This window comes from Halichoerus grypus, chromosome 2 (assembly GCF_964656455.1).
Source record: "Halichoerus grypus chromosome 2, mHalGry1.hap1.1, whole genome shotgun sequence".
NCBI lineage: Eukaryota > Metazoa > Chordata > Mammalia > Carnivora > Phocidae > Halichoerus > Halichoerus grypus.
In genome coordinates this window covers 48,597,585-49,120,025 of record NC_135713.1, presented here as the reverse complement: position 1 = coordinate 49,120,025, position 522,441 = coordinate 48,597,585, and the positions used below count along the sequence as shown (strand labels likewise).

Below are 522,441 nucleotides of genomic sequence, written 5' to 3'. Positions count from 1 at the left end.
TGAGGTATCGTTCTGCTCTTACGATTTTGCCCCATCTGTATTTCTAATCTTTACCATGGACTGAGTGATAAGCTTCATGTATTTTTTTTTTTAATGTGCTATGCCAAATATTAAACTTAGTTAGGGTTCGGATTACTACTGTGCTTCCAGTGCCTGGGACAGAGCAGGAGGTCTCTAAATATCTGAGTGAACAAATGAACTTTATATGTGGCTCCTGTATAAACCCCATAGTTTAAAAATGGCAGAGAATTCTGTTAGTTCTAGGGTCAGAGAACATAACATTACGTGCCAGCAAGTTGAGGTCATTTCTGTGAGTGGTTTTTGATTATCCAACTAAGTTCAGATCCAGAACTCAGAGCTTTCTAGAATAGAGATGACAAACCTGGGGCATTCAGGTGAAATCTGGGCTGATGAATTTTTTCTTGGTTTGGCCTCAAAGGTGCACTTTTAAATGACTTTCTAAAAAACATTTGAATTAGTTGCCAACTGTTTAAAAGTTGCAGGCCTATACGTACAAATCCAATTTCTGGCTTTTCTTGGAAAATTGGAAGAGCTGGTATTGGTCACTCGTTCCTGCCTGGCAACAGTTGGCAGGGGCTGAAGTGGGTCAAACGGGCTTTCTCCCTTACCCCAGATCCCCTCCCCACCACTACCTGCTCTTGGAAATTAGATTGTTATCGTCAAACTTCTGTCCAAATAGGAGATGACAACTCAGATTTATTGGCAAGCATGGCTTCTGCTTCTCATTTAATGACATTGTAGAGTGCACATACTCTGTGTGGATCAAAGCGGAAAAGAGAAGAGAACCAGGAGCACTGTGCATAAATTTGATGTTCACTTGTGCAAGTGTAGAATCTGTATTTTCATTTTTCTTTAATTATAGTAGTCATTAAAAAAAATCAGTAACCAAGTGTTTCATTTGAATGTATTTTCAGTTTGGGTCTACACTTGACGTTTGTGGTATCACCACATGATTGCATGGACCTGGGCCAGTGTTCCTCCCTCGTTGTTGGGCACTGGAAGCCGGTGGGAAGCTTGTGAAAACTACAGATGCTTGGGCCCAGCCCCATGGATTCTGACTGGGCACGTTTGGGATGGAGCCTGAGTACTTGTTCTTTTATAAATTTTGCAGATGATTCGGATCCGTCGAAATGTGGAGAGCCTTTGATCTAGGGCAAATATTCCTGCTATTTTGGTTGTGGTGGTGGTGGAGTTCTTGTTTTTGGAACTATTGCTTTTATGGAAGCAGTTTCTTAAAGTAGAAATAGACCTAGAGATGTGTGCCTGTGGGGAACATCTATGGCTGAGGACTCCAAGCAGCGCACAGGGCTTCTCTGCAGTGAAGCAGCAAAGCCTGGCGGGCACGTCGGTGCAGGTGCGCGAGGAGACCTGACCTCGTCTACCAACCATCGTGGTTGATTAGCCACCCAGAAATGTCTGGAACTATTTATATTTTCAGTTTTACATTGTCAGTTTTTTTCCCACAAACATACAGAATTTTGGAAGTAAACCAGCCTTCAAGAGATCCAGAACACTTGTCTTATTTTAACAAGAGAGCGCACTATTCAGCTTGTCCAAGGCCACACGCAGCTGATGGCTGAGCTGGGAATAGTTCTTAGATCTCTGAATTCCAGTCTAGGGCTCTTCCTATTTTTTCTGCTCACCTCAAAAACAAGAAAATTGAAATATCCCTGTGTATTCGGTTGTATTCAAGAGAGCTGCTTTGTTAAATGGAAAGGTATTATACGTGAGCTTTGGTGAAAAGACGGAATAGTGAAAGTTTCTGAGATAGCATAATATTTAAAACTATCAATCTGACATCAATTTTTAAATAAATTGTTTAAAAAGGGAAAACAAGTTAATAAAAGGCTGCAGAATGAATCTTGATCTATGGCAAGTCACGGCCCACCAGGACATGGAAGTTGGAAACTGTTGCCTATCAAATGTCCTTGCAGCCCTTACTAGGAAAATGCTCTCGGGGTAGTTAGAAGCCCCAAGTGGTGCAGACCATGCGATGGGAGAGAAGAGATAGACAGTGTGTGAGACTGGGGAGTCAAGTCATGGTTTAGAGAATTTTAAAATATAAAACTACTTCCTTCCCAACAGAAGTATTACATCACTGAGAGGCAACATGTGAGGGATAGATACAAACATTATAAATGCCCATTTTCTTTCTAGTTGTTTGATAAATCTTTTCCAAAACCCATAGTCTTCCCTAAATTACTCTGAAACTCTTCCTTCCCCCCTAGAAAAGATGAAGCATTGCTGAAAATTTAAGGGGCACTTACATTTTTGTTATTATGAGCTATATTGTACAACTCACAAAGAAGGGAACTTGGAAGATGGGAGCCTCGGTCTGTGTTTCCGTGTTGCTGATGGTGGAGGATTGATTTCCGAAGGGCCGTGTGTGCTTCCCCCAAACCCCACCCTGAACCTTTGTAGTCTCAATGCCCCCTCTTCTCAGTCTCGGGCAAGCGGATGTCTGATGCCTCTGCCAGTGTTCGGGCTCAGAGCTGGCAAACTGGCACCTAGGGGGATCGGTCTGCCTGGCAACCGTGCTTCTTTCGCTTAGACAATGTTTCTAAAAAATTTGAGCTAACATTTAAAAATTGTGAGATTTCACATAAAAAATCTGGGTTCTTGAGTTCTCTGGGAAAATCAGAAAATCTAAGTCCATTCCCATTGTGATATTCAATAGAAGCTTAGGAGCTCCTGCCCCTTAAACAGGCATCTACTCCCTGCCCCCTAACTACGCTCTAGTTAATGCATCTCAATAGAACATTCTGTGATGACTGTATGAAGTGTTCTGTATCTCCCCTGTCCAACAGGGTAGTAACCATGTATGTCTGAGCACTCGAACTGTAGCTAGTGGGACTGAAGAACTGAATTTGAAATTTTATTTAGTTTTTATTAATTTAAATTTAAATAGCCATGTGTGCTAGTGATGACCATATTGGAATGAGTCTAGCTGATTATTGCTGAGCAGAAGTGAATGTGGGGCCAGTGTGAGCAGATGTTCGTTTTTTTCCAGAGCATCCAGGAATCCAGATTTTTTAATGAAGTCTCTTCCATTTAAAATTTTGGCTCCATTTTAAAAATGTGAAAGCCAAACAAAACACATTGATGGCATGAATTACATCCAGAAAAAAGGGTAAATAGGCACCCATAGATGCCCTCTACCCATTGGATTAATGAGCAGCCAAGGGCAAAGAGAAAAACACCTTGCACATCTGTCAGTGGAAATCAAAAGACACAGTTAAAATGTTATTACTGCTCTGAAATAGAGCCTTACTTTCACAAATTAAAGTTGGTTGAAATTTTCACATGGCAGAGATTATATGCATCCTATCCTATAAAAGCATTTAACAAATGAAGTGTAGACTGAGACAAAGGACAAAGAGAAGGTCTTTGAATGAGAGGGAACAGCGAGGGCAAAGGCCCAGGGGCAGGAGAGGGCATAGTTGGATGGGAACCTAAAGAAGCTTCGTGTGTCTGCTCTGTCCAATATGGTAGCCACTAGCCACATGTGGCTACTTAAATTTAAGTGAAATTTCAAAAATTAAAAATGCAGTTTCTCAGTCACATTATCCACATCTCATGCACTCAATAGCCACGTATAGCCAGTGGCTACCATATTGGACCTTCAAGATATAGAACATGTCTATCATTGCACAAAGGTCTACAGACAGTGTAGAGCTTAGAGACTGGAGATGGGCTAGAGAGATACTCGGGGACAAGGCCATGAGGTCCCAAGGGGGTTAGTGCCCCACAGTAGGAAGTGTGGACTTGGAATGAAGATTTTCTTTTAGGAAGGTCCTGCTGCTGTCATGTAGAAAATGGATTGGAAGAATTCACAAAAGTGGCTGGTAGAGCCCCTGTGAAGAGGCTGTGGCAGTACAGGAAGAGATGAGGACGCCCCAGCAGTCAGACATTATCCACTCATCTACCACCACATCATGCTGGGCCTCGGACCTAGAGGGTGGTCATTACTTACAGTGCCAGGTTAGAATACCCACCGGAAATAGCTCTAATTCTGCAGGCGAGACGCTGGGGTTCATAGTGGTTAAATACATCAATCCCACAGACCACACAGCTAGTAAGTTCCACAACTGTTGATTCTAACCCATGGCTATTTATTTCCAAATCCTGAGATTATTTTCTGTTTTTCTCTCTATACAACGTTCTCAACAACTTCCCCCCCACATCCAGTGAGTCGCTTTCTCCATCTGCATCCTCACCCTTTTCTGTTCCTTTGAAAATGAGAGTGATATTTCAGAGCAATTTTTCTTTCATACCTTCTTCTATTCCAAATTAAGGGTAATTACAGCTGGTTGGTTCAATGCCAGAACCCAACCTGGTAAGAGTCTTTTGTACATGATGGTATTAAATGTGTGAGCTTTTATAAAAATATGTGAGCCTTTGAGGAACTCTTCAGACATCTGGGGAATTTAAATGAGTAATTTATAATAGATTTCCTTGACCAGCATGATAATTCCCTAGTGAAAAGAGTGGTGCTTTACCTCAAACTATATGAGGAGTTAGAAGAGACTTAGTAGCTGAGACTGAAATTCTCAAGCCTCTAGGTGCGGATTTACTGATTTGCTTTGCCCTTTTTTCATTTGTTTTCCAATAAATAAGACTTTTAAAATCTCATAAAACTTTATTTACCCTTTTTTCTGGATGTAATTTCAAACTTACTGGAAAGTTGCTGGGAGAGTACAAAGAACCTCGCTGTACCCTTCACCAGGATTCATCATTGTTACAATTTTGCCACATGGACTTACCATTTTCTCTCTCAACACACACACATTATTTTTTGAACCACTTAAGAATAAGCTGCAGACATAATCCTGCTTTATCCCTGAATATTTTAGTGCGCATTTTCTAAGACAAGAACATTTTCTTATATAATCAGAGTAAAATGGTCAAAAGAAGAAATTTAACACCAGCATGGTAGTATTATTTAGTCCACAGTATCCAGTTCACAGGATTATTCAAATTTCATCAATTATCCCATTAATGTCTTTTTTAAAAAGATTTATTTATTTATTTTAGAGAGAGAGTGAGTGAGCACGGGGAGAGGGAGAGAGAGAAACTTCAGTGGGCTCCGCGCTGGGTGCAGAGCCCAACAGGGGGGCCCTCTCATGACCCTGAGATCATGACCTGAGCTGAAACCAAGAGTCCAATGCTCAACCCACTGCACCACCCAGGGGTCCCCCATTAATGCCGTTTATAGCTGTTTACAGCTCTTTTCCCCACACCCTGTGCAGAATCTAATCCAGGATTATGCATTACACTGAACTGTCACATCTCTTATAATCGAACAATTCCTCATACTTTTTGAATTTCATGACATTTGTATTTTTGAATAGAATAAATAACAATAGTGATAGATAATGTGTAGTGTAAACCTGTACATAATCTATAATCTATTGATTATGTATAGATTACAGTCTATAACCTATACATGAATACATAATCTATCCTCTACATAATATTTTACATATAATATCTACTATATGATACATACATGAATATACTCATGAATTCTTACACACTATCATCTCTTGGGAAGAGGTCTTCAAATGAGAGGGAACAGCAAGAGCAAAGACCCAGAGGCAAGAGACATGGTTGGTTGGGAACCTAAAGAAATTTTATATATCTTTATATATCTTCTCTAATTATGGTAGCCATATTTGATATCTATACATATAATCTATTGTGTAGATTATAGATGATGTAAGAAATTTATTTACTAATTAATATCTACAAACAAATAGATAAGAGATAGGGAAAGCTCTTCTTTCAGTAAAATGATAACTAATAAAATGTAGAACAGCATGACAGAACTAGAGAAGTCCCATTTTGCAACCATTACAATAATGAAGAATTCAGGGGACAATTATCAATGGATACAAAAACTAGTGGAAGAAAGTTTGAAGAAGAAAAAGGTATTTATATAGCCTCAAAATATTGCGCCACAAATCACTTACTAATTAGAAAGGAAAGGACAGTAACCGGGAGACAACATCTTAGCCAAGCAGTCAAAATGAACATCATCAACGATGGGACAAATGATCAACACGTGCTTCTTGATATGATGCATAAGGAGGGCACTACTTCACTTACATTGTATTACTGTTAAAAATCAATCCATTCATGAGGACACCTACCCCAACAGGGATGTTCTATAAAATGTGTGTTTTTTTAAATTTTATTTTATTATGTTATATTAGTCACCATAAAATACATCATTAGTTTTTGATGTGGTGATCCACGAATCATTGTTTTCATATAACACCCAGTGCTCCATGCAGTACGTGCCCTCCTTAATACCCATCACTGGGCTAACCCATCCCCCAACCCCCCTTCCCTCTAAAACCCTCAGTTTGTTTCTCAGAGTCCATAGTCTCTCATGGTTCATCTCTCCCTCTGATCTCCCCCCCTTCATTTTCCCTTCCTTCTCCTAATGTCCTCCATGCTATTCCTTATGTTCCACAAATAAGTGAAACCATATGATAATGGACTTTCTCTGCTTGACTTATCTCACTTAGCATAATCTCCTCCAGTCCCATCCATGTTGATGTAAAAGTTGGGTATTCATCCTTTCTGATGGCTGAGTAAAGTCCATTGTATATATGGACCACATCTTCTTTATCCATTCATCTGTTGAAGGGCATCTTGGCTCTTTCCACAGTTTGGCTACTGCGGACATTGCTGCTATGAACATTGGGGTGCATGTGGCCCTTCTTTTCACTACATCTGTGTCTTTGGGGTAAATACCCAGGAGTGTAAATGCTGGGTCATAAGGTAGTTCTATTTTTAGTCTTTTGAGGCACCTCCACACTGTTTTCCAAAGTGGCTGCACTAACTTGCATTTCCACCAACAGTGTAAGAGGGTTCCCCTTTCTCCACAACCTCTCCAACATTTGTTGTTTCTTGCCCTGTCAATTTTTGCCATTCTAACTGGTGTAAGGTGGTATCTCAATGTGGTTTTGATTTGAATTTCCCTGATGTGTGCTTTTTAATGAGAAGCCTGCCCAAACCAAGGTTTGCACAGGGAATTGAATTACCAAAGAGAAACCACTAGATGTCACTGTAGTTTTGCAAGTTGCACGAGTTTTCGCCAGTTCAGTATAAATTCCTTTGTGGCCTGCCTCCTTACTTTGACACTAGTGTGGACTGGACACATGTAGCCAATTCCAACACAGATAGCTTTTGAGAAGGCTACAAGTTAAATAATGGCAAAACAGTGGAGGAGGAGACAACAGGCTTAGATGAACGCTTGCCTCTGCCATTAGAAAATCTGATGGCAGCTCCTGGCAAGCCCTGCCCTGTCTCTTTGAGTCTTGGTTTCCTCCTGTAAAATGAGGGGATTTGGATTGCTGGCTCCTCGTCACCTCTAGCTCTAACAGCTTATAATTTTAAGCTGATGTTTTCCCAACCAAAATCATTTCAGGGCCCCTTGTAAGATTTTTGCTCAACCATGTTGGTCCCACTACTGGTTTCTCTGTTTTTTGTTTTTGTTTTTATTTTCCACCCAGTACTCGAATTTATCTAATGCTTGTCTCTAAGTTGACTTGGCTTTTAAAAATGTAAATAAAGGAAATAATTTATAGGCCGATTACAAATGGAAACCAGTTCACTTGCCATAAATAGAGGGTAACCACAAAAATAAATATAATAAAAACAATATAATTAGAGTAGATGTTATTGTCTGCCAAAGGCTCAGAGCCTGTGCCCTGCTCTGTTTTTCCTTTTTAAAGGGAGGTTTAGAGGTGTTAAAGAGAAGCTGAAGGCAGACTAGCCCTGAGACTTCCCTCTTGATGTAAGCAAAAGAACTGAGACTGAGAAGATCTTCCTGTCTGTGTGGTTCAGTATTACTTAATTCTGTATCTGCGAACTAACCACAATATTTCATATACCATCTAAAACCAGTCCCATGCTTCCATAAGCTGTTCTAAGTTCGTTTTTTCTTTTCTTTCAATTCTTGATTCTTCAATATTTCTAATAGGCTCTAAAGAGTATGATTAGAAGTCACACATTATTGTTTTCTTCAATCTGTATTTAAGCTTTCATTTTATTTTGATATTCCTTTCCATTTAGTATTGGGTTAGCTTCCTTTGCATGTTTATTTAAATTTGCTTTTATAGTCCATCTTCTTCCATTTGAAATACTCACTCCCTTTTTAACAGAGGAGATGATATATACCCCTCTGCTGTCAATGTCGAAGCAATTATATGCCACCAAATGGCTTGTGATTTGGCATCTTCTCCCGATAAAGGCTTATGATAGATAGGATGTGGCAGAGGTCAGGAATTCTGCTGAGTACAACCTGAGGGTATGCTTCAAATTGCTTGAGCTTTATCCAAATCCCCTAGGACATAATCAGAAAACTGGTCCCCTTCAATTTTGGCACAGAGCTTTCTTCTTCATTCTTCACAGAGATTCAGAGTGAAGACGTCTAAAGCTGAGCCATCTAATTGCACACTTTACTCCCTGGCATTAGGGTAGCCCTTTCCTGCTTTGTATAATCAGTTATAATTACTAATTTGCTGGCCACAATTAGCATAGGGAGTTTTATAGGAGCAGAGACAATTCCTTAGCTACCCAATCATCCTAAATAATTTAAAAAGGGGAAGACAAAGAATTTCTATCAAATGTGTTTTGTTTTCTGAATGCTGGTGTTGCCATTAAGGAAAACTATTAAAAGGTAAAAAAATCAGGAAATTCATAAAGATCAATACACCAAATATTTCCTGCATTACAAAAGTTATTTTTTCCTAATTTAATTTCCTTGGTGAGGTGAGCTTAATTTGCCATTAGAAACCCAAAAGCTGAGAGGTCAGCTTCACTGTTCAACGGAACAGAGTGTTTTTTGTCTTGCATGAAACCCTGTTCCTATCTGCAAAAAAACCTAGAGGGATTTCTTTTCAGAAGAAATTTTCATTAAAAGGTTGACTTTGAATCAACAGAAACTTTTTTAAAAAAAGATTTATTTATTTATTTGAGAGAGATAGAGCAGGCACACAGAAGGGGAGGGAGAAGCAGGCTCCCCGATGAGCAGGGGCTCCGAGGTGGCCTCCATCCCGGGACTCCAGGATCATGACCCGAACCGAAGGCAGATGCTTCACCGACTGAGCCACCCAGGTGCCCCAGAAACTTCTTTTTCTATGTCAAATTTGGTAGAACTATACTCTTACCACCCACTCATCCCAATTCAGAGTAAAATCCCGCTTATTTTCCCCTCTGTTCATTACTGTACCTAAGTGGAAATCCAAACCACAGTGAGCAGATATTAGAAGATACACTGAATACACTAATGACAGTCAGATATGAAGCATGGTTATTTTCTGGTGAGAGAGTTACTTGAGCTTTGTTAAAGAATTCTTCAGGTTTCCTTTAGCCCCGTTTGTTCCTAATGCTGATTCATGTTTATGGTTCCATTATCCTTTTTATGTTTACAGATTCCTCCCTGCCCCCCACAACATTCGGTCAATTATTTGATTATGTGTTGACATCATTCTCAATGGAATGGATGATGGTATTCTGGCAGAGTCTCCTTCCAGGTTTTGCTGAGTATCACTAGTCAGTGTACTTTGAGCCAGTTTCTGGAACTATATCCCCAGGGTTGCAAATTATACTTTATTTCATTGTTTTAAAGTGTCTAGAGCCAACATGTCTATTTGAGATACTGAATCAAGTATTGTCTTCCTAGCACATCTATAACTATTGATTCCTATGAGAGACGTCTCATTATATTTGTGCTTATCTTCGGACCACAGCATCGAAAGAGGCTTTACAGATCTTTTCATCCCATCTGGTACCCAGGTCCCCACCATATCAGCCTTCTGTGGTGCAAGTAATAGAAACCAACTCTGGGTAAGTTAAACCAAAAATGGTATTTATTTTATGAATACAGGGTGGCTCGTAGAATTAAAAAAAAAGTCCGAAGAACCAGCTCAGAAAGGTCAGAGCCTGTATTGACTCTGGGGATCTAGGGACCAGGTACTAACTGACAGTGTCTTTAGGAATTATCTACTGCTGATTCCAAGGGTATTTGGGGGAGAGTTTTAACTGCCCCTTGCCAGTTCTTAGTCTGGGTAGTTGAGATTTCTTACATTTATTCCAAAGGCTATGTAAAAGTAGTTTAAAATTATCCCCCAAAACTTGCCCTCACCCAGATTGCCACCCCCATCCTTTCTACACAGAAATGATACGGCTGCCACTTACAATAGATACGTTTGCATTTTCTACAGTTTATGTGGTTGGAATCCTAAAATGTTTACTTTTTTGTTTTCATGGTTTCTTTGATGTTTTATAATTACTTTGAGATTCATCAGTGATATTCTATGAGTTAGCTCATTCTTTTTTGTTTTGTTTTGTTTAGTAATATTCTTTGGATATACTACTATTAGTTTATCCATTCACTTGCTTATGGACATTTGAGTTATTTCTTATTTTTGCCTATTGAAAATAAAGCATATACAAATATTTGTGTGTAATTATTAATCTGGGGGGAAAAGGCTTTTTTTTCTGCCTCAAAGGATATCTTTATTAATCATGTGTGGTTCACACATGTTCTCTTTATAAAAATGTAGCTTTCTAGGGGTGCCTGGGTGGCTTAGTCACTTAAGTATCTGACTCTTGATTTTGGGCTCAGGTCCTGATCTCAGGGTTGTGAGATCCAGCAAGCCTCCTTGGGCTCTGTGCTCAGTGGGGAGTCTACTTTTCTCCCTCTCCCTTTGCCCCTCCCCCCTCATGCTCTCTCTCTCTCAAATAAATAAATAAATCTTAAAAATAAACAAACAAACAAAACTCCCAGCTTTCTAGAGAAGCACAGTCCTCAAGGATGGCTTCAGCTTTGCATCGTGAGTCTTGTATTAAAAGAAAATTACAGTGGTATAATTTGTTTATATTATGACACCTCCTTTCTTTTTTTTAAGTTTATTTATTTTTAGTAATCTCTACCCCCAACGTGGGGCTTGAACTCACGACCCTGAGATCAAGTCGCATGCTCTGCCAATGGAGCCAGCCATGTGCCACTATATTATGATGCTTTCTAAAAAAAAAAAAAAAAAAAAAAGTCTGGTTAATCTTTCCTTAAATGTTACACAAAACATATAAAATAGATAACAAATTAGAGTTTATGCTTACAAAAAACGGTAAGTGCAAACAGTTCTAGATCATACATGTATTATTTAATCAGTTTAATGTGAGATTGGTTACCTGGTACATGATTGTGAAAAAGACATTAAAAATATTCTTTTTTAAAAAATTTATTTATGTGACAGAGAAAGAGAAAGAGAGTGTACAAGCAGGCCGAGTGGCAGGCAGGGGGAGAAGCAGGCCCGCTGAGCAGGGAGCCAGAAATGGGGCTCAATCCTTGGACCCTGGGATCATGACCTGAGCCGAAGGCAGACGCTTAACGACTAATCCACCCAGGCGCCCCTACATTTAAAAATATTCTAAGATTTAATCTGTATCTCCCTTTCTACAGAGGAAAATTGTGATTTTGGGTCATAAACAGCATGCCCATCCAAACTCATTCCTAAAGGCTGGGCGGCCCTTCCCCGTTTGGTTTCCTTGGTGGTTCTAACCTTGCGACGTAGTATGCCGTACAGTCAAATGCAAAGAACCATTCTACTGAGAGAGATGACTTATTAAGGCCAACATTTCTGACATTAGTATGCTTTTCAAAGAGCCATTCCAAAAAAGAAGAGGTGCAGAATTGCTTTCACATGGTACACAGTTAAAATGATGACTATAAAAACACTTCTTGCCCCTGGCAGCTTCACCTCAAAGTATGATGGGTCTACTCGAGTTTTCTTTTTTTAAATTTTTTTTATTGTTATGTTAATCCCCATACATTACATCATTAGTTTTAGATATAGTGTTCCATGCTTCATTGTTTGTGCATAACACCCAGTGCTCCATGCAGAACGTGCCCTCCTCAATACCCATCACCAGGCTAACCCATCCTCCCACCCCCCTCCCCTCTAGAACCCTCAGTTTGTTTTTCAGAGTCCATCGTCTCTCATGGTTCTTCTCCCCCTCCGATTTCCCCCCCTTCCTTCTTCCCCTCCTGCTACATTCTTCTTCTTCTTTTTTTCTTTCTTAACATCTATTGCATTATTTGTTTCAGAGGTACAGATCTGAGATTTAACAGTCTTGCACAATTCACAACGCTTACCAGAGCACATACCCTCCCCAGTGTCCATCACCAGTCACCCCACCCCCCACTCCAGCAACCCTCAGTTTGTTTCCTGAGATTAGGAATTCCTCATATCAGTGAGGTCATATGATACATGTCTTTCTCTGTTTGACTTATTTCGCTCAGCATAATACCCTCCAGTTCCATCCACGTCGTTGCAAATGGCAAGATCTCATTCCTTTGGATGGCTGCATAATATTCCATTGTTCTACTCGAGTTTTGACGGTTGCAAGTCCTGCCCTTCCTTGAGCAGAACTTGGCCTCCCTCGGTTTTCGCTCACTCTCCTTCCCTCTACTTCCTTGAGTTCCTCCAGAGCAAATCCTTCAGACAATGATGTCAGCTTGCAAGTTCCTCTCATGTCACTCTCTCCTTCTCCAGATAGTTCTGAGCTCTGAACTTATCTTCTCTCTGTGGGAGACACTGCTCCAAATCTTTGTATAGCCTGCTCCTTCTTGGTCTTCAGTTCTTGGTTCGAATGTCATCTCCTCAGAGAGACCTGCTCTGATAATCCAGCTCAAGGCCCTCATCCTCGATGCCTCCCTCTACCCACCACCCTGTTTTTCAGACTCTTTATTGAAATCTGAAAATACTTTTTTGGGGGGGCTTGCTTTTTGCTATCTATCTCCCCATGAAACTGTAAGCCCCATAAGAATAGAGAACTTTCTCTTACTGTATACTCATTGTCTGGAACAGTGCCTTTCATATCAAAGTTGCTCAATATATATTTATTGGATAAACTAACAAACTAATAGTATGTTTTATACAAGTTTTATTGTAGGGTATAACACACATAAAGAAACATGCATAAGACTATACATATTGTTTAGGAAACGGTTGTAGAGTAAACTTTGTTAACCACCATCCAAGTCAAGAAACAGAATAGTATTGGTTTCCCAGAAACTATCCATTTCCACCCATGCCCCCTGCCCCCTAGAGGTAACTACTATCCTCCCTTCTGGGATAATCATTTACCCACTTTTCTTCATAGTATTACCACTTATACACTCATCCCTAAACCATGTAGTTTAGTTTTGCCTGCACGTAGAAATCAGTACATACGGAATTATACTGCATGTACTCTTCCGCACCTTAGTTACTTTATTTAAGATTATGTTTTTAGACTTCCAATTTCTGGCATGACGGAGTGAGAAGGTTGACAAATCTTGTCCTCCAAAACAGCTATTAAGTTGGTTAAAAGTTCAAAAACAACCATTTCAGCGCTCTGGCAATTGATCAGAAACCTACCCCACACTGATGAAAGCCCTTGAACTCTGGGTAAGAGCAGGTATGAATCTGTGACACTGTTGAAGGAGTTGCTCCCACCCCTTCCCTGAGCCCCAGTTCTGTGGTGGTCCTGCACCCTAGGGGGGAAGGGGGCAGCCACGAGAGCCGGCGGCATTGTTGCCGCCCCCAGAATGGGCTCCTGGATTTGGAGCATTGTCCGTTCACGCGGCAATCTTGGTGCCGAGCAGACAGGGAGAGCCAGCCGCGGGCCACTAGCCTCAGCTTGCAAGCGACGTTCTAGCAGGCCGCCCAGGATTTAACAGCAATGTCCCGACTTGAGACAGCCACCGGGGCAGAATGCATGTTTTGTTCAAATGCACATGTAACAGTCTCCAGAATAGATCCTATAGTCCATCACAAAATAAATCTCAGTGCATCTATTTTATTTTTATTTTTTGATTTTTATTATGTTTTTTAATTTTAATTTCAGTACAATTGACATACAGTGTTATATTAGTTTCAGGTGTACGGTATAGTGATTCAACAGTTCTATACAGTACTCAATGCTCATCACAACAAGTGCACTCTTTAATCCCCATCCCCTATTTTCCCCATCCTCCCCCGCCCTTGCTAACCATCAGTTTGTTCTCTGTACTTAAGAGTTTGTTTCTTGGTTTGTCTCTCTTTTTTTTCACCCTTTGTTTATTTGGTTTCTTAAATTTTGTATGAGTGAAATCATATGGCATTTATCTTTCTCTGACTTATTTTGCTTAGCATAATATATTATTATATATATATATATATATATATACCACATCTTCTTTATCCATTCATCTATCAATGGACACTTGGACTGCTTCCATAATTTGGCTATTGTAAATAATGCTGCAATAAACATAGGGGTGTATATATCCTTTTGAATTAATGTTTTTGTATTCTTTAGGTAAATACACAGTAGTGGGATTACTGGATCGTAGGGTAGTTCTATTCTTAATTTTTTGAGGAATCTCCATACTGTCTTCCACAGTGGCCACACCAGTTTTCATTCCCACCAACAGTACATGAGCATTCTTTTTTCTGCACATCCTCGCCAATGCTTGTTGTCTCTTGTGTTTTTTGATTTTAGTTGTTCTCACAAGTGTGAAGTGATATCTCATTATAGTTTTGATTTGCATTTCCCTGCTGATGAGTGATTATGAGCATCTTTTCACGTGTCTGTTGGCCATCTTATGTCCTCTTTGCAGAAATGTCAGTTCATGTCGTCTGCCCATTTTTTAATTGGATGATTAGGTTTTTTTGGTGTTGAGTTGTATAAATTCTTTATATATTTTGGATACTAACTCTTTATCAGAGATGTCATTTGCAAATATCTTCTCCCATTCATTAGATTGTCTTTTAGTTTGGTTGATGGTTTCTTTCACCGTACAGAAGCTTTTTATTTTGATGTAGTCCCAATAGCTTATTTTTGCTTTTATTTCCCTTGCCTCAGGAGACATATCTAGAACATGTTGCTACAGCTGATGTCAGAGAAATTATTGCCTAGGCTCTCTACTAGGATTTTTATGGTTTCAGGTCTCACATTTAGGTCTTTAATCCATTTTGAGTTTATTTTTGTGTATGGTATAAGAAAGTGGTCCAGTTTCATTCTTTTGCATGTAGCTGTCCAGTTTTCCCAACACCATTTGTTGAAGAGACTGTCTATTTCCCATTGCATATTCTTGCCTCTTTTGTCAAAGATTAATTGACCATATAATCATGGGTTTGTTTCTGGGCTTCCTACCCTGTTCTCTTGATCTGTATGTCTGTTTCTGTGCCAGTACCATACTGTTTTGATCACTACAGCTTTGTAGTATAACTTGAAATCTGGAATTGTGATGCCTCCAGCTTTTTCTTTTTCAAGATTGCTTTGGCTGTTCTGGGTCTTTTGTGTTTCCATACAAATTTTAGGGTTATTTTTTCTATTTCTGTGAAAAATGCTATTGGTATTTTGATAGGGATTGCATTAAATCTGTACACCACTTTGGGCAGTATGGACATTTTAACAGTATTTGTTCTTCCTGGCATATCTTTCCATTTGTTTGTGTTTTCTTGACTTTGTTTCATCAGTGTTTTATAGTTTTCAGAATACAGGTCTTTTACCTCCTTGGTTAAGTTTATCCCTAGGTATTTTATTATTTTTGGTGCAATTGTAAATGAGATTATTTTCTTAATTTCTCCTTCTATTGCTTCATTATTAGTGTATAGGAATGCAATGAATTTCTGTACATTGGTTTTAATATCCTGTGACCTTGCTGAATTGATTTATCTGTTCTAGTAGTTTTTTTTAGTGGAGTCTTCAGGGTTTTCTATGTAGATTATCATGTCATCTGCAAATAATGAAAATTTTACTTCTTCCTTACCAATTTGGATGCCTTTTATTCCCTTTTTCTTGTTTGAGCGCTGTGGCTAGGATTTCCAGTATTATGTTGGATAAAAGTGGTGAGAGTGGACATCCTTGTCTTGTTCCTGACTTTAGCGAGAAAGCTCTCAGTTTTCCCCCAATGAATATGATTGATGTTAGCTGTGGGTTCAATACATTTTAAAAGATGGAAATCATACAAAGTTTGTTCTCTGACCAGAAGAGAATTGAATTAGGGATCCACAGCAGTGAGAATTCTGGGTAAGCCTCAAATATTGGGAAATTAAGCAACACACTTCCAAGTAGCCCCTGGGTAAAAGAAGAAAACACAAGGGAAGTTAAGATATTTTTTTTAACTGAATGAGAATGAAAATACAATATAACAAAGGGATGTATGGGACTTATGTATTAAAAAAGAGCTACGGGGGAAATTTTTAGCTTTAAATGCCTATGTCAGAAAAGAATAAATGCCTCCAATCAATAACCTAAGCTCCTTTCTTAAGAAACTGTAAGCAGGAGGAGGTAAATAGTAAAGATTAGAGCAGAAATCAATGCAGTAGAACCCCCCCAATACAGAAAAGTCAATGAAACCAAAAAAGTTCGATTTTTGATAATATTAGCAAAATTGGCAAATCCTCTGCAAGTCTGACAAATAAAAGGGAAGACACAAACCACCAAAAATCAGGAATGAAGAATAGACATCACTACCAATCCTAAAAAAAACTAAGAGGATGATATGGTAATATTATGAATAACTTTCTGCCAACCAATTGGATAATGTAGATGCAATGGACACATTCCTAGACAGACAGAAATTGCCAAACAGAAGAAAAAATAGAGACTGTGGATGGACCAATTAGAAATAAAGAAATTGAACATTCATGTTCATAGCAGTTCTATTCCCAATTGCCATAAAGTGGAAGTAACTCAAGCATTCATTAACAAAATGAATGGATAAACAAAATGTGGCATATACATACAATGGAGCATTGTTCAGCCTTCAAATAGAGGAAGTTCTAATACACGCTACAACGTGGGTGAAACTTGAGGATGTTATGCTAAGTGGAATAAGTCAGTGATAAAAAGACATTTCTATAAGGTGGTAGAGTAGTCAAAGTCATAGGGATGGAAAGTGGAATGGTAGTTTCCAGAGGCCGGGAGAGGGAAGAATGGACGTTATTTAATGGGTTTCAATTTTTTACAAGACGAAAAAAGTTCTGGAGTTTGGTTGCATAACAGTGTGAATATACTTAACACTACTGAATTGTACACTTAAAAATGGTTAAGATGGTAAGTTTTAAGTTATGTATATTTTAGCACAATTTAAAAAAAAGAAAGAAAAAGGAAGCCTGCTTGGAGAGCACAAGACTTCAACACTTGTCACTCTATATTTGTGTGCCCCAAAAATTTTTCAGAAGAGAGAAGTAAAGAAATTTAATTGGCAAGTAAAGACATTCCCGCAGAGGAAAGTCCAGAACCAGATGATTTTTACTGGTAAGTTATATCAAATATTTAAAGAAGAAATAATACCAATCCTTCACAACCTTGTTCCAAAAATAGAGGAGGAGGGAACACTTCTCAATTCATTCTATGGGACCACTGTTATCCTGTTACCAAAATCAGACAAAGACCTCACAGAAAAAGAAAACTGCAGACCATTTTTCCTCATGAACATAGATACAAAATTCTTAACAAAATATTAGCAAGTTTAATTTAGCTATATATAAAAAGGTTTCTACGTTATGACCAAGTGGGATTTATCCCTGGAATGTTAGGTTGATTTAACATTCATTTCTATAGAACATATTCCTGGAAGTGGAATTTCTGGATTATAGGGTAAAAAGTTTTATAGATAATGCTAGACTGCTTTCCAAAGTGGTTGTATTATTAGCAGCGTAGGAGTATTTCTACAGGTATTTGGCAACGCTTGGTATCATCAGACTTTTTAACTTTCACTTATTTGATGGGTATAATAGTATCTTATTCTGGTTTTATTTTGTATTTGCCTGAATCATAATGAGGGTGCACCTTCTTATCTACGTATTGGTTATTCCAATGTCTTGCGTGCATGCGCGCGCTTGTCTATGTGAAAAGCCTGCTGGGGTTGATGAATGGCAACAACAGATAACATGCTGTTGAGTGTTCACTGTGTGCCAGGCTCTGTTCTAAGTGCTGGACACAGAGTCACTTTATCGTCACAATAGCCCTAGAAGGTAGGTAATATTATTATCTGTATCAATGTCTATTTTCTCTTTTGTGATGATGATAACATGAGTTTTCTCTTTTAATCTATTAATGTGGTGAATTGTATTACTTGATTTTCATTATGTTGCATTGACCTCAAAATCAAAGGCTAAACCCTACTTGTTGATGAGATATCCTTTCTACGTAGTGTGAATTCAATTTGTTAATGTTTTGTTAACATTTTTAAAAAATCTGTGCTCAAAGGGGCGCCTGGATGACTCATTCGGTTGAGCCTCAGACTTGGTTTTGGCTCAGGTCATGATCTCAGTGGCGTGGGATCGAGCCCCCAGGTGGGCTCCCTGCTCAGGAAGAAGTCTGCTTCTCTCCCTCTCTCTCTGCCCCTCCCCCTCTCATGCTCTCTCTAAAATAAATAAATAAATCTTAAAAACAAATCTATGTTCCTGAATAAGATTAACCTGTAATATTCCTTTCTCATGATGTTCTTGTTAGGTTTTGGTATCGGTATTATTTTTAATCTTCAACTCATTTTCTTCTACTAGTTTGGAAGTAACATACTCTAGTTCTACAGTTTTCATTGTTATATTATTTATGGGTTGGATTGTGTTCCCTCTCCCCCAATTATATTGAAGTCTTAACCCTTGGTATCGGTGAATGTGAACTGATTTGTGAATAAGATCTTGAAGATGTAATCAAGTTAAGATGAGGTCATTAGAGTGGGTGCTAATCCAGTACAACTGGTGTCCTTACAAGAAGGGGAGACAGAAACTCACAGGAGGGGGATGGACATGTGAAGGCAGAGATGGAGATCAGAGCTATGCTGCCACAAGCCTGGGGCTACCCAAGGAAAGACTCTGAAGGAAAGAAGAGCCTTCAGAGGGCGCTCGGCTCTGCCAACACCTTGATTTTGGATTTCCAGCCTTTAGGACTGAGAAAATAAATTTCTGGTGTTTCAAGCCAGTCTGTATGTGGTAGTTTGCTATGACAGCCCTCACGATCCAATACATTGTAGAAATCACAGCCTGCAAAATGAACGCACCTGAGTCTAGAAGCCCCGAGAACCTTCACCCTCTCCTGGACAAATAAGGAGCACAAGGAAACTGCAAGCATAACCTTTCATCCCTTCTCGTTTATCCCTATTCCAACTCATACGCTTTTGTTGTCTAATACCTAAAGTTAATCCCTTTTTTTCGAAACCACTAGAAATTTTCATTACTATTTTATACCATCTATGCTTATTTTATTTAACCACATTTTCCACTTCCTTTGTTCCACCAACTTTCTTGCATCTCAGATCTTTTTTCTGGGACCATCGTCTTTCTGCCTGAAGCACATCCACAGAGGTCCTGCAGTGAGAACCTGCTGGGGACAACTTCTCCTAGGTTTAGTTGGGTTTGCACTGGGTGCAGAATTCTATCTGTGGTGGCCATTGTGCTCATTCGATACATTGAAAATACCCGTCCGGGGTGCCTGGGTGGCTCAGATGGCTGAGCGTCTGCCTTCAGCTCAGGTCATGATCCCAGGGTCCTGGGATGGAGCTCCACATGGGGCTCCCTGCTCAGCAGGGAGCCTGCTTCTCCCTCTCCCTCTGCTGCTCTCCCTGCTTGTAATCTCTCTCTCTGTCAAATAAATAAATAAAATCTTTAAAAAAAAAAAAGAAAATACCAGTCCACTGTCGTCTGCCTTCCATTCTCGCTGTGGAGAAAACAGCTAGCTCTCTGTTAGAGGTTAGTCTAACTGCTGTGCTTTTCAAGGTAACTTGTCTTTTTTTTCTCTGGCTGCTTGAGGTTTTTCTCTTTACCTTTGTTCCTCTGCAATTTCACTATCATGCATCTAATTGTAGATTTATTTTCCTTCCTCCCTCTCTCCCTTCCTTCCATTTATTGAGATATCACTGACACATAACACTGTATATATTTAAGCGTACAGCATAACAACTTGGCGTTCCTATATATTGTGAAATGGTTTCCATAATACGTTTACCTAACATCCATCCTCTCATATAGTTACAAATTTTTTTTCTTTGTGATGAGAACGTCTAGGATTTACTCTCTGAGCTGATTTTAAAAATTATTGTCTTGGAGTTCCCTAGATCTTTTTGATCTATAGATTAATGTGTTTCTTCAGTTCTGGAAAATTCTTAGTGATGTTCTCCTCAAACGTTTCCTCTGCCTCATCCTCTCTTTCCTTTCCTTCTAAGGTCTTAATCAAATTTATGCTAGATTTCTCATTATATCCCCCTGTGTCTTCCTCTCCTTTTATCTACTACTCCATGTTTCACACTGGATAGTTTATTCTAATTTATATCTAATATATTATATATTATGTTGTATATAATTTGTATGTACAATTAGATATAATTTTATATCTAAAACCTTCTTAGTTTATCCATTTATTACTTCTCCCTCTGTTTTATCCATTCTCCTCTTAAACCCCTTCACTATTTAACATTTGCTATTTTAGTATTTATTTATAAAAGTTGTTTCTTTTTCCAATTTGCTATGACAAATTTTATAGTTTGCTCTAATACAATGTTTTCAATAATATACCTGTTTCCTGCAGATGTTATCAGTTTGTCATTTGTTTCTTTAAGCCTGGTAATTTTGGTGATATTTTAGTCTGTCCGATACTTTCCCAGTCTGAACAGAGTGCTGGTGTGTATCTGTTTTCTGTGGGTTCTGCTGGATTTCATTACAGAGCATTCCCTTGTGTTTCTGCTAATCTTGGATTGCTTGCCTTCTTTCCCTTTGCAAAGTTAGTTGTAGAAATAACCAAGGCCTGGCACAGGTCTACCCATCCCTGAGATGCTTTGGGGTTGCTCAGTCGAGTCCTCGATGCCTTACCAGTCGGCTACCACTATTTCACAATTTAAGATTCCTTAACCAACTCAGGCTGTGAGTATCTGAGGATAAATCCTCCTGACAGCCAGTCTGGGGCCAAAAGTCTCCCGGCTTTGGGGGGAAGCGGAATAAGTTTAGACTAATTTTGCTCTGACATTGATAATGTATCTCTTTGAAATCCAAGCTTACTGTGAAGAGGTCTCCTGAAAATTTCCCCCCTTGGATGGGCTCTGAGCGTTGACCACTGCGGCTTATCCCCCCATGCAGCCCCTGTGCAGAAGCCCACGTGAACAGGAGCCAGAAATGCTTTGGGGCGTAAGTGCTGTAGTGTCCAATGGTCCACTCATCTCTCTGGTTACAGGTGTTTCTTCAAGAACTGGCCTAGAAACTCCCCACTGTTGTTTTGGCACTTCAGTTTTTTTTTTCTTCAGGAGATCTAAAAAATATTTGAACCGGTGGTGGGGGGATCGGGTGGGGCAGGGGAGGGAGGTGTTGAGGTGTTGATCTGAATGACAGCTGCCGTGATTGGAAAATGGAAACTCAATGATACTATTTTTAGTCTCTCACACCCTCAAACATGTCTATGGTCTTTCCAGAACATAATGAAATTGGAGTGTGTAAATGCTTGTGAAGGACCATACGCTATACACATGGCCATGGACTAGCATGGACCAAGGAAAATGAAGAGAAAATGAACTTTGTTTAGATGGTTTACCTAATTCCAGGTATTTAAGAATATGGTTCAAGTCTTTACTAAACATCTGCTTGCATATCTCATATCTCATATGATTTTCACAAATCTTAATATAAGAAGCTGAGCTTATACAGTCTTTTTAAGTGTTACCATGTTTCCTGGAGATAAAATAGGTTCACTGGAACAGGTGATTAGACTTGTGAATAGAGGCCTTCAAAGACACACCAAGAATCCACCATTGCACTTGTTGATTAGGAATAGAGGCTGTATTTCATATTTGAAAAACATCAATGTTTTCTCATACATGCCCTTACGCAAAGTTAATGAAATAGAATATTTTCATTGTAATAGTTAAAAATAGGGGGCACCTGGGTGGCTCAGTTGGTTAAGCGTCTGACTTTTGCTTTCGAATCAGGTCACCATCTCCGGGTTGTGGGATCGAGTCCCGTGACAGGCTCCTTGCTCAGTGGGGAGTCTGCTTGTCTCCCTTTCCCTCTGTCCCCCCCCAAATAAATAAATAAATCTTTTAAATGGTTTAAAAAAATCAAGACTAAGACTACTGTGAAGACCTAACACTTTTTATTTTTATTTATTTTTTAACCCAAATTATAAAATATTTTGGTTTGAAGATGTAAGTGTCCTGTTACTGTCCTCAGCTAACCTATTGTCAAGTTTAAACAATTGGGAGCAATCGCAAGTATCAGCTTTCCTACCGACGTGGCCACACGTTTCAAAATCCCGTCTCTATTCTGTCTTATAGTGTATGCTTTTCAAAGGGTACAGTCCATCATACCAGAAAGTATTTTCTTTTTCTTACTAAGAAAACACACATGCTCATGCCGTTCAATATTAGAGTATAAATACTGAGTTGCTTGTTCTTTATTTTTTACCAGTGAAGTAAGAATAATGAAGTAAGAATAATGGCCGTTAAGTACATATAGAAAAGATTTTCCTCTCCCTGTGGTTTCCAATGGTGATGATGAAGTTAAAGTAGGGGACTGAGTGAATGTCATGTGGGCATTTTCAGGGCCCGGGGCAGTGGTGTTCAGGAACAACAAGGGCTTCTTGCCTCAGGTTGTGCAAGAAGCCAGACAGATTCTGCCCCTCCTGACTCCATAGCCTTTAGATGATCCACCTCAAATTCTAGAGGCTTGAGGTTCTGAATGGACCTTGAGTAGCTGACTCAAGTCATCTTGCGTGAGTCTTCCACATTGACTTTGCACATATACTCAAAGGGGGAAATATCTCTCTCTTCAGAATTAGCACAGCAGAGGGGTGAAGGGAGGAATATGGCCTCAGGGGGTGGCCTAGGATGGAATGTTGATTTCACCACGTACTGCCTTTGGAACTTGGACAAACTCTCTAACTTCTCTGTATCTCAGTTTCCTCATTTGTTCCAGGAGAATAATGACTATCTCCACTTCATAGATTTGCTGTGGGGAATATATGAGATCATAAATGGAGAGAATTTAAATAGTCATTGACATATAAAAATACTCAGTAAATGATATTAATATTCAGACTTGAGAAATATTTTGCACAGGTTTGGTTAACTCACCTGGGGAGAGTAATATTCTTGAGAGAGAGTTTTGAATATAGTTCAGAAATAATTAAATGCCTTCCTTGATTGAAATAGAAAGGCAATTAAGACAATGAAGCATTTTCCTCTGTGTTATCTAGGACATATTTTTCTCATTTTCCTTGTGTAATGGGAAAATTTGAAACACACACAGAATGGTGACAAATTACTCATCCTGAGGTTAATTGTTCCCCAACAAATACATTTCAAGTAGGGAAGGTGGATAAGATTCCAGAGGCTGCAGAATCCAACTTTTGGTAGCATGATGTTTGGGACTCAGGCAGGCCTAGGTTTCTGATATGGCCAACATATGATTTTGGAAGAGTTCTTTAACCCCTCTGAGTCTCAGGCTCCCTGATTATAAATTAGGAGTAAAAATACCAAACTGCCATGGCGGTGTGTTGGCAGGTTTGTAGGTGACAGCTGTGGAGTGCTATTACACAGTAGCTGAGCAACAACCCAGAGCTGACTTTGCAACATGTTCCAGAGACTGAATGTAACAGGGAGCAAACGGTTCACAGAAAGTGAACCAATCAACCAAGCTCTATTCACTCTACCCAAGCAAACTGTCTCCCAAATGTGTGGTTATTTGGAAGGGGGCACAAAACAATTCAGATATGCCTCTAGGTGCACTTAGGTGGTGGGATGGAGAGAGGTGACAGTGACAACTGGGAATATCATAGACGTTGCATGACACACATGCTCCACATAGATGATTATTTATCTGATGGTATCTTATTTATCCCACTAACATGTATTGGGAAGTTTCTATGACAAATAAATAAGCCTATCTTTGGAGGGACGTGGGGAAGAAGGGAATTTCTATAAATCTAATATTTATAGAAAGCCATCTATGTGATTGGGTATTGTATCGGTTGGTTTGAAACCTCAGGAGCGTTCTGAGTGAAATCTAGTGCTGGCCCCCCATACGTGGTGGGCAAGGAGAAGCTGAAGAAAGAGGCAGACCACTCTTGGTAGGTGGCAGCACTCTTGGATTGCTAGGTGGCAGGTTTCATAAGCAAGGGAACTTACACATGAAGCTTGTCTTGGGAGGTAACAAGACAAGTAAATCTCTGCACCTGCCCACCCGAACCTTGAAAGTTTCAAGGCTGTATCCTTGAAAACAGTTCCCATTGCGGGAATGGTAGGCAAAATATATAATTGAAGTGCAGGGGAGGGGATAAGGAGCCTCTGATTGCCTAGGTCCAGCTCATGGGTCAACCTGAGGTCACGTCCCCTCGATGACCTCCTCCAACAATATTGGAGTATTCAGCTAATGCTGAAACACTCTTAAATCTCAATGACTTGACATAATAGAAGTTTATTTCTTGCTTGTATAAAGTTTATTTCCTCATGCAGTCATTTAAGGACTAGATTCCTTCTACCTTGTGATTCTGACATATTCTAGAGCAGGGTCAGCCAACGATGGCTTATGGACCAAATTTGATCTACAGTTTTTGTAAACTTTTTTTTGTAAATAAAGTTTTATTGGCACACAGCCATAATCATTCATCATGTATAACCTGTGCTTTGTAGCATAAACCTAGGGACACATTCTTTATGCAGTTTTTCTTTTTCATTAATTTTGTAATTTTGTTTCACAGTGGTTCAAATGCTATCTGCATAAAGAATGTGTCCCTAGGTTTATGCTTATGCATATTTAAGTAAAATAGTAAAATGAATTTTTTTCTTCATTTTTCTTTTTTTTATTATGTTCAGTTAGCCAGCATATAGTACATCAGAAGTTTTTGATGTGGTGTTCAACAGTCCATCAGTTGCGCATAATACCTAGTGCTCATCACAACACGTACCCTCCTTAATACCCATCACCCGTTTACCCTAGTGAAATGAATGTAAATAAAGACATGAGAGATCCAGAAGAATATTTTCTTTCTAAAAGGTATGTGTATATAACTCAAGTTTATAGGAGTCCACCCAACAGAGATAGCTCTCTTTTACAAAATATTTAAATTTGAATTAGGAAACTGTACCAGTCAGGACAGACTATGGAAAGCTGCAATAACAAACAAGCCCCAAGTCCTACTGGCTTAAACCACTTGCTTATATTAAAGGGGTTGCATATTGCTAAAGAACTCTGTTCATTGTGATCATGACAGCAGGACCCACACTGATGCAGCTACCTTCCATAACCCCCTGGTTGAGGGGAGTGAGTCCTCTGGGGGTTCTCTTACCTTTAAGTCAATGCTGTGGCTCAGGTAAGTCAGATAACCACACCTAAGTTCAAGGAGAGGACTATAATCTTTTTGGGTGCCCAGACAAGAGAGAAACCAGGAATTGGTTGACAGAAATAATGTCTGCATCTTTCTGTAAAGGAGTGCCCTGTGGCCTGGTTTCAACACTTTCTATTCCCCAGTAAAGTTGCAGACAGCTTTCTTAATTTCATAGGCAGCTGTGGCTCTTGGGTTACGGCCAAAGCCTGCTGCTTGCTAGCCACATGGCATGGGCAAATCTAAACCTCAGCCCCTCCTCTGTGAAATGGGGGAGGAATGTCAGTTGCATGGTTCATTGAGAGGCAATCAAGGCAATAACTGATGTGAAACCTCTTTGTCAACTGTAAATTATTATCCAAATGAAGGTAATAGTATTGTTTCTGGCCATCAGTCATACCACGCTATGGGTAAAGAACAGATAGTAACAATGACACCGTACAGCACGCATCACACAATATTTTGTCATGCAAGTTTCCTGAAAATTCACAAGAAATTTCCTTAGGTAGTCTGATAATGAAATCTGAAGAGAATAGTTCTTGAATAAAAAAGCAAATTTTCCCCTCTTGGCTAGAAAATGACAAAGCACTTTACATGGCTCTAAATCTATACGGCCCACTTTTCTAAAAAATTTGAGGTTGAAGAAAAAAAACACTATCTATCCTGCCCAAGAAGCAGTTGTTTTAAGTTGGGATCAGCATGAAAAAATTGAAGATGTTCCGCAAAATAGTGCTGAGGATAGAAACACAAGAATATTCTTATACTGTTGCATCAACTCCTGAAACTGCTATCACTCAAATATCTCAGAATTCCAGCTTAGTAGAACTGGATGGCATCCTGAAGATGATCTTGTCTCACACTCATTTTCCAGATGAAGAAAATAAGGTCTAGAAAAATTAAATAACTTGCCCTAGGTCATGTTCCTTAAATATAAGTTGATAGCCAAATATTTTTCCCTTTCACCATCCTGAAGTTATGGAAATGAACACACTGAAGGAAGTGATGTTTCTCTGTCCCCTCATACAGTCGCTAATAAGATCTCTTTGAATCAGAGCCTTTGGCACACCCTTCACTGTGTATCTGCAGGCAGGCAAAGGGCCCCCTGGAAATTCCTGGGAAGCTCCAGCAATGATTCTGAGATTCCTTTTCAGCACTTCTAAAATTCAGTTGTTTTGCCCATTTCAGAGTTTTCTAAGTGATGTGTTGACCCACAGGAAATGTATGAATTGAGTAAGAAAACGAGATATAGGTTTCTAGTTCAATTAATGCCATTATCTGATTATTTAATTAGATATGAAAATCTTTCACTCTGGGAGAAGAATTTTAACATTGTGAAAGAAAGAAAGAAAGAAAGAAAGAAAGAAAGAAAGAAAGAAAGAAAGAAAGAAAGAAAGAAAAGAAAAGAAAAGGAAAGGAAAGGAAAGGAAAGAAAAGGAAAGAAAAGGAAAGAAAAGGAAAGAAAAGGAAAGAAAAGGAAAAAGATGAGATACCTTCCTAGGCATATTAGTCAGGAAATGCTCAGTTACGCTGCCATAAAAAAATCTCTGGGACTTACAGAAACAAAAGATTATTTCACATTCATGTTCAATGTTCACTGTGGTTGGAGGGGTCTCTCCTCCACATTATCTTTGTGAAGAGTGGCAGGCTGAAGGAAACTCCATATGGGGGTCACCTGCAGCTGTGGCACACTGAAGGGGATTTGATGAATTGCACATTGGTTCTTAAAGTTTTGCCTCTAAATAACACATATTACTGATGATTCCTCATTTATCAAAGTGAACCACAGGGTCGCATCTAAATGCAGAAGAACCAGAATACTCTACTCTTACTATGCACCTGGAAGAAGGAAAGCCATAATTTTGGTGAACATCTCTAATGGCTACCATTTTAGAAATAAAGAAGAAAAGAAAACAGAACAGACATGCCCCCTCCACAAACTGTCAAAAAGACAGTGTCTCACCATCAACATGACTCAAATCCCCAATCAAGGAAAAAATATCTGTCATCTATACAATAAAATCTTAACACATTAAGTTGCTGCAGGTAAAGTTTCCTGAATTTGTTTCTTCATCTGCATACAAGAGTATTTCAAGAATGGGAAGCAGGTATAAATGAATTAAAATAAATTAGGGCTGGGATAAAGTTTCTGGAAATGCACTGTGGGCCAGCTACATGGGGAGACACATTTATGCCTTTTGTGGATTTTTTCAGACTCTTTCTGTTCTTTATGACATAACTATACTGGTCAATAGTCTTTCTAAAATAATTTGATAGTAGGAAATTTATAGCCTGACCAGACAGAAAAGTTCATTTTCACCTAAACTGCTAATAGCAGTAATTATTTAATGAGTCACTCTAAAAAGAGACCCTGAACCTCTAAAACTTAGCCTTTTTGGGAAATGTCTGATGTCTGGAATATGTTTAAGCAAACTTCATTTGTTTTTTATTTGGGTACAATCATTTGCTTAGATACATATTTTTAAACTTTTGGTATATTACTAGCAGCAAAGTGTTTCAAGTGGGGGAAAACTCAAACTAGCTCAGAATGTCCCCTGAATTAAAAAATAGAGTTTTGTACTTTCCAGAATAATAAGCATTTTTATAGTCTTTCTTTAAATCTTTCTTGGTAAAAAGCTACAAAGCAGGAGGAAAGGGTGAGAGTCAAAGCCTGCTGATTTACTGTTTAATTATATCTTTCCCCCCTGCCCCTTAAAATTTTATAACAGAGCAGGGTTAACATTAACACCCCAACCACAATAAACTAAACATATTTTATTACATATTTTATGTCCAAGATGAAAATGAAGATATAATAATGAGATAATTTTATACAGAGGTATGGTGAATTCTATGTGACTAGGGGTAAGTCAGTTTTGTGTTCTGTGCCTTAGTTTTTAAAATTATCATTAATAATTATATGAATAGCCAACTTTTACTGAGTATTGATTGTAGTACAAGGACTTATATCAAGTACCTCGCGCATTTTTTCCTCATTTAATACAGCAAACCTACTTCTAAAAATGAGGAAATTGAGGATGAAGCGACTTGACCAAGGTCATCTAGCTTATTAGTAGTGGAACACTCTTTTGGGATAAATCATCGTGGTTAACATTTCAATCAAGGTATCTGATAAGTGCAGTGTTTTTCTAGCCCAACTCTCTTGGAGAAGAAAAAAATTATGTTGGCTGTGGTTCATTTATTCATAAGTATATGAATGTCCGCTCTGTCCCTGGTCCTGTCTTAAAGCCTGTGGATATAGAGCTGAATAAGTCTGCAAGGCAGAGTTTAAGAAAAGAGATTAAGAAAAATCAGACAGACTTGGGTTGGGCTCTGCAATGCAACCTTAGACAGGAACTCTCTAGCCCCATTTGCAAACTGGGGAATTATATTGGTGTTTACTCCATGGTTTTGCTGGGAAAATTAAGCGAGATAATAAGGTGCTTAGCATAGCACATTGCATAAGATGCTCCATAGAGTGCGTTCAGTTAATATCAGGTTTTATTGTTATTATTGTTGCTAATACGCAAAAAATACTCACTGTAGTTGAGCTCCCTGATTAGGGAGGGGAAAGAGACATCTGAACAAGATTTCCTGTCCAATATGATATGAGCACCAGGGAAATCAGGGAAAGGCACGAATGACTGCCTAGACCGGGTTTGGAAAGGTTTTATGAAAGAGGTGAACTTTTGTGTTGGGGATTTAAAAGGGAGCGGAATTTCTCTAGGTGGAGGAGGGTGTAGGCATTCCGGTCATGTACAAAGGTGCTCAGCAAGGTATGTCTGGGGAATCTCAAGGCTCCAGCCAAGTGAAACATTCTAGTGAGGGAAAGAGGAATGGTGAAAGCGAATGGAAAACCTTCCAGTACTGGGAATTTGGGGGCCTGGACCAGGAAAGGCTCCGCCTTGGGTGGCAGCGACGGGAGGGAGGCTGGGGGATCGCGAGGTGTCGCTGTGGCTCCACGTAAGGCAAGATTCAGGCGTCCGGGGGTTACGGCACGCCAGGGGCAGCCACCGAGGGCGGGGTAGGGCTGTGTCGGTGGGTTTGGCACCGTCTTCATACAGCCACCAAATAATGACGGTGATAAAGATAGTAAAAACATAAGCAAATAACCCGGAAGCGGTCTCTTGTAGGACACACGGCATCAATAATCAGAAACTGTCCGCGAGGAACAATTAAGAGCTCGGAACTGCCAGGCAGGGATCATTGCGAGCGCAGTCCGCGTAATTTGTGGGCCCCAGCGGGAACCTGCCTCGCCTGCCCGGAGCCGAGCTGGGCGCTAACCCACGGCCTCCGGGCCAGTCCCGCGCCCGGTAGGCGGCTTCCCGCTACCGGCAGGCCGAAGGAGCAGCAGTTTCGACTCCTGCCTTGGGGTGCGCGGTCCGCATTCCTGCCTGTGCCGTTCCTTTGACGGGACCTGAGATTCTGGGGACTTCTTTGCTGGGTTTCACATGCACACATGGACCAACGAACCACGTGTAAGCTCAGGCTCATACACAAGTGTACGATGCTCTTGCACACATAGTATTTCTGCACACGCACACTCACGTAAATGAGACATATGCACACGTAACACATGCACACACTTGACACATGCTCACGTGTACTCACGCTGGTGTGCGACAATCCTGCTCTAGCACACGCGCACACACGCACCCAAGTGCGCGCTGTCACTCACTGGCACGCACTCCTACGTACTACACAGGCCCACAAACATGCAGCCACTCTTCCTTTATACAAACATATTTGCACGCTCACACCACACTCATCTCGCATCTCGGTGGCCAACAATGACCTTGAAGGGTCAAACGGTGCGTAAATATCTAATGGACTATGCTTCAAAGAAAATACAAGTGTGAACTTTTTGTGACCCAGGCATCTCGAGCTCCTCTGCAAAACTTCCCCTTTCTTCTCCTACTTTCCCCTCAGCAAAGAGGCCTATGTCTCCCTCTCTTCGCCTCCAAATCCCCGAAGGCCTCAGTTTCTTCCTTTTGAGTTTGCACTACTGAAGAGATACTAATTTCTTTCTTTTTTTTTTTTTTTTTTTAAGATTTTATTTATTTATTTGACATGGAGAGAGAGAGACAGCGAGAGAGGGAACACAAGCAGGGGGAGTGGGAGAGGGAGAAGCAGGCTTCCCGCTGAGCAGGGAGCCCGATATAGGGCTCGATTCCAGGACCCCGGGATCATGACCTGAGCCAAAGGCAGACGCTTAACGACTCAGCCACGCAGGCGCCCCGAGATACTAATTTCTAAACAGCGGGATGCTCCCTTCTCGCATCCTGGAGCCTCTTTCCGCAGCAGGAGCGAGGGCCCTTCGCTGATCAGACTCCAAGCAAGAGGGTTGGAGGACTGTGGGGGAAGGGCCAAGGGTGGGGTATGGGTCGCGCCCCAGGACAGCCTCGGATTGGGAGAGCCTTTCCGGCTGTGTCTCCAACTGTATTCTTCCAGCTCAGAGTAATTTTAGTTTTTAGCTGTCATTGGTCATGCCGAGGCCATATGGTCTTCCTCTGTTAAAGTGCATCCGCAGGTGTACAGATTTCTGCCCTCTGATGGGCGTCGCAGGCATCCCCGAAAAGTCTTGTTTAGTCTATATCAAGTAGGCGACCCTGCAGGCGCCGGGAGCTCTAAGACCTCGGCTAGGACTGGGAGAAGCGGCTGCCTGGAGGTCACATAGCAAGCGCGGCAGAGCCAGGGCTGGCGTTAGCACCACCCTCCCGCGCCCCGTCTGGGACTGCCGGGAAAGACGCGTGTCGGTATCTGCCCCCGGGGATGCGCATCCAGCCCACGCATTAGAACTTTTCAGAACCGTTTTCCCCTCCTCTCTCCCTTCTGCTGCCTGCCATCGGACAGCAACTTGCGCCCATGCTCCTTTGTCAGCCGGGATGCCCAGGGGCTCAAGAGCCCTGAGCGGAAGGCGGGGCAGCAAGGCAAACTCCAGAGATAATGCGCCGCGGCTGGGTGGGTGGTTTGGATCTCACGCTGGGGGCACCGACGGGAAATTTGGGCTGGGCGACTTTTTTCGCAGTGAGGCGGGGGACAGGTTGTTTCATTTCAATCACAAGCCGTCAGTTTCCTCACCTGTAAAATGGGGGGCGATCTTACCTGCCTTCTTTGTCTTGTGGGAATTCAGTGAGTTTATGCCCGTAAAGCCTTCAACAAATGGTATCTATTATTATCTGGGGACCGCCCCAGGGGAAACCCGAGCGAGTCCGCAGGCTCGATCCGGGAAAGGTTTGTTTAAGCCTCTTGCCCCAAGCTCTTGTCCTAGCTGTCTGTGGGTGTCTTTGTCCCTCTCTAGGCCTCAGTTTCCCTGCCTGTACTATGGGGAGACGCGCGTTCCCAGGGACTGGAAATGTCAGACTGGGCGAGCAAACCCCGCCGCCTCTGCAGCACTGGGGTGTGTGTGTGTCTGAAAGAGGCATCAGGGTCAGAAGGAATGTCCCCCTTCCCTTTACCGCTTGCCAGAGAAGGCTGAGAGCAAGGAGGTAGGACAGACGGATTTCCGGGGGCACCGTGGCCTGCTGCTCTCACACGCTCTCCGAGGGCGGCAGGTAAAGGTCGCCGAGGGGCAGCGGCAGGGTTTCGCGCGCGGGTGGCGGGGCCGCTCCCGCCGGCGTCTGGGCGCGGCTCGGGAGCCCGGGCAAGCTGCGCCCCGCTCGGGTCCTCACTCTCCCAGCGCCCCGCGCCTTCTCCTCCTGCGGGCAGCGCTTTGGCCCCTGCCCACCGCGGCCGCGACTCCGGGCCGCCAGACGACGCCTTCGGAGCGGCCGCCTGCGGAGGGACTTGGAGCCTTTGGCCTTCATCGCCCCATCTTTCCCTTTCCGTCTTCCCGGCACCGAAGGAGGCGTCTTTTCTTCAGTCTCATTCTCAAGGGTCTCTGACTAGCCGCCAAAGGAAGGGGGCATTTCCCTGGGCAGGCGGCCCTTCTGGGGGCGCGTCTTCCGAAGGGAAACGTAGACGGAGGGAATTTTCTAAGTGACAAGTCCCAAGTCTGGCCTCCTGGGGGCGGACGAGCCGAGAAGATTCTCTTTCCCCGGGACGTCCCGCTAGTTCTAGTTTGGCTCTATTTATCTCGTTTCTGCTCTTTTTTGGGCGGGAGGAGGGACGCATGTGTTCCCACCTGCGCCTCCCGGAAGTTACTGAGGCAACTGATGCCCTTCGGGAAAGGGAAATGATTTCCCTGTGACTTAAGAGGGTCGGGATAGCCAAGAGTGAGAAGGTTTCAAAGTTCGGGGTGGAGGGTGTCTTGCTCACCGGGTCTGAGCTTCCTCCAACGCTAGGAGACCCTGAGGCCTGGGTAGCCCTGTCTACTGTTTGGAGCAATGAAGAGGGAGGGAGTGGACGCTAACCCTCACTTCGGAAGAAACTCTGAGAAGCTCAGCGGGACACTTAATTCAAGGGGAAATATCAATCTTTTCCAATTGCTTCATCCACATATAAATGCATCTTGCTGTATATTTTTCTTATGCACAGGTTCCCCCCCCCCTCACTTTTTTCCTCCCTAATTCTGCAGGTCTGGACAAGGCCTGGAAATCTGCATTACCCCACTGGATTAGGCTGATGAGGGGAATTTGGGGATTACTATTATAAGCCACCCTAAAGTCATATCACAGATATTCTATAAAGCCTAGGCAATGCTATACATACAGTATTTTTCTTCACAGGAGAAGTGACTATAATATTAAAAAGATGAAGTTAGTCTCAGTACAACTTTACAGTACCCCTCCACACACATGCCTGGCCTTCTGGAGGTGATGCTAACCCCACATGAGGGAAGATTGACAAGGGTTTAAGGAATTTTTCAAAGTTTAAAAATTACAATCGCTAGTTCAATATTCACCAGAGGAAATCACAAAAACTTACTACTGTGCTGGCCTAGGTGTTGTTCCCAGTTTTCTATCATCCTTTCTGTCTCTTTTCTACCTTCTCTTTAGCTTCCTTCCTACTTAAACATTTATTACTGGGCGAGAAAGCCAGGTTGAAAGCACTAGGACATCCAGAAGAAAGGCTATGAATACACTCTGCTTGATTAAAAGAAAGTCACTCACCATCCCAGGTGAGGTTTCTGCTGCTTCTGCACAGCCAAAGGGAATTAGTCTTATCAAAATATTCCTGCCCTCTTTTGTTTTTCCCCCTTCAGTGACCTGGCAGATGTGGAGATTGCCTCCCTCTTATCCAGTTTCTGGAGATTGCCTCCACTGGGGCAGGAATTGGGCTGCCGAAGTCTTCTTTCTCTGGGCCAAGTTCCCCTTTGCAGCAGGCAGCTCCAGGCCCCTCAGCAAACACAGCATTTGCAGAGGGCTTCTTGCTTCTGCCTGACCTCCTAGAAATCCATCTGTTGTGTGCTTCACCCTGATCCTGGTCCTCATAGTCGCTGTGTCTCTCCTTTCTCTGGCACCTTTGCTGCTTCCCTTTGGCAGGGATCTGATCCCCATCACAATGTGTGTTCCTCATCACTGGAGTATGTACTTCACCAGACTCAACTTGGAGTCCTGAATATAGTTCACTAGAGAGTAAAATGGAGGCTCAGGCAATTAAGGAGAGGGAGGCTTGAGTCTTTTACTATGGCTATCTGGGACTCATTGATAGAAGGGTAGCCTCTGCCTCCTGGTCCCCCTTGCTTGAAGGATCCCCTTAGAGAAGGCGGGGGATGGTCCAGGCAGGGGAAGGGATTGGCTCTGGGGACACTTTGGGCCTTGGAGGTTAAGCTTGGAGCTTCGGGAAGTTTTCAGCAGGCTCAGTTTCAATTATGCATTTAAATTCTGTAGAGATGGAGAAGGTCCAACTCCCCCTTTCCTCTCCCCACAAACCTATAATCCTTCCAATCTCCCCACCAACATAACCATCCAGGTTATGTGTGCCAGGAACTCTGGTAGATGCTATGGGGATCCTGATGGTTCAAGCATCTCTTCAGGAGTGTCTTGGTGGAGACTGAATTAATTATTAATTATTACCAGGGACAAAGTACTCAGCACATTAGTGGTCCAGATTAAATGGTATGGGAGCTGGACAGGCTTAATGCACAAAGATAAAGTAGTGTTTGAGGACAGTGGCCATGTATTCACAAGCCTGAGACAGTCTTTTTTTTTTTTTTTTTCCCCTAGTTTAGGAATCAGGAAGTGGCTCTCACTTTCCTGCTCTGCCAAGAGCACAAAGCGTAATTCTTGCCTGTCTCCATCCATTCAACATGGGCATGTGTACTGTTCCGTCACTGACCCCATGAGCTTCCTAAATCAAAGGGCCAAGAAAGGCCAGCAGAAAGGGGACCTGGACTTCTGGCAGAGAATTTCCCCTAAGGAGTCCTTGGCAGATTTGGCTGCAGTCAGGGAGTTCCTCTGAGGGCAATGAAACAGTTCACCATGTGCTTATTAGAGGTTACAACCTGCTAAAAAATGATGGGGCACATTACCCAGAAACTTCCAGCTATTTTCTTTGCCAGCCACAAGCATATATAAAGAAAGGTCTGAGATAGTAGACCATTTCTCCCTCCCTCTCTCCTACCCCCATCCCCCACCTTCTTAATTCAATCTCTCACTTTCTGGACCGCTGATAGGAGCAGAAGTTGGGGAGGGTTTGTTCAAGTCCCCACTTTAACAGAAAGAATGAGGAAGAGAGAAATCCTACATCAAATAACAAACTAATCAGAGACGTTGTTGCTCTGGTAGTTACTCTAAAGAAAAAAACACTTTGGCGCAGGGGTGAGGGGTTGGGAATTGAATCTGAATAATTTTTAAAATGCATCCCGATACAACTCCGTGACAGCATTCAGTCCACCGTCTACATATCCCGCGGATTATTCGAGATAGGTGAGCTTGTTGAGGATAGTGCCTAACACCGGCGGCCTCGAGACTAGCGTCTGAGCGAGAACCATTTCAGAAGCCAGACTACGGGCAGAGTCCGGGTCCCCCTACTCCCTGGGGGACCCACAGAGCCTCGCTTGCCGGGGTCCAGGATTCACCCACCTCTCCGGCGTGGAGAAAAGTACCCTCCGCGATCCCGCCCCAACCTCGAGCACCCATTTTTCCACCCCACCACCCCCTCCTCAAAGCGAAGAGGTGGGCACCTGGGACGCGCGTCCTGCTTTTTCTGCCCGGACTCTCCCGTCTCCTCCACTTTTGCCCCCGACGTCCCAGAACAGCGGAGCAGGACGCAGCATCAGCCCTGGGAGGGCGCAGCCAGTGCACCGCGAGCGCGCTCAGGGCGTGGCGAGGATGCTAAATGGACCGCAACGACCAGGATGCAGACCCCAGCTCAAATCCCTGAGAAAAATATCGCCCTTCCCTTCCGTCTGTTCCCCTCTCCAGCCCGGCTCTGCCCAGCTCAGCCCAGCTCTTCCCCAGCATAGACGCCGGTGTTCAGCGATCCTTCGCTCGCCACTTTGCGAGGAACTTTGGCTAGCTCCCCTGCGCCACCCGGAGAGGGATGTTAATGAGGGAGCGTGGCCCGGCGCTGCGAGCCAGCAGGCTCCTTGAGCCGCGATTGGCTGCAGCCAGGCGGAAGGATGACGTTATGCAAATGAAGGGGCAGGCCTGTGAGGCGCGAGCTCCGCCTCCTCCCTTTGGGGTTAGTGTGCCTGTGTTTAGCTCTGGGGAGAGTCAAACTGGATTCCATAGGGAAAGCCTGCAAATCACTTCTATTTTAGCAAGGAGAAAACAGAATCTCCATCCAGCAGGGTCCACTCCTCTCTCTTTCTCCCTCTCCTCTCTCTCTTTCTCTCTCTCTCTGTCTTTCCCTCCCCCCCTTCCTTTTTCCCTCTCTCCCCCCTTCCCCCCACCCCACTCTCCCTCTCTGGTGTATCTGTCTACGGCAACCAGCGTCCTCCTCATCTATACGCACTGAAAGGAAAGAAACATCTTTGGTTGGGAGAGAAGGAGGAAAAAAAAAAAAAGAGAGAGGAAAAAACTTGCCTGGTTGTGGAAAATGACACTTGAAGTAGCAAAGCCGGCAGCGCGAGTTGAGTCTATTGTTTCTTAAATTGCCATCAGGGCTTTTTTTTTTCTTCCTGCTTCTTCAAGTGAAGGGTACCTCTACAAAAGGAAACTCCAGCCCCTCCTGTCCTCCACCGGCCTGTGATCATTACAAAAAAAAAAAAAAAAAAAAAAAAGAAAAAAAAAAAAGAAAAAAAAAAGCACCCAAACCAAAAATTAACCAACCAAACAACCCCCAACAGCCAAGCATACATCTCTATTTTTTTATTTTGGTCTTTTCGTTGGATTTTCCCTTCTTTTTTTTTTTTTTCTCTCCTTTTTTTTTCGGGTTATCGCTCAGTTTTGAGCGAAGGTTTACATTTTTTAAAAATTTGCTTTCCAGCCCGCCTTGATCTTCTAGCACGAGTTCATCGTCTCAAAAAAAAAAAAAAATCTCTGGCTGGCGTTTTTCTTTCCTTTTTTTTTTTTTTTCAATATTTTCAAGGGGGAGGAGATTTTCCACAAGAAAAGGTTGTTTTCATGTTTGGGATTCAGGAAAGCATCCAACGGAGTGGAAGCAGCATGAAGGAAGAGCCGCTGGGCAGCGGCATGAACGCGGTGCGGACGTGGATGCAGGGCGCCGGGGTGCTGGACGCCAACACGGCGGCGCAGAGGTGGGTACCGCTCGGGGACCGCGGCCGGGGAGGCGAGCCGCAAGCAGAAGAGCCGGGAAGCGGTGGCGGCGGCCGCTGCGGGGCCGGGCCGCGCTCGAGAGTCCGCCGCTCCGCTCGGCTCGCCTCCGGGGCTCCGCGCTCCCCGGCCGCGCTGCCTTGGTCGCCTGCGGCCGGAGAGAGCCGGGAGCTGCTTGCGAAGAGCCCACGCTTTGCCGGCACTTTCCCCTGCTTCGCCTGTGACTGTTTTCATTTCGTTTTAAGCCAGAAGAGGCGTCTCACCAGCACGATGTTGGATATCTGTGTTTTTATGTGATTGCTCTTTCTTTCCCGGCTGGCTGCCTTCTCTTTCTTTTTCTTACTTTCCTTCCTTACTTTTCTTTTCTTTTTTCTTTCTTTTCTTTCTCTCTTCTCTTTCCTTCCTTCCTTTCCTTCCTTTTTTCTTTTTTTCTTCCCTCCTTTCTAAACTTTTTTCCTTCTCTTCTTTCTTTCCCTCCCTTCCTCTTCTTTCTTTCCTTCCTCCTCCTTCCTTCTCCCTTCCTTCCTTTTTTCCTTTCTTCCTCCTTCTTTACTTTCTTTCCTTTTCTCTTTTCCTTTCCTTCCTTCCCTCTCTTCCCTCTTTCCGTCCTCCCTTTCTTCATTCTTTCCTTCCCCTTCTTTCTTCACTCCTCCCTCCTCTCTTCTCCTTCCCTTACCTCCTTTCTCTCTCCATATCTCCCCAGAACCTTCTCTTAATTCTCTAGGCTGGTTCTCCATCCCCCTCTCTCTAGCTTTCAGTTTTTCTCAGTCCACCGGTAGAACAGCAACTCCCAACTTTAATTCTGACATCTCCTAAAAGTCTTCCCCACCCTCTGTCACCATGGTCCCTTAGAGCCCCTCTCCCACTCAGTTCCTGAGATGCTAGACTGTGTGGCCTGGAGGCACTGCCCTTGGAGATTGACGTGCGGGAACTTTTCTGGGCACTCTTATCACACTTTCCGGGGACTCCTGGTCCCAAGTGAGAAATGGTCTTTTTTTTTTTTCCAGACCACCAGCTGGGCTTGGGGGAGTAGGAGATCTGACGGCCCCTAGCCCTATCGGACTCCGAGAGGGCGGAAGGGGAAAAAGGAAGATGACTAATTACCTCATCCTCATCTTCTCCGGGCAGGGGACAAGTGCCTGCAACACTGTTCCCATCCCCGCTGAGTACAAGGATGGGGGTGGTTAGTAGTGAGAGTGAGTTGGGTAACTGGGTTGGAAGCGAAAGAGTGTGTGTATGTGTGCGTGTGCGTGTGTGTGAGCGCGCCCTTGTGTTGGGCAGGTCGGGTTGTTAGTGGCCTCCCGGAGCCCCTGGCACCCGAGCCTCCAGTTCCCCCGCGGGCGCGCTCAGTCGGCTCCCCTGGTCCATAGGATTTCTGGAATGAGTGTGAGGATTTCTGTGGAGCAGCGAAACTTTGTCAGGACAGGTCTTTTAAAAACATCCCCAGTTCCCTGTTCCACAGCGACCACCCCCGACAGCTCTGAGCCCCCCACCCTCAGATCCTTTTTCTCACTTGCTTTATTTGGGGAGGGGGCATGCGGTTTCCCGAAACCGAGCGTCCGCGCTTGGCGGGGGCACTTGAGGTTTCCTGGAGGATGGCTTCGGCTTCAAGAAGCTGAGCCTGTTCCCCATCCATCCTCACCTGCCCTCGAAGCTGAGGCGGGAGATTCGTGGGGGTGGCGGGAACCAGTTCCCATGCTCCCCTCCCTCCAAGTTGTAAACGACCAGCTGTATTCCGCGAACGCGGGTTCACCGCATCCACCTCCACTTTTCTTCCTTCCCACGCAGCGCGTGTCAGGTCGGAGTAAATGCTTGCGGGGTTTTATCTCCTGCGCAAAACCCAAACAAAACTTCCCGGGCTCTTCCGCGAGTTCGGGGGGCGCGCCCTGTGCTCGGCGGATTGGACACGCGAGAGCACGCATGTCCCGCCGCCGGGTGGGCCCGGGGCGCCGGAGGGGGCGTGTAGGGCGCCCACTGGGTGTCCTGGGGGTAGAGGAGGTTGATGTTTGAGGGTTCTCGCGTGTGTAAGGGGTGACAAAGGGTCGCGCGTCGGTGTCCCGCTTAGCCGTCTAACTCTGCGTCTTTGGCCACAGCGGGGTGGGTCTGGCCCGGGCTCACTTTGAGAAGCAGCCGCCTTCCAATCTGCGGAAATCCAACTTCTTCCACTTCGTCCTGGCCCTCTACGACAGACAGGGCCAGCCCGTGGAGATCGAGAGGACAGCCTTTGTGGGGTTCGTGGAGAAGGAAAAAGTAAGTGGGCGCAGCGCCGCTGCCCCTCGCCCCCGACCGGGGAGCAGGCCCAGCCGCTTCGCGAGGCGCGCTCCTCGGCGAGGGCAAAGCATCCATAACACACTCCTGAGCGGGGTCCCCCAAGCCACTTCCCGTCCTGGGCGAACCCGGGCTCCTCATCCTGAGGTTCTGCTCCAAAAAAGTTCGCGTGGAGCCCCAGAGCTGGAGAGAGGCGAGCCCGGCTTCGCACTCCAGAGTCAAGGGCGCCTGGGATGAACCCGCCCTCAACCGCGCGACCACGCGCGGCTCCTGCCTCTGCTGGCCCAGGCCCGAGCCCCCAGGCCCCACGGAATTTTCTGGAAGGGAAGAGGGAGCAGTAAGGGTCGGGAGGGCGGCAGAGGGATCACAGTTGGCCTCAATTTCTGCTGCTCCCGGGCCTGTCCGGTTTCCGGACGGGGGTCCCGTCTTCGGGAAAGTTGCCTCGAAGTCGGTCCACTCGCTCACGCCGACCTCTTTCCTGCGTCTCTTGTGTCTTTGCGTCCTGCTGCAACCCAGGAAGCCAACAGCGAAAAGACCAATAACGGGATTCACTACCGGCTCCAGCTCCTCTACAGCAATGGTGAGGCTCCGATCAGGTCCGCGCCGGCACCCCGGGGCCCTGGGTGAGGCAGGGTGCGTGGGAAGATACAGGTGGACCAGAGCCCTGAGCACGCAGAGTCGTCCACCGCCCTCGGGGTAACCCGGCCTCTCCTAAGTTTCGCCTGAGGAGGTTTCACCTGAGGAGGCCCCGAGTAGCCGGAAGGCGGCCGTAGCGGGCTGGAGCACACCTGGGACCAGGTGTGGAGCCCCGGCCCTCGCAGGGCCACTTTCTTTCTTCCTCCCATTCCGAAGGCCTGTTTTCGTGGCTCAGCCCCGACTCCAGGCCCTAAGTCCTTCGGGCTCAGGGTGCTAGAGCGGTCGTGGCCTTGCTGGGTCCCAGAGAGCGCGCGGAGGGGTTCCCTCCGAGAAAAGGGAGAGAAGCCAGGTGGGGGTCCTGCCACATTCTCAGCTGCCGTGCTTGGGGACTGGCCCCTCTCTGGACACTGGGGAGAGTGCGGGTGGTGGTGTCCTGTCTGTGCTTCTCCGGGACAGTAGGCATTGCATACGCCTTGGAGCCCCATTCTTTGTTTGTTTGTTTATTTGTTTTGCGGCAGATCCTCTCTCACTTACTTTTCCTTCGTTCCCCTATCCTCCTCCCCTCCCCCCCAGGGATAAGGACGGAGCAAGATTTCTACGTGCGCCTCATTGACTCCATGACAAAACAAGTAAGTTTCTTAATTTCGTGCCGCGGGGTGACTCTAGGGCCTCGAAATTTGAGGGAGTCCAGAAGTTGGCTACTCCTTAGCGCGGGGTCTGGGACTCGAACTCTCCACACCAGGGCGGATCTAAGACCTCACTCTCAGCGCAGCCTTCCAAGCGCGGAGACACACACTAGCGCCCACCGCGTGCGGGAGTTGGCTCGAAGGCTCTTTCCTACCAAGGGAGACGCAGGCCTAGTGCATTAAGACTCCAGGGTGCTGAGTGGGGAGAGTAAGTGCTGAACTTCCTTTGACCCGGCCGAGGAGCCCCAGGGGGCGCAAAAGGTGCCCAGGGACCGGGGCGTAGAGTGGGCTGAACTTGTGAAACCCGAACCCTCCGGGCCACTCCTGGGAGGTAGAGGGTAGGGAAGGGTGTGTGTGTGTTGGCGGGGGAGGGGGGGGGGCTATGTATCTTTCTCAGGAATGGAGAGATGAGCTGAGAGCGCAGATGACCCACTCCACAGATTTTTTAAAAAGGAGGTGGTGGTGGTAGTATTAAGAGGGAGCGACAATTGTTAGAGGATATTTTGCAAAAATCCTCCTGCTTTTGCCTCCAAGTTTGGCAAGAAGCCAGGCAGCATGAGTGAGCTTGTGGTCTTAAAGGTACATAGACGGCATTTTCTACAACTCCCCAACACGCGGGTGTCAAGCAGCGTACATTAAGGTTGAGTTATGGTTTAAAAGATACAATTATGAGCCGAGTCAGAAAAGAGGCCTGACGTTTTAATGAGGCACAGGAGTCTTTTATTTTTTTTTAATTTTAAGAAAAAGTTTAGTTTCAGAATTAAGTAGCTGGTTAGGTAGTTGGAACACTTAGTAACAAAAAAGAAGCCAGCTTTATTGGGTGGGGGAAAGAAATTAGAACAAAGAGCAAAGTTATGCATTGTGTACTAACCACCAATTTAGTAAGAGGAATAAAACTTATTTGCTTGATTACAATTTTAAGATAGTTCCTTCAAAATAAGGAGGGTGATCGTCTTTCATAGATACTGACTTGGAAGTTTTCAAATTAGGGTATACATGCATATTTAAAAAGTATTTTTAGATAAGCGTGGCTTAAATATGTTCTACAAAATGCACATTCATAAGTTGTTAGAAGTTTTAAAATCTATTCAGTAAGAACCTTTCAATAATAGCTAATTTTGATTGTTAGTCTCATATTTCATTGTGAACCAAGTAGAAAACCTGAGGGTATGAAATGTAGTTTTAAAAATAATAAATAAATATCTACTGAAGACTATTTCAAGTTAAACGCTTAAAATATTTGACTTTCTTGAAGATTTATTTCTTGGTTGATTGGTCAGAGTAAATTCACATTTATACTTTCAGTCTTGGTCTTATTTTCTTTATTACTCATTTTGATTATTACATAGGATAATTCCCTTTCATTTGGACACATTGTATTTTGTTAAAAAATTTTTTTCCCCTGCAATGCGGAAACACAAAAGCCTGATTTCAGTACCATTTTTTTTTTATTATATCAAAACAAAAATATCTTAAGTGGAGTTTTATTTTAAAAAATTGTCTTTGATACCCTAGATATCTTTTCCTGCCATTCTCATCAGAGGAAAGAAAAGAGGGAAGGGGGAGGGCGAAAGTATGAACTATAATACATATTCCGTATGTATTTATTAGAAATTGCTTTTTAAAAGATAAAAATCCCCACAAACCAGTCTGAAAGGCCTGTATACTTGTGCAACATTGGCCACTTAAATATTAAATTATAGGCAGCACTATGAAACAAACAATTGTGAGGAGTGCAAAATTAGGACATGTCTGAAGTGATTAACTGCTTCCAAAACTTTTAGACCCCTTCAACAAAAAGTGCCACCAAGAACTGATTTTCCCATTATGAAATGAATTGACGTTACACAGTCTCATATGGTGGAGGAATAATTTTGATTTTTATAAAGCAATACATTCAAATATCATTTACTAACAAGGTCATAGAGCTTAAGAACAACTACAGCTTATGGCATTCTTTGACTGCATGGTATTATAAATTCTGTCAGTTGGGGGTGGGGGACTAGAACAAGATACAGTTTATTTTTAATAATAACAGGTATGAGAAAGTCATTTGCCATGATGTGACATCTTACTGAAAGTTAAAATTATAAATGTATGCAATTATATGTTTTGGTGGGGAGTGACGTAAAAAAAGATTTAAATAACTATCTGAATTTATTCCAAAAATATCAAGAGAAAGGGATTTTTTTTTTTTTGAGGCATACCTGTTTGTTTTCATAATAATTGTCTATTGCCTTCTGTGTAGGTTTCACTTTGAAACGCAATCCCTGCCCATTATCTGTTTGTTTGTTTGTTGATTATGTGCTGTAAGAGTTTGGGAAGAGGTTAGCTTCTTGTAGACACAGTGAATACAATAGTCTTCAGAAAGCAGATCAGTGTGAAGAAGCATAACTTTTCCTGGCTGTGACATAATTATTATACTTTAGTCTTAATGAGTAAAACAATGGATTCTCATCTAACTTGAAATTATTCTATGATAATTAACTACCAAGTCTGATTTAAAATTTCTTAAATTTTTTATTTTTGTTAAATATGCAGTGACCCCTTCAATCAGAAGTAAGACTTGACATAAGCTGACTGATTAAATGTTACAATTTTTTTCCCCTGTAAAATTCTTCCAGATAGACTCAGGAATTTGATATTTAGAGTACAGAATGGGATAATTCCAGTGATGTGATCCATTCTAATCACATCCTAAATTTTGGACGGAATACCTAGTCACAGTTCAAGTGTCTTCTCTTAGCTGCTTGTTTGTAACATTTTTCATATCAGAGAAGCAGCTTTATGGGTGTGATGTCTTATCTTTGACTCAGAAGTTGGGGTTAAAACTCAAAGGGAATCATTTTTATAATTCAAAGAGTACTAAATCCAAAACTACCTGTGCACTCTACATTTTCATAGAATGTTCCTAACTTGGGTGGAGTTAGCAGCATTGAAATCAAACAGAAATGTACTCAATCAACCAAGATGTATTGATATGACACAGTATTTCACACCTTTTCAAAGTGTCTCATTACACTATTTTGGGTAATGACTCTTAATTTTGGACTCAACCAAGAAAGAGAAGTTTTATTACAAGTCAATGTGTAAGGATCTGAGCCCCCTTATCCCTATGCCTCTCTCATAAAACACAAAGGATATGATGATATTTAAAAAATTCATCCACCAACTAGAAAATGAGAGGCTTGCTTTTGGGAAGGGTTGTTCAAAACCAAGTTTAGCTGGGCTAAAAATAGGTTGTTTTTGTGTCATTGCTGTTTTTGGTATTCCATTAGTGAGCATGCAGAAAGGCCTGTAGGATCCAGAAGGTTATGGCTGTTGCATTCAGAAACAACATCTACAGCCGAAGCTCAAATGAACCCAGTGGGGGAGGTCTGATGTTTAATGTGCCTCATCTCAGACTTTCACGTAGTATTTGAAATATGATTATGTTATGTGATTGCTTTGGTGAGTTAACATTAAGTAGTTTAAAAAAAAAAGCCTTTAACTTATCTTCCCTCCTACCATCTTGCTTTAAAAAAAGTGACATTTTTATAATTCAAAGAGTACCAAATTCCATAAAGTTATCAAAAACAAAATACTCCTGCCCACAGACAGAAGCTCTTTTTTGGAAAGGGAAAAATAACAGTCACATAATCCTTGTCATGTATGGGTTTGAAGGTAGGTGATGTGGTAAGGGGACCCTAAAAAGGTCTTAGCATAGTAGGTGGGAAGTCCAAAGTACAATGATCAGAAATGCTGTCCTCTTTCTCTTACAAGCTAATCTTCTTTATATATTTGTTTTGATGTTCCCAGTACTTTAAGTTATTGATGCAAGCGCATTTCTTCCTATTGATTGTTTCATTATATCCTGCCACAGCCACGTAGATTTGATTAACAACCCTTTCAGTTCATGGTTCTTCATTGGTAGATAAACACATTTTTAGTATATCAGCAAGTTCCAAAGGAATTCACTAGGGCCAGCAGAGAGGTTCTTTCATACATTTGGAGAAACAAACAAACAAAAAAGGCAAGTTTATAGTCAGGAGCCACATTTCAGCAGCTTTCTCTCTCCTTTGGTAACATGTCAAAAATGCAGGTGATTTAAATTTCCTTGCACATAGAGGAATGAAGAAGTTTGGAATTTTTATGCATGATCAGGACCTGTGTTTGGGAAAATGTAAACTCATCACAGTGGAAAATGTGTTGTTTGGAGTCTGGGGGTGAAAACAAAGCTGATGGTTTTGGAGAGATTGCCGGAGCCAGATGGCCTAGTACTTCCCCAGTCTGGCGGTCCAACTGCTCCCTCCTGGATAATATACAGCCATTTGTTCAGGGATATTTACGCTAGAGCTGTTTCCATGTGAATGTTTGAACAGCATTAAAAACGAACATATTAGTAGTGATGCATTTATCGAACGCATATGACTACACCAATAGTCTGTTCTTCTGTCTTGACTTATATTGCTGAGAGGAATGAAGGGGTGTTTGGATGTTGGTGAATTGTTTATATAGTTGTTGAGCAAAAATGATTTGGTTTCAGTGAGTAATTAAAGCATGTAAGCATTTGGAATCAAACTAATAGAAATAAATGATAGCACCTACCTTGAAGCTCTTTTGTGACAGTTAAATGAATTCATACATGTAAGATGCTTAGAATAGTGACTGGCACATATTAAGTGCTTAATAAATTAGCTGCTTTTATTATTTTATTATTATTATTATTATCCCATCGGGTTCACAAAGCCAGCTGTACCTACTAATATAGATGTAAATGTAGTTATCGTATGAGTGAAATATCTCTTACTACTGTTAGAAAAAGAAATATAATGTGGGGTTGTTAGAGTGATTCAGTTTTTATCTTAGTGCTTGAATAATATAAGGGAATTTATTTCTTTGAGACCTTAAAAATGTAGTCTAAAGCTAACTGCTTTCGATCCACATTCTCTTTTTATTCAGGGCTGTGATGTAACTGAACAGCATACTGAATATGATATCATTCCTTTGCAACTTTCCTAATTCAGTTCTGAAAACAGGTCTTCTTAGCTGCTAAGCTGAAATTACATCTTTATAATTTGTTCACCAGTAGCCCAGCTGCTAATTGAAACAAAATAATTTTTTATTTTATCCCACTCTTAATGTTGGATTGCTGTTTGACACAATTGTTTATGAAATGTCAGATTTGTAGTGTTTTCTTTGGCACAGGTTAATTTTTAACTAGGGCTCCTTCACCTACTGGAAATTTCTGGGATCACATAAGCTAGCACTTTTTTTTTTTTTTTAATGACAAGCAATATAACTTGATGACCGAATGCAATGATTAATATTCTAGTACATTGATATTGTAGGTGTTCATATTATTTTTTGATTCATTCCAATTCTTGGTAATTTGCTACCAAAGGCTTGTTGACAGTCTGTGTTTAGAGGACATTTTACTTCTGGTTGAAGGAGGTACTTTGTACATTCATGAACTTATTCTTGAAGATGATAAATTAGGTTTGGCCTTTATTTTGTATGTAGAAAAAAAGTAACATATTCTCAAGGTTACTGCTTTTACTTAAGTGGAAAATTAGGAGTTTTTGTTAGTTACGGATAACCATTTCTCTTTCCTTTCTCTTTCTTTCCCTCTTTTTTCTTTTCTTTTTCCTTCCTTCCCTCCCTCCCCCCCCCTTCCTTCTTTCCTTCCTTCCAATGATGATGAAAAGTTTCCTATTGTTTGGTTCTTCTAATGAAAACATTTGTTCCTAAAACCCTTTTGGATTTTGAAGAACCAAAGTCAAAACTATTTTCCTTGCCCTCTTTATTTTGGCATAGAACACAAAGAGTTAAAACTATTAGAAGAGTAAGCAAAGAAAAGCCGTGCTCAATTCTCTGTATTTCCTTTGGCATCCTATTGAAGTGTGATCTTGGTGCGTGTTCACTGTGTATTTTTCGTTTTTTCTGTGTGGTCTTTATCCATAGTAAGTTTCAATTAACTTTTAAGACTCAGTGATATTTTAGAAAAGCAAGGATGAACCACACTTTACAAGATGCCATCTAAAACAGTGGCCATCAAGGCAGATTTTCTCTATTGATTGATTTATTCTTTTTCAAAGACCGGTATAGGTGGATTTATATTTGGGCATTTGAAATGGATGGCATTTTATTCTCTCACAGTTAAACTTCAGGTACTGCTGTTGCATAAGGATGTGCAAGTTTAAGAATACCTATTTTTTTCCTCATTTTTGTTAGTTATAAAAAATTATTCTGGAAAAAACATTCAATCTGAAAATTAATGGAGTGTTAAAAATACTTTGATATTTTCTTTCTGCTTATGAGGAGAGGACATTAAGGAAAGGGGGGCTAGTATATCAGGAAACTAAATCTGCTCCACATAGGTCAAGTTTTGACAACTTCTTTATCAATTTCACCAGGTTTTTAAAGTTGAGATGAAGTTAGGGTTGTTTATTCTTTTAGCTTTCTTCCTGCACAAGTATTCCTGCCACCTTCAGGGATTTACTTGCCATTGGCAGAATTAAGGCCAATATTGTTTTCTGCTTCATATTGTATTTTTATTTCTTAGGTCGAAACCCGAACTTGCTTTGCTATCAATTCATTTATTTAATAATATATTTTATATGTTTTCTCTCCCCCTCCTGTCCATGTCTGTAACAGGCCTCTCTGGTCCTTACTCCTGATAAACACATTGATTTATTTAAACCACTGTTGTCTTTGTCGCTCTCATAGCAGACTACCTTCCTCACAGTGAACAGACACATGATTTACTATGGAGGATGAAAATAAGCCTTCTTCTTGGTGTTCCATTGTCTGGGCCCTAAACCAGCTGTCTATTAAAATGGTTTCACTTAAAAGAGTCAATGCTGTTTATATGCTTCTGTGATCTCCCAGCTGATCCAGTCTCAGCGAGCTTTACTCACACCCCACAGAGGCACATATTTAAATTAGTAAGAAAAGCAGAAACTTCTAAGTTGGTATTAGAAGATCCCTTTCCTTTTAGGCTTAAAGTCTGGGTTTGCTGAACTGTGAACCCATCTTGACATATGTATGAAATGTAGACGGTAAAGAACTGATATGTGGCCATCAGTTATGTAGGTGTGTAAGCTGGAGGGAGACCTTGGTGACATTTTTAAAAAGTCTGTCTTATTGTGGACACTCTGCTTCAGAGATATTCAGCAAAATAACTTTATCATATTTTCCTATTTTGGATCTCATTGGAATGTTGATTTCTTGGCCCATATCTTTTATGTGATACTGTGTGTGTGTGTGTGTGTGTGTGTGTGTGTGTGTGTGTGTGTGTTAAGAAGGCTTTTCAGTAACAAATACTGCAAGGTGAGGTTGGAAGTAGATCTTCCTGTGACTGAGGTCCACTCTGTAACTGATTCTGTTACACTGAGGTTCTAGCTTACTATACTTCCAGGATTTTAGTTCTACTTCATAGGAGAGTGAAAAGACTCCCTGTTTCTCTTGCTTTCATTTCAGAAGTCACAGAAGTAGCCCTTCTTTCTCTGTGTTTATGTGCTAAAAAATATTGTTCTGTTGAGGCCTCAAAAAGAGGGACAGCAGAAACTTTATGCTTCCACTCCTCTCTGGAATTCTTAACTATTTCTGAGCAAATCCAAACTCATGCTTTTATTTTTCTATGCTTGATTTAGAGAAGGATTCTCCAATTTGACTGCTGCCAGAAGTGAAGTGGCAGTTTGGCATTTGGTAAAGAGATGTATCACAGAGGCCCTGTGCCTTCCACGAAAGATGTTCAGTCACTAAAGATAAAAACATGGGATCGCTGGGCATCCCTGGATCATCTACTGTTTAGGGGAGTTGTGAGCATATCTGCATTGCGGCATGACTTTCACTGAATATCATCACAGATCCACTGATTTTGGTGGAACCAGCAGCCTCAACAAAAATAATATCATCTAGAAAGAATCAAAGTGAGAAGGTCTGATGTAACTGATACACATTCCTCTTTAAAAAAAAACACAATTTTCTTTTTTTACAGGAAGGAAAACCCTACCAATATCTGTGAATATATTTACCAAGTTACTTGTATTAGTTTAGCATGACAAAAAACTGAAGTTGAAACAGAGGTTATCAGTGATATTAAGAGAACATCCAAAACATGTAAAACATGTAGTGATAAATAGGATTTCACAAAAATGCATGCTTAGAATGTTTTAGCACCATATTTAAGACCTAATCAGTTATTTACAGTGTTTCTTTGATTTCAGCAGTGATTGCAGTAAATAAAGCAGGCAGATATAATTTTCGGTTTTCAAAATGTTTTCGATTTACTCAACACATTTTCTTGAATAAAGCAACTTCTCGGGTATTTGAAAAGGTCTTTTAAGAATACAGGAAAGAATCATCAGTGTAGGCTAAAACTAGTGGATGAAAATTTTAGGGATAATATGATATTACTATAATGTAGATTATCTCTCCATAAGATAGTTATGAGTTACATAAAGTGAAGTAGTAACGTTACAGTGGGGAAATCGGGGTGGATGGCAGACAGCACCTTAACCAAATGGTCAGAGTTTACTGCCAGTAATGGACCTAGTTGACAGTGTGATTTGATACACTGAGAAGAACTCAGAATCACATCTGTGGTATTCCAGCCCTGAAATGTTTAACTTTAATCTAAGTCTGAGGAGACATCCGATAATCCCAAACTGAGGATATTCTGCAAAAGAGCTGGCTTGTATTCTTTAACAATGTCAATATCATGAACTACAGACTCAGAAATGTTCTGTATTAAAGGAGACATGACGACTGAATGCAATGATTGGTATTGGAGTTTTAAAATTTTTATTTATTTATTTATTTATTTATTTATTTATTTATTTTGCTGTGAAGGACATTATTGGGTAATTGGTGAATTTCAATAAAGTCTGTAGATTAGATTATTATATTGTATAATTGTCCTGTGGTTATGGAAGAGGATTCTTTGTTTTAAGGAAATAATATGCTGAAGTATTTAGGGTATGTCGGCAATTTACTTATGAATGGTTCAGGAAAAAAATAGAAAAGAATAAGCAGATTTAGTAAAGTATAAACATTTGAGGAATCTGGTTAAAGAGTATCTTATAATTCTTTATATATTCTTGCAACTTTCTTGTAAGTCTAAAATTATGTCAAAATAAAACATTAAAAAATACAAGGTTATGGTAGGCTAACCATAAAAAAAATGGTTTTGAGGGGCCAATGATAGAGAAGGGTTTTCTCCTTATACAGGCGCTTTACACCATGTTTTTGTTTGTTGCAACTTTTGTTCTGTAATGGAATTAATTGTCATACCCCGAGCCTGCTCTAGGGTCTGCACACACTGTGTTGTAAGCTGTCTCGATCCTTTACAGGTTCTAAAAGTCCCAGGTTTATAAACAAAGCACATTAGAGCCAACTACAAGTTAGTTACTGCAGCATCTCTGTGTACTAAATAAGGATAGTCTCTGGTTAATTTAAATGGTTTTGTTGCCAAGAAATTGAGAGTTATCTGAATGTGTGAAAGTAATTTTATTAATAATTTGCAGCTGTGTTTGTATTATGCGGTGATACAGTGTTAAATTAGTTAAAATATATCCTGAGGTAGAGCATTGCTCTACCAATAGGTGTGTTTTCCTTTGGCCCAGTGTTAACGTGTAGGTCTTCCAGGAAGCTGCCATCTCAGGGAAACTTCAGGGTGATTTTAAGCAACATGTTTGTATGCACATTACTGAAAACAGACAAAGACATATTGGCTGATGAGGTGGTTTAGAGTCCAAATTTTGGGAGTCAGATGTAATTCTTCTCAGTTTAGGGAGATAACTCTGTGGCTTAAGCCCACACACACAGCATATGCCGACGCGTGTTACTGTTTGGGTGGGTGTACACCCTGGAGAGCACATGTTTTCAGCCTGTAGGTGGGAAGAAGGATTTTCCCTGATTGATGAATCATCTCAAAGAAGACACAGTGAACGGACTCATTAACCATACCCCCACTTGTTTTCTGCTGCTCATCTCTAGAACACTAAATGTTGGGGCTGGAAGTAGTAAAATGAAGTGACAAATGCATATTTAAAAGATCCACGTGCTTTTCTATATTTTAAATCACTAGCATCTGAATCTGCTAAACCTTCTGGGTTTTTCCTCCTCATTGATTAGATTCATCTTATTCTGAATGGAAAGGAGAATTATGGTTGTCTTGACAACAGAAGTTTATCTCATACACTGATCCGAAGATGTGCATCATAATAATGTGGCTGACGGGACAGAGAGGAACATATACCCTCTACTTGATTTGGGTTGATCCTTAACAACATATCCTGAAGCAGTCAGCTCAGTGAGGCTTTGGGTTCCCGAAAGCTAATTGGCCCTCAGCAATATTGAAGTGGTCAAGTACTCAATTGCAATAGTTTGTTCTCTGGTATTTGGTTCCATTTTTAGCTCAAATCATGCTTTTGTTTACAGGCCATAGTGTATGAAGGCCAAGACAAGAACCCAGAAATGTGCCGAGTCTTGCTCACACACGAGATCATGTGCAGGTAAGAAATACCTTTTTCTCTCCCTTTAATTAGCAAAGAGAAGGTGAATTTGCATCTCAAATCTAGGTGAGCTCAGGTCCACTTTGGGTATATATTTATCTTGCTTCTATTAGATAATCTAAAAAGAACTTGAAACATGAGTATGTGGTAGTAAGGCATCACAGACATCTCAATGGTTCTTGATTATTTATTAGATTTCATCCTGAAAGACATACATTTCCATTTTGATATCACACTTTTAATGGGCACAAAGCAGTGCCCTCGCCTTCTTCCGTTCAATCAAATAAAATACGATATATCCTTTTAGTGTTCATATATGTGCTCAACTACATTGCTAGTAAAATGAGTAAGAGTTCTATTGATGTCAGCAGAAGGGGGATAAGATTTGAAAGTTATAGTTCCCCTTTTTAATTCTCCCACTTAAAAATGTGACCTACGGTACAAAGGCATCATTCGTCCTTCAATTGAGTGTGGGTTTTCCCCCCTTGCCTCTGATCTCTCAGTCTTAGTTACCTTGTATATAACTGTGACAGTGTAGCAATATTTCTCAGTAACAGTGAGCTTTTGGAAGGATGACAAATGTTTACACCTGAAAGTTATAAAAATTCATCTCACCCACAAATGAGTGTATTTATTTTGCCTAGTAATCAGACACAAGCCACGTTGGAAAACAAGCGAGCAAACCAAATTCCCTTTCATGGCCCCAGCCAGTCCGCCACATGTGAGAGAGTAGACCAGAGAACAGCCTTTCAACTTGCGGTATAGGATTCTTATTCTTCATAGAATAACACCTGATATATTCTGAGTAATTGGGTAAAGCACGAAGATGCCACTATGCATTGGGGAAAGGCTACTAATTGCTTTGTTAGGCATGCAGGCTCTCGCTGGCACAAAGCATGCTTGGCTCCTGACTAATACTGACCAGTGTTTTAGGCTTCAGCTGCCACTTCCGAGCGGGTGGGCTTTATCTGCTCCTCCCGGACTTGTGGGGAAAGCAATCTTAAAACTCCACAGGTGGGAATAAAATAAAAAAAGGCTTAATGTGTTTTCCTACTGAAATCCCAAATATTAACTTCTATATCTATAATTATGTACATATATAAAAATTTCTTTTTTTTTCCTTTTTAAAAAGCATACTTTTAATAGATTATTCTAAGTTCCTCAGGACTTTCACAAGTTTCACTTCAACAATTTGTAAAACTTGGTAATTTTTCCACAAACAGGTAGCCTTTCCTTACCTTTAAAACAGTAACAAAACCCGAAAATACGGTCATCAGTTTCTTAGAAGATATTATTAAGCAAAAATTAGTGTACTGTATACAACGATTGTACCATTAATGCTGAGTTGCACTTTTCAGAATTAAATGAGTAAAATCATTTTGAAAAGCATTAAAAAAATGACCTCCTTTGTATTACTATTTTTCTGATCATATCTCTATTTTAGCTTCCCTCAATTAGCATGTCATTAGAATGAATTTTCCGTGTTCTATTACATGTGATTCTAGCAAATAGGGAACAGACAGGAAGATAGATCTTGAACAATAGGCCAACTAATGTCTATGAATCACAGATTTGCATTTCGTATCTGTACATGTTTGGACTATGCTAGAAATAATTCTATTCTTGAAATACTTAAAGATATATTATGCCTTTCACACACGAGCCTACCCTCTATTAATGCAGTTTATATTTTTCTTGTTCTTAAAATTCATTGGTCCAAAGTACTTTATTATGCCGGTTGGCGTGCTTTACTGCTGATGTTCTTTCTATTTTTCAGAAACATAAAAATAGCAAAAATAAAATTCTCAAGCCACTGAAGGCAAATGATGATGTTTGTACTGTGTGGCTAAGAGGGAAAAGCCATATTCAAAATGTCATCTTGCTAATGTTACAGATTATGGTTTTCCTGGCTGCCTATAGATGTGTAAGGGGTACTGTTTGTTTACCAGGCCACCATGACCCTATTACACAAACCTGTCATCTATTGTGTGCCTAACAGTCTTTTAAATTGCAAATCTGATGCTCTTTAGGGGGCTTTAGGAAAAAAATTCTCACTTTCCACACCATCCTATTTCTCTTGATTTCTTGCCTGTTGTAAGTGGAAGTTGGGATGTGCTGAATTTGCACCAGGGGTGCAAATGCAGGCTCAATTATAAGCATAAAATTAGAGTCTGTTCACCATTAATCAGCCTGGCTAATTGCTATGCACCACCATTAGCCATATGGTGTGAAAGACAGCTTGCTCTCCCCAAGATGAAATTTCTTCATTGCAGACATGAAATAGTGAGGGCCCTGGATTTTAAAATAGCTTGTTTTAGATATTTAATTTCTAAACAACTTTCTGCAGTGCTTTCTATCAAGGCTAACGGCACAATAAAACTTTGCATTTATGTCACAAAAGCTGTATATTTATAGTACATTGGAGCTATGGTAAGGGAGACACAGAGAATTTAGATCGACAAGAAAGGGCTTGGATGATTCTGTTTTGTTGCAGGCAATGAAAAAAGAAAAACCCCGAAAAACACCAGGGAGTTGTGTCTCAGGTGGTTGGAAATTAAAAAAAAATTATTTTATTCTGTTGAGAGGGAACCCCATTGCATGAGCTGGCTAAAGGACTTACTGCCATTAGATTATAATTACTGCCTCTCTTTGAGACAAAACCTCTTTGACTTGATGGCATAGAACTCTTTTCGTGGAATTCTGGGAAGGTTTCTGCATTTTCGGTGAATTGGAATCTATCATACCGATTATCATTATATTTTGCTAATACTTAGTTCTTTAAAAAATATGCCCCCCCCAAGGATTTTTTAAAGCGGCAGTCTATAAGGGATTTGATTATACTGCATCTCAACATCCTGTGTTTAAATGTAAATGGAAAATAGGAACTATGCTTGGTAGGTGAGCCCTAGTCCGCAGCAGCCCCCGCTCCACCGCCGCCCCCCCCCCCCAGGCAGGCCAAACCGATTTTCTCCCTTTCCAGTGCACAGGACGATTACAGGGGATGGGTGCTCTGTTTAGGAAAGATTCTTTTTCTATTATCACTGCCCAGCCTCTTATGGGACCAAGAGTTCCCAGGGCAAGCTCAGGGCAACCCCTTGAAATAGTCTGTTCTTTCTTCCTCTTTTGCTGGCTTGTTCTGATTTTGTCCTTCAGGTTTCTACTTAAGCATGGTTTCTTCAGGGAAGTGTCCCAGGCCCTTCGCCTGAGTTATGTCTCCTTGGCGTGCACTCCTATTATATCCCATGCTTTTCCTTAACAGCACTTAGCACATTGTAACTGTGTGTCCAGGGCCTGTCCTTCTTTGCTGAGCTAAGAGCTCCTTGAAGGCAGAGAAGCCCCTCAGCTTTCATCTCTGCTTTAGTTGTCCCATGGGTGAAATGGGGGAGAAATGCTACTTCTCTCATAGGGTGGTTGTTAAGATTAAATGCTATAATCCCCATAAATACTTACCACGGTGCCTGACACGTAGTAAGTACCGAGTGTCTATTGTTATTCCTGATAGGAATAGCAGTACTCTTAGTAGTAACACCAACCGAAGCAGAAGTCCTAGTAGTAGTCCTAGGAGCAGCAATATCTGCAGTGTCTAGCTAAGTACCTGGTACATAGTTGCTCAGAGTGAAAGATAATAAGAGAACATTGAAGGGAAGGGAAGTGCCTACTACAACATTAACATACTTTGTTCATTCGAGGTATGGTGGTTAAGGATATTTTCATTCATTCTTGTAGCACCTGCTCTGTGCAAAGCACTGTGGAATGCAGAGCCAAAGGACTGGTCCTGTAGTAGGAGAGGTACAGGTTAGCCTGGGAGATGAGACCTGTCAGCCGATGACCAGACTGCACTGTAGACAGGGTTGTCTGTGATGAGGGGTGAAGCAAAGGACTGTGGCTGCTCAGAGAAGGGAGGACGTACCTGAAGGCGGGTAGTGGCCTCAGGAATGAGGAGGAGGGTGAGATAGGACAGGAATTTTAGAGGGTGTATGAAGAAGTGTTTGGGCCTATTTGTTGGTGGTCTGGCAGGATTTCTCTGGGGAGAGAGGATTGCAGGTGAGTGGGCTGTGGCCTGGAGCTGGGGAGAGAGGGTAAAAGATAACCAGCGTCCGAGAGGTCTTTTCCCAACAGTGGAGTTAAAGGTATGGGCTTACATGGGACTGGAAAGGGTGGGAGACTAGAAAGACTAGAGACCATGGGTACATTCTTGGGGAGTGGTCATATTTAGCAAGGAGGGAGAGTGTGTTCAAGAATTAGGAGAAAGAACCTTGAGCATTCAGGGCATAGAAATAAAAGGAGGGGGTTTCCAAGACGAGGAGCCATCTGTATTATAAGTCCTGGGAAGATCCAGATGGACTTGAAGAAAGAAAAGTACCAGAAAGTCACTGGTGAACTTTGAGAGAGGACATTCAAGTAGGTGCTGAGGCCTGGAACCCAGATTTTATGGCAAGGAATGATGGCGACTCTGGCAAGGAGAAACATGGGCAGTGAAGAAACTAACTCAAGAGAAAAGGAGAATTTTTTTTTTTTTTAAGAGAGTGGGACAACTTGACAGTGTTTGTAAACTAAGGGAAAGAGTGAACTTACCACTATTAATCAGACTATTCAGATAATTCATGTATCTCATTCTGTAGCCACTTGGGCTAAACAGGAAAGATAATCTTGTTTTCTGATGTGAAGCTTAGAGATTTAGGTGATGCTTTTCTCCAGTTGAGAGAGCCTCTACTTCTAGGAAACGATTCCACGCCTTTAGATGAAGATCTGCAAGTCCCATGACTGGGAAGCATGTAAACATTGCTTGCCCTGACTTAGGAAGCTGTGTGTCAGCTTGCTGGAGATATGCCACCTGTGTTAGGCTGCTAAGGAGGAAACTCATACGTTTGCTTTTCCCTGGGTGTGTGGAATTATCTGGGAGATGCCCGATCCTGCTGGGGAAAGGGATGTTGTCTTGAGTCTGCAGTGTTTGTAGGATAGCAGGTGCTGGGGACCCACCCCTGTGACCCACTCCACTTTGCCTTCCTGCCACTTGAGTTTCAGGTTGAGAAAGGCTGTGAAGTAGTGGGCTTCCTGCTCTGTGACAAAGCCAATCAGGAAACCCCAAGCCCCCTGATAGATGCCCACTCTGGGGGGTCAAATGCCAGGGCTGTGCCTGGTACAATAAGAGCCTAAGAAACCGTTTTCAATGGATGAAGATCCATAGGTCACACAGTGATGAGGATATAATTGTCACTGTGATTTCTTTCATCAACACGGTAACTTATCTCTTAAAGTGCTCTCACGTCTGTTGTCCCATGTACTGTGCTGGTTCAGCCTGAGTGCACGCCTGCTTTAAACCTAAGCAAATCTGTTCTCCCTTCATCCTGTCCTGTCTTGTGTGTGGTGGAGGTGGTGCCTACCTTTCTTGGTCCTTCTGAGTTCAGTAGAAGGAACCAGGAGGCAGCTAGGTTTAGAGAAGAGATGAAAGAGAAGGGCGAGAAAGACTGTGGTGGGGAAGAAGAACTGGTTCTTGCTTAGCGTGGCTCTGGGCTCAGAACTAGGAAGCTGGAAGGGGGTAGATGTCAGCTGAGTCTAAAGGAAGACATTTCTTCCCCAACTTACGGTTGATTTTCAGTTTTTTAATAGGGAAGTAATACTGCAATAAAAAGCAGAATATATATAAAATATATACCCTCCATTCCTTCCCACTTCCTATTCCACTCCCTACAGGTTACTTCTTGGAAGTTTATATTCATTTATTCAAAACATATTTCCTGAGGGTCTCCTGTGCCCTGGTCTCTGTTCTAGTTGCGGCCTAGAACAAAACAGTCTAAGACCCTGTCCTCATGGACAGGCAGACAGCATAGAAGAAAATAAATATAAAATATAATGTGCTGGGCGCCAGGGAGAAAAGTGAGACAGGATGAGGGAGAACTCTGGGGCAGTCAGGCAGGGAAGGGCTTTTTAAGGTGGTGACTTTGCCTAGAGATTTGAGTGAAATGAGGGGTGAACTGGCTTGTGCCCAATTCTCTCTTCCTCTCCCCTCCCCCTCTCTCTTTCACTCTTTCATTTTTTTTCTCCCAGAAATAGGACCATACCATACACACTATTCAGCAGCTTGGCTTTCTCGATTCATAATTTGATTTAGGCTTTTTTCCGTGAGAGTGTGTAAAAACCCACTTTCATCCTTTTTAATGCTGCACATAATTCTGTATATACATGTATATACACACATGCATGTATATGTATGCACACATATATGTGCATATCTATGCATTTTAAAAGTAGGGTTCATCCTGTAGACCGTATTTTGTCACCACTCCAGGTGCAGAGCAGCACCCAAGACTCCCAGTTTGGGAATGACGACTGTGATGCAGTGATATGACCCCCTCCTCACCCCCCGCCCCTCCGAGACAGGAAACCTGTGGGGAGGCCATTTTTTATACTTTGCATAAAGTTTTATTTTTTATAAGTGTTAAGTGAACTTCAGCCCCTTCATTTTGCTTTCTCTTCATTCCTTCATTACCTCCTTTTATTCCTGTTCTGTCTTTCCTTCCACACTTCTGTTCTTCACATCTGCCTTTTCCCCTGGATCCCTTGGGGCCCAGCAGAGAAGTGGTTCTCATTTATGCTGTGCTTCAATTCATCCCGCTGCGCTCAAGGGCATTTTTATTTTAAGAGGATGAAGAAAGACAGTGCTTAAGTCAAAGGACCAATCTCATGTCTTGTGTGGCACTTGCTTGGGGGAGGTGGTTTGGTGTATGGAGTGGGATGGGAGTGAACCTTCTTTCCATCAGCAGTGCCTGATCAGAGGGTCAGCTTGGCTTCCTCTGTCTGTCACCTTCCTATTTCCTTGGATCGTATTTCCCTCAGTACATTACATCATTCTTGAAGTCATTTGATCAATCAATCATCAATCAATATTTGAGCTTCTCCATTCTATTTCAGTCCTTACATTACTCATTAGGTAAATAAAATTTACAGTTTCTTCCTTTATGAAGCATACAGATTAGTGGGGGAGCACAGTGAGAGGAGAAAAAGAGTAATAAAACAAACATTGATATAAGAATATAATTTGCATTGCGTTACATGTCCTGAAAGGAAAAACCAGGAGGAGCCTGAAGGGGGTCAGGGCCAGCCTCTCTGGAGAGGGAGCACACAGGCTGAGGCCTGAACAGCGAGTAGAGGCTGCCTAACCAAGGAGGGGCTGGAGGAGGAACAGACCAGGCCAGGAGGCCTGCCCAGGCCTAAGCCTGAGGTCAGACTGAGTGAGGCATATCAGAGAGACTGAAATTGGCCAGTGAGGTTGGAGCTTGGCAGCTCAGAGGAGAGTGACAGGAGGCTGGACGGTGGTCTGGCATCATGGCATGCCATAGAGCTGTTCTGAGTGCTGGGGGAAGCCAGTAATAGGTCTTGGACTGTGAAGTGACACAGTCCCATTGACATTTTGAAAAGAGCCCTCTGACTGTTCTAGGAAGTAAAGCGTGGAGGCAGCAAGGCTAGATGGGAGGCCACTGCAGAAGTCCAAGTGAAGAATGAAAGCGACGTGGATGAGGGTGATGGTAGTGAGGAGAGAGAGAAGCAGGCATGACATGGAGATTCTACTCTGAAGTTGCCATCATGCCAGGTGGAAGAGCCCCTGGAGGGCACGAGTCTGGACAGGACCCGGTGAGGGTTCTACCATCGGCAACTTGCGTTGCCCACTCACTGTTTGGGGAAGAGAAAGGGGGGGGGGGATGGAAAATGATGAGGAGAAATAGGCCTTCCCACCTACCGGTTTTCTCCCTGGGTAAAGACAACATGGGATCTGTTGATAGGCAGCTGTTGGAGGCCTGCTGCTTCTGTGGAACACGGGGCAGCTTTGCTCAGGTTTGGAGGAAGAGGAGGTCGGAGGAGGCAGGAGCAGGAGGTGATAATGATGCTGCCCTCCATGGAGCACTTAGTAGGACCAGTCGCAGAGCCCAGCTTTATACCCTGATTGCACTGAATCTGCGCCCTGACACTTCGAGGTGGGCACCACAGTTGTCCCATTGCACAGCTGAGGAAACTAAGATTCTGTGGGGTAGAGTACCTTGCTTCAGGTGGCACAGGGAGCTCTGTCTGATTCTGGAGCCAGTGTTCTTAACCACCATGCTCTTCTGGCAAGCCCTTGAAATGTAGGCGTAGGGGATCAGAGTTAAGGGATGATGGAGTTTAATTTTTAAACTATCATTTTTTTTTTACAAACATTCCAACCACTCTACTTCTCATTCCCTTGTTTCCACATCTCTCTCTTGGGTATTGGGATACTTTGGGCTTTCTAGCCCCATAGTCCTGGTATATTAGAATGTAGGCCTAAAAGGAAATAGTTCCCTTTGAATCGGAAAGGGAAAGGTGGATGAAGTGACCTTCAGCTGGGGCTTTAACAAAGGAGATACAGTTCTTACGATTGCTTTCCAAAGATATGAGAGACAAAGAGAATTAACACCAAATTTGGAAGCTGATTCTCTTCTCAGAGATATAGTTAGGAAAGAGACTTCCCAACTTTGGTGAAAGACTCTCTATCCAGGAGTATATTTCTGGGTCCTGAAAATGAAGTTCAATGCTTGGTTCTCTCCATCAGCTTTCTAAATTTAGGCCCTATGATTCACTAAGTAAAATGTGTGTGTGTGTGTGTGTGTATGTGTGTGTACACACGCCTGTGTAAGAAAGAGGGAGAAAAGTGCATATTTTATTTATGGCACGTGATAATGTATAACCCTTGGATAACTTCCTCGCCTCCTTGACTGATCAAACATGTGTTTTATAGTGTGCCCCTGGGTGTAGACTGACCAGTGCACATATATTTTATCTGCAAACAAGTCTCAGATGGATAGTTTTCCATTGACCATGGGTAATTTTTAAAAACCTCAATTCCGCCCCTCCCCCCGCCAGAAGCATCCCACTTTTACAGAAATGGACAGTCTTTTCCTCACAGCTAGGGTGGGATTTTGATAGTGGGTGCTTTTCTAGCCCATGGCTGTTTTTTCTCTAACCTAATTAAGAGCATCCATTGTCAGGGCTGTGCTAGCCTTTGGATCAACTGTCCATAATGCCTCCAGAAAACTTAAATGGTGGCCAGCACAGGACACAGAAGCCAGACAACATGTGGATCTCCACTTTCTTTTATCTTGCCTCTTCTTCTTCTTCATTATTATGTTGTACTTTTATTCTCATGAAGATGGTTCAAAAGCGAACAGTTACAGCTTTAGGATTTTGGGCAGGCTGGGGTTGAAGGAAAGAGATTTCTCCCTTGAAAGAGAAAGGAGAAGAAAAAGAATCCATTTAATACAGAATTACTGGAGGGGGAGAAATCACTCATACCTCATTATTGACGCGTTCCACACAATTAGTGTGATCTTGAGGGAAGAACGTTTGAGCCACCCACAACCCTGAATATTCTCATTGGGTAGATGTAATAATAATGCATTTCACAGTGAACTCTTCAATACTGCGGGCAGTGATGGGGAGACCCCATCTTAGGGCTGTCAGTCGTGGCTCCAGGAGAGTCCCTCTTCCTCCCTCCTTCTTTGTTCAGGGAGAGGTTAAGCCTGGCCATTAACCCATAGACGAACCACATAGAATTTTCTGTCCCAGGGATCCGTTGATTGCCAGGTATGGCTTTGTGGTAATTCTAGCATTTGCAACCCAGCAATTTGAACCTTCTGTCTGCCTAAATGATGATTTCACATTGTGATGGTTGTACTAAATCCTTTCCCTTTTGCTCCATAGCCGCTGTTGTGACAAGAAGAGCTGTGGCAACCGAAATGAGACTCCCTCAGATCCAGTGATAATTGACAGGTAGGGACCACTCTACTTTCACTGGATTCTTATTCCTCATTATAATGAAACACCTGCCTTGTGTCGCTCATGGGCGAGGGTGAGGAACGCACGTGGCCGAAATTTGCCTGTTGGTCATGGCTAGTCTGCGCCGAGCTTTTGCGATCCCTGGGAAAACCAGTTGGAATGTTCTTTGGAGGCCCGTGTTCTTGGATTGCTTTGGTTTTCTGTCTGATTCATGCTCTTAAAAGAATATTTTTCTCTTTCCTGACTTTCTGTGGCTCAATCCTCATGCTGTGCCAGGAAGCTACAGAAATAAAATAATAATAGTTTGTGATTTATGAAATGTGGTTGGGTGCTTATAAATATTTAACTCTTATTTGAAAAATGTTTGAATCATTATCACTTTTAGCTACAGTAGTTCTGTTGGACGTAATCCATCTACATTTTAAGGTTTTATTTATGCATAAAAGCAGTTTTAAGGAGATCTGTGAACCAAGACTTTCTAGTGTTATCTCCCGGCATTTGATGGTAGCTCATACTGTATTGTAAGTTGATTAATTTATCCTGCTTGTCTTAATTATTGTGTTTTTAAACAGATCCATATTACTAATCTGACATGACCAAGTAAATCACTGTAGAACAATAAATCTGTTTTAGTTGTTGGGTGCAATTTGGAGTCAGTGTGTGCACATATTATGCGAAGTTGCATTCCAAATATTCATTTTACATTTTAATTATTGAAATTCATTGTATGGAAATATGTATGATAAACCATTTGTTACATAGCATTACTCATTGAGAGTTAAATGGCCTGGAAGGTTTATGGTTACTGTCAGTTGTCAGCTAGGGAAAGAGCTAACACCCTCCACTAGCTGGAAAAGAGTCTTGTAAATTAGACTGACGGATCCCTCATGGAGGAAATTAACAGCTGAACAAAAGTTCCTCTTTGGGTTTGGTAATGATGATTTTTACTGAAAAAAAAAAAAACAGAAAACAAAACAAAATAAAAAACAAACCCTATCTATCTGTCTTTCCAATTCTTTACCTTTTGGGGCTTACTTTATTGTTTTTCAGTTAACTGAAAAACTGCTTCCTTGTAATTTATGTCAAAACATTGACTTGTTGATTTGGATTCATGTGATTCTCCAGGCTTCAACCCAATTTTTTGTTGCCCACTAGCTTTATAAAGCTTACGTTTCAATCAGGTATTTTAACTAAATATCTCTCTAATATTTACCCAAAACATGCCCCTTTGCTTGATAACTGAGTCTTAATATACTTGATTCCAAGTTAATACACGTTTTTCGTGTGAGGTGAGCTTCTATGCCGCCTGTAGGTTTGGAACAGCATGTTTATGTGCGAGAGCAGACCTGCCATTCGTGTAATTCCTTTTTTCTGCAATGGAAGATAAATCTTCAGATGAAAAAGGTCAAAACTAAATATAACCTTTATGCTGTTTGTTTTATTTAAATCCATCTCTTCGAAATACCATTTGTTATTTTAAGCAAGTTTTTCCTAACGCTTCTGTTAAAAAGAAAGTGTTCTGATCAAAGGACCAGCCCAAACAGTCCCACAAACTTTGAAACTATAAGCATTCTGTTCTGCCGCACAGTTCCTTTTGGTGTAGATGATGACAAGCAACCATACCTTGCCACCCGCAATGAAAACACTTCTTTTGCTTGTGAATGGGTTAAGCTTTTAAGTTCTTCATTTGGTTTTAAGCTGTGACTCTGATATAGAAGGTTGATATGACTGTGGTTTGAATAACATTTGATTTTGACCTGTTCTTGTGGGTTGCGATGGCATAAGAAACTTGACTCAGCAGCGCTGTAATTAGCCTGGCCCGTGTTTTTGAAACAGGATTGTGTTACCTGGATTGCATTAGTGTGGCTTCTATTGTTGCCGCCTAGCATCTGTCCCAGTAGGGTACTTAAAACCTTTTCTTGGCTGGGGTAGTTCAAACAATTTAGGCAAAATAAGTATGCACTTTATACTGTTGGTGGCTTGAGAGATATTACTCATGACATTTCTCCTTTTCATTTTTTCCCTTTTTGGTTTGACAAAGTAGAAAACAGTGTGTAGCCAATGTTGGTCTCTTAAGAGAGGAGTATTTTAAAACCGGCTGAAACCCAGTGGATCTGCAGAAGCCTCAACATATGTTTATTTGCTGGCGATTGCCACTGTCTCCCATGAACTGTCTTTTCAAGCAGTGATGCCAGTTGATATGCAAAACCCCATTTAGCTATTTTTATTTGCATCTGAGTTTTCAGAATTTATTTGTCCTTGGGTCTGCCAAAGGTTTTAAAAGCTCCAGCCCTGTCTCTGCTGATATGTGAAACTTTCATTTTTAACAATGAGAGAAGAAAATAACAACAAGAAAAGAACTCACACGAGGAAGGGCAAAATAGAAAAGATTTTTCAATTCCATAAAATTGCTGCAAAGGAAAAAAAAATGATGGCAACCGTGTTTGAATTTCATAGTTCCCAATTTGATTCTATATTACCGATTGCATAATATCTGCGTTACGTGCTTAGGGTTTGATTTGCTTTCAGATTTATGGATGTGAATCTCTGCATATTTTGCAAAAATAGGTTATGGGGCCTGCATTCAGTCGCAACAGTAACTGTTTTTACAAGATGCATACAATATGCAATTATGGAGCTGAAGGTACAGGCAATCACTGTATTAAGATTTAGCATAGTTTTAGCACGAAGTCACCTTTTGGGCACCAATAATTTTTAGCTCCCTTTGCTTGTCCTTCGGATTTTGGAAGAACACTGCTATTTTTATCAGTCAAAAGACTTTTAGCAGTGGTTATTCAGGAAAACTATTTATAGGGTAGATAGAAGACGTTTTCTGGTCATACAGCAATGGTGCAGGCTAAGCTATTTCTGTGTTAAATTTTGGCTGTATTTTTTGCTGCCAGTGATTTGGGGACATCAGCTTGGCGTTGTCTATCAAAAAAATGGAATTAACAAAATCAGCAGTTGCATGTCGTGATTTAGAAAATGGGTTTCTACTTCCTTCTTTTATAATAGCATGCAACAAAGTAAGAAAAATATGACCCAAATTCTTTTTACATTTGTGACAATTTGTCAAGTCCCTTCAAAAAAGTTTAGAGGAAGATTTCTGCAAATGTAGAAGGTGTGCATGTGGAGTTGACTGCCAGGTCATATTTCGGCCTGATGCCAAATGGCTTGATTAAGAATTATAAAGACCAGGATGTGCCCAACGATCCCAGTATTTGGGCTGCGTAGACATGCAAAAAGTCATATGTGTTATGTTTAATAACCGATGACCAGGAACTAATAACAGTAAATTTCATTATCATTGAGGTAAACGGCTATGTGTGGTAATTATTGTTAAAGTAAAAAGTAAAAACTGTCTTGCTGTTATTAAATTAAGGTGGAGATTGATTTAACATATTCACACAGTAACTCATATTTGAATTTAAAAGGTTTGCAATAAAATCCGTGTTTAGAAATTGAATAAATTGTAGTTTTATTACCACATTGGATATCCTTGTGTCCTAACCTTTTTCCTTGGAGTTATCTTAGTTCAATAAATAAAACCTCATTAGACTATTCCCATTTCAACGAGTTTATTAAATTTTGCAGGAGTAATTAGCATAAGCTGTGCTAATTTTTCTGGAAGACTAATGAGGGAGGTTCTTAATTAGGTTTACTTTGTAAGAGTCAGAAAAGATGGTAATGACAAAAGTCACACAGGGTAGTCCGAATTGGGAACCCAGTTTTTCTAAATCTATAAAAAAAAATCTTCCCTTTTCTACATGGAAACTTCTTTATAAATACTTGAACTGAATATATGAAGTGTGCAGACTGTTATTCCGTATCTAGTCGGTTAGGGTTACCATCCATTCTTGATTTGCTTCACAAAACTCTTTATTTTCCTATCCTTGATTCACTAAACTATCTTAGAGCAATGACATCGGTGAATACAGATGGTCTTACAAAAACATTTCTTTCTCTGAATTATACGAATTATACTATAGGATTCCTTTCACACAGAGCCCTGAAGTTTCCGGTCAGATTAGTTGTGCTTATTTCCAGTAGGGCAGGATAGGGTATGGCTCAGTATTTGTCTGTTTGTTTGGTTTTTCAATTTAGGATCAGTGTGACTGATGAAATAGACCACTAAGTAAAGGGACAAAATAAGTTCCCAATTCTTCATGTCCTTGCACTGTGGATCCTGGGTAGTTAACACGTGGAATTTTTTCTTTTAATAGATAGAAATAATAAAGGGTGAAATTCTTCCTCAAATCATGTTTTCCCATCTCATGTGAATTTAGACATAGTCCTTTTGAGATATAACGTGGCTTGAATAGCCTGCACATTTTGAGTTCCTCACAGCCAGTATGAGCATGGATTTTTAAAGCCTGTTGACTAATATACCTCTAAAAATTTTGCATTTGCTTATTATAACTTTAACAGATTTGTCTTTCTTTTCCATTTATAAGATCCTTATATCTATGTTTGAGATGTAAGCTTGTGATACATTTTAAAAAATACATGAATTTTATGACGTGAAAAAGTTAGCTTGTTTAGAATCACTACTCTTTAGGTCACACTGACCCAAGGGTGTCCTAAAAAGAAAGGAAGAAAAAAAACCCTGTATTTGTCTTTTCCAGGATTGTCTAAGGATCTTCCACATCTAGATCACTTTCATTTAGGTAACACTAGTTGGATTTTCTTTATGATTATTGTCTGAAATAGAATGTTCAGGAGTGAAAATAGTATAATGCTTATTTTACCTGTTGAATTTCCATGATATACAGCATATGAAAAGCTTGACCATGTCAAGGTTGTTCAGAGAAGAAATTTTTCTTAAGATCCATTCTTCAACTGAGAGGTATAAATGCTATGACTGAACTTTTTAGAAATGTCTAGTGTTGTCTTATCAACATCTAATTTCCTGATTAAATTGGCCCGATGTATTTATATAAGATATACGTCCACCTGTAAAACAGGAAGACAATAGTAAAACTTTAGAATTACCATAGAGTGGGTATGTAATATGTATGTAATAAAGTCCTCAACTCTGTGAACATAACATATACTTTGTTGCAAATGAGGCTTTTCCTCAGAGTTTCATTTCACTGACCTTTCAACTCATTGTTTTGGCCTCTACCCAGTTTTTAGAAGGACCGACCACTGCACATAATCACAATGTAAGATACACAGACTGCTGTCTGGAGTGTGAACAACCAGAGGTGAAATTGCATTTCTTGGAGTTCTGATAAGCCTTTATACCATCTGATTTCCTAACCTTGAATGCTCTGTTAAAATAAAAGGCGGAGGAATTCACCCTTTACAATTGCCCCAGGCAGGATAATTGCTGTCTTCTTGGTTGTATTGAGAGGTTTGCCTTTTTCCAAAAGTGAAAAGCCAGTACTGACGTGGAACATTAATTTATGGTTGTTTATTAACCCTACTGTATTTAAACATTTGTTTTCTCAGTGGGAATTCCTATGTGATTATTAGCGATGAGGCTGATGTGAGAGCGTATCATTCTAAATTTTATCACATATCAAATAATACCATTCTGAATATGAGAGGAGCTGTGTACATTTGTGTGCAGTTTGCTACCATGATAAGAAAATAGCAAATACAATAAACTAATAGCAGTCTGTATTCCATTTGCTATCAGCTATTCCCAAATACACAGCCAGGATACATTAACATGCATTTCAAATATGCTGACAATGTATCATAATGCAAAGTACTTTTACATGGTATAATACTACTGCAGACACTGTATAATGAACAACAGTGGTTTTCCTGTAAAGGAAGTAATGGCAGCAACTTCCAAGAAATGTATTTAACGAAGCTTCAGAGAATCAACAGTGTTATGTGTGTAACTGGCCCGGGCGTCTGCTCGTGGTGGGGGTTTTTAATCCCATGTCTTCATAACTTTGCTTTTGTGACAGTTTTGGAAAAATACAGAAAAGCAGTACAAAGTCCCCTGTGTGTCATCTAGCAACTTTGCATAGTCAGTTTGTGATGAGAATATATTACTATATTAAATATGCTTTTACTTTTCTAAATGAATTTGCTTAGAATGGGGAAAAAAAAAACCCAAAACCCTCCCCAAGTGCAACTCTCCATTGATAAATTCCCCTCACTCCTCCCTACTGCGGGCACCTGACCAAACTCTCTAAGAAGAGTTGACCAGATTTTAAAAACTCCATTTAGAGTTTTCCTTCATATAAAGAGATGGTATTTTGGTCATTTTAATTGGCATGAGGCATTATCTGAAATAGACTGCTAATTCCTCATTCTCTCCTCTCCCCCGTTCTAGCTTTCCTTTTACAAACTGGGTAACTCTACCCTGTTCTGGACAATATAAAATTGACCTAAATACTCCAATTGCAAGCAATGAAATATGGTGAACAGTACAGGTTTGTTTTTGGTTGCTTATTGGCTTTAAAGGTGTGGGTAGATGAAGATAAATCTCCCTCGCAAACTCTCCAGTTACAAGCCTTTGTCCAGAAGCAAATGAAGGTTTTAACGTTACAGTACTTATTGTAATAGAATTTTAATTGCCTTAATCCTGCTAAAGTGTGAAGCTGAGTGTGTGTGTGTGTGTGTGTGTGTGTATGTATGTATGTGTGTGCGTGTTCTTCATGAGGAGGGGAATCAAGCCGGAAAAAAAAACCTGCATATTTTTCAATGGGGGATGGGGGTCACATATGGTAAATGATGCAAACTTAATGAATCTGATTTGGGGGAAAAGAATGCCACCGGCGTTTCATCCATGTAATATATACTCCACTTTCAGTGGGAACAGAGTGGTCTTCGCTGTGCTTTGGGGATTTTTATTTTTGAAGGTGAAGTGCTTCGTTTCAGTTCCAAACTTGCCTGCAAACCCTACTTGGAAAGACTTAACTAGACAAGCTGGCAAATTATATAGCTTGATCCCACACAATAACCTCCAAAATGGCACTCGGTAACTATACCATCCCGCTAACTGTTTGAGGCACAATAGTTTTGTAATGTAATATAAAGTAATAGTGTTATAGCCAACACATCTTTAATAAGATATTGTTCGTGCCTTTGCCATATGCTGCAGAGCAGCCTCTCACTCGGTGGGCCTTTTGATTCCTCTCAATAAGATTATTTCAAATACTCTAATCCTGAATCATTGACATGAATACAAAAGCCTAGTGACATCTAATAGATGCCTCTTAGCTTTGCTTTTCCTCTTGTTCCTTTCCTTTTTCTTCTCTTTTTACCTGACAAAAAGCTTATAGACACTTGGGCTCTGTCTCTCAGTAGCAGCATGGGGGGCTCCTCGTGAAGTATAAAGGAGGAAAAAGGACTGACAGAGGCCCGATAAGCTACAGAGTGAAGGACCATAGATTAAAAGTAAATGCCAGTAAATCCTACCCTGTACACTTACTTGTTCTTTTATTGTTTTCTTTAACACTTTCAGTGCCAGGGCAGAGAAAAAAGAGGAAAATAATAATCAAATTGCACATTGCATTTTTAACCTGGACATGGTTGCTATACATATCGTAGAGGGTTTTGGCAAGATTCTAAGATTTTGGTTCGTGGAAAGTTTGTAGTGGTTTAGAAAAAATGCCCTTTTAATCAATATCAAGAATCCCTCAAGAACTTTTTGCTCATTTGCTGCTCGATTGACCAAATATTGATCCGATGTGTGTGGGGAGGTGGGTGGGTAGACCAGAAGAGCCCTTGTGTAGGGTGTGAACACTCAAGACGTGGCATTTCAGGATTGAAGTATATTTTTCTTGTCTTTCTTAATCAGTGAATTAGAAATTAGCAAAAGGAAATGTTAGGGTATTTTGTTTCATGATATTAGCTGCTCCTTTCTCGTATGGCCTAGGACCCTGCTAGTGCCCTGAGTACTCTGCCCGCACTGGACGGTGCTCTCCTCTCAGCTGACAACTTTTCGAATGGTCGGAGGTTGTTTTCTCCTCCATCTTTCCAGAGCAACCATGATCTAACACTTTTTTTCTTTTCACTTTATCTGAATATCAGACAGTCATGCTATTTGCAACTTATTTATTATTGTTCAATAGAACAATAGTTTTCTCCTACTTTTAATATGCTTCCTTTTTATTGGTATTGTGATGTTAGTAGTGTCTTAAAACACCATTCTTAGCAGTCTTGGATGCAATGGTGAAGTTTCCTCACAAAATGGAAAGTTAGTTTGAAGAACCTTGGTCCTGCATCAGGTTTGGTTTCTCTCACACCCACATCTACACACATCTATGCGTGCACACACATACACACACACACACAATCTTTACAAAGACAAAAACAAAGATGAAAAATGAGAAGTCTCTTTTGTATTTATTAGAAAGATCTTTAGAAAAGAAAGTTGGTTATCTTTGAAACTATTATAGACAATGTTGCAAACCCATGTTTCTCTATACAATCTCGGTGTTTTCTTAAAGCCAGATTATAACCTCAGATGAATGGTGTACATCTCAAAATATCTTTAAAAAATTGAGTCCTTCTTTCTGTGGGTGTAGGAGTGGGACTGTCCTATTCTGGCTGTTCCTAGGGTCTCTTAGAGACCAGCATCTGAATCTGGGCTTACGAGCACCATAACACAAAACAAATAAAATCCTTGACCATTAAGAGTGTCATAGTTGCTTACATCTGAACTGTACTTGAAAGCTTTAGAGATCTTTATGGTATAATATTTCAGAGAATTCTCTTCACACACAAATGTGAGGGCACAAATTAACTCCATTTTACAGTGGGTAAACTGAGGCACACAGCCCAAGGAACTTTATTAGTGACAAAGCGAGTGATTAGAAATCCCATCTCTTAGCTCTCAGCCTGATTTTTTTTCCATCCTCAATTGCCCAGTAAAAAAAAAAAAAAATACTGTTTTTAGCATTTCATGTAGTCTCACTTATTTTTCTTGGTATCCATAATTCATCCTTGGTCCAAGGTTTAATCTAAACCTTTGTATCTAAACAATTTTTCTTAGGAGATTTGGCACTTAACTTTTGGGATTAAACATAATAATAATATGACATGTAAATTGTTGAACCCGTTGCTGGGACAATATTTGAGTTCTCATGTCCTCATCTATTTTGATGAGTAAACCATTGTGTGTTTCACTGGGAAAACACAGGCACTAATCCAAAGAGAAATCTGGGACAGGGCAGAGTATGATGGAAAAGGCATCGATTTAGGAGTCTGTTAGCTGAGGATCAGATCCCCTCACTGTTACTTACCAATACCTGAGTCTCCGGGGGTTCAGCTTTCCCATCTTTAGTATATATTTTTTTTATTCTTTTTTTTATGTTATATTAATCACCATACATTACATCATTAGTTTTTGATGTAGTGTTCCATGATTCATTGTTTGCGTATAACACTCAGTGCTCCATGCAGAACGTGCCCTCTTTAATACCCATCACCAGGCTAACCCATCCTCCCACCCCCCTCCCCTCTAGAACCCTCAGTTTGTTTTTCAGAGTCCATAGTCTCTCATGGTTCGTCTCCCCCTCCAATTTCCCCCCCTTCATTCTTCCCCTCCTGCTATCTTCTTCTTCTTCTTCTTTTTTTTTTAAACATATAATGTATTATTTGCTTCAGAGGTACGGATCCCGTGATTCAACAGTCTTGCACAATTCACAGCGCTCACCATAGCACATACCCTCCCCAATGTCTATCACCCAGCCACCCCATCCCTCCCACCCCCCACCACTCCAGCAACCCTCAGTTTGTTTCCTGAGATTAAGAATTCCTCATATCAGTGAGGTCATATGATACATGTCTTTCTTTGATTGACTTATTTCGCTCAGCATAATACCCTCCAGTTCCATCCATGTCCAGCTTTCCCATCTTTAAAATGGGGAAAAGTAATTTCAGTTTTGAAGATCTGTGAGGGTTAATATATCTAGCACAGGATGCGGTACATATTAGGTGCCTGAAGTCATATCAGGTGCTTGCAATTTGAACATAATATATTCTGTGTGGATTGTTATTTTTAATGTGATGATTGCCATGGGACTTTCTTCTAAGCAGAGTTGCCTTACTGAAGTTTATCATGGTAACTAAGTCCCCTTGGAGGAGGATTTATTCATTCATCTTTTTTTCTTTCCACAAATATTTATTGAGCCTGTACTCTATGCCAGTCACTGCTTTCAGGGTTGGGGATAAAACAGTGAATAAGACACACATTGTTCCTGCCCTCATAGAGCTTACAGTGCCTCAGAGTTGAAAAAAAACCACCCCAATAATTTGGAGTATTAATGGTAAGCAAAGAATAAATTGATGTTTTAAAAAAATAGAAGACTGCTATTTTAGATGGGGATCATGATCAGAGGAAAAGTATCCCTGCGTTAAAGTTGCCTTTTAGCTTTTACTCTGTGGTATTGAACTTGGGCAAACTCTGGGGCTTTATTGCAGCCTACAAGGCAGTCTACACACTGGTTAAGACTTCAGGCTGTGGAGTCAGAGCACGTTGGATCAAATCCCAGCTCTGCCACTGTTGACTCTGGGGCTGTAGGCAGATCATTGAACTTTCTGAAGCCTCAGTTTCTTCATTTGTAAGACCAGGGTGAGAATAGTAGTTCTTCCTTCATAGGGTTGTGGTGAGGAATAAGTGGATAATACACAGAGGGTACTTCGCACAACACCTGGCACATATATCATATTCAAAGAAGATAGATGTTATTTTTAAAATAAGGGCTGCAATGAAGAGCTCTCTAAGATCTTTCCATCTCTGAAATTCTAATTTTAGTTCCCTCTGGTATTGCTGAGGCAGGTGAACTCTTTAGGAGGTAGACGGTAAGCCCCAGAGGGCAGTGATATGCATGTGCTGGTCACTGCTATATCCCCAGCACTCAGCTCAGAACCTCATTGCTATGTAGTAAGTGCTTGGGGTATGTTTTTGTGAAATGAAAGAAAGGATGAAAGGAGCTAGAAATGCAGTTGTTGAAGCTGGTGGTCTCATCTCTCTGCATAAAGACAGGCTTGTTATAACTACACAATAAAGTGAAAATGCACTGCCATTAAAGAATGATGAGAAACAGAAAATGTAAGATAAAATATTAAATTTGTTACACTTAAAAATGTTAATCTTGGCACGATTACCATGCAAATCCCCTCATTGCCTAACTATTTAATTGATCAAGTAAATCACAGAGCAGACAAGTAAGTGAAAAACCCTGCTGTTGACATTCTCACAAAGCACATTTTCAAGAATATATTCTGTTAACTACTATGTCTATTGCACATGATAACGTGAATTTAAAACACACACACATACACAGGGCATCCTTTGCAAACAAGCAGATTTCAGAGAGTTTGGGAGAAAGCTTTATTTTTGTAGGGTAACTTTTGTGATTCCCATTATTATATCAAACGTGAAGCTAGTATTCGGGTAACATGTTTCGGCAGGGTCTTTGTTTTATATAATGTTAGGTGACTTAAGAATTCACCCTTTTTTCTTTCAGGCAGGTATAATTGACATGTTACTCCAGTGATTGAAGGGTTAATGAATTCTCTCTCTCCAACACCCCCCCCCACTCTCTCTTCCTCTCTCTCCCTCCCCCAACCCCCTTGTCCCCCCACCTCAATCCCATCATGTGCCTGGTTGACTCTGAAAGAAGGGGCTTGAAGTTGCCCACAGGGCATCCCTTTTCCCAGCCTTCTGCAAGGCCACCTGGGCAGACGGGAGCTTGCCTCCTGTCCTTAGGACACAAAATCCAATCAGGCAGCGCGTCTGCCGGGCTCTCTGACCTGCTAGCTGGCAAGAGGGAGGGGAAGCAGAGACCACTCACAATTGATAGGCTGCATCACTGTGGCTTTAGGGGGCTCCTGCGTCTACTGGAGGAAGGAAGTTCTCCCCTATTTCCAAGATAAGGTGCCATTCGTGAGAGCAATGTGCTGAACTAATCAGGTTAATTGAGAGACCCTGGATCGTCCTCACTGAGCCCATCTCTCCTTCCTGTTAAAGGCAGATAGTGCAGACAGACAGATTACACGTACTTTAGTTTTTCCCCCAAAGCCCATGAAATCTGCAGGCGTGCAGGGACTGTAGGCTCAGCTAAATGTCATTTGGGCCATTTAAGCATGGGTTCTTATGGAACACCATGGCTTTATACCAAACCAAACCAAACAAAAACAGAAACCAAGCTTTCCTCGAGATTGAGAGGCATGCCTTCAAATGTCTGATTTTTTCTTCTTCCCCTTCTTTTTTCATGTTAAAACAATCCCAGATCAACCCAGGATGGCTGTTGAAGAATCCAGATGGATTCCTCTCTGGCTATTTTATTTAAGATTGAAAATTAAAAAAAAAAAAAAAATCTCCTTGTGATGTGTCATCAGCGATAGGGAGTTTCTCGGGCTGTGTTTCGATTCTTCTGTGTCCAAGCCGGACTCTGGGGGCTGTGGCCCTGACTAATGGCATCTCGGGCCTCCCCATGGAGCAACCGAGTGGAGAAGAAAATAGAGCTGGCTTCAACTGAATTCCGTGAAGGGCGGGGGCTCCATCTCCCTCTTCTGCACTCCAGATGATTTGTCATAGTTTAATTTCAAACACTATCATTGACTATTCTTTCTTTCGACCCACCTCTCCCCCCACCTTTTTTTTTCATGGAAGTTCCAGGAATGACTTTAATTATCTCCACAATCAAATTCTCATTGCTGCCTCTGTGAAAGTGTGTAGTCATAGATGGCAGGGATTATTTTCTTTAGCACTTGGGGATAGAGAAACCGGTTGTTTCAAAATGAGAACCAGCTGGTTCCACAGAGCCCTATTTAATGGGGAGCCACTTTGTACACAAACCTTCGCTCAGGTCGGTCATTACGCCAAGCCCCAAATCAGCAATGTTTGGTCTATCAGCCTTTATTAAATATCGAGTGAGGAGTGATTCTGCTGATATGATAATAATAATAATAATTAAAAAAAACACACCCTGCATCTTTAATTTTGCTTCTTCTGAACACTTGCATTTAGAAGAAGCCTATCTCAAACTTCTTCCTATGGTAATTATATTGTAGATCTAGTTTACCACTGCTCTCTCATAGATGGCTGGTGTGTGTGCGCCCGCATGCGTGTGTGCGTGCATGTCTGTGGTTTTAACCCTCTCTAAATCTAGAAAATAAAATTAAGCTCATCTTTCAACATAATCTTTTATCTGACAAGTACAGTAGATAGATGAAAGGTAGATAGCCAAGTTGTGGGTCCCATTAATAGAACTGATTGGAGGGCAGAGATAACTGCTATTATCAAACATCTTTTATGCCATCCTGTAAAATAAGAATGAGGTGATATACCATATATATTTTGCTGACTTTCTCACTTGTAGAAATTGGTTTGTTGTCATCCCATGTTAATCTCTAGCAGCACCAAATTCAATTTGAAATGAAGAAAGTATTTTCACTAGTTGACCGTACAAAATACTTTTGAAGCATGCAAAGAAGGAAAGAAAGCATAAAAGACATAGAATCACGGTAGATGGTCAGTTATGAGAATGATTTGTTTTTAGAACTCGGGTTGCATTTTTCTAAGATAAACTAATTTTGGGGCTACAGCATTTATTAAGTCAGGATTTGAAGGATTAAAAAAAGAGCGGCTTCATAAAGATTTTTTAAAAAATCTAACAAAATTTTGTCTTACAAATGTAAGCGATTACTTTGTATTATTAATAAAAATACATGGCTAATTAAAAATATTTTTTACATTGACATCAACACAACAAAATAATTTGAAGGAAGGGTACAAATTTAGAAATTTATTCTCACAGGGAGTTTGATCAGTAAGTCCAGCCCTGGTTGTATAGCCCCGTTTTACTTGTTTTGTTTTTAGAATTTCCATATTTTGAAACGTGGTTTTGGTAAAATCCTATCTAACGATTTTTTGATTTTTTGTTTGTTTACCAACTACTTTGATTATGTAATGTCTCTTTAGTTCAAACTATAATTCTATTGCATCTTTCCTATATCTGTATTTAAGGAAAATTCTGTGGGTTTTTTAATATAAAAAACAAATAACTGTTATATTTCCAGTCACTCAAATTTGAACTGAATTTTACTTCCTGTTTCAAAGGTCAAGGCAGACTGACCTCAACAGCAGTGTGGAGGCTGCTGAATTATTCATATCATTGACTTTGTGTCAGCTTCCACATTTGTGGAGAGGGATGTTTTATTCATTTATCTCATTTAGGGTTCTTCTCTGCACCTGTTTCTACCATTAAGTACCCTGTAATTTGCATTTGATGCTAATTTAGTTTCATATCAGCCTGGTCCCCCCTTGTTAATTTAATTTTCTAAGACCCTTTTCATTATAGTAGAACTGTTTTCCTCTTTAAAGCAAACATCTATACAAGTAATTGTATAAACTGCCTTTTAAATAATATCTTTTAGAAGATTCCACCGTTTAATTCCTTAATTCCTATAATTAGCCACAGTTTGATTAATGTTTCAAAGGGTTAAATTAAAATGCAGAATTACTCAAATGCATACTTGAATAATTTCTTATATACGGCAGTGTTCGCGTTTTGGTACTCTTCCTGATAATTCTCAGAACAGTGCGTCTTAACAGCAGTAATTTTCTTTATTTAGAGTGCAGTTTAGTTTACTAATAGTAGTTTCTTTCAAATCATGGTGCTTTCAACATTACTTGTGAGATGTTAGTTTTTTTCTTTCATCAAATTGCTGAAAGACAGTGGCTTAAAAATGTTTCTGCAACAGGAATCATGACATACCCAAGATAATAAGGGCAGAATTAGGTCTGATTCTTTGATATATCATGGAAGTTTGGTATTCTGAATTTCAGGAAACTGTGTTATATTCTATTACTTTGTATTTCTCTCTGCTGCTCCAAGTAGACTGTCTGGGTATTCCTCAGTTTCCCACACACAGCGGTTGTAGCGAGCTTTTGTTTGTATCTATGAGTCCCTGTTGGGCTTCACTTGCCAGCTAGATATTGCAGAAATTAGGAGTAAGTTGTGTGAGGAGGTCTGATTGAAATTGTGGCTACCCTGGTAGGAGTAGCCATGTCCCTAGAGTGTTCGCTGGGGATTAGGAGGTCATGAGAACTAGCAACTCATATAAACCAGGTATGCAGCCTCCTGATTGTTGGGGAAAGAACTCTACCTCAGTGCTTTCCCTGTAACTGTTTGGGAGTTTTTTGACACAAACGTGTCAGTATTCTTACAGGCTCCCTTTGAGGTGGGGATTTAAAACAGGGGTATGAATTATGAATTCAAGTTCTACGGTACATGGAAATGACAGAGAAAGGAAAGTTGTGGCAGGGGCTGAATGTTACTAAGAAGTTAGTCCGAACTCTGCAGTGACCCTTCTTTCCACTGGGTTGGATTAGTTTTATCTGTTGCTCATATTCTCTGGGAATACCAAATGGTGCAGTCGCTTTGGGTTTCCAGAAGGATTTCAGACCTATTGAAACTGGAGTTTGAAGGTGGCTTCTCTTGTTCTTTCAGTTATAAATGATTCCGGGGGCCTTCTACAAACAACTTCGCAATTGTGGAAAAGTGAAAGGGAATCTCAGTTTTCTAGCAGACAGCTTCATCTGTCTGGTTTCAAGACAGGGCCGTGGGTGGACTGCATGCTTCCCACAGGTCCCCTTCAGTGGGGGACTTCTTGGGTATGCCCATCACAGTGAATTTTTCACATCCTATGGTTTATTAAGCTAGTTTCGCGCTTGTGCTGGTGGGCCTAAAACAACATGAGAGTTTTCAGGATTGAAATATGGGATCTTTATTCATTAACACAACGTTTGCTTACTGATCCTCTCTTCCCCCCATATAAATATTCTCTGTAGCTTGGGCAAGTCTGTGAGTTCCACCAGAAAATTCTCCTTGCGGTTTGATTAAACAGCTGGGTTTAAAAACAATAAGGAATGTTTGCAGAGCTTTTAAGAATGCAAAATTTTCCCACCTGAGCTTAGTTGGTGCTTGGCATTCTACTGTTAGACTCTCATTGCTTTAGCTAAGAGCCTTTGATCTCTCCTAAGACATATATAACTTTGGGGGAGGCTAACACTTTAATTCGATCACTCATCTACCTCTGAGGGAACGAAATAAAGATTTTATAGTGTTCAGGTCTTTTCAGTGTATAGAGCTGTTTGACCTATATTGCTTTAGTTCCCACAACACTAAATGAGATAAGTAGGGGTTTTTGTACCCATTTCACAGATACAGAGAATGAATAGTTTAGCTTCATAAAAGTAATAATAAACCTAGCCAGGTCTCAAGGCTTTCAGGGAAGGCTTTCAGAAGAATCTAGGTTCTTATAGGAACAGACCAGGTTTCCCTTTGAACTGAAGAGACTCTCAGAGATTACAGTGCAGTCCCTTCATTTTACAGATGAGAAAGGTGAGGCCAACAGAAGCTCAGTAACATTGCCCAAAGATCTAATTAGCCTCAGAGCCAGGACCTTAAGCCAAGTCCCTGGCTCTGATTCAGTGGCTTTTCTGCTACTACTCCGGCCATCTGGGTCCCGCTTTGCTCTTTATTTCACCTTGTGTGAGATCAGCCTTAAGGAAGGGTATAACTTGTATTTTCTGGATTTGGGTCTAGGGAAACCCATGGGCCCCGTATTTCCAACAATGCCCAGAATGGTACAGTGGACATACAAGGAGCGTGTGTTAAATTGCTTCTAAGAAATTATAACAGTCCTGGAGAGGGGGAAACTACAGAATACCCCATCATAAATTATTACTTTATTTTTATTTTTTATTTTATTTTTTTAATTATTACTTTATTTTTAGAAGCTTATATATTTCACTCATTTGCAACTGTGCTTATGCTATGTCATAACATTTGCAAAAAATAGCAATTTTTGTTTATATTTCTCAGAGATATTTCATCAATAGTCATCTTTCAGTAGGAATTTTATAAAAGTTCTTCTATTCTAGACATCTCATCGCGAGCAGTTGTCTCTGACTATTATCTTTCTCTGGAAGGCGCTGACATACGTAAATATTGAACTTGGTAATTTTCAAAGTAAGTCCTAAGTTTAAAAAATCATCATATATTTAAACCTAAACAAATGTAATAAACCGTCCTTTCCAGAAATAATAATAAAGGAAATGAGGTGTTGTTGTACAATCTAATTCTGAAGAAATCGTAGTGGAAGGGGGAAAAAGTACGTCGAACTTCCCTCTACTCAGAACTGCCTTTGCGTACCATGTTGCCTGAGCATATTTGTCACACCTCTCGAACTGCCAAGGAGGGGCAGCAGTCATGGGCATGGGGCTGAGAGAAATTAGTAGCCCCTGGTGTAGTCTCCAGCTGAACCGCAAGAGAGTGATTCCATAGGCAAAGTGCGCTCACCCGGGAGGCTGGAGTGGGTAATCAGCAGCTTCCGTACTTTTTTCAGGTTGTTGGAGAAAGTAGAAGCAACATATACCCCAGCCTCTGTATTAGATGCCTATCTGGCCTGCCTAAAACGACTGGGCTGATGTGGAGGAATGTTAATTTTCCATCTTGGTTCAAATATGTGACTGACTGTCACTTAGCTAAGGGCTAAGACTTTTTCTTCTGCATCCACTATTTAGTCATTGGGGCCAATGCCTAGTTTAAAAAAGATGAAATTTCAAATCAGTATATTTTCTCTCCTTCTCTTTTCCTCTTCTCATACTAGCACAAACCATTTGAGAGGCCGAATTCCCTTATGCTCCCAAATGTTTGGATGTTGGAACCCAGAAAGAATAATTTTGCTCAACCTATAAAAAATCGTTTCTTGATGGGTTATACTCCTGTTTGGGAGCCATTGTTTTCATTCACAGAGGTGATGGAGACAAACATCCAGTGATTTCATTGACCTCAAATAGGAAAGATGAACTGGGATGTTAATTTTTTCACTAAATGTTTGGGAAGCATCTACTGTATGACATAAAATGTAGCCCCTATCTCTGAGTGGGGACCACCCTAGAGGTATCATGTGGCCCTTCCAGGGCCCTTACTCATTAAAGAAAGAGCATTTGGTATAGAATCCCTTTCTCTTTTCCAAATCACCACCAATTCCATTGAGTCACATCTTTCTCCCTCATCACCTGGCCCCCTCCCTCACGTTCATGAAGTAACTCATTATGTATCAGATTCAACGTAGGTTAATGTCCTACTATGCTAATTTTCGATCTTCAAGATATTATTACCTTCATTACAAATCCAAATTCGAGAATATCCTTCTGTTAAGGAGCGAGCATGCTTTGGTTCTGTTATAGGCCTGATAAGTTAAATCGTTCATGCTGAAGTTGGATTTTTCATTTGTAATGAAAATGAGAAGCAACCTGGTGAAGAATGCTGAAGTAGGACACAGGAGACCTGGTTTTTAATACCGCCTCTGCCATTATTTAGATACGTGAGCTTCGGCCAGTCTCTTAGCTTCTCTGGGTTTCAGTTTCCCCATTTATAAAATGAGAGAATTGGACACTTAGGATCTGTAAGGTTCCCTCTCTCTCAATGATTTTAATCCTCTATACTCCTGTAAATCTGGTCACCTCTTACATCTAACATTGGACAGTAGCTTATTCTTAAACATTTGCTTGCTCAGCAGCTATACTATAAGTAAATAGCAACCTCACAGTTAGAACTGAGCAACCAGCAATATTTTCAACCAACTTTCACTCCTTCATTACTTTGTCCCAGGTATCCGCTAGGTAGTAAGAGGGCAAGGCCCCCATCTATTGCTGAGATCTATGGTTAAGGCAGGGGGCTATTGGGTGAGGTCATTAGATGATGTAACTTACAAGACTAGTTGAGTTGGTATATTTAAATTTATTAGTAGCATAACTTGGGCAAGGTGGGAAAGGGAGCTAGCAAGAAAAATTGTAGGCATGCAAAATATGAGGCATGTGGACAAGCACATTTATCTACGTGAGATAGTAACTCCAAATTATTGTTTATCTATACTTTCTGGATGGATAATTCCCTTTAAGACCAAATAACAGTATCTTTAGAATAAAGCTATGAAGTTCTATGCTTTGCTAGCATACTGGGCTTGGGCCTGTGTGTGAGAATACAGTGTATATCCCTTAAGCTCAAAGAAATAAGAACCTCACAAAACCGCAAAAACATTTTTTCTTTTGTTACATAAGGAGATAAAAGACCAAGAAACAAAACTTTGTCCAGGATTCTATATATGTAGAATATGTACATATATCTATATATGCATATTTTAAAATTTGAAATGAAATTCTTGAACCCGTACATGTAAACATTGTAATATTTTGGCAGATTACCAAGGAAACAAACTTGTGAGTCCCATGGATAATGACTTTCTGAGAATTCCAGGTACAGAATAGGCCCTCTCAGGATTTCCTGTTTTTTCGTTTTCTTTCCTTCATTTCTTATTTTATGTCCAATAAACCTTTACTTTAAGCGGGATCAAGTGTTAAGACAAACCAACTACGGAGCTAATGTATTGAACATTAATTCTATAGTAATGCCCTATAAAAACCAAAAGAAATAAGACTAACCATTAAAAGAAATCCATATGTCTCTGGAATTTTTATTTAAGTTTATATTAGTGATAATGACCTTGGTTCCAGGGAATTCGGTAACAATTAATGACCAGCAAGGGGTCACTGGCCCCATGGTGCTTTGGGCCAACAACGCTTTCCAACATGGACAAGAACTGGTCATTTATCCCAAAGAAGTGCCCTGAGGTGAGGTCCTTATCCTTTTGCCATCTGATTATAATTTAACCTCAGCTTTTAAAGGACCCTTAGGAGCAAAGATACAATGGGTCATGCTTTCAGTATTTTAAAGAGTTTATTTTTGCCATTCAATTCATAATTGAGTATCATTGAATAGAGTTGTCAAAATACAGTTGATAATTATGTTCCTCTCATTCTGGAGCATGTGTACTGATTTTTTATCTGCATATCTCCTGGCTTGTGTTGGTGTAGTCTGCATCCATGTATGCTTATAATCATATTCCTGTGTCTTTGGGTGTGTGTGTGGGTGTGTGTGTGTGTGAAAGAGAGAGAGAGATGTTAAAACTCTCAATGGAGTATAAACAGAATAAAATGAAATTTGGATTATAGCAACTTCATATACAGCAAATATCAGTCTTATTTGCAGCTTGGCAAGGTCATAGATAGTTCTGTAGTATGTAAGATAAGAAGCTGGAAGCTGAGTAAAACTAGTCTTTTCCTGGGGTACACCTGACCCGTGGCGTGATGACTGGCATGTTCTATGTGCTATTGTTGTAATTACTGTAATTACTGGTGATGTTGATGATAATAATAGCTAGCATTTATTAAGCTGCGTGTTTGCTAAGTATTCTCTCTTTAATCCTTAACAATAACTCCATGTAGGGAGTATTCTTATTTCCTCCCATTTTATAGATGAGGAAACAGGGACTCTGAGAGGTTGAATAACTTGCCCAAGGTCACCACAGCTATTAAGTGTTGGAGCTGGGACACCAGCCCTGCTGTGGCAGACCCCAAAGATCAGGGTCTTAATCATGACACCATTCTGCCTCTATTTAAAAACTAACATTACCATTTTCTGAGTGCAGCCTTTAATATATTCATTTAGGCAAATTTCCATCCTTTGCTGGCATAATCGCTATTCCTTTTGTTGGTCATTGCTCCCTTGGGCTTTCCTCAAACATGGTCAGAGGTGCCCTGGACTTTTTAAAGATGGAAGAAAGGCCACATGGCCCTGCATAATTTGACCGAGACAGCTGTGCAGTTGGTTGTCTCATTTAAATTACAACCACAAAAAAGATGTGCCAGGCTTCATTGACACAAGGCTAAGGGCAGGAACACGAAACGGTTTCCTGAACCTGCCCTGGGTTACTGCCAAAGGTAAGCCGCCGCACTCAGCAGGGTCGCACGGACCACTGACGAGGCAGTGAGCTTCACTAAAACAATTATCCCTCCCTGGGCCTCTCCCGAAGGTTCGCAGCTCCAAATTCTCAGGGTAAAGGATCTGTCCGTCTTTTAATTCCAGCTTGGAATGGCTGACCGAGGCGGGAACTTGAAGACAATTAGGCTGAGTGTTAGGGGGGAAAACAAAGATGTGGGATTTAAAAGGCTCGTGTTATAGAGGGTCATCTTGACAGGCTGTAACTCAGAGTTAGAGAAACCCCAAACTGATTTGCAGAAGGCCGAACCCCAAACCTGGTAACCACAGACCAGGGAAGTATTCGTGAGACCCGACAAGTCTACTTTTAATACAGAATCTGGTACAAAGTTTCATGTGTATATTTGTGCTGTGGGCTTTTTCTAGATCTTTTAGAAAGGAGTCTGATAGTCCAAAGGGTAGCTTTCATATACAATATTTTCCTCTTTGCCTTGGGATAGTTAACAGCTTTTGGGGGGCTGTGAAGCAATAAATCTTTGTCTACATGACATTTGATTTCTTTTTTGGTGGAATTTTTACATTGCATATTTTTTCCCCCTGCTAAATGATTTTTAACATCAGTTACTTTGTTTTGTTTCCCATCTTTCTAAGACTTCGTTCATGGTAGCTGCTTCCCAAGTCAGATTTATTAAAATTATAATGTCCTTCTGAAACAAACGTAACTAAATCTTCCAAGAAAGTTCATAATAGTGATACGATTTTTTTTTTTGCATGTGAGTGTATTCTGAGCCTGTGTGTGTGTGTGTGTGTGTGTGTGTGTGTTTGTGTATGATGCCATGTAGGTTTGTGTTAACATATGGATGTACTATGCCTTTTCTCTTGCAGCTGATGACCGAAGAGCATATTTTAAGTCTGTTGGGTTTTTAACAAGTTATGATAAAGAGCTGGTGGTGGAGATTATTTCATCCCCCTCATAGAGAAAAAATTACCACAAAATGAATGAGCCCAGCTGCACAACTGCGCATCGGGATGGGCTGGGATGGAGGCCCACGGCGCGAGCCCACGGATGTTTCTTCCCCCCTCTCAATGCCTCTCAGTAGTGGCATTGTGGGGACTCATGAATTACTTCTTACAGTCGGGCTCCTCGCTATAAATCCAGCCTGGTGCCGAGCGCACTGTGGGCAGCGAAGCACAGAGCAGGGCCGGCGGTGTTTGTGTTGTTGTTAGCGACACAGAGCAAGTTCCTCCTAAACGGAAAGGCCCCGGCTCCAGTTTGTCGCCAGTGAAAGCCGAAACATGAGTTGCACATGTGGACGGGAGCCGCCGGCCGCCTGGGGCTGCAGGGGGGAGCGCGGCGTGCGGCGGGGGGTGGGGGGCGGGGGGCAGGGGGGGCGCAGCGCCTGCCCACCGGGGCATTTGTTTGGGGGGGAAGGAGGGGGAAGGAGGGTGGGAGCAAAGAAAATAGCTCCACAGGAGCTAGGCGCAGGATGCCCCGAGCCTTGGCTGTTCGGAGCCTACCCAGTGCATCTCACTACTTGTCTGAGTACTGCAGGGGATGAAAAAATATATACCCTTTGTGGTGCGGCTTTAAAATGGTTTTCTTTCTCAGGATATCCTGTGTCTGTCTTTGGGTGGGTTTTTCAGGGGTTTAGTTGGTTAGGAGATGTCTCCTATCCCTTTAAGAAGTAAAAACATGAAAAATGTAAATGTAAGGACTTTAACACTTCCCCCCTTTCTAACATTCATATAATTGCTGTTAAGCCACATTGAAAACCCTGGGGCCTGGTGTGCACCAGGGTAAAGTTACATTTCACAAGCAGAAAATTGACTCACCACTTAGGAAAATTGGCTACCAATTATGTGTCAAAGGCTCTAAAGTCAGACCTGAGGTTTTCTTTTTGCCAGAATGTGGAATTAAAAAGAGTACAGGCGCCCAGCTTTCCCCCTTCTCCTTTCTCCCAGGAGAAACTGAGTTTCTGAGGTTCCTTCCCAGGTGGCTTCTGGGCCCTGGCAGGAGGGCTCCTGGCCCACAGAGGGGTAAGCTAGCAGGAGGACAGGAGGAAGGAGGAAAGGAGTCCATCAAGAGTTAGAAGTTTGTTCATCCGTAGGATTTTAAGCATCTGCTTATGGCACATGGGGAGGATGTTTCTCTTGCTCCTGCTCTGGTGTAGCTGACCCAAGGTCTGAGAGCTGTGACTGAGGGGCCCCCGGGCTGAGGGGCTCTGGGGAAACGAGGTGGTCTGGGATACCTGCTGTCTCCGGGGACATGGCTGTCATAGCCACACCACGTGTGAGCCCCTCTGGAAGCTCAGTGATTGCTCCTGTTGTAGTAGGAGTTGTCTGGGCGGGTGGGGGAGGGGGCCACCAGTTCCAGAAGCAGGAGGTTCCATGGTCCTGGGGAGACAAGAGGGGTAGAAGGCAGGAGACAGAACGAGAGTTAGAAAGAGAGAGACAGGGAGACAGAGCAATGGAGGGAGGAAAGGCGGGTGGGCGGTCGGGCAGGAGAGAAATTATTGAGAATGTAGGGGAGAGGGCGAAGGTGTGGAGGAGAGGGGACAGGAGGAGGTGGAGACAGGGGTGAGGAGGAGAGCACCAGCGCTCTGCACCTCACCGTGTCTTCTCACCCCCCTTTTGCCAATGTCCCCCATTTCTCCTGTGAGCAACTTTCTCCACACACTCCTTGCTTCCTGTCAAGGCCTGCTTTCTGTTCCTGTTGAAGTGGCTTATCCCAAGTTTTATTTCTAATGCCTTGCAATCAAGCCTTATTTAGTGCTTCATTTTCTGCCTCTAGAGGGAGAGAAAGAGAAAGCGTTAGGAGCTGCCAAATTGAATGAATCTGCTGTGGTGTGTTGGAGAGAGTTAGTTTTGCAGGACAACCAGGATGCAAATTCATACCGGAGATTATCCCAAGATAAGCATCCCTCCTGACAACAGGATGTGATATGTAGTAATTCAAGTGAGAAGAACCATCCTCGTTTTGCCTTCTGGGAAATCTTATGCTAACTGTTTCTCTTTGATTTTCGCTTTGGAAAATTTCCAGAATTCCCAAGAACTGTCTTAAATCCTCAATGATTTGACAGAGAAGACTGTTTTGTCTAAGGGGCAGCAATTCTAGGGCTGAGTCTCACCCAAAAGATCTAATTTCAAGTTAGTCCTGGCATCTTAGCTGGAACAAAGAGAGAAAAAATTTATACTCTGCAGAATATTTAGTTCACCTCAGAGTCTTTATTGGTTTAAAAAAATGTATGTCTATGTGAGTTCTTCCTTATTTAGCAGTTCAGAATGTGAAAGTTTATGTTTTTCTAATCAAGACTCAAACATTTTGAGTGGATTTTTTCCTCTACCATCCTATATAGCTGAGAGATCTTTTCTAGTTTTAAGAATCTTACAGGCTCCCCCAAGTGATGTTAATTAGAGAAGCCTTCTATCCACTAAGTATTTTCTTAAATGTATAATTGATTGTGCAAGGAAGGAAGAGCTGCAGGAGTGGAAATCATACATCATTTCATTATTAATGGCAATGTCTAAATAAAATGCAGACTTTGTCATGCTAATGGATAGCTGAGTATGTTTAAATCAGAAGCTTTTTTCCCCCCTTTCTTTATCATTCTGGGATCATTTAGGGATGTTTAAGTAACATTTAATATGTTGATAAATATGTTCTAACACTCTGGACCAAGGTTGGAAAAAAGAGCCAAATTGAACTCTAAGAACTTGAGGGAATGGTGTGACAAAACCAATGATTTGGAAAGGCACATACATTATCTCCTTTTTACTACAGTGAAGAAGCTGGATTTTTATGTGGATTTAATTCATAAGATATGTATTTAGCACTTACTATGTGCTCTTTTCACTGCAGCCTTCTACAGATGGTCCTCATAGGCAATAGAACTGGAAGAGTTTCTAAAGTTTCTATTTTCAGTTTCTCATGGACACTGAAATGGCAATTTCCATTGGAATCTGTCTCAGTTTGAAGTGGTCCTGAAAGTAGACCTTCCACAGGGTTTTGAATGTGGGTAGTTTATGTGGCAGGATCCTAGGAAGCAGGGAGTGAGGAGAGGGAGAACAGATAAGGCAGAAAAACTAAGACAGTGATGCATTATCAAAGTCACTCCTTAGGTAATAGGTGCTTGATCCCATTGGGATGTCCTAAGAGGCAGAGTAAAATATGCCTGCTAGAATTATGCTTCTGAAGGACAAGAGGCTGGAGCATTTATTTCCTGGCTCCTGTATCCCATTGGTGGAGGATTGTCCCTGGGTGCATTGTCACCTTGACACTTGTAGGCTGTGCTTGTGTGCAGACCAGGCAGCTGCTTCAGAGCTGCCAGGCCATGGAAGGTGAGATATGGGGCTGAAATCAGAGTGGACCATGGAGATGGGTGACAGTTATCAGAGGCATCTGTTACTAAAGCTGGGTAGGAAGTGCCTACGGGGAGGGATGCTTCTGGCGCCTGAGAGTTCATCCTTTGTTCCTTATGGAGTACTTGTCTCTTTCCGCACAGTAGGCTTTCAGTGATTGTTTGTTGAATCAATTAATGAGCATATGAATGCATACACAATAAATGTTTGATGAGTGCTTGTTGTATGTCTGGAGACCAGTCTATCTTCTTCATCTAGGTGTGTTCATGTTGTCAGACCAGGTGTTGTGGTTTTGCTTTGCAACAATATGGTATCAAAATATGGAAATATAGTACCTATCCCTTGACAGGTCCAGGAGATACAAAGATGAATGAGACATGATCTGAGCTTCATGTCTTCAGCCTTAAATACAGACAGTTCTGGCGTGGGTGACTCTGTTAGATATTGCATGTTTGCCTTTCACCAAGAAGCAAGGATCAGAAAGCAGATTTTGATGGGGGTATTTGGGATAAAAATACAGATAGGATTCCATGAATCTCCTAAAAGTTTTGGGCAATGGCTACTGTGAGGGGAGGGAAACAGCAGTACATGGCAACTGTTGGAAAAGGAGGCTGGGAAGAAAGTTGGCCCGTGCGTGAAGGGCCCTAAAGGCCATGTTAAGGGATATGGTTTTTCTTTTGTAGGAAGCCATTTTTTACAGAATTTGGGGATGTAAAATCCAGGTTGAAAAACTCAATGTCCAAACATGAACTCTCAATTCTGTTTCCCAAACCTGGTCATCTTCTTCAAATTACTGACAGATTTTTCTATCCCTTCAGTGGTAGAACTCTGGAAATTAACCTGGCCACTGCCTTTCATCTATCCCCACAGCCACAGGAGGTTATCTCTCAACTCTGTCCTCTTCACACCATCCCCAACTCCTGCTATAAGTCCACATCAGGGTCCTGCATCCATTTGGTCTCCTTAGCATCCATTCTTTCCACACAGGAGCCAAAGTAAGCTTTTTAGAATTCAAGTCTGATAGTGCCCTTCCCTAGTTTAAAGCCCATCAGTGACTTCTTATTGCTCTAAGGATAAAGGGCAAATTCCTTGTATGCTGTTCCCATTGCTTCTGTCCAGGATGCTCCTTCCTTTCTTTGAACACTTAAGTTCAATTCATCCGTCAAGTCCTGGCTCCCTTCCCTTAATTTTCAGAGACACTTGCACTGACCTTCCCAGCTGGGTCAGTATATGCATCAGGGGCCATTCGTTCACTGTTTTATCCCTACTCTACTCAACTATGTGCCTGACACCTAGTAGTGCTCGATAAATGTCTATCGGATGATTTGTTGGGTGATAGGGTTTAGCTTGTAGCTGTGGGGGATGGAGATCCTGTCCAGTGGTGGGCTGGAGCTGGCCCACACTGACTCATGAGAAGCAATCGAGTGAATCTCTTCCCACCTCTGTTCAGTAATATTACATTGGTAGCTTAAAATCATTACACCATGGAAATTGGCAAACCCTTCAAAGTAGGGTTCCCTCTATCCACTTTACCAGAACTGCTGATCTTGTCAGTCATTACTATTAAATCTTTTGTTTTTCAGACTTTCCTTTCGTATTGAGTCATTGTCCTTAGTTTTCTGGAAGGCAGAGACCATATCTTACAAGGCTTTGCGTTGTCAGCATGTAGCAAAGTATACAATTCAATAAGCATTTGTTTTAAAAAAAAATTCTAGCATGTTAGGTTGTCTGTTATACCTGACCTGCTCCCTCAGAAAGGGATTTTGAAATGATTCTTTGATCCACTTTGGGCCTCTTTCTGTCCACCACTCCACTTAGGCCAATGTCTCTTGCACATTCTCCTTATGTTGTAGAAGCATAATTTATTAAACAGGATTCTTGTCCTCATGAACAACCTGGCACAGATAAGTGAATAGCTGAATTCCACAGTAAAGCTTATCGGTTCAATTCAATAAGATTATCGAGGATGTCTTTTGTGGGAGACCCTGTTGCTCACAGGCTGCTGAAACAGAAGTTCTTCCTGCTCACAGGTGATTGTACCGTTGAGAGAAGTACGCAGAGAGCTAACCAAGAAGATGTGTGAGATTGTGTGATAGAGTATCAGGGAGCACCCATATCAGGGACTGATTAATTCTGTATGGGCTCAGGGAAAGCTAGGGAGAAATGATATTTGAGTTGGAGTTGGGGGGGTTGAGCACTGCTATAGAGAGTGTAGCCCAGAGGCACGGAGGCCAAGTTAGGAAGTTCTATGATAGTAAGGCCCAGAGATGATGAAGTCTTTGTCAGTACTGGTGGTGGCAGGAATAGAGGAGAGTGGGCAGGGAACAAACTGACTGTGGGGAGGTGGGGAGGAATAGAACCAATGGGAGCTGGGGTACCTGGCTGGCTTAGTTGGTAGAGCATGTGACTCTTAATCTCAGGGTCATGAATTCAAGTCCCACGTTCGGTGTGGAGCCTACTTAAAAAAAAAAAGAAGAAGCAAAAGAACCAATAAGAACTGCCCAGATCATTTTCCTATCCCCCCTTTTTTGTGGTGGGAAGATGGGAGAATTGAAATGATCTAAATGTCGTTTCTTAATGATCATGTTATCTTGACTAATCTTGATAAGACTTTATGACAACTTCATCTCAAGCTGCTGCAGTTTCAATAGAAATTGGATTGTAGGATGCACAATTTGATTTAGCCAAACAGCTTTGGACTGGCGTTCTATTTCATTCTCCCTGAGTTTCATTACTCTCATTGTCTGGAACTTAATTCCATTTCTATTTGAACCACTCATTAAGCACCTTAAAATTATGTATGTGGTAAATTCACAGGATAACATATGCAAATAAGAAAACACCCCTCACCCAGTCCTAAATAAACACTGTGGGTTTGTTAAATAAATTTGGGAGTTTCAGATCATTTCTTTTATGTAACAAAATTGTAACCTCGCACTTCCAGTACAGTTAGGATCTTTTTTTTTCTTCCTTTAAATACAAGGAGAAAAAGAATAACAATATTTTCATGTTGAGTCAGAAGGGATGGGGGGTTGTAGTGGAGATAGATGAGAATGGAGGGAGGAAATGTATACAGCTTCTCTTTTGGGTTTTGGCAAAAAAGAATAATTCCCATCAACTCAGCTTGGCTGAGAGAGGCCTCCAAATAAGAATTCTTGAGATCTCTGACTCTTCTCCACATAAAAATTTTTAAAAATAATAAAAAAAGAAGAAATTACAAATGATCTGGTCTCGAAGGCCAAAAGTCTAACCTTTGATGTTGGCTTTTCGGAAGTTAAATAATAAACCACAGTTTCTTTTTTTCCTCTTTTTAAAGAGGACTACTTTATAAAGCCTATCTTCATAATAAAAAGAAAGAAAACATAAATAAAAGACACTCAAATATTTATACAGTTATTCAAAGGATTAAATGTATTTGGTAAGGTCCTAAGGTTATTTAATATTTTTCCCTTCTTTTGAGTCTTTGTTTTTAGCTCTGGTACATTGAGGATATTTTTTTTCCTGTGGTTTTGTTTATAGAAATTAACTAATTCCCTTATGGTCCTGGCAGAAGTTACTTTAGAAATTTGCAAATACGAATGAATGAGAAAAGAGATACGGTGTAGAGGAGATAAAGAACTATTTTAACAATTGCTATGCTCTTTATATTCTACTGCTTAGTTAACACGGAGTATTATTGAATAAATGACAAAATAAAAAAAATGAGTAACAGGATACTTATTTGACTCAGAGATAAAAATCTCAGGGATCCATACTCTCAAAAAGTATAATTTTGCTTTGAATTTTTATATTCTCAGTGACAATGTCCATGTTCAAATGTATTTTCTACCACTTAAATTGGGAAAGGAGGGGAATGGTTAGTTTAGATGTTAAAAATGCAGTGGATTTCTATTCGTCATGAGTCTGGGCTAGTTCTGTGAACTTTCCTCCCTCTCCTGCACCCCAGCAAGGCTTCTCTTGTGAAAACAGATCAAACTTTTCTTCAGAGTTTTGGTTTGTTTCCTTATATCAGAATTTAAATATCCAGACAGTCGTTTCTGGTAGATTAAAACAACAACAGCAAAAATAGCCCACCAGCCACAATACCTTGATGAACTTACAGCTCTTTGAAAGTCCCCATATTCTAATTTCTTAGTTGGTTAGTAAATTGGAGGTTGGGGCCAAATACCTTCCGCTGAGATTGTCACTTTCTCCTTAGGGTGAATTAGATTTCTCTTAACCAACATGAGCGGGTATTCTGTGTAGTTAAACAGGTTGGTAAGTGGATAATTTCTTCATATGGTATACACAGAACATGATTTTCAGATACAATAACATGGTTATGATCAATAGAGTTTTATTCAACAATTATGTGTCATATAAAGCCCCTGGCAGAGTTGTATAACATGGTCTCTACTCTGAAAGAACTTCTCACCTAATGTCATTTTTCTATAATCCAGAGGATACCGTAGTGACTTGCTGTGAGTTAGGGTCATAATTATGACCATCATTTATCATCGTCCTGTGGCTGCGTGAGTGCCGGTTAATAGAGGGTTCAGATGATAGAATGCAGGATAAATCACATCACCTTTTCCTGGAGCAGTATCTTGGTGAGCTGAAGCAGAAGCAGAGAATGGAACTGATATCATTTCCATCTGCAAGCCCTCATGACATATGAAGTGCCGTGAGACATTTATGGTTTTGCTGCTACCATCAAGACCTTTGGCAGAGTTCTAAACTTATTTTGGTCTCCCCCCATTCCCCCCCTCCCCCCATCTCCTTCTCCTCTCCTCTCCCTCTGGTTGGCTATTTCCAGCTGTTTATTTTTATCTTACTTTGAGATGTTTAAATGAAAGACATAATTTGAATGTAAATTGTGGTTATTATCAGATCTGGCTAGAACAATAAGACAGGGATAGCAGTTCTGGTTCTCCTGGCTATTATGTATTTTGCACTGAATTATAGCGAAGGTAAGTTTGAAGTAATGGCTCACTCATTCATTCAGTGAACACGTACTATGTGCCAAGCAAAGACTGTTATAGACCCTGCATAGACTTCATAGTCCAGGAGGAGAGACAGTCATTCAAAGAATCATATAAATAAGGTGAAGTTAAAAGAATCACATAAATATAGGTGCTGTGAAGGCTAGTGCAGGAGGATGATTTGAGTGCATCTATCAGGCAGAAGAAGAACTGATTTACTGAGGGGCGTGGTCAGGGATGTGCTCCCAGGGAAGTGATGATCAGACGGAGAGCAAATCTCTATGTCTGCATGTTCCTTTTAGTCAGAGCACAGTGTAGCAGAGTAGAAACAGCCCGGACACTGGAACCAGATAGATTAGGGCTTCAAACCTCCGTGCGACCTCGGATGAGTAAACTCATCTCTTTAAAACTTAGGTTTTTCATCTGCAAAGTAGGGATAGCAACATCCATCCTGCTGGATTGTTTTGTGTTGTAGAAATAATACGTTCTTTAGATAGTAGGTGCTTACTATTATTACTTCATCTATGACAAAATGTGAGTTATGTAAATCAGGCCTTATCCTTTCCAGAGAGATCTTTTTAAAGAGGCCTTTCCAGACCATGTAACCTAAAGCCTCTCCCTACCACGACATTCTGTTTAACTTTTAATTTTTTTACTGTCAATATTTGACAAATAAAAAATAATTATGTAACATTTCTCCTATGAAATATAATCAATCAAGACCTGAGAGTCTTCTACCCAACTTAAGAACTTAGTCTTTTCAAAATTTAAGCTACTGGTGCATATGAGATCTATGCAGATCTTCTGTTTAGAAGATAGAATTTTTTTTTTTTTTGGAAAGTCAAAAAGATGGTAATTATGTTAAGCTTCAATACAGTTTTTGTTGCTGGGGGACCAAAAAACAAGTACACACACACACACACACACATAACATACAAAGAAAAAAAATTATTTTTCCCTTGGGAAAATGGTAATACGCCTAAACTGGTTTGGAGGAAGTTGATTGTTTCCCAACCAGAAGGACATTTGGGATAACATTTGAATTGGTTGATCATGGTTCTAGGTAAATAAACTCTGAAAGAGGGTCAGCTTTTAGACATATGGAGGAGGAGGGGCTCTGGGCTAGGATGCAAGAGCAATGCTGAGTTTTGGTCCTGGCTTTGCCTTAGCCTTTGTCTATGTACCTGAGACTTGTTTATTTTGCTTTCCTGGGCTTTAGTTTCTTCACCTCTAAGTTGAGTGGGTGAGATGGCCTCCACAGTTCACCAGTCCTTCAGACTGTTCCTCTGTGGTCTTCTCAGATCCAGGTTCCTTGGTGAGCCGAGGGGGCAGGCAAACGCCGGGTCCCAGTGAGTGAGAGAGGCTGGCTGCAGGTGTGTGTCCCTTAATGCCAATGTGGCGGTTCTGATGGGTTGGCGCTGACTACAAGCTTCTTTGCATGGGAAAAAGTTCTCTTCCAATTACACAGCAGTTTTGTGGTGGCTGAGGGCTATAATGGGGCTGCTTTGCAGCCAAAGCACTCTCATTCATAAATTCCACGGTGCCACTCTCTAATTTTTTTCTTTTGGATAGATCAGTATTTTGTGGTTCCCTTTACCGCAGCCATGCAAGCAAATGTGAGTCCTCAAATATTGTCATGGCCTTTAAGTCTCTGCAATAGATGGACATGACAGTGTCAATCATAGGCAATATATGGTGCGGTAAATAAAGGTGAACCGACCTTTCCAGTATCTTCTAGGAAACTGCCTTTAAAACGAAGGACAGAAAGAACCTGAAGATGGGAGCTGGTTTGTTCTAGTTTACGGATTCCTCTGAAAGTAGGTATTTTATCCAGGTAAAAGGATACATCCTGTGTGTTCATCACACACAACTAGATACATATGCTGAATGTCAGCCCCTTTGTGTAAGTGTGAATATCTACTGTAAATTATGGAAATTTAAGCTGATTGTTAAAAATATTTTTGACATCTGTTTTTGTAGCTTGCATTATTCCTGAGTTCCCTTTTTGGAAGTCTCTAAGATGCAGAAAGAAAATCAAAGTAAATATTGTTCAAAGAAAAGTAATATATATATATATATATATAGAGAGAGAGAGAGAGAGAGAGAGAATAACCACATAGACTCCATATGTGACACATACTATTTTAGTATTTATTTATTTTTTAAACACAAGAGGTATAGTCCCTTAAAGCCAGTGTATTGGTCCCTTTGGCAGTGATCTAAAAGATTTATGCTTCATGAAAAACCTATTCCTCTGTGAATCTATACCCTGTGCTTGCACAGGTATGTATGTTGCACAGAGCATTAAAAAGTTGCAGAGGTATGTATGTTGCGCAGGTATGTATGTTGCACAGAGCATTAAAAAGTTGCAGAGGTAGGTATGTTGCACAGGTATGTATGTTGCACAGAGCATTAAAAAGTTGCAGAGGTATGTATGTTGCGCAGGTATGTATGTTGCACAGAGCATTAAAAAGTTGCAGAGGTAGGTATGTTGCACAGGTATGTGGGATATAGCAATTAGGTTTAGCGTTAAGTGTAATTTCAGAAGTACTATTAGCTTATTAAAGCAGTGAGGATTGGTCAAGCTCAGTTTAAGTGACCGTAGATATGTGTGAGAATAGGTACCACATTGTAGTAGTGAACTTGTAGATCATAACTCTGCCAGGGATTTGACTCTGTATTTCCCTTCGAAAAAGATGACTGTTTCTCTGTAGATATGTAGCACAGAATCTGTTTCTAAACAGCTCCGATAAAATCTGTTTATTGGTGTCTCTTGTCTACATACAGCCACCTGTCTAAAAGCATAAATTCACATGTACAGAGTGGGCTATTCTCCCCTGCATAAGTATATGTCACCCCCATCGGCATCAACGAAAGCTGTGTGCTTACCAGCAGGAGAATAGATTCATATGCTGTGAAAAGGTATGGAATTCTGATTTATGGTCTGTGTTGCTTTTAATGGATATACCTGCAACAGCCACAGAGCTAAAAAACTGTAAGGTGTTAAAATAAAACATTTTACAGTGCAATATATTGCCTGCTTGTTAGTTAAAAGCACTACCAGGGAGCACATTTTAGCTAAATTTGGTGGTATTAAAAATACATGTGGAGTATCCTTGCTTTCTTTTCCCCATTCTTGTGCTCCGTATTTCTCCAAGCGTGCCTTCCCTGTTCAAGGACTTGCTGCCTGTGACCTCTAGGGCACCGAGGGTGGACATTCTGTGTCGCTCGAGACAAAACTAAAATGAGAGCTTAAAGCAATTCTGAAAGATTTCAAGATAGGCTGCTGCCAACTCAGCTTCAGAAGAAGAAAAGGGAAAAGAAACTAGTTTCTGGAGTCGCCTGTCATCTGGATCATAGATAGCCATTTTGGTGGCGTCCTCAATGGATGTAAAGTAGCTGGTGCTTTCAGACTCTTCATGCCAGGGCTCAAAAGCCTTTGCAGAAACGTTTATTAAATATTTAAGCGTTTCCTCTTTCTGCCTCTCACTCAGCCACAGAGAGAGCCAGAGAGCAGCATTTTCTAAGCTCAGTGAGGTACCAGTGTATGACTGTCGTTCCTTGGGCTGACAGGCGAGGGTCAGCTTTGTTTTGGTGGATTATACTGCAGCCGGTGCCCCCCCCCCCCGCGCCCCCAGTCTGTGAGGGCACCCATGGTCAAAACTACAAGTGCTAACGAAAGCACTTGGATCCACGTCCTTCTGTGTAGTCTTTAATTGAGGTGGCCTTTTAAAGAAACTCACGGCACTTTAGAGAATGGTTAATATTATATCTCAGCAGAAAACAATTGCAGGCATAAAATTTAAGATTACCTCAAGCAGATCTTTTGTTTTGTTTTGTCATCCTTTAGAAATACTCCAGGAAATATTTTAAACCTAACCATACACATCAAGAGCCCATGGGCCTCATTATTAGAAATGCTGGATTATACTTGTTCGGTATTTTATGCTTTACATGTTTTACGCTCTGCCCAATTCTTGCTTTTAGGTGAGCATGAATCAAATCCAAAGGGACATTTTTAGCTATTCCAAGAGCTCTTGAGAAGGAATAATAGTATAAGTTGGTTTTAAGTTTCCTGGTAAAACCGCTTTTAATATTTAAATAATTTTTCTTCTGAAATGGAGAACTTCAATAAGAAAGATATTTAATAGTTAAGTTACTTTAGCAACTGGCTTTCCTATTTCTTCCTTAAAATCTGGAATAGTGCTAAAATAAAATATAATGTAATATTTAAAATAAATATACCTAGGACCTGTGAAAATCCCACTTCACAGCATTTGTAGGGAAATGTAATGCATGCAAAAGTGTACAGTAGTTTATATAGTAGTTTTATTTTAACTAGTACAATATAACAAACTGACATGCTGTGAAAAATAAATAACTTTTTGAAAATGCGTTTTCCAAGTATGAAAGTAATATTGAAAAACAACTGAGGTAATCACTTTTGTATAGATTCTGAAAGTGGAAGAGAGGGGAAGAATAATTTATGGCTTAATGCATAGAGTTATACAAAGGTGTGAAGGATTTTCTTTTTTGTGGGACCGGGAAGAATATACTGTGCCATTTTGCAAAACGACTCAGGGAACACAGCTGACTTGGGAGTGAATGAGTGTAGAAGTCTTGACTAACTCATTTATGCCACGGACTCTCTTTGTTTTGGTCTTGGGGTTAGCAGATTGGATTCCTTTTTATTCCTTCATAGGGAAAAAAAAAACCTCTTTTGGCTGTTAAATTCCAATTTTCCAAAGGAAGTAAACATTCCATCTTGGGCTTCTCACACATTCAGATAAACAAACCACTTTGAATCCCATAATGTTTATGGAAAGGAAATAGCCTCTCCATTTTATATGTGAGGGTCCAGAGAAGATGTGACTTGCCTAGGGTCACACAGCCAGTAGGTATCTGGACAGGATCTCTTTCTACCTAATCCCAGGAGTCTGGTAGTATCTGAGATTTTCATAGGCAATTCTAAGTGCCCAGGCACCAGGTCATGGCCAACATTGAAAGTATTGCTGTTAGTCTTGCTGATATAATTAGGTCCCACAGCCCAAAGCAAACCAAGTATCATTAGATCATTGGCATTACCACGGAATGCCGTGGCAGGGATGGTGGGACAGGAGGTGGGGGAGACTTGGTTTCCCTCCCTTAGTTTCTATCAGTCCCTCCTAGGCCTTTTCAAATAAACATACACTCTTAAGTAAAAACTGTGCTTGCTTGCTGTGGAGCTTAGCTTCTGTACAAGTTTGCAAACTCCCCTCACCCCATAATAATCATACCCTAAACTCCTTTTCTATAATATTCTAGAGCTACCACTGCATTCAATTTTAAGTGTTTTGGCTTTGAGTCTCTATATCTCTTGTTGGCGTGATTAGCTAGGTTCATCTTGATTGAAGAATATATACATAAAAAGCTATTTTCATTGGCTCTAAATATCTGGACTATGATTTAAGTGGTAGGTAGGGAAGGTGGGGGGTGGATTTCCCTCCTCATTTCCCTTCACTGCTTCCCATGGTGTTTTGACTTTTTGTCATGAGGTTTGTAGGTCAAAGGAAGAGGAAGGTGAGTCTATCTTTCTGTCTACCAAAAGGGATAGTGGCAGTGGGTCATGAGCTAAGAGAGAAAGGACTACTGAGACAAGAAAAGATCATAAATTCCGAGGATAACAAAGAGCAATGAAGGATGAAAAGAAAAATCAAGATGCTCTCCTACCATAGTTTCCAAGAACTGTGGTAAGTCCTTCAAAAATAGCTTTGACAGTCAGCAGATCCTTATCACTCTGGCATTGCCCATGAGCCTAGGGGAAGGCATTTGTGCAGAAACAGTCTTTGTAAATGCTTTGGACCCTCGTCCTATTTTGTTAGCTCTAAGGATGTCTGATGTGGCAGGTGGGAAGGTGACAGTGGTCCTTGTTACAGTGGAAGCTTAGGGGATTCAGGAGATGAATTTACCTTCCTATCTGGAAGTACTGACCCATCACTGATGAGATGATGGAGCAGTTTAAGGGCAACTCTGGAATCCTTCTCATACTCCATTTGTCCTTCTCCTTTCCTGCATTATAAACTCAATCTCTAGTGAAGCCAGTGCTCCCCAGGGCCCAAGTCTCTACTGACCAGGGCAAGGTGCTAGGAAAAGAATAAAATAGTATCATATTCTCCACCACTGAGCGAGGAACAGGGAGAGGAAGAGAACTTCCATTTTAGGTCTTTGGGGAGATTAACCCAAGGACTAAATCTTTAATGGTAAAATTCGAGGTCCTCTAAACCCAAGAGAGAGTGATTTTGAGGAGTGAGTGGTTATCACAATAATTTCCTGTATATGTAAAACCAGGAAGGATGATAATGTGAAAGGTAAATTCTGATCACCCATATCCTTCAGTCCTCACTCATAAAATGAGGCTGAAAAATTACTTCTTACCTACCCATGTAAAATATCTTGGGATCTGATTAAATAATAAGGGTAACCAACATTTCTTATGACATGCAAGACTATTGTGGTCATCCTTATATATAGATGAGGAAAATTGAAGCTTAGAGAAGCAGAGTGGCTCCTACAAAGTCTGCAACTAGTTAGTAGAAACACTGGGATTTGCATCTAAGTCCTTTAACCTCAGAGTCTGTGTACTAAACCACTATTGTCTATAGCGTCCTTCAAATGTGGTCTAAGATCCTTCACCCCTTTGATTTATAGCATCAAATTGGTGTTGATAATTTAACCTGTAGTATTGTTTAATACCCAGAGCTGCCAACTGGATTTCCCGAGTTGAAACTCACAGTTTCTTTCGGCATTTACTTTTCGTTTATTTTGGTGGTTTTTACTGATGCTCTATACAGCAGAAGTAAAGCTGAGAAATTTTCGGTGATTTAGGAATTTTCCCTTTCTCATAAGCTTTCATTGTTGATGGTTGATGGGCCTTTGTATTTATTGCTCCCTTGATGAAACAGTGTCCTAAACTCAGCTGGCTTGGTTCTCTCCAGCTCCGTCTCTGCCTCTCTCTTTGATGGCTTCAATGAGCCAATAATATAATTAAGTCACAAAAATAGAAAATACCTAAGGCTTCTCCGGTTTGTTTTGAATTTTCTAGTAGGAAATATCCTCATTCCTTGATGTTCCCTTGCATATGTTTCCGAAAGAGCTCCATGTTGAGCTGGATTTTATTGAATGGCTTTTGTTTTTATGAGGGAAAAAAATGGGGATGGGGCATCGTCCTGAGTGGACCAGGTAGGTAGGAACCGTAGGGCAGGAGGATTATGAGCTTTGCTCTTGGTTTTTATTACCTGGAGCTCCATCATGAGTCTCAGGGTGGATTGAAATCCTATATTGAGGCCAAAAGTGAAAGGAAAACCAGGACAAAGAAATCCGCAGGGCAAGGGGTGGGGCTTGCTTAGCAAGAGCAATGGAAAACAACGACAATGAAGTAGCTTGTAGCTTGCCGCCTAATATGTGTAAAGCGTTGGTACAGGCAAGATGGAGTTAATTCAATAAAATAAATATAAAATACTCTCTCCTCTGTCAGGCCGCGCTGGAAGCGGGTCAGAGGTCACTGAGCCGCTTCACTGGAGCACTAATCGATTTGCTGTCAAGGTGGCCTGCTGGGGTTTCAAGCCGGAGAGGAATTGAGAGGCGCTCTGGCCCAATTTCCATAATTGCTCACTGCCTTTAGTGTACAACCTTTTATGAAACACAAAAAATATATCATGGAATTGTATTGATTAGCCATTGGGCTGAATAATTCACTTAGTATTTATTACCTGACCCCAAGAGGTTAAATAAATCCACTATCTAACTTGGGTTTGTGAGAAATATTACTTATTCATTGAAATGTGGGCTGATTATTGCACAATAGGCCTGTATCTTTGTTTCTTGATTTTGCAAACAAGGTTAAGCCTTCTTGCATTTTGGGGCCAATAAGTCGGAAGAAAAAAGCGTTGTTTGAGTGCTCCCCAAAATAAGCCCAATAAAATCACTGCCGAATATAATTTTGAGGCAGTTTTTTGATCTTGAAATTGAATCATTTGAATCAAGTTTCAGCTGGCCCCAAACTTTATGGATGGAGATGAAATATAGACATGAACCTGGTTTTCATTGCAAACACTGCATTTTACAATAATAGACTTACTAATGGCAAGATCTAAGCCCAGTTTTATTATTAGCATTTTTGGAAGCTTATCCTGTCATACTAAATACACAAATTAAGGGTCCCAGGAAACAAAGGTGTGTGTGTTAAGGGGGGAGTGGGTAGGTAGGAAGAAGACTCCTTCTTGTCTTAAAAATGAATTGACCACGGACAGATGATGATATTCATCCTAAAAAAGATGATTTCAAGCAACTTGAAAATATGATGGAATTTAATCCGTAGGGCATCTTTTGAATTTGTAAACTTTGGGGCAGTCATTAATTATTTACACGTATTTGCATATTTCTTTTACTCTGACTGAACAGTAAATCCGTTTTGATGTGCTATACATCCCAGTCACTACTACATGACACCCAAATTTAATTATGTTTTTGGTTGCCATAAGCTCTCACTGTCAAGATTGCAACCCTTCCTTGCTACACCCCTCCCTCCAAAAAAGATGTTTTTAACTTTTGTGTAAAGTCTTTCTTCAGTTTCCTGTCCGCATCCTCCAGCATCTCAAAGCATTGTTTCTGAAGTTTAATGGAATTTGTTGTAGGTCAAGAAAAGGAAGCCATGTGAAGCTTTTGTTTTTTTCTCTCCCTTCAATGAAAGGGAAAGGAAAAAAAATTCATTTGAATTCAGTGCTAACTTTATGTTTGTTGATCGTTTACCATTTTTGTATCCAGGATCTAATCTTACGATTAATGGTAGGAAAAGCCAGGGCCCTGGTGTTAGCCTCAGAATCTGCCTTTCCTGTGCTGTGGAGTGGAAGGAAGAGAGGGCTGCAATGTGCACAGAACTTCCGAAAGCATGTTCAGGTGTGCCCCACTTCCCGTCTTCCATGTGGCTGCTCATGTGAATTTGGGCATTGCATTTAATTTTTGCGTTCCACGTTCAAATGATTTGTTGATTATCACTTTGGGAATTTTTAAGTTCGTGTTTTTGGTATTTGGTCTCTATATTTAGTTTGGGGGTGGGGCGGATGTGGGAGGGTGGAGAAAGGAGGGGAGGGAAAGAGAGGGGGAATAGAATATTTGACTTTTTTTTAATGTGACATTTTCAGTCTTGCTTTCTGTCTGTGTGGGGCTCAGTTAAATGGAGAACATAGTTAACGAAATGACTTGAGAGCTCTTGATAGCCTCTTGAGATAATTTGGTTGTAAGCACTGCACAAAATGCATTCTCTGCATATACTCATTCCAAGTGCTAATTGTGAATGCTAAATTTTTAAGGAAGCCAATGTCACAATACTGTTCATGGCAATTCCAAAATAAATATTAGTGAGACACTTTAAAAGGACGGGGTGGTGTAAGAGAGATAGAGGGACAGACAGTTTTTCTTGCCACGAAATTCTTTTGTAATTTAACATGGGCCCTGCCAAAAGGCACAGGAATTGCCCACGTTCAAGAATAATAAAATATAGCTAAGAGAACTAATGAAGAAGTTAGAAATATCACTTTGTTTTATGCCGGCTTTATGTAATAGTCCAAGGAAATTAGTTAGGAGCTGATCAAGGAACAGCGGTTTGTCTTGGTTTCTAAATATAGCTGTTTTGGGTAGATGAGGGGACTTTATGCCTACGATATACATACAATGAAAAGAGGCTGGACTTTGGAATCAGATGGTGCTGGGTTTGAGTCCTGACTACCACTGGTCCCTGAGCAAGTTAAGTAACTTACCTTGTTTCTCCAAGTTGTACAGTGAGGGTAATAGTACCTACCTTCCCGGGGCTGTGGATTGAGGACCGAGGCTTGCAGGAGATGATTCTGGCACAGAATGTATAAATGAGTGGTAGTTGTACTATTATTCTTCAGAAAATGAAGCAGGGGTATTTGTTAGAACCCACTGGTGTTGACTGGACATTTTGGGACTGGTCTTGGTGGAGATTCTAAACCGAAAACAAACCACATATTCCAGAGCATCCAACAATGTATTTGCCAGAAAACCTAAAAGGAAAACACAATTTGACATTGAAAAAAAAATTCTTTTTAACCATTAAAATTCCTTCAAAGACGGGGGCGGGGTGGAGTATGGCAGATTTTCAACTCCCCCCCACAAATATGGAGGTTTTGTTTTTTATTTTAACTGAAAGTGGCCAAGATTTCCCAACTGTTCTATTTTTACAAATTTAAACGTTTCATCGCTGGGTCAGATTGAGGGCCTGTGTGGGAAAAGGAGCTCTCTGCTAGCAGCACAGCAAGATTCCTGCTGTGTTGTGGTTTCCCTGTATTTTTACATTCCAGGCATTGCTGAACTGTGTATAGAAGGGAGCTCTAAATCACCGGCGCTTTATGCGGGTTTGCAACCTTTTGATTTGGGCTTTGGAGTTAATGCGTTATTTTAAAACGAGATGGCCCCGCTGGTGAGTCCGCCCCGGACTTTGCCTCCTCCCCTTCTCCCTGCCCCACCCTCACTTCCCCAGTGGCGGTCAAAGGTAAACTTTATATAGCACAGGAAACATTTGGGACTGCTAATAAACAAATGTGAGACACGATGAAGCTTTAATTGTGGGATGTGCACACGCACTCGAGCACGAAAGTAAGCCTGGGTGACATGGCAAGGCGAAGGAGGGAGTTTTTGCTCCTCCCGAATGGACAGATTTCTTAGGGACAGATTCTGTGTCTTAGTGGATTCCAGGCATGTGGTGGGAGAGTTCTACGGGATAGTCCCTTCCCTGCCAGGGGTCCCCGGCTCTCCATTGCTACAGATCCCGCCCTTGATCAGCCCCTGCTCCCTCAGTGGCCTCCCAGCTGGTCTCCTGGGCCCTCCTCCCCGCCGTCTGCGGTGCCCGGTCCAGTCCTCCTTGCCCATGACAGCCACATTGGTCTCCATGAAGTCCAGTTCTGAACATGTCACTTCTGCTCACAGATGGTTGCTGGAGCACTCTGCCTCCTGAGTAAAGCTGAACTTATTTGGCCTGTGGGCTCCAACCATGATTTTAGCCTCATATTCCTCGAATGTCCCCCAGGTGTCTCATGCTTCTGCGACCCAGACGCAGTCCCTGCTTTCCCATCTCCAAGTTCTGACTTCCCTATTCCTCTGCCTGGCTACCTTTCCCACCTGCTCCTTCTGCAGGAGACCTTCCTTTAACCCCTCCAGAAGGAATCCCTCCTGCCTCTTTCTACTGCTTTTTTTCATGGTTGGATTTTTTTAAAATTTTATTTTATTATGTTATGTTAATCACCATACATTACATCATTAGTTCTTGATGTAGTGTTCCACGATCCATTGTTTGTGTATAACACCCAGTGCTCCATGCAGTATGTGCCCTCTTTAATACCCATCACCAGGCTAACCCATCCCCCCACCCCCCTCCCCTCTAGAACCCTCAGTTTGTTTCTCAGAGTCCATAGTCTCTCATGGTTCGTCTCCCCCTCCGATTTCCCCCCTTTCATTTTTCCCTTCCTGCAGTCTTCTTCTTTTTTTTTTTTTTATTAACATATAATGTATTATTTGTTTCAGAGGTACAGGTCTGTGATTCATCAGTCCTACACAATTCACAGTGCTCACCATAGCACATACCCTCCCAATGTCTATCACCCAGCCACCCCATCCCTCCCACCCCCCACCACTCCAGCAGGATTGTAATTTAAAAATATATATATTTATTCAACCAATACTCATGGAGTATCTCTTCTATGCCAGTCCTTTGCTGGATGCTGAGCTGCAGAGAGAAATAATAATGCATGGGCCCCTGGCCATCAAGGTTAGTTTTAAACATTATTTTTTCTTTAATAAGTTATAGAAGTGATTTAACTATATTACTGAAAAATTGGGAGAGAAATAAAAGAAGGAAAGGAAAACCCCACAATCCAACCATACTCATCATATTGCATTTTTAATTCATGTGGACTTTTAAAAAGTTATGATGGTATAACTACAGTGGTGTATTCTTTGTTTTAAATTCTTATTACATATGTGATTCTGATATTATATCATATATATTTATATATAATTTTCCATGTGTCTAAATAGCTCATATTTAATGGATAATAAATTATTTTCCTATTGTTTAAGTTGGGTTTTTTTTTCATTTTTCACTATTACAAATAATACTAATGAACATATTCATATTATAGTTATTTTTATAATTTGGATTATTTTTTTAAAAGAATAGATTAAAAATTTAAGTGTCAGAAGTCCCTTTTCAAGTAAACTCTGTTCTATAAGGATCCCAATTATATATAAGACAGACTATGCTGGTTGTCATGGGGTAGGGTATCTAAGCCCCCTTTCCCCCTTCCATAACCACCAGAGGCCTTGGGGCTCCTCTGCAGAGCCCTAGGGCTTTGTAGAAAATACTTTGAAAGCCTTGTGTTAAATCTCAGAAGAAGAATTACTTTTTCAGACATTACAAACATTTTCATGGCTCTCAATGCATACATAATGTTAAATGGTTTTCCAACAACTTGAGTTCCCTGTGCTCAATTCTATTGATTATTTTTGTGAGTACCAGTTTCTCTAGATCTTTGCCAACATTGTGTATTATCATTAAATTTACTTTTTTGTAATTTAATACATGAAAATTGGACTTAGGTGTATATGTCTCTTATTACCAGCGTGGTTGTGCATTTTTCCATGTTTGCATTTGTCATTTATATGTCCTTCTTTGTGACTTCTGCATTTCCTTCTCGTTGAGGATTTCTACTGGAATCTTAGTATTTTTTTTAAAAGACTTTTTATTTATTCATTTGAGAGAGAGAGAGAATACAAGCATAGGGGAGGGGCAGAGGGAGAGGGAGAAACAGACTTCCCACTGAGCAGGGAGCCCGATGTGGGGTTCAATCCCAGGACCCTGGGATCATGACCTGAGCTGAAGGCAGACGCTTAACCGACTGAGCCACCCAGGTGCCCATGGAATCTTAGTATTTTTATAATCAGTTTGTTTAAATCTTTATATAATAAAGGTAATAGCTATCAAAAATAATGTCTTATACATACTTTAGGGTTGGGAAATGCATATGATTGATTCTTCCATTTTGTTTGAATACCTAAGATTTCATTCTTATAAAACTCTGGTTAAGCCCACTGTGGTAAAGGAGGCCTTGGATTCTCCATAGCAACTGACATTGAGTCATTTATGCATCAGAGGTTCTGAAAATGCTAGCTGGATGGATAAAGTTATTATCACAACTGCCTACTGTTTTCCATCCTTGGTCCTCATCATGTCCCTGTTTGGGCTCTGGTCTCCACCCCTGCCACTGTCCTCACTGCCCTGGGCCATTTCTACCACACTCCAGCCTCCCTAGCCTTCTTCTGATAGGCCAAATCCATTCATGCCTTGGGAACTTGGTGTTTCTTCCTTCTGGAACTTTTCTTGCAGAACATTCATGACTGCTTCTTTCTTGCTTTTCAGCTCAAATGGTCACTTTCTCAAAGAAACCTTTCTTGGTCACTTTTTCTCTCGCTTTCCTTTCTATCCTTCCATCCATCCAACCCTCCATGCATCCTTTAACAAATGTTTATTGAGTCTGCATTACTTTACTTGGCTAAAGGGATATGGTAGCGAACAAAACAGATGGAGCCCTGCTCTCATCGAAATATCTTATTTGTTTCCTTGTTAATGGTATGATTCTCTCCCTTCCGTCCATAGAATGATAATTCTATGTGAACAGGTACTTTGTTCTTCTTGTTCATCATTACATTCTAGCCCTGCATACACTAAATACATATTGGATGAGTGAATAAATGTTTCACATACTACCCCCTCCCGCCCCCCCCAGTGTGGTACCGTTTCAATTGCTTGGAGTGTTGATGGCATCTTTTTAGAAGCTAAAACTTTCTTAGCCTAGCAGTCCATTTTAATTGGTTTCTCTCTCTATCTCATCACTAAGTTCCTGGATAGAAAGAAATGAAGTGCTGTTCTCTCTTTCCCCCATCTCCACCTCAAGTCTCCCTGTTCCCATCCTGCCACCCACTAGGCTTGGCCCAGAGGATGTGTTCTTCCTTTAGTGCATGAGCCCAGCTCCCATTAGTGTTAATGAGGATGATCGTCTCTCATCTAAAGCCTGCTGGGATTTTTCAAGCACTATCCACACACTTAAAATAGAGACACTTCAGAAAGTAGGAAGCAGTTGCACAAAGTTTCAGCTTCAACCTGCTTTTAATAATAGAAACCCTTATTTGCCAAGTTCATGTCAGTTTTTCCCTTGCAACCTTTATTTGGAAAAGGAATGGGCTGAAGTTCATTCTTCCAAGAGAGTAAATGAAAAATCCATATGAGCTGGGGGAACCCTGAGCATGACAACCTTGAAAGTACTTTGTACAACTCGGGAGCTACAAAGATCTGAGATTCAGGAGTGCTCTGCCCTATTGACCAACTGTTGTGTGAGGGCTGGAAAATTAAGACTAGAGGAGGAGGAGCCGGGATCAGAATGTCCTTGTTTTAATTCAGTGTTTATCAAATGCCAGCTATATGCTAGGCATAATGCTGAGTAGACTGAGTAAGACATGGACTGTGCTCTCACAGGGCTCACGTTTTAGGGCAGTGCTGAGGATCACCTGTGTTGGAATCTCTGAAATCACTTTGGTCAAACGAAGTTTCCCAAGCCTCTGCCAGAATCAGAATTTCTGGGAACGGGTGACTGAGAATTTACATTTTCAAGAAGCTCCTCTTAGGATTTTTTTTTTTTTTTTTTTTTTTTTTTTTTGCATTCTCAGGCTTACAAAACACAAGTCTGATAATGTGGGAGAGAATGATATTAAACATTTATTGAGTGTTGACTGTTAAGTATCTCAGGCAGCCTAACCTGATGAAGGAGTGAGCAGTGGTCTGGGAAGACTCCTCAAAGTAGTGATATTTCAGGGGTGACTTGGAGAAGTAGGTCTAACTAGGAGAGGATGGGGTCTAGGTCTTGTCTAGGATAAACCATATATTAATAGCAGGAAGAATTTAGTAAGTCTCTGAGAAATATTGAGGTCATCAGAGTGTATGAGTGTAATGTCCATTGTTTACCAACAATGAAGGATGGGAGTAGTGTGCAAATAGGGATTTCTTAATTATGAAAAAAAATTCAGGCTGTGTAGACAGTGGCGTTGCCTCTGCTGAAATGCTGGGCATACCCTCTTCCTGTTTCCTAATGGAGGGGCAAATGGATCTGGGGTGGTGATGAGGACGTGCACTAATGGTCCAGATAGGTGCTTGCGGCCAGAAAAGCCAACTGGGTGGGGTTAATGGAAATTTGGCAGGGCCCAAACCAAATGAAACAGACCCTATCTCTTCTTTCTCTTCATTTTTTGTTTTGTTGGATTTCCCCCCAGTGGAAATTTGTGTGTGCTGTAGACAGATGTCTATTTTTCCCTCTTATCATAGAGACACAGGGAGGGTGAGGGGCAGACAAAGGAGAGTTTGATGGCTAGAAAATATAGAAAGTGGCACTGACCTTATGCTTGTCTATCATGCTATATTCTTCCTAGGTAGAAGTTCTAAAAAAAAATTTGCTGGTCTGATGTCACTGATTTCAATTATCTAAGGTTGTATTAAGCTTAGCGAAAGAAAAGTTTGGGAACATGGATTGCTTCTAAGGCTTGTAGCTCTGACTTACAGAGAGCATGGAGAACTGTGAGTCCAGCTTCTAGGTCTTTTTTTTGTGTTGGGGAACAAAAGCCTGGAGCGTCTTTGGGATGGTAAGAACAATGGCGGCCAGCCTAGGAGTGCCCGTTAATGGAGCGCTTGTGCCATGGACTTTGTTGGCTATTGGCTCAGGTTTTACCATCTTTGCTGGTGGGAAATGTTATTTCTGCCCCCACCGTTGTTAAGTCTTCTGTTTGCTTGGTTTGTTAGCACTGACTGGCTTCCCTCTATATCCTCTTCCGTCTCCTGTGGTCTTAAATGTTCTTACCCTGACCTGGTTATTTAGAAGTGTGAATTTGCTGATTTGGGGATATTTGTATTCAACCTGGAATTTCTTTCCCCTAAGTCTGAATGATAAGAAAACTAGACTTCATTAACGCAGGAGCCTGCTCACCAAAATACTTGCTAAATCTGGCTGCAGAATTTGACTTCATGACCTTTTAGGGTGGTGAATGTCAAAGACTGAGCCTGGGGCAGTGTGAAATAATAAACAACTGGGCTGTAAGATCCAGCTTGACGGGCATCATCTGACATCACCTCCCTGAATTTATTAGAGTTAATCAATCCAGGCTGAAAAACGGAGCTAGCAAATCCCACCCACCATGCTCTATTTCATTCACACTTACACTGGGTAATAGAAGTTTGTGCGTTTGTTTCACGAGTGGATTTTGTTTAAACCATCAAAGGTGTGTACCCAAATGGACACTCCTTGGATGTAACTTGAAAAGTGATAAGATGCCCAAGAAGAAAATCACCAAGTTGTTTCACTTGAATCACTCAGGGCTTTTTTTTTCCCAAGGTAAAACTTATTCTTCCTTTTCTAAGGTAGATGTTGGCGGTGACTAAAGTTAGCAGGAATCACATCTCATTTCAAACATCCAGACAGACCTATAGAGATACATTAAGGAGATGACCCATTGAAAGAGAACTACCTATAGAAAAATCTTCCAGGGTTCAGGCTAGGGCAGCTGCTTGTGACCTCAAAGATTGGAAATAAAAGGGCTGCTATTAGTTCCACGTCGGTTCTCAGAGTGAACGTTGCAGAGTGATGGAGGGTGTTAAGCTGTCAAATACTAGCAAGGGTTAATAAGGTTAAGGAAGAAATAAAAGCTGGTCAACAATAAAGCAGTGTGGATAAATCAGCTCCAATAAATAAGGCATGTCACATCATGTATACACTGTGCGGGAAAAACAAAAATCATAACTCACATACTCAGGCCATAGTTATAGAATTTTGCGCTGGGACATCACAGATTATTTCCTTGGGCATCTTGCATGCTCACTTAGAGACCTCTATAGCCCCTTTTCCTCTCTGGAAATCACTTAATCGCTTTCCTTGTGGGAGAATTCTCTAACATCAATCCGAGAGTGTAAAATATAAGAAGAGCAGAACCAGGGCAGTTTAGCACCTGATGTCAAGGAAAGGCCATTATAAGCTACCACACCAAGGAGGTGATTCACTTTCAGCCTCCTTTGACCTCTGCCCTGGAAAGGGAGGTCAGAGAGATGCCTTCTGTGTGGGCTAAGTTTGCCCAGCTGACTGGAGAAATGCGGGGCTTTGGTGGCCAAAGGACTTTGCAGTCTTCTGTACATGTCCTGTAAGTAGCACAAGGTCCTGAGGACTATGCAGCTGATACGCTTTCACACCAGTAGGTACTTCCATTTGGCCCCAGCAAGTCTTGGGAACAGAAGTTTTGCAGAAGAGGTGGCTCTTTTTACCTATGTTGGTATGTAAATGCCAGGTTCAGGTTCTGGCTCAGTTGTAAGTGGTTGATCACTGGCCATTTCAGCTGATCCATGAGCCCCACTTTTATTGTTTATTCTACTTCCAGACCCAGGGGCCATGGAGAATACTTCTGATTAGCAATCAGTCTCACTTAGAAGTGATTCTATAAAGCATAAATAGCAAGGAGTCATATGACATATTTATTTTTTAAAGACGCATATCCCCACTTATGCATCTAAATGAGTAATTGCCCTTTGGGAAGCCATGGGCTTATATGATTTCTTTAAACCTTGGTTTGCCCTCAGTCTGGAGCATGTTACTTTGAATATCCTTGATAGGGATAAGTCTTCATTTTTGGCGGCTGCGTTTAGAAAGAGCCAAATGTTAGAAATCAAGCAAGTGGTCAACTTGGATGATTTTTCTTTGTTGATTTTGATTATGAGGTATGAGTAATGGGTTTTTTTGTTTGGTTTTGTTTGTGGTAGGACTATAAGGGAATTTCTAAAGGAGAGATTCCAAAAATATATCAAGCAAGGGCCATTAAATTGGAAAAATCTCACGGTTATGCCAAGGTTTAAGTTCTGGCAGGCATGTCGGTTAAGCATCAGCCCTATCATTTTATAGTCCAGGTTGTCAACTGTTGAGCAGGTAAAGTTTGTGAAGGTGAGGTTTCTATTCTCAGGAAACATCTTCTAGCAGGCAATTATAAATCTATGAAAAGTGACCTTGGTGGCTTCTCTGCTTGGATCTGTTGAGCCTTTGGAAGTTGGCTTGTGGGGTCTGTAGGTTTCTAGGATCTCAACATCAGGAGTGGCCCAAATCATGGAGATTTTGTCTGAATACTGTTGGCCTTCCCATTCTAGGATATAAAATTCTTACCTTAAACCACTTTCTTTTTTTTTTTTTTTTACTAACAATTCATCTTTCCTTGCTTGAGTTATCCCAGGAGCAATCTAAAGGAAGAATTTTGATTCCAAAGAAACAAACTCAGAAAGCTGTGACTTGTTAAGAAAACATGCTTCCTTCTCATGTGCCTGTCTCTCTTCTCCCCCATTCTCCACTCTCTCCCTCACCTCTATGTTTAACCTAGAATGGTTTTATTTAGATAGCAAGGCCTGATTATTTTTACATGGATTGATTTCCTATCAGTGGGTTCTCTCTGTCATACTTCATGCTATTTCATAGTAAGTAATACATTTGGCTGTTCTTTTAGGATGCTTCTGGCTTTCCCTATAAATTTGAACAGAGTGGGAGGTATAGAAACTAGCTTCTAGAATTTTGCTTTTGTGAGTAAAAGACAAAGTAAGGTAAAGATTAAGCAAACACAGTTCTTTCCTATCGACATCTACATGTTCTGAACCATACAAATTAGTAACTTTACAAATGTAATATGGTGGAGGAAGGGTTTCTATGTCCCAAAGGCTTAACTCCTTGAGAATATATTTTCAGGACCCACAACATAGCGAGCTTCATGAATATCAGTCTGAGGAAAAAAGACAATGGGAAGACTTATGAAAAAATAACTCGGGCATCAGATAGACTGGGTTTGAATTTCAGCATTTATTTACCAGTCAGAAGGCTTGACTTGGTTCAGTTTGAGCTTCGTTTCCTTATCTGTACAATAGGTATAATTCCTGTTTTGTAGGTTTTTTAGTACTGTATCTATCATATCCCACCATGAAATGAGCACTCAATGGTCTTTTCATTCTCTTCTTTTGTCTAAAGTTATTTGCTAAAAATGAATTGCACAAACTTAGTATTTTTTTTTAGTGAGAAAATTCTGGCACTGATATAGAAAGTAAATTAATATTTGCTTAAGAGTTCTCTTTTCTACAAGTGAAGGATAGTGTTTTATTACTGTAAATGGCCCCAAGCTTTCACAATTCCCAAAGCAGAGAAATAAGTCCAGGAACTTTGTTATAGTGAAGGAAGAGTTGGGAAGGCAAGGTCCAAATTCAGGGCCATTTGGAAATATAATCATTTAATTTCACAATTCCTTTTCATATTTTATTCAGCGAATTACAAAATATTTTTTAAAGTCAAATGCTACAAAAGAGAAACCTTTGAATAAAAAAGTTCTTACGTGTTCTATTCTTTTCCTCCCTGTCCGCCTGCCCATCCGCATCTCATTTAATACCACAGAGGGGACAGGTCGCTTTGAGAGACACGTGACGTGGCATTGCAAAGCAGCTTGCACCTTTTTCCTAATGTCCAGTCTTCAGAAAAACAGAGAAGACTGTTTTTAGTCTTTCCTTCTTCATTATATACAAACTGCGAGGCAGAAAGCCTTTTTGCCTGTCCTCTAATTCCTTAGCCCATCCTTAATTAGTGTTTTTATGGTTAATCCCTACCATATATCTTTAGGAGTTTCATATGAGTCGGCTCCCTCCAAGTTTTATTGCATTCAAAATAGAGGCAAGCTGACAGTGTGTGATGGTGGGAATATATACAGTCACCGAGAGGGGGTTGGCTGTTACTTGTAATTGATTGCTCACTGAAGCCTGCCCGCGCACTTTACCCCGAGGCCTCGCTTTCCTCCATATGCCTAGTGTCAGAACTTGGAAGCCAGCTGGTCAGTCAGCGCACATCCTGTGGGAAGCGGCAGACACAGGCGGCCGGGTAGCCATCAGCCTCCCCGAGCACATTTCCTCTGTGTTTTGATAATAGTTCTGTAAGCTTTAATTATGCTGTGTGACAACACATTCATGAACTATCAAAATAAATCCTTTGAGGAGATGGCGGCTAACAAGTTTTGAAGCAACAGTGCTTGTTGCAGAGAAGTAAGGAGCGAGGCAATCAGATTTTTTCAGGAACCCCCTCGACGTTGAAGCCAGATGAAACATTCTCTTGCCTTTTCTATCGTGTTGACAAATGCTCCCTTTAAAGCCGTGCCCTTAAGAAGTTAACTGAAGACACTTATTGCAACACTCAAGTGTATCCAACGCAAGGGCTTTACAATTAGCAGCGGTAATGTGAGCATAAAAGCTGTGCCCCAATATCGGTATATAATCTGAGGGAACACTGCAGGGTCCATTAAGGCCATTTACAGTTGAGACAGAGACTAATGGTATTAAATTATTACAGCTATTGCTAAAGGGGCATTCTAAGTGAATCCCTTCCAGCTGGGTTGGTTGTATATGCTCTTTGTCAACAGTACAGTCCTTTAAGGATATCCTTATTGTTCATGATCATTTAGACGTGATGCCATGTGCTTTACTGAAAGTATAAATAACACCCAGCAAAAAGACTGGGAATTAGTATTTGATTAAACTTGGCTTAGAGTTAAGTGGAGCTGGGTGGTTCTTAGGCAAAGCCCACTTGCCTTTATACACACACACGTATGCTTGTGGGCTCACATATGGGATGGTCTGTGTTCATGAACTGCGTGCGACAGTGTTCTGTTGCCTGGTTACACGTGCACAGGTGGACCCATAAGTCAGAGCTGTTTGCATTGTTCTATGTGATTGTTCTGTTTGGAACTCGGCAGAGTTTAGGGGATTAGAGCATCAGAAGAGAATTCTGTTTGGAATCCAAGTTTTTAAGAAAAGAGCAATTTATAATCTTCAGCACACATCAGTCTCTCTTTTTTCCCCCCCTGTCAGTGTGATTGCCCTTTATTTGGCTGAGAGATTATGTGAATAACCTTCAAGGTTAAGATATTTTTTAATTAATTAATTAATTAATTTTTAAGTAGGCTCCATGCCTAGCATGGAGCCTAGTGTGGGGCTTGAACTTACAACCCTGAGATCAAGACCTGAGCTGAGATCAAGGGTTGGATGCTTAGCCTACTGAGCCACCCAGGTGCCCCAAGGTTAAGATATTTTAGCTCCCCCAACACCCAATCAAACATTGGGAAACTCCTTTACAGAATAATTGAATATTAAGATCTTTGATTTTAAAATTGAAACCAAATTTAAATTAAAGCAAGGAAGTTGCAAAGAGAAATTTGGGAATAAATTCAAAGTTGCTACTGAGCTTGAATAATGAACAAGGCATGAATTAATAACCAGAAGCATAAAGCAGAAAAGACTGAAACACGCAGAAGAGCCCTGCTTCTCAGGCAGGGATCAGAGGTCATTGCAAATAAGATCAAGTTGGTTGCCGTATTAAGTATATTCATATTTATCACCATAACTATTATGCTAGGTATGTGTGTTTTTTTCTTATTGTACACATTAATTGCATAATTAGATAATTAAATAACTTTTGTTAATTACCCCCATAGTTTGCGTTGGTCAGATATATTTATTGAGCATCTGCTTACTTTGTGAGCTGCACTGTACTAGGCACTTAACAAGGCACTTGAGAGGGGAATCATACCAGACATGATTCTTGCCTCAGAGAGTTTGTAATAAGGTTGTGAAGGATAAACAGAAAAGATAAACTTGTTCAATGTCATTATATGGTACTGGTTATGACTCTGATACAAGTTTAAAGAAGGGATACGGTGTATGTGGTAAATTTGTAGCAGCCCAGAACTGCAGGGAGGAGGAAGTGAGGAGAATGCTGAGGATCCCACAACCCCGAGAGAGTGTGAAGGGCTGCAGGGGGGATTGAGCAGAATGGGTTTGGGGGACTCCACAAAGGACCTCTGGGTTAAGGCAGAGCCTTGTCTTGCCAAGTGCTATGCTAGGCTCTGGGGACACAAGTAATTAAGACAGTGTCCTACCCTCAGGGAATTTAGAGCCTAGTGCAGCCATTATCAATCTCTGCACTGTTCCACTGAAATAAAAATGTGTTTGCATGAAATTCAAGGAACTCATGGTCCCTTTGAAGCCCATCAATTGATTCTGTGACCCAAGGTTAAGAACTGCTGCCTCATGGAAATTCTGGACTATAAGTTTAAGGTGGGGCTGGTCTGAGTGGGGGCGGGAGGACTAAAAACCTGGCAAAGGGATTTGATTGACATGGAAGGCAACAGGGAGCCTCTAAAAAGACCTGCAGAGGATGAGAGAGATAGGCCATTGTCCATCCACCTCATTTTCAGAAGGGGAAACTGAGAGCTAGAGGCAGAGGTCACTGCCCAAGTTCCCCACAGCCGTTCCTAGGGGCTCTTTATCATCCTCACCTGAATGGACACTGCCACCTGGGTCAGGCGCTCTTAGGAACTATCGGGGTGGCAGCAAAGGGTGCAAGATGAAAAACTGACCTTAGGTTCACATCCCCTTAGCAGAGATGCTCCAAGAACAATCAGGGGCGATAAGAGAAAAAGAGCATTTAGGAGGAAGCTAAGAACAAAGGATGGACCCACTGGCATGAAAGAAGCTCTACCAAATACAGTTTTCATGCACATCGCTGTCGGCACTTGAGACACTTTCAGTGGGAAACCTCTTCTTGAACTTTGTGGCAAAGCAGAGAATCTTTGCAATCTTTGAAACCTTTCACTTTGGAAATATCCACAAAACAAATGAGAAAAACAAACATTAATGAGGCAGATATAAAACACTTTGGAGAAAAAATAATTTAGCATTTTTATAGTTGCTATAGAAACACCTCAGCCCTGACTCTTGCTAATTAGTTGGATTTTACACATTTTATATTTGGAAATGCAAATCAGTTTTCATAAATTATTACTTATTTTTTTTCATTTATATTTCCAATACTGTTACCAGATACACACGGAAAGTCTAGGATATTATTTAGTTATATAACGTGACATACTTAGTTATATGAGCATGACATTTAGATCCACAAGACATTTCTTAGTTTAAATATTCTCCTGTTAAATGTTGTGGGAAATTATGGAGAGATTTATAATTTTTACAGAAGAAAATGAGAAAATGTAAATTATGTAGTGGCTTACTAAAGTGTTTTCTCATGGAGTCTTGAGAGAGAAGGGGGGAGTCCTCCCCACCAAATAATAAACATTTAAGAACTTTTCCCTAGTCGTGGGAATTATGGTTGGTTTGGGTGTCTTCTGAACTTTTGGTACTAAACACTCGCCATCTGTAAACACTTACTGGACGTTCCCTGATTGGAGAAGACACAGAAATGTTTGGAGAAACGGAAATGTAGGACAGGTCCAAGATTTGCAGTGGCTTAGAGTCTTATGGAGAGGAGGTGAGGGAACGCTCCAGTTCAATTGGTGCAAATTATAGATACAATTTTCAGTCTATAGTCAGAAGACCAGAGGAATGAAGCTGCATTTATTATTGAAAAGATGGATTCTTTGACAAACCTGGGTCTAACTCCTGACCCCGCTACTTACTCACTACAAGATTTAGGGCAAGTTCTTTGACCACTCCAAGCCTGTTCCTATACAATAGGAGAAAAAGAATGGAAAAATCAGAGAGTTTTTTTTTTTTTTTTTTTTTTTTGTGAAGATTAGAAGAGAAGACTTATAAAGTGTTTGGTTGGGGCTTAGCCAGTGGTATTTATTATAAAATTATTATCACAGTTGAATTTCATCATGCATACCTTTATCCTTCTGATTTCAACTATGTGTAGTTGAACAAAAAATAAAGCTAAGAGGAAAAGAACAGTTTAAATAGGGTTCTCCGTCCCACTGTGTACATGCCTCTGAGTGAGCTCTAAATGTAAATCAGCCAAATCAGACCTTTGTATATAGATATTAACATGTAAGGTTGTAAATGCATGTATACCACACTCAATGTGCAGCTTAAGGGATTTTCAAGGATTATTTTGAGTTTATGTAGTTTTAATTTTATACACTGGCTTTAGAAGCGAACTCCCACACCACAGTTGAAGCCACCGTATTATTATTGTTGTGTGGCTAATGTTATTACTGGCCTGATGTGAAGAAGTCGGTAGGGTAGCTGATGGAAGGACTTGAACTTTCAGTTGAGACCTTGGAATAAATCTGGATGTCCCTGGAGGATTTTGATAAGGCGAGAAAACAGGTAGCAGGGAGAAGTGGTAGAAGACTTTTCAATGGTCAGTGTGAGGGAGAGAGAAAAAAGGAGGTGAGGCCGGAGGTGGGAGATGCTGGGAGCTGCCATGACCCCTCTCCTGGAGGAAGAAGAAACCAACCTCAGGGAAACGGGAGCCACAGAGAGGAGACCGGTGGGCGATTAGCCGCATGTGGGAAATAAGCAACACGGACAGAAAAGTGTTTATGTATCCTAGTATTTTTAGAGACCAAGGTCTTTTCAGTGATGTATTTGAATAACAAGGTGTCCTAATGCTTCGTAGCCTTCTCAGTCTTGTGTCTTCAGTTATTTGAAAAGCAGAGTAAACAGGATCACTTCCTTCCCTAGGCTGATTTCCGTCTTTTCCTGAATCAATAAGCAAGGATTTGTTTCTTCTTTGTGTATATGACCCCATTTAAATTCAGGGTTCATGGTAACATAAATGGCAAGTGGGAGGAAAACAAATAAAGTACAAATACATAAATACATTTCTTTTTCAAAATTCACCACATTAAACAAGCCAATAGTTTTGATGTTATCTCTGTTGGTGGTGGCTGCGCTATTTATTTCACCTACTGGGGTACAGCCAGGCAGGAAGTGTGAGGAATTAGAGCAATGGGGACTGATAGGAGCAGTGGCAATTGGAAAGCGAATGCTTCTTTCAGGGGGGAGGCGCTAGGGCGGGTTCTCAGCTCTATCTGCTCCTTGCTATTGGAGCATCTACACCCAGGGTTACAAGATATGACCTTTCAACAGAAGCCAGAAATTGGTATTTTCATATGAAATTTGACTTTAAATGATGGCAACTCATTAAAAAATTAAATCGCTATGAAAGCCATAACCAAACAAGTCTGTGGGTTGCTACTCTGTCACCTTTCTTTTAGAGCTAACTGTTTATGGTCGCCACTAGCTAGACGTGGCTGTTAAGCACCTGCACAATGGCTAGTTTGAATGTAGGTATGAAGTATAAAAGACACACTGGATCTTGAAGATTGTAAATATATCAATATCTTTAAAATATTGATTGCATGTTGAAATGAGAATATTTTGGATATGTTGAATTAAATAAAACATTTATTAAAATTAATTTACCTGGTTATTTTTACCTTTTAAAATGTGGCTACCAGAAAATTTAAAATGGCATGCATGACTTGCTTTTGTGGCTTTCATTCTATTTCTAGTGGACATGCTGCTCTAGAGTTTGAGCTGAGTTTTCCTGCTAAGACATTATTTCAGTGTGTTTGTGGTTTTCTGTGGATGAAGGTCCATAAGCTTATTCATTGTGCAGCTCTTTCTTCCTTCTTAGATCAACCTAAAGATCAAGAAAGATCTGCTTTTTTTTTTTTTTTTTTTTGGTGAGTGCTCCAGCCAGCTCCGTTTTGATCAAGGATAGAGCTAAAAATGGATCTCATGCCTAGAGTTCAGGTTTTGGTTGGCTGGCAGGTGTGTACCCAGCTGCCCCCCCAACCCCTGTGAGCCCCAGAAGTGGTATCCCAGTCATGGGCACAGAGCCCTTGGTACCTAGGTTCTTTAAAAGAAATGGTGAACTCCTGGGAACCACCATTCTTTTGTTTGCCTTAATGTTGCTTAAAAGCTTGTTTGTATTGGAAAAAAAAAGCAAACCCCTTAAATTTGGCCAAGGTGAGGGTAAGCTGTCATCAGTACCATAGGAATCATGTGATGCTCCCATTTTAACAGAATCAAGTGATTTAGTAACTAACAAAAGGTGGTGGCTGGGATGCAGGTCAGTGAGGCCATGACTGGGAATGACAACTTTGAAAGAGGGAAGTACTATGGGTCTAATTGAGCAAGTACTAGATTCAAATCCAGGAAATATTATTGATCCACCTGCTGGGTGCTAGGTTCTGTAGGGAATGTCTTCATAAACATTATCTCATTTCTCACTTCACAAAGCACATCTAGTACCTCCATTGAGGTTTTATATGCTTAATACCAAGAGAGGAAAGGAAGAACTTGTCAGAGTCTCCTTCCATCCCCAGACATATGAGAGATTTAATAATTTTATTAAAAGCAGGAGAGTTAGTTTGAAGGTCCGGATATAAGCATATAGACTTTCTTTAGTCCATTTCAGTAGTTCTCAAATTTTAGTGGGTTATAAACACAAATCCACCTATGTGATACTTTATGAATGATGTAAGTGATTTTCAAGGGTAATTTTGACTCTGTGATTTTTGCCTTTCACACTAACTTTAGGATCTGACTTCCTGGCTAAGAAGTAACTCCTCTATATGTGTAAGAGTTCTTAGTACACAATTCCAGGTGGTTAGACACAGAGATGTATGATAATTACCACCGCTCCCCGTGCTTACAGAATACTGTATGTTCTTGATGTGAAGGTTGGTGGGATGGGGAGAAAACCCACTGATGCTTAGGTAGTCTCAGTTAGGGAGTGGAGGGCTGGCTGGTCTAAGGGAGACATTATCTGGAAGTGGAGGTGGCAGCAGAAGGCAGTCTGAAAGGGAAGACGACTGGGTCCCACAGCTGTCTAGGTTCAAGGATCTGCAGACATCAGTTACAGCTCCCTCAAGGTGCTTTGGCTTTACTTAAGCCATATTCGTGTTATCTCTAGAAGGATCTTCAATGTCGGCTCCAAGATGAGCTCCTGCAACTTCCAACAATGTCTGTTACAGGGCCCACAACTTAAAGTACAGGCTCAATGTTGGAGCTTTGGTAATTGTTATGGAGAAGAATTCTGTGAAATTCATCAACTCTGTGAGAGTTTCCTGTGAGTTCTTGTGTGAGAAATATGGTGCTAGTAAGCTAACATTTATTGTGGGCTTATTGTACATCAGGACTGTACTAAATATTATGATTACATCTTATGTCATCATTCACACAATACTCTGAGATAGGTATGACCCATCTTGTTTTATAGACTAGGAAACAGAGAGGTTAAATAATTTACTCAGAGTATCACACTTGTCTCCATGGGACCGTGGCAGCCGTGATCATAGTTTGCTGCAAGCGAGGGACCCTGTATCCTGCTCCTGCCCCTCCAAAACCAAAACAAAACAGTGATCTAAATAAGATAGAAGTTTATTACTTATATATAACTGATGCCTAGAGAGGTAAGTAGCCCAGGGCTGTGGCGGAGGCTCTGCTCTACAAAGCTCTCAAGCCAGGGTCCCTCTACCACATTCTTCTACCATATGGGGAGTGGCCTCAACCCTACTGTCAAAAATGGAACCATGGCTGTCCCAGCAGCATTCCTAGTAGCAGAATGGAGGGAGGCAGGGGCAGGGCAGACCCCCTTTTCTTCATGACCCTGGATATTGCCTACTGTGTTCTGCTTGCATCTGGCTAGCCAGAACTTGGTCACGTGATTACCTAAGCTATAAGGCAGTCTGGGAAATACAGATTTTATTCTGGGAAGTCATGTGCTCAGATGAATATTGGAGATGTTATTACTTCAGAGGAAAGAGAAAAGGTATTTGGGGTCAGCAGTAGACTTTGGTCGCCACAGTGACCTTGGGCAAATCACATCGGCTCCTCTTGATTTATCTGTAAAATGAAAATGATGATGATAGTAGATCCTAACTCCAAGGATGTTATGAGGAAGAAATGAAGCTCTTTGGAGAGCATTTAGCAGAGTGTCCCATAGCTGGCATCATTCAGAACATCATAGCTATTTTTAATTTAACGTGACTAATCTTTCTCTTATTTCTGTTAATTTTGTATATATAGTAACATAGTCACTAGAGAGAGATGCTTGTTTTCTGCATTTTCTCCTTCATGTCCTATTTTCATGACTAAACAATACTTTTGAATCTCTTGGCTACCACGTAGCCTTAGTTCAATATCTATTTCCTGTCAGGCTGGGGTGGTAAGATTTGGTGATCATGACTTCTAGAAGATTTGGAGACGAAATCATGAAAGACAGTGTTACATTGGTTTTCTTTCTCTTTCTCATGATAACTCTCACACATGGTCTCTTTTTCTTGTAAAGCTTAATTTTACATTGTGTACTTGGAAAGCTGGGTGTCAATATAACCATAATTTAAAATAATTTTGGGACTTACTCATTAAAGGAAGGGATTACTTCTGAAATTTTACATCTGGATCTGTATCTGTCCTGGCTGTCACTATATTAGATTGGCTTCGAAGAGAGGCATATATTTTAAACTAGAGGCTTCCACTTGATTTTGGAATACTGAAGACTGTCATTAATATTCAACACCTTCGGTTGGGAGGTATGTGAGCTGGAGCTATGTGCATGGGACAGAGAGTGTCATACCTTTCATTTGGACCAGATCCTGACAAGTTATGCAGGAGATAGAGACACATTGCATGCTAAGCCAGAATCCTTCAGTGGAACCTCTCTGGATGAATCCATCTGGATTCAGCCCACGGTGCATGGCAAGGCCCTAGTGGTCTAACCATCTCCCAACCCCCCCACCCCCACATTTTGGGCTCAGCACTGTTGGCCGTCTAACCACACTCATACTCCCTATTACCTTGGGTCCTTCTGCGGTTCGATTCCCTCTGCCTGGAGCACATACCTGCCTTCTATTCACCTGCTCCACATCCTTCAAACCCCTCTTTCAGGAAAGCCTCTTGCTTTGGCTCTTCATCGTGTCCTCTGTGGTTGGCCTGGTGCTCAACAAATATTTGCAGAAGAAATGTATTTGAAAATCAATAAATTATCTGTAGAGGTCATCCTCTGGTAACTTATAAGACCTACCTATAAACAACTTTTTTTTTTTTTTTCTGAAATCTTAGCAGTTGTTTGGTAGGCATCATGGACTCTAGCTGACATGGAAGACTAATGTTCTTCAAATCACACATCAGCATTTTCTAAGCAGACTCTAGAGTTACTGTGGCCCAGTCTGGCCTGGTTAGAGAGATGCCAAGCCAGGCAGCTTCTGAATAATATAGCAAGGAAGGCAAAGAATAGGATCCCTAAGGTTATGTGCTCCACACTTCAGAGCAAGATTTATTTTCATTATATTTTTTCTTAACTGAGGGCATCTTATCTAGTTAGACAGGCTTCTTTGGAACCCAATTTTGTTCTTTGTGACATTTGGAATTAATATGAGGAAATACTCTTTGTATTGCCTGGTATTGAAAATGTCAGTAAACAAACTTAACAGTCAAAGAAGGGGGGCATAGTAACAAAAGACATTGTTTCTTGGTGCAGGAGGTAAACAAGAGAGTTTAGAACAAAGGTTTTCTCAAAATAGGCTTTTTAGCAAACTTTGGAGCCGGGCTCTTGAACCCCACCCGCCTCTATTCTACTGCAGTGGTGATGCTGATGATAATACTTATTATTTTAACCAGCCCCCAAAACTTACCAACACAAACACACTCCTAATGTCTGGGCTGACAGCAGGGCTGGGAAGGTCCTTATAGGATCGCAAAACAACTGGGGGGCAGTTGAGGGCTTCCGGCAGCCAGCTAACAAAAATATACTCTCAGAGGATGCAGCTCAGGGAGGCGTGGGACCTGCACAGCAGTGAGCCTGAAAGCCGGCCTTTCCGTTTTTATAGAGCTTCACCCCTCACATCTGGTAGAGCTGTGACAATCAGCGTTAGACCATTTTAGAAATCAGATACCCTGGGTACCAGGAAGTTGATTTGCCTTCCACTTCCTTAAGAAAACACACATTAATATTTAAACTGGGTTTTCATAAAAGAAGGGTTGTGTTTGAGATGCGAAATAAAGTCAGGGGGCTGGGAAAACTCCCTCAGATACAGTGACCTTGATGCAATTCAAATCATCCTCCAGATTCAAAAAAGGAAAAGGCCCACCCCCCACAAAGTCCTTGGTGGCATTTGGTACTGACTATTTTATGGTGTTTGCCTACAGTTTGGAAAGAGCTGGACTTGAAGTTGTAACTTCCTTCTCCGTAAATAGAAGTGGGAGATCCATGAAGGTTACTTTCTTAAGTGATCCCAAGAAACAGTGTTTATGATTTCGCCTTCAGTATTGTTTCTTTGCAGCTTTTTCTAATTAGAGAGCCGTGTGGCACACAGCATCCCATTACTGGGTTCACGGTGGCCCTTGGGCTCATGATCCAGCCCTGTGCATTTTCCTGCCCTACTTTGGGTCACTGTTCATGGGGCTGGCATTATGAGATGGTGTCGGATAAATCAGGCATGACAATTCTGCTGTGCCGCCTTGAATAAAGTATGATTTTGGTGTGTCTCTATAAGAGTTGTGGAGACAAATACAGTTCTTAAAGGGTGAAAGGGGTTTTTCAAAGATCAGTGTAAATGGTTTACTTTAAAAATAAACATTTTAAATCACTTTGATCTTGGCTATCCAAAAGATGCAAACTAGTCATGCTTCTGGGGGAGTATTTTCCGGGGTTTTAAACCTAACATAGACCATTTCCTCTTTGCTTGCAAGAAGATAAATAATTTTTGGAACAATAGAACACATGAAGAAACAATTCTGCAAGTAATAAGCAGGTAGGATATTGAAGGTGCTGTAAGAACAGAAGTTGGTCTTATATTTGCAAACGGATATTTAGGTAACTTTTCTAGGTAAGGTTATTTATCTAGATTTGAGTCCTGCAAACTGTTCCCTCTTCATGTCTATTCACCCACCCACCCACATCCATCTCACCTGTAAGGATATTATGGCTTTTCTTGGTCAAATACCATATTGAAATACTTTTCATGCTATGCTCTGGCATGTCTTCAATCTTTTGTTTTAATAATTAGAGTTTATTCTTTTGGATCATATACTTGTCTGCTCACCAGGCATTATCATTTAAAGATGATTCCAACATTAACTGAGTATCTGAAAGTACTTGTATCTGCTATTTTGGTACAATGGTTAATATTTTGAAGATTTCCTGGATTTTAGATTTTGAAATTTTAAAAAATACTTATTTTAGAGAGAGAGAGCAAGTGTGTGTGGGGGGGCAGGGGGAGGTGAGGGGTGGGGGTAGGGAGAGGGAGAGAGAGAATCCCAAGCAGACTCCCTGCTGAGCAGGGAGCCCGACACCTGGGCTCAATACCACGACCCTGAGAGTATGACCTGAACTGAAATCAAGAGTCAGACACTTAATGGACTGAGCCACCTAGGCACCCCAAAATAAACCGTATTCTTATATGTGGAAACCTGATGAGTTGTTCAAAAGGTTAGGTGAAATAGTATTCTGAAAAGTAGTGAACATGAAGCAGTTCTTACAGATTACAGAATAAAATATATCTCCTATGTCATTATTAAATGGATCATTGTCCTCATTGAATGTTGTGGGAGAGTTGCTTTCCAATTTGGAGAAAGTGACCTGCAAAATCAATGCTAACATTTGCCACAGAACTGGGATCTATCTGATTGCTAAGGTTTTTCTTTCCTTAACATCTTATGATACTTGCCATTGGTTCAAGCAAACAGAACTTATGTGTTTCCAATTCCCCTCATTTCTGAACTCCTAATTTTGGAAAAAAATTTGGAACTGTACATTTTGGGAGGAGCATAAATGCATATTTAAGGTATGAATGCTTCTTTCAGGAACTGATCGCATTTTGGCTGGCAAACCTCTCAGGTGCATGGAGGGGCTCTGACTACTTGGTCATTCGTGGAGGAATATATTTTAAAAATGCTTTCTTGACCTTCTTCTAACTTGGAGACAAGCACATTCCTTACTTTTTCCCAACCAAAGCGAACAAAATTTTCATGTGCTGAGAGTGTGTTTTCAGTGGATTAGACCCAAAGCTATGTTGTTCTAGAGGTCTTAGAACTGCTTATGTAGTGCACAATAAGCTTTGTAGCACGATTTAAATGTTGATTTTAACATATAAACAGTCATCCAAAAGTGTTTCAGAAAAGCTGTTTTAGGAGTTGGCTTAAAAGTATATTGGGTAATGATTTTCTAAGCATGTTTATTTTCTTTTGGTGTCTTTATTTAGTTATATGAAGTTTTTCCCTTTACTTGGAGCCCATAAAGAAGTTCTGGGTCCACTTTCTCTTTCTCTCTCTGTGTTCTCTCCTTTCTTCTCCAGCTGTTTCTTCATTCATCTGAGACGGTAGACGGCGTTCTTTTATTCTGCCGACAATCACTTATTTATACCTAACTGCCTGGGTTCTGAGATTGTTAGGAAACTGTATCGACAGTGATCGTTTTCACTTGTCTCACAATGAGGGTACGTGAATTAGACACAGATCCCAATCAAAACACGGCAAGTGAGAAACAAAGCCTCCACCAATGGGGTGTTTCTGACATTGCCTTTGTTAACTGTTACGTTAATAGGAAGGTGACATTCTTTTGAGAAGTAAAGCATATGTAAATAGGAACAGTTTTTAAAAATAGAATTCTGCAAGTCAGACTCATTTCTACAGCTTTATAAGGCAGAGAACAAGTTAAGCAGAAACCTTCTCTTAATAGAGTATAGAAAATTGGAGTTGTTTTCCTGCTTCATTTAGGAGCCAAACTTTCTTATGTGTTGGGCATAGTTGGGTATATGTCTGCCAGATCAATTCAGTGTTTGAATTTCATCACCAGGGAGAACCCAAGATAGGCCTTTTTAGGCATGGCTATGACTGTGTGAGTTTGTGAAATTGCAAACTTCTAGGCAGCATTAAAATTGGCGTTTACCTGAAATGGAGTCCCTAGCTGCTTCGTGATTTGGCGATTGTGGCTCTTAATGTATTCTTCTCTCTAAAAAGGGAATTGAAGTGCTGCACTCACTAATGACCAAATTGGTCTGTTCCACTCATATGCCCCAGACGGTCTCTTTGCCATCCAGCCTTTTCCAAGTTAATCTATTGTAAAATTAGATTGTAAAAATGGACACAGTTGCCACCACCCTTGGACAATGGTGAAGGACTCACAGTGTCAGCCCCATGAAACTCCCCAGTGGAAATCATTACACAATTCATTTGTGGTGTCACCCAGCTCCCCAAAGAGCTTGGCTTCCTTTTCAGCCCCAGTTATCTCTTGGAAGTGTGACCCTTTTGGTTTGATCACCCTGAGAATGCACAATGTTTTTTTCTCTTGATGGTGAAACCCCCTCGCTCAAGGTCTGCATCTTAAGTGGCAGAGATGCAAAAACAGTTCTCCAGACAGTGTTTCTAATTCAATTCTTCTTTAAACAATCATGCATAAACTGAGTAATGCATCCAGTAAAGAAGAGAGGAAGAGAGGGGTCAGGAGGTGTGGGTTCCAGTAAAATTTCAATAGCCACTGCACTTGCAATGTTAAACCGTGAACACCATCTGTAAGTGTTAGCACACAGAACAAGTCAATTAGATGAGCTGATTTTTCATGGTTTTGGGGATTATAATTCAGGGATTCTTAACCTGAAGGCAATTCAAGACTAGATTTCAGGGGGCAGGGAGCAGTGAAACTTTTACAATGGATGGAACATCTTTTATTAAGTAATAGGCATTTTCCTAAGGAAAGGCTTTTATTACATTCTCACAAGGGTCCACAGCCCATAAAAGGTTAAGGAACCACTGCATTCTATCTTCATAATTTTTTAATGTTTTATTTCAAAAGCTGATGTTCTGTTTCCTTTTATGCAGAAGAGACAAAAGCGTGCATAACTCTGATATTCCTTGATCTTTAATTTCTTCTCTGTCTTGGATGTTCCATAATAAATGTACAGGAAAGAAATAGAAAACGCTATCCAAACTCAGTTAATAGCTCTGAGAAATGCACGTTTAGAGTGCTTTAAAATCAGGTTACAAATATAATTTTCAATTTGCTGGGCAGAAAATAGGAAGGAAGAGTCCTTTGGAATACAGAATAAATTCATTGTATGTACATTATCGGTGTTGGTTCATTATATTCCTCATTGGCTTACAACTCAACACGTCTTTAAGAACCAGAAAGTGCACACACTGTCCCAATTGTTAATGTTTAGGAGAAGGGCACACACATTGTGAACTGCTGTGAGTTAGGTTCTTAGAGTCAAAGAGATGGTAGGTGAAGTTTCATTCTCCGGCATCATAAAATTCTAAAGGTGAGCATTATCCGTTAGGGGCACTTAAGAGATTCAACTGAGAAATTTACTGCTTTTGTGGTTTATTTCCTCCTTTGTGGGGTATTCTGAATGAAATGTCAAGGCCTGGCCTGATAGGTTCCAAAAAAAGATGTTCATCTTAATTTGCTGTGAAGCTGTGGGAGCCCTCGTATTATAGCCTCTGGGTTCCTGTGACATGTAAAACCTGGAGTTTGTAGGAGCACACTTTTCCTTCTTTAAAATTTCTTATTTCCCACAACTGATTTTTATGATTCCCTGACATGCTGGAAGTGTTGCTGTGAGTATTTAAGAAGTACGGGCAGATATATTGCTGACTGGCTACTTCTGGAAGAGTTAACACTGTGTTGAGTTGGGCTGTTGATTTTAAGCAGCTTTATCACTTCCATTTCAAACTTCTCAGGACCCTTAGAGCCTTCCCGCATCCTGAGAAATCCAGGGTCCCCTCACCTGAAGCCACTGAGGTGATATGACACACAGGGGATCTGGAGAATCCCAAAGCACTTGGTTGCTAGTAGGGAAACACTGCATTTATTATATGACAAGCTAAGCAGTTGCAAAATAAAATATGGCAACAGCTACTTTTCCACCAAGTGACTTTGATAGGCTTTGATTATTTATTTATTTGTTTTTCTGGCTTGCCACCTTACAGGAAAATAATGGTGTATGGGAAGACCCAAATTTCGGTCCCGGCTCTTGTAGTCATGGCTGTTGAAACTTAAGACAGTTTTTTTTTAACCTCTCTGGACTTTCTTTTTCTCATCTGTAAAATGAACATAATATCTGCTCTGCTGACTTAATGTGGTTAGGGTGAAGAGGAAATGAGAACTCAAATGGATATCACTTCAAGAAGCATTTTAAAGCCAAGTGGAGATTTGCTCTTTTCCTTGATACAAACCGTCCCAACATTTTAGTCTTACTCAGAAGTCACATATTTTAGTGCTCGCAATTCTGGCTCTGAAGTGAGACAGAGCTGGGTGAGCATCCTGGTAGTACCACTTACTCATGTGTGATCTTGAATCAGTCACTGGCATAATCTGAGTCCTGTCTCGCTCATCTTCAAAATGGGAGGAATGATAGTTCAGACCTAACAGTTGCAGCTTGGACTGAATGAGATAACTATGGCTAGCACAGTCCTAGCGTGTATTCAGTGTTCACTGTCAGGTGTCGTTAAGAGTTCGAGTCTTTTGGGGCGCCTGGGTGGCTCAGTTGGTTAAGTGTCTGCCTTCAGCTCAGGTCACGATCCTGGGGTCCTGGGATCGAGCCCCGTGTCAGGCTCTCTGTTCAGCAGGTAGCCTGCTTCTCCCTCTCCTCCCCGCTCATGCTCTCTCTCTCTCTCGCTATCTCTGTCTCTCTCTCTCAAATAAATAAATAAAATCTTAAAAAAAAAGAGTTTGAGTCTTTTAACTCACATTATAAAGAATTAGAACATCCTGAAAACAGAGCCCTGCAGATGTGTTCTAAGAGGCAAGCTGTCATTTTAAGAAGAAATCACCCAGGGTCTACTGGTTAGTCCTCAGTAATCACCTTCTATTTCAATCAGATTGGGTCTTCCAGTGGTGGCAGAATGCAGGTTTTTCCTACAGTTCTCAGTTTCCCGTGCCTTCCAGTGGTATTCAAAATACTTCACAATTCGACTCAAGAAATTTAGCACATCTTCAGAATAAATTATTATTGTCATTAGCACATTCCCACCCAAGAAAATCTGTACAGGAACAGAATGCCCAGGGTGAAGTGCTGTATGTTCATCAGCTTGTGAACACCATATGTACAAGGATGTTTTTGTTCCAGTTGTCGCTTTTTGTACACCAAAGCGAAAAGCAAGACACACCCGATGGTGTTTGTTGATCTTGTGACTATCGGAGTTAGCAAAGACCCAGTTAGGACGGTTCAAACAGGCAGAAAGATAAGGATGCTGGTGCAGAGAAAAGTCACAGAGGCCGTACCTCCTGGTGAAAGGGTGAATGGGACCAAGATGTAGCCATCTTACCTTTCTTCAGCTTCTATATGTAAATGTGTCTGGCAAGGAAAACATTCCTAACTTTCATTATGAGTAAAGAAATAGAAAGGGAAATCTATTTTAGTTATTTCCATAAAACTTCCCTTTGATGTGGACTGACGTTATTCAACTTTCCTATCCACCCGCAAATCAGTCTGCTAACTATCCATCCACTCCGTTGCTTTCTTTCCTTGTGATTCTTGTTACGTGCAACTTAGCACATGACAGATCATTTTTACTTTGCAGGTTTCCAAAGGTGATAATTTCTTGCATTTTACATGACTGTGTATACTAAAGATGAAATATTGCTGTAAAGTAAGTACAGTTTCAGATGCCAAAATTGCTTCATTCTTTTGAATAGCATTCTTTTCTCTCTCTCGCTCTCTCTATTTCAGCACTGAACCCAAACTAAAGTTTCTTCTATTAAAGGGTATGTTCATTATTTATTTTGAGATGAATGCCCTATGGATCCTTAAACCTAAGCCTGGAAAATAGGAAATAATTCACTCTGGCTTGAAAAGGGTGGGGATTTCTTTGTTTCTTTTTATATTTATTCAGGAAAAGCTGACAATCGTCCTACATTAATGAACTACACCATCAATCACAGTGTTGACAATGAGCGGAAAAGCGAGGTATATGTCAGGCTGACGGCATATTGCCTTTTTCAGTGAGGGCATGGCTGTTTATAGCACTTTCGTTGGCAAAATCCTTTTTGCACTGGAACAAGAATAGAAAGAAGAATTAGAAAGGCAGCCAGTGGAAAGAGCTTTATGTTTTCAAATTATGGAAAAAAGTGATAGGGTAAAATAGAGACATGATTTTTTTTTTGTAGTTTACGTACCTTTCCCACAGGACTTAAAGAATAAATGGAACATGAGATGAGGAAAAGAGGTTTTTTTTGTCTCTTACCTCATTCTACAGGGCTGGTTGAGTTTCCCTAAGATCATGACAAAACGTTTCAAAGATTACATATGTCAACTGCAGTTGAGCCCCAAGACTATCACAAAAGTGAATTGGAAGTGATTGGTTTACTCTACTGTGAGCATCCACCTCGGGCTACACACGTGCGTGCGTACGCACGCGCGCACACACACACACACACACAGTTGGTGATTGATAATGGAGAGGACTTTGGTGGAAGTGATAGAATTTTCTCCCTTTCTTGGCTTTTACTCTCCTTTAGTACAAATTGGTAGGAAGAGAGCTTGGCCTGGTGAGATCACTGCATCAGGTAGTATTGTGGTAAATTGTGACTCAGGCCAAACAGCCACGTGGCCATATAACCCTCGAGACGTCACCTTTGTCTCTCTTTTGGGGGACAGTTTCTGCTCTCCTTCAAAATCCAAACAGTTCTAACAAGTGTCAGCTTAAGTTGGCCAACAAGGACCCGGTGAAGGTGATATCAGCAGCTAGTAATTATGAAGAATTTATTTTATGTTGAGGACAGTGTAGCCATTTACTTCATGGAATTCTCATAGTAGCCCCATGAGATGGGATGGGGAAACATCTTTTACAGATAAGGAAACTGAGGTTTACAGAAGTGAAATGACTTGTGCAAGGGGTCACACAGTCAATGAATGGCTGCATTATAAATTGTGGGTTTCTCTTAACTACAGACTCCAGTCTCTTCAATGCTACAGCATGCTTCTTAAATCCTTTGGCCTCATGACCCCTTTACATTCTTAAAAAAAATATTGAGACTCCAAAGAACTTCTGTTTATGTGGCTTATGCCATGTCCACTGTATTATAAATGAAAATGAGAAATTTAAAAAATATTTATTTTTCTTTTAAAAAGACAGTACCAAACCCATCACATCTTAACATAAATAACATTTTAAAATTAGAACTGACTCTATTTTCTGCAACAAAAATATTTAGTAAGAAGACTGGTATTATTTTACATTTTTACAATTCTCTTTAGTGTCTGACTTAATAGAAGACAGTTTTTCATATTTGTTTCTCCATAGGTTGTTAACATGTTACTTTGGCTAAAGTATAGGAAGAAAATCCAGCTTTATAAATACATGTAGGTGGAAAAAAGAGGAGCATTTAACAGTTTTTTTTTAGATAATTGTAAATATTCTTTGATACTACACTAAAACTCAACAAGTGGTAGTTTCTTAAGAGTTAGTTAGTTGCTGTGTTGGATCTGAAACCATATCAATGAATTTTTTGTATTGTTTATATTAAAATCCATTGGCATATCTTTCACTTTGAATGGATCTTTTATCTATCATGAATTTGTAACATCATGCACTGGTTATTTGGAAAATATTGGTTTACTGAGTTATGTTCACTGAGTTACATGCCATATTTTATTGTACAATATTAAAAATTCATATTCATCAATATCAAAATCTCAATAGGAAAGTTATTAGTAAGCTGTCAAGCTCATACTGGTGGACACAGGTTTCCCCAAATTCTTATTTTCATTTGAAAGCTGGATTTTATCATTGGCAATACATGATTGTCAATTGTTTTCCTTGAAGTGACAGTCTCACTTTGCTCATTTTTGAAAAGATGCTTGCCCAGTATCCAGGTCTGAATAACCATTGTTTGTCAGTTGTACTTGCAAGTACAAATGGTGTTCTGCCAAAAAAACCCCAACTAGTTCAGCTCACAATTCAAACAATCACACAAGTACTTTACCTGAACATGCAGCAGAAAACTTCATTTGTATTTCCTATTTGGGCTCAGAGAATATTAAGGAGATGTAAGAAGGGTTGAGGCTTAATAAAATATAATATTTTCATAAAGTTTAATAAATTAATAATTTTTACTACTTCATCAGGAATATTCTTAAATAGAATGGTTTTTACATCATGTGCAGGTGTTTGTGTTTACTGTGAGTTCATGGCAGTGAAGAATACAGTGACAAGTACAACTATGAGTTTGTTGCCATTGTCTTGATTCTTGCTAAGCCATCATTATTGCTTTACCCATTATTGCTTTTGCACCTTTCATTCAAATGTCAGCGCATTAGTATTATTGGGAAAAAAGTTTTGACCTCACACACCTCCCAGAAGAGACTCAAAGAACTTCAGGATTCCATGGGACAATTTGAGAACCGCTGCTCTCCACAGTACTATCTCTTAAAAATGCTGGTGATGTATGAACAGTTCTCTGTAGTAAAACAGCAGGAAAAGCAAAGAGTAGGACAGCAAAACAGTAGGAAAAGAGCTGGATAGTATTATTCTTATAATAAAATTTTAATGCATATTTTTGTACACATATGTCTGTAGTGGCAAACAACACATTGGTTGGTTTTTATTTCTTATTAAATCTTTGTGCTTTGTTTCAAATAAGGAAGAACAAAAATCCACTCTGGATCAACAGATAGCATACCTTTGAAGTCATCAGTGACTGCTGAACTTAGTTTTCTCTTTACCATGTCAACGTTGGAACATACTGATTCTCTGTCTGTTTATAATCTTGAAGACTAGCTCTTGGAATAGATTTAAAATATTTGTGTATAGTTATACCATTTTAAGAGGCAAAAAAAATCACCGGTTTCTCACGAATGCTTGGAAAAATGTCTTTTCTATAACTGAAAACATCCCATGTTCCCTCTTAGCCAAGAGAGAGAAGGTTTGAAGACTGATATTTCAACTAGATGTAAGGAGTTTTCTAAAAACTGAACTTAGCAACTAATTTTGAAAGACTCTTAAAAAAGAGTGCTGACTTTGTTGAAGTGAAGAAAATTTGGGATTTTTATGGAAACTGGTCATAAGTACTAATATTTTTTTGATGTTTTCCCTCCATTGTTTGGAATGACTCTTGGCCATATTTCCTATTCTGGGGCATCACACAGACTCAGAAATTGCCAGTGTCTCAGGCCACAACACACATAAATCTCAGAGTTGAGTCTCTGGGCAAGAGCTGTCAATATGGGTCTTTCATTCTGTTTCTTTTTCTGTGGGAATTTTTTTTCTTTCAAAGAGAAAATGAAACAGAAAAACTCTTGTGTGTGCTTGAGGTTCATTCACTGCAATCTGAGATGCATGGTATTTGGGCTGAGCCTTTGAAGCTTCCATGACAGAGAAATGCTTAGGGTGTAGGCACTAAATTTTTTAGGTTGTGGATATTTTTCAGTAGTAGGTGAAAAGCATGCATAACATACTTTGCGATCTGGCACGGTTGGGGAATGGAAGGTCTGTTTGATCAAGTCAACACCATTTCCCAAAGTGTGGTAAGTTACCAGTGTATGTACACATACTGGTCTATAAGATGATTTCAGGAGACACATAGACATTTTCAGTTTAATCATCATATGCCTCTTTTTATGTTTTTCTTCAATTTACTGCTTTTCTGTGTATAGTTTCCTTTGAAAATAATTTTATTTAAATGAAATTGTGAATCTACTTAAAGTACAATTATTAAGGAAATGATAACAGTGGTAGGTGGATTGGCAAAATGATATACGATGAATGGAAGCTTTAGGAAGCTGAAATAGTTCAAACATGTTTAGTGCATTCATTTACTGATCCAGCATTATTTATTGAATGTCTGCCTATTCTAGATACTGTGGATTCAGCAGTCAATAATATAAACAAAGTCCCTGCCCTTGTGAAACTCACATCCTGGATGGGGAAGATAAATACATAATGTAATGTCAAGTATTTCATGTTATAAAAAAATAAAGAAGGGTTAGGGGCTAGAGCTGGAAAAAGGCCCTATTTTAGAGGAGGTTGAGGGAAAGCCTTGTTGAGAGGTTGCATTTGAGAATATAGCACTATGGATTGAGTTTAGTTCATTTTAGTGAGCATGTATTGGGTGTTTGGCTCTGCAGTACAAATAGAAATACAACTGGTCAGAGAAGCTCAGCATTGGGGGGCAGAAATTATAATTAAAATTTCATAGGATGGAGTACAAGGTAGTGATGTAAGGAGGATTGCTTTGGTACCACGAGGAGGGGAATGGCTGTCCCAAGCAATCAGAAATGAAGTCACGGAAATTGTCCTGGAGGAGATGGTTGCTCTGACCTAAATCTTTCAGAATGGGGAGGAGTTATCAGAGGAAGCAGATGGTGGGAGGTCAGAGGGAATAGCATGTGCAAAAGTTAAAAAACATTCCTAGTGGGTGGAATCTGGACTTTCGGGGATTAAGAAAAAGATGGAGGGTGAGCAACACTAAATATGTAGATTAACAAATTTTAGAGGATTGGAAACTGTAAAATACTTAGTTCTAAACCATATTGAATGCTCAGTTTTTCCACTGATTGAGAATGTGGCTGAATGTTCAGTACCACTCAGTTAAGAGGGTCCTCTGCTCTGGATTCTGCTCTTTGGAGGGCCTCGGTTTGGACCTCTCCCAGCCATACCACTCCCTATGGGATGAGAGGTCCATGGTGCGAAAATGCACACCCTTTAGATCTCACTGAGAGTTCTTGGCACCCAGGAAGTTGATGTCCCAAAAGTCCTGAGTCACTTTCCAAGGCCCACATGGGTATCTCATCTGGGTCTGCCTTCCCAGGACATCTCCTGGTGTATGTGTATCCTAGTCTTGAGAGGTGGACAAAGGGCTGTTTGTAGAGGATGGGGAGGGAGATGGGATGGGAGGGCTGGCATGCTCCTCTGTGTGTGCAGGGCTTCTTGAGGTGCTGACCTGAGCCAGGAGTGGAAGAAGAAGGATGGCAACATGTGATGGGGCTGGCCTCCCTGGGCCACCAAGCTCTTGAGTGGAACTTTGAAGAGTCTAAGTATTCTAAAATCAAACCTGGCCTTCCAGATTGTTATGAAGGAATAATCATCTAGATAGGGGGTATAACATATGTCCTTTAGAGTTTGTCTTAGAACTTTGACATATTTAGACATGCGGTATGAGTTTCCTTTTATTAGGGATGGGCCTGAGTATCATAATTTTATGTTTTTTGCCTTTAAACTAGAAATACAGGAATAATTGGTAGTGGTGTTCAGTTCCTATAAGGCTACGTAAGCAGACTTCTACTAAATTGCAGGGTGGTGTTTTTGCTGTTTTGAGAAATTATATTAAGATTTGCTTCCCTTTCCATCATTTTCCCATGTCTTTGGCTTCCTCACTCCCTCATAGTTTCACATCCAAAATTGAATTAAATAGTTAAGAATAAGTTCACATTTTGAAATCACTTTTGGAAAGTAGATTTGGTAAAAGTAAAGAAAACACCAATTTTTGGGGGGAGGGTAAAAGACAGAAATCACAACTTCCTAAATCCAACATCTAAAAATCTTTGTGATTAACCTATAAAGTGAGAGTCCATTAAAGTATTTCATAAAAATTAGGACAAATTTTAACAAAACCATCACTAATTTATCAAGAAAGTATATTAAGAAATTACATGTTTACAAGTTATTTGTAAAGTACTGGGCATCTTTCTTGATTTGATTAAAAAAATACTAAGTACTTCCAGAAAAATTCCTTTCTAGATAAAAGGATCCAAGAAATCAGCATGATCATCAGATTTATCCAATAAAAGAAAGGGCGTAGGGAAGAGTGAATTCCAGATAAGTCCTATGTAATACTCCTGAAAGCCATGAGGTCACCAGTAAATTAAAGTTGAATTTGGGGCCCAGAATCTGCTAGAGCCGTTTATATTCTTGAAGGCTGGAGGCCAGACTGCCAAAAGCAGGGCTAAGGTCCTCAGGGAGGTTGCATCCTCTGTTGCAGTACTTGACCTATCATTGCACCCCTGGAATCCAGTAGGTTTTGAGCTAACACATTTTGGGAGTCTCTGTACATCATGCAATAAAATTGCATTGCATGTCTCTGACCGAAGATGAGATCATTTTTCTTAGCTCATGATTTCTTAGCTAGGGCCGCCCTACCCATAGGTGGAGTAGTACAGAACGTCTGTGCAGTGTGATATGAAGCAGGAGGGAACGAAGATTTCTATCATTCAGTTATCCTGTGCCAGGCGGGGTGCTGGGTTCTTTCTTTAACTGTCTAATTAATCCTGATAACAGCTCTGCAAGAAGGTTGGAGAGTTTGAGGAACATATTCAAGCTCACAGAACTTCACAAATGGCAGATCCCAGAGTCATACCGTTGTCCATAGGATGGCTGTTCTAGGCTCTTTCTTGGGCATCCCACTGAAGGGCCTCGAAAGTGGCCTCTGCACTGGGAGGTCATCCAGCCTCCAAGACTCCCAGGGCTCAGAGGCACTTGGAGATTATACAGCCACAGAATCCTTCTGATGCTTATATGTCCAGCTGATCTAAGCCAAACATATATAGAGTCTCCCCATCTCTGATCTGTCACTCTGCCTAAAACCTTCCCCTTTAGTGACTGCTCCCCATAGAATCTCAGTCTCTTGTTAAATAAAATATGACCCCAGAAAGATGCCATTAATACCCAGGTTCAGGTTATTTTACACCATTTGTATGTAAGAATCCAAGGACAATAGAATTTGGGGGAGAAGATAAAAGGGAAACTGGTCCCTGGGGAAGGCTCTGGCATTCTTTTTCTCCAGTTTCATCCCACTTGTTTGCTTTCCCCGAATTCTCTCATCAGGTAGGAGAGGATCTCCAAGCAGAAGCTGACTTTTCTTCAAAGCTTGGCCAAGGTGTAGGGGGATGCCTTGTTGGACAATATAGAGGGATAACTAACTGGAAGGCCCTGACTTCTCTCACTTGATGGCTATCCACCCATCAGAGGGCTTTGTCCACTCTGAGTGTATTGCTGGGCACCAGAAATGCGCCTCTCATGTATAATGATGCATTTCTGAAGTGTTAAATCCAGAATGAACTTTCAAAAATTAAAATAAACTACAAGAACTTGTTTTCTACTTAAGGATTTTTGCATGCTGAGAAAAATCAACTCTAAGTTTTCTGCATTGCTAGTTTGAATGTTCAAAAATCAAAATGAACTAGGGAACTTACCGCTTAGCACTGTCTAGAGTAAAGAATTCTTACCTAATGAAAAGAGTCATTTGTGAATTTTCTGCTTTATTAGTTTGAGCAAAACTGTGTTTTTTTGCCCTATTGGTCTCTTAATGTAATGGTGTATTTGGGATTTTGAGGTAGAAATGAATTTCTGATAAAGTAACCATCCAAATGATGAAATGTAAAATGGTAATGCAAGATCAGTCATTCTTGTTATGAGGCATCAAGCTAATATGATATAAATGTTTAGGTCAGACAAAACTTTAGACATAGAGTTCCAAGAAATACAGTATTTTACTCAAAAGGCCTCCCGGTGCTGTTTCCAGAGCTGTCACCAGCGGAGCAGACCCTCATGCCGGAGAACGCCCTTTACAAGCTGTGTCACCGTGTTTCCTGTGCTTGTGTTCGCACAGCCCCTGTAGCAAAGCTTGTTCAGATTTGTTTGTGGTGGACTTTGTAAGATGAAAGCTCCTTTGACTCTGAGGGCAAAAATTTAAAGAAACTAATGCTGGCTTACCCGTTGGACTTAGGCAAAGCTACTCAACAATAATAGCCAAACGATATTTGGAATCACATTGCATATTGTGCCTGTAGAAAATTGGGTTGCGCTTTAATCTATTCGTATTGTTGGAATTTCCCGTTGCTTTTTTCATGGTGGGAATTAAGGAGGAATCTCAGTCATTTAATTTGGTGGACCCAAGAGATGAGAGAAGTAGCTCATGTTGTCCTCTTTCTGTGATTGATAAACCAGGCCACCAGCAGGATTGCTAAGCCCATCCCACCAAAAGTTTGAATGGTTTTCCCAATGCTGCCTCTCTACACCTTCTTGTGGGAAGTGTGGGAACCGGCATCAGAATGAGAGAAGCGAACCCAAGTAACTCACTCCATCTTCCCATCTGCCTTGACAACAAACTGGGGTCCTTCCTCTTCAATGATAAAAGTGGAGGGTGCTGTTCGTAGGCATTGGCGGATCCTATTTCCACAGGACAGGCTTACTTTCTTTGACTGGCCCTATTCTCCACAAGTGGACTGGAATTTGAGATTTTCAGTCTGGTTTGTTTATCCCTTCATTCTTAGTTCTGGCCATGATCTAAATTTGTTCCTCAGTTTTCGTTTTGCTGGTTTGTGATCGTGGTTCTCGATTTAGCCTTGGAGGACTGAATGGAGTCAGAGACAGCAAATAGGAATAGGAATTTTTATTCCTATTTTTCAGCCATAAAATATTGAGACTTTAATAAACTTTTTTTCTAGGTAATCCATCAATTCAGTAGCTGAGCCAGATACCAAGCCCAGACCTCTTTTGTAGGCCATGCTCAGTCCCTAAAAAGTGTAGAAGAAGCAGCAGGGCTCCTAATATACCCCTTCATGGAGATAAATCCTATGAAATTACATTTCAGCAGCAAAATAGCCAAGCACAGTAATTTTGGTGTAAAATGTGCAAAGTCTTATTTACAGAATATCTCATGATGCTGTTCCCAGATGTCTTTTTAAAGAAATTTTTAGTTACATGCAAAGGAACTGAAAACCAGGAATATAATTGGTAAGAAATGTAAATCTGTCCAAAAAAAACAATTACAACAACTTGATGAGATATATATTTTCTCAGCATCAGCATTAAAAAAAGAACATTCTGATCCAGAAATGGTATGTAAGTAAATAAACTTTAATTGGTTTGACAATGCCCCTTTTCCTGGCAGTGCCAAGAATCCTAGCATTATAATTACACAGTTCTGGGCAGACATGTGGTTTCCATTAAGAAAGACTTGTGATTGACTGAGTTCATGAGGCATGTCAGAAAAAACACATCAATGTCTTTATAAGAAGGAAAGAGAAATGGATCTAAATGTATTTATAACTTCACAAGATACACGTTCATAAATAGTTCCAAAAGGGCATACACTTCTTTAATTCTGATGAAAAAAAAAAATCATTAAGGAAAGCCATTGGGAGCATTTTAGCTTCTGCTTCCATATGAACTCAACATTTACTTGCATGTAGGCAAAAGGGACACCTTTTGTCCTTACAAGGATTTATTTCAGGGTTCTGCAAGGAAAATTTTGAGGGAAGTCTTAGTTGAATAAGCTTCAGCTTTATGGGCTTAAACCCCCCCTTCCCCCCTCCTTTTAAATAGCTTTGCCATTAACAAAAAGATTTTTCAAATCTATTCTCTCTTGGTGAGCTGGCAGGGCTTATATTCTCCCTCAACCCTACCCCCACCCAACTTTTTAAAAGAGGAAACTGAAACTTGGGGAATTAGTAAGTTGCTCAAGGTCTCAGAACTGGTAAATGCTTTTAATTTAAAAGTTGTTGCAGAAACACTGGAGGGACTAGATTGGCTAGGTGGGGAAGGCATTTTAGCCCTTGCCTTGTGCCCATGCCCAAAACTCCACAGGTAACACAAATAAAACTTAAGAAACAGTTGAAATTTTATATGCAGAAGGATAAAAACAGCTAGGTTGGAGAGAGGTGAATTTCCTTCAAGAACATTTTCAACCAAAACCTAATGACTTGCCTTAATCACCTAAAGTGACTAAAATATTGAATAGTTTATTTTCTGCTTTTGCATAAATACTTTTACGATGACAAACATTTTTAGGCCTGCCAAATACTGTCATCTTTTGGCAACATTCACATCTCAGGCTTGATACATTTTCTTGACAACAGAACAATTGTGTGTGTGTGTGTGTGTGTGTGCGCGCGCGCACACGCGCACGCGCGCGCTTGCTTTCTCTTTTCTTGAAAAAACATTTTGTCAAGAAGTAGTGGCAAAACATGTGGCAGTGTTTTTAAAAAGACTATCTCTGCAAAGGCATCTCTTACATAAAATGAGAGATTTTTCAACTTAAAAAATAAACCAGTGACTTATTCAATAGAATGTTTCAAACTGTTTTTATAAGCGAATCAGGTATTTTTAAGCATCCCTCTGGTACGCGAGAGAGGATATGCAAAATATTGTAGGTCGAAATTAGTGAAACAATGCCCATGATGTCAGCAATAGTAAGACTAACAATGAATAATAGCCATTATTTATCAAGTGCTTACTATGTGCTAGGCACTGTGCTCTGTGGTACATATTAATTTAATAATCTCATTAGTATTAGGTGATAGAAATTATTAACCCTGTTTTATAGATGGAGAAATTAAGGCAGAGTAGGAAGCTGTCTCAAGCTTACTCAGACAGTAAATAGCAGAACTGAGATTTGTACCCCCCAACCCCATGCCGTTAGGACTGTGTCACTCTTTCTGTAATGAGTGGACATGTAGCAGGTCCTATGGCTTAGGCTCAGTGTTGGGATCTGTTTATGGACTTCTCATACATTTCAGTGGCCCTTGTTATCGCTTGGCTCATGGAGGAAAATGCAAAGGGAGGGGTTTCATTGAGATTAGCCCATGTTTAGAGTTAAGTTCTGCCACAGAAGCCAAGAAAATATAGAGCCTTCTAGAAACAGTGTAATTCTGTTATTTAGCCTGTGTTTTTACAGTTGCTACCAAAGAGTGAGGGGTGGCTACAGAAAGTGACAGACAAGGAGACCAAGGTGCTGGGAGGGTGAAGGATTGGCTTGAGGTCACACAGGTAGTTTTTGCGTGAGTTAGGGCTAGAAACTAGACTTCCCGACTTGGAGCTCAGTTCTGTGTGGAGACACATTGCCTCTTCAAACCGAGCCCGGTGTTTGTTTCCCAGGACTGAGCTAGTGACACTTCAGGGGGAGTCAGTTCTTGCGTGACGATGGGCTGGCTTCACCACCACAGTTCAGGCCTGCCCTGCTGCCCTGGGCTCCTCACTTGCCTCCCTGCCTGATCTCTTCCTCCTCACTGCAGGCAGGGAAAGATTCTTTACTGTGCACTTCTGATCCGGCCTCTTTCCAGCCGGGAGACTTCCCCTGGTCTCACAGAGCTGAGACGGCGGAGTGTTGTCTCATGGCCTCCCTGACAGGAATCCAGAGCCTGGTTCACCTGGGGAGTCCCTGCTGTGTGTTGCACCCCAGCTGAAGAGCACCACTGAGGTGTGGTGTTTTTCTGAGTGTGTACTTTGTACTACTCTCCCTGCACTCGGACTGCACCACCCCCAGACTCCACTGCTGGGTTTAGAATCATTCTCATCATGTGCCGGGAGGTTCCTGTTTTGCTTCCACCTTGAGGCATCCTCATTGGTCTCTTGCTCCCCTCTCTGGTGGCTCCTCTACAGTTCTGTTGTTTTTTGTTGGGGGATCTCTCATGTCACTCATCACTTTGCACTTTGCGTTCTAGTTGTTTTTTCCTCATGTTTTAATCCCCTTCCTAGGACTGGAAGCTCCACAAGGGCTGTGCCATCTAGAGTTTGGCCTAGAAGTAACGTACCCCGTAGCACTTCGCACGGCCATCCAGGTCGTCAACCTGTAGGTGTTGTCTTGAACAAAGGATGGAGTGAGTTACAGCACATCTTGGATGCTGTTATAACAAATTAATATGTCTTGAATGAATGATCACGTGTGTGAATGGCTGGATAGGCACTTGATCTCTCACAGACTCTTCCACCATCTTAAGGGGAAGTTTTGAAGTAGTTACTGCTGTCCTGTTCTTGGTGCTCATGGCTACCCTGCTCTCATGGCCATGAGCTGGGTTTGGAGCTGCCCACAAAGGGAGGAAGACTTAGTGAGAAGGGCTGCACCTTTGCTCTGAGTCTCTCTCTGCCTTGATCATGGGGATGCCTGCCTTGGGTTTTAATTGGTGGTGGATTACAGTGATCACCATGACTGAGTACTTTGAGGATTTCCAAGAGCCTGCCGGCCATTTGTATCCATCATTTGACGTGAAGAGGTTTGTGCCTACTCTGCAGTCTGACAAGAAATTGCCCATCATCTGGCACAGGAGCAGTGATCTTCCATCCCCACAGTCTGCATTCAGGTCCAATGGTGCATTTTACTGAAAATCAAGAATCCCAGCTTTTTGACCTGGGGTTTGAAGAGGAGGCTTTGCAGAAAGCCCTCCCTCCTTCTGCAGCCCATCCTTTCCTGTTTCTTGCTGGAGTGGGAGGTGCAGGCTGCAGCTGTTCAGCCACTGTGCTGGTGGAGGACTGTGGCTCGTTTGGGTGTTGGGCTGGACAGGAGGATTCACTGGTATCGGAGAACCAGGAAGCCAACACATCTGGTGTGCCTCCGAAGGTGGGAAGCAATGTTTGCCTCACAGGTAGGATGTGTCACCAGTGTTTCTTCCAGGCAGAGAAGAGGGCGTAAGCCCGAGGTGGGCAAGACCAGTGGCTGCCAGAGGGCTTTCTGTTGGAATTGGGTAGGAGTTGGTTCAACTGGAGACTCTAGCTGCTGAGTGAGGCAAAAGGAGAAGACCCATTTGAGGGTTTTTTTCTCCTCTTTCTTTCTGTCACTCCATTGGCTCTATTTTGCCCAATTCTAAGCCAAATGGAGAGAAATGGAGCAAAATATTTAAAGCAGGTATCTCTCCCCTGCATTAGCTGGGACAACTCTAACAGGCTATGCATGTCTTCTTTATATTTCTATTATTGGTATGTCCTTAGTGGCAGACTCAGAAGAAGAGCAAGCTATTTAGAGGCTCTTGGAATTGCACCAGCAGATACAACAGCAACCCTGCCTACTCAGCTGCTCATTTCTAAGGCAGGTCACCCTTTGGTTACAGGCAAGAGAAACTGACTCCTGACATGCAAAACTATAGGGATTTATTGGAGAAATAACTGGTAAGCTTAAACATCAGAAGAAGAGTTGAATAATCAGGCCTTGGGAAGATGAATACATAAGGAAGCCCTGGAGATCTGGGTCATAGGAAGTAATAGTTTCTCAGGCTGCTGCCGGCCAAAGGCTTGGGCTCCTACCACCTCCTCCCCTGTGTCCTCCTCTTCTCAAGATTCAACATCTTGGGAGACAGATTTGGATTGGTTTGACTTGGCTATCAGTCCCTCTAAGATCACGAAGAATAAACCAGGAACAATTGACTAAAGGAAAAGTACAAAGAAGTGCTGGAGGGATTGAGCAGGAAAAATGACAGATATCTACTAGAATGGTCTAGGTCCACTGCAGATGAGCTCCCAGCTTCTTCCATCTTCCTGGGCAGAGTCATTCATTTATTCATTCATTCAAGCAGTCTGCCTACTATGAGTAACTACTATGGGGCACATAATGCGCTAGATGCTGTTAATACAATACTTAATAGTTCAGTTGTCCATGTCATAAGATGTGCTCCAGAGACAGAGGATTTGGGGATAATGATGTGCTTTCCCCATAGTGCTGCTCCAGTCAGCCCATAGGACACCATTTCCAATTCTAGTAAGTTTGCAGCAGGTATAAAGGGCTCCTAGGTCCCTTACTGTCCTCCAGGAAGTTCTTCAGATATTACCATCCTGGCTTCTACTCACGTTAGTAATTGCTTCTAGTAATTTTTCCCTGGATGCGTTTATCTCTATAATTTGCAGTTTATTAATTCCAACTCATTATGCTTCTTCAGAAGTGTCCTTGTATCTTTTTTCCTGGGCAGTTGTGTTTTAACCCCCATTAACTTTCCAGGCACCCAAGAACACATATAATGTTTCTACTTTTGATGGTCTTCCCCACCTACTTCCTCCTTGAGTGTCTCATTATAGAAGAAACCTCAGGGTTATGGAGCCTACGTTTAGCTGTGTGACTTCGGAAGTCTTCTGAACCTCTCTGTGCCTTCTTCATTCTCTCATCTGTCAAATGAGGTAATCCCTGCCCCGCCTACCTCACCAGGTTCTTGGGAGGATCAAATGAAATAATGGATGTTAAAAGGCTTTGAAAAGTTGAAAGTGTTCTTAAAGCCCAGGGGAGTGTTGGGATTCTGCGGCTTTAGGGTAGAGGGCTGAATATGAAGAGTGATGACTCATAGTAAAGAAAATAAAAATAATAGCAAGAGCAGCCCAGCTTTACCCAGTGTTTGTTACCCTTCAGGCACTACGCTAAGCGTTTACATGGATGACCTCATGTAATGCCCGCTTGACCAGCTTATATGGGCAATAGTAGCAGCACCTCAGTTTTAACAGAAGGAGCTGAGGCTTAGAAAAGCAAAATAGTTTGCCCAAACATAGTTGGTGTACATGGGAAGCCTAGATTTTACTGAAAATCTGTCCGTTTTATCTCCCCAGCTAGACCAATAAATGTTGCCTAGTGATAATTCTCAAGATCTCTTAGCTCTGGGATGGCAAGTTGCACTGTTAAAGCAGGGTTAGAAACATGGGCGCTGGAATTGGGCAGCCTCAGCTTTAAGTGTATCTCACACTTGGGAGCTGTGTGGTCCAAGTGAGTTATTCAGTTTCCCTGAGCCGCAGATTCCTTTTTGTGAATTGGTGGTGATAACAGTACCTTATTCATAAGGCTGCTTAGCAGAAATACATATGAAAAACTATAAAAATAGTAATCATAATCATTATTAATTAGATGTTGAGTGATTGAATTGCTAAGCTTGGGTCCAGACAAGGGTCATGTAAGTCTGGCAAATCTAATGAAATGAAAGAGATTAAATTCTTGGGAATTTGCTCTTTCCTTCCCCCAACCTCACAGCTTATAGAAGTCCCCAAATGTATGGCTCCCTGACTTAATTCAGCTCTCAGATGCATTTGGTTAGGTCTGCAATATCTACGAGACACCAACATGATAAAATAGGAAGATTTCACATTTAAATCTGTATATCTGGCTTTTCTTATAAAATTGGAGAATATATAACCATGGCTCAGATGCCTGCCTGGCAACTACCAGCTTTGCTGATGATAACTCCTTTCTTTATGTAGAGGTGGGGAGTAACCCTCTTGTGTGTTCCTATGGGAGTTTGAGTTTGAGCTCCCCGACTGAAAATCACCTAAATCAGCCTGGGAAAACTAGGGGAGGAGATAGTATTGACTCTTTTTAATGAAAGAGTGAGAGAAAGAAAGAAAAGAAGGAAGGAAGGAAGGAGGAAGGAAGGAGAAAGGAAGGAAGGAGAAAGGAAGGAAGGAGAAAGGAAGGAAGGAGAAAGAAAGGAAGGAGAGAGAAAGAAAGAAAGAAAGAAAAGAAAGAAAGAAAAAGAAAGAGGAAGGACAGGTACCTGAAATGGTACCTGTCCCTAATTTTATCCAGGTCTTATCATCAGTATTCACTTGTACTTGCTATACCATGAAGGAGATGGCAGCCCCCCCCCACCCCCAACCCCCTTGCAGAATAAGGAAGGGGAGATGAAAGGGAAAACCAGAGAGGGATAGGAAACATGTTGTTTCTTAATCAAGCTGGGGAAGGAGACAGGGGCTGGAAGAGACAGTGTGGCTCGTGGCTGGGCATTTATCACGCTGTTGCCCCCTGACCTGGGGGCTGTGCTGGACGGAAGAACCAGGCTGCTCGGAATGGCTTTGCTGATATGCCATTCCTGGGGTAAGTGGTTATTGATGAAGGGGCTTAAGTGGCATATGGAGAACACTAGCTGTAGAGCTAATGCTCAGGGATCTTGCAGTGTCCGCATCTCCTGGGAGCTTGGCTCCACAGTCCTGCCCATGCTTAGATTCAGGAGCTGATCTGCATGGGCTCCATTGGCATCCAAGTCAAGGGATTATACCTTCCTCCTCCTCTCCTTCTCCCAGACACTAGCTAGGAGTTAGAAATCTGGACTGTCTTTCTGGGATTTCCGACTTTAGACTCTGATGCCTCTGTTTTAACGGCCTTATTACTGATCTGAGGAATAGGAGAAACAGTGCATTAATGGCTTTTGTGGATGATGGTGATTCGGGAGGTGTCACATCAGCAAAATTCAGAAAGAATATTTGGATCTAGAACTTTGCCAGAAAGAGAGGGAAGTTTTGAAAAGAAAAAAGAAAGAGAAAAAGTAAAGGCACAGAGAAAACAGACTTTTGCCCCTCTTAAACCCTTTCTAGGGAATATTAGGATTCAGAAGATTTTAGAAATCATCTCACCCAGCAGTTCTCAGCTCTGGCCTATCATTCGAATTTCCTGAGAATCTTTAAAACAAATTCTGATGTTTACTCCCTGCTTTTAGACTTTCTGAATTAATTGGTCTGGGCTAGAGCCCAGGTATTTTCTAAAAAATACCGAGGTGATTGTAATGCACAGTCAGATTGAGAACACCGACCTAAAGCCTTCCCTTTATGGTCAAGATAAGTGATGTTCACTCATTTCCAAATGGTCACAAGGCTGGTTGGTGGTAACCCTACCACTCAAAAGCTAGGTTGTCAGTTTCTCAGCTCAGGAAACCTTGCCAATATCATTCTGAGCCCTCTTTCATGATTCCTGCCATATCCTTGTACCGTCTGTACTATTTTTTACAAATACATCTATTTACATCAACTCACTCTTTAAACTTGACTTTATTTGAAAAGGAGACTCTATAGCACTGTGGTAAGTGGCAGTTCAGCCTCTCCTGCAGTAAACTGAAGGTAGCCACAGAATGCAGGCAGTGAAAAGAGCGCAGCGGCTTGGTGATGATGTAGCTGGAGGCTGCTGCCCACCAGGGATGCTGCTCGGCACAGAGCCTCGCAAGCGCTGGGTGTCCAAGAAATGCCAGCACCGAACTGAAGCTCTCTTTTTGGACTTTATCAGAACAGTAAAGAGAAAATTGAAAAGGGACAGACCTTCTCAGTATGAGATTTGATGTTACTGGATACTCACATACTTGCACCACTAAAAGAGTCCTGAATACATTGTTGGTACTGCTTCTTTACCTTGAGGATGCGATGGTTGGTACTTATAAGCAGAGTACTCTTTTGGGGGGTCAGGTACCCATGAAATAGAAAAATGAAGTTCAAACTTTGGTTGTCAGGCAAGAGACTTGAGAAACTTAGAGAAATAGACATGAGAAACCTGAAGTAATCATGCCCAGAATCAGAGAAATCAATTTTCAAACCAGCTGAGGATTTTCATATTTATGATTTGGGCTATTTGTGTTATTGTTAATCACATTCTGTCGGTGGTGGTCCTGACTAATGCGACAAGCCAAATTCAGAGGAGCTTGAGGCGCTAAAGTGTTGGTTCCTTTTGCTATTTTACCCCTTCATTTGGGATTTCAAGTATGACTTGGACGCTTATGAGATTCATGGGAAATTAGCTACTAACTGGAGGACTCAAATATTATAATGGTAATCAGCATTTTAATTCTATTTTTGTTACCGAATTTCTGTCCGAAGAGATATTTCTAGTTTCTTTATTTGGTTGGACACGTGTGCGCACGTGGTCATGTGTGGGAGTGCGTGCGTGTGCGCGCACACGCACACACACACACACACAGTTGCAGGATGAGATTCTTCCCAAATAAAGTATTAAAACTCTTCAGTTCTTAGGAAAAAATGGCCTGTCCTCGGCCTGGAATCTATTTATTCTAGGTTTTGGTTGAGCACATTATCCTCCCTCCACCCCCAACCCCCACCCACTTGGTAGCATTCTCTTTCCAAATTGAAATATCTGCTTCTTATTCCCTTTGATTTTCCAAAGGCATTGGAACCGATAGGGAGTCTTAGTCATTTGGTCAATACTCTTTGATACATTTACCTAAATGGCATGTTCTTCTTTGTGTCGTTGCATCCACGCAGTAATTAAATGTGCCTTCAAACAGTATTGAAGGTAGGTAGTCTGAGCTTATTGCTTAATTAGTTCGGGTTTGTCCTGCAGTTTCCCATCACTGTGCAATCAATACTGCTCTAGAGAACATTCCACCAGGAAAAAGATGCCTTCCGCGTCCACGAGTGGATGCAGCGGAGTTCAGATAGTGTTGTGTGTTAGTCACATTGGAAATACCATGTCAGTCATACTTCCAGAGGGCTTGCTAAGTGAACATGCCTCTTCAAAACACACTATTTACACAGAAAACCCTTACCAGCTTCCTTGGGGTCTGGTCTTCCTTTCTCCTCTCATGTCTTCAGGTTACTAAGAATTTCAACCAAATGAAAGATAGGGCTTGAAAGGCTTGCTGCCAAAGGGAGCTGTTGTGCTATTTTACCACATTCTGGGCCATCACAGTAATTTGATTAAAATGAAAAGCTGATATCTTTCTAACAAGAGGTCTGTCACAAGACTGAGACACTATGGACTGAGGGATTCAGGAGCCTCCACGATGTGTATCCAGGGCTCGACACACAGTGTGGCCTATGGAGTCGGGGGCCGGGGACCAGAGGTCCTGCGAAGACTCAGCCCCATGAGGTGACAAAGCCCTGTTTCTGACCATTTGTTGTGTTGAGTTTCCTTTCAGGGTAATTCTGGTTAAATCAAGAGTCTCATACATAGGCTGCTGGGTGGGAGTTTGGCCCTATTCAGATCACAAACCCATCTTTTCCCTTAAATACCAGTTGGATTATATTCTCCAAATCAAGTGATCATGGCTATTTTATTAAATTACTTGTAGCTGGACAGCAGTTTTCAAAGACAGCAAGCTGGATTTGTGATGGAAAAATCCAAGTATGGCAGAGCTAATTAGACTGGAATGCCTTGTCAATAGGGATTTTTGTTTGGTTATTAATTCATTTGTTCAACAAATACTTATCAAGCACCTGCAGTGTGTCAGGCACCATGCTGGGATCTGGAGACACAGCAGTAAATAAGACTGAATTACGGCCCTCGGGTAACTTAGTTAAATCTTGTTACTTTTTACGTTGTCTAACCCAGTGTCCAACGTACAATAAACAGTCCTTCAATAAATAATTGTTAACTAAAACAGAAAGTATGCCCAAGTGCATCATCTCCATCTGTATTTTGAGGCTTTGGTCAATCTGCACCTTTGATTGAGCCTTGCTATGCAAATAATACTATTAGTAACAACTCTAGTGGCTAATATTTATTTAATAAATGTCAGTTGATTTGCATTCATTAGTTCATTGTTTCAGGACAGTTTTCTATTTGACCTAGGATTTCTAAAGACATTTCTAGGCATGTTCCAAAACCTATCAACTATCTACCATTAGAGAGTTTCAATTAGTTTGTGGTTTGGTCTAGGCTGGTAGTTACTTATTTTGAATTTTTTTCCCCAAGCTATTAATTGGTAATTGAATCCCATGTGCATAGCTCATGTTGGGTACATAGTAGGCACTCAAAAAGGTTCTGGTTGAGTGAACCAGATGCAGTTTAAAATGATGTTATCAAGGAGCCTTTCCTAGCTAAATCTTGAATCAAGTGTCTCAGATCCTGTTTTGCTGTATGTGTCTACTGAACCCTTTTGTTTTGTTTTGTTTTGGTTTCTGCTTTTTTGTAAGATTCTAGCTACACTGCTTTGATTAAATATTTGTTAAAATAGCAATTTTGGGGGCACCTGGGTGGCTCAGTCAGTTGAGTGTCCCACTCTTGATCTCAGCTTAGGTCTCGATCTCACAGTCCTTAGTTCAAACTTAGTTCATTGGGCTCCATGCTGGGAATGGAGCCTTCTTAAAAAAAATCTTTTTAAAAGTCTATCAGGGCATTTATGCAAAGTAACCTTAGTTTCTTGCACTATTTTTCTAGGAGCTTAGGAATTATATCATATGTACAACAACAATAATAAAACCTTTAAAAAGAACTCAGAGTACTTGAACGTTTGTAAAGTATTTTTAAATTAATTTTTAATGAGTTTTAATATTTTAATATTGTACTGATTTTAAGTAAGAAAGTTGTTCTTGTATTAGTGGTGTACAATATTACTTCATGGGATAATGTTTAATTAAAATATACTAATTTATGTATTTGTTTATTAGCTTTATCCCTAAAGCGGAGAGAACTGCTGCATAATTTTATGAAAAATGTAAATGAGGGTTTTGGCATCACTAATAAAGTTAAATTAGCATAGGTAAAAATGTGTGCTTTCACTTTCAAAACTTTATAAAAATGAACCCTAAGATGTTGATTTGACATATAATAAAGATCACTTTTCAGTGAAAAGATTAAACTCCCATGAAAACAACCTTCTATTTTTCTAATTTCCTTTTGGCTTTATTAGGTTTTACCTGATTTGTTCTTGTCTCAAAACCTTTTCTCTTGTTTCCATAATTGCGGGAGTCATTTTGATGCAAGGATATTGTAATAAGTTTTTTTTTTTTTTTAACATTTGGAAATAGTTAGCTCCCCTCACACAGTATGGTCCACTTTGAGTATTGATGTAACAAATGAGAAACACCTTATTGAATGTTATATGTTCTTTGCCAATTTTGCTTACCCCTAACTTAGATTTTACGCTCCTTGATATTGGAGTCTGGTTTTTGTGAACTTCTGCTGTGGTTTTGACATCCTTCATATTTTAGAAATAAGCAATAATATCATAGCCTTGACCTTATTATTATGGAACTTATTAGCTTACTTTTCCCTTTAAAAAACTGTTTACATCTCTTGATAAAGGCAAAGAGAGAAAATGAAGAGGAATGGCATTCTCCAGTTTTTCAGAGTTTTATAGAAATGTTCTCGATAGCAGCACATAAACATCTACTGTGTTTCATGTCCTGGGTGCCAGGGGTTTACCTTCAGTAGCATCATGTTTCCAGGCAGAAAAGAAAACCGATTCAAAGTGCATTTAAAAGGGGACAGCCCTGAGATATTTTCTCTCCATTCTTCCTTTGTTAGTTATTTATATTCACACTTCTTCACTTCACTACATTCCTTAGTAAACAGCTTGCAGGGGGGTTGATGTTTGTTAATGAACTGTCAATAAACACATGTTCTTCCCGACTTCTTAAAAAAAAAAAAAAAGACTGTTTTGGGGGGTGAGCGTGCTGGTTTCCAATTCCTGTTCACGCCCTGGAGACAGAGAGAGGAGTGTTGGCTGAGGACCCGGCCTCGGAGCTGGGCACGGTTGCAATCACGTGGCGGAGGGGCAGCCTTTGTGCTGGGGAGGAAGGCAGCAGGTTTTGACAGAGTGTGTGCAAGCAGTTTTAAGGACGAAGTCGGGAAGTGTTTGGAAACAGGGCTGGTAGCATTCCCAACAAAGCTGGAGAAGTCTCTCCAAAGAACAAAAGGCAACACACACACACACACACACACACTCAGGATGAGGACTTTCTTCTCTGTTGACATTAGAGTGAGTCAGAGGCTGACCCATGTTTGGAGAGAGGACAAATAATCACATCTTTGTTGAGGGAAAAAGGGTCTAGTCATTTTCTTTTCTTTCTCCTGTTCTTAGTCTCTCTCCTGCTCCTCTTTTCTCTTGATAGCTAAAAGTCACCACTGAAGTGTCTAATCAAGTCCTTATGACTACAAAACGTCCACGGAGAGGAACCTCAACCGTTTGAAAACATAACACTTTCTTTTCCACCGTGGTTCACTCAACGTGACTTGTGGGCAGAGGGAAAAGGATGATATGTTACCCGGAGGGTGGACACGGTGGCGAGACCAGAAGCATGCCCCTTTTGTTGCTGGCAGTCTTAAGCTACAAATTAAACAAGAGAAACTTAGAACAGCCTTTAAAGAAAACTATTTATAATTTCATCAGTATTATTACTGCCCTCTATTCATTGTGAAACAAATTGTCCCAAGAGCAACAATTCTGGAAATTTGTGCTTTAGAAAAAATGTTGAATTTCCCAGTATCCTTGTCTGTTTTTTTTTTCTTCCTTAAAAATTTCATGCATTGTTAGGGAAGAAAAGTCTAGTCTAACTCACAAATGCATCCTTATTCTCATGTATATTTGATACCGGCCCCAGTCTAATCTGATAAAGTGCACTTTGCCTGTGGTGTCTTACAATAAGCTGGTTGCATTAGTGCCGGGAAAAATCAATACCGATTTATAATTTACCATCGCAAAAACCTATCACTTTTTATGACCCTCCATCCTGGCTCATTAATATTACATTAAAACACACACACCCACTGCAACAGGGGGAAATTGTAGCTTGTCAGGTTTACAGCCATAAAGAAACCTTTAATTGGGCTTAGTTTGGGAATTCAGGCACCGATTTTGTTTATTTGTTTTCTTTTTTAATATATAATATTTACCTTGGTGGATCTTATGAGGATGCATAATATACTTATCTATTTCTCTGTAAAGAAAGAAGAAAAGTGTGTCACAGAAATTCTGAAATATACTTGCACATAGCTCCCTAAGTATATATTTTAATTGTACCTAATAGTGTCTTCCCTGTTTTTCTGTAGCCTCCAAACCCTTTCCACTTCCTTCTTTTTTTCTTTTTGTGTGAGTGTGGGATTTCTTTCTCTGTGTGGGAGCATTCCAGCTGATGGTATTCTCTTATCTTTTTGGCTTGTCATAGTTGATATTTATTTCCCCTCTCCTCAGATCACGAAGAAGCTAAATGCCATCTTTTGCATTGTCTGTCTCCCAAAGAAAGGATGCATATTTGATATTTCTTCCACACTGAATGGAGAATATTACGTTGACCCTGCTTGGAAACGGAATGATTCTCCCAGTGCTTGCTTTTCCCCAGCAGAGAACTATAGAGTGTGCGTGTGTGTGCGTGTGTGTGTGTGTGTGTGTGTGTCTCCCCTCAATGCTTTCACCTTAAAGAAACCCCAGAAGAAAAATTAACAATACTCTTTCCTTAAAGACCACGTCTATTAAGCAGCTTTGCCCTCATGTGTTTTTAGACTTAAAAGTCTTATATCTAAATTCTTTCCAGATAATGTAAAAAAAAAAATGATGTCACTGTTTATGTTGGCAGCTGCAAGGTGCTCTATTTATTTCATACTATTCAAATAGTTTCCAGGGAATTTTTCCTGTTAATATCACGACGAACCAACCTTACCACATGGCTTGCTCCCTTTCCCTGGCTGCCTGCAAGGTTAGGGTCTTTCCCCTGCTTCTCAAAAAGAGGTAAAATGAAGTGCAAAGCAGAGCCAAATAAATAAATAAATAAAGGGAAGGGGAAATTCAGTGTGTTCTCAAGTGTGCAGTAGATCCGCACCATGCAGCAAATACATGTCGTGATTGGGTTTTTAAAAGACGTCCGCCTCGCCTCTGACTGACAGGCCCTATTGATTTTTTAGGTTTCTGCCGTCATCGGTTTCCAGCCTCACAGCGGCCGCGTGTCGGGGGTCAGGGCGCACCGGGGCGCAGTGAGCCAGCCCTCGCCACTTCCCAAAGTGAAGGGCCGCTGAAAGAAAATCAATCATGTCATAAGTGAGAAGCATCAAAAATTTTCCCCCTGTATGGCCAAGACCCATCAGCCTGTCTCCACTCAGTAGCTAAGGTTAGGCATCTGTCAAGTCAGACTAGGTGAAAAGTATTAGAAATGCCAGTTAACCCATGGGTAGGCTCTGCAGGTGCGATGCTGCCTCTTCTCTTTGTTTGGCCATCCTGGGATGACGCGATTGGCGTTCTTGCTTCTTTTCAGAGCCGGCGGCACCCACTTCCCATCCCTTTGGCCTCTGTGGTTTTTCCAGCTCTTGTCCCTCTCGCTTAAGGCAGGACGGCTTGGGGCCTGGCTCCCTGCTTACCTAAGAGGTGGTGAAGAGTCAAAAGGGATGCTTTCGCTGAGCAGCCCACTGGGAAGGCAGGGCTGTCATGTTTCACCAAGTCACAGAGCGTGTTTCCCTAAGTGAGGCCGATTTTCTCCACCCATTTGGTATCCAGCTTTGGAAACACACATTACGCAGATAAGTCGGATCGTAAAATTAATTGTGCACATCACGTGGTGGGAAATTGTTAATTGACCACTGCGCTGATGTTTCTGAACTGATGGGACACTACATTTTCTTCCTGTTTGATGAATTGGAAGGAAATTTATTTTCACGTCTCAGAGAAATGATCAGGAGAATGCCATTCATTGGAAAACGCCTTTTTTATATTTCCTACATCCCAGGTCTCTATACTTCAATTGTATAGTTTGGCGAAAGAAACAGTATTAAGTGACTAGCGTGGAGAAACCCTATGACATGTACCTTCTAATTCTGCATTTGGTAATTGGCTGGAATGTGATGATAGGTACCTTTCAAGATATAAATTATAGATGATGTGTTCTGTGAGAAAATGATAGACTTTGATTCTCATATTTTAGTTTGCATTTATTTTAATCAATACAGTGAAAATGAATAGTTTTGTTTGCTTGTCTGTTTCGCTGGTCAGGAAGGATGGGTTGGAGAGCTGACTACTGTCAGGCTGGCCTTACCTTGTGCTTTCCACCCACTCAGTGCCTCTCCTTTCAGGCTTGTCTCTGTTGGTTGACAGTGGTTCCATGATAGTCACTGTCAATTTAAGACCAGTTTGAAAGCTCCCGAGAAGAGCTTCTTTCTGGAAAATCTGCAGGAGGAGTTCACTTAGGTGGAGGGACAGATTCTAAGATCTCCTCTGCTTGGGGTGACCACCTCAGGAGCATTAGAAGAACCTGAAACTGGATTGATACTGAGAGCTCTGTTGTAAGTTTCCACACCTAAATTGACATTCACTGCCTGAACCAAGATGTATACTCACTAATAAATATTTTAGCTCTCTATGCTTCGGTGATTACGCTGGCCATTCCATACAGATAAAAAGACAAAATGTTTCTTTAATCAGTACTGTGATGTGAGACCGTTAAGGTAATAGTGCTTGAAACTATTAGAATCTCGAAGATATTGACTGGCTTGCTTTTGGCGTGGCAATTATAATTACATTTTTAGGTTACATTTTATAGGTTTATACCAGTTATTCTAACATAAAAGAGATTGCTGTCCAGAATTTTAACAGAGGGGAGAATAATCTAGGTTGAAATCCTCAGCAGTCCAGGCATCAAGGGCTGCTAATATACGATCTAATTGTGATCAATACTTTCTTTTCTAGTTTCTGTAATGACAAGGCCTTTGCAATAACAACACTACCATCTTTTTGAAATCCACAGAATGATAAATGACCCAGGCCAACTTGAGGGGGAAAGTGTAGTGTATTTTACATTCTTAGTGATTTATTATGGATTTGTGAACATAGCTGGTGTGAAATCAAGCTCAGGGCAAAGAGAGGAAAAGTACCCAACAAAGAAATCCATTCTGCCTAAAATGCCTAGGTTTAAGTCCCATTACCATTGATGTGAGCTAAGTACTCTCATCAAGGGGCTTAGGAACCCTTGAGTATTTAGATTCTTTTTGTTGCGTTACAGGAAAGGGAATAAAGCCAACACAATGAACCAGTACTTTGCTATGTATGAATGGGTAGGTCAGCCTAACACACGTGTTACATAAAAAGGACCAATTTGATTCTGTCTTGACAATAAATGAAAGCTTAGCTTTGAAGGAACTCTTAGCTGGGTCTATTTGCTTTCAGAGACAGTATTTTGGGCAGGCTCTGGAGGCAGGTTATTTCAGGTGTAAGAAGGGGAATCTGCTTGTTTCATTAACTATTAGGGACTTAACTTCCTTTAGTGTAAAGCTGAGTCCAGTCGTCCCCAACCAAGTTTCCCTTGTGTGGGAGTGCTTTGCTGTCCTAATCAAACCCAGCTGGTCACTCAGACCTGACAGGTAAAGTGTTTGAGGAAGCCCAGTAGAGATTTGTGAACTCTGTAGTATACAAAAATGAAAAATGTGTCCACATGAGCCCCCTTTCAGTCTCCATCCCGGTTATGTATGGCCAATAGCGTTTCTCATGTGGCTATGGTTAAGTTCTCAGTCTTTCCATTTTTGATTTTTGTTTATAGGTTGCCTGTTGACATTTTGCTTTAGGCCAACTCTTAGTATATAATATTAATGATGCCTTTCCATCTTTTTCCCTCCCACCTCCTTCCTCCCTCCCTTCTCTCTCTCTCCTCTTTCTTCCATCCTGTCCCCCAACTCTTTTTTCCTTAAAAAAGCCCAAAATTTTTTGTTAAGAGTTGAAAAAAATATATGAAGGCTCTATATAGGATTCTCAAATTTGGGACTGATCCAATGTGTTTTCTGCCATTCACCAGACCTTTGCATCTCTTAAAGAAAATTTCCGGTGTCATGTCGAAGTGAGTGGATTTTTGGATTTTTTTCCCTGTTAACCAGGAAATGTCCCATTTTCCTGCCTTAGTAAACATAGCATACAGTAAGTAGTAAGTACAAGGGCTAAGGACTCTTATGCACGTGTTTTCTTTGGTCGGGACTGTGGAAGGAGATACAGAACGTGTAGGTAGGAGACGAGGTTTTTCATGAGATTATTAATCATCTCTTTTCTCCAAAATCAGGCTTGAGACAAAAAGGATAAGGAGTGTTTTTGTCCTCAAATATCCAATTCATCCTATCAGATTTCCCACAGTGATTTTCTCTACCCAAGGTCTTAATGTACTACTCTGAGCATGTCTCATCAGTGACCAGAGCTGACGGGGTCTTTGAACATTAGACAGTACCCATTAGTCAAGGTCCCTAGGCTAACATCTTTTGGATGGCGTTTTCTTCTAAGTGTGCCATTAGTTAATATAATGGACTGGTGTCTGTCAGCCTTTGGGACAGGACAGAGAGAAGCATCTAAGACCCTTTGTTAGAAGAATGGGCTGTGTTTTCCTCTAACCTGGAAACATGTTCCCAGCAACATTTTAGCCCTTGGGAGACAATAAATGTTAATGGTTTCAGTGAAGTCTTTATGATCTCCCAGGTCAGAAATCTTTTTTTCCCCCTTAAAACCTCAGATATGGATTTACAAAATACTCTTCAGAACATTATGGTCTTTTGGGTAAATAGTTTTCATTTTAAAACATTTTTATAATACACATGTTTTAAAAAGTGTTCTAAATATGTATTTTTACAATTGATCATGACAGCTCCTTAAAGAGCCATTCTTGCCTATCAGGGAGATAATGTGTGTATGTATTCAAGAAATTGTCGACAAAAAAACCATCTCAAAGCTGTGTATGTTTCCAATGAGGATTTTTTTTTCTTACCAATGTACTTGAAAAAATTAAGCAAATCAGATTGTCAAAGTGAGACAGTTCAGAGTTGAGGATTTTTGAAATGTCTCTCAAGTGGCAATTGAGAAGCTCCAGGATGTGAAAGGTCAGAACTGCTTTCTATACCCTTACTTGAGACCATGAACGTAGGTTATCAGAGATTTGGGTGATTTGCCAGACTTTCTTCCTTAAGCTTATATGCTTTTGAAAGTTAAAAGACAAGGCTTTGGCTTTGTTGGAGTCTCTGAACCATAGGTTGCCATCTAATCATAGAGGGCTTGAAATCAGTCAGAATCGGGCACCTACTTGTTGGTTTATTCAGACTTTTATTGAATATGCCATTGTGCTAGGAATTAGAGCTATAAAGAGAGTCAGCTGCATTTATGACCTTGCAGAGCATGGAAACCTGTAGATACATTCAGAGTGGTAAATTCTACAAAGGAAGCGTGAAAGAGTGGGAGCACCAGGAACATGCATTCGGAATAAGAATGGGATTGCAATTTGTAAGTTATGGGTGTCTGCAAGTTTCCTCAGGGTGCAGCATGGTTACAAATGATCAAGGGTGCCGGGTCAGGTGGGTGAGATGGTGAGAATCAAAAGATGACATCATGTATGATGACAGTGAGGATGACCACGGGCGCCAACCACTCCCACTACTATTACTAGGCTTTTCTGGGGGCATTTAGCTAGGAATAGTACGTGACTTAATGTTTACTGCAGAGGATACATTTTTATCTCATTCAGCCAACAAATAGTCATTTCATGCCTTTGGTGTGCTAGTAACTTGGAGTATAGGGTTCTATTCTCCTGGAATTTATATGGTCTTGGTGGGATTGGGGGCTCAGACATTAATGAAAAAAATCATACATGTAAATGTGAAATCTATAATGTGATAAGTCTGTAAGAGAGAAGACACCAAATATTTGGTTGATTTTGTAGAATCTGTCTAATGGAGGTGTGGGAGTGTGTATGGTTTGAGAGACCTGGGAAATGCCCAAGTAGATGGTGAAGGAAGAAGGTGGGTTAAGCAGAAGAATGGGGTGACACTGAAAGGGCAGGATGTAGGAGAATATTCTTAGGGAGGAAAAGTGGGAAGAAAACAGAATGAATAATGAAAGGATACAGCAAGGGAGTAAGAGTAATATCCTTTCTCCTTGCCTTTCCTTTTCTCCTCATTCTTTTGTTCTTTCGACAAATATTTATTGAGTTCCTCCTAGGATTCAGGCACTGGTCTAGGCACTAGGGATCCAGCATGAATGAAGTAGTAAAAATAAAACAAAACAGCTCCCTGCCCACACGTAGCTTACATTTTCGTAGGGGGAGACAGACAGTAAACAAGTAAAATATATAGGATGACAGATAGTGATGAATTCTACTGAGGAAAATAATTCAGGAAATGGAGAAAGGGAGTATTTGGGGTGGGATTGGCGTTGTTATTTGAAATAAAGTAGCCAGAAAAAAGTCCCACTGATAGGTTGCTAATTGAGCAAAGACCAAAAGAGCAGAGAGAGTGGGCAGATATCTAGGGGAAATAGAAGTTAGAGTAGACCAAGCAGTGTACGAAGAGGGTGTCTCGCAGGCTTGAGGAAGGGTAAGGGGATGGTGTGGTTGGAACAGAACAAGCAAGGAGGACGGTAGTAGGGAGTGCTGCCAGAGGATTACTGGTGCCGTTTTGTAGGCCATATAAAGAGCTTGGGTCTTTACATGAGATGGGAAGCCATCGGGAGTAGAGGAGAAATAGATGAGAAGGTTTTCAGGCAGGGAAGGAGATGTCCATCCAGTCATTAACAGTAAGCTAATGAAGCCTGAGCCAAAGGGAAGTATTTCCTGGTCTCCTGGTGTTTCCTGAGTGAAACAGTAAAACTGCTGCAACTGAATATTAAATTTTTTTAGGATGGCTTCTGAGTCAGGTCCACTAACAGGATTTTTCAGCTGATCTTAATTCATAAAGATGCATTTTGGAACAATTCCTTTTCACCCATTAAGGATCTGCTTTGATAACCCTATTGCTAAAATTCTTTCTGAACCATTTGGTTGTGTGACAATTATATACCGAAATATGCAGCGTGTGCGCTATATGGGTAGGGTGAATGCAATAAACTCAGCTGAATTTTGAGTGACAAGGTCCCCAGCTGGGAAGGTGAAAGAGAGGGGAGGGAAAAGGAGCAGCTGGGGATGCAGATTGAGGTGGGCAGGCAAGACAATGGGCTGTCGTGATAAGCACCTTTTTACAAAGGTCATCAGTCAGTCATGGGGACTCAGCTCAGACACCTTGGCTTTTGTGCAAGCTGAAGTTTTATTCGTTAGAGAAGCCAGTGGGATCTCTAAAAGGAAGGTTAAAAATCACTGTGGCAATTAATAAGATGATCAAGAAGAAGAAATATTTTCCTATTCATATCTAACTACTTTGTTATCCATATGGAAGCGTCCTTATTCTATTTCCCTTTCTAGCATCAGGGCTATATTCCTTTGATATGAATCTTTGATATTAATTTTTCAATACTAGAAAGCAATTCCAAAGTTATGGACTCCAGGTTCTCTGCACTTTTACCAGGTGGAGGTGAGCGAGCTCCTCCAGAGTCTTCCTTAGCTCTTGAAGACAATACTGAATAGGTGTTGGTTTGCCGGACTTTCTAGAGGCCCCAACAAAAATCTTCTGATATTTATACCTCTTCAGGCTTTGAGGCCACTTGCAGTGTCTTTCCTTGTGGTCTTTTGGTCTTCTCCTTGGCAATTCCCTTCTATGGCGTTTGTTCTAGGAAACAAAGAGGTCCTTGTGAGGCTTGGGGCAAACTCTCCTTCTTGATTTCCAGTGAATATTCATCAAGCACAATCGGTGCGTCTCTTTAGGCCTTGACCTGAGTTGGGAGGTGTGTGGTAACCTAAGTGAAAGCAAAGAAGACCCTAAGAAGGGAACCATTGAGAGCTGGTGCTGTTGGGTCTGGGAGCTTAATGCTGAAAAGTAATTTCATTGATGTTTGCTTGTTAAAGCCCACGTTTGCTTTTCTTGGAGGTCAGCTCCCAAACCTAGCTGACTTTTTACAGTCACTCATTTGGCTGTTGAGAGCCAGGATTCGCAGGCCTCCTCGGACAGGCTATTTTCCAGGACCGGTGGGGAGAACAAATATCATTCGCTCAGTGATTTTCATCATCAAAGTGCTTTCTAAATACAAACTAATTCCTCTTGCAAGAATCAGGTTAAGCATTGTTATCCCCACTTTATAGATGGGTGTGCCCAGATTTCATTATTCTGAAGATAGATTTTGAGTCCACGACAAATGTACTTAGCATTACAGTCAATTGAAGATGAAAAGGCCTATTAGGCTGCCCAGTATTGCCCTTCCCTCTCCACCTCCACACAACCAGAACAGGAAGCTCCCTGCAATCTACTTTCTACTTCTTTGGCCTGGCTTCCTTTAAATGTCCCAGGGGAACCTCCCTATAAGTCTAACCTTGGAGAAAGAATCTCCTTCTAAAAAGCCGCTTTTGTGTTTTCAGTGCTGTGACCACCCCCCTCTGCTGAAAGGCTCTTGGAAGTGAGAGGAATATGGTTGGAAGTCTTTTTTCCTTTCTCTTTTAGGTGAATTGCAAATTCCAAGAGTCACATGTGTATCTTTTCCTTTCATAGTCGATTTTTATATGCTTTTCTAGGTTTACTAACAGACATACTGGATTTTGAGTTACAGTTGGGACATGAGCTCATGAAATTAGTATTAACTGCTTTAACCTGTGGGTGCTCGTGTTTATGGAATAGGCAAGTCATAATCGCTGACCACAGTCATTAAAATCTGATGTGAGTCAACTTTGAGTACAAAGACTTTCTATAAGCCAACCCTCTTGAAGCAGAAATGATCACAATTTAATATAATGAGAATAATTAATAAGGAGTGTGCCAGTGACCTAGAATATTAATATTGTTTCCTTTTCCTGTAAACAAACCGGGCTATTTTATTATTATTTTAGTGTGTAATTTGGCATAAACACTCCTTTTCACATAATTTCCCCAGGTGACTTTTGTCTCCTTGGCAATTTCCGGCTTTAATAAAGAAAACCTAATTAAGAAGGAGCTGTTGATTGGTTTGCTAGTGTAATTAACACAGGTGATGCTAATGAGTTTCTATGAAACCGGTGGTTTATGGGAAAAATAAACAGACCGCTGTTGCATATGGCCCAACTGATATGTGCACTCTGGAAGAAATGATGATTTCCCGGTCTCCTGTGAGTGGTTTGTGGGCATGGAATAGGCAGATAAAATATTTTATAAGATTCATTAGTGGAACTAGACCAAATTGGAAGCAAAAGTCGCAGTGTTAGGCGATACTAAAAAATCTGATCTCTGATTGTACTTGTAAGGTCTGGGTTGTTTTTTTTGCCCCCCCCACATGCTTAAAAGGGGCAGATTTCTTTTGTTCAGGGTGTGTTTCTGACCATCATGGTAGCCATTTTAAGTTGGCAAAGCCCCCAGCAGACTTTCTAGAGACATTGCAATTTTCATTCTCTTCTCCTTAATTTTGCTCATTAACCCTTGAGGATGTATTGACCAGAAAAGCACATGGAATTTCTATACAAATTAAGACTTCTGAGACCCTTCTTTCTTGGTCTACAATTGCTTCCTATGGTACACTTGATTTTTATGTTTTCAGTGGCATCCATGCTAGTCTGGCCCACCCAGAATTACTTAAAAGAAGCAAATTTTCTCTTTCTGCCTTTCTTCGCTGGGCTGGGAGAGGAGGTGGGGACCGTGGTTCAGATTTCATTTAGCAACAACTTTATAAGATGAACAAGATTCATGGCATCGATGCACATTTTCTCATTATAATTTTACTGAGAATACTTGGCTGTTATTTTTGATCATTTATAGATACCATCCTCAATTGCAAAATAGATGTTAGAAGTTATTTACATAAAAGACTTGACATACTAAGACCTTTGACGTTTACCTAGTTTTTCCGGACCTCTTCACTGGTGTGTTCTTCAAGTCAGTCCTTAAAACATGTGTTTTTTCTTTATTTTTATCTCATCTTTATCATCAGCTAGTCAATTCTTTCTCTCTTTTTTTTTTCTACTTCCAAAAATGTCTGTTCTACTTTGTGTCTCATCTATTGCTATGTGACAGAAAAGCCAGAGACATTCTGTGTCCCGCAGTGCACCTCCGGGGACGTCTTTTGAACTCTCATAATTTGTATTTACTGCCACCCACTTTGTAAGTTCACAGTTTAATTTGCCAGCAGTGGCAGTGTTAGGCCGACACAGTAAAACAAGATAACGTTAAAATGTCAGAATGAGAGGGGGCATGAATGATGCATTACCCCTACTAGGACTTGCACTTGTCATTCCCTTCCACCAAAGTGATGTTAACTACCTTTTGAGAGCTTTATCTGACTGGTATTACTCAGAAATAGGATCATTAGTTCACTGTTCTGATTAGGAAGCCGCTATGCTTGATTAACTCTTCTTGGACTAGGATCTCAGTGGAAGCATTAAATGAATAGCACAGACTTAGACATCTAGAACTAATTTATAATTATTTTTTTGCAATTATTTGTAGTTGTTGACATGTGTTTTTCCATGATGTGGTACCTAACGGGGATGAGTTAAACCTAATGGAGAAAAGAAAAGCGTATTGGAGTTGCACTTATAATTCACATTTCAGGGAAGGTCTTCTAGATTTTTAAAGTTATTTTCCCCATGGACAGATGCTAAACCATTGTTCTTAATGGCATCAAGGTTTGTTCCCAAACCTTTTGAAATACCCGAGTTTTGGAAGTTGGCGCTTTTGTAGTTTTCTCAGACTTACTGTCCTGGGAGGAAACTGATGGAATTCATGTTTATTCATGGTGGTGACTCCATGTACAAGAAGCAGGGTTAATGTGTGTCTTTTTTTTTTTTTTTTAACTTTTTTATTATTATTATTTATTTGACAGAGAGAGACACAGCGAGAGAGGGAACACAAGCAGGGGGAGTGGGAGAGGGAGAAGCAGGCTTTCCGTGGAGCAGGGAGCCCGATGCGGGGCTCGATCCCAGGACCCTGGGATCATGACCTGAGCCGAAGGCAGACGCTTAACGACTGAGCCACCCAGGCGCCCCAAGGTTAATGTGTGTCTTGGGGAGGCTTCCCAAGTGCTAAATCTAGGGTATTGGGAAAGGAAACACCTTCTCCCTTTCTTATTCCACAAAACCACCTTACACTCTTCTTTCCCTATCTAAATTTTTCTTTCCAATCTTTCTGCTGTCTAAAATCCTAGCATATTGATTTTCTGGCTTCTGACTAAATACAGAACTCTCTTTCCCCTTCCAAACATATACTCGGTACTTAGACTTTAGTGTAAGGTTCTGTTAAGAGCAGGTTTTGGTAGGGAACATGCTGAAAGGCTCGGAGGATATGGGCATGGCACTTACGAGGAAATTTGTCCTGGAACAAGGATCTTGATGGTAGTGAAGACTTTCAGTTCAGCCTCTCCGAAATAAGAATATTTTTCGTCTTGTACTTCCAAACAGAAATTGAGCGATATGGAACAATCCGCGAGGGGCCTGTGTATGTCGTGTACCATTGTGTGTACGGGATCTAGCTCTTCTAGGCGCTCAGGATGTGTTTGTTAGATGGAGTGGTTGAAGCCATCACAGAAGAGCAGAGGCTCAGTGCTCCCCAGCCCCCATTCAAAGGGCTTTTTATCTGTGTAGATCCAGAAACTTGAGTTGTTATTACACATGTTGCTGATGAACCTGGGGTTACCCTGAGCATATTCACAGCACCATCCCATTATCTTCCTTTATCATATACTTGACATCTGCCCTAAGTTACTATATCCTTCACTAGCTGCTCAAGTCGGGCTATGTTCTCTTTGGAGATTTCTTGGCAGCTAACCCTTGCTGTGGATGCAGATGAGTTGGCCTTTAGCTATTTATATTAAAAATGTAACCATGTGGCAGATGGTAACTACACTTACCACAGTGAACATAGCATGATGTATAGGATTGTCGATCACTATGTCCTACACCTGAAAACAATATAACATTGTCTGTTGACTATACTTCAATTAAAAAAAAAAAAAGTAACCATTACTTACTTGTCTGAGAAGATGATTTCGGCCTTATTTTCAAGACCAAGCGAGGTGCCTGTCTCTGGGGGACAAGTTTAACCAAGGGGAAAGCTGGATATCAGTTTGAGAATTCAAAGGAGAACTTGGCTTCAGGGTAATGATGATAAAACCCTAAGAGGTACAGAAAAGAGGGTATGTGTTTGGTTTGAGGATTCTTGGGTCTATTAGTTGCCTTCTATGAGTATACTTTTTGTCAGGGTGAATCATTTATAGTGAATTCTGGTTTATTGGTATTTCTCTCTGTGAGCCTATTTTTCAATGGTTTTGCCCTGGATTGCCCAGAGAACTGATGCTCTTTGAGATTTGGCTATAATGCTGCTTTTGTAGAGTGGAGATATGAAGGCAGAGAAAAATAAGTAGTTTTCTATAAGCCTGTGTGAAAAGGCAGTAGTCAAATTGGAAAGACCTTTTTTTCCCTGTCATAGTTCTATGGGGGAGCTGTTTGATCAATATGGGTCAGGCTTGATGAAAACTCTTTTAAAACTGCTCTCAGGTGGAAGTTCTCTTCCTCTACCCTTTCTTAGAAGGGAAGGTTGGGAGTAGAGTTCTAAAAGAAAAGCTATTTGGCTAAGAAAATATGAAAATTTTCCCCCAGGTCAAAGTTGAACATAGCAGCACGTGCTTTAGGGAGCCAACAGATGTGATTTCCCCCAGAAATAATTGTTGTAGCTGAATTATGAGTACTTTCCTAAATCTTCCCCTCTGCATTACTCAAGGTTTCCCGTGCCCTGCGTTGTCCCAGATAGAGAACAAAATGAAACTCTCACCAATTTTGTCTACCTTTTTTGCTCTAAGCCAAGGCTTTGCAGCACCATTAGGATGTAGATTATCATATTTAAAACCTGTGATGACACCGTTGTACCCATCTGAATGATTAATTTGCTCATTAAAAGAGTGCCGATGGGCTAGTCTAATTGGAACATGGATCTTCTTAAAGGACGTTACAGGGTCGGGAATAGGAAATATTACTCATAACATAAAGTAGGGATTAATTATGCTACTAAATACTACTGTGTGAAATTTACATATGGGTCTGGTTGGAGACAAGGATTAGAAAAAGTGTAGCATCCCATTTTATAACATTTATGTCAACTTTAAGACAGGTGGTGTGTTCCTACTTTAATCCCAAATCTTAAATCAACATTTACAAAAGCTGTTATAAACTCAAATGCCACAGAAGGCTTAGAGGTTGGGATAAACACAGAATTTGCATCTGCGAATCACTGTGATTTAACCGTATGGATTTAAAAAAAAAAAAAAAACAAACAATTGCAAAGATCCAAAGCTGCAGAACAATCTTTACTCTCTGTTAAACCCTAAACTTCTGGATAATATTAATCTTCCTAGAGGAGAATGAGAGTACAATTGGGAACTTTAAGAAAATATGCAAATCTGTTGAGCACAAGTTTACAAGCTTTTTTCTTCTTTTAATAACCTTTCTTTAAACAAATAATATGTATGAAAGATGTAAGAGGATTGCTGTAGTTGCAAAGAGGATGGGAGTTTCGAAGTGCTACTTCAGAGCTTCTCTGCCTCGGGGATCCCGTAGCAGCAGTGAAAAAAAAAGCTTGATAACAATCTTCGCGTTGAAAAGAACCTTAAAGGTCTTTCATCCTGTATCTCCCTCATCTTATTTTATTTCATTTTCTTAAAATGTTTCTTAACTTTATTTTATTTTTTTGTAAAGATTGTATTTTTAAGTAATCTCAACACCTACGACCTCGAGATCAAGAGTCACATGCCCCACCGACTGAGCCAGCCAGGTGCCCCCATATTGTCCTCATTTTAAGACAAGGGAGCACAAAGCTTCCACAACTGGTTAGTGATGAGCCAGAGCTAAAAACCCAAGTTTCTGACTTGCAGTCCAGTGCTGGAGTCTCTAGTCTGGTTACCAAATATCCTGACATGTTGGATGACTTGTTCGACACACCATGTCTCAAGATATCTCTGTTTACTGAGTCAGATCTGTTTGACAAATGTGAAATACATTCTTACACATCTTGAGGATGTGCTGCATGTCCACTACTTGAAAATTCATATTCTTTTTTTTACTTGTAGGCAGATGTCATGTGATGTGTGTAGTAAAGAAAGGCAAGTTGCTACTCCAGAGTAAATATTCTGTCATGCTAGCTGGTCTAGTCAAAAGGAGGAAAATCAGGTTACTTGCTTATTAGTGGGCCCCCACCTGTTTGAGGAACCGAAAGGCTTACATATTATTTTTTAGGGTGCTGCCAAGTTCAGAGTTTCCTTAGGCTTTGGCAACCACCTGATGTTTCTGGGATTGGGGAAGCTTTCGGCTGAGAATGCTGAGCTGAGGAGTATGTTACCAGGTTACCAATTCAAGCACCCACATGCCTCTAGACTCGTGTTCATTCTTCCCTCTCCATGCCCATTGCACTTGTGTGATTGAATGGAGTTCACCATCATCTCTCATGCAGACTACTACAGTAACTTCCTAGCTATCTCCTGATCTCCAGCCTTGACCCGGCTCCATCTGTTGCCTACACCGTGGCTAGAATGAGCTTTCTAAAACCTTCTAACCTCACTCTCATGCTTAAAACTCGCTGTCACTTGGATGACCTGGCTATTCATTGTCCTAGAGATAAAAGTCCAAGCTTTTTAGCATTGCATACAGTATTTTCCCTGGCCTTGTTTCTCGCTCCTTCCTTACACGGGGCCACTGTGCACTGAAGAAAATTCGCCAGGCACTCTGAGGTGGCTTTTGTCTTTGCACCTGTTTTCCCCAGTAACTGGTATGTCCTTCTTAGCTTTCTCTTTGCCTCAGCTTTCATCTGGTTGTCTCTGCCTTTTCCTCAGGATTAAGTTCAGCATTAGCTTCTCAAAGAAGAGAAGACCCATTGCAGACCCATTAATTTAGGATAGAGTGTGCACCCCACTCTCTTTCATGGTACTTTTCACACTACATGGTGATGCCTCACCATATTGCTCTCCCTCACCAGTGAGCCTCTTGAAGGCAGGGAACCTGTTATTGTTGTCTACTGTATTCTAATTACTATGTCTTGTTCCAAGGAGGAAATCAATAAATGTTGAAGGAAGGAAAGAAAGAAGGAAACCAGGACAAGAATTTTCACTCTTGTAAGTTGTGCAGGGAGAACATCCTAGTGTTTTTTGGCTAGCTATTCTATGATACACTATCTTTCAGTAATAGCTGGATAGGTGCCTTTTTATTTTTTATTTTTTTATTAAGATTTTATTTATTTATTTGAGAGGGAGAGAGAGTGGGGGAGAGAGAGAGAGAGAGCACACAAGAGCAGGGGGAGGGAGAAGCAGACTCCTCGCTGAGCAGGGAGCCTGATGTGGGGCTCGATCCCAGGGCACTGGAATCATGACCTGAACCGAAGGCAGATGCCCAACTGACTGAGCCACCCAGGCGCCCCTAGGTGCCTTTTTATATCCAGCTTTAATGTTTTGGTTCAATATCTTTGTTTTTTTACAAAATAAAGTCACCTGAGTACCATAGAAATCCGTTGACCACCACTTTTTCTAGTAGCACTTTTAAAAACACTGGTTCTTTTGTGTTGTTCTATGGTGATTTCACTTCTCATGCTTTGTAATGTGTCTTGCATGTAGGCAGAAACCTATAATCAAAAGAAGAGGTTGGGAAGTTTGAGCTGGAGAGAAAAGACTTTGTCATGGATTTTGGAGTATTCTTTAAGCTTGAGTTGTGGCGTGTCTTGGAGGTCAGTTCTAAAGATATACTTGCTATAATCTCATGTGAGAGATGACTTTCAAAGAAGCCCATATTATCATTCTGTGAAAGTTAACAGCAAAGTATCATTGCAAATCTGTTGAAAAATGTTTGTTTTCTGTGGTAAACCTCTGAACATTTTTAAAGACTCAAAAGTGGTGTGCAGAGAACCTTTCTTTACAAATTCAAGTCTGGTGGAATACCATAATTGTCCAGTGGTGAAACAAACATCTGGGATAATATTCTTCAGCGAATATCATTCATTCCTGGACCTCCACAGTCTGCAAGTGAAAATGCAAACTATAGGCCACCAAGAAGTTAATGAGACACATTATTATAGTCAAACTTTGTTGGCCAGAAGGCCAGGGAAATGGAGTGGTTTATGAATTTTTTCCAGCTTGCTGGTAGAAAAGAATTTCTTTGTCTTCCTTGATAAATAATGGTCTGGCTATGGAGATGCTATGAGCTGTAGGACATTGGGCTAGATGTGAACTAACTCTTGGAAATGCCTGGGCTGTTTTCCTAAATTATAGAATTATGGGCCTTTTGAATAGAAAGGAACTTATAATCTGATAAAACCTCATCCTTAAAGAAGTAGAAGTGGCGATCGCAGAGATGAGTCCAGTGGCCCAAAGTCCCAGAGCGAGGCAGTCCAACAGATAGGGCTTACATCTGGTCCTGGCACTTATGATTCATTGTCCTTTACCCCATGCTGCAGGTCTCTATATGGGCTTTAAAAAGGATGTGCTTTTCCCCCTCCTATCAGCCCCGTTCAGAAAGCAGTGCTGGTTAACTGAGGAGAGTAAATAGGATGTGACAGGTCATAGTCTGATAAAACAACACTTTGCTATTGCGGCACTCTGGTTTATAGCACTGAGGTCTTCATCATTCTATAACCTCATAACAAAACATTTTCCTAGGGAGTGTGTGGACTCAGAGTTGCAGCCGTAATCATATTTGGCTGGAGGAAGCACTTTTTCTGACCGGCACAATGCTGCTGCCTTCTAGACGGGGTGTATGGTCTGCAATCACCCTAGTCCCTGCCGTGCCCAGCAGCTTGGATGATTGGCCGGTTAGATGATTGGCCTGGTCTCAGAGGCTTTTGCATCAGGAGCTCTGAGGTTCCCGTGATCTTTCGTTTTGTTTAGAGCCTAAAGGAAGGTTCAGCTCTGGAGATGCCCATTTTCTTTTCAACACATCTGAGAAGGGGGCTACGTTTTGGGGATGAGTTGGTTGTTGGCAATGTTGTTGACATACTTGGAAGCATACCGCCCCTCAAGCTGCTGCCGGCTTTATCCAATCACTCAAACCAAGCCCCGTGCTACCATCAACATTAGTCCAAATCTGTCACAACTGGCAACCTTCAGCATTTGTATGAAAAGATGGTTAATTGGTCTGTGCATCGGCCCAGATGCAAGGCAAAAAGCAAATAAGATTAGTGTACTTGTGCCACTAACCGCTCAGGTTTATACAAAAGATATAAGGTTTTCCTGTTCCCTCTGGAAAGACTTTCTAGGATTTAGGGTTTTCATTTTTCTCTCTTAAGAAAGTTAACTCTCACTCTCTTTCTCTCTCTGTCAGAAACTTAGACCCCCCCCAAAAAGATTATTTTTTAAATAGAAATGACCTCCACAGATGGGAGTTTTATGGGGTGGTGGGTGGTAAGCATGTCATTTATTTCGTGCTCCTATAATTTTTTTTTATGAATAATTTTTTTAAATTAAAGGAGTAACATATTTTTTTTTTGTGGAAAATTGGAGAGAATACACACAAGAAAACAAAAATTATTTTTATCCAAGGACTTGAAAAATATTTTTTAACATTTTCTGTAGTTTGTTTCAGAATATTTTCTATGAATATATTAAAACTATGTATTTATGAAATTGAATTATACTGTTTTGTATCTTGCTTTTTTCATTTAATATATTGTGTATATTTTAATGTATCTTGTAATTTTAAAAAATAATTGCCCAGCATTACATCTTGTGGATATAACTTATTTAACCATCCCCCTGTTGTGGAATAGTTAGCCTGTTTTCAGTTTTTTGTGCTTGTTAAAATGGAGCAATGAGCCACTTTGTGCATAAATCTTTGGGTGGCAATTTGATTTTTTTTCCTTTAGGTTAAATTCCTTGAGTGTAATTTTTGAATTAAAGGATATGAATATTTTTACACCTTCTGGTACATGTTACTAAATTTCCCTCCGGAAAGATTTTACCTATTTACCCTCCCACCGCCATTTTAAGAGCATTCCATTTATGGGCATCCTCAACAGAACTTTCTCACTTAAAAATCTTTGTCAACTTAGTAAACTGAAAACTGCTAATATTTACTTCCTATCTTAATTTGCGTTTTGTACTTAGTGATGAGGTTGAATATCTTTCTTTGTGTTTTTGGGTCATTTATATATTTTATTATTTGTGAACTGTCTCTTCCTTTTCTCCTTTTCTTTCTTTTTATTTTTTCTCATGGATTTTTACTTAGATTTAAAAATAATAAATATTATCTACAGGAATTCAAGAACAGTGATAGTCATCTGAAGGCTTGCCTGGGGCTGGGCGTCTGCTTCCAAGATGTAGCACTCACAAGGCTGTTGGTGCGAGACACAGTCTTTTGCTACATAAGCCTTTCTAGGATTGCTTGAGTGTTCTCAGGCCATTTAGAACATGTGAACCATTTAAAACCATCATAGAGCTTATCTTTTTTTTGCAATATGTCATTCAAATATTTTCCTCCGGTTTGTTATTGGTCCTCTAATTTTAATTTTTTTTTTATATTCAGGGATTTAAAATTATACTGTATTTAAGTCTTTTAATCATATACTTATTAAAATCTTAAAATGCTTCTGCGCTGGTTGGTAGATAGCTGCTGCCCTGAGTCCCCATCCCCATCCTTCCTTCCCCCTCGGTTCAGACCCTTCTTTTTTTTTTTTTTTTTCCCACCCTAGTTTTTTTGAGAAATAATTAGGATACGTCACTGTATAAGTTTAAGGGGTACAGCATGATGTTTTGATCCACATATATTGTAAAATGATCACCACAGTAGGTTCAGTTAACATGCATCTTCTTATATAGATACAATAAAAAGAAAAGGTAGAAGAAAAGAAAAAAGGAAAAAAAAATGTTCTTCTTGTGATGAGACTGTTAGGATTTCCCCTGTAATGACTTTCCTGTATATCATACAGCAGTGTTAGCTGTAGTCATCATGATGTACACGACATCCCTAGGACTTACTTATAACTGAAAGTTTGTACCTTTTGACCATGGTCCTCCATTTCCACCTCTCCCACTACCCTCCGCCTCTGGTAATCAGAGTCTGATCTCTTTTTCTAGAAGTTTGGTTGTTTTGTTTTGTTTTAAGATTCCACATGTAAGTGAGATCATATAGTATTTGTCTTTCTCTATTTCACTTAGCACAATGCCTTCAACGTCCATCTATGTTGTCGCGAATGGTATGATCTCCTTGTTTTTTTATGGTTGAACAGACCTTTTTTTTATCAATTAAGAGGTCCTCTCCTGATACACCGAGGAAGGTGGGTGTCCTGACCCTCAGACTGGAGCTCTGGTGCCAATGTAGGTGTCCGTTCTGCTATTTTGAATATAAACCCTAACTAGGGACATAAAAGCACATGCTTTTTATTTTGTCCGTTGATTGGTCTGTCTGGTCTTATTCCCTTACTGCACGATTTAAATTTCTATAGCTATATAATGTTTTAATATTATAACCCCCTTCAATTTTCATAACAATTATTGCTTATTTATTCTTGTATATAAACTGTAGAATCATTTTTTTACTTAAATAAAAAATAATTCTTTTAAGAATCAAACCAACTTATATTAAAGTTTGAAGAAGTTGACATCTATACTGTATTAAGCCTTCATACATTGAATATATGAATGAATATGTATGGACATATATGTATCTCCATTTATTCAAGTCTTTAATATCCTTAAGTAGAGTTTTTATTTAGTTTTTGGTTGTGTCTATTCCTGTTTATTATTTTTTTAATTTTTTTTTTTTGCTTTTAGGAATAGCATTTTTCCAAAATACAGGCAAAATGGTTATTACTGTTATTTATTATTCACATATGTTAATCAGGAGTCCTTTAAGATAGTAATTTCCCAAGTTTCAGAAAATGAAAATTTACTAATATCCTTTAGAGAACTCCTCCCTAGGAGTTCAAATTACCTTGATATGATTCACAAAAATTTTGGTCACTTAACAGTGTATAAATAATCAGTTCAAAATGACCAGGACAGCTTGAGTGATGTGAGAATCACATGGGCCAGTTTACTACTGATATCCCAAATACCAGCTTTTAAATTTCCTGTTTCTGAATGTTTCTGCTTGAAATTACTCATGGTTTAAAATGCAAATAGCACATGGCATTGAACCTGGGGAGTGTTGTTATGATTTGAATGGGATGACTTGAAGCAGCGTTTCTGATTTTCTAAGATTCTCTCATCTGGATCTGAAGCTTGTTCCAGGGAATACCAGGCCTTTACCCCCCTATGTTATAAAAATGATTGGGTGACTGTTAGCAAAGCAATAATACCAGTGGGATGTGTATATTAACCTGTCTGTGGGGGGAAAATGCTGAGAGCAACAGGCCTATAATTTAGGTAATAGCGTTAGTCTATGAAAAACATGCTGCTTTTGCCTTGATGCTAATCAGGAAACCATCAGACAGTCTTCCCTCACTGAGCAAGGGCAGGGCGGGAAGGAAGTCAGCTGTCATCATGTTTTTGAAGAAGAAAAAAATGAGAGGTGAACTGAACTCTGTGATAGGAACCTCACTCTAAAGTCGTTTCCTGAATCTCAAGGTGTGGTAGTCCAATCAGTAGCACAAATTGGAGGCATCTGATTTGCATGGATTAACAGGAGTGGGTCACAACCTCCTGACAGGTCAATGGCACCACTGGGGATTTGAAGAAAACTTTGATTCTTCTTCTTTTCCCCCTCTACCATGAAGCAATCATGCTGTTCTATTGTAAAAGAGGATCCCTTACTTAGAAAGCCAAGCTTGTCATTTAAATTCACCCAAGTTAGGACACCACGGAGCTCTGTCAGATGTCAGTCTCAATACAGCAGGAGAATGTTTTTCAACAGCTTTCTAACCCCTTTGCCTGGAAACGCGGAGGCCTGGATAAAGGGGGAGGGGCAGCTGACCGGGGCTTGGAGGATTTTTACAAAGGCAAGATTGGAATTTTTCATTTAAGGCAGGTTTTCTTTTTCTTTGCTTTTTCTTCTTCTTATTTTTTTTTTCCTTTTTCTCCTTTAAGCCTTGTGTAAAAGATATTTCCACAAAAGGGGAATGAAAAAAAAATCAGATTGGTTGTAAAGACTCCTTCATTTGAGGGGTCTCCTTGGAGGCATTTAAGTCGGAGAATGATGTTGGTATTTTTCTGCATCAGAGGTGATGGCTGTTTGCCAGTCACTTCCCTTGAAAAATATTGTTTGGCTTTAAGGTAACTGTGAAATGTTTGGCAGAGGAACCATCCGTGGCAGAATATGGACAAAGAGAAATGGAAATTTTCCGATTAAGCCTTCTAGGCCCCTGGTGCCCAACCCAATCAAAATAAGAGGGACATGCTATCAAAGTGGGGCCCAACTTCCCTGAAGCACCTTCTGTCAGGGGGCTTCAGATGGGAGTTGTGTGGTGTTTTTCCCTTAAGCCCTGATTAACCAAACGCTCAGGAGGCAGCATCGTCCCAGAATTCTCAAATACTCGCTTGCCACTCACTATTTTCTACATTTATCAATAATCGTTTATTCAGCCTGTCCAAAGTCCAGATATTGTCCCAGGCCCTGAGGACCCAACTTGCAACAATATAGAATTTGTTCTTGCCTCCTTGGGATTTCCTGTGTAGGTCTGCCTCATCAATTTGCTTTTCTTATGTGTCTTGATCTTCACAATTTGCATTCCTGGCCCTTGATGGAAAGGGTCAATATCTCATACTTTCTTGCATGCACCCCCATGCTTAGCATTTGCAGTTCCTCACAGAAGGTTCGGTAAAAACTTTTCCTCTCGTTTGATTGGCTATTTGTGTAATGTTTAACTTTGCAGAGCCTCAGTTTTCTCATCTGTAAAACAGGGCTAATCACACCTATCCCATGGGTGCTTATAGAAGAGTAAATGACATAATGAATGTAAAGCACTCAGCAGAGAGCATGGCACAGGGTGCTCATACATTTGGGAGCGATGAGTATTTTCAATCCAGTAGAATGTCAGTGAGAGTGTGTGCTTAACACCTAGAACCTCTGTTCTTGGTAATTCCGTTGGAATCTTTCTCCAAGATGTTACGCTTCTTCTTTTGGTAGGCATTGTCTCTTCCAAAGAATTTGGATGCTTGAAAAATAATGTGGAAGATCCTGAGGTCATGCTTTGGGACAAGTTTTCAATGGTTGTTGTAGATGACATACCTGATAGGGTGTGTGTGTGTGTGTGTGTGCGTGTACACATGCGTGTCTGTGTCTGTGAATTTTAAGACCTATAATTAAGCTTCCGGTTAAAATTCCAGTTTCGAACGCCAGTAGTGAAAAGCCTCTAGAACTTCTTTCTCGTGGCTTCTCTTCCTTTTAACGGCACGGATGTCCTTTCGGAGGTCTGTGTTCTCATTCTCCTCCTGGTGTGAACATTCAGAGACCACTGGGCTGCAACTCAGTGAAAGGAAACTGGCACATCGAATTTGATCTGGGAAGGCCCGTGAGGTGCTAGGATGATCCTCGCTCCCAAGTGGCAGCCTCGTTGTTGGCAGAATAGTAGGCAGATTGGAGCATGTGTGCTGGAGTTCCACCTGGGTTCAAATCTTGGCTTTGTCATTTACTATTTTTGCGCCTTGGGGCATGCTTCTAGATTTTAAAGGCACACACACATGTTTATGTTTATTAACTTAGTTCAGTGACTGGCACATTCAAGCAGGAGCTTGTAATATATCAATACTCATTGCATGAATGAATGAATGACCACTATGGCTGCAATTATTCTTCCTTCACTAATGCCATTGCTAAGTGTGCTTTGCAGCGTCTCTTCCTCTCAGTTGCTTCTTGAACTTGCAACCGCTTCTCACGAATGTTCTCCGTGGTAGCACACTTCCACGCTTTGGGGGTTGTTCTGAGATTTGGAAACAGCCAGCAGCAATTTGGTGCCAAGGCTGGTGTAAAACATCAGCCTATTAAAGGCCGTTTTGGATCAGAAATGACGTGTGCCCATGAGGAACGATGTAACTGAGGTGAACTCAGAACTCTGTCTGGATTCAGTGACAAGCTGCCCACACTCTCCTGCAGAGTCTCCCAAAGTGACAGACGGCAATGGGGTGGAATTCATTTTGATGTGAGCTCTAGTTTGTTTAAAAAGCGGTCACACTTTAAGTCTCACTCTGGCTTCTGTGTCCTGTAAAGAGAGGGAGTGAGACCTGGCTCTTGGTGACAGGAAAAGCAGAGTGCTAAGACCCCAGGCTGTTGAGGTAGCCCTGGGTTTGAATCCTGCTTCTGCCACTTACTAGCTATAAATCCTAAGGCTTATTACTTAAATCTTCTCCTCTACTCTTACTTCTTTGTAAATTTTTATGTGCCGTGGAGGGCTGCAGGAAAAACTGCTTGGCACATAATACTCCATGTTAAATTTCAGGATTATTTTTCCTTTTCATATTATTTTAGTTTCCTTTCCACATATACTCAGGGTCCTAACATTCCTTGGCTCCTGAAGTCCTAGAAATAATGCTCTGAGAAATAAATTCACATGAAGCATTACTACCTTGGTCTCTTATTCTTTTTACCCTTCCCGTGAGGATTCGTACTTAAAAGATGGTGGCTAGAAAGGGCAGTGCCTCATGGAGAGTAATACGCTTCTAATTTTAGCATCTCAGGCATAGGCTGGCATTTGAGGTCAGGAAGGCCAGGGGACCATGCCACGTCCACACTGCTACCAGATTCCACAAGGTTGACAGGAAGGCTTCATTTCCTGGAATCTGCCTCCCCCCCCCCCGCCCCGCCCCGCCGCTTCCCCGCCCCTGCTTACCCCGTTCTTAGGTTAGTAGCCAATGTCAATGGATGTTTCTGTTGCCCTATAGAGGCATTATTAAGTAGGGGTGCCCCTAAGAACAGTTCTTTGCAAATGGATGGCATATCGGTTCTCATGGCACAACCTTCAAAAACAAATTAATTATAAACTGGTTGCAATTTAATTCAGCTTGTCTGGATTCTGTGTTTGCAAGGCCTGTGAGTACATTTGGCACCGTCATTGGCCCATTTGGATTTTAATGTTTTTGACAAGCCATAGTTTCCTTGGCCTGGGTAAACTGCCCCCCTGCTATACCGTCGTTTGACTAGATTGTGCCAGAATGACTCTTTAGCTTCAGGGTGGGTCTGCGGCTTGCAACCCCCCCCCCCCATCAGCCACGCATCCATCTACACATTTACTGCAAAGCTGGGAACTGCAAGCCGTGTACAGGATACCCTGAGAAAATGATGGTTAGTCGCATAGAAAAGTTTAACTATTTGCATCCGCACAATAATACGCAGGCACATAAGACTTTCAGTTCCCCAAACCCAAGAAGTGGTTTCATGAGGTTATGTGAAGTCTGACATCCGCTATACACATAAATGTTAAAGGCAGGTTAGAAAAAATCAGCAAAATCTCCCCTTTTGGGTAGAGCACTGTGCATATTTATTTTCCTAATTATGGAAGGTAGCTTCCCTGCCCCGCTTTAAAAAAAAAAAGCCCATGCTTTCAGCATGCTTATGAAACTCAGTTATAGAACCATGGGTTAAATGTCCAGCAAGGCCACAGGCTACACTCTTCTTTGACCCTTGGGCTCCTCGGCACTTGTAGCCTTCTGCTGCTAGTTCATCTACTTCCCCAGTGCTTTGAGAATCCCACCCTATAACGCTCAAACTGAGGTGGGCCTTAGCATGCGGAGTGGTAGCCAACTAATTAAGGAAAAAGAAGGAAGCCGTGGGCAGCATCTTATCCTCCCAAACTGTGATTTGATCCTTCTCCCCAGATCTTCCTCTCCTTCTCCCTCTCCCTCTGGAGAGGTGTGTATAATTGTTGATTTCCTGAGTTTAGGAGAACGAACCATTAAACGCACTGTCCTTACTGAGATTTGAACTTGTGACTCAAGCCACTGACTTTTGTGAGAGAGACCCGAGCTCTTCAGACCAGACAGGTTAAAGCCCTCAGTCTCTGCGTTTCTGCTGCCTTTTCCCAGGCAGGACAATCTCTGCCATTTATTTATCTATGAGACTTGCAAAATCATGGTGTGTCATAATGGTAAATAAAATGTGTTAGAGTTAATATGAAGAAGAAAAGAGCAATTACAACTGCTTAAAACAGCCTTAAAATATACTTAAGCAGAGGTTTGCCACGTAAACACACAATTAAAGCAGGAATTTGTGATGGATGCAAGGATTTGAGGGTCCCAGACATACTGTTTACTGGTGTAGTTAGCAGATGGGTAAGTCAACTGATCCCAGATGTGCAGCTTATAAATATAAACTCACGTCTTCCTGGTGATGTATGTCTGCATGTAGCATACTTTCTCTGTAACTCTCAACTATTTGCTGGGGGTAACTTTGTAATACTCTCTTGCTTAAAAAATAAAACAAAAGGATTTTTAACGGGCTTCCTCTTTCAGAAGTGGTAACCAAATACCTAGAAAAGGGTACTTTTGTGCAGGAGTCCTTTTAAAGGACAGGTTTAAATAGGTTTACTTGTTTCTTTCAAGTTCAGATATCTAAGCCTTATATCCCTAGCCACAGTTTTCAGATATTTGCAGCTAATTAATTCTTAGGAAATCTAATCTGAATTGAATTAATTTTCCCTTTTAGGGCACATGAAGCAACTTTTGGGTAAAAAAAAATGAAAACAGCTTTTGTTGCACATAATTCTTGCAACTAATGAAAAGTAATATTGCTGTTCCTTTCAAATAATGCAATAACAAAAAACCGAATGAGAGCATTGCATGGTATTGTTATATTTGCTGTTTAAATAATTTAGCTGCAAAAATCTGAAGGCTGCTTTAGCTGTAATTAATTATTCATTAATGACATGCTAATTGCACAATACCTTTGAATATTTAACAAAATGCAAAAGCCAGGCTCTGAAGTTATGTTTTAGTGCAAGGGGGGAAAAAATCCTTTAGTCCATCACTGCATCAGGAGGACAAAAAAAAAAAAAGTCTTTTTTCAGATGTGAGGTAAAGTAGTAGTAGTGGCCTACTTTCCATTCACCATCTCAGCCACCCTTTGTGCAGTAGACTATAATGTCCTTATCTACACTTAACAATTGACAGGGTGGTAAATCCCTTGACTTTTGTCCAAATGATTTCTCTACAAAAATGGGTTAATTATCGCCTTTCCCTAGCTTTTTGACTAACAAAAGGCCCTGGATCTCTTTTTTCCTTTCTTTCCTATTTACTGTAAGGAGCCCTTTGAAATGTGATAGTTTAATCGGCAACACCTTCTACAGGGGGAATACTGAGAAGCCAGCCTGGCCCTTGCCTGGAGCTCAGGTTGCTCTGTGAACATTAGCGTGGTTAGGAGATATGACCTTTATTATGCCAAAGCCATCCTGGACTTTCAGGATGAAAAACTCCTGAGTGCTCGGTAGTCGACTTCGTTTGTTTCTGCTAATAAAAGCTGGCGGGTTTTTAACAGTGTCTTTTAGTGGGTGGGATGACTGAAGGGCAGCAGTGTTGAACCGGCTTAGTTGTGTTTCATTAATTCCCCGGCAAGGCCAGGAGTTTGCATCTTTCTGTGCCCTGTCTCTGTTTCCAAGCTTCAAAGCTCCTCATTGTCTCTGACCTGTAAGTCGGGGATAGTCTTGGTAGTGGATAAGCAGGGAACAGGGACTGGCTTTTTCTTTTTATTTGTCATTATCACCATCTTGGTCCCAATCAGAGAATCCCCAGCCCCTAATTTAGTACAAGGCAGTGAGCTGTGTGGCAGCTTGTCCTTGTGGTTGAGAATATATTTCATGCACTAGGGCCTACTTACTCAGTCATAGTTTGCATTTGACTCCCATTACTATTAATGGCATTTATGAACGCACATTGGCGGGAAGAAGACCCCATTGAATCTGTGCATTACCAAAGAGATGGGGAATTAGCATACTCTCATGTCTGGTCCATGATGGATTTTACTTTGCCATGGAAATACTTAGCAATTAAATGAGAAATCACCATCGCGAACATGCACCTGCCAGGAAGAAAAAAGAATGGAGGAGAGAAGGAGGAGCATTCACTCAAGTTGATGCCAAGTTCCCTCTTTGACTTGGGCATTCTCTTTTTTGGGAAATGTTACATCTGTCTGTAGCCATTGTTCAACATGGCAGTATATAATAGAGTCTCTGTTTAGTAAACGCATGGCATCCCAGGCCCACCCAGCCAAAAGTGTGTCAGGGTCAAAAGTGTTTATATATAGTCTATTTGGAAAGTCACAGCTTGCTAAGTGAGAAGGGAAATAAGGCAAAAGCAGTGTGTGATTCAGTGCAACATGAATCCAAGAGTTCAGGGATTGCAAAATGGTAAACCATGCACTGGGTCCCACCCACAGTCTGATGTGCTTTGTTTGGCTTTTATTTCTCTCTTTTCAAGTTTGAACTAGTATTTAAAAATTGGGAGATTTATGTGAAAATCCAAATTTCATCTTCTCTTGAAAAGTCAGAAGGTCTAGCAACATGGGGATGCCATTCCCACATGGCGACAGTTGGCTGGAGCTAGGTACCTTGGCCTTGCTCTCCCCAATTGGATACCACACCTGCCTGGTTTCTATCTCAGGATAGGGTGATTTGAAGTGGGAGTGACCACGGGTTAGAGTGGTCAGGGAAGGCTGACTTTTGGACAAGCTCCACCAAATTAGCTCTGCACACTCTGAAGGTATTCAGCTGTGATGAGATTTCAGATGGTTCACATCACTCATTTGAACTTTTCCTTTCTCAGATTCAAAGATGTCATACCTAAAGGGTGTCTGCTAGGCCACTGGGAAAATACTTCTATTACTTCTGCATGATCCTCAGGTCACTGCAATTTCACCAGCATCTGAATTTCTTAAGATATCTTTGTGTGTGTGTGTGTGTGTGTATGTGTGTGTGTGTTTTAAGACTTCAAAATAATTTTCATTAAACATCTTCTCTTTGCAAGACACTGGCTGGGCACTTCCCACATGAGTCAGCTCCTTTTCAGTTCCATAAAGGCCAGATGACAGCACATGAATTGGACTGCTCTAGTAAAACATTCATTTGGACTGAGTTTTGTTGGGAAATGACAGTATGAAGAACAGATTGCTCTTCTTTGTTGGTTCCTGACCTTGGCCCTTTGGCCTGCCCTGAGTACCTTTTCTTGAGTTCATTCACTAAGGATTAATGAATGGGGTTGTTACATAAAACTTGCTTCTTCCCAAGTCCTGAAGTGAATAACATCCAAGGGAAGTAGGTAGGAGTGCCAAGAGAAGCCAGGTTCATGAGTGTTAATCAGACACCTTCGGGCCAGGAAACAGAAAAGCATCGGTAAAGCATCTGTAATCCATTTCTCCTTATCTCACTGCCTCCATGGAAGCTAGCCTGAAACCTTTCATTTTACTTAGCTGTATTAGGGAAACATCTGTAAACAGGCACCTACCCTTACGCCACTGAGAATTGCTTAAAAGTGATACAACATTAACCTGTCAAGTGAAAAATACTGCTGTGGGGAGCATGACTTATAAACCATGTGAACACATGAACCCTTCTTCCTGGAGGTTTGGATTGAGCTAGGGAATGGTGGTTACCAGAAAAGAATTTGTGCTTAGTGTGAATTAGGGGATAAGTATTCAACATGTGAGATCTCAAGTGTGGAGATTCTTGGTTAAATATGTGCAAGGTGCATTTGAGCTAGAGCACGTTAATGGTTGGGGAAACTCAGTGAAGTTACTGAATACATACAATGGGGGAATGGCCTGTGTTTGTTAAGAGGGGGCATCTGTAGACATCTGAACCAAAGTTCTAGATTGGCCAGCCATGTCTAGATTGGGCATGGGTCAGTTTTTTGTCTTCTATGAAATTATCTTACTTGTTGAGGTGGTCTCTTTCGGGAAAAGCCTGAACATAATTTCTCTTTTGTAATTTGTCTTCTTACTGATGAAAATGTTTTAAAAGATCAAGAAGGATTATAAATTTGCACACAATCATGGTTATAGGAACTGTGGTAATATACAAATTAAATCTGTTCAATTGCTTTTGTGAATTAGAGACAAATGATTATGGATTAGGAAATTAATATTCACCAATCAACTGGGGAATTGTATAGGATTACAAAGGAGAGTAGGAAAAGGTATAAAAGGGGATGTAAGTTACTGTTCTATATGCACAGACAAAAATCACAATGTCTGGTATAAAAAAGGAGGGGTCTTGAAATCCACTGGCATTTCCAGAAAATATTCCATGACCTACTCCTGTTGCAAATGTGCCTTTTACCATTGCAGGGTGATAAAATGCCACGATCCAACTCCAGAGTACAATTAAGGGCTTGTGTGAGGCAGCAGGCAGCCATTCCATACTTGAGAGTTTTCATTGTATAATTAAAATAAACTGAGGGGCAGGAGGCAGGAAATGAAGTGAGGGAGGAAGGTCTGGCCGAGGCATATTCAGACATGACATTTTCTGATGTCGATAACCATCAAGAGGTTGGCTTCTCTGTCCATGAAGACAAGAATGTCACGTGTCAATCAAAGGCAGAGCTGCCGAGCAGGGCTTGAGATGGAAGGAAACCACGTAGGGTCCATCTGGCTCTGGTGGAGCTCAGACTGGCCTCCTCTCAGGCTTTAATTATGCTTTCTTAGTGTCAAGGGTGTCCACATCCAGATTGCTGATGAGTACTGATGAATATGGAGAGATAGGTAGTGCAAAATTTGTTCTTCCCTTTCAAGCTGGGATTCTAGGCCATGCTTAATCCCAGTGGAATAGATAAAAATAACGTACCCAAGAAGCAATCTCAGAAAGACTTACATTTTTTGAGAACCATTTTAAGCAGTTTTGGCCCTTATTCAGTATACTTGTGTAATGCCCCTGCTCCAGTGGCATACTTTTTTTTTTTTTTTTTAAGCATTCCAATGTACATTCCTCCATGGGGGTCTTTGTTGCTCTATTTATATCTTGTCATATCTTGTCATAAACCAACTTCCTGATCCTTTGGCTAAGCAGAAGCTGCCATTGGTCTGCCCTCAGGCCTCCCCTGATATCACCAAGAGGAGCAGATGTGTGAGAAGAACCCAGACCATGCAGAGCAAAGAAGGGAATGAGGGCTCCACCCTGGGAGAATGTTGGGGATGTTTTCACAGTGCCCTGCATGCTCCCAGCCCACCCCCATGCAGGAAACTGGAATGTCTACTCCCCCATGGCAGCCTGTCACTTTGAGCTCCTGAATAGTTCTTAGGAAGCACACCTATCCTCTAGAAAGGAAGGATTTATTTCCTTTAAGGATCATTACAAGTTCTTCAGCACGCGTGAAGATTTTTCATGTTGAAGTTTTAGGGAAAAATAGAGAACTAGTGCTTTATAAGCCAAGTTGGATTTTAATGGAGTCACCTGTTTAGTGAGGGACTTTTGCAACAAGCTGCCACAATTCTACATTGCCCCCCCCCCGCCCCATTTCTATATCTGAGGGAAAGGATTCCCTTTCCAACTCTGCTTTCCTGTGTAGCTTTGCTCCGACATGGTTCCTCGTCCTTGACAATTTCTACTGGCTGCAAGTCTTCTGCTTACCCTCCAGACTCTAGACTTCCAGACCATCACGGCATAGATTAGGAAGGACCCTAATAACGGAACAAATTTAACATCTGTTTTTTCTCTCCTGCTTACACAAATCCATTGCCAGTGGTGGCCTGCAGTGCTTTGTTGAGGGGTATAGGAAGAAGGGAGGGCCATGACAAAGCAGTGATGTTATTCTCTGCACAGAGAGAGGAGGAGAGGTGACTGTCAGGTAATTTCTGTTGCTGACTTTGCCTAATCTTCTTATTTTCTATAGATCATGAGAGAAGTGCTCCTAAGTGACTTGACTGACCATGACTTATAGCAGTTATGCTGTATAGAATATTCCAGTGCTTCCCTCCCATGCCCCTGCCCCCTTCCAGGCTCTCCTCTGCCTTCCCTTTCTGCTTCCCATTTCAACTGAGATTTCGAGGTTGGCTCAAAGTTTTCTCAGGCCTATAGGCTGCTACTTAGAATAGGCATGAACATTCTCTTTATGTAAAATCCACTGGGCCCACTTTCCCTGATTCTAGAAGCCAGATTAATTCTGGAATTTAGGTAGGAAGTCTTCTCTTCAGATTCTGTAAGGGACCTCTTCTGTTTAGAAGCTTTTCCATAGGGATCTGAGTCTGATCAGGGATCCCACTTTTAACACATAGCATAATTAGAATTAATGACATTTCTATAGTTAATTGTTTTTATAGCTATCTGTACACCTAGATTGTAGGCTCCAAAAGAGCCATTTTATTGTCTTTTTTCATCACTGTGTTCTCAGAGCTGAGCGTGATGCCTACATAGTGGGTGCCCAGTAAAGAATTGCTGAATAAATTGAATGAATGGACATCAGGAATTTTGGGACTCTGGAAGTCAGCCCTGAGGGATCCCTAAATACTGTCTAGTTAGAATGATGACAAGTTAGAATGATGACAAAACCTAGGTCGTTTTAGCCACTCTTTGTTTTTCTGAAACAGATTGAAAAAAAAAAGTCTTTTTTCCCTCCTTTTTCCTCCCTCGCTTCCTCCCTTCTTTCTCTCCTTCCTCACTTCCTTCCTTCCTTTCTGCCTCTCTACCCTCTTCCCTCCCTTCCTCCTTTTCTCCCCCTTTTTCTCCTCTCCCTTTTGTCCTTTCTCTTTTCTTCCCTTCCTCTTCCTCCTCCTTCTTTAAAAATATTCTTTAAAGGCTCTTTCCTTGCCTTTGCCATTTCTACCATTCTCATTCAGAGGCAGATGGGGTTAGCTGTGGATGGTGAGAGAGACTTCCTGGGTGGTCACTGCACTCTGCATTTCTCCCTTTATATATATAAAACCCCACTGTCTCAGCTTTCTTAGAGGCCTCTTTATCATACCACTCCTCCTTCAGAAACCTTCACTAGTTCCTGGTTTCCTTGTATATGAATAGAACACCTGTTTGAAATTCAAGATAACTGGTAGGTAATCTGTTAGCACACTCCCAGACCTAGTGTCCACTGCAGCTTAACCACAACTCCCACTTACTGAGAGCTTTCCATGTGTCAAACACTGTGCTAAGTGCCTTTTCCCTATGGGGTTCTAGGTACTGCTTTTATTTCCAATTTACAAGTGAAGTTACTAAGGTTCAAAGAAGGAAAATAACTTGACCAAGGTTACACAACCAGTCGGTGGTAGAGCCAGGATTTGAACGCAGGTGGTCTGATTCCATAGACAGAGCCTTGATAACTAGTTCCTGATTTTATGTTTGATATACCTTGTGTATCACCAGATGGGGGTTTTATAAAATTCAGTGACACAGTACTAAATTTGGTGATATCTAAGGACACTGCTTCACAATGGGAAGAAAGGATTTTATGTAGCACCATATATATTTTTTATTTTAAGGAGCAAAGTTTTTCAGAGCAATCACCTAAATGATCTATGTGTTAATATCTGAATTTTACCCACTTCTTCCTTTTCTTGTTTTCAATATTGGTAGTAAAAAGAATATCCCATATGTATAAAATGCATCTTTTCTCTAAGAGTGACATGTTTTTTTGTTACTTCAGATAGTAAAGAAATATCGGTTGGAAGCTATATACAAATATACCAAGGATTCCAGACTCTTAGTGTATCTTGGGATCCCTGACTGAGTTTGTATAACTGAGTGGCAACCCCTGATGATGTATGTGTGCATGTGGGCACAGTATGTATGTTTGTGTGCACAGAGTGTGTGTATTGTATGTATGTGTCTGTAGGAGCAGGGGGGAGGGGACAGAAAGACAAGATGAATGACTGTTCTCCTCAGCCACTTGCAATATTATTAGGCTTTGACTATAGGTGGTTCTGTTTCACTGGTTGCTTTGTGTCAGAATAACCAGGAAGAATACCTCAAGAAGTCATTTTCCAGATGAGATTCACTGCATTTGTACGTGTTCCTGATGTCTTGATTGCGTGGATCCAACCCCTCATATTATTATGCTTCCCAAAACGTGTGTGTGTAGAATGAGCATCTCTTTCTCTCAAAGCAAACCTGAGGATTTGGCGCTTGAATGGCTTACAAAAAGCCCCAAGTGCCATATGTTCACTGTTTTTGTTTTCTGTCCACCCCAATACAGCTGGTTGTAAGCTGCAGCAGATGATTGTTTTCAGTGTTGTCTTTTCTTGAGGCTAAGAGCTTCACCTTAATGATCTTCGAGGTGGTTGACATTTTCAATTAAACTCTGCTCAGTCAGACAGACATAACTTCTCACAAGAAACTGTCAGGAGCCTCCTCCTGCCCAAATGTTACACAGATAATGATTATAATAATAATTGGTTTCAACTCATCCATAGGCCATCCTTTCATCTGGAGTGGTTTTATACCAGGGTTGGTCCACAGGGAAGCACCCTTGATTGGGGATCCACTTCCTGTCAGAGTCCATTTGACCAGTGGGGGGCAGAAGACGAGCTGTGTGGGAAGAGTTTAATTCATCTCCCACTCTTGTAAAAGGCTGTAAGGTATGTAAGGGTGCCCTGTTAATAAACAGCCTGCCCTCTCCATCTCCCCAAGATTGTTCCAAGAAATAGCGCAACCAAATAGCATAGCAAAATGGTCGAGATTCTAGGCTCTGGAGTTAGACAAACCTAGGCTGAAATCTCAGCTCCACCACTTGCCAGATGTCTGGCCTTGGGGAAGTCATTTATCCTCTCTATGCCTCTGTTTCCTGGGCTTTCACACTGGGCTAATAACTCGATCTTCAGAGGATTAGAGGGAAATGTACTTGGATAGCCTGGAATCTTATAGTTCAGCAAATAGCAGTAGATACTGTCTGAGTTATCACTCTTCCCTTGACTCACCCCATCTCATGCGGGACCTCCCATTCTTTGGCAAGTCCTCACCTTTGGGTTTCATGCTGAGGTAAACATCCTGGTCACAGTCTCCAAGTCTCTCCTCTCCCAGGTGAAGCTGTTTGCAGGTGCTGTCCCTACATCACCCTTTGGCTGGTTGCTTTGTGATTCTCTCACCAGCAAAAGCTACAGCTGACAATAATGCTAAATAGAAGTGAGGGGCAAAGGAAACCCTCCCACAATGCATCAGGGCAAGGTCAGGCGCTGCAGCTGCCTGCCAGGTGAAGCAGAGGACTAGAAGTTGGATGGGGACTAAGGAAGCCCCTGGGCAAAGTCCTTAATGAGGAAAGTGATAAGAGGGCATGCCAGCGAATTCCCTGAGACTTTCAGAATTCCAGATTAGAATATTCAGACTTCATCATCCAGGGTTTATGTTTATGGTTGTTGTGTTCCTGTAGAGAATCCTGGGCTCCATAGCTCTAAGAAGGACAGATTTCCAAAATGGCAGTTTGTTAGACAGTTTCAAAGGGGCTGCTTTGTAGCCTCCCCTCACTTGGGAGACAAGACAGGTTTAACCCTCCAAGAATACTAACTGCTTGCTGGTTGGTTGCTTGCAAAGTAGAAGACTATAGGTTTTCTTACAAATTGTAGCACAAATGTCCACTTCCTACCAAGGCACATTCCACAGAGCAGAGTCCAATGGCATCACTCCCTTGTGTACATAATAAGGTTGAAGCCTTATATTCAAAATACTGGTGATCAAGGTATCTTCCCTAGAATTGAATTTCAGTTTCATTCTATTATCGAGCCAAAGGTGCTAGAGACTTCCAGCTTCAGTGCCTTTGCCTATTCTGGTCTTTCTTTCTGGTATGCCCACTTTCTGGGTGTCATCTCCACATCTCATGTTCCACCAGCCTCTTCTAGGAATTCCCCTAGCCCGGCTGGAAATGTGTGTCCTGCCTCTGAATTTCCATAACTCTATGTCTCATCTTACTTTAGGGTCGGGTAATTTCTTTGTGTATCTTCTCTCCCTGTCTAGTCTGTAAGTCTTTGAGGATTAGTTTCTAGTTCATCATTGCATTCCCCAGAAGCCCCCCCCAAAAAATATATTTCTTTTGTTTAATCCACCCTAAACTGTGACATTTTGTTATGGTAGCCTAAGCAGATGAATACAACAATGAAGAGAGGGAGAGTGTGAGAGTGTTTGGGACAGAGTGAACAGCAAGGACAGGGTCTTGGAGGAGGAGAGAATGCAAGGTGTTTGGGAAACTCTGCGAGGCACATAATGGTGTAGCCGAGAGGAGAGGAGAGGAAGGGTGGGGAGGGGAAAGGTGAGGCTGCAGAGGTCATTGTGGGTACTACAAGGGAGCCATTTGATCAGTTTGGAGAATATATGTAAGTAGCACAATTTTATACTTGGCCGTTCAGGATCCTGTAATAAGGGTAAGGAGTTTCTCCTGATTTTGAAAGGGTCTTACACAAAACAAAATAAAAATATCCCAGTTCTACGGGCAAAGACTAAGGCACTGGAGCCCGAGTTAAAATTCCTCCTTCAAAGCCATGTTTTGCCTTAAAGTGTGAACACGCAGGGTCCAATGCGAGATATTATTCTCACGGCTCTTGCTGGCAGCAAGGAGCCGTGGAGGGTCTCTTGAAGTGAATGGGAATGTTTCTTGAGTGGCGTATTGAGAAAGCACAATGGCCAAGGGTGTGTGTGTGGGGGCGGGGGGCGATGCTTTAGGCTTTCGCCAGTGGGTGCCTGATGAAATACATCTTGACGTGTCATTGAAGTGCAGAGCCGTGCAGCCCTGTGAGGTCACCTGTCCCACCCCCTGTGCAGGCAGATTGTTCCTCACACTCTCTTTCTCGGCTCTTTGTCCAGTGGCTTTATGCACCTGAAGCGATGGGGCTTCCACTGCCTCCCTTGGGAAGCCATCCCGCACTCGAATTGAGCCCGTGCTTAAGAAGGTTGCCCTGATATTCAGCCCAAGTTTTCCTTTCTGTAATTACATCCTATTCCTCTCTGCTCTACCCCTTTGCGTGACCCCGAGCAATTCTTTCCCTTCATCGGTGTGCCTACACCCTTGCTCGGGGAGAGTATTTGATCCTCAGGCCTTTTTGTCCTCCCTGAGCTTTGCTTATTCCCGGCCGGTGCTGCGGGAACCCTTATAAGTACCTCCCGCTGCTGTTCCCTTTAATCCTCGTGGCTTCCCTTCTTTGATTTCTGTCCAATTTGCCTATTTCTTTCAGGGGTACTGAAGGGCCCAGAACGAATCCTAGGCTTCCTAACCATATTATTTATTCATCGTTTATATGGAAGACTTTCTCAATGATGCTAAACCAGGTTGGGTGGAAAATAAAAATCTTTTAGAAAGACAGAGCTGATGTGAACCCTGCAGGATAGGACTCTGGGCACTTCAGAGAAAAAAAGAATTTGAATCCCAGGACCACCCCCGCCCCGTGCAACCCCCTCCTCTGATATTCATGCACCTGCACTTCACTGTACTACCAGGGGGCAGAGGAGGCATGGATTTAGGCCATGGAGGGATCGGAATGACCCTCCTCAATTGACCTCACGAATCCAGCTTTTCTCTGAGGCCACACTTTAGGGTTCACTCCCCTATGACACTTTCTTTAGTGACCCCCTCACCCCCACCTTGCCATAACCAGATAAAAGTCATCTCTCCTTCCTATGAATTTTCATAGCACCTTTGTTGTGCCTGCTTTGGTGGTACACCCTGTTCTCTGTTCTATTCATTTACCCCTTCAGCAGACATTTATCTAGTGCCCATTCTCTCATGATATCATGGTGCACATTGGGATAAACGGAAGACCAACAAAATTAAAACACCAAGACAAAATTCTTGCCCTCAGGGAGTTTCTAGTCCAGAGGGGGAAGCCATGCAAAGCTGTAGGTAGATGATGCTGGAGGGGAAACAGGCTTGGAGGCTTGTAGGGCAGAAGTGACGTCCCCGCTTGTGGGTTGGGAGGGCACGCTTGCAGGAGGGGCCGCTGTCCCATTCCTCTGGGTATCTGGGTGTCCCCATGATGTCTCGCTCGTGCCTTCCCTGCAGTCGGTGCCCAGGAATGTCTGTGTGGAACACGTGGATGTGCCAGGCAGTGGGCCAAGCACTTTATACGTGTATCTCATTAAGTCTTTCCAATAACTTTGGGTAGTATTATTATCTCCATTTACCGAGGAGGAAACCAAGTGTGAAGAATCTGAAGTCACACAGGCGGTAGGTGGTAGAACTGAAGCTGAACTGAGATGCTTCGCCTCCAGTGTCTCTTCTCCCATCTGCTGTGCTGGGTATTTTGACCATCCACTGATGATCAGCTGACATGGGAAATGGAGGGCTGGAAAAATGGCTCACAAGGTAGTGAGGAAAGACCATTCTCATACTATATGCCATGTCACCCTCCCTTTGCTGGTATTGACAGAAGGCAAGAATAGGATCAGCAAAGCATTTCGTACTGTCAGACAACCTGGGAGCACACACAGATATGTATTTATCACTGGCGCTGCTGGGCAGAGAGGAAGGAATGTCGGGCTGCTCCTTTTTTTTTAAGAATCCAGTAGCATCCTGTACATTCATTCGGTCCCTCTGCTTAACTACATCCAACTGAGGGCAGAGGGAAATGGCCATCTGGACAAAGACAGCTGAATAAAAATGAAACGGGAATCATCTGCATATTTGGAGAACCTCTGGGTATTTTGCAGACCTTTGGTGTCACGTTGATATTGTCTTGTGTATCCACACACAGTAGGTGTTCATTACACAGTTGTTTACATGAATACGTGGCCACCACTCTCAGGACTTCTACACCTTTTGGGGTGAGAGCTATTCAGTTGTATAAATGTAGTCCAACCAAGAAATGGCTAATTATAGTGGTGGAATGTGTGATCATTTTTAACAGTCACTAAAGGGGAGAAAATAATAGTATTAGTTTGCCTTTTTGTATGTGCTGCTCCCTCCTTTGCGGGGGTAGATCTAGTATTCTTCTTACTCCTTCCATGTAACTGTGTGTGTGTGTGTGTGTGTGTGTGTGTGTGTGTGTGTGTGTAGCAAGGGCCTGCAGCAGTGGAAATTGGATGTTCTAGCAGCTGGCCTGCCCTGGGTTTGCTAACGCTAATCTGGGAGTGGGAGAGTAGCACCTGTGCCCATGGCTCCCGGGAGGCTCAGTGGGCAAGTGGGTTGCCTGCGCTGCAGCCAAAGCACCTTTGTGTCATGTCTCTGGAATGTGTCTTCAGCTCCTTGGTGCCATGGGCTGTGCTTCTCTGTGTTCACCTTCACTGTGCCCTCGGAGCGGGGCCTCCTACCAATGGCTGGCTGCAAGTTCCCTCTGGCAGATCCCACATTCTCCTCTGCTCTTGGGCAGAGGAGCAGGATGAGGGTCAGGGAGCTGGATGAAGAGCAGCTGCCTGCCCAGGTACCTTTTTTGCAGCCAGGCAAAAACTGGGCCCATCGTTTCTCAAGGTAAACACTAGTGTCACTTTTTCTTTTTAATAGAATAAGCAGATTTTTAACGTGAAAGATCACAAAATATAGCGTAGCCATCAACAGCTCAGGCTGTGGAGCCAGCCTTCCTGGGTTTCATCCCAGTCCTTCCGCTTTCTTGCTGAATCTTGGGCACGTTAACCTCTATGAGTCTGTTTCCACTTCTGGAAAGTGGGCATATTAATAGTGTCTGCCTTGTGGACTTGTGATGTGTACAGTCATATACATAAAACATTTAATTCAGGGTCAGGCTAATTTTTGCTTCTGTTTCCTCTAGCAACGACATTTAGTAGACACTCTGTGTCAGGCACTGTGCTGAACGCTTTTCATGCATTATCTCATTTCATCTTGATGACAACTCCTAAGGACACTGGGGTCCTGAGAGATTAAATAACTTGCAGGGATTTGAATTTAAATACCATGCCATTGAAACTGCGCTCTGTCCAGGTATTTAAAACTGCCCATTTCGGGGCGCCTGGGTGGCTCAGTCATTAAGCGTCTGCCTTCGGCTCAGGTCATGATCCCAGGGTCCTGGGATCGAGTCTCACATCAGGCTCTCTGCTAGGTGGGGAGCCTGCTTCTCCCTCTCCCACTCCCCCTGCTTGTGTTCCCTCTCTCGCTCTCTCTCTGTCAAATAAATAAATAAAATCTTTAAAAATAAATAAATTAAACTGCCCATTTCAAGGCCTGTCTGAGAGTTGAAATTTGAATGACTGATTTGAACAATGGAAGACCTTTGAGCTTGAGAGTTGAGTAAAGAGAAGGTAAAAGGAGAGTCCTAGGATCTTTTACTCTGGAAGTTTCTCATTGCCTCCGTCTTCTAAATTACCTTCCCTCATATCTCTACAAAGTAAGGTGGCATCTAATTTTCCAGGTGACTTTTAGGAGCCAATTCCAAGGAGTTGGGCAATGGTAGGGCTGTTCCTGTGGGGGGGATGTGTGTGTGAAGGGCACTGTGCTACCACTGGCCCTGCAGAGGCTGACGGAAGGAAGGAAGGAAGGGAGGGAGGAAGGGAGGGAGGAAGGGAGGGAGGGAGGGAGGAAGGGAGGGAGGGAGGGAGGAAGGGAGGGAGGGAGGGAGGAAGGAAGGAAGGAAGGGAGGAAGGGAGGGAGGAAGGGAGGGAGGGAGGAAGGGAGGGAGGGAGGAAGGGAGGAAGGAAGGAAGGAAGAAGGAAGGGAGGAAGGAAGGAAGGAAGGGAGGAAGGAAGGAAGGAAGGAAGGAAGGAAGGAAGGAAGGGAGGAAGGGAGGGAGGAAGGGAGGGAGGGAGGAAGGAAGGGAGGGAGGGAGGAAGGGAGGAAGGAAGGAAGGAAGAAGGAAGGGAGGAAGGAAGGAAGGAAGGAAAGAAGGGAGGAAGGAAGGAAGGAAGGGAGGGAGGAAGGAAGGAAGGAAGGAAGGAAGGAAGGAAGGAAGGAAGGAAGGAAGGAAGGAAGGAAGGTGCTAATATGCACATAAATGACACATGGTTCTGAAGTGTGATTCAGCTTCCATGAGCCGTTCAGGAGGGTGTGTGTCAACCTCACTGCTTGGTAATCTCACAATATACCCACTCCTACACCCAGCACACATACATTCTCATTTGCTTGTCTGTACTGGACCTGGTGAAATCTTCCTGTGGTCCCATATATGGTTTGGATATCCTGTTTTCATCGGGATGATAGACACTGAACAAGGGCAAGTTTTTTTTTTTTTTTTTTTAATGATTCAATAAAAGCCAAACACAAAGAGAGTATTTAAAACTTTCTGACATTACTAGAGATTGTCCTTCCATGTGGGTGGAAAGCAAAGGAGGTGCTGTGTTTCTTAAGAGATCCGGGATCCAAATGTATTCATTCAGGTTCTTCCCTTTTAGGGCATGCGCAGATCCAATTTATTTGTTTTTGCGTGTTTACCTTAAAATGAAAAAAAAAAAAAAGTCCCAAATATCAAGCACTTATTATTTCTCTGCCTGTGTGTTAGGTTATTTAGCTTTTCAACACACTTTGAGAAAAACCATGCACAGGTAAGGGTCCCTGGGTTCAGAGATGTTAAGTCACTTGCCTAAAGGGACAAGTAAGCAATGCAAAGACGCAAGCCCTAGGTCTCTTTGTTCTCAGCTCTCTTTCCTCTAGCTCATGCCTTTGAAAAGGTGAAGACAAACAAACAATCCATGAATCATTTGATGAGTAGTTTAAATTTATTTTATTTACTCCTCAGTAGAGAGAAATCTATATTATTTTTCTGAGTACCCCAAAAGCCCAAGTAAATCCAGTTGTATTAAGAATGTGACTGGGAAATGTTAGGCAAACAATTTATCGATTCCCTCATCGCCAGCTGACAAGGCGGCTTGCTGGGCACCTCTTTCCGCATCTTCATTTCTGTTGTAATTATGTTATCCTTCAGAAGGATGATGGCCGCCTGTTGTAGTAGGTTTTCCCCTTGCAGCTGGACTCACCCTTCTTTCCTCTAGTGGGAAACATTTCCAAGCCTTCCTTTAGAAAACAGCCTTGGTGAAAAAGATGAATTAGATGTCAAATTGAATTTCCCTTCTGTGCCTTGAATTTTTATTTTTCAAAATTTAAATACTGCCCTATCTGTATATATTGTTGGTCTGTCACTGATGATGAAAAGTAACAAAACAGCAGCAGCACAACAACCAACAACGGCAAAAACCCACAGAAACTAAGCCGGGGCTTTGTCGGTCCTGAGCCCAGGCAAACTCATCTTACCTACTAACCAGAACCAGAATGTGGCTTCGGAAGTTCCGAGAAGTCCGAGACGAGAGTGTCCGTTACTCTGTGAATTGTGTAAGCCTGATGAATCACAGACCTGTACCTCTGAAACAAATAATACATTACATGTTAAAAAAAAATAAGAAGATAGTAGGAAGGGAAAAATGAAGGGGAGGAAATAGGAGGGGGAGACGAACCATGAAAGACTATGGACTCTGAGAAACAAACTGAGGGTTCTAGAGGGGAGGGGGGTGGGGGAATGGGTTAGCCTGGTGATGGGTATTAAGGAGGGCACGTATTGAATGGAGCACTGGGTGTTATACGCAAACAATGAATCATGGAACACTACATCAAAAACTAATGATGTAATGTATGGTGACTAACATAACATAATAAAATAAAATTTAAAAAAAAATTAGTAATGAATTCTGTAAGGAAAACATCCATTCACGAAGATCCCAGATAGTGCTACGAAAGGATTTGAGACTTCCAACATTGCACTCTTGCCTTCTGTGAATCTGCAGGAAACTTTATATGAACTGAGATTACTACTATGGTCATGAAACGCGAGGGCGTCTTCTAAAGGCGTGTTCTGGGAGTGCTGTACCGAGAACCTTGGAATAGTAGTTGCCAGCATTTCTATATTCTCAGAGCTTCAGGGAGCTGGAAATTACGAAGTTAATAAAAAAAAAAAGTGTTCAGACTGATTATGTAATAAATTATATAATGCTATAATTATAAAGTATACCATGAAATAAATTCCTAATACTGACAGGGTGCATTCTAAAGAAGATGTATTATTGAATGACTCTCTAATTTTAATATTCTTAAATGAATAATTTTTACATAGTATAAAGGCAAACATTTAAATTACCTTTTATTCCATCTTCCAGAGATAACCACTGTTTGTGTTTGGTATCTCTTTTGTACTTGTTTTTAATGCTTATATAAATAGATGTTTTGAAATCTCTCAATATGGGGACATTTATATATATATATATATATATACACACACACACATACATATATATGTGTATATATATGTATAATGCCTCAGTTACATCTTTAGCCTTCTTTGTTGCTGTTATTTTTATTAACGTGTATTCCTTGAACGTGTTTTTAATGCCTGCATAATATTACATCGGGTGGATAGATCATCATTTATTTAACCAATCTGCCAATGTTAGACATTTAAGTTTTTAATTTTTCATTATTATAAATAATGCTTTGATGAGTATCTCTGATTTCCTTATGATAGATTCCTAGAAGTGCAATTATGGGATCAAAAGATATGAATGTTTTTAAACTCTTAATGCAATTCCGAAGTGCTTTCCAGAGAGGCTATGCTGGTTTCTGCTGCCCCCACCTCTCCATGGGCGAGAATGCTCACCTCACTGTACCTTCACTGGCCCTGAATGCTATCATTTGTCTTTGCCATTTTATTAAGGAGCATCTGGATGGTTGCTAAAGTTAAGGGGGGAAACCACAAAGAGAAGCAGAAGTTTAAATTCCAGACAATAAATCAAAATTGGTAAAGGCATTCTGGTTCTTCCAGAAACATTCTTTCCTTAATTCACAGATGAGGATCTCTTGCTTCCGTGAAGGTGCCTCAACACTTTGCAGCCTCCTAGATTATTATCTGCCCCTAAGCCTCTTGATGTATGTTCCTGTGTTTCATTAATTCACATTAGATAGGGAATTCAAACTTTTGCCACCTTGCTAATACTTCTGAGTCATTCTATGTTTTTCCTGTGTTCAACCCTTCGATAAAAAGCTGGTGATCTCTTGAACTTCCCTTTAATACCAGAACATTTTGAGTTTCCTCTGCAGCTAACTGGTTGAAAAATGACAAGTTAAGTCAAAGTCTGATTTGCTCCACAATACTGAATATTTAATTTTCCTGAGATGTTTTAGGGAACTGGCTAACAGTTCAGTCTTTGAGAGTGCCCTGAAAAATTCCACAAAAATTCCAAAATTCATTCCCCTGCCCCAGGATCAAACCAGCTCAAACTGGGGATATGGTGAAGAAGCAAAGCAATTTTCATTTCTCAGTCACACCCAAACACCTGTTTTTCTTGATCTGTGGCTGGTCAGTCAGTGAAGAAGTGCAGAGTCTGTTTAGTTTGCTATAAATTAGCAGCACTGTTGTCAGAAGAATAGCTCCTGCTGTAAGTTATGAAAGGTGGTGGGTCAGAATGGGTTTCCCTTGGCATTAAAAAACAAACTCTGGAAATGGGAAGCTTTGTGTGGGAGATAATTACTGTTGTCCAAATCCAGGTAAGACATGAGACCTGCTAGTTTGATGAAGACTTTGTCATTAGTGATGGTCTCACTCAAAGAAAAACAGGCTGTTGTAGAAACATTGTAGAACTTTTGAATTTATCTGCGGTATGAAAATGGGCTATTGAGTAACCTAAGAAAATCAAGAGTGAATATTTTGAGTTGCGGAGATGGTCTGACTTGATGAGAAGAGGAACAGGGATTATTCCTGTCTGCTCTGCCTCTGATCTGGGATAAAATTACTTTGCTCTGTTTTCCCTATCTGTAAAATGGAGTATTTTTATTGCTCTCCCCCCACCACCAAATCTCTCAGAAATGTGAAAAATCATTTTCAGTTCTTAGGAAGTGTGGAAATTCACAATGTGATAATTAATTTCCCAAAATGGGTCATACAACCATAATTGTACTTGGAAGGCTGGAACCATTTTAAAGGAAAAAGTATCCAAAATGTCCTCATTTCAAATCAAATGCTGAATCATATAGCGGTGCCTTTGCTGTTGGGGGAGCTGCTTAGGCATGCAGCTAGGTGGTACGCTGCTCTGGGCTGGTAGAGCAAGAGTCCAGAGACACAATGGCCAGGCTCAGAGGAACATTTTTCCATCCCTCATCACTCCCTTTGATTCCAGCATTCCTTGATTAGTCATTTGCATGCTCGTTTTTGTTCCGTTTCTCACTGGCAGGGTCTGTTAATTACTAAACAGGGGAGACTTAAAGAAAATAAAGCAGAGTGAGTCTTGTTTGCTCAAGTTTTGTTTTAGGGCCAGTAATTTGAATTGGCAGGCAAAGAAAAGAAATGCAACAGATACACCTGACTAACTTGCATTTCTATTTCTAACACTCAAAAGTACAATGCTTATGGTAATGAATTTTATCTATTACAAGGGAAAACAATCACCTTTGATGACATTATAGAATAAACACATTTAACAGCATGCTGAATTGCTGAAGTATCATTTTCAACGACCTCATTAGTGTCACTTAATTAAAACTTCCTGCTCTTGACTTTGATGCTGGTACAGGCAAAAACACAGAGGGAATTGAACAAACAACAAAAAAAGGGGGGAGCACATTTTCTAGTGATAAATCGCAGAGGTTGCTAATGAAACCAAATTATGTACCTTTTTCCTGCAACTCCTATAAAATAATATGAAACACGCAGCAACTTTGCATCAAACAAATTAATCAGCTGTCAGCAGATTTGCCTTATAATAATCTCTTGCACTTATTGATCATTTAAAAAAGGGGGGGCTCTTTTTTTCTCTGTACACAAGCATTAGGTTGGTGATAATTAAAGCCTCAGCTTCAGAAATGCCATAATAACCGTTAATTAGCAGGATGCTATTTTCAACATAATTTGCTAATTAGGCAGTGAGCTGGTATAGTGTATATACCTAATTATGAAGGGTCTTGTGCTGTAGACACATGTGACTGGAGTGTAAATGACACCATTATAGGGGTCCTAGCAGATTTTTTAAAAATATAGTTTGTTCAGAAGTGCTTAGATCTTTAGGGACTTCTTGATATAGAGAATATTACTCTTGGCTGTTTTGCATGAGATTTAGAAGAGGAAACATTATATGGAAATATACCATCTCTTTTACCAAGACAGTGGACAGAGAAAGGATTACTAATTCTAAAGGGGCTTTGTTGTCCCGTGCCTAATATAAAGGCTGATAATTTAGGCACTGAAGTTGCGCTTCCTTCACTAGTAGAGCATTATTCTCTATTTGCCTGCCACACGCAATTCGTCTGTGGACAAAGATGCTGTAAATCTTTTAATGCTATATGCCTCCGTACCTTGATTTTTCTGCCACACGCTGATAACCTATAACATGTATCTCCCTGTCTGTCTCTTCTCCCTCCAGTGTTTCCCTCCATGTCATAAGAAAATCTAGACTTTTCAAAAATGCATGTTTATTTCCGCCTGGGTTTTCTCCAGCCCATTCCCTAACTGCCTTGGGTTTAAATTTTTTTTTTTTTTTTTTTTAAGAGAGGAATGATAAAGTATGAAAAGTAAGGATGAGCTCTCATGCAAAAGTCTCAAATTATATGCATATTAGTAATATTTATGAGTTTAAATTTGGCTTTTCAGCAGAGCATAAGCAGAGTGAGATCATTTGCAGATATATAAACTGGCTTCCAGGATCATAATAGCTGATTTCTTTTAAATGTTTTACCTTGTTTCAAATAAAACTATATTTCTTTATTCCCTTTAAACGAAATGAAAACTTAATTCAATAATAAATGAGCTTCAGAGCAGCACAAGAGTCACTTAACTTAAATCTTTTTGTAGAGGTTCCCACTTAAGCAGCTTGAAAGACAGTAAATCATGCTGGAGAACGGACATCCCAATTTCATTGCTGCGCTGTAGAGAGCTGAATTAATGGCCTTCTCTTTAGAATGTATGGATGCGCTTTCCAGCTGCTGAGCCTGACAGTGTTATAGCTCAATTAATGTGATTTTGATGTAATTGCAGATAGGGAACATCGTGCCGAAAAATTATCTTTTTTCATAAGAATTATATTTTATCATCCAGATGTGAGGAGGAGGGTTTCAAGGCTGACTATGATAAGTTATAGGGCGCTATTTTTATTTTTAGTTAATGTGTCTCTACATTAACTAAAAATCTCTAAAGGAGGGAGGGATGAATGAATAAACATAGTTGTTAGATATTGAGCACTTACTATGTGCCCTGCCATGTGCGGAGCACTTTACTCAAACATATCACTTAATCTGCACAAGCCTGTGAAGGAAGCCCTGTTATCATCCCCATTTTACTGATGAGAAAAGTGAGTCACAGAGAGATCAAGCTGGTAAGGGGCAGATGTGGGGCTGAACCCCCATGTGTCCAACATCCTGAGATCTTAATTAACCATTGTGCGGGTTGCCTCTGTACATTACCATCAGAGGCCTCTGGCAGAAGGTGGTAGGATCCATGCATGTTTAAATGCTTAGAATAGTTTCCTAGAACATCATGGGATGGTGCTCTGAGAAATAGGTTTTAGTCAGGTCGTCTGGGTATGAAGCCAAGATCTACAATTTTCTAGCTGTGTTTGACTCTAGGTGAACTATTTAAACCTTCTGAGCCTGAGTTTCCACAGCTGTAAAGAGAGAATAATAATGGTGACTCTCTTGTATGATTTGTCATGAGAATTAAATGAGAGAATCTGTGCAAAGCGCTCAGAACAGTGCCTGGAACATAGTAAGTGATCAGTAAGTGATAGCCATGCTTACTGTTAGCTAAACCAAGCCAGCAAGGTCATCTGTCTCGTCTAGTGCAATTTTCTTTGCCTCATCTTATCTATTGGGTGCAGACTGCCTCTGGGAACTTGGCTGCTGCCAGGGTTTTCTGGGAAGGACCCAGAGCGGCATTTAGCATAATATGGGCTGTGCCTACTGGTATTGAGGTAAGAGACATCTTGAGCCATTTAAATTCCCATGTTATTCGACTGGGGATGGTGATGCAGGCTCAGAACATTGTAAGCTGTGTACCTGTCAGGGTGTAGAGCCTTCCCCTTCGACCTGCGCTCAGCCCGCATGCATGAGCAAAGGACTGCCTTCGAGGCAACACTGGGGGCTCCGGGAGACAGAAAGGAGGACAAAATGGTGACACTGCCCTCATGGACTTATGAACGAAAAGAAGGTTCAAGAAATCTCTTGAGTTCATTATAGGAAATCCAGTTAAGAAAAGAGCACAGGGAAAAACGATGATGATGACAATGACAATGATGGTACTGACATTAAATGAGGGCTTACTATTCGGCAGGCACTGCAGCATTATCCCATTCGGTGCTCATAATATCTCTACAGATAAGAACTAGTATTATCCCTACTTACAGCTGGAGAAGGAGGAAAGATCAGAGAAGTTAAGTCACTTGCCCAAGGTAATATAGCTGCGAATCTCTCTCCATACTCTCATCTCAGCCATGACCTAGACCGCACGAACAGAGTGCAGCTTCCTGAAATTAACCCCAGGGTATGGGTGGAGGGAAGCAGTCAAGAGACTTGGATTACTTTTACTTCTCATCATTCCTTACATCAACAAGGAAGACTTGTTTTTCCATTGGCTCATCACTTTGTAAATAATAATGTCCTACTTGTGGTTGTATTGATTGAGTTGCAATTAATAAATTACTAAAGTCTCTATGGACAAATTTATTAAACAATCTATCATACACAAATAATGTACAGTAAGTCCTGGGCATTTTCATTGCTGTGGGTCAATAATTTAATTTAACTATGGTAGTTATTTCTAATGATACACGGGATTAGAACATTTTAATATAATAATCCTAATTTGTATGGTGATGTCATTACTTCTGTTACCTTCAGAATCAACATGTAAAAATTAATTTTAAATTTTGACACCAGATGGATGCATTTATATAACAAAAAGTATCATCATTTGTTTATAGGTTGACCTGAATAAAAATGAGCCAGAGTGCTTGGTATAATTGTTGAAATGCAGACAAATATGCATAAGTAGGCTTCATTATTTTTGTAAAAAATAGTTCTGGAAAGGATTTTTTTCTTGTTGTTAGAAATGTACCTCATATATTAGAGGCACATTTTAATGGTGGAAGTGTAAATAAAATGTATCGAACAAGTCTTATTTGCATTCATGGTTTTGCCTTCTAGTAAGCCTCCAGGTTTGAGGCTTACTGAAAGCAATTCCTCTTGTACCATTTGGATCCATTTTCTAATTTTGTCCCACTTCTATTCCACCAAATTTTGTTTCTGGACAGGTGAGTAGTGGCAGGAGCACCTTGGACCGTGTCTGCTCGTATTGTGTTAACATACTGATTCCCTTCTAAGAGCATCATCTTCTCCTACTTTGCAAACAGTCGGATAACTAATTGGGTGGCAAGTAATACCCTCTCATCTCTACCCACCACACCCCCACCAAATAACAGCGGCTTAAATAAGATAGAAATTTATTTTTCCCTTCTGTTTAGGAAGCCTAGAGATAGTCCAGAGCTAGGTGGTGCTCCATGGCTTTTATTTTGTGGCTCTGCTGTGCATAGTTTCAATTCACAAGGTACCTAATGGTCCCAGATGGCTGCTGGAGCTCCAGCCTTTACCTCCACATCACAGCCAGTGGAAGGAAGAAGGACAGAAGGACATACCTCTTTTCCTTTTAAGGCACTCAAGGAAGTTACACTTAACACTTCTCTGCACATCTCCTTTGACAGAAGTAGTCACGTGGCCACATGGGAGGCCAGAAAATGTAGGGCTGCTCTGTGATCAGCTGAAAATCAGGGGTCCTATTATTAATGGGCTTTGCCACAGTCTGTCTTACCTTTTAGGAATCATAAACCCTTTGGGAATCTGATGAAAACTATAGAACCTCTCACCTGAAAAATACACGTAGGTAGAATTTTACATGTAATTTGAGAGAGTTCAAGGACTTCTTAAAGCCCAGGTATCCACGAATCCCTTGATTAAATAATTCATTTTTCCTTTCATTCACTGATCTGATTATTCGTTTATTCATTCAACAAATATTGTGCATTCACTATATGTTCGCTTTATTCCTGACAATAGAGAGGTGAACAAGACAGACAAGGTCCCTTTTCTGACAGCTCTTACATTCCAGGGGGGAACTAGACAATGAACAAGACAAAAGTGATACATGCTTTGAGGAAAATAAAGCAGATTGATATAATAGAGAGTTGACTGATGGCCAAGGGTGGGAATTACTTTGGATTGGACAGTCAAGGGAGTCCTTCCGGAAATCTGACTTAGTGAGACAGAGCTGGCCATGTGATGAGTGAGGGGATGGGGAGGAATATTTCAGGCAGTGAGAACAGCATTTGCAAAGGGAAGACTTTAGTATATTTCAGGAACAGAAAGAAAGCGGGACAAAAATACATGGGTGGGCTTAAAGAAGTTGGCAGGAACTAGGCCATCGTAAGGGGTTTGGATTTCATTCTAAAAGCTGGGGAAACCATTTGGAGGGTAGGTTTGTGATTTGGTTAATCATTTTTAAAAGATCATTCTGAAAGCTCTAAGGAGAATGGCACATGAAACAGACCAGTGATACTGGGCCATTCTGCTGTAGTCGATGTAAAGAGAGAGGGATCTATCCTCTGCTTCTCATATCTATGTTGAACAAGTGAAGGAGATTTTTTGCTCAGTGGCATCCAGAGGTTTGTGTTCTGCCAGGGCCTTATGATGTGACTTGAGCAACACACTGAAAAGGTTTGCATGTTTAGAGACACAAAGCTCTTTAAACCACATTTAAAATCAACTTTCTCGCTGCAGTGCCCCTGCATAATATGGAGGGCAGTGAGCATTCACAGTGAAAAGGCAGGAAAACTACCTAAAATGAAGCTACCATTTTTTAAATTTTTTGTTTATTTTTTTAAAGATTTTATTTATTGAGAGAGAGAGAGAGAACGAGCAGGGGTGGAAGGGTAGAGGGAGAGAGAGAGAGAGAAGCAGACTCCCTGATGAGCAGGGAACCCAACGTGGGACTCGATCCCAGAACCCCGGGATCATGACCTGAGCCGAAGGCAGTTGCCCAACCGACTGAGCCACCCAGGCGCCCCATGAAACTTACCATTTACCAAAAAATCTGTCTTCTTGGCCAATTGTTTATTCCCCCATCATGGGGCACAGGAGACGTTAATGAGCTCCCAGGGCCCCAGGGTGAACACAGTGGCATAAAGTTGGGGGACAAAAAAGTGAGGTAACTAAGAACCTATGATTTTCTCTTGTAATTCTCACCAGGGACAGTTTTGTGAATGACACATCTGGGCTATGGGGAAAGTCTCAAGAGCTTAAAACAACAAGTAATTAAAACAGCACAAGGCTGTGTGAACTCGGTTTCTAGTATGACCATTAAAATGATGCTGGCGCCCAAAGGGCCCTGAGAAAGAGACAGTGATGTCAAGCCGTGGGCAGGTTTGGCTTCAAGCTCAGAGGCGATTGCTTTTGAATCTTCCTTAGCTTGCCAGAGGCCAGGGTTTGACTGGTCGGTCTATCACTACCTCATGAACTGTGAGTGTTGTAGATTCGGAATCATGGAGCTTTGGCTCTGAAAGGGACCTTAAAATGAACTAGACCAGTCTCTGCTTTTACACATGGGGAAAACCTGGGGCCCAGAAAGGTTGTGATTTGTCCACTCCTTCTTAATTCAATGCTATTTCATCTAGAAAAGGAGCTAATAGTATATCCCTTTGGTATAATGTGGCTATTTTCAAATCCTGCCCCCCCCACCAAACACTTTTATTTCTTGCCCAGTATTGCAGAAGCCAGCAGAGCTACACAGTTTAATCAAAACGAAATTTCCTGTTTTGAAATCAAATTGGCTGCGTGATCTGAGATCCACCCTCCAAAGCAAGGGAAATTTCCTTAAAATATTTTGAAAGCTGCATTATTTTCTCACAGGAATAACTGAAAGGTGGATTCATTTTCAACATTAAATATGGGCTGAAAATATGAGAGACATTTTAATCTCTAATTTTATGAGAAAGGCAGAGAAAGAAGGAGATTTTTATAGATAATGCAGGGCTGGACATTTACTTTGTTTAGAATGTGGATGTTTACTGGCACCTGCTAAAATCTTAAAAAAAAAAAGTTTCCCCCATTGGAAGGGTGATGCAGTACTTATTACCTGGACTGGGGAACTTTAGAACTATAAGAAAAACTAGTAACAATGAATTCTCCGATTCTGAGCAGCCTGGATCTGTTTTGATGGAGTCCCCTAACACTCTTCCTGGGGTTTCTCCAGTCTGTTGGAAAGGCCTCAGGGCTCCATGGAGAGGCTTTCTGCATTGCCATTGCCCCTCCCCCTACCAGGCAACCTAATTGGCTAATTGTAGGCTCAGCCGTTCATTCACTTGGGCAGCAATTAGCCACTTCTTACTTTGCAGATAGAAGTGGCCACTTGAATCCTCAAAAAGTCCATTGTGAATTCAGCTATTTGTGTGTCCAATTTCACCTGGATAGAGAGTAGTCAGAAAAAAGAAATAAAATATAATACATGATAGCCCTTGAAACAAATTCTCTCTGAAATCTGGCTCAGGCTTTGTCATGTTGGAAGTGACAATCACAGGAAGAGAGTTCTCCTTTTTCAAAAAAATGTATATTAAACATAACATATACAAAGATCCCATTAACTGGAGACATTTTTCTGCCGGTGTCCTTAATGTTGAGCAAGACACATCTGCCTGCTGGTTTTCAGGTTCATGATGTTCTGCAGATCTACTTTCCTAAACCCCTCGATCTGCTGTGTATAATTTAATCGGCTACTGTAGCTTTCTGTATAAAATGAATGTGTTAATTTCTCGAGTGATGCCTTAATTCAATTTTTATCCACAAAACTCTGGAGAACTGGAAGATCCATTTTAAAGCAAAGTTTCGGAGCTATTGTTTTTCTACACCCTTCTGATGTGGTTGGTTATTGTTATGTTGGGTCAAAGGGACCCACCTGGAAGATGACAGATGCAGACACTCTGCCACCAGTTTTCCTTAGAAGCACAGAATAGCAACCAAAGAAAATCACCGAGAGAATGCTGGGCAGAAAGTTGCTTTTGGGGGAAATTCCAGGAAAGAAGATTTTGACCTCTGTTGCTGCACAGTGTCAAGGACAGATGGGAAGAAGGTATGAATCAATATATGTCAACTGCACAGATGGTATAGCCATACAGTGTCCACATCCTGATTTTCTATCCCCTGAAACTGAAATTAATAATGCCTTCATTATAGGCAGTAGCTGCCAAGCAGCTGAGAGGACCCAGCGCAACTCAGGGCACAGCTCTGAGCATGGGGTTTGACTCAGGAGTTTCTCTCTTCTTCCCCTCCCTCTCAGGAGATTAGGAATGCTGTGCATCTTAAGGGGGAAAAGGAATCATCTTTTGATGCTGAGTTTTACAGAGTAACCAAACCAACGGCAGGGAGACTATGGCTGCTTCCTGCTTTGTAATATTTCTGTGCCAGGGCCTCCTTTCCCAGGTTCCGGCCACACTAGAGGGAGAGGGTTAACTCCAGTGTGCCGATCATTCAGCTCCGGTTGTTGGAGATCTCGGACTAGGGTTGGAAGTGGAGTGTAAAATAAAAATAAGCAACCACAAACCGCCAAAACAAGTATTGGCACATCTCTACAAGCTCCGGCTAGCAATGATGAATTCAGTATTCATCACATGGACTAATTAATGCACGCTAACACATCCCAGGGCAATTTGCAAGTCACAGATTGCATTAGGCGATACAAATGACTCATTTGTGAACCTGAAGGATGACCTTTGGCAGGACTATCTGCTGACCTCAAAAATATTAAAGAAAGGTTATTTCACCTTGTCATTGTCTCCAAATGCCAAAATAGCCCAATTAAAAACCTTGACTTGGAACCATAGGAGCAGATGCGAGTCCTAAAGGGCATTAATTATTTTCAGTGTCAGCTGGTTGTATAACTGAGGCCAAATGAGAGTTTGGGAAGCTATTAAGTCACTGTATTACACGCACTGGGTCTAAGATTTGAATTCAGAATAGGGTGTAGATTCCATCTATTTAGGCAAGCTGTATAGAATTTGTGCTGGCTGTCCTGTTAAGAATTAAGGACTAATGTAGGTGAAATGAAGCTCATCACCTTCACTGGGTTCTCCCCTCTGCAATCATCCATTGATTTTCCCAAGTTTCTCTGCAGAACCATCATTAGTTCCCATATTGTGAGGTCAGAAGCATAAACATGTGTTTAGTATTAGTTTGCTTCCAAGACTTTTCTCCCTCCCTACAAGCCTTAAACACTACAATGATTCTGTAGTGTTCCGCCACCCCCCTCCCCACAGTGTGGTGACAGATGAAGATATGTACCCAAGCTAGGTTCCCATATGGCTAATTTCTACATTGTTTGAACAACACACAGATTTTTAGGCAAATTAAAACTCAAGGACCTCGGTATTGATGGCATTCTCTCCAGTTCTTCCTTCCCTCCTCCAGGTGGGTGTTAGTGAGCCCTACCCTCGGAATAGCCAGCATTAGAAGGAAGAGCAGCAGGCAAGTCCATTACGCAGGACTGGCTCACAAGAGTTCCAGTGACTTCGGGAGAGCATTTGCTTGCTGCTCATGGCTTGCAGGTCACTCACTGTCACAGTGGACATTGACAGTCAAGACCTACTGTGTGTCCAGGTGATGCAAAATGGAAGTGTTGAAAGCAGGCAGGAACACATTCTTTTTAGCCTCTTTATAGTTGAAGTTTAAGATTCTGTTTTGCCTTCATCTCCAATAGAAAGCAGTGGGGAAAAGGAAGATTTTACTCCTAGGAAAAGACAGAAGAGAGTGGTAGAAAGCACAGGGCACAGGGAGTCAGATGGGGCTGAGTTTAGATCCCAGTTTGGTTAGTCATTGTGTAGACTTGAGCATATAATTGAACTCCTCTAGGCTTCGGTGGCCTCCTCTGTGACTTCAGACCTGACAGGATGGATACGAAGAGCTAATGACTGTATACACACACACACACACACACACACACACACACACACACACACACACATACATATACAGCATAAGAGGTGGTTGGAAATTGTGGCTGTTATTTTCATTATGGGGAATTTAGAGAATGTTTTCTAAGATGCCATTTTTTTTCCTCTAGATTTTTCTTTCTGTGCTTTTGTGGGGTTCTGTGCAATGTATATGGCAGGTAACAATTTAGAAATTAGAGTCCTATCTTTAAATCCCTCTTCAGCTGGGAATTTGCTTAATCTTAATACAATTTGTAAATTGGGATATTTCTATTTGTACATTGGGATAAAGCCTACCATAATTTGTCTTTGTTTTTGTGAGGATTAAATGAACTAATAGATGCATATAGTGCTTAGCATTTGATAGGTGTTTGCTAAATGAAGCCCTATTGTCTTTGCTTCCCGAACATTCTTCCTCTTTCTCCCCACATATGGCATTAATGAGCCTTTGGTTGAGAAAAGGTAGAGGGTTTTTTTTTTTTTTAATTTTTTGATTTTCAAAAGAATTTAATTCCAATATAGTGAACATACAGTGTTATATTAGTTTCAGGGGTATAAGAGAAGGTGCAGTTCTATTTCAAGTCTTCTTCCTAGGCCAGTTCATTGCTGTCTTATTCTGAAAAATGAGCACCGTTGTTGGAATACATCTCAAAACACTGACAGTTTGTAACTTCTCATTCTCAAGGTTGAAGGAAGATCTGCTTCCCCATTTGGTGTCATTATGTTTCTTCATTATTTGCCAGAGTGTCATTTGGTGTTGTCCCATGTTTCATATCAGTGTGGCAGACACCAGATGATTCTCACTGGCCCCTCTGATGTGGGTGATCTTATCTATGAGATAAGAACCCTCTCAGGGGTTTCCTGTCTGGCTACTTAAACTACATGTTACACAGGTAACATGACTACCATTTTCCCCTACAAGGTTGCTGTTATTCTAAACTGCCATTAAAAAAATTTCTAATTTCATTGTAAGATCCTCATGAATACCAGCAGTTAATGAAAGCTGGTTTATGTCTTGCTCTTTGGGAGGTGACCACCCATGTTAGCCTTGGAGGGTGTCGGCACATCCTTGCAAGGTCCAACAAGTGGTAAACAGATGGAGTCTGAATCCAGAGCTGAATTCCCAAGAAATTTATTCTGTTCTTTCCCAAATGAAAATTTTAACATCCATTTACAAAGAACTCTAGGCCATGGTATATTGGGAGAGTTGGCTCCATTGATAATGAATGCATAAGCTAAAAGGCCACACAAAGTCTATCAGCAGCTAATTTCTATATACAAGGCCACCCTTAAATTTGTAGAAAGCATGCATTTTCAAATGCATGTGTTAGCTTTGTACCAGAGTGGGGCTACCTATTGAGCCATGGCTTGTCTTCTTTCTGTATACATGCCTCACCCAGAACACAGTATGCACCTCTGGGTATTTGGTTAGTAGGTCATAACTTCATGGTTACACCATTCTCTTCAGAAAGAAACTGAGTGTAAAGGAAGGGTTAAGTGTGGGAATGGGGATGCATGGGTGAAAAATAGGTTTAGTTACTAAGATAAATTTATCATAAGATGGCTTAGTCACAGAGGCAGTGTTTCACTGAGGGATCAGTAAATTATTAAATCCCAGTTTCTCAATCTTTCTGTGTTAGTCACCGTCTCTTTATCTCTTACTGATCATTCCACCATATTGGTTCTTAGGTTTTAGCTCACAGTACAATCACCTAGGGAGCTAGATAAAAATGCAAATTATCAGACTTCATTCACAGAGAGTCTGTTTTTATAAAGTTCTGGGTGGGGCCCAGGTATTCACATTTTAACAGATTACCTCACCCCACCACATCCCACCTTGGGAAATTCTCTTATACATGGTCCTGGAGCCATCTTTCCGGAGCAGCGGGACCCTGCTGATGGACCAATTTGCCTCCCCGTGAGCAAAGTTGAATGGCACAAGAAGACCAAATCCAGGAGCTTCCAGTAGTTTGAGGACTTGAATCATTGCATTAGTGGAATCCTTTTAAAAATCTTATGTAAAACACTTTCTTCAAATAAAATTAAACACTGATCCCTCAAATTAAACCTAAGCCAAGTGGAGAGGATCTAGCTAAAGAAGAGAGTGCTGCTACTTGTGCTCTCTCTCCCTTTATTTTCAATGGCCCCAGGGGTAGCTCTGCAGCTTTCTTGGAGTTCACTATTCCCCTCTCTTCCCAAAGTGAACCAGATGAAGACCTAGGTCCCTGGGTAGAGGAAAGAGCACCTCACTAGGACATCCGAGTTTCGGCTCCAGCTTTGCTTCTACTTTGCCGCATTGCCTGCAGCTCTCTAAGCTCCAGTTCACCCCTCGAGGAAAAAGTAGGTTTAAGCAAATCAGTTTTTCTGGAAGTCTTGTCATTCACAGAATACCCTTGTGACCTTTGCTGTAGATGAGTACCACCTGGACAATTATTTACTTCATGTCAGTCTTTATTCACTGTTGTGTACCTAAACATTCGCTTAGGTTTTGAGCTAAGCAATGCTGTGTGAAATCACAAGTTTGATGTGCTTCTTACAGTTTTTCTTTTCTAATACACATGAAAATAAATATGTAACCACTAAATAATAAAAGTATATCACCCAACACCAGTGGTGAATGTGCGGCCCTTGAGAAATATTGAGCGTGATGTTCTCTAAAAGACCTCCCTGCTCCAGTATTCAGTGGGGTTAGGATCCAGGTACATCTCTCTTGTTAATTACCTTGGGGATATGCAGGCAGGGGCAGGTTATAGGGAAAAACAAAGAAATCCTCTGGGTGCTGGAAGCATGTGAAGGACTAGTGGGAACCTGGAGGAAAAAAATGCGTGTACTTCTGGGAAGAAGGAGGGTGCTTGAGGCTTGGAGTGTATGTACAAAGGATCTAAATGGCTCAAAGAGAGTTTTTAATATTAATTTTGTGGAGACATAGGGCCACCAGCTGCTTAATTTTATTTAGGTCTAATAGAAAGCTTAATAACCAGGAACATCATTGGTTTCTTGTTTGTTTCTTTTATTGAGTGTCAAAGAGCTAACAGCTTTTATTACAAATCTTCCGGAGCCGAAGTTGGCTGGTTAGGACTGTGGCTCCATGAGGCTCTAGGGCAGAGTCCAAGGAAGGAGCCTTACCTGGGGCCTGTCATGTTTTGAAAACTTAGCTCTAAATATATGGATTTCGGGAGACACTTTGTGGGAGGTAGAGGCTGCCAAAGCGTTGCTTGCAGTACACATTGCGCACTCCATGTGAGGGGGAGATAATGACTCCCAATGCATACCCGCTGAGCTGGCTTACAAATGGCACGGGCGTGGTGGTCCAGAGCAAAGAAATGAAAATTGTAATTGAAAAGTGAGGGAAACTATAGCATAATTAAATATGCCCAGCACTTAAGAACACTGTTATAAAATGGAAGTTGGTCTAGAATACATGTTAGGTTAACAGCTTAGGCCCCAGAGATAGACAAACTCCGGATACAGATCCTGACTCTGCCACTTCCTGGTTGAGATTTCTTCCTTGGGCAACGTACCTAATCTTTCTGAGCCTTGATTTATTCCTCTGTCAAATGGGTATAATACATACTTCCAGGACCACTTTAAGTATTTAAGGACTCGAGGAACTTTGCACCATGTCAGCTATTTAGAATAATTTTCAATAAATTATGGGTACTGCTTTTGTCACTATCATTGTCATGATTATGTAATGGGTTTGTTTTATTTAGTTTTTCTATCAAATCTAATGAGGTGAGTGGTGTAGGTGGCCCACAGGGATGGAACTGAGATTGTTAAGTCTCTGGTATTTTCCCAGGAGTTCTCATGGTGTACCTCTTTAATGACACACTTTTATGGCTATTCTTCTTCTTCTTTTTTTTTTTTTTAAAGATTTTATTTATTTATTTGACAGAGAGGACATAGCGAGAGAGGGAACACAAGCAGGGGGAGTGGGAGAGGGAGAAGCAGGCTTCCCGCGGAGCAGGGAGCCCGATGCGGGGCTCGATCCCAGGACCCTGGGATCATGACCTGAGCCGAAGGCAGACGCTTAACGACTGAGCCACCCAGGCACCCTCGCTAGTATTATTCTTGAAAAATTATTTCTTGATGATCTTGAGATTACCATGACTGGGTTACACCGCATAGAATCTGAGGTTTCAGGGGTAAGAGGCCTTTCAGATAGATAATTCCCATTCATGGAATTAGGCACTTCTCTCTCAGTAGGTGTCGGAGTAAAGAAGTAAAGAATTATGATTTGATTCTATTCTGCCAACATCAACCAAATTTGGAGCCCCCTTAGGCTCCAAAGGCAAGGAAGTCCCCTGTACTTGTCAGGAGCGACAGGTATGAAAAAGCAAGGTCTGCCAGGATACTGAGAATCAGCAAAGCCGGACCCCTTGTTCTGCAGAGACTCCCACGTGAAGATTCTTTTTTTTTTTTTTTTTTTTTTTTTTAAAGATTTTATTTATTTATTTATTTGAGAGAGAGAGAGAGAGAAACAGCATGAGAGGGGATAGGGTCAGAGGGAGAAGCAGGCTCCCCGCCGAGCCGGGAGCCCGATGTGGGACTCGATCCCAGGACTCCAGGATCATGACCTGAGCCGAAGGCAGTCGCTTAACCAACTGAGCCACCCAGGCGCCCCCCACGTGAAGATTCTTAATCAGCTTTCACACCTGCCAGTGAGTGTGAAAGTCCTCAAATGTGGACCCAATCTTGATACAACTGGCATTTTTGCATTGAGTTTTGGAATCAATTTCTGGAAAAGATACAGTAGGTTTTTTTTTTAATAGCTTCTTTTCTGATTTTTACTGTGTCTCCATGTTAATTAACAACAACAAAACAGAATGGCAGCATTATCTTGTAGCATTAACCCTCCTCTCGACAACCTTGCCTTCCTCAGTGAGAACGTGTTGAGCATCTATTGCCTTAAGGGCCACACGAGACCCTTACGGTGTGTGCCATAGCTAAGAGTCCCCTGTGTGTGTCTCCAAGGCTTCCCTCCCCTTCTGTTGCTTTATATAAATGTCCAGTTACTGCCAGTTAAAAAGTTCTTCTTCCTGGTCTATCTGAAGGAAGACACAGTGAAGGGAACCACTACATCGTCTGTGACGCATTACCATAAACTTCATTCCACATGTTTTTGCATTGTCTCTTCTTACATTTATCCTCTGACTATTGTTTCCTTTTGTTCCAGCAACAGCTGGAAATGGTAAACTCGTGTTTTGAGCCAATGTTTTCCTTTGCCCTGGCATTTTTAAACATTTATTTTCCTATGAGCCAAAAATACCAGCAAAGACGCATTCTGAAAGATCTCCATCTCGTGATTCCCATCGCCCTCCGAGGCTGTCCCTTTAAATGAGGCCCCCAGAGTTCACTTTCTGAAGTTCATTAGCTTGTGTTATCAATAATTTAGGATAATACTCTGGTGGAGCCTGAGTGCCTGGCCCGCCCCGCTTTCACTGTCAGTTTTCTCATACCCTAGCAGTCCAGTGAACTTGATAAGTGTCCCATCATCCTGTTAATCAAATTACTTATGAACTAAAATTGACAGTTTTCATTAATTATAAAGGATTATTCTAATTGCAATTCAAATTTATTCATTTAGAACAGACGGCATTCAGTAATATTTCAGGAAATTTGCATATTAAATGGAGAGGGTCGTCCATTAAGTATGGTAATGTATGCATATTTCCTTATTTTTAACTTCTAGGCCATATGCACTACCGCTACTTCAGCAGGTGAAAAACCAGAACGTGCTTAATTTGTTCAACAAACACAGGGGCCAGAGCACATCTTTTGGCACTCGGTGCTGGCACCCTACTACCTTTATTCCTTCTGCTCTTCCTTTCCCCACCTCCCACGGCCCTGCACACAGCCAAAACCACGGTTGATCTTTCGAAGAAACTTTTTTGATAAACCTGGGCATTTCCCGCCCCCCCTTCCTTTTCTTTTTCTTAAATGTAGGCACAGCTGGTAAGGGTTGATTGAAATGTTTTGCCATAGAAGCTGTGTTCATTAATTTCTTCAAGATGCTGAAGTAGGCATTAAGGTTGCCGGCTGGAGTCCTTCCCTGTGACATGTGGAACAGCAAGGGGCCTAATAGTCAGCCTTGTAACATCAACTGGTTACCCCCCTCGTGCGGCATGAACCTTTCCCCTCCAGTGAAAAATGAACCTGTCTGAGACAAAAGCACAAACCACGCATGCAATGAGACAGTGCCATTATTCACACCCATATAGGCTGTTTTCAGAGATCATTAAAAATCATATCTCCATGATATTAATAAGCACCTTCTCTGATCCAGGTCTTGGGCAACAGGAAGGTATATTCAGAGCCGCCCCCACCACCTACCTAATCTGAGATCATGAATCTGGAAGGAAAAAAAAAATGCATGTAAGATAAAGGCTAACAAACTGGTGTGGAAGGAGCCACTTGGCCTTTTAAACAGCTGATAGGGCCCGGCGTTCCTTGCGGCTGTCCTTGTGGGGGGGGGAGAAGGGTGGGCCCCCAACCACACTGAGTTTCTTCCGGTGAATTTTGCCTCCAATTCTTAGGAATTACTGATATCTGTTCTTAATGATTCAAAGAAAGCATCTGCCAGCTCATTCATCTCCAAGAATTCACATTGAGTAACTGGTTGCTCATTTAGCCCGGTTTCAAGTAGACTTGTTTTTCATTTTCTGCAGTTAAACTAAAAGCTTTGTTGTTTTACATACAGATATTTTATTTGCTGAGCATATTTATTTCAGTCTGTTTGTATAGCACTAGCGCTTTCGTGGCCATATGTTATTGATTGAAAAGCCTCCGCGAACTCGAATCCTGAATGGGCGCTGTGTCCTTGGGAGGTGTCCGAGGGGCAGAGACTGAGGGCCTGTAGCCGCCTTGCCAAACCCCGTACTGGGGGGCCCTTTCCGCTGCTCCCCCCACCCCAGGCCATATGGAAATCAGAACTGGTGGAGAGTCTGATTAATGCTTTAGTTTTCCACACAGTCTCTCCCCGAATTTCAGGGGGAGCACATAGAATCCTACGTCCCCTTGTTGGGGTACAGCCCTTCCTGGCTGGAAGTACTGGAAACAACTCAGAGAGAACAGACCACCAAAGGCTACTTTAGAGAAACTGATGGAAAATTCTCGGAAATCATTCAAGCCCACTGGTATGTGTTGAGTCAAGGGAAATTTCCACCCCCCACCCCATGTAACATCTTTTCCTCCACTTAGTTCAGCTTTAGAACCATGAAAGCCTCAGTCTTAATCCTATTTCTGATGAGAGTTAATTTTCAATGTGAGTTTTTAAAAATTTAATTGTCACTGATTACTGACATGTAATAGTAAAATAATATAAAAGAATGCCACAAATGATTAAAGTAAAACTTAACAGCATATGCATTAAAAACAATCCCTTAACTCTGCTTTTGTTATGGGAAATATTACATTGCATAATGTGACCCAGCGGTATAGGATAATTGCTTAAGAAGCTGTATTATACAGATATTTTGTATATTATATCCTCATGTACAGTATTTTTGGTGATTAATTCCTCAGCAGAGGGAGGCTCTCTTGAATGGATGTTGATTATATCAGAATGTGAACCAAAAGTAATGCCAAGAATGGAGAGTAGGCACAAGATGCCTGGCATCTGGAAAAATTTCTCAGGAATGAATGGCTTTTGTGGTCAGCATCCCTACTATCTGCAAGAATAACTTCTAGGTCACCTCCAAAGTGCTACATATTATTCGATGGGGGCTGATATAGAGAGAGAAGGATAGGGACATGAGTGATGGATAAAACATGATATAGAGCTAATGAAGCAGGATTAAGGAGAGTGGAGGGAATTAACTTCTCTGAGCTCCATTTTTTTATATCTGTAAAGCTTCAGTTTTTCACACTGTCTCTCCCTGAATTTCAGTGGGAGCACGCATTACCCCGTGTCCCCTTGTTGGAGTTCAGCCCTTCCTGTGTGTTTGCCATGCTTTCTTCATGGGTCTGCTGTAAAAATCTCCTGAGTCCTCTCTGTTTTCCAGACTCTCCAGTCCATCAGAATCACTTGAGAATAGTCAAATACACATATTTCCAGGCCCTTCTACCAAGAGATTCCAATTCAGGAGGTCTGGGCTGGGGCTTGGGTGATTTTTAGGATCTAGCAAGTTTGAAAGGCATATACGGTATGTAAAGTGCTCTACAAAATATGGTACTCTTGGGAGACGAGACTTGCAAAGTAGTTAAAAGGTAGTTCAAGACCATACCTACACATCACACCAAATTTTAAATTGGGTGAAGCTCTGGATTATAGGAATTCCAAGCATTAACCTTATTCTGGAATTAGAACTCTGGACAGGTATGTGAGATGTTGGATCTGTTGATGATACTTCCAGTGTTGGTGAAGAAATGGGACCTCTATGGGTCCATCCAGAAGGATCCATGAAGAAAGGCACTTACACCCCCATCAAGGCAAGTACAGCCCAGATGAGATGAACCCTGAGCCAACAGCATGTGTTTTTCTGGCAAATGTCTAGGTCATTCTATGAATGTTCTTTATAGTTAAATAGACCCTGGAGGTGAAACTGTCATTACCCACCCACTAAAGACATGAACTTGGAGAAATGGAAGAGAGAGCAGTTTCCTGTCTGTGAAAGCATATGGAAATGGTGATAGAGTTCGGGTACGGCTGTATTTATTAACCATTATTGATGTAGAACCACTTCATACCATGTCAGAGTGAATAAATTGGATAACAATGGGATGGCAGCATCATCTAATCTCAGTGTTGCTTAATAGTTACATTTTAGCTGATGGCTTGGGCACGTGGAGTGGGTGCTGAGACTCTCAACAACCAGTGGTTCCAGCTAAGGATTAGAGCAGGTGTAGTAGGTATATTGTCCTACTTGAGCACTCCCAGGCCTGTGCAAGGTGTGATGGGGTGAGTGAAATGATTTGCTCATACTCTGTGCTATCATAGGTGAAAATGCTTTGTTTCTTGAGGTTGTGGTAGTTATGGATTGTAGGTTGGTTTTAGGGAAGGTGGAGAAAAAGATGGGCCCTCTTTTCTTTTTTCCCTTTTCACCCTGAGGATTATAGGCAATTTAATAAAATCCCTATCTTCACAAAACAATTCTTGTTAATCATCTTGTTATAACTAGTGAACTGCCAGGCAGGTTGGAGATAGAATGAGATCGTTGTGTCTCTGACCTCTGGGGCTGGCAGTTTTAGTTAGTAATACTGAGTTAGGCATGAAACACACATAGATGAATGAGCAAGACTGAACATTTTGTAGAAATGGGTGTTGCATTTAGTTTTAGCATTCAGGGGCTTAATGAAAGGAAGGAGATTTGTAGAGGTTCCCTATTTAGATGAGTGACCCATTGAGGAAAGTTTTCTGGGAGTTGCTGGGATTTCAGGATGTGCTTTTGGTGACTGAAGATAGAAGGGACTCTACAGTACTTAGGAGAAGGAAATTCTCTCTGCTGGGCTATGAGCACCTCCTCCTGCAGGCATATGGACATTATATTAAAGTACAGGGGATTTATTTTTCTTTTGAATGTAAAACTCTAGATCAGAGGGAGCTAATTGGAAATAGAATTTTGTATATTGCTTGAGGAGAGCAGTGCTTCCTGTTGGGGCCACAAATTGGACTTTTATTATTAAAATCACTGCAACAAGCTTCAGCCAGCCTTTGTTTGGGGGGTATTCCAGTAGTTTACAAAATCTTGCATGAATTACTGTGGTGTGCATCTAAAGAAGAGGGCGCTCACGTTCTCCAGGTCTTTACATAAACTACACATGCCTTTTATTTGGAGAAACATTAATTTATTTAAAATTTTTCAGTTTATTAAAACAAACAAACAAAAAACCCACAACAGTTCACACCACTATTCCCCTACAAACCTCTTGGAACCACTAATCTGTTCTCTATCTATGAGCTCGGTTTTTTGTTTTTGTATTTTTTGGATTCCTTATGTAAGAGAGATCATATGGTATTTGTCTTTCTCTGTCTGATTTACTTCATTTAGCATAATGCCTTCAAGGTCCATCTATTTTATTGCCAGTGGCAAGATTTCACTTTGTTCTATGACCGAATGATATTCCATTGAATATATATACCACAGTTTTTTATCCATTCATCCTTCTATGGACACTTAGATTATCTCCGTATCTTGGCTATTGTAAATAATGCTGCAATGAATATGGGGTACATATATCTTTTTGAATTAGTGTTTTTATTTTGTATAGATAAATGCCCAAATATGGAATTGTTTGACTACATGGTGGCTTTATCTTTAATTTTTTGAGGAATCTCCCTATTTTTTTCATAGTGGTTACACCAACTTACATTCCCACCAACAGTACACTTATTATTTCTTGTTTTTTTCATGTTAGCTGTTCTAACAAATGTGAGGTGATATCTCATTTTGGTTTCGATTGGCATTTCCATGGTGATTAATGCTGTCGAGCATCTTTTCACAGACCTGTTGGCCATCTGCATGTCTTCTTTGGTACAATGTCTATTCAGATCTGCCCATTTTTAAATTGAATTTTTTTCTTTTTTTGCTATTGTATGAGGTTTTTTTGGACGGGGGAACATGCCCTTCATGAGATACATAATTTGCAATTATTTTCTTCCATTTTGTTGATGGTTTCCTTTGCTGTGCAGAAACATCTTAGTTTGATGTAGTCCCATTTTTTAATTTTTGCTTTTGCTTTTGGTGTCAGGTGTAAAAAAATCATCTCTAAAGCTATGTCAAGTAGCTTATTGCCTGTGTAGGAATTTTAAGGTTTCATGTGTTATATTCAATCTTTAATCCATTTTGAGTTGATTTTTGTGTATAGTGTAAGATAGTGGTCCAGCGTCATTCTTTTATACATGGATGTCTAATTTTTCCAACACCATTTATTGAAGAGATTGTCCTTTCCCTATTGCATGTTCTTGGCTCCTTTGTCGTAAATTAATTGACCATATATGCATGAGTTTATTTCTGGGTTCTCTATTCTGTTCCATGGATATATGTGTCTGTTTTTATGACAATCCCAACCATGTTTTGAGAAATATTTAAAGACTGGAAAAAAGGTTGCCAAATATTTCTGAAATTAGTCTGAGGGCATGCATCAATTAATTTTTCACTGAGCAAAGGAAATCCACATCTAAATAAAATACATGATTTAAAGAACCATCTTTGCTGCAGAGATTAAATGTAACTGTTTCTTTAGTGTAGAATCTGATCTCACCAAAGTAATTGAAGCTCATGGGTCTCCTTGGGACATTTTCCAAGCAAGAGGTATGTTTAGGATTTAATGGTGCTCCACCTCCCTGAACATATCTTTATGCTTATTCAGTTCCACAAATTTCTAAGTACTATTAATGAAAACTAAATGTGTCTTTTTCTAAGAGAAATATTGACAGAAAGTTATGCTCTTAGGAAAGTTGGATCAATGTGTGAAAGGCATTTTAAAATTGTCATTACACTTGCTGCTGAAACAGTCCTTTTCATCTTCGGCTCGGTGGGTGGCCACCCTGTTTCTGCCTGGCATGGTGAATATATATTTCCATTTTACAGATTAGGACACTGAGACCAAAGGAGGACAAATAAGTTGTTGTTGGCTAGTGTTAGTGTTAGTAATAAAATGTCCAACTTATTTCACAGCTCAATTAGGATGGTAATGCTTCCTCATTTCAAATGTATGCAACTGGGAAATTAGGAAATATACATCTGATTATATTAGAAACCCTAAAATTTTCTCTTCTAGTTCTGGTTTTGGTCTTTCCCCTGTTTCTTACCTAATCTGTAACTACAAAAACCCTCATATTGCCCAGTGCCATTCCTCCTGAAGAGCAAGGTGTCAGGGAAGGGGTGAATTCTTCCTGACCGTACGATGATCAGAGTGTGCCCTGAAGCGTGAGTTTTGATTACCCTTAATTTAGTATGCATAACTTCAAATGGTCCTAATGGTCATAAAATTATCTGATCCTCTTTAATATGCAACCAGGGTTCTTGATGCTCTAGTAAGCTGGAATGTTTTTTTCACATAAGCCCTTGTTTGGCATTTGTTTCTGTCTTCCAAAATAAAACACAAGAAAACAAATAAAAATAAGACCAGATTTAAAAACCACCACCCTAACCCGAGCATATTTTGGGGTTCCATCAGAGAGCAAATCCAATTTGGTGCTGTTTTTGATGCGTCCATACATTTCCTTTCTCATATTTCTATTGTCCTTTTTGCTGCAGCCTATGAGTTTCATTTTCCCATGTGCCATAATATTAATGTTTTTCCCTGCTGGCTTCCCAGCCCGGGGGTCACAGCTCGTGTTTCACAACACGAGACACCCAACCATAAATCTCCTTTAAATAATACAGACGGCAGGAGGGTCACTGTCGGGAGAGCCAGTCGGTCTGAACAAAGTGGCATTGATGCATGGCAAGCGGAACAGCTTGACCACGGCCCCGTTGGACAGGTAGAGTGTGGAGCAGCCTTTAGTTAAGGGGAGGGAGGCATGCACTCTGCATGATTCCAAAGAGCCAACCAGTTCTGGTTCTCTGGAGGTGTTGGCTGCCAGTCCCCAAGGTTTCCTGAGAATAATCACACCACCTCATCCCTGGCTCTGGCTGGAACACCTGATTAACATAATTTGTGTTTGGAGGTGCAAATGCATCTCTTTGGGTATAAATCTGCATTTCTTGAGGCCTCTTATCCGTATTTCAAACGAAGTTGGGAACAGCCAGGGTGGAAGTAACAAGGCAAACCTGATTGGAATGCACGGTGTACTTGTGGTGAAGCTCTTTCCTGATTCCAGGACCCAGAATGGTTCATTTAAGGGGCCCAGAAAAGGCTCAGTGAAACTTGAACCTTGTAGCTGGGGTTGAGTTAGTAGAAGCCTCAACTTTCAGAGGAGCTCAAAAAGATGGGGATGGAAAGAGATGAGGGTTTAGCCAGGGATTTGTTTTTGTAGACAAAAATTATAGTAACATATTGATGCTGCTGGGCCAAAATATCATGTTAGGGTAACATACCTGTGACTGCAGCTCTTGTGAGCAAAGACAATATTTGTGCAAATATGTAGAGACACACAGAAAGACTATGGGCAACATGTACAAATATAGTTTGTGCATAAAGATAATATGGTACATATGTGTGCATGTGTCACACTCCATTAGTTTGGGAAATAATTGGCAAGCATACAAGGTAATGTGTATTATAAGTAAAGATGGGGCTAGTGAGAGGATGCACAGAGTTTCCACGGACACGATTTTTCAGGATTTATGCATTGCTTATCAGTTGCCAAATTCCAGCTCAGTTATCTTCATCTGCCTAAACTTGGTGGTGTGATGTTGGGAGGAAGATTAGCATCTCATTTTCTTAATGTTTTCTTGGATACCATTTTTGCAATTATTTAGTCACATTTTGGAGAAATTCAATGTGACTTCTAATTTCTCAGTTGACCTTACTCAACATAGTGATGTGGGGAGGGGTTTCCATTGATGTGATTTCTAGAATCTATTTCACACCTTATAAATGTATTGAGAACAAAAGAGTATACATCAACTCAGGGAATGATTATGCTGGTTTTGGTTGGTTACATCTCTGATCATTTGATATTTTTTACATTGTTGACATTAATTGCTACTGTAATGTAATAATTGCTCAAAAGATACACTTTTGGGCTATGGTGGTGAACTGATTCTGTTCTTATTCATTTAAAATAACAAGCAATGTTGATTGCTCAATAATTCATCATGGAACCAGGAGACTCATGAGAACAGAAACAGAAATATGCTTTGGTAATGTATTGACACCCCTACCTCTTGCTTATTTATGTTCAGAAAATTTTTCTTTCTTTATTTTTTTAAAAGATTTTATTTATTTATTTATTTGAGAGAGAGAGAGAGAAAGAGAGAGCATGAGTGGTGGGGGGGCAGAGGCAGAGGGAGAAGTAGACTCCCTGCTGAGCCGGGGCTCGATCCCAGGACGCTGAGATCATGACCAGAGCTGAAGGCAGATGTTTAAGTGAGTGAGCCACCCAGGCGCCCCAAAATTTTGCTTTTTCAACCTATGCAGTTTTACATAGAACATTTCCAAAAATGGGTATATGTGTTACAAAATGACTCTAAATATTAATTGAGTATAAAGTACACAAGCATTTTCTTGTATTTTTAAGCTGTGTGCATCATTTTGGCCTTATCTTTTTACTTCGTTGATAAGTGTATATTTGAAATTATTTGTAAAATCTATATATATGTGTGTGTGTGTATGTGTGTGTGTGTGTGTGTGTGTGTGTATTTGTCTCTGATTTTACATATTTGGATGGTTCTTTTAGACTTACGAGAAGCATGCAGACAGCATCCTGCATGTCTATGCTATTTCTCTGTACTGTATGTACTTCTCCTTGTCCCATTTCCCCCACTCTTTCTCTGGCTGCATACCCATTAGACTGACTGCTGGCTGAAAGCAGGGATGATGTCAGTCTAGGTCGCTATTGTACCGCCAGTTTCTAGGCACAGCTAGGGTGACCAACTGCCCTGTTTGCCTGGGTCTTTCTTGGTTTTAGCACTGAGATTTCCAACCCTAGTGAGTCCCCCAGTCTCAGGCAATCTTGGCCCGTAAGTGCTCATCAATATTATTTAAATAAATGAGTTCTTCATCCTATAGAGGTTACAGAGTCCTGTGAGAGAAAAGTGTACTCAGCTCCTGCTTGAAATGAGCCAGCATCATATGTCTATACAGTAGCTCCCCTGCCGATGGTAAAGGTTGGGAGGGCAGGGACAGTGTCTTTTCCATTTCTTTCAATTTCCCACAGTGCCCTAGAAACCCTTTCAAGGTGGAACTCCATCGAGTGCTAAATGGAATATAAGCAAATAAGCAAATAGCACATTGTTCTGTAGTTTCAACTCAGACTCCTTCCTGGCTCTAGGAGCCTGGGCGAGTTACTCGTGCTATCAGCTTTCTCCATTCTCTTCGTTTGTAAAATGGGGATGATAGCAGCATCTTCCTCCCAGGGTTGGTGCCGGGATTTACTGAGCCACAGGACAGAGCGCAGTGTCTGCTCCGTGACAGGTAGTTGGTGTGTCCGCTGTTCCTTCCCCGCACCCCCCTCTTCCTTCTCCAGCACGTGACAAATACTGAGCCTGTTCAGGTAGGTGACAGTGTCTTTTTTTTGTGGCAGGTCTTGTGAAACTGAACTTGCAGTTGTTTTTGTGTGGAATAGTTTGGCTGGAAAAATAATACTCTTTGGTGTGTACGATTGGCTTCTAAAATGCCACAACTATTTTACCCAGAGTCTATTGCCTTCTTTCTGCATTGCTGGGGTTGGAAAGACAGTCAGCCTGCTTCTAAGCAAGCCACCTGTTACAACGTGGGATAGTAAAAGTGTCACTTACAATATTTTGGTATGGAATGGACACAAAACAACACCCAGACTGGCAAAAAAGGGGAGCTCCGGGTGGAGGCATATTATATATTGATCTTGCTTTTACTCCTCTCTCCCCTCTGGAGTAGCCCCCGCCTGGTGGCAAAGCTGGGACCTAGCTATGTCCGTGACAAGGTTTCTATACTGCTAACCTCGAGGAGACTGAAAGTGTACTTGGGTGAAATGAAAAATCAATCAGGAGTGATTTACAAAGAGCTTCTGTTAGCCAAGGCATGTGTTTCGTGGAAGTAATCTCATAGAAACAACTGCTTTATTTTGCTCCTCTCCTCCGTATCCCTGTATCCTTCCTGCTACCCGCCAAATGGGAAAAGGGCAAAGGTTTCCTTACAGGTTCCTTGTTTTCTTAATTTTCCTGGTGGCAAGCAGCAGAACACAGGGGAAGCGTCACTGGAATGCCTTTAGAACTTTAGTCATTAAATCCTCTTTGCCCCAGCCCCGGCAATGCCTATTTCAATAATGAGCAAGAAAAATTGTTTTATGGTAGTTTAATAAAAGCAGGAGACAAATGTTGCCCCTGTGCAAAGGAACTGAATTACGCACTTCATGAACCAAATTAGCAGCACCACATTTGGCTTTGTTCGAAAGGTGATACGCATTTATGGGCCCATTTTTCAGCAAGATAAATATGACACACGCCAAGATTTCCTTGAAGTAAATACTGTAAATAATAAAAGGCTCTGCCAAGAAAAGCTGAGAAATGACTTAATCCTCACCCAGTTATACCGTGATGCCAAAATGCCACTGTCCAAACTCTTGAACAAACTGCCCGTTTAATCAACTCATCTCATGATTAAGAGAGTGCAAGACCCTTTAATTTTCCAATAATAGTCAATATTCCTCAATTCTGGCTTTAAAAAAATATTCACATAGGAGCTAGGGCATTTTATGGCACAAGCAAATTTGATTACCAAGTAACAAAATATATTTTGAGGGCAGTTGGGAGTCACACGGCAGAAATGTTTATGTGAATAGGTGCAAATTGGGAGATTTTTGCGGAAAGGAGAAGCTATCACTCGAGGCCTAACTCTGTAATCCTCGTTTAGTTTCAGCTTATTCCAGTTTGATTTCAGTTCAAGTTTTCTGCAGCAAAATGGGCTGAATGTATTTCTCCCTTCCATGCAGATTTGCTTGTGAGAAGCTGGGGTAGTAAAGAGAGTGCATTGAAATATTATGGTTAATATGAGGAATCACAGTGCTGGCCAGTACAAGTCATCTGTCTGGCTCTAGGGCATGTATAACAGTTTCTGTAGCAGGGCCCACTGTTGTCTTAATGCTGGAGAACAGGCAAATTTAAATGCTGCCTGAGCTGGGCATTTAATAAATGAGTTGAGTGCTAAGGTTTGAAAAGGGCATTAGGGAGTGTTGGGGACTGAGGCAAACTGGTGAGCATGTACCCTGTCTAAGGGAGCAGTCTGCTGAGTCTCAGCTAATCGTTGCCACACAGGGATGGAGACCTAGTATTGCCAGAATGTCTGTTTTCAAGAAATTTGGGGCCTCTTGATTTTTCTGTGAAAGCTTCCAATTTTTAAATGCTGGCCAATAAAAAGAAAAGGTTTTGTATCCCAAATAAAGCAAAGGCCACAAGCTCAGAGTTTGTGACTTCTGCTATGCAGTTTAGGGCCTGAAGCAGGACAAAACACACAGGCCACGATGGACAGCACGTAAAGGCCTGTGGCAGAGATGAAGATGGCAGCTCACATCTGTTGAGACCTTGCTGTGTGCCAGGCTCTGTCCCAAGCTGTACGTGGTTTACCTCATTGGATCCCCCTACCCTGCTTCAAGTAGGCACTATGAGTAGGTACTATTCATGTTTCCTGTTTTACAGATGTGGAAACTGAGACCCTGAAAGGCAGAGGTGGGATCTGAACTTAAATCAGTTCAGTGAACTTGTAAGCACTATTCTAAATTCCCTTGCCATGATTTGCTGGTGTGGCCCAACAGGAAGTAAAATGGAATGGGGGTCAGCAAGTTGGGTTTTGGTTTTGCAGTTGCCCTCTTCGTGTGAGTCTGGGTCCTTCATCTGACCCTGTGAGCCTCCATGTCTCACCTTATCAAGCGAAGATAATACTACTTGCCCCATCTACCTCCCAGGGTATGGGGAAGGATTACCACCAGGAGTAAGTGCAGAAGAGCATAGAGAATTATGAAACGCTCTGTCAACACAAGTTGGGGAATAGTGCTCATAATTAATCAGAGGATACAGAGAGGTGAGATTGTGAAGCTGCTGATTGTCTTTGGATCAAACACAATTAAAAAACAATCCCTTCTTGACTCTTTGACTCAATAAAGTGTCTATCTGTAGAAGTGGCTTAAAACTGAACTCACTTTGAAAATTAATCAGCCACCACTAATGGCTGGAAAGTTAGCAGACTGCATTTATTTTAAGTGAAAAAGAGTGACAGAGAGAGAGAGAGATATATATATATCCTCCACCTCCTGAACTGGAGTTAATAGTCCAAACCCTGCCTGTTGTCTGCCAGGCTCATAACAGGGAGGACAGAGCATGAAGGCCCCCTACTGCCAGGACCTTCCACACCCCCTAATGAAGGAACTGCCTTTTGGAGAAGCTGGAGAGGGAGGCCATGGCTGGCCTGACTTGGAACTGTTAATTGATGCCAGCTTGTAGGAGAAACTCCTCGTGACCCACACCCACTGAGCATTTGAAGAGGAAAAGAGAAAAGAGACATGCAGCAAAGGTGTAGGGAAAATACCCCCAGGATGATGCAGAAAGCTTTTACGCATGTAGGCAGTGAGCAATCTTCTTATTTATAAATGAATGAGCTGACCTGGTGAAGGGGAGTTTTGTGGATTATAACCACAATGCCACGTGAGAGGCTTCCTCCCTGAAGGGACTCTCCTCTCGCTGACAGTCAAGGCTCTTCATCCTGGGGTCTCAACCTCATCGTGGTACTAATTTGTCCTCTGAACTTTCATTACCTGAAGATCCCAACTCTTTGAACTTACGAGATCCACTTTGTTTTGGGAAAATGTCTTTTGTGCGTTCTAGATGTCCTTGTTGTTCCCTTCTCTTTTCTCTTTCACTCCAGCCCAACAAAGTTCCTCACCACCATCTCATAGAACCTTTCCCATGTCTGGGCTTTGGGTCAGAGCACTGCCCATCTGGAAGCCTTGACAAGTCTTCTCTGCAAACACTCGTGTGTCACTGGGAACCATGCTAAAATCTACTCTGCTCCAACAAGAAGCCTCTCTCTACTCTGACCATTCCATTACTCAAGTCGGCTTAGGATTTGGACACGGAGTTCCATCAATACCCTTGCTTTGTAGTTGATCTGTAATTATTTTAGAGGTAGAGTTTTGATTGCATCGTGTGGTTGTCTTTTTGTGAGTCCTTCTTGTTGTTAGCTTCTGAAGAATTTCCTCTCCTTTCCTGTAGCACTAAAATAATGCATAGGCCGGCATTCCTTATTCTCAGCAAATGGAGGGCAGTGTACTGTCAGGGTAACAGTATCAGTTTTATAATCGGAAAAGTTGGTTTCAAGTCTCTTCTTTACTACTTACTGTTGATATAAACCTGGGGAAGCTACTATCTCTCTAAACCTCTGTTTTTATATCTCTACAAAGGAGGTCAAAAGTATACCTAAATCGGGCGCCTGGGTGGCTCAGTTGGTTAAGCGACTGCCTTCGGCTCAGGTCATGATCCGGGAGTCCCGGGATCGAGTCCCGCATCGGGCTCCCTGCTCGGCAGGGAGTCTGCTTCTCCCTCTGACCCTCCTCCCTCTCATGCTCTCTGTCTCTCATTCTCTCTCTCAAATAAATAAATAAAATCTTGAAAAAAAAAAAAAAAAGTATACCTAAATCATGTACCTAGGTAAAGTATCTAACATATGTCTTGGCAAACTTCTAACAAATGTTAGCTATAATAATTATTATTATGGTACATACTTATTGACTGACTGAATTTATCACTTAACACTTTTCCTGGCATATAATTGGTAGATGTGCTTACTAGGTGCTGGATGTTGCATGAGTGAATGGATGGACAAATGATTGAACGAGTGCATGAATTCAGTTGGGTTAGAAGACATGGATGCATACCCACTAGTCGTTGACTACCTATACCTGGTAGCAGCTGGCGGTGTAGCTGTGAACAAGACAAACAATATCCCTACTCTCATGGGCTTAAATCCTAGCGGAGGCAGACAGATAATAAGCAAGTTAAATAAATAAGGTAATTTTTCAGATGGTAACTTTTAGTAGTGCTAGGTGAATATGGGGAATAATACAACTAGCAGTATTTATCCTGTAGTCAAGTCAGTGGAGAAAAGAGTGGGTGCAATGTCCAAATGTCCAATGAGTTTTACAAGATAAAGACTTGTTCTGTGTTACTCCTAAGGGCAGGAAACACATCCAAGTGGTGGAAGTTAACAAGGACGTCGAATTCAATTCTGATTAATTAAGACACTTCTGGTTCAGTCGTGTATGAGTAGCCCAGATCGCCTTGAGGGCACTGAGTATGTCATTAGACGAGGACTGTAAGCAGAATCTGAGGGATACTCCTGCATCATCTGGAGGGTTGCTTTGGATAATCTTTAAGATTCTTTCCCGCGCAAAGATTCTAGGATTTTCTATTATCTAATTGACGGATGATGATCTCTCTTATTATCTTTCTGATATACTGTAAGTAGCAACTGGGGAGGTGTTGTGGTAGAATGGAGAGAACAGAGGATTTGGGATTGGATAGACTGTGGTTCAAATCCCAGATCTACTACTTACAATTTGTGGGGCCTTATTTAACTTCTCTCAATTTTACTTTCCTCCTCTGTAGGATAGATAGATGCATTGGAATAATGTGAGGATTAGATTAACTAAGACTTGTTAAGTAGATAGCATGGTACCTCGTGTCAAATAAATGTCAGTTGCTGTTGAAGTTGATACTGTTGTGGTTATTGTCATAATCGCCAAAGCTTGGGAGCAGTCACCTTAGGGCTCTGCTTCAGGGGCCCTCCCTGCAAAGGGACGACTGGTGTGTCAGTTGGGGTGGTGGTGGGGAACAAGTGGTACCTGCCTTGTTGGAAAAAACTAAGGGCTGTATACATACTACCATTGTCCAGGCTCATGTCATCACCAAATCAGAACCACCCAGAGAGCTCTCCCTCATCCCAGCTGACAGACAATCCATTTCTCATTATTGTCCTCCTCTGAGCTGCCCATAGTGTTAACTAAAATGGGATTTCATTAGGAAAGAAAAGGTCGGAGGAGAAAGTGATAGAGGAGTGAGGACACAGTGTGATGTGTTTCTGTACCCGGACCTCTCTGCCCAGCACCCCAGATCTCCAGGGAGATGGCCCTGATACAACCTTCCTATATGCCTTTGGATCCAGACATCTTTGTGTAAAATATAACCCCGGGGTGGGGGGTGGGGGAAACATAAGATCCTCTTCTTAGATAAGAACCTGCCAGTTCTTCTGGTCCAGAATGACTTTGTGTGAAAAAAGCCCTGCAGAGGAAGGAAGCAGCTCACAAACAGAAGAAGCATGAGCCACATCTGGAGGGAGCCCAAGCCGGGAACCCGAGGGCCTGACCATCTGCCAGAGGGCCAGATGCTGCTGCTGGAAGCCTCTCGCCTCCCGGCTTGTCATCTGGGTCCGATGATGCCATCCAAAAGAAGGAGCAGAGTGGGAGGGCAATGAGCAATCCATCTTCTCCCACCCACAGTTTTTAATTGTGTGACATGGCCCAGGGGGGTGTCAGGAGGGGGATTAAAAAGTTTGCCCACAAAACCACACCTTCTTCATGGAAAAAACCATCCTGAAACACATGGCTCTGACCACCCAGAATGTATAGAAAATTATGCCATTAAATATCTCTTTCTCATTCTTTGGTGTAAATAGAATGGACAGAGGGGTTTAGCTGTGTAGTCACCAGTGGGAACTGCCATCTTCTGTCAACTTGGGAGTGTACAGAGTTTCTAACCAACTGCCTCGGTAGTTACATTATAGGATTTCCCGGATTGCAAGTGTTCTTCCTATTAACAGCTTTGGTGTCTGATTTTGGCCAAAGTAGATCATTGGGATTCAGAGGGACATCCTCTTCTTTTTCCATTGCAGAAGCAATCAAGAGTCTGTGCATACGGCTCTCATAAAAGGAAAATGATCAAAATCACACACACAAAAAGGACTATTAAATTTCAGATGAGATTACTGCTTCATGTGATTCCCACCATTCAGGAATGTCTTTCTGCCTCAAAATTGCTCCCTGACAGACAGACTTAACACAAGCAACATGGTAAACACAGTAGGATTATCTCTTCCCTGTCGTATAGGTTTTATGTTAAATCCATAGGCATCTAGGACAGTTGGAGCTGTGACATGTTTTCAGTGCCAGGAAATGGTTGTGGATTATATTTTTATTTTAGTATTATGTGATTAAACTTCCCAAGCGTTGCAGTATTTTTGGGGTGTATGCAAGACAAAAATTGTTTTAATTTTAAACAATTGGAATAGTTTAACACATAATTTTTAATCTCACATAATGATCCAGATACTTGATTGTTTAACTCAAGAACTGAGAGGTTATATCCATGTTCAACAATATTGGGAGAATGCTATAAGTCTAAAATCTTAGGCTGCTGGTAGTTCTGCGTTCATTAGGAGAATGACTTGCGGGGGGGCATTGTGTGCTGAAACCTTGTTGTCGCTGTTTACTGTGAGCGGGTTGGAGTGTCACTGTGGAGAGGGGCCGCTTTCAGCTTCATCTCAAGAGTTTTCTTTTTTGCAGAGCTGGTAGATCACCACCTCAGACAGTCTCTCAGTGCCCTGAGATGTAGGGTCCTTCTAAAGCTTCATTGTTACAGTATGTAGCAACTTCTGCCCTTTAGAGTTGCTTCTGCAACGCTGGTTCTTGAGAAGCAAAAAAGATGATCCACTGCTTAGTGTGGGGATGACAGCCCCACTGAATGCAGTATGACCAATGGAAAGTCTGAGGTTTTGAAAATAGCAGAAGTGGGGAAAATGAAAAGGTGATGTCAATTTATATTCAGCATTGTCTTCTATACTTTTAAGGCTGGCAAATATTCCAGTTAGAAAAACCTCTGATTTGGGATAGTCTGAGAAAAATAAAAGCTACGTTGTGAAAATTAAAAGAAATGTCCTATTGTGAGATGAGTGCAAGTACCTCAAGGCTTAGTGGTGGAAAGAACTTCTGATTCTGGTTGGTGATTCATCTCATATGCTCCAAGGACTTGGGTACATTTGCCTATAATGAGTAATTTCTGAGAAAGTAGAGTGAGAGACAGGAACTTTTCTACCAGTGTCAGAAATTAAGTCTGATGTCAAATGTTTAGTAATGATGTGGAACAGTTGCCGATGCAAATATTGATAAAAGGAGAGCACCTAGAGATATCAAAAAAATAAGGGGCTATTCAGACCCAAGATGAGTTTCTGGTGTTCAGTAGCTGATTACATCCTTTATATATAATAACACCATTTTTGATATTTTCGTTTAATTTCAAAGACCAAGGGTAAACTTAAAATTCATGACCCCTAAATAGCAAGAGATGAAAAGTCTTCTGGGGAACTGAACTCTGACAAAATATTCCATTTCACACAGTTTCAGAATTGTCAATGACCTTAAAATCACAAATAGTAACAGGTAGTGTTTGTCAATCACTCTAGACACCTTGTCTGCCACCTTTTGTGAGTTGTCTCATTTTTTCCTCACTGCACTCCAGTGGAGGTGCTATTAATATCTACATGTTCCACTGCTGAAGCTCACACCACTCTTCACTGGTTGAGACAAGACATCATTCTTCTTTCCCAAGCTAATCATCTTGTAAGAGGAAAGTGAAAGTGACTTGGCCAAAACACCCATGGTGATTGTGGCAGAACTTGAACGTGAAGCCAAGTCTTTGACTCTAGGCCAGTGCTCCTTCCAACACTGGATGGTGGCTTTTTTGAAATTTTGTTGTATGTGACTAGTATCATCAACCTGAGCAGTTCCTTTATTAATTTCATGTGTATATTAGCTCTTCTCTTGAACTAGATAAAAACAAGAACAATTTTAGTTGTCCCACAGTAGTACTGAGTGGCTAATAGACCCTTAGTAAATACAAACTGACTTCTCAAAATGACTCTTTTTTTTTTTTAAAGATTTTATTTATTTATTTGACAGAGAGAGACACAGTGAGAGAGGGAACACAAGCAGAGGGAATGGGAGAGGGAGAAGCAGGCTTCCCGCAGAGCAGGGAGCCCGATGTGGGGCTCGATCCCAGGACCCTGGGATCATGACCTGAGCTGAAGGCAGACGCTTAACGACTGAGCCACCCAGGCGCCCCTCAAAATGACTCTTGAGTTAAATGTGCCTTGGGCTGAAGTCAAGAGGCCCACATTCTAGCCCCACCTCCATTACTGCCTTGTTGTATGACCTTGGCACATCTCTGAAACTCTAGTTGAGCTGCCTAGATAGGTTGAGTCGAGGGGGAGACATCCAGGTTTCTCCTGATCTCCCAAGGAGAGAAGTCAGATATAAAAAACGAAAAGTCTTTGGATTTTTTTTTCTACAAGAGGTTTTTAAAAGTTTATTAGAGTCACTTTGGCTACAGAGACAATTTTGATGGAGTAATGAAAGAAGATGGTAAGATTATGGAAAACAAAGCAAGCACCCATGTGAACATACTCTATATGTGTCAATATATACAACACATATGTGCGACATCAGAGAAACAAGAACTTTTAAATCATATAGTTTAAGTCCCAGCTTTAGGCACTTAGCTGTATGATCTTGAGCAAACTATTCAAGCTTCTTAAGCTTTGGTTTCTTCATCAGGAAATTGTGGGTAATAATACTCCCTGAAAACAAGATTAAATGAGAGAATTCTGAAAAATGACCAACACATGGGGCATTATGAGTCTTCAGAAATTGTAGCTAAAACTATTACTATTGAATGAGATGTGTATAAAGACTAAGGGGATGCAATAAAATATGGGGGAGAGCTCCCATCCTCTGGATACTTACTGTCTAATCTGTAATAGATAAAGAAAAAAGCTCAACCTACTTAATACCAATATAGCAAATAGTACTGAACAGTCAATAAATGAATAGTCTGTGATCTGACCTCCACAGAGGATTATACCATAGTCCTCGAAAGTTCCTTATCATAAAGTGATTGAGGAGTATTTTATTTTGATTGCAAATAATTTGAAACTTGCCTTCTGTGAAGGGTAAACAACTCATATTATTGTTGTCTTCGTATCTAAAGGATCTTTCCTTGTTCAACCTAACTTTGCCCTTAATTTTTCTTTTACTTGTTGTCTGTTGTGTAGATTAATGTGGAATTTCTCTCTTCTTTCCCATCTTTTTAAAACTCCTCCTCTTCTTTGCCTTTCTCTCTCTCTCTCTCTCTTTTTTTCTGCATCAAGAACACATATCAGAAGAAGAAATGTTTGTATGTCTCAATAGTTCTAAAACTCTCGGGAGTTTTATTTTTAGAACTTGGAAGTTGCATGTCAACAGCTGGTTGGGGAACTCACACTTCAGATATGTTTACAGACTGGGAGAGGTTTCCACCTCTGTCTCAAGGGATCCAGGTTTTAGGTTGGGTAGCTCAAACTAGTAGACTTCAGAATCTCCCTTGGGTTGGTCACTCCTCCCTATTCAAATTCTTACTCTCATTCTCTCAGGAAGTATCTTATTTATTGATGGTCCCCCACTAGAATGACAGCAGCATCTTCAGTACCTGACCTGGGCAGGTGACTTCCCTTTTTTAAGCCTCAGTTCTTCCCATCTGCAGATTGGGCATAACACGGGATTATTGTGTTACATGAGATAATGCATGTAAAATGCTTAGGGTCCATAAGAAGCACTCAGTAAATGTTAACTGAGGTTATTATTAATTTATTATTATAAATACTCCCAAATATTACTTTTTACTGCTTTTTAATACATCCAAACTGCTGTGCAGAGTATGTTTTTCATAATGAGTGCTTAGCGAATAATGATGACCAACATTCCTTACTGGCATCTGACTTATTGTTGATGCTTAGAGTCCTATAAATAAAAATGATAATCCATTCTCTTCAGTTGTCAAGTGAGAGAATTTGGACAAGATTCTTACAGATTGAAAAAGATTTTGGTATCCATTATAATCTTTGCTGATTCCATTTAATGTTCATATTCATACATTTTGCTGACGGAGCGCTACCTAACATGCAGCGTGTGTGGGAGGTGTACCATATTACCTTCCTAAAGTCTAAAGAACTCTGAATTGTGAAACATATCTGATTCCATAAAGGGTGCAGATAAGGGACTTAGAGATGTGGAGGAATTTGTGCCTTATAATGCTTTCACGTACCTTAGCCCACATGATTGAAAACAAGTCTATTGAAATGGTAGGGCAGGCATGAGCTCTGTTTTACACACGAGGGAATGAAAATTCAGGGAAGTTAGATGACCTGCGTCTCCGACACAGTCAATGGCTAAGTGCCCGTGTTCTTCCTACCACACTCTCTGCTCTCCTTTATGATATTGAAAGAACAACTAATCTTGTCAGTAATACCATGCAGGAGGTGATACCGAGTTTGGGCTGTAAAGAATGGGTCACTCTCCAGATGCCAGGAATAACTACAGACAGGAAGGGGCTGATGCTTCTGCCTTGGGACCTTCTTAGTGTCATGGGCAATCATCTACCTCTTGACCTAACTCAGGATAGTTTCAAGAACTATGAGCAAAAAAAGGGAGAAAGAAGTAAACCTGAAAAGGATAAAGACACACTTAGGTATTAGGAGAATTTTACTCTTCATTTCTCTGCCCTCTATCCTATATTTTCTTATGTTTGTGAATACAGATGATTTTCAATAACCAAAGGAAATAATTAAATGCCTTTTTCTCTAACATAAGCTTGGAAAAGAACAGAAATCAGATACATAATCTCCTGGCATTATTTTTTTTTGCACCAGAATTGCATGGGGAAGTTTAAATTATTTCTTTATGCCATAAATACTCTGAGAACACTGCCACTTTTGCCAGGAACTTGGATGCTGCATTTTAGATAGCAGGTTAATTTTTTATTGGTGATTTTTTTCCTTGGGTCATTTGCAGGACTTTTAGTATTTTGGCTTAAAAAATACATTTTAAAATCAGCCTTCTCAATTCTTCCCTATTCTTAATGACATAAGCTTTGATCATTTTAAAGGTTTTAATAGGGCTCTTTGAAGAACACCATATCTCTGCAACATTTCTCGGGTAATATTGTCCTACACCTGGAACACAAGCCCCATTTTGAAGCAGTAATTTGGTCCCTGAAGGGCCCTTCGGCCTCTGTCCTGCTGCCTGCCCTCGCTGAACTGTCTAGGAATAAAGCCCAAGATAAATGGGGCTGGATTTATGCAGAGTAATTTAAAGCCTCCTGCCTATTCTTGTCTTTCTTGCGGAGAATATACTTGGAAATTCGTTTTAAGTCTGAAGCATTCTTTGAACACCTGATTTTGTGATTTTTGTTTTCTTCCTTCCCTTTGTTGAACCTTTATTAGAATGTTGACGAGGCTTGGCCTCAGCAAAGGATTAAGTGAGCAGATTCTTCAAGTAATAAATCTAAAGACATATTAAAAGCAAGGAAAAGGGATTTCCCCAGTGTTTTGGGGGGATTTATAAGTGCCAAAGGCTAAACAACTTACAGGAGAGGTAAGATTGCTCCCTTTTCCAACCTGGACATGTTCTAATATTGTGACACAGCGTAGAATTAAGCTGGCTTACTAAGTAGAAACATGTAACATAATTGAAAATGCACAATACAGAGAGGAATTCTCAATACAGCAATGCCCTGTTGTAAAGATTACACTGATTTATAAGGAATGCCTTAACTCCTAATCCCAGCCATGCAAAACCACAGAGTCGACTTGAGTTTTTTATAACCAGGGAAAGAGAAAAAGGCTTAATAATATATATTCCTAAAATTGAATATAAATTTGGAATTGGTGGTTGAGCAGGCCATTCATTTCTCTTAAAACAATGTAGCAATGAAAACATTTTTATTACATTTTGACATGTGGATTTTCAAAGAAGTTCAGGCATTCTCTATTTCAGAAATGATGGGTATAGCCAAATCATGGAAGAGTAATGAAAATGAATGGTGTGTGGGGGAGAAGAATAGATATTGTGGGACATAAACTGTTTAGAAAAGATCAGCAAAGAAGAAAAGTGTCAAGCTGGTGGAAATAAAACCAAAGGAATAACCTTATGTATAAAATAAGGGTTAGAAAAAAATTGAGGTAAAAGGGGACCTTGGAATAAATGCTGAGGAAGCAAAATCATTATGGCTTGAAATCAAGGATAATAAAGAATAGAAATTGAGTATGCAAATTTTTTTGTTGTTGTAAAGCATCTTATGAGGAAAAGTCATATCATAAGGTCTGATCAGAATAGGGAATTTTAAACCCTGCTTATGCACCAAAGAAACGGATGCCGACCCTAGCCGAGTTCCAAGTGGTCTGTAGATCCTTCCACTCCAACTTTTGTTCTTTTACGTGTGAAATGGGAAAATCATACCTATCACTCATGCTACATTAGCTGGTAGATAGGTGAAAGAAGGAAATATTGTTGAACAGAATATGAAACTTACCAGAAGAACTATAAATGTGTATGTGTAGGAATAAAATGGGAGGAAAGATCGTCAGAAGATAATATCCCCTGGTATGCTGCACAATCACGGTAAATGTGATCTGTTGACTGTATATACAGAACAAGGGGAGCTTTTGGTTGAACAATAACCAACTGGAAATAAATAAGTAAATATATAATACATATTATATATACACAGGCTTTGTAAATATGTATATATACATGTATATAGCCAGTATCGATTTGCTTCATGTGTGTTTCCATGAGATGAGAAGAATGAAAAATGAAATCCCAGAAAGATTCCTAGTCCATAGGAATTGGAATGCTGTGAAGTTAGAGAGAGTTGAATATTCAAGGTATTGTGAAGGAGAATTTACTAAGCCAAGAGTAGCTAATTACTGTTTGTGTGTATGTGTGAACATCCACACATACAGACAAACATATGAAATATACAAACGTATATTTATACATGTAGGCACACATATAAACACATCTACATGTATACAAACACATACACGTGCTTGGGCACACACACACATTGATTAGCTGGCTCTAAGATGGAACAATATCAGAAATAAAGATTAGCCCAAAGTTCAGACCTAGGAAAGTGGTGGTTGTGACAATGGCAAACCTTTAGCACTGGGTCTGTTTTGATTCCCAAGGAAATAACAGGGGAGTGCTGCTCGGGAGATTTATTTTTTGCTTGCAGAGAAGAGAGCATTATGTGTAAGATACACGTACATATCAATAAGAAGGGAAGAGAATTTTGCTACCTCCAGAGAAAGATGAGCTCCTTCCCACAGTTACAGAGATGCAATTCTTATTGAAATCAATTTTCATTGTACTGAGTTTTCTAACTTCAGAAGTTGGCAAAATACAGGAGGGGTGTCTTAGAGCCAAAGTAAAGCGGTGGAAAGAGGGAGTCATGGGGTTTAAAAAATGCCACTCCAGTCCCCCAAATTAGAAGCCATTGTTGTATTTGAACAAAAACAAGCCCAAGGCAAACCCAAAACTAAGTGTGCGCAGTGGGAAATGAATGAGCTTTAATGTCCCCTAACTTTAGGGTAGCTTGAAAAAGAAACTAATGGACTAGTTTGTTTGGAGGATTAGCTTCCTGAATAGACAGAAAGTCTGTCTTGTGCTCAAGATTCAAGGTGTTTTATTTGGCCTTAATGTTTTAGGCAGGAGGAAGAAACCTAATAGTGGCCCTTTGAATGCCAAAATAAGATAGACATTAGGCCAGGATGCAGAGAAAGAACACGGGGACTCCGTGGCAGTAAATCATGTCATGAAGACTTGGCTAAAAGAAGGGCAGAACTAATGTCATCAAAGCTTTAGTAAGTTTTATTTAAAAATGCTAAAAAGAAAACCTTGAAGAGTGATCCATCCCCAAGTCAAGAGAAAATGACATAATCTCAGCTGCAGAATATAAAACTCGTCTATTTGATACCAGGCTTAGCAGCAGGGTGGCAGGGGGCGAGAGGAAGGACCAAAAACAAAGGCAGCAGACAAAATGAAAAGTATAAATAGAAGTATTGAATATACAGTAACCTGGAGGAAATTACTGTAATGCTGCTTTCAGTTCTTGTCTCCATTTGTAAGAACGAGAAAGAAAAAATGACAGAGGTATGCAAGATAATGCTATAGGAGTCCCATGAATTAGACAGGAGAAAGGTCTGTGTCTTTAGAAAAGAAAAAGAAAAAACTTAACAGGGGCCTGTTGAGAAGTTTGCATGGTTCTGAGAGGTTTGTAGAAGTGGCTAATGGCTATTTGCTCAAGTGTCGAATGTGGGGAGGAGGGCTTTTTAAATGAATGAGCAAATGGAGTTGATCTTTGACTTACTTTGTAGGAAGGCGTAATTGCCACATTGTTCTTGCGGCCAGAACAGCAGGGATTAAACAAGTTAAACAATTTTAAAATCGTGTAAGTATAACATTTAGGAAAAAAATCCAGTATTGTTCCATCCCTTATAATAGTCCTTGTGTGAGAGTTTTTGCTTTGCATCTAGCACGTATTTTCATTCTCTCATTCTCACAGCAACCTGGGGAATTAGAAGGGTAATATTATATCCAATTTATCAGGAGGAGAAAGAGAGTAGACAAAGTGAATATTTTTGCTTGGCTCTGCCAGTAGCTTATTCCGTCTTTTCACAAATGCCCTTAATCCCTCTGGGTCTTGAATCTGCAAAATGGGAATTATTTGAGCAAATAATTGATGAGGCCTTTCAGCTCTAAATTCTAGGAATCTTTGTCAAGTTTCACTGATGAATTAGGGATAGCAGGGTTTAAAATTTTATTCTCTTGGCTCAGCATCATAATTGCCTTGGATGCATTTATTCTCAGGCTTTTTATTCATCTTTGCCAACATCTTTGAGGGATCCTCCCCCCACGCCTGTCCCATATACAACATGAGGCAGTTGAGAAATTACTAGAAGTTGGACAAATTCACTTTAAAATTTTAACCTCAAGAAATCAAAATAGAATGACAAGATGAATCTCTATAGCTGTTCCGACCGAAAAGCTAGGCTTAAATATTGTCTTTAGCAGAATTTCCAAGGGTCCTTCCTTCCTAGCCATATTCTGCTTGCAAACATTTTTTCCCATCTTTTGATTTAGATACAAGTGGTTGGTCAGCAGATTTACTGAATGCCTTCCGTGGGCCAGACATATTGCATTAGCTGTTTGAATTAGCATTGTGAAATGCCGGCCACTTTCTAGAAGGCGAGGTTTGTTGTTATGGGAAATCAGGAAAGTTTTGGTAATGATGTGAACAGATCTTTCTCAGTAAGGTACACACTTGGAGAAAAACACTAATACAGTCAGTAAGAATTTGATGACTAAAGACATTGGTGAGATGAGGATAGGAAAGGAAGATAATTATTCAATGAATCGGGGGGAGAAATAAAAGAAAATTCTACTTATATTGGTTAGGAGAAGGGCACATCTATCTTAGAGGAGGCACTGAGAAGAAAATCTGGTGGGAAGGTAGAGAGAAAGGAAGGAGAGAATCTTAGGTCCATGGGTGGTGGTGAGTATCCCCTGGAGTGGTAGAGACTTGAGGAGAATTTTATTCTGGGAGAGATGGTGGAGGACTAGCATGAATACACAGAAGCAAATTCATATAGAGACAGAAATCAAACCCTCTTGGCTAATTCTTTTTCCAACTGCAGACTTGCCCTTCTATTCAAAATATATCCATACCAGTTCCATGGTCTTTAAATATAATTTGTCAATTTTTATTGGGATCTGGTAGAAGTATACATTTTAAATTCAAAAGATAGAGTCATAGAAAATGTTTTCTGCCAACTCACTGAACACATTTAGCATATTGGGTGTGAGAACTGTCTGTGGTTGTATAGATTTATTAGCCTTTTGACTATAGACGTAGTTCACATTCTTGCCCCTCAGGAATGTATACAAATTTCTCTGAGAACAATTTGACGCAGTTACATTTTATTAGCCAGAATACATACTAGCCATAGTCAATACTCTGATACTGTTATTTTAACCCAAGACATTGATTCCACACTCCACACACACAACAAGCACACACATACACAAGAAGAAAAAGAATGAAGTGAATTTTTAAGAGCCTCTTATTTCTTCACCAACAGGAAAAAATGGAAAAAGAATTCAGAAGTAGTAGCTGTCAATATATGTTGCCTTTTTGTGGCTCTGTTTCCCGATTAAATAAATCATTCGTAAGGTTTTGATGACGAAAGGCTGTGACTCCTGCCGAGCCCTCACCTGCCAACAAGACTCCATGGAGTCCGATTTAGAGATTTAACCAGAGAAATCAACCTTTTTTTTCCCATTTCCCTGGAAACAGAGAGCCCAGCAGTGAGGTTAAACATTTGAATTTTGCAATTCATATTGAGGCAAAACAGAAATAATTCTTCACCTTGGACCCTGGAAATTTGTCGGCAAATTTTTTAGAGCTCAAGGTTAAAACTTTTCTTTCCTTTTGAATTACAAATATGAGATGCTTTAAATGTATTGTTTCATAATCCAATCTCCCACTGAAGTGAATCCTACTGGGTGATATGAAATGGAGTGAAAATCACTTCTAGAATACCAGATTAGAGGGAAAATAAATAGGGGAGTATGAAGGGGGCTTCCAACCAGAGGGGAGCTTGTTGAGGATGAAGGTAGAATCTACCCATGAGGGTGGTCATTCAAAATGGTAACTCCCCCATAGTTTTTTTTTTTTTCCTTTTTAAAAAAATTAATTTATTTGAGAGAAAGCATACAAGCATGCATGAGCAGGGGGAGGGGCAGAGGGAGAGGGAGAGGGAAGGAATCTTAAGCAGACTCCTCCTGAGCAGGGAGCAGACTCAGGGCTTGATCTCACCACCCTGAGATCATGACCTGAGCCAAAATCAAGAGTCGGTCACTTAACCGACTGAGCCACGGAGGCACCCCCCTCCACTCCTGCTGCATAGGTTTTTCTTAATAGTTGTCTGCAAACATTTATAAAGACAATGATCTAAGGTATTACATATGAAAATTAGGTTAAAATCACTTCTGAGAAACCGGGCATTCCAGAGATGAGCCTTGGCATAAAGCTCACTCATTCTAGACCCAGGGACTTCGCAATAACAGTGCAGGGATACCTCAGTGGGTATAATGACTGTTTCTGAAGAAGCTCTATATAAAGTGAAACCTATTTTTAAAATCAGGAATATTAAACGATGGCAGATTTTGCAGTTTATTTTTAGGATCAAAGATTTTGTACGTTATTAATTAAAAAAAAAAAGCTGTATCTTCAGCTCGATTATTATCACTCAGGAGACATCTATGGACCTGTTAGTTTTCTTGGCCATATTTTTCAAATAAAAATGGGGACTTTGTGGTCCAGTAAGTCTAAAAAACATTATGAGGAGAACAGAACAGATTTGCTCAGTCATTAAAGAAAAAGTTTATTAAGTACCAACTTGTTTTTTGCCAGCATGTGTGCCAGAAAGAGGCTGAATATTTGAAATTGGGATCTTTGAAAAATCTAGGTTTCTACCTTATGGTGTCCCCTTCTGAAATGTAAAGTCTTCTTTTATAAAGAGAATAGTCCATCCTATCTATGTTTTGTAATTAAAGCAAATTTTCATTTTCCCAAAGTGGCTATACCTTTGCTTGAATATTGATCTCTTACTAGTTAAGCAGCACTATCTTATATAGGTATTGGGCCAGGATTAAATCTTTTCTATTTTGAAAGAGAAACAGAAACATTATTTACTTTAAATTAGTCTAAGAGAGACATAGGCTCTGGGATCGGAGCTCCCCATGGTGAACACTGTCCTTTATCCCCAAATCCGTACAGAAATGTTTTTTTATAGTAATATGTTTGTGAATCCTTTGGACTCGAGTGCACCAATGCAAAGCAAATGCCCATCCATCTAACTTGGAATGTTATACTTTAGAAATAGCATGGAATTTGTCAGTTATTGATGAGTATTGCTGGAAGACACAGAGTGTCTGGCTTCAGACCAGCCCTTGATATGCCAATGCAGCGCATGTCTGTTGGGTTTCTAAAATTTGTGGTTTAGCCGCTGGTCCACACTGCTTTTCCAGTGCGACATGCTGATGACAGACATACCTCAAATTATGACTCTTCTTTGAACAGGCTGCCTAGATAACAGCTATATCCTAGTAGGTTATCTGGAAGGCAGGCACTGATGGGTCGTTTTTAAGGATTAGGACGGGAGGATTGGGCACGGGTGGCAGCACACCTTCCCATTCACACTGAGCTTTGCCAGCAAGACCAGCTTCCTAGCCTATTTCCTCTCTTCCTCCTGCCTTATAGCAACCTTCTTCAAACTGTACTTGGAGTGGGGGCTGGGAAGTGGTGGGGAGGACACAAGGGAAGTACTTTAATAGCTACTTTGTATAGTAGACCCACTAGATTCAATCACATTTTTTTTTTTTTTTTTTTGTGACCTGCTAGGAAGAGAAAGATAAAAAAAAGACATAGAACAATATGGTGGAGAATCGTGATTAAGAACATAGACTCTGGAGCTTGGCAGACCTGGGTTGGAATCCTAGTTCTGCCTCTCAGTAGCACGACATGTAAGTGACTCGCCCAGATTTTGTGGAACCTTGTTTCCTGGTCTGTAAAGGAGCTGGTGTGTTCCCCGTGCACTAGTTTTGAGGATTTCATGAGCAGATGTGGGCAAAGAGCTAGCTGAGTGCCTGGCCCATAGCAGGTGCTCAGCAGACCTCAGATAGTATGGTGAGGATAATCGCCTGTGCCATTTCTACCCCTCACAGCACCCCTGGAGCACGTGTGTTGTTAACTGCTCACAGAACCAGCAGTACCCCCACCCAGCCAGCTTGATCAGCCCAAAAGGTGGATGGCACCTCACTTACCATATTTGGTTAAGATGACGCATCATCATTGACATGGATGAGATTTGGTTTAGTATTACTGCAGCCATTCTGTTCCAGAAACCAGAAGAAGCCTCTGGAAACGCTAGAGCAGTGACTTAAGCATTGAGAGGAGAAATCGTTAACAAATGACAGTGTTGGGCCAGAAACTTTCAAAGGTGCAGGGCATTTGTGTACCTGTGGTGACAGGTTTGTCTTAGAGGAAAGACGGTGTGCATGTGTGTGTGTGTGTGTGTGTGTGCGTGCACATGCACAGACAGGCACATCAGAGTACGCAGCTTCTAGGAAGACCTCCCAGCTCTGCTCCCACATCAGTGCTGAGCTTGCCAAGGGCCCGCTCACTTTTCACCCTGCTGAGATGATGGTTATTTCTGCCTTGTTAGTTGTGTATGTATTCTACTACACTGTGTATGAATTCTACTAGACTGTGAGCTCCCCCAGGGCAGGGGCTACTTCCTTATCCTGTGTCTGCCCTGGCTCCTCAGGTGTGCAGAGAAGGGTGATTAGTGGCAGGAGAGGGAGGTGCAGGCTTTAGAGGCAGGCAGAACCCAGGCTCTGCAGCTTATCAGCTATTTGGCTTGAGCAAGCTGCATAACCAGCCCGAGCCTCAGTCTCCCCATTCCTAAAATGGGGCTACCTACTCTTATGAGAGGGTTCTGAGCATTGAAGACAGTGATGTCTGTAAGGCTGAGTCAAGGCTACCATTTATGGAATACTTTGCACTCAACTGAGCACAGTGCCTTTTCTATAGGGGGGCTCAGGAGTACTTGCTGAATGTTTTATTAACCATCCATGTAGCCTGGATATGTGTTTATTTATACTGATACGTGTGTGTGTATACATATATGCACATTATAAAGTGAAGGGAGGCTGACACAAGAGACATCTATTTTTGAAAGTGACATTCTTGAAATGTGTGTATATATACGTGTACACAAACATCTACATGTACATATATACATGTATACACACACATACATATAAACATACCAAAAATGAGTGCCTCTCTTTCTCCCAATGGCCTCCCTTCACTTTTTCCAACATTGTATATATGTTTTTTGAAAACAAAAAGATTGATAGGATCAACGTTAGTGGTTGCAGGCATTTTATGGGCTTGGACATTGTCTTCTCTTCCATAAAGAAATAATAAAACAAAAAAAATGAAGGAAGAAACAAAAGAAATATTGAGAAATGGAAACAGTCATTTTGCTCCCTCCTTTTTTTTTTTCAAGGTCTGTGTCTTTACCCACAGATAAGTAAATTTCTAACACCGTCATGTGGATTCACGCATGACTAGCAGGGCTACGTGACATCTCAGGGTGGACATATAGTGCTGGGTACTCAATGATGTGTAACATGACCGTGTGTATCGCTCCATGAATATCCTTGTGTTATTGAAACCTCCTATTGGAGAAGATATGTCAAAAGACCACTATCTTTGTAGTCCAAAATCAATTGCATCTCTATGAATTATTGAGTTGTTTGCCATCACTTTCTTGCCCTTTTTAATTATAAAGGCTCATTGTTGTGATAAGGTTGGATAAGATTTTTTTTTTCCTTCAAGAAACTTTGTGTATTTTTATCTTGTGTGTTGTCACAAAATAATTAGGAATGTCCACTTTCCTCCACGCCACTCTTTCTAGCTTGGGTATTTAAGTGTTCCAATACTTGGACTTAGTCCTTTCTTTGCTGGTTGAGCACCAAGCTTCTAGCACATGGCAACCCAGTATATGTGGCAGGCCCTGGGGACTCAAACTCATTTTAAGGAGAAAACAGTCATTTTTCCTGTGACAATGAGCATGACATTCACATGCTTGCATCCAGTGCCGTCACACAGCTTTTATACCAAAAGGAGAGACGTTACTAAATGAACATTTCTTGCTCTTGTGTAAATAGATAGATTAATGGCATTAAGTGAAAGCCAAGCCTGCCTGAAATGTTAACTTCCTTATGGGGTTTTGAGTTTCTCTTATTTTTGATAAATGGACCAATCTGGCAATAAAATCCTTGCACAGTAGGTTAATAATGTCATAGCTGAACTGTGAAATAGTAATGTGTGTACCATCTCTCAGCAAACAATAATCCTTGAAGCCTGATAAATCTATTTCCAGCCCAATTGCATGTTCATTGTTACCCACGACTCCTTCTTTGCAAATACAAAGCAGTTTTGTCACATGCATTTTTAAGCAGAAGCAACCGGGAAGTCAAAGGCACCTAGGGCTCTGAAGGCAGGGGGGACGGGTTCATTTGCAGCCCTCTTGAGCATCTGAAACCTTCAACGTCTACAGACCCCGTGCGCAGGATCCCTGCATTGCTGGTATGGGGGCGCTGTGTAAGCTTTCAGCCCTTCCCGTGCCCAAACACTGACGTGCTGCCGGAGGCAGAGAAGGGTTGGGATTTAGGAAGCAAAAATCCCCCCAGGCCCTTCAGTTTTCATTGATCACTTAGTAGCAGGCAAGGTTTGGTGCTATTTACCCCAAATCCCTGATGACAAGAGAGGCGATGGGGAGACGTCTCTATGCCGACTTCCCATAGAGCTGGGAAGACAGAATCTGGCCGATGTCTGCAGGCTTCCCACAGCCTGCCGCACACACAGACCGTGTGCAGAACACTTCAGAGCCACAGATCCTAACAAAAGACAGCCAAATGCCCTCCTTGCGTTAAAAGAAGGGGGAAATATACCCCCCAACTGTGGCCAGGCGCGGGAAACGCCAGGGTAGAATTTAAAGTGTGCCGGTAAAAAAGAGAACTGTATCCAAAATTATCGCTGATTTGGAAGGAATTATTTAAGCATCAGAATCTAAGTAGCTTGGGGCAGTGCACATAAACTTGACAAACAGGCTACTTTAGTCCTGTCTGACTGTATCAGCATAATAGGGCAATGAAGCTTTTATTCATTCAAAGAAAGGTTGAGTTTGATTGGCAGGGCAGCCTGCCTGAACGCAAGTGGCTCTTTTCCCCAACACTTCACTGCTATCAATTACCGTTTTGAATACGAAGTGTTTCTAATGTAAAATAATGCCAACCTCTGCCTCTGTCCTCAGGCCAGAAAGCTTCTTTGTGTTATTTATTCCTGGTCTGTGACTGTTCCGAACCTTCCTCTCTCTGCCATTTGTTCCCTTCTCCTTCTTCTCTCCTTTCAGTATCTAAATGATGTAACATTGCCCGCCCAAGTGAGGTTCATGCAGAAAACATTCCTGTTCTTTATTTTAATCAATAACCTCCTGGGTGAATGACATTTCCACCTTAGTGATTTAAAATCAAAAGACCCGGGGATGTCCATGCTTGTGAATCACCCCAGGTTCCAGGAACAAAGGAGGCATTTTTGTTTTTTGTGATTTCCCCTTCGCACTACAAACAACTGGGCTCCCAAGTTGATTTCATTTAGCCAGTCAACTTCTGTCTGGAAAAATGTGCGCAACTGAACTGAATGCCGTTCTTATTTAAATCGGCAAGTGATTTGCTTTAGCTGCCATCTGTTGGCCGGTTAGCTATTTTAATTTGATGCTGGGGAACATTACCTGACTTTGTATATTGCATTTTGATCTGCATCATGTTTGAGAAATGTCTGAAAATGACTCTAAGGGAGAGGACTTTGAAGGATTCTGTTGAACAAATATGTACATATGTTAATACAGCGCTGGGCATACAAGTGTGGGAACATACAAGTATGTATATATACGGCGTGTCTTACCTCATTATCTTTATGGCCAGACTGATAATAAATCCTTCAAACGCTTTTTTCCTACACATTTCCAACTAACCCTCCTCATTTAAAAATCATTAACTTTGAGCTTTCATAGTATCCTTACCCGTTTTTCTAGAACTGCAGTTTCTCTTATTTGCAGGCCTGTGGAACAAGGTTTGGGTGGTGGGGACAGCATCGTGGCATACCTGTGCATGCCTGAGGTCTGAATGTGGACAGCACAGCCCTCTCTTTGCTTTCTCAGAGAGCCCCGAGTTTGATAGTGCTTTGTGAATGTTCATCGAGAGCCTCGTAACGGTGGCACCTGGGCAGTTTGAAAAGTGTGCAGGGCAAAAAAGTCAACGGGCCTGGTTTCTTGTGGTGGCTGGGGCTTCCTATGCTAATTAGTTGTGTGATTTTGGAACAGTCATTTAACTCCTCTGCACTTTCTAGCTCCTTGTGTATAAAATGAGGTGATCGTATTGGGTATTCTCTAACTGCCCTCCCTGCCCTAATGTTCCAGAAAGTCTGGTTCAGGAGCGAGAGGGAAAAGGTCATGTGGCCCGGCCTCTACCCTCAAGCTTTTCACAATCTCACTGAGACCACAGGAATTATTTATATTCACACTACCTTCTAGAACTGGGGCTAATCAAGGGCTCAATTATCCTCCTCTCTGTTTTTTTTCTCTCCTCACTAATAAACTTCCTGCAACTTTTGAAAATGATTTTGTTTTTCTCAATCTTGCCTGCCATGTGATGTTCTTTTCTGCACAGCTTCTTCCTTTGCAACTCTGTAATATTTACGCTGCGCCTTTCTGCGCCGGGTCTTTCTTTTCTCACATTCATTAACATTCAGGTAGAAATACACAAGAGCTTTTCCACTTGAACTTTCCTCTCTCAGGACAGCTTCTTTGCCAAGCTCACCTGGATACGTGCATTTTCTGCCTTGAGCATATGTGCTTACGAACACTGTATAAGCGAATTGTATTTTGCCACAAAAGGTTCCTGCAGTTTCTATGTTCACCGCTGTGATCCCTGGTCACATTTAAGTCCCCAGTTCCATACTGCGCAGACCAACAATCCCACTCCAAGCATTTATGCACTAAACATCTGGCAACAGAAAGGACCTGTCTGATAATAATAAGGCAGAGTGGATGGTAGGACTCAGGGAAGAGTGACTAATGAGACATAGAGTGGACAGAAAAAACTGGGAGTTTTAATTTCAAATTTGGAATGTTGGGGATCTCCTTTCTTCTATGTATTGGACTTTAGGAATATGTGAAGAAATTTAGGCTAGCCGTGTTATCTTGGGCAAATGACTTAACTTGTCTGAGCTTTAGTTTCCTCATTGAGAAATGAAGAAAGTAATTGTAGATACCTATATCATAGGGTTGCTGCAGGGATGAAATGAGATAATGAGATTAAATGAGATAAAGCATCTAGCAGGTCACCTGGCCCACAGCAAAGATACAGTAAATATTTTCTATTGCTGTGGCACCTGGGTGGCTCAGTCAGTTAAGCGTCTGCCTTCGGCTCAGGTCATGATCCCAGGGTCCTGGGATCGAGCCCCGCGTCGGGCTCCCTGCTCGGTAGGGAATCTGCTTCTCTCTGTCTCTCTCCCTCTGCTCCTCTCCCCGCCATTCTCTCTCTCTCTCTCTCAAATAAATAAATAAAATCTTTAAAAAAATATTTTCTATTGTTCCTACTGTTATGTGGAATTCATAACACCTGAAATTCATAGTTGATGATATTCTCCCAAAGAATTGGGGCACCAGCTTTGACTTGGGAGGCTCTGTAGTCAGAAATCACTCCAATCAATCCAATAACTTTGCTGTTTCTCCTCTCCCTCTCCCCATACCAATTTCTCAGGCCTATTTACAGGTTGATTTTTGTTTCTGCCTTTTTCTTTTTTTTTTTTTTTGGTTTTCTGACAGTTATAAATACAGATTTGTGCCATGCCATAGCAGTCAGTATTCTCACTGCTGTTAGTTGCAAAACTGCTGGTGATTTATTTCTAGTGAAAACACTTTTTGGATTCTGCATTTGCATACCCAATTTGTTAGTATTTCTGGGTCTTTTCCTGCTTGCAAATGTATTTAAACTCCTCCCAGGAACAGCAGTGAGCCCCCCCTGGAAGGGAGGCTGACAGAGTTACACTTGGTTTGGGTTCCATACAGCAGTCACATGGGGTTATGTTCTTTTCCATTCTGACTCAGGACCTGGCATTTTGCATTCTATTTCTTGCTGGTTTCACAAGCAGCAGAAGCTATTATTTCTCTACCAAGATATGACAAACAGAAATGACTTCTTCCTCAATTATTCTAATGAGGCTTCCTGAGTGTTATTGGAAAGAGACTCCATGCAAAGTGTACATCAAAACTTTGTACTCTCAAGGGTGCCTGGGTGGCTCAGTTGTTAAGCGTCTGCCTTCGGCTCAGGTCACGATCCCAGAGTCCTGGGATCGAGCCCCACATCCGACTCCCTGCTCAGCAGGAGGCCTGCTTCTCCCTCTCCCACCCACCCTGCTTGTGTTCCCTCTCTCGCTGTGTTTTTCTCTGTCAAATAAATAAATAAAATCTTTAAAAAAAAAAAAACAACTTTGTACTCTCAGCATCGGATTAGGTTTAAAACAGTGTTCAAAAGAGAATACCAACTGAAAAGGGGGCGCGTGCACGTGTGTTTATAGTATTTGGTTATTATTATAAGTCAGGGTCACCAAAATGTCTCTTTCAAGGGAGAATGGCCTAACAAGAATGAAATAATTTAGTCTCTATTTCTTATGAAGCTATAATAATATTTTTGAACAGTCAGCTGAATGCCTCCTAAGTTGCCCAGATGACTAAAGGGCTTAAAAAGTTCTTCCATGGAGATAAATAAGCTGTCAATTCATGATGAAGAAAATCAAACTCAGGGTGTTGATCTTGGCCGGGGTGCCTGTACAAGTATGAAAGACATTTTTGCCGAGACGTAGCACAGCCCGTGTGTTAGCAGTTAGCACTCCAGTGCCACACTGCGCCTCTGCTTGCCTTTTCAAAAGATAAACGTGGTTGTCAAAATAAGGAAAAGAAAAGATTAACCCATTCAGTTGCGTGTAAATAATAAATGACACTCCAGCTCCCTAGAGTCTCCACGAAGAAAGGAGGCAAGGGTCCGGAGAGTGGTTTTTATTGTGACTTGGATTTTCTTTTCTGAGCACCTTCTCATGCTTGGGTTTGGAACTGCGGGGTGGAAGCTCTGAAATCTGGGCGCAGTGAGAAAAGGAGGTGCAGAGGGAGCGGTCTCAAAGAAGTGCATGCCCGAAGCCAATTCGTTTACTCAGGTCCTTACACTCTTACGACGTCACGGCATTTCCCTGACCCTGTGGTCTAAAAGTCATGCATCTTTTGGAGTGAGCACTTAAAAGAAAATAGCAAACAGGGTAATAATCTGTTATACCAGCTTGGTGCACTAGGATAAAAAGACCTGCGTGTGTTATCGTTCCGATATTAAAATCCAGAGCTGGGCCTGAGCGGGGGGGGGGGGGGGGGAATCATACTATTTTTTATTTCCTTTGTATTAATAAAACCCAAAGAAGGCTATCGAAGCCCAGGAGTAGGCTGCTCATTGGCTGTGTGGTAGGTGTGTCTCAGTTTGTTGCCTCGGGCTCTGTAGTGTCAAGGTATTTTCGGGGTTCAATCCAGCACGAGGGGGCCACCCAGTAGGGCAGCGGCTCAGAACTTTCAAAACTGAATGATAGGGGAATGCCAAACATTTTATGGAAATGTGTTGTTCTTGATGTTCTTGTGTAAGTTGTAGGAACTTCTGTTTTCGTTTTTGTTTTTGTTTTTCTTTGCCCTCAGAGGTCCTATGAAGCAGCAGGCCTGGTAAAATGGAAAACATCAGTGTGTCTCTCATTTATGAAGTCTCCAGTAAAAATCAATGATTCTATATCACAAAAATGTCTAATAGCTGAGGCCTAAGGACGGAATTCTGATGTGCTTTCCCAAAGCACGCAGCAGATGGGAAGGGTCATGGGACTGAGGGTAGGAGATACTCTTACCCTCCCCAAGCCTCCATTCCCTGCATTTCCTTATCTTTAAATGGGGACAGTATTAGGAGCTACCTAATATAGAGGTATTAGGGAGACCCAGGGGAGACAAAGTCTGCAAGCACTGTGCCTGCCTTTGTTGCAAACTCTCCATAAATATTTAAAGTTGTTACTGATTTGTATTGTTTCCAATATTATTGTATGGTATATTATTATCGGTCCTATCGTTTCAACTAATTTGTAAACTGTTCTCATTTGCAAAAGTGAAAGAGTTGGACCAGATGACATCTGAGATTCTTTCTTGTATTAAGATCCTAGAGTTCTAAAGGTTCTTTTTGCTATAACAGGGAGGAAAATGCTCACAGTCATAGAAAAAGTGTCATAAATCTAGAGGTCTTGTGCGAAGAAACTAAGGAAAGTCCGAGAAGTTTTACGTTGTAATTAAGCAAGTGGATTATGTCAAAATTGCGTCTACAAAGGCAGTAATGTTTTCTCTAACCGCATGGATATTATTGAGTATGTGTAAATAAGAGACAGGTGAAAAAGATGAATACTAATCTCTGCAAGATTCAAATGAATATTAACTCTTATTCAAATAGTACAAGTACATTGCATAGGGAAATCAAGACATGAATTCATATGATTTCATTTTTTTTTTTTTCAGCTGTGCACATCCTTTGGTTACAGAAGCAGCTCAGGACTTATAGTACTGCTCATTTCCTAGTAAAGTATGACATCCAGGCTGTTCCTTTAAATATAGTACCTTGTTTGCTCAGGCTTATGGCTCAGTAATATTTGTTTTGTCTTATAAATGCAGCGAAAGCGGGGATTATAGGTGTTCCTCAAGGAATAATTAGAAATAAAAGCTTATTTATAAGAGGGAAGTTTTCGAGTAGAATGTGTTCTTGCTTGAGTCATAAAGAAGGGATACTGGTTTCAGTTTCAATTTTGATACGTTGGAACGCTATACTTTTTGTGGAGTCCATTTGGAGAGGTTAAAAAAAAATTGCTCAGAATTCTCTGCACAAGTTCGGGTTAAAAATGGCTTGTCTTTCTTCCTCTATTTCAAGCTCTCCTACCCTACTGGCAAATCCTCTCCCCCATTTCTCTGTGTTTGGATTTTAAGAAATAAATTCAAGAAAGGAAAAATATATAACTATGGGCACTGTTCCTGTGAAATAAAGGTGTGCCAGGGATCAAAGAGAAGCCTTGTCTTGGAATACAATTTGGCCAAAACTGCCTGGTGTGTGTGTGTGTGTGTGTGTGTGTGTGTGTGTGTGTGTGTTCATCTCTCCATGATTCATTCTGAGGGCTGTTTTAGCCTTCATAAAATATTCATGCTAGTTGTGCATGGTTCTATAATTGCCATCTCAGGCCTTGAATTATTTATAGGTTGTACTGTTCACATAGTCTCATTTACTGATAGAGAAGATAACACCATACGAGAGGATCCCAAACACTCTGAGGCCTGTTACTTTGCATTAAGTAGTGGAATTATATTACTGTAGGTGTAAAACGCTGGCCTTTTTTCCCTCCTCTCCCTTTAATATATCATTTTTGTATTTATAATATGCTAATTGTCAGGATGCTGTTAAGCCTCATAATTCCTGCCGAGTTTTGCAGAAATCAAGATGTGGCTGAAATGATTTAGCTCTTGATCCCAGAATGATTATTCTAAAAAAACCCTGTCTTTACACATAGCATAATTTATTGCAATGATGTATGACTCTACATGCATACCTGAGCCCTTTTGTTTTGTACTATTGATCAGTTTGTATGTCTCAGTGTTAACCAACACGTGGTTGGTTTGGGTAGACATTCACCAAAGAGGCTTTCAAGCTTGCTGTCCCTAATTAAATACCGAGTCTCAATTCAGTTGTGTGACAGTTTCTGTGCACCTATTTATTTTGCCTTCCTAATGCTCTTTTCTCTTTTCTGCCAACTTGATCTCTATTCCACATACATCATACTGTTTTGAAATTTATTCAAGGGTGGGAATATACTGTAGTTGTATCTCCTCTTTCTTTCTTTCCTTTTTTTACATTATTTAGTTTCAAAAGTACATGCTAATGTTAATCAATATCAAAAGCCGGACTCACCACGGAGCGTGCTTTGCTGGTATTTCACTGCCATTTTCCATGTTTAAAGAGGAAAAACAGATAGAAAAATTCATGGCAGCTCATAACCTACTGCTGATATATTTTAGCTCTCTCCTGCACCAGTGGAAACTCATGAATTTTCTGCTGGTTTAGGGACTTCAACTCTATACAAATCATTTAACAAACCTTCCTCCATCTCCTCTCCCAAGACTGATCAATCTTTTCCCTTTAGCCTTCTTTCTGTCACACAGGTGGCCCTCCCTTCTATGCACTTTCCTACACCTCTATCAGCCAATTCACTGCTTCTCAAAATACACCTACATGCTGCTGGTGGTGCACGGGATGATTTTAAGTTGGCAGGCACATGATTTTTTAGGTGGTACCCGTATGTAGCTTTGCATCACACTGGATCAGGTAATGATTTCAGGAAATAATTCCATGTAAAATTTCTTTTAGTCCTTCTGTTTAGGCCAGGGTCCCAGTTTTGTGCTAATCTGTCTTTAACACCTCTCTCAAACTTACTTCATCTCCAGGTTCAGCAAATACCCTTTGGCAGGAAACAGCATTTGGCCAAAATTCAGTAAATTTTCTTTGTTTTGTTTTCATTTATTTTTATTTGTATTGCTTCCCTCTATCTAAGGTAAGTGGCATTGGCTTGTGTTCATAATAGCAATGGAAAGTGTCGTTTAAAAAAAACTTATTGGTAGTTAAAGGAAGCCAGTCAATATCCATAAATGATTAAATAAATAATGTAAGTATTATGTAAACATGGCAAAAATTATGAATGTGCTTTTACGAATGACTGAAGTTCAGAGAACCGTAGGATAGTGCTGAGGCATTGGCGAATCATTCCAGAGAGCTGGGGATTCAATAGAGCCAAAGAGAATGGCAGGGGTGGGCAATGGGTGCAAAGAAGGTGTAGAAACTAAGATGATGGAGGGAGTGAAGGCAGTCATTTTTGTGCAATTCAACTGTCTTTTTCTTCAGATGGTATAAGTTCCACTAACTAAATGGGGTTCTGTTCAATTTTCCTTTCTTACTAACTTGAAGATCCAGCTGTTCTGATGAAAAAAAAAAAAACAGTTTTGAGGGCTCTGGGAGAATGCTGTAAACTGCAGTGGGTCTTGTAGATTAATGTTGCTAGGAGGATAGGAAATTAGTATAATTCTCTACAGAAGAGCCCTTGGACAAGCTACATTTCTCAGTAAAGCCAGCATATTAGCTTGTTTTGGTATCTAAAGAGGCTGTGCTCCGGCAAACTTCTGGCCTATGCCCAGGGACAACGCCTGGCATGTCATAATAGTTTAGCACATATCCCTTGTATTTGAATCAATGCTAGATAGCAGGGCTCTGATTAACTAATATTTCCTTAAAAATATACACACAGAAAAGCGAAGTATGATTGAAGATGAAATTAGATCACTGTTTCATTTACTCAGTATATCCTGCAGAGTAAATGTCTATGTCTGTACACTGGGGGGTGGCCCAGGAATAAATTATATAGTTCTTAGGAGCTTGTGACAACTCACTTGACAGGAGTGAGTTGTGTGCTAAGCAGGTTTTAAAATTAAAATTCAGATGTGAATATCTTACCTTCTTATTTACCTCCATCCTATCACCCAAATCAGAACAGACTAAAACCTTTCTACTTGGGTAGATAGGGGAATCCTGTCTAACGCCAGAAGGAAGCTTAAGGCCACCTTGGGGCTGGGAAAACTGTGTCCCTCCCGGCTACTTGTTAGTGTCTGTTTTGGCAACAGAATTGAGTTGTGAAGCATTTAAAAAATTTTCTCAGCTAACGATCTGTATTTTGGAAGGCCCTAGCTGCAATTCTACCAAGTACCTCTGCACCTGCTCTGATAACTGTCTGTCTTCTTTTAGGTTTTATCCCCTTGGTTCTGACTAGCCCAAGCTGGTGCCTTGTGCTTTGTTGAAGTTCAGTTTAAAAGGATGAATTTGGTGCATTGTTATGGAAAGAGGTCCTGGGCCATGCGGCAAAGTCTGGGGAAGGTGGTGGTCCCAACTCTGCTGCTAATGAAATGTGTGCCATTGAGGAAGTCCATCAAGCTACCCGAGCTTCAGTCTCCCCATCTGTGGAAAGACATGATTAAATTCGTGGTTCTCTGTCCTCATGTTTTACAGTTCCTTCATTCCCTGTTCATACTTGTGATGATGGGTTTCAGATCCCTGGCCCCCGTGTAAAGTCAGAACATTGTCTGATTGTCTGATTCAAGACTGATTGTTGAATACCTTTTATTTCTGCCTCCATAGACATGTGATCATATATAAGAATGACTTGCTGACTATTTCCTCCCCATTCTGATGGTTGTGTTTATTATTATTATTAATTGTTATTATTTAACTATTCCTAATAGCAACAGTTGTGTTAATTTGGTTGTATGGTATTTTTTCAAGAGGGTCAAATGAACATAATTCAATAAGAAAGGGGTGGAGGCTAATGAAGAATTGTAGAACTCTCTTTTTTCTAAATACTTGATATTTGATTCTGATTTCTTAATCTGTTTTCTGCAGCAATCAGCATGTCAGAAGTTGAAATTCTGCAAGCTTCTACTGGTCATAGACTCATGACTTGAAAGGAAATTAATGTCCAGCTATATAAGCACTTCACTGCTTTGGTATTCTGCCAAACGGTGTCTGGTCTATTCTTGAACTTGTTCAGTGCTGGGGGACCCATCATATCATAAGGCAGCCCATCTCTCACCATTACAGTGTTCTTTCCTTCTGTTGAACAGAAATCTGCTTGATGAAATGTTCGGTCTTTGGTCCTTGTTCTTTCTAATGGATTTTTTTAAAGAACAGAGCTGCTTTAGCCACAGAGAAAATAGTTTAAATATTAGGACCACTATCTTGTCTCATCAGTGCTTCTCTCCTTCAGACTAAATGTTCCTTCAAATATTCTCCCCATGACTTTGTATTGAGTCCTCTGACCTCTTGACCACTTGATGCTAAATATACACCGATGCAAAGAGCAAGGGCATTGGGTCAATCAGACATCAGTTCAGATTTCAGATGTGCTACTGACCTTGCTGTGCGGCCATGGGCTATGTGGTTAAGCTGAGGTAAGCCTGAGTTTCTTATCCTTAAAATGGTGATAATATTTGAAAATAGCTAATGTCATCCAGGGTCTATAATAGATGCTAAATGAAATTTTATTGCTTCTCATCACTGACTTTTCCCCTTGTCTATCCTAAATTATGATATCCAGAAATGATGTGGGGCTCTAGGAGAGCTGAGTTATTAGAGAGTAGATCGGGATCTTCACATCACCTCAGTTCTAGTAATACATTATATTTCTAGTAATATGGCCCAATGTTACTTCGCCTATGGTTGAAGTGGAGGGCATGTGCATTTGCTTTTGGCTCTCTGTATCTAGCCCTTGCCAATGTGCTTTGGCAAAAAAATAAAACTTTGTATTGGCACCAGGTAGAATGCTTGTTGATAAACAGTAGAAGTTTTGGAGCATGAAATCCTGCTTTTTATGAGTGTTTGGCATTTTGTGGAATTAGAATTTTGCCTTCTCTGGGCTTTCTTGGCTTTCTTCAACAATCTCTCTACCTGGTCCTCAAAACAAAACAGCAGGAATAAATATCACCCTCAGATGTGCCTCGTTCAAATTCAAAAGAAAGGCAAACAAAATGGGTGTCCCCTAGTGCAGCAGAGAATAGACTCTCCAATCATCTTCATGAAAGAATAAAGACAATCTTTCCAGGGTTCTCAAGATGGAGAACTGAATGTGTCAGGCATTCAGTTGATTCTAAGTTCAGGTGATTCTAAGTCACCGTCTGGATGAAAAGGCAGGATAGTGAAGTGAAAGGGGAAGAGGGAAACTTTGGAAATGGGTGGGTCCCCAAACATAAAAAGGAAATAAATTTGGGGGGAGGCCATCAGGGGGGTGCGAATGAGGACCTGTGCCAAAGTTGGAAAAAAAAAAAAAGGACCACCACCAATATGGCAACACAAATAAATGCTTTGGAAGAGGAACTATGAGGGTTTCATCGAGTCTGTGTGGTAAAGTAATACTAAAAGAGGGGGGAGGTCCTCCCTCCTCTGCTCAGACAAACTGAATGACAGTGCCCTTCTCAGCAATGGCTGAACTGAAAAGTGAAAAGTGTGGTGTTTTTTCTAAGGGTATCCTATCCTTTGGGTCCCCTGATAAGCAACAGCACATTGTTATGCAAATTGTCCCTATTCCCAGCGGGATTTTGCTGTGCCTTGTGAAGGCCTCTGCTGGGAAAAGCGCTTTTCAGCTGTCTCCTCCTGGGTTGATATCTTTATAGAGCAACCAGAGCAGACAGTGTTCTGCATTTCGTTCCACACAGTGCCCAGAGTTCTAGCGTCTTCCATTTCTGCCTCACTTTTCCACACACATACACACATACACACACACACACCCCAAGTGCCTTTTCCTTCTGACACACTCCAGAAGACACCAGCCCTGGAAGGACACAAAGTCGAATGCCTCCCTTCAGACTTCTGAAGGAAAATTACATGTCATCCTTTTTTTCTTTCCCATTCCCTCTTTGTCAAGGGAACATAAAACCTCCTTCGGTTGCCGTGAGTTGGCTTTATGAAGTCATCTTGAATCTTTTCAAGAGTAGGTTACAAGTGAATACTTTCAACATCACACATGTTGAAATCACCTCAAGTTTTGCTTATGCCATTCCCACCCCCACCCCTGGCAAGGTACCGCCGTGGCTCTTGCCTGCTGTGCAGCTTTTCCAGCACCTTTATTGCCCCAAAGTTGTGCAAACACTGGTAGACTGGGGCACCAAGTCATCACTCAACTCAGTGGTCCACTAGCCTTTCCACTTGGCTGTGTGATATGTGACCCCAGACTGTACTTTCAAATCATTTTCTTGAGCATCAGACATTGCTCAATTTTCAAATAAGAAGAAAGAGCGCCCTTGCATCATTGTCGGTGTCTCTCCACTCTTTGAGGCTGTGTGGAGGGTGTTAGACTTGACTTAGATATTCATAGACCCCAGGAAAACAAATTGGGCAATGCCGTTCCTGCCAGGCTAAGTACAACTCAAATACTTTTGTAATAAACATGTAATGAAAACATGTTTGCACCGCTTACTTTAGTTTCCTTTACATTTCTGAGTGATCTTTCTAAGAGAGAAAACAAGCAGCACGTGTAGCATGCCAATGTTTCTTGGATGTAGATTGGAAGAGCTAAACTCCAAGCCACACATAAAATGAAAGTCTGTAGACTCTGGGCTTGCAAAACATGAATCTTTGTTTAGGCAGTTAAATTAAAGCTCTTCTTTATGAATATTAATTTAATGGTAGAATGGGGAGTATGGCAAAAGATTTGTAGAATCTATTTTTGTTGTTATTTGTTTCTCGGATAACTTTAATTTGAATCTTGGGCACTGTGTTTGAGCTAAATCCTTGTGACAAAACTACGTACAGAATTCTCAGATAGAGATGTACAACCTTCAGGGGAAGAAAATTTTCTTTTAAGTTTTTGTAGGGTTTGTATAGTCAGGTGGTGATGGTATCTTCTGAATTTTGCAGGCAAGTGGAAAAGATAAGTGAAAATGGGCTCTGAGAGTGAATGGTTGAAAGTCTATCAAAGAAGGGGTATAATAAGGACCCTGTAGGATCCATATCAAACTTTTCAAAAACATAATTTTTCAAATTTTGTTAATTTTAATATTTATTAAAAAACAAATCAATTTCTGGAATTAAGATGGGATGGCAGAGAGAAAGAAAATAATAATAATTAAAAAATATAACCATATGGGGGGCGCCTGGGTGGCTCAGTCAGTGGAGTGTCCGACTCTTGATTTCGGCTCAGGTCATGACCTCAGGGTCCTGGGATTGAGCCATGCATCGGGCTTTGCGCTCAGTGGGGAGTCTGCTTGTCTCCCTCTCCCACTACCCCTCCCCCCCTCTAAAATAAATAAATCTTAAAAAAATACATAACCATTTGGAATTTTTGGTACACTCCAAAAAATGGAACATTGTATTTTTCCAAAATCAAGGCAAGTGGAGAGAGCTGTTGTCTACACTAAGAACTCAGCCCACAAATCTGTGGCCTTGAATGTAGATTAACTGCCTGGAAATTCCTGGCCTTCTTTGCCCCTGGAGTTTTGTCATTGTGTGTAGTGCTCAAAGCACATGTGTGAAGATCCAGACTCTTCTGTCAGTGCCAGAGCTGCCTTGGGCATGGCAAGGTAACAGAATGGGACACCTGTTAAAGAAGCATCCTCTCTTCTTGACTCTTGAATTCAATGAAAATATGGAGGTTGGGTTACACCCAAATTATATGCTAATGATTTTGTGAAATATGAAGTCATGGTTTAGAAGGAAATATAAATTATCCAGATTTGTTTAGAAGCAAATAAGTACTCTCTCCCATCCCAACATCCAGCGACCATCAATTTTGACATAAAAATGTGGACCCTTCCTCTAACTGCTGGTATTTTCATCATAACATTGACCCTCCCTTTTTCATCAACACCACTGGGCCTTCATTATTAGTTCAGATGTCAGGTTGTCCTGAAACCTGGCCAGGAGCAACAGACCAGAACTTATAAAAAATTTGAAATTGACATTGACCACATTTATGGGACTGTCACGGTTCCCAGTGCTGTATATTTAATCTTTTGGAGAAGAAAGTATAGGGGTTATTACACAGCTCTTTGCCACATATTATGCATCATATTTATTCCACATTTGTGCCTGTGTGTGTTGGCATGCTTTGTTAGTTTGTGTGGGTATGTCTGCGTGTGCTTAGATGTATACAATATGTGGAGATATATGTATATATATATGTGTATATGTGTGTGTGTGTGTGTGTGTGTGTGTATGTGTATCACTGGAGTCCCCAGTGTATAGTTTATAGTTTGGAAAGAAATCATCTTCCATCATTCGTCACTGCCTAGCTATTGTAGACTGGGCCAGAACATCATTTGTTAACAGCGACAAAGCCGCACTCATAAACGCCGACATGTTACATTAATTTATAGGCACTGAGTGACTTATTAAAAGTGACGTGTGAAATATAACAGGATCCGGTATGGATGATTAGGTTTCGGGCTTTGAATTGTTGACAAGGCAGGGGTAATGAATTGCGGGACACCAGCTCCTGCGTTTCCCCCTCATTAGTCAGTATTAGCTGCATTAATAGTAATAATTGGATATATTCATCATTTAAAATGTTTTAATAAATGTTTGGACAGTACCCGATCGGAGCTGTCAAATATTAGGCTGGAAGAGTTGTGACAAGAGAAAAATGATGATGTTCCTTAGGTGAGAGATTTATGCAGCTTTGGGGCTGCCAGGCTCGACTTTCTACTCCCTAAGGAACTCTGAGTTCCTATGAGCTAGGGATACAAACCATGGCAATGGGGAAACCTGACTCTCCTCTGCCTCATAGGACAGTTCTGCAAGAAGACTTTGGAGGGGGGCAGAGGACTGTCTGGGAGTCAGGCCTATGACTGCTTCTTCACTAGGATGGTTTCCTGGGAAGAGATTAAGGGTCTTAGGGTTGACCCAAGTTAGGGGTGTGGCCTCAGGCAAGTCCCTTTATACATTTCGGAGGCTCTGTTTCTGTGCCTATGACATATGACATTTGGGTCCCTTTGAGAGCCAAGATTGCGTGAGTCTCATCATCAGATGTGATCCTGTAAGTCTAGGTAGACTTCTAAATGACTTCCCCCTTCCTTCACTCCTCGTACTTACTAAGGACTTCTGTGTTGGCTCCGAAGAGGACTGAAAGGATGCATGAGAGCATTCTCCTGCCCTCCGGAAGGTGATCAGACATTGTTCAGTATATGCAGCATGATCTGAGTCATATGGACGTGGTTTTATGTCTACAGTAACTAGAGGCTAGATGCATCCCAGTGTTATGGTTTAATGCTTTATTGATCTTTCTCTGTTCCCATGATCAGATGAGGGTATTGTATTATATGCAAAAGACATTGAGAGAAAGAGGTTTAGTGTACATTTACACAGCTTCTGTCCCCCAACTTGTTCCCTGGACCCCACTACTGCAAACACAACAAAGCAAGGAAAAGCATGAACAAATGTGTATTTAGCTTGCATTTGAACAGATAGAGATTTTAGACCAAGTTGGAGACTGACAGAGGTTATATAATAATAGTAATAGTAATAATAACAACAATTAGTAATAATGGAAACAGCTAAACTTTACTGAACATTTACTACATGCTATTCATGGCCCTGTGGACTTTACATATATTCTCTTATTTAATACTCACTACAATTCTCCCATGTAGATATTATAATTCCCATTTCACACATGAGGAGACAGAGGCTCAGAGAGGTTAATTGATTTTTTTAAGGTCACACAACTGATAAGTGGTAGAGCCCAGATTGGAACCTGGTTTGTCTGATTTCATATCTTAAGCACCCTGTGACTGCCCCTAGCAGTTGGGGGCCTGCTCATTTCTGATGCCATGGTTCAGGAGAGATGTTGTCTAATGAGAGAATTATTTGGAAAAGGATGGCTAGGAAGGTTAAGCATCTGGAAATCATGTCCTGAGGTTGTAGAAGAATAAGATTTGCTTGTTCTGGAAAAGAGCCCTGGGAAGAACAAGTGGCCACTTCAAATTATTGAAGTGTTATCTTGGGGAAGAAGGGAGTGTTGCTTTCTGGACTCATGCTAACATGGGAATTTCTGAAGGTAAATGACAGGAGGGCAGAATTCAGCTCTCAGGAGGAGGGTATATCCCACAGTGCTGTCCGGTTGGGATGGGAGGCAGTGCTTCCCCACGATGGGACACCTTCTGTCACAGCTTCAATGAGCTTGTCTCCCTCTGGCACCGTTCACATCACTTTCCTCCTTGCTTACTATCTAGTCACACTGGCCTTTGTGCTGGCAGGAATGCCCTTTCCCTAGATGTTGGCATGGCTGGCTCCCTCTTGTCCTTCTGGTTTCAGCCAAAATCTCATTTCCAAGAACTTCCTGACTACCAGGGAAGTTTAAAGGATCCCCCCTTTTTGCCAGCAATCACCTCCCATCTGCCATTTTCTCTCTTCCAGTAGCTCTGATCAATAACCGACATTGTCATGTTTAGTTATGATTTTGTTTTCTTGCTCTTTGTCCTTCTTCCCCACTAGAATGCCAGGTCCATGAGGGGAGAGAGCTTTCCCATCTTCTGCATTTCATCTCCAGCTCCCAGGACAGGCACAGAGTTGCCCGAGCAACCATTTGTCAGGGACATTGAGGAAGAGATCCCTTCTTTGGGTGGGAAGCTACACTAGATAGCACCTGTATTTCTTGCTTATTCTTGCAGCCTGTGAGCATCTCAGTGTTGCAGTAGTTCTCCTCGTTTCTTTGCCTTATCAGAAAGACAGGGTGTTTGAGAGCTTAAAAAACCTCAATACCTGCCCTTGGTCTGTTTAGAACCAGTATTCTCTTCATAGCTAAGATAACCCTTGACTTAATGGGTTTGATTTTCTCCCTTAGTAACTCTGGGAATTCTCGACATTTTCTGCTATTCATCTTTGGGTTCATGTGTATTAGCATGTGATTCTGGCATCGTTTGTGTCGAATATGTTTAGAATGCACCAAAGAAAAGATTTAGATTATAGCAGTGAGACTTTACAGAAGTTGGGTTTATTATTAGATGATATTCCCCCTTTTGTGAAAAAAAAAAAATAAGTTTATTGCCACATAGTGTAAAACTGTGGATGTTTTTCATTAGTACAATTTGGTTTTGCAAACATTCCAGCATGTGGCTCCTTACAATAAGTCATGATGCTCTGCACATGCAGTTCATAGCTAGAAGGTTTTGGGGCTCTTGGTGCCTTTCGTTCACTTATTTTGGTTTCTCAGCTATTTCTCAGTTGTAGGTAGCATTTTATCATGCTACCTACATGCTTATTGTTCTTTCAGATTTAAGCATATATTTATAAATTATATTCCAGGTTCTGAGGGTACAGGGATGAAGACATTGATCTTATCTTCAAGGATATTACTCTCTAGTTGGGAGATCTTTAAGTAGTCACAAAGTAACATGGTAGATAGGTTCCTGGAGGAATGTGCCATGGGACCCTTGAAGTGGAAGATTCTGTGTTTTCCTGGAGGAACTTGGGAAGGATTCTCAGGAGGAGAGAAGGCATTTGTGATAATTTTGAAAATACAGAGGATTCTTCTAGACCAGGAGTGTGCAGGGTGGGGGGTCTGTGTCAAGGGGAAGAAATAACATTTGAGTGGGCCTGAGAGAGTTCAGAGGGTTTAGGAAATCCAGTTATTTAGCATAAAGGAACATAATGGACATGAAATGAGCTGTAGCTGACTGGATTGCTGGAGGCCAGGTCATAAGCGGTGGCCTTTGTGCCATGAGACAATGGGAAGAGACCACGTACAAATCTGAGGCACTGTCAGCTGTATTTGAGGCACATCTCTCAGGAAAACCAAATAACTTCAGGCATCAGAGGTAAGGTCTGTGGAATTCACTTGGGGAATGTTAGTGTAATGAAGGAGTGCTGTTCTTGCTGGGACGGTCTTGTTGAACAGTTTCCAGCTATGATTTTAGGAAAATGATAACCATATTATAGGTCACTTGCTTTAAATTTTCCCTAAAGTGTAAGCTCGCAATATGATGCCTACCTTACAAAGGATGCAGTTTCTCAGGGATAATAGGATTCCATTCAACCTTTAAGCAAAGATCTCTTAAAATGGGCTTTCTCTCACCCTACTCTTGGTCATGACATCTTGGTGATAGCATGGGCTTAGTGCAAACCCTGACCGTGTCCATTATGTAACTGGCTTTGTTGGAGTTGAGTCCTTTTCTCAGCCCTGTGGCAGGCACAGTGAGACCAGTATCAGTGGCTGCCTTCATTTGTGGTTAATTATAACTCAAGATGATGACTGTGTTGTCATGGGCCTTTATACATTCTATGACTACAGGTGAAAACACAGTTGGACCTGTGGATGTGCAATATATTCATTGTGTTTAGTTTGTTTTTTACAAACATGGATACCCCGGGACCTAAATTATATCAAAACTTCCCTGTATCATTGGGCAACTCAAGGGTCATTTTTTAAAGTTTCCCCCACCTAGTTTGGCTGAAACTCAAGTTACTCTGACCCATATCAACATTTTCTTTTTTTTTTTTTAATTTATTTTATTATGTTATGTTAGTCACCATACAATACATCATTAGTTTTTGATGTGGTGATCCACATCCATTGTTTTTGTATAACACCCAGTGCTCCATGCAATACGTGCCCTCCTTACCATATCAACATTTTCAAATGAAATTGTTTTACACTTGTTCTCTAATAATATGCCACTTTGACCTGGCAGTTCTTGTCCTAGGTAATTATTTTGAGGAAATATTCAGATATGCCAATAAAATTTTATGTCCAAGGATGTTCACCAAAGTATTATTTATAATAACAAAATCTTGAAAGTAACCAAACAATAGGAGACTTTTTTGAACATCTACTATATGTGAGGTAATGTTATGGAGTTAAAAAAAAAAAACCCATATTTTGAAGATTATTTAAGATGAAAAAAGGATATAAAAATCTGTATATTGTTATAAAATTTGTATATACATGGAAAGACTGGGAGGAGATGAGGTACAGGTGGTTTTTATTTATTTATTACTTTTGAGGATTTAACCTTTTTTTTTTAATGATGACTCAGCATTTATAATCAGGAAAAAGCTAGACACTGTTTTAAAATATACTAACTGGAATTGTTAAGAGGTGTCTACGTTTAAGATGCCATATAACCAAAGAAAAGATAATGTGAAGCATGATGGCAAAAAAGTGGGAATTGCTCCGGTCAAACTAAACTGCCCTGGCACTAGCATCTTGTTAAGCACCAGAGGAGCATTTATTTCAGGCAGCATTTGACTAAGCTAATTCCGGACATTTCTCTCAACTCCTGTGCAGTTGGTTTTAAGTTGCAGGGGAGATTTCTGGCTCAGGCTAATTCAGGGAGTATACATAAACATGGGGTTTATTTTGTCAGGGATGTTCTTGAGAGACTCAGTTCTCTACTGATCTTTTTTGTTCTTTGTGGCCATTTATTTACTTTTGAAAATAGCCCTGCAGATCCTCACTTGAGTGAAAAGGAGATCTGTTCTCATGGCAGGGCTCAGTAGCTGATCAACAAGGCTCTAAGAATTGAGTACAAATTCGGTTACTGCTGTTTTTACATTCTAGCAAGTTGGCTTCATTTCTATAAATGAGTGATGTTGCTTCACATCTTTTTATAAATTTCCATCCGTGTTTCATATTCTGTGCTTACCATGTCGTGGAGGCATTGGATAATGTTTCTCCCCACCCTCCAGCTTCTTTCTCTTTTCTTTTTTAGCTTGCCTTTAAATGAGGCTCATGATGACGAAAGTTCTTACCCCATCACCCATTGAATTCTCCAGGAAACATAGGGGACAAATGACTAGAAAAGGTCTGGACAGATTCTACTCATTCCTTTAGTGAGTGCAGGAGAAGAAAGGAGATTTACAGTTAAGGTCCTAAATCAGATCTGGCTGTTAAAGTTTTTGTTGAGGATTTAGGGAGGCTAAGACTAACACTGAGTGTCATCTTGGAGGTTAATCCCCACCCCCAACCCTGCCTCTGGAATGCGTGTCCCGCTGCCTGTGACACTGACATGGTGAAACAGCTGAGATGAGGGGCCCCAGAGTTTGCCTCTGTGCAGGGCATTGGGGGTGGAGATAATGACGACAATGCCAGGGTTCTGAGGCGAAGGTGTGCATGCATGCAGTGGAGACACAGGATGTTCCATGGGCTAGGAGGGAAGGGGAGCAAGAGCAGGTGACTCTGAGCAATCAGAAATGTCACTTGTCTGTCTTGTAAAGCATTAAGCAATAACCCTTTTAAAGTTCAAGCTGGCCACGTGGACTGAGAAAAGTGATGGAATGGCAGTGAGGGAATCCAAAGGCTGAGAGGGTTTTCTTGTCCTTCTAAAGGTGAAAAGGGCTCAGTGGCACCAAAGAGAACAACGCCAAGATGGTGGCCAAGTCTGTTGGCCATGGAAGCTCTGAGAGGTGGCTCCTTTCCACATGATGGTGGCTTGTCTCCAAACTCTGAATGGGGCCATTTTTATACTCTAGGTCCTCATTCCTATACCTGAGAACAAGGGTGAGTGGGCAGGCAGGGGGGAAAGCACCCTTTACAAACATCTTGAACATATTCTGAATAGCGATAAGCTGGGGATACAAATTATTTAGTGAACAAGAACATTGATATAGGCCTTAGTCACACCTGGGTTTGAATCCAGACTCTCTCACTTACCAGCTTTGTGACCTCAGACAAATGGATGACTAATACTATCTACCTTTGAAGCTGCTACCTTAGGGTTGCTGTGCAGATTCAATGAGATAACATTAGTAAAGTGCTTGGCAAATTAGATTGCACATAGTAAGCACTCAATAGTCATTCTAATAAGAACAACAAGAATAACAGTAATCATGATGACATTTTCATAGTAGTAGCGGAAGCAGAAATGTTATTGCCAGTACTCTAGGAGTTTATCCATCAATACTTATTTCTCTGGAGATCCCAAAGTAAAATACTGGATTAAAGCCCATTCATCCATCATACAGTGGATGTTTATGATGCACAAACCAAGGTTCTGCTGAACACCATGGAGGAAACAGGATTGTGTAAAATATGGTGTCTCCATTTAGATGCTTATAATCTAATTGGGCAGATAAAAAATGTAAACGCAGATAAGAAATTACAAGGTGATAAGGGACCAGTGTTGTATAAATAGAGGCTGTGGGAATCTAGATGGTCTATTTTGGCCAATGTGGTCAAGGAGGCTTTGGAGTCAGCCTTAAAGAATGGATTTTGTTTCCTTTGAGTAGACAGAATTTCAAGCAGTGGGGACAGTATGTGTAGAAGCTTGGAGGTGGGAATTAGCTAGCAAACTTTCAGGGAATGATGAGGCATTTGAAAAAAAGTTAAGTGAAGGGCAGTTTTGGAGTAAAAAATAAATTAGTCAGTTTCAACCAGGAATGTGTCACTGAGGTTAGGCAAAGCCTTAACCCCCATAATCCCTTCACATTGGTTCACAGCCAAGTGATCCAATCAGGTTCATGCATAGATAACCTAAATATAAAATGACCTAGGTAAGTACCATAAGAAAGACAAGGACCTTCAGACCTTGAATGCCTTAGGTGAATGAAGGAACAAACATTAACTCCAAATGGGATAATCTGGGCAGTCTTACTGGAAGAAGAATTCTTAGCCAGACCTGGAAGGATGGAGGGACTTTAAGAGGGAGAGAAAGGCATTATAGGCAAAAGGAATCATTGAACTAAAACTCGGAGGTTGGAGAAGACTCTTCTTTCCCAGTGAACATAGGTCACACATATTATGTTTGCAGGCTTATAAGGTTATTCTATTTTGAGATAAAGACCAATATAGTTTTCTGCACGTCACTTGGATAAAATGGAGGACAGATGAGAAGGACTTCTCATGTGCTATTTTTTCATATTACAGCTGAGATGTGTCTCTTGTAGGGAAAATGGAGTGGGACTGATTTTTCTCTTGATAGACAAAGGGGAAGATGATTGCTGTGGATATCTCTTGGACCATCCCTATGCCCCAGACAGGAGAAGGCTGCCTGTATCCTCAGTGCCTGCAACTCCCTATCTAAGGAACCAGGACAATGGCCCATTTGACCCATTGTCTCACGGCACTCACCTGACCCCACCCTGACCTCATCAGGAAGGATTTACCTCCTATTAGAAGTGAACCAGGGGAGCCTAGGTGGCTCAGTCAGTTAAGTGTCTGCCTTTGGTTCAGGTCATGATCCCGGAGTCCCGGGATCGAGCCTGTGTCTACACCCAAGATCTGCTCCTTTCCTCCCAGCCCCCATCTTCCTGACCACGCTATGGACGTCTCAACATGAAATACAGAGGCACAATATTTTATCTGTGTTTCGGAAAAGGGGAGCAGAAGTTCAGCCTCACTAAATGTTTGTCATTTAAACCAGGGTTTCTTTACTTTCTTACTTTGCTGCCTGTAAGAAAAAAATCAAGAGAAAGAGCAAATGCTGCTCCTTCCAGATTTATCTGATGATGACTTGGTTGTCTAATGGTGGCTCTATTTTGATGTGTGCACACGTGTTTGTGTGTGTGTGTGTGTGTGTTCCTCCCATCCTCTAGAGCAAACAGGTCTGAAGAAGCGTTACTTGAGAAGGAGGCCTGTGTCAGGCAGGTCTACTGTTCTTTTTAAAGAATTGCAGTGTCTCAGCTTCTGAATTTCTTAGGCACCTGAACTAATGCTAGTTTACCACTAGATAACACAGAAGGTAATACCAGTGTCAGATTACAATTAACAGTAATTCTGGTGGCTGTCATCACTTACTCTGAACAGAGGATCTCCACAAAAGTATGACACCGTTACAGTTGCTAATTCAAAAGCATTGTGTGAACTATGACAGACCCTGGTGTGCCCTTTATGCTTATTCGAGTGAATAAAGTCTAGCATCTTAAATGGAGGAGAAGGAGAAAAAGTTTTAACACATTTCTGTAGATGAGCCCAGGAAGGGTCAACTTGGAAAAAAAAGTTGTGTTAAGGAAAGTAATTAAACAGAGGCAGAGAGATTGAATATTAGTGCTTTTACAGAGTAAATGAGGATAAATTCTGTTAAGTATGTGACTTTTTCCAGTACTAATGTGATAATAAAGTACTCTAATTCTGCAGAGGCTTGTCACAATCCCAGCTAAAGCAGTGACCCTTCCACTAGGTGAGACCGAGAAGCGACTTATAAAGCTTTCTAGCAAAAAGCAAGTAATCACAGTTAAATGGATTTTTTTACACTCTCCATGTTTAGTGTAGTGCCATGAGACTGTTGGTGAATGGACTGTCTTACTCGAGGCACAGAAGCACTTATGCTTGCTTTTACGTTTAGTTCCTAAGGGAAGAAATGTGAGCAATTCAAGAGTATAAATAGCCCAGTGCAGGATTCTAGTACAACGATTAATAGCACCAAAAAAAGATTGTCCTTGGAATGTTGGTGAAATTTCAGACTTCAGGACTTTAATCTTACAAAAATTTATGAGTGGGAACTTGTGTTAGGGCAAGAGAGAAACAAAAGTTGATTGTTTGCAACATGATAATTATGGCGGGAAAACAGAGGCAAGAGTTTGGGGATATTTGGGAGAGTCAGGGTGCTGTCCCAGTGCATGGGATATTTGAACATGGTCTTGACTGTTGAGTAGTTGTTTAGGGGAGAAAGATGGGAGAGGGAAAGAGGAATTGGGCTAGGAGAGAGCTGCAGCATGTGCAAAATTGCAGAGTTGGCAAAGCAGAGACAGTGTGGAGGGGAAGGAGAAGGGGTCCAGTGTGGCTGCCACGGAAGCTGGGAGGCGGGATGGGAGAAAGAAAGTCGCAGGGGTAGGTTCGGTCCAGATCAAGAAGGAAGGGGTGCTACAGAAGTGGAAGGAGGCTTTATTTATTTATTTTTTTAATGGGTAGGCATGTGCACAGATTTTAGCACACAGAGTCTAAGGACTGAGAGCAATCCAGTAGGTGCCAGAGCCTATCAGTTGGTGCATCCAGCTCTCAGAACACAGGCTGCCTAGGGAGCTGCATTTAAAGCTTATCTATACTTGCCATGAGCTGTCACTTGGTAGGCAAGTTAATCTGTCTGTGATTCAGCTGTTTTTTTACTGGGAGAATTGGGCAGGGGTGGAGGGTGGATGGGTGGGTGAGGGATTGCAGGGCTACTGAGAGGATTAAGACAAAGTATGCACGAAGCACAGTATGGCACATAGTAACCACTTGATAAACATTAGCTATGCTTTTACTCATCACTCTTTTTAAAAATTTTTTTAAATTTTATTATGTTAATCACCATACATTACATCATTAGTTTTTGATGTAGTGTTCCATGATTCATTGTTTGGGTGTAACACCCAGCGCTCCATTCAATACGTGCCCTCTTTAATACCCATCACCAGGCTAACCCATCTCCCCACGCCCCTCCCCTCTAGAACCTTCCGTTTGTTTCTCAGAGTCCATAGTCTGGTAAAGTATTCAACTAGGCTACTTGGGAGCAGTCTTTCCCTTAAAAAGAAAATCAGCCATGGTCAGAAGGAAACTTGTATCCTGAGTCATCTTGGTTAAGAATCATCACATTAGCGCTTGCATGTAAACTTGATCCCATAGTTCAAGGAAAAATACATGAAATCTCCTATTTTCCCAGGCTGTGGTTCCCTTTGAGAACAATTTATCATCATCATTATCTTTGTAAGGGAAAAGCCTTCTTTATTAAAATTAGACTCAAAATATACTCTGGGTTCAGGGAAATGGATCTGGAAGTAGACTGAAGTTCCAGCAGACACATTGCTCTTTCTCCACAGCTCTTGGCCCCAGTTGGGGGTGGGGGAGTTGTGTCAGGTTTCCGTCAGAGGCCTCTTTGTTGCACATGGCTGCCATCAGTAGCAGCCTGGAGTGACAGACGAAATCTCAGGGGGAAGACCCAGGGACCTCTCCTGCAGCCTCTCATACCCATCTGCAGCTTCTTCTCAGCCTAACTCTGTCCTTTTGCTTTAGTGGGAAGCTAGTCATTTATCACCATTTTATTTCTCTTTCCCCTGTTGGGTGGGTCTTCTTTCCATTCTTAAGAATCTAGCTTTGAGTCAACTAGGAAAGACTTGTTAAAGACCAAGTGTGTCTGTTTTTGGCAGGGAGCTCCCATCATGGTCTCAATTCAACTCAAGGTGGGTGCTTAGATATTGCTGGGACAAGATTTATTTCCATCTGTTACTCTACAAGGGGATCTGGCTAGAAATGCTAAGGAGAAAGTCCTGTCACTTAGTAATTATTAAAAGTCAGAAAAATCAGAAAATTGGGAATCCCTCAGGCATTCATACACTTACTTGTTCATTCATTTAGTGAATATTTGATTGCCAGATGCCAAGTGCTGTTAGGTTCTGTGTAAAAATTGATGGGGACTGGAGGGGGCCCATTGAGGTAGGATGCAGGGAAGGTATCCCTGGGGAGCTGATGTCTAAGGGAGACCTAAAAGATAAGAAAGAACTAAGACCAGATCATTACAGGGCTAGGGTGGGGAAGAGTTTGGCATGTTTTTGGAAGTGAGAGGAGCCCCCCCTGGCTGGAGTGCTTAGGAATTGGAACAGAGGCTGCCACCAATCACCTGCATGACTTTGGCCGTACCGCTTGAATTCTTTGAGCCTCAGTAGACTCATCTATCAAATGGGGGTGATTTTACCCACCCCTACCACATCCTTCAAGGGTTTTTTGAAGATTAATTGAATAAAAGTTAGAAAATAAATATTTTCTAAGTGAAGCATGGTTTTAAAACTGTAACCTGTTTTTTTTTTTTGACTATTGATTTAGAGAAGAATTATTACTAATAGAATTTAGCACAAGTTTGAATATCTCTTTTTCATCCAAAGAGGTTTATTCTTATAATACCAGAAGCCTGCTCTAATCACAAAGTTTAATTTCTAACTGCGTCCAAGGATAAGCAGTGAGCCCAATGATACAATCTTGCCTCTGTTATGAACTATAGTGACCTCAGATCCCAGTTCTGCTATTTATGGTTGGGCTCTTTTACCAATCTCTCTGGCCTCCTTATATTCATCTGTGAAATGGGGGTATTATTAGGACCTAGCTAATGGGCTTGAGGATTCATTGGACTGGTTCCTATAAATGCCTGCACCTGGCACATGCTGAGTGAAAGGGGGGGCTTTTTATGTGAAAATGGGAGTGATTCTTATGCCAGTGAGGCCTGACCAGATTCAAGGGTCCTCCCAGTAAATGTAAGAAGGGATAAGAGTTGCTGGTACTGGGTTGATGATGTCTTCTTTCATAGAGAAAGTTCCAAATCGCTGACTTTTGAGGCCACAGACTCTTCAGAAGCCGGGAGGAAGACACCGAGTCAAGTGGCTTGTTTCCTGCATGGTTAATTGGTTGTAAAATGCTACTAAAACTTACTGCTTCTGATTGAATTAAGTGCCCTGGGAAATCCAGCTGTGAAGAGGCGGGCATGGGAGCTTTCCCATGTCTGTCTTCACTGCCTGTGCACAGCCTCATGCTGCTGAATATGCCCTGCCTTCACTTTTGCCTCTGGCTGCAGACACTTTTGCCAGCCTCCCCCTTCACCCAACATGTCAGCTGCCAAAGGTCTGGGGGAACATCAAACTTGACCACATCTGGATTTCAGGTGACAAGGATTCTCAGAAATAACAAAACAAAAGAAAATATGCCATTACTTTAAAAGCAAGAACTACTTTTGCTATTTTAATGAGGGGAGTCCTGTTTAGTGGAGCTACAGGGATTCTTCTTTTACTATAATTTTTTTTTTAACCCAAGAATTATCCTTTTTTATTTCCATAGTGCTTGAAAACAATATAGTTCTTGATATAACATAGCATATATTAATCTGTGGTATTTAAAGATGTAGGTAATGCTTTGAAGTGAAATTCATAGGTAATTTATAATAATGTAAAATAGCAAACCTCCTTTCACTTCTATGTACATTCTCTATTCCCCTATTCTGTTTTATTTTAATTAATTAATTAATTTATTATTATTATTATTTTTGATGTAGTGTTCCATGATTCATTGTTTGCATATAACATCCAGTGCTCCATTCAATACGTGCCCTCTTTAATACCCATCACCAGGCTAACCCATCCCCCCATCCCCCTCCCCTCTAGAACCCTCAGTTTGTTTCTCAGAGTCCATAGTCTCTCATGGTTCGTCTCCCCCTCCGATTTCCCCCCTTTCATTTTTCCCTTCCTACTATCTTCTTTTTTTTTTTTTAACATATAATGTATTATTTGTTTCAGAGGTACAGGTCTGTGATTCATCAGTCTTACACAATTCACAGCGCTCACCATAGCACATATCCTCCCCAATGTCTATCACCCAGCCACCCCATCCCTCCCACCCCCCACCACTCCAGCAACTCTCAGTTTGTTTCCTGAGATTAAGAATTCCTCATCAGTGAGATCATATGATTCATGTCTTTCTCTGATTGACTTATTTCACTTAGCATAATACCCTCTAGTTCCTTCCATGTTGTTGCAAATGGCAAGATTTCGTTGTTTTTTTTTTTTTTTGATGGCTGCATAATATTCCATTGTATATATACACCACATCTTTATCCATTCATCTGTCGATGGACATCTTGGCTCTTTCCATAGTTTGGCTATTGTGGACATTGCTGCTATAAACATTGGGGTGCATGTACCCCTTCGGATCACCACATTTGTATCTTTGGGGTAAATATCCAGTAGTGCAATTGCTGGGCCATATGGTAGCTCTATTTTCAACTTTTTGAGGAACCTCCGTACTGTTTTCCAGAGTGGCTGCACCAGCTTGCATTCCCACCAACAGTGGAGGAGGGTTCCCCTTTCTCCGCATCCCCGCCAACATCTGTCAGTTCCTGACTTGTTAATTTTAGCCATTCTGACTGGTGTGAGGTGGTATATCTCATTGAGGTTTTGATTTGGATTTCCCTGATTCCGAGTGATGTTGAGCATTTTCTCATGTGTCTATAGGCCATTTGGATGTCTTCTTTGCAGAAATGTCTGTTCATGTCTTCTGCCCATTTCTTGATTGGATCATTTGTTCTTTGGGTGTTGAGTTTGATAAGTTCTTTGTAGATTTTGGATACTAGCCCTTTCTCTCATATGTCATTTGCAAATATCTTCTCCCCTTCTGTAGGTTCTCTTTTGGTTTTGTTGACTGTTTCCTTTGCTGTGCAAAAGCTTTTTATCTTGATGAAGTCCCAATAGTTCATTTTTGTCCTTGCTTCCCTTGCCTTTGGCAATGTTTCTAGGAAGAAGTTGCTGCGGCTGAGGTCGAAGAGGTTGCTGCCTGTGTTCTCCTCTAGGATTTTGACGGACTCCTGTTTCACATTTAGGTCTTTCATCCATTTTGAGTCTATTTTTTGTGTGTGGTGTAAGGAAATGGTCCAGTTTCATTCTTCTGCATATGGCTATCCAATTTTCCCAACACCATTTGTTGAAGAGACTGTCTTTTTTCCATTGGACATTCTTTCCTGCTTTGTCAAAGATTAGTTGACCATAGAGTTGAGGCTCTCTATTCTGTTCCATTGATCTATGTGTCTGTTTTTGTTACAGTACCATACTGTCTTGATGATTATAGCTTTGTAATAGAGCTTGAAGTCCGGAATTGTGATGCCACCAGCTTTGCTTTTCTTTTTCAACATTCCTCTGGCTATTCGGGGTATTTTCTGGTTCCGTATAAATTTTAGGATTATTTGTTCCATTTCGTTGAAAAAAGTGGATGGTATTTTGATAGGGATTGCTTTAAATGTGTAGATTGCTCTAGGTAGCATTGACATCTTCACAATATTTGTTCTTCCAATCCATGAGCATGGAACGTTTTTCCATTTCTTTGTGTCTTCCTCAATTTCTTTCATGAGTATTTTATAGTTTTCTGAGTACAGATTCTATGCCTCTTTAGTTAGATTTATTCCTAGGTATCTTATGGTTTTGGGTGCAATTGTAAATGGGATCAACTCCTTAATTTCTCTTTCATCTTGTTTTTTGTGTATGGAAGTGCAACTGATTTCTGTGCATTGATTTTGTATCCTGTCACTTTATTGAATTCCTGTAGTTCTAGCAGTTTTGGGTGGAGTCTTTTGGGTTTTCCACATAAAGTATCATATCATCTGCAAAGAGTGAGAGTTTGACTTCTTCTTTGCCGATTCGGATGCCTTTTGTTTCTTTTTGTTGTCTGATTGCTGTGGCTAGGACTTCTAGTACTATGTTGAATAGCAGTGGTGATAGTGGACATCCCTGCCGTGTTCCTAACCTTAGGGGGAAAGCTCTCAGTTTTTCTCCATTGAGAATGATATTCGCTGTGGGTTTTTCATAGATGGCTTTTATGATATTAAGGTATGTACCCTCTATCCCTATCCTCTGAAGAGTTTTGATCGAGAAAGGATGCTGTACTTTGTCAAATGCTTTTTCTGCATCTATTGAGAGGATCATATGGTTCTTGTTCTTTCTTTTATTAATGTATTGTATCATATTGACTGATTTGCGGATGTTGAACCAACCTTGCAGCCCAGGAATAAATCCCACTTGGTCGTGGTGAATAATCCTTTTAATGTACTGTTGGATCCTGTTGGCTAGTATTTTGGTGAGTATTTTTGCATCCATGTTCATCAGGGATATTGGTCTGTACTTCTCCTTTTTGATGAGGTCTTTGTCTGATTTGGGGATCAAGGTAATGCTGGCCTCCTAAAATGAGTTTGGAAGTTTTCCTTCTATTTCTATTTTTTAGAATAGTTTCAGAAGAATAGGTATTAATTCTTCTTTAAATGTTTGGTAGAATTCCCCTGGGAAACCCATCTGGCCCTGGGCTCTTGTTTGTTGGGAGATTTTTGATTACTGCTTCAATTTCCTTAGTGGTTATGGGTTTGTTCAGGTTTTCTATTTCTTCCTGGTTCAGTTTCGGTAGTTTATACGTCTCTAGGAATGCATCCATTTCTTCCAAATTATCTAATTTGCTGGCATAGAGTTGCTCATAATATGTTCTTATAATTGTTTGTATTTATTTGGTGTTGGTTGTGATACTCTCCTCTTTCATTCATGATTTTATTTATTTGGGTCATTTCTCTTTTCTTTTTGATAAGTCTGGCCAGGGGTTTATCAATCTTATTAATTCTTTCAAAGAACCAGCTCCTAGTTTCGTTGATCTGTTCTACTGTTCTTTTGGTTTCTATTTCATTGATTTCTGCTCGGATCTTTATTATTTCTCTTCTCCTGCTGGGTTTAGGCTTTATTTGCTGTTCTTTTTCCAGCTCCTTTAGGTGTAGGGTTAGGTTGTGTATTTGAGACCTTTCTTGTTTCTTGAGAAAGGCTTGTATTGCTATATACTTTCCTCTTAGGACCGCCTTTGCTGCATCCCAAAGATTTTGAACAGTTGTGTTTTCATTTTCATTTGTTTCAATGAATTTTTAAAATTCTTCTTTAATTTCCTGGTTGACCCATTCATTGTTTAGTAGGATGCTCTTTAGCCTCCATGTATTTGAGTTCTTTCCGACTTTCCTCTTGTGATTGAATTCTAGTTTCAAAGCATTGTGGTCTGAAAATATGCAGGGAATGATCCCAATCTTTTGGTACCGGTTGAGACCTGATTTGTGACCTAGGATGTGATCTATTCTGGAGAATGTTCCATGGGCACTAGAGAAGAATGTGTATTCTGTTGCTTTGGGATGGAATGTTCTGAAAATATCTGTGAAGTCTATTTGGTCCAGTGTGTCATTTAAAATCTTTATTTCCTTGTTGATCTTTTGCTTAGATGATTTGTCCATTTCAGTGGGGGGGGGGAGGGGGTTAAAGTCCCCTACTATTATTGTATTGTTCTTGATGTGTTTCTTTGCTTTTGTTATTAATTGGCTTATATACTTGGTTGTTCCCATGTTAGGGGCATAGATATTTACAATTGTTAGATCTTGTTGGATAGACCCTTTAAGTATGAAATAGTGTCCTTCCTCATCTCTTATTATAGTCTTTGGTTTAAAATCTAATTTGTCTGATATAAGGATTGCCACCCCAGCTTTCTTTTGGTGTCCATTAGCATGGTAAATGGTTTTCCATCCCCTCACTTTCAATCTGGAGGTGTCTTTGCTTCTAAAATGAGTCTCTTGCAGACAGCATATCGATGGGTCTTGCTTTTTTTTTATCCAATCTGATATCCTGTGTCTTTTGATTGGGGCATTTAGCCCATTTACGTTCAAGGTAACTATTGAAATATATGAATTTAGTGCCATTGTATTGCCTGTAAGGTGACTATTACTGTATATTGTCTGTGTTCCTTTCTGGTCTATGTTGCTTTTAGGCTCTCTCTTTGCTTAGAGGACCCCTTTCAATATTTCTTATAGGGCTGGTTTAGTGTTTGCAAATACTTTTAGTTTTTGTTTGTCCTGGAAGCTTTTTATCTCCTTCTCTTTTCAGTGATAGCCTAGCTGGATATAGTATTCTTGGCTGCATGTTTTTCTCATTTAGTGTTCTGAATATGTCATGCCAGTCCTTTCTGGCCTGCCAAGTCTCTGTAGATAGGTCTGTTGCCAATCTAATGTTTCTACCATTGTAGGTTACAGACCTCTTGTCCCGAGCTGCTTTCAGGATTTTCTTTGTCTCTGAGACTTGTAAGTTTTACTATTGGATGTCGGGGTGTTGACTTATTTTTATTGATTTTGAAGGGGGTTCTCTGTGCCCCCTGGATTTTGATGCTGTTTCCTTCCCCCAATTAAGGAAGTTCTCTGCTATAATTTGCTTCAATATACCTTCTGCCCCCTCTCTCTTTCTTCTTCTTCTGGGATCTCAATTATTCTAATATTGTTTCGTCTTACGGTATCACTTATCTCTTGAATTCTGCCCTCGTGTTCCAGTAGCTGTTTATCTCTCTTTTTCTCATCTTCTTTATTCTCCACCATTTGGTCTTCTATATCACTAATTCTCTCTTCTGCCACATTTATCCTAGGGTTAGAGCCCCCATTTTTTATTGCACCTCATTAATAGCCTTCTTGATTTTGACTTGGTTAGATTTTAGTTCTTTTATTTCTCCAGAAAGGGTTTCTGTAATATCTTCCATGCTTTTTTCAAGCCCAGCTAGTATCTTTATAATCATCATTCTGAACTCTAGTTCTGACATCTTACTAATGTCCGTATTGATTAGGTCCCTGGCAGTCGGTACTGCCTCCTGTTCTTTTTTTTGAGGTGAGTTTTTCCATCTTGTCATTTTGTCCAGAGGATAATAGATGAATGAGAGAACAAAATGCTAACAGGGTAACAATGACCCCAGAAAAATATACACTAAAGAAATCAGAAGAGACCTGAAACTGGGGGAAAAGAAAGGGAAAGAAAGAAAAAAGAAAAGAAAAAGAAAAAGAAAAAAAGGATATGATCAAATATGATCAGGCTGGTGAATAGATCAGTGCCACACACTAGATTTTGGGCATATTTTGGTCTGTTAGAAGAAACTGCCTTGCAAAATTTTAAAGAAAGAAAAACTTATATATGTACAAAAATAAGGGTAAATACGATGAAGGATGGAATATGACTGTAAAGATGAAAATTATAAAAGATTTTATAAAAGGAATTGATAAGAAGTTGGTTGAAAAAAGAAAGAAAAGAAATTAAAAAAAAAGGGAGAGAATGTGATTAGGCAGGAGACTAAGGCAGGAGACAAAGCCATACACTAGAGATTTAGGGTGTATTTTGGTCTGTTAGAAGAAACTGTATCCCAAAATTTTAAAGAGAGAACAACTTATATATATATATACTAAAAATAAGGTTAACTACAATGAAGGGATAGAATGACTCTAAAAATGAAAAATAAAAGAGATTTTTAAAAAAGGGATTGATAAGATGTTGGTTGAAAAAGGGAAAAAGAAAAATTCAAAAAAAAAGAAAAAGAAAAAAAGAAAATTAAAAAAATGAACTTTGGAAGACTAAAGAATCAGGGGGAAAAAAAAGCCATGAATTCTATGAGCTGTATTCCCGTAGCGCTGGAGTTCTGCCGTTCTCATTGATTGGTAAACTTGGTCTTGGCTGGCTGTTCTTGCTGATCTTCTGGGGGAGGGGCCTGTTGCCATGGTTCCCAAATGTCTTTGCCGGAGGCGGAATTGCCCCGCCCTTGCGGGGTCAGGGCTAAGTAATCTGCTCGGGTTTGCTCTCGGGAGCTTTTGTTCCCTGCAAGCTTTCCGTACAGCTTTGGAGGACAAGAGTGAAAATGGCGGCTTCCCAATCTCCGCCCCGGAGGAGCCGAGAACTTGCGGCCGCACTCCTCAGTGAGCCCTCAGAGAAAAGCAGTCAATCACTCCCATCTCCCCGTCTCCGGCCACACTCCGTGCTCACCCAGTCTGTGACTGAGCGTTTCTATCTCTGGCACACGACCCGGTGTGGAGTCTCCAAACCCAGCAGATCCCTGCGGTGCACTTCCGCGCCGCTCCTCCCAGGGGAGGATCTGCTGCTTGTTGGGTCCCTGCTGGAGGAGCAGTGGCCCGACTGTGCCGCAGATCACGGTTTATGGCAACCCCGAGCTGAGAGCCCACTCCTTGGCTCCGTCTCTGCAGCTGGCTTCCCTGCTCTGATACCTAGGAGCTCTGCCACACTCAGGCACCCCTGGTCTTTCTGTGACCCCGAGGGTCCTGAGACCACACTGTCCCAGCGAGGGTTCCACCCCCCACTTAGCCACTGGAGTGACGTCCCTCAGCGGAGCAGACTTCTAAAAGTTCTGATTTTGTGCTCCGCTGCTCTATCACTTGCCAGAAGCGGCCGACGGAGGCCCCCTCCCCCGCTGTCTATCCTCCCAAATATCGCCTCAGATTCACTTCTCCGCACGTCCTACCTTCCAGAAAGTGGTGGCTTTTCTGTTCAGAGAGTTGCTGCTATTCTTTTCTTTGATCTCCTGTTGAATTCATAGGTGTTCAGAATGGTTTGATCCCTATCTAGCTGAATTCCTGGGACCAGACGAAATTTCGGTCTCCTACTCCTCCACCATCTTGCTCCTCCTCTACTTACTATAATTTTTTAAAACTCAAAGATGGACACAGAGAAGTCCCGTCATGGCCTCACAGACAAATGAGTTGCTGCTACTTTGGTTATTACAGTTTAGAATGAGGGATGCAAACTGGGACCCCTTTTCCAGACTTATTTTGTCTGACCCTTATATCGCCTGGAAGATTGGCAAGTTTCACACTTAGCAATATGTATTTCCAGCTTCTCTTGAAATGGGAGGCTCTGGCAAAACCGTCCTCATGTTCTCCATGGAGTCAGTTGGCTGGAGAATAGCCAAGGCTGTCCATTGTAGACAAGGTATTCACTCTTCCATTCAGACATATTCCTGGTATATATATATATATATAGTTTTTCCTCCTGCTCGTTTTGAGTTGCCTTAAATTCTGTGGTATATCTAAAAAATATTGGTTACAATAGGTATCATTAAAATGGTTTGTAGTTGAATGTCTAAGCTAGCAGTGTATCTTTTAAAAGTTTATTAGTCACAGATTGATGGTACACCTTGTATTTAGCAGATTTGTTTGCATGTTGATAAAATTTCCTAAGTCTTTTTTCTTAAATCCAATTACTGATCCTATAAAATAGTTATAATGAAGCATCACAAAAAACCTCGTTATGTGTTTCAAATGGTGTTAAGTGTTCTCGACAAAATCTTATATAGTATTTATTTTTTAATTGAACTTCAGTGATACTTAGTAGATATTTCAAGCCTTTTGTCTTTTACACAATGGTGCTCTATTAAAAAAATAATATATATTATATATATAAAATAACATATATATACACATATATATGTACACACACACACACACACACACACACACATATATATATATATATATATATATATATATATATATATATATATATATAAGTGACTTAGGAGGAGGCCATAGGATGTGGAAGTTGTATAGTCTAATGTTACCAGGGCTTAATAGATGGAATATTTTTTCTCTTTTCCACACACCTTTTTGGGACCCTCCCTTCTGCTCCTTTTCAGCTTCATCATTGTGTCAACAGCTTCATCTTCACGTTTCCACCTTGTGTGAAGGGTGTTGTCTGATATTAGCTCCCCCTATCTTCTCTCCTCCTCACCTATCCCAGTTCCTGTCCTATGATCTCTATTAGATGGGACAATGGATTATATTCCATTATGGATTCATCTCTAAGTATAGAGTTTGTAAGCAACCCGGCCTTATATCTTTCTGGGTCCAACTCGAGTAGACCAGGACCCAACTGTTTTTTAGCCACTCAGACAAATATCCTGTGACTGGCTTGGATTAGGCCTGATTGGCTTGACTTGGGTCAGATGCCCATCTCCAAAGCAATCACCCAGTTTGGGGAGGTGTTGTTGTGACTAGCCAGACCTGTATGATAAGCACCACTCTTGTCCAGGCTTGGAATGAATTTGTGCTGCTGAAATATAAGGACTCTTGAGTGAGGGGGAGGAAATTTTTCAAAAGGAGAATAGAGGACAGTTGTGAAAATAGGGGAAAATGGATTCTGGGCATTCAACTCACAGACTCTTTCCACGACCTGTGAAAACTCTGGACCCATTCCACAGAAAAGTGTGTGCAAAAAATTTGGATATGATGTTCAGGTGTTCAGGCATTCAAGAACTCCAGTAGATCATCCATGGACTCTAGGTTAAGAATATCTGCACTAGAAAATTTCTAAGGTCTCATCCCATTCTAGTGTTCTTTGTTTTATGACATTTTTGACCAATTTTCATGATAAAAGCTTCTTTGAAATTTCGTTTCCAGTGTTTCTGATTTAAGCTATTAAAGAGTGACACATGGTAGGGAGGGCAAGAGGGTATGACCTGTGACTACAAAGCACCCCCAGAAAGACTAAATTGTGTCATTGTTCGTCTACAATATTGCTTTAGTTTCATTTTCCATCAGCATCCTTATGATATCATGATAAATAGTGCTTAATAAAGTGTCAGACTCTATTTTGCATTATGATTTTAAAATGATAAATTTCTTCTTTTATTTTTATGGACTAGAACATGCAGACTTATTGGATCATTATACTATAAACTGGAATAATTTGGAGCTCATGAGATTATTGTCTGTGCTCTGTGGGCATTATGCTCACTGGTCATTTTTATTTGAAGACTGATCCTGAGCTTTAAATCCAAATTAAGGAGTCACTTGTTTTTGTCTGAACTCAGCTTGTGTGATGTGTTGGAATGCAGTGATTTTTTTTTCCATGAAAGCCATTGCTCAAATTAAATTTATTATCCCCAATGGTGTGTGAGCCCAGAGGATGGGAGGCAGCACATGATGATGTGAGATTGGGACCAGGGGAGGTGTGTCCAGAAAAGTGAGCAGACAAGTGGAGTGGATTTTTGAAAGGGTGCTGATGATTTCAGCAGGTTTCAAAAAGATTTTCATCTTTAGCAAGACTATGCTTTTTCTCTTGGGACACAGCTTTTCAGCTGATGGCTTTTTTGTTTCTGTTTTTTATCTTTTTGGTAGAAAAGTGAGCTTGTTTCTTTTCTTTGAAGCAAAAATTGGTCAAATATCAGCTTACTCTGGCAACCAGAAACTCCTTTCTTTTCTGTGGCTTGTGCTGGGGATGAGGCAGGATGGGGGAGGAAATTTATTTTTTCTTTTTACTCAGAGGTGATTTGACATGTTTTTGTGCTCAGTTTCAGTGACACACGATTAGATGTTTATCCCTTCTCTTTAGTTCACTATTTCTGATGCATAACACCATTGCATTTATTACATGGTATTGACATTACTGTTGATTTTTTAAAAAATAAAGTTGGTATTAATTCTCAAGGTCCAGTGTACATGAAAATTATTTGAATACCTTATCCCCTAACTTACTCCCACCAGGCAAGTTTCCCAGATAATTCTGATGTCGGTGACCTAGGAAGTATACTTTGGTGAGCTTCCATAAGGGCAGGAACAAAGTTGTCTCTGTGCTTGTGCTTAATGCCTAGTAGGTGCTTAGTAAATACTTACTGAATGAAAGATGGACTGAATGAATAAATGGATGACTTAAGGAAATAGGCTGAACCAAGAAATAGCAAACCATCAGCTTTAATCACTGGATTTCAACAAAGTCATCAGAAGGGTATGTAGAATTTTAGAGGAGATCCATTTCATATTATTAGTTACATGTCCTTTTTCCCTTTGGGTTATGCTTAAATGTTTTAAGAACAATGGCAAGTTTAACTTAGAAATAATATTTTAAACTTTGATGTTGAGAATTTTTTTAAGTAGGAAATTGAGGACATCAGTGGTGTGGAATCTGCCCAGTTGATAGTCTTTTATGAATTATGCATATGTGAAACTAATAAATGATCTACATTTTATAAAGGGTGAGATGGATAGCTCTTAACTATTCTCATTTGAATTAACTGGCAAATCTAGAGCATAGAGACTTTGGCAAAGACACTCATCATTTTTAGTTCTTAATTTATCCATCACAGTATGGGGGCAGCATCCCCTAGGTTCTATGCTGAATGATACTTACTTCACTTTTTACAACCAGAAAATTGTTTATTTTTTTTAAAGGAATCCTATTTATAGAAAATTCAGAAAATATAGGAAAAAATTGAAAGAAGAAAGAATCTTTTTGCTATAATTCAAAGTTACTGCCATTAATATTTGTAATCAATTGAAGTCAGATATTCATTTTCTGTTTTCTATATACAGCCATACTAGGTGCTGTGGGGAACAGAATGTCACTCCAAAGGGGTCTGCAGTGTCATGGAGAGTCACATGATTACTTAAGTAACTGGAGTACAAGATGTGAAGACCAGTTGTGACAAGAGCTGAAACAGAACACAGGAGGAAGTGGTTAATTCTAGCTGGGGTATTTGGGAAGGTTTCGTGGGTTCAGGGCATGTAAGCGGCATCTGGAAGGATAAGTAGAATTATGGGAAGCTGACATGTTCTGGAAGTAGGGAAGGCATTTCAGACCCAGGAATACAGCCTATGGTGAAGGCAAGAAGGAAACTTTATGTTTTAATTGTGATCTCAATACAATTGGTATTAAAGGAGAATTGGTACACATTAGGCTCTTGAGGAATATTTGTTGGTTGACTAAATGAATGACTCTGAATGTTCATACTTTATGGCCTCTTGAAGAAAGAGTTGAACATCCAGAAAAATCTCACATGTTTCAGTTACTATGAATTTGAACTTTTTGATCTCTCTCTGACATCTTTCACCTCCACAGGGGACACTAATATCGAAACCTTTTGAGGATTTAAAAGGAAAAAGTGAAATTCTAACATGAGATTCTAAATGAATCTGCTTTAAAACTTTAAACATGTAGGTGTTAAACTGAGGAGTATCACAAGCCTTTGATTTTCAACCTGTGGCTTTCTGTCTGTGAAAAAGACATTCAAAGATAGTGACTTATGGGACTGGTATCTACATAATGTATAAATAAACCTTTGAAATGATTTTCATTGACTCCTCCCAAGAGACTCAGATTGTATTGGTTTTGCTTTAGCCATCATTCTCCCAATTTGGTTTGGCCCTATTACCAGATCCACCCACTGACTAGGCTTTTGTTATAGTTCAAATGCGTTCAAAATAGGCAAGAGTGGTCATAGGCAAAATTGAAACATTAAAATTTATAATTGGGAATATTCTAGTGACAATACCAGACATTTTTATGCTGACTTTATCTTTAATTTTGAATGAATCTGGAAATGATACTAAGAGTATAGTCAGATATGGTCAATGATCTGTACTGCTATAATGTAATATGTATAAATACAAAGGACTGTAGTTTAATGGATGTGGGCTTTGAAGCCAAACTACATACATTCAAATCCAAGCTCTACCACTTATTAGATAGGAAATCTTGGGCAAATTACCTAAGTATTTTATCTCAGTATCTCAGGATCATTGAGATGAGAATAGAGTTAGTACTTTATAGGGTTGTTGTGAATTAATACATGTAAAGCACTCAGAACAGGGACTCCACGTTGTATATTCATGTGTTTGCTATAATAACGAGTAAGTCGAGGCATTGAGACTCCTCCTATCTCACTTTTTATGCTTGGCTTTTCAGAGTGCATCATTATTATTAAAGCAATATTGTTACTTGCATTTGCCTCTTTTCCAGACCGGAGGAGGAATTGTACTAGTGACCCAGAGTTCCAACATCTGATGCCTGTCTCAACTCCTGTCCCCTGGTCTGCAGGAGTTCTGTGCTGGGTGATTCCTTGCTGATCATGTTCCTTGTAATGAAAACCATTTAAGACGAATATGTCCTTAGCCTGTCCCCAGCCCTGAGAAGGACAAACATACATTTGAGCTTGTTCTCTGCCTCATTCCTGCTGCGGATTGGTCTATTAGGATGACTCCAAATGTCTGCCAAGGGCCAGTGTTTGTACCTTAATGCATTTTTCGCAAGAAACTCTTGGCACTTGAGTAATCTTTATAAAAGAGTATCCCTGAAGATGAACGCCTTCTCTGCAACACACCAATTTACAACTCCTTGGATGTGTCATAATTTCTCACTTCATTTCCAGTCAAACCTTGCAGCAGTAGGTATTAAGCTGCCGCACCCGTCCCTGTGTCATTTCTAAAGAATTGCAATTTATTCTTTCCCTATTGGCCATTGGTTATTTGTCCCCCTCTCCCCCTTCTCACTATCCTGATGCTTTTTCCTAGCTTTCAGATTTGACTTCTAGCATGAGGAGACCCATTTGCAGTGAATCCTTTTTCTTAAAGCTATTTTTAAATTCTTTGGTCTGCTGCTATTCTATCCCAACACCTTTCTTTTTTTTTTTTTTGTAAAATCTTGCCCCTAATTATGTCCTTCCATCAAGGCCAAACTCTGAGGTAACAAATACTTTACAAGTTGATCATGTTCATCCTTTCAGACTGAGAACACTTTCCAGAAATGCCCAAGATCTGAGGGATCTTGGCCAGGGGAAAAAGTAAACTCCTTGAAGTCAGTGGCCAGTAATACGGGCAGCCACATGCTCTCCCCCTGGGATCCCCAAGATAGTGCCACAACTTGGTACCATTCCACCTTCCACTGTGGGGAGAGAGAAGAGAATTTGCTTCGTCTGCAAAGAATCCCCTCCGTCATCTTATTTCTCTCTTTCTTTCTTCCTTGCCTCAGAACTGCAGGGGTTTAAGTCAAGGCAGATCCTCTCCTAATAGTGCATTTTAATATCAGAAAAGGAAAGGAGGTCAGCCCGGTGGTGAGCAACCTTTGTCCTTATACAGGTTTGGCCTCCTCAGCCCGCCCTTGTGGCATCCTTGGGATTTTGGCAGACTTATGGGTATCATATTTTCACATGGATGAACTGTACTCTACAACTTCTTCTGTGTACCAGGAACCCAAAAGTGTTGACATTGAAAATAGAGTTTTTTCTTTCTAGCTGTTTTGGCTCCCTGTTTTCAAGAGAGATCTATTTTTCATGGCTGTGGCCATGGGGCTCTTGTTTACCTCTCCACGGAGGATGACCATGGGGTAGTGATGGTGTTTCTGAAACAGCCCCTGGCAGCATGAGAGGTCTGGGTAGCAATAGCTGCTTTCTGGTTAAATATTTTCAATTTGGGAGAATACATGTACTCCTGGAAAGTCTTCCTTGGTTATATCTGGGCGGTAGGTTTGGTCATGAAGGCAGGCAGTTCTATGCTGTGTTGTCAAAGCAAAGATGATGGGGCAGTCTATGGAAAGGACTTCTCCAAAGAGGCCCTTTGATTTGCGAGGCATTTCCCTCTCTACCCTCCAGTTAGTGTGTGTGGGAGCAGCTTGAACTTCACACAGAAAGGACCCCACAGTTGTTTCCACACAGCTGTTTCCTGTGTTGGGGCAGAGTGAACCTCCGTGTCCTGAATGTCTTTGGGAAAGATCATCTGCCACGTAACCATCTGTGGACATAAGTCAGAAAAACTTTTGGGGAGCCTTAAGACTGCAAATGGGGGTTTTATGTCTTGGTTTAGGTGTGCCTTGATGCTTTTCTTTTCCAGCCTAGACATTATGACAGCAGCTGAAAACATCCAAACGTGATTTTTTCAGAATTTGGGTGGGGGAGGTAAAAACTCAACCTGCTCGCCCTAGATCTATATTGCAGTGCTTTGCATAATATTTAATGATGTACAAGCTGTTGCCTAATGGTTGGTTTTACTGTGTGCACCCTTCAGTTCTGACTAGCTGGAGTCCTCCATGATTTAAGCTGCTACCTCTCTCCTTTATGTGTCTTGGCCTTTGGGTAAAGCTGCTCTAGTCATTATTGTCTCTCCTTGGTTTCTTCTTTTTTCTTTTTGTAGGTCATTCAATGAAACCTATAGTTCTTGTCAGTTACATAGGTCTTTGCTTCTTTTCTTAACCTTCACATTCCAAGAGAAAATAATCCTTTTTGTATCTGAAAATCTGAACATTCTTAGTGCTAGGTAGTGAGCAGTTGCCAAAAATAAATAATGATGAAAATAATGATCTCTTTTTCTATGCTGGGTACTATTTAAACATTTCACATCTGTTATTTAATTCTCAATGACCCTCTAAAGTAGATTCTGTTATTTTCCCCATTTTACAGATGAGAAATTTGAGGCACAGAGAAGTTAAGTAATTTGTCTAAAGTCACAAAATTAAACAGCAAAGTTAGGATTATGACACAGTGGTGCTGGAGAGAAGTATTGTTATTCCCATGTTTTAATAAGGCCACCGAGGTTCAGGGAACTGCAGAAATTTACCCAGGCTTATCTTATCTCCAACCTAAGCTCTTGCCCAGCATTCTCTATTGCCATCTTTATTGTAGAATGTTCTCATTTCTACTGCTTGGAGGTCCTGGATTCTGTTTAGTTGAACAGATTTACTGAAAACCAGCTGGGTTCTGCATCCTGTGTCATGTGCTGGGTATACAGAGATGATTTTTATTTGTTGTTACTTTACATCCTCATATAGATGGGTCAGGTTCTGTTGGCTAAATCAATGATTTTTCTTTTTGGGGGAGCCTAGACATATCTTTGGTATCCAGTATTGTGCTAGTTAAATGGAAGGATACTCAATATACTGACTATCTCTTGGTTGGTAAAATGTGATACAAGTAAACCATTGAATAAACAGTTTTGTTCTACAAATGTGTGTGTTCGGTTCAGTTAATGTTCAATGATGGGCTAATGTCCTACGTTAGCCTGATTGATGAACCTAGACACAACTTTTAACGGGATGTCACTTTTAGTTTTATGACTGTCTCTTTCCTAATTGAGGTAGGAGACTAAAAGTTTCAATAGCTCACGTGTTGAGCCCTTATTGGGTTGACTTTTGGAAACCTAACATTTTCTTGAAAAAAAAAATCATACAACTAGAAGTCAGGGCATGTGGATTGTAGTTCTGGCTATCATAACTGTTATAACTGTGTGGCTATTATCATGTCTCCTGATCTCTCAATTTTCTCATATGCATGGTGAAAAAGTTATACTAAGTGATGGTTCAGATCACTTATAAAGTCCTGTAATTCATGGAAAAAAACTTATACCATAAGGACTCTTTTGACCAATATAGGGTATGAGTTTAGTTTTGACTGTAGATAAATATCTTAATTTCGTTGAGTCTTAGTTTTCTTGCCTTTTAAATAGGTTGATAATTCCTGGCATGCCTAATTTATAGGACTTCCATGAACGTTTAGTGAGATACTGGAGATAGAAGTGCTTTGATTCATGTAACACACTGTATGAACAGAAGATGATATTATTCATATTGAGAGTTAACAGAAAGGTGTTGGGTTTCTTGCCCTGCGCCTTCCACCCCCCAAAAAGACTGGAGTTTGGTTCTGGTTGGGCTGTTTCCTGGAGTTTCTGGAACTCCTTGGAACTTTATAGGGTCAATAGGGGCTTTGTCCTGCCTCCAGTCCGTTTCCCACGGTTGGGAGAAGGCTGCCACACTCTTTCTCCTGACAACACTTTATCAAACACACCCGCCACACAAAATGTGGTAATTCATGAGACAAAAGTGAGGTTTTGAGTTACAATAACCTCCGCTTTGTTAAAACCCCCCTCGGAATCTGAGATCCTCTGCATAGGCCAGCAGGCATGCATGCGTCCCCCGTTTACAAATGCCTAAAAAACAGCCCGATAAATCATCCCCAAAATGTGTGTGCCACGTCTAACTCTGTCTCTCAGTGGGGATATTTTTAACTCCTACTTCTAACTCCTCTCAGTTCCTTTAAGGAAGTGTGATCTGAAAGGGTCAGGCATTTGGCATCTACTGAGGGGAAACTTTGAAAGAATTCCTGAGGCTCCCCCTGGGGTAAGGCTGGCTATCCCCAAAAGAACGGGTCCTTCAGAGAGTCTTTGCCACATAAGGGCTTGTGTGAGGCCCCAGGCACCCGTGGATGCCGTCTCTTCCCGGCGACAGATGGTCAAGCCTTCAATTTCAGCAAGCAATCCACTGTCGAGAGGGCGGGCAGGAGATTCTGCCAGCATGCCAAGTGACAGGGCAGCTTAGGGTAACAGGGATCTGGTGTGTGCCCAGCATAGCTTTTGTGCTAACGATGGGCTGGTGACAGGCACCTCGCCCCTGCTCATCGTTAAGGCAGAAGATCCCCTAGTCCCTTGATTCTGTTTCTCTCTGGCAGAGCTAGCGTCCTGTTTGCTTGTCTTTCAAAATCCATTTTGGCACCAGATGGCTCCCCTCATGGTGGCCAGCAGTTGTCTGACCTGAAGATGCCAGAGGCTGTGCTGACAGCTCCTTCTAACACAACCTGAATCTGGCTGTCGGGTCGGGGCTCGAATGTCTTAAACACACACCTGCGGCAATATTATCAACCCTGGGGAACCGGGGGTGGGGGCCACTGGGGGAGAATGGCCATGACGTCTCCCTCCATGATATTTATGCTACTGGTATGGAAATCATAATGTCAATAATTATTCTTATTTGTACGGTTACTCGTATTTACACTCTTTAGTATAAATGCCATTGTGGTACAATGACCACCAATGGTATAGTTAGTACTAACATCAGTACTGCACTACTTCTATTATTACTAAAACTGTAGCATAATGGTTAGGAGCACAGGCTCTGGCCAAATTTGAGTTCTAGACTCAGAGTTACTAACCTTTGGGCAAGTTTTTTAAGTTCTCTGAACCTCAGTTTCTTCATCCATAACATGGGCTTACTACCAGAGGTTACTTAGGGGGGTTAAATGGGGAAAATGTATTTGAAGTTCTTAGCACTGTGCTGAGCACTGGTTAAGCACGTAATACCATGGGAGCCATTATTACTCCTGCCACCATCGCCATGCTTACCAGGTACCAGGCATTCTCGCAGCTCGTGTTTGCGATTGACCTACAAGGTAGGGACTGTCACTAGAAGTTTATAGAGAAGTGGTGCTGAGAAGTTCAGCTACTTATCCAAAATCACACAAGCAGTACCTGCCCAAGTTGGGATATGAACCCCATTCTGGGTATTTCTAAAGGCTGTATTTCTAAAGGCTTTTCCTTCATACCACACTGATTCTTACTGTCACTTTAGTGGCAATAAGTCCTCTCCTGGGGCTTGGCGTGGCTTTTAAAAATGTCCTTCCAACTAGCTGTGCTTGAAAGAAGCAGCCAGTTTTCACATTTTAGGTGTCTTTGGCTTGAACCCCAGTAAGATGACAGACTCACTACCCTTGAGTTTCACCACCTTAACTTCTGAAAGTCATGTGTGATCACAGGGCCACCCAGCACTAGCCTTCTGAGAGCTCAGAGGAAAGGACCCCTCCCTCAACCTCTTTCCCTTCCCAAGTCTGCCTTATTGAAAGGGGACATGAGTCAGGACCAGCTGATGGCCCCAGGGAAGGGCAGTGCTGTTCTTCCTACTGGGGAAGGGGTGCCAGACCAGATTCCATTTTACAAATTTGGGCTTCAGCGGTGTTCCATGAGTCATTTATCTTGTACGAAAGGTTGATAAACTTTGGCCTCTGTGGAGAGAACCTGGAAGTAAGGGCAAATGATTTTTCAGAGGCCTGCTTTTATTGATGAGCGGTTGAATGGTGCATGATGTTGAAAGAGTCATTTTAGGAAAATGTTTACATCTTATTTTTTTAAGGATTTTATTTGAGAGAGAGAGAGAGGGTGAGAGAGAGCATGAGCAGGGGCAGAGAGAGAGAGTGAGAGAGAGCATGAGCAGGGGCAGAGAGAGAGTGAGAGAAAGCATGAGCAGGGGAATACAGAGAGGGACAAGTAGACTTCCCACTGAGCAGGGAGTCTGACGCGGGGCTCGATCCCAGGACCCCGAGATCATGACCTGGGCCGAAGGCAGACGCTTAACGACTGAGCCACCCAGGTGCCCCAAGATGTTTACATTTTAAAATGTTCTTTTGGTTGACAAAGTTACTGTCTCTCTTCAGAATTACTCCCATACTACATTCTCCTCTTTACAGGGACCAGGGAGGAGAGAGATTCTTCTGGGATCTCTCTCAGTTCAGTATTCAGAAACCGGTTAAACTCAGTGCAACTTTGTACTGTGTTCTCATTTCTGAAGACCCCTGTATTATTTGCTCAATAGACTTTGTGCTCAGAGCTAAATTCAGACTGAGGCATCACGGCGTGATAGTTCTTCACAGGTTATAAGTATCGACGTGGGAATTTTATACTCCAGTGCAGGCTTGAATGGGAGAAAGGTGAAGAAAAGAAAATCCCTACAAGAATTTAACTGCCCAGCATTTTAATACATTCTGATATTTTTGGAAAATATGCGGGCCTGATAGCCATAGGCCTACAAGTAAAAGGGAATGGAGAACTCAGGGTGGTTTTTATTCATTTATTTTTAAATTTTATTTATTTATTTGAGAGTGAGAGAGAGAGAAAGCAAGAGAGAGCATGAATAGGGGGAGAGGCAGATGGAGAGGGAGAGGCAGAATTCCCCGCTGAGCAGGGAGCCCGATGTGGGGCTTGATCCCAGGACCCTGGGACCATGACCTGAGCGGAAGGCAGATGCTTAACCGACTGAGCCATTCAGGCGTCCCTCAGGGTGGTTTTTAAAATGCTTCTTTCCCCAAACATGGGCCAGTGGAGAACAAGCAGATTGCCAATATGAATGTCCTAATAGCACATCTTTGATACCTGCTGTTTTCCTGTGATGGACTTTAACAACTACAACATAAGAAATAATTCAGGGGGCGCCTGGGTGGCTCAGTTGGTTAAGAGTGCGTCTTTTGGTTTCAGCTCAGGTCATGATCTCAGGGTCCTGAGATTGAGCCCTGTGTGTGATTCCATGCTCAGCGGGGAGTCTGCTTGAGATTCTCTCTCCCTTTGCCCCTCCCCCCAACCTGTGAGCTCGCGTGCGAGCTCTCTCTCTCACTCAAAATAAACAAATAAATCTTAAAAAAAGAAATAACTCAGAAAGTTATAAGGTGGCCATCTAATTTATCATCCATGATGGGATACTTTTGAGAATTAAAGTGGGTATTCTTAATACTTCCACTAATACAGCCAGTGTAAACTGGGATTGTTCCTGGCAAATTGGGACTTTTGGTCACCCTAGCAAGTAAAACCCATGGATCTCACTCTAGAACCAATTCAGGGACCAAGGTGGCAGTGAGGTTCTTATTCAATCACAAATAGCTTTTGTCTACAGTAGGCAGCGTAAGAAAAACATACAGGAAATATTTGAGAAGTCAAAGGACTTCAGTCAGTATGTGAATCTTATCTACTTCTTGTGGGTACTACTAATTAAGGTATTTTATTTGGAGATACTAAAATAAAAAAGTGTTTACCATCTCCTTATATTCATCCAGCATGCATTTTGCTGGTTCATCATCTGTGAATTTATGGGACTTAAATTACATGTTGTTGGGAACCATGAGTAATTCTCAGGCAATTATACCCAATTGGAGCCTACCTTAAATTATGGTGAAGACCTTCCCTCTGAGTAAAAATACTTCCTTGGGGGCTTAATTCTTTTGTGAGATCTGTTGGCAGCACTGAGAGTGTTTCCTTCATAGAGAAAGTCCAGCTCAAATGCAAAACAAAGGCTAAAGCTTTAAATAACATACTGGCTCTAACACCTTCCTAGGTATTTCAGAAAATACGTGGAGAATAGAATGCACAACCCAGACACGACTTACTACTTTTTTTTCCTTTCTGTGTCAGGACTGAAATGCTAACTGTGATAATTTGTTTCTTTGCAGGTTCTTCTTGAAATTTTTCCTCAAATGTAACCAAAATTGCCTAAAGAATGCAGGAAACCCACGTGACATGCGGAGATTCCAGGTGGGTTTGTCTTGTCTTTCTTAAATCTCAATAATGACATGAATATCAAGAGAGGGTAAAAAAGTCTTAGGCAGAAGAAGATACAGAGTCTAGTTATTTCCCCAGAGGTGAGGAGCAGGTGAGGATCCCGGTCCCCCAGGTCTCTGCACTCTAGGAGTTGTTTTTATTAGGGAAGAGCCAGGACTGAACCACCTGTCATCACTGGTTGAGGCAGTGATGTCCTTTGAGCCAAGTTTGGTTTCCTGAATAGACTCACAGGCTTAAACCACTGTAGGTTAAGTAAAGTACATAGAAATGATGGATCCTTCCTAAAGTTTTACAAGTAGAAAACTGTCAAGAGCTTTGTTCTGTTTTAGAATTATGTCCTCTTCTTCCTTCCTTTCTCTCTGTTCTCCTCTTCCAATTTTGGAAATTGTCAGTAATAATTGTCTATTAAAAATGGACCCCTGATGCAGCAGGACACATCTAGAGAGTGATGTGGGTGACACTCAGTTCTGTGTCAGCAATATCCTTGTACAGCATGTGTGAAGGTCCTCAAGCAGTCACATCGGCCACCATTCAAAGCATGAGGGGTGTGTTTACCTCGTATAATTACACATTTACTGGCGGAAGAAGATATGAAAGCGAAGAGTTAATTTCGAAGACAAAATGGTAGTCAGGTTGTAGGAAAGGTCAGTAAGTTCTAGATACTGGTGCTTCTCAAACTCGAAAGTGTCAAGAACTCCCTGGGGATCTTGTTAAACTGCTAATTGAGGTCTCGGGTGGGCCTGAAACTCTACATTTTTAACAAGCTCCCAAATGATACCAATGCCACAGACCACACTTTGAAGAGCAAAGTTTTAGACTTGTGTTGCCTTCCATTTCATTTTATGGCTAACTCATTTGCATGGTCAACATTAGTTTTCCTATCAGAGTAATGACACATATATTTGCCCATACGGTCTTTCAGTGAAAACAGCATGGTGTTTAAAGTATACTCTTAGGTATAGTTAGTCAGCTTTAAGTATAGATTGAAATGTATGATCTCTGAGGGGATCTTGAAAAATTTTAGCTGCGTATTCTCTGATAAGGGAAAGGGATGGGATGATTCTGAACACTGATTTTTAGATGTCAAGATCTCTTTGTCTCCAAGATGATATTTTTTTGAGAGGTGAGACTTATTGGTCTCACGGAAGAACAAATTCAGTAGAAAGAAGACATTCTCTCCCAAGATCCTGAAGTATTTTTGTAAGATCATTTTGGCCTTGCCACCTTTTGTTCTGACAGAGATGAGTAATGAGAATCCCTGGATTCCTAGTTTCCTGGAAAATGTTTCTCCTGGCTAGCTGCTGACCCCAAGTTGGAAGACTTGGGTACTCTCCTTCCCACACAGGATTTTTTTGTGTGTTGAGATGGAGTTGGCTTTGCTGGTAAACAACACATGTGATGCCACTAAGTTGCTCAGTGTCCTGCAACATGAGGTTGGGTTTCATTATAAACTGTTTTGTACTTGCTTTGGCCTTAAGATGAGCCGTATATCTCCCTTAACCAAGCTTGGGTTAGGAATAAGGCATATCCAGGCACGAACCAATTCATGTGTAATAAACATGTCTAATAGGCATTGTCATGCCTTATGAATATCAGGATCAGCTTTGCTCTGCTTCTCAGGGCAGCAGAGTTAGAGGTGGACTTTGGTGACATTGGGAACCTAAGAGAGTATTTGTATAAGACTTCTGGGGCCTTGTTTTCCCCTCAAAGGACCTGCTAATGAAATGACTGAAAGCCTTAAATTATAGAAATGTAGCTCTTATAGGAGATGAAAAACCAACTCATTCTGTTATGTTTGATAGTATCTAGAAAGCTTTATTTTTGCAGATAAAATAGTTATTCTTCATTTAGTAGAAGGGCTACTGAGACGAGGGGGCATGAATTGAATTTCTGGAAAGCCTCAGTTTCCTCAGCTCTAAAATTGAGTAAACATTATGATTCTGCTTATTTTCCAACATACAAATGACACATTTTGTATGCGTAACTAATTTGCTTTTGGAGAAAGTACTTGTGATACACTGAAACTGGGTCATTATTTCAATACAGGGTTTCTCATCCTAGGCACAAGTGACATTTTAGACTAGATAATCCTTTGTTGTGTATGGGAGAGTGGATTTGTCCTACACACTGTAGGACGTTTAACAGTTCATCACTGGCCTGTACCCATAGAGGCCAGGAGAGAAACTCCCCCAGGCCCTAGCCTAGTCATCACAACCCAAAATGTCTCCAGACATATGTAATGTTCCCTGGTTGGGGTGGGGATGCAAAATTGCCCCTATTTGAGAGGCATTGGTCCAGTCTTATACCCAATGACTTCTGACAGCCTCTTCCTGGTGACAGTGGCATGAGAACGTAGGCATGTCATTTCTATTAGGCATGAGAACTGCCTAACCCAAGGTCCATACTGTCCTTCAAATACATGTGCTCTTCCCTGTGAGTCTCCACCCATCCTAAAGTAAGTAGACTTCTCTAAATAGGGGCAGCAACTTTTGCCACTACAGAGTTAATTTTTGAGTTGAAGAAGAGCTCTTTCCATAAGCAAGGACAAATTCCTTATTGGATCTCAGATTTAACCTGCTTTTTTCCCCATCATGCCCTCATCACTTCCTGGGAGAGGATAGAGGGAAGCTATGGCAGAATGAACATTGACTCATTTTGTTTTGTATCTAAGTATGTTTACACATTTAATTAATTATCATTTTCCCACAATTAGCACATGGTCTTATGCATGTAGGCATGTGGATGTTTATGCAATTGGAGAATGGATGAATTGCCTCAATAGAGTTAAAGTAACACCTCACATATCCCTACCAAACTCTGTTTTCCCCAGTCTTGTTTCTTTCATGACTATTATGTCCTCCTATATTTCTGTGCATCATTTCATGCTGGTAGCCATCCCATCCTTCTTGAACTCATCTTTTTCTTGGATTCCACAACAACATTCACTTCAGCCTTCTTGAAGGGATGCTACTTGTTTGCTCTCCTGTATATATTGCCATTCCTTAAGTTTTCTTTTGAGATCCAGATCTTTTCTCACTTTGTAGGGCTCTCTTGAGTATCTTTTCCATTCTCATCATCTTAACCACTGTTTGGGCACTCAGAACTCTTGTGTCAGGTTCCCTGAGACCTGACATCCAGATCCAGACCTAGCTGTCCAGCTGCCTATTGGAAACTTCCAGGAACTTCAACTCAGTGAACTCCAACGTCCATTGTCACCATCTTTCTTTTCTTTTCTTTTTTTGTGCTTCCACCACAAGCTGGCTTTTCTTCCTGCGTTCCCTATCTTGGTTTATTTCTAATTACATTAAGTGCTGGGGAGATGACTGTTTGTATCTGTGTCTACATTCAGTGTGTTCTATATATGTGTGTATAAATATATGTGCCCATATGTGTACCTTGACATACATCTATGGACATTGGCCATGATGATGATAATGATAAAGCTAACATTTACTAGGTACTTATTATGTGAGAAGTATCATGCTAAGTATTTTACATGAGCTATCATTTCATCTTCACAATGTCTCTGTTAAGAAGGTACAAATATTATATTTGTAAAATATAATTTTACACCTGAGGAACTGAGGCTTAGAGGAGTTAAACAATTTGCTCAAAGTCACACATCTACTAGGTAGTGAAGAGACAGTGATTCAACCCAACCATCTGACTCAGATGTTATCTAATGTGGAACAGTAAAGAAGCTGTCCAGAATCTGTAGGGAGACACTTTTGCAGAGAAAATAAGGAGGTCTCTCAACATCTGAGAGCCAGAGTGGCTACCCATGAACCCCAGGAGAGCCAAGGAGTGGTGTTTGCCCTATAACAAGCCTAAAGCTACTGTCTGCATAAAGAATATTGGAATGCACCAAAGTTCATCAGGCAGAGAGTGGAGTTGTGTGGAAGAAGAAGAACATAAGCATTGTTTCTGAACATAGCTGAAGTGTTGGTCAGTTTGTACTTGTATGAACCTTGGAAAAAGAAGCTATTACTCAGAAGGGGGCTTTAGTTTTCCTTAACATATGGAGGTTCGGGCCACTTCTCCAGAGCAAGAAAGACCCATCACCTAGATGGAGCATGAGTAAAGTGGCCCCTGACATCTCAGAGAACTCTGTAAAGAAACCATACTGAAGTTCCCAAATCTTAGGACTCGCCCAAGAGGGGGAAGATTAGTCTTCCCTGAGCTACCCTGTTTGACAGCGATGTGTCATAGAGACATTGGTTGAAGGTTGCCTGTGAAGAAGACATATAATTTCCATCATTTCTCTCATAGTACACCATTAGGAAGTAGGTTTCATGTTGCTGTTGCCTTTAACGAGGAATGAGAAAGTGTCTTTTTGGCATGAGTAAACTCTGGTCTACCCTTAACATCTCAATGTGGCTTTTCTCAGTTATATTGAAAACCTAAGACCTAGAGACATCTGATTGAAAACGTGCTCCCCTGACTATTAAGTGGGCTCTCTCCAACAATCGTGGCTGCTACCTTTCTCTCATCTCATTTTGTATGCTCACCAGGCCAGCCTGATCTTCATACAGCCACGCCAGAGCGTGTCTCCTCTGAACAGCAATCAGGGGCCTGTGTAGGTGACTGAGGAGGACATAAGAAGGGTTGTTGATCTCTTGACATGTAAAGACATTCTGTCAAGCAAACTCAGCCTCACAGCGGCTGAGCTTCTGGTGTGTAAACAGAGACTACTTAATTACACAGGTCATGTCAATTAGTGTGACCTTAGCGTTTTCAAGAAATTAATCACTTTCCGCAGAGCTCGGCTGTGTTCATACTTTAAGGCATTATGGAATAAACCTTGTAGAAAATCTGGTACAATCTTTTTTTTCCTCCTCCTTCTTAATTTACAATGGATGCTTTCTTTTGGAATCCCCAGGCTGTGGCTAGGGTAACAAACTTGCTCAAATACAACAGTGGATACAGGCTTCATTCAGTTCTGGTGGGTTTGAGGAAGTGGGGAGGAAAAGAGAAGGTGGGGGTAAGCTAGGATGGAAACAGCTCATGACAGGGAGAAATTCACTGTGACTAAATGAGCCTGTTTCTTCATCTTGACACTAAAAAGATGCTAATGTCAAAGGACTGTGTTAAAACCATGTCTTGGGTCTGGTTTTTAACTGACAGGAGCTAGACAATTCCAGGTTAAGATTTAAATCCTTATCAATAGCTTTCCTTGTTGAGGCTGGCTGAATGAGGATGGTGAGGGAAGGAACAAGAATTGGGTACAAGCTGTCATCAAAGTAGATGCCATAGTACCTAGAGACTGTGAGATAACGTATAAATTTCCAAATTCATTTTATCTCTTCAACAAAATTTTTCCATAGACTACAAATTTATATTCATGTATAAATGTTGGGTGCATGACTATAGATGAATATAAATTTAAGATCTATTCCTTCATTCATGCATGCATGCACTCAGTAGTATTTATTGATCTGGCAAGTGGTGAATATATTGTTATGAACAAGAAAGACAGGGTGTTTGTCCTAATGAAGCTCATATTCTAGTTGGGGGTCTATTTGTTAGGATAATACTAGCTGCTGTAATAAATAGAACAAAGAATATAATGGCTCACATACAACAGGTCATTTCTTGTTCACATAATGGTACAATGCAGGTGTTCTTGGTAGATGAACAGGTCTTGTACATAAAGTGATTTGGGGACCAGGGCTCCTTTCGTTTTGTGTCTCTACTAGCCCCTAGAACCTTGTTGTCTCTGTCCATCCAACTGAAGGGTAAAGAGTACATGGAGGGGGCTCATGGACTTCTTAAAAACCTGGTTTTAGAAATGACCCCTGTCAAATCTGCCCATATTCTAGAATGAGCCAGAAGTCTGTCACATGGCCATATATAACCACAGAGCGACCTGCAAATGTCTACTTGTACAGCCCGAGGAGAGAAAATGGATGTGTGGGTAATAGGTACCATCAGCTGCTACAATGTGTACAAATTAGTAATTACAAATCATCAAAATTTTTCATTATTGCTATAAAGAATATTAATAATATGAGAGAGAATACATGTGGGATGGGGGAATAGGAACCTGATTTAAAGTGGGTAACCAGGAAAAACTTCTGAGGAGGTGATATTTAAGCTCAGAGCTAAAGGATAACAATGAACCATCCCGAGAAGAGCCAGAAGAATTTTCTGAGTGGAGAGAACAGCAGGCTCCGAATTCATGCTTATCTCATGTTTATTGGAGGAGACAAACAATCCACTTTCACTTATTAGTCATTTGGAGTGGGGGATAGGAAATATGAGGAGAAACCACCAGGTTATCATCCCAATTTCCCACCAACAGTGTGTTCTTTTAAAAATGATGGCATAGGAAATGACAGTCAAAGGCAACTCTCTGCTCTTATTTTTGGTGACTTCTATAAATTTTGGAGAATCCTTGTTATTTATTCAAAAGCCTACAGAAGCTCTGAATCAATATATTATAGGGTATAGTTAGAGAATTCTTAAAATACATGTCCTACCTCTGCAGTTTCAGTCTGCTTTTAAAAGCACTTAAATAAAGAAAGAAATATTTGTATCCTTTTTATTTCTTTCCCACTGCCCCCACTCCCTGTTTTATATTGTTTTGACAAACAGCACATCTTGCAATTAAATTCTTTACCAATAGAATGCTAGGGGCCCGAGCTGCAATCACTCTCTTCATACAGAATGATTTCAAGGTGCACCACGCTGATTAATTATCCTGAAAGCAGCTCTAATGATAGTTTCAGAATACAGGATTAATTCACATAACATAGTAAATACAAATGGTGGATTTTCAACCTGATATATTAAACCATTACGGCTTATTGGGCAAATATGTATCTTGGCATGAGCCTTATGCTGGGCCTTGGCAGAAAATATGCACCACTGAGAAGGAATCCTTATGAACGCAATTTGATGAGTGGTGGCTCTGCACTTAGAGGAAATAAATTTCTACATTAAGTACAGTTGTTATTGAAGAAATGTAAAATACATGAAAGGATAGATGTTTAAAAGTGTTTGGTTTAGATCAGTGTTGCCAATGGATATTGCTTCTGAGGATGCCTATACTTAGTGAGACTTACCAACAAAAGATATTCTTACATTCTATCACTTTTTAAGTTGTAACTTCCAGAGCTTTTATTATGTGTGAGACACCACACAAAGTGTTTTGCATGGATAATCTTATTTTTCCACTGCTCTTTCTCTTGTTTACTTTGCTCCAAACAAGCACATTGGCCCCCCTTATTTTCTTTCATTTCTCTTCCTTGGATACACCCAACTCATGTCTGCCTCGGGATCTTTGCACTTGCTATTCTATCCTCCTAGGAAATTCTTCTGCCACTTCGTTGAATAGCTGGCTATTTCTTCTACTTAGATTTCAGCTGAAAACATCACCTCCTCAGAGATGCCTTCCTTAATCACCCAATCAAAAATAGGTCCCACCTAGGTATTGCTCCATCCCCATTTTATTTTCTTCTTGGAACTTTTCACATTCAGAAATTTGCTTTTATTGCTTGCTTACTGTCTGAAAACCCCTTTCTGCCTCTGATAAGCACTCAGTTCTTGGTGGACAAACAATTTATCTGTCTTGTTCATTGCTGCTTCTCCATAGAATAATGCCTGGAAGATAGTAGGCTCACAACTTTTTCCTATGATTTAGTGACTTATCTAAGGTTACAAACTGGTAAGTGATGGAGTTGGAGTTCAAACTCAGGACTCTCTGACCCTAGAATCTGAGCTGCTGACTAATAGGCTGTTTTCTTGCTCCCAATTGTCACATCTGTGTCTCATGGTCTCATTGGTAGAGAGCAGACATGGCTATTCTGTATGTTTTGGCTCACTGCTACTTAAAATAGCCAGTGGGAACACATAAATGGAGAACACCTGTTAAATGCCGATGACACCATCAAGAGTCATCAAAGGTATCCTGATCCACAGAGGGAGGACCAAGGTTCAGGTCACGGATGAGCTTTTATGTTGAGCGTGTGTCACCGTTCAGGAGACAGAAGCTGAGTTTAGTTTCCAAAGGTCCAAATTAGTTCAGCATACGTATCTGAGGATTTAGAAGTGTCTGCTTTTGTCTTACTGTTAAGCGAAGAGATATTTTTGCTTTGAGCCTTAAAGAGTAGATTTAATTCAGTTACTCACTCCCTTTTTCCCGCAGTTCCGCTCTGTTACATCCTGTAGGTTCATGCGTCCTCCATAATTTTTAATGAGTTATTTGGGATCTTTCAACCAGATAGAAACTAGCAATCAGGCAGGTTTCAGAGACTATCTCATTCCATATCAGTCAAGGATATTTTAAAGGACAAAGTTAATGAAGACTTAACTCCTAACTGCTGCAGACAATTTTTATGTGTTATAATACTTAAAGTGTAGTCAGTCACATAGACCCCAGATATGTGTTCTGGAAGATACCAGCCGAGTCAGGAGAGAATGGAGAGGCCAGAGGCCACTGTGGGTGAGAACTGGATCTGGAGTCTGAAAGTTTCCCTTCAGGCTTACCTCTGCTCTTAATTTGTCCTATGACCTTGAGGATGCCTTTAAACCTCTTGGGCCTCATTTTTCCAAGCCTCAAAAAGAGGTGTTGGACAAATTTGCAGTGTAATAACCACTGAGGACTTCTTTTGTCATTTTCTCTTATGAATCCCATCCATGTGATGACTTATTTTTTGATCCTGATGGCATTTATTAAGAATCACGATCCATTTTAAAATTATTTGAAGTCATGTGAATCCATTACTTCAGAGTTTCTCACATGCATGAGATAGCCAGTGTTTCCATGCAGATGATCCGATCCTATCTCGACAAAGGAAAATTACTGTTTTAGTATGCGGTCTTCCTATGGGTGAATTTAGGGTTCCCTCTCTGCTGTGTAGTTCCTATTACTACATTTGAAAACTCTTAGTTGGAAGCTACTAGATTGGCTGATTTCTTGGGTCTTTTGACTGTAATATTCAAAGAGTCTGTAAAGAATGGCTCAGCAGGCAGGGTAGAGAATGTGGGCTGTGTAGGGTTGAGGGTAAAATTTGATGACATAAAGACTTTATTTTGTAGAGCAGTTTTAGGTTTACAGAAAAATGAGGGGAAAGTATAGCAAGTTCCCATAGACTCCCTCAATCCCCTCCCCCATTTTCCCTATTATTAATATTTTGCATTAGTCTGACACATTTATTAGAATTGATGTGCTTTTTTTTTTTTTTAAGATTTTATTTATTTATTTGACAGAGAGAGACACAGTGAGAGAGGGAACACAAGCAGGGGTAGTGGGAGAGGGAGAAGCAGGCTTCCCACCGAGCAGGGAGCCCGATGCAGGGCTCGATCCCAGGACCCTGGGGTCATGATCTGAGCTGAAGGCAAATGCTTAAAGACTGAGCCACCCAGGCACCCCTGATGTGCCATATTGATACATTATTGATAACATAGTATAAAGTTGATAGTTTATATTAGGATTCATTTGTATGTTTTGTATCCTATGGGTTTGGACAGATGCATGGTGTTATGTATCTACCACTACAGCATCAGATAGAATGGTTTCACTGCCCCTGTGCTCCACCTAGTCGTCCCTCCCTTCCCTGGGCAAACTCCTGGCAACCACTAATCTTTTTACTCTCTCCAAAGTTTTACCTTTTCCAGAATGTCATACAGTTGGAATCATACAATTAGCACTATATATTTAAAATTCCATGTCTTTTCATGACTTGATAGCTCATTTCTTTTTATTGCTGTATAATATTCCTTTCCTTGGATTACCAGTTTGTATATCTATTTACCTATTGAAGGGCATCTTGATTGATGATGCCTTTTATGTAATTGAATTTTTTATTGCTACAATTGTAGATTCACAGGTGGTTGTATGAAATAATACAGAGTGATCTTGTGCACCCCTAACCCAGTACCCCAGTAGTAATGTATTGCAAAACTGTAGTACAATATTACGTAGTACTATGCAATAATCATACAGGATTTGAACATTGATAAATCCACCACCTTATTCAGATTCCTCTAGTTTTACTTGTAGTCATTTACATATGGGTGTGTTCTTAGTTCTGTAAAATTGTATCATGTGTAGGTCTGTGTATCTATCACCACAGTGAAGCTATTGGGCATTGCCATCACCACAAGGACCCTTCCTATCATTTTTTGTAATAGCCACATCCACCTTCCTTCTGTCCCTAACCCTTGGCAAGTGCTAATCCATTGTCCATTTCTAAAATTTTTAAATTTCAGGAATGTTAAGTAAATGGAATTATGCACTGTATTACTTTTCTATGACTTTCATAACAAAATATCACAGACTAAATGGCTTAAAAATGACAATTTATTTTCTCACAGTTTTGGAGGCTGGAAGTCCAAGATCAAGGTGTCCATGGGGTTGGTTTCCTCTGAGACCTCTCTGCTTGGCTTATAGATAGCCACCTTCTTACTGTGTCCGCACATGGTCTTTCCTCTTTGTCCATACACCCTGGTGTCTCTGTGTGTGACCAAATTTCCTCTTCTTAGGACACCAGTCAGATTGGATGAAGGCGCACTCTAAGAGCCTTATTTTAACTTAATCACATCTTTAAAGGCCCTGTCTCCAAATACAGCCCTATTCTGAGGTACTGGGGATTAGGTATTCAACATGTAAGTTTGGTGGGGAGTGTGGGGGGAGTGGGGTGGAATGGGGGTGGAAGCCCATACCATGCAATATGTAATCTTTTGGTATTGGCTTTTTTCACTCAGCATAATTCTCTTGAAATTCATCCAGGTGTATCATAGTTTGTTTCTTTTTATTGCTGAATATTATTCCATGGAATGCTGCTCACTGCCTTTCTATTTCATGTACTTCAAACCAGTGCATTTAATGCCTTATATTAGGGGTCCTGAATTACTGCAGACATAGAATAAGTTAAACCCAGAGGTGAGAAAGTCATGTAACGACCAACTTCAGCACCAGTTTCCTTACACTGAGTTACCATATATTAGGTTTTAAAACCAAATTTATAATTTTATATTCATTCAAAATTAATTTTTTAAAGTAGTTATTTTTTGGAGGGAGGTACTTACTACTAAAATATTCTAAACTTAAACGTTGAAAATATTTTTATGGTCTAATCTTCCTCTTGATTCCATATTTGTTGTAGAAATGTTTAAAAATACAGATTTCAACTCTTGGTCGCTTTTGTCATAACCCCTTCTTCTATATGAGCTGCTACTTTTGTTAATGTGATCTTCCACCCACGACTGAATTTAGCGGCTTTTGTCTTTTTGAAAATCTGCTCATGAGACAGAGATTGTGGGTCATGAATCTTAGATAATTTAGTATAGTCGGGACATACAAGGTCTCCTGCCTGATATAAAGAAAAGAGGGACAGCCTGAAGAATGATAGCAGGAAATAGTAACAAATAAGAAAACTCCCAGAGAATCCTTCATTCATATGAAATACTGGGAAAACTAGACTGAATTGATAAGATGTCTAATTTATAGATTTTTTTCAAAGCAGTAAGATTTTGTTTAGTTTCAAGCCTAGAATATAACAGGCTAAGATACCAATGGGTTCTAGAAAGTAAAATTATAGGGGCGCCTGGGTGGCTCAGTCGTTGGACGTCTGCCTTTGGCTCAAGTCATGATCCCAGGGTCCCGGGATCGAGCCCCGCATCAGGCTCCGCGCTTGGCGGGAAGCCTGCTTCTCCCTCTCACACTCCCTCTGCTTGTGTTCCCTCTCTCGCTGTGTCTCTCTCTCTGTCAAATAAATAAATAAAATTTAAAAAAATTAAAAAAATAAATTATAGAAAGTAAAATTATAAAAACCAGTGAAATTTGCAATTTACATGAGGCCTAAATTACATAATTACATACGGTGAGCACAAAGGTCTTTAAAATTGTACGATTTAATTGTTAAGACTGATAAAACAGTGAACATATTAGAGGTAATTTCTGTACCCTTTTATTTAAAATAACAGTTTATGTGGGGTCCTCTTTATGGCTTCAGATGATCAGCCCAGTACATTAACTTGAACTTTTTGGTGAGTCTCATCAACAAAGCAACAGCTACAGTCCTACTGCTACTAACATTTGTTGAGTACTCAGTATGAGCCAGGAACCATGCTGGCCACTTTAAATATTGTAAGACTCACAGAACCAGGTACTTTTATTAGTATCTCCACTTGACAGGCGGGAGCACAGTGGCTGAGGTTTAAGTTAACCTGGCCAAAGTCACATCAACTAGGAAAGCTTGGGAGTCAAGAATTATCAACTTTGTGTTGAATTATTTCTAATTCTAAATAGAGGGGGTGAAATTGTAAAAATAACAACCTTTAGGGATAGCTAGGTCCAGGATAAAACAGAGGACATTTTGAACCACTGAAATGAGGCCAGAAACTAAAAACGTTAGTGTAAAATCTCCAAAGTCCATGGGTACCTGCAGATTTCTCTTCTGTTTTTTTTTTTTTTTTTTTTAAATCCACTCATGCTGAATGCCCTTACCTGGAGGGCTGGACCCAGATAGAAGGTACCACGGAACATACTGCGTGTTCATCAGCACATCTATGGATTGCTATGTTAGAAAGCTATGCCCTAAATAGAAAATTGATTCTAGAAAATATAGTGATAAAAAAATACTTGTATATAATCTTAAATATGTCCACTTAGACTAATACCTGTTTCAGGAGATATAGCTTGGACATCCTCATGAATAACTTGGAGCAATTTATTTCAAAACCATTCTACAGCAGCACTGTCCAGTAAGACACTCTACAATGAGGAGAATGTTCTGTGCTGCCCTGTCCAATATAGCATCTCTAGCCACATGTGGCTACTAACCACTCGAAATATGGCCATGGAGACTCAGGAACGAGAATTTAAAATTTTACTTAATTAGTTTAAATTTAAATAGCTACATGTGTGCTTACTGTCTTGGAAAGTACGATTCTAAAGAGTAAAGATATAGTTTAACAGATATCGTAAAATTCTAAGTATACCTGTTCCTCATATTCCCTTCATCTCTTTCCTTGGGCAGGAGAGTGAGGAAGGGGATAGAGAGGGAAGTGTTGAGTCCAAATGTAAAATCATTTTCCGTGTTTACCTGTCCCAAATTCAAGCTGTGTTTTGTTGACAAAATTTGGGAAGGTTGTAGATTTGGCAGGCCTGTCTGTCCCCTTGCCTGCATGAATGTGTCAGCACCTCATTAATCTTGTGTTAAACTGTAAAGGCCCTTTTCCCTCCCACTATGGGCCTATTTTTTAAAGGACACTTCAGTGCCCCCTTTGCATCTCACAGATTTTTAAAAATTTACAAGTTGCTTTGTGGATTAGTTTCAGCATATGTTTTATTTAAATATATCTTGATCATTTCCAAATTGGAATGAGAGAAATTATTTTGGGGAGAGGCAAGTTAAAATGTTTAGTCATGAGTTTCTGTGAGGAACACTAGGTGTTTATTTTCTAGAAATTAAAGGCATGAGGATTCTGTTTTATCTCTCTCCAATTTTAGTGGAACTTTCAAATGAAATGATTCTGTCACACATGTGGTCTTGGTGATCCTTCTATTGTCAAGAAAAAAACACATAGGATGTAGTTTTGTTTTTTTTAACTTAACCGTTTTTGTCATTTCTGTTCAATGTAGGAATTAGACGACAATATCTTTAAACAATACTGAATATTTTAAGCCTAAGCCTGTAGCATTTTGTCTTACAGGTGCATGGTGAATTGTCATTGCTTTTTTTTCCTCTTAAGACAGACATCTAGAATAACAACTTTCTGTATTTCCTGACACTGGAAACAGATACCGTTTGGGATTCCTTTTATAGTTTCTTCAGCTAACGACTCCAGTGACCACTCAATTGTGGTCTCGTAGTAAATCAAAAATTCTTTGAAAGACCCAGCTCTGTTACATAATTGTATATGTCCCACCTCCCTAACTAAAAAGAAAAGGGAGTTTCTGTTGCCTTAAATAATATGGACTCTGCATTGGCACCTAATACTTTTTGAAAATAAAAGAATAGACCATTTTCTTCTCTTCCTCCTCCTCCTTTTAAATTAACCTACAATTGATGAGGCATACACATAACTTTCCGGCTGTGTCAGATCTGGTTGGTCAATCATGAAGAAAGAGAAAAACCACTTTGCAAACTGCTACTTCAAATGTACTGAGTGCTCCCATGAATGACTTGCCCTAGTTGGAATTTTGGTTTTCACAATGATTGAGGCAAATACCCCGACTCCCAGAATGGACTCTCAGTTGTTTACTTTGTATTTTAATAAAATAGAATTAAAAAAATAAAATCAGGGGAGGATCCAGGCCTGGCTGGGAGTCAAGGAGAAGACCCTGAAAGAGGGCCCTGAGGGAGGACCCCACAGAAGACCTGCCCTGCAGTCATCCCTGGGAGGCCCCAGGGTGGGATGACCAAGTGCGTAGTTTCCTGAGTTTTCTGACTTATGCATCCAGGTCTGAAAGCCTGTAGGGGCTCCATTTAAAGAGCAGGGCCTTGGGTGTGCAGAAGGCAGGGCTTGGAAGAGAGCAAACAAACAGAAACTAATAACTAGATCAAGTCAAATCGGATCAGATCAAATGAAATCAACCCCACGATTGTATTGGGAACAGTGCTTCACAGCCTAGAGTTCGTTGCCATCTTTGAGGCCTCAAGAAAGGCATCTGCTGTGTTTTGTCCTGATGCGTTTAGGTCAAAGACGCTGACGGTGGAACTTTTCAGTATGGCTGACGTTGGTTGGGGTGGGAGGCTACTGAGGAAGGCACTTCGCCAGGCAATTCGCAGGCATAGGCCAAGGCCCAGCGTCTTGCCCTCTGCCCAACTCAGGGGATGAAACTGCGGCATTGCACAAGACCCTAGAAGTCGGAGAAAAGACTTCCTCAGAAACTGGGGCCTCAGTATGTGCCAATCCTTGTAAAACGTTTCACCTCTTCAGAGGCTAATGCCTCTCAAAACCAAGAACAATTAAAGCGAGAGTCTTTTCCAAGCAACTGGGGAATTGAGCAAAATAAATCAGAAATCCTCAGCTTTGGCTCTGGAGGTTCGCCTCATTATGAGAGCAGATCTATTAGCCCTCTTGCCTTTGTCTTTCATTTCTCAAGTGAGGTGATTCTAATTAAATTAATCTGCATGTCAATCTATCGGTGATCAATCAAAGAGCCTGAGGTCTCCCCTCTGCTGCGGGGTGCTTGAGGCTGACAGGGGCTGATAGTGGAGGAAGAAATAAACTGTCGAGGAAAGTTAATTAGTCAACATAATAGGTGGATTAAACCGGAGCTGGCTGATTGCTGTTTCCCATGTCAAAGCATGAGGTGGGAGCTGAAGCTGCAATTACAGACAATTATTATATTTGGTTGTAAGAGGTCGCATGAATAAACATATCTCTGTGGGTTTCAGTTTTAATCCTCTTCCCCATTTAATATAAGGAGAAGTGTAGGTCATTTCTTCTCATTGTTTTAGTCAAAGTTCTCTAAGAAAACACCTTTGCCCGTGTCCCTTCTGGCAAACTAGATTCAGAGTCAGTTTATGAGATGGCCAGGGTATCTGAATTATACCTGGGCCATTGCATTTCTTCTTTTTTTGTTTTTGTTTTTCTGGTTGTTGTTTTTTGTTTTGTTTTTTTGGCTTTGAAACACAGATCTAAGACCCTTAATTAGCAGGGATCTTTTGAGGAGGGATGCTGGTGGTGGTAATGGTGATGGTGGTGGGGGCGGGGGGAGGGGAGGGAGGGGAAGGGAGGTTGGTCTGATTAATCGAAGTAATGTGGGAAGAGAAAAGTACAAGAAACACCAGAAAGACATGCGGGAGAGAAAGCTGCATCCCAGCTCTCACTGAAACCTCTCTTTTTCATTTCTCTATCCTCTTAACCCTGACGCAGTGGGGGGGAAATATTTTAAAGATTCAAAAGATTTTTATTTGCATGATCAACTGTGATATCTGCTTCAGTGTCTAAACTGAAGGGTAATTTAGGTGAAACACAACCACCGTTGTGTAAAAAAATATGCTAATAAAGATCCTCTTGTTAAAATTATGGTTAACAGTGTACCTTCTGCTATATAACTATAAACTGTGCAATTTTACTTAAAACTGCATCAAAAGCGTTCCATGCCAAAGACCCACTCATCAATAGCTCCTCTTGTTAGACTTGTACAGCATAAGCACCAGTTATTATGTGAAATAGCTATGCAATTTTCTTCAGCTCCCAGCTGTTATTTATTTAACTTGAGTTTATTACCTTCCATGCTTTTATATTAAAATGTTCATTCATTTCTCTCTTCTGTCTCCAGGTCGTGGTGTCTACGACAGTCAATGTGGATGGCCATGTCCTGGCAGTCTCTGATAATATGTTTGTCCATAATAACTCTAAGCATGGGCGGAGGGCTCGGAGGCTTGACCCCTCGGAAGGTACGCCCTCTTATCTGGAACATGGTAGGCAAATCATTTTCATTGGTTGGCATTGCTACTTTAACTGTGAATCTGTTTGGTTTCTTTCTTCCAACTCCACCACATTTTCTACTCTGTTTCCAATTTCAAATTTGAATGATACTGATAGCAAATATTTAGAGACAGGAAAATATCTCTGAGGCCCAGCCTTTCTTATTACACAGCTCTCTATCCTGGAAATGGCTGATGCATCTTTCCTTCAGGTTGAGAGAGAGAGAGGGAGACCTGGACCACTGCTTTATTTTAAGCTCCCACTTGACTGAAAAATAAAGGAGGGCCAAAGCAGGGTAACAAATATTGGGGTACGTTTTGAGTTTACAACTGACTTGGTTGTATAATGAACTCCATCCTCTTTACAGTCCTGCTGGTGTATCTCTATAACTTCATATTAAACTTCATTTGGAGATAAAGTCCAAAGTCTAGGTCAGAGGCATTTTCTGAAGCTGAAGCTCAAACTAAATGTCCCTCCTGTGCCTTGTGCATAATCCTCCCTTCATCACCACATGATAGAGCCTGCTTTCTGTAGGTGGATTTTGTTGGGGAGATTTCACATTTGTCTTGAATTTATGGCTAATCAGTGGTACCTTTGAGAGGACTGGAGGACACCAGATAAAAATTTGAATCAAGGAAAGTGAATGCCACTTAAAGGAATCAAGGGCTAGATTGAATATACATCTGAATGTTTCTGTACTACATGTATATATAATGTATACATCCTTCCATCTCTCCATCCATCCATCGATCCATCCATCTACCCATCCATCTATTTATCCATCTATCCATCATCCATCCATCCATTCATCCATCCATTCACTTTTCATCCATCTGTCCATCCATCTGTCCGTCCAGCCATCTCTCCATCCTCAATGCACCCATCCGTCTATTCATCTCTCGTCAATCCATCCTTCCAACCATCCATCCCAGAAACAATGATGGAGACTATACTGGATACCAATCACCATGCTAGATTTTCTCTTATCTCCTTCAGATTAAACTCTAAACCCATTTCCCCACTTCACTTTCCAGTTTGCTAGGTCAGCAGGATTCTTTTAAAAACACTACTGCACAAATTACCACCTGATTGCCTGATTTTTCCAAGGGCCATGAGCTGTCCATGATATAATTCATAAGGTAGAAAACTCCCTTCCCTGCCAGCATTCTAATTTAATAAACACACCACTATCATTATTTTTGCCTGATTTTTTTCCTGCACTTAAGAAATACACAAACTCTACTTTTTATTAATTAGCCAGATGTAACACTCTTAGAAAGGATTCTTCACCACATCCAGTTTTACAGTCTTTTTAAAGTAAACCATCATCTTTCAAAAGCTGCTTCTTTATGGTTTCATTAGTGCTGAGATGGATGGATATTACTTTTTTGCAGGAGGCCATTTGAAACACCTGCTCATGATTACATTCCTAGTTCCATTCCTGTACTTAAAATTATTCTGATCCTCACTTTACGGTAATGTTGCCTTTTTAATACCCTTGAAGTCACTTAAGGCATTGTATTACTAGAAGTATTTAGGGGAGAGGAAGGGGAAAAACTAGGTAAATACTCAGTGAGCACAATTTGGAAAGCTGTGGTTTAAAAACTGAAGTCTTGTTTTCCACTGTGGCTGGTTAGTTACAATGGTTACTGTCCTGTCCAAGGACAGACTTGACTGTCAGTTTGAAATCTACCAGTCATGGGTTCACAGTTTCAAAATGGGCTCCAAGGGCAGACACAGCCAGCTCCCATTCCTGCCTTTGGGAAGGCAGTGACAGACCACGTGACGTCATGCAAATCATACCTCCACCAAAAAAACCAAAAAAAAAAAAAACCCAACACAAACCAACAGAAACAACCTGCCAGAAACATCTAGAGTCTGGAGGTCAGGAACATATTATTTTGCATTATAATGTGGAGGAAAGAATCATGAAGTAGGAGCCAGGAAACCTAAATTCAATTTTTAGTTTCACCTCTGGCCTTTATGTGACCTTGGACAAGTCACCTTACCTTTTGGGATCCTTAGTCTTCTTCTTGGTAAAATGAAGGTGATGATCTGTAGGGGGGATAAAAAAAAATGTGTGCCTTGAGTGGGGGCAGGCCAAGTACACAGGGGAAGTGGGCTGGGTGGAGACTGCAGAAGAAGGGCAAGTACATGTTCTGCTGTCCAGCAGCCCAGACAGTTGTGGCCCAGGGGACTGAGAGCCCAGTGGGGACAGAACAGATGTTCTAGTGTGGCAAGAATTAAAACTCCTAATTTTTAATTGTTGGTAACTAATTATAAAACTTTTAAACCCTCTGAAGTGAGGAAGGGGAAATGTCACTTAGGAAGAATACAGCCATAGGCTAACAGTTTGAGATCTCTAGACCAAAACACCTCTAGGCTTCCTCCCAACTCAAATATTCTTGCTTCTGTGTGTACATATTAATATTTCAATTGGGATATCATATTATTCTAAGTTTTAGAGACAATATTTTATTCCTCTTCTCCAGTTTACCAGTCCACAAGTGGCCATGCGATTATTAACATATTGTTCAAGAAAATGAAGACATTTCACTGTTCAGAAATGGTTAAGCATCTTTGGGGGTCTGGGTATGTCCTATCTTCTTCAGCTAGGGGACCTCGCTGTCACCAATGCCTTACTTTATTTCTCTTCAGAAGAATAAGAGGGTAGATACCGTGAGGTTCCTTGTAACGACAATACATGGAAATCTGCTTCTCTGCAGAATGAATCAACCAACCGCACAAAACCACCCACTCATTTAGACACTTCAAGCTGATACATAAATATCTACTCAGCAAAGGGTGACTATTGGGCTCTTTCATTGGGGATGTGTGGGAGTGGACTTAGATGCCAATACATGTTGATTTGAGGGTATGGTAATACTTTATCTTGCCACTGAAAAATCTTGTTTGAAAATGCCCTGTTTAAGACTTCCAGAACCAAGCCCCTACGCCTCAGCAGCTCCCTTCCTTCACCCCCACCTCAGACAGCTACTACACAGTGAAACTGCTAGGTATTTTCACCTCGGAGGTGACCTGTAGGAGCATTCGTTTTTCCTCATTCTGGGCTTTTTACCATCTCATTTACAGGTAGCAGGAATTATTTAGAGCAACTCTGCACATCTCTATTTATATCCTGCTTGTCATACAGTTGGAGGAAAGTTCCCTTTCGTAGCTCATCTTTCTGCATTTAAGTAGAAAAAGAGACCATGCTTTACATTCATGCAGTCTTCCCTGTGTGACCCATGGACTTCCAAACCTCCATGCTCAAATAACAGCCCCTGTATTTCAAGTAGGAGAGTTGACAAAGGCAAATTTATTTCATAGAATCTTGCATGGTCCAAAGAGGGTGAATCCTGGCATCCTGTAGCTCATGGTAATTGCTCTCCCCCATTTTTTTCTTCATTCATAAATACTGAGATTTTCTTTGGCTGAATATTTACGGGAGAGTTTAGGCTAGTGAGGTTTCGTCTTTAAGCAAGCAATAGCTGTATGGAAGATGTACATTGTGGAGAGAGGTAGTATCAGAAGGTGACTACTCTCAGGCTTTCAGTTATTGAAAAGCATAGGCTTGGGGCCAAAGATGCAGAATCGTCCCCACCCACAGTAATGTACAGCCCTAGCTTATTCGTCTGCCCTATCTTCCCATCACTTGGGCAAATTCCTGGGGATCGTATGCTGGGGATCTTTAAAGGCTTGGGAGTGTTGATGTTGTTATTATTGTTCTCTTGAGTTTCAGGTTGTGTTTACTTGAATTTAAGGCCAACTGGGGCATCAGTTTCTCTATTTCTTCCCCCCGTGGCAAAATGCGGTGCCCTCACAAAGCTATAGTGCAGGGACCCTGTCAGCTTGCATGCGCTAACACTTTATTATCTAATGATCTAATATGCAACAAGGCAAAGTGCCGGCGCTCATCATTCTGACATAGAATGCCGGGAGAAGTGACTAAATTACTTTATGTACCATTAGCGCTAGCAGCTATGGTGAACTCACCGGCAGCATTTATGCAAATGTCTGTGAATACGCTCTAGTGGCTTTGTCAGGAAGCCTTCTGACAAGCAGTTTAAATGCTCATTTTTTTTAGGGGACATTTTTTTTTTTTTTTTTGGCATGCATGTGTTTTATCCCTTCCCCTCTTCTCCCTCCCTCCACTCTTTCCCCTTTTTGGGCCCTTGGAGGACATGCCTCCTCCATGATCACTGGGAAATCTGAGTGGGTCACAGAGTTCAGCTGGTCATCAGTAGGCACCCTTTCTGGTTTTAAGGCCCCACCTGGTGTTTTTCATCCTTAGGTTCCTTTCTAAAAATTGGTATGAATTTGTGCAATCATCATGTTTCTTTGAAAAATCAGTTTTTAGATGGTTAACACTTTCATGTTCCTGAGTTCCGACCTGAGGTCCTACTTACTTTCTTGGCTCAAATATAGATGTTTGAAAACACCCCTGCTTTTTAAAATTGGGAAACAAGTGAAATTTTGTTTTTGTGGGCATCAGGCACAAATGGATTAAATTTCCCTTCAAAGTAGTGATACAGACAAAGACATGAGGTATAAATGTGCCAGGATCCCAAAATAAAACAAATCTAAATAAAAGTGGGGTTTGGTCAAACTAAAAATACTTGGTAGAGTAGAGTGTGGTAATAGAATCACTGGGCCCATCTCCTTGCTGTAATTACAGAGTTAGAGAAGTAGAATCAGATTTTCCCCACCACCAGTTAGTTCTGACCTCTCCATTGTAGTGTCCCCTTCCAGCTGTCCCTGACAATATGGTGTTATTCTTGCTCTTTAGCATTTGACCTTCTTTAATCCTTTTGCTCCAGACACAAGCAGTTTTTGCTTCTGTTGGTTGCCCCCGGTATCCAACCCCACTGACTCCCTGTGCCCAGCTGCACTTAAATTTGTTGTTTTACGGACATGTGGAGAAAGACGATTCAGGCTTGGGAAGATTACTCCAAATTGAGAGACAGCATGGAGCTTCCAATAGAAAGGAGAGGCCCCCTTCTTCTCCCTTCTGTGTAATGAGGCCCTAGGAAGTGGCCAGTAAATATCAGTTGGATCTAATGGAGGGAGGATCAGGCTATCTGACAGAGCTGGATTTCCTCCCCGACTCTGACATGAACTGGCTGTGTAACTCTGGGCAGGTTACTTACTTCCACGGCCTCAGTTTGGTACGTGTTCAATGAGAGCTGGGTTGGATCATTTCTAGACCTCCTTTTAACATGCGCAGTTTTTGGTACTCTGAACTGAAACCATTGACATGTACCTCCCCTTGTCTGGAGGTGCCTTTGGAGAAACAGGGCTTCAGGAGAACTAAGAAATGCACTAGCTGTTTCTAGTATAGTCCTTTCTTTGACTCTCCAGCCAAGGAATAAGGTATCAGTAAGGTGGACTTCGGACCATTCCTTCCTTCCTTCATTGGTTCTAAGCATCCAGTACATGCCAGACACCAAGCTAGGGTACAGTAGCACAAGGCAGATGCAGTCCCTGTCCTCACAGAATTTATGATGTAAATAGAGAATAAAGATATTCAACACAACTTACAACCAACTCATGGGACTTATGTGTAAAAGGGAGACCAGAAAAGGAGCGGGGAGGAGTGAGGTGTCAGGGAAGGCTTCCTTGAGGAAATCACGTTTATGCCAAAACCTAAGAGCTGAGTAAATTTTCACCAGGTAAAAGGGACAGAAACAAATTTCCGGGAAGAGGGGACAGCTGTTTTGCTTAGGTGAGTTCAAGGAACCCAAAGGAGACTGGGATGACTCCTTTTGCTCCCAGTCACTGGGGGGATGGCAGCTGTTGAGGCCAGGATGGCTGCCAAGTGCCAGATTATGCAGGCCCATGTGAGATGCTCAGGCCTTGGTCGGTGGCAACTGTGAAATGGTGTGGGGGGGCCAAGCAGGGCTTTGATGAACTCATTTTCAATTGCATGGACTCCTAGTGTGTCATGAAAGCCAGGGCAAGGTCACTCTGAGTTGCTTATAACTTTGCTCTTCCCTGCCGGTCCTTGGAAGCTCACCAGGGAGTTGGCTGTGCCTGGGAGTGGTCCCCCCGGTCACTCCTCATTCTATCAATAGTGCAAATGTTCAAAATAGGAAGAAAGTCAAACATTTTGAGAGTTCTTTTTCCAGATGGTTTTGGCTTATCGATTTACTTTTTGCATAAGTAGCATAGCAAGAGTTTACCTATTGACTTCTTTTGAACTTGTAGAGACTTTCTTAAGGCCTTTTAGAATGGAGGACTGCATGTGGCCTATGAAAGATATATTATTTGTCTAACCCCAACAAACTAAAACTGGATGAGTGAATGGAAACTAGACAACGAAGAGAAACGTACCATCCTAGATTTCTCTCTCCTCTCCCACTATGGTGACAGCTCCTGCCACATGAAGAGTCATTTGAAGTATGGAAGGTCATCCAATACATCCTCTCATTTTCCAGAGAAGGAAACTGATATCTAGCGATGGGATGTAATCTTCTTACACTCACATAGTTTCTGTCAAACTCCATTCAGTGCTCTTTGCCTGTGGTATGCTGGTGGGCAAGTGTGAATTTCAGGGCGGTGCACAGCTCTATGGTTGCTGGGTCACACAAAAAGTTGGAGGGCGTGGGGTCCCCCCCCAGCCCGATGCCTTTCCAGTTCAGGTTGGCCTAGGCTTGCAGCGGTCCCTCTGGGATTCCGAAGATCATGAGAGGAATGTCTGGAACATCTCTCCAGCTTCTTGACAGAAATGCACTTTCAAAACACAAGGGCCAAGGATGAACGATGCAGAGCTTTACACTTAGACAGTGGCCCTTCACGTGACTGGTTTTGGTACAAAACTCCAGCCGGGCCCACTTGGACAAGAGCATTTTGGTGAAGGGTCCAGGTTACCACAGATAAATACTGATGTCAAGCTTTGTTACTTAGAGTGGCACATTACATCTTATCAATTGATTTTCCTATTTGAAAAAGCAAGACAGATGAAAGGACAGAACATTAGAGCTAAGAATATCCAGATGTGTCATAGAAATAGAGTAGAGAGGCACCAGATTTTCAAGCATCAAATGCTTGGTCTTTTTCTTTGAGCAGTGGGGAAGTTGTCTTTTGTCTTCCCGTGCAATAAAAAAGGACATGGCAAGAAGTGAAGATAATGAATAAAGACATAAGTGAAGACTGATTTTCAGTGTATACCCAGAGTAATCCATAGAGTGGGTAACACCAGAAATCCTAATGTTGGGGACTCGATAGCCAGCAAGCTCTCCGTGTCAGGGGGATGAAAGAGTTCAGGAGCCACGGGTCACTGCGAAGCAGGTGATCTGTGTTATCCTCATTTGAATCTGACACCACCCACAGCACTGCTGGCAAAGTAGAAATAGTGCTCAGACTTTGCTGCCCTGCTTAGTGGTGACCAGGCCAGGTGGTAATGTGTAGCAGTATTATTATTGCTCTTGTTGCTATTTGGGGGCTATTATCAGCTAACATTTATGGAACGTTACTCTGTGCCAATATTGTGGTAATTATTTTACTTACATCATCAAATCCTTCAACAAATCTGATGAGCTATAATGATTTTTATTCCCATTTTACAGAAGAGAAAACTGGGATTTAGAGAGGCTCAGTAACTTACCCAAAGCCACGAAACAAATTAGAATCAGACCCGGGACTCGACCCCTCGTCTACCTAACCACATAGCTGTGCGTAATAATAGTACCAAGAATAATGACAGTAACCCTTGCTGAGCCCTTACTATGTCAGGCATGTAGTGCTAGAAGCACCCCTTGTGAAGATGAGGAAACTGAGAGTAAAGAGAAGTTAAATAACTTGCCCAGAGTTGCACAGCAAATAAGTCGTGTATCTAGGATTTAACCCAGAGAGTCTGACTTTGGAGTCTGTACTTCCAACTACTTGCTCTGTATATTATGCTAAAACTCTTTCCATCTCTTATTCCACTGCTTACTTTTTCTCTGTACAAGGAAGGCAGTTATGCTGGTATCTTAAATAGACCTTTCAAAAGTTAGCCCAGAGCATATCTTTTTTTTTTTTTCTTTTTTAATGGCATACTCTGTATATGTTTCCCTTATAGCTCATTTTCCTTCAATAACCTATTTTTCCCGTGGCCGTACCACATTCTGCTAGTCAAATAAAAAAACATGGATTTTATTTGATGACCGGTATGTTTTCTATGGGGTTGGCAAGATAAGAAGGAGGCTGGTAATATTTTATTTATTTGCAAGGATGTTCTAACTCATCTCTGTAGAAATCATTTGTTGACCATATGGGCTCCTTGGCATGTATACAAGATAGAGAAAAAGTAGACCAGGGGAAAACTGTGAGACCATGAGTTAAAGGACTGTGGGGATACCAACAGTCTCCTTGTTAGGGTACTGAAGGGTTACTAAACCTCCTGCTACAAATAACATGGAAAACTGATACAGATTTGGGGAGGCTGTTTTCTTATATGAATTTCTTGACAAACCCATCAACTTTGGGAAACGTCCAGTATTTGGTATTTTGAATGACCTAATAAGTGAGTGAGCCACACCTAACTTATTTTAATGAGCACAAAGTGTGTGGGGAAGAGCGTGGTGGGAGGCAGGGAGTGATGCTTTCTGCTTATATTTTGGACCACAATGATAGAACTTTTTTAAACCTATTTTTTTGGTCTTATATTTGGTTATAAAATCATTGTAATTCCAATTGTGCTTATTAGCATAATTGATCCAAACCAAGGGCCTTTTTCTATTTACTTACCACAGGAATGTCCCTCACTTGAGAATTTCAAAGGATTCAAGTGATATGAACATGCAAATGAAAGCTTCTGTGTACTGGTCATTAATCTTTTTAAAAGGAGATATTTAGGGTCAGTGGCCAGGAGTGGGTTTGCAACAGTTTTGTTTGAACATTTTCAGTTATACATTCAGAAATATATAAAAATAGAGTCTGCCTCTACCTTGCTACATGACTTCAAGTATATACTTTGATTTCATTGGGCCTCAGTTTCCTTTTATCAATTAAGGGAGGAACTTGGTAGATTCCTTCAAGTCCTGATGATTTGTTGTTTGAATCCAGCTGACTGTGTGGGAGGTCTCCTATCCCCTAAGGTGTTATACACACCCTGCCCTCGTGAGTGGCCACCACAGTGCCAAGGTGATGGTCAGTCCACAGGATAGATCTAAGGCCAACTTCCCTTCACCTTGAGCATTTCTGCAAGAGGTTAACAGCGGGTTCCAGGAGGCCTGGACAAGTCACCGAGTGTGGCATACTCAACCACTTCGGTAGCTCTCACCTGACATTCTTCTCTCTGAATTTCTTCAGCTGAGATGGTAATGTTGAATCCACTTAATGGTTAGCAGTGAGCCTCTAGAGTAGGTTTCCCATGCAGCATGTGTGATGATTTTAAGTGATGAGGGGAAAACACTAAGAAAAAAAATTTAAATAGTTACATGTCTATCTTGATGCATAAGCAAGTAAGCAAGCAAGCAAACAAACAAAAAACACAGCACTCCAAAGTCGTGATCTCAATTATTATTGCTTAGGGCAAGACTGAATTTAAAGAAAAAGAAAGTCAATCTAAACAAAAATAGCAGCTAGATTAATTAATTAATATTAAGTAGGTCATAGTGTAAGTGGTACTGGGATGCGACAAAATCAGGACTGAAGTTTGGGAAAGTGTTTTAGAGGGCTTAAGGGTTGGGAAAGTAATAATTCTTTCAAGTCATCAGGAGACAGTGTAGGACCCTGGGAAACAAATTTTTCTTTTCTTAAGAATCAAATACTGTTTTTTTTTTTCTTTTAAAGAAAACCTTTTTAGTTCAGTTTACCATTAGAATAGACTTACTGTCCTTGTAGGATTTTAAAAATCAAAATGTTTCCCAAGCTGTTAACTCTGTTTTTATTTTTAAACAAGTAGTGTCTACATGTCAGAGGGCAGAAATTAGTGTGGAAAGGAGGATTTGAGTCAAGGGAGAGAATCAGCCAGGGTCCACCCAGGCAGCACATTATGGTAATACATACGGAACCAGCTGGACACTGAGCAAAGCTGACATTGTGTTGTCAGGGGCAGAATCGCCCATCAATTTCCGAGATAGAATTTGAGTTCAGATGACAGAAAGAGCAGCAACTGTGTTGAGACTGATGCATGGGGGAGGGGGTAGGCAGGCAGGAACCAACCAGGCCTAAAGACAGGAAGTGCTGGTACCTCCGGAAGGGGGTGGCTCTGTTTTCTCATCTGGCTGCTATCCTTCCTTCTAACCTTAACATCTGTCAGCAAGATCCACCTGGGCCTTTGCATGATTAGAGCCCACTGCAGGGGGAGCTTACTGGTGCTAATTTTAGCCACCAAGAGCACAGAGTCCCTGCTGCTGGACTGGGGGCCAGATCAGCCTAGGAAAATTAGGAAAACAGATTCCAAGAAGTCGCTGCTTATCCATTTAGGAAGCCCAGTGTGGATGTACTGATGATTGTTAACGACAAGTGAAAGAGTTTTCAACTTTTAAACTACTCTGTTTACTTCCTTAATATCCTAACAACTCTGATGATTCTTCTCTATTTCATTCCCTCATTCATTCATTCATTCATTCATCTATTTAGCATATGCTTATTGATTGACTGCCTATTGTATTAGGCAATAGGGATGCAGAGGTGAACAAGGCAGGGACAGCTCTTGCCATTTTGAGGTATATAGTCCTGTGTGTGTGTGTGTGTGTGTGTGTGTGTATGTGTGTGAATATTATGTAAATAATTACAAAAAATAATTAATTCAGAATTACTTAAATTGCAATGATGGTAAGCACTATAAAAGAAAAAGACAGACTGCTAAGAGAGCTTTAAACAAGGGCACTCAGTCAAGTCTGAAGAATCAGGGACACTTTAAAAAAATTTTTTTTAAATTTTATTATGTTATGTTAGTCACCATACATTACATCATTAGTTCTTGATGTAGTGTTCCATGATTCATTGTTTGCGTATAACACCCAGTGCTCCATTCAGTACGTGCCCTCTTTAATACCCATCACCAGGCTAACCCATCCCCCACCCCCAGAACCCTCAGTTTGTTTCTCAGAGTCCATAGTCTCTCATGGTTTGTCTCCCCCTCCACTTTTAAAATTTAAAATACAAGTGAGTAGCATTTTGTCAAGCAAAGAGGAAAGAGCAATTTTGGCAGAGGGAGAAGCGTGTCCAAATTCCATGTGGGGACAAAGTATTAGATGCTTGGGTGAGGGCTAGTAGGGAAGGTGAGCTAGGTCTGAGATCCATTTTTTGAAAAAATAACTTTGAGAATTTCCTCTAGGTTGGTTTCTCTTTGACTTGGAGATATGGGTCCAATGCATTTTCTTAACCACAGGCTAACAGGACTCTTTGCCCAGTAAAATGCTAGCTTTTAGACACTGTTTTGAGTGATGATGGTTTTGCTGTTATGATAGCAGCCCTTGAGCATTTCCTACCCATTAGGTTCAGTGCTTAAAGCCCTTTGTATTATCTCTTTTAATACTCTTAACCACCATAGGAGGGCACTACTATTATTCTCTCCATTTAGCAAACGAGGGAAACTGAGACCATCCTTCAAAGATTTGGCTGTGGCCAAATAGAAAACGAGTTCGGTTTTTGCATCTGTAGCATTTGGGCCTCCAAGTAGCTGACACAAGGCAGTCATCACCACTGTTCTTTCCCACTGTTTAGTCAATGCTAATCTCCTCACATTGGACTTCAGAGGTGGAGAGAAATTCTCCTGCTATTTGATCATGTAATATAATTCCTGCTTCAATTGAAGCAAATTGACGACGTTACTCAAAGGCAAATTGAAAAGCCAGATCTGTGCTAAATCCCCAGGGTTTGTTAGTTGGCATGTGCAGTGATATATGGGAAGGTGCTTTTCTGGGTTAAGATAAAAAATCCTGGTATCACGTCACACTATCAGGCACCCCATCTTAATCTCCCTGTGCCAGCCCTGCAACCTGAAATACTCAGTGGACAAAAATGAAACTTTATAGAAATTAGGTGATCATCATCCTTATCAGATGAATATGATTCCATCAGCATGATTTTAGCATCTTCAGAAAAAAAAGAGATTTACCTGGAGAGGAGCAAGAGAGAGTCTGAGACGTGGATTGTAGGACTTGTCTGCCAGGCTGCCTTGGGCAAGTTGGCTGGGAGATGGCCTAGTAATTAAAATCCTGCTGAAACGTATGCTGCTGGTCAGTCATAGTAGAGGCACCGACATGGGAAACCAGACGGTAACCAGAGAAGGAAAAGAAAAGTGAAACACAAAAGTAACACTCTGGAGCCCACGGGGTGCAGAAATAGATCTGAATTGGACGAATACTTATCTGACCACTAAGCATGAAAGCGGAACCCAAGTACTAATATATTTTTATCCCAATCTGTGAAATTAATCAATATTTTATATGTGAACATATGCTCCTGTTTGCTGGCTTATTTAATTGACAGTTGCAATCAGCAGGACACCAGTTATTCAAACCCACATTCTTCACCCGTAGTTCTGGGGAGACATGCAGCAGGAGAACACGGGGAATAGAGGTGCAGACGATGGCAGCTTCGGTTTCAACACATCGGTTTCACTCATTGACCTTGGGGCAAAGCAAGAAAAATTTCAAGAGACGAGCATGTGTAACATATGTACAAATAGCAATAGACTTCGGCTGTTATTTAGGAGAATGATTAAAATTTATGTGGTTGGTACCAATTGAGAACTTTCTTTAATTCTTCATTATTCTTTGTCTACTTCTTTTCGGGCACGGATGGGAAGCCAACAGATACTGAGCACCTACTTTGTGCGGGGCCTGAGGCAGATGTATTTAGGTATATTATGTGTGGGACTGTGGATGAGGGGACTCTGTCCCAGCAGTTCCAATGTATTTTATCATTTCTTTGTAGAGAACGAAAATACAGTTTTGGTCATTCTTTGCTAAAATCTTCTGGTTGAATCATCAAACCAGCTGTGCCCTTCCAGTAACTATTATGTGCAACAAATCAATAAAGTCAGACCTCAGATTCCTCTACCTTTCAACTTTGGCAGAATCCTGGAAACTCTTCTTGATTTGCTTAGCGAAAGCCTGTGGAATTCAATCCTTGTTGCTCAAAAGAAAAAAAAAAACAAGTTGGGAGAAATGTTATTAAGGTACTATTTTCAGATACCCTATTTAGCCAGTAAACTTTTATTATTTTCTTTGTATGCACAAAATTCTATAATGAACGCCATTGAGATGGATAATGTCCAGGTTGAAAATGGAAGTTAAGGGGAACTGCTCTACACTTTAAAAATATAAGTTCTCATAGTGCTGCTACACTTGTATTTGATGTTCAGACTCTGACTGTGTGTTTAGCAGCCCAACTTGTAACAATAGAAACGCTTCTAAGCCTGGAAGCCTGGCAGTATTTCCAGTGTTTCTGTGTTTAAATTGGCACCTGTGTTATTATATTAGGATGCCATTTTTTGAACTTGGAAATAGAAGAAGGTAGAGAGAGATTTTACTATAATTCATATGTGGGCTGAGTCTTAGGGGGAAAATAACTTTGCTTGGAAATAGAGTAGTAATATTCTGCAAAGTTAATAAATATCTACACTCTATCTTGGGAATAGGAATTGCACAACTAAGATTTTATGGGACTTTGGCTGTAGTATTTACATGATTGAAATGAATGTTTTAGCCAAACTGAGCAGAAATTTCAGATAAATACCAAAATTGAAGGGTAGTTTGGGTGTTTTAAATGTTTGATTTTATCAACCAGTGTGGACTCTCAAAGTCTCAAGTTCAAGAGAGTCTCTCAAATTCAGTTACCTCATTTGTAAAGTGGAATTTAGAATAACACCTGCTCGCCTGCTCCTCAGGGTGGACATTAAGAATAATTGAGATAATGCATGGGCAAACTCCTTGAAGACTTAACAATGCTAGTTAATTGTCAGGTACTGGTTAAGTGCAGAGTATTCTCTATCCAGTTTGTGAATGAATGAGGTCCCTGCCTGCAGGGGATAGGCTGACTGTTGGGTTGAGTTGCATACATATGTATAGTCCCAGCTATACACATCCATACATATTAAGGTAAAAGTTCAACGGAGAGTGCAGTTTGTGACCAATGAATGGGGAAGACATGAAGAAGTTCACTGAAAAGTATTTTGTAGCCTGGGCTAGGAAGAGACCATTTCATGCAGAAGACCAGTCTTTATGATACAGTACTGTTTGGGTAGAACCTTCCTGAAAAAGAAATGCTGGAAATGTGCAAAGCATGTTTGGTATTTGGAGAGCCTGTCATCCTCATCTTCATTTTCTTTTTCCTTATATTCCTACTCCTTCTCCTGCAACATCTCATCTTTTTCATTCTATCTCACATTTATTCATTGCTTGCTCCATGCAGAGCTCTGTACAGGTGGATTAACTTACTTAAACCTCACAACAACCTCATGAGATGGATTCTCTTATAATTGTTATCCCCAATTAAAGTGATAGAAACTGAGGCTTAAGAAAAGTAATTTGCCCAAGTGAAGCTGTAATGTGAGCTGAGGCCTTCTGAATCCAGAGCCAGCGGTCCCAACTGTTGCCAAGTCCTGCTTCCAGTTTGGGAGAGATGGAGTGTGAGGTTGGAAGGGGAGAATCGGCCAGACTCACGAGAGTAGACTTGATCCCATAGGCTAAGGGGAAGCAACAGAAAGCTTTCGAGCAGAGCAGCAACATTTTGAAAGCTGGCTTGTGAGGAAGGTTAATCTGGGTTTTTGGTATGTAGACGAGATTTAGCACATAATTAATAATCTGATAATAAAAATGAATTACAAACAGGCAAGTGTGAGTGTTTGCTCTTTGCAGTCCAGATTGAACAGCCCAGACTCCAAAGAGTAATTTTTGAGGAAGCTGAGTCAGTCAGTATGTCCCATTCTACTTTGCTCCTCTGTCTGGATACATTTGATGATACACATTCTGGTGCTTGTGACGTCACTGATCATCACCACGGAAACATCTGGGCTATAACAAATACTGGAGTGCAGCGTCACTGAATGTGTCAGGGAGGAGAGGAAACTGGCTCAAAACGATAAGGCTCTCAATAATAAAAATCCAGGCAAATACGTGAACGGTAGCAGCCTTGGTCATGAAGAGAAATATAAGCATTACTATTCTGAAAAGCACAGAGCAGGAGTTGTGCATTACTAAAGGTTGGGCAAGGTTGATTTTGAGATGCTGCTCACATTCAAAACACAGTTTCCTTAAAAAGTCACTATCTATGCTGTCTTGCATGATGACAATAGAAATCCTTCAGGAGCTGAGAGCTCGTCTCTCAAACTGCTTATAGAAAACCTTCTACATAGCAGAGGTAGGCTAGCTGGGGACTTTTATGTTGTTATGGGAGAGGCCTTTAACAATCAGAAGCAGAATTGGCAGTGGTTGTGGTTTGGGTTTATTGTTTGATGAGTCAGTGGCAGTGTTAGTTGTGTAGTTGCAGAAATTAATAACTAAAAGGTGATTCTGGGCCCTTCAGAAATATACAAGTTACATACTGGTGGATCAGATCATGGACTGAATCTAGCTCTAAGCCATGTTTAGGTTTGGTTTGCATGGTGCTTTAAGAAACTTTGTATTTGTTGCTTTACAATAAAAAATAAAGAGATTTTACCTAAAAATCAAGATTTGCAAATTCTCTTTATATTCGGAAGAGCTGCTGGTGTTGGACCCACATTTTCAAATGGCAACACTTAGGTCAAACTGAGAAGTTGTGTCCCTTTTGGGTAGGGCATATGCTACGCTATGGTTAGCCGCAGTGTGCCCCTCTCCCACTGTGTTGTCCCTAGCCCATTTGATTTACTGACTTTCTTGCTTGGCTCTGTGAGCATTTGATTTTGTGATCATTGTTGAAGGGATTAGAGATTGATTATTCCTAGCACAGTTCCTGGTATATGGATGGTACCTCCTAAATGGTAGCTCTGATTGTTCTTTATCAATTACAGGCTCAGTTATTTAAACTTGATCCTTAGATCAATGTTGTTCAATACAACTTTCTGTGAAGATGGGAATGTTCTATCTCTGTGCTTTCTGAGGTGATAGTCACTAGTCACACGTAGCTATTGACTACTTGAAATGTGGCTAGTATGACCAAGAAATAATTTCTATTTTTATTTAATTTTAGTTAATTAAAAATTAAATTTCAGTAGCAGCATATGGCTAGTGACTACCGTATTGAGCAAAGCAGATTTCAGTAATGAGATTGAACATCCTGTGTCCTCGTTTACAATAAAATGTGACGAATAGACACTAGGGCTGTGTGTTCATTTTACAAGAGATTACTTATAGTGAGCTTCATCACTTAGGATCAGCTGCTTCCTGAAAGGGAGCCACCTTTTATCACCCGACTACAATTCTTGCCAAAAACATATGCCAAAGGCATATGTTTTATAAGATGTTATATGTACATTTGTACCAATACACGTAAGTCACCTTAAGCTCAAATGCAAAGTTTCACTGCTCTCTGCCCTCTGGCTGTCCAGTTAAGGGTACTGTGTAAACATAATAACTAGACCTGTGTGTGGAAAAGCCTGAATTTTTTGATGAGCTGCTGGCCCCTGCCATTCGTATGGGCATAGAGCCAAGAGCCAATGTTACTAAGAAGATCATGGAAAGTGCTGGAGCCCTCCTAGACTGCTAGAGGGATCTTACATTTTAAGACTCAAGCTCTGTGGGCTGCAGTCTCTTGCGTTTCCATCACAAACCTACGTTGAGCACATCTAATGATCACATTGCCAACCAGCCACAAAGGAGGATTCTGAAAGATCCTTCTTTTACACCACTTATTCATTCATTTGCATGTTGTTTGCTTCGCTGAGCCCAGCAGTCACAGCCCTCCCTTTTCCTTTGTCACAGGGTTGGAAACCCCAGAACCATCTATCAGGCTCTGGCTTACTGGTTACTTACTGGCCTCTGTCCTGAAACTTGCCCCAGCCAACTTTTCCAGCTGAAAAATAAGTCACTTCACCTCTTCTGGGGATGTATGCACAGAAGGGCAAAATAGACATTAGACTGTTTCATTCAAGATGAAGCTCTGAGTTACAAACCCCTGCCCCTAAAAAAGCCTCCTTAAAAAAACATAGAAATCCTAGTGAAAATGATAGAAATGGCTGTGGTAGCTAGTTTTATCAAATGATGACAAATACCAATCTTCTTGTAATGGAAAAAAAAAAACCCATACATGAATATATTCTGCTTGGATCATTCATTCAGTCGGAAGTGTGTCTTGTCTTTTTTCATAGTCAGATTCTGCAGAGAAGATACCAAAGTCTTCCTTTTCGATCTTTATGGGCAAATATCAGTGTAAACCCGTGTTATGACAGTGTATTGAATGAGTCCTAGAATTCAATAGGAGGAGAAAGACTAAATAAACCCTCTAGCAACAATGACAAAAGAGCCTACATAGTTTTAAATTCCTTCTTAGGAAAATTCTTTGCAAAAATGTTTTCTAGAAAAAGACCAAGCTGATATCAACTGAGACTAACTAATGAAATGTTAAATTATCTGCACACAGATATGTTTTCAATGTTGAATTTAGTCCGGCTCCCAGACACAAGGAGGCTAAAAATTCATATTCAGATAAGGAAAGGCAAACCTTGGCGAACAGATGGAGCAGAGTTCAGCATAAAGGTTTAATCCTATCAGGCCGATTCCTGTATGACCATCTGGATAATCCGGCACACACATTCAAGGCCTGTTAAAAATACGACTCTAGCCAAGATTAACATCACAGATTTTCCACTAGACTTGCTCATATTTGACTTTATGATTTTCCAGGCCCAGGAAGATTGCCTGCGAATAAAGACTTGAGTATTCCTTGAAGAAGCGCTTCCATGTTTTTTTGTTTTTTTGTTTTTTTTAACCTGAAAATTGTTTCCTCTTTTCACAATATTGGCTGTCCATTTTTGGAAAGTTATTTTCATTTCCCTTTCTTCCCTAGCTTTCATATCTATAACTTTTCTTACAACAGGATAATAAGGAGAATTGGGCTAAAAATAATTTTGTGCATGAAAGTTCTCCTTGTCAGGAAGAAAAGAGTTATTTACTTATTGTATAATCAGAGGCAACTGAATTTACTATTGTTGCAACAAATATCACAGTTGGATCCATGAATAGTTCATTTTGAGGATTCTCCCACCTTCCACGATAATTTTTTTTCCAACGGTGTGGCTGATGATCATAGAACAAGAGAAAAAAAGAAAAGAAAAAAAAAAAACCGGTGGCAATATTTGCCGTTGGTTGTTGTAGGATTAATATTTTGTACATTTTAATTTTGGATTTGGCAGCGCAAACATGAAGTGGAAAACAGCACATTCTCACCTCCTTGAGTTATAAAATTCTGAGCTTCCAAAGTGTTAACAAACAATTTTTGCATATTATAAAACAATGCTGTGTTGCATGTCATTGAATCAAAAAGCCTTCAACAAGTCTTTCAAGTGCAATTTAGAAGTTACAGGTACATCAAAATGTCAAGATTTTTCACTGCTAAATTGTTAAATAACCCTGTGTACTGATCCTGCACAGAGTTATGGATCTCAGATAGACAAACTGAGAAATCGAAAAGTGCTTGCCCTAGAATGTTCAGATTACAATTGTTGCACTAAGATTTCTGTCCTTCCTTTGCTCGGGTCTATGTCCACTGATTGTTGAGGAATTTTGCTGATGCAGAATAGAATAAGAAAGCTGCAAATTAAACAGGAAGTGGATACAATTTGGGCTGGCTCTGCATTTAGCAAACAGCATAGTTTGGAACTTCGCTAAATTGAGATACACCTAGATATGCGTGTTAGGGTAACTCTCTGTTAATGTAGATGGATGTTGGGTCTACATTTCCATCTCCCAACTATGAATTTTTCCTTTTCTCCTTTTCTGTGAGAGCCATTAATGTTGTCAAAGTGAGGGGCTTTGCCAAATAAAGTCATTTTGGAATAAAGGATGAAAAACACTTGAAATTCTCAATCTCCTCATTTAATATTTAATAGATTTAATTGTATCTGGTATTGAGAAATCTCTGTATCATGGGTTACATTTCTCTTCAAAGTGCCACACACACACACACACACAGGCAGAATCTCTTTGCATATGTAATATATTATTCTTTGCCAAGTAATATCTAGATATGCCAGTGGATGGGGCAATAAATGCAGACCAATAACAAAACAAAATGAAAACCCTAATAAACAATAAAATGTTTAACTGCATAAAGCAATTACTGAAAAAAAAATAAAGGAAGGCAGAAATAAATCTAGTAATTCAAGAGCTTTATTTATTTGTTTATTTGTATTCAAGAGCTATGTTTATTTATTTGTTTATTAGCTTGCTAGGGGTTCTGTGGTGTGGTTAGCATTGTGGAAGGGAAGTTTGCACGTGCTGGTGCTAGGGTTCAGGTCCAGGCGCTATAACTGCTGTTGGCTTCCCAGGCATCCAGTTGGAAGGTTGGTGAACCCAGAATAGATTCACATCCTGCACATGGTGAAAACAGAGAGGGTCAGTCTTCCCACTAGGGGCCAACCTGCTTGCCCTCCTTCCTGGCCGGTAGCTGCCAACTGTCAGGATCAAAGAATGCAGGTGTTGGTGTTGCTGATCCGGGGGTAGCCAGGGAAGTAATCATTTCAGTTAAAAAATGCAGCAAGAATGATTGTTTTGACTTAACATGAAGGGCAGATATCTGTGCATTGAGTCCAAGGAAGAGTACTTTGTATCCCTGTCACTCTCTGGAACAAGTCTGCTCTCAAGCACAACTTCACCAAAATCAAATAGACACAGGGATAAGGGCCAGAGAGTATATGAGGTCAGAGGTATCCCATAGAAATGGGCTGAGCTCATGGGTCCCACAAGTCTCAAAAATTTGGGACAATGACAGTAAAGTCAGTTCCTTATTTCGGAAAAGATCGTCATTAATATTCATTCCAGGCAAACGAGAGCCTTAAAAAAAAAAAAATCCTACCTTGGAGGGACTGATGCCACATCCACCTCCTCAGTAAATTTAGCTGGCTAGGCTAACAAGTCAGTGGATTGGAAGTGCCTAGGAAAGTTTTACAATAAACTACAGAACCTGCAATGATGAGACTGTTGGGTATTCTAGTGAATAAATAGACTGGCTTGTGGGGCACTGGTGATAGCAGTCATTCTTATAGCAACAACTAGCAGGCTCTGTGCCTGGCACAAGCAGACACGTTCTGCATTCTGCCACAGATCTGTGAGCAGGAAGCGCGGCTCGGAGAGGGTAAGAGCCTTAGAGAGGCTAAATGACTGCTTCAGGGTCGCCCTGAGGGAGAGAGGTGGGATTTGAACAGCTGGAGCTGTGGCCCATTTGCAAATACTGTAGTACTCTGAATGTTAAATCAACTTAACATAATTGCATCTTTCTGTCTTTATTCAGGAGCCGGTAAGGGCGGGTGTTGGCACCTTCACCTCCATTGTAAGCATCGGTTATCTGCTCCATAGAAACGCTCATTAATAGAGAGTTCTGGCTAACAGAATGCTGGAGGAGGAGAGTTTACATCCTTTCATACGCTATACACAATGGAGCTGGAAAATCCATTTTAGTGGAATTTTATCTTGAGATTTAGAAGGCGATTAGAACATTTCTAAATTTATACATTTTACCAATTGAGGAAGTGTTGTTTCCCCAGCATATTTAAATACAGGAATGGAGAAAAGAGCCAAACAATGCATCTCTAATGAGGCTTCCATAATAGGACATCAACTGTCACAAAAGCCCCATTTTCGTGATAAGAGATGATAAATCTTGCACCCAGGTCATCTACACAGCTACCCCAAACAAGTGAGGCATTGATCGCAGTACAAAGATTTCGGAGGCAAAAGTAAGAGCAGCTCCAGGACCCTGCTGATAGCTGCACACACCACTAATTCACCTCAGTGGGCAGGCACCTCTGAGCTCAATTAACCCTTATTCCCAAGGCCACCCATAAACCCCGAGGTAAACATGGCTTTCCTGGCCCTTGCTTTCTATCAGTGAAATAGATCATTTCTATTGGAGGCTGAGGCGCAATTCTAACTTACAAATTCACCTTGCTATAAAGAGCCTGATGCTTCTGATGTGAATGAGCAGGCACTTGAATCTTGTAACATTGATTCTGTAAATCAGAGAATTTTAAACTGCTGAGGGCATCCGTGGTTTCTTCTGCCTTCCATGCCTATTGGAAGGAAATATAAACGCTCTGGATTGTCTGCACACACAACATTAGTCGTTAAATATGTACTGGAGGCTGAACGATTTCTTTCCTTCCTTCCTTCTTTCTTCCTTTTTTTTTTCTTCTCATTCTTCCCTCTCTTTTTCTACTCACCACGACCATTGTTCAGAAGCAAATTGGAAATCTGGTAATTAGGCCCTGACTCACGGTGTAGTATTAGAGTCCCGAGCCAAAGTTCAACACCCTGAAATGAAATTTAAACCAATTAATCTGTTAGATTTTTATCGCTTGTCCGTGTTTTCTCAGCAATTCCCCCAGCACGTGGCCTTTGATCAACTCTCATACAAACGCTAAAATGTGTGCCTGCTGCTAGCAAGATGGGAATGACATTAACATGGGTACTCATAAAACAATCAGAGCAGAGAAGCCCTCAAACAGGCAGGGCATGGTAATATTTAATAAAAGCACACACATAATCTTCAGAATTAGCATTTTGTGCCTTGCAGTACCTTTGGGAGAAGAGCTTTTATTTGTGGAGTGATCATTATTATAACAAAGAAGAGCTACCTAATAATTTCCACTTTAACTCTGCAATGTGCCACGAGCATTTCAGAGCCATTATGCTAAACTGTGGTGGGGTAATCATGTTATTGTCATAGTTTGAAGGAAAGAAAATCTCCTCTACTTTGGTGGCTGTTGGGGGTGGGGGAAGAGGTAAAAAAAAAAAAAGGCAAAAACCCATCAACTTCAACTTTTATTTTTAATGAGATTTAGAACGAGGAATTGGCTCTCTGTCCTTGTGGTTACCTAGAGTGTGAAAATTCACTGGTGAAGAAGAATCTTTTATTAATTAAATCAAGACTTGGCTGGTGAAAGTGGTTTTGTATTCTAATCAAATCCACTCCCCTCCCCAATTTCACAATATTTTCATGGAGATAGAATTGTATTGATTATTACACTCCTGGGCTGAATTGAATTCATTTATAAATCTTTGCACCTTCAAATTCTACTGAACATATCCACTGTGACTATTAAAAATAATCTCTTCTTGTCTTCCTCTCCATGTCTCTTTGGCTATCCTGAGTGAAAGAAAAACAAGTCCTTGGCTGCTTCAGATGTGGTCTGGGTGTCCTCAGAGTAAAGCTTACCCAGAAAGAAGAGAGAAGGAGAGGCTCAGGATTTGTTAGTCAGCACAGCTGGGCTTTTTTTTTTTTTAATTAGTATCAATTTGTTCTAAATAGTACAATCTTTATCTCTTACAGAATTAAATGCTCTGTTATTTAATTTTTATTATGGTAACGTATTACCTTCCTGCGTGCTCATTGAAAACATTCAAACTGTACTACTTTCTATAGAGTAAAATTTAATGGTCTCCCTGCCCCTCAGCCCTATTCTAGCCAATGACTATTTTGTATGGACCCCCTGGGGACAGTGGGTGTCCATCCTTCCAGACCTTTGTTCACATGTAACTACATACACAGAAACACAGATGCACATAGAGGCTCATACATGTCATTTTTTAAAGTAAACAGGATCACACTGTTGGTTGCTTTTTTACTTACTAACATACTTTGACATCTTTCCATGTCAGTTTATAGAAGTCTTTTCCATCCATTCTAATGATCCTCCTAATAATCTGTAGTATGGATATACCATAATTTATTTAACCGCTCTCTAATTGGGGGCACCTAGACTCTTGAATATTTTACTGTTAATACTGCAGTGAACTTTTGGGTCCCTGTAGTTTTAGGCACACTTGCAAGTTTTTCCTGGGCTGCTTTTAGTCTGGCAGGTTTGTTTGTGACTAGGATAAAAGTGTAAAATGGTGGCCTGGGAGTAAATTTAGCCAATAAATATTTTGCTTACAGCCTACACGTTCAAAAAAATTAAATCAGTTGCCAGCATTTAAAGATTGGAAAATTTGCATAAAAATCTGGTTCCCAGCTTCTTTCAAAAGATCAGAAGCCCGGACCACACTGGGCCTGCATTTGTGTAGAGGAACAAGTGGTTAGATCTTCCCCAATTCCTAGTTTCAGGGGCCATCCATCTCATGTTTGTTCTGAGACTCTGAGCTGCTGTATTCACCTGTGTTTTCTGCCTTGTGTGTATGGATCTGTGAGTTTTTAACAACTGCTCCTGGACCTGCTCTGTTTAGCTAGTCACAGTGTCTTCTACCTTGTGTTCTTGACATTTTAGAGTTCTTCGTTTGGGGGGAACTAACCCATGCATTGTTGGATAGTTAGCATCTTTGACTTCCAGGCACTAAATGCCAGTAACATCCCTTCCCCATCTCTCTTTGTCAGTGGAAGAGTCCATGAGTCCTTTACCTATTTTCCATACTTCCCAGTGGGGAAATACTACAGAGCTTCCTCTTAAGACTGCTATGATGCACAGATGTATAGAAGCACCTTTAGAATGCTTTGAAGCCAAACTTTAGAAAGGTCTGCATGACTTCCTTGTTCTAGGAATGGCATCTAGTCTCTAAGCGAGGATAATGGATGGTTGAGTATAGAGGTAGGATCCATCGAGGGGTGTGTCACTCTTTTCTTGAAGTACTTCCTTCAAGGGTTCTTTTCTCTAAAAGTTACAAAGTTGGTGTCACATACTGTCTCCTCACCAGCTTATCTCTGGAAGCTTGATGATCTGTCTTTCCTCTGGCTAGTTGACAGTTAGCTTTGTTTCTGGTTGGTTGCTCACAGAATTTGAAAACATTATCACTTTCTTTAGGAAGCATGTGAAAGCACATACACACACACACACACACACACACACACACACGCACACACACACACACACACACACACACACACCTGCCTTCTTTATCCTACAAATAACAAATGGAAAGAAGTGGGAGGGGATCAAGGCCAAAACCAGCTTGACCATGCTATCAGAATATCTTTACTATAGGAGAGTCTCTCAAAGATACACCAACACCGTTCTGCCTCTTTTTGTTCAATGATAAGTAAGCCTGGAGGAGTCCCTACTTATTTAAAGAAATATCTAGAGAAAGATACTTATCTAAAGAAATTTGCATGATTACAAAAATAAAATTTTAAAAATTAAAAGAAAGCTAATACAGATAATAAACATCAAGACTCTTTTGTTGTTTATGAGGGTAGTCACAGGGTCAGCATTTAATGATGCCATTGGATTTCACACTTTGCCATCAGTCAGGACTCTTTGAAGACCAGTTCAGTTAAACCAAGATCCTATTCTCAGAAGTATCTGGAGATACGGCACTCTTTCTATTCTACTTTAGCAACTAAGTACTCAGTTCGAAATTAAGAATTGAGATTTTGAGACATTAACTAGAATGTTTCTGAACTGCTTTTATTTTAGGAATTCTACATAGTTGTTAAATGTACTTGATTTCTCTTACAAATTTCTTGAAATCATGCATCATATTCTGCCATTGGTTTGGGAATACTCAAGCATGCATTTAGACATCTTTACTTTTTATTTATTTATTTATTTTTTAAACATCTTTACTTTTTAAAGAAAAATTCTGCTTAAGAAAAAGTCTTGTTCCTGTGGAGCATTGATCACAACTTTTATGTGTGTTAAAAATTGGACAAGAATTTTCCAGTCATGAATCATTTACATTTTCTTGATTAATTATTTTGTTTTTGGGAGAAAGTGAAGGAGAGAAAAGGCATCTGAACTGCCCAGTTTTAGTTGTAAATGTATTACTATGAGTTCAGCCAACATGAAATGTTTAGTTTGGATATTTCCTAATTTCTCTGTGCTATTTTATAAGATGAATTTGAATCAAAATCAAATCCATTCTACTTGTTTGTTTGGTGGCACGTGAGCAATGGTCCCACCGGGCTGGGTTTAGTATTTTCTTCTCTTCTTGCAAAAGTTAAAGCATGACATTTTGCCAAATTTGACAAAGTCCAGTAGTTTTTTTTCCAGCTTTTTCCCGTTAAAATTAACTGGTGCTCTCATTGGCTTCAATATTTGGAAAGTCAGTCTTGGATACTTAATAAACTTTTTATTAAAGAGAAGGGTCTCGTTTCCTCTCCTTGTGCAATATCTCCCTTGCTTTAGAATTTTGCTTTGTTCTTGTTCATAAAAGTAATCATGAGAACAACAACATGGCATTGTGGAGTTAAAATTCCTTGGTGCCCTCTCAGACATTTCAAAAACATAATCCTACAATTACATCTATGCCTAGCAATTCCATTGAAAATATGCCATGCTCACCAGGCAAGCTACCTCCAGTCTGTTTAGAATCATGGTATTTGCAAATTATTTCCCATCTCCAAGGGCCATTTGTAATGGAAAGAGAAGAGATATGAAATTTTTAAGAAGTCCATTCTAGAATTTTATGCCCGGGAATGGCAACAAAGCAAAGGTCATGGGACTTTCTGTGGTTCAGCCCTGACTCAGCTATTTAGTTACATAATTCACCCGGCATGACCTGCATACTTTACATCTATAAAATGGGATCCATGACATTTGTTGAAAAAAATCTTAAAGATTTCTAATGAGAAATGTTGCTGTGTTAGTGTTACAGATAGAAGGCTTTGGTTCAAGAATATTTTCTTGCTCCGGCCTCCTTTCTTTCTCACTTCCCTTTGGACAGAATTGCTTATCTAAAAATCTATCGATTTTCTTTTTGGGAAGTATGTTTAATTATGAAGCAATTCGATAAGGTTTCCAATGTGTCCCAAAAAGCCACCCAATTTTTTTTTTATCTTTAGCATCTCATAAATTAGATTTTGCTTCTGTGTTTTATTTCATAAGATTTCAGGTTTGAAAATGATTGGGTAAAATATATGTATGTCAATAGAAACAATGAAACAAATGCTTTTAAAACTGAAATCGCACCCTTAGGTTTTAGATCCTAAAGTGGCTAGGAAATGCTGAGATCTTGGGGGACTTTCTGTTAGTGAAAAGATAAAAGATATTTTTTTTTTCTTTTTCTCAAGTCTCCATCATTAAAGTTTGGTTCTAACAGCAGACTCCTTCTCTTTTTCATGTGTGTTGAAAAGCAGCTACTCCCTGTATCAAAGCCATCAGCCCGAGTGAAGGATGGACGACGGGAGGCGCGACTGTGATCATCATAGGGGACAATTTCTTTGATGGGTTACAGGTCATATTCGGTACCATGCTGGTCTGGAGTGAGGTAGGTGTTGTCTGAACATTAATATCTAATAGGTTGGTCTGGTTGAGGATACTGTCTACACTTGAATTTCTAATAGAGTGTGTGTAGAATTTCGTGGTGCCACCCTGGGTGGGCCAGCTCTAGTCTGCAGAACGCCGGGAAACCAGGAGACATGGGTTGGGTATGCCTGGAGGCACCACTTTCTACTGGAATGATTTCCATCCTCTGCCCTGTAAGCACCAGGGGAGCTTCTGTTTTGTCATTTGTCCTCTTACGCTAGCCAAGGTGTGGAGGTCCTATTGTATATTGGGAATTGGAAAGGAGATGCAGAGTCACAAAATACCTAGGAAAAACCCTGTTCAAAGTTTAACAAGGTAGTAATCTGTGAATACTTGTAGATGGGGTCTACGGGAGGCCCATCTTCAAGGAGCACCATTCATATGACAGTAATAATGCAGGTGTAGGTGGTTCTTGACTTATTCAGTGATTCTTCATCCAAGAGTGAGGGATTTACCAGGGCAACCTCGAAGAACCAAAGGCTTTTTCCAGCCCTAAGAATTTACAGGTCACCGGCATCTTAGTATGTGACCCCAGCCACATGAAAATGACTTTGTTCTGTGTGTGTGGTGCTTTCTAAGCACTGTGATCACTATTTTAACCTGCCAGTTGACCTGCCTGGCAATAATCCGTTACCGTTAGCTCAAGATTATAAAACACAAACATCACTATTATATAGATGCCATGGAAAACTTGCCTTTGTTTTCTTTCTGTATTCTCAGCCTAGATTTCTTATCCAGCATGCCCAGAGCCCCTTCTCTTTCACTTCCCCAAAGTTTAGAATAAAATCCATGGTAGGGCTATAAGGTACTACTGAGCTCATTCATCCCACTTGTTTTACAAGCAGTTGTGTGAATCACTAAGCTTTCTTGGGACTTACCGTACACTAGGCACTGTGCTCAGCTCTTGACACAGATCATGTCAGTCCTTCCCTCTATACCATGGGGTAAATACCCTTAGCACGTACGTGTTCTTGATAAAGACACTAAGGCTTGGAGATATATACTTACAAAACCCCAAAGCAGCTGTCCGGAGCCCATGGCGTGTGGATCATATGTGTGTAGCCACACAGAGAAGTCGGTAGCAGAACTGAAGCTAGAACTCCAATTTTTTATTTCAATGTCTAGCTGTCCTCCCCTAACACCTCTGTTTAGACCATCTAGATATTCTGTGTCTTCTCTCTAAGTGGGCCGCAGAGGTAAGCAGAGAGTTAAGACTGATCGCTGAGTATGTTTACCTTCCTAAAGCAGAGGCTGTCTTTCTTTTTAGGCCTTTTGCGTGCACTTCTCACTGCCAGGAACCCACTCAGGCCAGCCCCTTGCCTGTGCTGCTTGTGTTTCCCAGGCCACCAACTAGTGGCCTGCGCTTGGCCAGAGAATCAAAACTCTCGTAAAACTGAATCAGAGATGGGCTTCTCAGTCCACTGAACTAATTGTTGTCCAAGTTGGATGGATCATCCCAGGCATGAAAGGTGGCCTGAGCTCACGCTGCTGACTGCACCCCATTCTTTGTTGGAACTGTTGAGTTGTAAAATTAGAAGCATCACATACATGGCATATTTTGCCACCAGTCTGGTGTCTTTATCCCTGCTAGAGACAGCAGTCCTCACAAGGACAGCTTCTCCCAGATTTTGTGGGCTATATATCCATCCCTTTCTATCCCTCATTCTGTTGCTTATCATGCAAGTTGGGAGAGGGGAAGAATAAATAGAATATGGACTTCTTGCTCCATATTACTGTAGTTGAAGTGAGGCCTGAGAAGTGGGATTCAGAATTGGCAGGAAGTCTTACTAAACCTCTGAGAATAAGGTGGGTTAGTCTGCAGGTTCCTTTAAAACTTTGTGTCTGTCTTTGCCCAACACTGCATTGGTTATGGAACAAGGGCTTTGATCTATCAGGAAATCATTAATTTGTACTTCCACGTTGTTCCTAGTCAAGGTCCTTGTGTTTCCTCTCTGTTCCCCCACATTCTTGCCCTCTTTTGGGAACAGGTAAGGAAGATTAAATTCTAATTTAGACTCTTCCGAATTGCTTCAAAGGATCTGTTTCCATGTAACAAAATCAATGCAAGTCATGAAAAAAATAACCCAGTAAGGCTACACCTTTGTCCTCCTCTTTCCCCAGGCCCTCCGTTGCCGCTGGCTTGCATGTACCAGAAGCCCCTCACAATGAACCTCAGTGGGTCCAGCTAGGTGCTGAGGGTGGGGGCTACACATGCTCCTTCTTTACCCACCTCCTCCTCCCAAACTGCTCTCATGTGTGATTATGTCATAAATCAACTATGACCCTTTCCTGGTGGAAACCTACCAGGTAGTTTCCAAAATTAGATATTATTTTAAAATAAGTAAATCCTCTGCCACAATAAGTAAATCCTCTGCCACAATAGAATTTATACACAAAATCTGAGTGGAAGATTTTGCTTTGTGTTGTTATTATAATAGTCTTAACATTCAGAAAAATGAGGCTTGCAGAGATGAACTTCTTATAAATATTCTAAACTATTTATATATTTAGATTTTCATACAGGCTATTTGACAGACATAATTTTCTCTCCCTTTTAGTGGAGGGAGAGAATTTGGTACTGCTTCAAGTCCAAAAACCCATTGTATAGTAATGAGAAATTGAGAAATACCTCATGTTTATGAAGGGGTTTATCATGCATAAGCACTTTATGGGTATTATTTTATTTGATCCTCATGATAGCCCTGTATTGGATACATATGAGTAAACCGAACATCAGAGAGGTTAAGAAACTTGCCCATCATCACACAGATAGTGCTAGAGATGGCATTTATCCTACAATGGTTATTTTTACAAAGGAAATAAAAGCCCAAGTTACTGAGAGGGTGAATGGACACATAAGAGAGGGAAGAAGGACAGAAATAGGAGAACGAAAAAAACATGCATAGTCGTCCAGGTAATAGGGTAGGAGAGCTACTACTAATAGTAATAGTAATAGTAATAGTAATAGTAATAGTAATAGTAATAGTGATAGTAATAGTAATAGTAGTAGTAACCATGGTGGTTGTTTTTAATCACATAAAATTACATAAATGCCTTTCATTTTGGTAGAGGCAAAAAATACCCACTAGTTCTGGAGCATTTCTGCAGGCTTCCATTGGATAGAATCAGAACTCAATACTGTGAGTATTTAAGAGAGGATATCTGTGAAAGATCTGTGGGAAAATGTGTAGTATGACTAATATCAGCTAACATTCACTGAGCACTTGGTTCCTGCCAGGTACCATGCTGAGTATTTGGTATGGCTCTCCGGCGAGCATGTTGTTCTTGTTTTACTGATGAGGAAATTGAGGCTTGGGGAAGTTAAATAAGCTGTTCAGTGATCAAGGGGTGCACATGGGATTTGAACCCATCCCCAGGGCCTCACCTTCTTAACTGTCCATGATTTAGCCTATGCCAGAATTTTTACCCTCGTGTTTTATCACAGCAGACTAGGGTGTATGCTCACCATTGCCATTGATGTCTTGTACTGTGGTGACGTGGGGATGGGTATCTTAACAATTATTATCACCTTCCAGGCTGAGGTAGACTTGGGATGCAGAGGAATAAGAGTGATCCCTTCATTTTCTGGTTGTATAGGCTTGTGGGTGGAGCCACTGGCTTCCAGGAAGAATTTATCCTTATGAAGAATACATGCTTTGTGTTAGGGGCGGAAGACAACCTCTTCCTTGTCAACGTAGAGAACTTAGGCAGGACAGTGAACCTGTTGGGGCCTCATCTCTAGATAGGACCCCTATCTATCTGGCTCTTTGTCCCCTGGCCACACGATCTCTTGAGGTTATGCCACCTCTAAGATCTAGTACTTCTAATTTTAAGTAGACTTTTATCTCTTCTCCATTTCCTCACTCTATAGCCCAAAGCACTCAGGGAGCAGGCTGGTGGGCCAGGACAAGCAGATAACATTTTAGCTTAGCAGCTGATGCTATTATTTGGAGTCTTTTTTTAGCTAAGGAATTTTAAAAAGAGTGAGAGAAAATAGGGCTGGCTTAATTGACCCTCATCTATGCTCTTTCCCTACCAACCCAATTTTTGCAAATGAGTAGTTCAGTTTAGCTCACTGATTGCCCCCTGAGGGTTGGGAAAAAGAAAGGTGGCACTCCATTGCTCCTCACTCAGGGCTGCCTTCTGTGGGCTCCCAAGTTTGGGGTGAACTACATGGCTTTCTTGTGAATTTGGTTTGCCATCTTTGTTATTCTACCTTATTGTTTCTTGCCCTTTCTCCTCTCTGTCTTTCTAGAAAGCAAATTATTATACTGATACCCTTGGGCTTCTTATCCTTTACCCCAAAGACTTAACAACAACAACAAAAATATTTGTAGTGTTTTATATATAAACCCAGGAAAATCAACAAGGTTGATGTGTGCTCGTGATTAACATGGGTTGAGCTTTTTTTCTTGATCAGAGATACACTTGGTTGTTTTTGCTTTTCCATCAACATGTGATTTGGAAGAGGGAGGGGCTCCTGCTACTAGTTTGTAGAGTTAATACTTATTTTAATATCTCCTTGAATTGCTCTAATTGCTAAGCAGTGAGTACTGCTTGGCTTGCCTGTTGGTGTCTAGCACTGGGATAGGTACTACGACTGATCACAGTTAGGCTTTATGGAATCTGGTGTTCTATTTGGAACTTGCTCCCATGAAACAAATTAGGGAGTTACATAATATATTTTTATAATCCAGTGTTAAATTACTAGTTTAAAATTCAAAGCAAGGTTCTAGAAGGCACAGAGAATGGTACAGGCAAAAGTAGACTGTCCAAACAACCAGTCAAGCTCCTGTTATGTACAGATGGATCTCTCTGCTAGGCATTTTAGGCTCTCACAGTCCTTTTGATTTAATCACAGCAATCTCTGGGAGAATTTATACAGCTTAAGGTATTTAAGATGCTTGTAAGGAAAGTACACTGGTGAGATTGGTGAGGAGCAGAGGATGAAGGGGACTTCAGGCAGACAATCATCCAAGCAAGGGTTTAGATTGCATGGGGTGGCAGCGGGCAAGGAGCCAGTCAGGAGACGTGGGTATTAATTGCAGTCTTTCTACTGCTCAATCAGAAGATCTAGATTTTAGTTAGTGTTGGTCATCGGGCCTTAGTTTCCCCATCTTAAAATGAGGGGCTTAGACTAAATCCTCATTGAAATCAGCTACAATTTTATAATTCCTTTTATCTAGAGTTTATTCCCTTGAGAGTCCCTTCAAAGTAAGAGTGATGATGGGTAGCAAGTAGCTTCTTTTCTTCCACTATTATTCTTTACTTTTACGACACACTTGCAGTATACCAATATCGTGTTTATTTGCAAAAGCATTCTTTGAATGTCATCAAAACCATTTAGTTAGCTACAAAATTGGATCTCCTTATTGCTGTATCTTTAGTCTGTATTTCTACTCTCTACACTTCAAGTCCTGGTATCTGATATAATCCTGAGACCTAGACCACACTGTTGGTCTAATTCATTTTCCAGATAGTTCTGTGGAATATACCAATTCTTTGGGATATCAATAGGTATGCCATGGGAGATGGGGGAGGGAGGTTTTTCCTGGTAAGTCTGGGAAATGTTGAGTCAAATAAATTCAACTGGTCCTTGTTCTAGGACTTTGCAAAGCTTTTGAGATACTAACATGCACTGTGAATACCTGGAATACAAAATTTTGTGACCATAGAACATTTTTTCAGGGATCATCTTATAGGAGGATATATTGGGGATGGATGGATTTCATGTTAATGAAGTAAAGTCATGAAATCTAGTCATGAAGTGATTGGTCTGGGGTAGATGTGAGAAAATCATGTGAAATATTTGCAGAGTATTATTCAGATTAGATCAGGAATGTGTAGAGCCATTATTCTTTAATGCTGCAGGCTTTGAACAGAATTTCTCTCATATTTTGCATCTGGTTTTAGTCACTGCACACTTGGCATTAGATGCCCTGTGATTTTGCAGGAGAGTTACATTTAAAGATTGCCGGAACCTCTTAGCTCAGATGGAGAAGCCAATTTTATCACTGTATGAACCAGTGAGCCTCACACAGGGGCTACGTGTTGCCTTTTGCATCCAGATGAATGTTTTCTTCAACTGCATTCCCAGAGATGGGGGAAGTCCAAAGAAACTTCGGTGGGGGGGGGGGGGGTCGCTGGGGGTGAATATAGTTAGGTAAATAAAAGGCAGTTTGGGGGCCGAGAAATGATTTCCTGCTTTAATCCAAAAGTTGGAAAACACAGTTTTAAATGTAGTTCCTGACTTCTTTCTTCTTTCCTATCTCTACTTTCCATTCTCATCTGTACACAAAGCTCAGAGCTTCGAAGGATTGTAAATAAAAAATAGCATTTGCCCCTCTGTGACGTTAAAAAATGAATGGCTACAACTCGTACATGTTCCCACTGGAAGTTTCCCAGGCCTTTTTGTTTGGCCTTGATTTTTACGGAACCACATGTAGAATCACAAAATTTCGAGGGCTTTGAGGAACCTTTCCAGTCATCAAGTGCAGCTGTTTTTTGGAAATGAGGAAAAAGAGGCTCCAGAGTCATACTGTGACTTGTCTTGGGAATGCATTAGCTACTACTTAGTGCTGGGGTCACAGCCCAGTTCTCCAGACACCAGCCTCACCCCCCATTCAACTTTCTCTTGTTCCAGTTTTCTCATGGTATTTCTTTAGTCTTTTAATAAACTTCCTTATATTTACCAAACCCTCCCAAATTTTATACATGATAGCACTGGCATTCTGATGACTGTTATTTATACCACATTTATATGCAATACAATTCTATTCAAATAAAAAATAAAATTAAGAAAGGCAGAGAAAGACATTATCACAAATATCTTTTAAAATTTCATAATGTAAATATGGTATATAAATGGCTGTGTCGTTTATTTTATATATATTGGGGCCTACATATATAAGTTTAATTCAAAGTTGATGAAATGCATGGATTTAAAAATAATTCATGGTTTCCTACTTGTCCTAAATATATAAGTTGCCAAGCCTGTATGCAACCTGTACTTACTGATCATCTGTTAAGTGGAAGATGCTTAATGCCAAATTATCAACTTTATTTGTAAGGACTAAAAGGGGCAGCCTGAACCGGTTGCATTAAACTTTGAATGTGACTTTGAAGAACACCTTTCAAGCCCAAGTTATTTTATGCGGAATCATTTTTAAATGAGCCAGCATATTTAAAAAACAGATTAAAAATACTCTAGAGGCCTCTTTAATGTAGTTACATAGTTACAACCATGCTCACCTTATTCCTACAAAGGCTTTAGTCTATATTTTTATTTTTAATGGCTAAGGCACTCGAAATCTATCCTCTATGTTAATAATTATATGATGGTTAAAAACGACTTTAAGATGACATTCTCCTTTAGTTGTTTACGGTGCTTTCAGGAGGCACAAGTGTGTGCCCGTCACTTGAAAATGGAAACCAGGCAAGTGTGATGCATTTCTAATTTTAACATAAATCAAAGACAAAATTCACACCTGGCTGCAGTCATGTGACTTTTATGAAGAAAATGGATAACTATATAGTGTTGTGTTCATTTTATATGTGTGCTCTAAGCAGCTTGCTGGAATGGCTCCCTAATGGTCTGAACTAAAGCCTTCCTCCTTATACAACCTTACTGGCTTCCTCCTTCCTAAACCCACAGCTCCTCGGTTTGGGATTCAAGCATGCCCCGTGAAGGCTCTGACCTTTCTTTTTAACATCCTTGCCCGCTATTCACCTTAACTTAGGCTTTAGTCACACTGAGTCGTTAGCGGACTCCTTATACCCAGAGTGATTTTTTGCCTCTGTACTCTTGCCTTTGTTATGCCATTCCTTCTTCCACAATGTTTTTCCCTGCTCTCTGTGTGCAAATTCTTCTGCCCTTTAAGATCCAGTAAAATGCCACTTTTGTCTGTGAAATCTTCCCTTACAGTTTAGATATTGAATGTTTCCCTTCATCCTAAATTCCTACATGGTCTTATCTGTAGCATATTATGTTCCTTATAACTTTCTATCTTTAATTGTTGTGATTTAAAGGGATAGAGTTCTCTCTCATAAGGCAGGATCCATGCTAAATTCAGCTTAGTCTCTCAGTGTTTAGCACAGATCCTTACATGTCAGAGGCATTAATTTATACAAAATAATATTGAATGACACCTTTCCTTCCTTTCTTCCTTCCTTCTTTCCTTCCTTCCAACAAATGCTCCCTATTAGCAACCATTGTATTCAATGATGCTTCAAAGTGTCAATACCAGATAGATTGCAGTTTAGTTTTTGTTAATGCATGTGTGATTAGGTAGTTTATATTTAGATATATTTATTGTGCAATAAGGATGCACATAATTACCTTAGTGTGAATCTGTTGGTTATGGTGAGGATTAAGTAATAAGACTAGCACTTTCTAGGTGATTGATACCAGTGAGACCTTCTCCTAAACTCATTATAGGCATTATGTCAATTAATCCTTAGATTAAGTAGATAGCTAGCCTCCTCCTCCGTCCCACCTTCTTCTCAGGTAATGAAACTGAACGCCAGAGAGGTTGAGTGACTTTTCAAAGGTTCCACAGCTGGTAATTTGCAAAGCATGGACCTGAACCAAAATTTCTATGACTCCAGAGCCATCTTTTAGCCATCTAATGAGAATGTAGTAAAACCACACTTACCCAGAGAAACTGTTATATAACCTCAACTGTCAAAAAAAAAAAAAAAGTAAATATAGAAAATAACAGACTTCGGGGTAACCAGAGCAATAATTTTTAACAAACTATCTTATCTGTTTTCCCAGGTCATAGCAAATCAGAAGGAGCAAACTAGAGGCAGGTTGTTATGAGCAGGCTCAGTGACAGCAGAAATGACAGCTTAATGTCAAGGGCGGAAATGGAAAACCTAAAAAGCAGACGCAGGACTCTATTACTGTGTGGCACATTAATGACTGTTCATAATGACAGTGGCCCTGAGTCATCAAGACAGAGATGGCAATTATATTCAATATATTCTCTCTAAAACAGCAAGATGTGTGTAATGCATCCTCAAAAGACTCCCAAGGAAAGCAGCTGTCATGGCGCAGTATTAAAAGGGGGTTGGCTCTGGTTTTCTGTGCAGCTCACTTCCTGAAGGGACATGTTAAATGAGGAATTACCGAATATATGTGCAAGTATCAGTGTAAACTGTATGCAAATGTGAACTATGCCACACACACAAAAAACTGTTCAAATGCATCTCTGTTTAGTACCGTATAGCTTTGATATCCCTTTCTTGGAACTTGGAAAGACCAAAAGTATTTCGTTGAAAGGTGAGTTCATTCCCTGCTACCCCACCTATCAATCTTTTGGCTTTTTTGTTTTTCCTTCCTAATTCCATAGGCAAAGATTCTGCCTTGCAAACCGCCAGCTTTGATAACAAACATTTAGTCTCTTCCATAAATGTATCTGGCTTTACTTTTCCTTTTATATTTTAATTTTCAAACAAACAAGCAGCAACCCTGGTCTAAGCCAGACCCGAGCAGGGAATGATGTTCCTTCTTAACTGAATTTAGAAAAACAAACCTTGAGAAAGAGCTCATTGTGCAGTTTCAAACCACAGGGGCTGGTGTTACGGGTGTCCAGTCCTCTCCTTCTGGAATACTCTGGACCTCAGGAACTCACCAGTGCTTTTCCAGCTCCCAGATGGTCAGGATGGGATCCAGTCTTTAATGGGGCCCAGTTGGCACAAGATTTACATCCTGGGAAAGAGCTAGAGAAAGTTTATTTAAAAAATAAATTACTGAAAAATAAATAAATAAATCAACCCACAAAACCAAAGGTAGTTGAAGTATAATGTATTTATTTTAGCCTTTTTTCTCCCAAATCTGTTATTTTGAAATATGATCTTGTTGCTGTTTTGTTTTGTACAATTAACTGCATTGAATTAGGGACGTGGTTAGTCTCTTGGTCAGAAGAATTGGGTAGTATATTTTTGTGAATGCTTAACGAGGATACCAGGAAGCTTGAAGTTTTTTTTGGGGAGGGGGTAAAAGTAAACAGTTTTTTTTAGTAAAAAGTTTTTCGGGTGGAGTGGTATTGATAATTTCTTTTTTGTCAATTCACAAGTGACTTTATTGACTCTTTATCTAAAATTATTAGTGGTGGTTAATAGCATCACGGTATTTATTCACTCAGTGTTCAGAAGTATTTATTGAGTGCCTACTGCTTCCCAGGCACTGTTAAAAACTGAAAACAAGAAAGACAAAATTCATATCCTCACAGGGCTTATATTCTAGTTGGGGTTGCAGACAATAAATAGGAAAATATATCCACATCTCTCTACTATGTGTCTGTGTCTCTTTCTATATATGAGAGAAATTTCAGGCAGTGTAAAGGAATACTCCTGACCATTCAAAAGCCTAGGTCTTAAATCCCTTATTTAACTCAGCTCCCGAGATTTTAGTTTCAAGGCTCCTCTGACATTCATACATAAAGTTTATCTTTGCGAATTCATGTGACCCAACATATTTTGTTAAACATTGGGCTAAAGTTATTTTCTTGAAAGGACAAAAGGAAACCAGAATGTTTGTGAAACAGTAAATGTCTCCACTGGCTTTCTCTCATGTTCTCTGAGAAATCATATACTGCCTTTGAGACAGGCAATTCCTGGGAATGAAAAAATCTGTGTTACGAAACCCAGAGAACTCTGATTAGGGAACAACCAGAATGCACTGAGGGACTCAGGAGAAGAGATGGCATCTGCTGATTTATGTTGTATCCACTTCAGGGAAATAGAGATATAATATGGAGGTTTAGCCAGTACAGTCGCCACGAATATACACTTTTCATATTTCAACTTGCTTTAGGAACTCCTGAAAATAATATTTTTTAAACACCACGTTTAACTAGAGAAAGATGAATGTTCCCGAGTGGAGGAAAAATAAGTTTGCTTGTTTGGTCACTACTACTGTGGTGTCTCTTTAAAAATCCTTAGTCAATTTGGTTTTGAAGCTTTAATTATGCTTTTATGTTACAGTTTTCTTATTTAAATGTCTGCTTCGCGTCCATCACTCAGCACCCCCTGCCTATCTCAAAAGAGATGGATATTATTATCCTAATTGAGGAGGAGGGAGAATGCTGTGAGAATTATTAATACATAAATTAAAAAATTAATCTGGAAAGAGCTTTAGGGCCTCTAGAGAAGCTCTACCCAAACACAAAGCATATTTAACATTATTATAAGCACTCCCACAGAGCAGATAGGCCAGTGCAGTGCGAGATGAGTAAACTGAGGCACAGAGAGTGACAATGGGTGGTGGGGCCAATGTATGTTAGAACCCAGACCCTTGGGTGGGTAACACCTAAAGACCGCTGCACCAGAGCCCACTTAAGGCTTTTTCTGGTCTTGAATGTTAATTATTTCTCCAGAGAAGAAACTTCCTTCCTTTTTACCCCTTCTCTTTAAGTCTTTGCTTGTTTGGACTGTGTGTGTGTTGAAAGTGATTAAGGCTAAAATATTAGGATTCTAAGGCTAGCAAGGAAAACTCACTAGTGTGCTTTCTAGTAATCCTAGTTATTTTTCTGGCTTTGTGGCTTGGAACTTCAAGTTGCATTTATTTCATATAGTCCCATTGGTTAGAAAACACACATAAAGGCTTATCTTGGAATTGCTTTTTTGTTTTGCCGAGAAATAATTCTCAGCTAGCTTCTCAACAATGAAAAAGGCTATTTCGAGTACCTACTGTGCTGCCAGAACCTGTAAGGATGTAGAAGCTGAGGACTCGTTCTATCCTGTCAACAGTGGAGACAGGTTGAAAAGTACACGTGACAGCAATTATGGAAAAACCACGAGCAGCAGTCGGGAGGGACAGTACAATGTACAATGGTGGCCCTTGGTCAGGCAGACTTGCCACTTCTTGATCGTGTTTCTTAACTTGACTGAAACTCATCTTCCACATCTACGAGCCAGCTAATGCCCATCCCTGCCCCTAACGCTGCAGGACAGAAATCACTGAAGGAGTCTTGCACAGCATTTGGCACATAGTTAGATGACAACAAAAGGCCACTGTTGCAGAAGCCACCATCAAGGTCCCCACCGTCCTTCATTGAGCGTCAGCTAGAATGCTACTGGCTCTCAGAGAAGAAAGTCATTCTGAAGACTTGCCCTTTTCCCCCACAATTCCGCAACATGTTTCCATTAACATTTTTAAATACTAGGTACCCTCCTTTACCTCCCATGCGGATCCCACTTTTGATCCTGCGAAAGGATTTTATAAAAACTATTTAGAGAATTACCCTCTCCCAGACCCTTCTTCTGGGCTTCCAGAATTTGCAAACTGCCTTTTTGGAGGTTTGCATCCACCTCCCTGCACCCTCCACCTTCCTCCCTTTCTGGTCTATCCACAGAAGAGCTCCTCTTTCCTGTTTCTCGTGCTTTGGTGGAGCATAGGCCGTGTCCACCTCCCCCATGTCTGCGCTCCATCTCTCACCACAAGTGTGCCTCACCTGGCCGGCCGGTGTAGCACTCATCTGCTCTTGGGCTCTGAGTCTGGAAAAGAGAAAATGCTCACACCAGCAGCTTGGAAGGAATGTGATCCCTGCTGCCACATGTCCTTGGTGTGCTGGCAGCCTCTCCTGGGCCTTGCAGAGACCATGTGTATCTTTTCATGGGAATGCCACCCCTAAAAATTATTTCTTCTGATTATAATATTAATGCATTCTTATTGTTGAGAAGTTAGAAAATTCAAAGGGGTATGCAGAGGAAAATAAAATTACCCATAGCTTTACAATCTGGTGGTAACTATTCTTGGCACTTTGATGATTTTCCTTTTAGTCTTTTTTCCATGCAGACATAGATCTAATTCTTATATCATCAAATGCAGTACCTATTGCACAAAACTGATGTTATTCTACATTTGATCTTTAGTAAAATTTTTCTCATAATAAAAGTAATACCTGCGAATGTACAAATTTATTTATTCTAGAATTATTTATGTGATTATTTCCTGTGTAAGCACACACGCACGCACAAGGAGAAAGAGAGAGAGAAGATGAATCACATGTCATCTGTCCAGAAACAAACAGTTAACATTTAGCATTGTTTTTTTGTGGACTATTTTCTTAGTATTACTTTCTTAACCTTTTTTCTTCCTTTTATTTCTTCTTATTCCTTCTCACAAGAGTCACAGATCTTTAGACATCCTCTTCTCTTTTACCACTTAGATGAAATCTGAGCAGTGGTCTCATGCGGGGACCTGAGTGCTAAGCCAGTTGGATAATTCATTTTAAGAGCAATTTAATTAGGGAATGACAGTTAAATATTATCAGGTTAGGAACAGTGAACTCTTATGGATAGGTATTACCATGCCTAATGGAGTCAAAACCCTTGTAGAATTCTGGCCTAATTTATGTAAGTATTTATTCCAGAAATATTTTGGAAATATCCTGTATATAGAGCATTAAGTTAAATACTTTGGAGGATACAAATATGAATTAGACCCTGCCACCGATCTCAGGAACTATCTAATGAGAGAAAAATGTGTAGGAAAATCTTTATGGCACAGAGCAAAAGAGGATATTAAATGTTACAGAATACATGTCGTAATTATATAAGTTCTTACAAAGGTGCAGGTAACTCTGACTTTTAACACCAAGTAAAACTTATTGGAAGAGAAAGTACATGGTCTCAAAGAATAAGTAGAATATCAGTAGGGGAACGTGTAGGCAAGGAATGACATGAACAAAGCAAAGATGTTAGGCAAGGCTGTGGTGTTTTCATGTATCCATGTGCCCTACTCTCCAGAATGGGTAAAAGCAAAGTGGGAAGTAGGACTAGAAAGGGAGATTGGCTGTCAGGCCTTAGGGCGCCCTGAATATTGTGCCAAAGAGTTTGGATTATATACTCTATGTAAAGGGGGCACCTGAGAGTTTGAAGGCAATCACACGATGAGGTTGTATTTGAAGAAGATAATTCCGGCAAAAAAGTAGAAGTAGAGAGAGACCGTTTCAAAGGCAATTGTACTATTGTAATTCTCAGAGTAGGAAATGGTAATAACCTGAACAGAAGGAAGTGGTAAAGCAAAGAGCCAATGGAGGTCAGTGGTGGAAAAATCAAAATGACTAAAAGAAAAACTGAAGGTAGAAAAAATAAAGATGATCCTATTTTGGGTGATTTAAAGGATAGCATTCCCTTAACTGAGAGCGGGAACATGGGAGCAAACAATACATTTATAAGTAGTAAGATGATAAATTTAGCTTGGGTCATGTTGGGATCGAGGCAGCAATTAGATGTGTTCGGGGAGATTCTGTTACTCTGTTGCTAATAAAAATTTGGTGCGTGGTCAAAGAAATCAAAGCTACAGGTGTAGATTTGGAAGTCAGTCTAACTGAGGTGGTTGAGCCAATGAGTAAACTCAAGAAATGTTAGGCAAGTAAAAAGAGAAGAAAATATAGAACAAAATTTGTGAAATTTCAATAGTTAATAAGTTGGCAGAAAGGAAAAGTTGGCAAGTGAGGAAAACAGGACCAATGAATAAAAGAAGAACTCTAGAAAACACTTATTTACAAGCAGAAGATACTGGTTTTCTTCCTAGTGTTTCAAGACAGTATTTGTTAAACTTGTTTGACCCTCAGCTTTTCTCATCTGGAATACATATCCTGCAAGGATGGCTTTTAAAAGATAGTGAATGTGAAAGTGCTTTGGTAAACCATCAGACACGCAAGTCTTAGGTCTTATAATTAGTGTCACAGAAGTGAGGAAAGTAGAGACTTCCAACAAGGCAGAAAGTAGTGTCAGATGCTACAGTTTCATAAGAATATTTATATTTAGCTCAGCTGGTTTGGCTTGTGATTTAAGGAAGTTAAGTCCGGAGTGAATCTGTTCTTTAATCACTTAGAACAGCATTTCCCAGAGTATGGAGCATGTGTCTCTGGTGGTACAGGAGAGGACTTTGGGTTTGACACAGACATCAGGCAGGACTGAGTCACATGGTGAGAAAGGTGTTTTTTTGTTTGTCTTTTAATCTTCAGATTAATATTAAGGGAGTAAGTCTGAGTTGGGACCAATAAGTCTGTAGCATCTAACACTAGTTTCCCCTTTCAGTAAATGGCTTCAGGTTGTGAGCATTATTTAGTTAGAATTTAACAACATCATATTGACTTTAAAATTACCATCTCTACTACCTTCTTATTTTGGCAGGGATACCAGTTTTCCAGTTGGGAGAGTGATATAAAGTTTCCTTTAAAAATAAGTTATTTTAGGGGCACCTGGGTGGCTCAGTCATTAAGCGTTTGCCTTCGGCTCAGGTCATGATCCCAGAGTCCTGGGATCGAGCCCCGCATCAGGCTCCCTGCTCGACAGGAAGCCTGCTTCTCCCTCTCCCTCTGCTGCTCCCCCTGCTTGTGTTTCCTCTCCCGCTGTCTCTCTCTCTGTCAAATAAATAAATAAAATCTTAAAAAAAAAAGATACCTTGTTAAAAAAAAAGTAAGTTATTTTAAACAAAAAAAGTAATTGATTTTTTTAAATATTAAGTACATAATTGTAATAGGTGGTATACAGTTATGACAAAACTGAGAAAATGGTATTCCAATAATGGGAGTTTGGAAATTTTAGATTTACCAGAGCCCTTCCTTATTCTGTTTCTTGGAGTGGCTACCTCAGTTCAAGCAGGTTAGAACGATATAGGAAATTATCCATCCTGGGACAGTGGTGGGCTGGTGGTGGTTGTCTTGGGTTCTAGACTTCTAGATTTAGACCCTGTTTTTCCCCTAAGATGTTGGGTCAAGTTTTGAAACCAGTAGATTTTTCTAGAATTTTGTGTCTTCAGAAGTTAAAATGAGAGGGTTAGTTTTAAATGATTACTAGAGTTCCTTCCAGCAATAAAGTCTATGATTCTCTGAATGATTAGTAAATAAGCCTGTGCTTTCAAATTGACAGAAGTTAGAAAAAATGTTTTTCCTCTGTAAGGCATCAGTATCATATGTCAATGCCAGAGGCTGTTTGCAGACTAACATCCACAGCGAGGAAAACATCAACAAATTCATTCTCTAATGATAATTCGTATTCTACCTCATTTGCGAAGGACAGTTATTTCAAGAAGGAATCTCTGCTTTAGTTAAGGCGATTGATTAAAATTGAAAGTGAAATCGTAAATGAAAATCTGTTTCAATTTCCTGAGCCTACTGCTTTATGTCAACACCTCACTCTTAACTCAATAGTTTCACTGCAGTCCTATATAATAAATTCAGAAAGCCCATGAATTCTGTTACTTGGTGTAGCAGCTCATTGGTAATAAGTCCTTATATGTAAGAAGATGTTTCTATTCATCTATTTACTAATATCTTTCCACCTTTTAAAATTTATTTCCCCTCAAAGGGAGGGCAGGTGAAGTATTTTCTAACTGGCTAAAAGTTCTCCTAAGTGTTATTGTGAATTAATGTAACTCTGCATCCCAAGTAACTCTTAAAAATAGAACTATACCACCTATTTGGAATCTAACAATATGGCGACTTCCATCATCAAAACTACAGCTAAGGACCAGGTAGCAAATGAAACATGGATATTGAATGGGGATAGAAAAAACCACCCACGCCCATCTTGGGATCTGAAAAATTTGAGTTTATTACTTCCTTTAAAAAGTTTCCATATGAACAAGTTCTTCTCTATGATTAGGTAGGAAGTGTTTATCCCAGTCATTTTCTGAACTGCATCGGTGTCACGTTTTGCTCTAACTTGCGCTAACAAGGGTTATCTTTGTACAAGCAACTTAGCAATTATAGGATTGTGTTTTCACATCTGGAAAAAAGGATAATAATAACAATAATGATAATTTGGTCATTGATTTGATGAAATTAGTGTCTGTATGTAAATTCCTCAGCCATGTAGTAGATACTTCCTAGGTGCTCACCAAGTGTTAATTCCCAACATTGCAAAAACACTTTGATCAGTTGAGATTAAACATCAGCGCTTGATTTTGGAAGATCATCTTTTACTGCCCTTCAGAGCCTCTTTCCTTCTTCTGTTCTCTATACAATAGTAAACTTGATTTCCTGATTTTGGTGCTTACAGATTAGAAGTGCAGATTAGAAGTTGTAAAGAACACCAGAAAAAAAGACAAGAAACTGAATAAAATAGAAATAACTTAAAAATTATAGTTATCTAAGGCCATTTAGTGCAGGGGAAAACAGTCCCTCATACCTCAGTAGTCACTAAGTAGGCTTTTCTATATTACGGCAAGATATAATAAGGAGTATTCCAAATGATGATCTTGATTCATCAAGGCTAAATTTAAGTATATATACTTTGCTTATTTTAGAAAAAAATGCAATGATTTTGGAAGAAATTAAATATGAAAAGGACAAAATTTTAAGTAAATACTTTTTTGTGTGCTTTTCTGGTTAAAACTTTAGCCATCCAAAACACGCAGCCATGGAGATGAACTCAGTCTCCGGGGCTTCCACATATGCATGATCTTACTGAAATATCTTTCGTGTGTCTCCAGCAAATAAGCTAAGGCTCCACACATTCTACAGAAAGGGCTAGGCATTTCTAATTACTAAGTTGAAATAATTTTTATGCAGATGGCCTTTTCTTTATGTTTCAAAAAAGAACATTTGACAGAAATTACTTGCGGACTTTCACAGTAGCAACTTTTCTCAGATTCTTTTCCCTGGGACTTGGTGTTAGGACTGTTTACCCAGGTGGGCCCCAAGGGCTGACACCTTGATTCTCACAGTGTCACCTGTGGTTCTTTCATAGTGCCACCTGTAATTTTCTGGGCAAAACACTGGAATTGGGTCTGGTTTGCACATTAAAAAAAAAAAAAAAAGCTTTTTCTAAGTTATCCTCATAAGTTAGTATGAACCCAAGTGCTAATCCATTGTATACTGACTCAGTACCACAAATATTGAATTAAATGACTGATAGGAGTCAAGAAGTGGGCAATTGCAGATACTGTAGAGAGAGAACGTGTAGAATCCAGCACCATCAGAGGTCAACCAGTCAAATACCAGGGCTGGATTTTTCAAAGAACCAGATAATGCCAGTTTTATGACCATTAATAACATTTCAGTTATATAAACAAAGATAAGAGTAATAAAAAATAAATTCTGCTTCTCAGTGTAATCTGATTGCCAACAGGGTTCAGAAACGAACTTTCTCATTGTGCACGTGGCATTGCATAATGGACCAGTGATCATTCTGCAGCCCCCTCCCCAACCTTCCATTTCCCTTTTATGGACAGTCCTTAATTCTGCCAGATCTCTAAGCTATTCCAGGGAGGCAGTTTCTTTGGTTTCCCCTTTAAAGCTCTTTGATTGTGCCTCTGGTAGTTAATGCACCAAATGGTCTTTAGGGGTATTTCATACATGTGCTCTGCAGCTAATCAGAGCGCCTTGGCCCACTGATTTCCTACTTCTGTGTTTTCCACATGTTCAAGGGCTCAGTTCAAACACCAGGCCCACCAACTTCTGGAAAGGCATGGTAGAGCTCAGCTCTGATTTGGTGTCTGCCTCAAACAGAGATTTTCCAAAGGATATCCTGTAGTAGATGAATCATTCCATTAGGCCAGGTTCACTTTTCAAACCAGGAAGCAGAGTGCCTGCTGTGTAGGGAAACTCAGATAAAGTTGTTGTGGCTGTGCTCGGAGCACTTGTAAATATTGTTGTCAGTGTCTTTGATACAGGTTCCATCAAGATAGTATGTAAACACTGACAGGTTAATTATGTGTTTTAAAGCTGTGTTTATTGAGAGTTGATGGGAAGGCTGTGAAATGAGTCCTTTACATATCGCAGTGACAGTTTCCTCCCCAATGTCTTCCCCAGCTGATTACTCCTCATGCCATCCGTGTGCAGACCCCTCCTCGGCACATCCCTGGTGTTGTAGAAGTCACATTGTCCTACAAATCGAAACAGTTCTGCAAAGGGACACCGGGAAGATTCATTTACACAGGTAAGAACCACTGCAGATGATGGACACAGAGCTTTTCCTTGGCCTTGTGGGTGTTTTACTTTATCTTGTATGTTTACGTGTGCATTTTATTTTAAAATCTAATTTCTAGGACCCTCTTGCTTGGTCCATTTCACTGTATGTATGACCAAATGACTTGCTATTATTATTATCATCATTATTTTAAGAATTCATCTGGGTGTCCGTGTTGAATGAGAGGATCAGTAGAAAAAATTGGTTGGATACTTAAAGAAGCAGCCTGAGAAATAAGGAAAGGGGGAAGAAGTGCTAGACAATTCGGAGTCTCTCTGGATGTTAAGCCCTCTGCGTTGGGGTTTATTTGCTTTATGGAGTACGGATGTGCTTTAATGAAAAGTACAACTTTCTTCTAGCCTGGTCATAGCTAGAAAATTGGTAGTTTCCTATTTCATTCTGGGTTGGTACTTTCTTCTCCCGTAAACTGCATTTTGCCCTCCCCAAACAGCCTTGGCATACGGACCTGCCTTGCGGTAAGAAACTAGGGTTGCAGAGTGAAGGTGAATTGACCACCCATCAGATGGAGAGAACCAGGCAGGTTCCCTGTGGAAATGCAAGTACACACACAGCCTAAGTGTCCAATGTGTACTTTAGTACTTTAGGAGATCCTCAGATTGTAATGTGCTAGCCAAACCCCCATGGATCTTTTTATAATTCAGATTCTGATTCAGTAGCTCTAGGTAGGACCTGAGACTCTGCCTCTCTAACAAGCTCCCAGGGGAGGCTGATGATCTTGGTCCATGGACTGCACTGGGAATAGTGACATTCTTGGCCCTCTGCTTTACTACCTGTCATCCCTAGGTAGCTGTCTCCAGGAACTTGTCCCATGTTTCCTTCTTCAATCAGTAGAGGACCACAGGCCTGACTAAGTATAGAGCATATGTTGCTTTCACACAAAGAAGCTCTAGATCAGTGAAGAGATAACTCTGTTAACATATCCTAATTATAACCATACAATTAAAGGGACAAGTTTTATTTTGCTGTGACATTTTAACTCAAAGCATCTTTCCTTTTGTATTTTAAAACTAGGAACAAAACCAACCATACTTGTTAGTCTCAATTTCTCTCTCTCTCTCTCTCCTTCTCTCTCAAAATTATAAAAACAATTAATGCATCCTGACCCTTGGAAATGCCTCCCAGCCCTTTAAACAAAATGCAGGTTTGGTGCCTGCCTGACGATTAGTTTTAGTTAATTGAAAATTATAGGATTGACCCAAGAGGAAAATTTTGTTTGCACTCCAATCACTTTTACAAATTAAGGAAAATTACCACAATTTTGTTTAGCTAAGGTTTCACACTGAGTTCAAGAAATTAGCTCAGCCATCCCAACAAAGTCAGCACTTTGTTAGTGAGCACTTGAAAAAATAATAGTCTATCTGGAGTTTTGTGGTGTATACAAACGAAGCATAGAGAAAGCTATGATGCTTTATAGAAGTAGGCCAAGTGTTTTTAATTAGGCTCATTGGTTCAGCGTAAGTTTTGAAGAACAATCAAACTAGCAGATTAGCTGTTTCTTTTAAAGCTAGGATTTCTTGCCATTCATTTTTCCCATGAGAACTTCCACATAGCACTATTTTTTTTTTTTTTTTTACAAGCCTCATTATGGGCCTGCAGGAAAAGGACCAATTGAAACTTCTGATACTGTAACATTCCCCACCATCATTCCGATGGATGGGAGTTTTTCACAATGTTCCTCACTGAACTCGGTGTTCTGGAACATATTACAAAACCACAGAGGCCAAATGTTTTCTCTGAGGAGTTTGGACTCTGTTTTTGGCCAAAAACATTTAGGCCTTGCTGGCTGCTTATTTACTCTGCTATTAAGAACAAGAAAAAGGAGAAGAAAAAGAAGAAGAAGAAAATGCTTGTGTGGTGGGAGGTACAAGAGGTAATCAGGCATGATTCCGCTTTGGTGACAACATCCCTGCCCATTAATGGTTCCATTTTGTGGTCAGGTCTCATTTAGAAGAAATTATTTTTAATCAGTGTTCAACAAAATATCCCCTTGAGCCACCTGGCCATAAAAGTTAAAAAAAAAAATCATCCCCACTAAATTACTTAAGTTCTCAAAAGAAAATAGCTAGGGACCCATTATGATTTGGAATTTTTTTAACCATTAAGAAAAATTGCCATCAATTTAAGAAATCACATCTTAGAAAACCTGTATCATACAGGAATTAGGATCAAAGATAAAAGCGGCAGATTTGCAAGTCTAGCAAAGTAGTTAGGGTTAAGAGAGAGAAATCCTGGGTGTGCACGCACGTGTGTACATGTGCAGGAAATTTAAAGTCTGAAAAAATGCTTCTTCTGATCTTGCCTTAAATTGTGGGAAATAGACAAGAAGACGTAGTCTTTTAAGTATTTTAGGAGAGAGTTTAACTTCTCTCCGTGTTGGAGAAATACAATTTTGAAGAAATTAGCACAGAAACTTCTCCACTGATAGAGTTGGCTATTAGCTTGCTGTGACATTACATCATTTCTAACAAAGGGGAATCTCTGTTAATTGGTGAACTACACATGGCCTCTTGATTAGCATTAAATGCCCCTACGCAGGGTCACTTGTTCATGGCTGGTGCTTCTGATTTACTCAGTTTACCTCTATGCTTGTCACCACTTACCAACCAAGGCAGAGATGAGTCATAAAACCTTTCTGTTCTTTCTTTCTTTCTTAAAAAATATATATATATATATTTTTTATTATGTTATGTTAATCACCATACATTACATCATTAGTTTTTGATGTAGTGTTCCATGATTCATTGTTTGCATAGTATAACACCCAGTGCTCCATTCAGTACATGCCCTCTTTAATACCCATATCCAAACAACCACTCAGGTCGTCATAAACGGGCAGTCATCCTTTTCTGTCTGCCCACAGAAGCTCCCACTTCATTTTCTTTAACTTCCATAGCATTTCAGGATATGAAGCTTGATTTTCTGGACAGGCTGAACCAACCTCCTGTTTCTTAGTGGAATGTCACTTGGAATTTTTCCCTTAAAAAAAAAAAGGGAAATATCCAGGGACTGAAAACTCACAGCCCCAACTTAAGCACTGTTGCAGTTTTCTGAGTGTGTGAGGGAGTTTGGGTGTGTATATGTGGAAGTCTCTAAAAATCCATAATTGTTTAAAAAAAAAACTGAGACAGGAACAGCATGGCCTAATCTATGCAAATAAAGGCAGACTTTTTGGGGAGGGAGGAAAGAATTTGACTAAACACAGATTGCCTCCAAGCTGGCTCCACTTGTAAGGAGTGGGAACGCTGCTCTCCATCATCGATTCTTCAGATCAGGGACACAGGAGGCATTCTCAGCCGCCAGATGTGTGTGTCTCTGTGTTCGCCCAATCAGTAAGGGAGCAAAGTGAATCCCAACTTGATCAGAACAAATAGTACTTCCCAGATCTTACTTCTTGTGTCCAGTTATTCTTATGTAAATTCGGGGGCAAAGTTGATTTTAAATTTTAAATAATGTTTCCTGACAGAAGGCAACAAAACCCCTTTCTAATGACAGGACTGTTTCCAAAGCCCTCTCCTGGTGTCTGATCCGTCAGTCCTACAGGAAGTAAATCCACCATAAACTCCCAGTGCCATAGAAAGAGGTCTCCCCAATACCTTTGTTCTTCTCCCAGCTTGTTTTCCTGCAGTTGTCACATCTTTAGGCGAGGTGGATCTTTTAGAATTGTGATCTCTCCCACTAAGCTTTAAGTAACCTTGGGAGCTGATAAAGGACTCTAAGGAGGCTTTAAATGCTTCTTCAAAGTTCTAGAATTGGTTTCCCTGATAAGAAGTGGCCAAATCCAGTTTTACGTCATGGCAGTTCTTCCTCCACTGGAAAGGTTGCTATCTTTGGAGAGACTGTGACTGGGAGAGTAAGCCACCAGGATGGGGTCTGACTAGCTCAGGTGTGCATGGAGAGCTGTGGATGCCTGCCCGCCCTCAAGCTAGTGAAAGCCCCAGTGAATGATCACGTCACAGTTCAGACTGTGGTTAGGCCACTTCTCAGATCATTCTATCACCAGGTTCCACTGTTCTAAGGATTTTTCACCAAATTTCCTGCCCTTGGGGAAGAACTAACTCAAATTTCTGTTAGTCTCAGAATTAACTTTGAAACGAAAATTCTTCCTGGAAATACTTCCTGTATGTACCTCATGCCTAAAACAACTTTGCATGTAGGAGGGGCCACCTTGGCTGAATGTGCTCTGTGGGACTTGATGACATGTACCATGTCTTTCAAGTTTTCCTTTTTTTCTCACTTTCCTTTTGTTTTCTCCTTCTTCCCTTTTTCTTCCTTCATCCCCCCACCTCCTTTTCTTTTCTCCTCCCATTCTTTCCTCTCTCACTCCCAAGGAGACAATATGACCTAATGATTAAGGGCTTGGGTTCAAGAGGTGATGGGTGTAGATGGAATGCTCAGCTCTTCCACTTACTATGGAGGTTATTTCGGGGACATCATGTGATGGCTCTGAACCACAGTTGCCTATTCTTTACAAGGGAATAATCCCTTGCCGGGGTTTTTTTAGTATCAGGGAAATATATGTAAAGCACTTTTCATTAGCTAGTATGAGCACCAGCCAGATACTAGTGGTTTCCATTAATAAATGATGGCCATTATTATTATTCATTAATTCATTCATTCGTTGCTGAGTCCCTACCATGGTGTAAATATTCTACGTGTATTGTTTATCTTCACCATCATTTCCTAGAGGTCTAAGAAATGTCCTGTAGGATTTTTAGTAAGAAAACTGTAGACATCCATAAATAAAAGAAACAAGTAACACCAATCAACTGCAAATAAAAAGAGCAAAGTATGAATAAGGTAGCAAGAAAAAGAGATTTATAAATACTGATATAACTATTTTGATGTAATAAATACTTTCTCAGGAATAGCCTCAAACAATAAATATTTTAATAAGGCAGCCCTGATTTATAAAGTTCTCTGGTGCTGATTTTTCAGGAAAAACACACACGTGTCTTCTTGTTTCCATTCAAATTTCAGCCCTTCCTCTGGAGGCCATAGTAACATGGGTGCAGTCCATCACCAGCCTCTTCAACAAAGGTGTTTGGGTTATAATTCAATTCCAGGTTCAAAAGTTTCAAGACCAGAAACCTCTGTTTCTAGTTCTTGAAAACCTCCTCCACAAAGAAGGCTGCCACCATGGGGATAAACAAAGTCATCAGTTGTAAGGCAAAGTAAAGAGTTTGTACTAATGAATCTCATGTTTGTTAGCCTCTTCTAATACTAATTAATTGTCAGGTTAGGCTTCTGAAAAGCCACAGTCATAACATTACCCTGCATAGAAAGCTTCCCCTTTTGCCCACTGTATATGAGATATGGCCCAACCCCTATGCTTGGCTAACTTCACGGCTTCCTGTGCAGTCAGCTTCACTCAAGCCAGTCTCCTCATTAGGCCGCAAGCTCACTTCATATTTAGCAATTCTGGACATGGTAATTCCCCTGTAAGATCAGGCTCAAACTCTGTTTCCCCTCTGAAGTGTTTTCTAGCCACTTTAGTATAGTGGGCAGAGCACTGGGCTGAGAACAAGGAAGCCTGGTAGCCCCAGCTCTGCTGCTAACTGGCTGTGAGTTGTGGGACACATTGCTTCCATGGTCTACATTCTAGTTTCTTCAATGTAAAATGAGCCAATTGTACTAGGTGACTTTGATGTTCCCTGTGGCTCATCTTGATTGACTAGAAGAGTTTATATCCTTGGATCTCTTTTGTTGCATGTGCTTAGGCCATTCATTTATCATTCACTTCCTTATGCCTTCAGATCTCTTGTTCTATTCTTAAATATGCAAATCACAAAAAGTCCACATGCTCTATAAGGAAAGAGTTATCCTTCCCTGATCTTATATTATTTTGTACACTGTGTTGAAGCAACTTGACTCAGTATCTTACTTGCAATAGATGTTCTCTAATAATTGATTGACACATTGCCCAGGATCAATGGGTCCTCTTTGATTTTTGTGCTCTGGATGACATGGAATGTAAATAAGAGCTGTTAATTAAGAATCTATCCCCTTTCACTTGAAGTTTTACACACAGGAGAACATAGTAGTGGGGTTTCTGTTAAAAAAAATATGGGTTGGATCTGTATCATAAAAATTCTTCATTTTCTTGCATGTAAAATGGGAATATTTTAATAGTACCTACCTATATCTAAGAAATAAATGGATCAATATAGGTAATGCAGTGCTGATTGTACGTGGTACAGTGTGAGTGCTCCCTAAAAGTAAACTCAAAGAGATAGAAGCAGATAATAAGAATATTTTCAAAAATCATTAGAGCAAATTTTGGTTGGTATTAAATATGTGTCAGCTTTCATCATTATTAAAGAAATTGTCTCTTTCTAGTCAGTAGAGTAGGAATCAAAAGGTCTGGGTTCTAATTACTAGTACTTCCTTCTGTTCATTCATTTGGCTTATAAATATTTGTGGATTGCCTGTTCCATTCTAGACAATGTTCTAAACCATTTTGGGCAATATTCTAAAACAGCATTGAGCAAAACAAGACACGGTCCCTGTTCTCATTGATCTTATGGTCTACAAGGGAATGTAAATGTTTATAAGTTTACTATTTCAAATTTGGTGAGTATCCAAAAAGATAGGAACTGAGTTCCAAAAAGCATTTAAAAAAAAGGTACCCCAACCAGTCTGTTAGAGATATTTTTCCTCAGGAAATGATGAGCTGAGGTTTGAAGGATGATTAAGAGTTAACCTGGCAATAGGTGGAGAGTGGGAGAAGGGTGGGGTTAGAGAAAGAGAATGAGTGTTCCAGCATAGAGGCTGTGTAAAAAGGCATTGAATGGGAGCAAATGTGGCATCTTGGAAGGCTGGAAAAATTCTAGCGAGGCTGCAAAATTAAGAGAGAGGCGAATGGTGACAAAGAACATTGGAGAAGCGGGCAGGGACAAGTTTGTGCGAAGTCTTATAAGCCATGGGGAGGAGTTTAGTTGTCATCTTAAGAACAATGGGCAGTCCTTGAAGTGTCAGAAAGGACAATGGACGTGACTAGATTTGCATTTGGGAAAAAAACAAAAGCAAAAATCTCTGGCTGGCTGGCACATTGAAACCCAGCATGGATATTGGAAGACCAGTTAGGAGGTCATTGCAGTGGTCTGGGAGAGAGATTTGGTGGCTTTGATTCAGGTGGTAATGGGTGGAGATGGAATGAAGTGACAGAATTCAAGAGGTATTGAAGAGGAAATAGACAGGCCCTGGAGCTGGGTTGGACAGAGGGGTGAGGGAGAGAGAGGGCTTAAGGCTACCAGGCCTTTGGCTTCTTCAGCCTAATGGATGAAGGGGCCATTCTTCCTCTGAGCATCCCCAGGGTCTTGTGAGTGTCAGTGAAAGAAAGAACGGGCATGAAAATGTTCTGCCAAGGGTAATGTTCTACACGTATGTTAATTGTTAGGAAGACAGGCCTAAGCGAACTCAGGAAGAATCAGGAAAGGAAGGCAAGAGTGTGTTTTCTCTTCCATCAGATTGTTTTCACTTAGGATTCAGCTGAGAGAGGGCTGTGTAATGAACACTTGACTAGCAGTTCTGCCTTAGCGGTGTCCTAATTGGAAAAGATTCAAGAAGAAAGAAAAATTAACAGGCTGCTCCTGTCCACATGTCTTGAATATTACTCCAAATGAGCCATTTACACACAAAGAAAAGAATTCAAGGCAGAGAGAATATTTATTCTTTTTGCTTTTGCGATCCAAAGGGCAAATCTCAAGCCTCTTCTGCTTGGCTGAAGGGAGTTTTTTCACAAAATGTGATTGCTCCTGATATGTTGATGTGATTGGTGATCCCGAACCCTCTGGCGTTTGTAAAGTTAAACACTCTTGGTGCCATAACGGGGACAACAGCAACAAGAATCACTAAAAGTACCCATTGTACTTCTGTGACATCTATAAAATGAAAGCCGTTTCTGCAAAGAATAAAGCTGGTCTGAAGGAAGCATATTATTTTGCATATTTTATGTACATACTTTCCAAGAAATATGACCTTTATTTCCTATTTGGAGTGGAGTGTAATCAGGACTTGAGTAGCTAGTGTAACAGGATCATTAAAAAGGATATTTTCACTGACATTAGAGGTCTAAATGGCCACTGGGCCTTATATACAACCTTGGCTTTTTCCTGTCTACCCAGAGTTAATAAGTGATAAGGCCGGGAGAGAGATAAATCACAGAAATCCCTGTCCAAAGAAAACATATTGACTACAGCCAGGCAAATAACAGACCATAACCAACGGTCCCATTCATCATTCATGTAATAGGGATATAAAGTATTTCCTACCAATGAAACCATATAGAAGGAAAAGGCAGATAAGCTTCCCCAATCTTAGGCATGTGATTTGGTTATTAAGGGACATGAACTATTTGTCACATGGCTTTAATCTTTAAGATGTGTTGCCATTTCCAAACTATAAATTTCTGGTCGAGGATTAGAAAGCTATTAACAATAAAGGTAGGAACTGAGCTTTATATGTATTCTTGCCAACATAATGCAACACTATAAAGTCTTGAACCTCTAATCTATTTAGTTTGATTTGGTTTTCAAAGCCAATAAACTATTTGGAGGTCTTCAAGGCTTTTGTTTTTGTTTTTATCCAGCATCATGATAAATTAACCCTTCAGTTTTTTAACTATGTATGTTGAAACTTTCTCTAATATCCTGGGGGGTGGAGTGGGTAACTAAATTTTTTCTTTTTAAAGATTTTATTTATTTATTTGACACAGAGAGAGAGAGATCACAAGTAGGCAGACAGGCAGAGGGAGAGGGAGAGGCAGGCTCCCTGCTGAGCACAGAGCCCCGATATGGGGCTCGATCCCAGGATGCTGGGATCATGACCCGAGCTGAAGGCAGATGTTTAACTGACTGAGCCACCAGGTGTCCCCTTTTTCTCCTTTTCTAAGGCTTACTCCAAATGTTTGGTGGAGGGTTATTTTCTTTCTTTCTTTTCTTTTTTTTTTTTTTGGTGCATGTTTGCCATGGTGTGGATGCTAGTCTTTCTGTTCATTGTTAACTAAGTGACGTGGCACCCACTAGAGCACTAAAACTTGTTTTTCTTTGTTGCAATGTAGTACATACTGATTTCAGATAATTTCAAAAGTGTCAGTTGAAAAATTATTAAAATAATATTAAAATTGCTGCCATTTCTACCAGTTTTTAAACCATTAAACACTCAATAAATGTTAGCTGTTAATATTTTTAATGGCATATGTCTTTCTTCTTCGTATGCATGTATTTGCCTCATTACCAAAATAGGGTGAGACCTCACATCATATTGTGTGATTTGTTTTTTTCACTTAGCAATATGTAGGAAACATATGTAAGAAACAATAGGTGTTATAAATTTAAAACAATTTTTAGTCTTTAATAATCATTCCACGTCTTAGTAGAATCTTGGTGGAATCTTATTCCATAATCTCATCTTGCTGTAGCATAGATACCTTGAATTTGGGTTCTGGTGGTCTCCTTTTGTTCCTGAAAGCCTCCAGCACAGATCAGTAGTCCTATACCCACATTCTTTGGGGTACACTTTGGTTGGGACTCATCAACCAACCCCAAATGAGTGAGTGCACATGCTCCAAGGGCCTCACATCTCAGAGGGCCTGATGTCTCAGAGGTTGGTTCCAGGTCCCAAATACACATTCAACTACAGAATGTAGAGCTGTTTGTTTTCAACTTGAACCACCCTGGGGGTCGATGAGTTCCATAAATTTTTCCCCTTGCCATGTGAAGCAGTTCCATACTTTCCATACTAAAAATGGGAACTCATGTAAGAGGCTTAACATTTCTGAAACTGAATCAAGTCCAAAATTAAAACAATTAGGTAGGAAATTTAGGTCCCTCCCTGCAACCCCCCTCCCCAGGATAGCAACATTCCCTGCTAGAGTTTTGAACTCTTCTTTTCTCTCTTCTCTCTGCTGGTTTTCCACCCCAGTGGGCTTCTGACAACCTTTCTTCTGTTTTATCTTATCATCCCCTCCTTTTCCACACTTTTTTTTTTTTTTTACACTGTCTTCTCTTTCAATCTTCTTCCTCTCTGTGTTACTGAAATGTAAAACATTCCACCCCCGCCTTGACAATCTGTGTGAGGCTGGCTCTATTATTAGCCCATTTTATAAGAAAACTTAATGAAGTAAAGTGACTTCCCCAGGGTAATGTAGCTGATAAAAGGAGGAGCCAGGATTTGCACTGTGGTTGAGGGAAACGAGAGCCTGCAAAGTGGTAAACCTCCTGGGGTGCTACTTTAGCTCATTCATTTTTGGAATTTTGTGATTCCCTCAAATTTGATTGTTGGTGTTGGGAGACAGTGGGTATTTCTAGGACATGTGAGGTCTGACAGGAATTGAAGCTATATATATGTGTGTGTGTATATGTGTGTGTATATATATAGATATAATTTTATTTATTTAATTAATTAATTAATTAATTTTTTTGAGAGAGAGAGAGAGGGGAGGAGGGGCTTAGGGAGAGGGAGAGAGAAAATCCCAAGCAGACTCCCTCTTGAGCCCCGAGCCCCACATGGGGTTCAATCTCATGACCCTGAGATCATGACCTGAGCCAAAATCCAGAGTCGGAGGTTCAACTGACTGAGCCACCCAGGAGCCCACCCCCCCTTTTTTTAGAGAGAGAGAGAGAGAGAGAGGAATCCTTCCATATTTTAAACAAGTCATATCATTATGAACATAATGCACACTCATACAGAAAATTTTAAAAACACAGAAAGTATGAAGAGATCCATTATCCCATCCGTCAGAAACAATCATTAGTATTTTTTAGTCTTCTAATATTTTTTTTGTGTTACTCTTGTGAATTTTTACCAGAGTGAATCACATCATGTTTATATAATTTTGCATCCTTCTTTTAATTTAAATGGTAAAGTAAACATTTCCTCTGCTAATTCCAATTCTTCCTAAGTGCATTTTATCAGGTATATAATAGTCCATTTTGTGGCTGCATCATAATTTAGTCAGTCCCCTGTTGTTGGATAGCCACATCTTTTCTTTCATAGGACTTTTAACATTGTATATGCCAGAGTAGAACATGACCTTGAATGTCTTACATTCATTCCCCCATTTTCCTAACAAAAAGTTTTTCAGTTTTAGGAATAAGTGAACTGTATATATTTGTAGATACTAATGAATTATCAAATGTCTACTTATAATATTTCACACATTAATTTATTTATACATGCGTATTTAAAATCACACATAATTTACAGCATTTACAAATGTAACTTTTTCCACTTTGAGGTTTACACTTTTATTTAAACTTTGACATCAGCATTTTTGTTTGTTTTTATCAAAACCAGAGTCATTTTAAATCCCATCATATTCTACTCTAAGTTGTTTGAGACACAGCTCTTTTTAAATCTGCACATCATGCTTTCACTGGAAATTTTATCCTAAGCCATAAGTAACTGTTTGCTATATTAAAATCATTTAAATCTCCAAAGATAACCACTTTCAGCTACGTTTTAAAAACTGATCCTGAAAGGGCTTGTTTTGAGGAATATTTGCCATACTGAAAGGCCAATCTGCTAGCAAAATTACCAAATTTATGCTAATTTTCTATTTCTCCTTTTTGTTTTGACTAACTTCTTTAGGTGATCTCTGTACACATCCCAAAACTGCCATCGCTTATGGTTGTTTCATGCCCCAAGCAGCACTTAGTTTAAAATAACATAATTGGAAAAGAACCTTATCATAAGAGAGACTTTAAAATTACTGAAGTCCATCCCAAGGGAACTATTTTTTGAGAGGAGTATTCTCTCCATCTATTTCAGCACTTTCCTATTGGTGGGTCATATGTCATGGGTGATCCTTGGTACAAATCGGATACCAAGTCACATAGTATTTCTGATTTGGATAAAGTATGCTCACACTTTTAGGTGGACCTCCTATTATTAAAGGTTCTGAATGTGCAGGTGGAAACCATCCCATTCATGTCAGGTTGAAGAATCTCTGCCCAAACTTCTCAGTGGTGAGGAGGTAGACAGAAACTGGGCCTCCCTAAATTGAAGGCAGAAACCACAACAGAAGAGCAGACTTCTTGTGTCCTCTGTTCTTCGGCCTCCAAATGTAAATGTTCATCTTTTTCTTGTTAGTGTTAACTATGGTTCACTTCTTTACATCTTGGGTGGGAGACCTGACCTGCTGGGCAGAGCCACCTTGGGATCAGCCTCCTGGTTTGGGTCCAGAAGTCCCACTGCCCAGTTAATGTGAAGTTAACTTAGATCTTTGTTTAATGCCAAAAATATATTCACAGTTAAATATCTGCAAAGAATAAGGCCTTCCCAGTGATTCTACATATGCATATTGTTTCCTTTTAGTGTTAACTGATTTTTAAAATATTCACTGAGACCCAGCTGCCTATTTGAGGTTATTGGGAGGTTTCGGTGGAGAAAAGTGTCTCTGGAGGATTGGTTCTGAGCAAGGTTATAGTTCTGTATTTCTCCAGTTTCTTCAAGACTAGAAAAATGAAACATTTGCACTGGCTAACTCAGAAGATATAGGAGTATCATCTAAAAGCTTGAAAATTAAATTTATAAAATTATTAACATCAAAGCTATAAAATTATGTGACTTGTCAGAAAGTTATATGTCAGGGCCAAAGTACAGGCTTGGTTACTGAGCCCTGCATGCCTCAGCTTTGTCTTAGGTCTGTGTAATTAAGTCAATTTAACTTCAGGGCAGTTTTTACAGTTGACCAAGCCTTTTCCATTCAGTTCTTTTTTTGTTAACCTGTGAGGTAGGAAGGACAGATATTTTTAGCTTCATTGTCACTGTGAAAATTGAGGTTTAGAGAGAGGTGAAGTGGTATATTTAAAGTCATTTAGGTCACCTGGTGATGGATCTGATATCAGATTTATATTACTCCAAATGATTGGTTATACTATATGGTATCTCATATTTTTATATCCTCAAAATGGACTCATACTACTTTTACTCTATTTTTTCTTTCTTTTTTTAGCTTTCTAGGGACATAATTCACTAATTAGCTTGGGGGCTTCTAGAGTTTTAGGCTGCCTTTTTAGCACTGACAAGTTAATTACATGCGTTCTATATGTAGCACTTACCATCAGCTGATGTGATCATTTCTTTGTTTACTTGTGTATAGTCTGTCTCTCACTAGAATATAGACTCCATGAAGGCAGGATCCTTGTCTGTTTTGTTCACCACATCATTCCAGTGCCTAGTACTGTACCTAGCACAGAGTGGGAAAGCTCAATAAATATTAGTCAAATAAATGAATGGAAGAACCTATGAAGGAATGACTGAGAAACTGGCCATAAATTTATGGTATGTGAGCCTTAAAGATGACCTAGTTAACCCCAGTTGTTGGCTTCTTCATAGATGAGGAAAACTAGGCTTACGGAGTTTAAAAGACTTAGCTGAAGTCAGTCAGCTGGTAGTAGATCTTTATACCAGTGTCCTTTTCTTTGGCCTGTCAACCGAGAGCTTATCTCCACCCTGGGTACATTTCCCTTAGGCTCATTTAGTTGTAAAGAAACTGTATGACTATAGATCTCAGGAATCAAGACAGATCCCAGTTTGAATCCTGGCTCAGTCGATTTCTAGCTAGTTTCTTAACCAATCTGAGACTCCATTTCTGCATTGTAAAATGGGGATTATATCTCATAGGATTGCTGTGAGGATTCAAATAGATAATGCATATGAAAAGCTTAGCACAGTGCATGGCATCTAGTAAGTGCTCAATTAGTGGTAGATCTTACCAAAAAAGGATTTGAGAGAACAGATTCCTATAAGTCTGAATTTTAGAGATGGAAAGGCCCTCGGAAATAGCCTGGGCCAATTTCCTGATTTTGTAGAGGAGGCAGCTGAGGCTCTGAAGAAGGAAGAGCCTTTCCCAAACCAACACATGATTGAGTTGCATATATAACCAGAACAAATCACGTAAAAATGGATTTACTAATTATTTTGTGAGTTGCCTTCCATATTTGCAAATATTTAAAGGCATCCCAGCTTTTTTTTTTTTTTTTTTTTTTAAAGATTTTATTTACTTATTTGACAGATAGAGACACAGCAAGATAGGGAACACAAGCAGGGGGAGTGGGAGAGGGAGAAGCAGGTTTCCCGCCGAGCGGGGAGCCCGATGCGGGGCTCGACCCCAGGACCCTGGGACCATGACCTGAGCTGAAGGCAGATGCTTAACAACTGAGCCACCCAGGCGCCCCTCCAGCTTTGAATATATATGAAAATCATTCAACAAACATCACCATGGTCACGTGGCAGGCTCTTTTTGAATTCTTTAAGGTCATTAACCTTTGAGTACACTCCCGAGAAAAAGGTAGATAGTAGAGCGTGTTTAATTCCTTGGGTGTCCAATATATGATCAGTTTTTTTTTTTTTAAGTGTCACAGACATCATTGTTCTGATCTGTTTGTTTACATCCTCGTCTTTCTGTTGACAAAAGAAGAAAGAGCTTTTCTCCACCTCCAAGTATATCAAAGTCTCACAGAAGAGTTAAGTGCCACTTCCACCATTGGCAAAGTGGAGTCATGCAATTTAAGGGCATTTTCTTCAGCCTTTCTTTTTGTGACAGCCCAGTGTTAGCTGAAACATCTGTCAGACACCGGAAAGCTGTTGGGAGACCTCATTGGGACTAGAGGGTCATTTTTCCAAGGTCTAGATCAGGGAGGGACTTGGTGAGGTCCACCTGAATGCATTGTCCACTGCCACACTCTACTGTCTATGGGAATTTATGGGAATGTTCACTTCTAGCCACAGGGCATCTGTGGAACCTCCCATTTTGACTTTAAATCTCAGTTCCCTGAGGTCCTTGAAGCGATAAGATGTGCTGGGCTTTGTCACATTTAGTGATCTGCTTAGTGGGTTGCGAGGCAAAATCATCATCCTGAGGATCAATGAGAGAGAGAGATTTGCAAGATGGTGGCAGTCAGAGACAAGATTAAAACCTGCTTGGAAAGAGATCTCTGATGTGCACCTGGCACAGTGAGGAGTTTTGGTTACTTTTTGCTGCCTGGCTGGCTGACAACGAATGAATGGATGAATGCATGAATTGTTGTCAGATGTGTCCTGCAGTCATCAGTGAGGAGAGTATCAGTGTATCAATAGCATACCCTAGTTCATTAAAAAAAAAGGCCAGCTTGTATAAGGGCATTCTGCTCTAAACCTTTGCTTGGGGCTTCTGTTAGAATCCAAATAGATTTTTCTTCAGGCCTTCCTAAAAAGGCACTCAACTGTTGGTGAAAAGCAAAAACGGGCCAGATGTCCATTGCTGCTAAATGTAATGAGTAGAGTAAAATGTAAAATATATTAATTCCACTTTCTTAAGTACAGCTAATTAAGGGTGGCTCATTTAAAAACAGACCTAATTTAATCCACTAATATAAGTATTCAATTAAAGTTGTTCCCACTGCTTGCTTCTCCTCAGAATACTTTTTCGTATACTTATATATGATGCATTCATGGTGTGAATCCTTTCATGGGCTCAGGTTGTAATGGAAGAGCAGTTTCAGGACTTCATAATTGCCCGAATTAAATAACATGTATGTAAATGGAGATTTGAGTGTAACTCGTGCCCTGCAATGCTATAAGGAATTGAGTCCCTATATCCCGATACCTTTTAGCCTATCAGAATGAAGTGCTTCCCTTTTATTCTATACCACTTAGAATAGTTTATTGCATTATTAAGTACATGTTACAAGAAGCACATTGTTGTTTAAGACTCATTGATTTAAGCAGAACTATTCTTATAAAGTTTCGTAGGCTTTTACATAAAAAGAGAAGAACCCATATAAAATTATAAAACCTTAATGTAATATAACAGCCTATAATATAATATAATATAATATAATATAATATAATATAATATTCTCCCATTTTCTAAAGAAGCCACCAAAAATTTTTAATGAGTTTATTAGAACTACTGTTTGTGAATTTGGGGATGTCATGTCTAATTAGACTTAATGGCCTTAAGTATTTCTTTAATGAAATCTGTAGCTTAACTCGTCAGGGTTATATTCCTTGTCCTCCTGCCCTTAAAGTGATTTTACTTTATTTTTATTTTTGGTGGCATTAAAAAGAAATGAAAGACTATGATTCTGCCTCATTCTCAGATGGATATAGTGAAAAATACTGTGCTTATTATGAAGTTAATGTGAATTACCATGTAATTACCACTGGCTGCACTGTAATGATTGTTTAGTTACCACTGAGCATTCCCTGCCAAATAACACACATTATTTCATAGGAAGCATAGAATTAACTCAAGTCATCCCGGAACTCATGGAGGGAGTTATATTCCTGATCTCTTTTGTTAAGTGTAGGCGCTGCTAATGTTAACATCTAAATAATCAAGCTTGGAGCCAACCGACAGCAGAACAGGGTATGAGTTTACATGATTTGATTTGCTGATGTTTTAAACACTTAGCAGGAGACAGCTATAGAAGCCAATTAAATCTCTCCAAGGTGCATAGAGTTATCTCCTTTGTGAGAAACAATTTAAGGGAATTGCATTGGCCCTTTAACTGGAGGGGAGAAGAAGCATTAGGAATGAAATTTCAGATGCAAAGTGCTGATCAATCGAGCCTCCTTTTGTGTTTTTCAGCTTTGTGTTGTTTGGGCTGCTGATATTTTAAAGGATTTGCGCTTTCATTTTGCAAGCACAGGGTTATGTTAAACTTTTCTCCGTGAAAATGTTCCTTTGGCTATTGATTATGATGTGCCTTTAAACAAGGCATTGTGTCTAAAAGAGTAAAACAAAAACAAAAACAAAAAACATGTCAGTACATTCCGTCCCTTTCAGATACTGCATCTTATTTAGTGTACCGGAATTCCCAGTTTAAAGTAATCACAAAATTTATGGAGAAACGGATAAAAAAGGTTGTAAAATATCGATTTGGGGAAAATAATAACACAACTCATCTATAATAAGAAGAAAAATGAAGCAATAATTCAGGGGGTATCGAGCGGCTTGCTGCTGGGAGTATTGATCCAGTCCTTTACGGTATAAGATCGCACCTGAGATTGCTCTGAAAGAAAGAACAGCATTCCTTCGCTCATTATTTCTCAGATACTATCGCCTTGTTACACGGGCCCTGCAGAGTTGGGATTGTTGCAGCTGGGATAGTGGGACCTGCAATAATAATAATAAATAAATAAATAGCTCAGAAATCTATACTGCCTGAAAGCCACGGTGCCTGGTCTTAATAACACATTGGCTCTGATTTTATAAATTCTTCGTTGCCTTATAGTAGCTAATGGCAATTCCAATACTGTGTGGTTCATTTAGGAACCAAACAGATCTTCATCTTATATAATGGGTTCTCATGTTTGGAAGGAATTCTTGTCTTGGCTGAAGAAGCATGCATCTGTTATGTTTCTTCTTAGGTCACTAAATTGAAAACAATACGTTTATACCATTTGGACTATGGGAAATGCTGGCTTTAGCTTTCATGTGGCATGGTTTTGTATTTTCAGACAACTTTTGGACTAGGCAGGAGTACTGAGCAAAATCTTTAATATGGCCTGAAACTTTGAAATTCACATTCACACATCATGAATTTATACATTTATCTATAATTTCTAAGATGTTAAGTGACAGATTGACTTGGCAATGTGTGCAGTCATCACAGTAACTCCTTGAAATGGTGGGCTGTATTTCATCGCTGAAGAATTCTAGGTTCTGTCTAAACTTTAAGATTATCCTATAAATAATGTTGAGGAAACATGAATTTTTTTGCTCTTTTACTTTTTTTTTTTTTTTTTAGCGGAGAGGGTGCAATAATATTCTAATTCCAATTTAATAAAAAAGTTTTGATACCTGTTATGTTTCAGGCATCTTCTAGACTCTGTGACCCGGAAAGGTGAAGTTCTTGCCCTCAAGACACTTATATTCTAGGAAGGGCAGGAAGGCAATACACAAATTAAGTAGTAAATAAGATAATTTTCAAATTGGTAAAAGTGTTATGAAAGAAATAAGAGGGGTGATCTGGTAGAACATAATTGGGGTAGAGGGGCTTCTTTAAGTAGCAGTTAGTACAATAGAATGTATACAGTATACAAATGGATAGTACTTCAAGCCTGCGCAGCATCATGCGAACATGTTTTTGTTTCTGAGCATCTATGGATTTTCCCCAGTGCTAAAGTCATGCTGTCATTTGCCCAGAAGCTCCACTTTCTCTACCCCATCCTCCAGTCACTCCGTGATCATTATCTAGAAATATGAGCCATACTGGCTGGCTGTGTTCTCAGCAGATCGAGCATCCTGAAATTTCAATAAGCATTGATCCATGTCATTGCACCAGATCCTTGAAACTGTTGTTTCTATAATATTTGTCTGTCCATTTCTGACTCTAAAAGGAAAAAAAAAAGTTCCATGGAACAAGAGGCTGCTGCCTGGTGTCAATAAAGGTGGATGCAGAGGGAAGGATGAAGAAGCAGAAAGAATAAAACATCTAACCATCAAGACTAACTCCCAAAATAGCTTTCAATAAACTGTAAAGCATACCCCTCTTTCTTTATTTCCAAAGTAAGATTGAAAGTCATCACTGAGTCTTAAACTGTGAATATTGAAATTGCGAGATGTATGGTACATTTAGTGGAGACGTTGGTGAAGTGCAGAAGTCATTTTAACTTTGTCTTTTAATTTTAAAGATTTATTGGCTGCAAGGAAAGAGGATATTTATAAGCGTTCTTAGGTAGTCACAAAACATGTAGTTGCCAAACAGTGCAAAGAATGGAAAGAAATCATCATTACGAAGCTGGATGATTCAGGAAATGTGGTGATAAATATGGGAGTGACAACATATTATCTCAGCCCCTTCTAGCTCCACATTTTTGAGTCATGATTATCAAGTGTATCACTGTGGGGAATGTGCTAAGTCAGTTTGGAGCTAGAGGAATTTTAGTTTTAAAAGAATAACCAGGCAATGCTTGGGAAGTACAAATACAATAAATGATGTCGAGTCATCTCAGCTTGAATAAATATATATTGTATCATTTGCTTCTACCCTTTAATTTCTTGTAATGAAAGGAAAGTGGCAAGCAACAAGAGCTCAATTAATTGCAACAATGATTACTTAGCTTCTGTAGTGCCTGAATTAAAAAGAACATTAAGATTACTTTTCTAATAGCTCATATGTTTCTTTTTTAAATCATTGACGCCTTTAAATGGCAGGTGCATTTGAATTGTTTTAAAACACTTATTTTTTCCTTGTTTGCAAACAGTTTGTCAAAGTGAGCTGTTGATTATTTTGTGTTTTTGTCCCAAATTCATGAAGATTAATGCCATATCATGGCTAATCTATTATCATCTTTCTCTGTTGTATGCTTTTTTTTATTTGAGACAGGCTGATTATTGAAAAACAAACTTGTGGCTGTCACTGTGATTCGTTTGTGCGAGCTAGTTCTCTCTCATTAGCACAGAGTCTGGGATGCAGCAGTACCCATAGATGTTGAATGAATGAGTGGATTAAGAGAATGAATGGGTAGATAAGAGTCCTGCTCTCTGGCCTTTGACAGGTTACTTTACCACTTAAACCTCAATTTTCTTATCTGAATAATGGGGGAAATAAGCATATCTTCTTCACTAGTTTGTTGTAATGATTAAAATAGATAATATGAGTAAAGCACTTAGCACATTATAGATGGTGCACATTAAAGACTCGAGAAATGGTAGTTCTTATTATTGATGACTGTAAGTAGTTCTCAATCTGTGAATTGATTTTCTGACAGTCTATTTCTACTTGGTACACCAGTATTTCTAGTGCCCAGGACTATGCCTGGCCCAGAGTAGATGCTCAAAAAATGTTTGTTGACAGAATGAGTCCCCAGATTCTTGTTCATAGATAACAATGGCTATGACTGCTAACACTTAAAAGGCACTTATTATGTGCCACACACTGTTTTAAAGATAAGATATATTTTTAAACATCTCATCTTAAAAAAAAAAAACCCACTATGAGACAAGTGCTATTATTATCTCCACTCTACACATGAAAAAACTGAATCAAAGAGGAGTTAATTTATTCAAGATAATGCAACTAGACTGTGGCAGAACCAGAGTTTTATTCAGGCAGACTGGCTTCAGAGTTCTGAGCATTCAGCAGTATCTTCAGTATTTAGGCACAAAGGTAATGTGAAATGTTGCAGTATGCCGTGATCATTCAACAGATATTTACTAATCATGGTCCAGATGTTAGTTACTGGGGATACCATGTATAAGATGGGCACAGCCCCACCCTTATAGAGATTACAGTCTAATGGGTCTGACTTCCCAAATTTTATTTCATCCCGTACTTCCCACAGTGATTGTTAGAATGAGAGGCACTTAGATGTCTTACCTGAGGCACTAGAAGGAAGGCTGTACACATCTGTACAAAGGAGAGTGCGAGGGTAAGCCCGAAAGGGACACAGGGTGGCATTGTAATGATTATTATGGGTTCCCCAGCATACATCTCACCATCTCCTTAGAGAGTATAGGATGCATGCCTTTCTGAAGACCTAGATGCCACTGCTTTCAAATTCTGTGAGCAGATGCCATCTGTACCACACGGACCTCTGGGGCAGTGCTGAGCAAAGTGTTGGCAAAGCCATGAGGAGACCAGCCCCTGGCTCAGCCTGGGAAAGGTGATGGGTATGTGGAAAGAGCCTATTCGATCTTCTTTTCTGAACATCTGGGTCAGAAGTCATGTTGTTTGCAGACAAGTCCTACCACCTGCTTCTTTGGTGTCCAGTATCTCAACCTCAGGGCCATGGGAATTAGTGGACCACATTTTAAATCTGTGGCAGAATTTCCGAAGAATTTGTATGAGTGTTTAACTGTCACATGCATAAATTTCACTCTGCCCTGCTTGTTTCTCCTGTTTCAGCTTGCTCTCTTTATTACTAGGTTCATTCATTCCTTATCTTCTTTATTTACCAAATATTCATTGAGGAATGAAAAAAAAAAAAAGACACCTGGAAAGATAGATTTTGCATTTTGATCACCTGAAGCACAATGCCTGGTGGAGAGTAAAAAGTCCAGTAATGGTTGTTGACTGGACAGATTGATGGATGGGTGAATAAAAAGAAAATTAGAAAACTATGTTTATAATTTTAAGAGATTATTTTTAATTAGGATTGTAACTCTTGAAGAATGAGTAAATGATTCAATAAAAAAGGGCAAAAAAAAAAAAAAAAAGTAAAACCAAATCAAATTTGTCCCAGTAGGGTTCAGTGAATTTTTACAAAACAAATCCATTGATCTAGAATCTCCCAGTTTCATCTGCCTCTGCCTGTTACCAGTCCAGATGACTGATTATCCTGGGAAAGGCTCTGTAGCCTATCTCATAAACAGAAAAAAACAAAAAACACAAAAACACAAAAACTATCTCACACTTGGTCAGAAGACAGCCCAAACATTTTGTCTCCAGAGGCTGGGAAAGTTTAGCTGTGGTTGAGATTTGGCGGAAGGGGAAGAGCCTGCTAGAATGAGAGCTTGGATCTCAGAGGCTCAACCATGACCAGATGGTGTGAACCCACCTCGAGGGCAAAACACCCTCAGTAAGTTAGGACTCTGGGTCAACTCCAAAATGTATTAAGATTCGCTACTAAGTTTTCTAAGCTGTTAAAGAACCACAGACATTTTAGCCAGGTTAGAAATTTCAGGAAGAGAGCCTTAAAAAAAAAAAAAAAAAAAAGAAAGAAAGAAACTGATTTCACACTTTGCCTTTTTCAATAGGGAAGCCCCCAACTATCCTGATCTACACTCTCTTATTTAGAATCTTAGGTGATTGTCAGGTGATCTTTCACCAAACTGTGGCTTGACTATATGGGTGCTAGTGTTCACATCCACTGGTAGACCCTGTCCCAAACTCTCTCATCCATCTTCACAGGGATTCTCCTGACATCCACCTATGGCAACCATTTTCCATGAAGTCCTGCTCTTCCCTCCTTGCTTCCATGACTGATAACGTGTGTGCTCAGCTGCTAAGTGTGCACCTACTTTGTGCCAGGCATTGTACTAGGTCTGTTACAGGTCTCGGCCTTTTTCATTTTCAATTCTGTGAGAATTCCAGCTCAATTCAATTTCAATTCAATTCAATTGAATTTCCAATTCAAAACACCCTCACAGTCCCTGTCCTTTCTCTTGTCTTTGGGCCTTCAGCTAACTAATCCCAAGAAGCTTTTAGGGGTCTAAAAGTGAAATGAACTTCCTAAAGCAGAAGCAAGTCTGTTGTTTCCTTGAGTTTCATTCTCTGCCTTTTATTGAAGCCAACTATATGCAAAGTGTGGTGCAAAGAACTTGGGATACAAACATGGATCAGGTGGGCAGCAAAAATGAATTGAGGGCAGGCTGTGTTGGCATGATGCTAATCCAAGTGATAAAATCCTCTGGTAGAAATCTGGATAAATGGCTGCAGGGAGGGCAGCCCAGCCTGGGAAACCGGGGAACCGGAGACTGGGGAGCAGTTTTGCCTGGGGGACTGATAGTGTAGGATTCCTTTGATTTCCAGTCTCCTACTTTCTCCCTTTGTTATTGAGCGCCATCTTCTTAAAAATAGGCAATCTTCATATATGAAAATTTTATAAGACACTGTAAAAACTCTGCCCCATCTCTCTATCTCCCATTATTTTCATCTCTTAGTTAGAATATGTTCTACAGGATTCCAGGATCCATGTGCAAGTAATTTTCCAAGTTCATCATTTGCATTCTTCCTCTCTGCCCTCTTATCTCCTCCCCCCATGAGAGATTTTAGGGTATTTAGGATATTTTTATTTTATTCATCTTGTTTTGAAAAATTCTGAACACTCACTTCAGTTCAGTTTTGAGTAAGAACAATAACTTGCATTGAAGTGGGTAGAATTTTGTATCTTCATCCAGGGCCATCCACTTTTCTTAAAGGGCAATAAGGTGCTTATAATAATGAGCAAAACATGTTTAGGCCCTTGTCAGGTAAGGATGGTGGATTTGGAAACAGGACTGGGAGTGAAAGGCATAGGCAAGAGGGCTTTTATGGATAAATTTTAAAAAGAATACATGAATGAATGAAGAACACCTTAGCCCTGATTTAAGAGCAAGCCTTCTCCTTTGCTTCCCTCTCAAATGCCCTTCTGTGGATTTCCCTCTAGCTAGATTATTGCAGTTTTTGAGCATTTTGCTATGAAATCCTCCTATTTTATTGCACCATTATTTTGTTCAGACTACATCATCAGTTAAATAGTTGGGATTGAGATGCATGTGAACACAGTGGTCAGCCTGGTCTGTGCTCAATGAAAAGTCATTGCCTGAGGGTTGGGTAACATGATTGCTACAGGTAGGGAATGGTCTTTCACCAACACCAAAGATTTATTGACTTTTGGACAGGAACAGTCAGCTTTTATATTTCAAGAGAGTAAATTACCTCTTGTTAATTGTGATGCCTTCAAAGGAAATTTTGGATAGGGAACTTCAGCTAGAGCTTCATGCAGTAATATGCAAAAAATGCAGTTGACCAGAAGTTTACAGTTTTGACTAATAGGATTATTAGTCAGTGAGTAATACTTCAAGTTCGCCAAGTCCCAGTTTATAGCTGGACCTTCATAAGTCAGAACTTAGTGTTCCAACAGTCAGAGGCACTACACTTGCAACTTGAATCTCAAATAGAAAAATATCAGCAAACACTACATTTTGGCCAAAAAACAAAACATAGGGGTATTGACGTTATACCAGATACTTGTGTTAGATTTGGTTGGCTTTGTAGGGCACAGAATACAGGTGATCTCTGTGGTTGTTGCAATATGTCTGAAAGTAAACATTTTCAAAGAAATCTGAAGAAGCCATGTGATACTATTAAGTAACATGGGCCTGGAGAGTTTGATCAATGAGGATCGGCAATCTTGATGAAATTGTTTTTTGTCTGAATAATTTATTGTGCCCAACACATAGACATAATCTACATAGCTGCTAAGGCAAAAACAGTGGTCAATTTAAGGAATAAAAGAACACATTCAACCCAAAGGTTGGCACAAAGGGGGAAAAAAAACCCAGCTGGTTGATTGACTTCACTGTTTGCATTCCAGCCAGTGGTTTTGGTGTGGTAGACACACATCATGGGTTTCCTGTCTTTAACATGCTAGTTGTTGACCACTACCTTGAATAAGGAAAGCATGTTGGTCTAAGATGGTAGCCAGGATCCAGCAGGTAGCTCTCATTTCTTTCTACTAAAAACCTCTTTCTGGTCTTTTGTTCTGTTTCTAGGTGTGTGTTTCAGTGATTTCAGTATTAATTGTTTTTAATAGTTCTTCTGCAGTTGGTGGCACTTTTGGTGAGAGTAGGGATGTACACAGCCTTTCCTCATTAAGAGATTTCCTGTTATACAATGCATTAAGGTTGTCAGCTTCTACTCCTGTTTCCTTTCATTCTTTCTTTCTTTCCTTTTAAACTTGAGCTTGCTTCACCAGAGGGAGAAAGGCTAGCTCAATTGTGTTATCCTGTTAGATTGCTTAAACCATGTTTAGATAAAAAATTACTTTATGCTTTTCTTACTACAGTTCATGATTTCCATTTTGTAAGGCATCTTTTCTAAATTTTGTGCTTTATTATTCTTGCGGTGTTGAGCGAGCAAAAACAAACTCTAGTTCATAATTCACTTTAAAGAACATACCCTTTCTTTCTATTTTCTTGTTAAAACCAAATTGTGTGCAATTTGTAGGAAATTGAAACCACATTTTTCACTTAACTTTCCAAAATTAAAATTTATGGGGAAAAAGAAGCAATAAAACAGTTACAATCTGGTCATCTATAATTATCTATGTGGTTTGAGCAGTTCCACATTTAAAAAAAGTGACACCGAGAACTTATCAAGATTTTACAACCATGGGACATTTCACTTCTCTTTTGCTGCTTTGGAGCCAAGACCTCCACCAAATGCTCAAAGTTACACTGTGAATTTAGAAATTAGATGTATAAAGAGTAACTTTGAAATGCATACAAAACAATGGACCATATCTAAAAATAGTTGTTTTCTGCTCTCAGTAATGAAATTTATTACAGTAAAATTTGCTGTTATATACTGTTCTTATTGCAAGTGTTGTCTCTGATTTCAGTTGCTTTGACATTCTTTTGTCATGCTTTACCTGGTGGGAAAAAACCCACAGAACCATCCAGACACACTGTTTCTGTTTATTGGTGCTGCCATCGCTGTCTGGATCTCCACTTCCAGTGCTCCCTCCATCATTATGGATTCCCTAGGAAAAGGGTCCTTGAGGACAGATGAGTGCTGAGCTGCAACATTTTTCTCAGAATAAATAGTTGTTTCATTTCCTTGCTCTTTTGATATTGCCATCTCATTGTCTCCATGCTGTAACAGTAACAACAAGTTTTTAGATTCTAAGAAATTTAACACTTCAACCTTAGTTCTTACTATTTCCCATTGTGGACATATGCCCATATTTGGACAACTTGATGCAGCCCAGCTGAAGTACTTCCTTCCTTCATTTTTTCATTCAGCAAACATTTATTGAACACCTATTTAGTTCTGAGACTTAGGTTAGAGTCTTATATAGTGTAGCAAACAAAACATTACAGACAGTCCTGGCCCATAAGAAGTATTTCATTGAACCTTAGCATCTTCATTAACATTTTAGAAATGTATAGATGGACAGATCTTTGGCAAGTACAAAAAAAAAAAAAATTAAAACCATTAGAGTACTGACTTGAATTCAACTGAAAATTATACTTCTGCCCCAGATGAGCTTATCAAAAAACTTACAAAGGCTCAAATGTTTTACACGTATTTGAACCATATCCATTTCTTCATTTGTAACTTCATTCTGATTAACACAAGTGAGAATTTTATTTATTCCACTTTAACAAATTATATTAAGTATTATGTGTCACACTGATCTAAGTGTTTTACAAATATGAATGCATTTAACCTCTATGAGGTAGGTATTTTATTGTCCTGATTTTATAGTTAAAGAAACTGAGGCACGGAGGCATAAAGTCATTTGTCAGAGTTAATCAAGTGGTAAGTGGAGAGGAGCCATCATTGGACCCAGGGGGTGCGGCTCCAGAACCTATCCCCTTCACTACTCCATTTTACTGTCTTTAAGAAGAACTTCAATATTTACATCTTTATTAGAAGTGTGACGATCCCTGGATATGCAACACTTGGACACATCTGGTAGGACTCTACAGAAAATTTACTCTGCTTGTAAATGGGCAGGTTTTCAAAGAGGAGCCAACACAGAAGCCCCTGGCATGTGAGGGGTCTCAAATAATTTTGAGCCAGGATGTATGCTATTTATAGAAAATCTGGAGAATAACAGGACAGAGTAAGAGAAATTAACATCATCCTCTACCCATTACCCAGAGATAACCACTGCTAACATTTTCATTGCTTCTTTCATATTTTTTCAGTGCATAACAAATGAATGTAAACATTTTTTCATATTTGTGGTCGTACTATGTATGTGTATACACACACACAGTTTTACATCCTGTTTTTTTTTTTTTTATGTAGCCTACTAAGCATTTTCCCACACATTAAAACTTCTTCATAAACATAATGTTAAAAGGCTGCATAATCTCCCACAGTGTGGATTTACTAAATTTATCTATTCCTCTATTGCTGGCTATTTATGTTGTTTTATATATACTCTTAACATGATACACTTCTTTTTTCGAAGTTTGATGCTTTAAAAAACATTTCATTTCTGGAAACTAAATATCCTAACCCTTTTTGAATACTTTAAAAAAATTGTCCTCAGTGGTTCCTTTTAGTAAAAGGTAGCTTTAAAAAATATATATTTCAAATGATTTTGTTTTTATTATTTTAGTATTTGCACTATAAAATAATGCTACGAAATATAGAATAGTGGAAATAAAATATGTCCGAGCATACAAATGAACTTGCGATTAGCCTAGGAAATTATGTCTAGCCATAAAGTGAGCATATTAAAGCTCTTGTACATATTAATACAATCAGCCATACCTTTTAATGTGTAAGTATTTAATCTATCAGTGTCCTTTCTCTTTTTTATCACCCAGCTGCAAACTGGATTCATTTTGGAATAACTGCCTTTGGTACTAAATGTATATTATCTGCTCAGTTAAGAAAGAGATTGGAGGGAATTCAGAAATCAATAGTAATAAAGTAAACAGAGAGAATGGAATCCATTTCCTTTCTTAGAATTTATTTGGATCCACTCTCCTAAAGACGGGGACCCTGTCTAATGGACGTTGGACAGAGGACCACAAATAAACTCCACTGGGACCAGCTCTCCTTTAAGAATTGATCTGATATTTCAGTAAATATCCTCCTGTTGGAATATGAAAATGAAGGGCTTTAATGACCCCAGGAAAGCTTTGGCTTCTGTTTACAGAATTGATTTTGGTTTCTCTTCCAATGTTTATATGTCTGCAACTGGGTGTTCCTCCTTTATGCCCAGCCTCTCTCTGGCCTTCATAAAACTAGTTTTGACAGAGGATTGATGTTGGAGTCACTGGTGTCATGCTAACTACAATCTCATTGTCCAAAGGGAAATAAATCCAGGGCCCCGTACTGAGGACTATAAAAGAAGCTCTCTGTAAAGTTTCCACATTGGTGTCATCATGAGGAAAGAGAATTTAATACTCAGATTGGGACAAGTCGGTAGCACCTCTCCTTCAGCACAAATGTGAGAGAGTGAGTTTACCTTGCTCAGACCTCTAAATATTCTGGCAGCCTAATGAAACTCAGAGAATTGGCATGCCCAGCCTCCCTTGTTGACATTCTAAATCCCACAGCCAAGAAAATATTCCTGCCACGTAAAGGAAACTCATAACTGCTGTTATTCAGTGTGTGTTTATCTCCCTCGTATAATACCGTTTGTTTTCTCCGAATCCTAAACTCTATGGGAGCTTATTGACTTATGTCACAACTAACGGCATTACCAGCAGCTGTACTGGAACCCCATGTTCACGCTGCTGCCTACTGAGCGTGGTTTTCATTGTACAGTGGTTGGTCTGGGGTGCAAATGGCCTGATTTGGTGCCTTCAGTTCCAAAACCCAAGGTCAGGGCTCTGGTGAGTCAAAGATCTCTTTTCTGTGTTCATGGAATTGCAGGTAGAGATGATTTCAGAATCTTGGCCAAGGAACACTGTCAGATTCTGAATTTATTTCAAAAGCAAAATCAGGCTTAAAATAATGCCATTGTGTATTTTGGGATCTTCCTGATGGTTTCTAATATTTTCATGACAATTTTTGTAGAAGTTCAGTAAAGCCCAGATCGTTCCCCATGCAATGAGAACTTAAGCATGCTTATATCTTTGACCAAGTCTAATGATAAATGTTTGCATCATCAGAGTCACAATCTCCCACCTGTCTGACTTACACACCCAGTAAGAGGTACAGCTGCTGTATTTCTCCCACAAGAGGCTTGCTGCCCCTGGCATAGAGCGGCTATCCATCTCAGGTGTCTTCCGCAGGGACTTGCCAGCCTGTGGGGAGCAACCTTACAAGAGTCCTTGGGGGCATCCCTCCACCCCTGCTAAGATCTTTCTGCTTTGGAGAGAGAAAGAAAAGTAGAACTTTGAAATAGGCCCAATATTTCAGGAGAGAAATGTGCAATTGGTTTTTCTACCCCTCTCCCTTCTCATTATACCATCCTTTTACATCCACGAAACTCTATTTGCAAGTCTTGTCTTCCCTCCATAGGCACATTTGAAGCCTGCTTAACTGGTATTCCGAGGGCAGAATGGCATCATTTGTGATTCCCTAGCAGTCGCCTCAGAGCAGTGATGGGAGGATGTCAGTTCTGCAAGGACAGCATTGCTCGCTGTTCTCTCTGCTCAGCCCCAAAATGCTCCATTTGCTTGTGAAGATGAGGGCTTAACTTGCTCCCTTCTTCTCTCCTGTCCTCTCCACATTCCTGCTGAATCTCACTGTCCTCTAGGCACAGCCCTGAGAGCCCAGCCTTTCAACAAACCAGGAGGAAGACGTTCTGTGAAAATGGGGCATTAATGGTTTGTGAATCCGAAGATAGTTAACTGATGTGTGCATTCAATTAAGATAAGGTGTTTTTTTCAGTTAAAAGACTCCCCAGGAAGAGAGGCTTTATTCTCATTTCTGGGGTATGAGCGGTTAATGAAGAAAGCATATCAGAATTCCACCCGTGTTACCCAGAGCTGCCTCAAGATTCCATACAATTTTCAAGTTACTTGATTAAGGAAAACTTGTCAGGTGAGATTAAACAAGCTGGCAGGTGATAATGGAGAAGTGGGTGTCATTTCTCAACTTCCTTATGGGTGACATCCCCACCATACACCTCACAGAAAATGGTTTTGGGCTTAAGCATGATCCAGTTTGGGAAATTTCCCTTTTTAAACTTACGTGTTACTGGAGTCAAGTCTCTATATAGCATGTGTGGATATGTATTTGTATTTTCAAGTTGAAACTGGATAGTTTTTTTTTTTTTTCTGGAGACATCTTTTATTGTTTGTTTTCTTTTATGTTGCCTGAAGGGAAATAGGACATCATCTCTCCCAATGTATTACTTAAACACTTCTGCAGGGGCAGTCTGGAGTAAAGGGTGAATAAGTGGGTGGGCACTGGAGACAGATGGCCTGAGTATGAATCCTGGTCCTCAGGGACTTCCCTTAGCTGTAAAAACAGTGAGGATAACAATACAGATTTCATATGGATGGCTGTGACTTCATGATATATAATATAGTGCTGAGCACAGTCTCTGGTACATTCCATTTGTGCACCAGTTACTATGGGCTACAATTATGATCACATTTTCATTACAAGAATTTAGTCCAAGTCAGAGCACATTGTCTTTAATCCCAGGGTTTTTTGTTTTTTGTTTGTTTTTGTTTTTGTTTTTTTGCAAAACAGACTTTAGGAGAGATTGGTAATGGTTTAAAAGAAAATGTGGAGACTTTGTCGACATGCTCCATGATACTTTCAGGATCCTGGGAGCCTTCATTGGTCTTCCTTGCAGTTAGTGTTCATTTGATAAAATGGCAGGGCCATCTGGGTCTGAAACAGACTGCAGTTCTAGGAGATGGATCTTGTGATGAAGATGTTGCTGTCTGAAGGGCAGGTTTGATGTCCTTCTCCATAGGTGCGTTTCAGTCATACTTCTTTTCCCTCATCCCGGATTAACAGCCTCTGTTTTCTCATCTGTGAAATAGGAATATCTTCCTCTTGGGGTCTTGAAGAAAAAAAAATAAGTTAACAAAAGTAGAATGCCAGCACCACTTCTCAATAAATGATACTTTTTATTTTAAATCAAGCTTACGTGGAGTACTGATGCAGGGGACCTAGGATGGAATGGGTTCCAACATTTGCTTTTTCATTCTGATTCAACTGTTAACTGGCTGTTTGATCTTGCATTGACCACTTATGGTCTCCAAGCTTGGGTTGTGTTTGCTGGAAAAGAAGGGATCTTTGCAGCACTAAAGTTCTGAAGTTGATTGAATGGATGTGCCCCTCTCCCGACCATATCAAGATCAAGTTGTTAATTCCAGAGTTAGAAATGAGACTTAGAGGAATGTATTCTTACTGAAAAGTTGTTTGGGTGCTTTTGAAAAATGCAATCCAGTATGTTTGATTTTGTTCTTAAAGGGTCACAGTGCCTATTGTCCCAATGTAATCATAAAAATTTTCCATCTGGGAATAGGTCAGTGGTTTATTAAGCTTAGTCTCTGCCCCTGCAGATATGTCCCAACCCTCTGAAAGACCCAGCAACGATATCTGACATGGAGGCCTCAGGCAAAGTGAATTCCACAGATGGAGTTAAATATGTATTTTCATTTCCTTTAAATTTGCCAGCCTCCAATAGGGGCAGACAGATTGTAGAGAGAGAATATGGAAGGAAGCTCACTTCTTTTTCCTTGTTCCCATTTTTCATTTTAAGAGCCTCCATTATACCCATCAATTTAGAGAGAATTGGGAGATTCAGTTTGGAGAATTTCAGGCTCTACTTCCACTTTGAAAGAAGAAGAAGGTCCAGGGGAGTCAGAACAGGAATGGTGTTTTCTTGAAACACAAGATGACATTTCTGAAGACTGACAAGCCTGGTGTGGGCCTGTGCCCACTTGGAAAAATAGACTTGTTACAAGTGGTTTGTGTGGCCATGAGGCCTACTTTGGGGGATGTCTCTGAATTCAGTGATGATTTAGTCTCTGGGCTTAGTCCTTCTTCCTCTCCACCCACAGTCAATTTGCCCTCCAAAAAGCCATCCCCATTCCTAACCAACCATCAGTGTATAGCTTATTTCCATGCAAGTTTCTGCCCTTGAGAATTTAACCTATCGAAGTCGCTTCTATTAGTAAAAATTGTCCACTATTGCTCTATCAGCAGACTAATGCTATTCTCCAACAGCATACTGTCATAAAGCCTATTCATGATGCACATATCTTAGAAGAACCATTTGTAGCTCTTAGAAGGGCTAAACAGAGATATTAACTAAATGTCTTCCCAAGAGCTGGAAATAACCAAAAGCCATACTTGCTAATGGAAGCATTAATGGTATCCTTAAATATGGACTGTGCCATACTATCCTTAAGAGTTCTTGGCATAACTTAGACTAAACCTCTCTCCCACCCCCTACACCCACCTGCCCTTAGTATTTCATGTGGATTAGGGAAATCTTCAAGCACTTGGGATGAGAAGTGAAAAAGATCACAACCTAAAAGTGGAGGAGTCTGTTTATGTTAGTGGCCCACCAGAGTGCTTGCCAAAGATCATCAGCAATAGCCAGTGTTTCCTTTACCTCCTGGACAGTGTGGTCCATGTTCCAGTTAGACCCCCACTTCCTTCTTTTTCCTCTCTATTTAGAAAACAAATCCTACCAGCATGGTGATTACTCTCTGATGCAGTTTCTAGATCCCTTCTCTTTGGGACCTAAATTCAAATAGGAATCTGAAAGGCTTTGGGTCAATAATTTGGTGACTGGTCCATTCTCTTTAACTCTTAAGAGTTGACATAGGCTTAAAAAAAAAAGGAGTTGGCATAGGCTTTTAAACAGAGATTCAGTAAAGATATACAACACAAATAGTCTTCTGCGCACCTGGCTTAGGTGGGTGGTTTCAAGCATTTTCCTTTCTGAAGGTCAGAACCAGTGTCAAATTTATAGCAAACCCACTTATGATGCTTGCTGCTCCCTTTGGTTTTTATCGTCACAGTAGGTTTAACCTGACCAAGAAGTAATTACACCATTATTTTTTATGTGGTGCTTTATTACTTGCTTTTCAAAATTGGTTTCCAGCATCTCACGAGCTAATAGCAACAAATGTGTGATTGTACACACTCCGTCAGGAGACATGGGGTTATTGCGGAAGCGGCCACATACCCATTGCCCACACAATAACTGTTACTCCAAAACAAGTGAATTGCTTAACTAAACATTTATTGATTGTAAGTCATCAGGGACCAATGTTAAGACCACCAGCATCCAAGGAAGATTAAATTCTGGTTACATATACAGATATATTTTGTCAATATTTGGGTCAAGGAGGCCCATTCCTCTGTGGTTTACGAGTCCAAATCTAGGGTGGGTTAGAAGCAGTAGAACCTCACTGCGGTGGCCAGTGAGTGACCAACTTGGTTCCGTCCACTTCTTAAAAGACAGGTGTCAAAATTGGGGGCAGAAAAAAAAATAAGAGCCATGGAAATCCCCTCATCCTCATCCCTGCCCCCATACTAACAGGAATTGATCAAATCTGAAGGTGAACTTGGCATCATAACTTTTGCCTCAGGGCATCTGGAATTCTACACTATTCTTAGGCCTGAGTGGACTTCAATCTGGAATTGAGTGTCCTCTACTCTCTCTTCTGCCTCTCGTGATTAGCTAAGCTTCAGTTGGGCAAATAGGTTTGTCAACAACCCTTACTCTCTTTGTGTGCTCAGATCTTTGTTTGGGGATTATTGAGAAAACTAGAGCCTCTGGTTTAAGGCATTCGTGAGTCTCCTGAAGTTGTATTTGACACCCACACTAATGATCTCGGAATGGTCTACCTTGACAGTTTCTCCTCAGACATCTCCTGGTTGATTACTCAGCTATACTAGATGGTGTGGACAACCCCTTTCACTTTAAGCCCCACATTTGATTTCAGGTCCATTATTCTCTCCTGGTATTCCTTCTACTGTTTTGACCTGCCTTTGTCCTTCTGCCTCTGAATCTTTTTCTAACTATTCCTTAACTGTTAGTGTTTACTGTAGCACTGTGTGTCCCTGGTTTTATTCTGACACCAGTAGTTTCAGCTGTTACCTACATCTTGACATTACCTATAACCTCAACTCCATCCTTGATCTTTTACCTGAGCTTTAGTCCTTTGTTTCTAAACGCCTACTAAAGATTTTTACGTAGATGTCCTATTGGCACCTAAAAAGCATGTTTGAAATTGAACTCATGATTTTTTCCTTTCATATGTAATTTTCTTCTTGCATTCTTTATCTTGTTGAGTGGCTACTCTAGCCACTCAGATAAATTAGAAATGTCAGTCATTCTCCGTCCTTTCTTATTCCTCACGCCTAATATGTTACTGAAGTCATGTGCATTCTATTCTAAAATACCTCTGAAATCTACCTTTTCTCCATGACCACATCATTATTAGGTGGTCATTCATTTTCCATTGGATTATTACAAAAGTACTGACTTTAAATCCATCTTTCATTGGACTCCTATGGTTGTGTCTTTGAAATACAGATGTGATTGTGTTAATCTTATGATATGGAAAACCTGAAATATCTCCTTGTTGCCTACCAGATAAAATCTTCTATGGCACTCAAGGCCAATACTATTACTTACAGTGACTCAGTACTCTACTCCCAGTGTATAAGCTATGCTCTCCCAAAACTGGATTATCCAACCTTACGAGAACACATCATGTCCTTTTATAGCTCTGTACCTTTGCTCATGTTGTTCCTTTTTCCTGGGATGCTTTTCCCACCCTTTTTTGTAGAAAAATTCTATTTATCTGTATACATCTGGCTCAAATATGACTTCTTTGGTAAATGTGTCCCTGACTCCACTACAGAGAATTATTTTTTTCCTTCTTCTGTGCTGATCACATACAGGCCTGGTTCCCCACTGGATTATGTACTCCTCAAGGGTACATCATGTTGCCTAGAAGAGTTTTTCCAACTGAATTGTTCCTAGCTAGGGATGCACAGGATATTTGACCTGGGTTGTAATTCTCTTTCTTTTTATCTTCTTAATCATACAACCTTATATACAGCAAGAATCCAATTTTATTGAATTAAGCAATGTAACATATCCCAAGTCTGGGAAAGAATCCCATCTTAATTAGGTGTTTCCTACCTTTTTTTTTGTTCCCATCTGGTCACAGGATTTATGTTGTTTTAAAACACTTGTGTCCTACTCCAGGTAGAGCTCTATTTTAGAGTAATATCTGAGAATTAGAGGTGGTGGAATTCTTTGAACTATAATTTCAAATTAGTATAAGTGGGGGAAGAAAGCTGAACAAGGGGACAAGTGAAACATACTTGATGTTCTCCTAGAATACTGCATCTTATTTATCACATTGTTTTTGAAATCTGTTTGTCTTTTTGCACCTCTAGATTCTGGAGTTCCTTGAGAGTGGGGAATACATAAATAGTCTAATTAATCCTGTGTTCCCCACATCTGCCCCTATTTCTAGCACATGGCAGGTATTCTATTAATAGTAATAATAACTGCCTTTGAGTATTTATTTCGTGCTTAGCATATGTACAAATAGCACCACATCAAATCTTCCCTTTATAGATAAGGAAGACTTAAAGACAGTGAGTGGCTTTTCCAAAGGGCACGTCACTGGTCAGTGAGGTAGCCTGGATGCAAATCTAGCTGTGCTCACTCCAAAAGGGTTGGAACAAAGGGAAGAAGAGTGCGCTCTTAGAGAAATGGAAGTCAAATGAAGTCTGGAGTAGGTGACAAAGGTTTCTACGGGATATATGTTAAGACAAAGGAAAGGACTAGAACATATTGCAGATAGGAAGGGATACGGGGACCAAGAAAAGAATAGGAAAAGTCCTGGAGGCCAAAATTATTAAAGTTCTGGAGGCTTCTTTGTTGTCCTGACTTGTCTGATCTAGCAAAGAGGTTAAGAGCAGGGCTTCGGAGTCAGACTGCCTGGGTTTGAATCCCTGGTTTTTCATTCCTCAGTTCTGTGGACTTGGGCAAGATCCTTAACTCCTGTGAGTCTCAGTTTCCTTCTCTGTGCAATGGGAATAACAGGAGTTATTCGCTTCAGGGTTGTGATAAAGATTAGATAGATTAATCCGTGTAAAGTCCTTGGCACATAGTAAATTCTTAGGAGGTGTTTAGCTGATGTTGCTGTTATAATAATTATTATTAGAAGAAAAGACACACATAGATGAATACAATTGATCCTTGTATCTTAGCATTACAGGGGTGCCATGGGATATTTTAAATTTGAGAGAAACAGGTAACACGAAATCTGTTGGATACCATACAAATTACTAGTTCAAGGTAATGCATATCTTAACATTAGATCGCGCTGCATTTCTTTTGATGGTGTCGTGGCTTTGCAAAGCTGAGTTACCAGCAATTACTGGGATCAGAAGGAAGTCTCATGTAAACATTAATGCAGAAGAGAAAAGAGGGTGGTAGTATCCAATCTTATTCCAAGATTTGAGAAGTTATGCAGCGCTCAACAGGAACACATGTATCCCATTAGAAAGTCGTTGTGATTATCTTAGAATGAAAGAAAAATATTACTATATTATTTTTTCCTCCAATTTCTTTGTTTTTGTTTTTGTTTTTTCTTTCAAATGGCTAGTATGTTATTAGGATATAAATATTAGGCTGTTTGGACCTAAGTAGTTAATAAACAGAGCTGTTGGGCATTTCTTTTTGCTTATAGGCACTGTGAAAAGATTGCTGAGCTGCTCAAGGTACTGTGAATGGAGTAAATTTGAGCATCTTTGGAGTAGATAATGAATAAAGATGCAATGAGAATGTGTGTTAAGGCTAAAAAGAAAAGGGTTCTGACTCCCATTCAGGTAGAGGAGACTTTCTGGCTGATTCTAAAGCTAATGATACACAGCAATAATAATCGTATAGGTTGGGTCAATACTGAAAAGGGCTGACTTCATTTATTTTATATCAAGATGCCATTTAGTTGGAGTTTAGGCTGATAATAATGTCTAGTCTTATGTGCAAAGCCATTGTAGCTCTCTACATAACATACTTGTTAGGAGTGCTCTTTGCCTTATTAAAATATTACCAAATAATCAGTTAATCCTCTAATCCCTAATCCCAGTTACAAGTACTTTCCTGTCTTATTAGTGGAATTAATGGATTATTTGGAGTCACTTTTATTTCACTTTTCTTGGGACTTCTTTCCCCCTCTCAATCTGTCTATAGAGCCCTGCTATAATAACTTCATTATCCAGCTCTTCTGAAACCTGTCTACTGGTTTAGAGGAAACAGCTCTGTGAACAGTGGGAGTAGTTTTTCGAGTTGTCTCATAAAACCGTGATATTAACAATCACAAGTAGGACCTCAGCCCAGAACTCTGTGCTTGGTTAGCGCGGGGCTCAGCGAAGGGTTTCTTCGCTTTGGAGTCTGGACTTGGTGCTGTTCCCTGCTGAGAGCCATAAGTTACTGGTAGCTTGTTCTAGGAGAGTAATAAGTATTGTTGTTTAGCAATTGTGTTGTTGAAATTCAGCTCCACTATGTCTGACAGTATTTATCTAAAATACTTTCCCTGGTGCGTGTTCAAGTTCCAGTAAACCGTGTCTTATTGTGCGACCTTTTCATTTTCCAGTGAAAAGGGATCAGCTCGTCAGATAAAAGCTACAAGCCAGAGTACAGGAAAAATGCGTGCTCAGAAAATCCAAGCATGATTGAAAACAAGATGTGTTAAATCAATGCGGTTTATCGCCTGCCTATTCCCGGCAATTGCTGTTCTAAGCTCATTCTGAACACACACTGGATGATAAAAGTACGGTGTCAAGCAGTCGCTGGGGTGGGAACGCAAAGAAACATGTTTATCAGACAGGCTGGGTGATTTTACCCCCTTGATAACAGTTATTGTCAAAACTCTTTGGGAAGAAATCTGAAGAACAATTATAGAAGGAATATTACTCTTGTTATATCAGAAGATATGCCAGTGGGGAAGAAAATTATGGATTTATCCTTAAATGCTAAGAAAGACAGACTGTGTTGGCTTTCAATATTTAAACACCGTCATCCATTACACAGCGAAAATCATCCTTCTCTTCTAGTTCAAATGAGCAAATCTGGCTTTGAGACCTAATCATAAATGATCCAATTTTTTTTTTAATTCTAAAATGAATTTTTTAATTCTAAAATGAAAAAGATGGAAAGGCCAGAAAAAAAAGATCATGAAGATCTTTAAGCTTCTGTTTGCTGGAGGGATTTAATTTTAGTTTTAAACCTATATCAAATTTGGAAATCTAAATTAAGTCTCCTGAAAGGCCAAGCTGTTCGGATCACATCATATGCAATAACAGGGGCAACTTTTCTCATCAACTTTATTACAATTAGAGAGCAGTACAGTTTTCCCTAATTATTGTACGTTCACCTACTTCCCGTTTTAGATAGAGTGTAACCCTCCAGGGCAAGAAAGGGGTCTGTTTATGAAGAGATGCTCCACTTCTGCCAGTGACTTCTCACCAAGGATCATTTAGAAAATACCAACCGGTTGTGATAGGAAATAAGTGGGTTTAATGTAGCTCAACAGTGTTCTGTGTTCTCTTTTCCCCCAAAGACAAATCAACCTTTGAGAGCCCAGCTCAGACCTGACAGAAAACATAGTTTCTTGATCATTTGTGGGGAAAGTTCAAAATACCAGGGTGGCCTCCCCGCAAAAGGTCTGTGCTTATTGATGGTGAGCTTTAAGTAAAGAAGGCAGGCTGAGTGACTTGTTTGCCTGCACGAAGTCAGGAGTCTGGGCACCAGGATTCTTCCTCAGGGTGGGTCTCTGTTTCACAGATACTCAGTGAAAAAGAAGCCATTTAATCAATGTGCGAACAGAACTTGTCAATATGTTGCAAATTGGGATTCATCAGTATTAAAATAAAGTAGCCCTCCTGGAAGAGTAATAAAGCAGTGAGGCTTTTGTTCTGATTTATACAAAGCCAGCACGGTCTGTGCCTCAGTTTCTCACCTTAGAATTGAGAGGAATGATTTTTGACATGTGTGTGATGGCGTATTGAAGGAATCACTGAGATAATGTCTATTAAGCACTTGATATTACTGGGAAAAGGGTCTTCTATGACCTCAGGGTATGTATAAATTGACACCTCAACAAGTAATCTTTATGATCGTTAATATCTATTAAAAATCTTCAGAGGTCCTTATAACTTAGAGAATACATGAGTTTTAGGATGCAAAAATCTTAAAAATTAGTTGTAACCCATCAAAGTATAAATTGGTATACATTTGGTAAAGGATACTTAGGAAGTATAGGTATCAAAAGACTTGAAATATGCATATTCTTTTATCCAAGAATTTCTCCCGAGTGTTGTTCATTACAGCACTTCTTAAATCTGAAAATTTGCGGCGGGGTGGGGGAAGCATACAACCTCATTAACAGGGGATTTGTTACAGAAATTATGGCCATCTATATAATGCAATATGTTACGACCCTTAAAAAGAATGAGGTGGCTATAAATATGTATATAACCTATATTTATATAAAACAATATTGTGAAAATGTCTGAAAGCATATATACTAATATAAGTAATGGTTGTATATGAATAGGGGTATTACGGGGCTTTTTTCCTCTTCTTTGTGTTTCTTTTGTGCTTTTTATACAATAAGAATGTATTAGTTTTAGATTTAGAGAAACAGTAAAGCTGTTTCCATTTTAAAAAACAAAAGCAAGTCACTTTTAACTCTTTCTTCCTGCTCTTGATTGCTTTTGCTTCTGGAAGAGTTATTAATTTCCAAATGTACATGGGTTCTTTGTATTCCAACCGACAGTCCTCATGGTCTTCCCTCTCTGTGTTCCAACATCCCGGGCTCCGATCCTATTTCCAGCTCACTTTCTCTCTCCAGTCTGTGCCTTGCATGCTCCCCCGGGCTCCACTCCTTGTAAAGAGGACTTAGTCACACAGGCCACCTAGTACTGCTGACTGCATCTTCGGTAGAGAGAGGTAGTAATTCCTTCACTTGATTTTTGAATCTCAAAGTTGTTGCCACACATCCAGAAGTTTGAAGACTACAAATAAGAAGTCAGGGCACTGTTCAAATCCAGATTAGAAATTTTCCTTTGGCTCCTTATGTTGGTAAATTCTGCCCATGTTGGCTTCATTCTGACACCCTTCTGGTTCAGTGACAGCCTTCTGCAGTTCAACGAGCCTCTTCCCAAACCTCTCCTGAGCCTCACTGGCTCCTGAGGCAGGGCTCTGGGGTGTACAAGCATTTCACATTGGAAGCAGGGCTCCGCTTGCAAGGGATTTGGTTTTAGGTTTCTTAGGGAGTGCATCCCAGAATACCATTCACACACTAAAACATCTAGGAAGATAATGAAATATCCAAGTGGCTGGAAATGCAACAAATTTCTTCATTAACCATATTTCTGGCTCTTGTTTAGGTTTGTGGTTGATTTTTTGGTTTATATATTTTAAAGTCAGTCTTAAAGATAGGTTTGTGAAGATAACTTGCTGTTTTATTGTTTACCTCTGGTTGTTAATTTAGTGACTGAGGGAAAAATGGGGCCATTATAGAACAAAAAGCCTCGCCTAACACATATGTAATAACTCTCATGCCCAGAATGGATCTGCCTTGAAGGGAAATGCTCCGCTGTTACTCCTTTAGTTCAAATATAGAGTAGTCACCAGGGAAGCTTGGAGACCCAGGTGCTGGTTTTATCATTGCCTCTGCTATGAGGTTTTATTTATTACTTGGCATAGAGTCTAGATATTTGTTTGGACATTAAATGGCAATAGAATATAAATATTACCTTCCTAATATCTGCATTTCTTTTTATTTCCAGTCAAAATGACATCATGTCACACAACCATTAAAAAAAGGAAATTAAAACCCCAGAAATATGTTAAAGCGCTGCAGTGAGTCGCTGAGCTATAAAAGCAGGGGAACTCTGCGCGCTAACATTGGAATGGTACCGAAAGCGCTTTTCCTGCGCTGTTTGGGAACACAGCTCTCCAGCCCCTCATTTCCATTGTTTCCAGGAATACGTATTCGAGAAGTTAAGGAGGACGGAGGAGTGATTTCTCTAAAAAGAAACTCTGAAAAGAGAAAAATCCATTTTCATAACTGAGAATGCATCCTTCTTGACTACATGATTTTAATTTGCAAATAAATCCCCTTAAAGAGAATTTCCTTATTTGATGTGTTTGTGAAGTGGATTAAAAAAAAAAAAAAGACTAAAGGCATGAAAAGGCCACAAACGGCATATATATTTAGTTAGGATTTACTCATTACTAAATGTTCTGAATGGATTTTGTAATCTTTTCATTAGTATTAGTGCATAAAATCGAGTTGTATTATTTTAAATGTTCTTTGCATATAGCATTTCATGTTGCATGGACATTTGGACACTGCAAACAATAGTTTTGTATAACCAGAGCTGTTCTGTCTTGACCAGGACCTCAGTTGAAGCCCAGAGAAGGGCTCTGCCTAGATTGGTGCTGCATAGAAAGTTACTGGTTTCCTTTAGGGGAGTCTGAGATTATGAGATTGAGAAAGTACCCAAAGCCGTTGATAAGCAGTTCCAACATAAGGCCAGATCTAGGGGTTTGATTTTTTTTTTAAGATTTATTTATTTATTTTAGAGAGAGAGAGTGGGCGAGAGCATGCACGTGAGAGCGCGGGGGAGGGGGGAAGGGAAAGGGATAGAGGGAAAGGGACAGAGAATCTTAAGCAGACACCCGGCTGAGCACAGAGCCCAATGAGGGGCTCAATCTCAGGGTCCTGAGATCATGACCTAAGCTGAAATCAAGAGTTGGATGCTTAACCAACTGAGCCACCCAGGCCACCCAGGCACCCCTGATTTTTTTAACCACTTAATTAACTTTTACTCTTTGAAAAGTAATGAGTTGGATGTCCCTGAAATGCCAATATATCATTTATATATATATGCCCATGCATATATCACCTGCTTTCTACCAACCTCCACTCCCCAGTAACATATAGCTATGAGTGAGAGGACTCTTTGACAATCTCAGCTGATACATCTGCCCTGCAAGCTTGCTTTCCTGTGTAGAAGCATTTGCTCTTGCTTTCTGTGCATTTGTAGGAAAGTTCCAGACTTACTGTAGCATATGTACACAGCTGTATGGGGTCCAACTGAGCTTACTCAGCTAACATGTATCTATCTCCAAGTTTAAACAGGACAGTGGAAAACATCTTGAATTCAAATGTCTGTGGCTCCTCAATACTCTGATTGCCCTTAAATCCATGTGTCTTATGAAGTGTAGTGTGACCCTAGGGAAGGCTTCCTACGAAACTGGAGCAGAGGTGGTGACCCACCATCTAAGCCTCAGGAAGGCAAGAGGGTACACTTCTGAATGGAAGGAAGCTGCGTTCCAACTCTACAGAGTAATTCATCCCTCTTCTGGGGTTGGATTACATATACCTTTCAGGAAGTTTCTTTTCCAGGGCTTTTGGTGTTGCGACACAAAACAGTTAATTCCTACCAATGCCGTCTGGACACATGGTAAGCACTAAAAATGATGATTGAATCAATGGAGAATTTACTCTCTTGTGGAATTTTTCAAATGCCTACATTGCTCCCATTCTATTCTGATGATTTAAAAATTGGGCCTTTTTAAATTTGGGATTACAGATTTTTCTAAAGCTCTGAGCTTCCCTTATTCTGCTACTGTCCCTGCCTGGTTTAGGATGACACCCTTTGCAGCCCTTTTCAGAGACTGTGGACTAGGTGTTTGGAAGAAGAGTCACATAATGCTCTCTCATCCTTGCATTCCTTTTGTAGTTTATAGCTTCATCTGTTTTTTTCTTTTTTCAACCTGAGATGCTCATGCTTCTTTATTTGTGGTTAATTATGCTCAGTTAAGTTTTTTTCTTTCTCTACTAGATTCTCGGAATTGTCCCAAGTTTTAGGGGGAAAAATTGATTAGTCCCATTTCTACCGGTGCCTCCTGAGCCCTGTGCTTGAATACAATGAGGTCACTTTGTTGAAGGATTAACTTTATATTACATTCTTGCAGAGTAGACGTATGTCCCTAAGGTACGACTACCCCCACTGATGAAATAAATATACCATTCTTTATGATTCCTCCTCGTTACCCTCTCTGTTGATTTTCAGAGAGTTTATGAATAGTCACATATTTATACAACTGGCCAAAAGTATACTACTTATTTTTCTTATGGTCTGTAATAACCTATGCAAGGTTATTAAAGGGTATACAGACCCCTTTTAAGGCATAGTTTCTTATGTCATTACTTTATACAAGGAGGTCAAATTCCATCTCAGCAACAATCTCTTGCTCAATGAACAAGTAATATATGTTCATTGTGGAAAACTCAGAGAATACACAACACAAAGAAAAGGAAGAAAAGCACTTTAAGATCCACTTTTTTTGAAATAACTACTAGTTAAGCAGTTTATACACACACACTTTTTTATTCTATGTATGTTCATTTTGTAAAAAGTAATCATATTATACATATGCTCTTGTAATCTGCTTGTTAACCTAGCAATATATTATGTCAGTAAATATTCTCCCCCCGCCATGGCATTGCTTTTGAGGACTGTATCATATTCCATTCCATGGGTATGCCATGATTTAACCATCCTGCTCCCTAGACATTTCATCTGTTTTTGGGTTTTTTTGTTTTTTGTTTTTTAAGTAACAGTTTTTATCAGATGGACCTTCTCACTCAGGGATCAGTTTTTGTCGTCTGGTCAAAGCAATCAGAGAAACCATCAGACACCTTTGAATTGAAGACAATGAGCTTTGTCTTGCATATTTTTTGTGCTATCTTTGTCTACAGCACTGGACCATGCCATTGTATTATTCAATACCTGAATTAGGGGCAGGTTAATGTATTTAAAAGTATGAGTGTAGAGCAGATCATAAAGGCATGGGAAATAAATTAAAAGCCTTTGTCTTACTATCTGAAATATTTCCCCTCACATAGTATACTTCCATAGAGTGGATGCTTATTTTGCTTTGAATAATGGGTTTAATATATCTAACTCAATTACTATTTGTGGCAGCAGAATGACTTCTCCTCAGCTCTTTAGCTATTAGTTCCATATAAATATTTGAATTGGTTCTTTTAATCGCAGATAATAGTGTTGGTCATTCTGCTGTGAGTTGGCTGGATGGACAGAGAAGCACATCCTCCCCCCATACGTCAGACAGTCATTCATTTAACAACCACGGGTTTCTTGACACAGTAGGAATTAATTCATTATGCAAACAATCGAAGGAGCAGGTCAACAATTCAAGTTTTATTGGTGGCTTAGACTGAAAAATAAAACCAAGAATTAGAATTTTCAAGATGCTGAATTATGTCTCCAGATATTAAAATGATACATTTAATTGTCTAAAGCTATTTTTTATGGTTAAACATCTTTGATGGCAATTAGTATTATGGGTGGGGGATGGATGTGATACATAACTTAAACCTAGGTGCCCATTCCTGTCCCTTTCATGCATTTCTTGATTAAATACCGTGGGTTTTACGAGTAACAGCTTCCCTGCATAGAGTTCTATGGCTTTTTCTCTACACGTCTAATTTGAAAAAAGAATTCTTCTCAAGGGTTTAGAAAGTAATTCATAAAATGGGAGGGATAATAAATATTGTGCCTTAACTCATATATTAGTATAGATAGAGAGATTTGGTACACCTGGGTATAATTTTAGTTAATTTCCGCAAGAGACAGGTTGAAAGTTTACTGTTTGGAAGCGGGGGAAGGTGGGGAGAAGATGTCTAAATCTCATATTTGCAAAAATGATTACATTGTCTTAAATGAAAATGCTACTCTATTAGCAACTTCAATAAGCATTGCATTTGGGAAAATATCTTTTCAATAAAAAGTTACCTGAAGTTCACTCCAACTTAAAATATACAAGTGAGGAAAAAGTACTTACTCTGATTTATGTGTCTTTTGGTGGTGTAATTATTGGCTTTTTACTCACCTGTGTAAAACAATGTACTTTTGTAAATGGATTTCTGGCCACTTTACGCAGCTTTTTTTTTTTTTTTTTTTTTGCCATTTTTTTTTCCTTACATAAAAAGTAAGCACTGTCAATCAAGGAATTTTAAGGTTTATTTCCTCTTTAGAAATGATTGATAGCCTTTTAGATTTACAAGTTGACAAGTTAAAGGGTTCTATTGGTATAATTATGTACTAAATTCACAGTCTTTCAATTTAAATGTCCTTTTAAAACCACAAGATTATCATACCTGTATTTTGAAAAGTGGGCCAGTCAGTTTGGGTTGGTATACAAATTGCTTCCATTAGCCTTGGGACCTATTTGAATTTAATACAGTTTTTTAAAGTTAGTAGTAGTATGAATCTTACTTTTAAAATTTAGGTTAATGGAAATGCATTTTAAGTAAAGCATGTGGCAACTTGTTTTCTAATGTATAGCTAAATGTCAGAACTACAAAGACTGTCTTTTTACTCGGTATGGTAGAAAAAAATGTGGTTGAAAACATTAGTTACACTAAAAAAGAAAAGAAGAAAAACACTCACCCACCCACCCATCTATTACTTAAAGGATATGGGGGATGTGGGTAGAGGACAGAGCTGCCATCTTTTCTTGGTCAGATGAGGAAGGCTGAAGATATTTCATATCTTGGGAAGAAATTTTGAAAATTATAGACCAGAGTCCACTTCGTATCGCATTTAATTTAAGGCTGCTTTGGAAGAGAGTGTAGACAGTATGGGTACAATAAGGCCCATTGTCTCCAAATATTATTACAGGTTTGCTCTTCTTCTAGTCTTTTTAAGAATTTTTCTTGGAGACCCAGCTGCTCTAAGCTAGTGCTCCCCAGAGGCTGGTCTTCTTCCTGAAATAATATTGATTTTGGTCAATGAGTCTGTCATTTTAGATGTAAGGGTGTTGTATCAAGGGTATTTTCAACACCTATCACCTTGCAGACTCTATCCAAGGGTAGAATCGGCTTTCTATGCTGAGAAGATCCTGTCTCCCTGCCTCTCACCCCATTCTTGCGGGCTTAATGGCCACAGAGGCACTGAGATGTATCTGCTGAGGTCTACTAGACATTTTTCAGTTAAGCAAGTACTTGTCATTCTCCTGCTGTTTATAATCTATAGACACCCTCAGACAAGCCTTTGAGTGTTTTGACCTGAGCTTCTAACTAGTGAATCCTAAAACTTCACATCAAATGCCATTTCACTTTCTGTTTTTGATTATGTAAGGAATATAGAATTTGGGCAGAAGAACAGAGTCCGGGGCCTGCTATTAATGTTCTTTTGAGTGAGTCACTGCCCGCCGTGGTAAATAGCACAAGTAGAGGATGGACATGTTCAGCAAGGCGATGGTGCATCTGATCACCTCATGATCGAATTCAAAAGTATAAATTAAACTTTGGACTTCCAGTTATTTCCACACCATCAGTGTTATGGTCTGTTTTATTTCCTGAAATTGTTCTAATCATGTGACTTCTTCATTGCAGCGCTCAACGAACCCACCATTGATTATGGTTTCCAGAGGTTACAGAAGGTCATTCCTCGGCACCCTGGCGACCCTGAGCGTTTGCCAAAGGTCAGGATACCTCTTTTTTTTGGGTTATAGTCTCTGGACACTTGGGCTTAAGTGATGAGCAGAAAACTTTGCTATTGATAAAAATTAGTTCATAGATTAACAACTCAATATTTGTGTGCTTTGTGTCCTTGGTACTCTAAGGTAAATAATACCGAGAGTAGCAAGCATTTATGTGCCAGGTAGTGTTATACTTATTTTTACATATATTATGTCATTTCTTCCTTTCAAAAGCCCTCTGAGGTTGGTACTGTTACCTTTATTTTAGAGAAGAAAATAATCAAGCAAAAACAGGTTAAATCATTTGCCCAAGGTCACATAGCATGTAAATTGCTAAACTGAGCTTCAAACCTATACAAGCCTGGCTCCAAAGTCCAGGTTATTAGTCACTGCATCACACCAACTCTCAAGAGGAAAAAGAACACTGCCTTTCTACTATGTGAGGATTTATACTTATCCCCGGTGCAGCTAGAGCTCAAAAGAAACATATTGGCAGATCTTGCAACTGGACAAATAAGACAGAGCCTCTTACCACCAGAGGCATCCTACCTAACTGGAAATATGGCACAAACATGTGAGAAAGTAAACAAAAATTCAGGACAGAGTGATACACGTCATGCCGCAGTACATTGTTCGTTGCCAACACAGAAGGGAGGAAGTTTACATGTAGTGACTTCTCTTCTGTACCTGTTGGCAGCGCCCCATCTCTGTATCCGAGGACCGTGGGCCTTGTGGCAGAGAGATCATCATACACGACCAATGACAACGGGAAGTATTAGGTACATTTAAAATACAACCCAAGTTCTGCGAGGACTCAGAGTAGAGAATAGTTAAATGCCAAAGAAGTTCAAAGTACAGAATTAGTGGGACCAACATTCACCATTTATTGACAGTAAAATGAAGTTTCATTTACTACATAAATGAAAACTATTATAAATTAAATGAGTAGATGAGAGGTGCTCTCCTTGCCAGAGTAAGGCTAGAGATACGTCCTTTCTAAGTCTGTTTCTCCTCATAAAACACTTACAGAAATGAAGTTGGCGTCCTTCCTAGCTCAGCAGACTTCTTTGGGGGATCAGTTTATCATCACATCCTCCCTGCGAGCCTGGTGCCCTGGACAGCAGAGCCACCTGTGAGAATAGGCCTTTCCCAGGAGAAAGGTGTCCCCCCAACTGATGCAGAGATGAAAGGAGCCAGTAGGGGAGGGGAGGACCCTACATGACCGAAGAGAAGAACTGTGACCAGCAAGAGAGGCTCTTCTCTGCTCAGACCTGGGGCTAGAACCACACAGTCTTCAGTCTCAACCTTCAGCTTCCCAGCATAGCCTTCTGCCCAGTGCTGTTCACCTCAGTAAAAACTCACTGCAGAGGAAGAAATTGTATGATGTGTCAGTCTGTTCATATCCTTGTCTTTGAAGCAGGCCTCCATCCTACACATCCTTCTCTTTTACCCTGACTTAGTCTTGGGGAGCAATTAAATAATCTAATAGTAATAGTGAACAGCAATCTCTGTCTAGAGTGTAGATGTGCCTTGGAGAGATTTACTTTTAAGTTCCTCTGTCCAGCAAGAACCTCACTCCCATGCATTTCCTGAGGGACTGTAATTGGTAATTTTATAGAGCAGTGATGTAAACGACATGTGTCCACCTAACGGTCAGTGCCTTAGGTGTCTCAGGAGTAGAAAGAAGGCATAGCCACAATGCCAGATTTTTCTTATTTTCCATTTAGGGACTTTACCTGTGGCATTTGATGTCTCTAGAATCTGCTAAAGGGACTTGAGAATCAGATTGGCAGGTGTGAGACTCAGAGCAAGGGCACTTACTAGCTATGTAACTGGGGTCAAAATTCTTTTTTTTCCCTCCAAGATTCTTTACCTCTCTGTGCCTCAGTTTCCTTCTTTATCAAATGGAGATGGGAATATTTTCTACCTTTTCTGACTGTTATTTTAAAAACCACTTATTGAGCACTCAACAAAAGGTAGCTACGATTATTTGCCAGTTGAGTAAGAGTGGCATTGTTGCTTCGGAGGGCTCTTCCATCCAGTCTCAGCAGAGCAGGAAATCTAATCGTGTGAGCAGTTGCACGGGTGATTTATCTTCTGTGCCTCAGTTTCTTCATCTATAAAGTGGGGACAATAATCATGCTGACTTCATGGGGATCACGTAAGGATACAAAGAGGTACTCCTGCAGGTGCCCTCCAGCACTGTTCTCTGGCTCACCATTGCCTCTCAGTAAATATTGATCAAAAAACAGAAGATAAATCTGGTTTAAAGGTTGAGATCTAAAGAAGTCAGGAAGTACTTTTCTTATTCGTAAAGAAGTAAGAGAAATAGGAATATAGGGCTGAGTTTCGTGTATTTTTAAAGACATTTTTACAGTCGCACATCACATTCAGAAATGGTGAGCAAACAGCATGGGTACGTGTCACTTCATCCCCGGTGGCCCGATGGTGGAATTCCCAGTCCTCTTTTCCTGAGTTTGGGAGGAGTCATCAGGACACAATGGATTTGTGTGTTAAGGAAACACTCGGCCGCCTGCATCTAGCCACCGGACTGTGCAAGGGCTCTGGCTGGAGCCCACCCCAGGAAGCTCTCTGTGTGACTCAGATCAGCGGGGCTGTCCTCCTGGCTCCGAATGTTAAGGTGGAGTGAGAGTTCAAGAGCAGGGTCAGGAAGTGGCGGATGGAGCCAGCTTGAGGTATTCCTGTGCACTTGGGAGATTTATACTCCTGCTGTCCATTGTTAAGGGGATAAAAATGGGCTCTGCCTTTCTTAGAATCATGGTCAGTGTTTGTCAAACAGGAGAGTTTCAGTGAGCCATGGACCACACACCTTAAAAAACAAACTGCACTTTATTAAACCCATGTGTTTGTGAATAGACAAAGCTAGATTCATACAACCACCCACATATTCTGTCAAATGAAACTGCTCCAAAGCCCAAGCAGACGGCTTTCCATAATAATATGCCTTTGTCTACCGGCTCGTGCTTTTTCAAAGAACTTGTGCATGCTTTGTTTTCTTGGAGCCCGTCTTATGAGAGAAGTTGAGAAAGCAGACATCATTCCCATTTACCAAATGAGAAATCAGGAGCAAGCTGGATCCTTCTCCGTAAATCATGCTGTCCCTGAAAGTCACCATTAGTGATAGTGGCCGTATGCACAAATTTCAAATACTGTAATTATCCTACGCCTGGGTGTGTTTTGGTTTCCTTTTTCATCTGCACAGGGAGAAGGGTGGGCTACGATTTTAAATGGAAGCATTCTGCTCTGTTTCATTCGGACTCGCCTCCCTCTCTGGAGCCTGGAAGGAGGGAGAGGAACATGTGACGAACTTTGGGGTGAAGGTTGACTCTGCGGCTAGTGTAGAGGTGAGGGGATGGGGACTGCGGTCAGTCAGAGACTGAGAGACGCTGGCCTGCACGATGCATTCCAGAAACACTGGGCCCAGAGTTCTCTTTGTTTCGAAGGCCAGAGGTGTCTCCATCCCCTTCCAGTTGACTGCAAGTTGTCTTCCCGAGTGGTCAGTGAGCAGGAGCACCGAGGTGGGCAGAGTGGGCAGGGCTTGTAGCCTTGCGTGGGTTGGCACCGGGTCCCAGGGCGCGGGTGGCGCTCCGTCACACCTCTGCTGCGCCCAGCACTGCCTCATCCAGGTGCTCGAAGAGCACAGAGGTCGAGAGAGTGGGCTGTCCACCCAGATGCACGTGGAGCTTGAAAACCAGATCCACCGCTCTGTGCAGTGACTTGGCCTCTCCAGCCTGTTGCTCCTTCTTCATGCCGTGGCCCCGCAGTGTTGCTGTTGGGCATTAGGGAGAGAATCTCGGCAAAGGGGCCTCTCCGGAGCTAGCCTGACTTCAGCACACGGAGGCTCCAGTCCCTGCGAGGTGGCTGCTCCCCATGCCACAGGACTCAGAGTTCCAGATGGCCGGCGACTTGCCGCAACCTCACAGCTAGCCAGTGGGAAAACGAAAATGTGAGTCCTTGGGCTTGACCGCCTCACGGTTAGCGTGTGGCCACATTCCCACTTCGCCTTCAGATCTGGAAAGCCAAATAATCCTGTCTTGAGGTGACTGGCTCCTCTCCCCTGTCCCTCGCCTACACCTCACCCCTATCCTACTTAAACTCTTGCCAGCTTTCTCTCATTCCCCCACTGAGAGGGGCTGGCATGGGGACCTCCACAGGGCAAATGTTTTTTTCTGCGAGAGCCAGTCCCTCTTTTAGAGAAAAGAAAGCAGTTTGAGAAAAGTAACAAAGGCGGCATTTGTGTATTTTGCTTTATGGAGCTGAAAATATCTGGTAAATTGATCCAGTGGGAGTAATAAATACACATTACTTTATCTTGTTCTTCATGTCCTATACCCCTGAGCCTTGATAGAACAACACCACTTAATAGACTTAAAAAAGAGTAATTACACTCATTGGTTGTGTGATTTTTCAGCCCTCCCAGCCCTGCCTGACCTTCTAATTTAGCTCACCGTGTCTAACTAATGCATTTATATTCATCTTTTATGAAGCATGTATAGTACAGAATTGACTTTAGAGCCTTTTTCAAGCTGTCCTCCCAGGTCTCCAATCTGGTTAGTAGTGAGGAGAGGGGGAGCTATCCATCTCTATACATACACGTGTATAGATAATGCACATACATGGCTCACAGCATTTTTTTTATCCTTTATGAAACATAATAAAAAGTATTTATTATATTTTTACTTTAAAGCTTTTATACAGTCTAGCATTATTTACAGCTAAACATGCAGGCAAAAGATGCGAGTGTTTTAAAAATGATTACTGTTAATGTTTCTGCTTGTCAGAAGTGCTTAAATTTTCCTGCACTTTGTCTAAAAACTTAGTACTGTTGCCTTTTAAGAACAACACATTTAAAAGATCTTGCAAGTCAGATTTGCAAACACTGCTGACAGTTTGTGATGAATGATATTGCAAAATTTGCAAGATGTTTGTCATTTTGCACAGCCGACATATTAAGGAGCGGATTAAGAAACGCAAAACCCCTATGGAAAACAACCATCCCAAACAAAAACCAAAACAAACCTCAAGCAAACCTTGAACCCAGAGAGCACACACACCAGAATCTCTCACCCGGGTTTTCTCTCCCAACTTCCCACTCAGCCAGTGGAACCCAATTGTTCTCAGTGCATTTTCTCTCACCATATGGTCTCCTCATTACCATACACTAAGAGTCCATATGGGAAACTTGTGAAATGAACTGTATTCATTTTAACTGCCAGATGAGCAGCCTTTTGCTTTGCAAGCTTAGCTTAAGTCATCTGCTGTCTTCATGTTGTTATGGCAACACGGCACCAATAAAAAATTCTAATCTACTGTAAGTGATCACAGTATTTTCAGTGCTTGCCTATAACTGCCCTCAAAGGGGAGGAGGGAAGAAGGGTTATAGTCTTCCAAGGAGCAAAGGATTGGTCTCCATTCCAGCAGGTGTCAGTAAAGAAGCTGGTGAGATGGGGAGAGGTGCCAGGGTGGCCCTGTGGTAGACCTGAGTCGGAAGGGATGTGGATTGCAGAGGGATGGACGGTAGTGAGGATGGACTAGAGACCCTTCGGGAGGCTCTGGAAAAAAAACATCGACTGTCAAAAACCATAGTTCTTCCAGCAGACGTGTTATACTCGGCTGGTGCTGCGCAGCCTGCCACAAATAAAATGCAAGATTCTGGACCACACGGGCAGCCAATCCTTTATGGTCGCTTCTCCTTCATTGGCATGTGAAAAAATCTCAGCCTCCATGAGTCTGCTCTTCCTGTACGTGGGAATTAGTCATTTCCAACACCGTGCTAATTAAGACTACCTTAAAGTAATGGAAGTAGGCAGCAACATCCTTAAATATAAATCATTTTCACCTCCGCGGGCCACATGGTATGTTGCATCTCTGTCGCTCTATCTGTATTGAAAGTGAATGTTTATAGTCTCAGTTCATCAGTTCACATTAGCCTCATGCTGAATATTTAAACACAGAACAATTTGAACACACCATGAAGGAAGACAGTGACTGCACTTTCATTTGGAACAGCAAGGGCTCATCTAATAATAATTTAGTAAATCAGCCATTTAGTGGCTCGGTTGTGCACTGCATTGTGCCAAATATTATTCAGTTCAACTGTACACTTGCAGAATTGAAATTCAGACTCCAGTCACAGGCACTGTTTTTGCTCAATGGAGAGACAAGACCCCAAATCACCCTCCCTAAAGAGCGTTCGTGTTTAGCGATTTATCATAAATACAGAGCTGGGGCAAAATAAAACTGGAGTAGGCTGTATACAATGTATTCTAATTATGCTTTTATTGTTTTAGTCTTTATGCAAAGACTATCAGTGATTCAGAACCCGCACTTGCATCAGTGAAAATACAAATAAGAAATCTTGGCGTAACCACATGGCCTGTTCGCAGAAAAGGGGAGGAGTAAGGGTTTCAGAAAAGGGTAAAGAAAAACCTGTCATCTTTAGCTTCCACACTGTGACACTGGCCACCCTCTCACCTTGATCATTCATTTATTTTGGTCATTTGAGGAAACTCTGTTAGCATTTTATCCAGGAACCAAAATGACTCGACTCCGACAAAAATACAGAAACGAAAGCCAATCATATGGTATATTTAACTCTTAGAGAAAAGCACACTTGCGCTTGAACACAAGAAGCATTTTTGTCTCTGCATTCTCTTGTCAAAAACGCAAACTATGGAATGCAGCCCCTTTTCCTCCTCTCTCCCCTGTATCTGCCAGAAACCTCACAGGCTAATTCCACAACGTGTTTTGATAATGTGCTCAAGTTAGAGGCTTGGTGGCCCCTCTACTTATGCCTCTTGTGTGGGGGGGAGTTTAGCTTTGTTCTGTGCACACCCTGAAGTTGAATATAGAACCGTGTGTGGGGGTTAGGAGTAGGCATTTTTTGGGGGAAGAAGATTGTAGCTTCATTTAAAAAGCCCATGATCCTTGCAAGAACTATAATTTTCCCTTCTTTATTTTACCTTTGACTTGTTTTTTGGTAAGTTATCCCACTCATCATTATTGTATCAGGCCCATTTTAAAGATGAGGACACTGAGGCTCAGAGAGGCCAAGCTTATGCAGCTGGTAAATGCAGGTTTTCTACCTCACCTGACTTCCTCACTGTTAGTCTGTTCAGAATCTTCCAGTGTTTTGCCAATAAGACTGCATCTCAAACAGCACTCAAGGCAGGTAATGCACATTGACTCTAAGAATGCATATAATCTGCCAGAGTTCTCTGGAAAATAAGTGAAGGTTATCAATATTAGTGCTGGCTATTGCTCAGGAAAGCACTAACTACATATATCTACTGAGCCAGGTGCTAGCATTAACCCTGCTTTACAGATGGGGAAACCGAGGCATGCATTCACAATGCTAGTAAGTGCCAGAACATGGATTTGAGCCAGCTACATTGAACCCCAGAGCTAGTATCCCTAAGCACTGCTTCCTAGGATTAAGAAAAAGGAATTTTGAGGAAAAAAAGGCAATTTTGCAATCCAGTCCTAAAAAAATCCTCGAGCTTGGCCAGGGCTGGGGAGTGGAGAAAGAGGGAAATGGTAGCATGGACTGAGGTTAGCTCAGAAAGGGCTGAGCCAAGCAAAAGCGGCAGCTGGTGGTGCGGATTAAAAACATGCACATACAAACATTGGAGATAATTCTTTTTCTCTTTAGTAGCAGAGTCATTGTTGTCGGGACTTGTAATGTCAGTTACTCTATAGCTGAATTCTGGAAACTCTTTCGAGTTCTTTTTTAGCACTGAGCTCTTGATGAGGGTGACCGAGTTTATCCTACTTCACATCACACCCTGTGGGCAGGGGCATCGACTATAATTACTCATTAGTTCAGGGAGAAGTCACAGGAGGAACAAGGGCTAACTCAGGTGTACCTCCCCACCATCCAAAACCCTCCTCTTAGACTGAAACCCTTAGAAACAGAGACACTAGGAGGTAGGTCTTCAACCTTGCTCACTATTTTCAGCCCTGAGTAACACTTCAATTAAGCATCAGAGTAATAAGAACAGCCCCAGCAGTCTCGAGGCAGTGGATTTTAATTGCAGTTATGCTCAGGACCATCTGTAAAGCCTTGGGAATTTACAGATATCATTTGTCTGGAGGTGCATATAATAACCGATGATGTTTGACAATTTAAGAAGCAAAGCAAACTATATTTTTGCCTCCCTTAGATATCCTTAAAGTACAACATAGCTCCAGCATGCATGTATCACTTATTCAAGTTTAACTATACGTAGTTGTCCAAAAATATAAATATACACGCATACATTTGTACACACACACACCAAACGCATAGACATAGACATGCACGTACATAGGTATGGCAGTAAATTTCTCTGTTTACTCAATGGTCCTTCTGCTTTCAAACTAGACATTTATTCTGCTTTGCCCTAGGGAAAGGGAATCCACACCAAAGACAAAGAGAAACAGAAGTAGTTAATTTTTGGCTTTTGTGTTTCTAAGAGCCCAGGCCTTGGTGACTTGAAAGATTTTCAAGGGTAATTTTGACTCTAGGCAGTTTTTGTTTCATGTGCTGACTTTACAACCTATCCCTGAAAAAGGCACCTCTGTCCATAGCCTTCTCTTTAAGCAGAGACTTTTATCCTGATCAGAAAGTCGATTTCCAAGGCCACTCAGCAGGACCTAACCCAGAGCGTCGGTCTTAAACCAGTACAATGAATTGGAATAAGAAGAGCCGGCCAGAGGTTACCAAGTTCAGCTCTGTACCTCCAAGCAGGTCATATTCACAAGGGTGCAGACACCATTTTTCACTGTATTTGTGGCGGGAAGCACCCCAGGCTCCCATTCACCAATTACCATGACACCATTTAGAAGAGAATGCCAGGAGACCAAAAAGAGGGGGGAAAGCCATTGTCATAACTCTTCTCAGGAATACCTGGTTTCACAATTTATACTTAACTGCTGACACTTGAAAAGTCGAACATTTTGGTAAAATGAATCAAGCTGTAATGTTTCTTTTATGAGATCCCCTTGCAGGAAGGGGAGGTTTGGCACCTTGTGGAGACCAAGCTTAGTTATCCATCATAGTAGTCAGCTGTCCTAGCCAGCTTCTCAGAGGTCACGCGATCGAACCGACAGCTCTTACAACTATATTATTGCTTACGGAACAGGAATTGGGGCACCAGATAAAAATTACCTGGTCTAATAGGCAGCGAACAATTTTCACTCAATAAAATTATAAGCCAAATCATTCATTTCATAACACTCTGGCTAATTTATTTGTTGACCTTTTATTATCCATAGCTCTTCAGTGGTATTAACTGCAACTCAGACAAAATCTCTTGTTCATTTCGCTTCCATTGATTTTTTTTTTTTCCATTGAGGCAATAACGGCTGCTTGAAAACAGCCTTTTTCTTTCCACTGTAAAAGTCAGTCATGTAAGTTAGTATGTCTTACGTTGATATAGCTGCCTTAGCTTACAACCTGCTTTAATTTCATGTGATTCTGAAGTCTTCTCTACCATGTTTGCAACAAAGGCACAGCTTCCTGGTGTCCCTCTAGCCGTGTGGCATGATGGCACGTAATAATATGTTTGAGAAGGAAGAGAGCTCTCATCTAATCTGGACCTAAAATCAACTTTAAAATTAGAGAAGGTTCCCAAGCCCCCCCCACATTTTCTTTAGACTGGACTAAAATGACTCCGATGCCTGTTATACTTATAGCAGTAGGCCCTTTCAGATTATTTAATTCCTTTGTTCTGGAAATGTCTGCAGATTTTAATTGTGGCTTGACTTTTATTTTTCTTTAAAGTCTATGGGCAATGAGTATGTGCTAGAACGCTCGGTGAGCTTCAGCTGAAGCTTCTTATATAATAAAATACTATGAAGTCTTTAGAATGCAAGGTTGTAAAATATAATTGTTACACATTTGGCATTTTATGCCTCCCTAGAAATATCCACTTGCTACCTACACCTCATCTATGCTCCTCCTTTCCATTTCAATTTACTCTAAAGTGGTCCTTAGCCATAATGAGAATGCCCCTTTCAACAGAAACATGTTTAATTATATCCATGCTAAATGTAAGTGACTCTTCTCAGTCATAGGGCTTCTGAGTAAAGAGTGCTTAAAGTGTGACACTAAAGGTTTCTAATGATCTGAGGTCAGCTCTCTTTCAAGAAGTTCATATTACCAGAAAAATGAAAAATTTGAGGAATGTCTCAGAGAATTGGAAACTAAACAGTGCTCAAGTATTATTTTGGTTTGTTTTACTCCTTCCCTCCCTGCCCTCATTATATGATTTTTTAGAATGCAAAGTCTGCCATTGTGGAATTTTCCATTTGGCTGAATAAACACGAAGGACGTTGGGATATAAAACTACCCTGCACAGAAATCACCTCTCAGTACAACTAGTATTTATTGTTTTGTACATCGAGCTCTGCGGGGAATGGGCTGCAAGGAACTTCCAATCAGTTTTTCAGCTTTCGGGCGTTCCGATCAGCCGTGTCACCCAGACTTTCAGAAGGAAGCGGGGAAAGAGCTAGAACTTAAGAGGCTAGTGATCTGGGTATACTGTTCAAAATCTGGACCCTTTGGTAAACTCTGGAGCGAGGAGGCAAATGAAATTAATGCTGATTCCATTGATGTTTATTGCCTCTAAACCAGGGGTGATTATGCCACGCCACTCCATTTTATGTTGCTGAGATTTGGACCCCTTGCATCTTGAATCCCCTGATAAAGCAAAGCAGATTGGTGATAAATGGGTGCCAGGCAAATGTGCAGTGACAGGAAGGTATTGTGCTTCTTTCTCAGGAATCGCCCAAGTCAACTTGACTTTATAGTTTAGCTTTTCTTCTACATACTGCAAAAACATTTCCCACTTGAGGGAGCATAAAGCCAAGTACAGATTGTCCTCCCAAATTGCTGAAGTATCCCTGAGCCTTAATTTTATGAGGGAGTCCCCAGGGTCTTCAGAATCTGATTCAGAAATTTGAAATGAATGTTGTGTTGGTAAATGGGTATCCCTCTGGCTTTATGAGCTGGTATATGTGCTCTGAATGAAGGAAAGTTCATGCCAGATCCACTGCTCATCTGGGTTGGAATTACTCAGAACATTTAATTGGGTTTATAAATGGACTCCACATTGGACAGTTAGACAACCTTCCGTTTCACCCTAGAAGGCTAGATGTGGCCAGTGAATATGAGCTTATTGCCTACACATTTGAGGGCAGACACTGAAGAGAAGATTCACATAGAAGGGGAATAATCCTTAGAGATTTTATTGTCATGAACCCAAAAGAAAGATGAATTAGCCATAGCTGCATATCAGACATGATATGCCTGGTTCTCAAGACGGTGCAAATACCTAAGTATTTCTAAGGGTCTAAGAGTACAGTTAATAAAAGGCTGATGTGCATCAAGACAAACCTCATGTTGCTAGCAGCCTCTAACTTGAGATAGTGTTTGTACCCAACATGATTCACTATGTTAATCACAAAATTAAAATATAAGCACAAGCCAGCAGGAGTAAAAGAGCAAATTCATAAAAGAAAAAAAAAAAAAAAGAGGCATAAAAAACCCCCACAGTGACCAAGACTTGACCTTGGGGAATTTATATATTAGATTAAAAGGTCTGGAGCCAAACGGAACACCAAATTTAAGTCTTCTGCTTTTATAAACCAGGCCAGATATATGCCTTTGTCATTTCATCATATAAATCAAGCATGTACTTTTAAAAATCAGAAACTATCTTAGAATAAACTTTTCAACAAGAATTTCTCAAGGCCTATGGTCTGCTGGACATGGCGCTAGGGGCTTGGAGAAGGTGATCAGATATTCAGGGCCTCAAAGGGCCTACAGCCTAGCGGTGGAGAGTGAAGACGAACACTGTTGAAATCAGAGCTAAATGGCCCCATGGCGTCTGTGGCTGTGCCGTGCCGGACGGAACCGTCCGCACTGTTGTTCCGAGGAGAGAGAGAGAGCTGAAGCTGTGGTGAGGGTGGGATTCCTTCTGATGGCACAGTGCAATTCTCAGAGCACGGGCTCTGATCCCTAACACCCGAGATTCAGTCCCTGCTCAGCCAGTCGTCAGCTGTGCGGACTTAGGGAAAGTTGGCTCTCCTCTCTGAGTCTTGGTTTCCTCATCTGCCAAAGCAGCACCTTAAGAGGCTCTCTGTGAAGACTGGATGAGTTCATGTTCCACTTTCAATAAACGGCAGTTATTTTTAGCATTAACCAAACCACCATCACCACCTTCATTCCCAGGCTTTGGAGGATGGGAAGTCATCGTAAATGGGCACAGACTGAAGCCAGTATTCCAAATAAAGAAAAGGTGAAAGGAGTGAGGGACTGGAGATGGGACAGAGCCAACGTTTTGCTTCTAGGCTAGGGAGGACTAGCTAGACCAAAATAGAGAGCAGTTCTTCATCTGTAGGGAGAGGAGATTGGATAAAGAGGGTAGGACCAGATGATGGGGAGAATCTTTTGTAATCCCTATAGAAGCCTGTACCTTAATTCTGGGAGGGTGATGTGCCTTGAAAAGTGCTGCAGAGCAATGTCAGTTTGTTGACTACTGGGGCAACAAGAAGCTCAGAACTTATTTGCTAATTGATGGGGTTGCAACATAGGAAGTAAAGGTGAATCTTCCTTCTGTATTTGTAGTCCATTCAGCATCTTTATTATAAAGGCTCTGAAACATAAGTAAAAACCCATAACAATTATGCTTGAACTGTTTCTCGGAATTGGGCTTCCCCAGTGTTTCTCTAGACTCTAAATAGCTTATCCCCTTTTCTCTTTGCAGAACTCTGTTCACATTATCATCAACCAATGGTCATAACAGGACAGGGAAAACCATTTTTTTTTTAATTATGTTATGTTAGTCACCATACAGTACATCATTAGTTTTTGATGTAGTGTTCCATGATTCATTGTTTGCGTTTAATACCCAGTGCTCCATGCAGTACCTGCCCTCCTTAGTACCCATCACCGGGCTAACCCATCCCCCCACCCCCCTCCCCTCTAAAACCAGGTTTTAACTGTGAGAGAAAATAGATCAATGAAAGTTGTTGTTTTTAAGGAATAAACATTTTTTGTTTTTAAGAGAGGAGATCCAAGGCCATGAAAAGAAAAACAGTCTGACTAAGGACGTAGATTGGAAAACAAGCATTAGTTCTATAAGGAGACTCTGGGTATTTTCAATATTTAGGATACTAGTATTTGTCTTCTTTATTCCCTACTGGGTTTTTTTTTTTTTAATCCAAGGATAGGATTAATTATCTTAGAAGAATCTAATCTCTACCTTCATCTTTTAAACTGCAAGCAGGGAGATGTTTTAAACATTATGAAAAGAAGAGAAAATCTCTCCTGACAAATAAATGCCTTGAAAAATTGGATATTAGTACTAGTCAAGTGCTCTTTCTTTTCAGAAATATTAAAATTGCATATTAGAATGGAAGGATCCTTATACTATACTCCCTCCTAATGCCACAAAAAATAAGACTTTAGGAACAATTTCAGAGACAAAAGATTATGTGAAACATCCAGTTCTTCCCCTTATGGGAAACTTCTTCCTTTTTTTTTTTTTTTTAACATCCCAGGCTCAATCATTTCCTAATGTGAAATTACAGATTTTTCAAATTACCATATAAAACTGCGAAAAAATTACACTTGTGACCACAGAAGAGATAGCATACACTATCAATTTGATTTTAAAAGGCATACATCTTTTATACTACCTGTCATTTTTATAATGCCTTTTACAAATTTAATCAATACGTTTTAACATTCTATATACTTTAAGTGCAATATACAATAAATATTCAAGTTTCATCTTAAACATGCTTTAGCCTTTAAATTGTTAAAACTGCAGTGCCCTTTCAATCTACTTACATAATGTCATAAAATATACATTTCAAGGTAAATGAAGTCAGCTACTTCAATTTAGTCCCTCAAACTGGTAGTAAATGAGAGGTTAACACTATGGTGCCAAACCCATTATTGAGTAAATTTAGCACCTTGGACAGCTCTGTAAAATCTTTATTGCTTTCCTGACCTGCTCGTCATGTTCTGTCTGTGTGTTCAGTGGCTCTCAGCTCTGATTGAAAGGCAATATATTAGATCCCCAACACAAACACGCTTGGGGGCTAGTTCACTGGGAGCATAATGACATGGAGGTGAGAGCAATTTTCTGGTCACCAAAATCCAAGCACCTTGCAGGTCCGTTACACTAACTCATAGAGGACCCAGAAATTTCCTTTCTCCTTCCCATTTGCAGAAATAACTAATAGAAGCTGAATCACACTGGCAAAGCTGAACCAAATGTGGGCTGTCCCTTAAATCCCAAAGTCGATACTGCAGTGAAGGACATTTTAAAATGGGCAAGATACCATTTAAGGAAATCACTTTCAGGAAAAAAATCCAGATTCACTCTCCACAAGACTGCTGGTCTGAAGTGATGCCAGGCTAATGACCCACCTATGGCCATGTGCCTAGTGGGAAAGCATGACCCAGCTCCTTGGATGGAAGAGGGATATAACTTTAAGAAGCAAGATTCACATGTTTCATTTTCAAAGGATTAAATGGTGATTAGAACTCTGGGTATTGAATAAGCAGAAAAAGAAACAGTTGGATTGTGTCACTGGAAAACTTTATCATCAAAAATATATGAGAGTAAAATGTATAGCATGCAGTGGTTGGAATTTTTTCAGGTTTATGAAAACTTCAAAGATCTTGGAGTTTATTTTGAACTTCTCTCCTCCCTGGTTCTGTGAAATTAATGAAAATAAGCATTGCTCAGAGTCCTCAATGATAGTGTTCCAAGACTGAAATTCACAAGTGCAATTTCCAACTGCACCTCATCTTGCTTTTGACAAACAGGAGACTTGTTTTTTTCCTAAAATGAAAAGAAAGAAAAATATCTTCTCTGCCAAACCCAAACACTGTTATAAATATTTATTTGGAGAAATAAATGAACGTAGACCCAGAGAAGTCAAATCTTAGTAAATAAACTAACTTGATCCTATTTTGTTTTAATCTTTCCTAAGAGCTAGATAAAGCCATGAGGTTTTAGTGAAAGCAGCAAGGGCCGAATTTGATATGGGGGTAGGGTTTAGTGTGGCCATAACATAGTAAATTATTAACTGCTGTGGTCAGACAATACTGCAAACAAAAAGTGGTAAATAATCTTGTAGCTTGCATTAAAAAAAAGAAAGAAATTATTTCAGATGTATTGATTCAAACTCCATTGATTATATAATGCTTTACACTCCTTATATGAAAAATAACTGAACTGTTTTATAAATGGGGTCTAGCAGCTTAAGGTAAGCATAAATGTTTATTGAAACCTGAAAACCCCTCTATCTCATTTTTGAATTTAAGACATTATATATGTCATAAGTAGTTACTGCAGTATGACAACTATTTTATCTTATATTATAGAAAATTTAAAATTGAAAAATGCTAATATGTATCTAAAAGCTTGTCATTTTAAGAGTTGTTCAAGGATTTTTGAAGAGGCTATGATGACAGCAAAATGAATGTAATTATATCCCTATTTTCTGATCAGCGTCTACAGTATATGAAAATCGAACACCGCTGCTTCTCCATGCAGAAATCTATTGTGTAAAATATTTAAAGTTAAACTTCTTTTTGCAACTTTACCCATGGCAAAAAAAAATTGTAAACATATCTTCTTGCAAATCACATCTGATAATCATGCCACGCCTTTATGTTTGCTTCTCTGATAAGCCTCCATTTTACAAGCTTAACTTCCCTCTTCATCTTCCAATATAAATGAATCTGCAGACAATTAGGGCAGAATGAAGAGGAAACAACTTCTTTTGGTCGAAGAAAAAAATTACCACCACACACACTTTTGTAGAGTGCACTATTTATTAGAAATAAGCATGCAGGCTAAATGTGGAAGTCCACCTAAATGAAGAGGGAGACATTTTTTTTTCTTCAACTGGAATGAAAAGCAGAGCATATATCTGGGATGAGAATGAATGAGCAAATGGGGAAAATGACAAACAATACCGGAATAGCAAAGGATTGCTATAAAAGAAACAGACTCTGCCAGTCATGAAAATTGGTGCAGAGAGAGCTTCCGGGGGCAGGAGAATCCTTTTGTAAGAGCCTCTGACAAACAACGCATTGCCTCAGAAATGTGAGTTTACTCCATCACTCCCTTATATCCTGGCTCTGCCACACAAGGGAGATAAACAAAAGAAGTTTAATGCTACATGCTTCTAGTAGCCAAAGATTGATTGGAAATCCCTCGAAAATGACCTGTCTGTTAAGGTCGTGGTTCCTGGAATAAGCAATTAAGTACTAAATAAACACATCTTAGGGATTCATAACATGCACTGAATGACATCGATTGTAGTAATCTAGTAAATGACCTCGCAATTGTATTCAGCAATAAACATATGAGTGCTTTACCGTGCCGATGGCAGACTATTGAGTGATGTATTTTATCTTGCAATACCAATGATGCTCACCTTTTGACTCAATTAAGTGTGTATGTGAACAGGGATAAATTGGTGATTTAACACCATTCTGGGGTTCCCCGAGCTACTGCCTTTAAAGCAGTGCAGTGTCCAAGTCTGGCCAGAGGGAACTGGAACGTGATCTTGTGAAAAGATAACAACAACTGGCTGTCACTCGGAGGATTGCATCTGCTTTTCTCTTGACAGGAAGTCATCCTCAAAAGGGCCGCGGATCTGGTGGAGGCGCTGTATGGGATGCCACACAACAACCAGGTGAGCCGTCCTGGGGCTCGAACCTGCGTGGGCCTCCACGTTCATTTGAAGAGCGCGGACTCCTTCTTGTGTCGAGAAATGGTGAAAAATATGAAAGCCACTTGCATGAGTTCAGTGTCATCCGGACATAACATGTCAGGCTATTCAGTTCTTCTTTCTTGTTTTGTAAATCTTTTATTACCTTTTGTATAGAATCATCTTCCTTAGGGGAAACGGGACTCCATTTAAAATGAATCTTCTGTGGGAGTGTGCTTCATAATTGAGGAAGAGAGTTACTGATGTTTTATTTTATTCCTCTCAGGTTTTCAAGCAAATTTAGGAGGAAAAGGGGGGTTTAATTTTTTCTCCTAAAACGCATAATAAGGCCTGAATATAATTGTCTGCTTCTATTCACGGAGCTACTCCGTGTATATGATTCCGATTGCTCTGGAAACTAGGAGTCTGAGCAATCATTCACTCCCTTTTTTGTGTGTCACTTGAATCAGTGTCCAGGGGACACAGTTCCACTAATACTCGGGGACACAGGGAGTCATCTGCAAACTGCCCTTAACTTTAGCAGGGGAGATGAGCTGCAGGCTGTGTGTGTGTGTGTGTGTGTGTGTGTGTGTAACACCAGAGGTCCTGTGTGTTACTGGCAGCAGAGGGAAACCCCATGGCCCTGTCACATGTGGGGTAGTATGGAGGGATGGCTAAGACAATGGCCCTTCAAAGTCAGACAAACAAGGTTATGCAGCCCAGCTCTGTCCTTGAATAGGCGAGTGTCCTTAAGTGAGTGCTTCACGTCTCTCTGTGCCTCAGTTTCCCCATTTGCTATATGGGCCCGATGATGATGAGACTTGTCCTAGGTTTGCTGAGAGGTTGCAGAAGTCAAGACCCTGAGCACCTTGCCTGGCATAAAACAAACACTGGAATAGATGGTTTTCCTGGGAGTATGACTAGGGTAGCTAAGGGGCTACTGCTTTTACTTTGCAGGAAATTATTCTGAAGAGAGCAGCGGACATTGCGGAGGCCCTGTACAGCGTCCCCCGCAACCACAGCCAGCTCCCTGCCCTCACTAACACCTCGGTCCACGCGGGCATGATGGGCGTGAACTCCTTCAGCGGACAGCTGGCTGTGAACGTCTCCGAGGCGTCGCAGGCCACCAATCAGGGTCAGGAGCCTGCCCTCCTCCCTCCCCATTGCCCTGCCCCTTCCCAACCTCAGGCTTCTTCACACCACCCGCCCCCCCCCCACCGCCCCCAGACCCCACCATTTATTTGGCATGAAACCGTTTTTATTTAAAAACATTTTTTTTTCCCAATAGGGGAGATTCCTAGTTTGTGTGTATCAAATATTGCTGTAGAATTTGGGTGATAGCTATCACGACTGGCAGTGTGGTATCAGAGGCTAGAAAGGATGCACGCACTTAGCCATCTCTCCATTTGACTTTTCATCATAAACCATGAATGACAGATCGCAAAGAGGCTTGGAATTAAAGTTCTGAGGGGCCAAAGCACATCATCCTCGCCCAGGGAATAAGAACCTGTTAACTCCAGGGTACATCTCTTAGATTGGGATTTATTTCTGCTCCAAAATGATAATTTATAGGCCCTACATTGCCACTTCTCACGGCCCTGCTAAGTATTTATGATCTCCTAAGAAATGTGTGTTTTGCTCGCTTCCCATTTTAATCACAGAGCTAGCACCACCAACCCACGCACATGAATCACCCAACCCCTTCCCTCCGGGATGCAGCAACGGGGCAAGAACCAGAGACTTTCCTGTCCCCGAGCCTTCCCGGATTGCCACCCTCATCCCCGGCTTTGCCCCCACCCCTCAGGTTTCACCCGCAACTCAAGCAGCGTGTCACCACACGGGTACGTGCCGAGCACCACCCCGCAGCAGACCAACTATAACTCTGTCAGCACGAGCATGAACGGATACGGCACGGCTGCCATGTCCAATTTGGGCGGCTCCCCAACTTTCCTCAATGGCTCAGCTGCCAACTCGCCCTATGCCAGTAAGTAGACCCGTGTGTCCTGCATTTCTGCGTGCTTTTGCTCCAAGAACTGGAGCCCACTGGAGTGGGCTTTGTGGCCCACTGTGTGGCCCACTGTACAGGTCTCTTCAGCCTGAGGGCTCCCACCCAGGTGATGCTATGAAAGGCGCCATTTGTCTCTGGCAGAAATCTCTGCCTTCCCTTGCTCACCTTCCTCATCCCAGAGTCTCCCTCGTTGTCAGAACTTTGTTAAAACCCAAAGCAGCAGTAGGATGTCATCACCAGAACCCAAGCTTCGAGTCGGAGTGGAGATGGGTTTGAGCCCTGATTCTACCAGTTACTGACTGGCGGCCCTATGCAAGTTCTCTCTTCGCCATGCCTCAGTTTGCTCATCTGTAAAATGGGGAGGGAACTAACATCCTCCCCCCATCCCATACAGTTGTTGTGAGACTTTGATAAAATAATGCATGGAATGAGCTTGTCCTGATGTCTGGCCCACAAGAGGCACAGTCAGGAAATCTAAATCATCGCGATGACGGTCTAAGACTTCAGTCTTAGACTGAACACAACAGTCTAAGACTTCACATCTCTCCCTTTAGGAATAGGACTCCTTTTTTTTTTTTTTTAAATGCTTGGAATTTTTTCCCCTTTGTGCTTGATGTATACCAGAAAACAAACAATAGCAACAACAAAAACACTTTATTTTTTCCAAAAATCTGGCAAGATGAAAAAACACACATACACAAGAAATTTTTTTTTTTTTTTGGTGCCTTGTCCTCGCCTTAAAGAAGTTTAGCTTCAAGAATTTCCAGTACAACATTTAGATTGCATCTAAAGAACCTCAGGGAACTGGCATCTTTACATATAAACTGTCCTGGGCTGTGTTTCTACAATCTCTCGATCTCCCGCTGAGGATCTGTACCTAGATAACCAAGTTTATCTTGGACAGTGTGGGTGACTCTTCCGTTTTGTGAAATGAGGCCGAACTCTTAGACATTTGTGGAATGATAGAAGATGTGTTGTTAAATGAAAGAATACTCACTTTTTTTTTTTTTTAAAGAGTCTTGGCTAAAAAAACCTAAAAACCGTGCTGTCTCTGATGGTGGAAATGTGGAGTGTTCTAATCCTTTGAGAGAGGAAAGATCATTCTTGGCCTTTGAGAGAGGTTATTTCTGAAAGTAATACTTAGTGCCTTTTACTTTCTTGTTGAATTTTTATGCTCAGTGTGTGCTAAACTTTATATTTCCACTTTATCTGTTCGGAATCAGCAGCTTTTTGAGCGTTTAAAATGTCCCCAAATAATCTGCATACATTATGTCTGCCTGCATTATGTCAACGGGACCAGTTTGAGGATTTTGATTCATCGAAAGATGGTTTCTCATAGATTTATCATTTCACTGTTCTCCCATCTACTCAATCAGAAAATGTTTCAATCATGACCTGAAAATTAAAAGGTGGCATTCTTAATTAAATCAATAAACTAATTGCTATATGGTAGCAATTCAATTTAGGGGCTTGGATAGCTGTCTTCCCAAGCCCGTGCAGACACCCAGCAACTTCAGCCTGAGACTGCATCTGTCAGTCTGTGAAACTTCCAACATTTAATTTCCATTAATTGATTTCCTCAGTGCTCACAAATATAGTATTAAATTCTCAAATAGGCTCTCAGATGGGACGGTTTTATCTGCATAAATGCAAATAAAACAATAAACACAAAGCCCAGCTGATTTGAATTTTTGCCTCCATAATATTTAATTATTCATAAACCACTCATGTTGAAAAATTCCAAACAGAATAAAAAATAAAATAAGACATTGCACTGGTGAACACACTTTGTGGTGTGGTGGCTGATAACTAATAATGTTATAACAAATGGAGCGGCTTGACTATATTTCATCCTTTCCTCTGTTAACCACCCCCTCAAACTCCCCACCTCTAAATACACATAATGATCGCATTTGCCAACGAGATTAATTGCCTTCCTCAGTGAACCAGCAGGATTTCAAGTCTACGAATATTTAAAAATCAAACCTCCAGTGCAGGAGTTTTGCAATTTAAATGGGTGTTATTATTGAGCGTATTTTCACATTTACAAATCCTAAGAGATGTATAAAAATGCTGGCCTCATTAAAAGAAAAAGTACAGTGTAGAACATATTTGTGAAAACTCTGAGGATGGCGGCCCAGTGTTCCGCTCCGTCAAGCATTCAGTGCCTTTGGATTGTGTAGTGCTGAGGGCTGATTCCAAGGGGTCATTTCCCCCTGATGGCAGTTGTTGCCTAGACCCATTTGATTCCCACTTCCCTCTTTCCACAGCCAGTAGGCCAAGGGAAGGCCAGCCCCCTACACAGCAATCTAGACTCCAGTGGGCTCATGGGAAGGAGGACTTTTTCCCTGGGGATTGGTTTCTTTTGCAGGGGAGTGTAGTGGAAAAGACACTGGATTTGGGTCTGGTTCCTGGCTTCATCACATTCCAGCTCTGGCCCTTGGGCATGTCACAAAACTATTTTTTGAGTCTCAGCTTGCTCGGCTTGCTCAGATGTAAAAGGGATGTAATAGGCCCCAACTTAAGGTTGCTTTGACAGTGACATAAGATGAAAAAGACATGAAGATTCTTGTGAATGATAAAGCAATATGTAATGTTTATTACATCATGGGAAAAAATAATACAGTAGAAGGAAGTACTTAGAATTTGAATTAAATGCTTGAAAATTACTGGGCAAGATCCATACTTTTCCCGAGGAGATGGAGGAAATAGAAGGTGAGTATATGAACATACTGGTCTTGAGTGGAGAGGACTCACTGTGTGCAAAATCTCTGTCTCCTGAAGTAACCATGAGATCATTAGTAACTAACGAAATATGAATGGCCAGGCTGAAAGGACCATGGTCAGTAGAGAATGTGCATCTACCAAACTCATGTCTCCAAGCAACTAGGTTCTCTCCCTCCATGAATTGCCAAAATTCTCCCATCATTGACAATCCACATCCCCACTACTACTACACTGTGAGTATGTACACAAAGGTCCTGTCCTACTGCTTATTAATTCACAAGCGTTCATGTACAGCTCTATGGGGATAGAAAGAATTTGTGACTTTGACTTGTAGTTCTGCATTATCCCCAAATATTGCCTGTGGCAGTCTATTTATCCACCTGGCCTCCTACCTAGCTATATCTGTGTGTGTGAAGCATTCAGGCACAGTCGTATCCTTAGGGAACTCATAGCTTCATGGGGAGAACAGGGGCACATACACACCACTATCTGCCAGTGCTTTAAGTTGGAATCCTGGCATTACCTTCAACCTACCCTTCTTCCTCACACCTCTCATTCCATCGGTGACCACACTGTCTCAGGCTGGTCTCCTCCTGTGTCTTACATTCCCAGTCCCTTTGCTAGAACCTTAGTTTAGGCCCTACCTGGAATGCTTCATTTGACACCTCCCCCATGAAGCCTTCCTTGAGTCTCTTCCCTGCCTCTGCAGAGCTGGCCACGCTCACCTTTGTCATTATTTTGTGCTACCCTATCCCTTATAAGAGCACTTTTGTTTCATGGCCTGGGATGCCCCAGTGCCTAGCACATTGCCCAGCATGTAGTAGACCCACAATAAACACATAAAAGATCAACACCAACAAAAGGTAGCATGTGCCAAGTACCAAGTGATGAAAGCAGCTAAGATCCCAAGAGTTCAGGGAAGGCTCGTGCTGGAAGGGTGGCCTGAGCAGGGTGGCTGGGTGAAGGGCAGAGCTGAGCTGTGTAATCTCACATGCCAGGAGAGGTGCTGATTTCTCCTTTCCCATTGTCCCACCCAGTTGTGCCATCCAGCCCCACCATGGCCTCCTCCACAAGCCTCCCCTCCAACTGCAGCAGTTCCTCGGGCATCTTCTCCTTCTCACCAGCCAACATGGTCTCAGCCGTGAAACAGAAGAGTGCTTTCGCGCCAGTTGTCAGACCCCAGACCTCCCCGCCTCCCACTTGCACCAGCACCAATGGGAACAGCCTGCAAGGTAAGCCCCACCCAGGCCAACAGGATGCCCTGACTTCACCCTCCCAGGGCCTGAAGCAGATGCGTCACCGGTGCGAGGGGTCAGCCTTGGGCTGGCCTGCTTCTCTCTGCCCTCCTTCTGTTTGTTCCTTTGTGTTCACTCTCCTTGGCCCTGGCCCCTGGCCCCACACATCCCTTCTCTGCTGGAGTTGCCTGAGCTGTCCTCTTTCCAACTCCAGCAGTTGTGCTCAGGCCTGGGATTTGCTTAAGAATACTATTTCCACTTACTAATATCAGCATTTCTCTTTTCTCCTCTTTCCTTCCCTGTGGTCGCCATAATCAGACCAGTCTTTTGTGGACTCTAGCAAGTTCTCCACTGCAGGGTCTCTCCCGGGACTGGCCTTCTCCTGAAGTAGGTCACTCAACCTTCCCTTCCTGTTGCCTGTGTCAGAGTGAACGTGTGTGGGGCTGATCATGGGGAGCGCATGAGCCATGGCCTGACCAGAGCCCTGAGGTTAGAGCACTGTAGACCAAAGGCCCAAGCCTGACTGCTGGGGACCAGAAACCCCAAATTGTTACTAGAGTATTCTGGTTCATATTAAAATTGTTCCATTTTGGTCTCCATCATGGAGTATGGAAAATAAGAGTCACCAAGAATTGAGGTGACCTCTCTACTCATTGAGGAAGAAGAACCCCACCCTTTTAAAACGGGGCTGCCGCGTCTCACATTTTTCTCATGTGCTGGCACTGTTGACCCGCACAAGCTCGTTCATCCCTCACGGCAGGATTGTGTGCTGGGCATTTGAAGCCCCTACTGTACAGATGAGAAAACTCAAGGTTAGGGAGGTTATGAAATCGTTTGACTTCCAGCAGTAGTGTGTGTGGCAGAAGCTGGCTTCAAATTCAGGCTCAAAAATTCATCTCTCCTCTTTCCATCTCCCAAGCACTGTATTACTCAGAGGGGGTAAAAAGGATGCACCCAGGATGCCTAAGGCAGCTGGCAGGGAAATAATATCAATAAAATAATCAGCTACCATTTATTTAGCACGGAACCATGTGTCAGGCGCGGTGCTCAGCATTGAGCACGCTTTATCTTATTTGATCCTCACAACTTCCTGGTGAAATATGAGGATATTATGATCTCCATTGTACAGATGATAAAGCTGAAGCTCAAGGAGAGTAAATACCTGCCTATAGGCATAGCGCATAAATGGTGGAGATGAATGTAAACCCCACAGGATCTGTGCCCCTAACCCCTGGACTACACAGCTCCCCATAGTGCCTTCCCTCAGTGGTCGTCATGCCACCTTCACTGACGGAGGTCAGCCACGGGGGGCGGGAGGGGTCAGGAGGGTGGCATACCCATCTGGCATCTCTCAGCCCTGTCTCTTATGTATATGTATATTATGTATTGTATGTTATGTATATGTATATTATTTATGTTATTTATACAGAGTACATATGTACTCTGTACTGAATGCTTTACGTGGACGTAATCTTGTATTGATTCTTCCAAAGACCCTATGAAATCAGTACTATTCCCTTTACATAGATGGGTAAATTCAGGCCCAGTTTGCTCAAGGTCACACAGCTAATACTGATAAAGCCAAAATTGAACCCAAACTGTGTGATTCCAGAACCTGAGCTCCTAATCACTGTGACTTCTGACTCCAGACAGGCTCTGCTAAACATTCCTCAGAAACCTGCTGGCAAATCTGCCCAGCACAGCCGGAGTCATGCCCGGAATAACATGCTCGTGGCCCTCCCTTGAACTGAATTGGCAAAGCCATCTTAGAGGGCAGAGGAAAATAATCTGAATTACATTTCAGGCAACATTATTCACAGTGGGTCATGCCCACCTCCACACAGGGGAGCCACCCATTCATACACATCTGAGTCTTTTTCCGCTGAAAATAATGCTTTGTCACCCTCAGTACACTTCCGGCTGGCAAACTAAGGATATAATGCGTAAGTGCATATAACTTACGATGGGTTTAACTAAGGGTAACACCTATGGAAACGGAAATCTGCCATTCTTGAGCTGCCTATCACAACCCACATTAAAACATAGATTTGATATGAAAATAAGATAGAATGGGGTTTGTAAGCAGCAGCTGAGAGGTGGTGCTTGAGAAGCAAAGGCCTGCAGCTCTTGGGAGGTCAGCAGCTGGATCCCTGGCCCACAGCGACCGAAGCAGACCACCCTTCTGCCAGGCCCAGGGTCTCTGCCTGCATGTGACCCAAGGAGAGAGCAGGAAGGGACTGAAAATAGGGACTCGGCCCAGACGGTAGAATGTCCTGGATTTAGGGAACATCTGGGGTGTGTGTGTGCGTGTGTGCGCACGTGTGCAGGCGCTCTTAAGTAATAATGAAATGGCTTCAAGACAGGGACTCATACAAAATTTGTTCATTTGTCACCCAGGGCATTTCTAACACAAGTCTGCACAGGTTCCAAAAGTACAGAGGCTGTCCCCCCTGTTCTGATTAGCAGCTGAATCGCCACCTCTCCATCACATTTCTCACACACAGCTGCACAGTGGGGAGGGTTCAAGGTGAAATTCAGGGACACACTTGGTGCTGGATTTGCTATTGTGGACGACATCGTCCTTGCCTTCTGTTTGAGCATGTGTCCAGAAGATTCCTTCTGCTAGTTTTTGTTTTTCCAATACCATCATGTACCAAACAGCTCCTGAGGGGTGGCAGGCGAGGAGGTATGAGTAGAGAAATTAAAGTCGAATTAACTGACACCATTTTTCTTGAAGCCATCCTGTCCGTCTTCCTGCCACCCTCACGAGGCAGGGCCCACACACCTGGGACCGCACCTTGGCCCTCTGTACACCATCACTGCTGCCTAGGGTGCGTCATACCATTGCTTCTGGGGAGCTCCTGCCTGAGGCTTTGGGGTCTCCCCTGAAGAAAGGGACATTGGGACGATGGGCTTCTAGACCTGCAACTAAAGAATGACCTCATTGTTAGTTTTCTAGACTCTGCTTATCTATGGAGAAAGGACGTGGGCGGGTTATAGAATGGCGGGGTGGCTGGGCGGGGGGACCTCTGCAGTGTTACCGTCCTTCTTCTCCTTTTCGTTGTTACAGTGATTTCATTTGGACCCACCTAGTTCAGAACTGTGATCATTAGGACCGGGCAAGTGACAAAGGAAGAGTTGGTTAAGCAAATGGACTGTATAAATAAGATCAGAGGTGACACGTTTAGGCTATTTGAGGGTTTTAAAGACCTGTGTACTTCCAACTGCCACTCTACGAATTGTATATCATCCTGGGTTTTTTTTTAGCCAGCTCCTTAAAGGCCTTTTCCCCAGCAGCCCCATCTTGGCCCCCTCTAGTGACTGCATGTATGTTTATTCCCCAATGAACACGCATTGCAATCTCACATGATGGTGATGACGATGGTCACAGCTACTAACATGGGAGGGCTTGTTCCCAGCCAGGCTTCTACATTATCTCATTCCCAACCGCCCTTGATGTAGGCTGTTTGTTGTCCCCATTCTACAGATGCAGAAACTGAGCCTTAGAGCCAAGATGGCTCATCCAGAGTTACACAGCTAACAAACTGGGAGAGCCTGGGGTTAAAACCCTAGCAGACTGATAGTAAGCCCCTATGCTCTATGGTCATACTATTGTGAAGCCACTGGGTTAGGCCCAGGTGGACTACAAAATCCTGGCCTTCAAATCTTTCCCTGTATTAAAGGAAACACAACACCCCAGTAAAGCAGACAGATCTGTCTAGGAGAGGCTGGGTGCCCACCTGTAGAAGTTCAGAGGAGGGAAAGATCAGGGAGAATTCAGAATAGTCTCCTGGAGAAGGCTGCCATTGAACTGGACCTTGCATGAAGGGCAAGGAGGATTCAGGCAGAGGGAGATGGGGAGGGGGCATTTGAAGCAGGGGATTAAAGATAACTGGAGCCAAAGAGTAATGTGCAGTAACCAGCAAGCCACTTGGCATCCTGGAGCATGGAGGTCCAGGAAGTGGGGATGAGGTTGAACAAGGAAGTCCTTACGTGGAAGTCATAAATTCCATTCTTTCCATATATTTTATAATTCATAATTTCTCCTGCGGTGCCACCTGGCTTTCTCTCCCAGGTAGATAAAACCTTGGACAAATTACCATATGTCTGAGAAATTTTTTTAGGATAAAGCAACTCTTGTCTCAGCACTTCTGGAGTCTCACAAGATATGCTGTTAAAAAAATCTAAATTTTGTGGTTAAACAAATCTAGAAAGTGGGGTGCTTACTGAATCCCAGTCTTGGAGAGCAACAATGCACCTAAGTTTATTAAAAGCTCTGAGACAGACATCCTGCAGTTAAATAAAAAAAAAAAGAGTATTCCATTTAGTTCTCTAAATTTATTTGCCCAGAGAACCCTTTTCTGAGTGTTAAAACCAATTAACATCCCATGAAAAACTTTGGAAAATGTGGCTGTATTTTGGATTTAAAGAGAAAATGCAGAGACGTCTTCTTCCATTCCCATCCAGGTGAAGTCATTGATAAATCCTGATCCTGACTACTCCCCAGGTGTGTCTATTTTCATAGGTCAAAGACTTGAGTGACCCACTCTGCTCAGCCATTGTCCTGGAGACGTCCTCCCCCTTCTCCAAAGGCTTATGGCCCCTAGAGCATGGATTCTATGCAATTTCAGGCCTCAGAGGACTTCATTAATCAAGAGAGAGGCAGCCCCAAGGAGGCTGTCAGCATGCCCCACAGTGTAGTGATTTTAAACCCTAACCATGTCCTGGACAGTCCCTGCAATGAAAAATTAAAAACAAAAGACCAGAGTGATTTCACAGAAATTGTACACACACACTGATTTTTTTTTTTTTTTCTTTCCTCACCTTGTTGGAGCTCAGGCTGGCTGGCCCCACCTGACTCTAGATATCATGTAGTCCAGCGGTGATCTCGTGGAATTGTCTTTTGCTCTGGGCACATGCTCAATTTGTGCAAGATTCCCCCCCACCCCCGTTCTGGTCCCGATTAGCTCATAATTCTTACACATATGGTGGTTCGAGGAAGACCACATTCCACTCTCTCACTCCAAACTCTCCCAGCTCTGCAAAACTTTTCATTTTGTCTTTGTTCTTATCAAAATGTGAAAACCATAATGCAAAATGCATGGCCTTTCAGACCAATAGTTTTCCGACCTTCTGTCAGAGAACGTGATCACCCAGCTGCCGGGGAAAATGGCAGAACCACCTCGGTCTTATGATGTCTTGTGATGTTTGGCATGTGTTGCTGAGAGTGTTGTGTCCTCATGGAAATCTTCATGGCCCCCACTTGGGCAAGTCAGTGTGCCAGCGGCATTTCTGGAACATTCCAAGCCTTAAACACCCATCCCTCTCACCCACATAAGTAATCCTGAGGATTGCAGCACAGATACAAGAAAAACAGCTCCTAAAAACCCAGGAGCTTCCCTGCAATCATGCAGTGGGATTACTTTATAAAAAGGCCTCTTTAGAGGTATAGCAACTCAGAGGCTGCAAACAGAGATCTTTTCCTAAAATTGATCTATCAGTAAGTGTTCTGCGTCTGGAGCTTAGGAGATTACCGATGAGACTTAAGGAGCTGTGACCTTGATATTATAATCAGGGTTCGGGGTGTAGGTACAAACGAGATTCCATGGTTTCCCTTAGACTCTAAGAGAAGTCTGAGGACCAACAAGGGCAAGGTTAGGAAAGTGTGGGCAGACCAAAGCCACCCCCTAGGTACCCTCAGATATGTCTGTTGGCTTGTTTTTAATTTTAATTATTTGCTACGAGGTATAAACTGGGCTCTTTTGTATTTTAAAAAATTCACATCTCCATCTTCTCTTGCAAGAGTTCAGAAGATCTGGTGGTTGAGCAGCATTTCTGTGCAGTAACTGTGGGGAGCCCACTCTAGAGAAGGCCTGCCATGCCCCTGGCAGAGTCCCTCCACCCCTATTAGTGCACTTTGCTCACTTCTGTTCCCAGCCTGGGCTCTCGGGGCGCTGGAGTTTGTGACCCCTATATTCCAGATTAAGAAGCACTGTTAGCTATGGACGGGCACACCAGTTAGCTTTGCTTTGTAACTTCTAATGGGGCCCTAGTGGAGGTTTAATCTAATTAATCTAGCACATTATTCAGGTACAAAACACGGCTAGATTTTTTTTTTCCTCTGGCCGTTCAGAATTAAAAAAACAACCCTGATGTTTTCAGGGTCCAATTACTAAATGTTGGCTGGTCCCACTGACCAAATTAGCAGGAAGTTTGTCAGTTCTCTGCTTTGCACCCCGTCGACGCTGCCTGAGCCGCCTGGCTGTACTGTATGGGCTGCCCTTTAATGCCAGGCGCACAAAGTGGATTTGGGTGGAGAGCAAAACTAGGACTTGGTTCTCTTGCTAGAGGTTTAGAACCCCCACAGAAAGGCCTGTCTTTAATAAGGGTGCCTGGACCCACCTCCAGCCTAGATGAAAGATCCTTAGGGAGGCAGAGCCATGCTGAGCTGTCACCGTGCAGAGACCCCCCGCCCCCTTGCCTTTGGAGCTGCAGCATCTTGAATTCTCATGTTAAGGCTTGGGTTAAAAATCTGAGCTCCCCGTTTCCGTCAGATCTAGGGCTCACTTGAATCTTAGGGGGACTGCTTTTCCAACTGATCCCGAATCTTTGGGAGTTTAAGTTGGTCTGCATTTGGCAAGAGACACTTCCTGTTTCTAAGAAAAATGGCTTATGAGGGCTTACGAAAAAGACTCCAGGAGCTTTTGGACTGAAAAACGGCTCTTGCAAAACAACATTTGGATGATTTACGTGTACATGAATCAGAAACATGTGGATTAAATTTCCCTGTGAATACAGATGGGTTTAAAAATTAACGGAAAAAGTGTTTGGCAAAATACATTTTTTAATTGAATTTAAAATGTCGGGGGTGGGGGAGGGGAAACAGGAGGGGTGCAGAGGCTGCAGGGCTTTAGAGCCTCACCTAGCCGCCCTGTGTCTGCAGCAGGATTTGTGGTAGTTGGGGTTCGCATAAAAACAGGCACATTTTTCCGGACATGAGAGTTGGGATACGAAGAGCACCACTTCCTAGTATCAGTCATCGCTGACAAGAACATCAATTTAAAGTTAGAATTGCCAACGAGAAGAAAGCAATGACTTTCTCTCTCCTCTTTGGAAGCAAAGATGGCTGCCTCTTGCTTCTAATGGACGCATCGCTCTTCCCCCAACATATTTCAAAGTTGCCATACTGCTTTAACTTTCTTACAGACGTCCTTCCATTGCTCATGCTCATCATGTGAAGTATGCTGTACGAGGTGGTGCCTATTTGATATAAGAGGGAGCACAGCCCAGAGAAGTCAAACCATTAGCATGAGGTCACACAGCTAGTTTAGCAGCAGAAGGGATGGATTAAAAGTAACAGCAGCTAACCTCTATGAGGTCTTTACTAGGAGCTGACTCTGGGCCAAGCACTTCACATGTTATTTTATTTAAATCTCCAACAACCCTAAAAATGTCACTGCCCTTACAAATACCCTTAACTACATTTTCTAGCTGAGGAGGCAGAGGTTCAAGGAAACAAGTAACTACCTTGGGGGCAGGGGGTGGAGGAGGAAGGGCATCCTACTCAGAAAGCAGGAGAGCCAGAGGTGGAAGGCTGGCCTAGCGGATTCCCTGCTTTTCTAAATACCGCTGTGTGCGGCCTGCTAACTCGGAACACTTTGAAAGAGTTTTTTGATTACCCCAGGACCTTACCCCAGCTTTCCTAGGCTATAATTTTCTAGGAACGTGGTCAGACCATTCCGGAGCCTTGAGTGAAGCCGTAGTATAGGAGACATGCTGTAGTTTCATGCAAACCTGCCTTGCCCTCCTCCGCCGTGCTCTTCTCCCAGCTTCATCTGCCCCGGGAACAAGGCCCTCGGTGGCTGGCACCTCCTTTTCCCAGGCACGGACGACTGAAATGAAGGCATTCAGCTTGTGCTCTAGCGCCCTGTCTTCGTGCACGCACAGAGCACAGAGCGTGGGTTTTTTGTAGAACTTGCTGGCAGTTGGGATGAACTGGGTTTTTTTTGTTGTTGTTTTTTTTTTTTTTAATTTTATATTATGGAAGTGAAGGGGAGGGGGGAAAAAGAGTGACAAATTGAAAATTTTCACTATTTTGCAAGGTTTGGGGCCGCAACTTTCCCAGCAGTATTCAAACTATGCAACTTTCCAGCTACGTTTCAAAATTGAAATCAGACTTGGAGGATGTTTAGCCTCTTCTGTTCTGTTAAAGACACATACACAGGCTGGTATATTACCATTCTTAATAAAGTACATGTATATTTTATAACAAACCCTCGTTCCAGGGAAGATGAGAGCACATTTGTGACTAATATTCAACCAACATAGTGGTGTGTGGGTGTTTTTTCCCATTTTTTTTCCCCCTCAGTGAGAAATTTGGATGCAAAACCACTGACTTTTGTCTTCTCTTTCCACAGCGATATCTGGCATGATTGTTCCTCCCATGTGAAAGAATTGCCTTGAAGAATTTTATTAATGAAGAGGTTGGATTCTGCTACAGAGAGTAATCTGATACAAGTCCCCGAGTGGAACTTTTAACTCAGGCCTTTTTAAGAGGAATCACGATAACTGCAGATTTTTAAACAAACAATATCACCGACCTTGCAAATACTGAAATTGGAAGGGATCTGCAAGTGCAGAGTGTTGGTTAAAAGTTGTACCTCCCAAGTATTTGGGGGATATATTTATTCTGTGTTGATAAAAGCAAATCCACTTTTTCTTTTTCTTTCTTTTCTTTTTTTTTAAGCTTAACTCTGCAATCATTTGTCTTTTATAAACCGTAAAGCTGTATACAAGGGACACTATAAATAAGACTCCATGTTTTAATTTATGATGTTTTTAAAGCTGTGTAAAGGGAGAATGAAGTGGTGATATTTACAAAAAAGTCAAAAAAGAAAAAAAAAGAAAAAAAGAAAAAAAAAGCTTGTATGGGACAGAATAGGAATGCCAGTTAGATTTTTTAGAAAACTAAGGGTCGGCTTTTGCGCCTTAAAGCATATCAAATGGTAGTTAGCTCAGACAGTGCATTTTCAATATCTAACTTAACATGCCATCCCTTAGCAGTGCAAGCTTATTTATCTCTTTTGTATTGTTGTCTTAAGTAACTGTGTAAATAAATGCAGCCTGGAAAGTTAAAAAGTGGTGTAAGTGATCACACTTTTCCCTTCTACTCAAAAATCCAGTGCCTCTAGACAGATTGTTAAAACTGCATATTTAAACCTGATATCATTCTCTCTTTCACTTGTGTCAACTTCTTCTGAAGCCGATGGCCTCTCGAGAGCTTGATGGCAAACATACTGTGTGAGAATCTCCTATGAGACTTCATGGAACAGGGTCCAGGCACAGAATTCCACATTATGCTCTCCAGTTATCAAGCCAAAATCCCACTTTCACGCCGCCATTTGCAAGTTTAAAGTTTACTCATCCTAAATGCTGACTTCAGAACCAATCCTCCAAAAGCTGACAAAAGCAACATGGCAGGTGTTACAGATTTCCCACTCGAGATAACGCACCTCTCTCGGTGACCCTTACCGTTTGTAACCGAATAGATTAGAGCGACAGGTTAAGTGCTTTGGAATTAAGAGTAAAAGGAAAACTGGGAGAAAGGAGAAGAAGGTTGAGAGCTCCAAAACATAGCTTTTTGTTCTATGGAATTTTTGCTCTCATCATCTGGGAAGTGTTCTTAAAAGTAAGAATAAATAGCAAAGATGCAGCAAAGCTCTGAGGATGCATTTGCCTGATAGTTTTTCCTTTGCTGTTGTGTTTTTGTATGTAGTTATAAATACTGTAGATTTTTTGTGATTTTTGCCAAAGTCGTTGTTCTATTTATACATTTTAATGTCTTAAGACAGTTTTTCAATATCACAAAAAGATTTTACTGCATATTTTGCAAAGAAAAAAAAAGCTCACTACCTTTAGCTTGCACATACTTGCAAAGTTAATTAAAAGGCTTTTTGTTTTAAAGGGGATTTTGTAAAATATCCATATAAATAATGTATTTATCTTTGGAATTTGTACATTGCTTTCCCCTTCTTCCTTTTCCTCCCACTCCCAGTTTATTTTATTGTGTATGTTTGCTATGTGAAAAGTGCGTATTTGGTCACCTACAGTTGTATTAGCAGTTTCAATGTGATTTTTAAACATTTCATTTATAGTTATTTTTAGTTTTGTTTTTAACCATGCTTCAATTTTTTTTATTTCCACCCAAAAGCCATTGTCTATTTTTGTATTATTTGTAAGTTAAGAAGTTTTTTCCAATATATGGCAAAAAAAAAAAAATAGTAGCATATTATTCTTGTAGCATTTAGTTCTGTAGATTAAAAAAAAAAATGTATCCTTTGCTTTGGAAGCTTACAAAAAGAAAAAAAAACCCTAATGCTGTTTTACTCTATTAATATGCATGGAATCTCTCCCTTTGGAGTGACGCATTTTGTGCATTAAATTTGGGGGAGAAACTTCATAGAAATCAATGAACATACTTTCTTTCTTAAGTCTGCTTGTATATTTCCTCTGTCTTTCACATAAATATAAACCAGCAGATTGGATGCCTTAACAATGCAAATCATATTCATTTCACTTGTACATTGTAACTGTGCACCGGAACTGTCAGTCATCACTAACATTCTAAGAAAAAAAGAAAAAGAAAAAAGAAAAAAAAAAAAACAAAGAAATGGAAAAGCACAAAAGAACTGTTTTGTTACCTTAAGACAATGTAACTTTTTCTAGTAGAGCAAGAAATTTACAACAATGCTGCAACTGTGCATGCCCCCATATGGATTTTGCAATGGTTTTCACTAGACTGTCAGAGTGCGATTTTTATGGGTTGGGGCGGGTGCGGGAGGGGAGTCGTGGGAGGGAAGGGAGGGGAGGAAAGCTGATTTTTCAAGGTGAGAAATAATAATAATGATGATTAATAATAATAAAAAAACTGGAAAATGTAAGCAAGGTGGACGCATTGCTTCTCGGTACTCAGAAAGTTTGTCTGAATTCGTGTGGTAAGTGCTGGCCTGAAGATGTATACAATTTAAAGCCATATTTTGTCTGGTGAGCCCCTTAACTGTTTGTGAAGGAATGGTCAGCCGGCAAGGTGTCCGGCTCAGACCCTGACAACAAACGCCACCCATCTGTCAGCCATGTGTAGTGGTTAGAACTTTTCTGGAAAGTCCAAAGAGCCTTTAAAATGTGTATAATTTGTGTTCTGTCACCTCTATTTATATTGATTAGATGAAAAGATGTTCTGGCCCTCTGACCCTCTTTCTTCTACACAAAATTTCTACAAATAAAAAATGTTCCCCTAAATACAGAATATGGCTTTAAGAAGAAAATGAAACAGAATTAAGATTTCAGTTTTGGGGGAAAAATACAGCTTCTGGATGACTGGATTGCCTGACATGCCCTGGCCTCACATTGTACTAGGATGCAGCTTAACGAAGTCATCTCTGAATCTACTAACCTTTCACCTTCTTATCAAACTTTTTGAATAGACACACACTGTACAGTTCAATTGTTAGAGAACCTAACTACTGTAGAGATTGTTATAATTTTTTTTTTTTGCAAAAATTCAAGCTGTAAAAACTTTTCAACTTTCACAATATTTAATTAAAGTTACTTCCTGTCTGTGATGGCAGCTTCTAGTTGTGTATTCATTTCAGTATTTCAGATGAGCCAAAGTCCAACATATGTAGAAGGTCTGTGTTTGCAATTACTCAGACCAGTGTTGACACCCAGAGAAAAGAAATCTGGGTAGTCCTGGGACACCCACTCTCTTTCTTTGTAAATCCTTGGGGATTTGCCAATCTGGGATGCAAATTGCACACGCACAGCGTACTGCTGCCCTCTGCCGGCAGTGGATGGATGCGCACCTGCGCACAGCGGCCCACAGAGGAGCCAAGAGCCCCAAACATTTCACCAGCCAAGCAGTGCGATCCCCCCGGCGGTGACTGAATTGTGAGTCCAGGATCTGGCCATTCTAGAATGCCATCCTCTGTGCTACAAGTCTGAACCAAGCTCTTCACATACAGCTGCTAATTAGTCCCAGTGAGCCTTACGGTCAATTAGTTATGTGCCCCGGCTCATTGATGAGGCATGTGTGAACTCAGAACCTTCCATGATCTATAGTTTTAGATCCCTGGTGGATAAGACACTCTCTCTGTTGGATAAAACCAACTTTATCTGGAGTCAAACATTCCACAGACACCCAGTAGGCACCTTCTCTTGTAAAATGATTTCACTTTAAGTTCCATCATCATCGTAAGTCTTTCCAATTGTTCCTTCAATGCTTCCCCTGCTTTTGCAATTATTGGACATGGTAAGGTTAACGATGCTCGTAAGATGCCTCAAAAACTTAGCAAATAGGCCAGAGACCACAGGAAGTTGATGACCAGAACTAACAGGGCATCACACAGCCACCGTCTTGATCATTTGTGGTGGCCATTGTTGATACACTTCGGCTCTGGAATAGAGCTCAATCTGAAGTAATGACAGAGTGTCATGAGTAAGTTAATAAGTAGAGAAACTCTTATCATTTTCTTAAGAAGGGAGTCTATGTTCATTAGTTTGGTCATTCAATATACATTTTTGGAATTCTGTAGTAGATGCAGGTCCCTGTATTAGACACAGAAAAATAAAAAAATGAACAAGAGAGCCTGCCCTCGGGTTGCTCACAGTCGCCGACTAGACAAATCCAGACTCAAATCAAAGCAGTTTAGGAAGTTTAGAGTGACACATGCATGTCACAGCGCTCCACAGAATAAAGCAGACATCTACACCTCTCCACACAGGCCTCCACTTTCCTTAAGGCCTATTTCTTGGAAGCATTTGTTCATTCATTCGTTCACATGCACCTTGAAGGTTTACTGAGCACCCGGCGCCAGGGGAGGTGCGGCAGATTCCACAGCGAGTGCCGGCACCCTGGGCCTGCCCTCACGGGGCTTAGAGTTGAGTGGGGCAAGCCCACGTGAAGCAACCATGCAAGTAAATACTAACAACCCCACAATGGCAATTAGGAAAAGTCTAGAGTGCTCTGAAAACATATTACAGTGGGATCTGACTTAACCTGAAGGGCTGGGGAAGGTTTCCAGAGAAAGTGACATTTGAGCGGAGATGTAAAGGATTCGGTAACCAAGTGGGGTGGGCGCCTTAGGCAGCGGGGATGAAGGCAGGTGTAAGGATCTGAGCTTTGGGGGTGAATACCTGCGTTCAGAAACAGAAAGGCCGTGCGAGGGGGCATGACACTGTGGAACGTGGGAAAGTCCATTCAGAACAGGTACGCTTGGCACTGCACTACATGCTGGGATGCACAGGCAAACCAGTCATAACTCCTGCCCCTCGGGCCCAAGTCTCGGCTCAGCATGGCACGTACGTTCACAGCCTTGTATCTGTCCACAGGAGCTATGCTGACAAAGCCCGAGGGGTGAGCTGGGGTGAAAACGGACAGGGAGCACCTCGCCTGCTCTATAGGTAGTTGCTCCCACGTGGGAATTTGGGCCCAGTGATGCCCGTCTTTCATTTTTCAAGAATGCTATATATATTATTGGATTTTTTTTTTTTGGTGTAAAATTTTCATTTTTGTAAATGTTGTCCTCTAATCCAAAAATAGTGTTTTAAAAACACTGCATTGGGCAAACAAAATCCATGAGCCTCTAGAATGTCAGTTTGGGGCTTCTGGCCAAAAGACAAGTTGCTAAAGGAGATGTTTACACAGCCTGATTTGAGGGTCAGAGTGATCTGCCCTCTCCATGGAGATCAAGGAACACTGCAAAGCGGGAATGCCTGAGTGGTGTGAATAGGAACTCTCCGAGCAGATAAGGGAAAGTAGGGCATGGAAGGCCATGGTCAATGCCTTTGGAGCTGGCTATATGAGAAAAAAGTACCTAAGGTCAATGGAAAGGAATGGGAATATGGGAAAATGGAATATGTAATTGTGACAAAATTCCCTATACCCTGCAGTGGTCACATTCAATGTAAAAATGTATACATCATTTTTTTTTCTTTCCAATCTCCTTTTGCCTTGCTGAAAGACCCTCATGAGTGAATTCAGTTTTAGGTAGACTTCCAGAGAAGTGAAGTCTTGCCAACACACCATGCTCAGGGCTATGCTTGCCCTAGCATGTTTCCCATCATTCACATTCTCAAGAATGTGGCTCCTGGAATTATTACACTCTCTCTCCAAAGTCATCAATTTCTCCTTCCTCAGTAGTACTTTCTTAGCAACCTACAATATGATCACATTTTAAAGGAAAGAAAAGAACTATTGGACCCTCTCCCCTTTTATAACAAGTCCCCTTACGGGAGTCCTCCGAGTCTATTGTCTTTCCTTCTTCATCTCTATTCTCTTGTTATCCACACAACAGACGTTTACTGTAACTGTGAATAGTGTGGGGTCGTAGACACTGTAAACAAGGGATCAAGCGTATATTTTAGAAGTAGTATTCTTGTTGCCACATAGAGAAAGAATTGAAGAAAGGCAGCGGGGAAATGGACAAGATCTATCAGGCCAGTGCAATGGTCCAGGTGAAAAATGAATAGCTTGGACTAGGAGGATCAAAGGAAGAAGATAGATAGGATTAGAAATATTTAGATTGTGATTATAGTCAACGATCAAGTATCATATACTTCAAAGTTGCTAAGAGAGTAGATTTTATTTGTTCTCATCACAAAATGAAATGGTAATTATGAGACACGATGGAGGTGGTAGCTAACGTGCTGGTAGTAATCATACTGCAATAGATAAATGTAGTAAACCAACCCATTACACATTGTGAAATTTAAACTTACACAATGTTACATGTCAAGTATACTCAATCATTTAAAAAAAATAGAGGAGGACTTAGGGAGGGAGAAACACCAGGATTTGGCAACTGATGCAACCTGGGGATTGAGGGAGAGGAAGAAGTCAAAAACAAACTCCGTTTTCTGACCGGGGCAACTACTATTAAAGACGTGGTTGATGTTTCAGGTGGTTTCTTTGCTATGAAGCTGCAGAGTTGGGTTGTGAAATCCCTTCCTCCTGTTCCCTTTGCTTTCCTTCCCTCTCCCAAGTATGATCTTCTCCAGAGGTTTCTATATTTACGTTAGGAATGAAATTCAGTTTCCGGAACTGGAAATATTTTGTTACTTTTTTTTTTTTTTAACTTAAGCATCAAGCAGTTTTATCTCTTCTCTCTGGAGAGTTATGCTGCAGAGGGACTGATTTTTATCTACTTGGCATACTTTTTCCCACCGCTTGTAGAATTTCCACATTCTATATTAAGAATGAAAGTTCTGAACCCTGGAATGAACCCGAGGCCTGAGGTCGGCTTTCTGCAGGAAATACCCTGCACAGGGAATTAGGCTCTAAGGAGAATCTAGTACTCCAGAAAGGAGTTAACAAAATGTCAACAAAAAGGAGGGAGTCCCACTGAAGTTCATTTGCTCAATAGCACAGATCTGGGTGGGATTCTGGCAAGGACAGCAGCAGCCATAAAATGAAGGGAATGCAAAGGGAAGGGAATTAGACCCAGGCAATAGCCTTGGCTTTCTCTAACACATTTGTTTAGTCAAGATATTCTTACTGAGGGCTCTCTTTCTGTCAGGGGCTGTGCAAAGGGTTGGGGCATGACTGTTTCTTAAATAGACACATTTTCTTCTTCCGTTACTATGAATCAATCACATAAACATATAATTTCACATTGTGATAAACGTTACTGTCACCCTAATATATCTGAGAGAGCATATAGCTCTATCTCTGCACACATCCAGATCTACTTCAACACCCAAATTTAGATAGAAAGAAATGGGATTTTTTTAAAACTTACTTTACTTAAATTCAACTAGCCCACATATAGTTCATCATTAGTTTCAGATGTAGAGTTCAATAATTCATCAGTTGCATAAAACACCCAGTGCTCATCACGTCATGTGCCCTCCTTAATGCCCATCCCCCAGTTACCCCATCCCCCACCCATCTCTCCTCCAGCAACCCTCAGTTTGTTCCCTAGAGTTAAGAGTCTCTTATGGTTTGTCTTCCTCTCTGATTTCATCTTAATTTTCCCCTCTTTCTCTATGATCCTCTGTTTTGTTTCTTAAATTCCACATGGATTTTTTTTTTTTATTTAAATCCTTTAAAAGCCATTAAAAAATAATCTATATGTAAAGTCCATGGTAATACCTACTAAAATTCTCTTTCCTCTACTATCCTTTTCCTTACTCCTCACCTTACTCAGACACTGGTTTCCTCAATCCATCTAACAAAAAACGTATTCTGAGTTTGCATGATTTTTCTTTTTTCCTCCTCTCTTTCCCCATCTCTCTCATTGTGTTGTTTTCAATGAAGTCTTTTTCCCCTGCAAGAAAATCTTCCCTCTTCAGTGAAGCTGGGAAAAGGGTAGATATTGGGCTAGCCAAATATAATTCCCTTTGGCAGGCTGTGGGAGGGGAGAGTCCATAAATACTTCCTTGTGAGTGTTTGACCTGATATATTCCAGGGAGCAAGAATAGAAAGCCAGGAGCACATACAGCAAGATGCAGCCTTCTGCTCATGCTTGAGAGCAGTTCTGATGGGGCAGGAGTTAGCAAGGGAGAGCTGGGAGTGGAGTGGAGAGGGCATTCTAAATGGAGGTGACAGACCACCACAGAGCGGAGGACTAATCCATTCAATTCTTCCCCTCAGAATGCTCCTCCTTCTCAGTTTCTCTCCTCTTTCTGTCATTTCCTTTTTTGTGTTCCAACATTGTTTCCCTCTTCTCTGTCTACGCAACACTCCTCCTCAGTGCTTGGTCGCTCTTCAAACAGAGCCATTCCTCTGGAGAGACCTCCAGATAGACCTCTCCTCTTTGCCCTGACTCCTACCTGCCCTATGAGTTTCTTGCGTGGAATTCTAGGGACAAGGTCAGCTTCTCTTCAATCCAGCAGCTGCTACCAGATGAAAGATTAGAGATCCCCAAGATTGCCCTTTATGATTCCAAGGTTAATATTCCTACCCCACCCTTGATGCCCTAGAAACACCCACAGCCCAAAGTGTTTAACTGAAAAGGCCCAAATTTTCCCACAAGCACAGAATATTATGACTCACCCTCATGTCCAGGAAGATGCCAATTTGCTTAATTACATTTAAGATGAACCTAGAAGAGAGGATAAAAGTTAACAGGGAAATAGTCTTAATGGCAGTTGGCATTCCCTTGTCGGGGACCTACTTTTATAGGACGTGATATTCTAGTAACTGTATAGAAATTTGTTTGTTAAATTCTCAATGATCATGTAATACAGGTATAGTTATCCTCAATTAAAAATGAATTGCTCACCAACTTTGTATGAGGACAGAGGTCCCCACTGGACCCTGAAGGCCATTTGTTTAAGACATATATGGACTTAACAGTCGGTAGATCGATGGAATGTATTAACCCAATAACCAGTATATACTGAAAATGACTTCAAAAAAATCACTCACATTCTCTAATCCTCAGTTTCTCATCCATTAAAAAGAAGTAACAATAGGAGTATTTATCTTAAAAGATATCTAAGAAGATGATGTTAATAAAATAAGCCACATGATGAGTTATCATTCAGTGCCTGGCACATATTAGCTGGTCTGTCAATATTAGCAATTGTGATTCCGGGGTGTGCATGTCTGTGTGTGTTGATGGACAGAGATATACATACATGGATATATCATACTACCTTTAACTGATCTCAAAATGATAGACATTAGGTTCTTATTTCTTGATATTATATGCAACATTATGATGGACATCCTTGTCTTAAAAAAAATAAAATTCTTGCAAGTCTTTCTCACTTCTCACAAGCTAACTATATAGTATCCCTGGCATCCAAAGGGTCACCCTCAAAGAAAGGATTCCTCCTTTAACAAAAGAAAATGTTTCCAACAGCTCCCATATCAAACCAAAAGATGATGTGTGACTGATGCTTGTCATAAGCACGATCAAAACAAGAGATATCCCCCAAATCATTTCTCCTCGTTATACTTTAGTACCAGGAAAGGTACCAGTGAGCTCCATACAGGAAAGAAGAACAATAATTCTGAATATCATCACATGTCTAAGGAAGAAAACTCTGGCAAGAGATCTGCAGGGTAAGGGCTTGGCACTGCTGCTCAAGATGGGAGAGGATAAAGGTGAAAGGTGGGTAACATGGGCACACAAGGAACAAGAGTAAAAAAGTATTTCTTCTATGTTGGCATCCGTAAATCATTTCTTGTTGGGGGATCCTGTTATACTCCTTCATATTTAAGAAAATTGAACTGCTACATGTTTAGGTGAAATGTGATTAGGTGAAATTTTGATATGGTTAACAAAGTTACAGAATGGACTCTTAGGTGCTTATTTGCAGTCAGAACAAGAAAACTCTTGAAATCACTTATCCCTTCTTTACTCACTCACTCAAAAATCTAAGTGGCCAGTATGTATCAGTCACTGTCCTCAGAACTCCGTATAAGAGGTGCTGGACAATAATTCAGCATAAAAACAAAAGAAAATTAATAAACAAGCATTTGATTACATGTTCAGAAGAGCCCCATGAGAAAATTGGCAGGGTCTTGTATACCTCCTCATCGTACTGATGCTGAGTGGGGCCATGTGGCCATGTGGTGTGTGGAACACAAGCTGACATGAGAAAGGCAGAGGCCATAGATGTGACTGTGATGTTTCCCGTGGTTCTCACACTCCCCAGATCCGCTATTAGAAGAGCTCCTCCAGGAAGCTGTGGAAGCTCCAGCCCGGGGCCGAAGTGTCCACCAGTCCACACTGACTAGAGCTGAACTGCGCTGCCCCTCGGCCTGAAGCAGCATCCCCAGCCACCCTGACAGTATCATCTGTCCCTCACAGTTACTGCCTGCGAATCTGCAAGCAGGAGAATTAATACTTGTGGTGGCTGTAAGCCCGTGAGCTTTGGGGCAGTTTGTTATGCAGCGTTAATTGTAGCAATAGCCGACTGACCCAGAAATAGAAACCTAGAAGAGGGTGCAATTGTAAGAAAAGTCTGAAAAAAGTATTTTCAAACTCAGTGGTAGGTGTTTAGGAAACAATAGGAGATCAGGAGAATCATGACCTGTGTTATGCAATGGTGAAACACTGAGTAAAACATGCAATTAAAGTAGTTCCTATGATAATCTAGAAAGGCAGATATGCACTTCTTGAACTCAGGGTGTGCACAGGGAGATACGGATATGGAATGGTAAAAGCCTGAACCGGCTGTAGGTAGCCACATTTGATAAGGTGCCACACAAAAGAGATGAGCTCGGAAAAGAATGGTCTGGTTTGCAAACACAACTGAGAGAAAATACAGAAAACTCAGAAAATTGGTGATATGCTGTGTAGAAAATGATACTGTTTTTCATCTCTGTACTCCATCCAGTAAAATATCCTCAAAGTAAAATAAAGCCTGAAGGAAAAGATCAAGAACATGGCCATTAAGATAAAGTCCAGGGGCATCATCTAACTCAAGAGTGTGGCCATCACAACCTTTGTTAAGACCTCTGAAAAGATTAAGTAGATCCTTTTAGCTGCACAAAGGGCTCCTAGAAAGATCACACAGAAGCCTGAGGTGCCCAAATTAAGAACCACAATTAACTCTAGAGAGAATGACATTTTTGAAAAGAATTACAAGTATGGCTTCAGTGCATGGAATTTACTGGAATTAAATACATAACCAACCCACTCAGTTTTTGAGACAGTTGTATTGGCAATCATGCAGCCATCCTGGACTAGAAGAGATTGTGGCTGTTAGAGATTTAAAAATACATCTGACTTAACTGAAATTTCTCCAGGCAGGAAGCAGACTGAGAATGTTGCCTAGTTACTGAAAGGGAGAAATCCTTGCCTTGCCCTTTTAGAAATGACTAAAGAGTAAAAAGAAAAGAAAAGTTCCCCAGAAAGCAGAGCCAGAAGTTGTAGAAAACAATCCTCTAAGAATCTACTTCAAGGAAGCAGAATGTGGATGGAGTAAAGTTTCTCAACCCATTGGTGTTGGGCTGGCCATGTGACTCGCTTCGACCAGCTGGGTGTTAACGGATATGATGTGAGTGGAGGCCAAGTGGCTTGCTCAGGATGACTTGGGTCTGGCAGCTTTATTGTGGCAATGGCTGACATAGCAACTCCTGTTCTTAGATAGAACTTGGACCATATGAACCTAATTGACCTTGAATACACAATGAAAGCAGATCCTTTTAGTCATCTTCCCTGACACCACCACCACTCACTATTTTTTAATTTTAGAGAGGGAAGGAAGGAGAGAGAGGGGCAGGGGGGCAGAGGAAGAGGGAGAGAGAGAATCCCAAGCAGGTTCCACACTCAGTGCAGAGCCCAACTCAGGGCTGGATCTCATGACCCTGAGATCATGACCTAAGCTGAAACCAAGAGTTGGACACTTAGCCGACTAAGCCACCCAGGCGCCCCTAATTTCTTCATAGCCCTTTTCTCTTTCTGTAGTTATCTCATTTATGTATTTCTTTGTGAATATTTTTATTTACTGCCATATCTGAGTGCTTAGAACTGTTCTTGGCTCATAGCAATAATGAATAGACGTGCTTTGACTTAAAGTTCCTTTCTCTCTCAAAGATTCTATCATTCTCACAAGCTTAGATTCATTTGAGATATTATTTATATTTAAGGAGTAAAAGGAAACCATTAAAAGGTTGACTGAGAAATTTATTGAGCCACTTCCGAGAGACTCAGGTAGACATTGCTGACAAATATTGGGGAGCCCTCAGAAGACAGTTCTCAAATAACTCTCTTTCCACTAGTGAGCGCCTGTGGACTGGAACATAACAGAGTTCTGTTTGCTTCATTGTGCCCAGGATGCCATGTGTCAACTTGCAATAGTTGGTTCACCTTTACCTTTCCATGAAGCCCGTTATATTTTAAACAATACCCATCAGATCTCGTAAGGCTTGATATTTATTTTATTTCAACTATCACTCTTCTTTGTCAAGTGTAGTCTCACGCACAGCAGGTGAACCTTAATGGTTTAAGGAATAAATAGAAAACTGACGGGCTCACACCCATTAGCTAATGGATTACTAAGCAAAAGGGACTACATTCCACCCCAGTGCACTTAGCCCAGGGTTGCTGGGAATTTTAAAGACTCCAGGCTAATGCTTCATGGGCCCAGGGGATAGGAGCTCAAACTCAAATATGGCTCCTTTGATAGACAGGTGAATGAATGTGGCTATCATTATGTAATCACACAACTTAGGAGTTATTTATTATCGACTGCACAACACATTCTAGGAACATAGTGGAGGCCCTTGGCTTGCCACCTTGGTACGTTCGTTGGCTATCACCTGGCAGAGAGAAGGACCCTGATGGGAGAACTCAGCCATCTTGCCCGTACTGACTCCTTCAGTGTGCCAATATTTCACGGGAAAATATGTGAGGAAAAGCAGGCTATTTTAAACACATCTCTTTGAAGTAAAGGTGCGTGACATTCTCTTATCTGGAATGCTCCATGTCTTTGTAAATTAGCCACCTTGCATGTTGTACCGAGACCTTCTTTCCATAGACTTTAGTCAGTTGTCTCAGATATATGTGCCTCATTAGCATCTGAGCAATGCAATCACTTTTTTATCCCGAATCTCATGATTTTATTGGGCTATTAAGAGCTTGATTTGTGGGCAGTGGGAACAGCCAGAGAACTCATGCCATTGATCACACTATCCAGGAGGGGTCCCGCAGAATGAAGAAACCAGCTGGTGCAGCCCCAGCAGCACGCAGGGGTGGGGCTGGGGCCGGCCGGCACAATGACAAGCCCGCCTTCCAAGGGGCAGCTCATGCATGGCCCGCAGCAGCTGCAATGGCCCATGTCATTGCCCCGGAACACCTTCAGCGGTGGATTAGGGGGTGGGAAGGAAGGGACTGAAAATTCCCTGCTTCCAAAGGAGGTTCTCCCAGGAGAGACTATGGACTCTGAGAAACAAACTGAGGGTTCTAGAGGGGAGGGGGGGTGGGGGGATGGGTTAGCCTGGTGATGGGTATTAAGAAGGGCACATACTGCATGGAGCACTGGGTGTTACACGCAAACAATGAATCATGGAACAGGACATCAAAAACTAATGATGTACTGTACGGTGATGAACATAACATAATAAAATAAAATAAAAAAACAAAACAAAACAAAAAAACAAAGGAGGTTCCCGACCTGTTCAGGGTTTCAGGAAAAGGGACCAAAAAAACATAGTAAGAGAACCACTAAGCTGTTTCCTACCAGTCTATCTCAGAAAAATCAGTAGCTAATGATCAACCTCTTGATCTTTGCTCTGATTAAAGGCCAAAGAATCACAAGCCGGTAGGAGCAGAAGGGATGACCTTAGAGATTATTTTTCTAGTGCTGCCACTTACAAGATGAAAAGAGACTCAGAGAGGGGCGGCGTTGTGCCTAATGTCACAGAGCAAGGGCAGCGCCGGCGCTAGAGTCCCCATCTCCACCCCTACTGTAAGAGCTGTTGTTCTCATTCCCTTTCTGTGCTCCCCTAGTGGCTGGGGCAGTGGAAACAAAGATTTCTGAAGGGAAATTTTTTTAAAGATTTTATTTATTTATCTGACAGAGAGAGAGAAAGAACAAGCAGGGAGCGTAGGAGAAGCAGGCTCTCTTGCTGAGCGGGGAGCCCAATGCGGGACTCGATCCCAGGACCCTGGGATCATGACCTGAGCCGAAGGCAGATGCTTAAATGACTGACCCACCCAGGCATCCCCAGTCAAGGGGATTTTTAAAGCTGAAGAGTTGAATAAAAAGGCAAATGCCTTCTTCTTATTGGGAGGTTCTTGTAAAATAATATCCAAGAAGTATTAAAGCATGTCCTTTTTAGAAAGTCCACATAATTTCTAACTTTTGAAGTCAACTTAATGATCCACCCTGTAATATATGGACAGAATTCTCTTCAAGGATCAGGAGAAATTAATTAGCAAACAGACAAATCCAAGCTCCTTCTTCTCTGCACTCGTCTCTTCTGATGAGCTGAGCTGTCCTGGAGAAGTCGGAAAGTTCGGAAATGCGTGCCGCTCTGCAGGCACGAGGTGATGCCCCCCCCACCGACTGTGTTTCCGCGTCTCCTCATATCCTGCTCCCCATCAGCAGCAAGTGTGGTCTCCCTAAGTCACAAATCAGATCTGAAAACCTTTCAATAGCTTCTCACCACTTAGAATAAGACACCACCCTCTTCTCAAGGCCACAAAGGCCTTGCTTCTCTCGCCAAGCCTGTCTCGTGCCCCTCTCCCGTTGGCCAGCTCCGTCCCAGCGATAAGCCAGGCTCTTGCCCACAACAGGACCTTGGCACTTGCTCTTTCCTCCACCTACAAGGATTTCTTTTCTCTGTATGTCTCGTACCTTCTTATCCTTTAGGTCTTGGCTCACATGTCACTTTCCCAAATGCACGATTTGAATCTCACACATCCCAACCCTTTCCCAATCCAGTCATGCCCTACCCCAAAGTCCTGTGTTTCTTTGTTCTAGTACCAAGCCCAAGCTCTGCTTATTTTCTGTTTTCTTATTGTACTTCCCATGTGAATGTAAGTAGTACAAGGGCAGAAGCTATGTCTACACCACTCACTATTGCGTCTTCAGCACATGTTATGGTGCCTGGTACCACGTAAGTGTTAGGAAGTATTTGGGGAGGCATAGAAAAAGATCCTACCCTGGGAACAGAGAAGAACAGGGGTTATAATTTCTGTTTTGCATAGAGAAACTGAGGCCCAACACTTGCCCAAGTGGACCAAGAGCTGTAACTTTCCCCAGGACTTGCTGCTCCGGGCTAATGACTGGCAGGGGTTTCCAGAGGCTTCCCTCTAAAGCAGAGATGCTAGAATGGGCTGCTGCGGAGCTCAAGAAGCAAGGCAGAGCTCCCCCAAAGCTTGCCAGAGACTTCTCGAGGCTCTGACCAGCTGGTGACTCCTCCTACTCCTTTAATTTGCACAAGGCCACTGAGCTGGTAGGTAAGGGCCGCACTGGGTCTGATTCTGAAACTCATGTTTTTAATCACAGTGATAATCCACAGATTATAACTGGCCACGTGAGTGACCTAAAGGACTTGAGAAGAACTGCTTAGTAAGAAGATCCTAGTCACCATTAACTATGTACACTGTTGCCATTGACTCCTGATGGAAAATGAGCCAAACAGTCTCGAAGCAAAGGGCAGCTTCGTTAAGCCGTCTGATACGAGCACAGAACAAGTGAGGAGCGTTGGTTTAACAGTAGCCGTCCATGTTTCTTTTTCTTTCGGACGACCCTTGCTGCATATCATTCTCCATGTTGGTCCAGGTCACAAATTCATAAAATGGTTGTGACAGGACACAAAGAAACAAATGTTTCTCTGAGGCTTTTGTGTTCCACAAGCCCTCAGGTAAACAAAGGTGGTAGACATTCACAAAATGTTTGGGAAAGATCTCGTGCATAGGCCAAGGAGTCTTCTGAGAATTGGGCTCCCCCTGGACACCAGAAAGTTCTTCTGGACTTGGGGAAGGGGGGAGGTGGGGGGGGACCTGATGAGGCAGAAGTGTGGGGGTCCTGGAGGAGGGCTCTGTCCTCTGCTTCCTCAGGGGTGCCCCAAGGCCCCTGGAAGGGAATGGCCAGTGTGGAACGAGGCAGACAGGGCTGGCCAGCCTCCCTGGGAGTTCTGCGCGGTGGGAAACCTGGTCACAGAACAGCCCTCTGCCCTCAGGTGGCACGGAGCAGCCACGGGGTTGCCAGGGCTGACGGATGAGCCACAAATAAGGACGCCTCAGCAGCAACCAGCCGGCATCGCCACGGAGGGCGCCCAGGCCACGGCAGCTCAGAAAAGACGCTGACAAGATCAGAGAGCCGACCTCCCAGAGGTCTGGGAACCCCACTGATGGCCCAGATCTGAGGTCCCCCTCGGGCAGGAGAGACCAAGGAAGCCCCAACTCCACGGAGATTCGGTTTCTGCCTCATCAGTGGAATGGGATTTGAAAGCAAAACTCAGTTTAGGAGAAGGGCAATTTGCATTTCTTGCACCCCCGAGAGTAGGACTTCAAGCTGCGTCTGCGTTGCCATTTCCACGGGGGGCCTGAGGTTATTTCCGTCGTGAGGCTTGGCTACTAAACCCCCACTCTGAATGCTATCGTCCACTGGGCAGGGAGGGAAACGCTGGCCTCCTCCCCCAGCCCTGCAGGTTCACGGGGGCACAGTCTCCAGACCAATCTACATTAGGAAGCTCCAGGCCCCTGACTTGGGAGCCCCCAGGGCCCCCCATCTGATTGCGGCCTGAGCGCCCTCAGAAGCTGGGGCGCCGTCGGCCAGCCCGCCATCCAATTTCAACTGAGTTTCAAGTTGATTTTGGAGAAAATTTATACAGTTTACAGGCTTAAAGCGTTTGCTTCATCCCAGAGGATAGGCAGACGAGGGGAAGGGAGCAGAACGGCTAACATTATGGAGAGGAAGGCGAAGCAAGGCGTCCCCAGGAGACCAGGAGGAATGAGCCCCGGAGATGCAAAGAGGGCAGATGACAATTGTCAGATGAGTTTCATCACTCGGCTTTGCCTCTTCCTGCTCCCGACTTCTCTGAACAATTGTCCTTTGGGGCCCAAACTTTCCCTTGTTTAGTCTCAGCCCAAAAGTGAGTTGGCAGGAAGTTTGAGCAAAACTGTTCTGGGCATCCGGGAGTTATGCATGCAGGCAATGAAATGACATTGTTTCCACCTTCAAAATAAATAAGAGAGTTTTTGGTCACAGAGAACTCAGCAATGAGAACTCAGAAATGGCTGAACCTCCAGACGTCGGGAGTCCCACATCCCTGGTAAGCAAAAATATCTCCAAGACATGGGGGGAAATGGTCTGAATAAAGAAGCTGCCGGAGTTTGAGGGGAGCCGGGGAGGCAGACAGATTCTGTTAGCAATGTGAAACTTTTTTCATTTGGACTGCATAATTACCACGGAATGGAAAGCGCTACTCTTATTCACATGCTCTTCTGCTCAGCCACCGAAGAGAACAAAGTTCCCTTTGCTAGGCCTCCAGTTCCTTATAATTTTCCAGAGTACTCCACAACATGATTGCATGGTTCCAAATGGACAAAGCTTTATGCTTTTCCTTCTGGTCTCCCTCCTCTCACAAGTAAATGGATATTTTACACACAGCACCTTCAAACACAAACAAAGTAATAAAATGCTCTAAATCCAGAGAAACAGCATTTGCAAACGAAGAGGCACAAAACTATTTGTACATACTTTGCAGAGGCCAGGGGTAAAGGGCAAGGCATGTCTTCTGGGCAAAATTCTACCTTTGACATTTCTTAATCAGTGAGGGCCTCATAGGTCCAAGGTGGCAACAGTGGGTGTGGGTTATATGTAGCTGAGTTGATGTCTTTCCTGGTCTCTGTATTTTTTTTTTTTTTTAACAACGTAGCAATATATAATCCGGAAAATGGGTCTCTAAAGCCTCTTTCCCACTCTGTGCCTATGCGGGACCACCGCTAACTTGAACACATGCCTTCCTCTTTCTCATGCCGCCCTGCAGATGAGCTGTAAGATGGCAGAGAGGCAGGCACGTGTGCACGCAGGAGAAATGTGCTGTAAACATCTCAATACATTACCTGTCTGGCTCTGGCATGCAGCAAGCATCTCCAGGCTCCCTGGAAGCGTCCCTCCCGCCCTCCCACCCTTTGATATGCAAGGAGCTAAGGCCAAATCAGCTGCTCTATAATTTCAATTGTAAGCATCTTCAGAGATGAGTGCTTTGGCAGGGAGGTGCCAGGGCCCCAAATTGGACTCCATAATGAAGCCCTCAAAGAGGAGCGATTTTGCAGAATTTAATGGGCTTTGGGGGACAATTTCACAGGCTGGTTTCCAGGAGCACAAATATTCAAATCACTCAGCCCCTATTTGAAGGCACATCTGAGGGTGCACCCCACAACCCGTGTGTAGCAGGCTCTTTTGAATCTTGTCCTTGAAACAAAAAAGAGGGAAAAGGAAAGAAAGAAATGCAGTGCCCCCTGGGACTTCGCTAGCAGAGGCTCCGGGTAAGTGCGGAGTGACTGCAAAGCCCTGCGAGGAGTCCTTGGGGCTGGAGGGAGGAAGTGGATGAGAGAGGCCAGAGATGAGAAGGGCCTTCAGCAGCCATCCGGGAGGCGGCGGCGGGGGAGAAGAAAGGGAGACACGCACTAAAAACAACAGAAACACAGGTGGAAACGGCCTTGTGGGAAATCAGCCTGTCAACAAACAAAGCTGGAGGCTAGAAACTGCTGCTTCCCCAGCCCCGGCTCCTGGGCAAGGAGATCGTTCCGTAAATAAATTAGCGGTGGCTTTGACTGCTAGGAAATTAATACTGACACCATGAAAGCTGCAAAAGACTCCCTTTTATCAGGAGCAGAAGCGCTACACTTCGCAAAGGGATCTTTTTGCCATTCCGCCTTTTATTTTGCTTTGTTTTCTCGGGGAAAGTAAATTAGAGCCACTTACATCAGCAGCTCAGGTTAAAGAAAGGGGAAGAAGAGAGAGAGAAAAAATAGTTTCATTTCATGTACCAGTGGTTTAGAACTTCATTTAGAGCTAATCACACCCCCATCTTCCTCCGAGCCATTCCTGCCAGCAAGGCAGCCTTCTTTGCCAATCGGAGGTCGCAGGCGCTCTGATCTTCCCTGGAAACGCACCAGCCGGAGAGAGAGGGTCTTGAGCCTTCTGGCTATGTTTGGGCAAGTTCAGTTTCTGGAAAAGGCAATTAACTCATGGCCAAGTAAACCGGGAACTATTGTTAACCTACCCAGTGTGGGCTTCTTTGAGAGGGTCTGAGGCATTTCCTTTGACTTGAGCTCTTCCTCCAGAAACATGGCTGCGTTTTTCCCTCTCAGAAGATAGGAGTAGCTCCAAGTTTATTAGGAGGGGTAACCTCCCGTAAGAATATGACCCAATAAGGCAAAGCGAAGGCCCTGCAAATGTAGTCATGTTTATGTTCTGGTGAGAAATCAGAATATCTTCTTTTCTACCCCAGTCCTGCCTACTAACCGCCCTTCTCCCCAAACAAAATAGACCAGGGATTTTAAAGAATTGGTACCTTTAGGAAAACTGGCATGTTACAAACCTCTATCATCCAATATCTTAAGAGTTAAAACTCTCCCTTAACAATTTCCATACTTTTATGGTAAACTCAAAATTGAGGGAAATAAAAAGGACTTTGAAGCCTCATAAATTCTGGACTATCAGAGATATAATTATTTGACCTAAGTTTACAGGAAATTACATGTTGTCTCTTTATGCCTTGGGAAAACAGTGATCCTTATATGGTTATGGTGACTACAGAAGAGCCAGAATTCAAGATTAGTGAACGCGGGTCCAACACCAGCAGAAATCAGGGGCTTTATTGCACATGAATTCTTTAGCTGGTGTAGACAAGCCTCCTAGTGCTCCTTTATTACTTTGTTACAGCCGGACTCCCACGAAGACAAGAAACAAGAGTCAAAAGAAAACCCAGCCCTTGGACACCCAGGAATAAAAAAAGGACTTTAGTGGACACAACAGGAATCACCCTCAAGCAGGATGAATCAGCTCATTGACATGAAATAAAGGAGTTCTGATGAGCTGCACAGGTCCCTCAAACTTCGAGAACCGGGCAGGGCCGGAGCTATAGCGGGTGCCGGGCGAGACCCAAGGGAAGCAGAGCAAAGAAAGCGGACCTGTGCAGGGAGGCTGGGCACATTCGTGGAGAGCCACTGTGACAGCACGGAAAGTGACCCCGGCTGCAGCCGCAGAAGTGGCCCAGCCCGATCTTGCCCTCTCGCCGACCCCTGGCAGGGGCCTCGTTTTCATACGGGGCCCTAGGACGCACGTGTGTTGGGATCGAGGTGCCAGAAAGCTCTCCGGACACTTGCTTCATGGGAAACAGACCAATTTGCCAAATGAGCAATTCTGAACAACCAATTTGTCAAATTATAAAGTTTACAGAATTCAAATTGCACGAGATGATTTCCACAGCCTTCGAGGATTTGTTTTTTTCCAAATTTTAGTTTCAGCAGTTAGGAAAGTTGTCATAGATTGGTGAAAATTAACATGCATACAAAGCCACCATTTGGAAAACAAATCAAGCCCAGAAAAATAAAAAAGGATGCAAATTAGCATGGAACATTTAAAAGGCATATATATAGGGGCACCTGGGTGGCTCAGTTGTTGGGTGTCTGCCTTCGGCTCAGGTCAGGATCCCAGGGTCCTGGGATCGAGCCCCGTGTGGGGCTCCCTGCTCAGCGGGAAGCCTGCTTCTCCCTCTCCCACTCCCCCTGCTTGTGTTCCCTCTCTCGCTGTATCTCTCTCTGTCAAGTGAATAAATAAAATCTTAAAAAAAAAATAAAAGGCATATATACCCTTTGTGTCTGAATGGTTGAGACATTTGAAATTTGAATTCCACACAAGATACACAATCAAGCCAATTTAAGAAGTCAATGAATTAAGAGATGATGAAAACACAGTAGACCGGACTCAGAAAAGGCTTTAGAAGAGACCCTCGCTTTATCACTTATGTCGACCTGGACTCACAAAATGCCAACTGCCACTAACATAGAATATAGAAGGAGTTTTCATTCTGAAACTTCAGAGGGCCCAAAGAACAGGACGTAGTCTCTACTAAACTCTGGCTGGTCCCTGCCGAATGCCTGTGGCAAATGGCTGGCTGACTCTTCCAGATCTGGTTTAAGGCATTTGTTTGAGGATGTTTGGTCACTTGATAACTTGTCAGATTGGTCACTTACTGAACCTGCTTTTGGAAAGTGGACCTAGAACCTTGTTCAGTGGTCCTCAAATACACAGGTGCGCATTGGACAGAGCTGGCTGGCATAGGGTGGGCTGACAAGCAATAGCTCATTTAAAGGTGTACAAGCAGCAAAACGCTGTTGAGTTTTAGAACCCACTCTCACTACAGGGTTTCATATCATCTCAGCAAGGAACAGAAGAATGCCAAAGTTGTACTAAATTTAAAAGGAGAAATGCACATTTGGATACGACTTGTAAAGCATGAAACTATTAATAGATAAGGTAATAGACCATACTTGTTCATCTACGATATGAGAACAGCAATTTAGGCACAGATGATTACACAGGACGCTTGATTTTCTAGGCTTTTGGGGGGAACAACACTAAAGTTGAGAAATACTTTCAACCAATACATAAAGGCAAAGGGCTGCTCTCCATTTTCTTCATGTTTTTTTGACGAGCCCAGAGAGTCTCGGCTACTGGCTCTCCCACCAGTGTCCACGATTCCAACCACTCAACATAACAAAGACTGTCCCTTGCCCACAGAGTACCTTTGTGTAAATTAGACAGTGACACCTCTTCCTTTAAGACACATTATTTCCATGGGTCAGAAAATGACTCTAATTCACTGATTTTGGGTGGATACTTGAGTGCCATCTGCAGAAAAGTTGTCATTATCATTTCCCCAGTTTGGGATATCAACTAGGAAATTGTGCTCCTGTAGATGTGAAATCCTTGTATAGTGTGTAATCTGCACAACTGTGTGGGGGATTGGGCCTCGGGGCAGAATATGGACTGGAAGATGGGATGCACACACTGGCTGATGAGCTGTAATGGAGGAGAACACTATCTATAATTGGCCTGAGGACAGAGGAGAGGCTCCAACTGGAGAGGATATGGTTTACCTGTGATACTTACTGCAAGTGCTTTCTCAGTGAGCTCTGCTGGCCTACGACGGAGTTCAGACCTACCTCATTTCCCTTCGATCCTCTCCTGGATTACCCTTGTTCTGATTTCCTCTTCTACTAATATTTCAGAGTATGTTCTGACTTCCATTTCTCATGATTTAAGCCAGATACTTCTACCCCAAAATGACCATTATCCTCTTCTAAGCTATTCACATTTATTATGCATAAGATATGTATTAACATGTTTGCAGTAGACTTCTGGCATTCACAGAGTGAACTTTCTGGTTCAACCATTTGTTGGTTCTCCCCAAACGTCCAAAGGTTCCTGGTGAGTGAGCTGGACCTTCTAACCAGCATTCACTAAGTGTTGTTGTTCTCATCCCATGCATTTTATGACGAAGTTGTACATATTGGGGGATTCGAATATGTCTCTGGACTAATCCCTTTTGGATGTTAGGAGTCTACTCTACATTTAGTTTGGTTCTAATAATATACTATCTTATATTGCATGCCAAGCTTTCATTTGTGTTAGTCTTACCTTCCACTTGGGGACAGGAATCATGCCTTAATATATTTTTGTCTTTTTCCCAATACCTATCTCAATTCAGAGCATATAAGAAATTATTCTCAATAAGAACTTACTGAGTTAAGAAATCACTCTATGGCAGTATTCTAAGCACACTTCACCACAATATGAGAGAGACTGGTACCAAAATATCTGTGGCAGATCTCACAATGGATCTTTTTCCCCCCTGGGCCATGACTTATAGATGAGACAAAGTAGAACTGGATTTCATCAGGATGCTCCAATATACTAATTTAGATTGAATTATACAGATAGTGAGGTTTAAAGTTTCCGTAAATTCTTACCCATCAAACTACAACCTCATCACTTCATACTTTTAGAGGAAGTCCTGGGGAATTTAGTGGTATCCAAATAGAGACAAGTTCCTGGTGAATTATAAGATAATGAATCATGGGACTTGATTTTTGCCCCAATGATGTCCTGCTTGATGCCTTTTGAGGAATCCTGGAGGGACAGCTTACAGCCCTTCCAGAAGGAAGAGTGATCAGAATGTAAGGATGCAATCAAGGGAATTTTGACATTGGATATATGGCTCCAGAAAGGTACCTCCCAAGTTGTATTCCATCAGCCATTAGTCCCAGGAGATTTTCTGACTTGTCTCACTTTCCCCTAAGTATGGGAAACATATGTAGTTATCTGGAGAATAACAATACATTTGATATCATAAAGGCTTAATTTGGCTTCACCTGGTTTTTTCCAAATATATTTGAACAAGGAACTTCAACCCCTTTTTGGTAACACTCATTAGCATCCTCCAGAACTAGTGCTACATGGAATGTGCATTGGGGAATAAAGCTTTGGAAAAAGGGCAAATGAAGCCAGATAACTTGAAGACAGCTAGCAAAGACTTTAATATACTTAATTATTAGTTATGAGAAATTTATATGCTAAGCAATATAGCTATTACATGATGTTTATACATAGTTGGCTGAGAAGAATTTGCAATATATAGGGTATAACCCACAAATAAATAATAAGGCAGCCTAAAAATAAGAATAACTTAAATAAGCCTAAAGGACAGCATCTAACTTCCTTACATTTTAAGTGATAGGAAACAAATGTCTTCATAAAAACATATCAGGGGCACATTCAGTAAAGCATCCAGCTGGTCCACTGCTTTCCTCTTCTGTAACATAACTAGGATGGCCCAACTGATCCTTAGTATCAACCAGAAGGCAATCCATAAAATCAGGCAAACTACTTGGGAAAACTAGCATTCTAAGGATTTTCCTCAAACCCCAACCCCAGATATATAATGTACACATCTGCAATGTAACTTGGGTTATAAGAAGGTGGATGTTTAATATATAGAAGACAACAACAGGTTTGCAGGCAAAGTATCATTGGAATGACAGAAAAGTCCGAAGTACAAGGTCAAGGGCTCCTTTGGAGTTGCTGAATAATTATCTTGACGGGGCAACTTTCAAGCAAAATTGAAGCAAGAGATAAAATTTCTAGGGCAACTTCCTTCTACATTGGAAAGTCTTTAATGTGATATACTTAGAAATCTGTGTTTTCCAGCCCTTGGCATAGTATGCATAGAAATCTGTATTTTCCAGAATCAGGAACAGATTCACCTGATCACCAAGTCAGGAACAAAAGAAAAACCTTTGACTGTGAAAGACAAGAAGTTAGTTGAGTCTAGACACAACAAGACAAACAGATTAAATCTATTCCACTGAAACATAGGTATATAATTTCTCTCCAGAGAATACCAAAGATTGACAAAATAAACAAAGAAATAACATGTTTCTTAACTTGTGAAATGTGACAGTCAATGGCATATGGCAAAACAAAATGCAAGGAAACAATGTTATAAGTTTTCCAATGTTAGTAGCTATGGAGGAAGTAGAAGCATGTCTCTCCTCTTTAAAAGAAAGTGCTGAAAAGAAGTCACTCTCAAAGTTCCTTTATAGAAAAGCTCTCCTTACTTTTAGTATAGATAGTACTCTACAGTTTGGGCATAGGGAAGCAAGATTGACCAAGTCAACTATTTGGAATTTTCTAGGGTATCTGCTTTGCCTGCAAACATCCTCCAACTAGTGACAAAACTGTATCACAGTATCATTTCCACTCTCAGGTCATGGTGTGGGCATGTGATACAGACCCGGGCAGTGAGAACATTCCTTTCTTCTCTAGCCATAGTGATTGGTTCAGGAATGCACACGGGACCTCTGCTGGGCAACAAGAATCACACACAGGGCATTTGCCAGAGCTAGTGGGAAAGAGGTGCTCTTATTCCTGGGGAATTGGCTAAAGTAGAAGGCTGAAACCCTGGAGCAGCTGACATCAACCTCTGCTAACACGTGGTAAGGTCTTGTCTGAAGGAAAAGCCGAGGGTGAAGAAAACAGAGCTAAAAGTTACAGAGATAGATTCCTGGTATTATCTGAGTACTTGAGTCAGACCATGATGAATTTTAATCTTCCTGAGTTAATAAATCCCCTTTTATGTTTACCCAGCTTGGGAGTTTCCCTTTTCTTTTCCTTTTCTCTCCTCTCCTCTTCTCCTCCTCTTCCTCCATTTCCTTCTTTTCCATCAGCAACCTAACAATAAAGAAGCTGAGCCTAGACCAGTGGTTATATCAATTGATTTGGACAAAGAGCTGGTGACTATGATTCACAAGCAACAAATAAGAAAGCTGTGCATAATAATGACTTTTTAGGACTGTGCTCAAATAGATTTGTAAGCCTGATAAATACTTGATGGTCAACATATTATGCTATGTAGTAGTTGGTTATGAATTTTGAGCAGTTTTTATACTTTGTTGTAAGTACTTCATATATATCAAATGTGTATATATACATTTATATATACATATATGAATTCCATATAGCTATCTCACACAATAAATAATAGCTAAGCATAGAAAAAGTATCAGTATGCCCATCTAGAGTGTAAACTCAGGAAAGGCAGGATGAAATATGCCTTCTTTCCCACTGGATCCCCACTATCCATCACAAAACCTGGTACATGGCTGGCTTTCTATTTGTGAAGGAAATAAACAATAGCACTTCCTTTATTTGCTTTGGCATGTTCAAATTTATCTGTACTCAGATTCAACAAAAGTTGCCAAGTTCACTACTCCTCAAAAGGGAAGAGAGAAATCAGTTGAAACATATTTTGATGTATATATCGGATGACAAATAGTTAACATCCTCAACAGATAAAGACTAAATGGACTAAGGACTTTGTAAGCAACTTGGAATGCTGATAAGCAAAATTTTGTTTCAAGTGTGTTGAATAAAATATTAAATATTCAGAGAGACCTCCTTCTTTGAATTTTAGGGTTTGCTAAGATCTTAACCTAAAATTTCTCTCCTTAGTCCTTGAAAAAAAGCAAACGTTTCCTATAATATGCCAGCCTTAGAAAAGATTATTCAATAAATGAAGAGAAATGGTTACTTATTAGAAAGCAAAAAATTATATTCTTATCTTACTCCATTTACCAAGGCATCCTCTAGACAGGTGAGGACTTTAAATATAAAAAATAAAGCAATAATTAAGAAATATAACTAAATAAATTCTGTATAGGAAAATCATGATAGATTTGGCTTGTACCCCCAAAAAGGTATGAAGAAATCAATAAGCAAACAACAGACTGGGAAATATACTTTAAATCTGAAATGGACAAAGGGTTGATATTCTAAACATGTATAAAGTACATGAACATGCAATTCATGAAAGAAGAAATATAAACGGCTGATACACATATGCAAACAATGTTCAACTCTTGCAGTAATAAAAATTACAAAAATAAATCAAGATATAATTTATTTGGCCCAGTCAAATGGAAAATATGAACAAGATTCATAACCCCCAATCTTGGCAAGGGAAATGGACCCTTCCATAAAATTTGATTGGAGTAGAGTTTCAGTACAACTTTCTCTGGAAGATGATTTTAAAACATGTACTAAGGCTTTAAAAGAGTTCACTATTACATTCCTCTTCACCAGCAATTCTATTCTTAGAAAAAAAAAAATAGAGATGGGTATGATGATTCATGTTTTAACAATTCACGTAAAAGATCAAACTAGAAACAACCACCATGCCCAACAATAGGGGACTGGTTAAGTAAATTATATTCACAAGATTGAAGATGTTCTAGCAATGACATTATGTATTGACAAGGGAAGATGGTTGTAGCATACTGCCATGGAAAAAGTAGGTTCTACAACAGTATAGTACAATACTGTTTTTATAAGAAAAAGAATACATGTATTCAGATATGCATAAATAATTATTGGAAGAGCATAATGTAAAATATTAACCATAGTCATTTGGGGTTAATGGTTTAGTGGGACTATGGATATTCTTTTCTTTGCATGTTTCTTTGTATTCAAAGATTTTTAATGGAAGGTGTATGCGTAACATACATACAGAAACATACACACACTATGTGTATAGTATGATGCGTTTTCAGAAATTAAACAGACCTATGTAATCAACTCAAGAAATAGAATATTTCTGTTTTTACAGAATTACTCCAGAATTCTCCCTCTTTTCCCTTCAGTCACTGATAATTCTTCCAATTGATTATTATGACTTCCAAAAACATCAAATGGTTTTGCTTGCTTTATATAAATGAAATCACATAGTACACAGTCTTTTGTGTCTAGCTTCTTTCATGCAACATTATCTTTATAAGATATATCTGATTTATTATGCCTAGCTATAGTTTGTTTATTTCATTGTTGTGGAATATTCCATCATGTAGGCATACCACAATTTATTTATGGTTTCTACCCTTGATGGGGATTTGTGTAGTTCTCAGTTTGAGGCTACCATAAATAGTGCTGCTACGAATATTCTAGAACATGTCTCCTTGTGAACATATGTACACATATTTGTTAGATACATACCTAGGAATGGAATTGTTGTGTCAGAAAGCAGGGTATTCTCAGCTTTTATACCACCAACCAGTTGTCTAGAGGGGTGTACCATTTACTCTCTCACTATCAGCACAGGAGAGGTATGCCCTAATGTTTACACTATTTACTCTATTATCCAGCTCTTCAGGCAATTGTGACACCAATAAAGGAGCAGCAGAAAAAGAAATCAAGGAGTCGATCCCATTTACAATTGCACCCAAAACCATAAGATACCTAGAAATAAACCTGACCCAAAAGGTAAAAATTCTGTGCTCTGAAAACTATAGAACACTTATGAAAGAAATTGAAGATGACACAAAGAAATGGGAACACATTCCATGCTCATAGATGGGAAGAACAAATATTGTCAAAATGTCTATGCTATCTAAAGCAATCTACACATTTAATGCAATTCCTATCAAAATACCACCAGCATTTTTCACAGAGCTAGAAAAAACAATCCTAAAATATGTATGGAACCACCAAACAAAACAAAACAAAACAAAACAAAACCAACAAAACCTGAATAGCTAAAATAATCTTGAAAAAGGAAAGCAAAGCTGAAGGCATCATAATTCCAGACTTCAAGCTATATTACAAAGCTATGGCACAAAAACAGACACATAGATCAATGGAACAGAATAGAGAACCCAGAAATGGACCCACAACTGTATGGTCCACTAATCTTCGGCAAAGCAGGAAAGAATATGCAATGGGAAAAAGACAGTCTCTTCAACAAATGGTGCAGGGAAAACTGGATGGCGACATGCAAAAGAATGAACCTGGACCACTTTCCCACACCATACACAAAAGTAAATTCAAAATGGATGAAGATCTCAATGTGAGACAGGAAACTATCAAAATCCTCGGGAGAATACAGACAGCAACCTCTTTGACGTGGGCTAGCAACTTCTTACTAGACACGTCTCCAGAGGCAAGGGAAACAAAAACAAAAATGAACTATGGGACTTCATCAAGATAAAAAGCTTCTGCACAATGAAGGAAACAATCAACAAAATTAAAAGGCAACCTTCAGAATTGGAGAAGATATTTGTAAATGACATATCCGATGAAGGGTTAGTATCTAAAATCTATAAAGAACTTATCAAACTCAACACTCAAAAAACAAATAATCAGTTCAAAAATGGGCAGAAGACATAAATAGACATTTTTTCCAAAGAAGACATACAGATGACTAATAGACACATGAAAAGATGCTCAACATCACTCATCATGAGGGAAATACAAGTCAAAACTACAATGAGATATCACCTCACACCTATCAGAATGGCTAAAATTAGCCACACAGAAAACAACAGATGTTGGCAAGGATGTGGAGAAAGGGGAACCCTCCTACACTGTGGGTGGGAATGCAAACTGGTGAAATCATCCTGGAAAACACTATGAAGGTTCTTCATAAAGTTAAAAGTAGAACTACCCTATGACCTAGCAATTGCACTACTAGGTATTTATCCAAAGGATACAAAAATACTGATTCAAAGAGGCACATGCACCCTGATGTTTATCAACAATAGCCAAATTAGGGAAAGAGCCCAAATGTCCACTGACTGATGAATGGATAAAGATGTGGTGTGTGTGTATGTGTGCATACATATATATGTGTGTGTGTGTATAAAATTATGTGTGTTATGTATATATATGTAGACACACACACACAATGGAATATGACTCAGCCATCAAAAAGAATGAAATCTTGTCATTTGCATCCATGTGGATGGAGCTAGTGTGCATTATGCTAAGTGAAATAAGTCAAAGAAAGACAAATATGATATGATTTCACTCATGTGGAATTTAAGAAACAAAACAGATGAAAAAAGAGAGGAAAAAAGAGAGAGGCAAACCATAAAACAGACTCTCAACTATAGAGAACAAACTGAGGGTTGCTGGAGGGAGGTGGGTAGTGGGATGGGCTTAAATGGATGATGGGCATTAAGGAGGGCACTTGTTGTGATGAACACTGGGTGTTATATGTAACTGATGAATCACTAAATTCTACTCCTGAAACTAATATTATGCCATATGTTAACTAAATAGAATTTAAACAAAAACTTGAAACAAACAAAAAATCAATTGCCTCTATTTGTTTGTGACAAACAACCCTGAGGAAAAACTTTTCCCAGAGCAAGCATTCAGTTAGGTTAAAAAAAGACAACCTCCCATGTGAGGTCTTCCAGGGAACCACCAGACAGGTCAAATAATGGGAATGAGGTTTGAAGGAGCTCCAATGCCATATTGCCCCCTTCAGTTGCTGCCAGGGGTTTGGGTTTCACTGTTATTATGAGCTGTTGGTTTTCAAGGCTACCAAAGAGTTGGGTGGGTGGGTGTGGTATGGGAATAGGGCAACCAGAAATGCCACAGAGCCTCTGTTCTTACTGAGCTGTAGTCACTTTTCTTTACTAAATGTTCTCTCAAGTACTGTAAGCCTTTGGTTAATTCCCAGAGTTCTAAAAAATAGGCTCTGACAATTTTTGCCAGTTTTCTAATTGCTTTTGTGGAGGAGATAATTTTTGGAAGTCGAAATACTTTTTTACTTACTCCATTCTAACCAACATCACTCAATATGCCGTTTAAAAATTTAATCCTTACCACAATCCTATGAGACACATGTATAGTTCGGGCCATTTTACAGATTATAAAACTAAGACTTGAGATCAGATAACATGCTCGGAGGTACAGTTAGTAAATGGAAGTGCAGGGGCTCAGACTCTGGTTATTGAACCCTTCTGCTTGAACTCTTAACATTACACTCACTAGTGAAGCGAAGATGGGAGCAAACAAATGCCCCAAGATTTGGCCCTCCTCTCAGGTCCACCATTTCAGGAGGTGCAGTGGGGTTTGGAAAGACACTGGCATTATTTTCCTTGAGTATAAAAGGGAGATTCTATTACCACTTCTCTTCCTAAAGCCCCAGAATCCAAAGATTCTGCATAGAGTAATAACATGCTCCGAAGTGCTAGGTAATTGTTGTTATATGATAGGCAGTTGACTAGAAAATAATTTTTTTTTTAATTTTTTTATTGTAGAAAATAATATTTTATGGCATTCTCAGAAAAATGCCTAACAGGCCTAAACTATCATGTTCTTCCTGGGGGAGCTTCCTCCACAAGCAGGAAGGGCCCCTCACTGTGTGGGCTGAGTTCCAATGAGGAAAGCTTTCAGCTTACGTGATCATCAAATTGGTGTTTGTGCCATTTGTCCTCTCCCAACTCCATGATTATATGAAAACAATAGCCAGGACTACACCAACTGGGGAAAGAATGTCCTTCTCTGAGTGCTCAACCCATAGAAGGATTGTTTTGTTACTTCTGTCACCAGTGTGTGGAAATATGGAGCTCGATTTTTCAAGCGAGTGATGGAAATAGGACTAACAAGTGGTCCCAGATTCACTCATATGAAAACAATAACACATTCTGTGACTTGGAGGTCTGGAGGTTTATGTTGGCACCAATTGGAATGCTAATGTGCAAAGAATCTGGTCTCTCCTCTCAAACACTAACAAACACCAGTCATTACCTACTGATTGGTTTCAACCTAACACGCATTTTGTTGAGCCCAAAAGAATATTTCATTGTAGAGTATTTAGATTATGTTGATTACTCACTTATGAGCCATAAGCTGGTCAATGAAGAACAGATTGCTTCAACTTGGTATCTACCACCCACTCACCACCACCACCACAACCACCACCACCCAGGATTAATAGTCATAAACAGAACAAGATATCACATGAAAAGGAATCTAAAGTTTTCTTAAATGCTTCATGAACTTTGGAGTATCAGAGATCCCTTTCGACATATGATAAAAGCTGTGGACATCTTCTCTTGTGAAATGGCCCTACCGATAGAATTGCACGTTCATCTTGGGGCTCACAGGCTCCCTGAGAAACTTATCTACCATTGAGAATTCTTTCTATGGTGCATCTTTGTCCAGTGCATCAATGCCTTGGTCATATAGGTTTCAAAGTGCATCTTACAGAAAAACTCTGAACTTCCCTCCTGTCAATTTAGAATTCTGCCTTGACCTCAGAATTGGCATGTCCAGGTGAACCTGGACCATCATTTCTGGAAGACTGTTATTGATTGTGTGAGCAGATCCTTATGGAGGGTATAAAGTGTCATGGAACAAATTATGGCACCAGCAATGTCATTGATTACTTAGATGTGTGTGTTTGCTATTTCTCAAAGAGGTTTTTTTTATAGATATGTTTTTATTTCATATCAGCATGTACAGAAAACATTGATGCAGGTATTAAGAAATAGGAAAAAAAAATAAGTAACTTGCAGATCATTTTAAGTATCAGTGAGTAGAGGGGCACTTGGGTGGCTCAGATGGTTAAGCGTCTGCCTTCCACTCAGGTCATGATCCCAGGGTCCTGGGATCGAGCCCTGCATCAGGCTCCTTGCTCCGCGGGGAGTCTGCTTCTCCCCCTCCCTCTGCTTCTCCCCCTGCTCATGCTCTCTCTCTCTCTCTCTCTGTATCTCTGTGTCTCGAATGAATAAATCAAAAAATCTTTAAAAAAAAGTACCAGTGAGTAGAGTAAAACTGTAACTGTGCTACTATTTTAGTTTTTACTTCTCTGCACTGCCAAATATGAAAATAGAATTTTCAGGCACAACTACTTTCTTTGCATTTAATTGTCTTCAATTCAATAGGCACTGCTGAGTATCTGTTAAGGGGTAGGCCATGTGGCAGGCACTGGGTTACAAGATGGTTGAGGTTCTTCAGGACCTCACAGTCCCATGGGGAACACAAACATGAAACGAACAGCTTCACATACTAGGGTTGGTCCAGGTAATAGTGGTGCACAGAAGGGCTCTGTCAGCACAGAGATGCATGGTCCATCTGAGTGAAGAGAGAATGAGGAAGGTGACAAGGGAGGAGTCGGGGGGAAGCTTCTGGGGAAGGGAGATGAAACAACAGACTCTTGAAGGAAAAACAGAGCATCAGATATTCTAAAGGAGGATAGGATTCTGAGAGGCATGAAGCAGCAGGTGCATAGGGGACACTGTGAGTTGTGCAGTTTGACTGGAGTGTGCCATGTAATCGAGGACGTGGGGAGAACTGGGCTGAGGAGGTAGATAAAATGGCTGGCCCATGGAGGGTCTTGTTTGCCTTTAAAGACGTAGGTTTGGTCTCAGATGCCCTGGCAAGTCATGTGAACAGAGTAGTGAGGTGAACAGGCCATGTGTTAGCTGGTGGGATCTGGCCACAGTAGGGACAGATTTAGGGCAGAAGTAGAAAGACCAAGAAGGAGGTTGTTGCACTGGTCAGTGTGAGAGGTGGTACAGGCCTGCCTTGGGGAGATGGCGGTTAGGGCAGAGAAAAAGGGACTGGCTCCAGGAAAACTGGAGAGACGGAAGTGCTGGGAGCTGGTGGCCAATCTCATGTGGAAGAGAGGTGGTGGAGAGAGGAGGAACAAATGCAGTCCCATGAACTAAGAGCGATTATCGGAGCTGAGGAACATCTGGTGTGGCAAGAAGATGCTGCCTTGTGCTCGTGCTGCACGTGCGGACACCCTGTGAGTGTCTGAGAAGGAAACTAAGGAGGGTGGTTAAAATTGGAGTCCTTAATGGATTTGGAATCATAAACTCCTGGAAGGATACGAAGAGAAAGATTGACTTACTCCCAGGAGAGCACCCATGGGCACACGCACACACACAATTTTACTTACCACTTGAGAGGGTCACCAAGCTCCAGTCCAAAGCTATGAAGAGCAAGGGGAACATGCTGTGGCAGGAGGGGAGGAGCGTTGGACTCAAGTGTCTGGCTCCTGTACCAAGCAAGCATGGCGTCCCCGGATGAGACCATCTCCTCTAGATAGCCCTGGCAAATCCACCTGAGCTTAGAACATGCTAGAGAAATGAGGAAGGCTGAGTGGTTGCCAGCAGTCCCTCACTGATGGCGCTGACAGCGGCTCGGGAGAGTGGGGGGTCACTGACCCGGGACCGCCTCTGCTTCCCTCTCCTCTGTGCATCTCGTTGCTCTGCCTCCCACCTCCGGGCCCTGGCCCTCATCTCAGCACTCACAGTGACAAACTCACCTTCCAGGTATGTGCCTGTCATGGGGGGCAGGGCGGGGCCGGCGGACAGAAACTGTCAGAATTCTTGCCCAACATATGACTGTAGAATAATTTTCCTGAGGAATTTTTTTTTTTAAGATTTTATTTATTTATTTATTTATTTATGTATGTATGTATTTAACAGAGAGAGAGAGAGAGCAGAGGCTTCTCTTTTTCCCTCTGCCTGCCGCTCCTTGTGCAGAGGGAGCAGCAGGCAGAGGGAAAAAGAGAAGCAGACTCCCTGCAGAGTGGAGAGCCTGACCCAGGGCTCGATCCCAGGACTCTGGGATCATGACCCGAGCCAAAGGCAGATGCTTAACTGACTGAGCCACCCAGGTGCACCCCAAGGAATTTTTGTACCCATTATTTCTACTACTTTTATTACATGTTCATAAATTTCAGGTCTTGTCATTGATGGGGGGATCTGAATGCGGAAAGAGGCAATGGGTGTGTTTAAGGTCACAAAATAATTCCAGAGGGAGTTCTACTCATTGGCAGGCCAACTTTCTAGTTAAAAGATCATGTTACTTTAATCCAAAGATACATGGAAACATATCAAAAAAATGTGAATTATAATTTTCTCTTATTCTTATTAAAATTTTCTTGACGTACCAAAGAGTTACAACATTAGTATAACAACTTGTGGCTTCCTGATGAAAAAGGAAGAGAGGGATCAAGAAACAAGTGTTCCTATGAGTTTATTACTAACAAAGTTTGGATTTTATTCATTTTGTTATTTTTGTTGGCTTCTCTATGTTTTGCTTTAAGAAGGCACAGATATTTGAAATGTATATTAATATATATATATATTATATATATTAATATACAGTATATATGTGCTTTCACTGAATATTGACTGTAAACTTTTAAGTATCTTTTATAAATGATAAAAGATAAGGTCATCCATGGTCACATGGCTTACAGTATGTCATGATGAGAACCTGTATCTGCCCAGTTCCAAAACAAATTCTTTCCCCACTGCACCATCCTGTACACTTTGCACATGGGAGCAAAGCTCAGGAAGGCTCAGGGTTGATCATCACCAAGTGAGAGTGAAAGTGGGCATTCACTTGAGTGTCATAGAAGGCAACTGTAGCCCTTTCTCCCTCTACTACACGCATGTTTCTCTTCTCTTTTCCTTTCTCTCCTTATGTTTCTGCTTCCTCACTCCATATTATTCACCTTCTTTCCCATTTTGCTTCTTGAACCTTCTGAAATAACTTACAGCTGAGGACTCAGTCCTTTACAGACTTGGTCATAGTCACTCTTTAGATCCAAATCTCTAACTCCATGCTATTGAGGAAATTAAGTGTAGTAGTTCAGGGTGAGGGTTCTGGAGACAGATTTCTTTGCCATCCCTGACATTGGCTCAGTGGCCCCATGCCAGGTCCTTAACCTCTGCTCTCTCTCTCTCTCTCCCTGTCTCTCTCCCTCTCCCTCACCTCCTTCCCCTCTCTCCCTCTCCCTCCCTCTCTTTCCCTTCCCCTCCTTAACTCCCTTTCTTTCCTTCCCTCCCTTCCTCCCTTCCTCTCTGTCTCTTTCTCTCTCTCTCGCCACCATGTGAAGACACAGCAAGAAAGCTGTCATCTGGGGAAAAAAGAAGAGAGTCCTCACTAGAACCTAACCATGCTGATACGCTGATCTTGGACTTCTAGCCTCCAGATCTGTGAGAAAATAAATTTCTGTTGTTTAAGCCACTAAGTTTATGGTATTTTGTTATGACAGCCCAAGCTAAGACTTGTGACTTGGGGACTGCCATTTTAGACTGGGTAGTCTGAGAGGGCCTCTCTAAAAAGCTGACATTTGAGCTAAGATCTGAATGTTGACAAAAAGCCAGTCAAGTGAAGATCTGGGATAAAGGAATACATTTCTGAGTAAGGAGGTTGTGTAAGGAAGACTGGCCCTTTGTATAGCTATGACACAGACATAAGGACATCAATTCTCCGCTCTTCCATTCCTCTCCTCCTTGCTCTACCAATAATGCCTCATGGCTAGGATTCAAAGCCTATAACTGGTACCTGTGATCCCTATGGAACCATCTACATGGTCTCACCCTTCTCAGAAAGCCTTGGGCTTGTTATTTTTCTGATTTCCTTTCTCCATCAAAACTTGCCTTTCCTGTGCCCCAGTTCCTCGGTAACTCATACTGGCTGACATACCTAAGGGACATAAATTACTCCTCCCAGATAACATCTACATTTCACAGGGACCCCCTAAAGGCAACCAGATTCTAGATGAGTGGCAGAGATGTGGGAATCCAGGCATCATGGGGACCACTGAGGGGGTATTGTAGAGTAGATGCCCGGCATAGGGAGATACATATTTTCTTTCAGGGCTGGCTTTTCCTGTGTGCGGAAATCAGTGATATCTAGAATATACTCCAAACTGACACTTAATAAAGATTTCTATTTCAATTCCAAATATAACTAAAAATGGAGCTAGGTTGCAATTTAGGCCAAATATTGACAATATCTCCAATAGATTGTATCCCAGTACACTTATATAAACTCTGGATTGAATAATTCCTTGTCAAAGGATTTTAGATTAATATCTGAGTTTTAAATGTTGAGCTACAAAGGAGCTGCTAAAACCTCAAGCAGCTAAAATCTAGTTCCCAATTCACAAGAAATTTGGCCAAGGAAGACATTATAAATAGAGTGGTGTCACTAGTCAGAGCTGATGAAAAGCAAGCACAGAGATGGTACCTATCAAAAGGGAAATTAGAATAAATGAATATTAAAATATTTAAATCTATAATAATGTGTTCAAAACACAGTTCTGAAGAACATTATCATTGGAAGTGAGAAACCAGTGCTAAGTCACTTATAGTCTTTTCTAAGCAAGCTTCTTCTCCCATTTCAACTCATTAGGATAATATTAGCTTCAAGTGTAATGGTGTAATTTTAACTGTACTGTACACAAATTACTCTGGTTCTCGCTCTGACAAGGTTTAGCAATAATCCCTCTTGGCAGACCTTTAGCAATTGCTAAAATGCTGGAAAAACAAAAAGGAATGCGGCATTTAGGAAGAAAAAAAAAAAAATATATATATATAGTCAAGACAGCCAGTAGATTATATTTACCTAAAGAAGAGAGAAGAATGCTTCCAAATTCTCTAAATTTAATGTCTACCTTTTTAAGAGTTAAAGAAAAAAGGATAGAAAACCCCAGAGATTTTGCCATTTCTGAAATTCCCTGGACACTATATTACCTTATAGAGTATAATGTCATGAGACAGAGCACCAGTCTATAGATCTTTTATTTTTACTGTTAATCATCCAAAGGATAGACTTCTAATACTAATCTAAATACACATACACATGAACACCCACAAACATATGCTTCTTTGAAGTTCTAAGGTCAAGTTAATTTCTGCCAAATAGTATAGAGCAAATAAATACATCTTTTTAATGCTCAATGAGCACTATTTAGTTCCCTCGGTCAAAAAAATGGAGAAGGTAGTAGCTACCTCAAAGGTTCCTATGAGGATTTAAATGAGGTAGTGAATTGTAAAACACCTACTACAGTGTCTACCCCACAGCAAGGACTAGTAGAAAGTATCATTACTGTTATAAATACCACTAGTGACAAGGTAAACAAAAGGATTCATATTTGAATGAAAATCCAGGATCCCAAAGCACTTCCATAGACATTATTACATTTGAATATCCAAGCCATCTGGTGAGAGAGAAAGATGAGGACCCTCATTTCTGTAGATGAGGAGTTAGCAAAAATAAACTATTTGTTCAAGATCACATACCCAGAAACACAACCTAGATCTCCCAAATCCTAGTGACCCATAAAGCCTTTCCTTAATTCTCTTAACTCTTAATACCCTGGACTTGCACCCATTCATCCAGTCATTCACTCAACAGATTATCAAGAGCCCACTTTATATCAGTATTTGTGGCCCAGTGTGGAGGCCACAGGAGGAAACAAGACAGACAAGGTGCTTGTGGTCATAGGCTTAGTTTCCCAAATTTGGGGCCAGGATGTTGAGACAGAGAATAATTAAATAACATAATAAGTAAATTTCCTAATCTTATGGGTTAAATCATATCCTCCCCCACACCCCCCGGCCCCAAATTCATATATTTAGGCTCTAGTACCTGGTATATTTTGAGGAAAGTGACCGCTTTTGGAGATAAGCCTTTAAATAAGTGATTAAATTAAAATGAGACCCTTGGGGCAGGCCTTAATCTCATCTGTTTGGGGTACCTAAGGAAAGGAAATTTGGACTCAGGGGGAGAGCCTGGAGGTACAAGTACAAAGGAAAAACCACATGAGGATACAGCAAGAGGATGGCCATCTACAGGCTAAGGAGAGAGAGGTCTGAAAAGAACCAAATCTCCTGACACCTTGATCTTGAACTACTGGCCTCCAGAACAGTGAGGAAATTGATTTTTGTTCTTTAAGTCACTCTGTGGTATTTTGTCATGGCAGCCTAGCAAACTAATGTATCCAATAAGAGAAATTGACAAGTACTATGGGAAAAAGTAAAAGAAGAGAATGCTAGGGGTGATAAGGAGCTTTGGAGAGCACATTGCAATATTTAATAGAGTCTCATCTGGAAGCAAGCTTCCAAGCAAAGATTTGGCAAAAATAAAGGAATTAGCTATGGAGACATTCAGGAGAAGGCTTTTCCCGGTAAAGGGGACCATTGGTACAAAGGCCCTAGTGTGGGAGTATTCCAGGTATGTTAAGAAGCAACTGCTGAAAAGAGGGGACTGGAGAAGAATGAGCAAGGGGAGCAGTAGGTGGGGTTGGGGAGCAATGGGAGGGACATTTCAGGTAAAGCCTTGTAAGCTATTGTAAAAACTTTGATTTATTTGCATGAAATGAATTTGCTGGGTTCTGAACAGAGTGACATGACCTGATATATTTTAAAAGAATCATTTGGCTTCTGTGTTAAGAATAGATTTAGGCTATTGTAGTAATTTATCATCAAGATATGATGGTAAGTTCAAACTAGAGTGGGCATGAAGGTGGTAATGAATGGTCAGGTTCTGAATCTATTGTGAAGGTGACGCCAGGAGGATTTCCTGATAGATTGGACATGGGATATGAGAGAAAGAGTAGAGCCAAGGATGACCGCCCCCCTCCCCAGGTTTTTCACCTGAACAAATGAAAGAGCATAGATATCAGCTTCTGAAATGGGAAGGCTGCAGGTAGAAGTGATGATGAGGAAGAGCAATAATTTAGTTTTTGATGAGTTGAATTTGAAATATCAGACATCCAAATGGAGATGTTAAATTAGCAGTCTAATATTGGAGTTTGAAGTTTCATAAAAAGCATTCTGCTGGGGATATAAGAGAATGAGTATAGTTAGAAACAAAGTAGAAACAAAGATGGAGACCCAGGGAAACCTCAAATGAAGAAATCAGGCAGAAGACAAAGAATCAGCAAAGGAAACTGAGAAGGAGTATGGCATCTTATATTGCCCTAAAACAAACAAACAAACAAACAAACAAACAAACAAAAAACAAGTGAAGAGATTGTTTTTAGGAAAAAACATTGATCAACTGTGCTGAATGCTGCCATTAAATCAAGGAAGATAAGTTCTAAGAATTGACTTTTGGATTTAGCATGGAAAGCATTGGTGACCTGACAAAAGAACTTTCTGTGGGATGGTAGGGGAGATAACTTGGTCTAAGTGAATATATGAGAAAGAGAGGAGAGGAATTAAGGACTGAATGTAAACAACTACTTCACGGAGCTTTGTTGCCAAGGGGAGAAACAAAAGGAGCCAGTATTGGTGGGGAAAAGTGGGAGTCCAAAGAATATTTGACATTTTCTTGGAGAATTTCTTTTTTTAAGAGAAACTAGGAGAAATAGCACAATGTTCATATTTTCCTGTAAGAATGATCCAGTGGAAAGGGAGAAACTGACACAGAGGAGAAAGAGAAGTGACTGATCAGGGTAGCATCCTTGAGGAGGTGAGTGGGGATGACATCTAGTGCATCAGACCAGCTTTCAGCAGAAAGGAGCATAGTTGGTTTATGCTCCTATACAGCTGACTATATGTGGGGGTGGGAGCTCCTAATTGCTTCTATTTTTTCTCAGTGAGGAATAAAGCAGAGTCATCTGTCGAGAGGAGTGAGGATAGGAAAGAGATGTCAATGATTTGAAGTTAGAGAAGCTATGATGGAGTGACATATTGGTTTGCATAACAAAGTACCACAAACTGGGTGGCTTAAACAACTGAACTGTATTGTTTCACAGTTCTGGAGGCCAGAAGTCCAAGATCAAGGTATTGGCAGGTGGGTTCCTTCTCAGGCTATGAGGAAAAATCTTCAATGACACTTCTTCCAGCTTCTGGTGGTATGCTGCCAATCTTTGGTGTTCCTTGGCTTGTAGAAACATCACCCCAATCTCTCAACTTCATCTTCACCTGGTGTTCTCCCTATGTAAGTATCTGTGTCCAAATTTCCCCTTTTTATAAGGACACCAGTCATGTTGGATTAAGGGCCACCCTCATGACCTGGTCATACCTTAACTAACTACATCTACAACAACGCTCTTCCTAAATCAGGTCATGTTCTGAGGTACTAAGGGTTAGGGCTTCAACATATGAATTTTGGGGGTGGGGACATAATACAGTCCATAACAAGTAATCAAGAAGATTGGCAGCAGAATAGGCTAGAGGTATAGTGAGCTTACGTGGCAGCAAAAGGAGCCATATAACATTTGTGGTCACAACTCCAGGAGGCCATTTCCTCCACTAACATTCAGTTGCATGGGCACAAGTACCAAGTAGAAAGAGAACTGGATTTATCCAAAGTTGTGGTTTTGCATGATAAGCTCAAGCAAGGGATTCAAGGACGTATGCCAGTTGGTGATTATTATGATTTACTACGGAATTGAAGCTGGAGAGGGAGAGAAGAGAGGACTAGAAGGTGGAAGGGGCAGAGAAAAAGTATTAGGATCAATGGATCAGGGGTCCTGGTGGGAGGGGGAAAGATGACTAAAGTGGGGCCCTCGAGGAAGCAAGCTAGAAAATTGCAAAGTGGTAAGAAGAGAGTAAGGTGCATGGAAGTGAAATAAAATGGTGTTTGGTTATTTTCAATTACGAAGTCTAAGGTGACAAAGGAGTGAGTGTTTGAGGTGGGGGAATGGACAAGATTGTTGGAGGAGTGGAGGTCACAGAATTGAGAAGTCACTGTCATCTATGTGTATGTTTTCATTCATTCATTCATTCATTTCTTCATTCAAATAGTTATGTGCTGGCCATAGGCAGAATGGAGTTCTGCTGAGAGCAAGGTTCACGAAACTCAACAAGAGAGCCACTGCTAAACCCAGGTGTCCCTGCCTGAGCTTAGAAGATAGTCTTAGGTTGACCTATGTTGTGATTGTGGGACCAGAAAAAGAAGAAAAAAAAAAAACTTACTGAAGTTAACTTTGAAACTCCTTTAATATCCAAATAAACAATTAACCCAGAAGAAAATAAAAATTTCATTCTCAAAACATCCTTCACTGCTTGTTTTAAAAATTATTATTATTATTTGGTCTCCTCAGTAGCTTATATTCATTGTGTTGATATGTGTGTTTCCTGGGGATTCTACACACTCCAAAATCTGAGGAGTAAGCAAAAATAATGCTTCTGCTTAAACCCTTCACAGTTTATAGCCACATTTACATAACATTAAATAAGTCAACAAAGGCATCATTAGCTCCCATTAAAATATGAGCAAAGAAATTTAAACGAACAAGACAGGCTAATTGGTAAGTAATGTTGTGTATCAAAAATTATGACTGTAAGATACCCTAGTTAATGAGAAGCCCTACAATCATGTTTACTACATATTTAAAAATTAAATGAAGGTGAATAAAAGTTAACAAAAGAAGATTTTCCTTTTCATTGATGCTATTATATCTGTTTTTCAGAGTTGAAAGTAGTAAGGATTATTTTAGCCAACCACCTCAACGAAACACCTCCTTCTATTATATGTGATTTTTGCCTTTTCTGTTCTTCTTGAGTTATAAACAGGAAAGCCATAGTCTGAGTAGAGAGAAAGGCAGAACTCTGCATTATACCAGTGAGGGGTCTTCGTGTGATCTCAGGCCTTGGTTGTGAGAGGAATTTCCTCTTACTCCTTTCTCTGTGCGGGCCTGGTTCCACCCCCAGGGAAGATATGCCCTTCAAGTCAGCCACCTCATGCCTGAGCGACTGAGGTTCCTAACGCTGCCTGCCTAGAAGGATGATGGGGGCTGAAACCGAAAGATGCTGATGCCTGATCAATTAAATCAGAATCTTGGGGAGGGGCTCCCATATGTGTGCTTTAGAAAAGCCTCCCCATTGATTCTAAAGAGCCGCCAAGGTTGAAAACCACTCTACTAGCTCTCTCATTAATCAAATAGCAGCTACCATTTACTGAGTGGCCACTATGTATGGAGCTCTCTAATAGAAACTGGGGCAGGTTAGGTTTTTTTTCTTTCCCCCAACCTTTTAAAATGAAATTTTTTTCATACAGCAAAGTCGAAATAATTTTATAGTGAACTCTATTTACAGACCACCTAGATTAGACCATTATTTTACTATTTCTGGTTTTATCATATACTTATCCTCCTATCCATCGAAGCATCTGCTTTTTTACACATTTCAAGGCAAATTATAGACATCTGTATAATTTCCCTTAAATACTTCAACATGTATATCATTAACTAGAGTACAATATTTGCTTACTTTTTCTTTTGATGTAAACTTTCTGGAAAAAAAAATGCACAAATCTTAAGTGTATATTCACCAAGTTTAGATAAATGAATATATCTGTATAACTCAAATTGCTATCAAGATACAGAATATTAGGCAGCTTATTTTATATTTTGTTAAATGTAATCTTAAATGCTTGTTACTGAAAAAGACTACATAGAAAGGGCAGTTCTTTATCTCACAGAAAGACTACCTAACAGCGTAAATTTCACACACTGAGGCATTAAATAGAAAATATTTGAGAGGAGAGAAAATGAAAGGGCCTCTGTGGTATCCTGCAGGTGGTTCAGACACAGTATATGTTGAGTCAGATCACGTTGCATGATGTAGGCACATGGTGGGTGACGTGTCTGGAGTGGAAGCTATCTTGCAGCACGGAGTCCTATGCCTTGTGTGTGTGTGTGTGTATGTGTGTTGAAAAAAAGTGTAGTTTTGACACTTTGTTTAGCTCAAGACACTAATATTTCTTTATTTATTTATTTATTTTTTTTTAAGATTTTATTTATTTATTTGAGAGAGAGAGAATGAGAGAGACAGCACATGAGAGGGGGGAGGGTCAGAGGGAGAAGCAGACTCCCCGCCGAGCAGGGAGCCCGATGTGGGACTCGATCCAGGGACTCCAGGATCATGACCTGAGCTGAAGGCAGTCGCTTAACCAACTGAGCCACCCAGGCGCCCGACACTAATATTTCTTTAAAAGTAGATCACTTTCTTTGTATGTCTTCTTCTGGCCAGAACAAATCTATTTCTTTATATGTCTTCTTCTGGCCAGAACAAATCTATAATAACGGATAAGCCAAAAGACCTGAGAGAAGCTGCACGACAGGCTGCATCAACCGCCCTATGCCCTCACCCTAAATCTAGCGCTGCCCTCGTCCTCAGAGCCTCCTTACTTGGGATTGTCTGTGGGGAGAGGTTTCTAGAAAGCACAATATTATGGGAATCAAGGCCTTTAAATGTTAATGGCAAGAGGAAATGATCTTGCTTCTGAACTCTGAAAACAGAGATTGATTTAATAAACCGTAAAGAGTTTTCAACAATGTATCCAACTTCAAGTAAAAAGACACATCCTGCATTACAGTGCTGGGGTTCTCCACTTCGTTCCTTCCATTTGGAAAGCTGAGCTCAGAGGCTGTAACACCCGTGGAGTCTATGTGTGGATACTCTCAAATGATGACTCTTCATTTTGTGGCCTCTGAATTACAAGTCCTCTGCCTAAAATTGTGTCTAAATTTGACTTTTTCCTATGCTGGAATGGTCTTCACCCTAGTCTAACATGTCTCTCTCCCTTCATTTAGATTGCTCCAGAAATTTTAAATCCTTACAAAACTTAGATTATCCATTGGGTCATTCAGTGGATATTGAATGACAGTGATTGACAACCTACTCTATGCCAGGAGCTGGGGATACAATAATGAAGAGTAGTGTTATTGCTCTTATGAAGCTGTATCCCATAAGAAAAGAGAATAGTATATAGTCAAGTAAGCAGTTGTTTTCTTGCAATTTTGACAATGGTAGGTGGAGGTCATCCAGGGAATTTCTTCTTTATGGAGGTATAAGTGACATACAATATCCTCTTAGTTTCAGGTGTACATCATAGTGACTCAGTATTTTTACACATAACAAAATGACCCCCACAATAGGTCTACTTAGTGTCTGTCATCACACAAAGTCATTATGATATTATTGACTATATTCCCTATGCTGCACATCACATCCTTATAACTTATTTATTTCATAACTGGAAGTTTGTACCTCTTAATCTTCTTCACTAATTTCACCTGCCCCCCAACCCCACCCTCCTCTGGTAACCAGCAGTTTGTTTCCTGCATCTAAGAGTCTGTCTCTGCTTTATTTATGTGTTTGTCTTGCTTTTTAGATTCCATATATAAGTGAAATCATATGGTATTTGTCTTTATCTTATTTCACTTAGTGTAATACTTTCTAGACCCCCCCATGTTGTTGCAAATGGCAAGATTTCATCCTTTTTTATGGCTGAGTAATATTACATATATATATATTGCATCTTCTTTATCCATTCATCTATCAATGGGCATATACTGGCTATTATAAATAATGCTGCAACGAACATAGGAGCGCATATATCTGTTCAGATTGGTGTTTTTGTTTTCTTCAGAAAAATATCCACAAGTGAAATTGCTGGATGGTATGGTAGTTCTATTTTTAATTTTCTGAGGAACTTCCATACAGCTTTCCATGGTGGCTGCACCAATCCAGGGAATGTTTTGAATGTGTAACATGAAGGCCTGACTTAGTCTTCAAGGTCTGCCGGAGTTGAAGCAAAGGGTTCCCTGAGGAAGTACAGCTCAGATAAGACCTCAAGAATGAGCTGAACACAGCTGGGTGATGACCAGAAGCGAGTGCATTTATAACAGAGGCCACAGATGGTGCAAAGGTCCGGAGGCGGCAAAGAACAAAGCAATTGTCCTGAATTGAAAACCAGGAGGGAGGACATTGTGGCTGGTGGAATGAGCCACAGTGACAGAAATGGGAGGTGGGAAGGGCCACAGGCAAGGCTGGTGGCCATAATAAAAGCATGGGTTTTATTCCAATTACAGTGGCAAGATATTCTTATAAGAATCCAAGTGAAGATATTCTTGTAAACAAGTGGTTGACATAATCAGATTTTTTCAAAAATGTACTCTGGCTGGGTGTGAAGGTCAGACTGGAAAGAACTGGTGTTGATATCCAGGAGGACTATTTTGGAGACTTGCAGTGATCCTTTGGTGCAGATGATGACCTGGGCTGGGGTGAGAGCCACGGAGAGGAGGAAGAGTGTCTGATATGAATAGCATCTCATTCGCCCCTGACGGTTCTCGTTGATGGTGCCCACTTGACAGTGGGATTCCCGATGCTCTGACTCACAGAGCACATACAGGTCTTACCAATAAATAAACACAAATTGGCATGCCTAAGAATTGTATATGGACTGAAAGACCACGGAGAAAACTTCTTTTACATTAGCCAGCTGCACTTTGGAAAAATACACAGACCTCTGTGAATCATTTCATGGTTTATTAAACAAAATTCTGTTTGCAATTGGCAAGTTAGGAAAATAAACATCCATGTTTGTTTTCACTCTCTATTTCCTTGGTTTGTCCAGACACTCACAGCCCAAATCTTAGGGCTGTCCTTGGAGATTCAGGAAGCAGACCTGGATTCCCACTCCTGAATGTCACAGGGAAATAAGCCACAGATTGCCATTAACCCCTGTGAGAACGAGGGGGAATTCTTGATGTTGTTCCATCATCGGAGAGGGCATCTGTGCTGCCTACCAGGGCCAGCAGGTACTAGCCTCTCAGAGTGCATTACTGCTCCATCTGCCCTTCCCAAACTAGAAGAATGCTCTGAAGGATCCACAGGCAGAAGAGCTTTGCCTCACCTGAGAAATGGTGGTCTACCAGTGTTTACCTACAATCTCATTCGAGATGTGTGCGGAGGGGAGATTTACTTGGCTTAATCCTATTTGAGTGCCTGGTTGCTGGAGAGGAAGAGCCACCTGCGTGTGCGTCAGAATCACTTGGAGGATTTGTTAAAACAGAGTGCTGAGCTCCACTCCCAGAGTTTCAGAGTCAGATTTAGGGTGCAGCCTGAGAATATTCATTTTGAACAAGTTTCCGGATGACGCAGAAGCTGCTCATCTGGGGACACACCGTGAGGACCCCTGATTTAGGCAACGTAGCCCCACAGATCAGCTGTATTCAATGAACACATTATTCATCCAATGCCTCCTGGATGCCTGGCCCTGCAACTGCTTCCAGGTCTTGAATCGACAGTGTCTTTGTCTTGGAGTTCTGGAACTTTCCGTATCTCCCAGGCTGAGTTCAGCTGGGCCCCTGGGGCATCACCGGTGCTTCCTCCACCATGGGTTTACCTATTACTTTCTATGGCAAGGGTCCCCCCTGGATGGCAGCGTCGTTCTCATTCTTTGTGCAGCACTTGGCATGTAGTAAAGGTTAATTTAAACAAAATCATCAACTTTGGCAAATGAATGAGTGAGCAGTTCAGCATGTATCTTTGATCCAGGGCATCTTGGCAGCATCTAGAATATTCATCTGAAGCTGAATCATATTTTTCTATTGACTCCATCATTTAATACCATATTTAGGGCCTCTAATATGTGCTTGGTTTTATATGAGGTAAGGCACTGTCTTTGCAAGGATTTTAAAATCCAATTATAACAAAGAAAATAGTCAAATACAATATTACAATATGAGGATAACGTTTATTGTTGATTGACATATCTAAAGGCACTGAACACTTAAGGCATCTGGAAGAAAAGATCATTTTTGCTCTGCACGTATTAGGCAAGTCTTTGATCTGATGCAATCGAGGGCCTCATTCAGTTATTCACTTACTGAAATGCTTATTAAAACAACTACAATGTGTTACATGAGGCACAGGAGAATGTCAATGTCGTGAAAAGACTTAGGATTTATTTCGTGTAATCTTTTTCCAGATACTAGAACCCCCTCAGAAATGTTCCCATCCTAGATGGCTGTCCAACAGCTACTTGAATACTTCTGAGAACATAAGACTCACTACCTCATGTGGCAGCCAATCTTTGAATTACTGCTGACCATTAACCTTTCCTATATTGAGATGAAATCTCTCTCTGAAGTTCCTCTGATTAGTCCTATTTTGACCCCCTGTGGTAATAGAGGATGTTTAATATCTCTTTCTCGACAACCCTGTTAGATGATGAAAATGGATATGGGCACAGTGGGGCAGAGCATGGACACTGGAAGGGGAAGGGAGGGAAAACTGAATGGGAAATAATCAGAGAGGGAGACGAGTCATGAGAGACTCTTAACTCCAGGAAACAAACTGAGGGTTGCCGGAGGGGAGAGGGGTGGAGAGATGGGGTCACTGGGTGATGGACATTAAGGAGGGCATCTGATGTGATGAGCTCTGGGTGTTATATGTGACTGATGAATCACTGACCTCTACATCTAAAACTAACGATGTACTACATGTTGGCTAATTGAATTTAAATTTAAAAAAAAAAAGAACACGGACACTGAAGCTGGATGGTCCAGCTTTGAATCTCAGTTCCCAAATTTACTAGCTGTGTGACTTTGAGCAAGTTCTTTAACCTTCCTATGACCTGATTTTCTTATCTGTAAAATGGGGATAATGCTAAGCTTCAAATGGCTGTTTTGAATGTTAAAAAATTTACTGCTTGCAATGAATTTGGAACAGGGTTTGGCATATAATTAATGATCAATAATATTAGTTGTTACTGTTATTCTTATTAATATTCTTTGTAGTCTCTTGTCCTCTCAATTTTAGACCAAGCGTCCTTATAACAGCCGGCCATGACATGACCCACAGCTGCTCTATCTCCATGGTCTTTTCCAGAACCAAGTGTGTTAGATTCAGTGTGTTAGATCTCTCTCACTGTGGTGATCAGAGCCCAACACGAGGGACTGTTTGTCCAGCACAGGTTAGGGAAGGACCGTCATCCACAAATGTTCTTTAAGTCAGCTTTGTGATAGTAGTAGTATTAATAATCACACAAACTATATTAAGTGTCTATTATATTTAGATATTATGCTAGACTCTTTAACATCATTTCTCATTCCTAGGACACCTGAGAGGTTGCACAGGCCTGTGTCGCTAAGAGACAGAGGAGCGGGGATCCAAACAGATCCTGGGGCCTTGGAGGGGGCCCTCCTGTCATGCTCCATGCCTCCACACTGTTTGTGCTCCGTCTGTGCTGAGTTTCCAAGGAATGACAGGGCCTCTGACTTTGGCAGTCAGGGCAAAGCTATAAAATGAGCTGCAAACCCTGCAGCACTGGGTGGGGAGAGTGTTCAGATTACAGCCTTACTTATTCATTGCTGCAATAGCCGTGTTCTCTCTGATCTTTCTCCCCAGGTCTCTTGGGTTGGGCAAACAAAATACTCGTGGGCAGAATATAATGAAGCCCTGAGACCATCCAGAGGACCAAGTCCGTGGCATTTCAAACACCAAAAAGATGAGAAAGTTAACATAAAGTATGCAGCACGTTGGGCGTTCCCTTTGTGTGCCATCCAAGTGTTAATGGATCCACATTATAACTATTCTTACTATTACCGGATAGTTTGTAAAAATAACTGTAACCCTCAGTCAGCACTGAAGGTCATTAGCAGGGGCTGTTGGGGGGATTAACAGCAGTGGCAGTGAACACTTACTGAGCGCTCGCTCTGTGCCTGGCTGCCCACGAAGTGCTGAGTTGTCCTTCTCTCGTGACAGGTGTTCTAACCCAGGGAGGGCGCGACATGCTATTTCCTTCTCTCAGATGAGGATGCTCATGTTCAGGCTGGTTCTGTGGCTTGTCTCAAAGATGGTTAAATTCTGGGTTGTTTGCTCTCCCTTGTAGCCACAATTCTATCTTGGGGCTGTTTGTACACAGTTCCCATTCTTCTCTGACTAAACGTCCGGTGGTAACCTTTGTGCCACAGGCTTAACACTGCCACCACCATGATGCAGAAAGTGCCAGATGGAGGCCAGGAGGCGGGGCTCTGGGGGGTGGGGGGCCCTCCTGGGAGGCAGGACACCACCACCACTCCCTAAGCCACAGAGGAGACCCACAGAAAATCCTTAAAGAAGGACTTGGCTTTTCCAGAAGGGGAGGAGGCCAAATCTTAGGAAGCATAGCTCCCTGGTGACGGAAAGTATATACTTTACAAGGCATTGTTATGGATGTTAAATCATTAAGTTCTCACAACTACCCTGCGAGGAGGGTACAGTGATCATCACTGTTTTATAAGTGGGAACTTGAAGATGTGAGGACAGTTGTTAGAAGTTCCTCAGGCAGAAGGGGACAGGAGCAGGACCCAAGCTTTGGCATCTTTGCTTCTTTTTTTTCATTAATATCTTACTTTTTTTTAGCTCTTAATTTAAAATGGAAATACATGTAATAAAAGCTCGAACGTGTTAGGAAAAAAAAGGAACAACTATACATAAGCAAAGAGAAAAGAATGTAAAACCATCTAAATGACCCATTCCAAGACAACCTCTATTAACGTTTTGGTCTATTTCCTTCCAGACATGTTTTTTTCAAAGTATATACACACATACATAATTTTAAGATAAATATCATACATATTAGCTCATGGCCCAATTTTTATTTCCTCCGCAATGTATTATGTATGTGTTTCCATGTTAGCATGTATGAAGTTGTATATATAACCACGTTTCATGGCCCATTCTATCCCACTGTTCCGATCTCCTCAAGTTCAATAAGCAGCCCTACTCTTCCAGTTTGCGTCCTCTCCAAGAACATTCAGGGAGTGATGGGCAAAATAAAACAAAAACAAAATAAAAAGCAAAACTTTTCCTTCCCAACAGTCTTAGGAGGGACCCTAAATCACCCTCCTCCCCCTGCCCCAAATCCCACTTGAACACAAGACAGCCTAGAGCGTAGGGTGGCTCCAAGCTGGAATGTACTATGAATTCAGAGAAGCATCGTAAACTCAATCCAAGCCCAGAAATCACAAAGGGTTTCCTATTGCCTTCTTTGAGACAGGGTTTCGTATTTGGTAAGACAAAGAAAAGGCTAGCATTACTGTATTCTGACCACTCTGATAAGGGTGAGGTCTGCAATCTTAATTAGTGCCCCCAAGCCTTTGTAGTAGGCAAGGAGAGAATCCCACCTGCTGACTCGGACTCTCCTTCGAAGAGAAAATGCACCCGGCCATTGATGGAAGACCTTTCCCAAGCTCTCCCATTACCTGGCATTGTCACTGTTATAACTAGATAACTCATTCTGTGTGCACATCCAGACCCCGCTTGCTGCCCCAGGATAACATTTGTCATTAGAATACAAAATGCTTACTTTGGAGGTTTGTCATCCTCTGCCAGATCAGATGACATTTTCTCTTCAAAAAAGAGAAAAAGAAAGAAAATAAGAAACAGAAAATATAGAAGTGGGGCGAAGAAATCAGCAGGGTTAAGTATGTATGAGGAGTATTACAGGTAAATGAATGAGCCATGGATTCTGGCTGAGTGCTGTGTTGCAGCTTCCATTTCTAGGCAACACATTCATTTATCCCCATCCTTCTTTGCTTGTGTGAGAGAGAATTTCCAAGTGAAGTACCCTTCTACACCTTGAATCCATGCCAACAATCAAAGGTATACAACAGAACTGCTGAAAGCAAGAGAAGGGCTGATGGAATCTTAATAGCTCTGGGAACTCACTCACTCCTTCTTCTCCTTGGAGCCCTATTAATAGTACAGCTGGTAACATCAAATGATTTTGATTCCCTGTTCCACAACTGCTATTTTGGCTCCTTTGGCATCTTCAAACTATATTTCCCATGGTAATTATTACATTTCCTTTATTTCCAATGTCAGTTTATTTTCAAAGGAAAAAAAATCACACAACACAGCTAAAGAAGCCAAAATAGAACAATTTGTTATATTAAGCAAATATTTATTTGCATAATTGTGACTCCCATTTTCTATATTAGCATAGCAGCAAAACCAACAGCGTTAGATTCGGAAGGGACATAGTGTGCAAGACCTTATGCCTCATCGGGGAACAGCCAGGAGGGGAAATAGCAACCTATGTCTCCTCCAAAGCCAATGTCCCATTGCCAGGGAGGACTTACCCCTGCTCTACCACTCCCTCTCACCTCATTCCTTCAGGGAAAAATTTTAACACATTTTACAGATGAAATTTTATCCTGACATTACATTTAAGAGAAAAATTTGGTATAAGGTTAAAAATGAACTGGAAACCAGAATGCAAGAACTTTTTGCTGTTATGAAAAATGGGTCTCCAAAAAGAGTCTCCATTTAATCTAAGAGAGGTCAACTATCAACCCTAATAATTCTTGAAAAAAAGCAGGTAAATCCAAAGAATTCTGCATTTGTTTGGAGGAACTCTTGTTATCTTATTGTCTGTGCCTTGCTACCACACAGAATTATGCAGGATGTATATCTCTGTCCTAGGTCCCTTGAAATGGGAGTTTATGATAAGACCGTCTCAGAGCATAAAGTCCAAAGGTATGTATATTAATTTATATGAGGTTGAATAACCTTTATAGTTAAAACTTATAAAGCATTTTTTGCATGTTAAGTCAATGTGCTGCAATAGATAAGAATACTAGAAGGAATGACTTTGTTTTTATATAGGAAAAAATATTCATTTTATGGTAGTGAGCACCATGGTAGTGAGCACATGAAAAACATTTTATGGTAGTGAGCACATGAAAAACCATACTCCCTAAACTGAGAAGTGGTGTTTTCTCAATTATAGAATCTCTACTCTTCTGATCTAGGTTCCTGGTCACTTATGGAAAAATAACTAATATCAGAGGTAACCCTGAGATTCGGTTTTTCATGATATTCAAGCACACGGCTATGTAATTTGAAGAGCTTCATTGTTTATGACACAGGCCAAGCAGTCAGATCTGGGGGAGGGGGGCATCCCAGCCCTGCCACTTACAGCTGTGTGGCTTTGGGCATGTCACCTGACCTCTGGAAGCATCACTTCCCTCACCTGTAAACGAGAGAACAGGAAAATGTCCATCACCCAGGGTTACTGGGACCATTAAAGAGATAAAATATATGAAGTGCTTAGCAAGGTTCCTGGCACATAGTAAGTATTCAGCAGCAGTATTCATTGTTAACGTGTGCGCTAAATTGCAAAAAAGATTTCCTTCTCAGTTCAGTGTTTGGGAAGGGCACGTCATAAATGAGAAATCTAGGGACCGGGTTGGGGAAGGGAGGTGCTGGAGAAGAGATGGGAGGGGGTTGGCGATGCAGAAATCCATTTTAATTGCAATTTGAAACTAGAATCTTGACCTGCGAAAGTGGCAGCATGATCTTTTGTCATCAGAGCCTCCATTAGTCAAAAGTGGGACTTGAAAGTAACGTAGTTTCTTTCAAATTATCCGCTAGCATACCATGGGGATCTTTTTCTCCTCCTCTAGAATCTTCTGCTAATGTTACGGACTTTATGGTTCCCATAATGCACATGTACAGTATCTATTTCATTTAATTTGCTATTAACACTTACAGTTTCACTTACTTCAACACAGCTGGATAAAAAGAATTGAAATCAACCATCTATGGTGGAATTGGAATGCAGCTATTAGCAGTTTTATTTGCAAACCTACCCTCCTCTCACCTATCTTGGGTCATGGCACAAATTCCATTCAAAAAACAATTGTTAAATGCAGATTTATGTCAAGTACAGTCACTATGCTTTCCTCAGTATACCTAATTCTTACCAGCTTTGCAGCACCCCAGTGTCACCCAAGGGTGGAAGGGACTTTTGTAAAAAACAAACCAAGTAAACAACAATTTTTAAAAATCTCCACCTCTGTAAGTAAAGATGTAAACTTTACTTTTTCTTAACTTGAATAAGTGAAATATTTGGCAACTTCTTCTAGTGTTGGGTTTTATGGTGCTGGAACTTGCTATTGTAATCAGAGTGTTTTTGAAGAATGGTATCTATATATGTAAGTTCATTCAAGCTGCCGAAAGGCATCTACCTAAGCTAGCTTAAACAAGGGAGAGTGACCTATTTCTCGGTCTTACATGGACTGGAAATGGAAAACCATCCATTTGCAAGGCATCTATGCTTACCGTGTTTCTCCTTCTGGAAACATGTCATCTTATACCTTTTTTTTTCTATGCAATTGATCAAACTTTCCGTTTTTCTGGGCAGATTGGCTTTCTCTGCTAATCCTCTGGTTTGCAACTGGCTGAAAAAGGCCATCCCATTCCAATCTGAATGTGACCTTTTAATTCAGGGACCTGCCATTGTCTGATCTCAGGCAATGGGCCTCTCAGTTCAGATTTTCAAGAGAAAGAGAGAATTAGATTAGTCATTGCCTAATCCATGGACTGGCTCGCTTGGGTCATAAGTCTACCCTGATGTAACCAGCTGTAATCGGGGAGAGGTAACATGGTACAAACCTGGTGGCCTAGACTCAGCACTCACAGATATGTCATAATGAAGCCACTGAATCAAATCTCTTGCTTCCTCGCTTAGTAGAAGAAATACCCAATGGCAGTAAGAACTTGTGATGGGACTCTTCATACTACTTTTCAAAGTTAAAACCCAAATAACCCAATGCTTCTTCAGAAGGCTTGTGTTTCAAATGCATTTAAAATTCTCCCATTCTTCCCATTCTTTCTAAATTAAATTTCTTTAAACAGGTACCTTCTATTGGTGTGTACACACATAGTGAAATTATACCAATAGTCATATGAAGAAAATTGTTTTCTTACACATGCCTGGAAATTTTCATTTAAATCCAGTTTTATTTTACACACCCTAAAATTTTGGAGAAGCTAATGAACATACAGCTTATATAACTTCAACCACTCATGCTCAATAAAAATTGCCAACGCACACAATATCCCATTGTTCAGCATTAATTCTGAAAACTGTTCCAGAAATAATATTGTCAGGACTCTCCCTCTGAGATGGGGCCAAAAAAGTCTTATACACCTTTCAATGTATAGCTAACTGCCTAGGGCTATATCAAGCTCATTGTTTATTCAGACAAAGCCTTTCACTTCCATAACTTTCTCTTTCCCTGTGCAGGAGGGAAAAACTGGGGGTGAGGGGTGGGGGTAGGATGGGGTGGGACACAAGGCTCGTTTTGAAATGTATGAGAGTTGGATACTCCCAAAATTCCAGCAAGATTACACACACACACAAATCTCATCTGGTAAATATTACATTCTGTTTTTGTCTTTGCTTTAGTTCTTACACAACTTGACAGTTTGTGGTATTGTGCCACATTTCAGAGCTAAGGTTTACAAACATCTGGCTCATGGGCAGCATTCCATTCCCCAAGGGCCCCCAGTGTCTCTGGGATAAAGTGTTTGCAACATACCAACTGAGGTGGAAAACAAGAGTTTTCCTAGAGAACAATGAGGGTAAGCAAGACATTTTGCTTCACAAGATTCCTCTCCAGGAGGCCGGACCTGGGAAATTTAACTCACTTGCTGCCACCAGATGAACTGTGGAGAGCTAGGAATCCTTGGCCAGTTAATCTACTGAGCGGTCAGTTAAGTGGATCTCTTTAAGTCCTTAGAGATATGAAACTTACTCAACAAAGTGTCAGAACAATGAAGTAATGCAAATTCTTCAGTCATTTTAAAGGAGTATTTAAATCCCCATCCCACCTTGGATTATCTAGGGTGGGATTATTTCTGTATATCCATCTAGGAATAAGAAAATATTTTTTCTTATAGTTTTCATGGAACAAGGGGTAACAAGATCATACATTTTAGTTAAGGCACATGGATTAATGTCTGGCACTTTGTAAGAACTACTTAAATTTTTCCCTTCATCATTGTTAGCACTTCTATGTTAGGCATCAATGTATACAGAGGAAAGTTATTTTTAAGTGCTCAGATTTTTGGTGTTTAATCTTGATAATCATTTACATGCCATCTCTTTCTGTCTTTTGGTTATCTTTTCTTCCTTCCTGTTTAAATGCTCTAATAGGATATCAGTATATTGTTCAAGGGAAGAAATTCTAGTGTTACTGTAATTTTTTTTAATGAAAATGTTAACACTGAAGACTATTGATTTGGAGTGCTTACTAACAACTCTAGTTCCTAAGAAACAAACACCAAGTTTTCTAGATCATATTAAGACACCCCAAAAGCACTGTCCTCTTTCCCTGGAGGGAATTACCTCATCAAGTCTCCAGAACATGTGCAGTTATTAAACCTGGGTTGGGGGGAGCTCCATAGATTCTTAGTAGGGTTCAAAGTCCCTCCAACTTTGTGCAAATTCATGTGTATGCATGGGCATACATTTTCCTAGGAAGAGGGCCAATAGTGTGCATCAGATCAGATCACAAAACAAAAGGTTAGTGACTAGTTGTATTTGGGGAATGAAGATAGACTAAGGAAGAGTTCTGTGCAGAATTATGAAGGAAGCAAAGTCTCTCTCCTGTAGGCATGCCCTTTCTTCACCTCAATACTAGCCTTTAGCCTCCAGACACCAAGTACCCAGATGCAATCTTTCCCCACTTTCCTAGGAAGTCTTCATCTTGAGTCCTAATTCACTCTGAAAATGTACATAACAGAAAATGTCTCTAAAAGGTTTCTTTTTGGAGACTGAAGTCTTCAGCTGATGGAAAAAACCAGGGAACCAGAGTCTCAGAACTCATCAGCTGGTGAATGCTTCAGGCTTGTGTAGTTTCTGTTTACAACCCCCGCCTGTCCCAGAGTCACTAGAGAGATATGCAAATCGTCTTCCTCGAGGCAAATGTGGGAAGTGATTCCACTGGGATCATAGAGCCTTCAGTTAAATCAACCACAAATAGCTCTTTAGCTTCAGCTCTGTGTAACATCATACTGGTGGCCATGGGGGGAGAAGAAGGCAGCTCTGGACACAAAGAATCTGTCACTTTTGATGAAACAGTATGAGTTGGTATCTCCAACCAATAAGAAAGGCGTATATGGTTATCGAACACTTACTGGTGCCAAGCATGGTGCCAGATATACTGATGGTGTAGAGTAAGGAGTCAGGAACCTGGGAAAAGTCGCATTCTACCACTTGATTAAAGAGGAGCCTTGGACATATTACATAACAACCCAGAATCTTAGAGTCCTCATTTATAAAATTAACATGATTATAGTATTTTTTTCATAAGATCATTATCAGGATTAATTAAAAAAAAAAACCTGTACATCAAGGGCATGGTATGGTCTCTGGTACACAGTAAGAACTGAATAAATATTAGCTGTAACTGATTCTCTCACTGAATGCTCGTAACAACTCTAGGTGGTGGGTTGTAGCCTGCCCATTTTGCCGATGGAGAGACTGATATTAGGAAGGGGAAAGAACACGACTGCAGCCACATGCCCTGTAAGTGGCAGAGCCAGTCTCTTTTCACCGTATGAGAAGTTTCTCCAGTAGAGTACACACATCATTGATCTGATGGGAAGTTAATTTGGATGGTAGATGGGACAAATAGTTCCACATTTATTCTAATGCCTATAGAAAAATATAACTACTACTAATCTCAGAAGTTGAGGATGAAACTAAGTATAAAAAATTAAGTTAATTTTAAAACACTAATAATGCTGATGAGACAATGAAATGGCTAAAATTATGGATATAATTTATGGAAGCAGAGGAAGATGATCTCCTCATTAATGTTGAATAGGAAAACAACCAAGAAAAAGATCAAGGTTGAGATTCAGACTTAAAGACTGGAATATATATATATATTTAATTCATCCTAGAATTTCACTATAATTTGCCAGCACAACCTTCCTGCAGCTGCTAGAGATCTGATTATGGCATTTGCCTGTGACTCAAGCTATTAGCTTCTTCCAGAGAATGTTGGCAATCCACACAACCCAACTAATACCCCAGTGAGGAACACTGTTACTGATTCTGATGACAAGAAGGTTATCAAAAGGAGGCTGGGCCCAGAAAAGCGTGTGGGGACACAAGGTGGAGACCATATGGAAAGAAAAGGAATGGTGGGGGTGCCTGGGTGGCTGAGTCGGTTAAGTGTCTGACTCTTGATTTTGACTCAGGTCATGATCTCAGGGTTGTGAGATAGAGCTCGGGGTCTGCGCCGGGCATAGAGCCTGCTTAAGATTCTCTCTCTCCCTCTGCCCCTCTCCCACCCCACCCCTGCTGCTCAAGTTCTCTCTTTCTCTCTCTCAAAAAAAAAAAAGGAATTGTGTCCCCCATTTTAATCACAATGTTCCCTTAGTAAATCCATCAGACTCTCATAAAGTAGCACATGGTACCAATTTTAATGCTATGAAATATTACTAGTAGATGATGTTTCCAACCCATTTTACTATTATTTTCTTATAAAATATCTTTCTTCTCCTTCTTCCAATATTTTGTCTTGTACCCTTAAGCCCTGGTGCTGGGGAAACAAACTAGTAGAGTTGTTGATTTTACCTTCCTTATCTTGCTTTCTCATTATAGACAGTCTCTGGCTTACAGTGGTTCAACTTATGATTTTTTTTTTTTACTTTACAATAGTGTGAAAGAAATACGCACTCAGTAGAAACTGTACTTCAAATTTTGACTTTTGATCTTTTCTAGGGCCAGCAATATGTGGTATAATACTTTCTTGTAATGTTGGGCAATGAGCTCAGCTCCCAGTGAGTCATGTGATCACGAGGGCAAACAACCAACACTCTTACAACCATTCTGTACCCATACAACCACTATGTTTTTCACTTTCAGTACAGTATTCAATAAATTTCATGAGATATTCGACACTTTGTTATAGAATAGGCTTTGTGTTGGATGATTTTTTCCAACTGTAGGCTAATGTAAGTGTTTTGAGCACATTTAAGGTAGACCAGGCTAAGCTATGGTGTTCAGGAGGTTAGGTTTATTAAATGCATTTTAAACTTATGATAGTTTCAACTTACAATGGGTTTATTGGAATGTAATTCCATTAGAATTTGAAAGATATCTGGGAGCTATTTACACTTTCAAGAGAGGGATGAGGGGGAAAGTCCTTATAGAGAAGCCCAGTTAAGCCAACAAGACTGGGCAAATGATGCCATAAACATAGAGATGTCATATAGTAAAAAAAAAAAAAAAAAAAAAGTGTTTTGAGAACCAGATGGCAATAGATTCAAATTTTATCTGCATTTCTAGGCTGAATCACCTTGAACAGGTCATTTAATTTTTTTGAGCTTAAATTTCTTCATTTAAAAAATAAGGATACTAAATACTTAATGTTGTTCTGAAGATTAGGTAAGAACCAGGTAGGTAAAGAAGCTAGTATACTATAGTGCTCAAGATTTAGGCTATTTATCTTCTCTCTCTTGTCATGTCAGTGTCTTGTACCATAAGAGCTGTTATGCTGTCTCCATTTCCTGGTAGTAAATGCAAAGATTCTAATCTAATTCCAAATGTTTTCTTCCTGCATCAGGCACTCTGGCTAAGACCCATTTTCCAAACCTCTGTCTTTGAAAGCTTCCTATCTGAAAACTGTCAACACAGGCCTGTGACACATTAGCCAAGATCTGCTTTCGTGCAAGAGCAAAGTCTCGCCATATCCAGGGAGATGAGCTTTTCCACTGGAGGTGCCAAAGGGCTGTGCACCTCCCATAAAATTCATCCATCCTTGGGAAAGTCGTGGCTAACACACTTTGTTGGAGCACTTTTATTTTCATTTCATGACAACAAAATTTATAATTTCTTTCAACATTCCTTTCCTTGTCTCTGAGCATGTGTTTTGTTTTTTTTTTTTTTGTCTTCTTGGCAACATCAGAAGATCCCATGCATCTAGCAAATAATTTCTGAGTATTTGAACATCAATTGGTGACCCGTCCCTTCCATTAGGGGGTCTGTTAGTATTTAGAGTCCAGTAGAAAGTTTACAAAAATAAACCACTCCATCACCTTAGGCAAAGGCAGAGCTGGTATTTCAAGGATAGGAGATACCAGGTAACATGAGAAGAGCCTAGTTGATTTATCTCTATCTCTACCTACACCATTGTAATCCAAGCCACCTTCATCTTTTGCCTTGGTCATTAAAATGGTCACTTAAGCAGTCTCATCATATCTATTTTCAAGTACCTCTTCAATCCATTTTCTAAGGTGCAGCCAGAATACTCCTTTCAAATGCAAATCAAACACCAACTCCCCACCTATTTAAAATCCTTCAGTGAATTCCTTTTTCCAAATGGATAAGAATAAACTCTTTAACATGGTTTGAAGGACCATTTATAGCTATCCTGTTCCATTCTTTCTTGGCCTACCACTCCCTCCCTCCATTCATGTAACTTCAGTATATACTTTTGGATTATGTAGAACACAGACCTAATACTCAAGTTCAGGGCAGATGCTTTTGTGATTATACCCTCACATTCTTTCCTGTACTTCTCTCCTATGTATGTTTATCTAAACTTGTAATTACTGTATGCAACCATTAGCATAATTATTTTTTAATTTCATTGGACTCTTAAGTGAGAACTTTAACAAGTTTATTCATCATTGTATCTCCAGAGCCTTGTTCAGGGCTAGGGACATAGTAGTAATACTAACTAACAACAGGCATTATTAACCAGTTCTAAATACATTAGATGTTAACTCCTAATATTTGCAACAACCCATGAAGAAGATATTGTTATCCTCCTTTGACTAATGGAGAAACTGAGGTACAGAGAGGTTAAATAAGCTGCCCATAGTTACACAGCTAATAAGTGGGGCATCTGAGCCTTGAACCCTGGGAATTTGGCTTCAAAGTCCATGCTCTTAACCATTATACCAATCTGCTTCTAAAGTAGTAGCAGGTGCTCTAGTTGTAGTAATTACCCAATAAATATTTATTAATTTAATAATGAATAATGAACAGATTGCTGCTTAAATGACCCACCGGGAGACCCAAGGCCCTTGAGTTTGTTGAGGATTGGAGAGAAAGTCATCGACATGGCAACTCGGATGGTGCATAAGATCAGCATCATCTGGCAAACCAGTGCAGTAGGGAATACCAAAGAAGCAGCCCTCTTGAGCTGTGCTTGTTATACTGGAAGCTGCCGTGTCGTTCTTGCTGTTAGGAAATGCTGGCAGGCAACATCTCCACTCCTGACTAAGCAAGAGCAAGTTTAAATATAGATGAGGGCTCTAAAAATGCTGCTGTTGAGGCTGTAACAGGTGACGGTAGACATTTTTTTTTGTAGGTAAGCACATTACAAAGCCTTTGAAAGTTGAGCCTGAACCATGACTACCCTTGAGTGTTTATCCCCAAGAGTTTTTAATGTGATGCCGGGGACCATTGTCATTTACTGAAGGATTTGTCTATTTGCTATGAATGTCAAGAGACTGAGAACTTGTCTATTTACCATGAATGTCAAGAGACTGACATTCATAAAGATGAACAAATACCTTTTACCTACAGAGGCTGTGCCTTCGAGGAGGTCATCTGGGGCTGACAGCAAGTGAACAGCATAGAAAAAATTCTGGGGGGATTCTTTTGTCCTCAAAGAACAAGGAAAATGGCAAAATAAGGATTTTGCTGACCTCTTAAAAAGATTTAACATTTGGAGAGTTACTTGCTCAACACTTGGTCAACAATATGGACAGGGGACATTTACACAGACCAGAGCAGAGCATGGGTCAGCAGAAGTCATAAACAAGGAGGAGAGGATGGGGGCTCTGTCCTTGGAGAGCTGATACTTTAGTTAGGAAGGTCAAACTCTCAAATTATGTCTCAGCATTGCTTCCAAATTAACTAATGCACCAGGGCAAATGAAGAGTGTATAAACTGAGTGGGACAACATAAAAAGGACAGTGAGCAAACTGCACTGGAACCAGTTTAGACCCTCACTAGCCACTATGCATGCTATGTTAGAGACTGGAGCTAGAAACACAAATATGATTTTTCTATTCTTCAAGGAGCTTAAAATTTGGGTGTGGAGACAGACATGTAATTCTAGATGTGATAAGTGCTTAGCAGAAGAAACCCAGGGTTCTAGAAGTCCAGAAAAGAGGAACTAACTTGGAGTGACAGGGGTCAGGGAAGGCTTCCCAGAGCTGTACCTTAAACCATAAGAGATGTGTCAGTGATGCTGGTGGGAGGAACATAAAGTGGAGAAGATATATTTCAGGTCACACAGGTAACCAGTTGTAATGCTAAGACTTGAACCCAGGTCTATCAATTCCAAATCCCCTATATTTTCTACTACACTAAGCAATCTTCCAAGTCATTAAATATTTGAGTATGTGCTATATGTAGCTACTATTCCATAAGGCTTGGCTTCTACCCCCTAAAAGTACTAATCTTGACCCTTATTTACATAAGAGCTTAAATGATTAACCCAATATGATAACTTCAAGTGGTACCGTTTGTTGCTGAAGCCTAACATCTATCATAAAATAAGAACTCGATAAATATTTGATGAGTATATTGAATTGACAAATAAATGAGCTTGTACCCCCATGAATAGATGATGAGAATATAGAGACACACTGGAGTAGAAGAAGGAGGACATGGAAGGGTGAGTCTGGAATAGAGTTTTGAGGGAAAAGAGGGACATGAATTGGCAAAGAGAAATAAATAAGAGTAAATACAAAGGCAAGGAGGAAAAAAATGACTAGGTTAGGCATAATATTCTCACAGCTTCAGTCAATGACAGCCATAATATCAGTACCACTGCAACGTCCACTGTGGCTTACTGAATATCTACTATGTGCTGGATTTCATATTATTCCTCTTTGTACATATGGCTAATCCTTACTATAGACCTGCAGGTCAGGTGGTATAATTTCCACCATATAATTGATGATATAGCATAAGAAAGATCTGTAAGTTGGCATAGCAAAAATTGGAAATAGGATTAAAATCCAGGCTCCTTGGCCTAAAAAGCCCATATTCTTTTTAATATCCCCCCTTCCAATGAGCTAATAACTGTATAATATAGTATCATCATACAAAACCCACCTGGCTAAATTTTATTGAAAATCTTTGAAATTACCGTGGTGTTATCAAGGATAGAAGGAATTGTATTAGGGTTATCCAGAGAAGCAGAATCAATAGGATATATATCCTATAATCAAGGCCCAATACATTAAACTCTCAGGTAAATGGAGAGATGAATTTCTGCATTATGTCTAGATGGGAGTGTATGAAAGAGTAGATGCTTTCTAGGTTTAGGGCCAGACCTACATTGTAAAATTAGAAAAGGGTTGAGCTAATAACTATACTGTATGATGATACTAAGTTAGTGGTTAAGGAAAATTAAAAGTTGGTGATTTGAGTAACACATGGGGAAAGTCAAGAGCAGCTCTTTTTTTCATGTTCTGAACAGTGGTTCTCAAAGTGTGGTCCCAATTAGTAGCAATAGCATCACTTTGGAACATACTAGAAGTACAAATTTTTAGGACCCACCCCAGATATAATGAATCAGAAACTCTGATGTGGGATCCAGAATTTTGTGTGTTAACAAGATCTTCAGGCAATTTTGATGCATTCTATAGTTTGGGAACCATTAATCTAGAATCTCAACAGGATTGCTCACTAAGGAGAGAATGAATACTTTAAAATATGGGACAAAGTTAGGGGAAAAAAGCAGGACCTATAATTCTGAATCCACTAAGACACTGAAGAAAATGTAGCCACCACAGTGAAAATAGTAGTCAAAGGTCAATGGATGGCAGCAGGGATACGTGGGTTGTAAGACTTTCCTTCTAAAGCCAACAATGCAATTTCTCCAAATACCAAGACAAGCAAATCAAAAATCAAACTATAAAATATGAACTATAATAAAGGCAAGTTGGTTTCTACACGTAGGATAACTATACAAATCTATTCAAAGCAAACCGTTGATGATTGGCAGCTGGCACTGAAGTCATCAGAAGATGTCTGTCCGAAGAGTCCCACCAACATCCCAGTTAAAAAGTACATATAATATGCTCACATATAAACTTGTTATTTAGAAGCACGAGAACATCAGGTAGAGCACAGTTTTTGAATCTCCCTCTCCAAGAAAGCTGAGCAGCTCAGAAGAGCTGAGCTGGTCCCCAGAGAGATTAGGATATAGGGAGAAATCCCTTAGTCCTAACCCACCCCCCTCCATCCTCCCCACATGACAGTTGGCAGCAAAGCCTGAAGACAGATTCCTGAACCAGGCCATGGGAGCATCCAAAAGAAACAGGAGGCTTGACTGCTGGTCCTAAAAGAACATGCAGTCAAATGGGGGGAGATCAGGTCAATATTGTCCAACCTCTCAAGGACAAATTACTTGAATTCATTGAGACACTAGGGTAGCAAGTAACTGAAACTAATTCCTAGCTAGTTTAAGGTGAAAAAGGGAGTTTGTTATGGGATGTAGAGACGTTGTATAGGAATCAAGGGCAGGAATTGACTGGACCTGAGGATGTAACCAGAACTAGAAAGTTGAAACTTTTTCTCCCTTTCTCTCTGTCTCTGTATGCCTGTTTCCTTCTTCACTTTCTCTGCCTCTGTTACACATGGTTGAATTTGGTCACTCTCAGTTTGAGTCTACATGTTTGACTTCTAGCCACACAGACAACCTCACTCTATTCTCTTGGTCCTGGTTACAGATTTCTAGGAAAGAGGATTACTTCACCCTGCTTGTTGTCATGTCCAGCTTTGGCCTAGCTTGCCAGTCAAGGTATAGTCATACATTATAGAAATGGCTGCTGGGGTCTATGCATGTGGAGGGGGAAAGAAAGCAGGCAGTTTCTGAAATAATATGGGAGTAGATGGCTCTGTGGTTAGAAAGATACCTCAAGATGACTACTGCCCTCCCAGAGAAGTGTACCACCAAAGCTAAACCAGTTATTTCTATCTGAAGACTTCTCAGGGAAAGGGTGGTTAATGGGGCTAATCTGGAAAGGCTGCAGGCAGGAGGTGTTTGTAACATTTCTTATGGTTATGGTTCTCAATGTAATGGTATATTGGGATGAATGGAGAAGCAAATAAGTGGTGATACACCAAAGTTTGCAATCTTTGATTTACCTTACCTACTAAATTAGTATCGCTATACACATCCACATGATGAAAATTTATAGAAAATCTTTGGAAAATACCATGGTGCAACTCAAAAATATATGAAACCATATTTTTCATTTACCTGAGTATTAAAGCCAGAACCACACAGTTCATTCCTAATGGTACTATAGTCTTTGATATCCTTAAAAGTTAAAGTTTGTGAAAAATATAACAAGGTAGTCATCAAAATGGGGATTTTTCTTACTGAGGGGGAAAGAAAAGATCTCTCTTGTGATGAAACCAAGATTTCCGATAGATTGGTAGGATTCAATGTACAGATTACATTGGGTGGATAACTCAGTTTTGCCTGGATTTTTCCATTGTTCTCCAGAAAGAAGACAAACTGAATGTAGTTGTCTTGAGGGAAAAAGTATTTATATAAATTTAAAAACTCTTCCATACCTCATTAAGTACTTAGCATGCCTATTCTGTTTTGTTGACAAAAAGTATGTTAAAGTATATATGTAGAATTCATTTTCCTTTAAAATCTCACAAAGATCTGGATAAATAAATCTCTTTCATATTTTCCTAATCATCCACATGACTTGAGTAATTCTAGGTTTTTCTCTCTTGTGACTCTTAGTTTTTTGTCCTATGATTTATGAATATGTCTATATGAAAATAAGATTTAAATTGCTTCACTGAATAGTATAACCAATCACTCCCACAAACTATCTTATAAAAAAGTACCTTGAAATAAGATTAGGAACTAATTCCCCCTTTCAAGGTTCAGATTCTAAGAAAGCAATCAGTTGGCCTGTAGGCATACAGGGGTGCTTCTGCCCCCCAAGATTGTTTCCCATTGACTCTATAATAGACCCTGAGCTCTCTGACTACAAAGCAGGCTGGTAAAAAGAAAATTATCTGGATTGGATGGCAAATGAAACCATTCTAAATCAATAGCGTTTTAGTTGCGATTACTTTGTTAGATTTTAATGTAGCCAAAATCGGAGCTTTAAAGGAATGAGATACAGTTCTGGTAAGCGAGAATTTGGAGACTTCATAAGATTTGAGAAGAACACAGATTAGAGAATCAAAGAACTTGTTTACTCAACTACTTTACAGAATTCTAGGGCTCATTCTACTGTGAATTTTTTCATCAAACAAATTAATTCAACAAATATTAATTGAGCATGCACTATAGATGTAACATGATCCCGGGCAGTGGAACAAGAGAAACAAATTCAGCTTGGTGGCTGAGAACAACACACATTTTCCAACTTAAAATCCAGAATAACCCCAGTAGGCTAAATTGCTTCTTGGTCTAGAGAAGATTATGTCATAAACCAAAACAACAGGATCTCCTTAGGAGAACTTCATTGCTATTGAGGATGCTCTGAACTTGTAGAAGCCCATCAGTGAAGTGTTTAGCACTTAGGTGTTGGTTTATTTTGGATTGTGGGCTTGATGAAATGGTTTTTCTTGAGGAAACTTGTCTTCGCTCCCAGCTGTTGGGATCAAAGCCACAGAGGTAAGAGGAGTCCACTTCCTTTTCCCTCTCTCTTTCTGATTTAAGGACGGTATGTGAGCTTGGTGGGGAAGCGGGGTGGGATAATGGGGGCTCAGCAAACTCAGCAGCAGCCTCCAATGCTTTTCTTGTTTGTTGGTCCAAACACTGCAACTCAGATTACCATGGTTTGGGAATTGAAATCCTGACATGAACAATTAAATTCTGTATTTATATTCCTAGCAATTTCATCTTGTCATTTGTGGTTTTCTTCAAATTACAAAACAATTAAATGAAGAATTTGGCAACGAAATTGAACCAGATGCAAGTTTCTTGTCTACCCCCCCCCTTCCCCGCCCCAGCCCATTCCCCTTTAATGGCAGGAAAAAGAATGTAATTTAAGTCTTCCCAGCTCTTCAGCTGTGGAACAGCTGAACAGGCATCTTGAAGGAGAAAGTGTCTCTTTCACTAAAGAGTGTGATGTAGTGTTTTATCTGCAATGTGGAAGAGGAAAAGCCCTTGAAGTACAGAATTCCCTAAGAGAAATGAAACACACATATCCTCCAACCACAGCATTTATTATCCTGACATTGCAATTTAGTAAACAAAAGACACAAAAGTGTCATTCTGGTCTATCTTTCAGTAGAAAACATATACGAGGAGTTCCTTAAAAGCGTAATAAAGCCGAGAGCTTGCTCTTAAACACAAATTAAGATCTAATAGCTGAACTGGTCTGAAATATGCCAACTGATATTGTCATATCCATTTAGAGGAATACCAGAATTTTAATTCTTTTCTCCAGCTGGATGAGGTGTAAGAGCCAATGCATTCATATACCTCTTGCATTCTCTATATCCATCTCATCAGAGAGGTAGAGAACTTATTTTTGCTGGATTTAGATTTACCACCTGCATAAACTCATTGCACCTCCTAAATATCCTCAGTTTGTAGTGCTGGCAAGCTATCTGATAAACAGGCCCAGAATGCTCTTATAGAAACTTGGAGGACAAACTCCAGGCCATGTGCGAGCAGAGCATCTCCAATCAGGTAATCGAGTGCAGACAATCTGGAAGACAACATATATCAACAATCCCAGAAAGTTTGGCTGTATAATTCTAAAGTTAAACCCAAAGTATCACGTTACATTTTATTCTGAAAGAGGCAACAGAGCCTCTGCATAATGATTTCCTATGCTGAATTAGACAGAGAAAGAATTTTTCCATTTTTCCTGACCTGTAACTTAATATCAGGCAAAAAGGCTATTAGGTAGAGGAAATGCTATTTGCTTGAGTGGTTCCATTTTTGTCACCATCACCTTTCCCCCCCCCCAAACATACACACTGACTGAGAACAAAGAAAAGGAACCTTTCTGAATTTTGCTTCTCCTTCTAAGGAAGAAGGCAAGGTGGGGAAAGCACAGTCTTTGGAATCAGAGAAGGGGGCGTTCCACTAATACTGACTGTGAAACTTATGAGCCATGGTGATCTAAGACAAGTTGTTTTCCCTTTACTAAAATGCTCTCATCAAAATAAACAAAAACAAAAACAAACAAACAAACAAAAACAAAGGAGAAATACCAGGACTTAAATCATGAGACTATTGTATGGAAAATTCTAACAAAGCAGTTCTCAGCAGAGACCAGCTTTGCCCAAACGCAGACTATCCTCGATATTAGCATCTGTACTCCGCGGAATTCCTACCACCTCCAATGACTTCTTAGTATTTGCTCCCCTTTTGCACCCACAAGATATAATGTCATGCTTGTGCTTGGCACTTATGTATTCACCAGAATTTGAATTGCTCTTTTTATACCTGTATTTTGTTTTCCTTTCCTAGGCTGAATAACCCTTAGTTTTAAAAAACATAATTTGTTTTTTACTACAAAAACAACACATGCTCCAGATTACAAATTTAGCAAATTTAGATAAAAAAAGTAAATGAAAATTACCCATTGTCTCATGCCTAGATGATAACATTTCAGTGAATGTCCTTCCAGGGTTATTTGGTTGGGGTATTTTTGTTGTTGTTTTGTTTTTTGTTTTTTGCTATATATAATATCGGGCTCTCATACTGTAAAATATGTTCTCTCACCTGCTTACTCTCCACTCATACTGGGAACATTTTATATGTTATTGAAATATTCTTTGAAACATTGTTTCTAATGACTATTATATCATTGTATGGATCTAAGATAATTTAATTAAAGGGCCTATATTATTGGCATTTAGATTGTTTCCCAATTGTTGCTTTAATAAACCAATTTTTTTTCTCCAACTTTTTATTGAAATTCCAGTTAGTTAACATATAGTGTAGTATTAATTTCAGGTGTAGAATTTAATGATTCATCACTTACATACAACATCCACTGCTTATCACAAGTGGCCTCTTTTTTTTGTTTGTTTTTTTATTTTTATTTTTTATTTTTTATTTATTTATTTATTTTTAAAGATTTTATTTATTTATTTATTTGAGAGAGAGAGTGAGAGAGAGAAAGAGCACAAGAGGGGGGAGCGGGAGAGGGAGAAGCAGACTCCCTGCTGAGCAGGGAGCCCGATGCGGGACTCGATCCCAGGACTCCAGGATCATGACCTGAGCCGAAGGCAGTCGCTTAACCAACTGAGCCACCCAGGCGCCCCTGTTTGTTTTTTTAAAGATTTATTTATTTATTTTAGAGAGAGACAGAGAGCATGAATGGGGGAAGGGGCAGAGGGAGAGGGAGAGAGAGAGAGAGAGAGAGAGAGAATCTCAAGCAGACCTCTTGCTGAGTGGGGAGCCCAACCTGGGGCTCCATTTCACCATCCTGGGATCATGACCTGAGTGGAAATCCAGAGTCAGACACTTAACCAACTGAGTCACCCAGGTGCCCCACAAGTGTCCTCCTTAATACCCATCACCCATTTAATCCATCCCCCCACCCACCTCCCCTTCAGCAACCCTCAGTTTTTTCCCTATAGTTAACAGTCTGTTTCTTGATTTGTCTCTCTCTTTTTGCCCCCCATGTTCATTTGTTTTGTTTCTTAAATTTCACATATGAGTGAAATCATATGGTATTTGTCTTTCTCTGACTGACTTATTTCACTTAGCGTAATACTCTCTAGCTGTCATTGCAAATGGCAAGATTTCATTCTTTTTTATGGCTGAATAATATTCCATTATACATATACATGTATATACACACACACGTACATACACACACACACATATACCACATCTTCTTTATCCATTTATCAGCTGATGGACATTTAGGCTCTTTCCTAATAAACCAAAATTTTTAATGCAAGATTTTTAAGAGGAGGATTATGTCTTTTATCTACTTGAATGCCCTATTTGTCTAGCATATAGCCTAGATAGCATATAGCATATAGCCATCTTTTGTGGATCTTAAAGACAGGTATGTTTGGAATTCCAGAGTATGGATAAGAGTGGACCTCAGAGATTGGGGTGTATCAGAGGCTCAGTGCAGAGGGCAGACATGGCAGCTCCATTCGTATCTATACTAGAGAGCCATGTATTTGTTTTGAAGACCACCAAGTTTCTACATTTCTCTTTCCGCCTTCCTCTCCCCAGTAGATCTTCTATAAACCTTCTTCATCTCAATAGATTTCCAAAATACAAAACTAACCTATCTTAGCAGCCATCCTTTGGCTTTGTGAATGTGTGTTTACCTTTGTACTGAAGTAAAATATACATATGAAAAGTGCACATATAAGCGCAGCTCCATACATTTTCATAACCTGAACACACCTATGTAACCAAGCACTTAGATCAAGTATCAGAACATTGCTAGAACCTTGGAAGCACCATCCCCTCACATTCACTTCTAATCATGACTCCCAAGGTAAATTACCACTCTCCTGACTTCTAACAGTATAGATTTGTCTTGCCTGATTTTATACTTTCTGTGAGTGGAATCTTCTATTTTGCCTGATTTCTTTGCTCAACATTAAGTGGGTGAGGTTCATCCATGCTGTTGTGTATAGTTATGGACTGTTCATTCGCATAGTCAGTAGATTGTACCATTGTGTGACTTGAGAGTGGTTTCTCAATTTTTGTCTTTTTCACCAATAGAAACTGTCCTTGACATAAAACCTCATTTGGGATTCCATCATCTGAAGCACCAGATAGGAGAGAAACTGTGTAGAAGGAGAGGTGGAGCCTAGATCACCATCTGTTCCCTCTCCTGACCTACTTCCTACTCTCTCCAATACATCTCCAGAGCTATGATTATGACTGATTTTTATTTCTACCTTATAATTTTCTCTATTTTCTAAATTAAGTTTTATATACATACATATGTGTGTATGCATGTGTACATCTATATCAGCTTTAGCCCATGAATATACCATCCATTTAAATGCTACTATGTGCAACTCTCAAAATTATATATTTTTCCCTTTAGCCAGTGGAGCCATGACAGTTATGACAAAAACACATCTAGGTCTGGGACTGGAAAAGTCTAGGGTGGACTGTTCACAGGGAGAGACAACGACTAAGGTTGTCTTGAGTATCTGTAGGCCAACGTAAGATGCCACTAAAAAGGGAGAAAATGGCATCCAACGAAACCACAGGCAACAGCACAGTCTCACTGGGGGTCTGCCATTGGAGTCACAGGAACTGTTCTGTCCTTGTAGAGGAGAGGTCTTCCACTTGGATCTGAGGAAAGCAACCCAAGGGCAGTGACTGCCATCTCTTATAACCAAGTCAGCATTTGCACTGGTCAAACTGGATGTGTTTTTCTTGGCATGGCCCAGCTAAACTTTTGTCATTCACTGAGCAGACATCCACCAAATTAGAAACACTGGGACAGGCAATTTCTCTGATGTTTTGGTTTCAACAGTACTGATTTGTAATTATTTCTCCAAACAAAAAGAAAGTGTTTGACAGAGACATTTAAAGACTAAAACAACTTTCTTATAGGAAACACATGCTTCTTCTCCAAATTAAAACACATCATTATGCTAATAGGAGGACGCTAAGCAAGTGGAATTTGCTATAGGGATTTGTTGGTGGAGGGGCGATGCTGAGGGGGTGATGAGAAGGTAGGAGACAACTGACTTTTGTTAGCTGTCCTGAACAGATGCCAAAAGAGTGAAGTCCAACAACTGTGTCCTTAAAATGACCCTATTATACAACTAAGGAAGTATCTTAGTGCTTTTCATGGGACTGTACAAAGTTGAGCTTCAGAAAACACATTGAGAAGGAATTTCTGGTTTGTATTAGTACCTTCTCACCTCGCCCTCGTATTGGATTATACAGCTCTCTAGGCTCGAAGGCAAAAAGATTTGTGTACAGGTATGATGGGTCTTTTGTAACTTCAATAGTACAACTTGATGTAAAAACATCAGTGCCAGCCCTTTCTCAAAAAGAAGTTTGTCTTCTCTCTCATGTTCCCTCCATCTTCAAAACCGACCACAATCTCACTGATAAAAGGAAAGAAATGACGTGTCCTAATGTGCATTGTCCTTGGAGAGACTTGAATGTAGACATGGGACATTTAGAAAGCACAGGAATAGCCAGGAGAAAACTTCTATGACTGAACACTTGTAGTGATTCACAGCCCTAAGCTTCATAAAAACAACAAATTCCATAATGTCTCTGGACACCTCTGAATGATTGTACAGTGAAGAGGTGGTTTCATCTGTGTGAGGTGAATAACTGGGAGTGCAAAGAGGAAAGTGCAGGGAGGAAAGTTTTGCCAAAGTCATGTTTTCTTGATTTATTTTTTAATAAAAATTAAGAGGAATACGGCCAAGGTTTCTTCCAGCTATCATTAACTCATACATTTCCTAGCACTGTCATTCATCTTAGGAATGTCCCTCCCAACCTTATTGGACTCTATCTACCTCCTTTTGTGTCATTGTTGGTCATGGCAAGAATCCCCGAGATCACCAGGGACCCAGAACTTATTTTTGTTCCCTTTGTTTTGTTTGTTTGTTTTTAATACGTGCTTTGCTTTGTTTTTGTTTGTTACAGGGAACATTCCCTGCCCTGTCCGTCCCCACCAATAGCTTTCAGTTTGTTTCAGGGAAATGTTCAAGTTTCATTTCTACAGTTCTAATCCCCGTACACTCATGCTCTCACTTAGCACATTATGGTCCCACATTAAATAGTAAATGGTATTAGGAAGGCACATCACTTTAATCTCCTAGCAGTTATCACTGCCTCAGTAGGAATCAGGTTATCTGCCTATTTCTAGAAAAATTAATTACTCCCTCCTCTGACATTTGTCATATATTCCAGTTTTTCTAAACACTTTCTAATTTCATGTAATTTACTCTTTTCAAAAGGATGATTCATTGAACTTTAACCTACTTATTTTATTTGTGTAGGTTCATGATATTTTACGTAAATTGAAGTGTTAAAAAAAAAAATCCTGTGTCAAAGCATGTGTCTGGCATTTTCTTTTCTTTTTTGGGGGGATTTTTTTATTTACTTGAGAGAGAGCACACAAGTAGGGTGGAGGGGCAGAGGGAGAGGGAGAAGCAGGCTCCCCACCAAGCAGGGAGCTAGATTCGGGACTTGATCCCAGGACCTGGAGTTCATGACCTGAGCTGAAGGCAGACGCTTAACCAACTGAGCCACCCGGGTGCCCCGTGTCTGGCATTTTCAATCTGAAAGTGCAGTACAAGCCTGAGGAGTTTGCATGTCACCCACTTTCAGCAGTCACTGGGATGTGCCATAGTGGTTTGCATACATGGCTAAACTCCCCCCCGGATGATGTTGCCTCAAGGGCAAAGGTCTTTACCTGGTTCTCAATAAATGTTTGCTCCATGATTAGTAGATTCCAAGTGAGCCACTAAGTTTGGATTTCAGAAATAAATGAACCTAACAGTATATGGACTGGTCTGGGTATATGTGATCTCGAATTAGAATTAGAATATCTGAGAACTACGAGAAAGTGGTCCCAAACAACTGGCGGTAGCGGGAGACTTCCAGAACAGTTGTTCTCAACTGGGGATGGTTTTGTCCCCAGTGGAACATTTGGCAATGTCCGGAGACATTTTATGGGTTTCACAACCAAGGGTGTGCTAGTGGCTCTAGTAGGTAGAGTCCAGGGATGCCGCCTCACATCCTACAATGCACAGAACAGTTGTGAAGAATGATCTGACCCAAAATGTCAACAGTGTGGGGGTGGACAGAGCCTCCTCTGGGCACTGAGTCAGTGGATTTGGGTAGGAAGGGTGGAGGTGGGTTGGAACATGAAAATCATAAAATTATATGTACTGTGAATCCCAGGCTCTAGAACAGTGTTTTGCATAGATTATTTCTTTTAATCCTGGCAATAATTCCTTGAGGTCAAAATCATTATTACCCTATTTTATAGGTGAAAAAACTGAGGATAGGTCACTTACTCAAGGTCATGCAACTAGTAAAGCTGGCATTTGAACCCAGGGTCTCTAAACTCTCTTAACCACTCCCATAAACTTTGTGTCCACTGGAGTTCTTTCTTAGATTCTCATCTCTATTTAGTAAAATTAAAGATAACATGTAGCATGCAATAGCATATTAAAATGCAATAAAACAAATAAAAAAGCATCATGTTAAGAAAAGAAAAGATTATAAAATGCCAGAAACATACATGTGTGTAGAAAACACACATACTGGTACACAAAATTAAGTTGGCCTTCGAAGTCAGCTTTGACTTTCCAAGTGGACAAAGCAAAAAGGGAATTGCAGTCAGTTACACAATGCACATTGTTCATAAAATGAAAAGCCTACCAATCTTACAAAATTAAACATACTCTTACCAAAGAATCCAGGAAATGTACTCCTTGGTATTTACCCAAAGGAGTTGAAAACTTATGTCCACATAAACACCTGCATGCAGATATTAATAGCAGCTTTATTCCTGATTGTCAAAACTTGGAAATAACCAAGATATCTTTGGTAAGTGAATGGATAAATAAACTATGGTGTATATTCCGTGTTAAAAAGAAATGAATTATCAAGCTGTGAAAAGGCAAGGAAATTTAAATGCATATTGCTAAGAGAAAGAGGCCAATCTGAAGAGGCTACACACTGTATGATTCCCACATTACGACCCTCTGTATAGAACAAAAGCGTGGAGACAATAAGAAGATCAGTGGTCCCAGGGATTGGCAGGGAGGAAGGGATGAATCAATTGAGCACAGAAGATTTTTAGAGCTGCGAAACTACTCTGTAGGATACTATAATGGTGGATACGTTTCATTATACATTTTTCCAGACCCATGGGATGTACAACACCAAGAACAAACCCTAATATAAACTTTGAGCTCTGGCTGATAATGATGTGTGAAGGTAGGATCATCAAGTGTAACAAGCGTACCACTCTGGTGAAGGATGTTGATAACAGAGAAGATTATGCATGTGTGGGGGCAGAAGAACCATGGAAAGTCTTTATACCTTCTTCCCGATTTAGCTGTGAACCTAAAATGTCTCTAAAAACTAAAGTCTATATGAAAAGGAAAACAAAACAAAAATACCTTCAGCTGCCAAAAAATAAAAATAAAAAACATTAAGAGATAAAACAAAACAAAATTCCTCTAGTTACTCAGAAGGAGTCAATGTTATCAGCACAGAGGACTGAGAAATCTCCCCCTGAGTCTTCATAAGTAGTTCATTACTTGTGTGCTCCAGAATATCTCCATAATAGATGGTGAGTTTTGTTTGGCCATTTCTCTTAGCATCTCTCAGTGCAAGAATCCACATCGATTTGCTAAAAGTGATAAATTATACATGGACCAAAAGAGAGTGGTCCAAAGGGGCAAACCTGCCATGATCTCGCTGAATTTAGACACTCAGGTCAGAAGGATGGGTTGGTTGCAACACCATGCATCTTCACTTTACCTTTGAGAACTCAGTTTCCACATATGTAAAATGGGAATATTAGTGTGTACCTTACAAGATAATGGTTTATACTTTTTTTAATTCACTCAGTAAATGTTAACTGGATGCTTACTCAATGTCTGCCATTGTCTGGGGCCTGCACCTGGATGACAGAGATGAACATGACAGATCCGATCCCTGCTCTCACAGAGTTATAGCTTAATGGTGAAGAGAGATTCACTGACAAGTACAACATAAAATCATACATCCAGCAAGTATTTACTGAGAATGTACAATGATTTAGGCACTGTTAGGCAATGGATATATTTATCATTCTGCTGTTTCTTTAAAACTGATCAATTTTTTCTTTTTGGATTCTGGCACTGCGGAAGGCTGAGTGAAAGACCTAAACAACTAAGTGGAGCAGACCTGAATGAGGAGAACATTAGGGCTGCTACTACTCTCCCAGTGGTCTTTACCTTTACTCGAGGGGGCAACATTCACACTGTAGTCTAAGTGAGTGACATTGTTCTGAAGGTGTGCAGTGCCCAACCTACACTCCTGGACCCCCTGGCACTTGGGTCCATCTAGCTACCCATCTAACTCTAGGCAACAAAAAATCATTCGGGTTGGTTCTGAGAAAAACAGTATCAAGTTTCTACAATATAGGCTCAGATAAACATGCACTTTGCAAAGTCATAGTATTCCTTAAAATGTGCAGTGTTGAATCTGTCAGTTCCAAGATTCCAATTTACTCAGTCAATATCACTAACCTCCTCTGCCTTTCAGCTCTGGCAAAAGGTTGTCTTTTCCTCCCTGATCACTGGGACATAATAGAGATTCATTTCCCTTCTGAAAGGAAGCTCTACTAAGAGAAAAGGGAAAGAGAATATGTTTTGTCACTTCTGAGCTAAAACTATTGTACTTCTCTAAAAGCAATCATCTTTAGACATTACAATGGCATGTTCAGGGCACTGCATAGCATTTGTTTTAATCGGTGTGCTTTGTCAATTCCACCCTAGATTGGATTCATTCTTCTCCAGAAATCTCACCAAATCGAGTTTGATTTTTCCTATGAAATGACATTTGGCTGCACAAACATGCTCGACTGTATTGAAGGACACAGTCAAGAACACCAGCAACTCAGTGATATAATCCCAGCCCCAGATGAGAAACATCAGAAGCTTTCAAACTCCCTACGCTTTTCCCTCTCCAAGTTCAAAAGGTCTAATTCTTTCCCACTTAGGTCTTGTCCATTCCCAGATCTGAGCTGGGAAAGAAGAAGGCAAAAGAGTTTATTTTAAATTATATTTGGCTTTTCAAAACACTGTGTTTTCACTTCGGAGCATGAACAAAAGAGAAGTGTAGCTATCTAAAGAGACAGAGAAAAGACAGTGCTCTCAGAATCATGCCATGACCTGTACTGTTTGGTCGCATTACTACTAACTCTACCTCGTGTCCTGTTGGACAGCATACATTATCCAGAGCGCCTGCCTGACCTGCAGGGAATTTCTATTCTAAAACAGCAAATATTTATGTGGATCTAATTGATACTCACATGAAGTTCAAAGAGTTCCAGAGATAAGATGTTTAAAGATATACAGCTATTCTGTTAAGGGCAGATATAATTGATAATATTCTAGAAGATTCATTAATTTCCATTGATAACACATATTTTTAAAATTAAACAGGAAGTTAGAGCTTGTCTTCTGACCAAAGGCTAATAAGTAAAAATGTGTTCTAGTTTTTACAGTGAGTTTAGACATTAGAGATTTTTATACGTCCCATCTAGAAAACAAGTTTTGTTCACACTTTTGAGAAGCAAGATTTCTTATCAAGGGAAGCAAGACTTTAATTTAAAACCTTAAAAATGGGGGCGCCTGGGTGGCTCAGTCATTAAGCGCGTCTGCCTTCGGCTCAGGTCATGATCCCAGGGTCCTGGGATCGAGCCCCGCATCGGGCTCCCTGCTCAGCGGAAAGCCTGCTTCTCCCTCTCCCACTCCCCCTGCATTCCTTCTCTCGCGTTGTCTCTCTCTGTCAAATAAATAAATAAAATCTTTAAAAAAAAAAAAAACCTTAAAAATGGAAAGGCCAATAAATGCACAATTAGTTAAATTGATTATTCTTTTTGTGTTATTATGAGTAGATGCTAGCTGTAACAACGATCACAATGAGGTTACAGTACCGCCTAAAATATGAGATCACCTAGACCATGTTTTGTGTTTTTCTTGAAAGAGGCATAAGATGAATATGACAAGGGGATATTATTAATTACTATTCATTTAATTAAGGAAAGATTCATGGAGTAGGAAAGCTGGCATTTAAACTGTGTCCATTCATATCTATCTACTTTAAAAACGAACATGAAAGGTATTAAGCTCAGCATTTTGTTTTGGTTGCATACTCAATCGTACTGTCACACTATGCAGTGGGCACTAAGAGCTTTCTTTTAAGCAATGCCTTCCAGAACAAGATCAGCAAAGAACTGGACTTTGAAGAAGAGATCAAATGCCTCATCATTCTATGTTCTTTTCTTTCAACATTGGCATTGAAACAGCATGTAGAGACATTTCTCCCCATATTTTAATAAGGGTACATTTTTAATTGTCTAAAAAGCTTCAGAGTAGTACCTGAAAATAGAATTTCCCTAAGATGCTAAGATCTATTTCATATCAAATGACAGTTGTTTATTTATGCCATCAATTTATTTTTCACTTTGCAATTACGTAAAAATAGCAATAACATAGCAAGTGAGATGATGCGATTGATCCGCATGCTGAATTATTCATTCGATTTCAGTTGTTGACTTCACACCAGACATCTCCCGATGTACGGTGCATAAATCATGATGAATCTTTTGCCACAACCACTCAAAGAACCTATCTGATGCTTTCTGTATCCATTTATGCATATGGCCTGGAATTCCTGGTATCTCCTTAACTAGGTCCAAAGTTATACCATATATCAAAAGCTGAAGGGTGGGGCTCCAGCAAATGGCATCCAGGAAGTGGCCTGCTCTTCTGAGTGAGGTCAGTTAGCTGATACTGACCACACTAGTCTGTAATTTTCCAGATTTACTATGTAATCATACTCACAGCACCAAAATCTCAGCAAGTTACGAAAAGTGCTGGTGTGGGGTGATTTTGAACAGTTAGATTAAATCCCAACCAGATTACAGTTGCTGGAATGGTCTCCACCATGAACCAGACTGAATGCCCTGCCTTCACGTTGCATGAACTTAAAGGGTACTTGATGATGAAAAACTTCTCTCATTATTTAGAATAAGTTAGGGCCCTTGCTATGTGATCTCATAACACCTGCATTTCTCTTTATGACACGCAGTCATGATACTTAAGTATTACTTCTGGCTTAAGGTCATCTGCCCCGGAACTAAACACCGCTATATTTTCTAGTCTACTGCCTAAATATGGACATATAAAAGACACTTGAAAAAATATTAAATAAATAAGTAAAAGCCATTCTCATTACTCAGCCACAGCTCTCTTGGACAGTAGACTTTTCTTCATAGATGAAAATGCGTTTGCCAACTTTAAACAAATACGCTTGTAAAACGTCAAATACCATACCATCATCTTGTCCTCTACCACTTTCTAATCCCCTCATACCGTCCTAGTTTGGCAAAAATGCTCACTTACCTTAGAAAATTTCACCCAGGAAAGAAACCGTCATTTCCTAAAGAATCCTTACATTAGAATACTGTGCCTCTGTCCTGGTTTTAGGCAGTTTAATTTGCAATATACTAAGCATATCTATTAGCCTAAGATTGTTTTTTTTTTTTTAGATGAAATACAAGTTTAATTTTTTTATCTTATTGATGAGTTGAACTCTTTATTTCTTTTTTTAAATTTTTATTGTTATGTTAATCACCATACATTAAGTCATTAGTTTTTGATGTAGCGTTCCATGATTCATTGTTTGCGTATAACACCCAGTGCTCCATGCAGAACGTGTCCTCTTTAATACCAATCACCAGGCTAACCCATCCTCCCACCCCCCTCCCCTCTAGAACCCTCAGTTTGTTTCTCAGAGTCCATCGTCTCTCATGGTTCATCTTAAAGGCATTTTTTCATGGTCTAACCTCTACCCCCAACCCCCCATTCTATGCCCAAATGCTGAGAGTGGTTGTTTTGAGGTGGTAAGATGACAAGTGATTTAAAACATTTTTCCCCATATTTTCCACATGAATTTAAGAACAGGGATTTCTTACTTTTGGAAGCAGAGGGAAAAAAATTAACTATTAAAAGACATATTTTCAGACAAAGGAATTACAATATTAGCAAAGTCAGCAATAATTAGGTTCTGAACTTGGTTAAAAAAAGAAAAAATATATAATCATATCTATTCACTAAGGCAAACTTCAGTCTAGGAGTTTCTCCTGTGTGCCCCAAGCAACAGTGGCAGTTCCAAATTACTGTTTTAGATGTTGATAGATTTCCGTCCTTTGTTTAACAGTGAATTTTAATATTTTTGTTCACCTGCCTTCCTTCTAACACTAAAGACCTGGCACATAGTAGCTATTCAATAAACATTTTTGAACTAATACACGAGTGAATAAATTTCATCAGAAAACCTGAGTTCTGAGAGGTTAAATTACTCAAAGAGGCATCGTAACTCAAAGTACACCATTGAATATTCCCCCAGCCCCTTGCCTTTACGCCCAAGCGTGCCCAAGTGCTTATTCTCTGAAACTTGATTTTCTACGGTGTATTGGGCAGATACATGGGATCAGAGCATTGCTGTCAGATACAGCAAACCTATTCCCCCAGCCTGTCTCACCTTTACTCCTGGCCAAGCACTGGGCTCCAGATACCAGGAAAAGGGAAGAGGAATCTTGCCAAGTGCTAAGGGAAGTCTGCTTTGCCTGGCTGCCAATGCCTGGGCTTTGGCATGCTAAGGCATCTGTTGTGGTTGTGGATTTGGGTTGAGTGATTCCTGCTGAAAACACTGTGAATAATTCTAACAATGTCACTGCATGCTGTTGCCCTGGTCTTTCTCCTCTCCGGGTCATGTTTCTAGCCACAGAGGATTAGTAATAAACACTAATCAGTAAACTGGTCAGAAAGACAATGCCAAAGCCAAGCTCTGCCAAAAGTACACTAATAGGATAGCGAGTTCTGATTTTGTTTTTTGGTATCGGAGAAGGGAGTGAGGATTAAAAATGAAAAAGAGCAGCAAGAAACTGATCCTTTGGCAGGTTAAGCATCATCAAACTTCCTTGTTTTCTAGAGTTAGAAAATAAAGTCTTAGAAACTTTGTGCCACATTATTTTTTCCACATGTGGGTATATGGGTATGTGATAGAGTTGGGATCTCCCAGAAGGCTTAAATTAGGGTCTTGCTTCCTCATGCTTGGTGGCTTTCCATGTCGGTTTGTTGATAATATATGTTTAAACAAAACAAAACAAAAAAACATTGCCAGTCTAAAAATACACCTGCACCTAATGGAGAACTTTCTCAGATACATCCCCCATCTTGCCCAGGCATCAGGAGCAGAAACTGTATTTTCAGGTTAACAGAGCTAGTGGGAAGGATTGCAATGTTTATGCTTAGCCCTATCCAAATGTCATCTTATAAGAGGATCATGAAAATGAGAAACTTTAGCTCTTTGCTTTTTTAATCCTATAGCATTCAAATAAGAATATTTCTTACTTCCATTGGCTCTCTTACCCCACACTCTTTGTCCACAAAACCCACTACATATGAACTTGATCTGTGTTTTGGCCGTATTTCATCTTAAGAAAGATGCAGCCCTCCCACATCCAAATTTATATTTCTTTTCCTTGCAAAAAAAATCATCATCATCATCATCATCATCATCATCATCTTTAACACTGAGTTCTTACTATATGCCAAGCACAAAATTAGATAATTTACGTACATAATTTAACTTTTTAAAAAGCTCTACGAAGAAGGTACTATCATTACATCCATTTTACAAATGAGGAAATCGAGGCTCAAAGAGGCTAAATCACTTTTTCATTGTCACGCAGCTTATGAAAAGCAGAGCTGAATGCTAGTGCAGGTACCTGATCCAGAGCTCATGCTCTTAAACACTGAAATATAATTAGAAGCTTGAAAAATCACATCCTCAAGGAAGAGAGGACCTGAAAGTTCAAATGTTCCTGAAATTCTTCACCTAAGTGGTATTTTAAATTCATGTGGGAAACTTTTTGGAAACTGGTGCTCTAGTCTCATTTGAATCAGAATTCCAGGCAATGGCACATGGGTATTGTATCTTATGAAAAAAACTCAGATGATTTTAACTGAAGCTGGGGTTAAGATTTGGTTCCCAAATTTCACCAAAAACAGCATCATCTGGACTGTTTTTTTAAAAATATAATAGCTTTATTGAGATATAATTCATATATCATACAGTTCATCCATTTAAAGTCTATAATTTGATGGTTTCTAGTATATTCACAGAGTTGTGCAACAGTTACCACAATCAATTTAGAACATTTTCATAACCCAAAAAGAAATCCCATATCCACTAGCAGTCACTCCCCATTTTCCTCCCATATCCCCACGCCTAGGCAACCACTAATCTACTCTCTATAGATTTGCCTATTTGGGGCATTTCATATAAATGGGATCATATCATATGTGGTCTTTGTGACTGACTTCCTTCGTTTAGTATAATGTTTCTGGGGTTCACCCATGTTGTAGCATGTACTTTTTTCTTATGACTAATATTCCACTGTATTGAATTATTTGCCCTGTGTTGTGTTTTGAAGAAGATATATATTCCTTAGACCTACTTTTTAAAAATCTTTGGGGTGGGGCCAGGTATTCCAATGATCATTCTAATTTGGGGATTAGTGACTTCATATTCATCCACTTACCACATTTTTGCATCCCCCCAAATCCCCTAGATATTGTGCTTGAATATTCCCCCTTGAAGAACTTATTGCTGTTTGTTACTATTTCATCTGTGGCCAATACTGTCAGAAAGTTCTCCCTTAGCTTAGGTCTAAAATCTTCTTTCCTTAGAAAAGAGATCTTTTTCTTGCTGGTCCTGGTTTCCCTTATGGAACCACACACATACATCATCTCTCATCAGATGATCCCTTTGATGGATACCCTTCTGATGGCTCTGAGGATGATCCCAATACTTCTTTTCCCCAATCTAAACATTCCCCATTCTTTTGAAGGATTCTAAGATGAGGTGATTTTGAGTTCTTTCATCTTCCTGGCTGCATTCAAGTTGAGCTACAGGATTCTTCAAACATAGTGCCATGAACTAATCATGAATTCTGAATATGACCTAGGCTTACTTATGGGTTGAATGAAACCTAACATATGTGACCCCAAAATAAGGGGGCTTATAAAGTAGCCAGGTCCAATTGCAGCATCACATGTCAAGCAACATAAGTTAGCAACAAAATCCATTAAAATATAAAAAATTCAAATCTCTAATGACTCTCAAATGACAGGAAGAGAAGTACATTTGTCTGCAAAACACACTGAAAATATGCTCTCCCCATGGATGTTATTCTATGTCCTGCACACTGATGACCCTAATCTCCCCCAAATTCTCTCTCACTCTCAACTCCTAAATCAAGAACTTTTTTGATACCCAGCTGTGAGTGCAAGACTGTGGTGGGGGTTCATTCCCACCCGTCCTTCCTTTCACTCTTTTCTGTTCTCCCTGATCGAATCTTGTCCCTTTTTAAACTAGACTTCTATTCCTAGCTTCTAAGTTCAGTATACCAGGACATATCCATCCTCTCAGAATCTTCTAAGCCCCAGGTTCCCCAAAGTCTTCACATAGAACCCAGGGTCTTGGGACTCTAATGATGTTCTAAGGAGTTTTCTCTTTCTGTGCTCCTTCCTTAATTAAAATTGTGTAACTGAGATGGTTCCATTTCAACCTCATTTGAAATCCCTTTTCCTTCAAGGTACAAGGTCCATCCCTAAGGGTGTAAGCTCCTAATTGTAGAGTTGTGTGCTTTCAAGACAAATATCAAAAAGAGCCCCCAAACACATATTTAAAACAAAATAAAATATAACAGAAAACTAAATGAGTCCCCAGCAAGTATGCAATGCAGAAGCATTTACATTTTGATTGCTACATTAAAGAGAAAAGAATGCAACCCATTGTCTTATACAAATTCTGAGCCTTATAAGAGAGAGCTGTGAATCATTTATTTTTAACTAATTAATAATGCATCTGGCAAAGAGTTGCCACCTGAAGAAAATACAGAGTTTCTTGAAGTGGGTGTTTGCAGTATTTTATAACGCTTATATATTATTTATTATATTATAATATTTATTATATGTATCTTATGTAATTTAAAAATAATTTTTATTTTATAATAAAATAATTTTATAACATTTATTACATTATTTATTGAGCCTCCTGAAAATCCTCTATGTGTGAGGTATCTTCAAGTCAATTTTAGATAGTTGAGCGTTAGCATTTTGTAAATCTTAAATAAAGCACGCTAGGATTGGAGCAACTTCTCAGATCATTTTTGATCAATAAGCAGATAATTAATGTGACTTTTCTTAATAGAAAGGCAAAAATGACTCAGACAAGCTCCAAATGGCTGCTTAAATTTGGGGGCAAACAGAATTCTACACATGAATGAGTTAAGGCAAGCTACACTCAAGTATATACAACAACATTTATTCAGGCCTCATGTTGTAGGAGGACCACAAAAGAAAGGTTTTCAGTAACAAAATAGGGGTTCAAAAACCGGGTTAAGCACCAGGAACACCTTTGGGAAGCCCATGATATTAAGCCCTCTATTTGCATTATCTCATTAATCCTTTTAACAGTAGTTAAAAGTTAAATCAACATATTTCTCAATCCTGATTCTGCCCCCTACTAACTGTGTGAATGTGAACATATTATTTAACCTCTGTTCCTCATCTGTAAAATGAACATAATAATAGCGCCTCCTTCAAAGGTTGTTGTCCAGACTTAATGAATCAACTTACGGTTATCTTTGGGAACTTAGCTAATGTTAATTCACACAGTAAGTGCTCAATTGTTATTATTTCAGGATGGATGAGTAGAGGAAGTAGTCAGGGAAGAAAGTATAGAAATGACATGACCAAAAGAAAGAAAGAAAAAAAAAAGCATTGAGAATGAGAGAAAGGGAAATATCCCAGAAGGCCCTACCAGAGAATGATGATAAGTGGGATTGAATAGGTAACATAAAGGACAGAGTGAAAAATGCCTGGAAGATTTTGCAGAGCAATATAAAGGTGAGTTAATAGTCCTTAAGTTTTTAAATCAGAGTGGGATTACAGGACTTCAAACAAGAGACTGGTGCCAATGATTTCCAGCCAAAGATCTCCAGGAGGACATGCATAGTTGAACAAGTTGGGTTTATTACTCTTTGTCATGGGGGAGAATGCACACCATTGGGAACCATGGGGCACCTCAGTAAGAAGAGTTAGAAAGGACTTATCATAGGATTTGGCCTTGGAATTGAAAGAAAAGGGGTTTACTCTGGATCAGGTGCTGTCAGAAAGTGGGTATAATTCTGTAATTGATTATTTTAATAAACTTTACCTAGGAGGAAAGAAGACTAGAGTGAGGCTAACCCTTAAATAGGTAAAGAAGAAGCTGTTATTCATATACTAACTGAAGGAAGGAGGTGTTTGGTATCTTTCTTGTTTGCACAGTGACCTCTTTTTGTGTTTAGTCAAAATTATGAGGTGGTCTTGTTTTTTGTCTCATTTCCTTATGATCACAGAGTGACCTTGTTTGCTGTTAATGTTTGGTGAGAATGTTTATGTACAACAGAAGGACATCATGGCCTAGCTTTGAGTTCCAGGCCAACTCCTAACAACACTGAGTCCTAGTTATATATATATATATATGTCAGTTCCCAGATGTCAGAGGCTGCTTTTTCTTTCTTAGCGGGCATGGGTACTGTGCTTCAGGAAGACTCATTTGTATAAGATATGAACTGAGCAGAAGAGACAATCAAAGCCAGAAAGACTAGTTAGCTGGTCACGGAAGTAGAAGTGGGCAGCACTGTCCATGCATCATCTCATTGAACCCCAAAACAACTGCATAAGGTAAGAGCCATGATCATCTCTATTTTATAAATGAAAAACTAAGGCTTAGAAATGCTAAATAAATAGCCCTATGTCACAGCTAGTAAGTGAAGCAGGGGTTCAAACCCCATACCTGCCTGACTGCATCGAACCATGACACTACATGGACCCTTGAAGTCAGGGGCCTGAGGAAGAGAGGTTCTCCACCCTTTGTGCCCACTAGAGTCACCTGGTGATGTTCAGAAGGATGCCTGAGTTCTGTCTTCAGAGATCCTGATTTAATTGGTCGGTCTGAGATCTGAGCATCATATTTGTTAAACACATCTCAGGTGATTTTAATGTGTAACAGATTTGAGGTCTAGTTCAGTAGGAGAACGGATCTAAACTCCATCTGAAGTTAACAGTGGCAGTCTATAACCTGGTTAACATCCCAGTGCATAGTTGAGGAGAATTGAAGTGCTATTTTGCAATTTGATAGATTCTTTCATGAGAAAGAATAAAAAACAAACAGATAAATGTGCAACTTCTTTCCCTCAAGAAGGCATACTAGCATTCAATATCTCCAATCTCCCTGAGCATCATGGTAGCCAAGAATAACTATGAGGACAAATACAGACTTCCTTAATTTCATTGTTAAATGGTAAAACAAATGAGCCGCCTCTAAGAGCTTGAATTTTGTGAAGGAATGTGCTCATGCAATGGGTCTTTTCTCTTCCTATTACCTGTGTTCAAACAGAGAGGTATTAGATAGTTTACCTAATCCTTCCTTCCAAGTAACTAGGGATAAAAATGCACTTTGGGATCTGAATTTCATCCCTAAGTGGCTTATGAGGGTAGCAGAACTTCAGAAATCAGTAGGAAAACTTATGGGGAGCCAAACATAATTAAAACAAAATAAAGTGAAGGTGGCAATAGCTCGGTTGTTAAAGTCGCTCTCCAAAATAGATACTTCTTAGTTTGAACAATAATGCTGTGTGACGACCATTAAAGGAGTATACCACAGAAATTCGTGCAAGTTGCAAAACAATAAAAAGCCATCAGGTATCAGTGGGGCTTGAAAAGTTGGGTTAGCCTTTAAATAGCAGGTGTGTCTCACCCACAAGCAAAGGTAGGAAGTAAGCAGAGTGTGGGGATGTGATTGAGATTGGGAAGACTGGCACTGGACCGAAAGGAGCTGAAAATGATCACATCTCCATTCAGCTGATACATGTATGTCTCTTCCTGGAGAGGAAAAAAAAAAAAACTTTCCATGGAAATTGCCTATCGCCTGCCTCTAAGCCTACGCCTTGGCCCTGAAACTGTGAGCCAGCTAACTGGTGAGGAAATTGCATAGCATAGAACAGGTTTCTCAATGCGTTAGACAGTATTGTTAATGGCCCATGAGAAATTGTTCAGGGATTCATGAACGGATATTGACATTTTGGATAGTTTTATGTTAAATGAAATGTGCCTTAGAAAAATATACACTCAGGAACACCAACTGACAAATATTGCTGCTTAGAATAAGACTAGAGTAGATAGTTATTTATTTATTCATTTATTTTAATTTTTTTTATAGATTTTATTTATTTATTTAACAGAGAAAGACACAGCGAGAGAGGGAACACAAGCAGGGGGAGTGGGAGAGGGAGAAGCAGGCTCCCCGCTGAGCAGCAAGCCCAATGTGGGGCTCGATCCCAGGACCCTGGTACCATGACCCAAGACGCTTCTTAACAACTGAGCCACCCAGGCGCCCCTAGAGTAGATATTTAAATAAAGCTGTAAGTATATGACCAAAATGTCATGAGGGATGACAGCAGTTTGGGAAATAATTGTGTTGTGTAGGAATTAAAAGAATAGGTGGTTTAGGCCCCTGCTCCACCTCTCATTAGCTGAGGGACTTTGGGCAAGTCAATTAACCTTTCCGAGCTTCAGTTTCCTTAATGCGTAGTGTTAGGTGGCCTGTCGAATTCTTGGAAGCCAGAGAAGATTGAAAATGCTGATCTTGCCAAAGGAGCTGCAAAGATGCTCTCACAGAACCAATTATCTGAGACCAGATTGGTTGTTATTTATAAAACATAATGTTAAATGAAAGCACATTCACAAAAGCTAGTTGGTAGTTCCTGGCTAATTATTAAGAAGCCAGAAGAATTTAATATTGACTCATCAGTATGGGGTAGAGTGGGAGAACACATATTCCTTGGACCCTTCACATTCTGGCCCTCTCTTCTTTATCATGAGATAATCCTCATGATGGGGCGGTGGGGAGGAGGTGGGGGGTCATGGTCACAAATAAACATATATTAGTCTGGGGCAGATTATTCCCCAAAGCAAAACATTTTAGAGTGGCATAGCAGTTACAGACATGGGCTATGGAAACTGAGATTTGGGTTTGGATCTGTTTCTTACTTAGTTATTATAATGCTATCAGGACCTGAAATAACAAACTGACAGAACTCTAGGAAGGCTCAGTTGCTCCGTCTGTAAAATGTAGATGGTCATACCTACATGGTAATACATTAATTTTCCAAACTGTGAGTGGAGACTATGTTTGTTTTTGCTCATCATGACTGGACCTCAACAAATGTTTTCTGAATGAATAAATGAATGAATGAGAGGCAGTGGGGGGGGGGTAATATTTGGTAATGCCTGATCTATAGCTCTCGATACATGGCAATAGTAATGGGTGTTAATATTTATCATGGATATCTGTTTTGGTAACGCCAAAACCACGGACTTCTGGGGTCAAGCATGTATGCAGGCATAAGTCATTATTTTGTCACGTCTTCAGCCCTGACCATAGTGATTGGCTTGGAGATGAGCCAATGACCGAATCACAGCAGTGAGATGTTGGCTAGGGGTTCTGGAAATAGACCATCAACTTTTCCTTTTAAGAAGTGAATCAGAGGAAACGTGGGACCTAGGCCTGTCTCAGCCATTCCATGAGTACGTGGAGCCTGACAAAAGAGCCAGCACTGAAGGACAGATCACTGGGAAATGCAGAGAGAGAACCAGGTTCCTGGTGGCATCCTTTGAGCCTTGTATCCAGCAATAGGTAAGGTCATATCTATGCTGGTCTATTTGATTACATAGGCTTTATTGAAAGCTTCTTGTTTGTTTCACTGTTTATAGCAATTTGAGTTATGCCACTTGCAACAAAAAGAATCTGGATATAGCAACATTGTTATCATCATAAATAAAATTTAAAAAAAACTAGGATCATATGTCTGCAAATCAACAACTTAACATTTTTAGTTTTGCTTGGGTAAAATTGGAGGGAGACCTTAACTTCAAGTTTCCACTTAAGACAGAATACAACCGGGATGCCTGCATGGCTTGGTCGGGTAGGCATCTGCCTTGGGCTCAGGTCATGATCCCAGGGTCCTGGGATCCAGTGTTGCATTGGGCTCCTTGCTCAGCAGGGAATCTGCTTCTCCCTCTGCCCCCCCACCCCCCATCCCCCGCTTGCGCTCTCTCTGCCAAATAAATAAATAAAATCTTTAAAAAAAAGAGAGAGAGAACACAGCCACCTCCTTCTTGAGTGGCTCATACTGGTTCTTTCCTAATGTTCTGAGAGGTGGGGATATGGCTAATACAGATGTCTAGAAAGGGAAGTGCACACAGTATGCTTTTCTTTTAAATCCCATAAAACATCCTCCATCCTGGCAGAAATCGTTCAGCCACCCTCTTCCTGGGCAGTGAGTGCTTTCAACATATCACTATAATTTTCTCCTTCCCAGTTGATTGGTGTGGGACCACCTCCTCAAATCACAAGTGAATTACTCCTGAAAGTAGCATCTGGGCCCACAATTAAATTCGTTCACACATCAGAGGCTGCCCATTACTGGACATTGGACACATGGTATAATTTGAGAGTTAATCAACCGATACCTTGAAAATGAAGCTTGAAGCATCAAGAAGAAAGGCAACTCCAAAGTTTTCTTTTCTCCACTTGAAGCGTTTAGGTACAGATAATGTCCTATGATCTAAGAACTTGGGAACTATTTCCATGGTATCCATTTGTATCCCCCCAAAGAACAGCAGTACTTATTTTTAAAATTCATTTGCAGTAATTATATGATGCAACTGACAATGATGGGAATGTAAAATCACCCAATAAGTATCTAATGAGCCTTTTTTTTTTTTTTTTTGAGAATTCTCTAGGCACATCAAAAGGAAGAAGGAAGGTACAAAGAAGAATGAAACATGGTTTCTGCCTTCCAAGACCTTATGGTCTAGGAGAATAAAACTCAGTGATAGGAAGGCCAGTTGAACTACAAGGCAGGCACACAACTATTCCCGATAAAATTCTGAAGAGTGAGCCTGCAACAGTTAAGTTCAGAGGTTCTGGAATCCAACAGATATGGATCCAGCTCTTCCACTTGCTCAGGACAACTCATCCAATGGCTCTTCAGCTTTAGTCTTCTCATACAGAGAATGGGTTAGCAGTAAATACCAAATGCCCATGGTCACTCTCAAGAGAAAATAGCTCACACATGGAGCGCACTTAATATCATGCTTAGCACAAAGAGAACACTCACCATATTTTATAGTTTTTATGATTTTTAAGAACATTCAGCATTACTACTGGATGGTAGATAAAAAGGGGCAAAACAAATATCTTTTGTTTTAAGTAAACATCTTACACCGACTTCGGTGTGTATTATGACAAAATGCAGCAAGAATTTGACAACTATGAAGCTTATATAGTGGCATTTATTGCAAAAGCACAGTGCTCTATCTATTGGACACATACTTTCTCGATCAAGGACAAGTCCTGGGTGAAAAGCACAGAAGGAATAAAGAAAGTTTAAGAGAAAAGTTTCTTTATCCACTAAAGGAACAGCTCTACTAATTTCCTGTGTCACCCACAGAAAAGACAGAAAATAAAACTGCTAACATGAGGTCTGAGCTTGTCAGAATTATGTCCTATTCCACAATTTTTTGAAAATTGATAATGAAAATAACAGCACCTAAGAGTTAGTAGGCATTCATTATGTGCTAGGCCCATTGCTACGCATCTGGTATATATTAATAAGTAGTAATAATATTGATAGTTCTTAGCATTTGATGGCTTATATGTACAGGCACATACTTTATTCTATTTAATCTCCACAACTCTCTGAGCTAGATTTTCTTTTCCTAGTTTTCAGATGAGAAATCTAAAATTTCCCAAAGTTAAATAGCTTGGTCTAGGTCTATACAGATGGTAAGGGGCAGAACAGAAATTCCCTAGACGTAGGTCTTATTTGCTATACTATACACACTGGGCACAAGGAGGGGATACAAATGTTTAATATGATGTGTATCAGTCTTTTAAAATCATTTTCACCATGAGACATTCAACTCTCACTCCCATAGGCATCTGTAGGCACAGAGGTTGAACACCATTCAGAAAGAACATCTGAATATGCATGAGAGTGACTTTTGCCCTGGAAGGTCTTTGATTCCAGTTGGGTTTATAAAGACAAAGTCACTCATCAGTGCTGTACCTTGTGCATAATGGCTTGTGACGCCATATGCCAACGTGTGCCGTGACCCACAATTGACAGTCACTAGTCCAAGTGGAAAACTGGAGAGCATCGTAGCAGAGTCAAGTGGCCTCTTGCAAATCCACGACCCTGTTACCTCCATCCAGCTGTCTCCTTTAGGAGCCCCACCCCTTGCTGAGTAGTCTTTCTTCACAACTGGTAGTCGAATGGGATTGGTATGCCCAGTCCTCTTTGAAGATGTCCAATAATGAGTGAGCGAGGAATACAATGAGAAGAGATGAAGTAGTTTTCCTGAAGTAACATAGACTAGCTAAAAAATACAACAAGGAACCCTCTCCCAATTACTGGAAGATTTTAGACCATGGTCGTGGTTCTTTCCCCAACTTCTCCCCAAGGAAACCTATCTTTGGAGAATCAGTATGCTATTAAAGTAAAGCACATTTGGGAAGCGAGAGATAATATGAGTTGAACCACAGACACTCCAACAGGCCCGTTATTTATTTTATGGCCATACTTTAGTGGGACTGGACGCCTTCATCTCATTTCTCAACTCCCTCCTTTCCGCTCTACTTCCCAGTACTCTTGGGGTTTTATTATTTTAAGAGTTTAATGTTGGTCCATTTAAATTGGGAAGGCTGGGCAACTCACTCAGCATAATGCTTTTATAATTTTAGTCACAAAGTGATATGGCAATTGAAAGCCAGACATGCTTCAGTTTCCTAAGGCTGTGATTTCCTCTTCCCAAATGATTTTGCAGTACACGACCAGAGGAATATGTTATGTATCGATTCACCCTAGGAGTTATCCTTCCGTAGGCAGTAAACTTGACTGGTAAGGAGTTTGTCAATGACCAATCCCTCCTACACAAGAACCGACAACCTGGACAATGAAGAGACCTACATTTTAAATAAAAAGCTGTAGAAGATGTCAAAAAAAATTTTTTTCCCCAGGTCCTGGTTGAAGCTTTGATATTAATTCTATGCAAACTATATAATAGACATTCAACCAACATTTGTCTTTTGACTGTTCACAGAATGATGCCAGGCACTTGGGGGGAATTCAAAAGAAATGGGAAGCAAAGGTCATTTCCTCAAAGAATGTTTACTCTAATTGGAGAGAAGAGATGTGGAGACAGCACTCATTAGACAAGTACGGTTCAAAGCAAGCTGCTTATAGTTAAGTAGCAATTAGGTAACAGAGACAAGTCAGAAAACGGAGCTATCCATGTGGGCTAGAGGGAGGAGGAAAGTGCCTACTGGAAGGAAAACATGCAGGATTTTGACAGAAACAAAGGATGATCAGGAAAGAGGCTTCCAGTCAAGAATAAACTTGAATAACTAGTATCGTATTTTCAAGTAATATTTTGTAAAGCACTCTTACTCTCCTCTGACCTGTTCAACAGGGCTGAGGGGTTGGGAGGGAATCTGAGAAGGGCCATTTTGCCCACTGTACAGAAATGGTGGAGAAATCCAGTGATTTCTGCAGAGTTCCATACCAAATGAAACACTTTCCCTGAGCTCAACTGACCTGCGATTTCCTCTTAAGCCACCAGCTTAAATGAATGGAAGGAAATTGACCCCTTTTTATTCCTCTGGGCAGAACACGTGCTGAGAGCTGGTAAATGCCAGAAATTGAAGATACTATGTTTAACGAAAAATAACAGTACGTTTTAATGAGTACTTCTAATTATCTTGATTTTTCAAATGAGAACACATGCTCAAAGAGATTGAGCCACTTGTCTCATGTGGTGAAGCAGGAGCTCCAAACCAGGGTTATCCAGTTCTAAAGTCCAGGTTCTTAATCAGTTCTATCAGGCGCTCCAAGGGAGGTTAGTACCAGCAATGCCCGTATCACCTGGGAAGGCAAAGTCCCAGGCCCAGCCCAAACTTACAGTATCAGAAACTCCAGGGGCGGGACCTCAAAATCTGTGTTTGAAAAAGCCCTCCATTGGTAATTCTAATGCAGGCTCAAGTTGGTGAACTATATTGCTTATACCACTTCTCTGACTATTGAGCTTAAATGGGGTTCAGTACAAACAGGGAGAGTAAGGAAGAATAGTCTTTTAAACCAAACACCCAGGGGAAGACTTTTGAATATCTCTGAATGCCTGATGAGTCTGCACCGGCTAAAGAGTCTACAAATGGAGCTGCTATTTGTGGATGAAGGCACAGGTTGGACACAGAGACCAACTTCTGGGATGATATACTCCAGGGTAATGGCCGTCAGGCAAAGGCTCCAAGCCCAGCTCTGCTATCAACAAGCACTGTGACCTTGGACAAGTCTTTGGGTCCTCGGGGCCCTCATTTCCTCATTTGCTCCAGAGAGCCGTTGGGTCACATGATTTGCATTGTCCCTTCCTGCTCTAAAACCCTGTCTCTAAGGCAATTGTTGCAGAGCCAAGACAGAATTCGGTGCTGTATTGAGTGGCAGACTAAGAGGCCAGGAAGAGAGGATGACTCAGAAGGTTTAAAAGAATCAGGAAGCTTGATTACCGAAGACAGTGAAGGTGGAAGCTAGGAATGGTTCAAACAGGAGATTGAGGGGAGACACTGCATTCCAGGTGGGAGAGTTGGAGGTCAGGGATGAGGGAAGAGGAGTCAGATGTGCTTGGGAGATTAATCCAGAGCTGTTGGGTTTGAGTACTATAGAGACAAGTAAGCAAAACTCTCAAAGAGTTTTCACCTTGACAGTGAAGGGGAGCCATCAAATGCACTGATTATTGTTTTTCCCTTAACCTAGCACAGGGGTTCTCAGCTAGGGGCAATTTTGTCCCTCAGGAGACATTTAGCAATGTCTGGAGCTGTTTCTGGTTGTTACAACGGAGTAGATGTGTTGTGGGGGGTAGTATTACGAGCATCTAGTAGGGAAAGACCAGGGATTCTGAGATGCTGCCAAACATCCTACAATTCACTGGACACCTCCTGCCCCCACAACAAGGGATTAATGGCCCCAAATATCAACAGTGCCTAGGTTGAAAACCCCTTACCCAGCAGATGAGCCCTAGCTGGATATGTAAAAACTAGTTTATTAGATAACTAGAAGCAGCAGATAATGACTACCATGTTACTACATAGGGTTCTGAGCACCTTCCAGGCCTGCTCTCATAGCAACACTCTGTGCTTACTTTAAAAAACAAACAAACAAACAAAAACAGTTTAACTTCACAGCAAAATAGAGCATAAAGTACAGATTTCCTGTATACCCCTTGCCCCCACATATGCAGAGCTTTTCCCATTATCTGGGCTCACTTTTAGTAGCTTTTTACCTGTAAGAAACAGAGACTTATAGAACCTCTAATACTCAGCTAGCAAGGTGCAGCATTGGAATTTGGACTGGGATCAGCAGAATTTGAAAGCCATGCTCTTGGGCATGGTCTGGTTCTTTCCACAGCCCTGATGCTTTCCTTGTTGTGTTAACTGTCAGCTCTGCTGGAAGCACCTGAGGCAAAAAGGGGTGGGCTAATTCTGTTTTCAAGGACCAGGACCCTTGAATTCAGAGACCCCCATCTACTTCAGACTCTCACTATTATTTTATAGGTTAAATCAAGAAGCTAAGGCATTGGAAAAAGACTTCGATAAAACAACTGTGTGAAAACAGTCTACACGAAAGTATTGTTTTCCAGGCACTTCAATGCCTTTGCGGTCTTTCCTCATTCTTTCCAGAGGAGTCCTGGGTATCAGCTGATAGGAGAGGTGAACCATGAAAAATGCTGGGTTCCAGTCAAAGTAATTCCATTAGGGGTAGAAATGGCTTGCTGAAACACCAGGAAGGGAAATCATTTGCAGCATACCAACAGCTGGGCCCAAATGACATCACTCGCCAAAATCAAAGGAAATGAGCTAATCAGATATGCATAAAAGCTCTTTTTGTTTCTTGCTTAGAAAGTTACAATTTGCTTTCAAGCTAGAGGTGAAAAAAAAAATCTCTTTGAAAAATTTTGGCCCCGATATTTTGCTTCTTTAAATTGTTTTCAGTTATTGGAGCAGACATGAAAATAAAATGCTTGAAATGTGCTCAGGTCATTGCATATTAGGAGGAATTACCACAGGAATATTATTTTCACAGATTCCTGCCAGACATTTGATGGTCCTCAGCCCCATGCCCTCATCCTCAATGGAAAAAAAAAAGGAGACAAACGTTATCCATTTGTCTTTGTACACTACACCCCTTCACATTTTGACCTCTTTCTGTTTCATTGCAAGCTCATCCAGTCCTATGATTGAGTAAATGAATATTGAATTAAGGGTAGAAGCCTAGGGGTTAAATAGAATTAAACAGCATTAAATAAAGGAAGTCAAAGGCAAAGAATTCAAAGTGATCTATCTGATAAGGGCAAAGAGGGAGATCCTGCCATTTCCCTAACGATGGAAGCAGGAGATGGTGCCAGGCGGGCCTTGGGTTTGGGAACATTAGTATAGGCAGCAAGAACACCCAAGAAATGGGAGCCTTGGGTTCTAGTAAAACCCATCTTCTGTTTCTGCTGGCTACTTATCAGAGTGCTGAGCTGGGAAAGCAGAGCAGGATATTATTGTCCTCTGCAGCGACCCAGCTCAGTTCTCACCTAGGAGTTATCTGAAGACTCTCAAAAAGAAAGGCTATCAAGGCCAATGCTCTGAGGTGAAAAGGTGCATTGAGGAAGTCGGTGTCTCAAGTTATAGGGTGAATGGGGCAGGGTTCAGTTAATGGGAGGCATGCCCTTCCACTGAAGTCATCCCAGAGCCACCTTAGTTAGCCAGGCTGGGAGACAGGTCAGTTGCCAGGCCCACTACGGTGCCCCCAGTGGCGACCATTTACCATAGGGCCTGGATGGCCACCTGAAAGTGCTGGGTGCAGCTCACAGGCTCAGGCACCGAGGGTGGCGGGGAGGCTGCAGAAAGCAGAGGCCCTCTCTGCGCCTGCTAACCTGAGGCCTCTAGTTAAGCCACTCCTGGGAAAAGGGAGATTTTAGGTCAACCTATGGCAAAAACAACTTCACAGTTCCTGTTTTCCTCTCTGTTAAGAATATTTCCTTTATTAATTTTTTTTGATGAAAAAAGGAAATAAAAGTTTCTCCATAAAATGAGTCTCTGGAAGACAATGTCTTTCTCTACAAATGACCAACAAAAAAACAAACAACCCAATTAAAAAGCAGGCAGAGGACTCGAGTAGACATTTCTCCAAAGAAAATACACAAATGGCCAATAAGTACATGAAAAGACGCTTCACATTACTAATCATTAGGGAAATGCTAATCAAAACCACAAAGAGATACCACTTCACCCATTAAGATGGCTACCATCAAAGAAACAGAAAATAACAAGGGTGTGTGAGAATGTGGAGAAATTAGAGTCCTTGTGATCTGTTGGTGGGGGTGCTCAATGTGTAGCTACTGTGGAAAACAGGATAGCAGTTCCTTTAAAAATTGAAAGCAGAATTACCATATGATCCAGCAACTCCATTTCTTCTATATCCCCCAAATAATTGAAAACAGTGTCTCAAAGAGATATTTGTACACCCATGTTCATAACGGCTTGCTTTATAATAGCTAAAATGTGCAAGCAACCCACATAAGTGTCTGCAAACAGATGAATGGATAAATAAAATGTAGTATATACATACAATAGAATATTCTTCAGTCTTACAAAGAAAGGAAATTCGCACACATATTACAACATGGATAAACCTTGAGGACAGTATGTTAAGTGAAATAAGCCAGTCACAAAAATAACAAATACTGGATGAGTCCACTTATCTGACGTACCTGAAGTAGTCAAATTCAGAGAGGCAGGAAGTAGAATGGTGATTGTCAGATGCTGTGGGGAGGGAGAGAAATGGTTCCAGAGTTTCAGTTTTGTAAGATAAAATGAGTCCTGGAGATGGATGGTGGGGATGGTTACATAACACTGTGAAAATGGACTTACTATCACTAAACTGTACACGCAAAAATGGCTAAGTGGTTGCCTCAGGAGGTGGATTCCATTATTGTCCCCATTTTAGATACCGGAGAACTGATACACGGAGATTAAGTCAACTTGCCTTGGACACAAAACTAATGGTTGGCAGGGTGAGGATTCAAAGCCAGGCAGGCGGGCCCTGGAGGGGTCATGCTCTATAACTACTGAACCACACACTGAAATTAGAATTAATGCTGAGGATTTGGTGGAAAGTCTACACTGGAATACTTTGATTAAATAACATAGTTAGTGATAGAATGGAATGATACTCAAGAGGCATTGTCTTTTGAAAACAGAAAAGCCCCTCTATTAGTTTAGTTGGATTTGTTCTCAAACAGTTCAACTTATTTTATTTCTTCTAAAAAGTTGTTAAATACTCAGGCTGCTACGCACAGTGGCTCTAGGAGCTGTTTGAGTCATGGATGGTGAAAGGTAAATGTTGATAGAAGATGCTATGCTACTATGGCCCAGGAACTGTATTTCAGGGCAGGTTTGAGGTTCTCGTTAGAGCCCAGCACCATCTGACTAAGCTGGGGCTTTTCCCTGTGCTGTTGTCACCATCAGTGAAATGGTAATGTAAATAGGACCCCTCACCAGGCCAGGCTCTGGACACGCGACCTCCCAAAGTTGGCGTAAAGGACTCCAGAGAAAGAAGTGGTTGGGGCTCCTCAAAAGCCTCTAAGCACTGTGCCACTGCACCAGCCTTCTCCCGGGGCGGGCTCAGTCTGCGGAGGAGGCAGGACCCTCTGTGCCCAGCATGTTCAGGGGGGATCCTTTGGTTTTGCATTCTACTCTAATTCTAATTCTAATGCATGCTGGAGTTGGGAACCAATTGCTCTAGATTAAGGGAAAAAACAAAAGGAAAGTCTATATGCAGATGTCTGGGTGTTCAAACATTCTGCCTTTAGGGCAGTCATCAAATCCCTTGCTAGGATGGAAGGTGAATGGAGAATTCTGGTGTTCTTGATTGCCTGAAGGGTTCAATTTTGCTTCACTCTATTTTAACATTTGGCACATA

At 40.7% G+C, this 522,441-nt stretch overlaps 1 protein-coding gene and 1 long non-coding RNA gene across 14 annotated transcripts; one reads left to right on the top strand and one right to left on the bottom strand.

The window, feature by feature from the left end:
- The first annotated feature begins 36,822 nt into the window (after positions 1–36,822).
- On the top strand, positions 36,823–428,092 carry EBF1 (EBF transcription factor 1). Of its 13 annotated transcripts, none has more exons than XM_078066800.1 (18): positions 36,823–36,961; positions 39,071–39,227; positions 39,762–39,825; positions 40,455–40,510; positions 50,993–51,066; positions 60,781–60,849; positions 287,298–287,379; positions 303,647–303,764; positions 324,163–324,201; positions 329,935–330,068; positions 348,880–349,006; positions 394,617–394,705; positions 411,365–411,430; positions 412,403–412,580; positions 413,250–413,429; positions 417,218–417,412; positions 417,734–417,802; positions 425,833–428,092. In XM_078066800.1, exons 1-17 carry the CDS (start codon positions 36,828–36,830, stop codon positions 417,799–417,801), a joined length of 1,830 nt encoding a protein of 609 aa, XP_077922926.1. In that variant the 5' UTR covers positions 36,823–36,827; the 3' UTR covers position 417,802; positions 425,833–428,092. The 13 variants fall into 13 exon arrangements, with proteins under 13 accessions (XP_077922926.1, XP_077922925.1, XP_077922924.1 ...); XM_078066799.1 differs by having other exon boundaries at positions 303,647–303,788; positions 329,938–330,068; XM_078066798.1 differs by having other exon boundaries at positions 303,647–303,788.
- Positions 424,242–445,191, bottom strand: LOC144381087 (uncharacterized). Its single transcript, XR_013445601.1, has 4 exons — positions 445,113–445,191; positions 434,466–434,514; positions 425,108–425,618; positions 424,242–424,675 (listed from the first exon to the last, which is right to left on the bottom strand). It is a non-coding gene; the product is annotated as an uncharacterized LOC144381087 (long non-coding RNA).
- Positions 445,192–522,441: the final 77,250 nt, after the last annotated feature.

Bases quoted from the DNA above. Each gene is read 5' to 3' on its own strand.
- EBF1 (XM_078066798.1), top strand. From the start codon at position 36,828: ATGTTTGGGATTCAGGAAAGCATCCAACGGAGTGGAAGCAGCATGAAG. The intron at 39,826-40,454 runs GTGAGGCTCCGA...CCTCCCCCCCAG, and splicing joins CCAGCTCCTCTACAGCAATG to GGATAAGGACGGAGCAAGAT. The intron at 394,706-411,364 runs GTCAGGATACCT...TTCTCTTGACAG, and splicing joins ACCCTGAGCGTTTGCCAAAG to GAAGTCATCCTCAAAAGGGC.